Raw genomic sequence first — 576,716 nt, 5'->3', positions numbered from 1 at the left:
TTACTATTATGTTTCTGCCCCGTATCGCCTACCTAGGTGCTCTGTAAATAGTTTTTTTTTGTGTTTGTATACGCACACACATGTGTGTATATATATATGTATATATATATATATATATAGCACAGTAAGGTAAACGTACTTGGTTGCTAGTTTAAAATAAGATGCGAAATTGAGAAACGCTTCGTTTATTGGGAGTCGACGTTTCGGACAGAGCCTGTCCTTGAAAAAGGACAGGCTCTGTCCGAAACGTCGACTCCCAATAAACGAAGCGTTTCTCAATTTCGCATATATATATATATATATATATATATATAGCGAAGTATACGCTTCGTTAAAGGAAACATATTTATTAAACTCGACGTTTCGATCGGAAGACCGATCTTCTTCAGGAGTGATTTTACATTATGAATGCATCCCCTTTTATAGGGGCGGGCACAGAACAGGTAAGTGGGAAACACAAAGCACATAGCAGAAAAATACGCATAAAAAATTATATATATATATATATGCTGTCTATACAAAACAATGTAAATAATATTGAAGAAGCGTAGCTTGTTGGGCCAGTTGGTGCATGGTACGTAGAAAACCAGCGAAAAGGACGCACTCACAAGGAGGAGAAGTACACAGAAGTACACAGCGTTGTACTGTGTACTTCTCCTCCTTGTGATTCCGTCCTTTTCGCTGGTTTTCTACGTACCATGTAAATAAATACCATGAAAAAAAAAAGAAAACTATTGCTGCGGTTAGAATATAAAGCAGGCCTGTCCGAATTAGGGGCAGGAAATGTTTCGCTAAGATACACTAACAGTGGGTCGAAAGAGAGCTTCTTCTTTTTTCTTTTTTTTTCAGCATTTTTGGAGGACAGCGAGGTCAAATCGAGAGGAGTTTTTCAAGAAGCTGCAATAAAGCAGCACTGAAGTAAAAGTGTGAAATGTGAAGTTCCGGCGTAACATTCCAGCTGATTTTAGTACTCCTGTACAAAAACTGCAGGTTACGCAATTGGCATTGTTACATGCCTGCAACTAGACACACTTGCACTAAGCGCACAGTACCATGTTGCAGGCCGGTGTGAGTACACGGCCGCTGCTAACGAATCTGTATGAATTCGCTTTTTGATCTGAAACGAAACATCCTCATTTGCTGAGAATACCCGCGTAATAATCATAGCGCCAGAAAAACGGCTCTCCTGCCTCCAGCATCGCGGCTGACTTCCACGGCAGGGTGAGCGGATGCGCACGCAAAACAGTGTGTAAAGTGCCATCTCCCAGCAGGGTAGCCGCCACTGTAAGAACAAAACAAAATAGTAACAGAAATGGCCAGCAACAGCAATGATGTCCTGGAAGCGGCCTCATTAGGGCGATTGCTCACAGATGTTTTCTGTTCATTTTGGCAAAACATAACAGACAAGCAGTTTATCACCCTGACATCCTACGCACCAGCCACACGTGGAGCTTGCATTGGCGCCATTGTAAGTCATGCATAGTTAACATGGTCTCAAGCACCGTGCCAGTACGAGGCCAAACCGGCTGCACTCAAATGCGCATTGCCCGAGTAAGTCGCGTAATCGCGTTAGAAGAAGCATCGGGTATTTCGAGAAAATTGCCGATCACCCGAAGTAGTTCCCGCGACTAGGCTCAGGGCGATTCGGCAAAGTGGGAAAACATCGCCTGCTGTGTACCGGAACAAGTAACAGAAGAGAGTAGGAAGAGGGGAATTGGGGAGTACTAGCAAGATATACGACAAAAGCATTTGTTGGGCGAGTTGGTGTTTTTGATGATCCATAACTACAGCGCAAACGACAGGACAGAGATGAAGAAGGGACACCACACAGCGCTGGCTCACAACTAAAGTTTTATTGGATGCCAGCAGGTATAAATACCTCCCTGGCGGCCAGAAAAGAATGCAGTCCACACTTACATGCGTGACTGACATACTAGTATACCAGTCACGTGCCACCAAGCAAATCACATGCGCGAGAATACAATATAATCAGTGAGCATGCACTTGTCAATATTCGCAATCAAGGTATCGTCTTTCTTTTTCTGACAACGCGACAGATGAATGCACTGATGCATTCTTCCGAGAGCCTACCTATTAAGTGAGCTTCTGTGATCTCCCTTGCTAACGAGTCACGGTTCTTTCCTAACACTGCACTTTCCTGATAGTTTGGCGCACAGACGTAGGTATCATCGTCATCTTCACTGCCTTTGCAGTGCCTGCAATGTTTCGCCACGTGGCCAGAGATAGCGACACGGGAGACATTATGCTCATGCTCTTTGAGTCTTTCGTTTAAACATCGGCCGGTTTGGCTGATGTATCGCTTACCACAAGATATTGGCAGCGAATATACCACCCCTTCCTGGCAAGGCACAAATTGTTTTGCGTGCTTTATCAGGCACTTGCTCCATTCTTTAATCTCTGAATTTACATTCTTAATCAGGCTGGACAGTCGATTGGGCGCCGAAAAGACGACATCAACGCCTGCATGTTTTCCGATTCTTTTTAGATTGTGCGACACTTTGTGAAGATATGGCAACACAACAATCTTCCTTTTCTTCGTCTCTTTCGTACAATCACTTTTTCCCTTTGATTTTAACTTTTCCTGTAGTTTTCCTGCCACGGAAACTAATAATTCAGACGGGTAGCCTGCCTTTGCCAGGCGGTCTACTTGGTTGCTGAAGCTATGCACCAACCTGTGTTCACAGGATTTGTTCACTGTGTTGCTGAAAACGGTCACTCCAAGCTGGTGAAGAGAGCAATTATACATACCGTTGGTTATATTAACTCTATGCTCTCAAAGAGACGCGAACGCCATCTCTCGGGCGGTGACAGTACTGCGTTAGTTTGCTTGTTTTTTTCCTTCGCCGCAGCGGCGCACGTTGGCTGCGCTTTGTCACGTGGCCAGCTTACTCAATAAATCGTCCACGCTGGCTCGCGCCTCGCATCGTCTGCGGCTGATTATAGCCGCGCGTCGCTGTTGATGTTCAGTTCTTTGATTTCGACTATGTATTGCAAAGTTCACGTGAGCTCTACGCCTAGGGTATGGAAAGGCAGGATGCTCCGCGTTGAGCTCTTGGTGCAGATCCCGGCTGAAACTGAAAGCCCTTCTTTACGTAGTTCCTTACGGCAAAATCCTAGAAACACTGCTTCCCACCTTCCCCTTCGTAATTTGGCTTCATAAGATTCTGCACGTGGGTAATATGCGGCGGTGAAGAGTAGATTTGCTGGTCCGCTTCGTCAGCCGTGTGCAGGCTGCATCTCTGTTGAGCGTTAGTGGCCACCTTCCTTGTCTAACTGGTGATGTGAAGAACAACAACTCTTACAGTTCACTTAGAACACTTCTAAAATTACGACTGAAGTCGCAGTAACACCACTAAATTTTGCAAATGAGGGCCCCTTACAGCTCATCTCGCAGCACCGACTGCGACAAAAACGCGCCGCTTTAAAGAGGTTTCCCCTTGAGATCTTTTTACAGTTGTGCTAAGGAATAAAATAGTGGCTGACTGATACTGTTTTGAGAAGCAATTTAGACAGCTACTGAATTTCGCAGCGTCGGCCTGAGTGCAGACCCTCATTTACTTCTTAAAATCGTGTCGTTAAATACAAAATCTTACGCTTAGAAGCCGCCAAGAAAGGCTTCTAAGCGCCTAAAGAAACATACTTGCCCCGGCATGAATGCAAATAGACCGTTAAAGAAGCCCGAACTAGGAGTTTTCAAGCTTCCAGACAGTCAACATTACCGATTACATTGCTAGTCAACCTTACGTGTGGAACATCCCAAGGATCCATTATATCTCCCACCGCCTTTAATCTATGTATGACAGCTCTATCCAGGCAGCTATCCTCAATCCCCTACCTCCATGGTACATTCTACACCTACGACATTACCTTATGATGCGAAACCGGGTGTCCAGGAGACGTCGAAACGACCTTCCATGAAGGCTAGACACCATAGTGGATCACTTGCACAAAGCCAGACTCCAACCTTAGGCAGAAAAGTCGGAACTGATGAATCGATCAAAATACCAAGAGAAAACCGCCGCCCTGTTACACTCACCCCATTAGGCAAACAGATACCAATGGTGGTATCTTGCAGAATACTCGGACTCATAATAGATGAAAGCAACAATGCAAACTGTAACGTTGTGCAATTTCAAAAAGACTGCCAAAATCTCACACACCTGATCCGACGGATTCCTAAAAAAACACGGCCTTAGATAAGAGCAAGCAGCGCAGCTCGTCACTGCACTTGTATATAGCAGTCTCCTGTGCACCACCCCGTAACTAACGCTAACACAGACACAGACTAGAAAACTCTAGTCTTCACTCAACACCTTTCACAAAACACCATATACGCCTCAAATCAGCGACTTCAACACAGTGGCCTCTTTCTCACTCTCGCCTAGCACAAAAACGCAGACACAGGCGCGTAGCGCGCTTGTCTTGTACGGAGCAGGGATGCGACATCCTGAAAGGAGCAGGAATCACGCCCAGCAACCTGACGACAGTTAGCCAATGCCCTCAGCTACCGCGCAACACCGCATTTCCAAATATCCCAAAAAACATGACGCCACACCTCCATGACGGTCGACGTCAAGCACATGCAAACCATCACCGCAGAGACAGGACATGTGTAACGGTTTACTCGGATGCCACATGGTCTATTATGAGGTCATACGCGTATGAATTATATGCACCCGGACAAAGAGCACCGACCACCACCACCGCACCACAGCACAGCTGGGCCATTTTACAATCCTCTCAACATAACCACTCTAAAAACTCACGCAATGATATATGCCATGCAGGAAGTGGAAGCATACCTACTAACCATACACCAGACCACAAACAGCAACATCTATACCGACTCCAGCAAAGCCATCCACAGGATGCAATGCCAACTGCTGGAAACCGACCTAAATGATATTCGACTGCAATCCTTTAACAGTAATTCGTACATTACAATCCGTGCCTGGTCACGCTGGGACTGAAGGAGAAGGAAATGAGTTAGTTCATCAATGGGCCAGCGAAATCAGCATCCGGGCGCCTTCGAGCCTCAGCGGGAGACGCCGCAACGTACAAGCAGAAAATAGCCGAATACCAGAGAAAATCGCGCAATTTTCCCCCAACCTCAACCGGCACTCAACACGCAACAAGCACACGTCCTTCACAAAGTTCAAACACTCTTCTCAACCCAATAATGCTATACAACTTCGGATGGCGTGATGCGCCTCATTGTCTCAACTGTCCGGAGATCAGGGCAGACACAGAACACATTCTGTATTCAAGTAACACTCCCATTACCTCTCCTTGTTTTCCTTACCCTCTACCCTCCTTCCTGGACTGCTTGACTTCACTCGGGCTTGGCAGATGATCAGCGGACCTTAGTAGAGCAAGCGCTTTTATTCTCTGGACCTTAGTGCTGGCCTTAGTTTTTTCCTCCTCCTCCTCCTCCTCCTCCAAGACGGAGCACGGTATTTCCTCACTATATCGGCTTCCTGAAAGTTTGCCAGTTAGGAAGTCACAACGAGCTTTTTTCGTTGCTTCAAACTGAAAGGCCGCCTTGAAATCAGAGGCTGTTTGGTACGCTCGTCTTGCAAGAAAGAAAACCGCTATTGTTAAGAGCCTGAGAATAAAACGCTTAAAGAGGCTCTGAAAGGAAAGATTCGGTATTCCTGGCATGTTAAAGGACTCCTCTTTGCGAATATTCAGCAGAAAGAATTGTGTTAAATTACGTAGAAGCTCAGTTATCTCGAGTCAGATTTGGAATTTCAGCGTCTTCGCTCCTTTCCCTCTCTTCTCATCACTTTTTGCAAAGGTCGGCACCCCTCCGCCAGTCCCACCGCTGAAATTCCCCGGGGGGTGGAGCTTCCTGACCAGCTGGAATGACGCTGCTCACTGGCCGAGGCCATGGTAGCTGCGTAGTGCCTGAAAGACTCTAACCAATAGCCATCTCTGAAAAGAATTCTACAGCAGCGTGCGGCGGAAGAGGTCGCGAGTATAAAAAAGACGCCGGAAAGCACTCGCCAACTTTTGCGTGCGATTGTTGGTTTTCTGCTGGGTGTAGAAGAGTATTATTTGGCTGAGATGTTCATTACGAAAGAATGTAGTGATTGAACGAGTTTATGTACTATATTGAGAATGTGTTTCACAGCCCCATCAGGTGAAAGCTTTCTCACAAAAAAGGATAACGAGAGACCTTCGGACATTAATGCGCTAGTTTTCGCTCATGATTCTTCCTCTTTTGTGCTTCCTTCGCCCATTTTCTTGCGCTTGCATGACTTGGATAAAGCAAGGCAGCAGTACAAGCTCTAAAGGAAAGACCCATGCAGGAATACGTTATATGAGTCAGAATGGTTCATAGATGTGTGTTCTTAAACATTTGGAGCTGGCTGATCTTGATGAATTCGCCGTTAATGAATATTGTGCAGCTGAAAATTAGAATATTTAAAAATGAAGATCGACTTCTCTCGTAATATTTTTCCTAAATTGTGCTCCCAATGCTCCTTCTATTGAGAATCCCTCACCTGTTTAACATTTCAAGATAGAAATAATAAGGGAACGCCCGTCGCAACAACTTGTTTAGGAAAAGCGACAGCGTTTGAAAGAATTCTCTTTTCTTGAATGCACATCTCATGCGCACATCTCAGCAGCCATTTGCCAATTTAACGTGCTCAGGTAAGATTGTGGATATCAATGCTACTAAACCGTTGTCTTGTCTAGGTAATCTAAAAGAGATCAACACGATACCTACGTTCGTATTCCTTAAATACGTTTTTGTACGCACATTAGGCGCCGTCTGCTGGCGCTATTCAAGACGGGAGTAGCAGACGACTCGCTAGAGCCCATAGTAAAGCGACCGCGTCGGCGCTCTTTCGTAAGCTAACGGAGCTTTCATAAACGGAGCTTTCATAAGCTGGAAATGATTAAAAACCATAATACAGGTGTGGCCAGCGCCGGCCGATTTCGCAAGTAAAATCCGGCCGTCGATATCGTTTTTTCGGGAATCCCAGAGTGTGCCCTATATCGCCATTGAATCAAAGACGGTGGCAACATGTCCGGTTTGATAAGAATGTTACGAATTAGAATGCACCGGCAGAAATATTTTTAAACACAATACTGTCCGTGATAAAAGTGCCTTTTGCTGCCGTACAAGCTTCAACACAGCCAGAATGATCCCGAGAATAAACTTTTAGTGAGAACAACTATCTGACTAAGTTTTTCTCAGTGTCTGTTTAAAGGGAACTACAGCCATTTTTAAGGGCTCCCTTAATAGAGTACACAACTTCATTTCTAAGATACACAAACAATAATTTTAGCTAAGCAAAAATATTCAGCCGAAACCGAAACACTCGAAGGCGCCCCAGAGACTACTTTGTGCGACGACTGATGACGCCCCAATTTGTCGCTCCGAGCGGCATGGGATGCCGGTGCATGAAAGAACAGTGAAGAATTAGAAGATTGTAGGGTGCCTCGTTGCCGGCACCTCTGCGTTTAGGGTGGGGCGAGTCTTTGTACCAACCCGCGACGCCCTTTTCCCTCGCGATGGCATGCTGTGTCCCATGGATTCGCCGGTCGCGTACTGCGCGCTATACGTGGGACGTGGTTTCTCTGCTCTGAAATGACGACTTAAATGAAGTGACTCAGTTGGAAAGACATAGTAGGTATTTTGTTTTGCTTGTGTCAGCAATGATTTGGCTGTTTCTAGCTTGCATTATGCGTTATGCAGTCACTGCGACTGATCGAGGCTCTTTCATACTCCTTCGTATTCGCAATGTAGGGTGCCCAAGGCCTTGAAATGCATAGATTTATACAACATTCATTGCTCGAACATAAAGAGTCTTCATGAGGACAGTTTCGCGGGTGTATTAGCAGCACAGAGGGTGAGGTGCAAAAGTGCTGTCGTTGCGGCGTTAATTTTCTCAGTTTTTTTCCCTTAGCGACTTGTTCAACATGCGACGCGCAGACAGTTGGGTTTTCCTCTGGATAATGTTGACTGGAGGTTGATTGCTTCTGAGATGCGATTGGCGTCTGATTCGTAGCTGATGCGTTGCGTTACTCGAGCAAGAATTCCATGAAATATTACATTTTTCCTTTGCAAGAAACAAGGAAGCAAGGAAGGAGAAAACCGTAAAAGGTGACCAATTCGCAATGAAACGTGGTGAAATCAGCTTCTGATAAACAACATTTATTTATTGCACGACAAAATATAAATTACTCGCTTTAATCTCTTGTGCTTTAGAAGTGTGCAAATTTATGACTATGAAAAATGAAATACTTCCCCCAAACCAGTAGGGTACAACTATGCCTACTCAGAGGTTCTGGAATTTCTGTCACCTCTTTTTGCTTGCATACACGCCGTCGTTCTTTGCAACAGCACTTCCCTCCCACGTGGAAAAAATAGTTACGGGAGCAGCGTAAGCCTACTGCGTTTAAGCTGACTAAAGGGGAGGCCATTACCGAAGCAACTTATCGGCAGCCTCTGAGAAGCAGTCACCCGTCAAGAACCTCTCGCGCAGAAGCGGCGTTTGTTCGTATATCCATTCTCGCACTACCGCAGAAAGAACACCCAGAGCGTGAACGGCAAATGTCACCACCGTAGTTCACACAAAAACCGATAAGCAGCTATTTGTGTAAAAGCAAGTGAGGGAACACCCTGCCATAAAATGGACACGGGTCGTGAAGGACGTGCCACGGCCGCTGAATGGAGAGAAGTGGCCTCCATTGAGCGGCCGTGGACGTGCTAACCGGGAGGCCTTCGATAGGGCAGCGTAATGGTGGAGTTTGGGCAGAGCGTTATACAACGTCAGTTGGCTCATTTGTGCAAATCCGCTGGGCCTAACTATCGAAGGGCAGTCGGAGGAACCAATACCACCTCACTCGCTTCCATCCAGAACTATCTGCTGCGGTAGTCCAGGGACGCTGGCTTGCCGCTTCAGCATCAAGAGTAATCGGTCGCGATAATGAATCGGTCTTCCCCATTCCAGTCGGCAAGGGAGACCAAAAAAACCCAACGACATGCCGGTACGAAAACAAGAGAAACGAATTTCACTGATGTTGTGGTCGTGGCTTTTACGAAAGGATCCTCTGCCTCCACCCCCCCCCCCCCCCCCTTTCCGCTGTTTCTTTTATTAGTAGTGCAGGGAGGGATGCGGCTTTGCTACTGCTCGAAACAGAGAAGGGTGGCGACGCAAAATGTGACACATATGAAGCAAAACCTGAAAAGTATTCTGACTTTCAGAGTATCAAAGTGTTGCATGTTGCCCACGTCATCGAGAAAAAACGAAGCAGTCCGCGGGGCAAAACGAGACGGCCATCGAAAACGAACACGTTACTAAGTCTTGCAATGAATGCTCACGGACCTGGCACCATGGGCACCTAGACGACCTTCGTGAGCCTGCATGGACAGGAACAATTTATTGTAATTTTTGTTCAGCCCCACCTACCCCTTGTGTTCATGACAAATACTGTCTCCAGAAGTTAAGCGGCACTATTTTCTCCCATAACGCCCTCCAAACTTGGTAGTTATACAGTCAGGCTTTGCAGGTGGCCTGTCTTCGCGTCCGTTTTCAATTTCCTGGCCGTGTTCGCAATTTTTTTTTTCTTTTTGTGTCAGAGCGTTTGCTGTCTCGCTTCGCCCCTGTCAAATGGAGACGCGATATTGCTCGTTTTCCGGTAAGTGACCATGGGATGTTCGAACCAACATCATCACATGCTAGCAGCCGTTTTGGCTAGTTTAAAAAAGTCTGCCGGTTAGAGCAATATGGAAGGCTTTGCTAGATATTTCTTGGCCTTGCGCGGCGTTCCACTCACAGGCATCGCTATAGGAGCAAAAAAAATGCATTTATTTCTATCCGTCATATACTTCGCCGGCCGCTCAGGTTTCAGTGTGGTGATTACCATTTAGAGTGAATTCTAAGCTTTAGCGAACAGGTGAAAAATAAAGTGAGTGATTTTAATCCTTCACATTACAAGTTCGTACATCTTGAATGCATGAAGCCTTAGAAAACTGAGACCCAATCGTCTTCACAACGCGCTCATCCGGATGCTTTCACTTTGAAAGGCTTCAGCAATTAGCTGTCACATTGAATTGAAAGATCTGCAGTGCTCGCTGAGTCTGTGCCTATGACCTTGGAAGTTCTGCGTGTACGTACGGAAAACGGTAAGATTGCGGATTGAATCGTTCACGTTTGCGCGGCTTCATCACTCAAAGTGCTTCAGTGCGGATTTGGAAACCCACTGAGCTTGCAGGGCATGCTCTTGATACGAGAGTGAATGCGTGCACGAGGCGTTTCATGGCCAAGATCGACTAGGTCCGAACCAGTACTTTAATGCAAGACGTAATTAGAGTAGCAATAAATATAATAGCTGAATGATAGCCCAGAAAACTTATAAAATTGCTTGAATGGCAGCTATGCGTTGTTATACTATAGAAAAAGCTTCTTATTAAAGAAAGGATCGAAAGAAGTGCGAGATAAGTAAGAAAAGGTAAACTGCAGTGGCTCAGCGGCTATGGCATTCCGATGCCAAGGTAATATTTACGTCACCGTGACACGTATTATATTTCATTATGCTTTGACGCTACACACCGAATACTCAGATCAAAAGCAAAATCAGTTCGTAAAAGCTCGAAATGTCAGCCTTGCCACAGTAGCCGGTTTAGATGGCGGTAGCCCTGAGATTGCATTGCAGTTATCAGTCGTAATTCTGAAGCTAAACCAGTGACTGCCTTTGAGAGAATTAGTCTAAGACGTGCAGCGTTCGGCTCAAGACATGTCGTTGAATGTTGACGACATCCTTAAAAGCCTGGATGATCAAGGTAGAACATAAAGTCACTTAGGAGACATGTTCACAGAAGAGAAAAAGAAGCGCTTCCTGAATGGTTTTCTCAGGTACAAGCGACAGTAAACGAATTTAAATGGCGCAGCAGACACGTGAGTGATGTTCCCTTAACGGAATTTTTCCTTGTTCGAGATTCTGAAGTGTAAAATCTGGCAGAAAATGAATTTTTATGGAGTCTGAGGGATCATTAAAACCGAAATTCTCAATTTTTTTCAAATCGACCCAGTTTCTAACCAGCTGCCGTGAAATAGCCTTAAATTAGAGTTTTTGGGTCTAACTATGGGAATTCTCGGGCATGGCGCATGAGAACCCTGATAGGCCTGAATTAGATACTTCATTGCGTACCGGCGACACCTCAAGAAGACCTGCTAATGATGGGTATTAACTCTTCAGCGTTCTCGATCTTTCTCGCCTCGATTTGAAGAATGTACCCACCATTCATCGTCCTCCGGCAAAATCAGATACAGTCGCAACCACCAGGCACACATAGATTTGTGGTTATGCAAGCTAAAGCGCTTCAAAGGTAAAAATCCATTCGTTTATACAGGAGAACGTAAAGAATAGAAACCGGGAACTTCTTCGGGGAACAAAAAAACTGGCCTACTAGCCATGAATACCGCTTTGTCTAGTGCACAAACGTCAAAATATTTGCCTGGAACGACGAAGGTGGCCCTTGAATGGTCGTCAAATCATTGACGCAGTTAAACGGCCTGACCTGATAGACAAATTTGCGTAAGAGTGTAATTTCGGGATTCTAGCTCATCAATTTTAGGTTTTAGTAGAATCAACCAGCCTTGTTTCTCTTTTCTCAACCTGAAATTTCTCTCGTGGCATTCGAAAGTTGATTAATAAGAACAGTTTTTGGTTTTACACTCTGAACTTTGAGTCTACAATACTTATATTCACTGAATCCTGGTATGACAAAAACTCACAGATTGTGCTCCACACTCATACTCTTATTTCAATGTAACATGGAAACGTATGGGTGGCGGTGGCGTCTCTCTTCTAGTGAAAATGTCCTGTGTAGGTCATGCGGAAATTTATTAAACGAGTGTAACAGATGATTGAAGGTGTCGCTTTGCGTCAAAACAAACATAAATTTGTGGAATTACGAAGGCCATCAGCAAAATTTTTAGAAATATTTTGTTGTTTTCTTCAAAATGTGCTTCCCTCTGCGACACAAAACCAGCGTTACTTATTAGTTTTTAGCAAGGATCTTAATGTTATCATACTTTAAAACTCTACAAACAGAAAAGCTTTGTTATTTGCTGTTGCTACAAGTGGATTTGATTTAGTTTACACACCCGCAACGCAAGTTACAGAAGTGTCAACATCACTTTAATTCTTTATTTTGAATACTTCTGAATCACTAATTAAGGCAGATGGTATTTTAACGCAGCAGCGATAACATGTGTGTGTGTTTCTGTTTCTGTATGATGCAAGAGTTGGCGGCAATAAACGTGAGAATCAATGCTTTCCCGATATTTCAGAAAAAGTTTACAAGACTTCAGACAGAAATACACGAGAAAAAAATGCCTACAGTGCGGGAAATGCAGATGAAGCCTTGGCGGCGTTTATGAATAAATTTTTAGTGACACGCTAGGTATATTTTCCAATAAAGAAGGCAGGCAAGCAAAACGGAGTCGTGTGCCATTAATAAGGAAATACACTGATGGATACCAGTGGCAGCAGAAACTATGGCTGTCCATAGAGCTTGTTAGTATTCCCTGTAGGAAAAGCTGGCGCCAACATTTCTCAAGCAACACTTCTTTTATTGCGGGAATGCTGGGAAGACTAGGTTTAGTACTTGGCTTGGACAGTGTTGAGCCGAAAACGTGGATTCCGTCTCAGATACGGTAGCTGTGCCGCTATACTCACCTCTGTGCGTAGGCTTAACTATTTTAATGGTTCCTTTTTCAATTCTTTAATAAATTTAGCTCGAGTAAAACTTAGGTGCTAGGGTGGTGTCGAAATTTTCGCGGCATTTCAACGAGATCTGCCGTGAGAAGAGTCGTAACGTTACAAATGAATCCGCGTTTTATACCCAACAGCCAAGAGAATTGCAAAACCTCATCTTCCCGGCATTCCTGCGTCTCTCCTGTTGAACTGAAGAGCAGCGCAGCCAGCTTCTTCCCCTCTGGGTAATACTGAGAAGGTCGGCATGGTTGTCCAGTTATTTTTTCTTGGGGATGGGTGATTTTTTTTTCTTTTTGCTTGTTATGGCACACTATTGACGAGCTGAATTTTTCACAATGCCATGAAGTTTCGCAGTGTGTATAGCTGTGAAGAATAAATTCAGTTTCAAGTAATTCGCGCTTGCAAGTCTCTTAACTCCTATAGAGCACAGTCTACTGTATGTTATGTGCAATCGCCTGCCGTCTACTTTTTAAGCTACATTATTTATCAACCATTTACGCTAGTGTTCTGCGATGTAGAGCCGCTGATGACGCTAGCCTATATCGCTTTACTTCCCTCTTTAAATAATTTAGTTGACAGTGCCGTCGTTGCGGGAATTGCGGGTTCCTGAGGAATTAGAAGCTGCGTTCTCATGTAACAGAGATATAGCTGTTACCGGGGGTAATAATTGTGCTGCGTTAGCGGCAGTAAAGAGTGCGTCTGAGGCACTACTGGCCCACGGGAATAAAACGTATATACGCCGGAATTACCTACTCCGACCTCCTGTCTTGGCAGCCACGTCAAAATGAGATGTTCTCTTCAATATCTGACGCAAGTTTTCGTTTTGTAAGAAAAAATAAATGCATTCGCTTCATGTACAGAGCCATTAAAAATAACTAAACGTATGCGCGACATTAATGAAGGGAGCGAAATTGATGACGGCGATACTGTACTAGTAGGAAAACAACTCTTTGTTGCTTCGGGGCTTAAGAAAAGTTATTATAGCTGTTCATACAGAGAGTCGCCCCGCGAAATTGATAGGAAAGACAGTCTTTATTAAAAATTTTATACTGTCTGTTTAGACAACGGCCTGGTCATTTTCAAGGGTGGGTTTTGAAATGCCTTTCAGTAATCGACTTGGAAATGCAGAGAAAAAGCATTACGTGTGATCTTTTTTTTTTTCGTGTTCACGGAAAGTTCTTTACAGAACACATTAAATTTGCTAATGATACAATTTAACGCTGGCAGAAGAATAGTGCGCAGCAATAAATCCGAAGCGAAGGACATATGCTAAGTGGTGATGCTCTCCCTATGCTTTCGTTATTGCGTATTGCTTACAACGGTTCCATCGCAACGCAGACTGCGCATTTTGAAATGCCTGATGTCTGGAGAAGGCGAGCACATTTCTACAGCAACTGAAAAAGAAAATAAATAAAACGTCAGTTCAAAATGGTATCACTGTTACGGTGTTGCCATGCAAAGTGAAATACCTAAATATATGTTGCTAATATATCATGCAGAACGCTGGCTCAAAGAGTGCAAGCTCAGTATTTGCAGAAAAACTGATACGCAGGATCCTTTGAAATTATTGATTCATACTGTACCCCCATGACAAACCTTTTCTTTATTTATTTTGCTCAGTTTCATTGAAACATTGACCATATGATGATGGTGTCAAAGATAACATGCACACGGTGCCATATACATAACGAGAATATGTAACGTACAGGTGCCGCCATTTATATAACGAGAATATATACACGATGCAAGCTGCCATAGTTAACGGCGCAGTAGCTGTGAAAATCCGCATTGTACAGGGTGTTTCATTAAGGCCAAATCAATTTCTTTTGACATCGACGGGAATCACACTGAAATAGAACTTTTACCCACCTGTTCCTCTTGCTGTAAAGTGCGTTTGTGGCCCAAAACGACAAAGCCATCAATAGTTTTTTTATTCTTAAATTGTAATGCCCTTGCTGCGTAACCCCATGAGAAAAAAAAATCATCATTCAATAAGGCTAAACTTAATAAAATATTGCTTGAACGCCAATTTTCCAGAACGTTAGAGGACGCTCAGCATGACAGGTCACCGCCTTCAACATGCGATACCTGAAATATGGAAGCGTTATCCTTCTGTGGTTCAGACGTGGCACCCACCTAACGTAACCTTCACCTTGTCCTTGATGCTTCGCGAAAAAAAAAAATAATACGCCGGAAAATAAAGTACTGCACCGAAGGTTTTCTCCATGTCTTCATGGGTTAAGAGACAAGCTCCAGTGCAACCTTCCTTTCATAGATTTTTTGCTCTGATCTTGGCCATTGACAAAAGGATTGATGGATCAGAAACATTTCAATAGGACCCATAAATTTAAATTCATAGACCGTATGTCATGACAGAAAAGCCTTACTCAATCATGTATGTTGCAATGAAATCCTGGACATAGAATTTAGGGGCTCAATTCAGCGGTGCAAAACATCTGCGTCGCTGAGCTTAAATGAGCAAGTCTTGTTTACAGGACTCAACGAAAGCCCTCACCTTTCTTTATGCACTGGCCAAATAAGTGCGGTGCGTTTGAAGCCCGCATTGAATACCATCGCTTCTAGGTCGCATTGCGAAGCTTACACTCCTTTTCCAAGCTTCCGAAAAGAATAGAGCACGAAAAATCAATACGAAAATGTCTGCTTAAAAGAGAGGCCGCTAACCTAGGCTTCCCGAATGATAGTTTGCAAATACAGCGGCTCTGAAATACATCAAATGATGAGCTCGGTGGTTTTTTTTTATTGTTGTTTCCAGAGAGTTGTCCTTCACCCAGACAATAAAAGACCATTTAGCATGCTTCGACGGGAGAACAAGTCGCGTAACTCGCCTTTGGTGGCGACCTCTGGGAGTTTGCCATAAAAGAATAATATAATCAATGCGCTATCTAGTTCAACTGAGTAGCGCAGGCTTGCGAGTAAAAAATAAAAAGAACAGAACTGCAACAAAATATTTTTGAAAAAAAAAAAGAAGTAAGTCAGCCTATCGCATTAAAATTCCAACGAAGAAAACAAACACCCGGTGTTTCGCTCCAGCGTTAAATTCTATGCCTTCCGAGGGGGGCCCGTGTCGGAAGAAGCTTGGAAGCGCGTAAGATGCTGCGACGGACAACCTAATGAGAGAGCAGTTCATCACGCACAGACGATTGCAAACATACACATACCCAAGCAGAGTCATGTGTTTTAAACTGTGGTTGACTAGATACATGCGAGTGCGTGCGGTGTGGGAACTACGCCCTGACGTACAACGTTACCTGTGACTGCGAAAAGAGCACTTCATGACTCAAGATGAATAGTCCTAGTCTAGAGCAGTGAGAGGCCCTCCTGACCAAACTGAGCACCCAGTTTATGCTGGTGACAAGGGCCAAGGCAGTGGCAAAGTCCAACGGGATCCTGGACTAAGGAAAACGGACCAGCGAGGCTCTATAGCTGTCTCTCAGCGCCCCCTGTTCCCTAATTCTCCTTTACTGAAACAAACGTTTTTACTTCTACTTGGAAGAGTTTAGAAGATGAGGAAGGTAAAGAAAACTGGATTTGTGGAAATGAAAGGCGCAGTAACCGTCTCAATTCACGGTGGACGCCTTTACTGGAACGTGAGGTAATAAATGCCGCTTTAAAGTCTCGTGCGGTGCCCGGATGTTCTCGTTTCAGAGCCCGGATGAGTAGAATTCAGTGCCCGGATGAGTAGAATTCATTGCCTGGATGAGTGGATTTCAGTGCCCGGATGATGGCTCTCGGTCTCGGCGTGACGTCACCACAATGCCGACAACGGGAGCTAAAAGCATTTCATGCTTAAAACGTTATTCGTCTATCTTACTGGCCGATGGTTCTAAGTGCGCTGTGCTGCTACTTCTCAAATCACAGCATCCCAGATGGTTGTTTATTTTATTTGGCGAATTAGCTGTTTGCTCTTTCAGTGCAATATTTTAAAACAGTCTAGTTCACGCTGAGCGCAAACTGTCCCGATCAGTTCGCACGTAGTGTTGAACAGCTTAGTAAAACGTTCTCTCAGCCTAGTTGGTTCATTTCAATAAAAGGCAGGATTGCGCGAACAAGACTGCACAGAAGACCCCGAAACCAAAACTACACCACGGGCGCAGACTTCAAACTGTTTACTGATGAGTGAAAGCACATGCTATCTTATATCAGTACCTGCGCGAATGACAAAGGTGGTTGCATGCTTCGGTTCAGCGCTCATATAGCATGTGCTTTAACTAATGATTGAGCAGTTGAAAGTCCGCACCCCTGACGTCGTTTTCGTTTCTGCGTCTTGTGTCCTGTCTTGTTCGTGTTGTCCTACCTTTTATTGAACAACGTAGTTTAAGAAACAAGTACTTGATTTTTGCGTCCGTCACTCTCACCACGGCTATTCTGCAAATGTAGCTGAATTTTGAAAGGCTTGCACTATTTGGCTCTGCAAGATGCAGGCTATCCAGACAAACCCGTCATAACCTGCTCCTCTGCATGCTTGCCCCGTAATTCAACGGCGCACGCAGCACGGGAAACTGAAATAACCTACAGCGCTAGCATTCATCACCAGCATCCATCACCAGCATCATCACCACCATTAATCAAAATACCACCATTTCTATCGTATCATCATCATCATCGTCATCTAACGCAATACGTATTGCGTCTAACGCAATACGATTTCATTTGTCAGTGACCACTGGGCCCGTGTTGCACCATCTGCAGTCATTCCCTAACTTCCCAATCGCCCTGTACTAGCACTCGTGTTGCCTGCTTCTTGTGTCTGCGCTCCAGTAGCACAAGGCGCATCGGCGATGCTCGTAAGATTTTTTTCGCTGTGTTCAACGAAGCCAATCTTATTGTGAGTCTTCTAGAAACTGGCATTCGACAACAAGGGCGCCAGGCTAAGCCTCTTTAAGAGGAAGCGAGACAGCCCTCAATCTGGTAGCTGAAACTGTGTACGATCACCTCCACGTCCGCCGACGAGGGGCCAAATTATTTAACAAGACATCATTAAATGCTGACGGCAGCTGACCCACGACTCTTGGCACGCCCCAATGTCTGAAAGTCTCCCCGACGTCAGCGCCGTATAGAGCAGGCTTAGTGTTCAAGTTTCAGTACTCATGCTTAAAACGAAGTTCCCAGAATATCGGATAAACGGCAGAGCAACAACGAGGAGTTCGGGACATGTGCGGGTGAAAGAACGGAGATTATGGGATCTGGCCGGTGGAAACTTCACCATTGTTACCTTGAAACACCTGCTCTGTTTTTTCCTCTGGAGCAAAACAAACATTAACCTCGTCGGAAAAAGAGACAGCTTCAGATCTCATAGGCTTACGCAAACGGAATTTCGTCTACCTAGGTAGATATGTTAAATTAACTAGGCAAGCAGACTCATAGTTCTTCGATCAGCTTTTTTTGTCGTTTTTTGTTATCATTAAAGGCTCGAAAGCTGAGGGCAGCACAAAGGCAGCCTCACAGTGGCTTTATGAAACTAGAGAGAACGCAAAAAGAAAAAAAAAGTAATGTGAATGTACGACGCTTTAATCTGGAGTCACAACTTTGAATTCTATGTTTGCCCTTGGATACTGAGAAGCGTCATGGTAGCATAGTATGTATAAAAGTTACGCAATCGGCATACGTAAGAGTGCAGCGAATGCATTGACCTTCGTTTAAGCTAGATCCCCATTTAAGCCTCTTTGGAGGTGGTATATAACACTATGTCGTATTCAGTAGGAGCCGTAAGCCCAGTCCAGATCACTAAAGCGGCTGCTGTTCTATTCCGAAGGCAAAATTTTTAATCCCTGTATTCCTTCCACATAACACGACTGAAAGCTCCTGCAATATGCAACAGGGACAACGAGATATATTGGTAATACTTAAGAAGCAAGTCTAAAATAGTCATGCTTGTTGCCGTGCGGACCTTCGGCAGAAAGTAACCAAGTAAAATACTTACCTGCAGGAAAATGTAGATCGACAAGGGTGAAGAGTATGCGATCTTCTCTGCAGGGGGATTTAACTTGCAGTTACACAGCCGAGACGAATTCCATCAAAATACGACGCCGCTTTCTCAATAGCCGTCCCAGTTTATTGAGGTGCTTCTTCCCTTGCTCATTTGCGACTGGCTTCCATTTTCTGAAAAGGCAATCAACGTCACATCGCCTGCATCTGTCTGTCGGCGCGAAGCATTTAAGGCACTGAATTTTCTATTCACGGTCAGTTCTAATCTTCTCTTCGTAGCTGTAGGGCTATTTTCAGCGAGAACGATGTAGCGGAGCATAGAAAAATGACGGGATGGCTACAGGCATTTTGGAAGTAGGTGCTTTACGTACAGCAATGAGAAAAACAACATATTAGAAAAAAGAAGAAAATGAAGAAAAGGAGAGAAGAAACTAGGAAAGGCAAAGAAAGAAAATAAGAAATGCAGAAAAAGAGAAAGACTTAAAAAAGACGGAAGGCATGAAGGAAAGAAGACAACGAAGGAGGAACGTGTTTATGAGAAGGAAAAGTACATAAAATGCAGCTCCATCCATGAACTGCAATGAGAGAAAGCAGTAGCCTCATTTCATGCCAACTCGCTCAGACTTTGCGCTCGACCATACTCATTTCGTTTAAAAAATTGTAGCTACTTTGGCAAACATTATCCCAGCTCGATCGTTCTTGGCCAAAAAAGAACATTTTCAGGCTGTGATCGGCACCTTGTTAGCAAACGGTATCAAAACGCAGTCTAAAAATATTTGTAAAAATACAATATTTGCGCAGAACAATAAAACTTTTTCACATGAATAAAAGACACTAAGCTTCCAAACACAATAAATTTAAACTAATTTGTTTTATTTTTCGTCCACTATAAAACACGGAGAAAAGTATAGAACTAAAGGATTTTGAAATTTTTCATTAACTTTTATGTTCTCACAATACTCATTCTATTTTACCAAGTTGTTCGCAATGAAAGAAGCCGATAAAGTTATTTTGGAGATGTGCAAATATAAGCCATGTCAGATAAAAATTGTAATGTTAAAAAAGTTTCTTTTTGCGGCAGAGACAGCCGTCAGCTGCATAGTGAGGTGGTGCTACTAAAAAATGAAAGGCAGTACTTTGCACATTACCGTTCAATGACGTTTATTACAAGAAGCTTAATCGGAACACTTTTTTTGAGCTAGAAAAGAATTAATTTTGCAAGTTGAGCACCCAAGCCCTGCTCCGGCATTGATCTGTGCCTGCTCTTCACTGCAGTGCGCTTTAATACCAGCGAAAGCGTACGCTTGGACGGGTCCAGCCTAGAGAACACAGAAAGCTATGCGCACGGGCACGGTGGCAAAAAATAAAAATAAAGCGGTCGCGTAGGCGGAGCATCAGGACACTTGGCGTGGTAACTGGAGACGGGGACCAAAGACCGCTACAGCTATGTCATCCCGCAGCTGCGAGAAGAGATAGCAGATTAAGACGTAGCCGCCGCGGTGGCTCAGTGGTTATGGTGCTCGGCTGTTGACCCGAAAGACGCGGGTTCGATCCCGGCCGCGGCGGTTGAATTTCTTTGGAGGAGAAATTCTAGAGGCCCGTGTACTGTGCGATGTCAGTGCACGTTAAAGAACCCCAGGTGGTCGAAATTTCCGGAGCCCTCCACTTCGGCGTCTCTCATAGCCTTAGTCGCTTTGGGACGTTAAACCCCATAAACCAAACCAAACCAGATTAAGACGCCGCTTTCAGTCCGAGCACGAGGACAGTAGCAAGTGTTCCAACATGTACACAGCACTGAGAGCTGCCCTTCTGCCGGGAGCGTTGTGCTATTTGGTACAAGGGCCGGCGGCCTAGCCAAGCTCTTCATGACAGCTTTTTCTGCAGCTTCTCTGTCACTGTAATTTTGAGGCAGAAATAAAGTTATTATTATTAATAATAACAAGAGCAGTGAAAACCGCTCCGAGAGATCGCGCCGTACTATGTGAGCGAAACGATGTTGGGTTTAATGCGTCAGCAGTCAAGTCCGCAATGAGCAATTCCGCTATGTCGAAGAAGCATGCGACTGCAGGGAACTATTTGTGGGGCTTAATTCGGCCTGTATATGAGAATCAAAAAGGAAATGAAAAGGCAGCCTACGGTCAAAAAAAAACCCTCCAGTTTCACAGAATTCGGTGATTAGGAGGGCTTTCACTGGATATTTTAGAGTGCACTGGCGCGTGGGAATAATTTGGCCCGCTTACCACGGCTACCGTGCTATAAAGAAACCGAAAATGAAACAAATTCAGCCCGTCCGTCGGAAAGAGGCACTGATGAATAGCACGCGCTTAGTGGACCCGCTGCCGAAGGGAAATCAAGGATGATTAACAGCCCTCACTGGACGTGTTCCCTTGATTTGTTTGCTTGCCCTGCCTTCAACGCGGTGTGATGAAGCGTGTGGGTAGCGTGTGTGTCTGTGCGTACTTCAGTTTACTTTGTTGTGAGATGTTTGTACATGTATTACTCGCGTTGCGCCCATCGGTTTAGTGCACGGGGAAATTATGGCGAAAACCCTGTCATGAAGAATGTGAACCTCTCTACCTTTCCACTTTCTTGGCTGTAATGGCCTGGTCGACAATGAACAGGCGATAAGCTCTGTGCAAGAGGGTTTTCGGGGTTTGCAAAGCCTTTTGCAAAACGAACAAAAAATGGTTGATTGGTGTGTGGTGGGGAGGGGCGGGGGGTACTAGGCACGGAGAGCGAGCATGTTTATCAGAGAATGTAGAAAGTTATATCCTTTGATGGTTTTCTGATTGCCACATTGAATTTAATTTTGCTGTCGCTTTTTTGCTACGCTGCTTTGTGGGCTTCTCGTTAGTGGCGGCCTGTGGAGGGTAGAGGTGGATGACAGGTTGTGGGGTTGGTGGATTGAGGCTGGAACAGGTTGGAGATGCATTCTGCAGCGAAAACTGTTGAGCGCCCTCTCCTGGGGTTTTGCGTCGGTGTAGCAGTAGCAGTGGTAGGCGTAACCTTTGAATGGTTGCAATGGGAACCACGAGGAGGGTGTTTAATGCTTAAGAAGGAGGAGAGTGTGACGAGAGGGGAGATATGCGTAATCGGAGCGGGGTTACCGTGGAATAAGGGCATGACGACAGTGGAGAAATGCTTAAACGGAGGATGGTTACCACTGCAACCATCCGTACGGTGATTACCTTGAAAAGAGGAGGGTATAGCGAGTGTGAGAATTTCGCAACTGGAGGGTAGTGGTCAAGGATTCAGATTTTGCTGAATCTCACTTTGCACGTAGTATTCGCACTACGGGTTCGAGTTTTTTTTTTTTTTTTTTTTTGCCGGTGCGTTCCCGGAGGCACACCCACCTAGAGGCCGTTCTGAGCTTGGAGGACGCCAGAAAAAGCCCTGATCCGCTAGGGGCGTAGCCTGTGTAGAAGCTTCACATAGACCACAGTTTTCTCTCTAAGAGAGTACTGCCAACTAAAGACTGGCGCACTGATTGCGGCTGCTTTGAAAACGGTCGAGTGAGGGAAGGAAGATTGCTTCACGTTACAGTTTGCTTTCCTCACAACGTCCTCCTTTCCTCGCGGGGCCAAACGCTGCAGAACTCGAATTCTCGTCCGCAATCCTGCCTGTTTTACGGACATTTTTTTCACCTGAGGATGTAGCGGTTAACTGTTTATACCCCCGCAGCCACATACGTGGCTAACGTGTATGAGCCAATTACTTCTCATAAAAGCGGAGTCAAGCTGTGAAATAATTTTCGAATATTGACGCCACGTCAGCGCTGACACGGCGGACACAACAAATGCTACATCAGAGCCTCACTTCTCTTTTATAGTCAGTAGTCACCGCATGTATACTTCATATATGTGGCAGTGGTATAAAAAAAAACGTAAAATGCATTTCTGTAATCCATTTCCTTTTAGTGTTTCCTTAAGGTGAAAAAGAAAGAGGAGGTTATGAAGAAAAAGAATACGTAGCAACTGTCTCACTCGCGGTGGACACCTGGACTGCGTCGCGAAAGAACAGAAGGAGGAGTCGAAAAAGGGGCGAGAGAAAAAAATAAGAACAGGAAGATAGCAAGCACTGTGTTTTTTGGGGGCCACTTATGCTTGAGACTGCGTGCTGTCGCCACTCGCCCCGCGGCTAAGGAAGCAGCAGTATTGTTCAGTTAGCAAAGATATCAAGAACTCTGCATGAGAGTGCCCATCGTCTTGCTCTACTGATATCTAACGATGTGTGGTTCATATGAATCACAATAATGGAGTACTGCATCGAAGTTGCTCAATTCTAGAAGGCGCGGAGAAATTCAACGGAAATTCAGCCGCGCCATGTTTATGAAACAGAACCCTGTAAACTCTGCAAGCAAACGCTAAGCGCCTTGAGCGAGCACGGTCAATCTGAGTCCGTAGTCCTTCCAACAATACACCCGACCCTTCGTCAATGTGCCCAGCTCAGGGCTGAAATGAAGCCGGGATTCAGCTGAAACTAATAGCGGCTTAGAGGACGCACGACCCGTGAAACCGCCAGACGCAGCTTACGCCAATAATATACCTATATGGGGGCACTGCAGGATCCCCTTATCTGGCTGTGCGGTGCCTGATGGCGAATACGATTGGTCGCGGCTTTCGCTTCTAAGCAGGCCAAGTCTGAGACCACAAAGCCCCCTTGGCGTTGGTTCAGTTTCTGCGCCGAGACTGCGTGGTCCGCTGGACGGGGATCAGATTCAGTCACGCTCGGTTAAGCCACACACATTGCGGAAGGTAATGATTCTCCCTCACCCCCTTCTTGGAGCTGCAATACGAGCCCCCCGAGAAAGGCTCGACGAACGCGTAGGAACCACGCCTATTGATTATGAGTGAGTCATTTTGAGAACACAGCTTGCCGAAATGTATCGTGATTTGGTAGGTCAAGTTTACGCATACCAAATTAATTGCTTCTTCTCGGACTTTTGGTACTTCAATGACGCGACAACGCGTTCTTGTCTCTTTTAAAGCCTATACAACTAAACTTATACTTTAATAAAATGACGAACAGAAAGATTGGCTGCTGAAAGTCATTAAATGAGTACGGTTCGTTCTGAATAGCAGAAGAAAGCGGTTTGGTTTGAAGTTACGTAAGATGATTTAGAGGGCTCTCTGCTGGGCCCTCTTTCGTGCGCAATTTACATTACTGAAATTTGTGCAGGGGCAATACCATCAGCACGCTTATTCGTCCATGACTGGAGTAGGAATGTATGCGATATTACGGAAGTTCAGGCAAGAGAGACTTGGAATGCATGTACATTTGGTATATAAAATTCATTATGTTTTCAAAAAACACCCTGTCTTTACACCCGTGCCCGGGGGCAAGGACATGATAGGGATAGTTGAAAATATGTAGGCTTAAAACGGGTCAAAAATTGGCACCTGCCAATTATTCCTTTTACTGCTGGTGTCCAAAGGTCTGGATACAAAAATCGCTTGCTGCACAAAGAAAAACCTAAAGACTGCTTTCATCATGACCATCATGACCATCATGAAAAAAAAAAAAATTCGCGGATTGGTCGAGACAGCTATGACGTCGCCAGTACGTGACGTGACACCTTCCACCTCCCTCTGCCTCCTCTCTGCCTCGAAAAGTCGAAAGTTGTATAATTTGGCTGCACTGCCCTTACTACTACAATTTCCTAATATATACGTAAGCTAGCTACCTATAGCTCTAGAAAAAAAGCTGAGCATGAGTAGCATCCCGTCAAGTCGCATCAATGACAACAGAATTAAAGAAGATCTCTAGTGATAGTTCCTTAATGTTAAGTTTAGCGTTACTTTTGAATGATGTCATTCTTGCGAGTTACTTTACTTGTAGTACGCATTATTTTACGCTCTTGCGCTTTTTGTGCTTTGCCTTATGTAGCTAGCAGAGCTTTCTGATCCCAGATAACACTTGCACCAAGGTAGTCATCCAAAATAGTCTCCACCATGGGCGTCCGGAGGGGGGGGGCAAGGGGGGGCGGCTGCACCCCCCTGGAAAATCACTCACTCGAACCGTGAGTGATGGCCGCACGCCAGGGGCGGTGGTGCGCTCAGTCAAAAGGGTAAAAGCAGCCCCGCATGGTCACATCTGCGAAATGCCGCGTCCGGGCGTGCGTCGTTCCGCCGTTTTCAAACCACGCCATCGTTAGCTCTACTGAAGGGCGACCTGTTCCAGACATACAGCGGCACCGGCGAGCATGTGTTTCGAGCCGCCTTGAGATGGGTGTCTGTTTCTTTGATCTCTAGAGAGATAGCGACACGGAGGCAGACAGTGCACGGGGCATCTTGTTTTCGCCTATCGTTACGCCGGTCACCGATGAATTCTTAAGGAGGGAAGGTAAAATCAGCCGTGTCCACCCCCGCTTTGTCGGGCTGCTCAGGGGCAAGCGGGCGATGAGTTGGCGCCGCCGCCGCTCGCTGTCTCCTCCGATCCACGGGTAGCGCAGTTCGGTAGAAGCGCCGCTTTCAGAATCTCCGGCAAAGGGGATTAGCTGCTTTTGTTCACGGCGACGCAGTCTCCCGAGGCGCCCCCACACCAGCGTTCTTTGCGTCTTCTGCGAAAACCAGCGCCTTTGGTCAACGCAGCCCGATGGCGCCTGCCTGGCTCGCCTGTCACCTCTGGCTGGGCCTCAAATCACAACAGCGCCCATGTACTGTGCGTGTCAGTGCATGGTAAAGAGACCCAGGTGGTCGACATTACCCGGAACTCTGTACTACTCCATCCCTCATAGCCTGAGTCGTTTTGGGGCTCTGAACCCCATAAAAACACAAAAACAAATTTTCCGACTGGAGTGGCGAGTGTCCCTTCCCCTCGGAAGTTGCGCGGCGTTCCTTTCACCCCCAAAGTGCGCATTCGGGGATACTGCGGCAAGTAAGCCCTTGCACGTGTGCGCGCCTCTGTGTTTGTGCTTGGGTGTTTTTAGTGGCCGGTTGTCAGCGAAGCTGAGAACAACCAAGACAGCGGACGAGAAAACGACGAGCGGAGAGCAGTGTGTGTGCGGTTGCTCGACTGTGCGGATGCGCAAGCAAGATGGAGCGAGGTGTATGAAGCTGCGAGCGTGCATTTATCTTGTAAATAAGTTTTCGTTGTATATATAGTCATCTTTTGTTTTCAACGTACGCGTTCAACAGTTTTTCCAATCAATGTGTATGATGAGTGTGCACCGAGAGCGTGTAATGAAGCACAGAAGTGAATTTATCACACGTGTAATTACGCAATTCGCCCAGAAAAAGTCCGAGGCGCCTACAGTTGCTGTTCAAGGAAGACTGACTGAGTGACTGTAGTTGCGTGTTTGTGAACATATTGTGCTGTGTGCTGGTCATCAATCCGGGTGAGTCGAGAACCCGTATGCAGCAAGACTGAGCACTCTTCTCCACGAAGTGATATAGCATCTTTTTGCATTTTTATTAATTTTAGTTGTTTCTTCGTTGATAAACTCCAATGTACCTCTCCTAGCCGCGCTTTAATTTGCTGTTTGTAATTTTTCTTTCATGTGTGCATTTTGTTTAATTTTTATTTATATATAAATAAATAAATTTACTCCGCAAATAGCGCCTTTCTGCTACGAACATACCCCCCCCCCCCCCCCCCCGGGGCACCAACGGGCCCCCCCCCCTGCAAAAAATTCTGCGGACGCCCTTGGTCTTCACTGCGATATGCATTTCGTCCACAGGCTTTATTCAGGCGTTTTCGATCCTTGTCATCCAAAAGACGGCGCCATTGCCAAAGCCGATACCACTTGGAAGCGAACTCTAGCCCTTACGGCAAAGCTATCTTAAAACGACGAATTTACATAAAGCAGCCTGCAACAAGCAGTAAGATCAGAGACACGCTTCCAATCGGCTCATGCAGAAAATTGCGAGTAAAAGTAACTATTCTCAAAAGGCTTGAGACGGCACAACGGAAACCACGCGGGCGATTTTAAATAAACATTTTCTGCAGACTCCGTAGATGAAACATAATTAAGTGCGAGATGTTCATGTGTTTCCGAAGCAAATCGAGACTCGTTGAAAGAGAGCATAAGCTGGTAATGAGCTAATAATTGCAAGGTATTGTTTTACACACACATACACAGCTTATGGACACACACACTTCAGTAAACAAAACCTGCTTTTCAAGAAGAAAAACAAATATTTTTATGCTGCGGTAAGATGAATAATGGTGTAGTCAGATTTTAATATCAACCGGTCTGCAGCCTATCAGTATTAATGTACAGGGTCGGTCAAATGTTTCCAGGCCACAGGGTCTGCTGTTGAGCAGTATAGTCAGGCAGTTTCGGCACCCCTCAAGCTCTAAATACCTGTAGAGGGTAGAAGAGACATTGTTCTAACATCTTAGAACATTGACAGCTTTATCGACATTTGAAGTCCCAGGATATACTGCTCAAAAGTAAACCCTGTGGCCTGGGAACTTTTGACCGACCCTGTAGATATACTACATAAAAAACAATTACAAGAAATTGGTCTTTCTTTTCCTCACCTCTGACGTCTGTAGAAAGCCGGGCGCATGCTCGAATTCTAGTAAGAGAGACAATCGATGAACACTCACTGGAATAGTATGCTACGCACAAAAGCCCTTGAAATGTTTTGACGGCACCGAGTAAAAAGGCTGGCCTGGGACAGGAAAAGGTGTGATGGGAGCAATGCTTGAACAAAAATGCCCAGCGTCTAGGTCAAACTGCGTTGTTCCCTTCCGTCCTTTTCAAGCGCTCTTAGCATTTAGTGAAATAAGCTTTCTGCGCTGAACGGCAGCGATAACTGCTGAAGGATCCTTTAACAGACACATGCATCCCCACACCCACTGATACGAAGAATAAAGGAGTCCGTGAACAGAGCCAAAGCAGCTCTTTTTGTCCACGTATAAATAAAGACTGTCTCTAAGAGCAACAGAAATTTATCGAACCTTCTGCTAGGTAGACGTCATACACCTGTTTTCATTTGCTACGGAGGAACAATTTTAGTACGCATAGTTCTTATTTATAGTATTATGGCACAACAGCGTATGAGTTCCTAGGAACTCGCCCATACTTCCACTGTTCTGAAATAATAGGTGAGGAAAATTCTAATTTGGTGAACTGTATTTTTCGGCGCAACTTGTCGATCTTGTTTGTGAAAGTTCGAGCAAAAAATAGGACATTTAGTGTACCCCGCACAGAAACAGCGCTAGTAGTATATTGTGTTTTGTTGCACAAAAAAAAAGGGACCCGAAAAAAAAAAACCATAATGGTTATTTCTGCTGAATAACTTGAACTCCCGCCTCCCACAATTCCTAAAAAAAAAAAACCTAAAATGAAGGGTTCCAGGTTTACACAATACAAAAACATTTATTCCAGGTATATTTCAGTGCAATCCTTAATTTATACATCAGCTCAAATTTAGGCATTTCAGGTGAGAAAAGAATTAAAGAAAGGAAGGTAATGCCTTCTCTCCTAATAAGTTATAACAGTCTAGGAGGAAGCAGTGAAGTTCGCGGTGCTGTACTTTGTTTTGCCGCATCCGGTTCGCGTTAGTGGAATGCCCATTACGTTCTTTCTCTGGGCCCTCCGCACAACCGACTCAACCCAGCGGGATAAGGGGGGCGCCGGATAGCGGAGGGCCCAGAGAAAGAACGTAATGGGCATTCCACTAACGCGAACCGGATGCGGCAAAACAAAGTACAGCACCGCGAACTTCACTGAAGCCATCAAATTTTGGAGAGAGTCGTCTCCAGCTGCAAGAGCGAAGCGAAACTATGAAATTGTGACTTCAACTCCTTCGGTTAGGACGGCCAAGAGGCATTTAGGAAAATGAAGGCCTTCGCTGGAACCTTGAGGGTCCAGTCGCAAATGCTCCCAGAGAAGATTAGACTTGCTCCTCGCCTATTGAATGCTGCGTATATTTCGAACCTTCGGTTGCCTAAGCAAGCTGTGAGAAAAGGCAGGGCGGGCTGTTTGCTGCCCATGTTGTGGAGAGCCCGTGAATGCATAAGCAACGCGCCAGGCATGCTGACTCAAACGTCGTTTCTGGAAACCCTCGCCTGCATGCAAAGCTCAGAGAACACGGGCAGAATTTGTAGACTGAAGCCAGCTCGAGCCCACAGCTAGGTTTTTACGCATTGGCGTGGGCAGCTGGTTGGAAAACAGAAACGTCCTTGAATAAGACCGAGACGCGCTGACTCAGCGATAGGAAAAAAAAGGCCGACGAGGGCGACTGGGCCTGTTCAGAAGTTCTCGCCGCGCTCGTCAAACTTTCTTGGAACGGCTTGGCATTGGCGCAAAGCGAATCCAGCTGTGCAAACACTTGAGCAGCAGCGTGCAAACGACGAGCGAGGCGCGGGCTGTTGTCGTTACAAAATTAGAATCATGAGAAAGAAAATAAAGCGTTAATGCAAGCAACAAATTCGCCTTAAAAAAAGGAACTTAGGAAAAGGGATATCTGCGTGGATAAAACATAAATAGGTGTAGCATTTGCAGCCCAGATTAGCAGGCAAACCAAAAAGTGATAAAATCAGCTTCCAGAAAAACCGTTGTAGGACGGTGTTTAGGAAACAAATGAAGCCACGAGACTTTCACTAGTTGTCTGGCAAAGGAACGGTCGGATGTTATGCTATTATTACAAATGCAATGTTCACATATGAGACGCTGACTAATGAGAGTGCTGCTTTATCTCCTTTCTTCGAGGCAAACCTGCGTTGGAACTTCTTTCAGCGTTAAAGTACACGACGGGAAATGGGGCAAACTTGCAGTAGATCACGAAACGGTAGATATCGTATATGAGTTGCCAAATGATACAGGAAATGGTGCCGCAAAACGGTGCAGCCAGTGTTGTACCAAATCTACGCAAACCATGTAACAGCTTATTGATTTAACAGTGCTAACGGGACAAAAAGGTGAGCTAAGGATCAAAGCTAAAACGTGCCGTTCAGAATTCTCGATTTTTTTGGAGCTCTCAAGGTTCCGTGTTGTGCTGTGATGGTATTTTATAGTGTGAGCATAACAAATGAGCGCAAAAAAATTCCGGTCTGCGTTCAGTTCAGATAGAGTAAAAAACATTAACCATAGCACCTATTGTCGTCTTTTTCTCCGACCTTTAAGCGCCGTCATTTCCAAGGTTTTGTTGTTGTTTGTCCTTCCAGACATCATCTCCTCTCCCACACACACACACAAAAAGGAAAAGATGGCATAAATACGGACCTCTAAAACTCAATTTTAGCGATGTGTCTGCAATGAGCACTGAAACTTTGTTCAGCCCCATTTTCGCTTTTGCTTAACTTTTCTCGAAAATGTCGCTGATGAGCTCGAAGTTAAGCGAGCTCTTCCACGGTAGAGCTTCGATTCGGCCTCTAGTGCGCCTAACTAAATTGTCAAAAAACAGTGACCGTCCTACGAAATAAATATTGATCTTGGGAAAATAAAAAGAGAAAATTAATATATCGACTTCCTTTCGCTAAGAAGCTATTTGCTTCTCCTGATTGCGGTCGGCTTCTTCTAAAGGGAATCACATACGCGAAACCTTCACCACCTTTTTGTGCACGTTTATCACCCCCTTCAGCCCGGGTAGGCCGCTTAGAATGAAGCCATCAAGCCCCTAGGCAAGATAAAGCCCATCTCGAGCGCCGCAGCAGTTTCCAAGAGTGTGTTAAGCGTTGGCACCAGGAGATACGTTGCGGTAGAAGTACGAACAGAGAGCCGGGCTCTCGAGGTGTGTAAAGAGTGGAGATAGACAGGGGAGAAATAAAGAAGCGTGGATTCTTCAAATAAAACGCGAAGCACCTATTTGATCTTGGTCCGTGTTTCACAGTTTATTTCTTGGGATCTTGGAACGCTCGAACGCAGCTGAAGGGGAGCTCTTGCCAGGTTCTGTTGATCTTTTGCTTTTTTCATGAGTTTCTTTTCCTTCCGCCTACATTTTATTTCTGTTCTTTCTTTTTTCCTTTTATGTTCAGTCTTGCCTATAGTTTATCTCACCTTGCCAGTACAAACGACGGCTAAAAGCTTCGGTAATTTATTATTCTTTCTTGAATTCTCGTTTTCATTTTCGGGCCGATTCACTTCGCAGACGGGCTTTCAGTCGTGCTCGCTCCGGTCGCTCACTGTGCGCTTCGATATTCTCGATTCCGCCGTGCAGCTTTTATATGGAGCCGATGGTTTGTAGTCGACGCATCCGCCTCAGCTCGGGACGGGTTCGCGATCACTGGGATGCGGGCTTTGCGCGGGAAACTCGACAAAGTAGCAGAGGAGAGCGCGAGAGGAAGACAAAGAGAGAGAGAGAGGACGGACATGCACCCGTTTCTGCTCGCCGCGTTTTTTGAAACCTCGGCATGAAAAATGGAGGGGGTGAAAGTATCGCTGCGAGCCGAGCTGCCACTTGAGCAGCGCCGCATACTTCCGAATGCCGCCGGCTCGGTCATTCTTTTCGGCCGGCGCCCACAGCGCTTCCTCGCGGAGGCGACGAGGTGAGGGCTCTGTGCAGCGAGCTGAGCGATCCGTGGCCGCAGAGGCCCGGCTGTTTGAGCCGCCGGCTCAAGTAGGCCGGCGGCTCAAACCGCCGGGCTTTTGCGGCCGCGCTCGCTCGAAATGCCTGCACTTTTTATTGATATTTATTTTAGCAGAAGGCCTGTGCAGGGATGGCTGCACTGCCTGCTATCTCTCTAGTTATTCTCTGATGATATTTCATTTCGTCCAAACTCTCCGTACTGTCTGTCTTCCGTTTCATGGCCAAGAGCGAAAGCTGTTCTGTCAGGACAGCCGGACGGCCTGACATCTCGCGGCGTATACACACATGCGGCTATCGGAAGAGCGACGGCGCCGCACAGGGAGCTGCTTGGCCAGCAGTTCGCCTCCGCGGGTTGCGCGTTCTCTTGGCCTTCGGATGTCGAAGAGCCCGTGCTTCGCATATGCTTACGAAGTGCCCCTTGTAACATTTAAGGGACGCCGACGACAACTTTACCAATTTTTTTAACACGAAGGCGGGAAAAAATTGTCCGGCTCCGGCGACGGCGTTGGCAAACCGTTTGAAGCCTCGCATCTGGAGCGGTCGGAACAATCGGGGCGGCCCACCTAGGTCATGTAACTTTGAAGCGTCATCGCAACGGGTCAACCGGATTGTAAGCAAACTGACCACCGTGGCTGAGTGGCCGTTAAATTAATGATTGGCCTCGAATGGTTGCTCGAGGAGAGCAACCTGGTTCAGACAAGCCCCACCGGAGGCAGCACCGGCCATCGCAGGGCAGTGGCGCATCGCTTAACCGTTGCAGCTCTACGCCGGGAATAGTATGAGGTCGCCCAGAGATCTATTAATGTAATTTCGATAATTGCCAATTAAACATATACGGGCATTAACTCATTAACGCTATCGTGTCATACCTTTGAAAGGGACCCTGAAAAGCTCTTTGCCAAGGTTAGCAAAAGCGCACGAGAGATCGGTATTCCATCAGTTGTCACCGCACCGCAAAAATTGTTAAGCGAACTTCATCAACACCGAAGATATCGCCGATTAAAAATGATGTTCCTCCTCTCCCCCACATACTACCCTCAACTCATACACGCGGGCTCGCTCCGAAAAAAAAAAGAAAGAAAAGACGGGCCGATGCTCCGCCCATGCATACGTCAAGCAATGGCGCTCTGCTTGTTTACTTCCGGTGGTCGCAGACACATGTGCGAAAAGTGAGTGCGATTCACTGCGGTGCGCTGTTGCGAACGGCGTCGCAACGTACGATCGCAGCTCGTCGCCTGCGTGCAACTTGCTAGATGTCAACGACGAGCCGCGCGCGGCTAACGACGGGAAGCGGGAGCCAAAGCGAGCGCGGAGGGCGGCAGCGTCGTGATGACGTACACCGCGCTCCTCAGGGCGCTCGGGGCCGAGCCACGCCGGGCCGGCCTGCCAGCCCTGATGCTGGCCGCCGGCGACTGAAAAACGCACTAGTATTGTTTGTTCACGTTTATGTCAAGCCCTGGGATAGATGCATGTCAAAAATGCATCATTTCTGACGATCGTTGGCCAATACCGTGCTGATCGTAAAAGTGATGAATGCGATACTAGCAAATTTCTTCCCATAGCCGCTTTGGTGCTGCTGCGGCGCTTCGCCTGCCGCCTGCTTGCTCCGTTGCTGAAGACGTCGTGGAAATCGAATATATCTTCTATTATGGGACGAGTTCGCAGTAAAGCGATGTGAAGAGTAGGCCTTTTGCTATAGCGCAGGCGAATTCCGAAGCGCCGTCAGCGATGCGAAACCAGTTAGGCCTAGCGACGACTAGGCCTATATAGGACCAGCGCGCAGTTCGACGCTCGGCGTTGCCGCAGACGGTGTCGTTGTCGAAAGATCCACTTTTGAACAGGCATGTTGCCGTTGCTCGAATCTAGGAATCATCATTTCTGGTAGAATGGCTGTTTTGTATGTCCTTGTGCGAACGTCAAGTACGCCGCATGCCGGCCGGCCGACCAGCCTGGATCACGTCTGCCGGCGTCATAAATAATGAGCTAAAGAGTGTTCTTGACTTAAATAATAAATCCTGGGGCAAGAAATGTGAAAAATGTGTAATTTTTGAGGATCGCTGACCAATATTCAGCTGCTGGTAAAGGTAACAACTGTGATACGAGCAAATTTTTGGCCAAAACCGCCATGCAGCTGCCGCTGGCTCGACGTTGGGGTCCGGCTCGCCTGGCGCCCGCTAGCTCCGCCGCTGAAAACACCACGAAAATTGACCATACTATTTTTTTATTGTGAAATGATGCTGCTGACAGTAAAGCGATGTGCAAAGTAGGCATTTTATTATAGCGCAGGCGACTTCCGAAGCGCCGGCCGCTGCGGCCAACGTTCTTATGCTGAATTCCAATGGCAGATCGAGACCGCTCCGTCGGATCGCGTACGGAGCGCGTCGGAGCGCGTAGATTTGCCACCTCCCAGTTTGCGATTGGAATGCCAGTGATCCCTCGGGAGTTGGTATATTAGCTCTATGCCTCGGGAGCGCGACGCCAGCACCGCAGCGGCGACCGCGGAAACTAGGCGCGCTGCCGGAGCGGACGCCCTGCTAGCTTCGGGTTCGAGTGCGACAGGAGTTGCGCGAGGCGCGATCTCCGCGTTGACAGACGCCGTCTCGGCGAAACAAAAAGGAGGTAGTACGAAGGCCGTAATGTAAAACCAAAACCAAAGCGTATGTACAGGATGGTCCACTCTCCGTGAACACGCGAGTATGCGGCCGCGGTCTTCGGAGAGCCGGTGAGCCTGTCCCTACCGTTCACGAAAGAAGTGGCGGACGACGCGCAGGCAAGTTGCTCGCTGCTCAATTTTCCAGCCTTGCGACTGCGAGACGCAAGCCGCTGAACCAATCAGCGAGACAGTCGAGCTTTCGGCAACGACGCGCCCGCGGACACGCCGAGCGACGAACTGCGCTGCCCCCCGGCCAACGTTTCTCCCTGGCTGCCGTAGTCGTCGCTAAGCCTAACTGTTTTTCATCGATGCCGCAGCTGAGGGCGCTTCGGAATTGGCCAGCGCTGTAGTAAAGGTGCTACTCGCGTCACCGTTTTACTGTGTTCCTCGTCTCATAATAAAATAAAGACATGATCGATTTCTGCGACGCCTCCAGCAGCGGAGCTAGCAGACAGCAGGCCAGCCGCACTGGGCATCAGGAAGAAATTTGCTTGTATCGCAGTTATCACTTTTACCAGCAACTCGGTATTGGCCAACGATCCTCAAAAATGATTCATTTTTTACATTCCTCTACTCCAGGGCTTGTTATGAACGCGAACAAAGAATATTAGCGCATTTTTCTGACGCCGGCGGCAGGCATATGCAGGCCGGCAGCTTCACACTCGCTGTCCGTTTCAGACGAATCTTCGCTGCTGGGCTCTGAGCTTTCAGTGCCCGAGTCGGAACTGTCACTTCCATGAAGCAAAATTAGTGCCGCACGGCTCGAAGCAAGATCATTGCCGTCCACTGTTGACTGGAAAGTGCCCGTCTGTCCCGGCCAGTGATGCCAACTCAGGTCAACGTTTTGTCCCTAGATTGAACCCCCAAAAATCCCTAGATTGAAGAAAAATCCCTAGCCTATAATTGTTTAATTGTTAATGCGACCATTTGAGCTTTAACAAAGTCTCAGCGCCGTTCACTGTTTCGTGTATTGGTTATACATTTTGTCAGACATGAATAAAAGCGTGTTAGCCACAACTGCACTTTTTTTGTAGATTTCCCTTACATAGAGGGCCCACAGATGGCGCCAGCTTTTACAGAGCCGTATGGTCACTGGAGAGAGCAACGACGCTCACGAGCAGACGGCTCCTGTTTCACCGCACCGGCTTTTGAGCTGCTCCTTCAGCCGGCTTATCTTTACGCGCAAAGAACCTATGTAACCCTTCGAAAAATAAATGCAGTTGATACCAAGTTGAAAGAACTGGCATTTTCTGCTAAGCCCCGTCAACACATGAAAGTATTTTATTCAGACACCATTAAGGGTTGTTTTAAAGATTGTTTTAAGAGGCACACAGAAAGATGAAAATGTTTGAATTAATGAAAGAACCCTTCTCGCCTCATAGAGAATGTTCAGAAGCGGTGAAATGGGGTATCTCACCGCACAGTTATTTATTAATCATAGTCCCAATCAAAGACCGTCAAATAGTTTTAGAGCTACTAAGGATTGACGTCCCGAGAAACTGACATAACCAAAAATGTAATCTTATTATAGTTACACAGCGATGATACAGACTTAAGATTGGTAATTACAAAATCAGTGATTTCTTACAACTTTGAATGTGTTTTTTGGTTGAACACCACGTTTAAATCAAGTGGTCTAGCATACGTGGAGAATGCGAATTGTGGCACTTTTTGGTAAAGGTAAGCGGTGAGCGTAAACGTAGCGCGTTGATCCAGGCACTACAAGTCAAAATTCAATTTCGTAGAGGAGCAGTCACTCGAAGCGCCGGAGATGGCACGCACGTTAAACAGTTTGAAATTCACATGGTTTCGTTTTTGCTCCCTGTGCAGCAGTCGATAATGTCGCGTTGAAGAACTGCTTTCGCCCTCTCTCGGTTCGGCAGAATACTAAAAATAAAGGAGTAGTAATTAGCATTTTTCATAGTTTTTTCTCTTCCAAGCGCAAAATAATCAGACACACCTGCCATTAAGCCGCTTAGAGTAGCAATTCTACGGCCTCTCAAAATCCCTAGATTTCACAAAAAGACGCTAGATCCCTGAAGCAAACAAAAAACCCCTAGATCTAGGGATAAATCCCTAGGGTTGGCATCACTGGTCCCGGCTCGCCCGGCTCACCACGTAGCGACGACAGGAACGAAGCGGCTGCTGCCGGTCGCGACAGGAAGCAGACGCGGCGGAAAAGAAAACGTCACGCGAGGTTCCGGTCAAATCCGCCGATTTCGGCAGATCAAGAATCGCTGCTCCACGGAGCGATCCGGGATTTACGCCTGATCCCGATCTGCCATTGGAACATACAACTCGCGCTCCCATTTTACCATTGGAATACGACTGATCCAAACCGAGCAGAAAAACTTGATCCCGATCTGCCATTGGAATTCACCATTAGACAGTTTCAGTTTCGCAGCTCCCTATACTCGCCGCTTGATGGCGTGCCTATAGTGGACGTCGCTGGAACTAACGGCGCTGCAGTCGCGCTTTTCTACACATCTCGCGCATCGTCTGCAACATCCTCGTAAAGACGGGTGGCGCCGCGCCCATACCTGCAGGTTAATTATTTTTTTCCGGCGTGACCAAACAAGAATATGGCATAACTGCTGTCGGTGCGTGTCGAAAAGCTGTTCCGCTTGGAGGGTACAAGGGTACAACCTATGGGGTTGGGGGCGAACAATATCTGAAGGAGGCACGCACGATCGGCGCGCTTCGCCTTTTAGGTGTCTATAGTCCCAACCTTCTCGAGTGTGTCATTGTATATATTATGTTATTTCTGGCGGTTATAGCACTTCACACCAATCTGTGCAATGAAATAATCTACCGTTTCTTGTGTTCATTAGGTTCGAATAATTGAACGAGATATGAATAAGGTAAGACAAACTTGTTTAAATATTTTATTGTACAGCTCTTTAACGGCACATCGTTCGTTAAACTGCGCCATTTTTAAAAACAATTTATCGATCTCTTGAGGGGAAAATTATTTTAAATGTAAAACGCTTCCATGGAAAGAGAAAAAAAAATCTTGCTTTGTAAAAAGCGTTCCATTAATGGGTGCTTAAAGCAGTTTTGCTCTCTTTCTCGCTGACTGCACTTGAGCAGTTACCAACATTTCAGAGTTCATTTTCCTGGAAAAAAAGTGCATCCTCATGATGACGTAAAACTTGATCACTTTAGGAGTGACTTCCTGGCAGTGAGCATGACAACCGACTGCAGGCACAGAGGACTCTTCAAGCTTGTCTAGCACCTCCCAGAACAGGTCGCCAAATACAACGCGTTTCTCAAGGGCTTTGTGAACAATGCTCTCTATCTTCTTTATGACTGCGTACAGCCTTAGCGACGGCTCGCGTAGGCATCCTGGCTTGAACGACCTCAGTTCAGTCAAGTGCCTCTGAACAACATCACTTGGGCTGGCGTGTCCAGGAGCAGCCGTCAGCGTGACCTGGCAATCCTTACAATGCACTGCCTTAGTTATCTTCTTATGCACATATCCTGCTAAGTAATAGATAACCATTTCTTCTGGTCCAGCTCTTTCGTATCCATGGTCGCCCAGGTCATCACTTTCACTCGAAAAAGAGCTTATGCTAAGAAGCTTCTTGCATAGTTTTTCTTCCACAGCATTTCTGAGCTCCGCAGCAGCCTTTGCCTTTTCTCCGAGGCTGTCATGCAGCGACACGAGGACACTTTCAGCAGCTCCAGAACAGTTCCCTTTCACTGCATTCTTCACAGGAGTGAACAGGGACAAAAGCCTATAAATCTGGCTGAACTGTATTATCGTGGGATGGTCATCATCGCCATGGAAAGAGCGAACAATGCCAAAGAATCTCTGAAAAAAAAAGAGAAAGCAGGCGAAAAGTTTGTTAGTAATTTCATCATTTACAACTAACTTTTTTTCTTTCGAACAGGCTGCCGCTTATAGGCTGCTACTTAAGAAAATTGCGCTATGTTCAACGTTTCATCATTATGCACGCGTGTTACCTCCAAGGGATCTTGGTTCAGCTTGGCCGTCAGTAAATAAGGCACACCTGCTTTGTGCAGCTCATCAATTATGTCTAAAGCCGACAGCAAGGTCACTCGTAGAGATTCTGTCGTTTGCTGTGAAGCAAACAGGAGCATGTTTCGATGTTGGTGGTTATGCTCTGTTTCGTCAAGCAGATGGAGGAAGTCCTTGATGACCTGCTCGAAGAAATCAATGGTTACTGAGTCAAACCCTTGAGAAGCAAAAGCGTATATCACGATAAGAAACAACTCAGAGCCCGCCCACTGACATCACATTAAGAAAAAGTACCTGAATCTTTGGCGAGTTCACTCGGATCCCTTCCGCAGGGTGTTTCGCGTTCAGTGCATCGAAAAGATCGTTCATTTTTCTCGTGAAGGCCTCTGTTCCCTCATTGTGTTCCAGTCCTTCAACACCCTCTGCCCTGTAGACCTGCAGGCCAATGGCAGTGCTCCGACTGAAGAGCTGCAAGAAAAGTAGTGTTTGATGACACCACTCCCAACACTGAAAGCGTTGAAATTTATACATTTTTGTGCATGTGCCCCTTGTAGCTAACCTGCACAGCAAGCCGCACATTCATTCTCTGCAGGTTCGTCGGTTGCACATGAGCTGCCGTCAGTTTATAGACGACCTTTAGATGTTTCTTCTTCTCCGTCTCGAAGAGCAGTTGATAGTGACTGAAGTCAATACTGTAGTCTCCAGCCTGGAAGTATTGTTTTAAAAAAAAGTCGCAAATACAATTTTTCATCTCATTACCTTAAAAGAGAAGTGACACCAAATTTTATTCGTGTGTTATTTGTTTGTTATGTTGTGCTGCATGTGCTGCACATTAGAAAACATGGACAGCCGCGTGGATTGCGCTAACAAGATGCTGTTTCGGTTTTCGTTTCAACAGCCGAACGACGGCTGTGACGTAACAGACGTTTTGAGCTCGAGGCATAGAAAAACTGCAGTATGGTCGCTACCTTCGTCTATTAATTCACATAAACTTTTGCGCAAGCCTGATTTTTTGCTAATTGCAAAAAATAAATAATCAGCGATTATATCGTGGTTTTTGCATCACTCACGTGACCTCAAATCGTCTGCTTGTTCGGCTTTGCAAACGAAACCAAACAGCATGGGAGAAAAAAAAATCAATCACAGATCATTAAGCTGGCGTAGGTGAATGCCATGTTATGACTCATGTATACTAGTGTCTTGCACACCATTCCGAAGAAAAAGGGAGCATTCAATCGGAAAAAATTGGTGTCTCTACTTCAGCTGACGTATTATTAATTCAAGTGGGTTACTTCAAGCATACCTGGCCATATCTGTGCTTGAGCAGATGGTTCCGCACACATTTGACGACGTGAGGAATGTCACACATAAAATGGAGGTACTTCCCCTCAGGTAGACAAGGATGCTGAATCTTGTGACAAAGAGATGCAACGTTGCCACTGATTCCCATGTGCTGCCACATTGAACGATTATTTCCAGCACCATCGCTGACCACCGATATGACAGTCGCTCCATACTTGTGCAGTTGGATAACTGCTTCCAACACAAGTTGCGCCAGAATGTTTCCAGGGGCAGCTCCCTTCGTGGCAAAGGTCGCAATAGGTTGCACCCAGTTTTCAAGCACAGGCACAAACATAAGAACAAGAGCATGATCCGCAAGCTCTGTGCTTCCTTCTGAAATGTCACCGTAACCGACGAAGCCGTCAATCTTATATGTCGACTTGCTGAAGTTGTACGCCTGGCGCAGTTTTATTTCATCTAATATCAGAGTGCCAAATCCTTGGCCACCCATTCTCCCACTTAACTGCTTTTCTATTGCTTCCAAACAAATGGAGTTGAACCCAAACTTGCAAGGTATGCCTTTAAGGACTTGAGTTAGACGACTCATGGAGGGCAGTGGCATCATCTTCATGTCATAAATAAGCCTGTAAGCTCGTGGGCTGGCTATCCTCAGCATTAAACAGTTTAGCAACCACTCAGCATTGTAGCGCATGCCACATGATGACTTTGATTTCAGCTGCTTTAATGCTGTCATGAACGCCAGGCGCTGCAAAGGTGGGAGATCAACCAGTGTTGTTTCAATTCCTTGATCTGTAAGTTTTGAGAGCGCTGCTTTCAGTGCCACAACCTCGCTCTGTTTTTTCTCCCGCGCGGCAGTTGCTCGAAAAGCTTTCCTCTTCAAGTTCTGCAGCTTCTGGCCCTTCTTAGGTGCTGCCGTTTTCTTCCTCGCTCGAAACTGTCTTCTCAAACGCAAGCAACGCGCACAGATTACCTGCTTCGAAAAAACATAACAGTGTTTGTGATGAAGAGCTTCTGACTTCGTCAGCTGTTCATCAAGATTTGTGTTTACTCCTGCACAGATATTTAAGGCATCTGTTTCCAGCAGAATGTTCTCAAGGTCCGTAACAGAAGCTACAGTTTTGATCAGCTGCCTGTGCAGCTTGTTGTAGCCGTTCACGAAGCAGCTACCATCTTCTTCTACGACAACAGCCTTGGGAATGACTAGACGGCTTGCCGCTAGCTTTCTGCAGTAGAAAACTGCGCACACCTTCCCAGTTATTTTGTCCTCTATTGATTCATGATGCCACTCAGTAGATGGTAGAGTCGCAGTCGCCAGGTCACCAATCGTCAGTGCAGTCGACGTAGCGCTGGTTTCCGCTGAGCGGGAAAGAGGCATCAGCTCATTCGGCCTGACTGCCTCTACGCAAGGCTCTCCTGAGGACGTACTGTCGCTGCACGGATCTTCACACTTATCAGTCTGCATGGCAGCACGAATTTTTGATGACTTCCGTCTGAATTCCATAATTTTCGGCTTTGAGAATCGGTCTGGCAGGCCGGGAAAGAGTCGAGGGATGGCACCGGGCACTAGCGTCCAGTTCCCGCGGGGAATTCGGACCTCTTGCCCATTCACAACGTGCTTGTAGTCCTTGATAATATCGTCATGCTCAAAATGACGCTCACATATCTTAGACGTGTGAGAGAGCCGTCTATCCTTGCGATGCAACATCTGCTCCCACCTTTTAAATTCGCTTGCATCGCGAGGCGGTTGGAAAAAATGATGACCGGTGGCATCGTTTCTGTTGCCACTTGTGCAGCCGGGCGCAAAGCAGGATGGCATGTGTACCTCTCGCTTGAAGTCACCAAGTGCACATATTTCACCACAAACACGTTTTAACAACACTAACAACACTATCACACGAAAAACCAGCTTGAAAATCTGTCTAGCCTGTCGTAGTTGCAGCGAGCGAAACTCCCGCGACAGCAGACGATGTAGAAAAGCTCGACTGCAGCGCCACTAGTTCCCGTGACCGCCACTTTAGCCACCTTCCGAGCGGAGCTGCGAAACTGAAACTGTCTAGGAACGTTGGCTGCGGCTTCGACGCGAAACGAGCTATAGGCCTAGCGACGACCACGGCAGCCAGGCAGCAGCAGAGCTCGTCGCTCGGAGAGCCCGCGAGCGGTGCCGTTGCCGAAAGCTCCCAACATAATAAGCAGGCATGCTTTGTCGCTGCTTGAGTATTGCTGGCAGTCTTTCTGATGACGATCGGTGCGGTGCTCCGGCCAAGTTTCGCACATGTGTATCCTGCTTGCTGCTCGAACGGCATGGATCCGGAGCTCGAAGCGCGGCTGCGTGCAGCCACCGCTCAGATAGGCTTCGAGCCTTTCAGTACACGCCATACCGAGACCCACAGGGCGACGACAGCAGCGACTCGTCGGCGTAGCTAGGAAACTCGCAAAGGCGGGCGCAAAGATTTGACGAGAACGCATGCTTTTGTGAGTCATTGGGCAGAGCCAATGATAAGGGTCGCCCAATCCATGGCCAAGGCTGCCCAGTTTACGTCATGTGGTAGGGGCGGCTAAAAACGCGCGGTGAGGTGTCGCCCTAATCGGCTGTGAGCGGCAAGTTTGAAAAATTGTTTGTTAATTATTGGTTCCACGCGCAGATTTCTGAATCAGACTAGAATACTCGCAGAGACTACCTCTGCAGAGTTGTTGCAATAAAATATGATTGAAGAAACCATTTCAGGGTCCCTTTAAAACAGAGCTTATGTATTCCGTCTAGTTTTTTTTTCTTAGCGCTGTTCTATAGTTCGGCACTTCGTTGCTTTGTTGTCGCTTTTCCGGCGGTGGAAGTTGAATTTATTGCTAAGAAATTTGAATTCGAAGCTGAAACTTGTTCCCGCCAATCTGATTCGAACTCTGCACTCTCTTATGAAGAAATAGCCGAAAGGTGTTGTAAACTGGCGTAAACGGGGACCCCATTATTGCTGGTGGCAAGCAGTGCACCCTAGCAGCAGCCGAAATGGACTACCGCCGGCCGGACATTGAAGGCCTCTATAAGCCGTTATCGCTTCGCTTACGTTTCCACCAGCGTTACGATGGATCCCATCCCCGACTACGACAACAAAGCTCTCGCAAAGAACTGCCACCTGCACTTCAGCGACCTCAACTCCACACAGCATGCGATGATTTTGGTGGCTGAGGCGGCGGGTGTGGCAGAACAGTCCGCGCGCCGAGGAGTCGGCAACGTCGGCAGGAGCTGTCATCACTGAGCCGCCGTCATGACTGATGAGTAGAGACTGGTTCGTACGGACGTATTTAAAATATGTAATAATAGTCATCGTAGTGCTGGTTACGCAGCCCAGCGTCTTGGTACATTGACGAAGCGAACACGCCGAGCGGTAGGTTTGCTACAGCCTGGGGGCTCGTGAAACGTAAGCTAGCCACCGGTGTTTTCCTCATCGCATTTGCGTGCCACGGCATGAACTTTCCTCAGTTGCTTCGCACTTGTAAATTGAGGCACTCCAAAAAAAAAATGGCTGGGGCTTAGCTAAGGTTAAGTCTGGATATCTCGAAGTGAAAAGCTGCGGTGATCCGCGATAAACACGCGCTTGCGGCGAACGGCAAACGATGACGCATAGCGCGCGCAGGCTCAGCGTGCGCCTGTTCTATGGGCAAGCGGTGGCGAGGAGAAGCGGCGGCGCACATGCGCAGTAGCCTGCGCCGTGCGTGACGTCACTCGTGCTCCGACATACGCCGGCTCACGCGAAGCGCGGTGTTGACTAGCGTAGTGGATAGGATAGGATAACTTTATTCGGCTCTAGCACAAGGTTTTTTATGTGGTCAGATGAGTCCATCCGCAACGGTCGGTTGCCCCTATTCCAGGGCTCCGCTGGATGCTGCCGTCAGCTGAGCTCGCCGTATCAAACCGATCTGGTCATCGCGGCAGTCGCTGGAGAGCAGACCCTCCCATTGCTCCACACTTGGGTTTTGTATAACTGGGACGATGTCGACTTTTTGACATGCCCATGTGATGTGATACAGTGTAGGTTTTTCATGGCACCACGGACAATTGTGTGCGTAAAGTGTGGGGTGAATTTTACTTAGTGTGTTTAGATTTGGATATGACCCCGTTTGAAGTTGTCTCCATGTGACAGCCTCTTCTTTGTTTAAAGATTTGTGCGGTGGTGGGTACCGCATCCTGCTGCCTTTGCAGTTGTTGAGTATGGCCGAGTATTCCTGAGGTACTGGCAGGGATTCCTCAAGGTCGTTGACGTTGGATGCTCGGTAGTTAGTATATCCTCGAGCTATCCTGTCTGCCTCTTGGTTTCCTGCCACCCCCGTGTGCCCCGGTACCCACATGACCTTATGTTTGATCGGCTTGTGTGGTTTTGCATGTGTTTGTTGCGTCTTGCAGTCTACAGAGCGGAGTATGCGGAGCGCTCTGTGACCGACTCTGCCGCAAAGATAGTTGCGGCAGGCTGCTTGTGAATCAGTAAGAATTGTCAGTGACCGCCCAGTCCGATAGCCCTCCGCTGCCGCTAGAGCGACGGCTGCTTCTTCAGCCTCAGCTATCGTGCAGTCTTGCAGGGAGGCGCTGGTAATCTCGTGTAATTCCGAGTTGACTACAGTTGGCACTGCGTTGTTGGTACCTTGTCCCCTAGTCATGGCATATGTGGCAGCGTCGACATACACTGTTGTATCCTGGGATGCGTGTGTTTTCTGTAAGCGGTCGGCCCTTGCCTCTCTTCGGTCTTTGTGGAGGTTCGGGTCCATGTTTCTTGGTATTGGTGCCACCCTGAGCGTGCTGCGGTACTCATCGGGGATCGTTTTAGTTCTCAATATTTCTCGAATTTGTTCGGTGTAGCCCAGTTTCTTTAAAAGAACTCTGCCTGTGGGGGTCTGCTGTAGTCTGCGCATTTGGGCAACATGCTGCGCTTCCCGTAATTCCTCGAACGTGCTGTGCAGTCCCAAGGCAGCTTTTCAGTTGAGGTGTTATGGGGTAGTCGAAGCGCGGTTTTATACTCTTTGCGTAAAATCGCGTCCGCCTGTTGTATTTCACTTTTGATATGATTGTAGTACGGGAGCCTGTATGTCGCCCGGCTGACCACTAGGCTCCTGACCAGCTTGAGTGTGTCTTCTTCTCGCATGCCATGACGTCTGTGTGAGATGCGCGTAATCATGCGGGCCACTTGGAGTGTAGATGCCTTTAATAGCGCAAGGGTGTGAGTACAGCGTTGATTTGACTGTATCCACATCCCTAGTACCCGTATGAGTGTCTTCTCTGGTATTGGTTCTCCTTCGAGGTAAACTTGTAGTCGAAGTTCTTTACTGGTAGGGACTGTTCGGTTCCGTTTTCCTCTCCAAACCCGTAAGAGCTCAGATTTTTCGGTCGAGCATGCTAGCCCTCTTGCTTTGACATAGTTTTCAACGCAGGTGGCCGCTTCTTGTAGCCTATCCTCTTTCTCGCCGAGTGAGCCAGTGTTAGTCCATATTGTGATGTCGTCGGCATAAATGGCATGGTGGATGTCGTCAATTTCTTTTAGTTGCTTCGCCAGTCCGATCATGGCCACGTTGAATAGCGTGGGTGAAATGACCGACCCTTGAGGTGTTCCCTTGTTAGGCGTTCGAAACTTCTCGGACCGAAGTTCTCCTATACCGATGGTTGCAGTTCTGTTGGATAGAAACGCTTTGACGAAGCTGTGAATCCTGCGCCCGCAGTTCAGGTTGTCCAGGCCCGTAAGGATTGCTTCGTGGCTCACATTGTCAAAAGCCCCTTTGATGTCTAGGGCCATTATCACGTTTTCTCCGTCCCGAGGAACGTTCCGAAGTACACCTTCATATAATTGGAGGAGTACGTCTTGAGCTGATAATTTTGCTCTAAAGCCGAACATGCTGTGAGGGATCAGTTCGTTGTCTTCCATGTAGTTTTGAAGTCTCTGCGTTACCACTCGCTCGTATAGTTTTCCCAGGCATGACGTAAGCGAGATCGACCTGAGGTTTTCTATCTGCAGTTTCTTGCCTGGCTTGGGTATCATCACCACTTCGGCATGTTTCCACTCCTCGGGGACAGTTTCAGCTTCCCAATGTTTGTTGAGGAAGTCTGTCAGTTCAGCGACCAGCGCATCGCTGAGGTTGCGGATGAGTGCGTTGTTTATTTTATCCGCTCCCGCGGCCGTATTTCTGGTGGTGTTTCGCATGGCCGCGTAGACCTCTTCTCGTGTGATGGGTCTGTCCAGATTAGCGTTATCGTCTCCCCGGTACTCCCCTGTATAGGTCGCCGGGTTCGTGCTGCCAAAGCATTTGGCGCGCAATCTGTCGAGGAGTTCCGAGTCAGTGCCCTCGAACTGGTGAATGAACCGGTATATGGATTTATTGTTTTCAGCTTTTGTCTTAGTCGGATCGAGGAGCGCTCTAAGGATACGCCAAGTCCGTGTCGTGCTTAGCGTCCCACTAAGAGAATCGCTGAATTGTTGCCAATTTTGTTTTGCCAGCTGTGTGGCGTATTCCTCTGCTTTCGCTGTAATTTCGGCGATTTTAAGCTTGAGTTTCCTGTCATGTTTTTGTTTTTTCCATCTCCTGGTGAGACTGCGCCTAGCATCCCAAAGCTTGAGCAGCCGACCGTCCACCTCGGGTGCTTCCGCTGTTCGGTTTATGGTTTTGGTGCACTTGTCTTGCGTATCCCTTAGCATGCTTCCCCATTCCTCTAACGACTGTATGCCATTCTCGGTAAGGTTGCTGTCGCATGCTTCGCGGAACGCATTCCAGTCCGTTATTTTTGCCGCGCCCAACTGGCGTCTCAGCCTGTCTGAGGTTACTTGCGTCTTGAGTATGTAGTGGTCGCTGCCTAAATTTTCCAATAGGTTCTCCCATTGTGTTTGTCCGAGTCCTCTTACGAATGTGAGGTCGGGGCAGGTGTCGATGCTGACGCTATTTCCAATTCTGGTAGGGGTTGCTGGGTCCGTGAGTAGGTTGCAGTTGAAGTTATCTGCAACCTCGGCTAGCGTTTTGCCTTTAATGATGGCCTTTTGGTACCCCCAGCTCTTTTCCATGGCGTTGAAATCCCCCAAGATGATTAGCGTGTTGTTTTTCGCTAGTCTGTGGACACCGTGAAAAAGTTCAAAAAATTTTGCTTTTCTTTGCTTCGGGGGGCTGTACACGTTGACGATGAATACACTTCCCCCTTTCCTTTTCTTTTTCGGTACGATCTCTACAATCACATGCTCAATGTCAGTGTCGGGTATGCTGTCGTGATTGATGGCTATGACTGCCTTGCTCACTAAGATGGCTGTCTTTCCCGTCATGTGGCTGTCGTAGCATGTGTATCCCGTGAGAGTAGGTGTCGCGCCCGTTTCTTGATGTGCGATAACGTCAGGTGGTGTTAGCTGCGTCTGAATGAATTGTTTGATGAGGCCTTGTTTCTTGCGACAGCCTCTGCAGTTCCATTGCCATATGTCTAAGATGTCTTGTTTGCTGTGGTTCGTGTTAGCCATGATTTAGGTTCTTGCGCTTGTGCAATTGCCCGTTCCCTGGGATGTAGATGGATTGGCGAGAGCTGCTAACGCAGGACGGTTGTAGGCCTTTTCCTTAATGTTCTCTGTGTGTTTTTGTTTGCGGAAGGCACTCCGTAGCTCTGCTAGTTGTCCTTGTACCTGATGCATCGTCTGTTGCATCATTTGTTGCATAATTTGTTGCATCATCTGTTGTATTTCCGTTTTTAAGTTTGAGCTGGCATGGCGGAGTGGTTAGAGTGCTCGTCTCGCACACCGAAAGCGTAGTGGAGAAGCTTTTCGCTTCAAAACGAAACCACGCGGCCACGCAAAGCAGGTAGCCGCGATGCACCAAAATATTTAGCTGGCCGCCTGTTGCGCCGCCAAGTGTAGTTTCCTCTGGCTGTCTTTTTTTCCGTATTCCTCGCGTGATAAAAGAGCATCGGTGGTTACATAACAAAACCTATATACTGCAATATCCTGACGCTTAACCTTCATTCACGTTTTTCAGCTACAGATATTCATTGATTTTCGGGTATTTCGCCATCGTTCATATGCTATCGGCCGGAAAATAAAATGGACCACCGCTCAGGGTAGCGGAGCGGCTGCGGGGCCGCACAGGGGCGCTGTTATCTCGCGCCGCTCGCTGGCAGCCAGAGTGCCCCAAGTGACCACAAACTTCGCCCTCGCCCTCGCGCGGGCGCTTGTCGCGCTTAGTAAATATCTAGTGTTGCGTTCAGCTGCTCTACTGTTAACGGTCCCGACGAAGGGGAGCGCGCATCGTCTATTCATCGAGCACATCGGGCTGTGGCAGATCAGTTGGTCAGCCGCAGTCCGTCAAACCGCGGCTGTGTGAAGAAACGAGTCGGAGTTCTGTTTTTGGTTGTCCTTTTATATTGCCCTCATGTTAGATGTTACTGCTAATTCCCTGCATCCACCATAGCCGGATTTTAGGCAACGCGGTCCAAGACGCCGCATCGGCAGCCACCATGACGGGCGCTTTTTCACGCCAGTGAGATAACAGAGACGGTGAACTTCTCTTTCGAAGCTGTCGTATTGGCACTGTCTTCGCAATAAGCTTGATATTCTGTTCAGCAAAACATCTGAGTTTTTTTTTTTAATTGGGGTCTACGATACGTAGTCTTTGACGATAATTTTTTTTTACAATAGTTCAGTCCCGAAGAGATTCTTAGGAAGACGAATCACAAAAATTATTGTCAGTGATGAAATTTATTTGCGAAAGCAGATTAAATATCTCATTGGCATTCTTCAGAGTGACCTTAGTGAGACGAAAAGTTGCCGTCTGCCGCGATGACTTGACTTATGTAGTCGTCTTGGCATAGAGTCATATAGTGCCGCCACGAAGTCTGGACGTCGGCGCAGGGCTTCCCATTCCTCTTTGACGGCACGCCAGAGCTGGTCAGCTGTGCCACCACAAAGGCGCCGTGAGGAAAGTTCCTTCTTCATGACTCCCAGATGTTTTCGATGGGGTTGAGGTCAGCTCCGTTAGGCGGCCACGGGAGCTGACGCACGGCGCAGCGCTCAAGAAGGTCGCTTACAGCACGCGCCTTGTGCACGGGGCTGCGGTCGTGCTCAACGGTTGCATCGGCTTCGGTACTTCGCAAGAATGCCACCAAGAATTCCAATCGAGGAAAGAAGGCGGATCGTGCGACTGGGCATAGAAGGCGTCCCTCAGCGTGAAATCTGTCCCCGTACCGGAAGGACAAGAGAGAGGGAGCTTTTACTAGCAACCAAAAAAAGAGTTGCTCGTAAAAGCGGTAACTGCGATTTCTGCTGTTTCTACCCACAGCTGCACCTCACACCTGTCCTGCGTCTACAAGCTTCGCTGTTGAAAGCGTCGTGGAACTTGACATTTTTATTTTATTATAAGCTGATGGATCTGACATCTAGCCGTACAAAAAGCAGTCCTTTCATTCAGCTCTGGCCGCTTTAGACGCGCCGTTGGCTGCGGTTTCGGTGTGAAACAGGCTAGGCCTAGCAACATCTACGGCGGCCAAGCAGCAGCGTAGTCCGTCGCCAGAGGTGCCAGCACGCGGCATCATTGCGAAATGATTGGCACCTGAGCCAGCATGCTCAGTCTTTGCTAGAAATCATTCTAATAACAAAGCTGTTTCAACTCTTCTGGTGCGAAGATCATTGTTGCCTGCATGAAAGAAAATTTCCTGCATGGCAGCACAGCTGTGGGCGACGCTGAAGACCCTGTAACTTTGCTTTTTCTATGGTGGAGTGAAAATTTTACAGAATGGCTTTAGGGGAATCCTGCGTTGGTTAGCGGAGCGATGCGCGCGTGCTTGCTGTGTGCCGGTGAACCGCTTGCGTCGCAATTGTGTATAGGCTCCCTACGATTACGGCGCACCAGGTTCTGTGCGTTCGCACTGTGTCTTTTCGCTTCGCGCCCAAACCTTGCTCTTGGGGCAGGTTACGGGGTGACGGTAGCTACAAGGTGACAACTAAAAAGTGACGTCATAATTAAAACAAAAACGCGACGTCGTAGTCACGTGTTTTAATGACGTCATATTTGTGACGTCAGCGTCACGTGCTGCTTGGCGGGAAAAATAAACTGCTGAACGCCGCGACGCTTCAGCGCGACACCCGACACGAGAACGAAGAAAGAAGACACGACGAGTGCCGACCACCAACGCTATTTTTAGGTAGTCAGTTCTCGTTGTGCCTTTTTCCTTCGTCCTCGCCTCAGGTGTCGCGCTGAATGTCGCAGGTGTAGCGCTGAAGCGATGAAATGTGACGCCGCCAGACAGGTTATCGCTCGCACATCGTGCAACCGCACACCTCTTTTTTGCGCACGGGGGCCCCATGGCCACAGACGATGCCCTTATAGGGCAAAAGCGACAGAACCGCACCCAACCGAACGAAACTACACAGAAGCGCTGGCAAAAGGGAAAAGCGGAAACTGTACACGAACGATGCACACCAAGAACTCGAGCAACAAGCAACGAGGAAAAAGTAGGGCTAGCAGAATCGAGTTTCAAACAAAAGCAAGCAGAATGGTCAAAAGATATGACCAGGGTATTACATCAGAGCACCGTCAACCTTGGCATCGTCCCGCTGCCATTGCCGCTGCTCTGAGCCGAACGCTGTCATAAAATTTTTACAAAGCAAGCGCTATACTTTCTAACAAAATGCACACAACTAAAACATTTTAAAACGGAATCACTGCAATTGTTTATGAATCCTTTTGAAACGAAATATATCCTAATTATTTTCCTCTTCTAGTGTTTGTCCACTCATTTTATTTTGGCGCTTTAGTTCCACCACTAATTTGATGTCGCTAGCACTTGGTTCTGGACCGCATTCAAGCCCCGGCTTCGCGACCTATTTCAATTGACCTTGGTAGCTATGTGTGGTGTCGGGCTGAGACAGTGGGGCTTCGTCTGCATTTACGCAGAGCTCTTGCCGAAGGGACGGCAATCAAAGCCACAAAAGTGGAGCTCCAGTAAAGTTACCTCCAACAAGATAATTTACAAAACCTAAAGGATACTAGCGTTTTTCCATGGCCGCCTCCCTCACCACACCAGAATTCAAGGGTTTTCAAGGACCCCATTAAAATTCCCCCACTCTAAACCCTTGAAAACACTTCTTCCATATTCAAGAGTTTTCAAGGACCCGCATGGACCCTGAATTCTCTGCATCAAAAACAAGGGAGGACACCAGAAGGCACAAGCTGATTACCAGGTTCTTTTTTATTTGCCATGGCACCTCGGTTTACAAGGGGCATTTCATTCACCCTTTGAATTATGTGCCCGATTGAAATAGCACGTCCTATACAGTATAAAAAAATTTGTAATTTCAAGTTACTCTTTGTAAACCTAAAGGTAGCCTGCAAGGAGCTTGAAAAGGGAGAGACATCTTTGCAAGGAAAACAAATTTCGAACCCCGCCAAAAAGAAATTTACAGGTAGTATTTGCTTTGCAGTGTATGTACAATGGTCCTCCTTGGAGACATTTGTTTTCCTTACAAAGACGCACCACGACATCTAAAGAGCATCAAGACGCCGGAACTTAAAAGAAAAATACGCACTGCACACTCTCCCAGAGAGGCATGGGGACCGCCAGCTAGACAGGAAAATGATGCAACAAAAATAACAAGCATTTTTCTTTTTGTCTTAAGCTGTAACATGCACAGTCTTCCGGCAGAGAAAAATAATTTAAGGCATAAAGCCAACCACAGACATTAATTAGTTGACACTACCTGTCAGCTGCTGCTCACCCAACCAATACAACAGGTGCTCAAAACGGGAATTACCACACCTTGGTGAACTTGATTCGAGAGCTGAGCAAGCAAACGCTCAGCACGCTTACACATCCCATCAGCGACCCCCAGGTTCAATTCCAATAAGACCTATAAAGGAGGAGTTTGTTGAGCTCATTTCGCACAACTTTGCACTGGCAACAAGTTTAGTGGTCCAACAGAAAAAAAAAAAATGCTTGCACCAAACGCACCCCTAACAAGTCATCATCACCAGCTTAAAAACGGTAGCCGCCAGCAACAAACCCTATTTAGCAGCACCCAGTGCTCCAGGCTTCAAGTTCACCAAGCTGTGCCCAACAATGCACTGGATGAACACACACACACACGCACACACACACACACGCACACAGCACCCCTGAAACAAGGCTCACGGGGCAACAGAGAGGTTGAAACCACAGCAGGTTACACTAGACGCGTAGTGCACTGTACGTTGTATGCCATCAGAGTTGGCTACAGGAGGCCTGGAGAGGCAAGAGCAGGAATGCTACCGAAAAACAACACTAAGGACTGCCAGGCTCCACCTCCTGCACACAATTGCACCCTGGTTTCAATGATCCATCAAGGCGAGAGAGAAACCTTTTTTTTTTCTTTTGCGGACAGCATATATCACAAGGCGGTGTTTCGATCCACTTGAAGATGGACGTTTGGGAAGCTTTAACATGGTGATCCTCACACGCAGACAAACCTCCTGCAATCTGCAATTACAATGCTCTGCCCAGACTGGTTAATTCCCCTGCCAGGGAAAAAATGAGAGGTCATTTGAGCAATTTCACAGTCAGCACCTAGCGCACATGGCCAGTCCACAAGGGTGCCTCAAATATGTTGCTGGCACTGAAAGAAAAACTCTGATAACATGCTTTTACCTATACTTTGAGGATATGGCAATCATTCTCCACAATTTTCAACACAGCAACTCTTCCAAGACACTAGCTTCCTTAACGAGACCAGTCCATCTGTGCCAAGAACCTAATAGGGCATCTCGGGAATCCCACAACAGTGCATGAAATGTCTGCCTTTCTTAGAAAAAAAACTCCTGAAAGCTAGAAACAACGAGAAATATTATATAAACAAACACATCAACCATTGAAGCAAACAGCTATTGCATTTTACGTAAAGGTCAAAGCACCCAAGGACAAAAAAGAAATCAGCGCCAAATAATACTATTTATACCAGCCATCAAAAGTTGCAAAAACGCTCAATACGACGTGGAAGCGATTGATATTTTAATCGCTCATTTCACAACACACAAAGAGGCAAGAGAAAAAATGGACAAAAAGCTTCTGGGTTTTCAGCAGGCTCAAAACAGAGCATTACTGCAACAGCAGTCACTTGGGTCAAAAGTTGTACACTTGCCCTGCTCGTACAAAGTTTCCACCGAATTATGACACAACCAACCTGTGTCCTCACATGGCTTTACAATTTGTTAAACATACACGAAGCCTACTTATAAACACCTCATGTTTTGCTAAAAAAAGTCCGTGCGACAGCAAAACATGACTGTGATCAAAGGGCGCACAGCGACCCCCATTGCAATCATGCCAAGAATTAAACCTGAAAGGCTCCTTCTGGCAACATTAGAGTGACTAATGAATGCTGTGAGCAGAATTGCATCAATATTTACACGAAAAGGTTCATGCCACAGTAAGCCAGCTCAAGGCATACCCCAATCTTAGACATGAACCATTTTGCTTAGACTGCTTTGGGAGCTGCTCACAAAACCCAGATGCTTCAAGCACAACTGTCACTGGGAACAAAGAAATGGAAGCAGCTTCACCTACAGCTGGACGCTTAAAAAAAAAAAAAAGAGCAGCACAGCAGCAAGCAGCAGTTCCACGGCTCCGACTCCACATGCTTGCAGATTGGCACTTCACGCTCACCAGCTGTGTCCAGCAATTTTCACCACTACCCCGCACAGCAGCAGTGTCGCCTTGGTCTTTTTCCGTTGGCCACAAATTTTGTCCTCTTCTGTTTTCATCCAACTTCAAGGGCACTATGGGAAGCTTCCCGGAGAACTTAAGGCACCTGGATGAACAACTGATCTTCTGCAGTGCTCTAATTTTTGTGTCCTCTGCTCCTTCTGCGACTCTGGCCATTGTGCTCAATTAGTCCAGAAGGTCTTCCTCATTCTGCAGGCAAGTGGCGAAGTCCACTTTCACTGCGTAGCAGCCTTTGATCGCTTTGTTGCATGGTGTCTCTGATATTTGGCTTTAGTGAGGCATCGTTTTCGTCGTCTTTGCCGGCCCATTTCCACACAAGTTCGCCTGCGGCACTTCACAATATGAATGGGCAGTAATTAGACACTAGCTTCTCTCTCCTCCCATCAGGAAGCTGTTGAGGTATTAAGACTGACAGAGAAACCACCATTCGTTAAAAAGTAATAAAAAACAAATATTCACCACATAAAGATTCAAAATAATTCTGCCTACGAGCACTACACTAATCTGCATTCTCTTCTACAGTTTGTGACAGTCTTTTGCAATTTTTGTCTTCTTCCCTACTTTTGCTCTCGCTTGCCAAGACACAGCTAGCACAGTGCGCAGAGACTGGCTACAGGACACGACACAGCACCTCTGCAGAGGACAAGACACCTGGCACGGCAACACATGCTCGTTCAGAATACACACACAAAGACAACGAAAGAGGAAAAGAAAGGAAGTGGGGGGGGGGGGAAGGGGGGGAGCAAAGCGTGCAATTCCTCAGTGCTTGGTCCATTTCTCTCCATGATAGCACCAGGCATGAGCGACAAAGACAAAAAGAAACTGAAGGAAGGCCGCAACCTATGTCAAAAAAATACAGTAGGGACAAAGACGGACACAGCCACAGAAGAGGATGCGGAGGGGAAGGGAGGACGATACAAACAGCTACAACCACCTCTCTATAGCCTAACTTGACAGGAGGTGTCTGCACAAGAAAGGGAGACTGACACTGACAGGAGAGTGACGGCAAAAAAAACAAGGGCGTGTCAAAGCGCCGGTGGTCAACGGTGGCCTACAAGGGTGCGTTAAGTGTGCAGAATCAGAGGGCGCCACTGCTGATCCGCACCGCTACGCAGCAGACTGTCTGCGACATTGCCTTCGTTCGCTCACTCTCCTCCTGCGCACCAGTTGCACACACTGCCACTTGGCTGCTGCCAGCCGCGCTTGTTGGAGGTGCGGCCCCTTCTCTCCCCTCTTGTCCCAGTGGCAGCAGCTCTTCTTCCCGCCCCAGCCGTGGCAGCCACGGGAGGCTCCGAGCCTGGCCATCAGAACTTGAAGCCGTCCGTTGGGATGGAGGCGTTGGGGTCAAACTGGTAGCCCTGGTCAGAGCTCTGCGGCATCAGGGAAGGATCCTCGTCCACCTGCAGAGGAACAGTGATGGTGGGGAAGCAGTGCACAATGTCAGTGCAACAAAACGTCCTCAACATTCTACATCCACAATGCCATGCCTCCCTGCTGAAAGTACCGTATATACCCGCGTAATGAACCCACTCGCATAATGAACCCCCCCCCCCCCCCCCCCCCCCTACTTTTCGCCTCGAAAAATGAGATTTTTTTTTTTTCTCGCGTAAAAGCTGCGTGCCGATCTTCAGGGCCATATTGGAGCATGTTCGCGTTATCTGGGCACCATTGGCCGGCACTGCTGACGATAGCAAAGTCGACAGATCGCGACGTGATACAGCCAGCATCTTTTAATGCGAGATACGCCAACGAGGTAACTCAGTATTCTGGAGCCCTTCACTACGGCTCTTCTACCCTTCGCTCACAGCGCAGCTCGGGTGACCTCTTAGTGAGAGTGACAATTGCCGCATCTTTCCTTTCCCAGAACCGCGTGCTTATTATTGTCTAATGCGAGAGAAACGCCGGAGACACGAGCGCAGGTGACGCGGCAACGAAACTTAGCGACCGCGCGCTTTTGCCGGGGATTTGGTTGTTAGCGCCATCTGTCAAACGCAAAACAAAACCTTGCTCATAGCGCCGTTTGTGTGCAGCGGCAGCAAAACGAAGTAAAGACAACGCATTTGGATGTCAGCCACCCGCCATATTGCTGGAGCTGCGTGTGAGTGGTCTGTGTGCTCTGACTTGTGCATTGTGGTGATAGGTCGTTACGCCAGCTACACGGCAGGTTTCAAGATAAAAGTCGTGGAGCATGCCTTGGAGTACAGCAACCGCGCGGTCAGGCGACTCTCCAATGTCGACCCGGAGGTGTGCGCTACTGGCGTAAACAAGAGGACGAACTGAGGGCTACCGGAAAAGATCGGCGCGCATTTCGAGGGCCCAAACAAGGGAAGTTCCCTCACAAGGAGGAAGAAGTGCTGAACTACGTGAAGAGGCTGCGCAATGAAGGATGTGCTGTATCTCACGAGCTCATTCAGAACCACGCGCGGGCCACTGCAAGGAGTCACGGCATTCCTATTCTCGAATTTAAAGCCAGCAGTGGTTGGGCAACTCGTTTTATGCGTCGGAACGAGCTATGCCTGAGAAGGCGTACGACGCTATGTCAGCGGCTGCCGGCGGACAAAGTGCGCGAGTTTCATCACTTTGTGATACGTATCCGGGAGAAGTTCCTGCTTTCTCAGATTGGGAATGCCGACCAAACGGTGATAAACTTTGATATGCCGCGGAACAACACTGTGGACCTGAAAGGTGCAAGAAGCGTGCACGTGAGGACAACGGGCGCCGAGAAACAGCGGTGCACCGTAATGCTCGCTGTAACGGCGGATGGCAGAAAACTGCCGCCGTTCGTTATATTTAAGAGGAAAACTCTTCCTAAAGGCACCTTTCTAGATGGGATTCACATTCGTGCCCAAGAGAAAGGGTGGATGTCGGCACAACTGATGGTCGACTGGCTCAAGACAGTCTGGGGACGGCGACCAGGGGCCCTTCTTCTGCCGTCGCTCCTTGTCTTAGTTTTCGTGGCCATTTAGATGAAGACATCCGGCGCCGAATGAGCGAGCTGCGAACAGACATTGCCGTAATTCCGGGTGGCCTAACCTCAGTGCTGCAGCCACTTGACGTCTCTGTCAACAAACCATTTAAGGACAACGTGTGGCGGCTGTACGCTGAGTGGATGGCAGCGGGCAACCACGACCTGACACCGACTGGTAAGATACGAAGGCCAACCATCGACATGCTTTGCCGATGGATTTTGGAAGCGTGGAATTTAATTACCCCCAAGGTGATCGTCCGCAGCTTCAAGAAAACTGGAATCTCAAACTGCTTGGACGGCACAGAAGATGACACGTTGTGGGACAATGACGATGACGACGACGAAGTTGCAAGCGACGCGAGTGAAAGCCACGACTCGGAGAGCGAGGCCGAGTGACAATGCGAGACCGAGCCAAGCAGTGTGTGAAATAAATTTTTTGTTCACATCGGATCTGTGGTTTTTCTATGAGGTAATGCTGTGGTTGCATTTTTTTTCCATGTTGTGATATGAAATTTAATCGCCCAAAAAATTTCGGAAAAAAAGTTTTCCCACATAACGACCCCCCCCTCCCAACTTGAAGTCAATTTTTCGGGAAAAAAAAGTGGGTTCATTACACGAGTATATGCGGTACAAAGAATGCCATAACTACAGTAAAACCCCGTAATACGTAGTTCGCGGGAACACGGGTATAGTACGCACCACCTTAACCGACCAGAAATCGGTCATCTTCAGTTGCCGCCGTGGCGGCCGTGCGGCGACAACAGCAGTCTCAAAATTGGAGAGACTGGGGGCAAGCTTTTCCATGAGGCCCCTCTTCTCGGCGAACGCCCTCATTACTGCCAATGCTTGCGAAGCTTCCGCTACAGTGGGGCTAAAATCTTCGGTTGGCAATTCGTCGCCGCTGTCCTCATTCTCAGCGTCTTCCTCACCGCCTTGGGGTGGTGCAACTGCGGCGACAATCTCGCTGTCCGACCAGCCTGGAGTGGTTGCAACGTCGCTGTCGACCTCACAGAACATTTCGAAGTTCACAGCCTCCGCACCACCCTGTCGTTCCAACACCTCCGTTAGTAGGGTGTCGCAGTCATTGGCGGGATCGCAGACTTCGGAATCGCTTGCGCTTACTATGATTTTGCGCGCGCGAAGCAGTTCTGTATTGTTACAGGATCAACCTGCTGCCACGAGAACGCTAGGAGGTGCACCGCACCTAGCAGATCAATTAAGTACGTCTTCCCGCTTTCCATCGCCAGGAGCATTCTGCGTAGGAGGTTCTTCCTGTAGTGGTGCTTGGCCGAACGAATGATGCCTTGGTCGAGAGGCTGCGCAAGTGCCGTGGTGTTGGGTGGCAAGAAAAAGAGCTTGATTGCGCCCAAGTTTGTTAACTCCGAATGGCAGGACGCGTTGTCAAGCACGAGCAGGATTTTTTTTTTTTCTGCCATGAAACGCCGATCCAAAAGCCGGATGTACTCTTCAAAAAGCTTGGCAGTCATCCAGGCTTTCTGGTTGCTCCTGTAAATAACCCCCGAGGGCAATCGACCGCCTTTGAAGCACCTTGGATTGGCGTATCTTCCAATGACGAGGAGTGGCAGCTTCTGGCTCCCGGTCATGTTGACCGCAAAAGCAACTGATACTCTTTCTTTCGAAAGCTTGCCACCGGTGCAGTGTTCCCCCTTAACGCCAGTGTCCTGTTGGGCAGAAGTCGGTAAAAAAGCGCCGACTCGTCCAAGTTGAAAACGTCTTCTGCGGCGTAGCTGGTCAGCTCTTGTTGAAGTAACCCATTCTGCCATTCTTCGGCACCCTCTTTGTCCGCGTGTGCTGCCTCTCCGCACACCACCTTCGAACTTATGCTGTAGCGTGCTTTAAAACGGGCCAACCAACCGTTACTGCACGAAAAGTCTTTGCAGTTGAGCTGGGCCGCAAAAACTTCCGCTTTTTCGGCGAGGAGAGGTCCGGTGACAGGCAGGTTTTCTGACCTTGCTTTTTTCAACCACAGCACTAAAGCTTCTTCCACTTCCGGAAAAGCTGATCCCCTTAAGCGGCACCTCTTCATATTCGACAGGGCCCCGCTTTTCAACTTCTCCCGAGCATTCCAAATGCCGCAGACCGTTGTTAACGGCAAGTCCCACGCACGCGCTTGTGCACTTTTCGTAGTTCCATTTTCAATTGAAGGAATAATGTCCAACTTCTCCTTAACTGTTAGCACGCGATACTTCGGTCGCGTAGGCTTCGGCATGGTGCCCACCGTTCGCGTGCACACGGAACAAAGACGCGCTTTGCCTAACTGCAACACATCCACAACATGTCACGCGCGCTGCGAGGTTTCCTCGAGGTGTAGCGAGATCACATGACATGGGTAGAGTGGGGGGTGACGGTAATGGTTACTGCGATAGGGCTGGCGACGATGCATTCGCGCGCAAGAACGCAGAAGCGGCCGACGCTTCTCGGGCTCCCCATTGACATGGACATCGCCGCGCTCGTCGGGACATGGCCGAAATGGCCGCAGTGTTGAATCGCCAGCGGTTTGCACGTTGACAATGCTCTTCGGAAAGGCGGAAAACGTTTTGCGTAATAGCATGGCGCCAGCCAAATCGCGACGGCAAGTACGCATTAAGTGGTAGGCAGTTCATGGGCTACTATGTTTTAAGCGGTCAGCCAATACATTGGTTTCAATGGTGGCTACGCCGGGGAATTCACACAACTACATTTTAACCGCAACTACTTGGTAAGCGGGTACGTACTAATGAGGTTTTACTGTACTATGCAGCTAAGGGGCAGGCTAGATGTGCAAGGCTTGTACGACACGGGTGCACCAGGCCAAATACACAACGCCGAATTCAAGGCCGAGACAGAAACCTCAGTTGGCCTGCTTAATGCACGACGATTACATGGCCTATGCAATAAACATGGTGGCCCAGTAAGCTAGCGTACTACAGACTACATTTCTAGCACAGCTATTCCTTACAACAGATACGAATTAACCTGCTATTCCGCAAATGCACAGAGCTGTGTAGCAACACTGTCTGCAATTAAAGATCTGGGCTAAAAATTTGCCTCGCTCTCTGATAGGTAAAACTCAAATACCCCGCTACAAAAAGAGTTGCTCCCTACAAACCCTCGTAGGCAAAGGCCAGTGCCAGTAGTGAAACAATACATATCAGTCTATTTTTTCACTATGAATGCAACACTAACCACAAACCAGTCCTCATTAAAACAGTCCTCACCTGGCAGACACATTTTCAAGCAATGCTCATTATTACCATGGCCAAATAGCAACTGAACACTTCACAGAAACCCCACACAAAAATTAACAAATGGCTGCACGCGCTGTCCCTAGGTGACACAAATTACTTCAAAGGCTGCTGGCACATCAAAAAATGCTATTTTAGGGGTCATAAGCAAAGCATTGTGAATGGCTTCAAATAAAAAGAAAACTGCACTGCTGAAACTCGTTATAACGAAGTCGCATTTTGCGCGGTAATTCGCTCGTTATATTCAATATTCGTTACAAAAGTATGCACTCAAATTCCCGCAGAAAAGGTCTGTTAATAAACCCAAGTAAAGGGCACTTTAGCTTGGGTAGCACAGGGTTGAAAAAATGCACTATTTTTGAATTTAACGCGTGGTGTAAGCATGTCAAACCTCGCCTTGCATTTCGTACTGGAAAGCAAGAGTGAACTCTCACAAATCGGGTGCACGGGATGCTGGCCAGGTGCAAAAACTAATTTATTTAAAAAACGACGCAATCTTCGTTTGGCGGCACTTCACATTATTTGACTGGTTAAATTTCTCGACGAAATCAACACAGAGCAGCGCTTTCCCAATGTCAGCTGATTTAGCCACAGGTAGGTTCCCGAGGTACCCCCTCAACTTCCTGGCCAAGACAGCGGCATCGGCGCTGCTGAGAGCTCACACTTCGCCATCTTCACATGCATCACTGCTTGTAGCATCATCTGCAGAAACCACCTGACGAACAATTTCTTGGTCAGTCCGTTCGGGCGCCACAGCCAAGTTGTCATCTGCACAGATGAATTCCTCGAACATGACGTTTGGAACCGCCAGTTGATGCCATGTCGTCTCGCCGAAATGGTCCGCTTGCCTTCCACTTGCATGCGGAAGCTTTCTGCCTACTTCTCGCAGTTCTCAGCACCAACGGCTGCTTCTTCGCCAGACAAGACGTGGCAAACAATCCGATGGCGGTCATTAAATCGCTGCAGCCAGCCACTGCTTGCATGAAAGTTATTGTGGCCTCAGACGCAAGTCAGACTTCTTGCCTTCATTTGAAGGACGGCACCAGACACAGGCAGGTTACGCGCTATAACGTACTTGAACCATGCAAACAAAGCATCTTCAACATCCTAGTGGTGACAAAGCCTTACACTCTTGCTGTCATTCTTCACAAGGCCTGCAGAGTGGACGTTTGCAATCTTCTGCCTAGCGCTCAAGATGGTTGATAGAGTACTAGGCGCAACACCGAAGTCCGTGGCAATGACTATTCCTTGCGCCCACTGTCAACAGCCCTGAATATCTTTATCTTCGTTTCAAGTGAAACTACTGTACGTTACGACTCGTACTGTGACGGCGTCTACAGATTGGACCATGATTGGACTGCAGCGATCATAGAGATAGCTTGCGAGTCAGCAGGGTGGCCGGGGAGCACGGGAGTTGGTTCGATCACGTGTCAGTCACATGCTAGGCAGCCGTTGATGCTAGATTCATTCGCTCTCCCTAGATGGCGTGGCGTGCGGAAACGCGGGTGATTCAAACACATTTTAGGTGTAGGCGATTCAAAAGATGAAAATTTAGCGTTTTGAAATTTTTTTCTAATTGTTTGCGCTTTTTGAGCCCTGTGAATACAAAACTGCTTCGTTATACCCGATATAGCGTCGAATTTTGAATTTTTCGTTTCGTTATACAGATAGAACTCCCAGAGAAATAAAGCATGTCCAACCAAACTTTTTCTTTACTTCGTTATATCCGATAATTCACTGTATCCGTGTTCGTTATAACGAGGTTCGACTGTACTTCCGCAGGAAATGGATATCCATCAAAGGTATAAACATAAAAGAAAGCAATGTCACCTTGGCATACTCAGGGGGACTCTGAAAGGGGCTATCAATAAAGTTGCAGTATGCCTACGATGTTAAAGGGTCAGTCTACTGAATTTTATCGGCCATATTTTCTTTGCGGCAACCGATAGCTCTTTACTCAAATTACCGTTTAGCCAGGTGTGGTGCCAAGAAGTGCGGTAGAACATTTTAAAATAGAATTTATTGATGTGGGAACACATCTTTATGAGATGGTAGTCTCATCTGGTAACCATGTGGATTTCCGCCGTGCGGCGACAAACATGGCGGCGCCCGTCGAAGCCGGACCTCTCGCTTCGGACTGAATTCTCGTTGTTGCTGCCTTTTTCAGTGCGTTCAGTGGGCATAAATGAGGCGCCTGTCTTTCGCTCCGTCTCATCTCGCCTATAAGAAAACGTATAAGTGATAAATTCGCTTTATTTAAATAATTAGAGTGACGATTCTGCCGCTTCTAGGCTTAAGTGGAGAGTCAGTTTGTTTACAGCAATGGTTCCCATCCTGACAACCAGATGACGCCACTATAGGCTGAGTGTATTTTTGCGTCTCTGCTAGCATACGCTGAACTAAAGGTGGGAATGGGCCTGCGTTTAGCGTACGTATAACTATTAATATTCATGTGATTTACAGAAAAAGCGAGCGGTACGCCTTCTACAGTCTACTAGAACAAAGCGTAAGTTTCTGTGACATTGGGGCATACAAACGGTATGTAGTACAGTAAAACCTCGTTAATTCGGATCTCACGGGAGTAAAAAATTGGTCCGAATTAACCGAATGCCGAATTATCGAATGAACAACAAAAACAGCCCATGAACGAAGATTTTATTGCGTACCTTTACTTTGCAAAGAAGTCGGTAATGGTTGTTTGTTTTTTCGTGGAAAGCTGGGCGGCAAGGACGAGTTTTCGCACATGTGCCAACCCCTCCAGTGCACGCGTGTTATTCGGGGCATCAAAGCAAAATTCCTCCAAAACGGCGAGGGCATCCGCAGCTTCTCTGGTGTTACGCCGTACCGGAAGTTCTTCGCGGGGGCCGTCTTCGTCGGATACTTCGTCGGACAATTCGTCCGTCGCACCGAGGGCATCGGCGATAATTTCCGCATCGCTTAACTGACCGGCTACGGTAACACCGTCATCGATGCCGAAATAGTCGACGAGCTGTACTTCGGCGGGAAGCAGGGCAGTGAGTGCTCCTTCATCTTCTTCATCCTCGTCAGGCGCTGCGACGTCCGGACTTTCAGAAGACTCCGGTCGTCCAAATCCACTATGCCTGAAGCAGTTCGCCACCACTGCTGCCGGCGTGTTCCACACGTGCGCCAAAATGTGGATAGCGCTCAGGAGCGTTACATTGTAAGCTTGCCTTCTGTCCATGCAAAGAAGCATACGCTCCAAAATTTGCTTTCGATATTTTTTCTTGACGTAGTGGATGATGCCTTGGTCCATAGGCTGTAGGGCGGAGGTCGTGTTTGGCGGTAGAAAAACAAGTCGGATCGCCTGAAGATCAGAAACGCTGCAGTGCGCGGTGCAGTTGTCAACAACTAGCAGCACGTTCCGTTTCTTGGCTTTGAACCGCCGGTCCAGCTCCTGCAACCAGGAGCGAAATATTTCGGCAGTCATCCACGCCTTCCGATTTGCGCGGTAGTCAACCGGAAGGTGCTTGATGTTATTAAAACATCTTGGTTTTAGCGCCTTTCCGATGACGAGAAGAGGAAGGCGCTCCGTGCCCGTCATATTGGCCGCTAAAAGCACGGTCACACGCTCCTTGCTTCGCTTCCCGCCGGTGCAAGGGTCCCCCTTAAAAGTAATTGTCTTTTCTGGCAGTGCTTTATAAAATAGTGCGGTCTCGTCCGCGTTGAACACATCGTTTGGGCTGTAGGCTGCGATGTGTTCGTGAAGGTGGACGTTCTGCCAGTCCTTGACGACGCCTTCATCCACCGCACCTCTCTCTCCGCACACGGTCTTGAATACTAGCCCATGTCGTTCCTTAAGGGGGGACCCTGGTCTTTGAAAAAAAATTTTTATTAATGAAGTCACAGTTATGAAATTTCCAGGCCACATGAAGTTTTGTGCGCTGATTCTGGATATGTAATTTAATTTCGTGTAAAACAATTCCTTGAGCACTTGTGCAATTTTTATGCAAGTATTTTGGGAAAAGTTTTGCAGAAAATTTGCTGCAGGAAACTCGCTAAAATGCATGCCATTGGGTTCTCTTGACACCAATGAATGCAATAAGGGTAAAATTATCATCCTGGCTATCACAGAACTTGAGTTATAGAGTTTTGAAGTTGTCGCTTCAGAAATGAGAAGAAAAGTGTGTATTCCTGTTTGTGAAGTGGCAGCTTCAGTACCCTGTAACTCCAGTTCTATGATAGCCAGGATGATAATTTTACCCTTATTGCATTCCTTGGTGTCAAGAGAGCCCAATGGCATGCATTTCAGCGAGTTTCCTGCAGCAAATTTTCTTATATGCTCTCTCCAAAAGACTAGCATAAAAAGTGCATAAGTGCTCAAGGACTTGTTTTACATGAAATTAAATGACATATCTAGAATCAGCGCACAAAAATACATGTGGCCTGAAAATTTCATTACTATATCTAGATTAATAAATTTTTTTTTCAAGACCAGGGTCCCCCCTTAAAACGTGCAAGCCAGCCCTCCGACGCTTTGAAAGAATCAATGTTCATGCGGAGGGCATAGCTTTCTGCTTGCGCGCAGATTAATGGGCCACTTAGTGGGAGTCGTGCGTCCCGTGCGGTGCGAACCCATCACAACAACGCATCTTCCAGTTGAGGGTGTGCTGCGGTTCGCATGCGCTTGCGAGCTGCATGAAACTTTTCATTTTGGAAAGCTTCAAAGTTTTGTGCTTCATTTTTCACGTATGTTCCCAGTGTGCTTCTTTTCACGTCAATCCGACGCATCACTTCTTCGCGGGAAACGCCATCTTTCAGCGCCTTCAGAATATCCACTTTAGTCCCCAAGTCCTTGGCCACGTACTTAGCCCTCTTGGCAGGCGTAGCCATCACAGTGGAGCACAACAGCACAGCAGCACCACAAACGCGAACGGCGCACTGTCACGGCCCAACCACGCCGTGCGCCCAGCACGCCTAGCAAGCCTAATCCGCACTCGGAAAATCCCAAAATGGCAGCCCTGACGCGCGCGCACACACGAAGGAAAGAATGCCGACGACCGCGCACGCACGCCTCAGGCCTTCTCGTTCTCGCTCGAAGTGATGACAGTAGCGATGCGTGCTCTGAAAACTCACCTTGAACCACCGTTTCGGTTTCGGAATGGAGAGTGGTTTCCGGCTGATGGCTATAGCGATGCGTGCTCCTAAAACTCACTTCAGCGCCGGCCTTGGCCCCGTCTCCAGTCCGAATTAAGCGGCGCATGCGTAATTTTGCGCCGAATTAGCGAGAGTTTGCTGCCATAGACCTATGTACATTTTTGAAGGGAGGGAGTGAGCGGGCCGAATTATCCGAATTAACGGGGGCCGAATTAACGAGGTTTGACTGATTCACTTACGCTTCTACAAAAAAAAGACTACCACCTGCTTGAACAAAATGAACGTTTGGGGTCGCCACCATGCATTTTTTATGCGACTTTTAATGCCGAAATAAAATATAAATTCCTGCCTAAACCTGGAGCAGTTCCCTCGTTATTGATGTTACAAGGTGCCAACTACCAGAATATGCCATTATTTACACACTCATCTTGGTGAGTAGACTGACCCTTTAAAGGACGCCGCATCACAAATATCGTCCAGCAAGAATTTTTTTAATGCCTTTTGTGGAAGCAGAGTTATCTGCTGTTAAAATTTGAATTTCCGCATCTTCTCGCCTTCCGCTCTCCTCTCGTCGCTTTTCGAACGCTGAAATGTCGGCGTTTCTCCACTGGCTCCAACTACTCGGGCCCTCCACCGGCTGCCAATGCATGCAGGAATTCCCGAGGGGCAAGGGAGAGGGGGCACAGAAAAACAATGTGAGTCCACTGTTGATATAACACTATATGACGCACTGTGCACGGATTCAGGTGAAAGCCTGGCTGGCACCGCTGGTCACCGTGAGGCACGAAATCGCGTTTTTTTAAATGTATAGTGAATTATTGGCTCGCTCTCGAGATCTTGTATGCAGCATGCACCAGCTTCGTAGCCTTTGCAAGGCTGCAACAACTGGGATGGAGTGCAGGATGCATTACATAAGAGGAAGCACTGTCAAACACATAAGCAAGTAAAGCTCAAAGGGCTGCCACTCACGTCATCCGAGAAGTACTGGTCAATGATCTCGTATGCCAGCTTGTAGATTTCCTCGTTCTCATGATTCTGGAGGGCCTCGATCTTGTCAAGGCCCCCACACTCCTCGATGCTGCTGGCCACGGCGTAGAACTGGGTGCCAGCGATCTTGAGGATGTTGTTGAGGCCATCCAGAACCACCTGCACCACCTGGGGATCTCGCACGGTCAGCAGGTTGCAGAGGGGAGCCACAACCCCCTGCTCCACCAGGTAGGACACCTGTGCCTTGGTCCCACTGATGGTCAGGTTGGAGATTGCCCAAGCTGCTTCCTTCTGCGTCTGGAACTCACCCTGCACCCAACAGAACCTCCATTGCACGACTTTGACTTTCAGGGGACAGCATGGAACCGGTGCATAATTGAAAATCTTACAGAAAGGACAAGTTCACATAATAAACGTGTGCGCTACTCTTGACTGACAAAATAAATTGTACCTCTTTTCCTCACACATTATAAAAGCATCAGATTTTGTTCTACCAGAATACCAATACCCAGGAGGCATTTTGATGTTGACAAGGGGGCTAACAATGCATGAGCACTCCCACGTGTTAACGGGCTGGGCAAGAGCCGTACTGCATCGACGGCTCCAGGCCAGCCGCACACCCAAGCTGTCACCAAAACTGTCACTGCAGCAGTCTTGTAGCGGATCGCTTTGTCATGCGCGCATGTCTCCACCTTAATTCCAATTTGGAAACTCTGGGGTGACATGATGTTTGCCATTAAGGTGTTCCAGTAGTCTTTTTCATCTTCGACGGACCCTGCCAGCCATCATACGAAGCAGGGCTTGTACAATTTTGCGTAGTACCGTATAAACGCGTGTAAGGGCCGCACCCGTGTATGGGCCGCACCCCGTTTTCCCGAAAGAAATGTTTAAAAAAAAATAAATCCGTGTAAGGGCCGCACCCGAACTTTCCACAACCCAGGTGAGAATAGCCTTCTAAATGCACGCGCCGCGGCCTCCGCGATCAGCTCCGGCTGAGAGCAAAAGTGCGTTTGATTGCAGAGCCACGCATGTGCCGTGGCCGCCGCGATCTGCTCCGGCGGCGCGCCGTTGCTCCGGCCGCACGCGCACAGGAGCTTCCAAGTGCCGTCCATGGATGGCGCCCGAGGCCGCGGTCGTCATCATCATCATCGTAAACTTTTTTCTCCGCCGCGACCTCCCGCCATCCACATCGACATCAGCATCGCCAGCTCCAGCCTTTAATACAAAATGGACTAATAGAACCCGAAAGCTAAGAACGAAGTATTTACGGCTGAGGGATGGGACGCAACAAAATACTAACGTGAAAGCGGAGGTAAAGGAGACTGAAAGAAAGATGTGGAAAGAAAGAATGCAGGAAAAATCGGCGCTAGGCATATATAGGACACGAAAACAGGACATCAAAAAAGAGCGATTATTCGATAATTCGCGGGGCAGTTCACTGCTTTTTGAGGCTAGGACAGGGACTCTGAGAACAAAAACGTATAGGTCCAAATTTGAAGAAGTGGATATTTTGTGCTCTGCTTGTAAAACGGAAACGGAGACCATAGAGCACTTGGTTCTGAGGTGCGCAGAAATCCGCCCAGCCCTCCCAGAGGGGGCAGCAACAGCCATAGAGATAGCGCTGGGATTTACTGGGGAGGACGGGCGAGTGGATGGGAAAAGCGTGACATTGACGAAGGGGAGGTTGGAGGATTGGTGGAGGAAATCAAGGGAGGGGTGAATTTGGAGGGGAAAAGGATAGACATACTAGACATTGCAAGATCGAAGGGGAAAGAAAGGAAAAATAAAAATAAATTAACAATGGGGGAAGTATAGGCTAGGTGGCGAAAGCTACCGCCCGGTACAAAGGGTAAAGCCATTATCATCCATCCATCCATCCTTTTGTTGTTTTTGTGGCGTGTGGGCGTGCTCGCCGTAGTTGTAGTGGTGGTAGCTTTCGCATGCTGCCGTCGAACTTTGCAGTTTTAGCCTGATGGGCAAGAGCCTTAATAGCTACACGGCTGGGAGTTAGCTCTTGAACACGCAAGCGTGCGGCGGGCAGGAAATTCGACGCGGCCGAGGAGTGCGTCCGATAATGGTGCAACCAGAAGAATGCATTGAGAAACATAAGCTGCAAAAAGCCCGCTTTCCGAGGCAAGCCGTGCGAGTTTCCCGAAATGGAAGAAGTGCTGCTCTCTTATGTGATGGAAGTGCGGAACAACGGCTACGCGTTGACAGCAGACACGCTGCGCGGCTTCTTTTGGGATGAGCGTGCACCAGAGCACAGCACCAGTTCAGAGCCGAAATACTCAGCGAGTGCCGATTGGACGCAGAATAAATGCCGTTCATTCCCCGATTGGTCTGTTTTTACATGAAAAAAAAAATTTTACGCACATCGCGTGTATGGGCCGCACCCTGAAAATCGGCCCTCGAGTCTGTGAAAAAAGTGCAGCCCTTACACGCGTTTATGCGGTATGTGTAGAATCTTGTGACAGTGATGAAGTTGAATAAAATCACTCTTGAGCAGATTCCAGTGATAAGGCAAACAAAATAATACAGTTTGCCACATTTTTGTTTTCTTAGCCCATTCGATGCTCCGGAGCATACTTATACACTAAGGGAATAAACTGTGTCCTTTGTTGGTCTCCAAAAACTTGGCATAACAGTGCACAAGGCAAGAATCGCCAAACGTGCAAAATGGTACACATGAAGCAGCACTAGGGCAGCTCACATTTGTAGCTACTGCTACTGAAGTGACCACAGAGACATTTGTGTGGCTACGTGTGCTTACCTTACTGAGATGGTGGATGATCATTGGAATCAGACCAGCATCAATCACAGCCTGGACCTGCTGGTTGTTACCAGCAGTGATGTTCGACAGGAACCACACTGCCTCCTGCAAAAGGACAGAAGGCCATGTATCAGAGCCTACATACAAAGCTAAGTAACAAATAAAGGTCACTTTCGAACTGCTCGTTTGCAAATGAACATGAAGTTATCAAGTGCGCCAAAAGGAGATAAACTTGAAGCATGCCGTTGCTCCTTCACAAACAAGACCCAGGCAAAGATAAATTTACTTTCGTTAGTTGGAGTACCCCTGCCTCCAGCCCAGCAGTGCCTTGATGAAATACGGAGAGCATGTGACACTGAAACCGGCATCACACTTCATTGCAGTGAAGCCAGTCTTCTGTATAGACATGCGTGTCAGCGGTCCGTATGGACTGGTTACACTGTAAGCTCTGTGGCTGAGGCACTTCACACATCAAGCATCAGCATCAAAGAGTCCTCAATCGGGGTCAATCTGCAGCACCTACTCATGGCCTCAAGCATCACTGGTTTGGTTTGGTGTATGAGGTTTAACGTCCCAAAGCGACTAAGGCTATGAGGGACGCCATAGTGAAGGGCTCCGGAAATTTCAACCACCTGGGGTTATTTAACATGCACTGACATCGCACAGTACACGGGCTGCTAGAATTTCGCGTATGTGGTGAAATCAGGATTGGGCATTACCACACAGCACCACAGATCTTCAAATTAACCGGACTAGTGCAAACAGAGTTCGAATTATTAGGTTTTACTGCACTGCTATCAATAACCAAGACCACACTGCGAAAAGTGACCAAGTCATCCGGTGTAATGCACATTACGCATTAACTAAAATCAACAATCGTCAAAATACAGAAACAGTAACTGAAAACTTATTACCCCACCTAACGCGTGCATAACCTAGTACGGGATTCAGCAACAGAGGTGCTTGCTACGGTCAGAACGGGACAGGGGGCGGCATGAAGCGGTGCTCTACCCAAGCGCAGAGCGAGGGGAACTCCAGCCCCACCCCCTGGACTCGTGATGAGACGGTGCACTGCTCCTGGCTCTACATGCAGCACAGGGAGCTCGCCAGCACAACACCAGAAGGCCTCATTGTTCTCTGATCACCGGACTGCACCAGTCCACTGGAGCACTTCAAGGAAGTGGCAGAGGACAGGGACACTGTCCTCAGATGCACTGCTGTGTCAGCCATACAAGGCAGATGGCCAAGCGATGGGAGCCCCCAAGGCTGCAAGCTTTGGCCCAGGAAAGCGCAACCACCTTTCGCGAGTCTTGTCATCATTCCTCACACCTAACTGCCATCAGAAAACGAGAGCCAGACCATACGGTGAGGCTTACACTATGGCAGATAAATTCTGAATAACCCCCTCCGTCCCCCCCTCCAAAAAAAAAAAAAAAAAAACTAATGAGTGAAATGTGACATGGTCGCAACACTTAAGACATGCATTGCTTTTTGTTGGCGCTGTCGAAGAAAGCAGAATCGAGTGCAACACATGAAGCAGGATTTGGAGCAATTTTTGGCAGGTCACATTAAAAGCAGTTCCCAGCACCTGTCAAACGGCCATGTAAAAGTAAAAGAGAAGTCCGTCCAAAACAGTCTCTCGGAGTATGCACCAAAAACGCATGCGCTTAGTCTTCTCCTGCCCTATATTACTCCGTTAGCCATCACAGTAGTAAATGAAGTCAGGTAACAAGAGAAGTTTTACCAATAGACTATTTTTTGGTCGTGGAAGAATTCAGCGCGGCGGTTCTGAATGTGGGCGGAGCTTCACTGCAGACTTAAGTTGTATTTGTCTACAGTCAGGGCATTTTGCCGCAGCTTGGCACGGCAGTTGCACCCCTGCAGAATGCACACAGCATGAAAAAAGCCTCCAAACTTGCCTTGTTGATTTTCTCTTTGGGATGAGTCAGCAGTGCGGGGAAGTGCGCCAGCGCATCGCAGTTGAGCACCACCTGTGTCTGCTCGTCGGTGCCCGTCACTATGTTACCCACTGCCCTCAGTGCAGCAGTCTGCAAAGGAAGGAAAAAAATGTCAGTAATCGAAGACAAATAATGACTCACCATGACATGAAAGTGTTTGGCTCATTCACAGCCGGGCCAGCCACAAGCCGTGCATTTCACCAACTTTCAGACATAACAAGCCCCATACAGATAACAAATGTAAAGCCAACGTTTAAGGCCATAAAAAAAAAAGGAGGTCACGAACAATTCATCCTCTGCTTCAATACAGTAAAGCTAGTAAATCATTGCATGGGGACGCCAACACAGTTCGAATTTGAAGTTAAGAGTGAACAGAAAATGCAATACAATGCAATCTGAAAGCAGTAGGGTAGTGAAATTTCCCAATTTTATTGTTTTAAAATATTCTGTGATCACCTTTAGCCTTTTATTTCCCACAAGGCAACGCCCAACACCTTCCATTATAAAGGCCAAACACTACAGAAGACCTCTTAGCCTTTAAAACTGAAGGAAAGGGGAGACGGCATTTCGGATGTTTGAACTTGCACAGCAAAGGAGCGAAAGACGTGCAACTACCTGTGGGCATCCTCTCAAAGCTGGGAATCTGAGCAGCGTGTGATCGTCACGTGACTGCCAATTTTCGACCAGAAAGCGCACAATCTCAGCGACTTAATATTCATACTCGCGAGTCGCAAAGGTTACACGGCCTCAAGGAAGTTTTTGTTATTTTGTTATGGCACAATTTGAATTAATCTTATACCACTGAATTCAGAAAGAACTATACTGTGGAGCTATGTTGTTTTTGTTCCGATGAGTCAAACTTTTCAGATTTTGTGAACCATAATGTCACCTAACTATACATCATATTCCAGTGCTAGGACAAAATTTAGCATTTTTATATGATGAAGTTCACCAACAATATAATTAGCATAGCTCCAGATGGCAGGTCTTTGGCTACAGCCTCATTCCAATCGAAACCAAAAAATGTAGAAAGTGTCTTAACTACCTGTAAGAATTCAACTAATTAGGCTTCAGTTATTTTCTTGTAAAATATCTGAACTAACGGCAACACTGAAACAATTATACTCTTGAAAACAGGAAAAAAATACATAGACACACCTAATTTCATTATGATATCTTTAATAATAAAAATGTCCGTTTCATGACCCAACTGTTTTTTTTTCTTTGCATATACAAATATGCCCCTCATTTGGTCTCACCAAAAACTGCTACGGAAGTCAGTCTCCACTTTCAACAACACTGCTGATGCTCCCTGCGGAATCGCATGCACATACAGATGCGATCCGGTGGACAACTGCCAGTGACGGTACTGCAGAGTCCTCTGGCTCCGCACTAGCAAATTGCGACCACTAGTGTGAGGCAGGTTTCAGCTCTACTGCTCTTCCGCTCGATTCACTGACGAAGGCATAATGGAAGCGAGTGGTGCAATTTAAAAGTGAACTTATGCTGTCGACGACCGCAGGTGACAACTTTCAATGTTTTATGACAAGCAGTGGCTGGTTCCCAAACTTTCCCTGCAGCTTCAGTACAGAGCGCATTAGGCCTAGCAACAGTGAGCAAGCAGTGCACAACCACCCACTGCATATCACAGCAAGAAAATTGTCGCCAACTAGGCTACATATAGTCTCGCTTTTGTGCCACAGCCGAACAATATGGCAACTTTTCTTTTTTATTATTCCTTTCTGGTGCCCAGTACTGGCACTGCTGCGAAAAATCGCGGAGTTGGTTTGGTTCTACGTGGAGTCTGAACAGAATGACACATCGCCGGTATGTTCGTACTGCGAGTCGCAAAGAGCCTTCGAAGAATCTGAACAACTGCATTTCAGGCACATCACCTAAAGCATCAATTTCGAGATGCATGTGATCCCTATTTCAAACACAGCGACTCGAGCGCAGGCAAGGCTCGTCCACACCAGAATGCCTTCAGGCAGCGCATTCTCAGTACGTGGGCCTCTTGCCATAATTGCTCAATATAGCCGAGAAATTTAGTATGCATACACATCCTCGCATCTGACTTATCAAAGAAAAAAATTTCCCAGAGCGGATCATTAAGCACGCACACACAGTAGGGCACCAACACACAAGTGCATTCCTTGCCGGCAGCAATAACAATACAGCTAGCGAGTGAGACTACAGCTGAGTGGAAAATATCCTGATTCCTTTCCACTTACAGCCTACAAAATGCAGTTCATGAGAAGCTGGGGCCAAAGTGGTGTGTTGCCTACACAGAGGGGCCTTAAAGGACCAAACACTTGGCATCAGCTCAACCACCAGAATCCCCTGAGCCATGCACATTGAAGCGTGGGTGCTCAGGTAAGTGGTGAGGCACTGCTCATCAACATCCCCTTGCGGATGCTCGGGAAACCGTGGTGTCTCAACTCATCATCTCCTGCATGTTGCCGACGCCCCTTTGGGGTGTCTCCATAACGAAAAATGAGCTTCAGTGTCCTTTAGGAAACATTCTACCACATGAGAGGAGAAAGTGACAGCACCAGGCAGCACTTCCTAGGTGTGCCGTGCAACTAGGTGACATCCATGCCTATTCCTTGGTTTGGAAAAGTGATCCTTATTTCTAGACACAAAATGACCCTGCCATTTTGTCCAGAAGGGATTTCAAATGCAGCCGGCACCACTGACTTCTGAAAAACATGGAGGTTTTGAGAAAAATTCTGCAAAGTGGTGGTGTCCACGAACCTGGACGCCATGCCCCAAGGGGATATACCAAAAAGAAAAGTGCAATCATACTGTGAGCTGCAATCCAATGCACACGACTGTTTTGCGAGACAGCATTTCTTGTACCACACTGTCAGGCAAAAAATTTGGTAGTTACAACCTTACTACAACAAGCACGTTCACTTAACAAGCGGAACCACAGAGACACTTTATTGGACATACCTGAACTTTCACCTCCTTGTGGCTAAGTAAGGGCACTAGCAGGGGCACCACTCCAGAATCGATGACCCACTGGATTTGCTCGTTGCCACCATCCGTTAAGTAGGAAATGGCCCACACTGTGTCGACCAGAATCTGCGCCACAAAGCAAAGAAGCAATGCCACAAGTTCACTACTATGAACACAACAATCAACAACGCACCAAATGCAGGCAGTACAGCCGCTCACTGAAAATTCAGACCTCTGATTTTTCGGACACGCTCGATTATTCGGACTTATCGCAGCATCCCGACATGCCCCATAGAGTGCCTGAAAATTCGAATGCATCGCAGCTAATTGCCCAATTTTTCAGACTTCATTCGTACTTGCCAGGGAAACAGGGTGCTCTTGCTTGCGCCGCGCATGCATTTGTTCGCGGCATGACCTGCGGCCGCATTGCACTGTCTGGCATTGTGACGTAAAGTGACTATCGTGATGCAAGGTGGTGTGGACATGACGAAAGCTTATGACAGTGGCTCAGATAAAGCGTGACGCTGTCGCCTGAAAGCGGAACGTGGGGAGCGGCAAAGCTCGTAACTTTTAAAGCTGGTTTTGTACACAAAGATTTCATTGAAGTTCACGGATTTTTCGAACTGTTCGATTATTCGGACTATTTGCCGGGTCCCTCAGAGACCAAGAAATCGGCCAGCGACTGTACAAACACTTCTTCAGTAGTAACTATTCAAAAGATGTGAAACATCAGCATTTATAGCACTTTCAACCTTAACTTACAGCCTGTGCAGGTGACCTCATCCACTGTGGAGTACGTCTATTGCAATCTCAAACAAGCACAAGCCATTGCACAGGAGCATAACCAATCTTCAGCCAGTAGGAACAATGGTACTCATTAAAAATTTTGTCCAGAGATACCCAAAATTAATGAAAGCACGAAAGGGGTGGCTCACATTGTTGTCTGTGTGGTGAATGAGGAGGCAAAGGGAAGGCAGAATCTCCCGGATGGTGTCCAAGGGAGGCGGCGGATCTTTGTTTCGACACAGGTTCACGATGACCCACGTAACATTGCGCAAAAACGTAAGCGGCATGGAGGGCTTGATGAATGACAGTAGTGGCTCCACCACGCCCAGCTTGATCACATAGTCTCGAAGCTGGGGTCCATCCCCTGCAATCACACCACCAGGTGGCGCCAGCTCAACACACAAAACATCAATTAAAAACTAATTGCAAATGATCAGCCACACATGGGCCATCAATCCTTCCTCATTTTGTGTACATCACAAAAACATTAAATTCCATAGTTTTGCAGAGCTCTCAGTTTGGACTGTTGTAGCCTTCAACAACCAGCTCTGTTCTATCATGTATAATGTGTGAGGCACATTCCACTAGACTGTGGAACACGAAGCTAGCAAAGCCTACAACATGTAATGGAAATCTTCAATGTACTAAGAAGCGGGATACACCGATCATGCACCCTAGAAAAGGTGCAATCTCAGAGTACTGTTGCGAAACGAAAATAGAATGAAAGTGTCAGATAATCTGCTACCAGTAGAAAAGCACAAGTGCAGCTTACCAATTATGTTGCCTAATGCCCAAACTGCTTGTTCGCAGACATTCTGGTGGGGAGACCTCAACAGGTCCAGGAAAAGCGGTACTGCATCTGGGCATAGATACACATGTGCAACAGTCAGAGAGAGACATACACAGGAAGGTTTAAAAATGGAGAATAAGCTTGCGAAGCACGGCACGCACTGGAAATACTGTTTAAGAAGGCAAAAGCATACATGAAATAAACCCACCTGCATTCACAACTGCCTGTGTTTGCTGCGATGTTCCTGAGGCTATGTTTGTTAGTGCCCAGGCAGCCTCAAACTGTAACGAAGGGCTGAAAAAATTTGTATACCTTGAACTTTCTGCACAAACACGCCTGACTTACGCAACACATGAGCGGAAAATCAAAATTTATCCAGCTTAGTAATGTCAACAAGACCAGAAGTACCGTTGTACAGGGTGGTCCACTCTAAGTGCGAACACGGCTCCGCGTGGCCGCGCTCCGCGGAGCGCCAACGGATCCGACGCGTTTGCGCATCGAAGCAAAGCCGCGCAGGCGCACAGGAACCCGGGGGAGGAGCTTCGTGTCGTCTGCTACAGCGCTGGCGCGCACCTCGCTTGCACTGCTGGTAGCAGACGACACGAAGCTCCTCCCCCGGGCCCCTGTGCGCCTGCGCGGCTTTGCTTCGATGCGCGAACGCGCCGGATCCACTGGCGCTCCGCGGAGCGCGGCCATGCGGAGCCGTGTTCGCACTTAGAGTGGACCACCCTGTACATACTAGTAACGTTGTACAGCAGTATGACAAATAAGAGGGTATGGATCACCCAAGCAATAGATAAACTAGAAAACAAAAAATAAACGTTTTAAAAAAAAACTACATCTCCATCTTTCTCCTTTTCAAAAAGAATGGCATGAGAAAAACGTCTTGTGCCTCATGTACTTGCTTGGGGACAGTACCAACAAAAACTAGACACATTCATGACAGCAAATTTTAGCAACTCTACATGCAGTCCTTGCATATGGAGAGCTCTCGCAGCACTACTTAAGAAAGAACCAACCGCACATTTACTCCACATCTATTAATGAATCCTCCCAGTCTTATAGTTTCAGTGCGGCACTACTTATGGGCCCATTTCTCAGTTCTGCAGCGTTCACAACATTGACGTCGAAAGACGAAGGAGTGCAAGGGACGGAAAGGAGATAAGCAGAGTGACGCAGCGCTCCCAAGTGGTCGAGCACTAAGTCTGGTTTCGTGGCGCCCTCTGTGTACAGCAGAGCAAAATAGCACTTGCACCAACCACCAGGAAATGGATTCGTGCCAACCTCTTTGCACAACACCCCAAACTAATGTGTGCAGCTTTTGCCACATGATACAGTCTGGTTGCGTCAAGAATGAAATTACTGAATACGGAATATTCTAGAGAGAATAAAAATGAAGAAAGGCATACTCATCTCTGCAAACTGCTGTCGCAGAATGTCACATTACACAGGCATGGCAGTCGACAGTAAATTGTTTCCACAATTTTTTTTTTCCATTCAATTCATTCGTTCACGCTAATACAGTGTCAATAAAGCTTCATCAAATATCATCAATCAGCTCAATAACAATAAAGCACTTACTTGTCGTGCCTCCGTAAGGCCTCAACTAAGATGGGCAGGATTCCAGAGTTGATCAGATCGTCAATAGGCGGATTACGATCACTTGAGAGTAGCCTCCTGAGAAAGGAAATGATGCGCATTAGTTAACTCTTGTTTTGCCAGACTTAAACAATCCCTGTGCAAAAAAAGGGAAGGTGTCCCTTATGTGAACGACCCTCAATGGTGACCCCAATATTTAGCACAGCCCCGCATGTATCTGCAGCAATATGGTTGTTCTGGTAAGCATGGGCTCTACTGCAGCCTGTTACCTGGCTGACTGGACTGCACTAAGTTGGACGTTGGGGTCGCCACTGCTTGCGTTGTGCACAATAGCCTGAAGATCTGGGTGGCCCCGATCAACTTCTTCGTCATCCGTGGAGTCCACTTGGGGCACGTTACGCCTCTTGAGCAGTGATTCGTCCCTCTTGTTCTTCCTTAATTCCACAGTCACCTCATTGCGCCTCCTTCGCATCTCCTGTAAAACAAAGCCACCAGCACAGTTACAGCTGTGATTGGCCTATGGATGTGCAATAAAACCAGATGCTTTCGCAACACTTTCTGCAACAGTTCTGCATGTCTTGTGCAGTGTCCGTAAGAAAAACAAGAACCTCAGAGTTCACTTGTTTCCACTCACTGTGGCCAATGGAGTCTACAACCAACGCCAAAGGAACCAACGACTGAACACAGTCCAATCATGTAGCTTGCACTTTTAGTAAACCAAGCATCCAGTATCTTCCACAACAATGCTGCCTCTTTAGGCAGGTGCAGCTCCTGAACGAGATCTTTCTTAGAATAGTCTCTTTTGGATTTCACTATTCTTAATTACGTCCCATGGACAGTATGGTCAGCCCATATCTATTTTGGTTTAAGGCATGCTAACAAAATGCTGTACTTCCATCCTGTGCTCCGATCGTGCTCCGATCTTGCTGTTATGTATTTAAAACACGCACCACTTTTTGCAACCCAACAAACTACTTATTACATGGATCCCGAAAATGGTACATTTATTTCAGGGGCGAACAAAAGACTGTCCTTCAAGCCCTCCCATGACCGTCTTCCCGGGTTCCCTCTCCCCCTCGTAGGTGAGAGGAGGACACTACTTTACAAAGGAGCCGAAACCGCTACCCCCCCCCCCCCGTCCAAAGCAACTGCATCAGGCAGACTGGCGGCCACTTGTTACCAAAGCAAAGAGCTACCACCAGCACTCTCCTCTCAGGGGGAGCTCACAGCAACCTAGGTCTAAACATTTCAACAAATGCGCCAGTCCCAGTAAATATAAAAATATTTTAACATTTCAGAAGCCTGAACAAAAGCTTTTTAATTTCCCCTTTAAAGATACATCAAAACCTGAAGGTTACAAATGTGCACACAATCTTCACAATAAAAAGCTTAATTCTGCCCTAGGCTGAGGAGACAATTTGAATGTGGAGCAGCTAGTTTAACTTACTGACATCGTGAAAATGTTAATGTGCTATATGCATGGTGACGGTGCAGCATAGTAGGGCCATAAGTTTTAAACAGAAAATCAACAGAAGAATACCACTTTAATTTCTTTCAATTACTCGGAGCGGAAAGCATAAGCTAATTTTCAATGCCGGATAGAGACGCATCATTCTTTGACTATGGCACAATGGCACGCCCATGCTACAAAGTGCATCCATGTAAAGAATCATGATGGTTACACAAGAGGGCAATCATAAGTAAATATGGTTAAAGTATACATATACACTTATTACGACTACAATAGAGCCCAATTACAATGGACACACTTATAATGAACGCTTGTTTATTACGAAGAAAGTGCCACTGTCATAATACATTTGCAGGCAATGCCACTGGATCTCAGACGTAATGAACAACCATGGCCTTATAGCTTCAGCGGCTTCAGTGGAGAACGACAAGTGTATCCAAGCCTTCACAACAACCTCTCCCCTCCCTTCTATCGAAAGAACGCAGCGGCCCCCCAGAAAGCAACAAATAAATATGGGATGTACGGAATGCCAACAAAACTTTCATATGTGGCTGTCAAAAACACACGCCTCAAAAGGTGATGCCTAGTACTGGTGATGGGTGCACAGTAAGCTCCATGTTACCGTTGTTTTAAGCATATGTACAGACGGCAGCAACCCTAGGCTGGTGTTTGTCATCGGGAAAACTCTAAAGGTGCAGTGCTTCAGAAGCAGCACTCTCGCATGCTATAAGCACAACGCAAATGTCTAGTCTGGATGACGCACGATGTTTTATTCGTCGAGTGTGCCATTATGCATAGGTTCAGGGGAGGTACGAGGATGAAAGATAACTTGTTTACCAAGTGCCTTATCGAGTTAAGACCATGATGTGGCGACAAAAAAAAATTGAAGGTTTTGCTTGAGATCGATAACAGTGCAGCGCACAGTGTGCTGCCTTCCCTTACTGACATTCGAAGAGTGTGGCACTAGGCATAAGATTAGAGGGGTATGGAGATGATAGGCAACTTGCTCGCTGAGTGGGTTGTTGAGTTCGATCATGAAAAAGTACCGTAATATGGCCTAGTCCCAATAAGCAGATGTGCATAGGGGACGTTTTTCAGAAATAAACACTAACTGTCCAACTTTGTAGCTTTGGCTGTAACATGGGGAGTCCACTTACCACAAACCTCTGCTACAACGAACATGATCCACGCATCATCAGGTTCACTATAAGTAGGATTGACTGTATATGCTTACATGTGCACAGCACCGTTCATTTAGTATAACTTCAACGCACATGTTCTGCAACTTGCAACTTTTGCAGCACCAGTTGCGTTAGAAAGTTCACTTTTTGATTTTATTACATTTCAATGCACGATGCAAAAAGTGATGTCTCACGGCCTTCTCCTCATTTGAGTTGTTATGCTTCACACATGCCGACTTCGTTAAAAGCTCGTTAAGACTACTGAAAGAACCCTATATCACAAAGAATTAGCATAGCCTTATCCCACTGTGCAGCGCTTTTGCCACTTACTCATAACCAAAAGCACCTTTGTTTAATAAAAGTGTCCAACAGCAGCCACATTTTTGTGCCATCTCTTCAATTGAAAAAAAAAAAAAAAACAGGGCAGCTGGATACATGATTGCACAGAACTAGGAATAGTAAATGCTTGTTTACGCATCACAATTTCCAGCTAAACAAAATGAAATTGTAAGCAACACTTAAGCAACGCCATTAAGAAATCATTCCAATTTAACACAAGCCATATGTACACATGCACCACATGACACTGATGCATCGCCAAAGAGTCTTCATCTCTGCCCTAACTGCCACGGTGGCTAATGGTTATGGTGCTTGGCTGCTAAGCCAAAAGACATGGGTTCGATCCTGGCCGTGAGAGCCGCATTTCAATGGAGGCGAAATGCTAGAGGCCCGTATACTGTGTGATGTTAGTGCATGTGAAAGAACCTCACACGTGGTTGCAGTTATCTGGAGAATAATTTCCATGACAATTTCTCTCTGCCATTATCCAGGCTGGGCCCTGGCCAATAACAACGGCCTGTGCAGTGCTCTAATTTACTAGCATGATACATAAAGATGAAATGCAATCATTTCTACAAACAACTCAGTAAGACACAAATAATGCAACAAAAGTCAAAAGGTCAATCACGCTATACTGGTATGTCTATGCATCTTCAATTCTGGCTGGTTTTATGGGGTTTAACGTCCCAGAGCGACTCTGGCTATGAGGGACACTGCAGTAAAGTGCTGTGGACAATCTAGACTACCTGGAGTTCTTTAGCGTGCACTGACATTGCACAGTACACAGGCCTTTAGCATTTCACCTCTATCAAAATGAGACTGCCGCAGCCAGGATCAAACGCACTTCTTCCGAGTCAGCCACTATGCACCATAACCGCTGAGCCACCGCGGCGGCTATGTAATTCTGAAGCACCACCTTTGTACTGCATTGGTTTAGTTTGATTTATGGGAGTTTAACGTTCCAAAGCGACTCTGGCTATGAGGGACGCCACAGTGAAGTGCTCTGGATAATCTCGACTACCTGGAGTTCTTTAACGTGCACTGACATTGCACAGTACACAGGCCTCTAGCATTTCACCTCTATCAAAATGCAACCACCGTGGCCGGGATTGAACCCGTGTCTAGCAGTCGAGCACCGTAACTACTGAGCCGCCACGGCAGCCTCCCCTCTCACACCGCACTATCAGTGCACTAGCACTAGATGGGTCACTAGCGAAAAAGCCGCTATGTCCACATGAAGCCTGGAGTAACTGCGGTAAGCTCAAAGGAGCATTGCACGAGCTGCTGCCAATGAGAGGAAGCTGAGGTAAGCTCAGAGGAGCGCAGTGCCAGCTGCAACCAACAGGCGGAGGGCGTCAGGCCAGTGGCAGCTGAGTGGAGAGAGGGTGTGAGGATGAAAAGCGAGAAACGTGGTTGCATGCACATGCATATGCAAGAAAGAAGAGGCGGAGGATGAAGTCGCCGGAGGAACGTGCAGTGTAGCTAACGGTAAATCATGGATGAAGCCAGTCCTTCGACAGATTCCGAAGCCGAATGACGTCCACGGCGAGCTGAACAGCAACGCAAAAGAAAGAGCGCCATCTGTACCAACCGTACCAGTGATATAGAGAGGCGGCAAGCTGAAGCAGAACAGCCAAGACAGAAAAACCTTGCTAAACTGGATGAGAAAACAAATGAACAGCAAGAAACACAAAGAAGAGTGACAACGAAGATGCGAATGAAGTCACTGAAGGAATGTGCAGTAGAGAGGAGTACAAGTGGCTTCAGAGACCACCGGACAGAGAGATCATTCGTTCAAATCGTAACGAGAAGCTCAGGCGGCTTGTCACAAGAGGCAAGCTAAGGAACAACTGCAAGAATCTTTGGGTGCAACTTAAATTTTCAAGCATACAAAAAGGTAAACAAATACAAAGAGAGCTAAACAAGGGCAAATATGCTAGCATATCTAAGTTGCATTTAGCTCAGCCAGGTAAATCGGTGGGCAATTTTTTTAGTTATGATACTGAATTATCTTTTCCAAGTTTACACAACATGCACCAATGAATTACACAGAACCACTCGACTCGAATTGCCAAAGATTATTCCAGACACAAACAAAATGCAGACAAAACTAAACATCTTGCCTATCACTTAAAGCTTCACTGTATAAGACTGACACTGAAGATGATGAATTAAAATGCTATACAGCATGCATTACACAGTGGCTTGCACATTCTGGTTCAGGAGATTCCAGCCTCATTTTTGTTTCCATGCAGCACAATGGCATGAAGACTGAATACAATCAATATACAGTGACTACTGTAAACAAACAAAGCTCTGAACAGTGTCTGGACTGAGGACAACATATGACAAGAGTCCACAGAATGCAATTTTATGTATATACTTCAGATAATAAGGTTCCTGTCACATTATAAAAAGTAAGGTCCTTAACATACAGTTGTCAGCAATTTTATGACTCAACATGTTTACTTTTTTTGATTGGTTTCTTGAGGCTTAACATCCCAAAGCGACTCAGGCTATGAGGGACGCCATAGTGAAGGGCTCCAGAAATTTCGACCACCTGGGGTTCTTTAAGCGAAAACACAAATTAAGATGATGAGGTGGTCTCTGGACAGGACATGTAATGCATAGGATTGATAAATGGCAGTCTCGACTCAAAGAGTATAGACACCAATTTTGATTGCATGTTCTTTCTTGGTAATGATGCGCAAAACATTAGTAAACATAAATCACCATGTTAAATCAGCCCTATGCCAAATGAATGGGCTTTTCTCTCATGGCCATTGTCCAAGTTGACCCCGGGCTGTGTCAGGTATAAAATAACTGCACTATTTCAGCTGTTCTGTACCTTCCATCATTGTTTTAGCTTTTGGGGCAGGCTCGCAAGTCCACAGGGAGTACTGATCACAGGGATACACTGGCTAAAACTTTAGCTTGCAATCACTTAGCTACCAAACACAAATATGTACAAATAAAATACATACACCAAATAAAGAGATACCAGAAGGTTGCACAGCTTCCTTTACAGCTGCATAACTACATCCAAGTGCATTTCATATCGCATGAACAGAGTCGATCACACTTGTCTGGAGCGCTGGAAAGGTGCTGGTCAGGTGGAATGAAGAGAAATTATGAAGCACGTATTGACTTTCATTGATAATGCTTGCACTGGAGAGCAGCCGAACAGAGACGTGAACTGCACCAGCGCCTTACCACTAGCAAAGCAGCTGCGAAAAGATTTCAGTTCACTTGCCCACAGCACACTGTCCGAGCACTCTAGACAACTGTGATCGACTCTGTGCCCTCTCCTTACATACATACGACCACCAAGCATAAAACATAACCCAGGAAAGCTTTCTCGCGCAATTCCAGGCATGCCTTCAAATGAAGACATCCAACTGTTTTTTGACACCTCATTTACTGATATGCGGATTCTGTGCTCTCTGCAAACTGCTACCTCAAGCTCAGGAGAAAAAACGTCATAGGTGGCACAAAGCAAAGGGCACAATTTCTCTATGAGCCAGCTGAAGCAAACACATGAATTAGCACTGCATACTGCTCCCCAAAATAATACATACTTTTTTCTTGAATCAAGAATCAGATGCATATCTCAGAAACCAAATTTTATTGTGTATGAGTGTACCAAGGTTACTCATACACCTTGTGGTGAACAAAAAAGAATGAAAAGGACATTATGAATATTTTTACTGTCTCAATTAAAATGGTTGCCTTTATCAAATCTCTTCTGAGGCTGGGAGCTATACTTCCAAGGTCCATTTCAATTCCGACTGGAGAAATGACAATGATATAGTTCGCGTTTTCGATTCGGCACGACAGGGTAAGTTAATGACAACATGAAACCACAGCAGAAATGCTTTAAATGTACACTATTTCGGTACAATAAGCGCTTAACCCGGTGAATGGTGCCATGCAGCTACTACTACACGTGCAGTGAGAATGGCGCATGCCAAATTTTCATTGGAGTTTCACTGAAACTACTCGCTTCGATGGTCATTCGCAAGTTTATCAAATGACCACTTTCATAACGCTAGCAACCAATCGGTGACAGCTAGTCGACTAGCCTACGGCGCTGACCACGATGCGCACGGCTTCCGACAATGGACTGCAAGCGTGGACACCGCGCTGCGCACTACAGACGCACGTGGTGACGTAGCGGTGTCAGGTCATCCAAACCAGCGAACCGAGGCCAATTCTGAACGAGTAGCCACCCGGACGCTGAGCGATCAAACAGCGGCGACCCAAAAACACATAAATCAAATAACGCACTAACAAGATAGGTGCACCCTCGTGATACTCTCGAGACGCAAAATTTAGTTTTAGTTCATCTACGAAGCCTCAACGGGCGAAAAACGCAGATTTGGCGTTTAACTGTTGACACGGCGCACTGCTAAGTCTACGAATGATTCCAAACAGTAAAATACGTCAAAAACAGCTGGGCGAAGTCGATCACACTAAACACCAACACGAACAAAAATGCGCAATCGACGCACCAACCGCCCCAGGCCCTTCATATGATCGGTTGCGAACGATTACACGGCGAAGGAATGTCAAACCCGCCATGTGACAGCCTAAAATCAGCACGCTACAATTAGTCATATAAAATACTTTTACACTAATGCGCAGTTACAAGCGAAGAATGTAGAATGTATCTGAAAACCGCGCAATGCACGATTCAGTTCTGCCTCGAACCATCAAATAGGCCTAATACTCAGAAGCGGCCCGAGTTTCATGGCACATAGCTGACACACCACAAGAAGTCAGCCTGCAGGTCGTGTAGTTTCTAAGACAACGTCGCCGTGAATTACAATGGAGCCACTATGGCACTCCTCAGGTTGTTCACTCTACCAACGCGAGCAAGCTCCTTCACCGAGCACGGCAAAGCAGTTAGGCTTAAGATTACACAAGTAAAATCGCTGCGTTAAAACGCTGGCGTGCGCTTACTTCTTGATCCTTGCCCTTGTTTTTGAAGTGCTGCAACCTGGACTTCTGTAGACCGTCTGTAGCCATGGTGGCTTCTTTGATTTAGCCGCGGCAGTCTTCGAAAAACGGATGCTTCCAGAACCAAACACGTCTTTCAAAATGCCGGTCTGCACTTCATTGATGACGTCACAGGTATTTGAAGAACAAGACTGCGAGGCTGGGAACGACGGTGTGGAAGTTTTGTTCAAAAAACTTGGAAAGAATTAAATCATAAAATGTGATGCACGTAAGAGCGCTGTAATACAACTTGTAGTGCAAAGCCCTGCAAGGAAACGCTTACAGACTTGCGGCATATCGCGCGTTTCAGCTGGAGGTTTACAAGACCACGAATTGCATTTCGGCGAGAAGCAATAACAATGCCTCGGGTTATGACTGCAACTGTACTCCTGCGACACTTTACAGGCCGCTCTATGAATTAGAGGTTTAGCTCGTAAATCCACCGACAAGGATGACAAGTGCAGCAGCGTGAACTCGTGCAGCGCATGCAGCAGCACGAAGCCGGTTTTCTCAGACTGCAATGGGCAACGGTCTGTGCTGTCTGCTGTACCGAACTCGGTTCTCAGCGTTATACGCAAGTAAGGTTCTTCTGCGGAAAGAAAGTAAGCGTCCAGGGGAAGAAAATTTAACGCCATAAGCTTACTTAAATGCAAAACGTAATCCAAATTAAACAATGTATTTATGACATGACTTTATATTGAGAGTTTATAAACAAAGTGACCAGCTGGTTCCGTAGTGTAGTGGTTATCACGTTCGCTTTACACGCGAAAGGTCCCCGGTTCGATCCCGGGCGGAACCACAACAAACAACTTTTTTTACGCTTATATAAAAAAATATGCAATTATTAAAGCATTTACATTACGCGACAGCGCGTACAGCTCATTCGGTAGAAAAGCCGTCGGCGTCGTAGTAGTATTTAAAAAAGCAGTAGTAGTTGTCGGCATCGCGCGTCGGAAAAAATCTTATGCCAACCGTTTGCCGCACAATGTTCCGTACGGTGTCATACGATTCGGCCTTCCGTGCAGCATAAACCTACTAGTGAAGTAATGGGACTAGTGGTGCTTTCGCATTAAAGGGCCGCTGCAGAATGCGGAGATGTTGGGTTATAACTGCGGGCGGTCGCCTAGAGCAAACTAGTGTTTTGCAGAGCGCCCAATGAACCCTAAATTGCACCAGCTCGCACAATGAGATGATTGTGAACATTTTTACCGCGCTTCGAAGCATGAGCGTGAAAACGCGGCGGAGAACAAGGTTTCAGTCGCTCACGCACGCTGCGCGCGCTGACCATGTCAGCCTCGTCTTCTTCCTCCATGATGTCTGCGGATGCGCGAACTTGAGCTATAGTGCCTAGAATATACTGGCCATCTCTAGCGTTTTCTTATGGTGTTCTTGGGCACAGCGTGTTAGTGGCCAATAGGGCGGCGCTGCCGTGCGCGGGATGTTCAAAACATTCATGGCTAACGAGCGCAAAAAGATGACGCACCAGCTAGTAGTATAGTAGGAGTGGTTTTTGTTTAAAATAATAATAAAAGGAAAGAAAAGATTTTTGCTAGCCCCGCCATCTGCCATCGCTACGGGAAGCACCTGAGCTGGGGCAGCGGAAATAAAGGGATAGCAGGCAGAGTGGAGAAATGATATGAAAGAGGTGAGGAGACAGGTAGAAAGGATATATGGGGAGAAGGTACAATGTACAAGTAACCTATTTACATTTTAACATATAAATAGGTCGCGTACCAGCTATCACAACTATTAGATTTAGCGTAGTCGGACAGCCGTATTGCAAATGCGGTAACTCGTCAGTTGCTGGTTTATAGTTTTAAATTAGGCTATGAGGGACGCCGTTATGAAGGGATCGGGAAATTTCGACCACCTGGGGTTCTTTAACGTGATCTGACATCGCACAGTACACGGGCCTCTAGAATTTCGCCTCCATAGAAATTCGACCGCTGCGGCCGGGATCAAACCCGCGTCTTTCGGGTCACCAGCCGAGCGCCATAACCACTCGAGCCACCGTTGCTACCAACCTCATTAAGCGTAGAAAGTTGGGCTAGTTGGTTGGTAATACTATTATGATACATTCCAGCGGCTAAAAAGACACGGACGAAGGTAGACGAGACAGGACGAACGCCGGCGTTCGTCCTGTCTCGTCTACCTTCGTCCGTGTCTTTTTAGCCGCTGGAATGTATCATAATAGTACTACCAACCTCCTTGGTTGCTACCGTTGCCAGGCTTGCCTAGCCACATTTGCCGTAGAGTTATAACGATAGCAGTATACCGCGCGGAGGAGGAGGTAAACTTTATTAAAGAAGAGGTTTTAGGCACGGGTTGGGGCGGCGTTACCCTCCCCGCGGTGGGCCGGACGCCAGGTGGCCGACAATTGGTTTTCTGGGAAAGGAAATGGCGCAGTATCACCCGAACCGCGCCGTAAGGCAAAGGATGAAGGAACTCGGACTGAGAGAAGAACGGAAGAGATGCCGTAGTGGAGGGCTCCGGAATAAACACGGGCGCGTTTTGCGTTTCGCCTCCCGATCATGTCTTTCGGCAACATGAAGGGGGAAAAAAAACTCTTTTTTTCCTCCATGCTCGGCGACCTCTTCGAGCAGCCCCGTGACTCGGAGTTGAACCTCCGGATCCGAGATGAGCCGCGAGGCCGCCCACTGCGATTGGGTAGAGAGCTGTAGACTCTTCCGGTAGCTTGTCTTTATTACATGAGTATAGGATGTGTGGTGTATCTGCCTTTTGGTGCCCGGAGCCATTTGGAGTAAACGTGCGGACTAAAGAAAGTGTGCATTTGGAGATGCCGCTGTTTCGCCTATATCGAAACAAGGCCGCCGCGGCAGTGTTCGAAACTGGGTACCCACGAAACACAAAAAGCGCTAATAGAAGTCTAAAAAAAGTCTTGGAAAAAAAAATCTCTACCTCTCCCGTAAACGAGAGTAGAGTAAGCATGAACAAGGGCGTCCGCAGAATTTTTTGCAGGGGGGGGGCCCCATTGGTTGTTGGCGCCGGAGGGGGGTATGTTCGTAGCAAAAAGGCACTATTTGCGGAGTAAATTTATTTATTTATATACAAATAAAATAAATAAGTAAAATACACACATGAAAGAAAAATTACAAACAGCTAATTAAAGCGAGGCTAGGAGAGATACATTGGAGTTTATCAACGAAGAAACAATTAAAATTAATAAAAATGCAAAAAGATACTATCACTTCGTGGAGAAGAGTGCTCAGTCTTGCTGCATACGGGTTCTCGACACACCCGGATTGATGACCAGCACACAGCACAATATGTTCACAAACACGCAACGACAGTCACTCAGTCAGTCTTCCTTGAACAGAAACTGTAGACGCCTCGGATTTTTCTGGGCGAATTGCGTGATGACACTGGTGATAAATTCATTTCTGTGCTTCATTACACGCTCTCGGTGCACACTCATCATACAAAGGCCGTCCAGTCTGTCGTTTGTCATCGTTGAGCGTAGCCACGTTTTCACTCTCCTCATTGTACTGAAGGAGCGTTCGACCGTACAGGTAGTAACTGGCAAAGCCAGAGCCACCTCAATGGCTTTTGCAACACCAGGGAAGAATGTCTTGGCCTGATGTAGAAGCTCGCAGTAAGTTATTTCTGATGGGTCCCCAGTTTTGTTGCACCACATCTCGTACCAAGAGATGGCCTCTTCCTTGAAGTTGTCGATGCCGTAAAAGCACTGGAGTTCTTCGGCGAGAACAGCGAACTCAACACGGCTCAAGTGCTTCATTTTTGATGGATGCAGCTGGAGAAGTTTGAAGCTCCTCTCATTGCTTTCAGAAAAGCGCCGAGCTAAAGAAGCAGTGAGGGAGTCCAAGTACGGCACATATATTGCCACACGGTAGTATTCCTCTGGCGACTGAATCCCGTAGTTGTCTCGGTGGGCCTGACGAGAGACTTGTCTTGGTACAGATATCACCACATTTAAGTGATTGGCTGCCTCCCTTGCTGCATTCATGATGTTAGAGAACTCCTCTACAGCGTTTGTCCGGTGGCCGCGAAAAATACGTTGTAGCTCAGTGATGTGGCCATGCACAGAATGGAAGTCCATGGATACACCTTGCAGAATGTTCGTAGCTGGTTCGAGCCGAGCGCTGTACTTCGCTACAATATGCAAGCAGACGATGAAAGATGAGCTTGTTGCGCAGTAGAGGATGTGAGCTCGTTGTCTAGTTGCAGCGTTCGAGCATGATTCCGTGGACGCGAGCTGCTCGAGTGCTTCGACTATGGCCACGTAATGCTGAGAGAAGATCCTAATAGACTTGTACTTTGCAGACCATCTTGTCTCACACAGCATCGGAATGTTGGGCACCAATTTTCTCCGGAGCACGCTCTCGCGGAAGAAGTTTATGGTTTGTTTGATTATCCCAATTGTGTTTCGAATTTCAGAGACGTCGTTCAAATCGTTGATGACGAGATTTAGTTTGTGACTTGCACAGTGGAAAAATAGTGCCTTCGGGAACTGTTTTTGTATAATTTTGTTCACTCCAGCTTCTTTTCCAGCCATTGTAGAGCATCCATCGTACCCCTGTCCAACGAGGTTCGAAAGAATCAGTCCGACATTCGTCAAAAGCTTCAAGATTGCCGCGGCGATGCAAGCGGAGTTTAATTGCTCCAGCTCTACCAATCCCAAAAACTGCTCTCGAACGCACACTTCGACTTCCGCCTTGTCAATAAAGCGAACGCCTATAGACATCTGCTCTTTTCCTGAAATATCTGCAGTTTCGTCAGCAAGAACGGAAAAAGCAAACGCTTTGTTAGTTTCGGTAACTATCTGCTCTCTCAGGATGTCGCCACAGATTGTGATGATCTCGTTCTGGACGCGGACAGAAGTGTACTTGGCATTGCCAGCAGAAGAAGCGAAGTGCTCCTGAAGCAGAGTATCTCCAGCTTCTACACGAAAGTCAAGCAGATCATTGAAGACTCCACTATCGGACTGCTTGCCGCGAATCGGCAAGTCATGCGTCGCGCAAAAGACAATGGTGGAAACTATTGGAAATAGTTTCTCACGGTTCCTTTCAACTTGCGCGTGCAGTGCTCTGTTCAGCTGCTGTACAACGGGTAGCTGCTTGCCTTTCATCACATCCATAAAGTTCTGTGAGGCCGTCATTGCCTCCTGGTGCCATTGGGATTTTACGTGATCCCTGCACGCCTCGTGCATTTTTCTGTAGTTACTGAAAGCGCGCACGATAAAACTACCTTGAGTACCCCGGTGAACACGCGGAGGAAAAATGACGCAAAAACGACAAAAGGCGCCTTTCGCTGTCGCTGAGTACGCAAGCCAGGGGGCGTAATCTCCCAGCCACTGATGTCGAAAAGGCCTCTTTCCAGGTATTACATCCTTCTTAAAATCATATGTGACATTTGGCGACCATGGCTTAGTAAGAAGACGTAACTTCAAAAAGTCCGGTATGCCAGTGAGTTTAGCTTTGCCTAGAAACTCTCCTAAGTCATATTCTTGAGGCAAGTTATTTGTTTTCTTGATGTTGTCTCCGGACTTCGATCCCAAGCAAGGAGAAAGGGAATCGTTTCGGCTTACTGCGTGACCGGAGCTCGCTGGTGGAGTTCCTTCCATGGAGACGACGACGCCGGCTACTGTCCGGTGATGAAAGGTTGCATCGCTCTGGTTAAATCCGGACTTGAATCCCAAGAAAGGAGAAATGGAATCATCTCGGCCTGCTGCATCACCTGAACTCACTGTTGACAGAGTCCCTTCCATGGAGTCGACGACATCAGCTACTGTCCGGTGATAAAAGCTTGCATCACTCTGTTCAAATGCTACACCGTTGTCACATGTCACACCAGAATCTGCAGGGGCGCATTTGGATAATGCTTCGTCAGACAACCGCTGACGCTTGAAGAAGCGTCGAATATCCATCATTCGGGACCGCGCGAGACAAAGCTGGCTATGGAGTTCCTCGGGGTTGGTAGTGTTAAAAATATATACACATTGATTGGAAAAACGGTTGAATGCGTACGTTGAAAACAAAAAATGACTATGTATGCAGCGAAAACTTATTTACAAGATAAATGCACGCTCGCAGCTTCATACACCTCGCTCCATCTTGCTCGCGCAACCGCACAGTCGAGTATTTGCACACACACTACTCGCCGCTCGTCGTTTTCTCGTCCGCTGTCTTGGTTGTTCTCAGCTTCGTTGACAACCGGCCACTAAAAACACCGAATCACAAACAAAGAGGCGCGCACACGCAAGGAACGCCGCGCGACTTCCGAGGGGAAGGGACACTCGCCACTCCGGTCGGAAAATTTGTTTTGTGTGTTTTTATGAGGTTCAGAGCCCCAAAACGACTCAGGCTATGAGGGACGGACGGTCTCTTTACCATGCACTGACATCGCACAGTACATGGGCGCTGTTGGGATTTGAGGCCCAGCCAGAGGTGACAGGCGAGCCAGGCAGGCGCCATCGGGCTGCCTTGACCAAAGGCGCTGGTTTCCGGAGAAGACGCAAGGAACGCTGGTGTGGGGGCGCCTCTGGAGACTGCGTCGCCGTGAACAAAAGCAGCTAATCCCCTTTGCCGAAAATTCTGAAAGCGGCGCTTGTACCGAACTGCGCTCTCCCGTGGATCGGAGGAGACAGCGAGCGGCGGCGGCGCCAACTCATCGCCCGCTTGCCCCTGAGCAGTCCGACAAAGCGGGGATGGACACGGCTGATTTGTCCCTCCCTCCTGAAGAATTCATCGGTGGCCGGGGTGTGCACTGTCTGCCTCCGTGTCGCTATCTCTCTAGAGATCAAAGAAACAGGCACACATCTCAAGACGGCTCGAAACACATGCTCGCCGGTGCCGCTGTATGTCTGCAACGACGCGTCCCCGGACGCGGCACTTTGCAGATGTGACCCAAAGCGTGGAAGCAGGGCCGCTTTTACTCTTTTGGCTGAGCGCACCGCCGCCCCTGACGTGCGGCCATCACTCACGGTTAGTGATTTTCCAGGGGGGTGCAGCCGCCCCCCCCCCCTGCCCCCCCCTCCGGACGCCCATGAGCATGAAATGTTTACGGGCCTAATGTCATCTCGGTGGACACCCGAACCGCACCGTACAGGAAGGGAGGAACGCCACCACCCGTTCAGCGCGATGCCTTGCCATTTGACCGCAAGGTTTTTTGAGGAAAGGAAATGGCGCAGTAATTCTCTGCCATCTCGGTGGACACCCGAACCGCACCGTAAAGGAAGGGAGGAACGCCACCACCCGTTCGGCGCGATGCCTTGCCCTTTGAACGCAGCGCTTCACCCCCGGGCCCCTGTGCGCCTGCGCGGCTTTGCTTCGATGCGCGAAGCCCCTAAGCGATCACGTATGACAACGAAGTGTAACGTGGCATTTATGTGCTTTTTGCACGCGTTATTAGAAATCGGAAATTATAATTCCGTGCATTATCAAACCCACAGCTCCACTGATATCTTGATAAACATTGAGAAGGCACTGGCAGCAGTTATTTTTTGTCTCGTTTGGAGACCAACCGGCGCTTGCATGCCGGTCGCGTAGGAGGGCTTAGAGAGTCTCGTTAAATCTCGTTAAGTCTCGTACGGTGCCCGGATGTTCTCGTTTCAGAGCCCGGATGACTGGAATTCAGTGCCCGGATGAGTGGATTTCAGTGCCCGGATGACTGGAATTCAGTGCCCGGATGACTGGATTTCAGTGCCCGGATGACTGGATTTCAGTACCCGGATGACTGGATTTCAGTGCCCGGATGATGGCTCTCGGTCTCGGCGTGACGTCACCAGACTGCCGACAACGGGGGCTAAAAGCATTTCATGCTTAAAAGCTTGACGTCTAAAAGAAGTTTCAGCTAAGCAGTTTTTTAGACTTGGACGTTTACTAGCCCTCTATTAGCTCTGCTAACGCTACGCTTGTATACGGCAAGAAAACTTCTGAGGTAGAACTTTTATAGAATTTTTTTAGACGATCCTTTTTTCTTCGAAATGGGTGCCTGGATTATTTTGCGCATTTCAATACTGATTTCAGTGCTGCGTTTAAATCCTCTAAAGCTTCAAAAATATTATAGTTCATTAAGAACTCAAAGCTGATTTGCAATGACCCGAACAATGAGCCCACATTACAAGGGATGTATGGCTGTAGTAATGAGCCATAAATGCATGTGCTAGCACACTTTTCAGTCACTGCGTCACTCTTTATTGAATCCAGTGCATACACCCACACACAAAAAAGAAAAGGATCAGGAAATTAATGTTAGAAGCCACGGAGGAGGTAGCTTCACTGGTTTGGCCGACGTTACAACGGTAAGCACTTGGATGGTGGGAAAGTGTCGAGCAGAAACCAATTGTTAAATCAAAAATTCATTTGGCCCCGGGCCTTGTTCACAACGGATGTGTTGATGAGCAAGTTGCTGTGATGTGGATGGCACTGAAGAGCTCGCTAGGTGTTCCAAAAATCGCTTTTCTTGCAAGGAGGATGCCAACTAGGCGCTAACAAGGGGAAGTCAAATCCAGCTCTGTTCAGCAGCCTGCAGAAGTGAAAAATATTAGAGTAACCAAAAGTACAGTCAGTCAGGTGCATGTAGAATGGCCAATGAGGAGTCTGAAGCAAATAAGACCAGGAAATGGCAAGGAGTGACAGCACAGGCAATAAAATAAGCTAATTAAAAACATAGGTGCATATGATGTCACTGCAAGCGGTATTTCAGCAGAGTGCTATGGCATAACTCAAGAAGTCAATCACTGTGGAGGCCTTTAACAGAAGCAAAATCCAAACAGCGTGCATGGACACTGAAAGCCAAGCAGTCAATAGCAAGTGCACTGCCTTACTGTGATGCACACTGTACTCATAGAACCTCCTAAGCTGCATCTTGCAAACAGGCTTTCTCTTACTTGCAAGATGTGGCTGAATCAAAAGTGGTTGATGTTTGACATCTTGCACCGTCGCATGAAAACATAGCAGAGATGCTGCTGTCCTGGTAATGCCTGCATCACTTCAGTATACACCAGAGATGTGTTTTAACTTGACAGCCACACAGGGCACATCTGAAAGATAAGACAAATAAAAGTGCGTGTGTATAAGGTTCCTAACACTGCATTGCCAAAGAAGCCCTTTCTAATCTGTACGATGAAGCTCAAACAGTGGGCAAGAGATTACTTACACCACTGCACAAGAAGAATTAGTCCAGGTTCCCACCTCAGAACTGAAACAATCTCCAGGCCAAGTCGTCTGAACAGCCAAGTACATGGTGCTGCTATTAATTTGCGTGAAATTAGACCAGGTCCTTGCTCCTCCGGCCAACAGTTCGAGTTCTAAAGGACAAACAAATAATGGGGCTTGTGGAATGAACATTAGCAAAGAGCCTAGACCTATACAAGAAATCATGAAGTGAAAGAAAAGGTGTCAGCTGCAAAGCGTGCTTACCAAAACTTGAGAAGTTGAGCAGGCAAGGAGGTCCTCTGAAAACCACTGTTGAACAGCCTGTACCCAAAACGAAACGTACACAGTGAAGTAGGGACAACGCCAGCGTGCACGGTGCAATGGTTTTCCAAAAAATAAAAGCTGCCATGCCTGCAAAGAGCCGTAGTACTTCACTGCACTGTCAAACAGCCTGCACACATACAGAGCAGCACCACTGAGTAAACTACCTTTGTGCCGGGGCTCTCAATCGCAATGAAATAAAAGCTTGACGCAGTTAAGATAACCAAAGCCTTTTTAACGCGAGTTTCACTGACGGCAATCACAGCAAGGAGAATTGGAGCACACAGGTGGCCAGATGAGAGTCCTTGGCAAGAACAAAACCCTGCCAGAATGCAATAGAGCACACACTTTAATCAATGTGTAGGAAAATATTCGCGCCTTATCAACGTACGCTTAAACAAAGCTGGTTGGTTTGAAGCTTTGTCACGTTAACCTTGTCATCGCCTTGGTAAAGAAAGCAACTCGCATGCGAGCAGCCTAGCTGTATCCACTTACCAAAAGCTCGAATACATGCAAATGCCCTGTTTTAATACATTCAACGCTGCACTTTGGTATGTAAAACACTGGCTGATACTGTTTTGTGATTTGTAAACCAAAGGTTCAATCAGGCGCGTAACTTAGTGGCTTAGCCGGCAAAGCGGAAAACGAGGCTCACATCTCAGTGCAACACTGGTAGTAAACGATACCGCAGAAAAAGGGGAAAATGCAAACTGCAGCGGCGTGAAGTGCCAACCAGCGCGGAAAAAAGTGCGCAGCGAAACGTACTACAACGTGCGCAGCATCCGCTTCGCGCGCGTAGCTATCGCTAGCCTCTGCAACGCCAAATGACCAAATGAAGTACTAATTTCTAAACGTAAAAATAAACAAATCATCAAAGAACCAAAAAAAGAAATTGAATCTAATACTTTCATGTAAAACATAAGCACTGGCAGCTTCGACTAAGATTTTTTTCTGCTTTAAACGGTTAAAACCACTTTGGCAAACTATCCTGCATCGCCACCGTGCGGAGCGACACCAAGCAGCAAGCTGCGCCGTGACTCAAGAAAGATTGCCTCCAAGATACCACGAAAAGATAGCGCGCGGGTGATCTGCGCGATAATCCGCGCGAGCGAGCTCGGCGAAGGCGGCGGGAATGCGGCGAAGGCAGCGTGCGCTGCGCCTGTCACCATGTCAATCCGCATGCTGCCGCCAGCTAGCCGAGGCGTAACAGAGGCGTTCGCAACATGAAGCAAATTTTTTCACTCGCGTAACTACCGTCGGCTTTCAGCCTTACGAGTGGCGGGTTAGCTGCACTCGATGTGGAAGGTGATTCGGGCTCCGTAGGAGAAAACGCGCTTTCTGTGTTCGAATACAAAGAGCGGTCTTTGCACCGGCGCGCCTGCTCTTCGAAACGTCAAGCAGGAGATCCATCTAATTTATGTGCCGTGATTTACAGCATGTTTAATCCACGGTGGCAACTCTCTGCTGATTGCTGGCGCATCTCCTTGACGTGGCCTCAAGTTCCACGTGCGTGTTAGAAACAAGTCTAGAAAACATCTGACTACAGATGTTTCACAGAAGTTTCACAGCAAACGTCTGACTGCAGATGTTTAAGAGACGTCGCAGAGGAAACTTCTTCTTGTCGACATCTATGAGACGTTTGAACACAACGCAAGACGTTTGTAGTCATTTGAAGCTGTTCCGAGACGTTCGTAAGACGTTTTGTGTTTCGTGGGTACTAGTTTCGCCGGGTACGGGACGGGAACCATCCGAAGAGTGGTTACCATGGGAGAAGAAGGGAGAGTATGGTGAAAGCGGAATAATGCACACGAAGCACGTCTGCACAGCTCCTGCCCTTCCCTTCAACTCCATCAGACCCGCCCCCACAACTTTGTCTTTCCAATGGATCCCATTCTCAGGCACAGCGCCGCTGCGGTGATCCCTTCAATAAGACAGTGCTCTCCTATCTTCATCAACCCACAGAGTATACTTTCGTCCCTCCTACAAATATAATCACTACACGGCGGCTGCTACGATACGCGCCGCCCGAAGAGAGACAGCGATGGAGTGATAGGAGCGCTAGCCGAAGAACGAATACATGTGGAAAACCAGAAAGAGTGCTGTAAAACGAAATATACGCATATGTATGTCGCTCAAATTTTTTGAAGCGAAAAGCTTCACTATATAGGCTCGTCAACACCGCGCTTCGCGTGGGCCACCCCTGGGCGCCGCCGTGGCGCGCCCTTACCCTCCTCGCCACCGGTTTACCCTTCGCCGCTGCCGCGCGGTCTCCGCCGCAGTCCCAAGAGAAGGTTCTTTCGCAAGGCGTTGCGATAACGCGTGAGCGGCGGCGGCGGCCGTAGAAGAGGCGCAGACATTCGCCATGGAAGGAAGAAAAGAAGACCCAGAAGTGATAGCGAGGGAGTTGGCTCAAAATCTACACCGCTATCGTGGTGCTCCCAATGCCTTGTGCGCGAACTGCGACAGCCATGACGTCAAACAAAGCATAAATGCAGCTTTTCGCTTGCGTATCCAGGCTTAACCAGAGCTAAGCCACTGAGAATTTTTTTTTTTACCTCAGCATATCGTTAAGTGAAAAGACCTGAACAGCTGTCACTGAATCTAGAGTTTACACGCTAGTAACCTTCGAAAGTTTTGCTTCTTCCTAATTTTGGCTTTCTTTTTTAGTCTAGACGGTCTCATATGAGAGAAGGAAGAGGAGGTTTAAGCGGTAAGCGCAGTACCTCATTGAAAAGTGTACAAGTTGGGGGTTGCTCTGCTGGGGAGTAGATAGGGAAAACTATTTCACGAGAAAGCACACTGGCTTCTTTTTGAAGGCGAAAGCCTTTAATGGCTCATGCTCGCGGTGTTCGTCCGTGAACTGGAATCGTGCCAACTGTGGCCTCTCCTCCGCGCAGCGGCGCAACCTCCTCCCCTCCCTAGCAACCGGCGCGCCGGTGCGGGGCGCAGCTGTGCATAGCGACCGTGACGTCACACAGTAGCGGTAGAACGAGCGCGCGCGCGTCGGCGGTGGCAGCTGCACCGCGGCTCCTTCGCCACAAGTCTCGTTGCACCGTTGCAGTCGAGTGAGTGAGATCATGGAGGAAAAAAAACTAGGAGGGAGCGCGCTCAGCCTCTGCAAGCCATCCTCCTCTGACACCGCTGCCGAGGGCCCTTTAGCGCACTGACTCTTGGGAAATAGGCCCTCCACAGTCACCAGACCGCCAACCAGCGGTGCTTTTTAGTGAACGTCCGTGCTCCGATGTAGCGCAGAAGCGCAGCGCCTGTGTTGCAGCTTTGGCGGAATGCGTACCGAGCTCGAGGTTTTCTGAAGGCTCCGCGTCGCAACACTTCTGTTGATTACACTCTTGAGTTTCTGGGTGCACTGCAGAAAACTGCAGGTAAACTTTTCATCAAAGGGTGCGGCCGCGACCTCGCGCGGCTTTACGTCTGCCCCTGCGCGCGGTCTCCCGGCCACTGCGCACAATCACTTACTAAAAGAAGTAAACTGTATGTACTACATAGCCGTGCGCACGTAGCGTCCTGTGTCGGACTAATCGTGCGCGCGCCGGGGTACGGCGCCCGTCCCACGGAGCGGTCGTGTCACGCGTGCGCTACCTGGAGAAGAGCAAGCGGGAAGTCAAGCCCGCCTGCTCGATGAACGAACAGAGGCTCACCATTGTTCTGTCACGGGTGCGCGCACTGCCGCGCGGCCACAGTAGCGCCTCGAGACTGTCCGGGATGATTCCCAGCACCCTAGCTGTAGGCTGCGAGCATCTCGCGACGCGGCACCGCAGAAGCGGCACAGTGAAGGAGCATGTGCTCCAATATCTCCACTGCGCCGCAGTCAGCGCACGCGTCGCTAGGGGATGGTGGCCGCTGCGGCGAGCGAGCAGTTCGCGCTCCCCACAGAGCCGTCAGTGAACACAAGCAGATGGTCGCGCAGTTGCTCGTAGAGCGAGAGAGCGAAACCGAAATCCGGTTAAGAGCTACCGCTGCCTTGTCACGTGAGGGCCTTTTTTCCATGATGCTTTCCATTATATTTTTTATGACTAGGCATGTGACTAGGCTTCAAGATTGTGATGTCATGCTCCCTCCTAGTTTTTTCTTCCTCCATGAGTGAGACGCATGGCTCCGAAGCGGCCTAGTGATTCCGCGCCATGCGGTTCGGGGAAGCGGCAGTGGGTTAGCCTATAGTTACAGTGTATATAACTCTAGTTTAGCCCTGGTTAAACCTGGAGGATTGCAAAAGCAACGAAGAGAGAGAGGCGATGGAGAGCGCGAGGCAGCGGCGGCGGCCCCGGCACACTAGCATGCGCAACTGGCGAGCTCGGCGGCACGCGCGCGGCGACGGCGCGCCAGCTGTGTGCCGTGTGACGTCACTGCTCCTCGCGCATGCGCGGTATGGCCTTTCGTCAGCTCCGCAAATGGCTCGGCTATTAGCGTAGTGTTGCTTTCGCAACAATACACTAAAAATAGGATCATCTCCCACCCACGACCACCCCCTCCAAGGGTTGCCCATAATTCCGTCCAGAATTTGCCTCCCGGAGTACCGAGAGCCCGCGCGCAGCCAATGCGCATGCGCAAATCGCCTTGAGGGCGCCAGGTGCCCAGTTGCTGCGCGCGCGCCTGCAGCGTCGGAACCAATCAGCGCTGCTCACCGGCAGTGGGTGAGCTCCCGGTACTCCGGTAACCTTAACACCTTTTTGTTGTAGTGGTCTTCGCATACTCTTGTGCACAAGCTTGTGTATGGCTGTATGATCATGCAAGTTTATACGGGTCCTTAATCCACCCCTGTAAAAATCCCTAAAATGATTGACAGTATCTCCAAATAAATAAACAAATAAAAAACAGTAACATTTACCAACTAGGCCCAACCGAAGTTTTAAAGTTCCTTTCCCCCGCGTCTGCTTCCCACCTGTCGTCGGATCGCCGCTATGCGATGATCCGGGCAACACACAATAAACGTTTTGTTGCGAAAGCAATACTACGCCAGGTCTAACCACTCGTCGCGTGGTCCGTGGACCCCCCTGCTCCTCGAGGAGCCGCTGCCGCGCCTAACAGATGGTGTGACGTCAGCCTCTATAGCTCCGTTGCTATGGCGACGCGTGACGACAGCTTGCTCTCTCGACCGCAGCCAGGAGGAGCCGGTCGGTTTCTCGGGAAGAGTAACATGGGTCGCACAAAGCCTACGGGTGGCTGAGATAGAAACAGCCACCTGCCAGTGCAGTGTGATAAATCTCCATGGCCGGGCTAGCGCGCGTCACCCCTCTAGCCCGGCTCTCTTAACCGCTGCGCCACTGCGCTGATAGGGGTATGAGGACTCAACGCCATCTGTGAATGTTAAATAGAGAGTGAAAAATTCTGCATACATGTGCATGCACCCTCTGCTCGTATCGCGTAGCCTCCTCAAGGTGAAGAATGAACACCTGCTTTCGCACGTGTTCTCGGTTTAACTGCGTTAAACCCCATTTTTTTTTATTTTTGTGCAGCGCCGTCACAATCGAAACGTGCAATGGTAGCTCTCTCAAGTGTAGTTAGTCTCGCTTTATTCGCGTCCGCTAAATAGTTCTTTGCGACCGCTTTTAAAACCGAAACAGTTGACCTAACTGAACCAACCTCCCGCGCTTTTTGACGTCAGAGGACGCGTACTCGCTAAGCCTAGCAACTCTGTAATACGGAGGCAATCTGAAAATATGGCGCGTTTTTGCACTAAAAACTTACGGTCCGGTCATCTTCTGGCGAAGCGAAAGCTTCGCATGCCTTTTATTTACCGTGAACGTGAGAAACAGAGCTGCGGCAGCACCGCTTCGATGGGAGCCGCCATGCTGCCTGAACGTAGAGCCGCTTTTCTAGCACTGATCGCGCCACCGTATTCGCACCAAGTGCTCCCGCGGAAGCGCATGAATTCCATTCGCAGCATGATTCGCAGAATGGGAGGGAGCGATCTCCGCCTGAGCTACGCGCTGCGTTCGTGATCCGGCGAAGTGCTCGCGATCTGCCATTGGAATTCAACATACTGTTGCATTTTGCGGCGTTTTAGTCAGAGGAACGCCGGTGCTTCCTCATGACAATTCTAACGAGAAGACGAAACGGCATCTTTAAGGTTCCGCAAAGCTTGCCCAGAGTCAGTTGCTTCTGCAACCGGCAGGGTGCGCAGCCTCTTGTTTCGGCTGCTCAGCTACAGTAGCTCAGCCAGCCTCTCCGAAAACTGCCCGTAGGCGACAACAAAAGAAAGGGGGCATAAGCTGATGCGAACACAGACAATAATATGCTATCTTGTGAGCGATGTTTTCTTAGCATTCGGCCAGTAGTTCGAGTAAAAATTTTAAAATCCAGACAGATAAATACAGAAGTGTCTGTACCTACGGGTGACACCAGTTTTTCATTTATCACACAAAACGCAGGCAAGTATCAATGTTAAATTACATCTCAAAGGACGCAGGCCAAAATATTCTACCTTGTGATCGATGTTTGCCCTCAATTAGGTTAGTAGTTCAAGCACTGGAATTAAAATTCAGACACATAAATATGGAAATCTCTGCACATAGCGTAGGCCAGAGGCATGCCAGCAGTTTGCATTATCTGTATTTCCTAAAGAACGTGGCACGAATTAGCAAGGTCTTGGTGTATATTTAACACCTTCAACAGACTTGCTGGAAACACATGCACCGTGCCTCTTGAGACATCCCACTCACTGCACTGCAATCCAATATCTCCCAACTCGCTGCCATAGAGAGCACTGGACTAGGTAACTTGAGATCTCTCTCACTCATGAAAACCTGCAGTGCCAATCATCAAAGAGGCACGACTGCTAATTCGTTCTGCCCAATCCTAGCTCGAGCTTTCTACGTTTCAGGTGTAGCCTTGAGCAGCAGAATAACCAGTCGCCTTGACATTAGGGATCTTACCTCAGCAGGCTTTCACACTAGTCTAAACAATGCAAATGCAATGTAAAACTAAAAAGAACTCTGCACAAATGGCAGGTTCCAAGCAGTATACCAGCACAGATAGTTGGGTGATCTGTGACTGTGTTGACAAAAACACGGCATGAATTAAAATGAGTGAGCAACAGCCCATACTTGACCTATTGAATTCTCCATTCAATTTCATTTAAGCTATTCTGTTCGTGTTCCTGGAACTTCAGTAAACCACCACATCATCGACATGACAGCTTTCATCTTTTATTCTTAAATGCAGATGTGTTCGATGATACAATAGGCTACTCTCAAATGCTGTGTAACCGGAATAGCTCAATTTAGAGATCTTTAGATATATTTGGTTAGGTCTAGTAAACAACATTTGACATGTTTATCACAGCTGTTAAAAGGTCACTAGATTAACCCTGCACAGACAGCACAAACACTACGTGCAAATCAAGTTCTCCGATTCTTCCTTTTAGGTGTACCATATTAACATAAAAAAAAAAAACAAGCACTGACATGAATTTCTTTGTTTTGGACCCACGCTAGAAAACATGGCTGGGACAGACTATACTTATACAGGAAATGTATGAAGTGTGCCACATAAATTGGCGTGTTTAAGAAAAAAAAAAACATCCAATTCACAAAAATATTTTACAATCAAAAGGAATGTACCCACAGCATGTGCAGCAGGCTGACAGATATTGGGCACAGGGGCTGCACCAATGTTGAGAACAGAGTGCAAAGAAAAAAAAAGTCAAATGAAATGACAGAACAGTTTTGTTAACATACTCCCTAGGCAAAGAGGCTAGTCGTAAGCGCAACATGTGCTAAGGAACAAAGGTGCTGCATTTTTATGACAGCAGCTGAGGTCAAGACAATAGAGAGGTAGTGCTCAAGTCAGAAAAAAAAAATCAAACAAGGTTAACTCCTAAACCTGCAGTACAATAATAAAAAAAAATGACCTAGCTCTGCTCAACATGTGACAAAAAGAAAAAATTTGCTGGGCTTAGAAAACATGCTCAAATGTAGCATGAACAATAACAAAATCTCAGAAGCTGTCAATCTGACAGCAGAACAAGTTGTATGCAGCAAACTTTCAAGAAATGAGACCTGAGATTCTAATTTTAAAACAATGATGGCACAAGAAATTGCTTTGTGTTATCAGAGGAGGCTTCTTGCAAACTATGCACCACCACTAGATTAAGATAACATTCTCTAGGCTATCACCATTCCTCAAAAACAACAGAATTTTGCTTCAATAGCTGGAACTAGGTCAAATAATGATGTTACTCTGTAAAGCTAACAAAGGTACTAATCACCACAGAATCATACTTGTTAGAATGTTCCAGAGTGCAATTTCTTTCTCTACCTTAATTTTAATTGCACCGGTGTCAACACAAGCAGTACAAGATTGCTGCAATGAGACACTGAAATGAAGCTAAGGTGCATTTGTGCACATACAGCCTTGAATGGCACAGCACATCATCCTTATGTGCAAGAACAGCACCATGCCACAAGCCGTGAAAGGAAGAAAAGCATGCCTAAACAAGCTTCTTGATGGCAACTTTGAATACCTGACGGCAACAGGTGCCCCATGCGCAAATGTCCTTCAGCATGTGCATGTCACATTCCTCTACTAGATGCCATATCTCCTTTTGCATTCAAAGTAACATTGGAAGCAGTAAGATATTTTTCAATACAAAAGACAACTACAACTCATTTTTCAACAGGAAAGACTGTGTAAACCAATGTACCTTTGTCACAGGCCACCTTGATCACAATTAGTAGAGCAATCACCTACAAGCAGTTCCCACAAAAAAATGTGACTCTCTTAAACAAGTGCTACGTTGTGAACTCTGAGTGTAAAGAGCAAGTTGGCAGCCACTGTGCGGAATCCATGAGTTGAGCTCAGCCAACTCCCCTGCAGAAGCAGTCACAGACACAAGCATTAGCTGGCATATGACCATCTGCATGTTTTTCATAATTCTCAGATCTAGCTTTTCTACAAATCAATTCCAGATACATCACGGTCGTGTCCAACAACTGGTTTCAGCTGCATTTCCCCACCAGTTACGAGTGCACAGATGCCAAAAACAAGCAGACATTCACAAATGTGAACACTTCTTACAGTGAGCAGGAAGAGTTGACTACATGGCTTCAGCAGGCTGCAACAACGACTCACGGGGACTACCAAGCAGGTAACTGGGTTACACTGGCCTAAGCAGAATAATTTGAAACAAATAATTCAAAAATCACAAATCTTATGCCTAGGCTACATAGGGAACTACAGCACTCAAGGTTGCCGCGTTCCAGAAACATGGAACAAACGATCTCGCAGCACGTCCAGGTACATACTGTACACGTTACGAAAAACAAAAATGAATATCTTAGGTGGGAAAGACAGATCAAAGGATAAAAAAAATTACATGTTACATAAGACGTTATCATCTGCATGTCAGCGTCATCAAAAATGGCACTTTTAGGGACACTTTGCTTCAACAGCAAGCCCAGAGATATCATACTTGACACACGCCATAGTACACACACTACAGTACAACAATGCAAGCTCGGGCAGAAATAACGGAAACAAAAGGCAGCTGCAAATGTGAACACTCCAAAGCACAAGTGACGCAAAGGAAGGCATTGAAACCCACTGTCACCTTTCAAACATGCCAAATAAAGCGTAACTTTCTGAATAAGTTAAAAAGAAACAAACGGTGCTCAAAGTGTGGAAGAAACTCTGCACACATGCTGCCACTTCAGCCACCAAGTGGCAACAACCGACACGCACAAAATGACAGTGGGCAATCAGCAAGGCTCGGTAGATGCGTACCCTCAACATTACAGCACTCGACATACAGCAGCAGCAAATACTTCTCTGGTTTGGGAGAGAGGCCCTGATTGCACCAATTGACAGAGTTGGCTTATGTTCCAATCTGCCAGAGACGGATGCACCATGGAACAAAATCAAATGGGGAGAAAAGAAAGAAAAAAAAAAGCAGGCATGCTATTATAACATGGCACTTTCAGGAACACTGGTTCCTTCTGAGAAGTCCCGAAGTTGCATGAAGCAAGTGCTTCTGGTACTGCAAGGTATCAAAGTTGTTGTGCACCCTCACAAAGCCCAAAACAGGGGAACATGGGAGATGCACTGCAACTCTGTGTGAACTCTGCCGGCCACCGTTTTCCTTTTTCCTCACTGGGCGTGCACGTGTGGAAAGACCACAGCCCCAGCGGGTCTTGCACAAGCAGGCAGAGACATCAGCTGTGAAACACAGTGTCCACAATCCTTCACACGCAGGAGGCACATGATAGGTTACAAAGTGAGCACCACTGTCCTGCTGCTACAAGTCACGTCTAGGAGAGAGGACAAGTAAAAGTGAGCCAGATCAACGTGTGTGGGGGCTTGAAAAAAAAAGTGGAATGATTCATGATAAAAAGCTGCAACTCTTGAAATGCGGACTGGCCGTACAGTAAATTATCCTACTGCTCTTTGCACAAATGCTTGCAGAAACTGTAGGCACTGAGCATTGACAGTGGGTCAGTGTTGAGGATTGCATACCTATACGTACTCATGTTAGAGCTTCTCCTCCCTTTAACAGGCTGAAAATCCATGCATGTATGCATGCATACATGAACATTCAGAAATTTGCAAAAACATTGAATTTTTGTGACATCAAAGGCTGTAATATTCATTATCACAAAGCATGGTCAGCAAAGAAGAAAATTCTATAATAAGCCTCATTTCTGCTCAACCCAATCAAGTGCTCATTAGGAAAAGCACAGCACACACACACAAGTGCCTGCCCTACCTTGCTTTAGATATGCGTCATTTCACAATTTTTCAAGAAAAAAATAAATGATGCTATACGATGCGGGAACTGAAAGCCACGTTAAGAATGACCATGCTGGCTGAATTTCACACCATGGACAAAGCACTTCACACCTAATATTAGCAGTGAATACAACCTGCAACAGGCTTTTGCACCTGCAACAGTGCTTGGAAGTGCCAATGTTCATCATGAACTGTTTTAACAAATATTAGCACACAATGATGAGACAAACATAAGCACCGACACTAGCATAATGAACTCAGTTCTGCCTTGCACAAATGGCCAGGCCTCACCGCTCACATAAATGTTCTTCCCCCATTTTGTTTTGGCACACCTTACCAAACCATTATTGCAAAGAAACCACAGTGCCAACAGACAAAAGGAGCTAATGATTCTGGAGACTCCCCAATGCTTGTGCGTCCACAGCTTGTATAGCTCGGACTTGTGATATAGCTACTTGGTCAATGCCCCAAAGGCACTAAGTTTCTCAGAGCCCTACTCTCTAGGCCACATTTGTGTTGGAAAGTCACTACGTGCCTGCCGTGTGCAAGTAGTCAAATGGCATGCCAAGTGTGTAGGCACAAATACACGCGCACACACGTTAACCACTGCAGAAAACTGTCCATGCCGGAAGGACATTCGGAAACTGCTCCACTTACAGTACATCACAAGACCATCGAGAAGGGGTAGCATACTCTGTGAAAGGCTGCATACACAACAAACACTTTCGGGGGACTAGTACACATGCATGCATTTGTGAGAAGCAATGCACACCACCATGGAGGTGTCCCAAAGGACCGAAATACAAGGGCAGGAACAACAGTTGCGCTTGTCCTCATGCGTTTGGTATGGTTCACGTCATGACAAAGGATGAGCAATTTTTTTTTTTTAAATGTCCAGATCAATGACGCTCGACTAGATGAGTGAAATGTGACGTCTCAAGCTAAGTATGTAACACAACCTTAGTTGGCATAGGATTACCGTGTTGTTGGTGTGCTTGTATGTGTTCTTGTGCCCAACCAAATGAAGCTGTTTGAGAAAGGGAAGGAGGAAAACAGAGGGAGAGAGGAAATGAAGGAGAGGCAGACCTGCGACTTACACCGATGGTTAAGCAACCCCAACATGACAAGTTTATCTAACTATGGCAGCTTTGCAAGGCACACTGCTGTACACATCTTACTCTTTGTCCGGCTGGCGCACTACAGACAATTACTGGCTTATATGGCATACATTAACCTTTGCAGGAACAAAGCAAAACACTGCTTTGCGGCAGACGGTTGAAGACAGACCCCACAGTCTCAAGCATTCATGAAGAAATTCAAGCAGCCTGCAACCTCTCACACTAATACATCTGTGGCCAGTGCCTTACAAAAAAGCGGTACGAGTGCCCTTGGAGACAGCTTTAAGGGAAGTTAGAAATCAGAACGTAAAAGACAACTGCCAATATAACAAATAACACGTCATTCCGTCTGTGGAAGCAGAGACAAAAATAAAGTGACGAAACATGAGAGGGATTGTCAGTGATTTCTGTAGCCTTCTTTGAGCATGTGTACTAACAAAGCAAGCATTCGCTGGACAATGACAGAGCAGTCACAGAGATAGCACAGCATTAGCATAAGCCCTGGTTACAGCTATACTACAAAAGTAAAATCAATATTTCATGTAGTAGTAACTTGTATTGAGCACTTTCAATGTATTCTGCATGAGTATCATGCAAGCAGGCATGTTGGCTTGCATCCATGCAAAGTAAAAGCAACAGCCGTTTGCATGCACTGCAGGTGCTGGCCTGCATAATATAAAGCACTCTGAAGAGAGTATGAAATATGGCTGCTGTTTACGGCAACCTCAGTAAATGTGCATTTACCACCGGATACAGAAGAGCAGCCAAGAAAGGGATTTTAAAAGACAGACAGACCTCCGCAAACATAATGGTTTTGTTAGCCAACTTAGCAAAATAACACCAATCTGCATGTAACTGCTCCGTGTGGAGAAATGCAGAGATATTGCCATTAAGTATCCTGACCAATGGTGATACCAAAGATTTCGTTCTCCCAACAAACAGGCGACCAAGCAGCCCCCATGGCTGATCAAGATGACCTTCAGTTACTTTAAAACATCTGCCAAGCTTGCTTGCTAACGTAGCTGAGAATTTAACACTGCAGAACCCCTCCATCAGATACCCCATAGTGCAGCCTCACAAACTAGACAGCACTCGCTCCAAGGTGTAAATTAATACATGTTAAGGATTGCACAAGAGGCTTCTACTCCTTATAAACTCTGCGTTGGCAGCATAGAAAGAATATGAAACTAAGCTGATGAGTATTTTCAAAGGCAACTCTTGAATGATGCAAAAATGTAATGTAAACCAAACAAAAATGAGTGCAAATATGACCTCTGTCACCAGCCAAATCGCGCAGGCATGCATATACAGCTCCTAAAGCAAGTGCGAATTCATTGCTGCCAGCTGTTCTTGTGCCCACAAACAAGCCCCGAATTCAGATGTGCAAGCAGCACATTTGGACAAGGACCAGATACCAGGCACGTGGTGAAACATGCCACACTCACCAATCCTGTATGGCAATGCAAAAAATCTTGCAGGTTTAAGAGTTTCAACATATTAGGGATCAATGCATGCAAAATTACTGCCAGCAAGCAATGAAGCTGACGGCGAAGTTTCTAATGAAGCTACACATACACCTGCTTGCAGAGTGCACTCAAGCCTGTAAGTGATGAAAGATCTGCTCCATTTGGAAGTAGCATGCCCCACACAGTCACATGATGCCTTAAATATGTACGCAAAGTCTGAAGCAGCTCCGTGTCTTAAAATACTTTCTCAACAACCATGAAATTACCTACAAGCATAGTACTACCAATGTAGCAAAACACACAAAGAAAGCTTGCGTACATTTGACAGCCGGAGCAAGGTGCTGGAATCTGAAGACTACCACTCAGATTTCTATTTTACAAATGATCAGAACTGGCTACTTCAGGGATAGGAAGAGAAATAATAAAAACAATAATAAAAGAGGCTACAAAGTAAAGCAGCTACCTACTTGGCAACAAGTCAAAATCACTGGCAATAATTGCACATTGTTCGAAACTCTCTTTGCAGTAGAATTCTTCCCTCGAGGCTACATAAAATATTAACAAAAAAAAAAATCATTGCTTAAATTTATTACACATTAGAGGTCCTGACACACAAAAAAACAAGCTCTAAGTCTGAAAGAGAAAGACATGTGCACTCTGGCCTTGGGATGTCTCTTGCTTCAGTCTGTTCAAAACAAACATGACTACATTCTAATGACAAGACGCAAAGGCTGAGCTATAATAATAATAATAATAATAAAAAAAGCAACAACACTTTCGCTTCCACTTTTCTTCTGCATTTCACTTGAAAACCCGAGAAACAATACTTGCATGGACATACTCTTTCCATAACAGAGTCGTTATGCGAGAGTAAGGCACAAGACTATGACGACAAGTTTAAAGATGGGGTAGGCTAATCCACACAACATGCACCATTTTTCCATGGCAATTTACAAGCAAATGCCGTTGGCGATCCAAAATGCAATGAAACAGCTTTGAGTTGTAGCCCCAGGCTGGCTGGCTGACCACGCGTGACACATATACTTTGCACATTGTGTTGTACGTCGTATGCATTGCACATTCAGTAGCGATTCCCCAAAACTGCTCTTGGCAAATAAGCGAAGTAACAATGCCAAGGTTGTTGGCAAGTCAAATTAAAAACAGCAGTCAAACTGTTAACAGTCTTGTACTTTGCCCACGGTCGCGAATGACTATATGCATTTGTACAGGCTTATTTGTGTGCCAAGGATCTGTGACTACTACTAGCAGCCTTGCAGCTTAGCATTAAGAGACCCTGCAGTGGTGATTGGAGATATGTCAACGTGAAAAACAAGCCATGCCTTGGTACAAACATAAGAAAAAAAAATGAAAATCCAATGAGGTCAAAGGATGTTCTAAACATTGTTCGCCACTCCAGGACCAACGGCAATGTTGACGAGCCTCTACACAAAGCCATGGTACAAAGGAATCATCCAATGAGAACAGAGTTCCAACAAAAACATTGATGGCTGCCGCCTTACAAAAGCAGACTCTGAACACATATCCTGACATGGAGTACGTTCATCCCAAAAAATGGCAACTTATAACGCGTTCCTTACACAAGTGTTAAAACAACGGCCACAGCAGAAGCCCACACCAAATTAAAGGAACAAGCTTAAAAGCGACACCCTTGACCCGATTTCTTTTTTTGCCAGTATTGGGAAATCCCCAGCACAAGCTGAAAAAAGCTTTATGTGCCACTCTGGTGTACCAACTACTGGTGCCCATCATGAACGGAGTGTGCCCCTGACCAATTCAAGTTACAAAAGCAGGTAAGCTCAAGAACAATAGGTGAAGACTAAACTGCCACCACTACCTGCTTATCTTGCAGGCATTCCACTTAAGTTTCAGCACTACTTCATCCACTGCATGACACAGACCTTGCTACTCTTCACACTTGTGAGGATAAGTGTGCAATACTGAATTGTTAGGGTTAAGCACAGCATCTTTTCTTTTTGCTGAGAGTGCCAGATATGTAAGAAAGGGGTTGAAAAACCACATTTGCTTCTCCACAGTTCCATCTATGGGAGAATACAGGCTGTGCAACTCTGTCTCACTGCATCCCCCGCCCTGGTTGTAACGAGTGAGGCTGTTGTTTTGTGCACTGAATGAACAGCCTCTTGCATCCGTCTGCCTCAATTCTTTCTTTCCCTTGCACTGGATTCACGCCTGTAACCACAGGGAAGAATCTCAACTAGCTGTGCGTATCACAGGAATCGAGAACGGGGAAGGGACAAAAAAAAAAAATATGGCTGTCATTTCAAACAACATGGCATCAACCATGCTGTTCATATGCCCAGGGTTAGGCAGCCCATTGGTTGAGGCTTTGGTACACAAAACTAGAATAATAGTTAATACTATACACACAGTATCACCAGATGTTGTACCATATTTACACGACCGCTAAGCAAGAGCAATAAATTATGCTCAGAACACAGAAAGTAAAATGCGGCAAAACGAAGGAATGCGTCAAATACAAAAGAACATGCAGCATTTCTTTTTAAAGCCAAATGCAGGAATGTCTTCTTATTGCTGTAACTGTCAAGCCTTATAAGAGGCACATTTGACTGTTTCACAAAAGCTGGAGCTAATCTTCACACAATCTGGCTCCAACATGTGCTCAAATATACTTCCTGCCAACAAACTGCAATGGGTGTGCAAACGCTGGTTATCAAATTGTTAGTCCCGTTCGTTTCGTTTATGGGGTTTAACGTCCCAAAGCGACTAAGGCTATGAGAGACGCCGTAGTGGAGGGCTCCGGAAATTTCGACCACCTGGGGTTCTTTAACGTGCACTGACATCGCACAGTACACGGGCCTCTAGAATTTCTCCTCCAAAGAAATTCCAGCCGCCGCGGCCGGGATCAAATTGTTAGTGGACACAAGCAGATTGAAAGGACAAAGCAAGGTACCTTTCAACAGCTTTTTGAATCATAAAATGCAGCAAAACACAGAAAAGTTGTGCCAAATAGCCCATACTCTGAGCAAATTTAGGGACTGCCATTTCTGCATTACGCACTCTGGCATTTGAAATCAAAAATCCAAAGCTAATGATACCCCCCTCTTTGATCGCCAATTCCAACCACAGAAGTCCAAAAAGTGCTATCTATACTTTTGCTTCATAACATTTTGTTTCTTTTATAAAAACGTTAGAAATACCATGCAATAACTTCTGAATTCTGTGAACAAATTAGTAGATTTGAAGTTGTTCTAATATTAAGTAAAACACTGCTCTACCCACATAGGTCTAGCAATAGGCCAATGCACTGAGTGTTTCAGCGATATGTGCCAAATGCATTCTTGAACAGAGGTGGTGGTGGTGGTGTAAATGTACAGGTGGGATTAGCCTCCCACTGGCCTGGAATTCTAAAGCTACATAACCCACTTTTCATAGTCTACCAAAATTTTATTACGGCGCACATAGCAGACTGCACAGTGACAACAGATCATCCTCCAATAGCATGGCCAGCTACTCTTGGCTTTCATCGGGGTTATTCCCTACGCATAACTTCAATTATGAAGAATGGAAATTCTTGGACGTCCATTTCCACATGCCATTTTTCACATAACCTTAAGCAAAACCAACTTAGCTTCAATCAATTCCACCACGGATATCACAGAACTGACAAGTGATGTTTTGACAGGAGAACTTGCCCAGAAGACAAGTCCTCTCATAAAAAAGTTGGCTATCAGACCAAGGCTTGCCCCTCAACCATTGCCCCTCTGTTTTGTGTTGTCACGATTGCAGTGAATGTGATTAGAAGTCCCAGGATCCTACTTCCTTGAAACAAATGGTTCGGTTTTATGCGGCTTAACGTTCCAAAGCGACTCAGGCTATGAGGGATGCTGTAGTGGAGGGCTCTGGATAATTTCGACCACTTGGGGTTCTTTAGCATGCACTGATATTGCACAGTACACGGGCCTCTAGCATTTTGCTTCCATCAAAACCTGCGGCTGAGATAGAACCCGCATCTTTCCGGTCAGCAGTTCAGCACCATAACCACTTTGCCACTGCGGTAGCTCAAAACAAATGGGCAATGCATAAAATCGTCTCTAGAGTTCCTTAAATTTTTAAAACTTTAACCATTTGCACACCCATGCCTAAAAATAAAAGACATTTCACAAGGCGCATACTTATGCTACAGTCCTTCCTCTACACATGTACCCCATGTAAGGTGCCAGTGAGCTAGTAATTTCCAGCAAAATTAACTCGGTTTCTACTTGAACTGCACATAGGTAGTACGAGAGCCTTGACAGCACCGAAGCTGTACCTCGGGTGCGCTGTTCAATTATTCTTCTTTGGATGCTACATCAGAAAATGGCATGGTAACACATGAGAAGAAGACGCCTCAAGAAGTGTCATCTTCACATGACACTTCTAAAGGAAGCTGCCTGGCGTCTTCCATCATAAATCTGTACCACTTGCATGCTATTACAGCTCCCCTTCATTATGTTCCAAGCACTAACATCTGTAACGCGCAATAATACAGGCGTATACTAAATTTGCAGTTCCGAGCAATCAAATATAACACTCAATTCCAGTGCTACTCTTATACAGCAACAGAAATCCGTCTTAATCACGCGTGAATACTGTCAAAGTGCTAGCTCACAAGCAATGTACATGTAGACACCACTGCTGGTGTGTGCAGTTTCCCAACTGCTTTATGAAGTTTACGGAAAGCAACGCACACCACCGCACACCACTATGCACACGCATTACCAGCATCAGCTCTAGTTGTCACAACTGTGTATAAAGGCAGCTGGCAAGGTACCTCCACAAGAAACCTAGTAAAAAAGAAAGCAGGACACCACAAACCAAAACGAATTCAGCACTCCATCTACATGCACAAGGCTGGGGGAAAAAGAAAACACAACAAGAAGGACAGCGAAAGCACACTTGTGTTTGGTTTCTGCAAAGCAGTGCAAGCGTACAACTGCCAACACCAAAGCTATGGTAAACTTTAAGCTATGCTATAGCACTTGCATATTCTTCCCCTATAACTCTATAAAGGAGGCATACTAACATTACACTGGGGACTAGTAGACGAGCAATATGTTTATAATCAAACCAAAAAGACTTTTAAAAAGGAAGGCAAAAGTAGAGAAGGGACATGAGCAGTGCCCTACGCTGGCTCCGTGCACTGCTCTCCTTGGGCAAGCACACACGAACATCAACAATCATAGAGCCAACATCAGCATTCCTGTCAACTGTTGGATTTCTGCAAAGCTGCTGCACCGACAAAGACTGCCACCGCAGCAGAATCCAGGAAATGCGACCACCAAAGAACCCGTTTGCGGTGGAATGCATCATCAAAAACCTTCTGCTTTCCAAGAGGCAATGGAGACAGTGGCAATGGCGGCGGCAATGTCAGGTGCAGTCTAGGCTTGGTTCGTGGACGGCAGAAAGAGCACTTTTGCCGCCGACTGCTGCTGCACTGGGATGCCTGGAGGAGTTGATAACAAACAGCACGGCAGAACTGCAAGGCCAAGTGTCTCTTGCTAACCACCAGTTCCTAAAGGCAGGCTGAACGTCTTTCGGTACAAAGACGTCTCCTCGGCAGACCAAATTCTGACCTCTACATGCAATAAAACAAACAAAAAAGGAGCAGAGCATGAAGCCAGCTTGAGAATGTCAAGAGGCCACAGAGGGGCTTGCAACTGTCTCACTTATCTGCCTTTACAGAGTACGGGGGAAAAAAAAAAAAAGGCACAATCTAGATTGCAACAAAAGAGCACAGCAAACAATATCTGGAGGGCCCCTGCATGCCTGGAAAACTTAAAGGGGACAAAACAGTGTTGGCATGCATATCCGTCTGCATAGGAAGGAGGCCCGCAGAACAAAATGACAACCATAAAGGAAGTGCGCACATCAATGGGTACTTCCCTGACGGGCCTAAAGACACACCCATAAGGGCAATCCAAATGCTTTTTGAAGCCACAATGCATTAAATGGCATTACAAAGATAAGGCCGCCTCGAGGTGGTCATAGCAGAAGGAGCTGCACTCAAAAAAAAAAATAGAAAGAGGCCAGCCAGTAGGTGTTCAATTTGACATCTCTGCAGACTGTCTCACTGTGATCGCAGGATGTTAAGAAGCAACAAGGTTCAATAAAGGAAGAATGCAGCAACATCTCAATTTTCACCACCCTCTTAGGAGTGACTTTCTTGGAGGAGACATAGAGAGGATCCATTAACTTCAGCAGCCTGAGTCAATGGAAATAACAGCAAGGATGTTGCCTCCCCATCTAGCATGGCACAATTTTGGTAAGATTCTGTCACAAACAGAACAAACAGAGCAAGCAGAGTGGCTTAGAAATGCAGTTTCCAGCTGACTGAGCGAGGGTTCTACACACTGCTGTGCTGTCAAAGAGCAAGGTAGCAATCTCTCGCCGCCCAGCGCCAGTGGCCCCACAGTGGCATTGCAGCAGGCTAAGCGAGGGCCCCAGGAGCCTCCTTGCCTGCCCCGCAACCACTGATGAGGAGCAGCGCGGGCAGCAGCAACCGTCAGTAGTACTCAGAGTCCGAGCTCTGGCAGGGCTCAGAGCAGTCCCGGCTCTCGGAGGACGACGGTCTGGCCCCCGTGTGGTGGTTGCTCTGGTCATTCAGCAGCTCCGACAGACGACCACCACCCTGCTGGTACAGGCCGCTCACACCTTCCAAAAGAAACAGACCACTCCCGTAAGGAAAGAAGCCCACAGAAGCAACACTGTACGCACACTTGCTGTGCTTTAGGCAGCAGTAATGATAAGAAGGCTGAAATGCATTGCTGTTATTGACTGCTGCGTGTCAAACTGAAATGAGGAAAAGACAAAAAGGAGAAAAGACAAATTAACAGCACAGCAAGAAGCTTGAAAAGAAATGGACAGAAAATACCACAGCCAACTTTACAATGCATCACAGAACGGCAGACTCAAAGAAGCTAGGCCATGCCATGAATGAGTGCTTCAGAAGCGGGCTCCGTAGAAGGCAAAACGAGTGATTTCTCTTTTTTGTAACAGGCGCCTAGATAACAAGGTAAAATGTGAATTTGCAGTTTTTAACAGAAACTAAAAACATTTCATCAGAAACACAAAAACCAGAATACCGTCAAGTACATGAAATGCTGAAAATAGTGATGCTGCTGGTAAAATGAAAATCAGAGTAATTTTTTGAGCACTGAAATTTCCAATTCGGAGCACTTCGGAGCAGAGGAACGTCGATTTAGGAGCAATCTGGAGCACTAAAATTTCCAACCTGGCGCATTTTGGAGCAATAAAACATTGATTTAGAAGTACTCTGGAGCATATAGCTTTTAGTTTCCAATTCTTTTAGAATGGCAAACAATGTTGGAAAAAGATGAGTGTGGTGTAAAGGTGTGCTGCACCATAAGTTCGTCATTAACCCTTTCGCTGTCACGGACGTACCGGTATGTTTTTGCGCTTCCCCCCCACAGTGTCACTGACGTACCGGTACGTTCTCTATCGTGCGTTCAAAATTTCGCGCTTGAGCGCAAAGCTGACGCTCTTGGACTAGCCGCGCCATCTGTTGAATCTTTCTACAAGTTCGTATTTTCGCCCCTTACTGTTATGGTACGTGTAGTGAAGAGTACAGAGCGACTGCCATCCCACCCCTCTCTCTTTGCTGAGTGGCGCATTCGCCGGATCATGACGCGCGCGCGTGTGGTTATGGGTCCAAGGGTTGTTCTGCCATCTGCCGTTGTTTTGCAGGTTTTTATTTTTCTTCTGTCGGCGTGTGAGCTACGGCGCTTCAAGTTCAAGGGTGCGCACCGTTGCCACTCCGAGAGTCAAAGAAACCGACACATGACTTGATCGCTGCTTTCGCTCTCTCGTCGCACCCTCGCTTGCGGCTGGCAGCAGCAAACGTAAAGCTCCTCTAACTTTGTTTTAGCCTTTTTCCATCTCCCTCTCTCATCTTTATTACACAGCGTCCCATTTCTCTCTGTTTTGCGGGCCACTGAAAGCACACCCCTGCTGCGCATTGGAGCGGTGACTCCGATTCTGAATACGAGCCAAGCTCGGATTAGGACTCTGACAGCGTCTCATCCGAGGAAGAGGCGAGTTCCGCATCGTCAGATTCTGACGTTGAAACAGCGGGACCATCATCCCGGAAGCGTGCGACACCGGGGGTGCGTCACGGGCAGAAACACCCGACAGCGAAAGGGTTAATGGCACAAAGTAGCACCCGACATATATTCAATTCTAAGTTTTACGCTGTACTATTGAAGAGGAGACACATCTGTGAAATACCGTATAAGGGCCACACCCGTGTATGGGCCGCAACCCATTTTCCTGAAGGAAATGTTTAAAAAAAAAAGAAATCTGTGTAAGGGCCGCACCCGAACTTTCCGTGACTCAGGCGGGAATAGCCTTCTAAATGTACGCGCTGTGGCCTCCGCGATCAGCCCCCGGCTGCGAGCAACGGTGCGCTTGGTCGCAGAGGCCACGCACGCGCCATTGCCTCGGAGGTCATGCACGCACACAGGAGCCTCCAAGTGCTGTCCATGGATGGCGCCCGAGGTCGCAGTCATCATCATCATCAACTTTTCCCTCTGCCGCGACCTCCCGCTATCCTCATCGGCATCAACATCGCCAGCTCCAGCCTTTTGTTGCTTTTGTGGCGTGTTCACAGTAGTTGTAGCAATTGTGGCTTTCGAGTGCTGCCACTGAGTGTAGCAGTTTTAGCACGATGGGCAAGCACCTTAAAAGCTGCAGGGCTGAGAGTTAGCACTCGAACATTGCAAGCGTGCAGCGGGCAGGAAATTCGACGCGGCCGAGGAGTATGTCCGATGATGGTGCAACCAAAAGGATGTAATGAGAAATGCAAGCTGCAAAAAGAATGCCTTCCGAGGCAAGCCGTGCAAGTTTCCTGAACTGGAAGAGCTGCTCTACTATGTGGTGGAAGTGCGGAACACCGACTACATGTTGACAGCGGATATGCTGCGCGGCCTCTTTTGGGATGAGCGTGCACCAGAGCACAGCACCAGCTCAGAGTTCAAATACTCCACGAGAGACGATTTAACGCAGAATAAAAGTCGCTCATTGCCTGAATGGTGTCTTTTTAGTTTCAAAAAAAAAAATTTTTTCGCACATCGCGTGTATGGACCGCACCCCAAAAATTGGCCCTAGAAACTGGAAAAAAAGTGTGGCCCTTGCACGCATTTATACGGTATGTCACATTACGCACCGTTTTCTGTGCAGTGCTGAGAATGATCAAGAGTGTTTTGAAGCAGGCCTTGAGGCAGGAAAATTTTCAATTTGGAGCAAATGCCATCCATTTTGAAGCACACACACAAACTTCAGAATGGAAGCCTAAAAGGTGACTTTATAGCCTTTTATTTGACAAAGTATTTCTTATAGGAAGCATGCAACAGTAGATGAAAATAAAATTGTGCATGATGAACAAGTACCTGGAGGCCTTTACCAAAATGGGAATATGCTTTTTCATGGCTATAAGAAAAACTGCAGTGAATGGCACATGACACACTATGACACACATGACACACTATGGGTGTAGAACAAGAAAAAAAAAAAAAAGACACTCAATGATGACAAAGATGTAGCAATGTACCATCGGAACCAGCTCTTCTCATCCAAGGAATGCAACACAATGCAACACACGATAATCACAAAAATGTGACTAGGCCAAATAGAAACTGGCGTACAAAACAGGACCACATTAAAATCAGGTATTCTGCCAAAAAAAAAAAAATGCCACAGAATATGGCGCAGCACAATACATAAGTAAAGCATTGTCTAGGTTCTACCATAAGTTTGTCAAGCCAGCGAAGCTTCGAAGACTGAAGCAGTGGCGGCTCACGTTGACTATATAAGCGCGGAGCTGAAATTGCGCGAATTTCAAGCTGCGTTAGCAATGGCTTGCTTGTTGTTTTTCTGCATGACATGCGGACCACAAAAAACGACTGTGGGGGTGGCACCAGCAGTGCTACGTAAAAATCTGCGACATTACGTTCACAGCTATTGGCAGAAAACCCACAATTCATGAAACCATTCCTCCAGAAACCTACAGTGAGAGAGAAGGCACAACTCACGTGAGAAACCATCCATCCGGAAGGGACTCGACGAAGGCATCACAGCCAGGATAAGAGCAAGGCACTCGGCTACTTCGTTGCTCCTGGCACAGGAAAGGGCAGGTGTGTGGCCTGAAAACAAAGTGCAAGATGACATGAAGAGTCCTTTGAGCCGCCTTCCGACACATGTGAAGCACGGGGCACGAAGACTGGAAGGAGGGGAAGATAGACAGAGGAAGAGGCTGTATGTGCCAAGGTGCTTGAATGTAAAAATATATCAAGAGCAGCATATACAGTCAAACCTCGTTATATTGAACACGGATATTGAAAAGTATTCGCTATATTGAATTGTTTCTAATTATTTTTAACAAACACATGCATTTCCAACTTTATATATGGAATGTGGTTTGCCCAGCAGTGGGTGTATTCAGGCTGATGATGACGATGAATACATATACTGAACTGCGAGTGCCAAATTCTGCCCGGCCAGAAAGCGGGTGGCGGGCTTTGCCTCACAACACAGGTGACTGGTGGTGGTGCAGCAAGCATTCGCGCCACAGTTCACGCTTTATCTCGCATTTGCCAGCACCGCCACAGAAGATATAGCGGCGAGAACAGTTCGTAGTCACGCGGTTAGCATCCGTTTGTGCCTTTTGTGCACCCATCGATAGTGCCCCGGAACTAGTGATACGGTTGGTTATTGTAGATTTTGAGCAGCCATCCTCAGCTCACGTCGACTGTCACGGAGCGGAGGTGGTGAAAACGGCGATAGCTTTCACCCTGGCGTCTCATTTTTTACACGACACCACTGTTATGCAAGGAAACTACTCTAGTTGGCGCTGGTCTTGCTGCTGCCATGTGCTGCGGTGCTGTGCGGGGAAGCCAACCTAAGCGGTGTTTGCCGCTCGGTGTCTTGCGGCCTCCGAAATCATCGCAAGTGGCTTCGAAACGGTGCTAAAACTAGGAAAAAGGTCTCTCCCAATTGCCATTCTCCATTCTTTTTCTGACTACATTTAGCTTCTACAGCGAGAGTTTTTGCGAAAATTTGTATTGCGAATTTCGGCTATATCGAACTATTTCACGATTTTTTACCAGTTCGCTATAACGAGGTTTCACTGTATCACACGCAGAGGCTGTGGGCAGAGTCTCCAATGACAGTAGCTTTTATTTGATTCCTCAAGGACATTCACATGCACTTCTAAAATTAGGACTAATCATCTTCCAACTATGCGCAAGTGTACGTGATTCTCCTCTGTTTTGTCTGGTTTGTCCAAAAGCACTTGCAAAAGATTAAAAGCATGTAATAAATATGCCGAGCATTTGCTGTATGGCTCAATGTCTAGAGAGACTCGGCAGAGTTCCACCAGAAATGGGCCCATCTATATTAATCAATGCTATGCCACATAAGCTGCAGTGAAACAAGACCTGGACTGCCAACCACACACAAGCACAGAGTCGATCACACTTGTATAGAGTGCTCGAGCGGTGTGCTACGGCGCAAGTTAAATCTTATTGCAGCTGCTTTGCTGGTGTTAAGACAATGCCTGTGCAGTTCACATGTCTATTAAGCTGCTCTCCAGTGCAAGTATATTATCAGCGAAAGTCAATACCTACTTTACAATTTTGCTTTATTTTCACTGGATGGCAACGCTCAAGCGCTCTAGACAAGTGTGATCGGCTCTGTACACAAATATGAGTGCATGAAAACAAAACTACGCGGACACTTACGTTACTTTAAGAGTGAAACGCGATAGCATTAGATTTCACATTTGTCACGGCTTGTGTTGAGACTTGTCTGCATGCCTGCGTCAGTTTCTTTGCAATTTTTGGCCCATCAACCTCCATAATGACTGCTAGCTGCAGTAGCAGGTATTTGCTGTGCTGCAAGGGCACCAACATTTACATATACCACATTTTTTTCCGATTCTTGATTTCGATTCTTTATCTAAGTTGCTTTCTAGAAACCAGATTGCTCACAACTCGGTGGGCAGGTTGTGATGACATCACAAGGTCACGTGACCTCTCTCAATCAATCACTAATCGACACCTGCTGCGGTGGGCAGTTTGTGATGATATCACAAAGCAGCCTCTCTTGAACAATCAGTGAATTTCATCTCAGACATCGGTGGGGCTTTCATGTGACAACTCTAAAGCTATCATTAAGGGGGAGACTGGTCTTAGACCTATTTTCCTTATCTTACGTCCAATTGTAATGAAACTATCACCTTGCTCAGTTTTATACGGATTTCAAATCTTAAATTACCTGTTCTATAAATTAGATAGTTCCTATGAAAATTTTAATTAGTCATTCATTATTATCCCGGTGCAAAAAAAAAATGGCTCAATAAAAAATAATTCTTAACCCATGGCTGCATAGCATGGTGAGTAAAGAGTGCAATAATCAAAGCAGTTTTTCAACATTTTACCCTCATGTAATTTTACAGCACTTAAAATAGCAACATTAAAAGTGTGAATATCATGCATAGATAAACTTTGTAAAATTATCAATTTTTGAAGCTCGAATGAACAATTGTGCCTTGATTATTGCACACAATGTGACTTCAACTTCCCTTCGCAAACAGTATGACATATCTATCTGTCCTAGATGTTGACGTATCGACATAATAAGACAGCCCGGAGTGCAAAATTTTCATGTTGTTAAATCATCTGCTCCTACGCAAATTCACGAAATTTTTTGCCCGGGTCTCATTCTTTTGCTGTGACCAGTGAATTTGAAAACCTGGTTAATCTGAACATTTTTAGTGGTCCCAATGACTTCGATTTAATGAGGTTTTATTGTATATGCCTGCCCATATGCTATGGTTTCCACAGGCAGCAGCGAGCTGCCAAACACCATAACTATGAAATCCAGCGGTTACGAATGTTCCTGCTTATTGTCACTTCCACCAGTTTATAATGGCCAAGTTTTTTCGTGTTTCAGTTTTAAAAAGGAGAGATTTTTGCGAGCCATTCTCAACACCATCACTTTTATTACAAATTCCATCTCTTGTTTTTAGGAATCTATCTGGACATAGAACGAGAAAAAAGGCTTTTTACATCTGAGGAAAGATGAGCGTACACCTGAAGCAGAGCCCAATATCAAAAACTCGGAAACCATAATGTAACCTCCATATCATAGCATAGCCACTCTATACAGTATAATCTCGTTACTACGAACCTCACATTAACGAATTTTTCATATTTACCAACTTTTTCAAAATCCCCGCCAAAATACCTATATTTTCAATGTAAAAATATTTCAGTACTACGAATTTCAAAATACCGAACATTTCAGAATAACGAGCATAATTTATTTGCCCACCTATTATTAATGCACCTCATTATTACTAACTTACCCCGGAGAAGTGAGCCAACTCCCCGAGAGGCACACGCTAACTCTGCTAATCGCCAAGGGCAGGCATCCGATACAATCCAGTCGAATCCGAAGCTGCCTCGCAACCGGAAGTTGGCTCGTCTCTCCTCCTCCGTTTTTTTTCTCCCCCTTCCTCCAAGTCCCACGGTGTGCATGTGACTACCTCCGCGCTTTTCTTTTTTTTGTGTGCGGCCGCCGTGAATGCGAGGCCTAGTTGTTTCTCGCCGCTGCGTGTTGGCTGTGCTGACGATGAATTCTGTGGGTGCCAGTGTCAAGATGAAGCGACGGCAGGTCACGCTTAAGGAAAAAGTGGATATTCTTCAACAAGTGGACGGCGGAAAAAAGCAGGTCGACATCTGCAAGGAACGCGGCATTGCACCACCGACTTTCGTGACCATTCTGAAAGATCGGGAGAAAATAACAAGCCTTCATCGGCAGTCGCAGCTTGCTCCAACTAGAAAACGGTTGCGACTGGGGAATTTCCAGGACGTTGAAGCGGCAGTACTGACGTGGTTTAAAGAAGCAAGAAGTCAGAATGTACCAGTGTCTGGCCCGATGCTTCAAGAGAAAGCGCATAGATTCGCCACTGCCTTCGATTTCTTCCACCTAACAACACATCGTTGCTCGGATCAGGAGATTATAAGGTGCGTAAAAACAGAGTTTCGGAAGCGCCTACTGCAGCGACTGCTGTTAAACCTTCGGCTCGGACTCCCGACAACCATAAATGTCCGCCAGGCTGCCGAAATGGTAACTGGGGCGAGGTGAAACGTAAAGGCCTCTACCATCAACAACTGCTGGAGGAAAGCTGGATTTGTAAAATTGCCGCCTCACACAGAAGACTGCGATGACACTGATAGCACGGATGACGACAGGGCAAAAGAGATGTGGACTGAACCCACTGAGAAACTCTCTGTAGACTCTTCTGTAACTTTTGCGAACTACGTCGAGTCGGACAATGCTGCCCTAATGTTAGCAGAGCTGACTGTAGAAGACATCGTGAGCAGCGTCCGCGAGAATGAAGAGCGTGGCGAAGAAAATGAACTGGACGACGATGCTGACCCGCCGCCTGCAGACCAAGCGAACGAAACTGTGTCTAGTGCGGAGGTTCTTGCATCCATAGGCAAACTTCGCACATTCATCGGACGTTGTAGCGATGTGCCTAATTCTGTGCACCAAAAAGTTGAAGACGTTGAAGAGTTCATCCTGGGGCGCCTGTGTCGCACCCTCCAGAAGAAAATCACGGATTTCCTCAAATAAACGAGCGCTGAACCTCTCGTTTGCGTTCCTGTTTGAAAATTACATAGCTTGTCGTGTGCCCTTCCTGAAGGTACAGAATTTTCATTGTCCAGTAATACTACTACCTTTTTTCGCGAGTCTTTCGTTATTATGATACTTCAAAACAACGAACGATTATTCGCGACCCCGCGAAGTTCGTTGTATCGAGATTTCACTGTACCTGTTTATATCCTACAACGGGAACCACGACCTTGGTAGTAACTGAAAGATCAGAAGCAGCAGCGACGACAGAAAAAAAAGCTCCAAGCAGCACCTAGCATGAAGTGAGGCATGATGAATTCGTAGCAATTTTGCGCTAAACACCTGATGTACAATGAAGATTAGCAGGTAGTCACTAGCCAAGCAACCAAGTCCACTTCATTATGCATAAAAACCTTCAAGTGCCCCTGAGCATAATTAACGAAGGTTCACCATATGCACTGCTATGCAGCAAAACAGCAGATAACGGAGACATCATGACCAAGGTGCAAGCACCTAGATAAGATCAACCAAACGCAAACACTGCATGGCTAAGGAAGGTATTGCACTCACCATTGACGTCTGTGGCAAGCACATCAGCACCTTTGAGGAGTAGCGCCTGGGTTGCATCAATTAGGCCATTACTTGCAGCAACATGAAGAGGCCTGTAAGATCAACACTTTGATTAATCACAGGAGCACCTAGCTCACACCCATTTTTCAGTGCAACCTTTTAACCAGTAGTAAGACCATTTGCAACTTCAACCGGTGGTAAGATCATTCTTTTTGTTCCTAAGCCATCAAATTCATCGGCAACCAAAGTACATTGAACATGCACCAGAATGTTAAGAGAAACCCAGCAATAAGAGGCATTTTAGATGCGATACCATTTACAGTTGAACCATGGGCACTTCAAGCACTGCAATATGGCTCGGCAGCGAATTGGGAGAACGACTGTATGTATGATTGACTAACATGGAAAACTGGGCGTGTTGGTACATGTTTGAACAAACATGTACCACATGTATGTATGATATGTGGTACTATCAGCGTCAAATGAAATGCGAACAAAACACCTGAGACGCGAGCACAAAAAATCAAGCATATTAGAGGATGGAGGTGAAATACAGGCGTGGGCTATTAACATTTCAGAAGAGCGGTCTTTCCCGCTTCGATGGGAAAATCAACTGCTCATGTATTTTGCCTCCCTAGTTTAATATCTGCGATTTGTGCTGTTCGCGTTTCAATTGGCTTGTTCGCGTTTCAATTGACGCTGACAGTACATGTTTGTATGATTGATTACTCTATGTATGATTATGATGTATGTATGATTATGATGTACTCTATGTAAGGTTATGTATGATTGACTACTCTAAGATTGAGGGTGTTACGCAGCCAGCACATTGAAAGTATCAGAAGATGCAACAAGGTTAACAAATTAGCTGGTCAGTAGTGCACTGCATATGCACATAATAGAGTATAACCTGCATTATAAAGTTTCAGGTCGGAGAAAATGTACAAATTGACCAGGCCTTTGAATAAAGCTTTCGAAATTATCAAAATTACATTGTATTGCCTTAGGTGTTGCTTATGCTTCGAATGCTGCAATAAATATAAATAAAATGAGCCGAGACTGACGTCGTGGCTTTAGGCCAGTGAGGAGCCAAAAAACAAAAAATGACATCCTAACCGTTATTTGTAGACTTCTTGGCGAACAAAGCATCCCATTACAGGTAAGACTGGACTAATCTATTTGTTAGTGCTGAATTTTTGAATGCATGTTCACGTAAGTAGGAATTGTCCACCTGAACTGCTCCTAGCCGTGCGACATGTTGTATGCACATATAAAAAATAGACGATTACACTGTCGGTAACAAGCATTGTGTACTCACGTTTTCATGTCATCGTTGATCATGTTGATAAGCTTCACGAAGTCTGCTTTCTCCAATATTGTGGCCACAGCACCTTCTTGTTTCTAGCAATGAAAGAGACATTGATGCCTGTTTCAACTGCTCCAATCTAACTACAGCAGTCGACCAATTTTTTCAGACTTTCACAATATATAGGACTTTGCTGAGGAGCTGCACACATCTCATAGGAATGTGTACATATTCATGACCGATGCTCTGGGCTCTATGGCGTCCAAAAGCTAGATTTTGCGGACTAAAATAGGTGGCAGTAGAGATTGCTTTTTTTTTTTGACCGCAAGCTCACTTCTTTGACCTCTTCATTTCTTCGACCTAATCATAAGCGAGCAGGCATCATTTTCACAGGCAATCAGTTCTTTGCTGTGTTGAAAGGCACCATCTTGAATTTAAACAGAGTCAACTGTGTGAAATGGCTATTATATCTCACTGTTGCCTCTCAAGTCAATGGAACAAACTTCGTTGCCATGACAAACTTTTGTCCATGACAAAGTGGAAGGTTGAGCAAACTGGTAAGACATTACCGACACAATGCAAAACACGAGGACAGGACGAGCACACAAACACAGCGCTGAGTCCTTGTGCTCGTCTTGTCCTCGTGTTTTGCACTGCATTGGTAAAGTTTTGTCCATGACTGTACATTTGTAATACAAAGGGAAAAAAATGATTTTGACCCCAGAACATTGGGTGCATTCATCACATAAGTGCATCCATTATGCCAGCATGTCAGGCTAATACGATGTTAACTTTCCAAACATATGACATGCATATTTATACACAAAGACTTTGTGCAGTCCCTCGGAAGTTGCATAAATGAGGTTCTGTGGCTGAAACAAAGTCGTACGGCTGTTCTTAAAGAAATATACTTCTGTTTTTGCAAAGAAATTCTCTATTGCTTTAGATTCTTGTGCAGCAGTATCATAAAGCAACAACTTTATTCGATTCCTCAAGAATATTCTGCTGCAGAAATTGGACAGTCTCTCACAAACACTGCAACTGAATGGTCCCACAGTGAAGGTGTGATGCTGATTTAAGCTGAGCCTGTAGCTTCAACCTGGCTGCAAGGAGCTAGTCTTCTATGTCTAACTCTATAAAGAAAGTCCAAGCTTCTGTACCTAAGCTATTGTAAATGGGCTCAAAATGTCCAACAATGCACATTAAGTGTTGGCACATAAAAGGCCCATTGCTATTTCAAAAACAATAGTCATGCTCAACATCGTTATGACAAACCTAGAATAACAAGGGAGATGCACTATCCAGATGACTAAAATACCACAAAGGAAATCCCACATTTCAGAGAAAACAAAGACCAATTACCTGCAAGCAAGCATGATGAAGAGCACTGTTACCCTTGTTGTCTTGTACAACAATATCTGCCTTCAGTTCCAATAAGGCCTCTGAAAGACAAAAATGAAGTGACAGAACTACTCATTAAGTGTTATCAATGATAACACACACAACAGATTTAATTTGGTTTTGGTTTTATGGGGTTTACCATTTTAAATAAGGCTCACGCAATGAGGGGTCACTGTAGTGGAGGGCTCCGGATAATTTCGACCACCTGGGGTCCTTTGACATGCACTGACATCGCACAGTACACAGGACTCTAGAATTTCGCCGCCAACAAAATAAGACCGCCGCGGCCGAGACCGAACCCGCGTCAGCAGCTGAGCACCACAACCACTGAGCCACTGCGGCGGCTAAACCTAACAGATCTGAATTTGTACTAAATGCAGCCAACCAACACAAAGTAAAAGCAAAACAAATATGGCACATCAGCTTTTAGCACATGAGCATTACAAAACAGGAAAGGAAAAACACAAGGCAATCTTACAAAAAAATACTGCATTGTTCTACCTTGGCTTAAGGGGGGATGCGGCTTTGAAATCGTGAAAAATGGCCAAAAAGTTGATTTCTTGGTAATTGTTGTATCCAATTGTAAGCTTCATTATTTTTTTTTATGCTGTCTCTAAGATAATCACTAGCCTCGGTTACATGAATGCGAGAGAAGTAGACTCCAGTCAACTTTTTGAGGGAAAAAGCAAATTTTGAGCAGAAAAGGCGTAACTTGTCCTCTACTCTCTTCCTCGATGTTTTAGCACTTTCCCTCAAAAAGTGGACTAGAGTCGACTTCTGTCATACTCATCTGAACGCGGCTACCGAAATCAACCCGGAAGTCCTGTAAAAATTTTTTTCCTGAACCGCATTGAGGGGAAATGCCGTTTGTCTCTGCTTCGGTTCTCCGACTACATACTCACCCTGTGAAGCAGATTTCTTCAAGACTATTCTATCTATTCTGACCCCGTTTGTTTTGTTGCATCCCTAGGGCCATACCACAGGTCAAGGCATTTTTTTTTTTTTTTCAAATTTGCGAATTTTAAATTTCTTTGAAATTTCCTTCTCACTCTAGATATGTCAACAGTCACTGCTTCATGTATATTCAAAACAAGCATGGTGCTTTGCAAAAAACCGTCTTTACCTGTAGTGCACCGATAGGAACAGGAACGTAATGAGTGTTAAACCAGCTCTCTTCCACATTTTCTTAGCTCTGCAGCCTTTTACAACGTTCAGAGAGATTTCCCAGATATACAACAGTGCAATTTCGAGAGAATAGCCATAGTATTATTCCTAATATCTTCAATAAATTTAATGTAACTATATGAAATAAATTTTTGCTGCACACTGCAGCTCCTCTTACACAGTGTTGTGTATGAACATATGGCCACATGCAGCCTAAGCTGTCATCACATAGAGAGCTGTTCATGTTAGGATGGGTGCTCAAACCACTTCGCTAAAGATTACACATGCGTCCTGTTTTTAACAGCCGTAACAAGATACCTAGAAGTTGAAAGAACTGAAAGAGGTGTGAACGAGAATGAATGATGGCTGTGCCTTCCATTTTACTTTTTCTTTTCAGTTATTCCCTCAAGAACATGCCTGCTCACACACTGCAGCCCGGAGCGAGGCAATGGCAAAGGTAACGGTCACCTATGGACTTGCAGCTCCCATGGGCGGCGGCCATCATGAGCGGTGTTTGGCCCCTGCAGTCAGTGGCATTAATGTCAGCCCCTTCCTTGATCAGGGTCTGCAGGCACAGCACACTGTCGTCGCACGCGGCTGCGTGAAGCGCAGTCCTGCGAGCACAGTTGCAAGGAAGGAGAAATGGCAGGCATCTCTACAGGCACGAAGCAAACAGATATTAAACGCAACTTCTACAGCCACAGTTTACAAGAATGAAAAGAAAGGCGAAAAAAAAAAAAAAGAAGAAAGGTGAGAGAATGGTGACCAGATAAACACCGGAGCCTTACCTTTGCTTCTTGTCCCGCAATTGCACTAACTTCTTCCCGAAATGATTGAGCAACAATTCTATACAAAACTCGCTTCCTTGGAATCTGTTCCACAAAGAAAGGGGAGGAAAAAAAAAAAATCTTCTAGAAACTGTAACTGCATTGGAAACTATACAAGACATTTAAAGCAATATGAGAAAAAAAAATGGGCCACAGAAATGGTTTAGCCTTGCATAAAATGAGCACAGAACTGGAAAGTCATTGCAATTCCCAAGCTTAGGGTAGATAGACATGTGTAGAGTAAAATTTGCAAAAAAAAAAAACTCGATTTAATGGCATCCAGCTGTTACAAGTGCAGTTTCAACTCCTGTTCATAGCTTCAAAGCATGGTTGAACTGAATACCAGATTAGTATGACACTTCTTCAAACTCTGCTTTCAATCTAGCGATAACACCGTGTGAAGGAAGGCTACAAAATATTTAAAAATATGCCGGTGCTCTGTTCCTTTACATTCTAAACATTCATTTGATATCTTACTTTACTAAACTATAATTTCAGTGCATACTCTGTACTGTAGCAGGCAATGGGTGAACAGCTCTCGTGCTTTGTCCAATAAATACCCTGTTCAAGTAAAGTGACAGAGAGCTGCACAAGCCACGTTACCAGCATGCAAGGTGCCATGCAGACAATGTATGCAAAGGTCGGCAGCAGTTACGGTTAACACAAGGGGCAAATACAGTGCCTTTATCTATTGCAGATGAATTTTGGCAGGCATTTCAACAATGAACCTCCACATGCCACACCAGACGGCTTCAGATTGTTTTATTGGCTGGGGTTCTTAACATGCATCAAAAATATCAGTGCATATGCATTCTTGCATTTAGACGACAATGAAACAAAGCCATGGCAATGAGTGTCACAAGAGATTTCTCAATATAGTAACTTTTATTCTAGGCTCTTGAGCTCTCTCCCATCAAAACATTGCAAGCAAAAAAAAAAATGTAAATTTGCACAAATATTGCAGAAATACTTGCATGGGAAAGCTGCATACAAGATAAGGTAAAATGAACTATTAAGCAAAAAAGTGTTGAACACTCTAAAAGAAGAATTGCAGAATGCCAGTAACAAGCAAACAAGGCCCACGAAAACACACAGGGCACAGACAAAACAAATACAAACAGTGGAATCGGCACCTTTCCTGCATTGAATTTAATGAACCGCATAATTAAGTGTGCTTTAATAAAGGCCTAAGGTTACCACTCTGGCATTCTGCATGCAAAATTGTCCAAAGTTTAGCAGCCTCACACAAACAGGAGCGAGAAAAAAATTGCTATGATAGATGCTCCAAAACAGAATTTCGCACTTATCTTACTGGCCTCACCCATAGATGCCAAGCAAAGCAACACTTAAAATGGCACTAAACAAAAGTGGCGTATGCTAGCATGAAGTCTATAGATCAGCGGCGAAAAAAGAGGCAAGATCTGAAACTGGTCACAATGGTGCACTGCTAAGGCAACAGCTTTGGCTATCAAAAAAAGAAAGAAAACAAAAACACACACTGACATGCCCAATATAGCCTGAGGCTAGTTAAACTTTGTTAAACTTCACTAAAGCAGCACAACCCTACACTCTCATCTCACAATCTGTTGGCACTGAAGAGGCAGCTGTGTAGCACCTTCAGGTGTTCGAGACCACACGAGAAAAATGGTGTTAAGGACTCTGCGGCACTCTACACTTTTTTATTGCTCAGCCACTTAAATATGCAAACACAGCAGTTTTGCCTTTCACTCAAGGCATTTGGTTTTCATATCTGCCAGCGCCTTTGCCACAGAGGAACATGGCATGTGGGCTTTGAGTTCATAGGTTTCAGTACTGCGCTTTTGATACGTCACCAGTAGCCATGGCTTCCACTTCAGTGTCAACAAACAGTGAGGTATAGTATAGCAACACAGGCTGCTGTAGTTCCATGCAGTATCGCGCAGCAGTTGAAGGCAGCAGCAGCAGCAGCAGCAGTGGCAGCAGCAATAGCAGCTACTTACGGGTTGCAACTGTGGCCCACGTGCCAAGCCGCATGAAGTCACAGGCACGGTTAGGAAAGCACAGCAAGGGTGTGGTGCAGGAGAGAGGAATAGGAGAAGAGGGTGGGAAAGAAGAGAGGATGCTATGTAAGCCACCTGGTCTCCTCCCCACTTGCCAGATCGCACAAGTATAGTACCACAGAACGACAATAACACAGACACCAGCAGCAGCATTTTACGCAAGACAAGCAAGCGGTGCCTAAATGTGCAGGGTAATGCTCCCTAGGCGGTACTAACAACGTTGCAAGCAATGAACCAGGCAGCATTGTGAAGCCGTGAGCAAACAAAGCGTGCAGTGCATGTTTCTCGCCATTTGCCTAGATACCGCCTACTGTAAACTGACCAGCAAAGCATTGCTACCTCTAAATAACACCTTTACAGGCCATTTCATAAAAACCCACACAGTTCCATCTAACCACTGACAAATCACAAATCCCCTTCAGGCACTGATTTCACTATATCAGTCTTCACATCACATGTCAGACTGCATGACAGTTAAAAACAGCATGATTAATCAAGGGAATTCATGCACTGTACAGTTTATTGGGGTTTAACATCCCAAAGCGACTCAGGCTATGAGGGACACTCTAGTGGAGGGCTTTGGAAATTTCGACAACCTGGGGTTCTTTAAAGTGCACTGACATTGTACAGTACACGGGTCTCTAGAATTTCACCTACATCGAAATTCACCTGCTGTGGCTGGGATCGAACCCACGGCTTTCAGGTCAGCAGCTGAGCGCCGTAACCACCGAGCCACCGCGGCGGTGCACATTGTACAGTAAAACCTCGATAATTTGAACTCTGTTAATTCGAAATCCTGAATAATTCAAAGAATTTCCGCGGTCCCGTAGTTTCTCATGTAAACTTTACCAGATAATTCGAAGCGGCGGCCTGCCCCAGCCCTGTTATCGTATTTACTCGTATAATTTGCGCATTTTCTTCTTTAAATTAAGGCTTTGAAAAGAGGCTGCACACATTCCACGAAAATTTTGTGAACACGTCCTAAAAAATTCTACAAAGGTCGCAACGCAAAATATATACTGTATGTTGCCACCTATATGTTGGTACCCCAACTTGCACTCCTTACTGGCCAAAAAAAGTTGACTCCAAACATTAGACACCTCCTCCCACCCAGTCCCACATTATATAGTTCCCCGTGGGATGGCATGACAGCACGCATGCAGCTCAAAGCAATAAACACACAATGATACAATCACAAAGCCAGCAGCAAGAGGCAAATGGCGATAACAGGCGATAAAAGTTGGGCGGACACTACTTAAGCTCAGCCTTTAAGGGTATAACGCACAAGCAGTTCCTCTTGCCCACGCAGACACGGACACTGTTTCCCCTTTCTCAATCACAATCAATGTGTGAAAGATCACACCACAGGCATATAAAACCGCACTTTAACCAAGCTGTATGAATGTGCCTGTGTGGCGTAGCGGCAGCGGGTCTGACTTGCAAACCCGTGCGCTGCTGGTGTTGCTGGTGCCATCTATGGGAGCCTCTTGTAACAGCCACGTTTTCGACCAATGAGGATTTTTCCGTCATGCCAACGCCGATGTCACTGACAACACTGGCTTTTCTGCGACATGGGGCCCTTATGCTGTCCTGTAAAATGGCGTCCTCGCGTGTGGCCCAGCTGACTAGCTCCAAACTGAACAGCCACTGGCTTGGTGCAGCTGGGTCCCCAGGAAAGCGGATCGAGGTAGCGGATCGGGCTATGATAAATCTAAATCTCTCCATCTTAGCATAGCCTGTACCGTCACTGCTACTACTTACTGCGCCATTAGTGTGCATACGCAGATCGTCCCGAGAGCACCAGATAGCACCAGATGCGTTCCAGCTGTAGGCACACCTGCCGCGATGGATGCAGTGTGGCAGCGTGCGGTGCACGCTACGCTAGAAATCTCTAATATCACTGTCTAGCGGAAGCTCTGGCTTCAAAGCCCCCCCTCTCACCCCTAGCAGCGTCGGCGTATGCTCTAACGCGAAATATCATTCTTGCTCCGTGATAGGCTGACTGTGCACCACGCCAGCCTGCGTCAATTCTGTGTGTGGTGTGCCGTGGCTAAATATCTGATTAGTACTTCAAATAATCACGAAGTTTGTCCAGCAAAGGTACGGCATTCCCTCAACAAATTATTTTGCCTGGGTCCTATTCTATCACCATGTTCGGACACTAATTCGAATATCTCTGGCAGACCCAACAACTTCAAATTAACGAGGTTTTATTAATGCTACAGTGTTAAGGCTCCTGTTCTGCAGAAAACCCGGCATTGTCGTCGCCGTTCTGAGCAAAAAAAAATCTGCAGAGAAGCAGCCTAGGTGGGCCACCTGGGTCATGTGATCTTGTGGCATCATCACAACCTCCACTCTGGATTGTGAGCTAACTGACCACCGCGGCAGGTAGCAGTTAAATTAATGATTGGTTGCGAGAGGTTGCACGACAAGAGAAACCTGGGTCTCGCAAGCCCCACCGGTGGCAGCACCTGTTGTCGCACGGCAGTGGTGCGTCGTCAAACTGCTGCACCACTGCATACGAGGACTCCCAGGGTTCTATGAATGTAGCTGAGAATGACCAATTCTGCACATATGGGCATTAACCCATTAACACCATCCCATCATACCCTTAAGGTGGAGCTTTAGTGTCCCCTCCAACTTTTGTATACGCAAGTGAAAGCTAGTGTGCCACCACAGTGGATTTTGAAAGCGAAATTTTTGTACATGAAAGCAAAAGCAGATGGAATGCCATCATTCTAGAATTCAAATTCATTGACATCATTCCGGAATTCAAAAATGCAGCTGGTGCAGGATAATGGCTGTGAACACCTGCAGAATATTGGAGCAAGCATGCATTCACTGCTGTGCTTCATTTTGCTATGCAGCATCACCACATCATGCTACAGCCCTGATGAAACAGACCTGCCTTACACTCGTTTTCCATGCAAAAACTTGTATATGATTATTTCGCAAGTCAGTTTTTACTAAAGAGCAAGGTGAATCCAAGTTTTCAGCAGCATGGAAACTGCTTGTGACTGAATTTATAAGATGTATAAAGCAAATGTAGTACCCAGGCACTAATTTTATGGCCTAGACTTACAAAGCCTGATCAGACAATTGAGGCTCACACAGGATTTCATGACTTCAGTAATCCAAAACATCCATAAAGAATTCAACCCCCCCCCCCCCCCCCCAAAAAAAAACACGCCATTTTTCCGTAAATGTACTGATGACAACCTAAGTGGGAAGCAGGTGTAGAATTCACTACCACCACTACCAGTTCACTACCAGTTCCCTCAGAGCCACCAGTCAGTGCACATGTCATGCAAGCTTGTGATCACACTTTAGAGCCTAGCCCATTAAATTGGCCAACAAGTGCTATGAATGCTGCCAAGATGTGAGAAATCCCATTTCGAAGCCACTTCCCTCCTATGAAAAGAGCCAGTGCAGTACTCACGCTGCACAATGAAGCGGGCTGAAAGAGTTCCCGTGAAATGTATTTGTTCGAGAGTGTTCCAGGAGTATGCTGAGACATGGCCCATGACCTAACAGAGAGAGAGAGAGAGACAGAAAAAAAGATAAAATAACAAGCCACTTCGTGATGCCAGCTGTATAATAACAGCAAGTTTGTGCCCCCTAACAAATTATTACCGTATTCACCCAATTCCAACGTGCACCTTTTTTCGGGGAAAATACGTCTCAAAATCGCATGCGCGTTGGATTCGAGTGCAAACCGAAACTGCCCCGTAGCTGCCCATCGTCATCGCCATTATACGATGTGGGAGCTCACTAACTGCTGGCAAACATGGGAGCACGTTTGCTCGTCGTTTTCTGCGTCGCAGGAGCCGTTTTCAACCGGTTCACGGCGACTGTATCCCGTGCACTGCCGCGGGCGGACGCCTCATCGCTGCCTTTGCACGATCGAGATACGCGGCTCGAAGAATATGTTGATGAAACAACGGTTGTCAGAAACGCGTCATTTCGGCGGTAAAGTTCCAAAAACGATGAAAGTCCTTTCTGTTTTGTGGCAGATTCTCTGACAGAGATTACATCGTCCGCAGGCGGGGCACGCCGCGCCGCTTGCGAGGTCGTGCATCATGCCGATCTCACAGATAACAGCACTCGTTTTTACGCTTGTTTTGGCCGTCGAACATCTTTATCTTTTGCTCAGATGCACTGACGAAGTCATGGATGCTCCGCAAGAAGCTTGAAGGATCCAAATGGTGCATCGCCGTTGCCGCAGTTACGCCTAGCAGCAGACGAACCTCCCGTCACCGGAGCTCTCCGCTTGCGCTTGGGGCGTCTTCCTTTATACTGATGCTTTGTCAGGAACTTGCATGAACGAAAATCTCGTTTCTCAGTCACATCCATAGCAGAGAAAGGAGAAAAATCCGGGCAGAAGCGTTGGTTCACGTCTCGGTGGTGGCAGAACGAAGAAAGAGCGTCTGCGTCCGACCGTGCGGTGGAATGCTCGTAGCCAATGGAAGGGCTCCGATCGTACCACGTGACTTGAAGGGCCAGTCGAGACGCTCAACTCGGGCAGGAAACGTTCTTTTTTTTCGTATTTTATCAATACGGAGAAAGGAAAATTAGAATGCGCCGCTGCCGAAGTGGCTTCTGGTAGAAGATGGGTAGGCCTACTTCCCCGCGAAAATTCAAGAGCGGGCGACGCCGTGGAGCGAAATGCCGCGTTCCCGAAATTCGGTCAAATTCGCACTTTCGCGAGCCACCGCGAGTGCTTTAATTGCATTTTTTACTAACTTCGCATTGATTATCGGCTTTGATTTTTTTTATACATAAAAGAAGAGGCTTGGGGGAATACAAAACGCAAGAAAATACAAAATCGACTTTATCGAAAAAAATCGCGGTTTTTTCACCCGCATCTCTCCTTAAAATATAAAAACGGTTGCAAATTATTTTCATTCGTGGAAGACACATGCACGTTAGAAGCGGGGCTTGTAGTTTTTTTTTCATTACCAATATCGGGCGTGCGTTAGAATCGGGGCTTGAAATTTTTTTTTCTTTTTTGGTGCCGTGAATTGGGTGCGCGTTAGAATCGGGGGCGCGTTGGAATTGGGTAAATACGGTAATATGCATACAAGAAAAGCCATCGAGCAACCTTCAGAGAGCCACTAATAAGTGTGCATTTCACCATCCTCCTTATAATGAACCATACAAAGTCCTGCGCCGCATCAACAGCATCAACTATTAAGTTGTTCCTGATGGAACTGTGACTGTCAGCCAAAGGCTTCAGCAACCCGGAATTGTGCATGTAGTGCACTTGTGATTGAGCACTGTTTATGCTGTGTTCTGCACCCCTATCACTTTCCCGCAAGTGCGAATTTGACTTTCCCCGCCCCCCAACTAGCATGGATTGTAGTTCAGCTGACCCCTATTTTTCTCTTTTTTTTTTCTTCTTTACTTGTACAAAACTCATTTCGCATCAAGACTATGCTTTCCTTTCATGGGGGGAAATAACGGCACGTGCCTAGGCACAGCACAGCCTCCGCGCTTAGCCGTAACGACGATGAAGCGGCTGTTGGCATGTGAGGAGTGCTCAGGCTAGATATGGCTCTGGGATTATAAGATCGACCTCAGTCTTGAGTTGTCCCCTATGCCTGCCTGCATGGCTCCTTAGGTCGTAACCATATCAAGGTCAACCTCTGCAACATCTTCGTTACATGGAGGCCTCAAATACACGCACTTCAACAAGGGCGGCGTTGGGGAATTGTTTCACCTATCAACAACAACCGTGTAGCGGCGGACTCTGCTGCCGGCTCGCACCCCCTGATGCATTGCCGTGCACAATCTGAAGCATCAGCTTTCTTTCAGCAACACTCGCTGGCTATTCACAACCAGTGAACACAGCTGATAAGGGCTTCAACAATTCATGACTGGCACCGCCGTTAAGACACCACCTGACAGCGCACCCACGTACTGTAACACATGCGCTGGTTCATGGTCCGATGCCTCAGAACACTACAGATAATAGTACGCATTTCTGCTGTCGCCTATACTTTGGCCGTTTATCAATTTTACGGGCCCTTTGCTTAAAGATTTCAAGTGTTCACGTCAAAAAAATTTTCAAAATGGCGCTGGCTAACCAATAAAAAGTGTTTATTTTGCCTTGTAGCACACGAGGCAGCCAATCATGATGTATCTCCACTTTTATTTTTGGCGTTTTCCTAATCACCGAATTGGCTCAAAAGGTTCTGATCTGGTGGGAAAGACAGCTGGAGAACTGAGCTTTCAAACGAGTCCGAACAGACCACGTTATGGCTGATAGTTATAAAATACGAAGAAATACAAAATGGCCATATTTGGATGCATTTCCATGAGTTCCTGCACCGAGACAACGATCATCACCAAATCAAATCACTTAATCACCAATTTGACAGTCAACAAACTTCCCTTGTATGTGGAAAAGAGGAGCCTCACAAAACTGAACACAGCAAAGACTGAAAGACCCACGTCCCCACCTTAATCCCACACTTTGCCCTGTGGCTGTTGATATGCCCGGCACTAGTACTACATCCTTCCATGAGTAACCTTACAGTCATATCGTTGTTCGCACACATGACAAAGTGAGATGAAGAGAACCACACCCCGTTTCCCGCATGTATTCTGTGTGCTCACCTCCGTAGCATGCCCAGTGGATGGGAGTGAACCCCTGAAGGTCGGTGAGTCGGTCGGGGCCTTCCCCGTCCGGACAGTGGCGCAGCAAGAGCGACAGGACGCTGCCATTGCCCACTGCTGCAGCCAGGTGCAGGGGCGTCTTGCCCATGCTGTCCCGCAACACGACAGTGGCCCCCTCTTTGAGCAGCAGCCGGACACACGCTTCACTGCCCCCAAAAGCCTGGAAGAGAGAAAGGATGTCAACACCACTGCATGACCTCACCTCTAGCACGCTGAGGGACCACATACCGTATTTATTCGAATCTAGGCCGATAGTTTTTTAAAAAAACGAGATGTAGAACTCTTATGTCGGCTTAGATTCGAGGATTTCGTTTCGAGGTTTCGTATTCGTAAAATACAAGTAAATGTAGCACGCAGGTGGCGCCCCCACAAAACGCCAACGAAAGACAGCACCGTAGCCGTTGCTATCCGTAGCCGTTGCTATCCGTAGCCGATACTGATCAAAGCACACATGAGCACTGGCTGCCATTTTGGCCCTGTTCTGTTCTCGTGCGGTGGCGTGAGCACATTCGCAGCAGTGAAGTTTTCGTGCGTGGTTTTTATCACCAACACCATGGCACCAAACAGGCGGTGCCATTATAGTGCCGCCTTCAAGCGGAAAGTTATACTCGCTGCAGAGCAGTCGTCAAATCTTCAAGCCGGGCGGGACTTCGGCGGCTGATCCCGGGCTGGCGTTGCATACGTCTCCTCGCACAAACGCCAGCCCAGGATCAGCCTGAGCGGGTTCCTGGCAATAAATGTCGTTTGCGTGCTGTACCTCTTGTTCGCAGTTGTTTTTTCGGCCGGCCTACAATCGAGGTAAGTTTTTTTTTTTTTCTGTGGCCTTCAACTTTCGGGTCTTGGCTTAGAATTGTGGCCGGCCTAGATTCGAGTAAATACGGTAGGTGGCCCTTTCTTTTTCCCCTGCAACAATGACAACATGAAAGAATAATACACAGAGAGAGGCCCAAGCCTCTGGTCTTTTGTTGCAAAATCAGGACATTACAGTAGATCAATGCAGTCCCATCGCTACTTTGACAAAACAGCACTATGTGGCCAGCACTAACCAGCTTTGCACAATAAATGCTTGAAAGTGTCCACACCACTTAGTTTGAGAAATTTGCGTACTTTTGATTCTAGTTGACTGAGTATAGCAGCTTGCACAGAAGAAGGAGCAAGAACTTGAGGGGCTACGCTAATCTTTGATAACCCATACCAAGACAATGGCAAGACTTACTCCATAAAACAGGGCTGTCCTCCTGGACAAGTCTTCGGCGTCCACAGCAGCGCCATGTCTCAGCAGCAGCTCTACACAGTCTGTGTGACCCTTCAAGACAGCCAGCATCAGTGGTGTCCTGAGGAGAACAATTTTTTTTTTTCACTGCTTTCGAGCATGAAGAGCATGAACTGTTCTAGTGCGACATTCTAAAAGAAAAAGCAGTATAGACTGCTGCTTTTGCCGTGTAGATGCACCAGTGGCACTGGTGCACAGTGTGTTATGTCAACTGCAGTTGCTCAGCGCATTCGTACACATTCCTCTCATGTCAGCTGAGTTTTATCATAATGAAGCTTCAGCTAAGCCAAATTTCACATAACAGCATTAGCTAACAGAAAGCTGACGTAGTCAGTTTATGACATCAAAGTCAACCGCCACAATACCTTTGTTAAATGGAATCCACAAATACACACACTTCAATGGGAGCTGCGTTCGGAAATTGATCTCAACACTTCCCCCGTAACATCGAGGAATTCACTACAAGAAGGTTTGTTACACCCAGGTTTAACCGTAGTTTTTCGTGACTTCATGCTAGCTTACTTTACCTTCACTGGCCTCGTGCACAGCCACAAACTTTTCCTAAGGTGCTTGAGTTGCAAGGCTAACAGCCGGGAGGCAAATGGAGAACACAAATGATAAAACTGTGCACCTCTGCCACCTGCACACTTCTAACATCATGACTCTAGCTTGGTGAGTAGCAAACTGCAGTGTCAACAGCCCAGTGGCTTTGGATTTCAGTGCAAAGCAATGCTGAGCAATGGGAGGGTCACGCCGGATGGGGGCGTCCACATGCGTGTGGAGATCTTGAGCTTTTGCCCGGCTAGGCTAAGATGAGCTGAGAGACAGTTTTCTCTTGTGCAGCGCACTCCGTTTACTTCTGTCCACACCTTACGTGGTTATGTGCATGGCAGATAATGCCAGCATTATAAATTTCGCATGGCAGCAGCAGAAGAATGCATCACTTAAAAGCACACTGGACCAAAGGCAGACAAACACAGAATGAAGAGCACACATGGAGCAGAAATGGTGCCTACTAGTGCGGCAACCACCAGCCATAAATAAATGCATCCCTGCACATATAGCCAATGACCGCAACCCTCCTCCTTCGAGGCAACTCTCATACGCGTGCCTCGTCAGCTGATCTTCTGTTCTGTGGAACACCTACCTGTTGCTAGAATCTCTAGTGTTGGCGGCGTCAGATCCCTTGGCACTGCGAAGAAGGATCTCAAGGCACTCCGTCTGACCTAAGGCTGCTGTAATAAAACAAATTTGAAAGAGAAAACACGAAATTTAGATTCTGGCATAACAATCTGCCCCGATCTATCAATTCTCAATATAGTAGACATGTCACATGTAATGTCTGTTAAGTGTGATACAGTCAACTCTGTCCTTACCGCAAAAAATGACAGATTTTGAGTGTGTTAAAATAAAATTACTTATTAAAGAAGTGCTAAATGCACTGCGCATTGCAATATATCAAACTGTAGCTTACTGATTATACTGATTAAACTCCAGGATCAGGCAGCCCCACAAGGTGGCGAGAAAAGCAGTCAGATGCCATGCCCTGACTAGCAATAAACAGTGTAAGAAAACCCTTGGAGGTGCAACGCCCAATGATCAAGAAAATGAGAAAGAAAAAATTGCACTCTACATGGAAAATGAAACTAGTTTCTGAAGAACAAACTAGATGGCGCAGCATCACCGTAGCGGCTCTATAGGAGCGCTCCGGTTCGCACAGACAGACCCGGGAACAAGAAAATAAACAGGCCACCGTTCCGGGCTCTGGTTGTGCAGTTTTAGCTGTGGAAACAAAATCTGTCGATGAAACATTGCCATCGGAGTCCCTGCTACTCAACACATCAACAATATGTGCTGCAGATGCGGCAGAATTGCGTGCAATGGGGCTGTTTAGAGCGCGCGCCGTTCCCGACGTTGATGCCTTGCTTGGAGCATTCGACGCCGCACCTTCAACTTCAAGCGCATTTCAAAAATTACCACCTTGCAGCAAAAATACAACTTATGCAGGAAATGAAAGCTGAATGTGTGAACAACAAACCAAATGTCTCAGCAAGTTTGTAGCGGCTGCGGTCACGCTGACAAAATAGTTAAGGGTGGACACTGGTCTTTGAGACCAAGAAATGACCAAAAAATCAATTTAAAAAAAATAACATTTGTGGAATCTACAGCTATTATTTTCCAACTGTACCAATTCTTTCCCTTAAGAAATCAACATTTTGACCATAATATTAAATTCAGATCATCGTGTGGGCTGAATATATGCAGCAGCAGACAATTTAATGGCATGAAAATTTTGGACATCTGGCTGTCTTAATCGATATCTCAACATCTAGGACAGGTTGAGACGTCATATTGTTTGCTAAGGGAAGCTGAAGGCACAGTGCGTGCAATAATCGAAGCAGATTTGTTCAACCGCACTTCAAAAATTTATAATTTTGCAAAGTTTATCGATGCATTACATTCACACCTTGAACACTGACATTCCAAATGCTGTGAAATTACCAATGAGGGTAAAATGGAAAAACGGTTTTGATTATTGCACTCTTCACTCACCATACTATGTAGCCATGGATTAAAAATGATTTTTTATTGAGCAGTTTTTTTTTGCACCGAGGTACTAATGAATGACTAATTAAAATTAATAATCTTGGGAACTGACTTATTTATGAGAAAAGTAATTTCATTTTTGGAATCAGTATAAAGAACTGAGCAAGGTGGTACAGTTTCATTAGGATTGGACTCAAAATAAGGAAAACAGGTCTAAGACCAGTGTCTAAGGGGGGACACTGGTCTTGAAAAGAAAATTTTATTAATTTGGTCATAGTTATGAAATTTTCAGGGCACGTGTATTTTTGTGCGCTGATTATAGATGTGTCATTTAATTTCATGTAAAACAATTCCTTGAGCACTTATGCACTTTTTATGCAAGTATTTTGCGGAGAGTTTTGAAGAAAATTTGCTGCAGGAAACTCGCTGAAATGTATGCCATTGGGTTCTCTTGACACCAAGGAATACAATAAGGGTAAAATTATCATCCTGGCTCTCGTAGAACTTGAGTTATAGGGTACTGAAGCTGCCACTTCAGAAAGAGGAATACACACTTTCCTTCTCATTTCTGAAGCGACAACTTCAAAACTCTATAACTTAAGTTCTATGATAGGCAGGAAGACAATTTTACCCTTATTGTATTTCTTGGTGTCAAGAGAACCCAATGGCATACATTTCAGCGAGTTTCCCGCAGCACACTTTCTTCAAAAGTCTTTGCAAAATACTAGCATAAAAGGTGCATAAGTGCTCGTGAAATTGTGTTATATGAAATTAAATGGCATATTTAGAATCAGCACACAAAAATACATATTCCCTGAAGATTTTGTAACCGTGACTTCATTAATAAAATTTTTTTTTTCAAGACCAGTGTCCCCCCGCGAGGCTAGCAGAATGGTTGCCAAAGGTTACGAGCCCTTGGGGCCCCGATCTAGCCTCCCCTGGACTGGCGTCCCCATCCCCCTCCTCTTCTGTACAATACAGTAGTTTCCTCCTCTCAGCGGGACCTCGGAGAGCATAGGCATGGGCAGGCAAGTGTTAAGCTGCAACGCCAGACCAAACAGCACGGTGTGCCCACCTGCAGCATGTAGTGAGGTTGCCCCCGAGCGTGGATTGGGCCTCAGGGGCTGCGCACCGTGCTGCAGCAGCAGGCGCAGGCAGTCAGTCTGGCCCAGCAGGGCACTCAGGGCCAGGGGGCTCCAGCCCTGCTCTTCCTCCGTGCACTCCAGCACCTCCCCGGGGCACCCGACCGAGAGCAGGGCCCGCAGGCTGTCGCAGTGCCCCCCCGCCACCTGGGCACAACACACGTGACCGCTTTACGCAACCCACAAATAATAGAGACGGTAACAAGCACACGGGTTGATCTGTCTACAAAAAATAAATGAGCAAACAAACTGCACAGAACAGGAGTGAAAAAAATGGTGGAATCATGTACAGGAAAAAAAAAAAAAATAAATTAAACACAGTTTAAAGGGACACTGAGGAGAAATTGAAGTTGGCTTGTATCGACAGAATACCAGCTCCTGATTACAAAAACGCCGCTCATACTGACAACAAAGCTCTTGCAACGTAGAAAAGAGCAAGAACCAAAATACAGGTATCGCCGCCACAGGCCAAACTCGCAAGTACAAGCGTGATGACGTCATAGAACAAAGCAGTGTTGCTCGAATCAATGGTTCTAGCAACTCTAGGACCCGAGAAGCCACAAATCCCTGAGGCGCAGCCAATGCATGCGCAAATGTCCTTGACGTCGCCAGATGGCGCCACGTGCCCGGCAGCTACGCGCGCTCCTGAAGCATCGGGACCAATCAGCGCCTGTTTTCCGGCGGTAGGCGGGCTCCCGGTATTCCGCTAGCGGTAACAAGGTACACGGTATGCTAAAGGTATCTATTTGCGAGAACTTCGTTGACGAATTCGAGAACGAGATCCATCGTAACGCTGGCAAAACGCCAGTGCAAACGTAATTGAAGCGACTGTAGCGACGGCCACAATAGCCGATAGATGCCTTCAACGTGCGACCGGCGGTACCTTTCTTTTCGGCTGCTGCTAGGCCAGTGTGCTAGGCTGCACTGCTGGCTGCAGAAATCACGGAGTCTGAGGTACATCATGCGCACGTCATGTTTCACATCACTTAGTCCTGTGTCGTCATAGGAGATTCCCAAGTTTGAATCAGAGCGGCAGGAAAAACTTTTTCAACTTTGAATCCAAATTTCTTAGAAATAAATGCATCTTTCGCTGCCGGCCAAGTGGCAACAAAGCCATGACATGCCGAACTATCCGATTTTACTATAAAAAAAATATTAATAGTGCTCTCCTCAGTGTCCCTTTAAAGCAATGCCATGACACTGTAGTAAAATAAAAAAAAGCACAATGAGTGAATGGAGAGACACTTTCAAAAAGGCCCTGCAACACATATCAAGAATGTGTTTTTTTGATTCTTTGTATGCAAAGCATGGCCCATGGTGATACATGATGCCCAAGGGGATTGCCGAAATTGTAACATTTTTAATCTGCTCCAAAAATACTCGTCTCAGCCCATGGTGCCAAAAAGTAGTGGCAACTTTCAGCAGTATACACGAGGTGACAACTCAATTTGGAGCACTGCGTCTTCATCAAATGAATTTGCTCCGTAAAAATGATACTCTGGCTCTTTTATGGTATGATGAAGTTTGTTCATCAACAAAACAAATTTATTTTATGGCTGAAAAAAGTGAATATTAAAATTTTCTCGCCCTTTGATGCGAAATCTTAACATCGACACCAAGAAAAACTGGTTGCCATCATTTTGAAGTGAATGGTGATGTAGCCTATCCTCTGGGATCCGTGACCAAACTGGCCGGTAATAGCGATACCTTTATTTTGTTTCTTGTTCTTTTCTAGTTTACAACAGCTTTACCTCAGCACTGCTGACTTACTTTGTGCACTCCGCATTTGCACCACAAAGGAGAAAAAATTATGCTGCGCAAAAGCTAGAACAGTGTGCACCCACACTAGCAGCACATTTCCTAGTGGCAATGCACCACTACAGAATGCCACTAGCCTTAACATGCAGTTAAGGATGCATAACTTAGCACAAAGTAGCTCTCAGAGAAACTTGCCAGCTCAATAGAAATATGCATGCATGGAGCAAAAATCCAAGACCCCCGCCATTCATGACCTGTCAAAGAAACGAGATCAACAAAATATTGCAATTCATTCTCAACTTACAGCGAGGTGAAGTGGCGTCAATCCACTGCAAGACTTTGTTCTTCTGATATCTTCGGGAGTCATCACAGATAAAAGCTGCAGAATACATATAAGGCATGTGTAAGTAAAATGCTCAATACAACTTGTGGTTCAACATTTAAAAAAATTTTAAGCATGACCTAACAATTCTGATCCAATTCCATTCTATTTTTATGATCTTCATCGCTGGTTGAAGTGGTATCTCTACCCACTTTAGGTGGGCATGGTACAAAGCCTCCAGCTGTGATATGAAGAGTGTTAAATTTGTCTGAAACTAAGAAAACACTGGTAGTTGAAGCACACTCCCATAAAACACTGCATATTTATGATGTACAGTCTTTGTCAAAAGTAACCAGGCTGCATGTTTTTCTTCTCAGTCGTATATTAAAGCTATTATGCCAGCCCTCAAGCTCTAAATCTGCGCATGATAAGAAGAGCCCCTGTTCTCTCCTTCAAAGAACTTTTTGATCTTGAGGGAAGCCGTGAGGGTTCTGTTATACGAATGAGAAGCAAACCATGGAGCCTGGTTACTTTTGACAAACACTGTACACAATCGTGTACATAACACCTGAGAGATTTGAAACAAGGGGCCATGGTAGGGCCACTCACAGTTGCAAGGGGGATCAGGTGCCCTGTGGCTGCCAGGTGGTGCAGGGCCCCGAACCGCCGGTTGTCGTGCGTCCCCGGCTGGGCACCGTGCTCGAGCAGGATGGCCAGGGCCCTGCCGTCAGGGTCCAGGGCGGTGGCTGCCATCTGGAGCGGGGTCCGCCCTTCCGCATCTGCCCGGTCCACATCCGAGCCGAGTGCTAGCAGGGTACTCAGGCAGCTGCAGCAGCCTCCACTCTGCTGCTGGGGGCCACCAGCTGCGCTATAGTGCAGCGGAAGCCTAGCCGAAATACAAAGGGAAGGACAAGGGGTGAGAACCCCGCTGCACTCACCCCTCCTCCTGCTGACGCGTCCAAACACAAGTGAATCCCAGCACACAGCAAATGCTGCTTTCCCAAAGGTGCCGTTGCGACAGCGAAGTACTCTCGGTTATTGGCATGTGAATCATTGCAGCAAAATCCCATAACAGTTCCCAGCACGCTGGACAGTTCTTTCGGGCACTGCCCCGCACCAGCCGGGTCTTAGTAAAACAAGACTAACTTTCTCTTTTAGCTAAGGACTAAAAAAGTTTTGCAAAACTGTAAGCACTGTGTAATAACACCACACAATGGTGTCATCCAGTGGGGCAGTCATCAAAGCATTAGACATGGCAACGTAATGAATTCATCAGTCACTGCTTTCTCTGCCCTCACAGTCTGCCCTCACAGACGGTGGGAAGTGATGCGTTTGCTTTGTGACATGGAAATGAGTCCCCGTGCAAGCTGATGATTCTGCTCCAGCCAACCTCTCACATAAAACCTGCAATTGTCCATGTCCCCATTCCTTCAAGGCTACTATCTTTTGAAAGAGGGTGGCCAGAACAAGCAATATTCCACCTAAATCATGAATTTAGAGGCAAGGAAGATGACACAAGTAAACGATACCAGCCAATTTTCATGCACTACTCTTGTACAATAGTGGAGAGAGCACACCTCAGCTAACTTGCCTGCTGTATGAATAGCAAAAAACATGGGTGCACACTAATGATGTGCCCAGCTACATTAAAGACCTGCTGTCAATGTAAAATGATTGCTCAGCCACTCACCTTCCATAGCTATCACAGGCAAAGCAGTCGGCACCTCGACTAATGAGCAACTCCAAGGTTTCTTGATTGCTGCATGATAAATAGGCAGACCACAACAGTTTGACACACTGCAACAACCATGTGCTCAGAGATAAGAGAAAAAAAAAAGAAAGGCTAATGTTTTGCAGTCTGTACATAAATGCAAAAAGCTTAAAAGCCACCGAAGCATCAGGCAAATGTGCAAATAACTGCAGGTACTGAAGGCATGCTTGATAGAAACATTATGCTAACCAAGTGTAGCTATGCACGAGTTTCTGTGCTGGCATATCAGGCAAGAAAAAAACAAAAACTGTCAGTAAATTTATTATCTTTCCCTACTTATCAGTAATGGGGCTTTGCAGGGAGGGTTGTCCCCGCCTTTCAGCCAACTGTCCCGCATATAAGCAATTCCCACTGCACAGTTGGACCACCAATATCTTTTATGCAAGGTTGCATTTCTTTTCAGAGCTTGATGCAATATGTTAGAAACAAAAGTATATGTGACAAAAGTACTGATCGGTACATATTACGCTACACCAAACTTAGCAATAACTGAAGCTTACTTCCTGGGCTACTTTCTCACTTCAGAAATTTTATTCTAAGTAACATAAGCTTGAATATGCCTGAATACTAGCAGAAATACACCATATTTATTTGCACAATGGATGCACTTTTTAGAGTGCAACTTGTAAGCATCCGTTCCTGTGTTGAGTGGCGTCGCTGTCGTCCCTCAGCGTAACCAAGCAAACAAGGAGCATAGCGGAGGATAAAAGAGTGGACACCGAGCACAGCGAAGGATGAAAGACGACAGCAGCGAAGAGAGCGCAAGAAGGAAAGCGGAGGAGAAGAGTATGGCGGCAGCATAAAAATAAGTTCCCTTGCGGCGACCTGTGGCGCCAGATAACAGTTGAATTTACCCTTGATGATCCCTTTGATGCTTTCGCTCTATTGGATACTACTATCCACTGGATGGAGGCGCATGAATTGGGCGTGGGGAGAGTGGGGAATGATGGGTTGTGGTTCTCGAGGGCAGGCGAGTGGGAAATGATGGGTTGTGCTTGGGTTGAACAGCAAGTGCTTGTCGTGTGTGCGTGTTCTCCTTTCGTCTCCGTCTTGTCGCGCTTTGAAACCCATCATGAATGTTTACCAACTTGCCCAACTTTTTTTCCCTCCTCCGATGGGTTGTGGTTCTGGAGGGCAGGCGGCTTTCCTACGTTTCCTACTGTGTCTCGCGCCACCGTATGTGAAGCTGAGCGGTGGCGGACTGCTGTGCGCACTGCCCAAGCCGAAACCCAGAGCTGCCTCTGTTCGGCCTTGTGCATTCCATATGTGGTCGCCTGCGGTTCAAGTACTACAGCAGCTACACTCAAAGTTTGCATTGCCTAGAAAAGTAATCGTCAGCCAATTTTTTCCCAAAAAAATTCCCTAAAAGGAAATGGTGCAGTCCTTAGGTGGAGTAATTAGTATGTTACAAAAATTTTGAAATTATAGAAATGACGGCTTGTGTGAAATTCAATAATTACAAATATTTGGTCAAATAATCAAGTATTTGATATCTGATTTGATCCCAATATATGGTACTCTAAATCTTGAAGTATTTGTCTATAAAGGGAATAACATACTTCCTATGGGATGGCACCGCGGTGTGCGCACAGCTAACATCCACACAACAAAGGAATCATCATTAAGAGGCATGCAGCGATCAAAGGCGATAAAACAGCCCAGCTTCCATGCCATCAAGTCGTGTGCAGCTCGGACGACTACACAGCAGGCACCCATTGAATCACGCCCCTACTTACCCGCCATATGCAGCAAAATGTAGAGCTGTTCGTCCCTGGTCATCCCTGGCATCAATCTTTGCACCAGCATGTAGGAGCTTGCGGCAGCAGTCAGTAAATCCACCCAGGGAAGCCATGTGCAACGGTGTCATGCCCAAAGAGCCATGACTGCGCAAGGGAGACAAATGACAAATGAAAGAAAGCTGGCAAATGCGAGGGATGAAGATGGGACAAGCCACAGCAATCTGCAGGCCTTACTGTGCCTTTTTCCGCTGGGTAAGAAGTTTAAAATGTGCAAAAGAAAGAGCAGGGCATTGCCTGTTCACTGTTCTCTTTGCTGCTGCTCATAAATGAAGAAAAACTTGTACTCTATTTCTAGAGTAACAATTTCAAAGTCCTATAACTCAACTTCTTGGACAGGCAGGATCATAATTTTACCCTTACTGCATAGCTCGATGTCAAGATACACCAATGGCATGCAACCTAGCAAGTTCCCTGCAGCAGAAAGAATATCCTCAACTCTTGGCCAAAAGTTACATAACATATTGCACAAGTGCATGAGGACTTGTTGTCCATAAATTAATTGACATATTTGAAATCAACATGCAAGAATACATGCACCCTGAAGATTTTATAATTGTGACTTAATTAAAATTTTTTTTTTCTAAGACCGTCTCCCCTCCTTAATTAATGACCCGCGTCCCCCCCCTAATATAGATGCGAACAGTCACTGCTGTCAAAAGCAACCAGTTCTCTGCAGCTGTGAAAGGCATCGTTTTAGATTTAAACACAGTCAGCAGGCGCTGATGTAGCCAATCAGATGGACTGCCTTGGATAGGCCTGGCTATTTGTTCTTCATTGCCATTGGAGATAACGGCACACCCTCCGCTGCTATTGAGATGGCCTACAAAGAGCATGCGATGACGATGAAAACGGGACAGCTGCAGCATCTGCCACGGCTTGAAGGATGCCACCCTCAGTCCAAGGCAACAGAAGTGCACGCGGAAGGAAAGGTGCACTCCGAGGCGCTCTTTTCCACTCGCATCTTCCTGTCGGTTACCTCTCTCTGTCTTCACGAGCGTCGCTGCCCATGGAAATTAACTGTTCTTGCTTAGCGTGGTGCGTGCATTCGTTCTCGGCAAGACCTGCGGCCACGCTGCACTGTCTGGTATCGTGGCACGAAACGTAGCGGACATGACGAAAGCATAATTAAGGCTCAGACACAGTCTAATATTATCACTTGCAAGCGGAACATGGAGAGCAGCGAATTTCACGATTTTTAAAGCCAGTTTTTCGTAGGAAAGTTTTATTTTTTAAGTTCACGAATTTTTTGAACAGTTTGATTATTTGGACCATTTTCCAGGTCCCATTGAGTCTGAAAGATCGGTTGGCGACTGTATCGGCATAGTTGCTTGAAAAGTTCGGAAAGTACTAAAGCATAATCTTGACACTACTACAACAAAGCCACCAAGCTGCGATTTCTTATGGCTAAATGAAGCTATTTTACAAGGGTGCTATGTCATGCTATTCTTGATTTGGGAGCATTCTTTACTCAACTACCAATCACCAGCTTCACTGCGCAAACCTGAGAAAAAAAAAGGAGAGATGCAGCAACCACTCACGTGTCACACGCAGCTTCGGCTATCAGCAGTCCCCCAACCAGCAGGTCGTGCCCATGTTGGGCAGCAACATGCAGTGCAGTGCAACCCTGTGCGTCGGAGGCATCCACGTGAGCGCCAGCTTTGAGCAGCATTTGGGCACGGCTGCAGCGGCCATGGATGGCTGCCATGTGCAGTGGTGTGCGGCCATCCTGGCTGGGGCAGTTCACCATAGTCCCAGGATGACGCAGCAGAACCTCCAGGCAGCCTGCCCCATGCGTTGAAGCCGCAGCATAGTGCAGCGGAGTCTGCACAAGCATAACCACCAACCGAATTACATTTACAGGTAAGGTAATAGGCCTACAGATGCTTCTAACGCGAATTTTTTCCATGTGTGGTGGTGTACAGCAACAGCCACTCCGTGGCATGGCTGGGGCAGTATATCCTCATCACACCAGAGTGAAAGTTTGGCCCGTCAGCATTAACCTTAATGTATATATTTCAAGCCTCAGCGACCCCACGCATGTACACACAAAATCTGGCAGCCGCAAGTCCAACAATTCGTCCCTGATGAGTTTTCACCATGCTCTCTGCTATAAGTCTGTGGGCCTACATAAACATGCAACAACGTTTTACGGTATCTATTTAGTTAAATACATGTAAGAGAGAATGTGCATTTAAATCAAAATTACAAGACATCTCACGGAAAAGCACGAGACATGGAAGCTGAGTGCTGGGAGCAGAAATCTGGTTTAGACAAATCAACCAATTTTAGAGGCCACTCAGAGGGTAAGTATCGTTTAATACTTGTTGAAAAGCTGATTACGTGGGAGACAGTGAGTACTCTCTGAATTCCAATGACACTCACACTGCAGGAGTGACAACTTTTTTTTTTTAGAATTCTGTAAAATACAAATGTGCATTATAATGTATGCGGGGTCTGACGAGGACATGGGCTTGTCGCTCAGAGCCACAAGCTTACACTGCACGTTGTGTGCGGCCAGTGCCACCTTTGTGTAGAGTGCTTGAGCACAATGCAGCAGGCTATAAAAAGTGATATTATACAACTGTTGAATGTCTTTAGGTAACACGCCCCCACACCCATGGCTTGCCGGCCAATCTGGCTCAGCTTCTGTGTAGGCACAGCCTCTAGAACCCAGAAGGTGAGGATAAGTGCTGTCAGAACAGCACGCTGCTCAAGCACTCTACACTAGGTTTGGTTTGGTTTATTGGGGTGTCACTTCCCAAAGCGACTCAGGCTATGAGGGACGCCGCAGTGAAGGGCTCCGGAAATTTTGATCACCTGGGGTTCTTTAAGGTGCATTATTCTGATGCTGACAATACAACACAGTGGCAACCAATGTGTACCCTAAGGCAAATACTATCTGAGGAAGTAAAACATTAACATGAAGAACTGAACCAAGCAGTTCAGAAGGCAGTGGAGATGAGCTCACCTGACCCCGGCAGTTGACTGCAGAGATGTGGGCACCAGCAGCCAGCAGTTCATCGGCAACGTCCTCCTTGCCATTGAGGCAGGCCACATGTAAGGGGCTGTTGCCACAGGCATTTGGGGCATCCACGTCAGCCCCAAGGCTTAGCAGCTGACGCAGTGCACTCAGCCGTCCGTTGGCTGCTGCACAGTGCAATGGAGTGTAGTACTGCAAAAGAGGAGGGAAAAAAAAAAATTATGGTGTTAAGTGCCACTGGGTGCCTTACTACTTCCAACAACTGTACAAAATTCAATGCTCCACATCACCAAATACTATCAGGATTTTTTTCCAGCAAGCTTAATACTTCAGGGGTGGTAAAACAGGTTGGTTTATGGTTGGTTTATGGGGTTTAACGTCCCAAAGCGACTAAGGCTATGAGAGACGCCGTAGTGGAGGGCTCCGGAAATTTCGACCACCTGGGGTTCTTTAACGTGCACTGACATCGCACAGTACACGGGCCTCGAATTTCTCCTCCAAAGAAATTCAACCGCCGCGGGTGGTAAAACAGACGATGTCGATAAGTCTTCCACATACAGCACTGCAAATGCAGGAAGACAACTAAATTTATGACTCATAATGACATTACGAAACCTGCCTCAAATTTGCAGCTTCCTACTAGCAGGTCCACATCAGCGTGCTTCTGCTGCTGCAATGTTTTTCACAGTTTTCTGCACTGCAAACCACTTAGGCCAAACTAGTTCACTATTATTTTTGCAACTTTTTCATGGCACCTCGAGTTAACCGCTGTTGGCTTGAACTTGCATATACCTTAATATTGATTCATCATGATGTCTTTCACGTCACAGGATATGCCCCAACTGGTTTGTTTATGGCCCCTAGTTTCTGGCGATTCTGAAGAAAAACCGCAGATTTAAAGGGTCAGTCTACTCACCGAGATGAGTGTATAAATAATGGCATATTCTGGTAGTTGGCACCCTATAATATCAATAACGAGGGAACTGCTCCCGGTTTGGGCAGGAATTTATATTTTATTTCGGCGTTAAAAGTCGCGTAAAAATGCATGGTGGCGACCCCAAACGTTCATTTTGTTCAAGAAGGTGGTAGTCTTTTTTTGTAGAAGCATAAGTGAACATACTACGTACCATTTGTATGCCCCAATGTCAGAGAAACGCATGTTTTGTTCTAGTAAACTGTAGAAGGCGTACAGCTTGCTTTTTCTGTAAATCACATGAATATTTATAGTTACACGTACGCAAACCGCAGGCGCATTCCCACTTTTAGTTCAGCGTATGCTAGCAGAAACGCAAAAATAAACTCAGCCTATAGTGGCGCCATCTGGTTGTCAGGACGGGAACCATTGCTGTAAACAAACCGACTCTTCACTTAAGCCTAGGAGCGGCAGAATCGTCACTCTAATTATTAAAATAAAGCAAATTTATCACTTATACGTTTTCTTATAGGCGAGATGAGACGAAGCGAAAGACCGGCGCCCCATTTATGGCCAGTGAACAGACTTAAAAAGGCAGCAACAACGAGAATTCAGTCCGAAGCGAGAGGTCGGGCTTCGACGGGCGCCGCCATGTTTGTCGCCGCTCGGCGGAAATCCAGATGGTTGCCAGATGAGACTACCATCTCATACAGATGTGTTCCCACATCAATAAATTCTATTTTAAAATGTTCTACCGCACTTCTTCGCACCACAGCTGGCTAAACGGTAATATGAGTAAAGAGCTATCGGTTGCCGCAAAGAAAATATAGTCGATAAAATTCAGTAGACTGACCCTTTAAGCATTTTTCATGGAATTTTGTGCTGGCAGCCAAATTCTCATTTTTTTGTACAACTGCCACTACAGATTCAGTAGAAACGACGGAACGATAAAAAAATGACTAATAATGCAGCTGCCACCTTTCTAAAGGTGGCAGCTGACTGACTCAACATGACTGACCCGACTTCTTCATGACTGACCCGACAAACAAGGCAGAAGCAACGCCTGAGACTCTCGCGCGAATAGTGCCGTGAAAGGTGCAAAAGATTTGAATGAGCAAACCCCCCAAAACGCATCGAATCGGAGCAATGCGACTCATTCACAGGCAGCGGGAAACTTCAGGGACTGATGAATTTTTACGGTGCAAGCGCAGCTTTGGCTAAAGAGCGCCATGGCACAAGGTATTTTCGTCGGCACAAGGTGGGGTCGAAGACCCATTTCCCAGGTATTTCACCCTAGATAAGCCGGGCACCAGGCCGGTGCAGACCTTGTACTCGGTCCGGCCTGAAAGCGCTGGCCCGGCCCTGCCTGCGGCCTATGCCTGAAAATGTACTTTTGTGGGGCCTGGGAACACCTCCGTTAGTAGGGCGTCACAGACATCGGTGGGATTGCTGACTGCTTGTGCACTATGAATTTCGCCCGCGTGAAGCAATTCTGTACCATAACGGGGTCAACCTGCTGCCATGAGAATGCAAGGAGGTGCACCGCACCCAGCAGATTGCTAAGATACATCTTCCCACTGGCTTCGTGTCATGTTGACCACAAAAGCAAGCAATATTCTTTCTTTTGCAAGCTTGCCACCGGTGCAGTTTTCCCCCTTGAATGCCAGCGTTCTGCTCGGCAGAAGTCGGTAGAAAACTGCTGGCTCATCGAAGTTGAAGACATCTTCCGCAGTGTAGTTGGCTAACAGTTGTTGCAGTAGCCCATTCTGCCATTCTTCGGCACCCTCCTTGTCCGCACCCTCGAACTTATATTATAGCGTGCTTTGAACCTAGACAACCAACTGTTATTGCAAGAAAAATCTTCGCAGTTCAGTTGGGCCGCAAACTCTTCCACTTTTTCGGCGAGAAGAGGCCCAGTGACCAGCAGATTTTCTGAACTAGCTTTCTTAAGCCCCAGCACCAAAGCTTTTTCCACGTTGGGAAAAGCAGATCCCCTCAAGCGGCACCTCTTCACATTCGATGCAGCCCCACTTTTCAGCTTCTCGCGAGAATTCCAGATGCCGCAGACTGTTAAGGGCAAGTCCCACGCACGCGCTGGTGTACTCTTTGTTGTTCTATTTTTAATGGAATAACATCTAACTTCTCCTTCACTGTCAATATGCAATACTTCAGTCGAGTAAGTTTCGGCATAGTGCCAACCATTCGCACACACACTGACACAACCGCTTTATGCTTCGCACAGCACCAGCTCGGAAGAAAGGATGCCACCACAAAATGTGTGTTGACTACTTGTAACACATCCACAATGCAACTGCACGCAGTGCAAGGTTGGCATGAGGTGGCGAGGTCACATGGGCAGGGTGGACGGTGATGGTTACTGCGATAGGGCTGGCAACAATATTACTAAGTGATGCACTCGCACGCAAGAACACAGAAACGGCCGATGCTTCCTGGGCTCCTCACTGATATGGACATCGCCGCACTCGTGGAACACGGCCGAAATAGCCGCAATGTTGTATCGCCGGCAGTCCGCACGTCCACAATGCTTTTCGGAAAGGTGGAAAACGTTTTGTGTCACAGCACGGCACCTGCCAAACTGCGACAGCAAGTACGCATTAAGTGGTAGGCATTTCATGAGCCATTGCGCTTTAAGCGGTCAGCCAATACATGTTTCAATGGTGGTCAAGCTGGGGAATTCTCACAACTGTTTTAGCCGCAACAGCTTGGTAAGCGGGTACGCATATTAACGAGGTTTTACTAGAAGTGCAAAGCACAGCCGTGACCTTTTTGAGGCCACTTCTGGGCTGTTTTCAGAGAAAATTTTAAGGGATGTGATTAAATACTTCACAGAAAGCGAATCTGATGTTTTCTAAAACTTGATTTTTTTCGAGATTTTTACGATTTGACCCCCACATCCCCCCCGTACAGTTTGCAATACCAAAAGAGAAAACAATGATTTTAAAGAAGAAAGCGTTTCGTTACTTAAAAAATTATGCATGATTAATCTTGTTATACCGATGCTCAACCGAAATCTATGAAGATACTCACGTCTTTGTCCCGCACGTTGACATCAGCTCCATGACTGACCAGAAGAGCAATTACTTCAGTGTGACCCATGTAGGCAGCCCAGTGGATGGCTCGACGATCACGTTTGTCGAAGAAGTTGCACGTTGCCTTGTTCTGCAGCAACAGCTCCACCATCTGGACAGATATGCAGGAGATCTAGGCACAAATGACTAAATGCACCTGCCTAAACCAGGCAAAAAGGTGTGGTTCTGTACATGGAAAAAAGTAGTACAGCTGTGTGCCAGTGTGAAATTTGTGCAACTTAGGTCTACAATAGAACAGCTCTCATGTTTGGCTTGTTACAAAGCACCCAGAAACAAACGATGCTTTTACTGTTTTTTTTTTTTGTCTTGACATGAATGAGGACAAACAATCACAAAAGACCAAGCCCTCAGTCAGCTTCTTCGCAACAAGCCAAAAGAACAGGACAACTGTAAGTATCCCAGGTATGCCACGTACCACCTAGCTGACCATAGCCCACACCTGTTCGGCATGGAAAAAGCCATATCAAGCTTAAATTTTTGACAGCAGAAAGAAAAAGCTTAACAAGGAGCATGTAGGCCCCGCATACATACTGCTGTGTGCCCATTGTAGGCAGCATGGTGAAGACTTGTGCGTCCAGCCCGGTCCGAGATGTTGATATTATTTTGAAGAGGAATGATCAGCTCAGCGCATGAGAGTGCATTGTTAGCGGCAGCCACGTGTAGTGGAGTCTGCCAAAACTTGTCACGTGCGTTCACATCTGCCTGGTGTCGCAATAGCACCTCAACAGTTTTCTGGGGGGAAAAAAAAAGGAAAGAAGACCAAAGGATTAGAATTGCACAGAGCACACTGTCACCACGAAAGAGAACTTCAAAGCTCTTCCCCTTTTCAAGCCCAGAAGAAGCTAAAAACAAAGCTCTCAAGCGAAGCTGCTCTCCATACATAGCAGGCAACACTGCCAAAGCTAGCGCACCTGTTTGTGCAGGCTAAGTCCGCGCCCAAAAAGTAGTTCGCCATACAACCAGTGTGAACGCAAGCATATTTTGTTGCGACAAACCTTAAGTGCCCTGACTGGCACCTCCTGGACTTCGTTTTACCTCTTGCCACATTTTCATCCTGGCTGCAAAAAACCAACCACGTGAGAACCCAGCCCCAGAGCAGCTCACACAACTAAAAAACTGCCCGAGTCACAGGTCTGCTTTCATCACTGCCAACATAAGCAACATGTGCAAGGCAATCCACCATGCCACGTGCTAGCTGAAACCATGCTTCCTGGCACGAGATTAAAATACCGACATGCTTTATCAAAATCACTTAAACACAACTGAATGTTTTGTACCATTCAGGAAAATGTAGACATCATCTACCCTGCTGCTTTAGAAGCCTAGCTAGTCACAAACTGCAAGCATATGACCAATCAACAATTAGTACCAGGGAGGTTTCTGAGCAAGATTAGATTTTGCAGCCTTACCTTTACATCTACAGGTCCCGGTTTCAGCTGGTGGATGTGATCATCCTGTGGGAAAAAACATTACTTGAAATTAGTTGCGCGAGCAGCGAAAACATGGGCTAAACAAGGCAATGATCAAAAGGTAAGCTCCAAAACAAAAAAGTTGCGAATAATTGAGAAATACGACACACAAAATGACCACACATTAAAAAGGACAGGATGAACATGAGCACATTGTGAAACACCACGCATGCAAAGATGTGTTCACCCTATCCTTTCTTACTGTCCTATTTTTATTTTTGCGCGGCATGCTTTACATTACATTGTATTACCATCCAGCATAACATTCTACATTAACTGTTTAACTTAAGCTGCAGATAATCTTGTTGTGAGAGATTCTATGCAGCAGCACACAGATCAGGACGTGCAATTCCACATAGTGTGGGGACTCTCCCCACTCCGTCCCCTTAGGGTTTGTTTCCCTCTGGTGCCTTCCTTTAGTTACCTTAACTAACAAAGGAGGGCGCCGCTGACACTGCATGTAAGTAGTCACATAATGCAGAGTCGTGCGATGTATTTTTGGCCAGTAAACATGCTCCTAAGTGCAGTTAAGAGTCCTCGAAAACCCAAAATGTCCAGCCGTGACGTTATTGTGTATTAAGCAAAGAACAGAAGAATACAGACTAGCCGGAACATCGAGGAGAAAAGGAGAAAACGTGAACTTCCAGATGAGTAGGAGTAAACAGCCGCGAATGCAAAAGGGCTCGCAGATTTCGGATCACAGGCTTCTTCGAAAAGTGGTGCCAAGTGCTGATCCTTGCATAGTACTGTCTTGAAACTGCCAAGATCTGCGAACTCCGGCGAATGGTGGCGAGATAGTCATCAAAGTTTTCATCATATCAACTAGCAGACGCCAGCAGCAGCCATGAGAGGCAGTCAGTGTCGGCGTATTGCCGACCACCTTTGCAAGACACTGTGAAGTTGAACTCCTGAAGGTGTAATGCACAGCGGGCCAACCAACCACAGGGGTCACACAGATTCACAAGCCAGCAAAGAGAATGACGGTCTGTGACAACTGTAAGAACACGACCATACAGGTACAAACGAACTCGTTTATGGTTTATGGGGGTTTGGCGTCCCAAAGCGACTCAGGTTATGAAGGACCCCGTAGTGAAGGGCTTCGGAAATTTTGACCACCTGGGGTTCTTTAATGTGCACTGACATTGCACAGTACACGGGCCTATAGAATTTATACTCATACTCTGCGGTGCAAAGGGACAGGGAAGTATCTCTAATGCAGTCTTATTTTTTTTTCTTAATGTGATAAGCTTTTAGGGCCAGCCGCGCGTGTTCATTTTTTTATCTGTCAAGAATCGATGTCTCTTCGAATTGCGGTGCACAATTGCTGCAATCATTGATGTGTGACACAAGGTATGCACCTCTGTCAACTTTATTCTTTCTCCCTAGTCGCTCGTTAAAACAGCACCCTGTCTGCCCAATGTAAGTCTTTCCCCAAGAAGGAGGGGAGGCGTACACCACTCCGATGGTGCATGGGACGGAGGTTGTCCTGTGCCTGATTTGGCAGCCATGCCTTCCAGCACCGCACGTGCGGAAGCACAGCTTTGAAAGCTTGTTCAGCACAGAAAATGCTGTTTGTGTTCTCTTTTCTTTGTGGAATGTCTAGTGTTTGCGCTCATCGTTCACCATAAGAATATCATGCACCAACTAGCCCTGACTGAAGTTTTACTGAATCAAACAGGTTCTCAAGTTTTTCGAAAACTTTTTGCCTAATTGATATAAAGTTTGAATAAAGCTGCATAACACGCAGCTTTTTTCCCCGCTCTCCTCACCACATGTCGCTTGTCAATCTGATATACAGGTGCAGTGAAATAAACCGAAACTGAACTGAAATAAACTATTCCAAAAACAGCAACAGCACATGCTGCGTACCATGCTGCCGTGGTCAGCATAAGCGGACGAAAGGTCCAGCGCTGAGATGTGGTCTGTTCACGCGGCGGAGTAAGATTACTTCGTCACAAAACAAACATGGAGTAAAATGCCTCCCTTAATTTCTTCATGTGGACTACTTCCATACCTTTCACAGCATTGCACCTGATCTATGAAACAGACTGTAAGAGTGCCCGATTCTGCCAACAGAACTATATATATATAAAAATGAGCAGCACTTGCCTCATATCCTGAGGCGCAGGCACGGTGCAGTGGGGTGGCCCATTTGTTGTCCTTGACATTGACGCGTGCCCCATGCGCCAGCAGCAGGGCGGCCACCTGGTGAAGGCCGCAAAATGCAGCCGCGTGCAGCACGCTGCGCCGCTCTGCATCCTGGTAGTTGGCCTCCTCCCCTTCCGCCAGCAACTCCTCCACTCCTTCCACATCTCCTTTGAACACTGCTTGCACCAGGTGGGGCTGCAAGACAAACGAGGCCACCACCGCTGCGATTTTCTCGTTTCACCAACATCAGCAGGCAGAGCTTCACTGAGACTGGTTTCTTGTGCTGTCACCGTTTTAACATGCAACCAAGTTTTGTGCTGGGCAGGTAAGAAAAAGCTGGTAAACACTTATTCTATGCTAAGTAATACAAGGTTTGGTTTGGTTTATGGGGTTTAACGTCCCAAAGCGACTCAGGCTATGAGAGACGCCGTAGTGGAGGGCTCCGGAAATTTCGACCACCTGGGGTTCTTTAACGTGCACTGACATCGCACAGTATACGGGCCTCTAGAATTTCTCCTCCAAAGAAATTCTAGCCGCTGCGGCCGGGATCGAACCCACGTCTTTCGGGTCAGCAGCCGAGCACCATAACCACTGAGCCACCGCGGCGGCGCTACGTAATACAAGAAACCAATAATAACTGTTATACTGCATTACATGCGCAATGAAAACAATGTGAAAATAGTCAGCAAAAAGAAAGCAACATTGCACATGTAGCGCTCCCTCCTACCCCCTCCCCCTTGCACACCCCCTCACACTCCGTCATTGTGCAGACAATGTCGCAGACCTGGAGTTGGTTTCATTAGTAGCTACCACTCTAAAATTGCAGCCTAACTACAGCAGCTTGGAAAAAAGTTTCAGCCCAATTGCAAATTCAGGAAATTTTCTGCAAAGCTGATGCAGTGCTTTCGTCCTAAACCAGTACACTTTTCATAGGGTGCCAATGCCCTGCCACATCCAATCTGCAAGGTTAGCAGCACCCTGTTTAATTGTGGCTTTTTCCCCACACTGAATGCATGAATTTGGCTTCCATCGCTAAGTTACACAAATTACCCAAAGGGAAAAGTGGCGCTACCATTTATGAGTTTCCTGGAGTGCTTCATCCACTGCAGGAATGCTGCAAAGGTACGATTTCATATTTAGCCTGGCTAGTATTGGGCCGAAAGTGTGGATTCTATGAAGGAAACATGGCTATAGATCTAGCCACATTAGCAGATTAAATTCTTTTAATAGAGTGTTTTTTTACTTTGCTACCAAATTTAGCTTAAGTTATTGTTTGGTATCAGGCATGCAGAGAAATTAGCAAAGCATTTCTTTGAGGTTTGCCTCGAGAAAAAAACTACTCGATCGAAACCAAATTTTCGGACGAACACTAGCCAAGGCAAATCGAAAACCATATTTTCCCGGCATTCTTGCAGTGGTTGAAGTTCCCTTTTCCCTTAGGTACGAATGAGAAACTATGGCTTCCATGATTTTAAATGAGTAACTATAGCAAGAAAGCACAGCCGCAATGGAACTAACTGAAAACTGCCAATGTTATGCATATAGCATTTATTTTTACACTGCCTATTCAATGGCCTGCTAGGTTTGTCCTTGCCAGGTCTCCACAGGGAGTGTTGCACACCTACACTTTTTTCCCACTTCAAGACAATGGCACAAGAAAGAGAACAAAACATGCACACACTGCCAACTGTTTACATGTGGCGACACAGAGGAAAAAATTAAGTTGGCTTGTGTCGGTATATTACCACAATCTAATGAATAAGACTAATTTCCTTGAAAATGGAGCATTTACATACAAAAGATAAAAAAAAAGAAATACAAGTACTGTCGTCACTGACTGCTTTAGCAAGGAAACTGTGGTGCATCAAGAGTTTTTTCGCGTGGATCTCTCTGGCTAAGCTGCATCTCCATTAACTTACAACGGTGATTATAAAGACCTTTTCAGTTTGGACGTCATGGGTTTCAATTAAGTAGCGGGAAAATTTTTAAATCCAATTTCCTCAGCCATAAATACACCTTTTGCGACCAGAAAAACATCAACGTAGATAAAAAAAGCCATAGAATTGATCTTAAATAAGAAAAAGAAATTGGAAACTGAGGACAAACTGAAGTTGGCCTGCACCGATAGACACTGCATTCTAATCAGAGACCACTGTCACTGAAAAACGAACTTTTATAAGCTAGAAAATACTAAAAAATGAAACACAGGTGTCACCATCACTGGCCAATTTTGCACGTAAAATGCGTTCGTCGACACCCGACTTTTTGGCATGGTTCCCAGATGGTACACTACACCACCATTCACTTCAAAGCAGTGGCAACCCAACCTTTTTTTTTGGTAAGGATGCTACGAGTTTGAATCAATTAGAATGAAAATTTTAAATCTAATTTTCTCACTGATAAATGTGTCGTTTGCTGCTAAATCATTTTTTTAGAACATGAGATATGAATGATACAAGCAAATGAACATCTTATCAAACATGGGTTGATGTAGTGAGCAACTGTGGATGCTCAGTGGGCTTTGTGATTGCACTACGCAGGACTTGACTGCTTTTATAATGCACTGCACACCTGGAACATGAACTTTCAAAGCTGAAAGTAGTAATATCACAGTCAAACATGCTATGCAGTCTTTCATTTTTTCCCCTTATTCATGCTGACCATGCAACTATAGCGCCACTGAACGGTCCACAGCTAGTACACTGCATCAAGATGCCACTGCATAGAGGATGAGTATCAAAGACTCAATGCCAGCATCATCATCCAAAATCTCTTGTGGAACGTGCCTGTGTAGAGTCACGGCCATTTTACATGCATTTCCCACCACGCCACATAAGTGCCTGCTCTAGTACACTGCTGTTCCTTTTGATGTCAATTCCATTACCAATACAAGTGAAGAACTCATGCCCTTGAGCCAAAGCAAGTTGCATAGTAACAGCAGCTAGGAACTAATAATTAGCAGACACTTTCCAATCCTCCCAATGATAGCACTGCAGGTGGCACAAATGCAGTATAACAGATGCTCACAAACTGCAATAACCCAGAAACACATCTGTAAGAGATTACTGCACCCTACAAAAAATTTAAAAGCATCTTTAGCTTTCTACAGACCAGGCTTCCCTTAGTGCACTGATGTAACTACAACAATGTGAAAGCAGAACTGAATACACTGCAACTGCAGTGTGAAAGCAAATCTCTGATCAAATTATGGCTTGTAAAGCACATACCAAGGTTTCTATTACTAATTCTTACCACCACCTCCATTAACCTAGATATATAAAGAAGCAAAATGCTACCCGTCCTGACAAATAAACAATTGTTTACAAATGATTATATCCACCTCCAAAACACTTTTTTGTCCTAGCACAAAACGATTTACAGGATCTGTTTGTGCGGCACAGATCTTCAGCTATCCACTGCTGTCGAAGATGCACCTGCTACTGCATGAAATCTTGGAAAGCAAAGGCTATTTTCACATTGCACTACAAACAGCACCAGAGAGCAACGGACGATGTTGAACACGTATAAGCATTTCAGGAAAGCCTAAAACCACACAGAATCAACGATGCTCTGCAGCAGACTTCAACTCGCTTCAACATCGCTGCATGCGTGTACCAGGTCAAATGCGATAGCGAAAGCAAGGTGTATCTACAGCAGGAAAACACTGGTGGGGATTTCATGACCTTCAGCCGAGCAAGCAAGAAGTTATACGCTACGGTCATGTTCCAACATTACAGACCTGTCATTCGTTCGAGCCAACAGTAAGCTAATAAACAATCTAACCGAAACAGTCGCATTCGTCGCATTCTATGCCTTAGGCATGTTATCAGAAGCAACTAAAGTATGCCGATGGTAAAGCAAGAGAGTTTCCAACCTTAAAAACAAATCACCGCCAAATTCCGTCGGGTGCAGCTCAGAATTATACACCTAAATCTTAATGTTTCGATACACATGCAGCGTTAACAGCGACGACGAAGCTCGCCTTTACTGGCACCGTCTGAAGTGAATTATCCACCGTTCGACCCGCTGTCTAAAGCAGCTCTAAGAGTGCGTTGTCTGTTACTACAACCAAGAAAAGTGCAAATTATCTACCGAGTAATCGCAGTACATGTTAGCTGGCTGCAGGCCCTGGATCCTCAGCGCAGAAACGCCGCTCGGGAGCGGCGCAGCATCAAGGCACTTCTCGACCTGCAGACAGTTGACTACCGTTTTTCTTGTTTGAAGGGTCAAAGCTACATTCAATCATGTCATTAATATCCCTGCGAGCTTTTGTAGAAAGAGCCACGTGCCTGTCGATATAAATATTAAGCCTAATACAACCCATGCAGCCGTCCGACGCGAAACTGCTCGTGCATCGCGCTCTTACCTCATCGAAGATCTGTCTGATGACCATTTCACCCACCACACCTATACGTTAACAACTTAAGCACAAAATTAAACGTGAAGGCATCTTGTTTGCGTCGCCTCATTAACCAGCTCACTAGGATGCTCGTAGAAGCGTTATTGAATATATTGTATTTTAAAGGTAAAAACAAGAGGGCGGTCCTGTCGGTCGAACAGGCTGCGCAGCGAAGAAAAACTTGCTAGCCACACTCCCAGCTTTTGTTACCACATTATAACATTCGCGACCACACAAGCGCGTGAAACAGCAGACTAGTGCACATTTTCACCACTATGTGATCATTACATCGCTTCCAACCATCCACTTGGTAGAAACAGTGGGAAGAATCCACTCATCGTAGAATCATTGGAATCATGTCTAGAAAGGCCACTGAGTACTGAAAAATGATACATTTCAAGATTTTTTTAGGTTTAATAGAAAGAAAATGCCGAGCAAGGTGATATTTAGCACTACATTGCTTCAACAAAGGCACTCTTGGCATCTATCCACCTATTCAGGTTGTCTTACAGCGCCTCTTTTCCACGCATTGCACTGAGCAAGCCAACAATAGCGAAAGTCAGCGCTATTACAATATGAGCGCAAGACACCGCGCAGGGAAAGGAAATTTGAGGTTATCTGATGCGCAAGACGCACTGACAGAAATGAACCTGAACGGAAGCACGTGGTATGGAAGCGCACGTCCGCACTCCGCTTGTCTTCCCCGTCTCCCCTTTCACATGCAGGAGAGAAGGACTGCCGAGATGCTGCTGCCGTAGTTGCGCTGTGTTTGCGGAGGTTCGCGTTGATGTTTCCTTATAAATTTCCTCAAGCGCAGGTACGACGTAAACTGGACCACAGTTTCCACTGTCCTCAGGTCTGCGTCTACCACGAGGCGAGTGTGACAGCAACTATAGGATCTTTCATGTCTTGTTTTAAATCGCACATGCGTGCACAGGTGCTCGTCCGTAGTGCTGAACGTTGAATTTGTATGTTGATGTATAGATGTACCCCGTCCCTTGCGAGTCTAGAGGAAAAGCACCGCCACGCTCATTAAGTGGACTACTGGGGAATCAGTTCCTTAGATTGATTGCATGCGCTGTTTCCTGTAAAATCGCATAATTCCGGCACCCCTTTTAGTAACAACCTCGAAACAACGTTCGTTTGCTCTTGCTTTGTCTGATTTTTCAGGTCTCCGTTGGAAGTTCTTTCTAACAGCCCTGCCTTTAAAGGAGTAATACAAGAGAAGGTTGCTCAGTGGTCAAAGATATTTTGTAGAGGCCTGCCATGTTTCAGACAGGTCTCCTAATTTTGACTTCATCGCCTAGAATCTTGACTTCAAATGTATCTGCTTATTTGAAGGCCGCCAAGAATTTAGTCAACAAAACTTTGTATATTAAGCTTGAGCCCAACCGGCACCATTTGTGGCCTGTCCAGCAGCCTGTTTTCACACCCTCAGAACTATCCCAACTGCGCAAGCTCATTCCAGACATCTATTTCAAAGCTGCCGGAGTGTGTGCACACCTAGACATCCGGGTTCTCCAAAGTTGTTTCAAAGATGCAGCTCGTAATGAGTCTCATTTGAAGGCACCTTTCGACGTTGTGCTGACGGATGGCAGCCATGCTCGCGCTGATCTGGAGTTGTACTTGGGACACCAGTTCAACAAGAGCTGCTCCAACTTTCACTGCCTTGACAGCAAGTTGACAGTGAACGACAGCAACGAAGACAGCTTGAATGGCTTCAACCATGCTAGCAACGGGGTCCAGAACATCTCTACCTTTCAGACTTTTGAAAGTGTCTGCCTTGGAGGTACCTTTGATCGCCTTCACCTTGGCCACAAGGTGTTGCTTTCTGAGGCTGTGCTTCACGCGTCAGGCAAGCTGGTGGTTGGAGTGACTGACGGCGACATGCTGAAAGGTGAACGGTCTGGTTGCACTTTTTTACGCATTGTAGGCTGTGTGTGGCTCATTTTGAACACTCAGTATTGCACTTGCCATGACACAAGTGTCACTTTGAAAGGCATCAGTACTTCTAGTAACTTAACCTTGTGTGCTATGCTTATGAGGTTAAAGGAAATGAGTAAGCATTCCATTTGGTTCAGCTCTGTATCATTGTCACGTTGGACTCAGCACTGGTTACTTCCGGTTGAAACTAGCTACAGGTGAATACACTTACTCAATTTCTTCATGCATGGTGCCACTTAACGAGTGTTGCCAAGACAACGCAGTTCTGGGTCACACAAATTCACATGTGGCTTTTCAATCAAATTAATTGTAAAAGCATTTGTTGTGCTACTTGGCTTGTGAATTTGTTGTAAAAGCCACTGCAGACATCACTTTGTTCCTTTTCTGCTTGGGCGTCCCTCTTACCACTTTGTTTTTAGGTTGTTTTTTTTTTTGGGGGGGGGGGGGGGCGGGAGGGGGTGGGGGGGTGTCTTCCATTGGGAAGGTATCTTACTCATATGTGTGTAAATCATAGTCACAGCATATGATGAGAGATAGTGGAAAACAATAATGGAATGCATATCTATAACACTTTTAAAAATGCCCTACAATGCATTTATAGGTAATGTTTAATAATAATAAATACAAATTTCATTTATACTCTGCCTATTTTGTTGCATCATTTTTACAAGATGCAGTTCATTGTCGTGGTGAGGTCCACTTAAAAAAACTATACATCCATTTTTAAGGTCTCTGCTACACTTAATCATGTTTTGCAACCATCTTTAAGAATTTTCCTAATCTTATGTATAAATTATGATTGTTTATTCTACTGGTATTGTTTCTTATTTTAATTCAATTCAATTTTTTTGCAAGAAGGACATCACTGATGTGTAGGACTCATAAAAAAAGCCACTTTAACCCCCCCCCCCCCCCCCCCCCCCCCCTTCTTTTTCCCTCTTGAAGCTGTGTTATCTTTAACCGAAAGGCTCCCATTGATTTGCCACACTTTTGCATGCAGCGGTTTTATCTCTTTGCCTTTGTTTCTTTGTTTTTCAGGCAAGCTACTTTGGGAGCTGATAGAGCCAGTGGAGGGACGTATACGTGCTCTGATCGAGTTTTTACAAGATATCGACTCAACCCTGCAGTATGATGTGATTCCTATCTACAATCCCTACGGGCCAACCATTGAGGATAGCAATCTAGAATGTCTGTACGTCAGCGAAGAAACCATGAAAGGAGGTAGACTGGTTAATGAGGAGCGAGCTAGAAGGGTATGTTCAAAAACTTGCATTTTACATCCCATTGTTATAAGGTTGATGTGTAATGCCTTTGACACGAAAGGAAAAGGGGAGATGTTGTATGGTTTAGAGAAGCTAGTTAATGTTGGCATCTATGCTTTGTCAGTGTTTATTGACAAGGCTCTTAAGGAGCATAAGGGAATATCTTTAGATTCCATTTAATATCATTCATTTATTCCTGCAGTGCTGAAAAGCACTGGGCAACCAGTATGGGCTATGCTGTCTCTGTCACTCAAGATGGTTGATTCACATTATTGTTTTGATGTTCATCCATCTATCAGCATGGGGCTTCTGCAAAAGTTAGAAAGACAATATCCTTACTCCTGCTAGTTTTCTCTCCTTACATATCCTGTGTCCTTTTTGCTTTTAGGTGAGGTTTGTTCAGTGCATTAACACGTGTGTTCACTTGCCCTAGACATTCATGGAAAAGGATGTTTGCTTTTGTCGCGTGTGCTGGCAAGAGCTTGTCTCGTTTTTAGAGGCCAGGTGTGATAAGCTGGGAGCCAGGATCAATACATTGTATAATACGTTCAGAGCTTGCCTTCCTATCTTATCTTTAAAGTGCTACTCTGACCGTGACATTGATCAGAGAGGAAAAGCGCTGATACAAGGGCTACTTGTTTGTTTTGTTAGTCCTCTGAATGTTATCTGGGTCTTTCATACTGCATGCTGTCAATGTATCTAGAAAGAAGCAATCATGTAGTCTGCCATATGTTTATGCTGGCTTCCATTTGGTCGGAATTGCTTGAAGTAAGGAGAATAGTAAGTCGCAGGGAAAGGATAGTGTGCGTGTTTTTTGTTCATCATTCTTAATACCTTTCTTTCTCTCTCGAAAGTACAGTTGTCTGAGAAAACTATTAGAAATGAGAACCTGTGAAAATATGTTATGCAGTCATTATAAATGTGACATACTTTTACTGGAGTAATATTCCATTTTAATTGCTTGCAATTTCAGTCTTAGTGTTGGTTCTAGTTTCCTGCCCATGCTGTGCCTAGTTTAACTTTCCAATTCCACTTTTCTTGCTTCTATCATTGGCAGCAGCATATTTTTGTTTAGTTACTGGCCATAAATCAGTCCGTGTTAATTAATCAACTACTGGTTTCTGGATATGTAGAAATGCTGAGTAAACATAGTGTAGTGTCAAATACAAGCCTTTAGCACAGTTGTTAAATGTTGCATTTGCTTGAAAGATTTGACTAGGCAAAAAGGAAAAAGTGAAATTTTGTAATGTGCAAGGTGATTGCAGACAGCACCGACTTGGTTCCGTCCTTCCTTCCACAGTGTAGCAGAGTCCACAGCTGCCTACATGGCTGCTAAATGAGGGCACTGCCTGATTAGTTAAAAACCCTACTAGTTTATATTAGGGATACGGTTTTGATAGACATTAGACATCCTTTGATGATCCTGTGTATTTGTGAGAGCGCACTGTGGTTTCACCTTTCACCTTTTCTTATTCCTCTTTTATGCCTTCTTCCTTTACTCCTCATCTGGAGTAGCATACCAGGTTAACTACCAGGCACACCTCTCCTGATTTTTTCTCTGTATTCTAGAAAGTTTTTGTTTGCAATAAAATACTGCACACAGATTGCTGTACATGTCAACCTTACATGTGTTGACCAGCCTGAACTTATAAACCCTGTCCTACTTTTTTTACTTTAATTTGTCCTTGTGCACAGGGTGTGTACGTGTTAGGCTCATCAGGCAAAATGAAATTGAAACATGGAGGTGTCAAGATAACAAATATAGGTTATGTCGTCCATCCAAGTCATCTATCCACCCTTCTCTATTGGCTTACTGCATATGTATATAGCTTTAAAGATGAGTCTACTGAATTTTGTCAACCATGTTTTCTTTATGACAGCCAAAAGGTTCTTGCCCAAATAAACGTGTATACCTGGCTATAGGGTTGAGGACTATGGGATAACAATTCAGGTGGTTCTTCAACATGGGAATGTATCTTTCCATTTGGCAGCAGTTAGCATCAACAAGCCATGACATCAGAGAGATGAAAATGACTGTTTGACTGGCCAGGCTGCCTAGGTGATAATGGGACTGTAATTAAAATGTGCAAGTTTTCTGAAACTATAGTTTCAAGTGGCAGTTTTAAAAGATTACCAGGAAAATAAGACTGGTGATATCTGTCACAAATATCCACCTCTATATTTTGCGGGTAGCAGCGCTTCTGATTGTAGTGCCACTGTTAGCATAGTGGCAGTCTGCCTTTTCAAAACATTTTAAAGACCATAGAGGAAGTTGGGAATGGTTACAAGAGGAAATAATTAAAATGCCTGAAGTTTCTTCCAACAAAAATATTCCTCTGTATTGCACTCAGTCCTATTCAAAATAGTTGTGTCCGCTCCTGGCAGTGTAGTTGTAGCATAGCTCGATTGCCAGCAGAGCTCCAAAGTTTGAACTCAGCATGGTGCCACTGTTATCTTTGGTCTTACTTCCTCTGCAGGTTTAAAATATGAGTTACTGAAAAACTGCTAGTATTTTGTTGGTTTCAACCATCATATAGCTAGACCTAGCAGAACATGCCGATATTTTTTTCACTCGTCTCCAACTTTAGATGGTCTCTTTAAATGCTTTATAAATGTCTCACCTGACTGTAATGGCAATCGAGCTAAAATAATAGTAACCTCCTGATCGATTGCCACTTTCTAGATGGGTCATGGCAAGCAAAGTTGTGGTTCCTATTGTCATATTTCTGACGTCACCAACAGGCTCATTGTCATGAAAAAGATGACAGTGCCTGTGAAGACTGACATGTTTCTCATAAAGCTGTGAGCATGTTTTTCAGCAGCCTTTCTCATTTTTTTGGCTTTCAGAACATGCCTCCGATGATTATTCGATCTGTGGGCCTAGCCGAAGACGTTTGCCGTAGCAGTGGTGAGGAGTTCAAAGTGAGCTCCTCGTCACTTAGGCGCCGACAGCTTGGCACCATCCTTAATCCACCCAAGGTAAGGCAGGAGTAAAGCTGTATTTTGCAGCAGAGTCACTACTTTTCGTTACGCCGCTACGAATACGTTACAACATTGTTGATTGTGACTGCTTCAGAGCGGTAATTGTGTTGTGTGAACTATATCTGGCAACTTATCTTACTCAGAAGTGAAAATATAGGGATGCTGTTATCTGAGAAATATAATTTTTTCTGTCCTTGTGGTGTTTTGCCGATAACACATCATGACCATGCCAGAGAATGGGCCGCCGTGGTGGCTCAGTGTTTATGGCGCTCGGCTGCTGACCCAAAAGACGCGGGTTCGATCCCAGCCACGGTGGTCGAATTTCGATGGAGGCAAAATACTAGAGGCCCGTGTACTGTGCGATGTCAGTGCACGTTAAAAGAGCCCCAGGTGGTCGAAATCTCTGGAGTCCTTCACTGCGGTGTCCCTCATAGCCTGAGTCGTTTTGAGACTTCAAACTCCCATAAATCAAACCAAACCGGAGAATGAATGTATGCTTGGGCTGGTTCACTACATTTTATTTGATCACTCTTGCTTTTCTCATTTAGTTTGTTTGCAATTTAATCATTACCTGATCTTTGGGTATCACTTGTTTGTCATCTCTAGAGTGCATAAAGAAAAGTTTGTGTGTTCTGTTGATGACAGGAAGGTACAGTATCATATCATATCTTATCTTTCAGTATACCAGTATCATATCTTTCTGATAAGAGGTGCCTGGCAGATTGCACAGAACCCCTGGAATTAGCTCTGTGCAAGCACGCAGCTGAAGATATCTTGGATTATCTTTAACTTTTTGCTTGTAATGTAAACAGCCTGTAGAGATATCTTGATATTTTTTTGTTGCTTGATGGTCGCAAGTCTTTTAAATTACAAATGAACTTCTTGACTTATAAGAGGTCATTTGTTCCTTTGTGTTGTTCATCACATAAAAAAGTTCTCAATGTTCCTCTTGAGATTGGTGACTTACCAAATTCAATGGGTGGACTGCGCTGCTGTGATAATCTCAGTTGAGTTACAGTATCTTCATTGTAATGCTAATCATGAATTTTCTGTCTTAAGTCCTTTGCGTCATGCGTACTCTATTAATATATATATATTTCAGCCCAGGCCAGACATACCTGACCAGCCTTACCTGATTGGACTGACTGGGGGTATCTGCACTGGCAAAAGCCACATCATCCGGAAGCTGGAATCCCTAGGTGCTGTGGTGATCAACTGCGACCCACTCGGTCACGAAAGCTACCGGCCGGGTACGCAGGCATATGCCCATATAGTGGAGACATTCGGTGACCAAGTGGTTAGCCCTGATGGCACAATCGACAGGAAAGTCCTGGGCGCCATCATTTTTGCGGATGAGGTGCGGCCCATGCTTTTACTATACCATTTTTGTTGTCTTTGGAAAGTGCTAGAAGGCATCACAGTTGTTGTGAAAAGCGGGGAGCTAAAAAGAAGGCCCTTCTTAGCTGCAAGAGTGTTTGTGGTAGTTGGTGTAGCCTGGTATGGTGAAGCCTGGTAGTGCTTCCCTCATACATATCTTTGGATTTTGTGGTGCATAAAACTAGTACACAGTGCTGTCAAATTAATTTTCAGCATTGCCTAATTCTAACATGCAAATCCCTGTCAATGTTAAGCCATATACCTGCTGAAAAAAAAAATGATCACTTGAGAAAGAAAGAGGTTGCACTGTTCTGGTAGACCAGAAGATTTATTAAGGAGTGGTTTTGTTGTGGCATGGGAAGAAAATGCAACCAAGTAGAAAGGGAATGCATGGGCGAGTTAGGCTATGGCAAAGGAAAACACACATGGTGCAATACGTAATAATAATGAACCCCTTTTCTAGCTGCTCTGTTAAAGGGGCTGCAAAACACTGCTTGGGGGGATACTGGCTATACTTCAGGTGGGCTATTTATGCCACACAGATGCTGACTTAAAAAGAATTACAGGAATCGATGCACAGGAACGGAAGTTATTCAGAGAAGAAATTTCAAAATACAAGCAAACAAAACGCTGCCCTCAACTCGATTTTGGCGGGGCTTCCCACTCCTATTTCGCTCTCCCAATGACGGCACCTGGCGCAACCAATCAAAACAGCCAGCCAGAGCACGTCGCGGAAGTTTGTACTCCATGGTTGCCTGCTCGCTGTAACTCGTTCTTGCTGAGACTGGCAGCGTCGTTTCCATGCCAGAGCGCCCCTGGTGGTGTATTTTTATCTTACTTGCTTTGCAGGGCTTTTATCTAAGACAAACAAGTTGTTTTTGTTGATCTAATATAAAACGCAGACAGGTGACAAAATGTGTCTCTATTTATTCACACAATTTGCAGTATATTTACTGTTTGTCCGATCAAGCTCGCGCCAGGTGATGTCATATCCGCTGCTAAAAACCCGCCACTGTGTGGCGACACCATCAGAGCCATGAAGTTGTTTTTGGGAGGACATTAAAGGGTCCCTGAAAGGGGTGTCTGAGGTTGGCAAACAAATACTTGCATTATGTAGAGCGTAGGCCACTGAACGTTCATGCCGCGTACAATACATCAAAGGCGAGTAGATAATTTACAATACATTTTCAAAAACTACCTCTCCCGAGCCTCGCGGCGACCAGCGGCGGTGAACTTCCGCCCGAATCCGTACTCATTACGTCAGTTTGTACTCTTTACGTCACAAGTGCTGGGCTATGATTGGTTCGCGGTGCCAACGTGAAATCACGCATTTAACAAACTAGAAGCTCTAGATACTTCACACTCTTACTCTTTTCGGAAACATTTCGCATTTCAGCAAGCAGAGTTGTCGTTTATATGCATGTTTACGCAGTTATTGTGTGTTCGGTGTCAGAAATTAGTACTGCACTTCCGGTTTACAATGTTTTCGTCTGCTCGTGCCGCTTGTGTCACTCCGCCGGCGCCGACGTCGAACCGAATCGAGAATCGAGGTGCGATTTGGAGTCACCGCACTACTGATTTCTGTCGCGACCTCCGTCGCATGCGCAATCAAAATGGACCGGCCGTGCTGTGTCGTTGGTTGCAAAGCCAGGGTTCGGCAAGATGTTGCCCTTCGGTACTGTCTGCCGAAAGATGGAAGTGAGCGAGCCGTCGTCGTCGTCAGGATTCAGCGCTCGATTTCTGAACGGCGTGTCCTTAAAAGCTTGGCCGACGCGCTGCACCGATCGTCGCTTGCGAACTGCCGCCCCACTACAAGCAGGGAGACACGGGGCGGTGAGCATCGCTGCGCCGCCCTACCCAAGCTCCGCTCACAACCGGTGTCGCACTTCGCCGCCGTGCAGCAATGCCTGAGCGCTGCTTGGGATGGTGTACAAATATCACAAGGCAAGATCGCCTTGTTATCAGAAATACTTCTCGAGCAGCGACAAAGCACGCCTGCTTATGTTGCGAGCTTTCGGCAACGGCACCGCTCGCGGGCGCTCAGGGCGACCAGCTCTGCTGCTGCCTGGCTGCCGTGGTCGTCGCTAGGCCTATTGCCTCTTCGGCATCGAAGCTGCAGCGGCCGGCGCTTCGGAAGTCGCCTGAGCTATAATACAAGGCTTACTCTACACATCGCTTTTCAGTCAACAGCATCATCTCACAATAAAATAATAGTATGGTCACTTTCCGCGACTCCTTCTGCAGCGAAGCGAGCGGGCGCCAGGCGAGTCGGAGCCCACGTCGGGCCAGCGGCAGCTGCGAGACGGTTGTGGCAAGAAATTTGCTCGTATCACAGTCGTTACCTTTACCAGCAGCTCAGTATTGGTCAGCGATCCTCAAAAATGACACATTTTTCACATTTCTTATCCCAGGGTTTATTATTTACGTCAAGAACACACTTTAGCTCGTTTTTATGTCGCCGGCAGACGGGATCCAGGCTGGCCGGCCGGCCGGCATGCTCGGCGTACATCACGTTCGCACAAGAAAATGCAAAACAGCCATGATACCAGCGAGGATGCTTCCTAGATTCGAGCAACGAAAATATGTCTGTGCAAAAGTGGATCTTTCGGCAACGACACCGCCTGCGGCAACGCCGCGCGACGAACTGCGCGCTGGTCCCAGGCTGCCCTAGTCGTCGCTAGGCCTATCTGGTTTCGCATTGAAACCGCAGCTGACGGCGCTTCGGAAGTTGCCTGCGCTATAATAAAAAGGCTTACTATTCACATCGCTTTACTGCGAACTCGTCCCATAATAAAAGATATGTTCGATTTCCACGATGCCTTCAGCAACGGAGCTAGCAGACGGTAGGCGAACCGCACCAAGTAGCAGCAGCACCAAATCGGCTGTTGGATGAAATTTGCTTGTATCGCAGTCATCACTTTTACCAGCAACTCGGTATTGGCCAACGATCGTCAGAAATTATGCATTTTTGACATGCATCTATCCAAGGGCTTGCTATGGACGAGAACAAACAATACTAGCGCGTTTTTCAGTCGCCGGTGGCCGGCATCAAGGCTGGCAGGCCGGTCCGGCGTGGCTCGGCCCCGAGCGCCCTGAGCAGCGCGCTGTACGGCATCATGACGCTGCCGCTCTCCGCACTCGTATTGGCTCCCGCTTCCCGTCGTTGCGTTTTCCGCGCGCGGCTTGTCGTAGACATCCAGCAGGTTGGACGCAGGCGACGAGCTGCGATCGGTTGTTACGACGTCGTTCACAACGGCGCGCCGCAGCGAATCGCACACACTTTTCGCATTTTCGCACAAGGCTGAAATCCCATTTCGGCACTCATCCGCAAAAGTCGTTCCTTCAGCTCGGGGTCTATAGTACGAGAGAAGCCGCAGCGAGGGTTGCGAGACACAGGTGAACATAGCAGACAGCGGGAAAGCGAGCGAGCGAGCGATCGAGCGAAAGAGCGCGTCAACCGGAAGTAAACAAACCGATCTCGTCGATGACGTATTTGTGGGCGGAGCATGGTCCCGGCCTGTAATCTTTATTTTTTTATGGTTTGCTCCGGTGTACGAGTTGAGAGGGAAAAGGCTGGTGGTCATTTTTAATAGCCATTATCTCTGGTTCCGCACAAGGTAGATCAAAAATTTTTGCGGTAGGATGATGGATCGTTCAATGTCTATCAATACTTCGACTTCTCTTTGCCTACATGGACACCGTTTCAGGGACCCTTTAAAATATTAAAAAACGGAATATATGCGGTGTTACCGACGCTAATAGCACCATTATAACTCACTGTATGCAATCAACAGGCAAAACAGTTAACTAAGATTGTGTTTCTGGGCCCCTTTAATGCCTCTCATATGTGATTAAAGAGCATCTACCATGGCATACCTGTCCAAAGGTGGCTGCATTTATTTGCTTATGTCTGCAAGGCAGGAAGGTAGCACAGGGTGTCTGGGCTATCACTCAGTGCCCAGAGTTGGGTCTTACCTTCTCCTTTCTGTCTACATCCGGCTCTGTATTCAAATATAAATTTTGCATCGTCCAACTGTTTTCAGAATTGTGCACAGTTTGTTTGCAGTTATATGTAAAGTGACTGACACGTAATGGTGCCTGAACTGCTCTCCATTGCCTGGATATGCACTGGTGATGGAAAAATATGCCCAGCTTCTTAATGCTGTCTTTATCACCCATCTCACTGCTGAACATATTGAAAGGTAGTCGTGTCACTTAAGGGAGGACACTGGTCTTTGAGACCAAAAAATGACCAAAAAATCGATTTTCAAAAAATGACATTTGTGGAATTTACAGCTATTATTTTCCAACTGCACCAGTTTTTTCCTTCAAGAAATCATCATTTTGACCATAATGTTAAATTCAGATCATCGTGTGGGCTGAATTTATGCAGCAGCTGGCAATTTAATGGCATGAAAATTTTCGACATCTGGCTATCTTAGTATGTCGATATCTCACCATCGAGGACAGATAGAGATGTCATATTTTTTGCTAAGGGAAGCTGAAGGCATAGTGTGTGCAATAATCAAAGCACTTTTGTTCAATTGCACTTCAAAAATTTATAATTTTGCAAAGTTTATCGATGCATTACATTCACACCTTGAATATTGATATTCCAAGTGCTGTAAAATTACTGATGAGGGTAAAATGGAAAAACGGTCTTGATTACTGCACTCTTTGCTCACCATACTATGTAGCCATGGATTAAAAAGAATTTTTTATTGAGCAGATTTTTTTGCACCGAGGTACTAATGAATGACTAATTAACTCTTTCCTTACCACGGGAAAAACGACCATTTTTCACATGTCTCAGACAAAATTTTTTTTTAGAAAAGGTGTGATAGATAAAATTATATAAAATGCATAACAATAATTCAGATAGAATGCGCTTTATAATGAAATTTATTTGAACACATATTCTGCTTGAAATGCTGTGAAAAAAATAAGTAAACACAACAAAAAGTAAAAAAGAAGAAAAGTTTTGTGTTTATATGACAATAACTTTCCAAACACTTGTACTAAAAAAATTCTAGAAACTACAAAACAATTCAAATTCTTTCTAAAACATGGCATTAAAGTTTGAAAATTATAACTTGAATAGTTTTTGAGCTAGAATTTTTTTCTTCATGCCTCTTGAAAAGGCTCGTTTGAGAGTGCCCTTTATATGATTTTTACAGTCCAACAAAAAAAATTGGAAGTGTAATGTTATGCGCCAAACGAAAGCTTGGTAAGCGTGGTTTAAAAAATACAAATCAAAACTTATTTAATTTACGTCAAAAATTCAAGAAAAAATATAAAACACAACAAGTATAGGTGTGATATTGCGATATATAGTATGCGATAAGTATAGCTGCGATGTAGCTGCAGAATCGAAATCCGACGTTACAACATCTTCGAGTCACTGCTGTTCGGAGGATCTTGAAAATCAGCTGCAGAGGCTGGAGAATCACGTGCAGCGGGACTCTTCCGAGCGCGCGAAGCGCCCGACCTCGTCGCGACGCCATCCTCACCGCGTATTATGTCGCAATAAGCCTATGCTCCAAGGGCACTTCAAAAATGCACGACTGGCGGGGAAATTACGAACTAGGCCGAAAATGGAACTAACCGTCTGAACAACAAACCAGATGCACCCGCACAAGCGGACAGGAAAAAGAAAGCGAAACTATCAGGCCAACGTTCCGGGATCGGTTTGCGCAGTTACAGCGTCTGAACCAAAATCCGACAATGCAACATCGTCACCAGAGACTCTACTACTCGTAGCATAGATAATAATTGCAGTCAACGCAGTAGAATTGCGCGCAGCAAGGTTTTTCCGAGCGCGCGCGGTCTGCGCGCCCGACGCCATGCACGGAGCGTCCGCGCCGTACCCTCCGCTTCAAGGGCGTTTCAAAAATTCGCGCGTCGTGGGAAAATTGCTCTCTACGCAGAAACCGAAACTGTAGTCTCTGGAGAACAACTTAGATGGCGCCACATCACCGTAACGGCTACAATGAGGAGCTTCGGTTCGCACAAACAGACCGGAACGAGGAATCTGAACGCACAGGCAAGCGTTCTGGGCTCTCGTTGCCCAGTTTGGGCTTCGAAGCAATACCTGACGATACAGCATCGTCGTCAGGGTCCGTGCTAATCGATACATCAAAAATATGTGGTGCAAACGCAGCGGAATTGAGTGGAACGGGGTTTTTTCGAGCGAGCGCCATTCCCGATGATGACGGCTTGTTCGGAGCGCCCGATGCCGCACACCCAACTTCAAGCGCGTCTCAAAAATTGCCGCTTTTTGGCAAAAATATAAACTAAACAGGAAGTTGAAGTTTAATGTGTGAACAACAAACTGAATGACTCAGCAAGTCCGTAGCGGCCGCGGTCGCGCTGCCGTAGCGCTTCGAGTTTTTCGATCACCGGTGATCGAAGCACAGTGGCGTGGTAACGAAAGAGTTAAAATGAATTATCTTGGGAACCAACTAATTAATGAGAAAGGTAATTTCATTGTTGAAATCAGTATAAAAACTGAGCAAGTTGATGCAGTTTCATTAGGACTGGACTAAAAATAAGGAAAATAGGTCTAAGATCAATGTCCCCCCTTAACTTATAATGCTCACTCATTTCAGCACAACCTATCCATTTTGAAAGGACTTCTTGTACAAGACTAATAATCAGTGCAAGAGAATTCTTTGATACAGAATGCTTTTTCCATAGCTTAATGAGAGGTTGTATTTTCCAGCATATTCATATTTTACTGTGGATGCTCTCTTTGAACTGTCCGCCTTTCTTCTTGCATTACTGCTATTCAACCTGTGTTACAGTATCTTAAAAAGGGGAAAACAGATGCACTTTAAGCTTCTAGGGTTAAGTGTGTTGTCTTTTTGTCAGTATAGTAGGCATAGCTGCAATGTAATATTGGTAATTGAAATTACTGATGTGTTACATTAGGCTTCTCTGGCAAGCGCTGTTAACCATTTTAATCAAGACCGATCTTTTCCTGTCATGGTAGAGTCCTGCATCAAAACCTATTCATGGTAAACCTAGGGGAAAGGAAAACTTTTGAATTTTTATGGTCTGTCAGTATTTTAGTGGGGCAATTTGAAGTGTATGCAATAGGCCCATTACACTGTCACCATTTATGTGCAGGCAAAACGACAGCAGCTGAACAAAATTGTGTGGCCTGAAGTCTCCCGGCTCATTGATGAGCGGCTTGAAGAGCATAGACGAAAAGGTTGGTTCAGCATTGATTAGTTTAGACATCATGCCAACTTTTTTAGCTTTCCTTTCTTGGAGCAGCTCATCCCCTTGAATGAATGCCCAGCTCCCAATTCCAGTTTAATTATAGCGGAAGTTATAATTCTTGCTGAGAAAAATGGTTATTGAGTCATTCAACATGAGACATTTATATCAACAAAGGCCATGCCTATTCAGACCAAGTTCATTACTATTGCTCTGCTGCTTTAATTATTGTCACTCCAGTTCTGAATTTTGTGACAAAGTTTTAACTTACTGTTTTCCCAGTACTTTGGCTTGAGTGAGCTTGTAGCCGGAAAGATCTGTTGCTAAACATAGCACATGCCACCGAGACTATGATTGTTGACTATGATTGCCTGAGGTATCGTATTTACACGATTGTCAGTTGGCCTATTTTTTTTTTATTTGAAAATCCGGAGTGGGAAAGGTCGACTTGCAATCTAAACCAAAACATGGCACCATTAATAAAAACGAGACAAACGAGATATCAGGGATGTTATAGCATGGTTGCAATTTTACGTTCTCTGCGACTCTGCACTACTCTGCGCACTTTTTCGAAAGGATTTTTCATTTTTAGTGTGAGAACACTACTTCCCTAGTCTCAGTGCTGTTTTTTCCCAGCCTAAGCACTACTTCACTAGCAAAGCTGAAAAACCCGAGGTATCTGTGAAGCCTCAACCTTTGACGGAGCGCCAGCAGTGGAGGCCTTGTGGAACTGCTCCGTCAGCAGATGGAACTGGCACCCCCTTTCCGCGCGGGGTTGCCTCGTTTTGCATGTCCTGTGCGGTTTAAGGGGGGACACTGGTCTTGAAAAAAAAATTTTTATTAATGAAGTCACAGTTACGAAATCTTCAGAGGATATGTATTTTTGTGTGCTGATTCTAAATATGTCATTTAATTTCATGTAAAACAATTCCTTGAGCACTTATGCACTTTTTATGCAAGTGTTTTGCGGAGAGTTTAGAAGAAAATTTGCTGCACGAAACTTACTGAAATGTATGCCATTGGGTTCTCTTGACACCAAGGAATACAATAAGGGTAAAATTATCATCCTGGCTCTCATAGAACTCGAGTTATCGAGTTTTGAAGTTGTCGCTTCAGAAATGAGAAGAAAAATGTGTATTTCTGTTTCTGAAGTGGCAGCTTCAGTACCCTATTACTCAAGTTCTATGAGAGCCAGGATGATAATTTTACCCTTATTGTATTCCTTGGTGTCAAGAGAACCCAATGGCATACATTTCAGTAAGTTTCGTGCAGCAAATTTTCTTCTAAACTCTCCGTAAAACACTTGCATAAAATGTGCACAAGTGCTCAAGGAATTGTTTTACATGAAATTAAATGACATATCTAGAATCAGCGCACAAAAATACATATGCCCTGAAAATTTTATAACTATGACTAAATTAATAAAATTTTCTTTTCAAGACCAGTGTCCCCCCTTAACTACGCTCAAACCCTACCATTTTTTTAACTTAGTGCTTTGTCAGTCATTTGTGCTTGGGACTGGTAAGCATTTGGCGCTCGCTTACGATGGCTGTTATTCTTTATACCGAAGGAACAAGCAACTCCATGCTGGGCCGCAAGTTTGACGTTTCGGAACGGGTGATGCAAGTGTGGCGGCTGCAGCGGGGCAAAATTTTCAGCTCTTGCACTGGATGTCATGGTGTGGTTCGCGAAGTGCGGGATTTCGCGGTACGACGACTGGCTGTGGTTGTCTGCGAAGTGGAGGATTTCTTGGGATGATGACTTTAGAACCCACTGCAGCAGCAGTGACGACGGCAGCACTAGTGAGGACGATAACACATGCGTGGACGAGTAGTCCAGTGACTAGTAGAGAGAGAGAGAGAGAGAAAAGGACGGAAAGGCAGGGAGGTTAACCAGGCGATGCCCAGTTGGCTACCCTACACTTGGGGAGGGGAACAAAGGGGAAAAAAAGAAAAAGAGCGGCAAGGAAATGAGTCTTCTAAGTGACCAGCGACCACTATGTCACAGGGACAGAGGGCGCGCACTGAAAACTTAAAGATTATAGGCGGGAATGCAACCCCGAGTCCCTTAGGAAATTCAGGAGCGCTTTCACCGCTTTCCGTTGTCTGGAAGGTTGTGTCCAAGGCCCCAGAACGTTAGACTCTGTTAAAGGACGCGAGTCCAAGTGGAGCAGAGAAGCAACTAGGCAACCGCGCTCTCGCTCAAAACGAGGGCAGTCACAGAGGAGGTGGCTAGTACATTTTCATTTTTAAATATGCCCCGGACATGCCGTTCTTCCTTTTTTTTTTTCTTGACACTGTATGGCCGGTTGACTTACATTCGAGTCAACTTACAATCGTGTAAATACGGTAGCTACATTTGCATGTCCAAAGGTGTGTGGACTGACCCTGGATGGCTCTGAATTTCAATCCAAGCTCGCAAACAAGGCCTGTAATCTGCTCATGTTATATAACAATGTGGCTACTGTTGCCTAGCTATGAGGTGCTAGAAGAGTTAGGGAATAAAAAAAAAAAAATTGAATGCAGGATAGCAATGATAAAAAAAGAGAAAAAGACAGAGAAGAGAACAGAGAGAGAGAAGAGAAAAACAGAAAACCAATAGACAGAGCAGCAACAGAAAAGGAAGGTTAGCAAAGTTTTATACCAGGCAACACAATATTTCTCATGTTGTTTTAATATTTTTGTACTTTGGCCATCTTTCTTGTGCAGGTACCAAACTGGTTATCATGGAGTCCGCACTACTCTTGGAAGCTAGCTGGGAAGAAAAGTTTCACCAAATCTGGTTGTGCATCATCCCTGTGGAGGAGGTAACCGGCTTTTTGTAGGCTTCTCCTTGCTTTATTTTTTTTTAAATTTTGAACAAGAAAATATTTGCTATTAGCATCCACTGAGCATAGCCAGTTTGGCTCCAAAGAAAAGCTGTACAGGTTACTTAGGCTTTTGGCGACCTATTTGAGGAGTCAAGTTAGGCGCGGTAGGGCTGTGGGTATTATGCGCCTTGGGCCAGTGCCCGCTCCCACCATAATTCGTGGAGCTCCACATCTAAAAAAAAATTTTAAAAAATTGTCAAATCGTGTACAGGTTGGTGCCGCTAATGAAAGTTCCAACTGCGCACCGTATACCTGGCCCTCTAGTGCTGGTGGTCACTTTCCCGGACTAGCAGTAGGCAGCGAGAGAACCAGCTTCCAGCTCTTCTGATAACCTCCGGAGCATACGTCGCACCGGGTACTGAAACTGTAAGATTGCTGGCAATACTGCTTAGTCAGCCGGGCCACTGGTTCTGCACAGTGCAGTTCTGAACAGTGCAGTGCAGTTCAGTGCTGGTTCTGCAATATGCAGGAATTCGAGAATTACTGCATATTTGAGAATTACTATTATATTTGAGAAGTAATTCGAGAATTACTTAGTCTCCCCTGAAACACCTGGTATATACTAGGTGTTGCTGCAAAGGTGAACCAAAATTTCTTAAAGGTGCACTGAAGAGGAATCTGAACTTGTCTTTTTGCCGCGGGAACTCGATCTACACGTTCCTAGCATTCTTAGAAACTGCGACTTATTGCCCTGTATGGCCGATTTCCCAAATTAAATCGAATTAACGGCCGGCTTCCGCCCTTTTTTTGAATTCTGCCTCGTACGGTGGGCGGAGTCGACCAACGCGTGGAGTGCCTTTCACCCAGTCCCGTGGCGGCTTGCCGCTCTGCCATCGGCGGAGTAATACGTAGTAGTCCGTGGCAGCAAATAGTCCGCGCGTATTTTTATTTCTGCGGGCTTATTTTGCGGCTATATTATCTGCGAATGAAACTATTTATTCATGGAAACCTAAAAAACAAAATAAAGCGAAAGCAAAGCCTCCACGGAGCTGGCTGAAAGGAACTTCACGCGTTGGTCGACTCCGCCCATCGTACGAGGCAGAATTAAAAAAAAAGGGCGGGAGCCGGACGTTAATTCAATTTAATTAGGGAAATCGGCCATATAGGGCAATAAGTTGCAGTTTCTAAGAATGCTAGGAACGTGTAGATCGAGTTCCCGCGGCAAAAAGACAAGTTCAGAATCCCCTTCAGTGCACCTTTAAAATAGGCTTTTCCAGGTATGAAGGCAGCTTCTGCGGCACAATAATACCTGCATTGGTGGACGTCAGAAAACATGTAAATAACATTAATCGAAAATTTCAGTATTTGCACACCCCTAAAAAAGGAGTAAATTCTCAGCAACAAAAATGGGGTGGGGGGTCAGAGATATTTCCTTGCGCTTAGTCGCCGCCATTTTTACCTATTTCACAAACGCACAAACAGGCAGAAATGGCGGAAAGTATGCTTGTGTGATAAAGTGTTGCACTGCGGCAGCCTAGCAAGCTCTTCCCTCTGTCCTGCACCGATTGCGATGACAGCCATATGCAGTGACCTCTTACGGATTTCGTCATGCCAGTCCGTTTGCAGAGTTTTCACGTCATTTGCTTCAGAGTGCTTTATTTTTTTATTAAACTTCCAGAAAATTTTGGTGGTAAACACCTTTCGTGTGGCCAGAATCCTATTGTTGTATCCGTAATTTGCCGATAATTTTATCGTTATATATGATTTATTTTTATATAAGAGCATTGAGAAAATTGATAAATTTAATAAATTTGATCATTATAAATGATATACCATTATATCTGGTATCGTTATAAGTGGATTGCACTGTATGGGCATTCAGTTATTATTGCTGTTCAAACAGCTTCCAGCCCTGAACAGTGGATATAAACACCAGAACCCAAGTGAAATCCAGAGTGTTATTGCACCTAAATCGCATTGGGCTAACTACGCAGATCGCCCATCAATTTTTTTCTTTTCTTTGCCTGTGTGCCATTGCATTGTTTCTCAATCATGTCAAACCAACTCGTTTATCAGTCTGTGTTTTTCCTGTTAACACTTGTATTGGATTGGACCATTAACCATCTGCATTGCCCATCGGTACAAATACTTACATATAAGCTTCGTTGTTGCTATTGAATATAATTGTCTTGACTCTTGATATGGGACAGTCATGAAAAAAGGGCACATTTTGCTCAGCCTTCTGTGTAAGTGCCCACATCAGTAGTTTACACTGCCACCGAGTGGCTGAGCAGTTTTGCGAAGTGAAAGCGGGCAATTTGTCGTGATTCTTTCCTATGTCCTGAATAGGCGCTGAAGCGAGTCATGGCTAGAGACAACCTGGCGAAAGACCAAGCCTTACGCCGGATCCAAGCTCAAATGTCGAACAAGGAACGTGTGGACAAGGCCAATGTCATCTTCTGCTCCCTTTGGGACTACGCCACAACAGAGCGGCAGGTGCAGTACTACCCAGAGCTTATGCTTGTGAAGCCGTATGTTGCCAGGGGCCCAGTGGGCTCATTTAAAAAAAAAATGCAACATTTATAATTGAAGCCACATTTTGAATCAGTGTGAGGAGAGACGCGTCACGTTGCACCTCTTCACTTGCTCGATGCTGTACGTCTCCAGCCCGACAGCATCAGAAGTTCTGGACACGAGCCTCACTTCACAAAAATCTGGTATAGAAATAGAAGTGTCTGCTGAGTATTATGTGAGGTACACTTGTAATGGTTAAGTTTTCTCGTGTACTGTATTTACTCGCATATTGGTCTGTAGGTTGTATAGGTGGACCTCGTAACTTTGGAAACCAGAAAAAAAGAAAAGAAAGTTCAAGTATCGTATTGGTCTACCATTGGGAACTCCAGGCTACCAACGTGCAGTTAAGGTGACTAGCATAGTGTGTCACATTCCTGAGCTTTGGCAGTGCTGTAAGAAACTTTCACCAGAGAAGAGCTCCTGCTCATTTCCCCAGTAGCTGATGCACTCTTTCAGTGACATCGAAATCACATGGTGTTGCTCAATTTTTTGATGCCACTGCAATTAAACTGATGGTTTGCTTAAATGCTGCCAAGAATAATCGCCCACATTCTGGAGGCATTGCGCTCTGCGTGGCTGCTTGTTTGAAAGAATTTTCGTTTTTACAATGATGCCTTTAAAGTTTGCGGTGAAAAGTGGTTATGGCATAGTGAAGCTTTGTTCTTATCTTTATACTGGTGTAGCTCTCTTGAAAGGGAAGGGGTGTGTGAAAACTTTGCATCCTAATGATGGCAGCGGCTGCTCTAGTTTCTCAAGTCTTGAAGGTGGCTACAGCACAGGATATTCTGCTGTAGCGTTGTTGCCTTTGTTCTTTCTTTTGAGCTTATAGCCGAGTTTGCACCTTGTGGCTACTGTGATTCACGTATTGATCTACCCCTCAGTTGGAGAGTGCAGTTTTGCGAAAAAACACGGCAGCTTATGTGCGAGTAAACACAATACTCATCAGCAAAATGATAAAATTTTTAGGATGATGATTGTTAAACTTCCAGGACTAGGGGCATTATTTGGCAAGGTTTCAAACCTGTTAGCAAGGTGTCATTTGTCTTGGTAATGTAATTAATAATCATGGTTTTGAAAGAAGCTGTTCCAAGACATACAAATAGACTCTTAGCATATATAAAAAGAATAGTAAAGCGTACACCCGAAAACGAATTAGTGCTTGGTCTCTGTAACACTTGGGATACTATACTATAATGTGCAACTCTGTTCCTACCAATGACACTTCTCTTTTTCTCTTTTTTATTTTTACAATTTGCACACCTACTGCCACCTTGTGTCTATTTGTATTTGAGATGTTGCATAGCTGTGTTAACTGCATCACTTTCAAAGCTTTGGTAAAAATGTGATAACTGCAGCTAGGAATTACCATTTACCAACTTCATGTTCTTAATTTCAGGTGGAAAAAGCATGGAACGAACTCCAGGTGTTTCTAGCCAAGAACAAGCCATCAGCTCTGTGATGACCGCTTCTGCACAGAAACATTTTTTTGGATTTTTCACCTCTGACAGTTGTTTAGGCTGTGCTACATGCAGCAGAGCTTGCAATTGTGTCGGGTTGAACTTCCTTTGAGGCAATCACTGAACTAACTTCTTGCGGAGAGGACTCTCTTCATTTTATGAAGAGGTTTATGGACCTGTGATAATGGTACAATAGTTAAGCTACAGTAGCAGTAAGTTGCTCACTGGTCTTATGCCCGGTTTCCCTGTATGAAGCAGGCTATGCAGCTTTTAAGTGGTTCGTATGCCCTTTCTTTTTTCCAGGATGGGCGTAAGCATGTGTGTATTGCCGTTCTAGGTCTTCACGCATGGTAATTAAATGAATGTGGGCGCACATTGGGTGTGAAGGGTATTGATCTGAACATAATTAATTATAACTGTGGGTGGTGCTGGTATAAGGTCTGACGACGTGCTGCTTGGTGTCATAGGCATGTTGTTATTCTCTAGTGTATCAATAAATGCTGAATTTAGTTTTAATTCTATGCACTGCTTGCATCGATAAGGCACCCATGAACATACTATTTGTGAAGTATGCCTTTGGAGGCTGTTGATTCATTCCCTTCATTTTGCACTATTCATTCAACAGTGGAGGTGCAACGCCATATGCTGTGATCAGATTTGTGATGAAGGGAGCCGGTTCAAATAAATGAAGTGCAGATGTTAAGACGTATATGCCTATAAGGATAGGAAACCCTGTCCATCTTTTAAGTTGTCTTATTTTTTTAATGTGACTAATGCCCCCGAGTAACACAGGACAGCCAACTTGATTGTCAGCTGCATGATGTGGAGGTGTGCTGCTGGACAGGCAGCATCTAACCAGTGTAGTCACCTGCAGTCATGGTGGGAATAAATGCATGTGCGTGTGGGGGCCCTGTGATTCGTGTGCGTGTTTCTCGCAGTTTTGCTAACTCTTCTCGGCACATCTTCTGTGCTACCTGCACTGCTATCACATGTGCACTTCCAATTGTGACTGCATCTGATCCCAATTGAAGTTTTGATCATGTTCTGTGTGAACACTGCTACACATTTCCACTTGATCCTGATGCATTCATAGATGTGCGAGTTGTAGCAAAGAAATTAGTTTGTAATGAAGTAAAGAAAAGCATGTTTAATTGGAATATTGCTGTTTATGCTCGGGAAACATTTGAATGTTCACTACGGTGTCCCTCATAGCCTGAGTCGCTTTGGGACGTTAAACCCCAATGAACCAAACCAAACCATTTGAATGTTTCCTGAGCGTGAGAGTAGCAGATGCAGCTCTTCAGTCAGGCTGTAGTGGCTAGAAAATCACAATCATGCTTTGGCAACTGGCTTGATGCCATGTATGGTCAGGTTGAGTCATGAATGAAATTGGCTATGTAGTTACTCCAGATCTGCATTGAGTTCGGTCCTACTCTCCTCGATGAGGATCAGAGTGCCCGTGTGACAGCAGTAGTTACATGTTGAAGTTTTATAAATGTTTGAGGAGGCAGTCTACATGCATGTTACTTAACTTTAGAAGGATATCATTCACGATTTCAGATTGAAGGGATTCTCTGAGCAGAGTGCCAGTGGTTTGCTTTGAGCTTAGTATCTGGAGTCTCCTCTGACAAAGCAGATTCACTATGATAAGGCATTTGAAAGATGACCACAAAGTATAGTGGCTATCTGCAGATGATTGTCAGAATCTCAATGGGTGCTGCCGTCTCGGGTGCAGAGGTGCCAATGCAAAACTTTCTCATTGTGCCATGCATTGGTGTTGCATGGGTTCATTAATTTGGGATCTGTTATTGAGGAATGAAAGCATTCTTATGTAAACAGTGAAACATCTGAGACAGCAGCCACCCTTGAGTTACAAATAAGCACGCAATGAGCAGCATAATGATTGAAATTTTCTTATAAAAGCGCTATGCAGTTGTGGCTAATCAAATTTGAAACAAAGATTGAAGTGAAGGAAAATGAAACAGACTTGTTTGTAGCCAAGTTCTTTTACTGCCAAGACTGCAACATGAAATGATGCATGGGGTGGGTGTAAGCAACGAAATGTACACAAAAGAAACCTAGAAGTAAACTTTCTTCAAATACCTCTCCAATAGTGACACTGATCAGCAAATGATAGGTTTTGCATCTGTTGGTACACCTCGGAAATCTACTGTGCATGTGTTTGTAGAATCTGTTGTGCATTTCTTATGCCACAGTGCATACAGGGTGCTGTTGCAGCATGACAAGGCATGATGCCCTACTTTTGCTGCTGGAATTAATGGTTTTTTTAAGCAGATTTTAAAAAAAATTGCTTTTTCAACTTTAGGATACAACATAAGTGTGCAGGGAAGCTCGGCCCATATTCATGACCGCTGCACTGAATTCCTCCACGACAAAAAAAGTAGTCCATTAAAGTTTTTCTCGTGACCTGGACATGTAGCATATCATTAGACGAAATTATAAGCTCAAAAATTTTTATGCTTCAACTTGTTTGATATAGACAAACGTAAAAGGCTGATTTCGTTTGCTGTCGTGATTGCTAAGCGGAGTTATACAGGACCTGGCGGGCCATAACCCATTGTTAACTGCTGTTTTTTAGGTTGTATCCTACTATTGTACCTTACTTTTAATGGGTTAACTGGAGGAGGAAAAAGCCTGTAACTTGAGAAAAATGGTGAAAAGTTGCCATATCATGGACCTGTGTTGCGTGTGACATAGTGGATCAGCGAACACTTGCTTTTTGATGGTTTATGAGGTTTAACTTCCCAAAGTGTCTAGGGCTATGAGGGATGCCGTGTGCAGGGCTCAGATAATTTTGACTACCTGGTGTTCTTTAATGTGCATTGACATCGCACAGTACACGGGCCTCTAGCATTTCGTCGCCATCAAAATGCAACTGCCACGGCCGGGATTGAACCTTGTCTTTTTGGTCTGCAGCTGAACGTCGTAACCGTTTAGCCACCGAACAGAACCATGTGGAGAACATGTGCAGACTTAGTCCTCTTGACACCACTGTAGCAACAAAGTTGCCAAGAGCAGAACAGGCAAACCTCGATACGACTCACCCGCCCCAGCTAGCACAACACTATAGCTTGCAAGTTTTCTGTTGCTGCAAATGTAGGTGCTGAAAGTAAAGGCTGCTTGTATTGAAGACACTGTTTCCTGCAATAGCACTTTTGTACCACATGGCTGTGTACGTTTCACATTAACCGGAGGATGGTTCACAACTTGAAATAAAACCATGTGCATTTTAACTGCAGGGTTTCTTGCCAATTTGTTCAGTGTAATAGACTGCACTCACAACAAATTTTCTTCTGACTTCAGTTTAATAGCTATACGCACCGTATGCATTCCTGTAAACCGCAGTGCACACGCTCATTCCTCTAGTAAGTGCGGGTACTTGCTCCAGAAGTCCTTTTGAATGATGTCCACATTTAGCGCTGTTATTTTGTACACTTTTGCTTGTCTGCGGTTTTTTTGCACTTTGGAACCGTCTCCCTGCAGCTCGGCGTTTATGGGCTCGCGAATGACGACTGTACCCTTGCGATAGAGTGCTGGAATGTTGTTGTAGTTGGTCTGAAATTCTTGAAAGAGAATCTCGTTCTTGTCTGACGAGACTGTGCCGCGAAGCCTCTCCTCAGCTTGCCTTGGGGTGAGGCCTCCCTTCTGTACGAGAGCCCAGAAGACCGTGTTGTAAAGGTTGTTGATGTGACAGTCCGCCTGTCGCCAACTCAGATAGTCCATGAGATTGGCGTCGCTTGGGTACAGGACAACTCTGCCGTCGAAAGAAGGCGGGTACTGAATAGGGGCCGAGAAATAAGAGGGCCAGTAGAAGAGATACGAAGACGTGAACAGACTGCAGACATTCGTCATGATTTTGCTAGCCCGACGATTGTACAGCTCGGCGCTCTTTTTGAAGACGAAGCTGTACTCGTCACTCTGTCCATAAGCCAGACAAATCTCGCCGAACTCTTCCATGACGCGCTCCGCACAGCGCGTCATCAAATCCAAGGCGCGCTTGTCGTTCGGCTTCTCAAAACCGTGCGCATCTGAGAACTTGTGGAAGGCCTTTCCGTCAACGCGCGTGACGATCCAGCAGTTCGGCAAGCAGCTATCGTCGGCTTCAAATAGACGAACGTATTCAAATTTACTCTTGGCCATCTTGCGAACGCTGTAGCCGAAGAACGGTACCGCGGACGGAAAGTCGGGCTGAAGCAGCAAGCGCTGCACACAAGACGAGGCTTGTGCTTTGACAGCAAACACGCACAACAGGCGAGAGGAAAATGGCATTACACGGAACTACAATGTTAATTAAAGATTTCCTACTTTACGCGCGCTGGAGCACGTGCAGACACATGTCACATCATCCCATCAACCACACCGCCAATATAACCGGAAGTGCTGGAACTCTCCGGATTTTGCCAGGCGCCACCTGCACGACCTGCACAGTGGTCCTACAATGCATTAACAAATTCTAATGTGAAGACAGCAGCTTTTGTTATAAACATTATTGCTCCTTCACATTATTTGGTAGGCTAGATAATAGGTGTTTGTTAAGTTAGTGCATACATCTTTTATCTTGCTTGAAGATATTCTGGGGTCTTTGCGGTTTTTACGATTAATGCGTGCCTAAAACAACGGCTTGGTTAAAATTCAGCAGTTTCTTTGTTTTCACTTATTGCACATAGCTTCGAAACTGCATTAATTGAAGCGCTGGAGCGCGTACCGCAGATACCTCGTACAGGAAGCTTTGCGGGCCCTCGTAAACCAGCTGAATAATCAGATCAAACGCGCAAACCTGCGTCCTTACCATCCTTACGTTGACTAAAAATCGTTAAGCTCGTCGTTGTGTGACAACCTCAAGCATTCTTTGAAAGCCCTCCCCCTCCCCCTTTTTTTTTTGGTGCACTAGTTTTTGCAAGAATACAAAGCATAGGTGCAAGTTCAAAGTCGGTCATGGCAGTGGCTACAGTGCGCGAGTGCTAAGCCTGTCAGAACAGTTGTTTACTGATGTCGGTGGCTGGGAACTACACTGGAACGGTCGCCTAGAGCTTTCTCCGTGGATGCGTGCGCTCGTCTGAGTTCTTGCGGTGTCCTGAACGCACAATGAGCTTGAAGCCTGGCAAAAAGGATACCAAAATGCGTATCCGAGCATTTCCTGTGAGTATCTCGAAACCTTTTAGTTCGATCACCTCTAGGCCTAATGTGCTCTTGTGATGTGCTTTTGGGCGGCTGCAAAAACTAAACCTTTAACTTTGTATGGCACGTAGCATGAATTACACATACCAGCAGCACTATGCTTTTTATTTTAAGCGCTTTTCTTGCGACTCTGTTTCTCAAATCCTTTCCTCTGGCCTGATAAAAGTCGGGGTTGGAAACTGATGCTTCCGTGCTTGTTTGTGAAGTATTTCGTTATTGCCAGTAACATGTCCCCAAATTTTGAAGGGAAAGAGCGTTTTTATATTATGCCGACTTAAGGGTATTATCACCAAGGTCGATCCACGCAGTTGTGCTGATAAGTTTCTCTAGTCTTGTGTTCGGTTAATGTTTTGACTCACTTCGTATAACCTCCTGAGGAAATCTTTGGAGCCTATTCTAAGCGACATTAAACCACATGTTTATTTCTGCACTGATGGAAGTGCAAATGCTGCAGTAATGGGACTGCGAAGCAACCTTTTCTGGCTGTCCTCCCTTTTGGAAGAATTCGTTTCGTTCATCGGAGTTTTTAAGAGGAGGAATTTTAGCATTGTTCCTGTTTCGTGTTCGAACCGGCTGAATTCGTACGGGCACTCGCGTTCTTGTCTTCAAAACCTTATGCTTTCTTGTGGTACTGTTATGTCATTAGACTCCCCGTGTGCGTAATAAGTTGCCGAGTCCAAGGCCAGGTCAGCAAGTGACAGCGACAAGCCGGAATGTGACAGCGGTCAGAGCTGGGGACGTGGAGTGATGGTCGCAGAAGTACGGTGTTTGTTAGTGTTAGTGGATCTCGACAGGTTGGCAGTAATGAAAATAAAAAGGGATTTTTGGTCATGTTAAAATATGTTAGTACTGTCAGCAATGCACATCCCGAGGTCAACTATTGCTAGCCTTTCGTAGTCGTGCATAGAGGAGCAAGTGGCCTCAACGGGCTGATATAGTTCTCTGCTTTTCAGCACATATTGGGACGGTTAAATTTTTTTTCCCCCTAATTCTTGTAGACGGTGTTGGCCTACTGTGTTGTATCTGATTTAATATTAATATTTAGTTTTGTGCATTTGGTCAAGATAGTGGTCAGCACTTTGGTAATTTAATGTTCAGGCTGCCTTTACAAGCATGCACACAAGCACCTAGATACAAGCGTACTTTATTTCTTAAAAGCTTCTCTCATTTTCCTGACAAAACGGTTTGTGTGCATATAGAGGCTTCTGGAAAAGTGACTAAGGATCTGCTATTGCTACATAAGTTGTTTTGATGTGCCAGTCTGTTTCACGTCTTTCTTCATCTGCATCCAGTTAGCAGTTAGAATGTTTGTAAGCTATAAACGTACTAGTCTCAGGAGTCTTGGTTACGCTGTTAAATTAAATGTAAGCATTTTGGAATTCAGTTATGTTAGGCGACATGCACTATTAAACGCTAATAAATTGTAAAATGCAAATGACAGTTCTTGTGATTCAGCTTATCCTGGTAGTACGATTATTGGATGGCCTGTACCGAAGTCATAGTGGCTGCCGTGTTTGGTACCAAGGGCAGCAAGAACCTGTGCGGTCAACTAATCTGCCACAGTGGCTGTGTGGTTAAGCCAATGAGTGAATGAGCTGAGGCACCCGGCTTCAGTCTTGGCCACGGTGGTTGTGTTTCAATGAAGGTGAAACCCAAAAGGCACTCGTGTGCTGAGTGATGTCAGCACACGTTAAAGAACACCAGGTCTAAATGAATCTAGAGCCCTCCACCAAGACATTTCTCGTAGCTCATTTGTCGTTTTGGCCGCCGCGGTGGCTCAGTGGTTATGGTGCTCGGCTGCTGACCCGAAAGACGCGGTTTCGAACCCGGCTGCGGCGGTTGAATTTCTTTGGAGGAGAAATTCTAGAGGCCCGTGTACTGTGCGATGTCAGTGCACGTTAAAGAACCCCAGGTGGTCGAAATTTCCGGAGCCCTCCACTACGGCGTCTCTCATAGCCTTAGTCGCTTTGGGACGTTAAATCCCATAAACCAAACCATTTGTCGTTTTGGGACGTTAAACCCCACAATTTACTTTTTTTTTTCTGTTTGTCACGATCAGTTCTGACCTGCAGTGTGGAAGCTATACCCACTGCTTTGTGGTGCTCATGACGTGCAAGCCATCTGTACATGTGTAATGTGCATACATAAGTACGTTTGCTTAGCATGCATTAGTTTCAGCGAGCAAAACCAGTCATCATACCCAAGGGTTTTGGTCGGAAAAGGTTAAATATTTTTGTATGTGTTTGGGAGAATCTGTGGCCTGTGGACAGTATTGTGAGACTTTCAGGTTTTCAGGCGTAGAAATGGATAACACAAAAGAAGAGTGTGTGTTGCAGGTAGAAGCTAAGCTGATAGTAGACAAAGGGAAATGCATGTTTTCAGCGTAATCAAGCACTTCATCGAATTTTTGGCGAGGTCCGCATAGTGGCGTTTCTGCTTCCGACTAAACAGCTACATTGCCTTCTTTGGAAATGACAGCCCAGGAAGAGGCATGGGCTCACGTGAAATGGTCTGGAAGCAGTGGCCAGTCAAGTGAAAGCATGGATTGCATTTTTGTGTGACTATCTTAGTAGTAGGCATTACCTGCAAGGGTTTGGGCGGTCGTAAGTGTAAAGCTGGATTGCATTTTATTTTTCCACAAAGCTGTTAAGTATTACAAAAATATATTGCACCTTGACCTGAAATAATATTTGTAGTGTTATTCTGAGTGACATTTGAGCATATCTGGAGCACAATGCGTCCACTTTTGTTCATACTGCTAAGTAAGGTCTTGGTGACCTTCTACAGAGGCTTTTGTCAAGTGGAGTTGGTTGATACGGTGGATTATATTTAACCGGAAATAGGATTCAGATTATAGCTTGGTTTTTCTTTGAGCTGGAAAATGTTGCAACTTTAAGCATGTCAACAGCACTGTGAATATTCGTGGGGATCCCCTTTGAAACAACATTGTTCTAAAAGCCACATGGCCCCTCTTATTGGTTTTGCTGTGGTTCTCGCTCTTGTATTCTTCCGTTAAGAGATCGGAAGAGGGTGGAGTGGGTGAGGGAACAAACGCGGGTTAATGACATCTTAGTTGAAATCAAGAGGAAGAAATGGGCTTGGGCAGGGCATGTAATGCGAAGGCAAGATAACCGCTGGTCCTTAAGGGTAATGGAGTGGATTCCAAGAGAAAGCAAACGTAGCAGGGGACGACAGAAAGTTAGATGGGCGGATGAGATTAAGAAGTTTGCGGGAATACAGTGGCAGCAACTGACGAAGGACAGGGTTAATTGCGAGAGACATGGGAGAGGCCTTTGCCCTGCAGTGGGTGTAGTCAGGCTGATGACGATGGTGATGTTTCTTGCTGTTGTATTTACTAAACGGTTACAAGCAGCAAGACAGTGGGCCCCTTGTATATATATGGGTGTGCAGACATAATCGAGGTCCCATTTTTTGAATGAAGTTTTTAAATATGATTGGCAAATGTGTTAACACAAAGGAATGCATTTAATTTGCATGAAATGCTGATTATTTAAAAAAAAATGCATATCACAAGAGATGCAAAGCAGTGCCACTTTTGTGATTTTGCAAATTTTTTAGTTCGCCGCAGAAAGAACAAAATTTTGTGGAATCTGAATATTTTTTAGTAATTGTATACAAACTTTTCAATTTGAAGCAGTGCAAAGACAATTTTTTTTGCTCCTTTAATTTTGCAGTAAAAAAATAACATTGTAGAAAAAGCAATGCATTCCAATAAGGGTTGCTTTTAGGACAGGAATGGGACGAGAAGGAGCAGGAACTTGAGGCTGAAATTTTTTTCCCAGTATTAATCTGTCCTCTTTACTACCATCTCATAAAATTTGTACTTCTAAACTGTTCAGATGATTTTTAATTGGGCATTGAAATCATCTGGAATTTGAAAATTTCGAAAAAAGGCTAACTTTGATGGAGATTTAAAAAGAAAATAGTTTCGGAGCGCTTCTCCGAACCTTAAATCATGGCACAGGCTTTCTGACGGGTGTTATTCCTGTATAATAGGGCGCACCGCATCTATTTGTTTCTTCGCACCAAGGCAGGCACGCAGCATACACGCAGCGTCCGCTGTACAACTGCTCTCTCACCCTCTCACCAAGGCATGCATCGCTGTTGGTCAGGCGTGGAGAGTCACTTCCAGAAAACTCAAGTCGCTTCTTTCCAACCCGGCGCTGCTGCGTGCGAGCGAAGTGGGGAGGGCATCACTGTGGACACTCGAGGATACGCGCTGTCTCTTGACAATAAGTGAAATTTTCTCGAGCTTCTCGTATCGTCGACAGCGCGCAGGTGTGATTCCTTTCGTGCCGCGCCGACTTTCCAAATGTGTGCCTATTTCTGTGACATCCACATTAAGTGGCATATGTGCAAAACCATTTTACGCTCTACGTCTTGATAAAGGAAGAGGCTCAGAAAAGAATATTTATAATATGATTTAAGTGATGGCGTTTAAGAATGAAGTAAGGCACTGTCGTGTAGATTAAATTGCTCATGTTTGGACAGTAAAGATTGAACCATGCGTAGGATCATTTTGGCACTGGGCAAAATGTTTTGCTACGGTTGCTTACTGGGAACTTCTTTACTTCGCATTATAACCATTCGTACATTAAAAAAAACAGCTATAGGCGAGTTCTTTTTGGTGTTATTTAATTCAGACTTCTTTCATATGCATGCATGACGTATAGCCAGGATCCTATCTTTGGGGTATCATTGCAGAAATGAGGCTGCGCTTTTGAGTCACCAAAGTTTCCTTATACCACGAGATATCGCAAAATGTTTTGCTACAGTTGCTTACTGGGCGCTTCTTTACTTCTAGATGTCTATGGATGAGCGGTATGTCCAGAACATCTGGGGTCTCTTGCGGAATGCCATCCAGGAGATTCAGAAGAAGAACAACAGTGGCTTGAGCTTCGAAGAGCTGTATCGCAATGCGTACACCATGGTGTTGCACAAACACGGAGAGCGTCTCTACACTGGCCTGAGGGAGGTGGTGACAGAGCATCTAGTGAACAAGGTCAGTGCACACACATTGTGCATTTTGTCTTCTCTCGAAGTTGTTTTTTCCCCTGGAAGGAATGCAACTCTAGTCACTGATGTAGTGCACTTGCTTTTATCTGAACAGTGTAAGTGTGGTTAATTAATTTGCAATGGGTTTGACATCAGTACTGTAACAGTGTGCCAACATGTAGCCTTGGATTCGTGATCACAAGTGATGCGAAGCTTGTTTTACATCCGGCTTTCTTTTGCTGGGAGCAGTCAAGACTGAAAGCTTTGGTTCTGAATGAGATCATTTGGGAAATCCACCTGCACTTGATGTGAATGAACATTTTGCACTCTTGACCTTCTGCTTGGTCGAAAATTGCAGCCAGTCTCATGCCCTTTGCAACTCGCAAGTGTGAAATTACAGGTCATTGTTAAAAGTAACTAGGCTGCACGTTTTTTCATCTCGGTTGTATATTAAAGCTATTATGCCAGCTCTCAAGCTCTAAATCTCTGTATGATAAGAATAACCCCTGTTCTCACCTTCAAAGAACTTTTTGATCTTTAGGGAAGCCGTGAGGGCTCTGTTATACGAATGAGAAGCAAACCATGGAGCCTGGTTACTTTTGACAAAGACTGTACCTAAATGTGTTGGTAGTTTTCTTCTTTCTGCATGCGGACTTTTTTTATTTTTCTTCAAGATCTTGATTTAGGACAAGATTTAAAGCTAGTTGATGGTGGATATGTATGTGTACACTAATTCTCAGCTGTTTTTTTTTTTTGTACCTGCAATAGCCTGGAAAGAGTGGAGCTCGTCCTGTGTTTACAAAAGTATGCTATGAGGTACAAGGTTCCATGTTTATGTCTGTCACATTGATGAATCATATCTTCAAAATCAAAAGAATTGCTGTAGTATGATAGGGTAGGCAAAAAATTTTTTGACTTCTATAAAAATGCTCGTTTACTATGCAATGCTGTTTACTTAACAGAACCCCAGATGCTCGGAATTAATCCGGAGCCCTCCAGGAGATACAGTGTCCCTCATAATCTGTGTGCAGCTTTTGGGCATTAAACCTCCCACATACCATACCATACTACACTGCACCTTTTCTTCAGCTCTTGTGGCTACTGACTCTTTGACACTGTGATGTGAAAAGAGCGTTCCTCACAATCCTGTGGCCCTTGCCCCGAGCAGCCTTTAGCCTTTTCTTTGTCAAATTTTTGTGTATGGTTATAATCTGCCAGTTGTATCATGTTTCCGCGATCGAAAAATTAAGTTTGCTTCTAGGCCACTTCTCAGTCTAAGAAGGCTCCTTCAGTGGAAGGGTCAGCTGATAGCAGTCATCGTAGACAAAACTGAAGGTTTTATCATTAAGGAGCAAGAATGGAGAACAGCGTCAGAAATCAATACTTTGCTGTCCAGGAAGTAAATATGGAAGGCTGGTGCGAAGGAAATGCACATGTACCATCAGTGTTTAGTCGTTGTAGTTGTCAGCACGTACTGTGTGATGCCTCCACTTTGGTATGAAAAGAGTTGAGGAGACTAAATTTTTTCATCCCTTGGTGTGCAGTTTCCAAATATATAAGGCTTAGCCTAAGTGTTGTTGTATGCAGTTTATCTCGCCAGGTCAACTGGCAGCCTCAGCATCTGCTTCTTGCACTTTCCTCCCTGTTTGCAGGTTCGGGCAGATGTCTTAGCCTCCCTGCACAACAACTTCTTGCAAACACTAAATCAAGCCTGGAATGACCATCAAACAAGTATGGTTATGATTAGGGACATCCTCATGTATATGGTAAGTGTGGGCCTTTTGCGTCATTTTTTTTTCAGTCATTAGTGTGCAGTTTGTGAGGGCTTAGGGAGCCTTTCATGGGCCTCTTAATTTTGGATTTTAATGGCAAATGCTTTGTGACCCACATCTTATTTGCGTCTTTGTGTGACGCGCATTGTGTGCATTGGAAGCACTGCCTAGAACTACTGCTCTCAGAGTTCATCTTGGAAAATTGGCAGTAGTGTTACATGCTGTTAATGCTGGCAGAATAAAATGAGATGTATAAAGAGACGAGAGTGATATATTGCAAGCTCATGCTGATAAACTTTATATCGCATTGCACTCTGTTGTGATGCTCCTTTTTTTTTTTTTTTTGAAGAAAAGTGTAACAAGGTGTTCAGTTAGTGACTGGAAAAATCTGCAATTTTTAATGCAATTCTTAAAAATGTTTAGGTGCTGCAAAATGCTAGTGGAGTTGTGAGGGATGAACTGTCCCATGTCAGGGAAGATGGCCGGGACTGTGACTGTCACTGCTGACCATGTGTTCAAGATTTAGCTTGTGCCTATTGACATTTAATGATACAGAGAGCAGCCACAGAAAGAAGAAAAAAAATAAAAATCGGCACTTGTGTTACTTGTCTTTTCTTCGTGTGTTTTGTCTTCCTGCGCTGTTTCACCATGAATCATTACCAGCTCACCCAAATCGCAGCTTTAATTGGACATCAGGTGCTTGAGGGAAAAAGAAAACGGAGGAGCTTTATTTCTTTAGAAAACAGTTTCTTGTCAGCTCTTTACTTTTGTTTCCTTGTGTTTCATAGCATCATTTTCTATGTGAGTGTGTCGTTTCTGATGTCATTGAAAATAAAAGGGCCAGCTCTTCCTTGCGCAGGAGGAGAGGAGAGCACATTTTCTAGCATGTAGTGGAAAAAGGGGCAGATTGGTGCCCTTGGTGTCTAGTGACAGAAAGGGGCAGAGTGATGTCTAGTTGGCCAAGCATAAAGAGAATCGCACACACTACGTCAGTGACATTGCATGTGCTACATTGCTCGTGCCTGTATCTTTAAGCATGCTGGCAGTGAAAAGAAGTAGAGGGAAGGCATTTAAGACGGCGGAACAGCTTCAATGAGGGGAGGTTTAGGGCCCCTTTAAAGATAAAAGAGAACACGAGTTTGCTTAGCTAATCCTGACATATAGTCTCTTGTCTAAAAAGAAGGAATAAGAGAGGGAGGGGGGGGCTCTCTTGAGTAGTCTGTTCTTCTGTGGGCTGCGAGCAGCAGCTGTATATCAATTGCTAAATTTAGTCAATATTGTTATTTTCATCCTTTCTGGTTAATGGTACAGCTTTCTGGGTGGTATCATTGAACTTGGAACAGATTGTCTGAATAGCGTATCAGCCTAGACAAAAAGGTGCTTGCAATGTACAGTGTGTGTCAGATGAATTAGTAACAGGAATATGAAGTGTTGAGAGTTTCGAGCCCGATATTGTGAGCAGTTAGCTGTGAACTGCATGTAACAACTGCTTGTGCTGCAAAAATATGCAGTCAGCCAGTGTGTTACTGCTACCTGCTTGTTACAGGGCTAGCCGTAATGTGAAAATATTATTGGCGTCATGTTTAGTGAGTTTGTTCTGCATCATGCTTCAGTTTTCAACCATCGACTCGTGCATGTTCAGCTGAACAATTCTTTTGAAAGGACGGAAAGTGTGCAGGAGCATTGATGGTTGCTCTTCTTCTTTTTTTCTGTTGCAGGACCGGGTGTATGTGCAGCAGAACAATGTGGACAACGTCTACAACCTGGGCCTCATCATTTTCCGGGACCAGGTGGTGCGGTATGGCAACATCCGCGACCACCTCCGTGACACGTTGCTCGGCATGGTCCAGCAGGAGCGCAAGGGGGAGGTTGTCGATAGGTGCGCCCACTGCTGCTCTCTCACTTTCCACTCACTGTGGGTTGTGTTGCACTTGGGAACAGCTGCTGTTAGTGGCAACTGCTGTTCTGTCTCCTTGGCTACGTGGGGTTCATGATGCCACCCCTGCGGGAAAAGGTTTTGCCTGTAGCCTTTAATGGTACAGTGACTTTGCGTTGAACCCAATGGGCACTGGAACTGTGTTGGATGTCCCTTGGACGTCCTGAACGTCCACAGGACGTCCATGGGAGTTTTGGTGTCCATTGAAAAGCAGTTCTGTTTTGTTACACCGTAAACCTATTGACTGAAGCACTGCCATGTAATGAATCCAGTGGTTTAATTGGTTTAGGGACATTTAGCCTTGCATTATTTTTGTGATGAACTGTTGTTAGTTACTTGGGCTTGGCGAAGCTGCTTGAAAAACAGCAGACAGCAAGTGCTATTGTGCATGACTGTCAAGGTCACCATTCTGTATTGTGGGAACAAGAAAGGCAAAAGTAGAATGCTGGTGGAATAATTGTGTGGTAAGTGCGACACTCCAGAGCAAAGCTTTAGAGTAGGCTAGATGGGGTGGTGTAATATTTATTTTCATGTTACCAAGAGATGCTGACAACAGAATGACAGCATATGACACGAGGCACTGACACAAAATGGTTTGCTTCAGTTTAACTGTACCGTGGTGATCCCATTAAATTCAATAAAACCTTGCTGTTAAGTTTTTTCATGGTACCATGGAAAAAAAAAAAAATGCCAGCCTCAAAATGCAGTAGCCAAATGCAGCACATAAAAGAATTGTACATTGTTGTCTGCTGCAGTTTTTTTATTTCCTGAAAGTCAGACGTGCTTCTCTGGAATTTGCATGGCTTTGTGGCTACTTCAGAAAAAGCTGTGTCATGAATGGCTTTGGTAGACCTGAGGGCAGTATTTTTTCGTTTACTGAAAGCAGCAGGAAAGGCAGCATTGTAGGCTTGTCGGCAACTGTGCGAGTGAGAGAAAGCGCACTGTGAAGTGTGCTAGAAACGAGCTAAAGTTTCATGTCTTAATATTTGTTAGCACAGTGCAATAACCTGTCATGCCTAATTTTTGATTTATATGTGTAATATGAGCCAGTATGTTGCGTTAAAGTGGGCTGTAAAATGCGCCTTGCTTAGGAGTTGGAGCTCAAGGTTTTGTACTTGACTGCAGTATCAGTGCCTTGAATGTAGAGTAGGCTTTGCAAGTATTTGTTCAAGTTCTATGGCAAGCATGACAATGTGTGTTGTTTCAATTTGTTTTTAAGGCTAGCCATCAAGAATGCCTGCCAAATGCTGGTACATTTAGGCATCGATTCACGGTCAGTCTACGAAGAAGACTTCGAGCGCCCCTTTCTGGCCCAGTCAGCAGAATTTTATATGGTAAGGTGTAGATTCTGTTGTCTGCTCTTTTAACTTCTGCTAAGATCCTAGTCTATGCAGCCTGTTAACATCAGTGTGCACATTAATAAAATCACTACCTGGCTGCCTTTGGAAAAACGCACCTTTCCCACCATGCCGTCATTCTGCAGAAAAACCATCGTCTTCGGTGGCGTTATGAATGAAAAATCCGTATTGTGCCACCTGCCCTCCGTGGAAGGTGACCTACCGGATTATGAACTAACTGCCCACCGTGGCATGGCAGTTGAATTGTTTATAAAAGAAACTTTCCCAGATGGTCAAATGACTTTATTGCGTATTTAGAATAAACAAAGCAAGTCGAGATGGGGAAAAATGGGGAAAAAGAATTATGGACAGTGTTTTGGTTATAGGATCACTTAGAAGTGCAAAAAATCGGAAGAGCCATTGCTGTCAGTTTCAAGAGACAAGACATCGCGTGCTGCCGTAACGCCATGTTACCAGGCATCTGAACAACTCTAAACTCGCTGAATCTAGGGAGCAAAAATATCCGTGTGAGCGTTAGCAAGAGCAAAAGGAAGAGTGCCAATAAAGGTAGAAATTGTCATTTGGAAGCTATGTAAACCTAGAGAACAATAATACTCCATGAGCATTGGTAGTAAAAAAAATCTAAGGAGAGCGCTAATAAAGATAGAAATCAACATTCAGGGAGGGGGTCTCAGCAAGAGAGTGCCAATAAAGACAAAAATCAACTTTCACATGCCTCTGTTGTGATCATATGGAGAAACCGAAAGCACAAAAAACAAGCGTGTCTAACCTGCGCTTGGTGTGAGTAACCTTCTCTGCTTGCACACCACAAAACTCAATCCAGCACACCATGAATGTTCCAGTCATCATTATGCTGAGTTACACAGTGGTTGTTTTATAGAATGAGACTTCAGCAGTCAGAAAAAATTGGTCTTGTGCTTGTTGTAAAGTGGGGAAGTCTAATGTGAGCAGTGCCTTAGTGACTCGTTCGAGCGATATTTTCTGTGGAGAAGCTGCTGTGTGTGTGCATAAGTCCAGCTTTCTTGCCTCTGTCTTTACACGAAGCACTGATTGGCGAACTGCGCTTGCCCTTTCCACCCCTGCATGGTGCGTGTGCAGGCAGAGAGCCAAAAATTCCTGACGGAGAACAGTGCATGTGTCTACATCAAGAAGGTGGAGCAGCGCATCAATGAGGAGGCCGAGCGGGCAAAGCACTATCTGGACGAGTTCACTGAGGAGCTCATTGTGCAGGTGGTGGAGAAGGAGCTCATCACAAATCACATGAAGACCATTGTGGAGGTGAGTTCTGAAAGCACTTTTAGTGAGATGCCATTTTATAGAAGTATTTTTTTGGCCAAATATTTAGGGGAATCCCCAAGGTGGAGTAGATTTAGTAATAAGGGAATAATTACTCATTGACATCCACCCAAGCGCAGCCAAATGGCGCTTGGGTGGATGTCCATGTGTAATTACTCCCTTATTACAAATCTGGTTTGGTTTATGAGGTTTAATGTCCCAAAGCGACTAAGGCTATGAGAGACGCCGTAGTGGAGGGCTCCGGAAATTTCGACCACCTGGGGTTCTTTACCGTGCACTGACATCGCACAGTACACGGGCCTCTAGAATTTCTCCTCCAAAGAAATTCTAGCCGCCGCGGCCGGGATCGAACCCGCGTCTTTTGGGTCAGCAGCCGAGCACCATAACAGCTGAGCCACCGCGGCGGCTCAAATCTACTCCACCTTGGGGGATTCCCCTAAACATTTGACCAGCACTGTTCCCACTTCAAGTTATTGATCAATTTGCTCTCGTCCTACCATAAGCTTGCCGTCCCGGTTAGCTCAGTTGGTAGAGCGACTGCTTTGGTGAAGCGGTGGTCCCGGGTTCGAACCCCGGACCAGGACGAATTTTTCTTTAACTACGAATTTTCTGAGAAAGCTGTATAGCTTTCCTTTGTAGCCGTTTGGCTGCGCTCAGGTGGATGTCAATGAGTAATTACTCCGTTATTATAAGTATTTTTTTCTTATTGCGTAATTTAGCCCTGTAGTTTAAAGTAAATAAAAAGGTGCAGGCTGGTTTCATTAATGAATTTCTAATGTTGGAGAAAGGAACTAGGGTTCATGGTGGCTCACCAATCCTTCAGTGACCTGCTGTATGCGACCATGTTTACCTGAACAATGCTTTCACCTTTTGGCTTCGTTCATTAGAGCTAACGACTTTGCTTGCATTCTGTACTTGCAATTTTTTCTCTTTTCTTGTAAAAAAGGGAGCCAAGGATCTTCAGCTTTATGAGATTGGTATGTTGACTGTAAGGCTTTGATATTTCGCAAATGTCCCGACGCCAATTCTCTGCAAAAAATGCTACAGTAAAAGCTCATTAATTAAGTTGTTGAGCACACAAACTGGATGGCGGAGCACGTCTACGACGCTATGGAATAAACTTTTGCGCGGGCGCTTTTGATCGTTCAAATGTCAATGATGGCCTATGGCGCGGTAGTGAAAGAGTTAAAACACTGTTTACGTTTCTGCTCTGTGTTCAGATTGTATGTTGCGTTTGTAGAGGAATGATTGGGAGAGGAAGCATTTTTTTTCCTTTTTCTCGCCTCTTGCAGATGGAGAACTCCGGTGTTGTCCACATGCTCAAGAACCAGAAAACAGAAGGTGAGATGAATGCCAGGGGACCTGTGGAAATGTTTTGTGTGAAGGCATTGCTCTGATATCAGTGCTGACAGTAGCTGGTTGATGCCTGCATGGTGAATTGCACGCAGGTAACTTAAAAACCAATGGCCACATGTGACGCCCGCTTGTGTGTTCTATGCTGTGCAGACCTGGCGCGCATGTTCCGGCTATTCAACCGAGTACAGGATGGCCTCAAGACGGTGGTGGACTGTGTGAGCCAGTACCTGCGGGAGCAGGGCAAGTCGCTGGTGACGGAAGAGGACGGGGGCAAGGGGGATGCCCTGAGCTTTGTGCAGAACCTGCTCGACCTGAAGGATCGGTTCGACCACTTCCTGCACCACTCGTTCAATGGCGAGCGGCAGTTCAAGCAGATGATAGCCAGTGATTTCGAGTACTTCCTCAACCTGAACCGCAAGTCGCCCGAGTACCTGTCCCTGTTTGTGGACGACAAGCTCAAGAAAGGGCTGAAGGGCATGACTGAGCAGGAGATAGAGCAGGTGCTGGATAAAACCATGGTGCTGTTTCGCTATCTGCAGGAGAAGGACTTGTTTGAGCGATACTACAAGCAGCACCTGGCCAAACGCTTGTTGCTCAACAAGAGTGTTTCAGACGACTCCGAGAAGAACATGATCTCCAAGCTCAAGGCAAGTAGCATTCCTCTGTGTAGGCACTCCCGCAATAGGATTTGGGTGCCTGGGCCATCTCTTTTATGTACAGATATACAGAGACTTTATTTGGGACACCGTGAAACATGAATCTTGACAGGTTACAGTTATGCTTCATTTCGATTTAGTTTGTAGTGGTAGTGCTCAAATTGTCCATTGTGGGATTTGTAATGAATACAGTGGAACCCCGCTGTTACGTTCCCGGGTGCTGTGTTTTCCCGGCTGCTAGGTTGCTTGGAGCCAGTCCTGTCCTAGCTCCCATAGAAACCCATGCAATACAGACTCGGCTGTTACGTCGCAACTGTGGTAGCTTTCCCACACGCTACGTCGCAAATTTCACCTTGCGGCAGTGGTTTGCCCCGTGCTGGCGTTTTGACAGCCTACGTTTAACACGCACGGATTGGCTAAGGCACACCAGCCAGAGCGGGACTCTAGACTCCATTGGCGCTTGGCCACAACCTTGTTTGGCGGCTTCCTGCGTGTTGCATCCATGCCGACGCCGAGCACATTTGTGGACGATGGGAATCTTGTTGCGGCTGTTGGTGCAGTTCCATCGCCGCTGCTGTGCTAGCACGAAGGTGGGAAAACGAAACTATGCTGAGACATGAGCCATGCGGACAGCGATGTATGAGATTCAGTTGCGCTGGTTGGCTTCGAGGCATTTGCATTTTTTCTTGTCACGTGCAGCTTGAGAGTACAATGTCTAGGTTTCAGTAAACGAGAATTGTGCAGGATTAAAGAGGTTGCTGTGAAAACAGCACAAAAGTGTGCAAGTGCCCAAACTTCACCCACTCCGCGCATCCGCCCTCTTTGCTGTTGCGTCCCTTCCACCAGCAGCTGCTCAGGCAGATGGAGAGCCATTTCAAGATGTTTAGCACATTCTGTGCATGCCAAATGCCAACGACCACGAGGCTCACTAAAGCTTTGAAAATTCCAGAGAAGCATGTTGCTCTTACTAGATGTAAATTTTTCTCGCGCGCACTTCCCAGCTACTACGTTTCCAGGCAGGTGCTGCTTCTTCCCGGTCCCGTGAAAATCGTAACAGTGGGGTTCTACTGTATTGAATTTTTTGTATTTTTGTGTTTTACATTGCGAGATTTGGCTCAGAATCAACTTAGCAGAGTAAGTTTTTTTGTTGCACATGATTAATTTGACCTAATAGTGCATGCCACCATATGTTACCTGTGACAAAACAGCTCGAAGTTATGGTTGTGCATGCCTAACCACTTAGCTTGGTATTATGTAGACAAAAAGGAAGTGTACACTGATATGAATAAGTTATCTGCACCGTAGGTTCTGAAATTCGTAGTGTCTGCTGATTGTAGTCATGAAGGATCTGCAGATTTTATTGCTGCAAACTGCCTTACTCTCTGAGACTAGTGCACAAAAAAAATGCACCGCAGTGACTCAATACTTGAGATCTGAACGTTTAGCTGGTGTCATCTGTGTGTGTACTTGGCTCTGCTTTGTGTTCATGTTTACTGAGTATTTGAGGATGAGAATTTGAACTCTAATGCAGCTTTTCCGCAGCACATGGTTTGCGCTGCGACTCCACATGTGTTGTTTACATTCATTGTGTAGCGACGTGCAGGATGATGAGTAGCCGCAATTGTCTTGCCATGGAGTGACACAAGGTGTTATTTTCAGACGGAATGTGGTTGCCAGTTCACCTCTAAATTGGAAGGCATGTTCAAAGACATGTCAGTCTCAAATACTATGATGGATGAGTTCAAAGCTGCTGTGGCATCTTCTAATGTAAGTAACTGTTGTGAGCTGTTTTCACCAAAGCCATTTTTCTGTGCAGTTACCTTTTTTGTTATCAGAGTGCTCAGATGTCGTGATGGCATCAAAAATGAAAGGTAAAAAGAAATGTTGACATGTTGTTTTCTAATACATGGTAATGGCATCGTGGTAGTCAATATGTTTTCTGAGGATGTTTCTTTTCAGGCTTGCTTGATAACACATGTCCAGGGTTAATGTATGCTTTATAGGCTTCTATGCCGTAAAATGCTACCGCACAGGGAAGTTAGAAGTCATAATTGAACATACATTTTTTTGTCATATTCAAAATGGGCTTACTGTGCTAAGGAAACGCAAACAGAAGCAGAAGTGACAGGGTGCGAGTAGACTTTCAACTGAATTTTACTGGATGAAAGGTGACATACATACAGTGAATAAAAACCACCTGCTCAGGGCTATCAATTTGTTGCCGTTGCAACCTCTTGTCCGGATACTGCACCTCGTAGTCGGCATGTACAACGGAAGTATCACCAATACATATACACGTTTCTTACTTTATAATATATGCCTCGAACAACTCGTATACGACAGTCCCTATGCCTGTATAAAATCTTTTGTCTTATCTTGAAGCAGAAGGGGCACCTTCTTTGTCTTTTAATTTACGGGCCTTGCAATGTTTTGCCACGCGGGAATACTCTTCGGAAGGCAGATTGTTAAAATGTTCCTTTAAACGAATATTAGCGCACCGCCCCATCTGTACATTTATTGCGTGAGTAAAACCGTGTTCTGAATCGAAAGGCTGGATTTATTTCGGCATTTGTTCTGTAATTTTTTATATGCTCTAGCAGTATTTTCTTGACGTGCACTTTCTTTGTGATCATTATTCAGAATTGCTTGTTATACCTTCACAAATGTTTCTTAAAAGCATACTGAATACACAGACAATACTCATTTCATGTTGAAAGGTTGCATTTTTATTTTTATAAGAGAAGTATTTCTGTTGAGAGAAGTGAAAAAAAAAAAAAGAAGGTTGATTTATTCTTCACTCTTTTCCTTGCCCCATAAAGGGTTGCTTAAAGTCATTTGCCTCACACTTAGCTGCCTAAAATTTTCTGACGTTGCAGGTGCGCTTTGTGTCTGTAGTGGTCTTTAATGGCAGTAAATTAGTAAGAAAAAAGCACTTTATTGCGATCAAATGCAGTGAGTGCTTGATTTGTTACGTTCACCTTTCTACATATTACTCACTCTTTCGTGCAATACTACCTACATTACCAAAGCAGTGGTGTGCAAAAGTATGTGTTACTATTATGCCTGGTTGCAACAAACAATTAGATGAAGTTGATCGTTGGCTTTCGTGCCTGAAGCCTTTTCTGCTTGTAGCACATTGCCAGGGATTTTATGCAAGGATGTTGGAGAGAGTCATTTAGAGGGCCATAATTTTCTTAGACTGGCTTTATAATCACCTCTTGTGTCAGAACGTCGCTAGGACACTGGCATGGCATCAAGCACAACCTTGTTTTCCTGAGATCCTTACTGCTCGCTAATATTGTACTGAGACATGGAAACCGCTCTTGTTTGTAATAACACAGTCATGTCGAAAAGGTGTTTCCCTGTTTTCTTTCCTCTTCTCTTTTGGCAGATGAACTTGTATGGAGTTGATCTAAATGTGCGAGTGCTCACCACGGGATTCTGGCCAACCCCTGCCTCTACACCTAAAAGCAACATTCCCACAGCCCCCCGCAATGCCTTCGAGGCTTTTCGCAGGTAGGGCAAGCCATTTGCTGTGAACCTTTTAATAGCCTTGCTTTCACCTTGTGGTGTAGAGGTCATTTTAGAAGTGTTGCATTGAATGTCAGATTGGGGTATGTGGTAAAAGCTCGTCAATTCGAACTTTAAGGGACTGGAAAAAATCCTTGAATTATGCGAAACTTCGGATTATTCAAAAGTTCATATTGTCTGAAAGCTCAGTGAATGGCATTTAGAATTTGAAATTTAGAAGGACTGGTAAAGAAAGACTGAACAGTAAATTTAGAATGACTGAAATTTTAAATTCCACGAACTTAAATAAACAACTCTGCAGTATTCTGCAGAAGACATCAAAGAATGCTTCGGCGTGCACCTTGCGTTATATTCGGAATAGTCTTTCTTTCTTTCTTTTTTTTTTCTAGCTCTTCAGCGTAGTTTAAGTGCCCATTGCCGTAAGTTTTGTGAAGCATTAGGAGAAGCCAGCTTTTCAATGGTTTATGGTGTATGAGGGTTTTCCATCCCAAAGTGACTCGGGCTATGTCGTAGTGAAGGGCTCCTGAAATTTTGACCACCTGGGATTCTTTAACATGCACAGTACACGGATCTCTAGTATATTGGGGCAAAGTGCATTGCGAGCAAATGCAAAGCAGAATGGGTGGCTGTGGATAAGGAAAGAAGGCAGTACAGACTGTTGAAAAAGAGAAGGCACTGGAAGTGTTGAGTGTAGCAGGAAACCTGTTGAGTGTAGCAGGACCTACGATCGCATCACGGTCCGCGATTGAAGCCCGAGGTCCCGTATTAAAGCTTTCGCTTCAAAAAAAAAAAAATCGCAGGTGATCGCCATCCATGGCGTGCATGCAAGCACCTCAGCTGTTCCTAGGGGCCATACCTGAACATAGCAAATGACACTGTGTGTGTATGTCCTTTTGACGTCAGCGATCCGAAGTCACCAGACCAGCAAGCTGTTCTCAAAAGAAACGAAAAAAACTTTTTTTTATCAACTGAAACTTGGTGAATTGTAAATTGACGTGTTGGGAATTAAAGGCAGTGAGCAATGTACATACGAAAATTGGCTGTCACGGCCCATTTAATAATGCATATAGCAGGAACACTTTTGCACGCAGTGCAGTGGTAGAAGCGCTATTCTTAGCATAAGTTAATACAAGTGAATTGAGTTTTATTTGCAGTGGTTGTTGGTTACGATGAGTGACATCATTATTGGCACCATTCAAACCAGCCGAGTGTCACTGGCATGCGCAGGTTCTACCTGGCCAAGCACAGTGGGCGGCAGCTGACCTTGCAGCCGCAGCTGGGCTGGGCGGACCTGAATGCAGTGTTCTACGGTCCACGCAAGGAGGAGAACGAGGCATCGTCATCATCGGTGGGGAGCCTGCCTGCTGGGGCGCCACGCAAGCACGTCATCCAGGTGTCCACATACCAGATGTGCGTGCTCATGCTGTTCAACAGCCGAGACCGGCTGCTCTACGAGGAGATCGCCTCCGAGACGGACATCCCTGAGAAGGACCTGGTGCGCGCGCTCCAGTCGCTGGCCATGGGCAAGCCCACTCAGCGCATCCTCATCAAGAGCCCCAAGACAAAGGAGATCGGTGAGCAAGTCTACATGCTCCGGTAGTTATTTGGCTTAGAGGAAGTGTACTACATGAAGAGGTACAGTAGAAGCTTCATGCCAGCTTGCACCACCTAGCCAAATGAGCCCAGCCAAGCACCGTTCAGGCACTGATTGGCGCATCTCGCTAGTCTTTTCTTAACTTAAAACTAGACTAAAAGACAGTTCTAAAGACAGTTGTGCTTCAGTAACTGTGAATTATATCATGCAAGCATTTTTTCATGCCAGTATTGAATGGAGCAGGTTCGCAGAGTTGCTTTCTTCCATGTGCACAGATGTGAGTTACTCCATTTTGTGTGCTTATATAAATGCTTTTATATATTCTGCACATGAACTGCCATGGTTGTGCTGATAACTTAACTCTAAATGCGGAATTTAGCTTTAGGGTGGCATGGCTATGTGTGACTGGTGTTTTTAAGCATATTGAACAAGATGTCTGGGTGTTTTTTTGGATCTATGGTTTCCTTATGGATGAAAGCACTGCTAGAGCACCCTTTCCTGGTGCAAACTGCATGAAAAACAAAATATGCAAGTAGCATAAGTAAGTAGCTAGCCTTGTCTGTATCCTGGCGCTGAAGAGCAGAGAGCAGTTTTCTTTGAAGATTTTAGTTTCGTCTGGTGCTGTGAACTGGTTTCTATATAAAATGATAGCCTACTCGTATAGAAAGCCATCTTACTTTATAACGCCTTTTGTTATTTCAGAGCCGAGCCACACATTCACCGTCAATGACTCCTTCACATCCAAACTATACCGAGTCAAGATTCAAGCAGGTACTGCACCCATTCCTTACTGCACTTTTTTTTTTCTTCTCCTCTTATATCAGAGCCAAGTCGCATGTTTACAGTGAATGACTGCTTGTCATCAAATTCTGCAGAGATTCAAGTACTGAGAATGGCAGCTGGTTGACGGTGTGTTGGGGTGAAGCACAGAGGGGAATAGCTGTTATGCCTCTCTTTTTAACATTGCATTCAGTTGTTGATTTGCCATTGCGCGAGATGCATAAAGTTCCCCTAACAGCCGTGAATGCAAGCTGCCATTTGGGACTCTGAATTACTGAAGCCTTTGTGGACATGGTAGACTTGTGTAGCATTCCGTACCTGTATGACACTTATCTTCCACCCATAGGCATGTGGAAGTTTCTTCACAAGAATGGGGGGTGCAAAGTTCATAGTAGCACCTTGCAGTTCATATGTTCTGGGAAGTAGGAGAATATGGGGTGGAAGTTTCCTTTCCATTGACATTTTGCTTTCAATTGTGCTCTCTGCAATGTTGTCATATAGGGTTACATTAGGCAAATTGGGCTTTACTTGGCCTCCACGTAGCTTGGGTCTCAACTTGTTGCTGTGCAACTTGCAACTTGCAGATGAGCACCTTGCAGTCTCAGCCATCATATATTTTATACTTCTCTCTTTCCTTCTTCAGTGCAGTGGTATAGGGGATTATGGCTTGGGCTGACTTCTATGTCTTCATGATAAAAATCCCCTGTCTCTCTCCAAAAGCACCTGTCCATTCTTGCTTTCATTTTGCTTTGCAGTTGCTGCTAAGGGTGAAAGTGAGCCAGAGAGGAACGAAACCAGGAGCAAGGTGGATGAAGACCGGAAACATGAATATCCTTTTATGATTGTTGCTGTTGTCATGCAGTCTCTCCCGAGTTCCAATTGTTGTGAGGTGCACTCTTATGTGACTGCAAATTGCAGATTCCATTTTTGAGACTGTCGATGAATTTGCATGCTATGACCTACTTTTGAAAACTCCAATTATGAATGAAGTTTTCTTACGCTAAGTTGCCACAAAAAAATTGCCAGATATTGATGGCAGTGACTGAGCTGGTGCGAGAAAGTGTTATATTTATAATAGCACGAACAGTGAAATTGGTTTCCTGCTAGCCTTCTCTTATTGCACCATTATTAGCTTATGGCCAGTTTTAGCTTCATTTTATGTAACATTAGTATGGCCTCAGTATCATATTTCCTTGTGTGTCCCTATTCCACCACAGTCCCAGTTCCAGTACAGTCGAACCTGCACAGCTACCCAGCTGGGGACCTCAGTGCACTCAGAGCCTCAAATATTAAGTGAGGAGTTAAAAAAAATTATAGCAGTGGCTATGGAAGGGAGAAAGCAATAAAAGAGATGAAGAAAACTAGACCAGTGTTGTTTTTAAGTAGGGACGATGTGACTCTGTTTTACATGCTCAATGTTCAGCTCACTTCATGCATAGTGCATATGTTCCATTTGAAATTATTCTCTCATTGCAAGGTCATTTTACTCATTGTCTTCATGTAACACATACCGTATTTACTCGCATAATGATAGCACTTTCTTTATAAAAAAATTGACGCAAATTTAGGGGTGCGATCATTACACGGGGTAAATTTTTTACAAAAAATGTTTGAGCACCGAAAACGCAAACAAGTCGCAGGCAGAAAACCTTATCACATGGGCGTGCTACCCGCGGTTACGCCGCTAAACGCGGTTATCGCAAATCGATCTCGGCTTACGTCGTTAACCGAAAAGGTAGAGTGCGAAAAGTGTAAGAGCTGGCCCACTTCAAGAACGTACTTTCTTCGTACTAAGCCACGTTCCAAGAGCAACGCATTAAAAAAGGCAGCATGTGTAGTGCTGCGTGACGGCGCTTTTATGCGGCCTTCGATCTCGTCCGATAGCGTGGCAACAGCGTACAACAGCAACGTCCCGTGGCGCTCAAGCTACGCATTTTACCGCCGTTACACCGAAAAATGTCCGGTCCCTGCCGCATCGTTGAAAAAGTTTGTCAAAAGTTTGGAGCCTAGGGGGTTTGCTTCTGAAGCACACGGTCTGGATCGTAATGCGTCTCCAGCGCTCCAAATTTGCCAAAGGTAAGAAGATTTCTGGTTCTGCCTCCTCCAATGGGTAGGACTACCACGAATATTACAGGAGTCCCACTGCGAGGCTTCGAAGCATATCCCCTGGGCTCTAAAATTTGACAAAGACTGTACGTACTTAGGTGACATGTTCGCAACGCTCGGAGCACTGGATTCCGCGCGCTTACCGCAATGGTGCCGCCCGCGAGCGCGGCGGATGACGGCGCTCTGTACTCCCTAGTCGTCGCTAGGCGTAACTTGTTTCGTATCGAAGCCACAGTGGACGGCGCTTTTGAATTGACCAACGCTATAATAAATGCTCTTCTTATGGTGCTGCCTTACTGACATCATCATTGTTTTATATTAAAAGAAATATATACGTTCGATTTCAGCGACGCCTTCGCAGCGGAGCTGGCATGCATGCAGATTGGGTCACTCGCGCTGCAATGGCGGCAGCTGCTACGCGGCTGCGAACGTAAAACTAGCTTGTATCGCAGTTATTACTCCTACCAGCAACTTGGTACAGGCCCGCGATCCTCAAGGAGGCTTCATTTTTTACGTTCCCGTATCCCAGGGCTTATTATTTACGAGAACAATAAAGTTTAGCCGGATCACCGCGTCACTTCGTTGCACCGCAACCCAGAACGGTGGCGAGACTTGCGACAACGGCGAACCGTGATTCGAGATAACCGCAGTAAAGTTTGGTATCCGCGGTTACGCATAACCGCATTTAGACTGCCCGTGTGACCGCAGGTGAACCAACAGGCGGCTGCCGCTGCAATGCTGACAGAGCAAGGTGGTAATCTGCACGTGCCGTCTGTCAGACAGATAGCAAGTACAATCATCGTCGGCTAGACTCGACATCATCGACAAATCGCCGCGGCAAGTTCGGGGTGCGATCATTACGCCGGGAATAAAAAAAATTTTGCCATCAAAATTCTGGGGTGCGATCATTACGCGAGTGCAATCATTATGCGAGTAAATACGGTATTAGACGTGCATAATGTACGTACATATCTTTTCTTGGGGCACTTCTGTTAAAGATGCAGCCTTTGGGGGCTCTTTCCTTTTTGCGAGCATGCCTTTATTTGTTCTTGGGTACAGTGTGGTCTGATTTTCTTTTTATTTATTTGCTCTGGAGTGCCTGATGCAGGAATTGTCGCCTTTGCTTGCTTTCCTTAATCATGGCTGCACGATTGAGGCTGCCATTGTGAGGATAATGAAGGCACGGAAGAAGCTCTCACACAACGTCCTTGTAACAGAGGTGAGCCACTCACTTGAAGTTTTGCTGGTACTGTAGGCATATTATTCAAGAATGCATGGGAGAGGGAACTTGTGATTGGCACATGTTTTAGTATTGCAACCAGACATGGCAAAATAAAGGCTGACAGTAAAGGTGCACTGGTGGCGCAGAATAAGTTATTCAGGCTGTGTGTTCCGATGGGAATGAGTGCTAAACTGTTAGGCACTATTTAGGGCAGTTTTATGTGATCGAAAGATATTGATGGGACATTGAGGACAAATTTGACTTGGCCTAAATTCTTGGGATTACCACCGTGTTCATAGGCGGAAGAACATCTTTTTAATCAACTGGCTAGCACTTGAATGCTAGCACAAGTTTGAAAACTAAACACTTCGACAGAATTGCCTGTCTGGTTGGGTTTTATAACTTTTCGTAAACTCCTCCCAAGACTTCTTTAATTTGAAACCCAACGTTTTGTAGCTGCCTCGGCTCCTTCTTAAGGGGTGACTGGATGCTGTGGCTAGCATAACCCCGGGCCACAAAGTATAGCAAATGCAAGCATGCAGTAGTGATGGTCTATTGATGGAATTTTTTCCTTTTTTGGGGGAATTTGAGGAGTAAAATTTGGCAGAAAGGGAATTTTTTAGGGAGTTTCAGGGAAATTTCAGGACCTAACTTGCACATTTTACAAATTACCAGTGTTTCCAGCTGCTACAGGGAAGAATAGTAGCACGTTCTTCATTCCTATTGAGGTGGTTTTCAAAGACTGTGCACAATCCTGGGCATGCAGTCATGCTGATAGAACGGCCGCGTCTGTGTGGCTTAGACACCACTGCTACCCCTGGCGTGGGTTGGGAGTGGTTTGGGAGATGTGGCAGTGTAGGGAATGGACTCTATGCTTTTGCCTTATGTGTTCGGCCGCGAAGGGCGCGTTGTGGCATGCCAGTGTGGAATTGGTTCATGACATGATCCACGGCCCCATCATGCATTTCAGCATCAGTGAGGTCTACAACTGTAGTGAGCCTTTTGTGTGCAGCTGTGCTGTTCCCAAGTATTCTAATGAAGCGCACCAACTTCCTTTGCACCAGGTCACCAGCCAGCTGCGGTCCAGGTTTTACCCCAGCCCTGTAGTGATCAAGAAGAGGATCGAAGGCCTTATAGAGAGGGAGTACCTAGCCAGGACTGCGGAAGACAGGTACGAGTCTGGTGTGCGTTACCTTGTCAGTTGTGTGTGTACATTTGGAAAGGTAGTGTGCAGCTTGCATGTGTAATGTTCCTTATTCATCCCTTTGCTGCAATAAACTGAGTTGTGTTTTATTATTTGCTTGCAGGAAGGTGTACACCTATGTGGCGTGAAGTCTGAAGTGCTGCACCCTGTGGCAAGATGGCACTGGTGCTCGTGACTGCACACGTGCTGTTATTCATTGGAGCAGAATGGCAGTGTCCCTAACCGCACAACTGGAACTAGAAGACTGGAAGCCGTACCTCTTACTGCCCACTCTCTCTCTTGGTTGCCGCAGGGGAAAGAAAAATTCCCTCTTTTTTTTTTGCTTTTTCTTTCAGACCAAAAAAAGGAATAGCTGTGAAGAGATTCACAGCTCTCTTTCTCAAAAACTTAGCTGTGTAGAGACGTCCACACTGGTTTAAATTTTCTGGGCTGTGGGACAAATTATTTGAGAGGGCAGCGTAGCAGAGGCTTTGACACGGATAAAGCTTGGTTATTCCACCAGGCATGGATGATAGGCAGTGAAAGGCGTGCACTATCTGTTCGTTGCCACTGTCAAGTCTCTGCTTACTCCACCAATGGCCACATTTGTAGAGGCTCTACTAACCCAAGATTAAATGTGGGACACTAATTTGTACAGGCTGTGCATAATTGGACACATGGTTCTTGTCTGTTTGCATGTGTGTCTGTGTGCATGGATAATTGCGCTTTTCTTGTTCCATTAGCATGCGAGAATGGACCCCTTTGCATTAGCTCGTGTAAGCTATTTATTTTGTCTTCATTTTACATTTGGGCAGTGTCCGAGCAGTGCTGTTCAAGGAAATTGAGGTACAGGTGTTCTTTTTGCTGTTAGTGATGCGAAAAAGTGTTTTTAGCCATGACTAGTTTTTGATCAGCGTGCGGTAGTGCGAGAGTTATCGATTGGGAGGAGAGATGCTTTATTGTTGAGAACAGCAACAACTATTCTGGCATCTGTCTGTATGATAAATTCTACATGTCCCTGCCACATTGCCTAGTAAAATGTTATAAATGCAGCTGGTAGTTGAAAGAGTGAATGGGTTTAGGTGAAAGCCTAGGCACCAAAGAAACATTGTTGAGCAATTTTGCATTTGTCAGTACCAGGTGTGCATGTGATTATTAAATGGTCAATGCCATTTTATCTGAAAGGTTTGTCACAAGAGTGTACATTTCGTTCCTGTGCTGTACACTACCTAATGTACAGAAATCTAGCTTGCATCATTTTTGGTCTCTATAATATTGGAAACACATTTTTTGGACTATGCACTGCCGCAAGCAGTGTATTGCCCCACGAGCCTTTTTCCGGTTCAAGCCTCCTGGGGTGGAAAGGGAGGGGGTGCCTTTTTTATTGCTTCATTTACTGTTGTACATAGCGTTATGTAATGTACATAAATTGTCTCAGTAAAAGATTTTCTTTCTTGTGTGGATGTGTGATGAATGGAGCTTTTCAAAAAGGTAATGCAGTCGGCGACTGAAAATTTAGACCACTGATTATTTGGACTTTTTCGTGACGCTGCGACATGGCCCATATAGCCAGTGTATAAGAGTGCCTGAAATTTCGAATGCACCGCAGCTTACTGCTCGATTTTTGGACCTCATTCACAATCTCCGTTCCTGCCCAAGCCACCATATAGGTAATGTGTACAGTGAACCCTTGTTAATTAAAACTGCGAGGGAAACCGAAACTTGATCAACCAAATGAAATTCAAGCTAGAAGAAGCCTCGCAAATGGCGAGGCTGATATTTTCAAGTTAACACATCGCGGCCACGTGATTTCTAATTCGCATCGTTCTTGGACGTCTTCTGCTGCACAAACTTGACTAGTTGCAGTTTGCGGAACTCGTATATCCAGAGTATTTCGTTCAGACTATGGGAAGAGGTAGCAGCGAAGAGTGCGGGAGAAAATGATAGTGCATTTCAAAGTCAAGTTGGCGTACCCATGAAAAACGCACCGCAACTACCGCAACTACTTTTTTTTCTACCGTGAAACTGTCAAGGAAGTGCTGTTTTGATGACCAAAACTCTTAATCATTATACCCAAGCGACCAGAGTGCATTAGCTGGTTGCGATGCACATTTTGGCTCCATTGCGGGCAGAGTGCTTGCTTCAGCCGGTTGTCTGTTGTTCCGTACCATTCGTACCGCACATTTCATGCAGCGGCGGGTTCGCTTTTGTCTAGTACAGCCATCGTATGCCGAGCTCGTGAAAATGGTCGCCGTCAGTCTTCTGTGTATGTGACGCATGGCGAGCTTTAGTCATGAGGAGCTTCAGAAGTGCACATAGCTACTGACTACATCCTCCGGCATATTGGGAACGAGAGATTTTTTCGGACACAGTTTCCTAGAGAGAGTGAAAAATCTGTCCACTGTAGAGGTATGTACACAGCCCAGCAAACGATATTAAAAAGATGTTTAATATATATAAGCACATATATTACTATGTATATAATTAGGTAACAAGCTCAAATATCTCGGAGAAAAATGTGCTTTTTATGGTAAGTAATTGTACCAAAATCCAGACCACAACATTGAGCTGAAAGTGAATTGTGGAGTGCTCGTTCTTAAGCCTACCTCTCGGCCATCTTGAAATTGGCATGCAATGCACACTTCAGTGCAAAATGATATAGTAGTGCACTTGCAGCGCACCTTTTTTTTTGAATGGTAATACATCCACATGCTGTACTGATTGTCAATGGCTGCTGCAAAAGCATCTTCACAACCGGTGAAAGCTGAGCTTCCACTTGGACTATGGGCAGAGTCTTGGGCCAGTGCTTAAGCTGCTCCAGTTTTTGGCTTGTGATCCGTGCTGTGGCTTGCACTGTGACCTGCACCATGATCTGCGTGGCCTTTTCTGTGGCTTGCCGAAGATCGTCTAGACTCCATGGCAAGGTCTAGGTACCGCTTCCCTTCGATATACAGCATACTCTCTGCAAAAAAAAACCACAACAAAACACTTTCAAGCATGCAGCAGCTGTAATGCTATTCACATCATGTGCAACCCAGGGTTGACTGTAAAAATTGAATTTATTTCCCCAAATGTTACTAATAGTTACTGTCTTTGCTAGCGAAAAAAACAAATCCTCGCAGTTTTACTCAAACTGCAAGAGAAGCGGTAGCTGCCAGATATACATTGGGTTAGCCCCTTAGGGGATGGGCCGCCGCGGTGGCTCAGTGGCTATGGTGCTCGGCTGCTGGCCCGAAAGACGCGGGTTCGATCCCGGCCGCGGCGGCTGAATTTCTTTGGAGGAGAAATTCAAGGCCCGTGTACTGTGCGATGTCAGTGCACGTTAAAGAACCCCAGGTGGTCGAAATTTCCGGAGCCCTCCACTACGGCGTCTCTCATAGCCTTAGTCGCTTTGGGACGTTAAACCCCATAAACCAAACCAAACCTTAGGGGATGGAACATACAATTTCGAGGGTGCTGTTATACTTTTGTATGTCACTGCTGTAATATTTTTTCCTTTGTATATACAGCAGAACCCTGCTATAGTAAACTCAATGACTACATTTTTTTTTAGTGCGCTCGCACTTTTAGTGGCCATTCCGTGCATTTGGGTGTTGTGTGTTTATGGGTTTGTCTAAAGCCGGTTTTGTGGCAGGCTGCTCGCCTGCCCTGTTTATATATATACAGCAACCTGCCTACCGAGTCGGGCAGCAGCGCATTTAATTGTGTAATTGTCAGAGGCTGCCCGGAAGGGCAACCTGGGTCGTAGCCCAACCAAAGTCCCACCACTGGCAACACCTGCCATAGAAGGGCAGTAACGCATTGCTTGATTGCTGCACCACTGCACCAGGAGTGGTAAGAAGACTCCCAGGGATCTAAGAGTATAGAGAATCACCCACATATATAGACATTAACCCATTATCACTATCCGAAAAATTCCAATCCGTGAACACTGGATCTGAACACCGGAAGTGAAGGGAAAACCAAACTGCGACAGCACCTAATTCACATTTGGCCTAACTGTGCAAATTGACCACTCTTTTTTTTGTTTTTAGTAAGTTTTTTTTTACAAGAAACGGCTATAGTAATAAGTGCCTGGCCGTAGCGATGTACTTCCCGCAGAATGACGACATCGCGGCACGCATGAAAACTGGGATCGTGAGGCTAATGTTCGGGGGCAAATGGATACCAAAGACAATGGCATTTCTTGTAGCGAGAGCTACATTGGCCGTATTCTCGCCGTTTCGCTGTGGCCGATGGCCACACCGTGAGCTGAGCCGTTGCCTAGCAACTGCCGTAGCTGGCAGCGCCGCTCACCGCACGATCTGGCATGACGTCAGAGGAGAAGCTGGTGAAACCTTGTTGCAACAACAGAGGAGGAGCCGGCGTTGCATCGTATATATAGAAGGGGCGGCTTGGTGGGATTCGTCGGCAGATATGGAAAGTGAATCAGGGAGACTGAAAGAAGGCTGTGGCTTAACTCAGTTACGCCTGGATGTGCCGGTGCTGACATGCCGGTGGTCTGAGCGCGAAGCTGCATCTCTAGCGGCGTTCGGTATTTGTGGTTCGGTATTCGAGGATTAGCCTCTTAGCACAGTGCTGTGAGAAAATTATGTGGACTTGTCCTCTTGATGTGGTAGTCCAAACTGAGAAAGGTTGGTATCGGCAGGTTCCTGATGAGAAGCAGAGGCTGATAAAACTAGCTTCAGATGGCTGGGATGAGGTAATCCGGTCATAAAGGATAAAGTTTGTGGAGCGCATGTGAAGTGCGTCCGCTCACACGACCTCCGAATGCTGCACCATATGTCCTATTTTCAAGCGAAACCTAAGCGTAGCCAGGGGTATGTACCTCTCGCTACTCTACCAGGTTTAACCAGAGCTAAACCACAGCCAATTTTTTTTTAGATGGCTTCATCACCGTGAGGCAAAGCACGAACTAAAAAAAAGTTGGTTATGAATCCAGAAAGAAGGCGGTGCGGATTGCTGAGAAAGGAAGGCTAGTTTGGTTTGGTTTGGTTTATGGGGTTTAACGTAGCAAAGTGACTCTGGCTATGAGAGACGCCGTAGTGGAGGGTTCAGGAAGGCTAGTAAAAGTGCAGTGATGAGTAGAGAAGGGAAAAAAAGTGCAAAAGTTTGCAGCACGGGAGTGGTGACACTCCTCGGCCGGTTTTGCTGCACTTTACTTTGTTGCACACGTTTCTTAACTGCTGCCTCTTTAATGAAGGTCCAACATGCAGGTCAATTTTGAAAAAGTAGTTGTGAAAAGTTGCAAATTTGTTTTATCGAAATGTATCAGAAAATCACTGAAGCAATCAAGTATATTCTGACTCATAATGGTAAAAATATTCCAAGACGATGACATGGAGGAAATAATTACACAGTGCAACTTCGTTGACACAGTATTGAAAGGCACTATCTGCACTACTAGACATCAGCTCTGAAAAAAAATTTAGTCTTTGTGAACATAATATGACGCCAAAGTTGCACCTGGAGGGAAAAAGTGAATAGTTCATGAATACAAACCCCTTTGCTGCGCCCTGATCACCTTACTGCACTAAAAATGAGTTGTGCCAAGGTTTTTTTTTTTCCCACACCCAGAAGAAGGCTTGCATCCTGCATTTTACTGATGGTTGCACAGAAATTGGTTGTCACTGATGTTTGACCTCGCGACTGTTAGCACTACTGCTAAACAGCTTTACTTCTGAACTAAAAAACTGCACTGAACTGCAAGGCAAAACAATAGTACTATAAGACAAAGCTCATGACTTTGTGCAGAAATGCAAGACTGTACCAATATAAGATGCAGGCGTAACCAAACATGGCGTACATTTTGGTTCCTAAATGGGTGTTCCCCCTTTCATCATGGGTAGCGGGTTATGCACGAAACAATATAACTTACCAGGATAAGACCTCGGGACCACTCGGGGTGCCGGACTGTCTCCAACAAGGAGAAAGGTGAAGTGGAAAACATTGGTGATTTCCTTGGTGCCTTGGTCGGGTTTGATCACAGTTGCATTCACATTCAGCTGCATGAAGTTGTCCCTGGTGTACACCACCTGTGTGGTAAAAATAATAACACAAGGCCTAATTAATGCACAGCTAAGTATGTAATAGCCTGCCAAGATGGAGGCACACTGCAGCTTGTTTTCACAACTAACTTCTGGAACACTAAAATATTCTGGCTTATATATTTATTGCTCTCAGAGCTATATTTAACTGCATATGAATCAATGATTACATCATCAATAAATGTGACAAGATAATTTTTTTTCTTTTAATGCATGAGCACAAAAGGATACGACTACTAGAGTGGGCATGATTGGCATCACCCATTCTACCACTTTCTAACACTGATCAATTAACGATATCTTAGTTCTGGCTAGTCGGTCAATCGTCATGGAAAATGGCAGCGCAAAGGAAACAAGGATGACATCGACGAAACATAGACCACAGGACAAGCGCTTGAATTACAGCACTTGTTCTGTAGTTTAAGTTTCTTCAACGTCCCCCTTTTTTTTGTGCTGCCATTTTTCATGATGACTGACCAATTAGCATGCATCCCCCCTCAAAAAAACCATGTTTAGACGATTATACTTATCACCAGTGTGTTTATCCAGAGCAAATGTTGTATGCTTCAATGATTTACGCTCGCACTAATCGCAAAATTGCTATTTTGCGACTGCTTTTCCTTGTCTTCTTTTTGAGGCATGCTCACAATGATGTCATGGTGCGGAGGTCACAAGGAGCACTCGCTCAGGCTGACATAAAAGCACGCATCATCATGCTACCAGCTGTGCTATTGTGCCAATGCCAACGGACAAAGCAGAAATGACGTGCCAACAGCCAAACTGTAAACCAAGTTACACCGATTCCACCGATTTCTCACAGGAGTCCCTGTAGTCCAGCAAAACTATCACGTCCTTTGTCCAGTATTTCTTTCTCTTTTTCCTGGCTCACTTGAATAACATGGATAGCCTATCCTCCCACCTATGCAGCCGCTGCATGCATGCTCATAGAGACATGGGGGGTCTTCATACACACAAGCTGTACAGTGCAAGTGGTGCCACGAAGTGAAGATACAAAAGTGGATGAAAATCTGCTTTGCAAAGCCCAGAATACACTGCTGCATTAGAAAACGCAGTGGATAGCCTAATTACCTAATGCTGAGTGCCAACAATGAGTTGAATGAGTAACTATACACTTTCACAGCCATTTGTCTTGAAGAATTAATTGCACAGAGCAAATGCAAGGATCATGTCAATAAATTAGGACATGCATCTAGCTGACACTTGGCTTGCATACCCTACTGCAATTATTCTTGATCATTAATGTTCCCTGGTCTCTGGCTTCTTGAGCACTGGTGAAGCAGACGTGGAGGTCTTGAGAGCAGGCATGAAAGTACAGGCCATTAATTCTCTAAGCCCCTAAATAGGCAATGTTCACTTCACGTGCTCAGCTTAAATGACCTGTGTACACACAGCTCAGTGAGGTCTCCTCGGAAAGCCATGAAAAGTAGGCTACACTAAAGAGCAAGGGCTTCAAAAATGAGTGCCTTTGAAGGACTCCAAAACGTCTGTAGGCCATCTTTTGAGAACAGCTGCTACAAGGTCCTTGCAGCATGCTCTCCACACAACAAGTGATCTCCACAAGCCACTGGCACCTGATACCTGCGCTTCATAGTGAAGTAGAGAGCCCAACTGCACTGGTCTCCTAAACCAGATGTCAGCCGTGTGGTATGTTTTGGGGCGGCGTCCACTGCAGAACAGAAAGTTATTGTCACTGCACACAAAGGCTGCATTAATTTTTTTTACTAGTAAGTGAAGCACAAATTCTTCTTTAGGGTCACTTGCACATTAGCACTGCTTGCTCGTAGTTGCTGCAGCAATTATCACACTTAAGTACACAATGGTAAGCAAAGAATGTGCAATACACAAATTCTGAGGTCACTGCACACACTACTTCAGACTACCCTTTAGGCTTTATCTGCCTCCTAACTGGACATGCATTCCACTTTCAATAATGCAAAGCTTGATGCTAACATAATATTCTCGGCAAATGCTATAAGCTGGAATCCCCCAAAATGTAATTTAATTTTTTTTTTCATTGCATGGCTTCATTTTGGCCTTTTGATTGCTTTCCAATGACTGTCATTCACCACCAGGTTAGAAATAAAGCTGGAAGAAATATAAAAATGGCACTCATGGTGGTTTCCTTTGTTTCACTTTTGCAGAAAAGTCTTAAGATTCATGCAGGGATGCAACAGCTGCACCAGTTGCGCCAGGCTGTGCCAAAAGGCCCAATTAGCCGCAGAAGTTTTCAGCCGCGCAAGATTTAGTGAAAAATAACAGTCGCATTTGTAACCTGCAGTTTTGCTGGTGTATCAGATGTTGCCAATGAAATAAAGTCGCGGAGATGCAACAATGAAAAGGCATGTGCACGCCTGGCAAGGATGCTGCAAGACTGTTTTGGCTGGACTTTTATTTTACTTTTATACAGCCATCTGACAGGTGCTGCAAACACTGATGCCGATTTAGGCAGGCATATCTGCTCGCAAAATAGACGGTGTCATTGTTTGCAATGCTTTAGTTCAAGCAACAGAGCAGACGCGCATGAATTAGCGGGTTGTATTAAGCATGAAATGCTTTTAGCTCCCATTGTCAGCACACTGTTTGTGACCTACTTCAGCTGTTGCAACCCTGTTCACACCATGATGGTTACACATCACAAGGTGCAATTGAATACTGCTATGTGAATTTCACAAGCGGGCTGTCAGGCAAGTTGGTCTGTCATGATGAAACTTGTAGTGCTTGAAAGTGCTTGTTTTCTGCTTCGTATTAGTCTGTGTTTTTCAAGCATTACAAGCTTTATCAAGCTGCACCAATTCGCCTGAAAAAGCACTGTATACACATCTACAGCAAGCCTAACTTTCATGAGAGAATTCATATCTTTATTTACTTTATCTGTTCTTGTTTATGATCGAAAAATGCATCTTGACGTCTCATTATCTGATGACCTTGACTAATGTATCATATGCTCCTTTATACCATAGTTATAATGCCTGCAGAGTTCTGCCAAAACGCAAGGCAGGCATTTTTCACACTGTGGCCTCATATTCGCAAGGAATGAATGACACTGTTGAGGCGCTGTGGCTGCACTATGGTTGCAAATTGAAACTGTGGACTGTGCACTGCTGCTAGGGCGTAGACAAATTTTGCCAGATGCTGCCGATGCTGCAGCACTGCAATGAGAAAGAGCTGTCACTACCTTAGCAATGTGACACCAACTATGATAATCTTCAGGGAAACTTCAATGGTAAGAACTGTCAAAAATAAGAAAAGTGAATTTTGCACAGCTAGGCAGGCATTGTAGGAGCAGTGTAAAAAAAAACCAGCACTGACCTGAGAATGAATGCTGTTGACCACGCCAATTCAAAGGCATTCCGCATGAGGAAGCCACCAAACACCTTGTTGTAGAGGTTCTCAAACTAAACCCCCAAAGAAAATGTAGAAATCATAGCATTAGGTCAACACCAATAGAATAGCAAAAAAAAAAAAGAGGAAAAACTTGCGAGCATCACGTACTGGCCCTGGCTGCAAAGACACTTTAAAGTGCTTGTATTTGTACTTGTACTGGTAAAGTACTTGTAGAGTAGTACTTGTAGAGCAATGTCTGTGACCTGCAGACAGTACTTCTGACGATGGTTTGGATGACTGACAACCTAATGATTCAGCCAATTTACATAATATACAGCTCAGTTAAGCTTTCATCAACTTTTTTGATTTCAAACCTGGCAGCTGATTGCAACAGGAATGATTTGGGCAATGGAAAGGGACAACTGTACAAGCTAAAGTGAACTGCAAGATTGCCGTGGTGGCAGAATTCAACTTTCTCGTATTGCCATTTCTAAGCTATGACCCACTTACTTCAGGCTGGCAGATGACAACATTGGTGAGTCGTGCGTCACTCATCCAAATGGCGCCAGCGGGGCACTCATCAGATCTCAGAATGTATGTCCTAAAATTTAAAAAAAAAATTCAGTTAAGGGACTACAATGGCAGCTCCCAGTGACAAAACAATGCACTCTCAGCATGGCATAACTAGCTTACTCTGGATCAAAGTCTTCCAAAAAAATCTTGTGCAGGAGATCCCTTTCCTCATGGTTTGGAGGCTGCTTGAGAATGCCACTTGCTTGAAATTTCTTCCTTTGTGCGACGTTGGCTATGGGAAATCGAAATAGCAAAATCAACAGCAATGCAGCGTTCTGCCAGCTCAGACTCAAATTCTTTGACACTGAGAGTGGCACACCATCACTGTATTTTCAACAGCATTTTCTGTTGAGCTAGCTGGCATTTGTCATTCATTTCAAAAACTGCATGAAAAGACAAGGATGAGTAAATGAAAAAGACACATACACACAGAACAGTCCCTCTTTGTCTTTTCATACAGTTTTTAATCACTGTAGACTAGAGAGGTTTATTTTTTAATCCAACTATGAAGATAAGTCAGTGAAGTCTGTGCAGTTCACTGTACAGCAAGAGGGACACTGTCTTTAACTAAGATTCACTTACCAACTTTAAAATTTTAGTTTCTTGGGCACAAAATTATACTACAGAACTGGAGGCTGTCAAGCCCAGTCAAAGCAAGCCAAAGCTTTATAATTTTCAGTTCGGTACTGTGCTTTAGAATATCTATCATGAAATTATGCTCACAAATCAAGCTGATACCGGAACAAAGCAAGCAACCTCTACCGGGGCTACACCCCTATTTTATGCTAGAGGGACACAGGCTCTTAAGAGACAAGACTGATTTCACAGTTCTGACATCAGTTTTGTTACAATTGTTTGCCAACAAAAACCTACTTGCCGTCATCCTTTCTCTAGGTATAGTCAGCCAAATTTAGCTATTGTGCATGACTGCCGCTTTTTCTGCACTTCTGTGCCTTGCGATGGAGCAAACTAGCGAAAAGACTTAAGTCTAAGCACAGGCTCACTAAGTCCATGCTCCATGCAAGTCTAGATCAATTCTGCACCCTGCATCACTTCTGGTAAATTTTTTCTCCACTTTCCCCATCAAAAACGTCACCACTATGAGACACCTCTCATGCCCTTGCTTGCACTTTAAGTACAGTGTCTTACGTTTACCATTTTTAGCTGTACTAGCTAGGAATGTTCCTTTGATACCACGCTAAACTTTAAAACCATGTACATCTTTAATGGTACCGTCTGCACCTGCCTGTGTGAACGAAGCAGTGGACCTTTTGTTTGCAGACTGTGAGAAAATTTAAACTCTCTTCACACGTCACACACGTTCCACAAATTTGTGTAGACACCTTAACATGGAACCACCTTGCAGCACGTTAGTTGTCAGTGTTGACTAAACTGCTCTAAACAAAGGAGAGAACAGCATGCCTCTGAGTAGTAGTTATATAATTAAACTAAGTTACAAAACTATAATTGCAGTTTATCTTGCACTGAAGATAAACAGAGAGAGCTGATACCAGTTTGTGGCTTTTTGGTTTCTTCAAAGAAATTTAAAGTTGGAAAACAGCACCTTACTCGCAAATTATGTCCTAATTTAGACAGACATTATATCAAAAGTTGAGTGACAGTTGCCAAAACAAACGCTTTATGTTACAAAGTGTAGCAGTACAATGATGCTGTGTAGCTCTAGTCTTCATTTAATGAAGATGTTAACAGAAGTGTGGGCAAGAGCTATGTGCATGCAGTTTTTTTTCTGGGCAGAGGAGGTGTCCTATGTTTGATGTCAATACCTACATGGCAGAAAACTGCAGTGAGGAATCTCCATGTGTTGCACATGCAAAGGGAAACTAAGCTGTCTTACCTGTTCCTTCATCAAAAATAGCTTGTTCTTCTTCATTTCTTGGCTGAAGCTTGTTTACAGGTACAGTGCTGAAAAAAGATATAGGAGCATATGATACTACCTAAACAAAAGCAGCATGACTACAAGGTATACAAGCATCATGTATGATATATTTATGCATAATACTTCAGGCAATCTCATGACTAGTAATGATTTTTGCAGAAGTATTAAGGTATTCATTTAATTTTATAATTGTGTGAACACCATTAGTGGTTCCCTTTTTTCTTTGTTGTTGGATGCAGTCCTGCCTTGGCATCCAAAGGGCAACAGGCAGTTATTTGATAAATAACCAGAAGAGGTGATTTTGCCTTAATTCTCCTCTGATGATTGCAGCTGGATGAAACTAGAAATAATTAGAAAAAAATACAAGGTAAAGTTAACGGCACCTAACTGTCTATTCATAGTTTATGATGCCAATTTAAAACCGCCCCTGCGGCACTCTTTTCCAATTATTGTGCCTCAAAGGTTGGTTCATGTCTTTCCGAGAGAGTATCACAAAAAACTGTAACAAGGTGAGGTAATTTTCTGTGGCAAGCTCTCTTAACTTTTATTTTGTAATATTTTTCCCCATGGTGGGTCAGCAATCCAGCAGTAACTGGCCTGTATGCACTTGAACCATGTAAAAGATAAGGCTCCCAGATTTTGATCTGATGCTGATTGTATGTGCATCTAAGCCGAGAGAAAACAGCTGACATAAACTTCTGCACCACAGAAGGGAATTTCAGCAGCTCTTAACTCCCAGCAATAACTTTATTTGCAGATAAGTACAGGCTGAGTGTTACCAATAAACACAATAGAAAGTAGCACAGTGGAAAAATGACAATTATCCAATAAACTTTACTTACTTGCCTGCAAGAATATTGTTTGCATGAAATTGCTGCTTTTCTAAGCCAATGTCATACATTCAATCACTATAATGTATTTTTTAGACTTATGCCCTACTTTTCCTCAAGGTATTGAAAAATCACTAAATCTCATCATGGTCAGGGAAGGTGTGGGCCATATGTGACCAAAATGAATGACAAAAATGCTTCAGTCATTTGGAATATATTTCTCCAAGCATAAGAAGCAAGCAAATGTCTGCAGTTTTCCTAACTGATGTTTTGCTAAAGGGTGTTGACTATGCAAAAACTGCTTGCTACTCTAATGCTGGCAATAAAAATGGAAGCAAATATGTGCTGTAACTTGCTTTTGGCAATTTGCAGTGAGTGTAAAGGACAAAATCATTTAATTGTTGGAATTACAGAATGCTGCAGAATGCTAGAAAAATAAACCACACGGTTACTACTTATTTTCTGCGCATGACAACCTCATGGTTTTTTTGCACCTAACAGTTTCTCTCATTCTTTAAGGGGGGAGCCTGGCCTTGAAAAGAAAATTTTATTGATCTAGTCATAGTTATGAAATTTTCAGGGCACACATATTTTTGTGCGCTGATTCTAGATATGTCATTTAATTTCATGTAAAACAATTCCTTAAGCACCTATGCGAATTTATGCAAGTATTTTGCGAAGAGTTTTGAAAGAAATTTGCTGTGGGAAACTCTCTGAAAGGTATACCATTGGGTTCTCTTGATACTAAGGAATGCAATAAGGGTAAAATTATCATCCTGGCTGTCATAGAACTTGAGTTATCGGGTACTGAAGCTGCCACTTCACAAACAGGAACACACTCTTTTCTTCCCATTTCTGAAGTGACTTCAAAACTCTATAACTTAAGTTCTGCGATAAGCAGGAAGACAATTTTACCCTTATTGCATTCCTTGGTGTCAAGAGAATTCAATGGCATACATTTCAGCAAGTTTCCCGCAAGAAATTTTTTCCAAAGCTCTTCACAAAATACATGTATAACAATTTCTTTGGAGGAGAAATTCTCTAGGCCCGTGTACTGTGCGATGTCAGTGCACGTTAAAGAATCCCAGGTGGTCGAAATTTCCGGAGCCCTCCACTACGGCGTCTCTCATAGCCTTAGTCGCTTTGGGACGTTAAACCCCATAAACCAACCAATTACATAAGTGCTCAAGGAATTGCTTTATATGAAATTAAATGACATATTTAGAATCGGCACACAAAAATACATATTCCCTGAAGATTTCTTGACTGTGACTTCATTAATAAAATTTTGTTTTTCAAGACCAGGCTCCCCCCTTAAGTCTTGGGCTATAATATGACCACTTTCGACTTGCTATCAAGTGTGAAACTTGTTAGGTGGCAGAACTGTATGGTTGTCATTAAGTATAGCAGCCCATGTGACAGGCACAATACTTACGATGATGAATTGGCCTGCATAGCAACCATCACGAACTTTGCAGTCAATAAATGCTTGGCTTGCTCAGGTAGCAGCTGCAAAAATACAAAGTTGAGTAGTGTTAGATGTGGGCTGTTGGCTCGACTTGGTCGTCTCTGCCAGGTCGAGGTCCAGGGATCCTGTCTCGAAAGGCTGCTGCTGCGATGTGACGAAGGGGGACATCTTCGAGGAGAGGAATTTACAAGGGGTTTATTTTACATATTTACAGGAGTGCATGAGAAACAAGTAGAAATCAGAAGGCACCCACACACATGCCGTCTGGACGCTTAAACACGGTTGGTCGTCATTACATCCCTAGCTGGGGAAACCTGCTACATTATCAATGGCCAATCAAATGGCCACTCATGATAACATGGGGGACCACCCACTGCAAGAGGCGGCATCGCTGACCTCTCGCTGCTGTTCCGGTGGCGAGAGTCCGCTCTCCCGATAGTGATGATGTTTTTTCGCAGCCTTCCAGAAACACTGGTGACGGTGGAGAGAAATTTAGTACCACAGATAGCATGCCCTGGTCACACTGCTTGTTGAACCGGGTTAACTGGAAGCATTTCTGTAGCAAGCCCACAGATTTCACACTCCGGTGCTGCCTGCAGAAGGGAGGGGATTGCTGCTGCCATTAGTCACTCCAGGGAAAAGCGAGAGTCTGTTTCCACCACCGTGCCAGTGGGACAGTTGTTCGTTTTCTACACCACTGTTCCCCACAGGAGAGAAGGCTTTTTCTCCCAGCAATGCAAACATCCCCGAGTCGTCACACAATGCAGCATCTGCCTCGTAACAGCTGTTGAGTGACTCTTTCTTCCACGGACAAAGGAAGACTTTCACTGATTACTTAGCCACCATAGCGATGTTCAGGATGTTGGCGCCATGCTGACGCCTCTTTGACTCAGCGTGTGTGCTGACAGTTCACTGGAAATTCTCTTCAGGTTCGAGGCCTCTGTTCGTAATAGCGGGTACTGTGAACACCGCTGACGTGCGCACCAGTTGAGTTCAGTGTGCACTAAATACAACGGCACTGCCTTCTCTGTTAACTTCAGCATGTGCAGAGGGAAAAATTCCGAGACAAAATATGGCAATGACTTAACTAGCTTTAAATCATTTAGTATAACTGAACATTAAATTAGGACTGAGCACATGGCTATTAAGCTTGACAACAAACAAAATATCTGAAACTTACGCTGCCTGCTGTAGCTCAATTAGTTAGCGCTTTTTAGGTAAAAATGAAAAAGTTACAATTCTTCAATGTTGGAAAAATCAAATCAACACCAAAAAGCTTTGGAGCCTCATTATCACTTTTGAGTGTCTTACGAAAGCACAATTTTGGGTGCATTGAAGCTGCATACTCAGTCAAAGCGAATGAAAAATGCATGCCCATTGCAAGATGTTTAAACGCAGCATTCATGCAGTGAATACCTAGTTCAAATACAGTTTACTGCAGCCTAGGAATGAACAGCTACATCGGGTAAATGCGAATTTTTTCCTGGGCAACTGCCAAGCTCAGGTTTTTCAGATTTCTGGAGTATCATGGTGCTTTATTGATTTAATCACGAAAATAATGTTTTATACACCAAATTATTGCATAAGCTACAAACCACACTTAGCACTGTGCCCATACAGAACTTACAGCCAAGAGTTCCATGGTGACCTCCACGGACGTCTTGCCGACCCAGGAAATGTGGCCACGCAGCTTGAGGTCGTGTTGTGGCCGGACTTCCATGTCCTCACTGTGTATGCTGTCCACCAGTGCAGTCACCATGCTGACGGGCATGGGCACGCCAAAGCTCAAACCTGGGTACTGCAGATGCCGGTACGAAACCCATACTGCACAGGAAAACCCAATCAGTAAATGCCATCCAACACATGGTGGCAACAAACCAGCAAGCAAAAACGGGATCTCACCGAGCCACAACAAAGCATGCAGGAAAGCCCTTTGAAGCAGGAAAAACACTGCAGCATGTATAGGTAAATGATTTAAATCAAATCCAAAGACATAGGTTTCCCATTAACTCTGTTCAGTCACAATGCTCTTCACTGAGACTGCCAAACACTGTGTCTGTTTATCTTTCACAATGGCTTCTTGTACACTGACGCATAACGGCATCATTAGGTCAGAACTGATAGAAACAGCTCTAAATCAAGAGAAAAATCAAGTAAGCATGTCGCTGCATTATGAAAGAAAAAGCAATTCACAATCAGTCTTCTCTAGCAACTGCTGCAATCACGCTCACATGGTGCCACAAGACACCATCACACTGAACAGAACCGTACTTTACAAGTAACATTGTCTAGTGAACACTGTAATGCAATAATTGCAGTCAAATCAGATAAGCCACAACACAGCATCTCTGAGCAAGGTTTCTGCATGACCATGGCAATAGCTGAGAAAAACTTTTTCCTTTATCATTAGTATCAAGGTATTCTGAAAGTACCCAAGTTGGTGAGGAAAATAAATCTGTTAGCAAAATGTTTCATGCCTGCAAATTCATCCATGTCTTCGAGTATACGACCAAAACGAACAAATCCCTGGCCAGAGGTGTGGCTCTTCTGTGTTGTCACTGAGGTGGCAACAGGTATGATGCACTCATCGTAGCTGTCCAGCATGCTACGAGTGGGCAGCTCCTCCTGGGCCTTTGGGAGCTTCTCGTGGACACTTTTTCTGAAGACAACAACAACAAAAAAAGGTTCCAGACATCATGTATGCAAGGAAAAATAGCACTTATGTGGAAACAGAGCCTAGAATTCCCTGAATAGCAATTTTCACATTTGTAGCAGCAAAAAATGAGAGACAGTAACTTAGAAAATGGCTTTAAAATGTGTCCTCCCTAATTTATGAGCAAGATTGCTTAAAGTATCCTCAAAAAGATGGTTAAAACACAACCCTTCATAAGTATCAATGAGGCCAGCTTCGGAAATGCCTCTAGAAAGAAATTTATGAAGAAAATAATGCTGAACATAGAGCAGCAGGAAGAAAACTCTCAGAAAAGCTGGGTATACTATTCAGAAAGTGATTTTCGGGTTTCAGTAAAAAGAAAGCATGGACTTTTGTTCGCTGGGTTAGGATACGAAAGCAACACAGAGAGTCATCAGTTGTATTAGCATCAGCAGCATATCAAATCTGGGTTGCTTGGCATATGTAGTTGCAACATGTAAGAAATGCCCATAAGGACAATCCCACTGCCCCCCTTCTCAAAGATGTTAAAAATGATGCAGCATTGCCCCCTTCAAAAACCCCTTTACTAAAGAGTACAAGCCTGTCTCAAAATGACCATTTGTCCAAGGTGCAGCACGACCACTATGACATGCCCATTAAATATGTATCACCCTGCGACACCTATATCATGCTTAATAAACCTGCTTTGCTTGTTTTGCTATTTAGGCTACAGAATCCTTCCTTTCCACCTTCTTAATGGAACTGACTAGCCAAAAGTTTCCAATGTCCAATCCGTGCATTAAATAAAACATGACAGAAGTGCAGGTGAAACAAGTCATGCATCGTCGTGTTCGTAGCTGGGTGCTAAGAACGGGAAAGCTACGTATAAGGAGCAAGGATGTTTGCAGCAACAGGCCAGGATCAGGCTTTTGCTACAAGCCTATAACAAAGGCAGAGAAAGTGCAGCTGTGTGGTGCATTTATAAGCAGCATGCTATGGTCAGGACTGCGACATGCCTGACAAGGATTGCATCAATATTTCTGGAAGAAAAACAGTGAAAGCACGCAAGCAGATCTCATAAGTATCACAGTCATGCAAAGGAACAGGGACCCTTAATTGCACATGCAATGAACTCAAGCCTACTTACATTTCACCAATATTTCCAATATAACTTTTTAGAGCTTCCATCACTGAAAATGTGAAATAAAAGGAAACTTCAGACTATAACAAGCTTCCATCATTGCAGAACATGAATTTTTTTTCATAACATAATAATTAGGGGTTAGATTTTTCAGTTTTTATTTTCTGAAAATTTGGTTGACTTTTTTTCAGTTTTTATTTAGAATGTCATTTTCATTTCTTTCGGTGAATATTATTTCCAAAAGATGGATTGTCGGTTTTTTTTCGGTGATTAATATGGTACTCCTGTACAGCAAAAAGTCACTTGGAGTTTATACTGGCTTTTCTGTCAGCCTGAGCATTTGATTTACCTGTAAATTAATTAACTAATGGTTGTAATCACTCATAGCAGTGCTTAATTGTGAAAAAAAAAATGTTTTTTCAAATAAAAAAAGTAATGGCAGTTGAATGATAGAATCACTGAACAAAAATGCAAATGGCAGTTCATTTCTAAAAGATGGGTTTTGCCATGTTATCACTGGGCTGTTCAGGAAGAGCACAGGAAATCACATGGTCTGCATGCTGATGACAGCAAGGGAATTCTGAATTGTTCTGGTAACCAGAAAACGACACACTTCTGTGCCGCTTATGCATGTTTGCGACCTTCCTTCCATGCAATGAAGCAACGGGCTTAACCAATTAAGTGCCCTAAGTTGGTGATACCAGTGAACCACAATGCTGGCATACAGCATTCGGTGACGGGGTTGAGCCTCCCAGTCTGTGGAGGCGTGTAAGGTAGCGGACCCATAGGTAAAAATGTACAACTGGGCTACATAATGAAACAATACCTCTCACCATGCCCATGGCTTCCACACGTTATATTTCTCTTCTTTTACTGAGTGCAACTCCTATTCGGTAGCCAGTTAGCTGCAGCACGCATGTCAAGAATACTGACCTTTTTCAAAAACTGATTTCAGCGTACTTTTAGGACTATTTTTTTTGTTTAAACTGAAAAGTCAAACCCTAATGATAATGTATACCACAATAATAATTAGGTAATTACGAGTGTTACCAATGCTGGCCAGGCCTTTTATGCAACAAGCAGCTAATGGTTTTACAACGTCTTTGCTAATTAACAGTGCAGCCAGAATTTTGTCAAATGACTCAGTTTTTTAAAGAATGCAGAGTGCGCCTGAGTCAAATATTTTTGTGGGCACACTGCATCATTGGGGACACTGCGATCACACAGTGACCACATCAGGAGGAAGGAAGCTTTAGACATCAGCATCACCGATGGCATGTTGTCCGAGTCGTTGGTTTTCAAGCATGGTTCGCAGATTTTAAGACATCAGCTCCTGCTTAGGTGCCTCTGCCTCTTGTAATGACAGCCCATTTTCCACACCTGTTTTTTTATTTCTTTCATACTGCAGATCATGTTAGGACTTGCTGGACACTTATCCAGGCGTTATTTAACAATTCTGCCATTAGCTTTTCACAAGAGGGCATTAGACTGCAGAACCAACTGTGACGTTCATGACACAGTCCATACAAAACATGGAAGCCTATCTTATGTCATTAATCTCAACAAAGAATTGAAGACATATTATGTTAACCTTTAACAAGTGCAGTACACCAGCAATATGCACCTCTTATTATGATTGAAATCAATCGCTAGTACATCCTGGTCACACAGACTACAGTATGACCCTTTTTGCTGATGGTACCTAGAGCTGGTAGAGGGCCCATTGGCTCCCTCGCAATTCCTTGCTTGGCATCGCACGATGGCAGACTGGTACAATGTTCACATCTCAGAAAATCACTTCTACGGGTAAAGCAAGAAATTGCTCTTAGGCAACAGTGTGTTGGTAGTCACAAATACATCACGGTAGAGAGTGATGTATAATTGACGAGACTCTTCATTCATATTTTATATATGAAATTCCATTCAATTTTCATATTTATCAGAAACACAGCATCACAAGTGCATAGTTGAGCACCACATCACATGGCATAATGTCAGCTAAAACATGCAAGCACCACATCGCATGGCATAATGTCATCTAAAATATGCAAGCATATTTGCTATTCACAATGTGTTGATACGGAGTTCGAGATAGAATATGTCACTGGTCCCACTGGTTTTCATTAGTTGCTGACGTTATATCTGAGGCAATTAAAAAATTTTATACTATCACTTGCACAGGAGAAGACGCAGCCTTTGAACATGTTTGCAGGAAGCAATGCAATTTCACTTGTGTGTCACATGCCACACGCACAAATATACTGTGGCCATGTCACACATCATGCACTGACAGTGACACCTTAATCATGATTCTTCCAAACAGTAGGTGAAATTAGCAGTGTGCTTTTTTTTTTACCAGAGTCCCTTCAGCAAAAACATCTGCCATCAACTAACAAAATCAAGATGACTCAAGGTCTGCTGTCTAAATGACAGACAGATGATAATAACTGGTGTCACCTCAGAAGACGTGTATCGGTGCTGCCAGAAATGTGCTGAAACTGACAGCTGCAGAACAGCTGAATTTCCTCACTGCCTGCCAGTGCGACTCTACAATGTCTCGGAGACACACTGCTCAGGTCACGCTAGAGAAGTGCAGAGCACACTGTTCAGTTCATGGCTGCATGCTTCGATTGCGACAAAACTATGCTTTTCCATGGTTTCTGTGCTCTCAGAACTTATTTCTGCAGATACCTGTACCCATGACCATACACTGCAGCTGCACAAGTCAGTGCACAGGACCATGAAAATTATGAAATAACTAAAGCACAAAATAAATCGTGCACACTCATCATAAAGGTCATAAACTTATATCAAGGTGTTAAAATGCCTATATTGGCCACATTAAACTCCATGGTTTCATATGGGTGTGGAAATTATGTCTGCCTGCAAGAATACTGTGTGTAGCCGCTCTCATATTGCATGATTACGCCTGCGAGCCGTAGAAGCTCCTAGCAACAGTCACACCTTAAAGACAGATGGTGATCATACCTTCTGGCATTGTCTTTGGACGAAGTGGCTCATGAATACTTATGATGTTCCTCACGGGGCAGATCGAAATGCTTGTCAGCCTTTGGCGACCAGCGTGCAGCAACAAGGCAGCTAACGGCCTGAAAAAAACAAAACAAGACTACACTGGCACACAGACTGATATCGTACGCAAAACGTCTGTCAATGTATTACGGTTATGATAATTATACTGATAATTATATTGATAATTGATAATTATATTGCTTCATGGGAAAAACCAAATATCAAGCGATAAGACAAAAATAAGACCTTACACCGCCGTACTTTTAAATCTCGCTATCGCTGCAGACAGCGACGCATGCCCCAATTAAACTTGAATGTTATCCGATTCTAATATGCATAAGACTTGTTGTCTGCGTGTTCAATACATTACCAGCCCAGTAAAGGTGTCACGTACACAGAACAAAAAAATAAAATAAAAGAAAGCAGTGCTGACTGGCCCTCCGACTAAGAGAAAGCGAAATTCATCTTTCAGTTCTAAGGGAATAATTGGATGATTAATGCTCTGCACTGAATGCACATGACCAAAGCTCACCTGCTGAAAGCCATTATGTTCGTCAAAATGGTCTTTTTCTTCTTCTCTTCCAAACGTATCCAGCGCAGAACGGGACTTTATCGGTTAGAATAACGCGAGCGCGCGACGTTTGCTGGTTCGTGCGCAAGCGGCTCGATCGCACAATTACATGACATCACTGTTTCGGCCTTGCATTTACGGGTTGCATCACTGGTTGGACACGAGGAAGGTGTGCTGAAGGTGAACGCCTCGCGGAGTCCTTTCGCTAGACTTTTGCTACCGCACATTAGCGAATGAGTCGGTTTAGGGTGTGGTCTGCGCTGTCAGCCCGACAGAAAGCATGCCGCGAGGCTATTTCACACCACGTTGTCCACAACAACGCATGCTATTTAGTACCACCCACCATAAAACTACTATCATCATCAACTACAATTGCAGCGCGCGAAATTTGAAGGGACCCTGACCCTGAAAGAATTTTGGGCTTAGCAAAGAGGGCATAACTTCATGATAAGGAAGCAAAGAGGTTGGCCTGACACACAGATTTCGATAGGATGCTGCTGTACGTTGTAGCAAGGATAGTGGAAGAAACAAAGACCTCGGAGGATGACAGTACAGACAACCGAACGACCTTTTATCTAGCAATCTCCCGGAACTGCTACTTGATGTCTGTAATTGACACAGGCTCTTCGAGATATTCAAGTAAGTCCGTACGCTTCAAGAGAGGAGGGAAGCGTGGAGGATGCGGGAAGGGGGTACACTGAGTTGCCAGGCGCAAAGCTAGATTTTAGCTTCACAAGTGCTTTCTTGAATCTTATTGGTTGGCAGCCGCACATTTATGCATTCTCAGTTCAGTCCGGAAGTTTCATCCCTCGCTAACATCGGAGCGTTGACTGATGATACGTGTTACTCGTGTACGTGCGCACAGGTCGTCACGCAGAATTCCGAGGCGCGCCATCGGTTTTCAAGAAGACTCTGGCTAAGATTACGTCAGACGGACCCACTACAATGTTTCCCAGGTACGCCGAGCGGATTCGATCAGTGTTTTTCAAAGTACGGTCGTTTCTGGGGTATACCGCGTGTTTCAGCGAACACTTTCAAAAATTCCTGAAAATATTGGGTTCGATATATATAGAGAGAGAGTGAAAATTTATTTTAGACCACACCTCCCTCAATTGAAAGCATTTAATTCCGTTCACTTCTTTTGTAGCTAATTTCAAACTACCAAGTTTATTAGAATTGCTGAAACGCATCGGGTGATTTCTGTCCAAGCTTGTTTGGCGTTATTTTTAAAATTTTTAGCAATGAATGTTCCAATACAAGTGAGCGCAGTGAAAGGGTAAGAAAACTGAGCAGACGCGGTCAATGACACAGCGTCTTGGTTTCGCACGTTGTGAAGAAACAAAGATTATCAGCAACGGTAATAAAATATAAGCACTCGCCTGTTCGTCTGGGTATCCATAGATGAACACATAAACTGTTACCCAAGCAAAAATGAAATAATTTATTCAGTGGTTATGAAAACACACAATAAAGTTACCAATATTTCTGTTTATGGGAACGTGAACATTATAGCACTTTTTCAAAGTAGACATTTATGTTAAATAGATGCCTTTAATTGACAAAGCAGTTGTGATTGCATATATACTTAGATGCAGAATTCAGGCTTCGAAGAAAAACTTTCGCGGAACTTCATATTTCGGCTTGGTTATGCAAGGCTGACTCCAGCAAAAGTTTTGCTTCCGTGGCCACTTGAACGAGGGCTCGTAATTTGGCGAAGATGAATTCGAAGTCTCACTCTGGCATACGCAGCAGTCAACATTTTTCTTATTCGCTCTTTGTGAGCCACGAAAGTCTTCACAGAGGGCTTGTCTATCTCTTCACGATATGCGATCAAAGAACGAAGTGGCGACCTCAATCTGCACATAACAACATATTCTGTTAATTTCATTTACTGGCCTAATGCGGCGTCTTTGGACGAAGCATCGGGCTAACAGGCAGCGCAAGCTGCCCAACGCAGCATACGTGTCAAAAATTAAAAAAAATCAGAAGTAAATTAATCCGTATTGGTTCCTAGATGACCCATATGCACAGTAATTGCCACAGCTTATGTGCCTTCGCTTGTTCTCGTGCTCTGTGCCTTGATTCGTGCAGGCCGCGATTCGCTGACAAGCGCCTCGTAAAGGAAATTATTTTCTAATGAACAGAAGCGGCGAAAGCACGTTTGGTACGCATTCACAAGGAAAAACATTGTGTCATGCAATTTCGGTTGCAAACAGGCAAGCGGCAGGCAACGGCTGGTTCGGCGCTGAAGCGTGCCTTTTTTTTTTTTTTTGCGCCGAGCAAGACGAATAATGCGGAAGTGAAATCTGACCAATACAAATGTCGTACTAAACTTAGCTGACTAAACGCAAAAGCGGTAAATCTTAACAAAAACAGCATTGTGCCAACATGCGACACTTATACTACAGACACATGAGTCGGTTGCCACTTGTCACGCTTGATCCGGACCAGCCACACAAGCCTCCATTTTGGATCTCTTGGAAAATGGAACGTCCTCCAACCATTTCTCGCATGGTTGGAGCACTGAGGAGCACAACGTCCAGGCAATGCACGGCGATGAAAGCCGCGCGAACGCAGGCACGCAGCAGTGACGCCCGCACGACAGCAGAGCGGCGAGGTCGACGCAATGGCGGAGGGAGCGCGCGAAGACAGGTTTAGGCGGCGCTGAGTGGTTCAAAGGCTGACTTCACCCTAAGAGGGGGCGCGCACATCGAGGCATCCTAAGTATGGCTACAGTGGCTAAGCGAAGCGTCCTCTGATGACGTGTCGTAATGAATGCAGCGCCCAATTAGAAACGCGCGTGCTAACTTTCCTCGCTATAGAACCTCGGCGCTTATCTTAGACCGCGGCTGGCGTTATCTACTGCTTCGTCGCTCGGAGCAAGGAAAATTATAGTCATCGTCAGTTACGGGAACGTCGATTTTGAGAGCCTTTGAGGGGCGCATCTGCAGGCGTTTTCTTTTTGTGCGCCACTTCTGGTATGGCTGCCCGACGGGCTTGTTTTTGCGCGTCATCATAAATTCGTTTGCTCACTAGTTTGATGATCTGTTTTCTTATAATCGCTGCGCATCAAGAACCATGTCCGAAAAAGAAAAGCTTTGTCAGCGTGGCAAGGAGGGCTTGCGCGGCAGTTGCTGTGTGTTCTCGGGCAGTTGTTCTTGCGGTTGTGATAGCGTGTGTTAGCTCCAGTTTCCCGATAGAGCGCAGTCGTTCGCATTTCAGGTGCTTGTCTTGGATGTGCGCGTGTGACAAGGCCATTGCAGTACCAGTGTTTCAAATCACTTGAATGTGTGGAAGTGCCGCCTAGGATTAGCACGTCACGCCACATTGTGTGAATTGTGGGAATGGTCGCGCCAGCGCAATCCCAATACTCCACTGTCGAGAAGGTGGACATCGTGATCGCTTATTTGAGCGCACAAATGGACGCGGAGCTGGCATCCAGACTGTATGCTACCCAACATCCTGGTCGTCGTGTGCCGACTCGTCCCACGTTCGTATCGATATTTAATCGATTTAAGTCTACTGGATCAGTTCATGTACAGAAAAGGAAGAGACGAGGGAGCGCAACCGACGATTTTGACACTGATGTCCTCGCGTACGTTTCTGTCAGGCCAGAAGCAAGTGTCAGGGAAATCGCCAACGCGTACGGAGCCAGCCCAGCATCAGGGTGGAGGTCCCTATCAAGACACAGCTACCACCCCTATCGTATGTGTCTTCACCAGGAATTGATGCCGAATGACTTTCAGAAACGGCTCGATTTTTGCAACTGGGGCCTAATTACATGTGACGAAGACCCGGAATTCCTGCACAAAGTGCTTTGGACGGACGAGGCCCAATTTCACAGGGACTCCAATGTCAACTTGCACAATGCGCATATTGGTGCGACAACAGCCCAGATTGGCTATGCCAGCGCAAGCACCAAGCAAGGTGGTCAGCAAATGTTTGGTGTGGCATTTATGACGGCCATATTGTCGGTCCTTACTTCATCGACGGAAACCTCACTGGGAAAAAGTACACAGACTGCGTCCTAAAAGTCGCCGTCTCTGAGCTTTTCTCAGAGCTACCACTGACCGGGTTGCAAAAAATGTGCACGGTTTCAGCATGACGGAGCCCCGCCGCATTTTTTTCGTTCCGCGGTGCAATTCCTGGAGAGCACCTTTCCCAATCAATGGATTGGCCGGGGGGAACAACAGCGTGGCCTCCAACATCACCCGATTTGTCACCACTGGATACCTTCCTCTGGCGGTACGTTAAGAACGAAGTTTTCAATTCGGAGTCAGCGAACCTCAAAGACCTGAAGGAGCGTACCAAGATACCCCGAGAGATGCTCATTTCTGTTGCGAATTCCATCCAAAGACCTCATTCTACTGTGCATCGCAATGGTCGGCAAGGATTTTGAACACGTGATGTGAAAACGGCTTCTTTTCATCCCATATACTAGTTCGTCCATATACTTTCCTGGAGTGTCCAAGTGGGGCTGCAATCAACTAAATCCATAAAAGGTACAAATTTCATTAATTCCTGCATGTTATACAACTAGAAAGCGTTAAACATCTGCGGACAAGGTTTCCTAATTAAGTACTAGCACTTACTGCACGCGACGTGTCTGATCCAACACACGGCAACCGTATTGAGCCAGATGGCACGGGATATCTTACGGCTAACATTGCAATGTTTTCAGTTAGAAGCTTTTCATCTACGAAGTCGTTCTCATTTATTGTAGCAGTAAAGCCGATACCGCATAAAAGAAATAGACGCTTGACAGATATAATACAATGCATGGCGATAAGCCGGCACTATATAAAACTGTAATCTGCACACTGTCAGAGAAGAGTACCTTTGCCCTTTTCACGGAGCTAATGACAAAAATAAAAAAGATTAAAAAACTCTTTCCGGAGTTAGCCAGACAGGCACAGCGCCAGGTGTGCTAATCAGTGTTCCCAAAAGCGACGGACGCGTAGCAGACGATGACTATAATTTTTCTTACTCCGAGCGACGAAGCAGTCGATAACGCTTGCCGCGGTCTAAGCTGAGGGCCGAGGTTCTCTAGCGAGGAAAGTTAGCACATTCGTTTCGCATTGGGCGCTGCATTCATTACAACACGTCACCGGCGGACGCTTGGCTTACGCCATACTCGCGGCGCTCTGTTTCAGTCGCGTGTGGGAAAAAGCGTCGGATTTCTTCGCGATGCAGGGCTCTAGAAATTGAGTTTTTGTTTGTTTCAAAAACTGATAGGGCATCGTCTTGTTCACGGCATCAAACTCCCAGTTGAAACTGACCACCCAGCTACGATAACTAAAAAAGTTAATTAGTGGGTTCTTGTTGGATAATTAAAGGGGTTTTGCAGCATATTGTGTCCACCGGGGCAGAGAGTGTGACCCTAGACCTATTTTTTTGCTATATTGAATCCAATATTTTTAGCAATTTTTGAAAGCGTTCGCTGAAACACCAATCTGCCCACTTAATTCTCGCTCGGCTCGATTTGGTCCTCGTTGAGCTCGTTGAGACTGCCACCTACAAGGGTAGTTATAGTTCGTTTGTGCTTTTGGTTCAAAAATGTTCGCACTGCCTGTAATTGGGCGGTTAGTGTTCTGTACGCCTGCTTCTAGGGTGCCAACAATGAACGGTTTATTCTGCTTTGCGCAGGACAAACACATTGTATCTGTTCTACCGTTGTTCTGCAAAAATACTTCTGGCTATTTCCACACCAACATGAGGAACATATGTGCTTTTCCGCCATGTGCTGAAGCCCACTTAGTCAACTTCAATGCCTGTTTCCTTATGCCAAGGCCTTTTCTTCGAACAGATGTTGCGTACCGCCACATTGCTGCTACAATATACAGGGTGTCCACGCTAACTTTAGCCGAGGGTTAAAAAATAAAATATTTCAGGTAGGCCAGGGAAACCCTTTACATACACCTACCAACCGGCTTGCGCATCTTAGGCAACTTTTTGTTTTGCAATTAATTAATTAGCAATTAAGATAATTTTTATATACGCGTAAGTATTGACTTTAGACAGCAAATGTGAATAGCAAAGTTGGAGAGCACCTTCAGAAACCCCCATTTCATTGATTTGCGATAAAGAAAGCCTCACGTGTATCGCTTTTCCGAGCTCCAAAGAAAGCTCGCGAAATACAAAAAAAAAAATCACGTGACTAGCGCATTCGCGCCACGATTGTGCTGCTCTCAACCGTGGCTTGAGTGAACGAAATCAGCTGCTGGCAAGGCGCGACGACCTCATTGCTCTGGCAGGCCGATATGTCAACGGTGGTTGCGGCGCCTGCACGAGCCAGTCTGCAAGCGTGACGGTACAAGTTGCAGCGAACGCGCCGGGCATTGCGAGCTATGAAATGGCCAAAGGTGACACACAAATATGCGGAATTTTATCCGCCACTGAGAGGCAAAAAAAGATAAGCAAGTTCGCTGCAACTTGCACCGTCACGCTTGCAGACTGGCTCGCGCGGGCGCCGCAACCACCGCTGACATATCGGCCTGCCGGAGCAATGATGTCGTCGCGCCTTGCCAGCAGCTGATTTCGTTCACTCAAGCCACGGTTGAGAGGAGAACAATCGTGGCGCGCGAATGCGCTAGTCACGTGATTTTTTATTTTCGCGGGCTTTCTTTGGAGCTCGGAAAAAAGATACACGTGAGGCCTTCTTTATCGCAAATCAATGGAATGGGGGTTTCTGAAGGTTCTCTCCAACTTTGCTATTCATATTTGCTGTCTAAAGTCAATATTTACGTGTTTAGAAAAATTATCTTAACTGCTAATTAATTAATTGCAAAACAAAAAATTGCCTATGATGCGCAAGCCGGTTGGTAGATGTATGTAAGTGGGTTCCCCGGCCTACCTCAAATATTTTATTTTTTAACCCTTGGCTAAAGTTAGCGTGGACACCCTGTATACGTGCGGCATGTGGCGACGGCTGAGTGGGGGTCCTCTTGGCTCGCTATAAGCTCAAACCTGCGGTGGTCTACACTCCATAAGCGCGAACTTTTGAGCAAAGGACCGAGCTATCTGGACAGAAGTGGATACATGCTTCCGTCTTTCTGGTTACATCTCCCCCGAGCATTGTGGCGGAGCACGTGTTCGCCTAGGCAGGCGCGAGCACCGCACGAGCCGTAATTATTGGCCCAAGCCCGGCTCGGGCCTGCTATCCTCTACCATTATCCGCCCGAGCCTCTCCCAGTTTCTCTACTACTTACCCCGGCCCGAGCCTGAGGAAGCTCTCAACTACCCGGCACGCCCCCTACAAGTGGGGATTGAAGACCGTTTTCTGACTCTTAGTTTCGAATTTGATTTCGTAGGCATGTGTCAAACAGCCTGTAGCATCGCATTCGGTTCGACATCGACATGCAACAAGTCACGCGAGACCACAAGGCAACGAGATGTCCGCTTTTGTCTGTTGAAACAGCTACTTTTCCCACTGTCCCTTGTCTCTTACCGTCCGGCAAAACAAAACACAGGAACATTAATTGGGCTCGGATATATATTACGCAATTAAGATGTCAGCTTCTACTAAAACCCCCATATTTCGCTGAAACAGAGTGTTTAACGCTGTCGTATCTTAGACAATTACTCTGAAAGAAGCCAACAGCCACGGAAACCAAGGGGCACAGGGGATTTTTTTATTTATTTATTTATTTTGTGGTGTTGATCAATTTAGAATACTACTGAATATGTTTTCGATTAAAGCTAATTGATTAGAAAAACAAAAGAAAAAGCAACCACATGCCGCCGGTGGGATCCGAACCCACGACCTCCGAATTACGCGTCCGATGCTCTACCTCTGAGCTACGGCGACGGCTGTCAAATCTTCTGTTTTCGGGGGTATTTATGTTTACAAGTAACCTAACCTTGAGAGTGTTCATCAGCGCCACCCACGTTCATAAGCGGCGGACGTAGAACGTCCTGAGTTACCGCAGGTGTGACGTAGAACGTCATCGAACGGAGAGGGTGGAAGCTGCGTGAGAACCCTCTTATGCTTCCTATGGCATCAAGGCTGCCAGAACCGAGGCCCTCGCTAAGCAATCAAGCAAACAAGGGAAGGGGAATGAGGGGCTCGTTATAAATATGAAAGAAGCCAACAGCCACGGAAACCAAGGGGCACAGGGGATTTTTTATTTATTTATTTATTTTGTGGTGTTGATCAATTTAGAATACTGCTGAATATGTTTTCGATTAAAGCTAATTGATTAGAAAAACAGAAGAAAAAACAACCACATGCCGCCGGTGGGATCCGAACCCACGACCTCCGAATTACGCGTCCGGTGCTCTACCTCTGAGCTACGGCGACGGCTGTCAAATCTGCTTTCGGGGGTATTTATGTTTACAAGTAACCTAACCTTGAGAGTGAAAATTTGTGGCAGTCGTCATAAAATCATTTTTAATATGCTAAAAAAAGTTTCTTGCAAATACATAAAGAAATAAAAAATAAATCACTGAAAGTTGCGTCCCTCCTTAAGGTCTGTAAAAGGTAGCGTAGATAGAACACAAGTTGTCAACTCAAGATCAGTTAAAACCCGAGCGGAATGCCCTAAAAGTGCTGTCGACAGCTGGGTGCGTGTAAGACTACTCAGTGACGGACAACCGGCTGTTAATGTTGACATGACTTCTAAGTAAGCCAGAAAGTTTTGACTTGTTTTGTTCATTATATGCTAAATGAAAGGAAAATGCAAGAAGAAAATGCGATCAGACACTGAAGCACTGCTCAAGTTGTACTATCTGTGTCCCGGTCTGTTACAAAAAAAAAAAGAAAAGAAAAGCGGAGAGTAAAACACAGCGCGTAAATTTGGGCGATTTTGAGTTTTTATGGAATCAAGGGCGCGCTGTCGCTTGCTGAACAGCGAGACGTAGTTACTGCCTAATTTGACGAGGTGTTTTATTTGCAACAAGGCAAAGCGGTAAGAAGAAAGGACGGGGTGTGACAACTCATGAGTTGGAGCTTGACGCTCCCATCTGGTCTAGCGGCTTTGCTTGCGACGGGCGAGTACCAAGAGAAGTGCAAGATTGATAGCACCGAGAGTGACGAAGTTCGTTCTTGCGAGCTTTCTTGCAAAGATCGAACTACGTTCAAGAAGGTTGTCTTGCCTGAAATCGAGGGATGTCGTCTGCACACTACGCTGGGTTGCATGCTGTGCTCATCATCCGAACTCTTCATTTGTAGGCTTTGAGTGGCTGCATTCGAACGAGGTGGGATAATGTTGCATCTCAAATATCTTTGTGTGTGTGTGTGTGTCTGTGTGTGTGTCTCTGTGTGCGTGCGTGCGCGTACGCGTGTGCGTGTGTGTGCGCGCGCGCGTGCGCGTGTGCGTGCGTGTGAGTGTGCGCGTGTGTGTGCGTGTGCGCGTGCGCGTGTGCGTGTGTGTGTGTGTGTCTGTGTGTGTGTGTCTGTGTGTGTGTCTCTGTGCGTGCGTGCGCGTGTGCGTGTGTGTGTGTGCGTGTGTGTGTGTGTGTGTGTGTGTGTGTGTGTGTGTGGTTTGGTTTGGTTTGGTTTATGGGGTTTAACGTCCCAAAGCGACTCAGGCTATGAGAGACGCCGTAGTGGAGGGCTCCGGAAATTTCGACCACCTGGGGTTCTTTAACGTGCACCGACATCGCACAGTACGCGTGCCTCTAGAATTTCTCTTCCATAGAAATTCAACCGCCGCGGCCGGGATCGAACCCGCGTCTTTTGGGTCAGCAGCCGAGCACCATAACCACTGAGCCACCGTGGTGGCTGTGTGTGTGTGTGTGTGTGAGGGAGAGAGAGAGAGAAACCTCTTAATGAAAAGCAGTGAATTTAGCCACCGTTTAGAAATCGCTGACATGCTACTCTGCGTGTGGAAGGCAATTGGGGAGAGAAAAACAGAAGGAGCAGAAACTTTTAAAACCGAAGGAATGTTAAAAAATGCCGCCATTGAATGTGGGCTGAGATGCATCAACGAGTAATGCTATAAGTAAGTGGTGGAGTGCAATGTCCTACAAATAGGCTAACAAAGTTCACAGTATGAAGAAGGCATAACGTGAGAGGATGCGGTTGCATATATTTGGCTTGAATCGTCACTAGGCTGGCTAGACGAAAAGAGAGAAAAACTGCCCCCTGAGCATACTGAATAAATGTTGTTTTATGCCTCCCTTACTCGCTGTCCCGAGTTCTCCACGCCCACTCCCACTGACTAATCTGTTTCCAAGCAATCTGACCTTTTGAACCGCATATCTCCCTCACTGAAAATGGTGCACCTCCACAAGCACAGTAATATTGCAGAGAAGCCACTTTGCCATATGTGTGCGTTTGTTGATTATTAGAAACGCAAAAGGCGCCCGTGTGCTGTGCGATGTCAGTGCACGTTAAAGATCCCCAGTTGGTCGAAGTTATTCCGGAGACCTCCACTATACGCCACCTCTTTCTTTCTTCTTTCACCCTCACCTTCCTCCCTTCCCTCCCGGTGCGGATCAGGTGTCCACCGATGTACGAGAGGCAGTTACTGCTCCATTTCCTTGGCTCAAAAACCAATTTTCAATTTTCAGTTTCGTAAGAATCTCAATATAAAACAGCATCCATAGCAGATATTTTGAAAGAATGCATCAAGCTTGTACATTCGTGCAACAGACACAGAAATAGTTAGCAAAACCTTTTTATCATCTATATCGCCATGCTACTCTTTTGTTAGGCTCGCCGTGCTTCAGGCGTACTGGAGGTGTGAATATGAGGGAGTATAAAAAAAATCTAAATGTTGTAGTCGAAAGAGAAGAGATTTTGGAGTGTCAGGTCCTACTAAATTTCGCAATCTATGACATGGCGTTTGGACAGTTATTACAAATATACATACCAGGTTCAGGTAGTTCGCGCAAGATAATTTATTTAGATTTTTTTCAATTGTACCGACACATTGCATTTTTGCTGTTAAAAGAAACACACTATTTCAAATCAACTAAAAAATGCGTTCTTGCGACCGTCGCACAATTCGCATCGAATGGTATCTACTTTTCTGGTTTTCAATTTCTCCAATCAGTTCCAGGACATTTACTCCCTCTTTCTTTTTTTTACTCTTCCCGATCACCAAAGCCGTGTTCGTCGTGAAGGTAGAGAGAGAGAGAGAGAGAGAGAGAGAGAGAGAGAGAAACTGCATTGAACCCAGACGTTTTGCTGGAGTCCGGTGGTCGGCATCCTCAGTTCAGGTCGCCGGTAGCTTGCGCTGCCTCTCGGGCCCAGTTAATCAGTTTGCGCTGATCTTCCACGTCTGAGCTAGACAGGGCTGCTTACCGCACTGCTTACGTGGGGCGTGTGTTGTTTGTTCTGCTGATGGTGAGTCCGAGAACTTCCACATGACATGGCAGTGCACCAATGACCTGTGCTGCTATATTTGTCTGGGTACATTAAGTTTTATTTATGTAGGTTTGGGTACGTGTGCAGATAATGCTTCTTTTTTCATTCCTCTGCGGGAGTAGTTCCGTCTTGCATCATTGCGTGATTTTCAACTTCGTGTCTTGTCACTGTGTTTCTCTAATATCGGTTGCTGACCATTCGAGTGGATTTTTTATTTACTTTAGACAACTCTTTGCGTTCTTTAGCTCTTTTTTTTTTCTCGACATAAGCCGGAAATCTCGCGAAATTTAGCACAAGATATTTATCTCCAATGACATTGACAATCCTAGATCCCTGCATGAACGGCCTCACTAAACATAAGGATGATGACACAGGGTATTCAGTAGCTCTTCTTAGAGCGGCTAAATTAAGGTTCTCTCTTCTTTGTCCAGGCGACAGCGCCCACTTGCGTGACGATAACGCGTAGCTTGATCACTGTGCTATGAGAAAAAAAAAAAAATTCCTGGTCGTATGTCAGAAAACCCGCTTTCGCAACTGTCGGGGTTTAATATAGCAGAAGACATATATTCCTTCTAGTCATGCATAACGGGAAACTTCTTGAAAGGTTTTCTCACGCTCCGTTAAAAATGCTTTGGCAATATCCTAAACCACTAACGTGTGGATTTCAACTTAATATAGGCGTCTTTTGCAATAGGGGCATACTTTCAGAGCAATAATCACTGGTGCTTCGAAGTTCTTTTAGATTCCCTGGAGCGACGCGAGGAGCATCGTCATGCGCGGTCGAGTAGACGTCGGGCCACTATTTATACTTAGAAGAAGACATGAAGCAGGGGAAGAAGAAAAAAGAAAAAGCATTGCTTCACTGCTACAGAACCACCGCGCACGTCACAGCCTATTCGTCGCCTCGCCGACGAACCACTGAAGTTGTTAACGGAGTACGCGAGAAACGACTGCACGGTCCAAGGAGTCCCTGCCCACTACCACGGCGTGGTGTGAAATCGCTAGAAGGGCGTTTTAACGGGCCGACTTTTACGCGCGCGTTTATTGGCATTTCGTAAGGCACCGATGCGACGCCGTTGAGAGACTCGCGCGGCGCCGATTAGCGTCTGCAACGCACCGCCCCGCCTCCATTGTGTCGCTCCGGCGGTTCGCCGGCCTGCAAGCGCCCGTTGCGAGATCCGAGGAGCGCGACGAGTAACTTGACCCAGCAACCGTGTTGCGTCATGCCGGATCCCTAAATCGGTCTCGTTTTCGTCGCCGATCTATTCTGTCTATCTCTTTATCCCCCCTTTCTCGTTGGGGCTGCGCTCAAGCGCCGTTGGCGAGTTGCTCTAACTAAAGAAAGGCACTGTGTGTACAGGAGACCGGGCGCGGGACCTGGGTGAAGAGGAGGAGGAGGTGGAGGTGTTGGTGGCGGTTCTACTCTGCTGTCCTCTTTTTAAGCACCGCCCCGAAGAGCTCCGTAAAGCGAGAGACTTATACGGTCGGCGGCTCGAGCGACGTTGCGTTCGAGAGGAGCGCGCACTCTTGATTGTGAGTGAGCGAGTGGGTCCGTCACTGGAGGGCAAAAACCTTTCGCAAAGCTCGCGGTGAGTCTTGCGATTCACGCCATTGATTTGACCTCGGCGTCCGCTGAGCGCCGCTACTGCGGAGTGTGTGTGTGTACACAGCGGCGCTGCAAAGGGCGGTGGTGGGGGGCGCTTTTAATGGCCGCTGAGCGAAAGGCTCGCCCGAGGAGCCCCGTATGGGACCGGCGCGGCGCGATAAGCTGCCCCGGGCCATTTTCGGCCTCCGCGAGGAAAGGAGAAATCGCCTCCGATCCGCCGAGGAAATAAAAAGGCGTGTCAATGGCGCACTTGCCACCCACTCGCTGGTGCGTGCGAGCGGTGGGGCTTCGTGTGAGCTCACGGTGGCCGGCCTCGCGGAAACGGCTGTTGCCGCCTTGGGGTCCGCGCAGAAACTGTCGGGGTACTCGCACCGGACAGCGGTCTGCGGGGAAGGTCGTTGAGTAAAGTGAAGGAACATGACCGGCAGTTGCGCAGTGGGCCAGGCTCTTGGATGTTTAAAGCAACCTGAATTACAACAACCGTGAGGGGATAGGGCGGCTGAAGCTGAAACAAGACAGGATTAATCGGCGAGATATGGGACGGACATCTGTCCTGCAGTGGGCGTAGTAAAGCTGATGATGATGATGATGAATTACACGCTACGTCGAATACTTTCTTCGAATCAGTTTTCGATCTTTCCACTAGGTGAATTCCGGACGCGGTGAAGAGTCACCGGTGTCTGCATGTCGTTTGGAAGAGATGACAAGCTGTAGGAGGACGCCGAAGCGGTAAGGGACGTGTTCTTAGGCTGCCAAAATGCAGCACCTTGGTAGAGAGCCGCTCGACAATGCCCGCAAAAGAAATCATCGCTCACGTTGGTGGCGACATGCGCTATCGGTTCGCGACATCTCAAGCAGTGGAGAGATAACTCATGGCATATGCGTTGCGAATAGCTATGTGCCATGCGCAATCTGCATCAGGGTTTCGCAAAGCAGACAATCTGTAATTCATAACGCGCGGCTTGGAAACGGCCTGTACACACCGAATTTTTTACATATTATCTTGAGAAGAAAAATATGTTGTTAAACATCTTGAGATCTATGCTTGCTTGTTACTTGCATTCGGGATGTCTTGTCTCCTGAGCGTGAGCTTGTGTCTTGTACTGAGGATTTTAAGCTTGTCAAAGCTCGTACGTAAGCGATTTGTTGATACTAAGCGGTATATGTTACTGCCATGGGTAGGAATCAACGAAAGCTTATTTTTCATTCAGAGAGAATGCAAGTACTTCAAGCTTAGAAGCAAGTTTCTTGAAAGTGCTCGAGGCCCCTTACACATCTTGGCAATATCAGTTGTGAACACACTGAGACCAGGGAAGAATTCGTATAGAAATAACAGTTAGTAAAAAATTTTACTTAGAATACTAGCAAAGCTGGGAAGTCCATGATCATGTGAATAGTGCAACTGAGCAATGAAAGGTTTAAAAAAATAAAGAACAGGGGAAGATATGGCAACCGCTGAATTTAATACGAAAATATGATTTGAACTCCTCACAATATAGGCGTAATACGTTACGGATATTTGAGCTATATTGTTCTAACTTTGGTTTTTAAATGAGTTTGAACTATTTTGCTTTTCAGGCATTATTACAAGATAATAATATAAATTTACTGCATGGTTACACCTGTAGGGTGAATTTCAGTGGCCCCAAACCAAGCAACTGTAACCACATGTGTTCTCCGTGAATTGTCTAGTGAAGGGAAGGCAATTCAGAGAGAACCCTTTTGGGTACACTCGTTCGGTGATGTCTATTAGACCGTCACGTCTCACGCTATGATAATCTCGTGAAGCGTCCGCAGAAATTAAGCCGTGTGTTTGATGCCGCGCGCTCAGATATCTGATGAAGCGGCCGCGGTTCAAAGTATTCTGCCCCTAACAGCGTAGAGCTGGAGATGGGCGGTAGGGGTAGTCTTGGAGCAGACGTACTGTCAGAAGGCTTCGTCGAAGCGTTGATCATCGCGAGGATAATTAGTTCCCGGATGGCGGAAAGAGGGTCACAGCGGAACCAGTCTTGTAAAAAACTACAAAAAAAGAGAAAAAAACCCCGACAATTTCACAGTGATCCAGTTTCAACGTGTGTCTGTTTCAGCACCTTTGTGGGGAAGATAGAGATAAGAGTGTTGGAAGGACGACTTGGGTGTGCCCACTGTGTGAATTGGTGTCATAGCGTCTGTGACATCATCTCGATGCGGAATAAATTATTGCTTTCTATCCCTTCAGCTCGGCCGGCCGAGAGGTATGAGATAGTCACTTGGCTTGTAGACATGCATCGATGTACTGTACCCGCTACTCACAGTTTCTTCTACGCACCTTGTTCCAGTCCCTGGGGTACAGTCTGGCCTGCATCGATGCGAGGCAACGATTAAGCCATGATACTATGAACTTTTATCATTTTTGTCTATTTGAAGAGAATTATACTCAAACTCCTCGAATGGCTTCTACACCACTAGTTATACCATGCCTTTTACCGGGTTATTTTTTTTTTAAGTTTACAGTTTTGTTTTAAAACGTGCGAGAGATGCATAGGTAAAAAATCGAACATAACGTACGTATTGGTGACCGAGCTGTGCTTGTGAATGCTGTCAAATAGTATGCTCGTTGTTTTTTACAGGTCATATCTTATCGCATAAAGAATACATGGACAACAATGACATCCAGTGGAAGATATTTGGTGAATCGCATTGCAACATTTCTTTTGGTTAGGAACACGTCTTCGAAATATAAGAGAGCACTTAATTTCTGACTACTTTCTGATTCGTCAGAAATTCTGGAATTTACTTAATTCATTACAAGCAAGGGGCTTATATTTTCGACGATCCTGGAAATAATATTGCTGGATAGTTTGATTTCGTTGCTTGCTAATGACATTTCTTGCAGCATACTTGTCAGCCTCAGACCATACTGGTGCCTCCTTTTGGTTCAGTGTGTGCACATCGGTTCTGAGAAGCACCGTATGAAAGAATATATTACAAGACACGAGAAGCTCAGTTTGTGGCGCATATTAAATATGCACTTTACGATGCCATTGCCGTTGATCGAAATGTATGAACGAATGTAAAGGGGGTTCGCGCTTCATTCTCGCATGCTATGGAACACGTGCTGCCTGACTTCTTTGTCACGAGCAATCCATACCGTGCCCGCTAATTCCTTGTCTTGCAAGTTCTTCCTTTTTTGCTTCCAGAAGCAGGTCTCACTCACGGCTCATTGCCCTTTAATGTCACACTAGCGTTGACCCAATTACCCCCCAGACTAGATGAGGCGGAAATCTTGACTTCATCTTGTCTCATACGCTCGCTAGTACGAACTGCAGGCGAAGCTAAATCTGGCCGTCGTGTGAACATTTTATGCAGCTCTCCTCTTGCTGCTCTGCGCTGCAAGCACAGAGCAGGCAAAGCACAGGAAGAAAAAAGCGGGATGGAAGGAACGGTGATCGTAGAGCATCCCAGGATTTTGCTTATGCGCTTGTACGTGTCCTTAGCCTAATGGCTGAGGCATAAACATTCGTCGGAGTAGAGTGCAATGCAGCAACAAGTGAAGCGAAGTATAAAACAGAAAAAAAAGTATAGATGCGATCAAGTATCGCGCTGCGGCCAAGCGAAGCGTTCGTTGTTGCCGTAACGACTTCCCTTTCTGAATAGACACTCGCGGAGAGGGGCGCACAAAGCGAATGACGAGCGTCTTGACCGGGCAACGACATCCGTCGCGACGGTACAGCGGCAGCGAGTGCGCGTACGCCCCCCTTTCTCCTCCCTTTCCAGGTCTTCTTTCTTTTTTTTTTTCTTGTCGTGTTCACTCCACCGAGACGACATGGTGTGTCCGCCTGCGTCGAACTCAATTTTTCGGCGGCGAAACCGATGTTCCACTATTTGAGTTGTTACTCTCGTTTTATGCTTCGCGCTCCGTGCCATACACGCAAAGCTCACGCGACGCTCAAGAACGCCAAAAGAAAAATAAAAGACAAATTATAGCAGCAAAGACTGAAAGGAGGTCAAGCAAGGATGGAGGGGCACCGAAAGGAAGAACTGGTCGGGGCGTTGCGATCGAGGGAGGGGGACAATAATCAAGGACAAACCAAACTGGCCGAGATGGGAAGATAGAAGAGCGTCAGAGAGAAGGAGGGTAGACAAAGAAAGAAGAGGGAGAGAGAGAACAGAGAAGTGGACAAAGTGGACTGAGGGTGAGGGCGAAGAACGTTTTACGATCGGCTGCCGTGCCGCCATAGCGGCGAGTCGTAAAAAAGTAGTGGCGCGGGAAAGTAAAGAATCCCCGGGAGCGCCCCACGCGCGCGCGCGGGCGCTCACGTTTTGTGTTGGTCCCCGGAGTCGCCGTGGTCGTAAAGGTGCGCGAAGGGGGGGCAGCGGAACAGCGGCGGCCGCCGCGACAACGCTTCCGAAGCGAGGCAGCAGCGGCGGCAAGAGCACAGCAGCGGCGCGCGGCCGGTCGCCCAGACTGAGCCCCGAGCTACTCCCCCCTTCCCACACTCCCACTTCCGCCCCTCCCTTCCTCCTCTACTTCCTCTTCCCAAGAGTAAATAATGTTCCGGGCAGCGCTCCTCTTCCTCTTGGTGCTCACGAGCCCGTTTCTCCTTAGTCTCCCGCCGTGCGCCTCGCAGTTGCAGCCGGGTCACGTGATTGCTTCATGCTCACCACTCCCCTCTCTCTCCCTCGCCTCCTCCCACCTCCCCCAGCGGGACACCTTCCGATCGGACGGCTTCCGCCCCCCCCCCCCCTCCATCACCACACTCCGCATCGCCGCAGCCGCCCTTTGATCTTATTTTGACGGATTAGGGGCGGATCGCCGCTGCGCGAACCGTATAACGGCCCTGCTCGGCCGCGGCTGGCTTTTCTTCGGGACCTGGCCAGCGGCGAGTGTGCTTTGAGCTTCGGTATAGAGATTAAGACTGGCTCTGATTCGACCCCTGCTCCGGTGGCGCGCCCTGTATCCATTTTTTTTTTTACCTTGCTCTTTTCGTCTTACGCGACCGAAGATGCTTATTTTTTCTGGGCCTGCCTATGTGTTTGCTTGTGCGCACTTGCGGGCATGTCCTAGTACGCGACTTAATGGCTTGTAATCAATGCTGCCGAGCCGATTATAGGTCCTGCCGAAGGTTGTTTTCTTTTCTTTTTGCTTTATATTTTTATTTACTGCCGTCCGGTTGTGCTTTTCCAGTAGGCTCCGATCACGTGCGTGGAGCGCACGGGTAAGCTGCGAGCTGCTCATTAACATCCTGGTCAGTCATTTGGCGAGGTCAGAGCACGTATGTATTGACGTCAGAGCTGTCCGGTTCTGAGCGGCCAAGCCACGTCAGGATTAACTGGTGGTAATACAAGACGGTCCTTTGCCGGTAAACACTGATAATCTTTTAGGGGATTGCGATGAGTTCTAGAAGAAAAGGAATGTAGCCGGGACCTACAAAGAAGTCAGATGGGTGAGATGTGATTAGCAAAGTTTTAGCTATAAGGTGGCTGTGGTTCGCGTAGGGCAGTGGCTAATGAAGATAGATGGAAGCGGCCTCTGTGCTGCAATCAACAGCAACTTAAAAGCGAAGAAAAAAAATGCGGAACTACAGGCTCCGTGCTCTAACCTAAGCTTTGCAAAATACACCGACAGTATGCAGTCCGTTGACTGCACTCCTGAATAGGAGGCAATTGGTGCCGTACACGCCACGCCGTAGCAAACTTAGTGGGGATCACTGCAGCCTAATGATATGAGGGAATTGTTTAAAGAATGTTATTCCCAGCCACTGATAGTTGTTCTGGAAAGAAGCTTGGATAGCCTCTCTCTCAAGGAGGGCACAGTCAGCCGGAACGAAGATGACACGTACAATCCAATTTTTCGCTCAAGTTTCGAGACCACTTTACAAGACCGAAAAAGTTACGTAGTCGGCTGGTCAACTTAATGCAAGAACAGTCACGTGTCGAATGTCCATTGAGGAAAACATCGCATCGGTTCGTGTTTATGCAAGCAGAGGTCGTGATTCGTCTGCAGGTTCACTTCCTTTAATACTCACTCACTGCACAGAGAGAGATAGAGAGCGAGAGCGAGAACGAATAATTTTTCGAAAACGTAACGAGGGTAGAGGAGGCTGAGCAGGTACTTTTGACTCGCACTTTGGAGGCCTCTAATGCGATGCTCGCAGTGAATTCAGCGGCTCTTTCACGGCAGTTTGCGACAGAATCCCAGTCTCATAGGACGTCGCCGTGGTGGGCTTGTCGCGCACTTTCTGAAACTCCTCACGTACCCACACAATGTGTAGCGAATTAGGGGTCCCTTGACAGCCGCACGCGTAGCCCTGCACTGGCGCCGGTGACTGCGGATCGGCGGGGTCGTTGTGTTGGCGCCGCCACTTCCACTGTGCGTCTTCTTCACCTGCCATGGCGTGGCCAGCTCTTGCCTTGTTGATGAAGACCTGAGCTCAACGGTCTGCGTATCCGGGGGTGGAATGCAGTAGACCTTCCGGCGAGTTTGCTTCAGGTGCCGTCACTCCTTTTCAGGGATGTGATGTCGAAGGCTCAGACGCTGAGGTAGACTGGCATTCAGATGGCCATAAAGTAGGTGCTATAGGACACGCCGGCAACTCCTACAAAGAGCGTGCCTACGGGCTGGCGAGCGAGGCACGACTCAATCGCCGCTCCTAACTCATGGTCTCCATTCCGAGCCTTCTACAGCACAGCCCTGAAGAGGAGCGCCGTTGGTCAGCTGTGTGAGAAAAAATACAGAGTATTTGATAAACAAGGTATACTGTGAAGTCGGTGGTTTGAGGAAATTTCGCCTGGTGGTGTGTGCGATCTACGTGAGAAAGAAACAGAACGCTGATCAAGAATGTAGGCGTTGAAAACGTTGATGATGGCATTGAGCTCCAAGGCAGTAAGTAGTCTGGATGGCTTGTGAGAAAGCTTGCGAGAATTATGGCTACACGAAGATTATGGCTGCACGATACAGAAGTAGGCGCATGGCGGCACACGACAACAGAGACCGCGGTGACACGCATGTGCGTGCGTGAACTCCACCTCAAGTAAAAACGCGCACGCGAGCACGCACACACACCAGTGCGCGGGAAGTCAGGAGACGAGTGCATTAGTCAATGAAAAAAAAAAAGATGTTAAGACTTTACACGTACCATTGAGGCAAAGAACTAATGGCGACAGCCGAAGCGCGCCGTCCCCTTCCCCGTGAGTATGCACCCTTCTAGGCCCACCTGTATCCGCCTCATAACGCCACATGAATAACAACTGTTTGCATTTTAAGCTGACCGGCAAATGAATACGGGAGAGGGAGGAGAGTGGTCGTGGTAGTGAAAACATTATTTTTAAGAAGGACGAGACCGCTCGTCGTAGGTGGTGTCCTCAGGGCAGGACAGCGATAACTTCTGCTGTCTTGCGGGCCCGCGCGTTCAGCCGCGCGATCAGCTGGACAGAGCAGCTTCACATGAGGAGTGGTGTATGGGTTTGACGTCCCAAAAGCACTTGGGTTTTGAGGTATGCCGTAGAGGAGGGCTACGGGTAATTTCGACCACCTGGTGTTCTTTGACATGCACTGGCATCACACAGTACACGGACCTCTAGCGTTTCACCTCCATTGAAATGCGACTGCCGCAGCCGGGATCGAACCCGCGTCTTTCGGGTCAGCAGCCGCGTCCGATAACCACTGAGCCACCACGGCGGCGACGCTTCCCATGAGGAGGTAGTGGGTGGGGATATATGCGGTTGCCGTTAAGGGGGAGTGGTACGGTTGCGTGGAGTGGTATAGAGTGGGTAGGACATGATTGCATGACGGCTGCATGGGGGATATTGTGAGGGCGTGCGGTATGATTTACTTACTGTGCTGGTGGGAGCCCGTTGTTCTTTAGAGAAATTTCCTTACACGGCTATTGCTAAAGAAAAGAAGAACCAAGACAATTCCTCCATCCTACGATGACGAATTCCGAGTACCGTCTGGCAATACAGCGCCCAAACGCCAGCTGCTGCTACTTCTTTGTTTTGTCTACTCCACCCGTTACTCCTTTTTCTTCTCGTATACAGAGGTGCTATCAGTCGAGCGATCGGGTTCGAGAAACGACGCACTGCGGGTCTCGCCAAAGCAACGTCCCCAGTACCTCCAACGCGGACCTTTAGCCGCCGGGGTTGTCAGCGCACAGCTGCGGGGCTGTGAACAACGACAACGACAGCGATACTACTGCTGCTGCTGCTACTTGTGCGTGAGACAGACAGGGATGTCGCTTAGCCAGGCATTCTCGCTCAGAAGGACCATAGCTGAACACCGTGATGGACGGAGGAGGGCGGCAGCGGGTCGGCCGGTGTGTGTAGCCGATGGCTATCGCGTTCTTTCTGCCCCCTTTCCTCCTTGGGCTGAAGCTATAGACAACAGGGGCACTCGTCCTGACGATTGCTTGCCGCTCGCTATACAGGCGCATCGGATCCGATATCCCGGGGATATCCTCGGATGCGTCGGTTCTATTTCTCTCTCTTTCTCTCAGGGTGCCGAACAAACCAAAGCGGGTACTCACGCTTGCCTGGAAGAGGCCGCTAATCGTACCAAGAAGATCACAATCAAAAGACAAAGTGAAGGAAAAGACTAAGAAGCCCTGCAAGGAAGAGCTGACGGGAGACAGGCTGAGAGAGGAGCCGGAGATTTTGGGTCACTGATACATTAACACTGTTTCGTCGGGCGCTGCAGCAGGAGCGGGATTCGAGACTCTTTCTTTTTTTTTTTTTTTCGGCATGCACGAACGAAGGCTGCTAGAACAGAGGAAAGGAAGAGCAACGGGAGGAGGAAGGGAGGGAGGGAGCCGCTGAAGAACGACGGCATCGCCGAAGGCGTTTGACTCCCGGCGCGGCGGTGCTTGGCTTCTGCACCTCCGTTTTCTTGCCGCTCGTGCGCCGCCCGCTTATTTTTCTATTCTCTTGCTACACTCCACCGCTATGGCAACTCTTGCTGCACAGCCCCAACCCAGTTTCTCCCTCTGCCTTTCGGTAGTCTCACCCGATCCGCCGCCGTCATTGCCCCGGCGTCGGGATCACGGGGCGAGCTTTGTTTCATCGCACTATCAATTATGGCCTCGGTGCAGAGAGGGGAAGGAAAGGGGTGAAGGGGTCAACGGAGGCAAGGAGAAGAACTAGGGCGGAGGAAAAAGGATTCGGGAGCGCTTTTATAGAAAGATGCCTTCCGGCGTACACTATTTATTCTCTTAACGTTTCACATCTCTCTCCCCCCCCTCCCCCCCCCCTCTCCCACTTTCCTGAGCTTGGATATATCCCCAACCTTTCTCTATTTGTCTTTTAACTTCACCTTTAGCTTAGGCGTGGAATTTCGCATGATTTATTTTTTCTCGGCGCCTTCTGTTTAATGATATTTCCTTGAATGTCATCTTGCGTAACTTACTTTCGTTATCCGTTTCACTCGATACCCCATTTTGTTGGACCTGCTTCGGAGGGAGTGTTCGACTCGGCGAGGAGGTTTCAAGACTTCGATGCTTTCTGCCGCGCTTTTTCGTTTCCGGTTAGCTCGGTCTCCTTTCCGCGACTTAAAAGAGAGTTTGCGTGTCTGTCATGAAGGGCAGGGGGCCGTATGTGGATTTAGAAGTGCGGGTTCGAAGAAAGGACGCTTTGTCTTCTTGAGATTAGAGCCGCTGGCTTTCCTCCGTAGGCGCGCGTCGGATTCTTCATCGTTCCGAAGAGAGGAGAACAGTTTCAATGCTGAGCACAGTGTGAGAGGACTTCTAGAGTTCTGTAGTGCGCATTTTACCAGAAAGAAAAGGGCCACTGGACAATCAAAATGAGAAATTCTCGGCATGAGCTCCGGCAAGTTCAATGACGCTGTTGGCGCCCAGAAACTTTGGATAATTAACAGAGCGTTCCTAGAAGTGTTCGGGTTCTGGCTAGTGGGTAATCGAGATGCGGTTCCATAGCGCACAACAAGGAAGGGACACAACACGAGCGCTAAACTTCCACTAAACGATCTTATTTGGCGCTTACAGCTTAATAAAGTAGCGAGCAGGGTACGAGGATAGAAGCATACCACTTTGCTTTTCACCGCCTACGATCTCGAAGCTGTCCGCATAAGGGACCTGAGAACAAGGCCCTGATACCTTTAGAAGCGAATTGCAGAGCAATCTCGGTTTTTCTTTTCAGTGCGCTAGAACTTATAGCGGTGGACATCCCCGCATTTAGTCATTGTGTGTTTGTCTGAAGCTTGCTTTGTTGCAGGCTGTCCACGGTTATGGAATGCGTGCGCGCGTGTGTGTATGTATATATATATATATATATATCAGTTATATTTAAGCAATAAAATACACCATTAAGTTACGATTGCTGAACACCACACACACAAAAAAGATCCCCCTATGTGCCCTAGTTTCGGTGGTTGTTGGCGTCCTTCACGCACACACATATACCTGGAAGGCTGTGATGACGTCACAAGGTCAAGTGGCTTAGGTGGCTCGTGGACGATAAACAATCCACAACAATGGCCACACAGCGCTAGCGTACATAATTCAGATTTCGCTTAAGTAAATTGACCGCTATTTCTTTTTGGTGGGAAACGTGCACCAGACTTCCGACTAATGCCTCAAATTAGTGCTTGATTACAGTGTTTTAAAGTTGAGCTGTTTGCATTATAATGTATAACCTTTTGCATCTTGTGCGAAGTTACATGCGTTCAATAACTGCGCGTGACATTTGTTCCGCTTCGGTATGCAGTTCCTAGAACTCGAAAGCCACAGCTTTGGCTTGAAATGGGCGCTCGAAATGCTCAATTTACCCCCTTCTGTCTCTTTTGTGCCACTGTGCAAGGCTTACGTTCTTGAATATTTTATTCATTTCGCAATAATTTAGTTCTGATGCCGAGAGAAGTCTCACCAAGCTGTGTCGTACAGTCTCGTCACCGACTTGGGGACATTTAACGCAATTTGACGCCACTTGACCCAGGGACTGATTTATAGGAGGTTGCCCTGTTGATTTATAGGAGGTTGCCAGAAATTTCACATAGAAATTATGCCGAACGCTGTTTTTCGGCCCCACTAGTAGGAGAAATAGGTGGCTAAGATTGGACTGCTACCCATCCCCTCGCCTACCCCACCCCCCACCCCCCACTCCCCCCACTGTTCATGGCCTGTCGTATGATGTCAAGCCTTGTTAAGTATTGAGCCACTTCATAAACAGAGTCGAATTTATTTATCCCGTGATTAACTGCTTCATTCGAGAGAAAGTCATGTGTGATTGGCTGGAGGACAAATAGAGAATTTCTTCTAATTACGGCCTTTTCTCGCTCCAGCAGTATACAGTGCGAAATCAAAGACGTGTCTCTCGCTTTGCAATAATGTAACAGGCAAGACGAACCACTCGAAAGAATTGTGAAAGAAAGGGAGCAGTGGAGCATTTACTGGAAAAAAACAGCGCAGCAGTAACAAGGACGAGACGAGAAGGACGCAAACACAAGCTCTGACTAACAACTGTGTTTTAGAGCACTGCACGGGCCTCAATTTGAGGCCCGAGCCCGGCCCGGGCCCGAGACCTGAAGCCCGAGCCCGGCCCAGGCCCGCGGCTTCAAGCCCGGGCCCGGCCCGGGCCCGCTAAATTATCGCTCTAGTGAGCCCGGCCCGGCCCGTGAATCCCGGAGGGAAGCTCAGCCCGGGCCCAGCCCGGCCCGTTTCACAGTAACGCTTGAGGTATACTGCTCACTCTGAGCAAGCTACCAGACTGCTACTACACCGATAAGGAACTGGCCGACAAAGGCTCTGAAACCGCAGTTTGGCTTCCAGAAAGTTGGTTCTTTTTAACCCAGAAGGAAGTGATGAAGAGTAGTTCTCGGCAGGCCCGTCTTTTGGAGATGCCTGAACACAAGGCTACAAGAGCAAAAAAGTTATTTAAGGGACCCAAACTCAGGGGAACTCGCCTTACACTGTAGCCAGTGAGAGTGCTGCACCCCTGCCCTTGAAAGAACAGTTATTCTTCGCAAGTGTCGGGACACCACCACAAGGTTGATAGCAGAAGCTCTGGCGATATCAAAATGCGCAGATAAGTGTGTCAGCAACCCCTATGTGCGCCTTAGTGAAAAGGAAATGTCATTTCTGAACACCAATGATAGGACGAAATATTGGAGGAACGGGAGACAACTCCGATAATCGTGCCACGAATGCGTGAGGGGATGTGTTGGTTTCTGTTTTGTTGTTTTGTGCCGAGTTCTTATATAGGCTGGCTCGGAACAATAAAACACAGTTGTTAGTCAGCGCTTGTGTTTGTGTTCTTCTCGTCTCGTCCTTGTTACTGCTGCGCTGCAATTTTCCAGTATGCAGAACCAACTAGCCAGTCACTATGTTTTGGAGCATTTAGTTAAAAAAAAAATGGTGAGGGAAGTAAAACAAAACACAAACACCTCTTCTTCACGAGAAAGCGATGCGCTCATATCCTTTCGCTGCTCTTGACTAGATTTATACATTTTGTCACGCCCTCATTGAAATTAGTCTAACAAACATTCTGACGCCGCCGGACAGTTTTCACCTTCATAGATCTCCTAACACTATCGCATTAAAAAAAGAGAGAAATAAAAAAAACACAAAACAATAACTAAATAATTAAGGGAAATTTACAATGCAATCTAATGCCTTGTTCTGGCATGGATGAAATCTGCTTCTTTGTTTTCCCATAATTTGCGCGCTCCAGACTCGCCCCGTTTTGTTTCACTGGCCGCATCCAGCCAACGGCCTTGTTGGCCCAGGGCGCCTACAGCGCATCAAACGTTGCCGAGGCGCGCTGCGCTCTATGGCGTCAGCCTGTAAGGGAGCACGCGCGTGCAGCCCATCGGCCCTCCTCGAGTGGACGAGCTCAACAGGCATGCGTTGTGCAGGAAAAGGTCGTGAAATTGATCGAACCATAAACTAAAAAAAAAAAATCGTACCTCAACGGTATTCATTGTGTGCTTGATGTAATGTCCTTATCAACGCCTCCCATGCACCTGGAACGAAGATTCGTGAGCGGATAATAGGAACCTGGCAGCACAGCCAGCTTGATTATGGTTGAGAAAGAAGCGGTCCTGTTGCGCGATGCTCATTACTGCCATCCGGCGGTCTGGTAATTAGTGTAATCACCGTGGCGCGACTTACCAGAAGAATGGCACGTTGCTGCTGCCAACGGGCTCACGGATGTGTTTTTTAAATATTTTTTTTCTATTCGCGTTAGCGAACACCTATTCCGTTTTTTTTTTGTCCTTAAGCTACACGTCACTTTATGCCTCAAAAAGGATCGATAGGTGTGTCTCACGTCAGAAAACCTGTTTTAGGTGGTAAACTTATTAACTAAATGCAACTGGCGATGTCGCGGGCATAAGGCCTGTCTTCACAAAAGGTCAATTTATTCGTGCATCCGTCGTGTATTCGTGTTTACACTCTTCCTTACAGCGGCCTAGGTGAATTGAAGGAGCCATGACCTTTGGCCAGTCGCCGTTTCACGCGTTTGTTTGGGACTTGTCTGCGTAAGCGGCTGACAACTTTCTTCTACACTCATACATGAATGCGGAGAATGTTCAAAGTAATCTCCCTTCGCGAGAATCCCGAAAGCGTTGTGTGCTCAAAGAAGAAAGCGTGTGGTTCTGTGCAGTCTGGCTAGTTATGCTTTTATGAAATTTATTAGCTGGAACTCTTCAGTACCTGGCTGTTTTCTGGTCGGCAGCAACCAGCCGAGTTCGTACTCGCACGCATGGTGAGACAGTGACCATATTACTGTTCGCTGAATGTTTTATTCTTTCTCTGAAGATATCCTTGGGACAAGAAATGTTGACATAATAGAGAACTGCTGCCTCTTTTGCCTTCCACCTGTGTGCCAGGCAAATTACTAAAATGCGTCCCTCGCTTTATGCCAAGATTTACTTGATCGTTCGCCGAGGGACGTATTTACGGTGCATGCCCCATAACGGGAGATTTGCCTTGACTCTTCATCTTGTGGTACATTCGCATGCGCACAGGACATTGTAGAAGGCTTTAGCGCAGTGTGTACATACTGGTACAACCGCTTACCACGGCTGCCAGTTTTCAAGGTGCATTCCTAGATGGCGCCGAGGTCCGCACCAGTCTGCACCTAGTCAGTAGTGGCCATCTGCATATATGCACAGGTCGCTGGCAGTCGCAGCAAGGGGTAGCGCCAGGGGGTATACGCTAGGCTAGCACTTCCTATTATACCAAAATGCGCCGCCAAGATGGAGACAACAAAACATGGCGGGAATCTGTAGACATCCAGAGGTACTAGTGAACGGTTACAGCCTGTGGCCTGGTACGAGAAACTTGGATCTAGAAGGTCGTATATTAGTACCAAGGCGTGCACTTGGGAATGACGGGGAATCGGCGCATGTCAGCGGAGTCGCTGAGGTGCAGGCTGGCCGGTGCCAATACTGGGGGCTGAAGTGAGCGGCGAAGTTCAGGCAGCGAGTATGGGCTTGACGTCGCAGTACGGCTCCCGCGTCTGCGTGTGCAGGAACTGGGCTCCCGTTCCGTTGGCGCTGGGCGACCGGAAGCCCATGCGCCCGCAGCCTCGGGGCCCGCATCCTGTGCACTGGTCGCGGCTGCTCCAGGGCGCGCAGGACGTGGACCGGTAGGCGCACTCGTTCCTCACCGAGCGCACGAACAGCTCGGCGCTCAGGGCACGAGCGCAGTCACGCCTGACATCTGCGTTGGGAAAGCGCGAGACGACAGCAAGTGGTTTCACGATCCCGTGATTCACTGCGAAGACACTAGAACAGAAAGCTACAACAGCCTTCGCGTAAGGCGACATAGAGCACTTCAACAGGGGATAGGTAGGTAGAGAGAGAGAGAGAGAGAGAGAGAGAGAGAGAGAGAGAGAGAGAGAGAGAGAGAGAGAGAGAGAGAGAGAGAGAGAGAGAGAGAGTACTTTATGATTAGAAGTGTGGGTACGTGGTGTGACAGGAGGAACGTGCCCATGGTCTGCTGTCGTACAAAGCGCTGATGGAAGGGGATGCTATCCTAATACAATCAGATGTGCACGGATGTTGCACATGTCTGCGTACGCAGTCCAGCATGCATGTGTCTGGCTTATCACGTGCAGCAGAACACGAGCATGTAACATGTACTGATTTTTTATATTCAGGGCTGCTACGGAACTTCTCCGTTTTGTTTGCGACTGACTTAGAGTGGGAGATAATTTTTCATTGAGGTGTCAAAAAAGCAAAGTGGAAATAATTTTTCAAAAGTGTGTAACAGTATACTGGTTATCCTGCGTACATGTTTTGTGTCCCTTACATCTTCCTGTTTTTCGTGCGATTTCTTATTCGTGGGACCATGCACCAAACGGCTCAAATAGCCAGAATTTTCATGCTGGCTATTCCAAATTAGGTGTGATTGCGAGAACACATCATGAGAAAGTGTACACTATGGAATTCGAATATTATCGCCTCTGCTGCTCTGCAGGAGCGGTAGCAACAAGGGTTGCAATCGAGGGAGGCTGCTAATTTTAGGGTCGTGAGTTAGCCGCGATAACTTATTAGCCGCGATAACTGCAGTCAGTAGAACGCGATTACGCCTCGAAGCTCCGAGTTTATTGCCTAACCAGTTCCATTTTTTTTTTTTACTGCCGGCACACAGTATTTTTCATTTTGTTTCATTTTGTGGGTGGGTTAACTTGCATTGGTTCGCTATAGATAAAGCTAGAGTGTTCGGGAAGAACATGCGATCATGCGTGAACGCTTCTACAATGTTCGCGGAGATCAAAGTGTGCTATTTGCAATGTTCTTCGTTACCTCTGAACAGAACGTGACCGAGATGAACGTTCATTTCGATTTCAACAACAACCGAGTACGCTTGTCAGCAGCGCTACTGTCGATTTTTTTTTTGTTTCTCTCATGCAAACAAGCTCACACAGTGAAGAGCTTCCAGTTTTATGTCACATTGCCCTTCTGCACCTTCTTCGTTGCTTGTCGCAACCTCTGCCTGACAATTTGATGCACGGATTACTGAATATCGACAAATGCCTCCGGACTGCGGGGTCTTGAGTTTACCCGCAGTAGCGAAGACTTACCAGAGCAGCAGACATCTTATGTGTATGCTTGGCTGGACGGACTGGCTGGTTCGGCTGAATAAGGGAACAATCAATGATCTGATTTGTTGGTCAATTGATTCGCGGGCTTCGTAATCGGCCTATTGTTTGGCGGGTTGACTGAGCGACGCATTAAGGGCTTTGTTCGGACCATTTACTCATTGACTGACCGTCCTCATTTTTGTGTATGCTCCCGATACGTCACTTACTGAAGTTGAGCGTGTGCCTTGTTCTCTCCCGTTCACGACGGGCGGGTCGACGTTCAGTGAGCGATGGAAACTGTTTCTGGGGCTGTGGTTTGATTAAAGAGAAGCAGCGGTTGATTGATTGATCGTGCGCGAAGTAGTGAGCAACTGAAAGAAACGAATGGGTTTCCTGACATCCTGAAGCGCAGAAAAAGATAGAGTGCTGAAGATAGAGAACCATAACAAGTTCATTGACCCTCGATGGTTGCCTTTTTCAGCAGTAACAGACGTCTGTACGCTACTCTTCACTCATTAGACCTGGCACAATGGTACTGCTAGATTGCCGTAGACACAAAATAAGTGAGTGAGCGATCGAGCCAATGAATAAATCAGTGAATGAATCAATGAATCATTCAGTCCATGGCTGTCTTGTACACTGAAATCCAGAAGGGACTTAAAGTACAGCAAGGGTTGGGTCATTTGAGGTCTAACTGCGGAGTAGCCACTCCGAAACATACTCAGTCTAACTTCACCCCACACATCAGCCACAGTCATTCTCCTCACGGATGGATAGGTGGCCCAGTTAGTTCCACTTTAATGTTAGAGTGTAATCCTTACCGCTCTGTCTGGCGTTTATACTCACCGTCCTTGGCCTCGGGGCAGGGGTCGGGAGGGGAGAGCAGCCCTCCGAGGTAGTAGTCCACGTGACCCGTTGCCGCCACCTGTCCGCGCAGGCCGCCAGCGAAGTCTGCGCTGGTGTGTATCAGGTCCACGTAGTCGGCGACAGCCGCGTTCAGCGTCTCTCCGAACTCTTCGAACAGCGGCGCCGACACGTCCAGGCCTGCGGGTTCCAACAACTCTCTTCGAGAAGGGGCCGAAAAGAGCGACTCAGACGGACGGTGCCTTTTAGGCGACTACGTGGGAGCCCGAAGCTGTGCTATGAAAATTCACAAAAATATAAAACGCCGTACGGACAATGCGAGAAAGAGGGTGACGCGATCGCGCTCGTGACATTTTGTCTCTTCAGAGAGTTGAGCGAATTTTAAAGATTAAAAATTTACAAGAATTGTAAGTCATGGGGGGGGGGGGGGGGGGGGGGGGGGGGGGGGGGGGGCGAGAGCAGCCGAAGTATGTAAGGCCTTGAAGAACGTCGGAAGGACTTTAGACACTGGTAAAGAGTTTTCTGGGTGCCCAAGTAATAGTACTTGCTGAAGGTACATTGTCTTCACCCTAGTGTCAGGAGCTACGGCGCTCTGGAGCGCCAGAGCGCTTTGATGCCTGGTTCACTGAGGTGTGTGCTCGATCCACCTTCGTCGTTTCTCTCGTGAGAGGTACAACATACGATTCGTGTAGGCGGCTGTCCTAAAAACGCTGCCAACGCTCTCTGCTGCTCCTTGGACGTCTGTCATTGACCTCGAGTACATTACCACTCATGATGACCACTTTACTGAAATTATCATCACTGGTATGCAGAAATGCATCCCACAACATAAGCCTAAACATTTCAAGCATGCTTTCAGGTTTTCTTCCGAACTGCGAAATGCTTTGAGACTCAAAGAGCGAGCTTATAGAAAGATGAACAGATCTGGTGTGGACCAGTCTGCGCAAGAATTCAAACACGTTCGTTCACTATGCAATGTACTATATAAGCGAGACCATGATCATCGCCTAGCTTCAGTTGAGTCAAAGGTCACTCATAAACTCCGGGCCTTCTGAAAATGCTAGCCCCGTTTCCGCAATCTGAAGGCAGACACGAGCGTTGACGTGTCTTTCCAGGCAAGTCTTCCCATACTGGGGAATCGGCGGTTGGGGGCAGATATTCTCTTCTTTTTCAAACTTGTACAGGGTGATATTTCGTGCGATGACCTTCTGAGGGTTGTCGCCATTCGCGTACCGAACAAAACTGTTGGGGAAAATTGCCCCTTTATGACTGATTGCACAGTCGACAGTTTCCCATCGACAGCTTACAGTCCTCGTGTAATGCATACTCTGAACGTCTCGACATTTTGTCAAAGCTCCTTAGCGTTGTTTCTAATCGAACTGAGAGAAGTGTAGTTCATTAGCTGGCTTTCACATGTGCGCATTATCTCTGATTTCTTTGATTTCATTTTTTTATTCGTATGTTTGTCTGTTTTAGGTGTTTTCATTTTGCACCATTTTCGCTGCTTTCATGTTTTCGCATTTTTGTTATCTTTCCGTAAGCTCTCACGCCTCTGTCTCAAACGGAGGCTTTGTTGATAGTTTTTTTTTTTCTATCGCCTTGGCTGTTGCATTACTTCTCCTGATTATTGTTCTCTGTGTGAAAAGGACAGACTTTTTTTGCGTCTATGTATGGAGTATCAGACCAAGACCTTAGGGTTGTTTCTGGGCACTGGAAATAAAAATTGGTTATTATTATTATTATTATTATTATTATTATTATTATTATTATTATTATTATTATTATTATTATTATTATTATTATTATTATTATGCGCTGCTCTTGCCCCTCTCATCTACTGTTACGTAGGCCTAACTTATTCTTCATCATCAGTAGCAAAAAGTAATTTTCCAATACATATGACAGGACGGTCATACAGTTAATATACTGAGTTAGTGTTCGTGCCCCCTAGTGCAAGTGAGTATCGCGTTTTTTGACAGCCGTAACTATAACTGCACAAGTCATAGCGCCGTACCGCAGCGGCACAGCTAAAGCCTCGCTGTTTCACATGGTAATTCGTAAAAATATTTTATTTGTATCCGATTCTATCACTATTCGATTTGTATTGGATTTGGCTTTCAGCTTCACAAGTCGTATTCGATTCGGTTTTGAAAAAGCACTATTCGCACATCGCCACTTGCTACCTATACCTCACATTGACCTTGTTGAAATGTTTCAGTTTTTCGTTTTTAACCACAGCTGTCTGCATTCTTGCTTGCAAACATAATCTGACTGATACCTTCTCCCAGACAGCATAATGCTTGTGTGTCCTCTTTTTCCTGCAAAATCCATTTTCTTTACCCTGAGACTTAAAGTGCACACAACTCTTGCCACAAAATCTTTCTGCAATGATTGTTCGCAATCTGTCGCTTCAGCTTTTGTTGGAATCATTCAGCCATTGCGGATTACTTATCAGAAGTATTCGCGTTGACTCCAGCCGTCTTAGCTGCTCAGTCTGCAGGACGAGGAGCGCGCATACATAATTAAGACGCGCTGTTGCTCCCGCTTTCCTTAATTAAGAGCTTGCAAGTCTAACGCCAGACGTTCTTGCAGCTAAAAAGAAAATAATGTCCTTATTAAGAGCCTAACACATGTTAAACATCCTGCAGCTTTGTGAGCTGCGGTGGAGAATAAAATAATTAATCGGTCAGAACAAAAATAATAATGGTGCCATATTAATAAAAGAAGGCTAGCCGTGACCAGGGACCCCAATTAAGCCTAGACACTTGCTTGGTGGTAAGATAATTCGCTACCACTGCGTTAGTTCAAACAGTTTAGGACCGCAATTTACTTTTACAAAACTGACACCTTCATTTGTGCTGTTTTCACACTGCGTTGCGTATACTGCCAACTAGAGAACTATACACAGTTGGCGGCTCAAACTAACCCACGAACACTCAGTGTAGAAAAAGGCAATGTTGCAAGAACGGTACATCGAGTATGATGTCCACATTACAAAACGCACAGAGATCAAATGGGCAAGGATGGCGCATATCTAACTCCACCTTCGAAGTAACAATTGCACAAAACAAAACCAACTAGCCCGTTCGACTACCCTTGCAAGTTAGCCCTTGTTCTGTGTCATTTTTTCGTAGCAGTTTTTGTCCTGTTAGCGCGCACTTTACCACTTTGAAAAACATAAACCATGCTGCTTGTAAGCATTTTTTTAGACATCTATGAACATTCGTTGCGAAGATATGTTCACTGACGAGAGGTACCAGGACGATTTACTTTGCACCTCGCAGCTTCGTAACTAGGATAACGTTTTCACTCTTTTTCATTATATCTGCATCTGGTACTTTTAAGAGTTTATGGTTTATGGAGGGGCTTAACGTCACAAAGCGACTCAGGCTATGAGGGATGCCGTAGCGGAGGGCTCCGAAAATTTCGACCACCTGGGGTTCTTTAACGTGCACTGACATCGCACAGTACACGGGCCTCTAGACTTTCGCCTCATCGAAATTCGACTGCCGCAACCGGGATCGAACTCGGGTCTTTCGGGTCAGCAGCTGAGCGCCATAAAGACTGAGCCACCGCGGCGCATACTTTAAAGTGTAACGAGGCGCTTCAGAAAAGACAATCCTTTGACACCGACCACCAGAGGTACACTGCCTCCTGGATTGGATCCACTCGAAATGACATGCCAAAGAGAGCTTGTTGGCACTCTGGGCCTACGTGCAAGAAACACAGATCTTAAGCAAGCCTTCCCGTCGCCCACACGACGGTGACGATGACTTTCAAGACCTGACCCCATGCCGATAAAGTTGTTTCATTAATCAAGCTTGCTCTCCAGACTCACCTGTGACGCGGCCGACCCTCTCGCACAGTCTGTGGATGACGGAGATCGCGGCATGTCCGGCCACGTGCGCTCCCAGGCCCTGCCCCACCAGGTGGACGCTGCGCAGCCGCAGGCCCCGTTCGTCCCGCAGCCGGTGCAAGAGGCAGGCCAGCTTGCGCCCCACGGGCCTCACGTGGGCGGCGGCCGTCCAGTAGTTGCGCGACGCCGCTCGCCGCCAGCCCACCAGCAGCACGCTGTTGCTTTTGTCCTGCGCACGCGTGTGCCTCGTTTGACATGTGCCGGGGCAACTGGCACCGTGTACGCCGTAGATCGCATCTAATAGCGTTAGATCAGAAGTGAGCCAAGCTCTTCAGGTGGGTCGAGATGGGCACTAATAATGTAGGAGCTGAACGGCGACAGGGCAGTAGGAGAGGCAGTGCTCCAGGCGAGTGTGGTTCGGGGAGAATGGGACATGCACGAGAGGGACGGAGACGGCAGAGGAAGGAAGAGGCACGATTGAGGAGCGTGTTGAAGTGGATGTTGAGAAGAACGCGGAGGTGAGGGATGATGAAGGATCACCTCACAACTCATCAGCTGACAATTGTGACTCTGTCACACAGCTTACTTGAATCCTAGCGCTACGTTACAATAAAGTTCAGTCTCCCTAAGCATTCGTCTCTGTCAGTTCAACTCGGGCGTTTTCAAGTGACAGCTGAGTCAGCAGCTTGCGGTATTCTCACGGTCTATCGAACTCTAACGCGACTTATAGGCCATATGCCTACCATGCACTTCGAGTTAGTGTCCAGTGTAATATTTCTAGGCTCCATATTCGCCGCCATTGCCTGGGTTGGCGGTGATTAACGCTCCAGATGTTAGGTTACGTGTTGATCTTCTATAATACCCTTAAGGGTATGGTGCAGGACAACCATTACCGCAGCTCGTGAGCGCAAAACGCCACTTGAAACATATGAGAGATATGTGTCCTTTGGCAACAAAGAATATTAAACATCATCTGTGCAATTAAAGCGTGCCTCATTTACCCAAAATTTATCGTCTGCTTAGTAAATTTATGTGTTTTCTACATTTGCTGTGCTTGACAACTAACTTTAACTACTAAAATACAGCGCCATCTATCTGCACTCACCTCGTTCAGCAAAGCGTCTTTTAGTTGCTTTATCCATTTCTCTGAGGCACCCTGTCCAAAGTCATGAATGATCACTTGCAGCTTGCTGCTGCCACTAAGCGGCGCAGACTGAAGAGATTTGGTGTCATTTGTAATGGCGATTGCAGCGGTCGAGTTGTTGCGAGTGTAAAGGAGAAAATTCACGGACGCTCCTTTCTTCGACGGCGGAAACGGCCCAGTAAGGAGGCCGGCTTTTCGGAAATAATCAGAATCGATGCTGCGAGGTGGAACCTTTCGCTGCGTTATGAAGCTTCTAATTTCAGCGACAGTCCTGTTGAATTCCTGCGGAGTCGTTGTCGCATTAGGCAACCTGGCCGCTATTTTGTCTTCGAAGTATTTCCACTTTGAAAACAGCTCTCCAGTGTCGGCTTGAGGGTGAATAGATGGATGGTTTTTGGGCAGAACCATTGTGCAGTTACTTGGATTGTAACTTGAATGGTTTGTGCATGGTTTGGAGTAATTCTTGCTGTCAGAAACCAGTGTATTGTTCTCCAGCGTGGCGCTGCTTTTGACAGCAGTGCGTCGCGTTTGTGACGCGGTTCTTCTTTTTTTACCGCTCTTCGTAGACCATGAAAATAAAGTAGTGTTCGTTTTCGACTCACGAGTTGTGTTACCCCTTTTCACGCTCTCGGTCCCACTGAGATGTCGTGTTCTTATTTCTTCTCTTCCCGCACCCGCGATTTTATTTTCCCAGACATTAAGGGTGCCGTTCACTCGCTTCGCTTTTGACGCACCTCTTCGTCCACTTCTGCTCTTAGGGAGCTGTACACGCGAAGAGGTATTGTTTGTTTCCCCGGAAACGTTCTTCCCCGCATCTGACGTCATGGCTGCTGACCACTCAGGTAATCTTGTTCTTGTTGAATTAGTGGTATTCTTGCGCTCCACGATAAGGGTTTCGTTCGCAAGCGTCAGTCGTGAAGCGATTGAGTACTTTTTGCGTTTCCTCCTGGCATCTGTGAGAGTCAGGTTAGCCATCTCCTCGTCAAAAGTGTCCTCTACAGTGCCTCGCGGAGACGGTAGCGTCATGTTCGCTGTTATGTTCGCGGCTTCGTCTGTCACAAAAGAATCATCCACGATCGGAACGAGTACTCGCCCTTTGGATAATGACGCGTTCTTCGATGTAGCAAGCTCGAATCCCAGGTCTTCGACGTCGACCATTATGTCCCCCTGGGAGGTTGCGTTTCTTTGCCGGGGGATGGAAGTAACTGGCGATTTGCGCGGCCCTAGACTCAGGTTATCCTCTTCCTCATGGAGTTCGTTCGAGTTATCCTCGACAAGTCTTACGCCAGAGTTCGGCACTTGCTCGTCCTCCAGTGACATGCTTACGTCTACCATATCTTGCTGCTTTTCTATTTCGCGCAGTTTAGATTCGAAGGCACTCTGTCGTACGAGGCGGCTTACGTCCACCGCTTCCGTAGTGTCTTCGTCGACCACCCTGTCGTAAGACTGAAGCGGCTCTGAGGCCAGCGCCTCCTCCAGTCTGACAGATATGGGGTCGTCTTTGCTCTCTTGCTCACTCTTCCCTTCGGCCTTAGATTTTACCCGAGGAACTGGGGCTGGCGTATCTTGCTTTGAAGGAGTTGCCGGCTTCCGTCCTGGCTCGGACACAATCTTCACGCCGTGCTTGTACTCTGTCGAGACGGGGGGCCTCGCATCAACGCGCTCGCGTCTCCCGCTCGCTGGCCTGGTGCCTCCACGTCTCCTGGGAGCCTGCGTGCCTCTACGCACATTTCTCGGGGCATCTTTGCTGTCACGTGGCCACACGGGCCTCCTGGAACGCGTCCTCACAAGTGACCCTGAGCCTGGCTCAGAGCCGGGGTCAGAACCAGATTCTAGTCTCGGCGTCCTAGGCCTATGTTGGCGACGTGCAGGCTCTGATGATGGCCTCGTGCTGAATCTACGACGCGTTTCAATTCGCCAGTTCTCATCAAGTCTTGCAGGTCGTTCCCACCCGGGATCTCGGCGCGTGTGAGAGAGGGAATCGTTCTCATCCTCGAATCCAGTTTCATTGTTTCTGCTCGTTCTTACGTTGTCCTCTGGTGAATTTTTCTTTCGCCCTTGAAGACTATTTCGTTCTTTGGGCACTTTGTCTATATTCCTCATCCTGATGTCATAGTTTCCTCGAATTCTGTACACTCTTTTGTGGTCGTAGTTTGCGTCCAGCGACTCCATTCGCGGAGTGGCCATGGTCGTCGGCGGATGCTGGAGCAAGTCCGCTAAATTGACGGCGGTTGGCTCGTACAGCGGTAAGAAATCGTCGCGTTGTTCAGAAGTCTTCTCTTTGTTAGAGCGAGGTTGTGGAATGCTTGGGCCTTGGTTCTCTTTCGCAGTTTCTGTTCCTTTTGACGGCACCGTAAGCGCTGCAATGAAAAAGAAAACAGTGTAAGATTCCTCGCCGCTTATTCGCAGTTAACTGCGTTACACCCGACTGCGAAAATAATGGGGTCGCATAACTTCCTTGGTCCTAGATAAACATGAGGCAGCAGTAACAATGCATCGCACAAGACAGCAAAGCCCAGCTCCACGTGAGGCCTACGATAACATAAAAAAATATGTACAATAAAAGATTTAGGGGCGATCATTGGGACTGATTCGGAGGATTTTCGATAGCATTCTCCTTTCACTCGCCAATTTGTTTCAATTCCGTTAATATTCCAATTCTGAGTCTATTGTCTTTCACTCCCCTATCTAATCTAATTCCGATTCTATTCCGATTACGACTGCGCAGCTACGCAAAATGTATCACAATGATAAATTGCGGCGAGCCTCATACAGCTACCGGCGTCGTGATGCAGCAATTCAGCGATGCCAGAAGGAATAGCTCGCGCAAGCCGCATTTCTTCACAGTTAGTTCTTCGGGAGGCTGTATATTTTGCACGTAGGCCTGCTGTTTCCTGAGCCATTTTATTCTTAGTCATTTTCATTTTTGCCGAGTCATTCTTCTTCCAGCGTCTCTATCCTCTCCCCTGCTTGTAGAGAGGTGGACTGTCCACAGGTGGAGAGAGGGAAATTCTCCTAAACACCACCTGCCGAGGTTGGCAGGTGGAGGCATCACACAGACGCCAACGCTGATGACGACGCCGCCGCCGGACAGTTTTAGCCTTCATAGCTTTCCTGCTGCTATCGCATTAAAATTGACAAGACGATCACGAAATCTAAGGCAAGATAGCTGCGATAGCATTAGATTTGCCCTCGATGAATACTTTGATGCTTTTTATCTAACATAATACTTTTATGCTAAGCCGAGGCTTCACATACGCGACAGAAGTTTTGTGGACGGTGAAGGTGGGTTGGGGAGGTGGGTCGAGGGCGGCGTTAGGTAGGTGGATTTTACCTTAGCCAGAGGTGTGCGGTGAGGAGATGGCTCGTAGGTGGCGCTTCTGGAGCGCATAGGCTTCACTTACGGAGGCTTCGCCTAGACAGCGTGGACATGTTCGCCGAATTCTACTGGTATTGCTATCGCAGTAAAGATGTTTTTTCAGCGAGACAGTAGTGCAGCTTAGTGCTTCCAAATGTTCTGATTTTCTAAGGGCTTATAATAGGCCTTTAATACAAAGTGCCGAGTCCCAACTGGGCAGCATATTCTGAGCTCATGTCTGCTTGACCGAATACGCGAGAATTAATTATTTGTCCGCCCGCTGACTGCTTGGCATACATTAATAATTAAAACTAACCACATTGCACATTCTACCTCCTTTGCGTATTTTTCGCGATTTTGAGTAGCAGCTGTTGAGAAATGAAAATTCTCGTTTTCCTCGTATCAAAAACAAAAAAGAAAAGACGAAGAAATGAGTGTGTAATTGTCACACAAACGCGGAACAGAAATTTTACTGCTATGATCATTGTGACCGCAAAAAGTGGAAAAGGCTTTTGTTCACTTTATATGCGAAGTATACGCTGTAGCGGAGCCGTCCAACGTGAGCATCTTTAACGTGCCTGACTAAGGTCTGTCATGGACATCGAAAGTGTTGCGTAGGTGTTAGGTGATCGATAAATTAAGCCTGTAGCGCCGCCACATGGGCTAGCGCTTTGAGAAAGAAGAGTAGATGCCAGGCACGCGCCGAGTGGAACGTTGAAGGCCCAGCGGCAGAGCGGACGTGTTGTGCTGGCCGTCGCCGCTTATTGGGTCTGAAGCCATCTGCAATAAACGTGGGGCCGCGTCTAGCGCCCGCAGGTCCATGATTAGGAGCTTTCTACTTTCGTCAAGACCTCTGAGGCTAAGTACTGTTGAAGAGAAGAAAATTGTGGTAATGCAAGACACATTTTATGGAGAATAAGACGGTAAGTTGGAACGGAAATGGTCAGTTTTGTCAGTTAAAATTTTTTCAGACGACGTGAGGAGTGATTTGATAGCAAGTGTTATAGAAGGCAGGTGACATACAATCTTACCCATGGCAGTTGTGACCAAAATGAGAAGCATCATGTCGTCGCTCAGGGAACCTGCGAAATGACAATAAGAATGCGCATTCAGGTGTATAAAAACCAGGATCCGCTAGTGAGAAAAAAAAAAGGCTGCTTAGGCGCCTTCATAGATCTTGCCACGTTCCAGCGATGATGGGCACTGCTTCCCGGTGTTTCAGAAGTGAGGAGGGATAAGTCGCCCTTGTTTCGTGCTATTTTTCCTTCCCTTTCCGACTGTAGCTGCAAGCCAGTTTCTTTTACATTTTCCCCTCTCTGACCTCGCAGCTTCATTGGTGTTCCTAGTTCTCTCCCACTGACTCACGATCATTTTTTCTCTTTGAAGCACTAACTAATGTTGGTATGCAATTTTAGATTCAATGTTCGACAGTTTGAAAGTTCTTGTTTCTATTGGACGCTTTTCTGCTCTGTTTGTCTTTCTTTCACTCGCTATTAGCTGTACTTCGTATCCTTTCGTCAGCCTTTCGCCCACAGGGCGCAAACTTCGGACTTGCTCTAACTTTGAGCATACTTAGTACCAAACAATGCATACGCAAGCAAAAGCTTGTCTAATTGTTCCTTTGAACGTCTCTCTCATTTTTGCCATTCGCGATGCTTGGAGAATAGAATTAGCCCAATTTTTTTTTCACCATGCCTGCATAAAAAGACCCGTTTCATCACCGCGCCAAACGTTCATTTTTAAGCCGCGCTTCTCTAGTTATAATTGGCCTGGCTCCTGACTCTCACCACGTTAGTCTTTCTAGGCGTCTCCTTCTAGCCGAGAGTCCGTCTTCTTTTCCATTTTTAAAATCGCGAGCGCGTTAATCATGCTCTCCTTCCCCTCCGGTTCTTTTTCTTACGCGGCCCAAATCATTAAAAATTTGTCATCCCGTCGGATGGCGGCGAGAAATTGCTCTCGGCCAATGTTTCGCGGCCTGCCGAGCAGCGCGGTACCTCTAGGGGATAACTGTGGCGGCGACGTTTGCTGGGACGTCGCCCGAGCCGTAATATAGAGGACGTGCACGCTCGGCTGAGCGCGCACGCGCCTTGCTTTGTGCGTGCGTGCGTGTGTGTACGCGTGTGATCCTGTGGTTGCGCATTCTACCTTTGTTCTTATAACCGCCGCCGGGTATCTCTTCTAGAAAATAGGACAGGAACGTTTGAGAAATAAAGTTGAGGAAAGACAGGCTCCTAAGTCAGCAAGCTGAAAGTGAGGTGTGGAGGCTAAAAAGGAATTTGGAAGAAAAAAGTAATTCAGCGCCGCGGAGAAAAATGACAATAGTTCTGTCCCTCATCCGCGCTCCATCGTCGCGAAGAAACAAAAGGACGGAATCCTAGGTAAAATTGTGCGTGGAGGCAGAGAGGGAAGCCGATGCGCCGAGAAAGGAAAAAAAATGTTTCACGCTGCATCCGTGCGGAGGGTTTGAGGGAGAAAATTAGAGAGCATTAAATAGAAGGAGTTGCACTTGAGGAAAAATGACGCAAGGCTATAGCAGGGAAGGGCGCTCGCGACGCGAGGGCAAAGTTAATAAAGAACGAAACAACTTCAAAACTATCTTGCTCGAAGCAGGAGAAAAAAAAAAAAAAGGAAGAGGAAAGGACGGACTTGGCTGCTTGAGAACAACCGAGCATAACGGGAAAAAGAAGAAAAAATGATGTAGAGGAGGAAGAAGAAAACAAGACAAATGCGAAAGGAGGTGACGACAGGAAAGATATATAAAAAGAAATCTTAGCGGTGTCCGCGGGGACCCCCCCCCCCCCCCCCCCCCGAGCGGCTAGATTAAAACAAAAGAATGGAGCGCCTGAGGCGCATGTAGGAAATAATAACGATGAAGAGGACGCGCGAAAGAGCGGAAAAGAGGTATGAAAAATCTGGCAAATAAGAATACTGATAACAGGAAAAGAAATGCGGGGTTGTAAACTCGCATGAATTGAAAGACATAAAAAATATAAGCGACCGCGGCAAACACAAAAAGGAATCTACTTCACTATAGGGGCTGCTGAGGCGACGGGGGAGGCGGGAGATGTCTAAGGACACGAGGGACCACGGGTTCGCCCGGACCCTTCGGGCTGTTCACGCGTAGCGCGCGCACGCTCCTAATTAGCGCTGGCGAGAGGCAGCGAACAGCAAAAGATGAAATGTTGGCTGGCCGGGGCTTTGCAAACGCAGTGGTGTGGTGGGACCGGTGGAGATGAAAGAGGTGGTGAGCGTGCGAGTCGGGGAAATAGGGCGAAGAGGGATCTCGGGCGGACGATAAGAAGGCCGATGAGAAATAGGAAAACACGATGGGCTGCTGCTGCGTTAAACGCCGTAAAAGCTCTGACCGGCCCTTCCGCCCCAAAAGGGAACGATCGTGGGAAGGGAGGCGAGCGGGGTTGACACTGAAGAAAGGAGCTTGAGAAAAAACAAAAAGAAAAAGGACGGAACATACAACGCAGCTCTTCTCTCTTTTCACGTGCAGCGGCCACCCGGCTAATTGTTATTAACGCACTCTATGCCGTATATGCTTCCGCGCTCTGCGAACATTTGCTACAAAAAAAAAAAAGAAGCGGGTGAGAGAGAAACAGAGAGAGTAAAGCGATAAGAAGCAAACTTCTAAGGGATGAGAGAGAGGGGTAAGCTGTGGCCAGTTTCGAAGCGAAGGGAGGAGCCCGGGAAAAGTGGGAGGCGAAAATTGGGGAAAAAGGAAGATGAATGGAAGCCAATCGCTTCCGGGACTCTGTGGGCATGGCAGACTTCCCTCCCACTCTTCTCCACTGCTAAGCTATTTCTCCTCTCTTGGACCCTTGGCCGTTAGTCAGCCGCTGTGGCCTTAGTTGCGGGGCATGCGGGAAAGTGCTGATCATGACCTTTTTCACTGCGCGATACGTCTAAGGATATGTCTGAAGATGACCCTTACGATGAACGTTGGCTCAGATTGGGTATAGCTGACCACGCTGTCGTAATTTGGGTTGTGAACGCTTTGCGGTTTGAAATCAACAGACTTGCGATGTCGGCCCTGTCTCTGTTTCCTTCGATACAAAAGGAATAGTATTTTTTTCCTCGTGTAATCAGTCGGTGTAATTGCTTCTGAGACGCAGCTATATGCTGTCCAAAATGCTTGAATTGTACTCGCTTTTCACGTGAAGCAAGCCAACCTGAGAAACTTGCAATAATCATTTTACCGGCTAATTCTTTCACTGCCACCGTTCAGACATGCCCTTGATACATCAATTGGCGGCTGAGATCACTTGGCGACCCTCGGTACCGATTTCACAGGCCGCGAGTAGAAATAATGAAATGCAAGGGAAGGCACAGAGAAAAGAAATTTTCTACGAGGAATATTGATCTTCCGCTCCCATACGATGGAAAGTTAACGTAACTATGGGGACTAACTTTTACAGATGCTGACAACAGAATCATCTTTGTGCGTCTTTGTTCTATCCTGTAAAGCCTGTCACACTTGTATGGTTCAAGACAAGGTGAAACAGCAAACCGAATGCCTTCAACCAATGTTTATTCGCTCCAGTTTTAAACAGCGCTTGCTTATAAGGCGAGGGCCGGGCCATCTCTAGGCCCCTGTTGGCCTCATGCCGAGGCACTCCCACACCGAATGTTGCAGCATACGCCACAACTAGGTTATTATCGACATAAATTGAGCAGTGCCGCGCTGTTGGGACACCGGATTCGTGACTGAAGCACCTCGAACTGGCGATGCAGTCATTCGCGATGCACGATTCGGGGCTCGTTTTCACGCGGCGGTGAAACCGTAAAAGGGGCCAGGTCTGAGTCTGCGCGCAGTCGGGGAAGGCGTTAGCGACGCCGGCTGGTTTCATTCGCAACGTTCTGGCTCTATCGCGCTCTGAAATGAATACGGACGAGGCGGCAAATATGTAAGCCACGCGAGAGCCGCAACTGTTTTTACGAGTTTAGGACCGGTGATCGCTGCTCTGGCGTGATGTCCTTTGACCAGCATGCCACCATACGTGGGGCCCGTAGGGCGGACGGTATGGTGTTCGCGGCGCGTGGGTAGTAGTACATCGCGTGTCGTGCGGGTTGGAATCTATGGAGTTCTCTGTAACGTGGCGAGGGACTTCAGGTATATACCGGCAATAAAAGCGCATGGACACGGAGCGCTCGTACGTTCTCGTGTGCAGGTTGTGGTTCTATGCAAGGGAAAACCTTCGTGTGCTCGTTGAAGAAGGGTATTAGAGAGAGAGAAAAAGTATTAGCTCTTCGATCGGAGGTGCTTCGGTGTAAGGGGTGCTGGTTGGTTTGTGGAAACTACACGCGCATCCTGGATGGTGGTTGTTTTATGGCCTTCGACGAATGCGAGTAGTGTGCGAAAGGGAGACGGCGGAAATCACTTATCCGCGCTGCCTGTTTTGGGGCATGGTAGGAACTTTGTACCATTCGGAGAAAAAAGCAGTGGTGAAGTAATAAGTGTTTACGTTGGTATAGGCGTAAGAAAATGCGGTTTAACGCGCGGGAGGATGCGATATTTCAAAACTGTGCACCTGTCTGACAGGCAGCACTGCTTCAGAGGATAACTTGAAATATGAGAATGCGTTTTAGCGACGAGGCAGGATCGCCGCGAGGGCGAATGCTTCTTCATTTCTACGTTGTTTAAATGCTTAAAACATTTGTTTATTGAAACACAGTCGTTATGAAATAGTCCCCCATCAAACTGTATCTTTTGTGTTGCTAAGTTTCGTAATGTTATGTGACGCTGCGGGGCCATTTACAAAATTTAATTGGGGTTTGTCGTCTTTTTCAGTCTAAGAATAGCTTCAGATCACGTACCTGTAAAATAAAGCTGCCGACACACAGTGTTGTTGAGAGAAAATGAGCAGAAGTCAGAGTGTGTGCAGGTTAGCTTACCTTTTCAAACCGTAAAAAATAAAAAAAAACATGTTGGTAAATTGGCGTGCTGATTTTATTTTTTCTCAGTAATCTTGGTAAATATACGTAACGAATACTGTGACCCAGCTTAAGGACCTTAAAAACCAGCTCGTTAATTGAATAATCAGGCGTAATTACCGCTGGTGTTGCACCAATGGAATGTACCTAACTATTAAAAACTATGTCCACATATGCTTCGCAAGAAAAAGTAAACACAAAGCGCAATGTCATTATATCCTCAACGAATAAATGGTTCGATCAGAAACTACGTATAAATATCTCGGAATTATTTTTTCAGAGGAAACTACATGGACGGCGCATGTTAATAATGTAGATAAGAAGGGGGGTGCATCCCTTAGTTTTCTTCACCGTAATTTAAAACATATGCATAACGATGTCTGGTCAGGCCTGTTTTAGAATATGCCTGTCTTGTGTGAGATCCGATATATAATATTCATGTTTACATGCTTGGGCGTATCCAATCTGCTACCGCGCAATTTGTCATTGGACTCCATAATCGCTTTCTTAGCACAAGTAGTATGAACAGGAACTGCGCTGGGTTTCATTCTAAGAACACTGCAGGGCTGTCCATCTAGAGCTCTCTTGCAGAACGCCTAACATAAAGGCTGTTAATAAAAAGTGTCGCACCACCTGCTCAATCTGTCATGATCATACAGGAGTTTCAGCCTCATCATAATTGTTTCATCACATTATGTTTCTTCACGAATCGATCATAGTTAAAAAATGTCACCGTAGAAGGAATGGAATTCTCTGCGTAGTGAGCTGCTGAGACTCAGCACTGCTGTTTTGTTCTATAAAGCCTTGTATCCCACGCAATGATGCCATATAGACGCTGCGGCCTTTCTCTGAATAAAGAATAAACCTGAAGAACCTTTATTGCTGTTCAGTTAAAGGCTGGAGTTATGCCAATAATATACTTTTTAAAATACCAAAACCAGCACATCTGAGAAAGTGTTACGAATATATATGCAGAAAGAAATTTAAGAACCAGTCGGTGAAAAGTTTCATCGTTCGCTGGGAGGATTTAAAGTTGGAACCACGTTGCGAAAGAGTAAGTTGCGCAATACTTGACCCACGAGCGAGGCAACGCCCAGCAAATAGTCTATCGTGCTGTTTTGTTCATGGCGTTACCTGGAAAGCTTAACATTCAACACTATCATCTTTATCACGGGATAACATTGGGCCTATTGATAGCCATTGCGAAACGCTCTTCTAACCTCTGTACGTTTCAGCGCCGAGGGGCTTGTCGCATTCTCTCTTTGTTCGTAGATATCGCAAGATAAAGACTGCCGAAGACTGTTTCGTCATAAAGTTAACGAAAGATTGAAGACAGCCACGAAGCTACCAGTAAAGCATCCTGGCCTACACTATACCAGGTGTCCCAGCTAAACGTAACCAAGCTTTTAATGGAATGGGGTATCTGTTCTCGCTTCGGCGAGCGCGGCTTCGGCCGCTTATCTGTTTTTTGAGCAGCGTCCGCTCCGGCGGACGCAGTTGTTGCTGCGACGCGCGTCTCTCCTTTCCTCTCTCTCCTTCCTATGATCTTTTAACTCTCCTCTATCTGCACGTGGCAGCGGTGGTGGCTTGGCTCGAGCCAGTAGCAGGCCCGTGCAATTTCCTTTTCATACTTCTCTCAGTCACAACAACAACATCCAAGCTTTTAAAAAACACGGGGTGTCCTAGCCGTCTGAAAACAAATGAGGATTGTTTAGAGTCGCGTGGCCTAGTCTGCAGTATTTTTTTCGTTCTTCAAGGTGGACTAATTAGTTAAGCTTAATTAACTAACTTTTTAATTATTGACTTGAGGAACAAAGTGTCAATGGAAAAATTGTAGATCGCTTTGAGAAACAGCTTACTGAGATATGTGCAGCAAAGTAATGTTCACGTAAAGTAGTTTTTTTAGCGGCCTTTAACCATACCCCACACAATAAGGAAAAGCTTCCACATGACAACTGTGCCACTTCAACGTCCCAAGACGCGCCTTAAAGAATAAAATCCGTTTTTTTCTGAAGTCCTCTCCTCGATTAGACTTTGGGTGCACATTGGGGCAGTGAAGTGAGCGAGCAGCTGGTCACGTGACAACTTTCTTTCAAGGCCAATAAATGAAGCTACGTAAGTCGTAACTTGACGGAACAGCACTACTAGCGGTTTTTCGAGGTGATCTAGGACTTTTGCATTGACACTTTCTTCCTGATGTCAATAATTAAAAAGCTAGCTAATTGAACTTAACTACTTAATTAACTTTGAAGACCAAAAAAATACTAAAGACTAGGCCACGCGACTATGAACAACGCCGAGTTGGTTTCACTGGACTAGGACACTTCACCTTTTTTAAAAGTTTGGTTACATTTAGCTGGGACACCCGGTATCTTTGGTCATTATGTTAGTCGTGTATGGTTAATGAACGATGAATTATACACTGTTTCCCAAAAATTCTACTAAATAATTCAGGAAAGAAATGCCTATTAGTGCGAAAGCACTGCTCCATACAATCGAGGTCCCGTTGGTCATGACCGCTACACAAGTCCGCCGAACCAGAGCCTGTTGGGCCGATAGTTTCTGGCAGCTGAACAGGGCCGCCTCCCAGTCCTCTAGGGTAGGGGAAGGGGTGATGACCAACGGGATCCCGGAATGAGGGACTCCGCCTAGTATTGTAAGGGGTGAGACCCACTAGGGGCCTCTCTCCGAGCACCTCTCTGTAAAATACTAAGTAAATGCTTTTCACCACCACCACCAAACAATCGAACCCCGAGCAAGGATCTTGTCATCTTGTCTTGTGCTCCGAACTAACCCGAGTTTACCCGAGTTGCTCCGGTAAGTTCGGAGGAGCGTCGTGCAAGCTGCAGCCAATAGGAGGAGGGCGTCGCGCCACCTTGTTCACGTAACCTTGTGACGTCATCACAACCTGCCATGGTTGGTTGGTTTATGGGGTTTAACGTCCCAAAGCGACTAAGGCTATGAGAGACGCCGTAGTGGAGGGCTCCGGAAATTTCGACCACCTGGGGTTCTTTAACGTGCACTGACATCGCACAGTACACGGGCCTCTAGAATTTCTCCTCCAAAGAAATTCCAGCCGCCGCGGCCGGGATCGAACCCGCGTCTTTTGGGTCAGCAGCCGAGCACCATAACCGCTGAGCCACCGCGGCGGCACAACCTGCCATGGCAGGTGGCAGTTAAACTAATGAGTGATCGCAAAAGGTCGCTCGGAAAGAGCAACATGAGTCGCTCAATCCCTACCGGTAGCTGTGAGTGAAACAGCCACCTGCCAGTACAGTGGCTCATCGCTTAACCGCTGCGCCACTCCGGTGGTAGTGGTATGAGTACTCGCCGCGACGTATGCCTGTTAAGTAGAGAATACCAATTCTCCATGCATGGGCACTAACTCATTAAAACTATCGCGTCATATTATTAAGGCGGAGCTTAAGTGTCCCCTTCAATTCAAGAATGAACACCGGCTTTCGCACATCTACTCCGTTTAACTACGTTAAACCCCTACCACTTTTTTTTGAAACCAAAAATATACGAAACAATGTATAAACATCGCAAGTTCTATCAATGGTCGTAAAAACATAAAGAAAAGGTACGGCGGTACCCTCTTATTTTAAATTTCGCCATTATGAGATTTTCTTAAGAATTATAACGCTAACGCCGGATTGTTGGCCAGTCTTCCACAATTTCCTCGAGTATGCATCTTGAACAAAAAGCAGCAACACGCGAGCGCATAACCCTACACGATATCACAGTTTCTTTCATCGGTCGTGCTTTTTGATTTACCTCCTCCATCGGCCACATGCAGTGTTCCGGGCGTGCTCGAGACCCATGATTCACTCCACGCGGCACTCTGGCGTCTTTGTGATCCTCCGCCTTCCTCGCTCTCTCTCTCTCTCTCCTCACTTTCTTTATCTCTCTTCCCGCCGACACCACAACTCTTGCTCGCCGTCTTTCTCTCTTTAAAATCGGCGCTCCTCTTGGTTAGAGGCCACGCCGCTGGCAGCGTGTGTGTGTGTGAACGCCGTCTCGCGGGGGCCGTTTGTTTTGATCAGCGCTGATTCGGCGATTCATAAATACGGCTTTGCCTTGTGGGGCCGCCGAGTCGCGTCTTCTTCCTTCCCCAAACAGACAACGCGTACCCAGCACGCTCTGGCTTGTGTGTGTGCGCGCGTTCTTTTCGGACGGCCGCGAAGCGCCAGCGGTGTCCCGTCGGAGGAGCTGCCATGAACTCCGGTCTCGGCCTTCTGCTGCTTGCTTCACGTGTCTTCCCCAAAGAGGAGCTCTTTCTTTCGCGGAAGATATGCCGGAGAGGGCCTTTTTTCAGCGGCGGTCGCTCGCCTGGCTTCCTCGAGAATAGGAGCGGCCGCATGGCGATTTGCATGTTGCTGCTCTCTGGCCGTTCTGAATACGAGGTGGGTAGGAAACTCGTGTTGGCTGGCTGACCGCTTACAGAATGCGCGAGTACTTCAGCACCTGGAATCTCTTGTCGGCGTACATTTGCGAAGTTCACAAAGATGAGTTCCTATCCTACTTTCCGCTGAGATCGTGAACGGTTGAATAGTTCTTTGATTGTCACTATGATATTTGTCTTTTTTCTTGATAGCAGGAATGTTTGTTTACTTAGGCCTGAAAGAAACGCATTCTCGTTCAACTGTTTTCGACCGCGCTGCAAAGCACATACGAGTCTGCTTTGAAACTGCCTTAAAAATAAACTTCTAAGATCATTAGAATCCGAAGTTTATCAGTAGCCATGGTAACAGATTCTTTGACCTAGATTTTTTTCGGCAGTTTCTTTAGATGTACAGTCCAAAAACATCCACTCTTAAAAGTTGCATCTACCGGTCGAATACACCGTTCAGTCCTTCCTCCGCATATTTTTACCTCCCAGCTGTCTCTACTCCATTCAAACAAATTCCTCCAATATCTGCAGAGCAAACAATTCGACAATATCGCACTTGTTTGCAGGGAAGTCTTCTTGCATACACGGTACCACCGACTTTACGCAAGACAAACCCGCGGCTAATTCCCCGCTCCTCGAGAACTGCTGTGCATCTCGATGCACGCAGCAGCGCCTCCGAGAACAGTGCTGATCGGGGACCGAGCGAAATAAAAAAAAAAGGAAAAAATAGAAAGAAGGGACGGCGGAGACAGCCTGTGTCGTCTAGATAAAAGCAGGCGCCCCTTCCCTGCTTCAGCTGCGCTATGCGCGCGGGCGGGCGGCTGCGCGAGAGCAGTTTTCCGCCGCGAGGGGCAGCCCGCGCGGGACGCGCGTGCCACCACGAGTCGCGCTGCCCATTGATATTGATGCGGCGGCTCTGTCTGTCGTTTGCCTTTTGTCCGCGGCCCGCCGCCGGCGCAGGTCTCGCGGGGCAAGGGCTCGCGGCGGCGATGTGTCCTTGTTAGCGACGCTGATTTGACGGGCTCCGAGACACGAGCCGCTATGAGTGCGGGCGCACGTTAGCGCCAGCGAGCGCGCTGCTACCAGCGCTCCACGCCCGGTAACCTCCTCATCTCCCGCCTCTCTTTCCTCTTGCCGCCCATCCCCTTCTCTCATTCTCGCGTGGGGAAACAGTGCCCTATAGTTCTTCTCTCACCCCTTCCTCTTCCTTCTTTGCGTCCCCCGCTTTCCTCGTTGTTCACCGTTCGCTCTCTTCCGTCGCCACTCATTCTTCCGAGGAGGAGGAGGAGGAGCGACCGCCGCCTCGTCTTCCGCTCAAATATTTGCCTTTTGCTCCTCGCAGGAGATACTACGTATATACACGCTGCCGCGGTTGTGTCATTCTCGCGGTCTTCCGGAAGTATATTCCGGGAAGGAGAGACTACCCTCGCTGTAACTGATTGCCAGCTTCATCTAGCTCGCGCTCTGTACTATGTCGCTTTATTCACCTGTGCTTCTTTGCTTGCGCGGGCGTTCTTGCACGTCGTGATCAAGTGAAGAATCGCAGATGCGAGCGCGAACTCGATTAAGCGCGCCGTTAAGGATTTCTTCCTTTGATTTTATCGTTCTCTTCGGTTCTTCGGCGTCACTGGGGCTCGTTTACCTCGGGCGCGTGTCTCGTTCGTGTGTCAATTTAAAGAGTTAGGAGCTCTCTGGTGGCGGGTTACACTTTGAAGTGTGTACCGTCTTGCTTTGGCTACACAGGCGCCGGTGTTATTACTTTTGGATGTGGTGCGGTCAACTCTTTCCGTTCATGTGCTTGGTAACTCGAACCTGTTCTACCGCGGGCGTCTGCACATTCAGGTTTCGAAAATCGCGTTACTCGCTGAAACCGCAGCTCCGTCTCCATTAGCACGACAGCGTGTGCCACGAATCGGCGTTGAATCCTCGCTACTGATGTCGCAGGTCCCTTCTTTTCGTGTATCTATTCACTTTCACTCGGTGACAACTTCGCGCATTGATATTATGTTTGCATGTTACTGCGCCGAAGGAGAAGCGCACCACGTTGTGTCTCACTGCAAAAAAAAAAAAAAGGAAAGAGTGTTGAATGTGCCCCGCAGTTCATCGCCAGCTGCCTCTCTCTTTTGATTAAAATAAACGATAAGTTTGGTCAGCATTAAGCAAGCTTCGGGTATTACGGTTAATAAAAGCTTTCACTTTCTCAAGGTAGAACAGAAAGTAACGTTCATTTTGCAATTTGGCACAGCGCGGTGCTGTCCGTTTTCTCTTTCCTCGCTGCCATGAAAGAACGCCTGCGGCTCGTTTTACCCTCTTCAGAACTTGGTTCTCGCAATCCAGTGCCCAGTATGACAGTGGCCGCAAGGCATGTCTTAAATGCACAACATTAGCCATTGTTCTGGCCGTTTACTGCACGAAAACTAATACTTTGCCCAGTATGAGTTTTGCCACGTCTATACATACAATAATGTCTACTTGACGCGTCACTACGCATATAGTTCTTTTTTGTTTTGCTATACACTGCGGGTTGAGTGGTAAAAATAAATGGAGATAAAAACAGGCAACGCAGCCCAGTATTCTTAGCAGTGAGCAGATCGTAGATAAGCACACAAGCTTGTCGGCTCTCGACGAGTCGTTCTCGACTGAACCTCATGGCGAGCGCGTTTGGCGGCATTCCCTGCGAGGCAAGTTACATTAAGGTCAAGAAGTTGCTGCTAGTTAGTCAAATGTTTTAGGGGAATCCCCCAAGGTGGACTTATTGATCAATTCGCTCTCGCCCTACCATAAACTTGCCGTCCCGGTTAGCTCAATTGGTAGAGCGACTGCTCCGGTGAAGCGGTGGTCCCGGGTTCGAACCCCGGACCAGGACGAATTTTTCTTTAACTACGAAGTTTCTGAGAAAGCTGTATAGCTTTCCTTTGCAGCCGTAAGGCTGCGCTCGGGTGGATGTCAATGAGTAATTACTCCCTTATTGCTGCTAGTTACCTCCACCTGATGTTGGTGGTACCAACCTTACAGCATATGTAGTGTCATTAATTACTGCACCGTAAATACACTTTAGACAATGCTTCCAATATCTGAGAGAAGTGCTGCCGAAATTTCATAAATATTGAAGCTGAATATTTTCGAAGCTTCCTTGCTCGCTTTTAAAGCACAACAAAGAAGTATATTTTACGGCGCATTGATTCATACGTCTGAATGCGAACTGAAGAGCGCTGGAAATGCCGTGACACTGTTCGGTGAGGTTCGGTTCCAAAAGAAGTTCTGAAATTTAGAAATAGGAAAATACAACAGACTTTTTGCCTTTGTTCAACGCGAAAGGTAGCGGAGATAGTTGCACACCACATACCACACCTCGTTAACGTCCGTGTAGCCCACATGGTTTAGGGTAACGAGAAGGACGTGTTCCAGGTGACACAGTTTCATCGGCTGCACCAACGACCTGCCTTTCAATTATCGGCCAGTACAGACGTGAGTTGAGTCTGGGCTATTTAAGCTATAACATACAAACTACGGGGGTGAAGATAATTACGCTGCAAACTCTGAAAAAGCTACCACTACTCTACAGCTGCTTTCAGTGAGCCAGGCTTGAGGCTGCGCGCTAATAACCAGGTTGTGTTCTGGCAATAGCGGACCGAACTTTGTACTTGCGTCAGCGAAAGTGATCGCAAAGCAATAAATGAAGAAAAAAAGAAAAAAAATAATTGAGAAAAATGACGAACATGTATTGTTTTACGCACCATGATTGTTGAGCTTCGCTCAATCGCACGTTCTCACTGCTTCCGTTGGTGTCTCGGGAAGCTAAGCGGGAACTGGCTACAGCGCTCTTGCAAGCGCTCCAACGAAGTGCTAAAGATAGGCTGACGAGCTTATTGCCACTTCCGCTTGAGAGATAACTGACGATCAAACAGGCTGCTATTCCATGGAATGAGTGACACGTGCCCGAATATGCTGACTGAAAGTGATGGCGCTGGTCTCTGAAAGGCATAGGCTTAAAAACTATGCGTGAGTCACCTTTATCTTGGAACTTAGGCTTACCTTCGAGCGCCTTACATTCACCTAATTAATGCTCAGTTTTTGTACTTAACAGTGTGCATTAGCGCATTTTCTGTTCCTGCCATTGCTTGCTCCAACAATGTACTTGCAATTGAGCCCATTTTTAATTTCCTTTATATTCTTCCTATAATTTCAACAACTGGTTAGAACGAAGGTTTTTCTTCATATCTGCGTTTGCCGGCCGGTATTAATACATCTGTTTACCTTAAAATAAGATTGATGGGAAGTAATAAAATCAAATTCAATCGGAAATTAACATCGAGGTTTTTACGGGATGGTCAATTACTTAAACTAGAAGGAGCCCAAACTAAAGCATAAGACGGACGCTGTGAGGAGGGAGCTACTCCGCAAATTACTCACTAGTTCGGGTCACTTGACGAAGTTCCGAAGCTGCGAGGCGTTGTCTCCGGGCAGCCTACGCGCTCTGCCTTCGCTACGCGAAGTGATTCCTGCCCCGGCAGGAATGGCACCTGTACGTACCTTCGGGGCCTAGAATGACAAGTACAGGTTGCAATGTCGGTGGCGGACGAAAGGCGAGATGCGCGGAAAGACGAACTGCACAATGGCTACTGTTCAATCAGGTAGAGGCGCTGATGTGTCACATGGCTCGTCGTACCTACACGCGCCTTGTTCTACCGTGCATACCACCGGCATCAGCACATTGTATTTCAATGCAATGTCGAAGCGCCTGTCCTACCTAGTTTTTCGATACAGGGCAACGTATATGGCCTGTTTAAGCTAGGTTGCGCCAAGTTTTAAAAATGGCAACGCGTTCTATGAATATTCAACTAGTGCAGCGTTGTAGGCAGTTGTGTTGACTATGCCATAATATATTTAATAATTTACTGCTTAACAAAAACGAACGAACTTTTTTTACTGTTAGCTTTAACCTAGAATTTGCTGGACAAGTTGAGAAATGCCCATTGCAGTTGTTTTCTTCACAGTAACTTTAGCGTCGTACCTCTTTGTGGTCATGTAATAAATCCCACGGGATTAAAAAAATGTCACGTGACTATGTGCCCTCGCATCGCTCTGTGAGCGCGCTCTAAAACGTGCCCAGAATGAGAGCACTCGGTTACACAAAGCCGTAACAAATAAACAGGTCACTGGCTACAGCGATGGTTCCGCGATGTTCGCTGACACTTTGGTTTGTTCATCACAATGTTGCAGCAGAAGTTCGAGAACGACGTCGCCGTTTGTTAGCATAGCAGACATGATTTCTTGGTGTGAAATGTTGTCGCCAATATATGATGGGGTATAACGATTCTAGCAAAATGGAGTGATTACACGACATTAAGGCTTTTGTGTAACAAGGTTCCTTCCATCAGGGCGCCTTTGAATGCGAGTCATAGCGTATAGTTCCGTAGCAACAAATTTCGTGGACTTTAAGCTAAAAGAAATAAGAAACCATGCTGAAATAATTTTGAAGAAAGCAATTAAAATCGGCATTGCTCCACATGGTCAACAAATTTACATTCAAAATTTCGCGCTAAATTTAAGGGGAAAAATTAGCTTAGCTAACAAATCGGAAGTGCGTAAATATATGCTAACTTAACCAAGGCGACTGCTGAGAGTCTTTTACAAGTCGCATCTTCCTAATGCACGTTGCCATTTTCTTTAACTTGGTGCAAGTCAGCTCTAACACCCTGTATGGATAGAGAGGGTGGGGGAAGGCACCCGACTGCTGAGCAGCCGGGCAATAGAAGAGGCAATGGGCCAGCACCACCTGGCTCGACTGGCTTGGCGCTGAAGGGGAAGAAGAACAGCGGCTTCTGGTCGCCCAGGCGGACGACATGTTCGGCCTATAAATTATGGTCGAATAAAAGTCTTTTACTACTACTACTACTACTAGGTTCTCTCTGACTCTTGCAGGTGTTTTTACATAGAACAAATGAAGCATCGCGTGTACAATTGCCGTGGGCACTTGTCAGACTCGGTCTCCTCTTGTACGTGCGGTGATTCCCTACTTACCCCTTGTCCCTCACGCGCAATAAGAAACGAAGCGTTATATCGAACAGACTAGGCAGAAAAGTTTTACTGAAACATGTTCTTATTATAACGCGCTTTTTTCATTTGTAGCCAAACAGTCTGGAACCGCCTTCCGCCTTCATTGCTTCGAACACCGACACCAAAGTATTCACAAGCATAATATATAACCGCTTTTCTCAAGTATGCTGGTTTCTCTGATGCCATTATTGTTTGTACCCGCTCTTCTTTATAATGCTTCGACGATTAAGAGGAATGAAATTAAATGAAACTGTCTGGTGTGATGGCGTACAAGCAAAATGTTTCAAGCCATCGTTGGCCTCTTCGGGCGCGTAGCTGTTTATGTGAGACGCAATGCAGCTGACTTATTCCTCCAGTGTTGGTAGCTCCTATTACTTGAACGTGTAAGGCGTTTCAAAGAGCACGTGCTAAGCCCCCATTCCTTGGGTTGAGAGCCGGTGTTGAGGGTCGTTGTAATCGCAGGGTGTCGGGTGGTTGCCGTGGATGAAGGAGGGTGCATGGCGTGCCTCGGCAATGACAGTGAGAAAGCAGTATGCACGATTTCTCCTCTGAGGCTGTTCGTTGGCTTGAACGGCAGCCGGTGTAACAAAAGCAATCTCAGGCAGTTCTTTTTGCACAATGCGCGATGCAGCTGCTGCAAGTGCTTCATCTGCAGCGGCTGTAAACGCTCCGCCCGAGCATGCGTGCAGAATCGCCGGTGCCAGGATCCAGTGATCCTGTTCCTCTCCCTCGCAACTCCTTCCGCTACTCGCATGACGACCACCCAGAACACATGCGTAGACCTCGTCTTTCAGAATCAGGCCTTGGACCAACACCTCGAACAGAAATGCCGCTTCTCAGATCACAAGGCTTCCTTAATTACTGTCAAGGACGGGGAAAGAAGAGAAATCTGAAGGGCGAGTGCGGCTTGAAAATAGAGAGAGTGGTCTATGACTGTACAGTCTTTGTCAGAAATATACAGCCAAAGGGGTTTGCTTCCAAGCCGTGTAGCGGTGCTCTTTAGCACATCTGACAGTCCTAAGCTTGGGAGGGTTGAGAACTTAAGTTCCGCCTGCAGCGTGAGGTTAGGGTCCCTGAGTACGCAAGAGGAGCCGAGCTGCAGTGCTCAGAAGCAGACCCCTTTGGGCTGTATGCTTCTGACAAAGATTGTACATGCAAAAAAGTCTTTCTTAATTTTTTACTTCGAAATGAAAACTTCCGAACATCTGCGCTGACATTCGTATTAGCAAGTATCGTAATCGTACAATGAGCATTTTTTTTTTTCCGTTATGCGATTTCCGACTGGACAGCGCCTTTTAGACACTTCAGATGCAAGTATGACACTATATTTACCTTTTCTGATGAACCTGCGCAAAAAGCCACCAAGAACCTGACTTTTCCGTTATGGATATTTAAGCCTATGATGGTACTTTCAAAATCAAAGTTTGGGACACATTAGTTAGCGCAATGGTTTTATGCTGCCTCGTCTTGATATGGTTTACGCAGGGTTCATGTTATTCTCGCTTCATATGCATGCAAAAACCATTTACTCTATTCTTCATTAAGTTGCCTAGGTGCCGAGAACCTTACGATGCAGTGGTAGCGAGCTGTCTCTTCTTAAGACTATATAGAGCGCAGTACCAACGCGGGCAAGGGAAGAAATGAACTTCCTCTTGTCGCATGGACTGACGTCTGGGATGGTATGGTACGGTATGGTATGGTATAGTATGGTATGACATGATAAGGTGTGGCATGATATGGTATGGTATCGCATGGTATGATATGTGGGGTTTAACGTACCAAGGCTTCACATGAACTGTAAAAGACGCCGCAACTAATTTAGAACACCTGGATTTCTTTAGCGTGCTCTTCCATCGCACAGCACGCGTTTTCGCATTTCACCTCTGTCGAAGTGCGGTGGCTGGGGATTCGATTCCGCGACATTGGGATCAGCAGCCGAACGCTTACTGAGCCACTGCAGAGAGGTGTATCTCGGTGGGACCGAGTGCTCGCGCACCTATGTTTTTGTTTTCTGCAGGAGAGCATTTCAGAGTGTCAACTACAACAGTACCGTTGAAGCTTCCGCCAACCGCTAGAGCTCCACTAGTGTACCATAATTTCCGCGCTCCATTAACTTGGTGTACTTTGCGCGCTTTGTGTGCAGCATGTAGTTTTATTTTTTTACTTAGCGCACCTTATAATTTGTTCTGTGCGCCTTCTCTTTCATTGTATTTTATGCAGTGAGTTCCGTCTCGCGTAGCCTTTTATTTCCCTCTTCCTCCGTTCATGTCCTTTCACTTTCCTTTTTGGAGCAGAAAGATATTGTGCGCCTTCTGGGGCAGTTGCAGGCCTGTTCCTTCATCTTTCTTTTGTATTTTCTTGTGTCTGTATTAATGGTTGGTTGGTTTATGGGGTTTAACGTCCCAAAGCGACTGAGGCTATGAGAGACGCCGTAGTGGAGGGCTCCGGAAATTTCGACCACCTGGGGTTCTTTAACGTGCACTGACATCGCACAGTACACGGGCCTCTAGAATTTCTCCTCCAAAGAAATTCTAGCCGCCGCGGCCGGGATCGGACCCGCGTCTTTTGGGTCAGCAGCCGAGCACCATAACCGCTGAGCCACCGCGGCGGCGCAGCAACAACTGCGTCCGCCGGAGCGGACGCTGCTGAAAAAATCAGATGTTATCAGACTTGATAATGACAATATGGCGGAGGGTCTTTTACTCTCGCCTCGACACGCAATTCCAGATAGGACAAACTGGCCCAAATAGCCTAGCCAATGCGAAGTCAGTATACATTACCTCCTACTTACCGCAGTGTCACTGACCAGCAAGGAAAGCAATGCAGTCCAGTTCAAGTTGGCCGCAACCTTGCATACTCGAATTCGGCCTGTCGATGACACTTGAGCCACGCGCTCTGGAGAAATACATCTGCTGTTCTGTTAGTCGAGAGAAGGCAAGATTTATGGAAACGGTTGGTTGTTAGGGGCAGGATAAGAATTGGCGCGGTGGCTGGTTAAACGCTGGGGGTAGAAATCGTTACAAGCAACTCCCTCCGTTTGTTGTGTCATGTCTGGTATGTGGGTCACACATTCACGAGAAGGGCAGCTGAGAATGCGAATGTGCTGCTTTTCTCGACGCTCTGTTTATTGCGGTCGTTAAAGAGAACCCCGCCATCCTTCCGGCCGATTTGATCAATTAATTAAGGCATGGAAGCTGGCGACCCGAAACTCAAAGTTGATTAATGGCCGCGACTCTCGCGCCTGGCTTCCGCGAAGCTCTCACGGCGATGGCTTTTGAAATAAAAAGAAACGAACAACAACAAAAAAAAAATACGGAGAAGAGAAAGAGAGAGATTGATGAAAAAAATAAAGAAAATTGGCCATCAGTGCGAAACCAAGACGAGCAGCCCGGGGAAACTTCGTGTCTGTGCACGCCCATCATCGACAGACATGGTTCTCGTACACTGAAAAATATGCGCGGATGGGGAAAAGGCGCGCGCGCCCCTGAGAGCCGTTTTTAGGGAATTAAAAATCGACCTCGTTATGCAGATGGGCCGGCGCGTATTAATGCGCGTCATGTATGCCGTCGGAGACCTCGTCGAAGGTACACAATGTGTGGTCCGCGGTGCGGTTCTCGCTTGCCGCCGTAGCGGCGGCTCCGATCCGTGTCCGTGGTCATGAATACGCCGGCCACGCATCGGGCGCCGCGCGGGCGCCCTGCAGTGATTCGAATTTCAAATTTTGTTACGTGGCCGCGGATCGAGTATTTGTCGGAGAACGAGCTGAGAGTTTCTTTCCTCCCCGGTTTTTTCTCCCACTCCCACCATTTTGCTCACCCTCGCCATTCGCGCTTTTTATTGACCGTTTCTTTTTCAGTTTCAACCATTTGTTTCGTTCTAAACTTTTCTGCGGCGCTCTCTGCATACAGCGTTTACTGTGGGAAACGCGATTCGGAGAAAACAGTGTGTGCACAGCAAGCGGTGTTTCGCGTATTGTGAGTGTCCTGTGACGCGATCAATGTCGACGGTTCCCACATAGTATAATTTCAGTTTCGGCCAGGACCACAGCAAGAAAGTAACAAATAAACAAAGAGTAAAGAGGGTTGCGTTGCACAAAACAGGACGCGGCAGACACGAACTGCAACACGGATAACAGAGCGACGTAATGACTTCTCTCACTGTCGCAAAAAAGCATGCTGTTTTCGGTATAGGCACTTTTCATGCAATGGTATCGACTGGATGGGGCTTCGCATAATTTGCCTCTTTATTAATGACCGCTGCACGAGGCCTTTGCTCGCGCACCCATTAAAGTTTGCGTTTGAATTTTTATAGGTTTCCATCAGATTTATTTCCCTTGATCGGAATCACGGCTCTCGTTTCTCCGCGAGCTCTTGCATCGCATTGAGAGGAACGGTCTGCATGACGAAACTGGAGTGGCAAACTGAAGAAATGTCTGAGCTTGCGAATGTCACACTGGAGGCATGAGTCAGCGGAGGTAGCCATAGCGCGTAACACGCTTTCAGCGCTCTTGGTTTATACCTATACGTAACTCTAACTATACGTAGTTCGCACTGCCTTGCGTTTCATCGCCCATCGTTCGGGCATGATGAACACATTTTCCTAGCTTAACAATGTCAAATTAAAAGTACCTGCTCGATATACAGCGCACTTCGATCACGAGAGAGGGGTGAAGAAAGGAGGGCTCTGGTTCAAAGCTGAATGACAGCGACAGAGATGAACAGAAGGAAGAGCTCGTTGTTTTGACATAGAGACACCGTCACGTGTCAGAAATTATTATATCATCAAATCCGTCTGCACTCCGCCTTTCACTGCGATATACGCTCTCAGTAAGACTGAATGATGGGGATATTCTGCTTTCGTCTTCAGGTCGTTGACTATAGCCTTCTGCTAATTCTCCACCACAGCTGCTGCCGTCCGATGGAACCTAAAATGCAGAAGTGTTCGTGCGCCGAGGTTTCGTAGCACGTAAAGAACACAAGTTGTCGAAATGCTCTGCAGCCCATCCTTACGGAGCACCTCATTTCGAAGGTGCAGGCTACGAACGTACAAGTTTTTTTTTTTTTTTCACAGAAATTTTTATGCTCAAAGGACAGCTCCTCAATAGTGGGATTTGAGCAGGAAAATTATCTGCGTACATCCTTTCTCCCGTTCTTTCATATATTTCTCCTCTCTCTTTCATTCTTCCGAATGCAGAGTAGCGAGCAAGAAATACATGCGTCAGCTTGAAGGGCTTATGTCTTATCGCGAATTAAGTTTATCTGCGAGTGATAGGTGAAGAACAAAATATGCTAGCGATTAGCTGAAAACATCGACAAACCGGACTTTAATAACGGGAGGATGAATGTGCCGAAAAAGCCAAGAGCATTTGCTTTTGATCTTCATCTGTTTCGAATTCGGCAAGTTTTAGACGTGCCCGTAAGACACTGCAAAATAATATTAATAAAACAATTAAACTTGGCTTAATGCTACTCCAGAAACTTAGAATGAATTATTGAGCAGTTGCAGCAGTGACTTAACGCATGCCTAAATATATACGTGTATTTGATAAAATAGAGGCGATTTGTCGCGCAGGGCTGTAGCGAAATAGTAATGGATTCTTTTTTGTTGCTTTTATAGCTCTTAGGCAGTCGTTATATAACGCTGTAAGGGGCACACAAGCAATATAGTAGTATCACGAGGGTGATAGTGCGGCAAATCACGCGGATAAACAATCTAAACAAAGAGGCATGGTTAATGCTGAGTATGGTGGCGAAATGATGCCTAGAAAAAAAAACACATCACATGATGGCATCAGCAAATATCCATTTTTAGGGCGCCAGTTAATGCACATAGAACGTACTGGGTCCAGATCAATTCACTTACTGGTAGTTAGAGACTTCGAAAACGTTCAGCGTGCTACAAATACACCCAATGGCACAAAATCTTAATTGCGAAATGCCACTATTAGCTTGCACTACTTCCAACTTCCTTAAAGTCAGAGTTATCTTCCAAAATAGTCTCAGGGCGCATAAAATCAATGCCATCGATTTAACAGCCAACAGCATCGAAATAGGGTAATTTTCTGCGCATTTAGAGAATCAGCGAAAGAAAATGTGCGTGATATTTTACAATGCGTACGCATGGAGCGCATTTAGTCGCGGCTCGACACCTGTGTCTTGTGAGCATTTTTTTGCAGTATGCCATAATTTCGATATCACATATGCTTTTTGCTTGCTAGTTCGAGTACGTTGTCAATTTTACTGTGGTGAGGCCTAATGCTGCTCATACTTGCCCCCCTTTCTGTTTCTCTTTCTGCAACTTTTCTGTTCTTGTCTTGCCCCAGCCGGACGCAGCGATAGTAAAATATACCTGTCTTCAGGCCGTACCTGTCAAGTGGTTATCACAGGCTTGCTCTTATTATAGACCTAATGTCTGAATGTGGGTTGTTATGTAGTGTCTGAGTATGTGTTTATGCTAGCAGAGCCTGCGCCAGTGAAGATGCATGTGTGGATGATGCTATGGTCCGAAGGAAGCGTATCAGCGCGAACACTGTATAGACACGCATGAAGAGAGAAAAAGCAAAACAAGGTGGGCACAAGTGCTAAATGAGTTACTTCTTGGTGGAAGTACATCACATAAAAAAAAAACCGGGACACTCAATTCCATTATGTGCTGGCAGTGTGATAGCATTCGAAGGCGTTGATGCCTTTGCCAGAAGTGATTGGTGGGGCTTGTGAGAACCATGTTGCTCTTACTGAGCTCTTCCCGTCCACCACCTGCCATGATTGGAAGGTGGAGAATTCACACAGACGAACCTGGTCTGGCGACTTCACTGCCGGTTTGGCGATGTCAGGATTCTCCTGCCAGTGGGAATTCTCTGTTCTGGCGACGTCACTGGCGACCTAAATGACCGCTAGCCAATCAGAATTTTTCTAGACGACTCCGGATGGTGCCGGGTTTTAGCTCCGATGACGGTTCTATGCTATGGCAATAGCTATGCACAGAGCAATGAATTATCGTTTGTTTGTGTTAAGGCACTAGCGCTAGTATGCCACCTTTACATATGTTCCTTGCCAGTATATGCCACCTAGTAAGTCAGTCACCCAGCAATTGTTAATCTTTAGGTGGAAGTTCGCACTAGAAGACGCAGCAGTGAAAATTTTAGATACGCGGAAAGGCGCATGGTTTAGCCATTAAGAATTTGTGATTTTCGCATCTTGCTCGCAGGTAGTAGCAAGTTCTGGAGCAGTACCTACGCCCTCGTCCTGTACTGGGTTTCACTGCACCAGTCCAAGCAACCACACTGAAAAAAAAAAAAGAGCACACCTAGGCTTTGGTGTTTTTAATAATATATATATATAGCTTATGTATATATATTTACAGCAATACAAGCATCAGCAACAGCAGCAGCACTTTTTGTCGCGCGAAGAAAAAACAAGGAAGAAAAATAACCACTGGGAGTTGCGAGCTGGAAACATTTCACTACACAGAGAGTTAAAACCTCGAAGTCGAAACAGGGTGCGTTTTCATCTTGACGCTCTTCAGTCGGCGCACCGCCTGGGATGTGTGGAGACGAGAGTCTGAAGCGCTCGCGTCTGTGTGCACGTGTGTACAGTTCTGGGCGAGGGAGAGGAGAGATGCGGTGTGTGTTTCCCGCTGAGGGCAAGGACCGGGAAGGGCCACGTGGGGAGCCTCGCTTGAATGTCCTCGCTTGTCGTCCTGGTTGGTGTTGAGCAGCTCCCTCGTTGAAGCGCTGTGAGCGTTGCAACGAAGCCGTTTGATAACACCCTCCCTAGACTGCTGTTGCGTTCAGCGAGCACTGGGAGCGACAGGCGTGACTGGGGTAAGAGCCGTTGGCCACGCGTAATTCTCGCGGGGCAGCGCAAGTGATTTTCGGCGTCTGTGAGCAGTACAGAAGTGAAATTGGAACTATAGACGGCGTGGCTTAAAGTCTTAAACACTTACATCGAAGCATGCAAAGTGCGGACAAAAAGAAAATCGCTTGAGCAGAGTAGAAATGACGATCTGACAAGCAACACAAATGCAGCTCTCTGAAAGTAATCCTTCCACTTCATGGCTTTAGTAGAGATTCAGGACACAGGGCCATAATGCTCTGAGACAACTCAGCACAGTGATAACTGAACCGACTCGCACAGTAATGGTTACGCATACGAAGAATATGAACTGGACAGGACGCCGTGTAGTTATGGCATCATCATCATCATCACCACCACAAACACCATAATCAACACACTTTATAAAGCTTCTTAGTCTCTGTCTTTCTCTTCACCGACATCTCCACCACACTCACAACAAAACCTTAAACCTTTTCATCCATTTGGACACAAATTTTTAAAAATTAATGTCGCCCAGCAAGAGATCTACATTTGGGCGAAACAAAGAAGCAAGCTGTTTTTGTGCACGCTCTATAGCCTCGCTGATCGTGCAGCTGCCCCGCGAAATACGTCCGCCGGGGGCAAACAAAACGCGGCTCAACAACAGTCCTCTCGCCGCACCTTCACCACCGATGGATCTGCCGGGCCCGCTTGCTGCGGCTTACTGCGCAGTTTGGGCCCCCGGTTGTCAGCCTGTCGCGTGGGAGCATCCGTAGCTCACGAAGGCGGACACGACACCAACACGAGGAGGCACCAGTCACTCACGATTGCCGTCGCATTCACAGCGTAGTGTGGTGGTCGGATACGTTCTCCTTTTCTTCCTCGCTTTGTCTCATGCCGACGTCTTCCACGAGTATACACAATGAGTTCCAAGTGCGCGCAAGAGCCACCACGACTCAGGTCAAGTGGCCGGCGATCACGTACTGCTAGGGCTAGTTGCCAAATTTTCCGCGTTTGAGAAATAAAGGCAAGCGCCGGTAATTCTTTCCTAAAGGAGAGAGTCATTAACGTGAGTAAGATCCATGAAGCATGCTTTCGTCTGAGAATGTGATACTTTTCTGTTGAAAAGAAAGAAATTAAACGTAAAATTTACAAGAGTAACTGACATCCTGTGGCATGCGGTTGTTTAATGGTTTGTCCATGTGAATGAATTCTGAATATGTCGATGGTGTTGGAAATGAAAGGGATGGAATGATAAAAGGAAGATGCAGAAAGAAACCTGCTAAAAATAGATTTACAGTGGTATATATGCGATCTGTGGTTATGGATGCTATTCACGAATGGCGTTCGCCCGACATAAATATTTAACCCGCAGGGTTTAAATTGACCATTCTCGGCAATCGCCATGGATAGAAGACGCATTAGAAGTTATTATGTATGACAACTGCCGGACCACAGTGGCGAATAGTGGTGAATAGGGGCAAAAAAGGGGGCCATGGTTGAAGGTTTTTAGAGAAGCGCAGATTTGTTTAATGAAACATGCTTAGTTATTGGCTTCAACATTTCAAGTGATGGGACAGGTGTGGAATTGAGAAAGGTGTTTATTGTGTTTATTGTGTAAACGTAGATGGTAATATGCGCTAAAGCGCGCATCACAAATTGACCATAATCTCCTAGTTCAATTGGAGCTCTTGCGAACGCTCAGCTGAGAGAGGTGTAAATAATTACGTACACATCATGAGAAATTTTAGCACGAACACGACGCGCCCAGCTACCTGTGCTGATTGCCCGGTATTTGTAGGAACGCATATTAAACAGTTTTAATCCCATAAAGAAGCTTTAAAGCGAAACCTTACTTCCTTCAGCAACGGATATGGGGTAAAGCGCCAGCTTTCTTTTCTTCGGGGAGGTGAGGTTGATTTTAGGCTTTACTCATGAATAACAAACAGAAATTTTACTTTTAGCTTTTGTATTTGGATATGTGCTTAATTTTCGTGTGCTTTGCACGCCTCGGTAAAGCTCCCAACTCTTACTACGACGGTAATCACTTTTGAAGCAAAAGCGTGACGAAAGCAGGCTTCACGGAATCCTCTCTTTTTTTTTGTTTCTATGTGCACCAACTTTATTTCTTCACCGCCTTCAGCTGCCTGTGTGGATTTCCCGAACAATAGCTTGCCAACTAATGCGGTTTTTTGAATCCGGTATTCTTGCTTCCTACTTATTCTTGATTTCCTTATTTTCTCGTTGGGGGCGTGGTCGGTGCGCTTCAAGCGGTGAATTTCACATCGGGTCGGCTAGGCTTTGAAATCCTAGCCTCTTGTCTTGACCAGACCGGAGACTGGGAGTCGCTTCTTTGCTCTCACCCTTGTCTGACTCCGCCTCGTTGCTTCCTCCGTCACCGCTGTAGTTGTCAATTTCCCGTTCGCCTTCTCTAGGTGCGCAAGAGTCCAGCCTATTAGTCACGCCGTTGTGCAACTAGAGCGCGGAGCGAAGCGTCTTCAGGATCCACCACCAGCACACGAGTCTCGAGACACCCCTGCTGTTCACTGCGAATGAAAGGAAGGAAAAAGCATCGAACCGTTGAGCCAAAACACTTATAAATTATGTTTTATTTTCGCGAAATACTCTCCCCTAGCTTATGACTTTTGTTCATGGGCGTTAGAAGAGACTAACTACTTCGAAGAAAGCTGCTTCACAGTGAGACAGCGATTACTTCCAAGTTGATCGCCGTTGATTCATACCATCCGTCCCGCTGACATGTTGACTGTATAGTGATTATAGCGAAGGGTTGTGGCTTGATATAAAACTAATAACGGTAGAAATCGGATAGTAGTAGAATTCGAAAAGAACTGAGGCGTCATCTTACTCCTGTCTCATTCACTCTTGCCTCCCTGTCATCTCACTTCTAACTGTACTACACCGTGAGAGGGTACAGGTCGATGGGTCAAAATATTTGCACTTTTCCAGGAACCCGTCGTGCTATACTTCACAGGAATATTTATAACTTGCAGTAACGTTCACAATTTAGAGGCGAACTGCAGAGATGAAAATGCATCGGTGTCTACCCCTTTTTTGTTTTTGTTCTCTTATTTTCTAACTCGCATGGCGAGCAGCGCACACGAAAAAGGACCGCTCCGACCTTTTCTTATTCGCTGCTACTGATCATGTTGGAGGAGATGCTACAATGATCGGGCACAGGTGTACAACGTCTATAATAAAGGTATGGCACAGACGCCAAGTACACTGGATTTTCGACGCATTTTTCAGACCTCTAGGAGACAACTTGGCAAAAAAACACCAGCACATGATAGCGAAGCCCCGAGGTAGCCACGCATGGAGCGCAACCGCAGTTACAGGGAACAAATTTGAACAACGCGGGCGGTTTTGGGGGCGGTAATCTATCCGCACTTAACGCCGGACGATATATCTGGAACGACAGAAGGAGCAGTTATGTTTGCAGCACGTTTTTAGTCTAGGCAGTACCTAGGCTTTATTACAAAACGAATCAACGTGAAGTGCGGAGCATGTTTGAACGGCCCCTCGCTTTCACGTGTCTCGTCTGACTTCAGATATCTAGATGCGTCTTCTCTTATCTCCTCTCTACCTTAGAGCACCGAGTGAAGCTTCCAGCAGCACAACACCAACCAATTCCTCACCAGCCAGCCACGCAGAGGAAATAAAATAACCCATCTCTGCAAGCAAACGCAGCGCTAGGTCTATGCAAGCCGCTCCCGCCAGACGCAGATATGGCGGCCACTTGAGCAGCCTGCACTTCTCCGAACTTCCCGGAAGGGGCTTCAACTGCCTCTCCTATATTTGTTGCTTCCCGCATTGACATCGAAGAATTCAAGTTAAGCTCGTGGCGGCGAGTGAGTCGCGATTTCAAAGAAAAGTCAAACTCTTTCGCTATGGATCGCCTCTACGTTGAGTTAGAATCACTTATCCGGTGACTCTAGGTCGAGTGCACTTGCAGCGCCATCTCGTGCTAAGCGCACTAAACCGATTGGGTCTACGCGTGTCCCAATACTGTAATACGAGTAAACAAAACTAGGCTGATATAATAAACTATTATATTTTAATTCTCTTCGAACTTCATTAATTTCATTTTCGTCGTGCTACCACAAACGCCGCTCTATCACCGGGGTCGGCCGCTCGACTTTACGAGTGACAAGAAAGAAATAAGTCTGAAGGTTAACTGCAATTTTATTACAACTATGCCAGGTTAATCGCCATTGTTATCCCTGGGTCAAGACTCGCAAAGCTACCTGTCCGCCTTCTTTCGCAAAATAGGTTAACCTGTCGGCACGTAGTTTGACGCGACTGGTGAGCTTATGGCACCGGTGTATTGTCAACCCCTTATGCGCGAAGTATTTTGAACCGTTTTCTTTGATCCGGAGAGAGAGTTTTGATATCTGTGCACGTATGCAGATTTCCTTATCGATCATCACATTAATGCTGACGGCTAACAGAGTTGTTCTATATTTAATACTGCTATAATGGTATGCTAGCGATCGAATGCTGTGCAATGACAAAACGTTGTTATGCAAACTAGGCTTCGTTTGCTGTAATGGTAAACTTGCGGTCGAATGCTGTGCAATGACAAAACGTTGTTATGCAAACTAGGCTTCGTTTGCTGTAATGGTAAGCTTGCGGTGAATGCTGTGCAATGATAAAACGTTGTTATGCAAACCAGGCTTCGTTAATATGTGCATTGAAACTTTGAAAGATCATCGCGTAGCGTTTTACAAATAGAGAGAGAGAGAGAGAGAAAGAGAGAGAGGCTTTTTTTTTAATAAAAAAGGGGTGGTTTTGGCGAGCGCGTTTGGCTCGTCAATATGCTACTCTGGGCAGAGACGGAGTTCGGGCGAAAAAAGGCGGAAGGAGACGAACGCAGCAGATAGTAAGAATAAAGAGGCAGGGTACAAACTGTGGGCCTAGAAGTTGGGTGAAGCTATTCAAAATGGCGATAAAAAAAAGAGAGTTCAGAGCTTCCCTGCAAAGATAATGTGTTGAACATAGATAAAAAAAAATGTTCAATGCTCGGCACTACCGCGAAAGGTACCTACTCTACATTTACATTGTGTGTTACCGTTATTATTGCGAAAGCAATACTACGCTCATGAACGGCCTTTCGCGTAGCGGCTGCCGGTAGCCACGTTTGATCTTTAGAATGACCTCTGACGTCATACCAGGGTGAGAGATGGGCTACCAAGTCGAGTCGTCGCGCAGCGGCGGCCGGTAGCCACGCGTGATATTTAGAATAACCTCTGACGTCATCCCATGACTAGTGACGTCATGGCGTGACGTCATACCAGGCTGAGAGATGGGCTACCAAGTCGAGTCGTCCCGCAGCGGCGGGCGGTAGCCACGCGTGACCTGTAGACACGGAGCACTGCGTTCCTTCCTTCTGTTGGAGGCGCTGCGCTTTTGCTTTCGAAACCTACCAGGCTTAACCAAAGCTAAGCCCCCCAATTTCTTTTGTACCATTTATGCACACAGTAAGGAGAGATTTCGATCCCCATTTTTTCAATACATCGCTCTTAATCATGCAAAACAAGAACGGGCTTCAGTACTCGTAAACAGTGCAACGCACAGAGGGGACGCCGAGAAAAGCGGCCCCTCCCAACTGCGCAACTGTCCATTATACACTCACGTGACGAGGCGGCCCCGTCGGAGGCGAGCCGGAACCCGGATGAGCGCTGGTGCGCCCCCTGGACGGTCTCCTCGGAGCTCAGGGCGACGACGCGCGACTGCGTGGCCGTGCACTTGAGGCGCAGGCCGTCGCTGTCGCTGAAGTGGCGCGCCTCGACGCGGAACCGCAGACCCAGCACGGCCGCCTGCGTGCCGTCTGCGTAGCGCACGTTCGGGAAACGCACCGCCTCCGGGCCTTTCACCTGCGCGTGCGGACGTGTTGTGAGCACGCTCCGTAAGTAGACGCAGCAGCAGCGGCCTCTGCAGAACACGTCGAACTGAACGCGGAAACCTCTGTGTGCAGAATGCAACTAATAAAGATTTCTACTACTACTACATAAGAAAAATCTTGGAGATCTGGTTTCAAATTTACAGCTTCGTCTTTCGTACTATCGGAAATGCAACACCAGGAAAGTTTGAGACCTACCGCCCACTACCAACGTATATGAAGAACGACAGCTTTCTTTATGGGTGCCAAAATAAGGAATGCGCTTCCGCTTAGGATAAATTAGGCTTAAACTCTGCTCCCTTCTGGCACATGCATGCTGTAAGCTAAGCTTTTTCTACCTGCTGTCAGCATCCGATCCTACAAAGAAATTCAACACGTGTTGATATTTCTTGAATGGAACCAACTGCTCCTTGCGATGTTGTTTTCCTTTACATTTGCATTCATGCATGCTCTCTCCTCGCTGTTCCTACGGGCTCATACAATATCTCACACATATGTATTGTCATTTCAAGTACAATTACTTAAAAACGAATTTTAATTTGAAAAATGATTCTTTTGTCTTTGTGCATAACACCCAATTTTTGCCCTGCGTCGGGCGTCTGTGGCGTCCGTGAGCTATTGCAGACATGAAAATAGTACCGCTGTATAACACAACGAGCCTTCTCCTCGAACCGATGTCATTCGTGACATCCGCCGATCCCGATTATATCAGGATCGTGGCGGCATTTGAGTAAATGACAAACACCAAACGCTAGAATTGTAATATATTGTTGCATTACGACATATCATCTGTATGATTCTGCAGGGAGATTCCATAATAATCAAACTGCAAAAATGTAGTTGGAGAAATTACACTATTGAGACGAGATTTTATATACGCCACATTAAGCGAGCCCGACAAATTACCGGGAATCACGTTTTATTTTCTTCTTTTTAGCATATTCGTGGGCGAAAGATGTAAACGTTACTCGCTTACATGCTCGTTAATCTGACCATGTAATCTGCGAGCATCTGAATTTTTATAATTTAAGCGGCACTCTTTTGGAAGTTGTCGTTTATTAAACGAGAAAATACGAAGCCAAGTGATGAAAGAAAGGATTACAAAAAAATTATCAAACATTCCAGATAAGCTTTCTCACGAAAGCAGAGTGTTTATTTGGACAATTAATTCAAAGACATTGGCTTTCATGACCCGAAAGTTTCAGAGCATAGAGAGAACTCACACTTTCAACTCACGTACAGACTCCTTTGAACACTTGCAGTTGCTGCAACTCAATTAATCTACACTGAGCGTCGAGCTAACCCAGTGAGTATCCGTCCCTTGTATGTGTGACGCAAGCATTGATTTGCTGTCCAGGCAACCGAAAGCATGGAGCTTGTTGCTCGACATGGAAGTTTATTTCATGAGCACAGAAAAATCCTACCTGAAGTGCTTTTGCCGACCGACCGGTAAAAGTTGAGAAACTTTATCTAATAATTAATTTTCTCCCTTCGGAATAAAAAAGCGTTTAAAAGTGAAATGCTGAAATTTTAGTGCAGAGAATGGTTTCGGCGTGATTGTCTCGATTCAACCTGTCCACCGTGGGATGACAGAAGTCATGTATTATTAAAAGGGGCAATTGCGATGTTTGACGCAAGAATAATATTCTCTACTGCGATTAATTTTGTATGCTTCTGTAGACTGGAACAGCCACTGCAGTCGATAGGACAGAATAAGCCTCCACAGTTACGTTTTCTGTTCTCTATTTTATTAGCAAGCCTAAAAAAATTTTTTTTTCAGACTAAGTGAAACAGTTCAGACTATTGGAAACATTATGCAATTACTATCGAAATATTCTGCTATTGATCTTAGCGCTCGCGCACAATAAACAGCAACTTGCTTAGCGATTGTGCTTAGGGATTTGCGGTAGCGCTTCTGACGATCAGATGTTTTGTGTACTTCCAGCGAAACAATATGCTAATTGTTGCGAAACGCACAGAAACCGAAGAAAAATGACATGACTGTACATTTATAAGGGAGAGATGATAAAGATAAAAACCAGTGGTGCATCTAGAATTCATAAATGTCATGTTCGAATGAAAAATCCTGCAGATCGCCGAAACTTCGAAGTGTACGGGAGTCCAGAAGCAAGCTTTGTTGTTAATGTATACGAGATAAATGTGTGCTACCCCTCAATTAATCAAACATGAATGCATGAAAGCTAGCTGTCCGAGAGGCCGTATACATATACAGTACGCCTCTCTGGCTCTGTTGCAAACTTCACTGACATTGTTATATTCGGACAACAGTGCCGCTGAACACTCCAGCGCATTAGCATTCTGACGAATTGATAGCCTTAAGTAGCAAACACAGGGTTGATGGTTTGGAAGCCGACCGCAGGCACCAATTTAAAGATCGTAAACTTGCGGGTGATCTGATAGAACACATGCAGTTAGCGTTAACTCGACGCTATGGGAGGGGATGGCTGAAAACGGGTGCAGTTATTCGTAATAATGTACCTCACTTGTCGCGAAGGGTATCTTGCATGCGTGATGCCATACCTTGGTTTGTCGAGACTAGTATGTTTTCGGATAGCAGAAACAAAATAAGAACAAGGGTTTATCGCTAGGTTACAGTTTTTGGGGACGGGCGAGTAGGCCGGAGTGAGATAACGGACATAGCTTATCACGCGGCTAATACATGAGAAGGAAAGTGCACTTTCCAATGTGTCTTGCATCGCATTAAGTGACTTCGAGCAGCAAATGCAATGCGAGTGAGGCGGTTCAGTATGAAATTGAAAAAAACGAATGAAAGAGAAAACGTCGACAAAAAATTGATAGTGAAGCATCGAGCAAGACCTCACTGAACTTGCCTTGTTCAACGCAGTTCACTGCCCTGGCTGCAGTTCGAACGGTATCCTCTTAATATTAGCCATAAAGATTTCTTTTTTTTTACTTTTCGCCAATCGCTATGTCATCGTGTGCAAGTACCCTAGGTGTACATCACATTTGTCGCCGCTTTGAACTGCCTCAAGAGTGCTTTCTTGCTTTTTGTCAGTACCGTTGCTTCTTCTAAAGCATTGCTTTGCTCCAATAATGCTTTCATTCTTCTCCTTCCTGCCATGTAATCGGCTGTTTATTGCCTCTTTTACCTCAAATTTCTCTTTCTTTAGTCGTTTATTCTACGGCACAGTTTTCTGAGTCTCTTGTTAAACGATAACAGCCTTGCTGCGTTTTCTCAATCGAATGTAAGCATAGCTTCACCTTTCTGTACGTATGTTCGAACCAGAGCGTGTTTTACATCCAAAAATAAGCTTGGGCACCGTGTTTCTGTAATATTTCTTACCAGAGTGGCCGAAAAGCCTGGATTTGGTTCACTGTATGTATGGCCAAGAAAGCACGCTTTAAACTCCCGTACTTTCATGTCGGGTATCATGTATCTTCACAATACTTCTCATCAGAGCTCGCAATACGCAATTCCGCATACGCAACACACAGCACGCACTACAGGCACGCACTATTATTTTGCGTTGGGTGTCGTGTTTCTACGTATTGTTTCGCCCCAAAACACTCCTTATGCTTGGCTTCGCCGCACTCTGGTTGCGTCCAACAAAGAGCACGCTTTACAGGCACCTGCCATCGTGTCGGGTATTTCCGTAAAATTTCGAGCCAGAGCTCGCGAAAAGCATGGCTTTGCCGCACTATAAGTGCGCTCAAAACAGAGCACGCTTTACAGAAAGTTGTTGCTGTGTCTGTTAATACCTGTATTATCTGCGTAACATTTCACTTCGGAGCGCCGCCGTGGTGACTCAATGGTTATGGTGCTCGGCTGCTGACCCGAAAGATGCGGGTTTGATCCCGGCCGCGGCGGTCGAATTTCGATGGAGGCGAAATTCTGGAGGCCCGTGTGCTGTGCAATGTCAGTGCACGTTAAAGAACCCCAGGTGGTCGAAATTTCCGGAGCCCTTCACTACGGCGTCACTCATGGCCTGAGTCGCTTTAAGACGCTAAACCCCCATAAAAAAAAATCCCCCTGTAGCTTGCGTGGAGGTGATCGCATGCACAACCTTCTCTCTGTGTTGCATATTTGGGCAGTAATTTCAAGTGGAGGAGCAACTGTAGTTCTAATACTTCATGAAAGTGCATCCGCAATGATGCGTGCAGATACCAGTCATTCGATAAATATAGCCGCCATCAGTCATGACCGCAATTTACTGAAAGATGCAAGAAAAAAATACTGATGGAAATATTAAAAATACATTTGTCTTGAGCAGCTTGCAAATGAATAATAAATACAATAAAAATAAAGATGGCTTAGAATTATTTTTTGCGTCTTGTTAAGGTGTAAATGCTGAAAGTGCTTCGAACTGCATGAATTAGTAGAGTGGTGTTAATTGCTGTCAAGTTTAATCTCTGAACGAAGAAATATCTAAGATAAATAGGACACTAATTGCTGAACTTTTATATTGCATGAGAACTGAGCTTTCAGCGAGCTATCGTAAATGCGAGTATTATTAGACTTCATAACACAATTTTACGTCCATGGCATGCAGGCATAAAACTTTCTCAGCCTATGTATTCTCACTATAACAACTCGGTCAGTCATTCGACAGCTTATTTGACTAACCCGAGTTTGAATAGGATCTTTTTAAAGGTGAACTGAAGAGGAATCTGGACTCGTATTTTTACCGCCGGAACTCAATCTACACGTTCCGAGCGTTCTTAGAAACTTCAAATTATTGCCCTGTGCGGCCGATTTCCCTAATTTAAATCCGATTAAACGTCCGGCTCCCGCCCTAGTTTTTGAATTCCCCGCATGCGGTGGGAGGAGTCGACCAACCTTTCACCCAGTCCCGTGGCGGCATGCCGCTCTGCCATAAGCGGAGTGATACGTAGTGATCGGCGAAAGCAAAGAGTTCACGCGTATTTTTATTTTCGGGGGTCTAATTTGCAGCTATGTAGTCTCTGACTAGGTCTATTTATTCACGGAAACCTAAAAAAAAAACAAAGTAAAAGCGAAAGCAAAGCCGCCACGCGACTGCCTGAAAGGCACTCCATGCATTCGTCGACTCCTCCCACCATCTGCGGGGAATTAAAAAAAAAGGCGGGAGCCGGTTGTTAATCCGATTTAATTAGGGAAAACGGCCGCACAGGGCAATACGTCAAAGTTTCCAATAATTCTAGGAACGTGTAGATCGAGTTCCCGTGGCAAAAAGACGAGTTCAGATTCCTCTTCGGTGCACCTTTAATGAAGTCGAGAACAATATGATCTTATTTAGCGTCAGAGCGACGCATCTGTTCATGATAACCTCTTGCTGCGCGCAAACGCTTTGCGAGGACATCTGTGTTTCATAAGAAGCGCTCACCTCGTGATCATTGACGAACCAACGGAGTTCCACAGGATGCTCTGTGATGATGGATGTGCAGTTGACATCGACATCGTCGCCAACCTCATAGCGCGACTTCTCGCTAAGGATGCGGGGGCTGTTGGACTCCTGCGGGGCTGTGGTCGAGGAAAGAGAAAATACGCTGAATTCTAATAAGCCTGCTGAAATACTTCAGACACGGGGCTACGAGTACAGCTGCGTTGTGGCATTACAATAAACCATCAATAATAAGTGCAAATTCAGGCTTTCAGAAGAACCTGTAGCAAGATTGTCTGATGGGCAAACTTTACTTTGGGCGTAGAAAGTTGGGCTAGTTGGTTGGTAGTACTATTGTGATACATTCCAGCGGCTAAAAAGACAGGGACGAAGGTAGACGAGACAGGACGAACGCCGGACTTCAACTGAGGTTTATTTCACAAACAGCGATAATATACAAAAGGGGGCGCAAGGAAAAGTAATCCGTGACAAGATTAACCCATAATCAAAAAAAAAAAAATGCAGAAGGCTCCTTTGCCATGCCACTCATGTTTTCCACATCGGCGCACCTACTGTTTATCGCCTACCTGGCTGAATCCACCCGTTTGCCTTCAGGTAGTCTATTTCTTTTTTGTGTAGCGCCACAGAAGGGCTGCTGACGCAGTTTTCTTTATCATTGAAAATACTGAACGCTTCAAAAATTTTCTCGGCTATTTTGAGTCTTAAATCTGCGCATCACACTTGTCCTTTCTAGAAACGCCTTGCATGCTGGCTTGTGTGAGCAACGGCGATGCATCAGGTCTCACACCACCTCAAGAAGGTCGGCGGCAAGTGTGGCGTGCGTGTAGTATTTTCGGCCCCGGAAAAGCTGGGACGCATGTGCCGCCTGGTGAATGACGCCAAAAAGAGGCCTACATGCAAAATTAAGCACATCAAACCTCTTGTTCAATGTGAAGTTGGTGTTGTATACAGCATCCCCCTCGCCTGTGGCAGACGGTATATCGGACAGACGGGACGCTGTCTCAACGAACGCTTGCTAGAGCATCGCCGGACAGCTCATTCCTTATCTGGCGGAGGTCACCTAGCTGACCACATTCGCCGTTGCTCACACAAGCCAGCATGCAAGGCGTTTCTAGAAAGGACAAGTGTGATGCGCAGATTTAAGACTCAAAAGAGCCGAGAAAATTTTTGAAGCGTTCAGTATTTTCAATGATAAAGAAAACTGCGTCAGCAGCCCTTCTGTGGCGCTACACAAAAAAGAAATAGACTACCTGAAGGCAAACGGGTGGATTCAGCCAGGTAGGCGATAAACAGTAGGTGCGCCGATGTGGAAAACATGAGTGGCATAGCAAAGGAGCCTTCTGCATTTTTTTTTTTTGATTATGGGTTAATCTTGTCACGGATTACTTTTCCTTGCGCCCCCTTTTGTATATTATCGCTGTTTGTGAAATAAACCTCAGTTGAAGTCCGGCGTTCGTCCTGTCTCGTCTACCTTCGTCCGTGTCTTTTTAGCCGCTGGAATGTATCACAATAGTACTTTACTTTGGTGCGATACGAACTCCCTCCACTAGCATGACGATTAGCGCGAAACCCCCAGGCGTGAAATGCGAGCGATGCGACTGAGAAAACAACATGCATTTATTATTTATTTGACAAACATTTGGCTTTATGTAGACTATACGGTACACTCATTGAAAACGTTCGGTGATTACTTATGCCAAAGTTAACCCATGCTATGTTGGTGGACGCATAGCACTCACTCAATCTGCCCTTAGACTGCATTTGAGCTCAGGTCTTTTTCTCTCCTTTGTTTGAGCTTGTGCAGTATTTACGATAGTTATGAACTAATTTGCCGCGCCAAGCAGGCATGTTATCTCAAAGGAACAAGCCGCATGTCGTCAGAGTCCGGGATGAGTGCTCTCAGTGGGCAAGAAGTATGCGTTTAAAGAGGAATCAAAGGTCACAAATTTAGCTTTCAGGTACCAAAGCAGAACAAAGTTGCTCCTTTGATACTGAAGCAATAGCGAATACTTCCCTGAGCACTTAACGAAAGATTAATGCACAGTCAAGTTTTTTATCCTTAACCTTTTGTGCTACGGGGATTGTGGAACAGCGAAGAGGGAAAAAAATAAACTTATGGGCCAGGGACGACAGCAAAAGTTCCTAGTTTTGCTCGTCTTAAACTGTTGACTAAACGGATACGTATTTACCTCTTGTCTTTTGGCCTGCAGAAAAGCCACAGGTGCCTTATTTTACACCCAAGCTCTAAGATTTAGCGAAATCAGTCTACTACAGGTTGCTCCTAAGTGCTCATTTCATCAGCTGTCACAACATTTACAAGAAATAAACGGCCGGGTTTAGCTGTCCTGTGAAATAGAAACCTGATTGCCGCCTTTGTCTAAAGCCCGACATAAAACGTATGAAAGTAAAGAAAATTGTAAACGCCCAGAAAGTGCAATTAGAGTGAGTACGCAAAACTGCAACACATCACAACGGCCAAGAGCCGTAACTGATGAGAGTAAGTGACTTCTCCGGCTGGCCGAGCAGGCGTAGCACGCTGTCATCGGACGTACCCCGTCCGCTGGGCGGTCCTTTTTCTCCGATGACGAGCTCTTCGCTGCTGCGCGAATGAGCTTGGGTGACGAACGACGTGCACTTGAAGCGGATCACCTCGCGAGACACGTGCTCGGGCCGCACTTCGAAGTGCAGCGTGGTGGACGTGCTCTCCAGGCCGTTGTCGTGGCGTGTCATGCCGGCCCGCATCTCGTACTTTGCCGGAACCTGTGCGACAAAGAGCGCTCTCCTGTTCAAACCACTCTTTTGAACTTTGTACATCGAAACGAAGGTACAAAATTCGCGCCCGAAATAATCCGAAAACCTCTCCGTGAGGTCATGAGTTTGGAAAAGCCGCATGACCCTATGGATACACGTTGTTTGTTGCGACCGACTAGACAGGGCGTGCTGCAGTAACTTCTCGAGAAACGCGACCTGGATAAATGTGACCACGTAGGCAGCGATTAACGTCAAACGCCAGCTACGACGTGCACGCAAGGGCTGCGTGCTACACTCTGCGCGTTTTCATAGTACCATCATCCATCAAGACAGATTGTTGCCCTCAGTATCCACTACGCAAGCCATCCTCGTACCCTTTTTTCCGCCTTTATCAGGGAATAAATAAAAATTTGAATTAAAGACGCGAGAGCACAAAGTACACAACAAAAGTAAGCGAATCAGTGTAAAATGCTGCTGCCGCACGCAGTCTAAGGAGGGGCAGAAGAAGCAAGCGTCCGACGAGTTTTAATAATGGATGTCGTTTTGCTATAAATTAATTACCCGGAATCTCTCCGCGCGCAGCCCACGCCCCCGCAACATTAAAGATAAGGCGCTCGAAGAAAGTCCTCCCGCCGCCGTCGCCGCACCTCCTTCGCGCCCTTGCCTAACGGCCCTGATTAATTATCGAGCGCTTCTTGTTGACCGCGCGGCGTAACCTCGGTGACAGACACACACCGCGCGCATACGTAGTACATGCCCGCTCCGCGTGCCGGGGTGTATGGTAGTCCGGTGGCGGCGGTCCTGCGTGCGCAGCTTCCGCTCGTCTTCCTAGGCGAGCCCTATAATGCGCGCTGTACAGAGACTTCACCACCGTGCTTGGCCAGAGGGAGTGGGGCTCTGAATGGAGTGTGGAAGGGAGGCTACAGAGCCCGTCCCGGAGAGGGGTACAAAGCCAGCAGCGCGGTACGACGCGTACAGCCGCACGCGACGTGTAGCGGTATACGATACACACGTGCACGCATCCCACCGCTGTACTTTTCCTCTTTTGCTTTCCTGGCCGCATGCAGCCGCGTGGTGCCGCGCGTTGTTTCGGCGCGTCCCACCTTTGCGCGGCGTCCGCGTGTTTCTGTGTTCATGCGTGTGTTTGCGCACGTGCTTCGGTGCCTCACCCCTTTGAGAGGCAGGCTTCCCTGCCTGGCAGCTTTAAGGCAGGCTCTGTGGCAGGGATGACTGAGCGCGCTGGCCGAGAACCATTAGCAAGAGGAAGGGGAGGAGGGGAAAGGGCGACCACTCGCAGTGGCCCGCACACAAGCGCAGCCTGCCAGCCGTGCGGCGATCGGCGACCACACCCAAAACGCCGAACAGGCAGGCAAGCAGGAGAGAGCAGCAGCGGCCGCGGAGGCAGCGGCTCGCCAGCACCTGGCCCGCTCGAGGTTGTCCGCCGAGGGCTTAGCGCTGTCACTCGTAATTCAAGGCGAGTGTTATGGCGTGAGCTATATACGGGGGCCTCGCGGGACCCGCTGTCGAACGCGGCGAGCAACTCGCTCATTCGGTGCGATAGCGAGCTTAGCGGGAGAGACGTGGCTGGCCTGGTGGCTCCCGAATCAAGCGACTTTGTGGGAAGCATTGATGCAAATTCGGGGATGAAAAGGCACCGCGAACAGCAGCGCGGACGCGAAAGTGCATGGACAAGGACTGACACGGTGTTTTCGCGTTTTTTTATTGCATCGCGTTTGAAAACTTTCTCGGCGCCTTTCTGCGGGTAATATTCAGCGCAACTTTTAGCGATTCTTACCCTCTGCCGTTTTTAGCGTATATTGGCGCTTCGGCTTGAGACGGTGTTAGTGAGTATGCGCAATATATATATATATATATATATATATATATATATGTATATATATATATATATATATATATATATATATATATATATATATATATATATATATATATATATATATCCACGAATACTCTTGCGATTTCGTCACTCAGGGTTAGTTCTGTAATGGGTTTCTTTGATTTCCTGCTGGTTCTTCTGCGATTCGGCGCGTCGCATCATGTCACCAGGTCGCGAGGCTCAGACATGCGGGCTTAATCCCGCGTAATCTACCGCTGCCAAAAAAAAGCAGCACTGCGCGTGCCGGCGGCCAGTGCCGGGATCCTGAGCCAGACTGGGCTTGTTTCGCAACCCCATAGCGACAGACCTACCTCCAGGAGGCTTTTGTGATGCAGGGCACAAAGCGAGCTTGTTATCGCGCTAGGACTTGCCTTACGACACTATCGCTTTTGCTCTTATCGTTGAGTTACGACTGAGAAGGACCTTTGTTCATGAACGGCGAAGTAGAGCTTTAGGAGAACCTGGCATTAAATTGATCCGAGCAGCTGTTTTTGGAGCGCGTGTGTACGTGTTTGGAGCTAGCAAAAAACAGAGAGAGCAAGTGTACGAGATCACACTGCTTATAAAAGAAACAGGACTTGATTATAGGGCGAAGAGGGTCATCACCAGTACTGTACGCGTACATTTCTGGGCTCTTGTTTTCGGCGCAGTTCGCTGAGTTTTTTCTCGCGGGGACCCCTTCATCAACAGGGCCAATTATTTGTATCATGTGCGAAAAGACAGAAGGAGGCAGCTGGTCTTTGCTTCGCGGAAGCCTACTGGTGCAGAAATACGATGTGGCGACATCTTGCGTGAGATTGTGCGACAGTTCGCAAAATGCTGTTCTTCGCGTGAACACTGCACGAAGTTACGCTGCTTCCGCTTACCGCGCCCAAAGCTTCGAAACATTATAGAACGTTTGGAATGCTGTAGGCAATGCTCTGGGGGGACTACAGCTGCTCACCACCATTGAATTGAATTGAATCCAAACTTTATTTCACAAATGTGCATACATTCTTTAGAATGAGCCACAGGCCAAAAGCTAAAGAAAATAGCTTGAAGATGCCTGTGGCTCATCTAAGAGCCATTACAAAATAATAAATAAAATAAACACATACATACAACGGTGGCAGGTCGCATACGAGCACACTACAGAAAGAATTTATAATATTTACGATTGAACGGATTGCTACACAGAGATGTAGTTTGAAACTAGAAAAAACAATTAAAACTGAACAAATGCATTTGAAAGTTATACACTGCTGGGTTGATGACAAAGGGGAAAAGGACACCGATACATACACAAACTACAATATATAAAAAGAAGTTATGGAATATTCTTTACAAAGTACACTTTTAAATCATGTGGTCGGAGGTTGTACATGCTAAGCTGGTTAGATTCGTAGCTGTTTAGAACATTAGGTATAAGGAAATTAAGTGCTTGTTTACCATAATTAGGTCTAGCGCGTGGAAGTGTTCATTTTGCAGTTGATCGGGTTTGAACATACTTTTCTATGGGCTTTAACATTGCAATATTAAGCAAAAAATTACATATTGATGGTGAAGAAAATTTGAGATAGTATAATAGGCGGTACTCAAGAAAGACACTTACACGAATTACTTCATACTTAATAAACAATTCAGCCGTATGGGCAGTAAAACTGGCATTAATGAAACATGCCAAATAAGGGGTGACTGTGTAGTCATGGTGGCGGTAAAACTTCATTGGATGCACTGGGCTGGGTTTTAGGGGATAGTAGAGGGTTTCACCTCTCCCTTGCTTGAGTGGTAGTCCTTACTACGGGACACCACTTGCGGTAGCCGCTTTTCGCGCTCTTTGAACCAGAGCCTCTGGGACTGCAGGTCCAAACTGTCGGATAGGGTCGCGAAGTTTATTTCATTATTGTTTGTTCATGCTCGAAGAAACCAGCACGAGGCCTTATCATATTGATTGTGATGCTAGAGGCGACCAGATTTATCTGAAATGAGTGTAGCCCAGTGCAACAGCTTCTGTGATATCCGATATTGTCGTAGGGGCTTTCCGCTCCTTATTGATTGTAAAACATTTTATTCGTCGGGAAGAGCTAGGTTCTAAGAGGTCACGTTATGTGGTCGTGAGTACATAGCCCTCGACCACTTTGTCAGCCCACTCCACCGCCAGAACTTGCGTTCTGGTGTCAGAGTTAGCCAGCACGGTCTCCCACCGCTCGAGAGAAGGAGCGGTAACTAGATCACCCGGAGGTGGCTCTATTTTGCAATCCCATGGGATATGATCGTAGTTGGCTCGTTGGCTGCAGTGTTTACAGTCCGGGTTGTATAGATCAAGATAAATGTGCGCGAAGAGTGATGGGGTGCGTTTCGATCTCGTCGGTAAACGACGCCACGTAACCTCTTGTTCTTTTGTTAGGCTTTTGTCCGGGGGAGGGAAAATTCTCCGCTCTAGTTTAAAATGATTGGTTAGATCATGATATGCGATCATGGAGTCTTTCGTTAAATTCAGGGAGCCAGACTCATCCACTGCCCGGTCTACACAACCTCGGGCTTTATTGTCGGATGCTTCGTTCCCAGATTCTCCGAACGCGCTGGAGCCCATATCAGTTCGGAGTAATTTGGTGAGAATTTCGTGTCGTTAAGGATTCCAAGGAAGGTGTTTACAATTCGCCGTTTTGCAAAATTACTGATAGCCATTTTGGAGTCGCTGAGAATGATGCTATCTTGGGTATGCGATAGGGCGAGGGCTATAGCTGAATCTTCTGTCATTTCAAAGGATTTCGTTTTGAATGTTACCGAGGCGATGTGGTCACCGTTCTCGTTCACAGTCACAGTTGCACAGGCATTTGTGTGCTTGTATTCTGCCTCATCTGCATAAATTGTTCCGGCGCACTGTCCGTATTTATTATGTGAGGCTTTGGCTCGTGCTTGCCTTCTGCCCTCATGGCGTATGGGGTGCATGTTTTTGGGAAGTGGTTTGATTAGTAAGGCTGCCCTATAGTCGTAGGGCGAGTCTACTTTAGAGTCTTGATTCGTAGATTGAAAGTTAATTTCAAGCCTTGTTAGAATACTCCTGGCAGTTAATTGGCTAATCTCGGGCTTTTCTCAGTTCATTGTAGGTGTTGTGTATTCCTAACCTCACAAGCCTTTCGGGTGAGACATTTAGTGGAAGTCCTAATGCGGCTTTGTAGGCCTGCCGCATCATGCTATCCAATTTGTCCTTTTCTGCTTTCGCAAATTTGAGATAAGGGGTGACGTAGAGTATCCTACTTGGCGCAAAGGCCTGCACTAGTCGGCGTAAATCTCTTTCCCTCACCCCTTGTCTTCGATTCCCTATGCGGCAGATTAATCGCGCCTTCTCTTCTATCGTGCATTTTAGCCTAGTGAGTGTGTCATTATTCTTTCTATTTGTTTGTAAATACAACCCTGGTATTCTCATCTTATTACTCCTCGTGTTAAACAGCAGCACACTCTCGCGGTGTGCCCTGCACATCGTCGTCTTCGTCAACGTCTGCGGCACGAACAGATCATTTATGCTTAACATTGATCAGAGCTTAACCTGAGTGTAATGTCGTAGCCAGACGTGGTAACGACCCAGCAGAGCGAAACCACGAGCCACTCAGGCTATAAACATGCTTTCGAATGTTTACTCCGTTAAATTACTTTAAAACCCTACCACTTTTGTCCACACCACTGTCATCACTGTGTGAGTAAAGATGTGCATCTATGGGAGCTCCCGCAAGAAGAAGAAAATTAAACGAAAGCTGCAGTAACCTTGCACTGATCGAAGCGCAATGTGTGCATTTAGCAGAATGTCAACAGCTCTTGCGCCCAACGTTTCACTGGAATATCTGTAAATTTTCTCGCTGCTAACTATTTGCGCTTTTGTCCATAATTATCCTTATAGCCATTTGTTTTTTCGGCCTGGAGATAAACATTCTTCGTTGATTATCAGCCTTCATAGCATTAAGAAAGCTATCAAGAATGAAAAGTTAAAAGGAAGGGAAATTAGAAAGGATTGGTAACAAATGACGGCCGAAGTTATAAACAGAATTACATGCGGGTTTCTGCTCCGAGCACTGTTCAGTGAAATATGTATTCTGCATTGAAGTGACCTCAGTTTTGGCCAGCTTGTTCCTTAGTGCTTTACTAATATTCCTTTTACTCTCGTTCTTCAATACTACTTTTAGCTACACGTGATGAGAATGCAACGCAATAGTTGAAAAAATAGAAAACACGAGTCAGTGTTTTGAAACTCCGAGCCCTAGAATGGAAGCATATAGAGTAAAGTACAAGTGGTGCGAAGTTGAACCACACTTACGGCGTTGTTGTTCACGAACCACTTGAGCGTGGCGATAGGCTTGGAAGGCCTGGAGTAGCAGGTGATGTTGACTTGGTCGCCCACCTGGTAGCGGGGCTGGAAACCCTCCATCACGGGTCCTTCCTCCGGTAGCACTGGAAAGCACACGCGTCGAAAATGTTGTTGGGCAAAAAAAGATTCAAAGCTTAGGCTGGGGGACAACCACGGCTTTCCTCTGGAATCGTGTGCAAGGGAGTTAAGGAAAGTAGGCTGAGTTGGTTTAGTCAACGCGCTTAAATAGTTCACGGTGACGTGCGTCAGTTGATAACATATCTGCATATAAATCTGCCGACAGGTACACGCATATTTTAATAACTATGATGGAGTATGTTAAACAAAATTCAGTACGCATCTTAGTACGCTGCACTTCGGATATAGCTTCAAGCTGCGATCTGATGTATCGAGAGCCATCCATGTGAAGCTCAAAAGCCATTGTCGAGAGCCCCATCATTACTCGGGATATGAACTCGAAAGGTAACCTGAGGTTTATCATTTGCGAAATAAAAAGTTCTTAGTAGCTATCAATGACACACGGCTGTAATTAAGTTTGATAAATAATTGTGGCTGCCAGTTAGGTATTCTGGCAATGTGCTATTAGAGTACACAACATGAAATGGAATTTTCAATAATAGCCTGATAGAAAATTGGGTGATTTTGAGGAACTCACTCATATCAATTGTTACCGCAGCTAATCTAAGCGTGCATGTATGCAAGGGGTAGTTTTATTTGTGTTTCATTATTACTGAAATGTCTTAAATACTGAAACACTCTACAAGGCTGGAAAATGCCTCCTGCTTTCGCACGGCTTCGTTTCATAGAACTTCTCTCTTGTAGTCCTTTCAATTGCCAACAAGTACTAAAATCGACACCTTTGTCTTTCCTACCCTACGTTTGTCAATATTTTTTTTGGCGATATGATAGCTGCGCGATATGTTATACAGCCTAGGGGCGTAGATACCAGCCAAGAAGGAGATTGCAGTTCAGCGTCAGTTTGCCTCACTGAACACCGCGTCATAAGGGCAACGAAAGAGTAGGCGGTCAAGTTTGTTTTCTCGGTGCACTGGTGACCGGTTTTGCACGCTTGTGCCTGTTCGTAAGATGCATTACGTTTCATCGCTTCTAATTTAACAACCGAAAAAAGAAAACACTTCATTTCTTTTCATTATATTTATAAAAACATAGTGGGTCTGTGCTCTTTCCAGTCATATGAGCATCCTCATTGACCTTGCAGCAACCAATCCCACACTCGTCGAACAAAAATGAAGACGACGAAAACACGCCAAATACACATGTTCTCACGCGAAATATAAACATTCGCGTGTGGAAGTAGTCTGAAATAGTTTATCTAGTCGAAAGACAATCAGCTCGTTTTTGCACAAGGACAGCAACTCTGTTGTGACGAATAAATGGTGCACATACCTAGATACAGTTTTCTTATCTAGGTTAATATACACGAGAAGCTGAAAGGCGAAAGCGTTGCTGAGCTTCACTTGCGGGCTTTTCTGTTTAGTATATACGTAAATCTTGAAGCAAAAAAATGCAGCTGTTTTCATCTGCGTCAAATTTTCTGTTTTATTGCGGTAACACTAGCCCAATTCCTGCATTTAATGGTTGTTGTGTGTTTGTTTGTCTGAAGCCTGCTTTGTAGCAGGCAGCCCAAAAAAGCTTGCCCACGCAAGGTTAAGGGCAACCTGCTGAGGTGTGTATGTATATATATATATATATATATATATATATATATATATATATATATATATATATATATATATATATATATATATATATATATATATATATATATATATATATATATATACAGGGTGTTTCACCTAAGACTTTCTGCAATTTTTAAAAATAAGCTATTTGAATTAGATGCGCGCTTTTTCTGGCATAGCATTGTCAGTGGTGTAGTACATCATAATGCAGCTAAGACGTGCTAACTAGCAGGCTTGTTAACCAATATTTAATAGTTAACTTTTAAACTACTACCGTTGGGCTCCTTAATTATTGAGAGGCATGTAGCCCGCCGTAAGTAATACCCATATCAGTTTTCAAAATTTCGAAAACGCGGTTACCCTTGGCGCTGTGGCCCAACAAATTTCGCCTATATCACGCCAAAATACATGCGGTTTGAGAAGCTTCCAGGCAAAGCAACCTCTCCAGTGAACCTAACTCGTCGAGATAGCCAGAATTTGTTGGGCCACAGTGCCGAGGATAATCGCGTTCTCGAAATTCTAAAAACGGATATGGACATTACTTACGGTGGGCTACATGCCTCTCGATAATTAAGGAGCCCAACGATAATAGTTTAAAAGTTAACTATTAAATATTGGTTAACAAGCCTCCTAGTTAGCACGTCTTAGCTGCATTATGATGTACTACACCACTGACAATGCTATGCCAGAAAAAGCGCGCATCTAATTCAAATAGCTTATTTTTAAAAATTGCAGAAAGTCTTAGGTGAAACACCCTGTATATATATATATATATATATATATATGACAGAAGCCAACAGCCAAAGAAACCAAGGGGCACAGGGGATTTTTGCGTACCCATCTCCGCCATGTTCTTCAAGGGAAGAAGCACTTCCTGCACCGTGTCCACCTAACTCACAGGAACTCTAGCTTTGGCCAGGCAGTGCAGCTCCTGCCCATCCCTACTATTAATCAGCCACAGAAACTACTACCTCCGGCCTTTCCTCCATGGACACTCTCTCCTCTAAAGGTGAAGAAGTTTGTTCCAGGTGTGAATTCAAAGAGCCGCATGCCACAGGCAGCGCTTCTGCAAACTACTCTCGCCTACTTAACGGAGGAATATAGGCAGCACACCCATATCTTCACCGATGGTTCAACTACTAAAGAAACCTCTTCATGTGGCCTTTATGTGCCCTCAACAGTCCATGCCCTTTCTTACCGGCTGCAGCGGAGGACATCCTCTACGACAGCTGAGCTTCACGGCATTAAGGAAGCTGTTTCTTACATCCTGCGCCGAACCGCCGACCGTTGGGTTATCTTCACCGATTCGAAAGCATCTCTCCAGATCCTGGCCAACCTGCTGAAGAAAACGAATCACCAGCCAGTTTCCCTGGACATCGGATATCTACATCATTTAGCTATTGCCGCAGGCCACTGCATAACATTTCAGTGGGTACCTGCTCACTGTGGCATTCAGGCTAATGAAAAAGCAGATGAAGCGGCCCGTAAGGGCCATCAACATCGGAGATACATTAGAATTTTTTTTACGAAATCTGACGCGTCCCAGGTGGCCAAAAGTTTTGCTTCCGAAGAAATGTATCGACTTTGGAGTTTGCCGACATATCAGTACCAATTTCTTCACTCAATCGACCCACATCTTAGATCAAGGCTCTCACCCAGAATTCCTCGACATCTGGAAACACTTTATCATCGACTCCGTCTTAATGCTGCATATACAAACGGCTTACGATACCGTTTTAGACAAATGGACAGTCCGCACTGTGACAACTGTGCCGCGATTGAAACTGTGGAGCATATCTTGCTTGAGTGCCCTGCATATGCTAACGAGCGTGCGTACTATGAACATTGCATGCAGAAGCTCTGCTCAGTGCCCCTTACAATGGACAAAGTTTTAGGTCCCTTAGCCTGTCTTAGGCAACAGAGACTTGCAATGACTTTTCTATTCACATATTTAAAAGACATTGGACATCTCGATAAGCTTTAAATTCACTTGCACGTCACCTTCATGCATTCTTCATGCAGTGAACTTCGTCAGCCCATTTGACGGACTATGCACTCCATCACTCCATAGGTTACATCAATACTCGCCATTGCATCCTTAGTACCCATTTCATGGCCGCATTTTATCTTCGTTTTTTTTTTTAACCTCTTCCACTCTGCTCTCCTTCTGTCTTTATCTCCCAAATTCCCCTCCCTACGCAGAGTAGCATGCCAGCGATTTTTAAACGCCGGCTAAATTCTCTGCTCTTCATTAAAGAGTCTCTCTCTCTCTCTTTTTTAATTTATTTATTTTGTGGTGTTGGTCAATTTAGAATATCACTGGATATGTTATCGCTTAAAGCTAATTGATTAGAAAAGCAGAAGAAAAAACAACCACTGCCGCCGGTGGGATCCGAACCCACGACCTCCGAATTACGCGTCCGGTGCTCTACCTCTGAGCTACGGCGACGGCTGTCAAATCTTCTGCTTTCGGGAGTATTTCTGTTTACAAGTAACCTAACTTTATATATACAGGGTGTTTCACCTAGGACTTTCTGCAATTTTTAAATATAAGCGTTTTGAATTAGATGCGCGCTTTTTCTGGCATAGCATTGTCAGTGGTGTAGTACATCATAATTCAACTGAGACGTGCTAACTAGCAGGCTTGTTAACCAATATTTAATAGTTAACTTTTAAACTATTCCCGTTGGGCTCCTTAATTATTGAGAGGCATGTAGCCCACCGTAAGTAATGTCCATATCTGTTTCTAGAATTTCGAGAACGCGATTATCCTCGGCGCTGTGGCCCAACAAATTTCGCCTACATCGCGCCAAAATACATGCGGTTTGAGAAGCTTGCAGGCAAAGCAACCTCTCCAGTGAACCTAACTCGTCGAAATAGCCATAATTTGTTGGGCCACAGCGCCGAGGATAATCGCGTTCTCGAAATTCTAAAAACGGATATGGACATTACTTACGGTGGGCTACATGCCTCTCAATAATTAAGGAGCCCAACGGTAATAGTTTAAAAGTTAACTATTAAATATTGGTTAACAAGCCTGCTAGTTAGCACGCCTTAGCTGCATTATGATGTACTACACCACTGAGAATGCTATGCCAGAAAAAGCGCGCATCTAATTCAAATAGCTTATTTTTAAAAATTGCAGAAAGGCTTAGGTGAAACACCCTGTGTGTGTGTGTGTATATATATATATATATATATATGTGTGTGTGTGTGTGTGTGTGTGTGTGTGTGTGTGTGTGTGTGTGTGTGTGTGTGTGTGTGTGTGTGTGTGTGTGTGTGTGTGTGTGTGTGTGTGTGTGTGTGTGTGTGTGTGTGTTGCGAGAGCATGAAGTACTTGACTGCTTACAGGAGTATATAGCGAAGTATACGCTTCGTTAAAGGAAACATATTTATTCGACTCGACGTTTCGATCGCAAGACCGATCTTCTTGAAGAAGATCGGTCTTCTCATCTGCATTTGGCCTAACCACGCAGATCGATCGTCCTTTTTCTTACCGGTCGGGAGTATGAGACTATAAAGTTGAATGCCAAAAACACTGTGATTAACTACCTTTAATTTTCCCAACACACGCAACCTCGTCCTTGTTTTGATCTGCATTAAATAAAGCAGGCAAGCGCTTTTATTTTCTCAAATTTTTTTTCGTCGTCAGACTTAATAAGTGCTCCATTATCAAAGTCTTGCGTGCCAGAGCTTCTGTATTTAACGCTTATCTTAGCCGCAGGCTGGTGCAGCGTTAGCTTCCTCTTTTCCTCTGTGCGGGTTACTCGCCTGCTAGCGGGCACTTAAGATCGTTCTCACCAGCGTCCTCTCGTCTTAGGTGCTTGCTGAAAAGCCCGAATATACTTACTTTAAATGTGGAACAAAACATCGTAACTTAGGAATGCGAAGTGCGAACGGCAAGAGTGGTTTTGTCGGGCTACAAAACCAAATATTGAGCGAAGAGATCGAAAGTACAGTGCAGTAATGAGCAAAGAGGAACGGGAAATAACAAAAAAAAAAGAAACTAATAATCAGGCGTGGTGCATTTGGTGGTGGGCAAGGCATGAGGTGGGCAAATAATACAAGACAAAAGAGCCGGCCAGAAGCAGCCGGCCACACCCGCCTCGGTGTTACCGAAGATTAAAAAGTACGACAAACAGGGCGGACCCCGGGAGAACGAAAGGCCTCCTGTCCGGTCTCTCTCTTCTTCAAGAGCGACCGTTATTAAAAATCGGCCCGTTAAAACAAAAAGGAAATAATACCCTGCGGTGGGTTGCCGAGGGAGAGACTGGGGGTGGGGGTGGAGGGGGGTTAGGGCTAAGTCTTCTGCCAGTCAGAAACATCACTCTGCGCGCCGATGAGACAAAGCGCAGACAGCGCTGTCTGACGTTCCACGAACGACGAAAAGCTCGTACATCACTTTCTTTCTTCCTTCTTCTTTTCTCTCAGTTCTCTAGCACGTCTGCAGCCGCGCACACCTCTACATTGTTTCCAGGGCTCCAAGCACACACGCACTAAAATAGCGGAGATCAAACAGAAGTCAAGCATAAAGAAACAAATTCACCTTTTTCTCCTCATTTGTTTTTCTATTTGTTGCGTTTTGACCATCCGGGCTAGCCTCTGCGGCTCAGTTTGTATTTCTTTTAACAAGATGCAAGGTTTCAAGATTATTGCTTATTATATTAGGCTTCCTCACAGCTCACCAAAATTCAGTTTTTATTGCTGCTATTTGTCTTTTTATCTCGTTACTGCTTGCAGAAAAAAAATGTGAACGGGCCCTTTTTCGAGCCATAAAAATAAAAAAGAAAGAGAGAGAGTAAGAAAAACAAAAGTGACAGGCATGTGAGCAACAGACGCAAAGGTAGAACTATCTGCGAAAAAACCATAAAGGCTGCGGGAGAAACAAATTTGAAGAAAAAAAAAGCCAAACAAACGACCGATCCCGTCGTTGCTGACGTTAATTAACGAAGTTCCTTTCTATCATAACATTCAAAACGCTCTCGCACGCTATCAAGAGCACTGGCGAGGGAATGAAGGTGCTTGGAGGCGAGTTAAGAAAACAAACTGAGATGAAAAAAAAGAAAGCAGTGCCGGAGGGGGGAACGAGGAGAAAGGCGAGGGTGTGAAGAAGAGCCTCCAGGATAATGGCATCCTCGTTTAGAACGTCCGGTGTGTGTTGAATATTTCATTGTCTCCGGCTAGAAAGAAGCGTTGTCTTGTCTCCGGGCCGGCCTTTGTCGTCAGCTGGTCGTCGCCCTGGTCGTGACTACCACTTGCAAAATATTGTCACCGAAACTGAGCTAAACGCGTCGTTGGGACATCTCCAGCAAAAAGAAAAAAAATTATGTGGGATGCTTTTTTTCAGTCTTGGTAGGCTCGATGCTGAAGGCAGCAGAAGTAGTTTCAAGAAAAGAGTCCTTCACAGATGCGCTACCCCTTCAGGGTAGCTTTTGCGGACATATGCTCGTACTGTAAGCGGTTTCGTTAGTTTCCCGGAACGTCACCTAACGGGGAAGATCAAAGTGCGCAGCTGTCTGCTTTAGTGGGACAAAGTAGAGAAAAATGAAGGAGGCAGAAAGAAAGAGAAAAAAAAATGGAAGGTAAAAAGAATGGCTACCCGCGAGATTTGTGGTCTAAGGTACTATGGTCGGTAAAAGTTTACTACGAACGTCACGGAAATGCTTCTATGTCTTGGTACGCAGTTGTGTACAGATATGACCTCTTTGAAAAGATATAACAGCTGTATCTAACAGGAAGACACCTATGGGGCAGAAACGTGGAGGCTAACTAAACGGGTTCAACTTAAATCGAGGACAACGCAGCCAGCTATGGAAAGGAAAATGAACGGTGTAGTTTTAAGAGACAGGAAGCGTGCTGAGTGGGTCAAGGAACCAACCCGGGTTAATTACATCCTATTCGAAATCAAAACGAAGAAATAGGCTTGGGCAGGGAATGTAATGCAATGGAAATGCAACAGATGGTCCTTAAAGGTAACGGAGTGAATTCCAAGAGAAGTCAAGCGTAGCAGGAGGCGGCAGAAAGTTAGATGGGCGTATGAGATAAAGAAGTTTGCGGGGATAACACGATCATAGCTGGCACAGGACAGTGCTAATTGGAAGGGTATAGGAGAGGCCTTTGTTCTGCAGAGGTTGTAGTCAAACTGACGACGACGACGACGATGATGATGATGATGAACTCTTTGCAAACATGCCGCTCTTGGGAGGAAAGTAACGGATGTCTCTCAAGCTCCTTGACTTGTGGTGCTATAATGCCTTCTGAAAATGCTTTAGTGGTGCATGGAAAGAAAATAAAAACTATACATTACGATGAACAGACTCGTTAGAGGGTTCCAGAGAACGCTATATGGCGCTTAAGAATGACAAAGCGCTTAAGAATACTGGAAGGGGAAAAATTTATAGTTTTATCTTTTCTGTGTAAATGAAAGGCACAGTGCCTGTCTCTCTACTGGCTGGACGCCTCAACCACGCCGTGAAGGAAGACAAGAAGGCAGTGTGAGAAGGAAGAGAGTGAAAGAGGTGCCATAGTAGAGGACCTCGGATAAATTTCGACCACCTGAAGTTCTTAAATCTGCACTGGCATCGTACAGTATTGGATACTGGAGCGATGCATATGGAAAACACAAAGATCCCATGTTTAACGCTGAGTTACCACCGATGATTAGATGTTCAGTTGGTTTTACATGCACACAATAACAAAATTACCAAGATGCAAAAAACGATCTCGAAATGGCATCCGGTCGAACACTCGATGCAGCTATGTGAGAAACACCAGTCGTAACCATCATCATCATCAGCCTGACTACGCCCATTGCAGGACAAAGGCCTGTCCCATATTTCTCCAATTAACCCTGTCCTGCGTCAGCTGTGGCCACCCTATGCCCGCAAATTTCTTAATCTCATCCGCCAACCTAACTTTCTGCCGCCTCCTGCTACGCTTGCCTTCTCTTGGAATCCGGCCCATTACTCCTACGGACCATTGGTTATCTTGCCTTCGCATTACATGCCCTGTCGAAGCCCATTTCCTCCTCATGATTTCGACTAGGAAGTCATTAGCCCGTGTCTGATCCATTCGTAACCGGTCGTAAGAAATCACAAAAGTAAAACAAGAAGGCTGAGATTGTCACCCTGTGACGTGATTTGCTGAAGCAACTGCAAAGATATCCTCACAGCTTCAGCGCTAAAACTGGGCAGAATCGAGTGGCTGCATTCCTCCTTCGTTCATTGTCTTTGGAATCATTGGTTTTGTATCCTTCAAATGTCGGTTAGTTTTTGCAGGTTACCCCCCGCGTACGTTTTACATTGATCCCAATTTATTTTTATCCGCTTAAAAACGACGTCATATAAATAAACTGGCATGTCACTTTCCTCGAACAAGTATTAAATCAGTAGCATCTACTACGATAAATAAGATTTTTTTTTTTTGTACTGGAAACAAAAGCTGAACACTTAGTATTGTCAACTGCGGCACACTTGCGGCAGGTATCGGAAATATTGAGCCCCGATGCTGTCGCGGACTGAAGTGGCGCACTTAACAACGCGTGGCAGTTGAACGCTCTAAATAACAGCACATTTGCATACCCTACATTCGCATATGCAGTGGTTCGAAGCATCCTGACCACCAATTGATGCGCTTATTGTTAGGTCCTTCTTTACTTTGTTAGACTGACGGAGATACATACAAACTCCTGGGCTCATTTATTTCAGAAATTAATCGGTTACAGTGCTGGTCCATGATTAATGTATGCAACATGCAAAATCATTCAATGATTCCCATAAACTCTGAAAGAGTTTTGATGAAGCTGCAAAGCGCTGTAGCACAGTGAATTTTTTAACCTATATTTAATTTTTTTTTCTGAATGGCACTATTATTTTATTTTATAGAAAGATATTTGTTTCTGTACTTGACTTTTCGAAGAGAGTGTGCACTCTTCAATTTGCTAGGCGAACTTTTTGTAATTTGATTTCCAGCTTTATTCTGGTGCATGTTCAGAATCGACCACAGCCTAAAAGCTAAGAAAAATAGCTTGAGGGCACCTATGGTCTTTACAAAAGCTACATGAAAAAAGAAATAACACTGATGTCGCAAATACGAGTTATCTGATGGTTGACGATATGCGCTGAAAACTTGACACTGGGAAAATGAACGCAGGCAGAAAGCAGTTGTTGCTGTTTTTAGTGCTTTCGGCGGTTGCCAAATGCTTATGAAACAGCTTGCCCCAGGGGCGGTGTTTGGGCAGTGGCAACAAAGATGGATATCTTACAACACGACTCGCAACGTGGTGAGGGGCACGAGCGTGCGTCACGCGGAAGGTTTCGTCATCGGCCCATAATCTAGGGACGTTCACAGGCTGTGGCAACAGCATTCGCACTTCGACGTATTCCCGATCGATCAGCGACGTTTGCGTGGCTGCACTAGGCCCCATAAACAAATCTTTTCGGGCCTTACCAAACGATGCACATCATAACACAGGCTGTCGAGCCTCTGTCGTATTTTCCCCTTTATTTTTATAGATTAAATGCCTCACAGGGAGCATGGATTGCAGCGAACCGCAACGGCAGGTCGAGGCTGCGTTGCTACATGTACCACATCGTAAGCTGCTCAATATGCTTGAAGATATCGAACAGCGCCTCGGAAAGGGTTCAAGATTTTCTACCTTGACCGCGCGTTTCTGTGCTCCTAATGGAGTTCCTTGAGCAAAAAATTACTAAAAGACCTCCCGCTAGCTAGTCGATGTAGTATTTCAACAGGTAAGCGCGCAACCAGATCCTGAATCTAAGATTGTTGCCTAGCATTTTTCACTTCTGCCTGCATTTTAAACGTGAAGGGAAAAACGACACACAGTTTTTTGTAAAACTGTGTCGCAACAATATGCTATACCAAAGGACATCGACGCGTGTTTCGGTGAGCGCACCTCATAAGCCAATCGACTAACACCTGAAAGAAAAATATAGTGTACAGGCACGAGTGTTGTTTCGACATGAAACCGTGGAGCATAAAGAGTAACACTTTAATTCAGATTATAATCACAAAGCGAAGAAAAAAATAAGTCCTCCAACCCTACCCATAAATAATAAACGTGTAATGAACATGCGAAACTAAAATGACACCACCTAGCGCCAAATTACGGTTGAGTCGCGTAATAACTTTCATTAGAGAAACCACGACTACATCTGATTTACAAATAGTAAAAAAAAGCAGTCTGTCGCGTTGCCTCAGGTGGATGTAAGCATGAAGCGCACTGCAGGAAAGACGTAACACATTCCGGGGTGGCTCATAATTGGAGGCAGCCGTAGTCGGGTGTCGGCCATGGATATTCTGTCACCTGCGTCCGCTTCTGTTCCTTGAGCTGGTTAACGCGCTTTGTCTTTCGGAACACTTTCGCAGCTCGAAGAATTGTCGCCGTAAGCCGCTTCTCATTCAGCTGGACAGCGCATCAGGCGTCAACCGTCACTTTTGGTGCTGTATACGCCGCCACTTCAAGCTGCGTCGAATTTTTTTACTGGGCAACGCGTTCAGCGTCGCCTGCTGCTTTCGCTGCTTTACGCGCCGTAGCGCTCGTCCGCGCTCTTCTTCGCATCGACCGCCTTCTCACTTTCGTGTGCCGATAGAGAAAGCTGCCGCTGGTGGCACAGACGAGCCTTCCTATCTTTTGGCTCATTGAGCTTCATTGCATGGCTCCGGCCTCAGTGCTACTACCACCGACTATTTGGATGCGCGGAACGAACGCATGAAATACCGCGGCAACGATCATTTAGTCGCCGGAAAGTGCTATAATAAAAATTATAACAAAATAGCGTGCGAGGCTACGCCGATAGAAAGGTGGTTTGAGGCGCAGGGAAACGGAGCGGCTATATTGGCGCCAGCGTTGGTTCGGATGCTTGGAGGCCTTGGTATGGAAAAGTTTTTGCTGGATGCCATTCGTATGGAATATTTCAGAATGTTCCGGAAAGTTTTGGCTTAAGTTTCGACTTCAATTTTGGCGTCAACTTCGCCATGGTTTCAGGATAATGCTCACCTGATATGGCCGAGAATAGCGGTAAAAGGACATTGTACGTACAGTCTTTGTCAAAACTATGCAGCCCAAAGAGTCTGCTTCTGAGCACTACAGCGTGGCAACTCTTGCATACTCAGGGACACTAATCTCACGAATACGGGAGGAACTTAAGTCCCCACCCTCCAGAGCTTAGGACTGTCAAATGTGCTAAAGAGTCCCGGTACGAGGCTTGGAAGCAAACCCCTTGGGGTGTATATCCTTGTCGAAGGGTGTACATAGGAAGGAGACATGACACGAGGCTGACTAACAATTTGGACTTCAATTTCGGCTTCGGCTTCGCCGACGGCTGTTAGTCAGCCTTGGTGACGTGAATCCTTCCTGTGTGGTGTCCCTCTTTGGCTGTTTTATATTTCCGCAATGAACCAGGTAGCTGAGATTCAGATCATCCTGCAACGTCTTATAATAAAACATGCTACTTCCAGGCAGGTGGGCCGCCTGCCACTGGCTACTGGCTGACGGCGCTCGCCATTTCCACTTACAGAGACTATACTAATGCTAACATATTAAAATGAAATGCTGAAAACTGCAGCCCCAAGACTCAGCATGCAATGCTCCTTCTTGAGAGCGCATGCATGGTCGTGAAATGAAACCAAATTGCATGAGCCTGCATAATATTTTCACAGAATAATAATTTCACAGAACTCCCAACTCGGATTGGAAGCCATCGTCATCAAGAGTAGCTGTCGTTGGCAAGGGCGTCCGCAGAACTTTTTCCAGGGGGGTGCACCCGATGTCTGGAGATGGGGGAGGCGGTAGGTTTGTAGCTGTTTTCTACTGGGCATAAATAATGTCCGTAATTCCAAGGGGGGGCAACCGCCCCCCCTTGCCCCCCCTTCCGGACGCCCATGGTCGTTGGTTAGATTTTTTATCATGCCTGGGCCGTAGTAGCGCGGTTTCAAGGGCTTTAGCTATCACGGCTTCTCCTGGTGATGGAAACCAAGTTAAACTGCTGCCTAGCTTTTGTCGGTGTCGTTCATCATTTCTTTGATCGAGAAAAAATATGTACAGTACATGACGAGAGGGTTGTAAAAAGCGCCTCTTAAATAACTGTGAAGTTCCTAGCTCTACAGATTTGAAAGTGAATCTCCTCTTCTACTTGGAAGACGTAGACGCCGCGCAGGCTAGTTGCAAAAAACCATCATCGCCGGGGCCGGATGGTGCAGCATATTCTGCGCTTGAAAACTTGGGTAAAGAGGCTCGACGTGAGCTTTTGGACAGTTTTGATAATTCGTGGTGCAAGGGTACGGTTCCGTAGGAGTGAAAGTCCAGTCATGGAGTTCCGCTCCAAAAACCTGTAAATTACTATTCGGCCTCACATCAGACCGCCCTTTCGCACGGCTAGCTATGTCCTCAAAGGAATGGAAAGGATGGCGCTTACGAGTGTAGCATTGAGTGGTTCCTGGAGCGCTACCAAATACGTCCGTCTTTAATACACGGGTTTCGACATGGACACTCTTCTGTTGACAACGTGGTCGACTAGGTGTCACCCGTCCAAGGCCAAAAACATTTTAAGCGCTTGACTGCGCCATTGCTCCTGGATATAAAGGATGCGTATGACTACGTACGTCACTAGGCCATATTGAACGCTCTGAAACGTTTCGAGCTTGGTGGTCACGTGTTATAATGGGTACTCAGTTATTTATCCGATAAATGGCTTCTTTGTGCGGACTGAGGACAGACCAACGTCTTTCATTTCCCTGCCCGTAAAGTTCTCACAAGGGGAATGCTGTGCCCAGCGCTCTCCAGTGTTGCACTTGTCGGCCTTGTTGACTTACTGCCACAGTCAGCCCAAATCAAAGTCTATGCGGATGAGATCGCTATATGGGAATTTGGAGTTAGGCGTCCCCACTTTGGAGCGAGGCTTCAAAGGCGGTAAATATTCACAACCTACCTCCGCCTGCAATGCCTGGAGATATCTACGGAAAAATGTTCCTTTGTTGCCTTTAAACGCAGAAGCATGTCGCATTACACCGTATGCAAAAATGGCAAAGCGATATCATACGAAGGAAAACATAACTGTCTTAGAGTAATCATTGACCCAGATATGGTGGAGCTGCCGTACCTCGTACATAAAAAATAGGCTTACAGCGATTGTGCACGCTTTCTCCTATCTAGGGGGAATGTCGAGGGAAGCGCCAGTGCGACCAATGTTCCAGTTGCAGAACTCATTATTCATGAAAAATTCCATTTAAACCGGAGTGCAGCCAGTGCCGCGGCAAAGCAAGGGTACACCACATCTCTTCGGACTGTGTGGTAGATCCCCCCCCAATATCGCTTCCGAGGCTCGCGCACCCGGACCTGTGGGGGACCTTGCTGCTCATCTTCGACCTGGAAACACAAGTACAGGTCGTGACGAGACGCCAAGAGGTCGCCGCCTGTCTCCACTGACTGCCACCTAACAAGATCAACTAACTCACGTGTTACTCAAGCCGATAATAAAAGCTTTCTAATAAAAAACCACGCACTGTCTCCCTATACTTAGGAGGGTCAGGAAGACACATATTTAAAGTCAACAAATATTTCAACCTCAAGCTGTCTGGACGTATTTAGGATTGCCGAAAGGTGACTCTACGGCCGCAACCGTGTACTAATCACCCGCCGCTGTGGCTCAGTGATTAGGCCGCTCGGCCACTGAGTCAGAGTACCCGGGTTCGACCCCGACCTCGGCGGCTGAGTTTCGATGGAGGTGAAACGCAAAGGCCCCTGTGTGCTGTGCGATGTCAGAGCACGATAAAAATCCACAGGGGGTCAAAATTCTCCCAGGGCCCTCCACTACGGCACCTCTTTCTCTCTTTTTCCTTTCACCCCCACCTTCCTCCCTTCTCTAACGGCCCGGTTCGAACGTCCGCCGATATGTAAGACAATTACTGCGCCATTTCTTTTCCTCAAAAACCAATTTTCAATTTCCATTTTTTTTTTCGCCCAGAAGCTTCCAATAACTACCTCAATTGCGGCTGACACACTGAGAGCACATACCTGACGCCTCTCCCAGGTTCTCTCCCACCACCTCGCCATCCTTCTGTTATCATGCCCCGTACATCGTTTGCAAAAACCATTGGTGCCCATCGCGGCACTGTGCCGCTCCCAGTTCACACCCGGCCGTCTCTAGGCCGTCCTCTCCTTAATGGAGTCTGCATCAACCTCGAGTGTTTTCTTCCATAAGCGACCCCAGGATGAAGGTCGTTTTATAGCAGACAGTTTCAGAACATGCCGCTCTTGAATATCTTCATAGTAATTCTAGACATCACCTACGCGTCTACGGAGCCATTTCAGTGAACCTCATCGCTTCTTTGGCCTCCTTGGTAATCCCCGTAATGGCGATAGTGATCAGAGTGAAGACATCTTATAAGATTTCATTGAAGGGTGCAGAACTTGCTACTCTGCTTGCCACCTTTGCGAATATCAATCAATAAAGTCCCCAGCAATGGCCTTTTTTTACTATCTCAAAAGCGCGCTCTGCAAGGGTTACAATCTGATCGCCGCCATGCACCCCATGAAATCTGACAGCTACACCACTCTGTCATCAATAAAGGACACGATATAGCCCGAAAGTAGCTACCAGGAGACAGCGGCATCGATTGCAATCACGGCGCGTACTGCCCACGACGACGGCGACTGTGTCGATTCTAATTTCGAGAGTGGACGCAGCGTGTAGGCTCCGAGCACTTGCGCAGGTGGTCCCCCTTTCCTTGTGATATTCATGCGACACGTAAGAGGTTCCGTTCCCGAGAAAAGCCGGCATCCGTCCTTTGTTACGAAAAAGCAGCCTGTTTCTTCAATGCAATTGCTACCTGCCCACCGTGCCACTGCGCATCAGCTCATTGGCCGAGAGATAGACTGTCGAAGAACTATGTATGTGAAAATGAGCCGTACGGGAGCTACGGAAGAGCAACCTGGGTCTCACAAGCCCCACCGGTAGATGAGTTTGAAACATCCAGCTGCCGGAGCAGTGGCGCATCGCTTAGCCGCCGCACCCCTGCGCCAGTAGTGGTACGAGGACTCCTCGCGTTCTACGGATCTATGGAAGAGAAGGCGTACTTTCTCGTGAGGGATCTGTAATGTTATCACAATGTACTCTTAAGGATAGGTTAAGCGTCCTCCAAGTTTCTTCTCTCTACAGAAACGCCTTCAGGGAAGTGAGGCCATGACGCTGCCATTTTCTACCTTTGAATCTTACCCCGTATCTCCAAGTTCTCGCTTCATCGGTGCAACCCAGATTTGCCCTCAGCGCTTTTGCACGCAACTACGAGGCGGAGAATGCTCGTGTGGCAGCTTCGGCGCGGGGACAGCTTAGCGGACACAGCTGAGCTATCCTAATGGCAGTTGTGGGCGCTGGGGGACGCCATCGAAGGAGCGCGCCGTTCAGCCATTGCCACCTCGGGTCAACTTTGGCGCGCGCGCGATATCCTTCTCCCAGGAGTGCGGGCCCAATGACCACTCGTCGGGTCCCCGCGAGAGCGTACGCGTGTGTGAGTGCGTTCTCCACGAGAAGCAAGACCAGGCTTCGCGCGCTGTGCTTGCGGCGTTGAGGCGGTATGCGGATGACATCACGGGCAGGGCGATTGCGTCTTCCCGCGCCGGTGTGAAACCCTGGCTCCACCCGGATACCATTGTTTTTGAGTTAAGTGGATAAACTTTGACTTGCAGCCTCTACCATAAGTTCAGGAATCGCGATGCTTCAGTCGAGGATAGTTGTTTTGATTGCATGATGCCATAACTGTGCCAGGCGATAGAAACAGGGTGAGACAAAAATGTGAGAGGAACACGTGAGTTAAGCTCACATTAAGGTTACATATGGAGCGTTTCACAACCCTCGGAGCACCTGCTTTTTTGGGTTGTGGAAAGAGCGCTCGGACGTTTTCTATCGCAACTCTCCCCAATTCTCCCACCAGTTGCTGCTCCTGCAGACCATTGTTGAATATGGCCGTGGCCCATGTCGTCCTAGTGAAATGGTCATTTCGTGAGAGTTGAGGCAGACAAGGAATAATTAGGCTCGATGTGCGCAAAATTAACGGAAGCAAGGCTTCAAGCGTGGCCGGTCGATGTATGTTCGTGATGCTGGCGCTACACTCATGCGTTCGTGTCGCCGTTTCGTCTTTTTGTTTATTTATTATATTACGGTATATAGCAGCCCAAAAAATGGGTTCTAGCAGGAGAGGCGAGGATAGACAAAAGAAAAAAACAGCGAATATTATAGGAGAAAGGAAAAAAATGATTAATATCAGCTAGCAAGAAACGAGAAACGACTGAGCAACTCTCAGTATGCAATCCTGTCAAAGGAATCAATAAGGTTTAGTAATTCAGGGCAGTTCATTCCATTCAGTTATTGTGCGCGAAAAAAAAACGAGTGTTTACGAACATTGATTCTAGCGCTGTACGGCCTTAGTGACTGCGCGTGACGATGTATAGTTAGTCGCGTTGTGATACTCATAATAAACGAATCAGGCTCATTAAGAGTTTGTTATTTTTTAGTAAGAAAATATACTCAAATATCTGAATTTTTCTTGATGTCCTGTTTCTAACAACATGCACTGGAACGCGACCTTGGCTAAAAGTTTTGCATTCAGGGTACATTAGGTGTGATTTAGCATACTCAGAATTATGGCGCGTATATATATTCCACGCTGCGGTCCAAGGGAGCGATGGAATTAAATTATTTTCACTAATATTGCGTTACATAAACGTTTCTTCCTGTAGACCGTTTTCGCCCATATTTTCAGGTTTTGTCGCTTGATGGACTCGCTTAGTTAAGGGCTCTTTATGGGCTGGGGGCCCGAAATGAGAAAGACACTAAAAGCACAAATATTAAATTTCTGCCAGTAAGAGCAACAACGGGTTTTGACTGCTGATGTGCAATGAATTTTTCCTGCTCACATTGCGCAAGAGGGTTGGGGGAGCGATGTGTATGTGCCATATACGCTGAAACATGAAGCACACAGTGGCTTTGCTGCTTTAACTGGGATGCTAGCGGCAGTCGTGCCAGCCTGAGGAAATTAGTTTAGAAGAACGTCAATTTGGGCTAGATGGTGCATTATTTGAGACAGAAGTCCTGTTAGCGCAAGTCCTGTGTCATTAGCGCAAGTCCTGTGCCATTAGCGCAAGTCCTGTAACATTAGCGCAAGTCCTGTGTCAGTCTCTCTTGTGTACGTCTTTTTGCAGCGCTTTTTTCCTTTTCTGAGGAAATTAGCTTCAAGAGGGACTCTTGTGGAATGACAGGTTAATAGAGACAGAGCTCTGTGCTTAGTACTGTGATGGCGGCAGGAGACCGTGGTTTCGAAGGAGCAGCTTGCATGCTCTGCCCAATAAAAAGTCGCCAGCTTCTCATGTTTCGGACCGCTACCTAGACAACTGCAGGCATCGGTGAATATCGACGTGCATGCGGGCTTCGTGTGGGTTGACCCACATCACCTAATGTTCAGATTATGCATAGGCAAATTTCACGACTACACTCTTAGGAATAATATGCTTATAAGTGGGTAAAAAAGGAGCATATTGTCATTTTGCGCGCTCCCTTTTAGGGACAAGCTGTGCTGCCTAGGTCTGGGGGTAGATTTTGGTCTCTAAGTAAACAGAACGCTTACTCTCGGCAACGGAGGCATATTTTTCCTCAAGGCATTGTAACTTGACGCATGTAGTAATGGGAGGAGTCTTTTAAACAGCGGCACCGGAGGACTAGAGCTAAGCAAATAGAGAAGATTGAAACCTCGGTTAAAATCTTCGTAAATGCTAGAACTTCGCATCTTTTAAAGAGGTGATTTGTTTCCGCGGCCAACGGCAAGTATTCCTTATTTTTAATGACGAAAATCTATCCCAGGGCTTGGAAAGCATACGCATGACCTAAAAAAGAATGCGCTATAGGACAGCTTACTTTCTTTTAAACTCTCATGCAGGCATTTAATTCGTGTTTGGAGAGTAGTTTCCCGACTCGCTGCACTTTTTCGTTATCCTTCATTTCCTTGTGTCCGTGTCCGTTCAAGGGAGAGCGTACGCACGGCTTGAAATATTTTCAGCTTCACTGGGATAATAGCGGTTAAGAAAGAAGATTAAGCTAGCTGCTGGTGATAGAATACTCGAGCGAATGGCACGTGATGTACTGCTATATTGAGCCTGAATTTCGGACCGTCCTTATCTGGACACACACCCCGACTGCCATGTAATTCTGCGGTCTTGTGAATAACCCAATGAACCCGTTTGCCATCTACAACAATCGCGACGCCTGGCTTTGCACTGACTACCGAACATACCTAGCGGCACCCTTCGTGGTCACTCAACTCACTCAAGTGAAATGTGCAAATGAGACTACTGCCGTCCTCTCTGCGTGGGAACAACTTTCCTGAGGGACAACCACGGTACACAAGATACGCGTGTGCATCCTAACGCCCCTACCGTTCACACCGAGAGACAACCGAGAGACGCGGCTTCCCGAAAGCCGCTGTGCAAACAGGCTCCAGTAGGGGGCCACCGGCAACCATGCCGCGGTGGGAAGAGCGCCCAGTGTCGTGTTTCCGACGAAACACGTCATCTCCGCGAGGCCTACAGCGACAGTGTCGGCGCACGCTCGAACGCCGGAGGACCACCGAATTGGCAGGAAGGGTTTTCGCTGAGGCCTTAATGGGATAACTGTCCGCGCCCATGGCCTCTCGCAATGAGCCGGTGTGATTAAGACGGCTCCTGGGACCCCAGGGATAATCCTTGCCTAAGGGAGAGGGCGGATGCAAATGCTGGGTGTGCTCTTGCAAAATTATCAGGCTCGCGTTCACGGTGGCAAGACTGAATTAAGAGTGGACCATACGATGCCGACCCGCTTGAGCGTCAGCTAGGAGATTGAGTGATACAGGCAAGTGGCCACTCAGGAAGGCAGTAGTAGCTCATGACAGGCCATTTTGCCTGTAAGGATTAGCCAGGTCAATAATGCCATCGCTGAATGCGCAGAAGTATGTCATGTGACACTTGTGGCGCTACGAGGCTGTGACAAGACCCAAGGCTTCACGTGCGGAGGGAGGGAGGCGGCCTTAGCATAGTTCTTACAGAGGGCGGAAAGAAAGATTAAACTTTAACGATGGCACCCAATATGGCGTTATACTGCGCGACAGGCGCGATAAACAAACTGACATTGAGATGTGTTGATGGTGAAAAATTCAATAGCACACATATACCGTCGACTGGCATGTTTCTTACCCGATACTCAACACTAGGAGAATGGGAGCTAAGTTGATAAATAAACCTTCTTTTTTCAACATAAATCGCGATCAGTGGAGAGCCTTCTGAGGTGGAATTCATCTTCATCATTTCGTCTGCGGGGAGAAGGATTTGCGACAGGCGTTTCGGGCTCAGGCGCTTGACAACGTTCCGACGGGTTTCGGACTTAATGTCTAAGTGAGCTGAGCTTCTTGAGTGTCAGCTAAAAACATCGCTGCTTTTAAAATGGCTTCTGAAAGGGGGCTGGATGGTTACATTGACATGATGTATACGACAGAGAGCATTTCTTCCTCTCAGTGATGTTTTGTACCGTTTATCCACTTTGTGAGTATTGAATACTGAACGCAGTGTGGGTATAGAATAGAAACTCTAATAGATTAACCTGTTTAGATCCACCTGTGCTAGAAGGCTCGGAGTGCAAAATTTGACCATTCACACCATTTCAGAAGTGCGAGAAACGAAAATTCAAAGGATAAAGCACAAAAATGAATATTATTCATTCTCAAAATAACTTCTGAAAAAAGAACAGCGAACCGATTGAAACACTGGCTCCCATTTTAATTTCTAGCAGATATCTGTAATAGAAAGTAACTTTTCCAGGTCAACATAGCCGGAAATTACGAGTGCAGGTGAAAAAACCGTTACTTGCAGCGTAGTTAAACAACATTCACGCAGTTAACTAGGTCACTCAGCTCTGTTCGCAGCGTCGGGCCCAATCGCCCGCTCTGTCAGACGCAGGTGGAAAACAGGACAGAAGAGAGGAGGTGGTGGAGGAGGAGGGGTGAAGAAACAAAGAGAAACCGTTCCGGGTGGTTAAAAGAGCCACCAACGAGTGGCGGAGAAACATGGCGCGCCACTTCGTGACAGACACGAACGGCACTTGTATCTTCTCCCCTCCGGCGGAAGCAGCAGCACTTTGTGCTTAAACCAAGCGCACTGCGCCACACGCGGGACAGCGTTCGAGCGAACGGGTGCCCCCTTTCCCAGCGCGCGCTCTGTACGCGCTAAGTGAGCTAGATTAGCCAACCCAGCCCGGGGCCTCTGGCGCTCGTAAAGACGCGCCGGTGCGCGGTAACACGTCCGCGGGGCTCTCTTCTTTCCGTTGACGCCGTGGGGGCCACGCGCGACTCTTTTGTCGGCCCGCGCGGGACGCACCTTTGCTCCACCCCCCCCCCCCCCCCCCCCCCCATCGTCACCTCCAACCCCTCCCCGCTCTCGAACCCTGGCCCATCTTCCTTCCCCTCTGGCGAGAGTAGTTCGCTCTACGGATGCGCGCTCTGGCAGCGTTTATCAAGAATAATGGCGGCATGGGCCCTTCGCACGCCCGCCGCGAGCACCCTGGGACCCAATGACCCCAGTTAGGCCTAATCGACCGGGTCAGACTCGGGGTGCACGGAACGCGAAGCAGCTTTCTTTTCCGGAATCGTGTGCCTGGCTTTGTTGTTGGGCTTGCGGCTGGGCCAAAGCGGGGAACGCGGTCCCCCACCACCGCCAGCAAGCGTGCCACGTCTGCGCACCTTTCCTCTTCTGCGTGCACCATGATCTCTCTCTCTTTCCCCGTCTTTTTTTTCATCCCCTCTCCCAACGTGAACCGTGCGTCGGAGAAAGTCGCAAGTTTGGCTGCGACGACACAGTCGGCGCTAGGCGCGGGTTTCACACACGCTGACACACACGCACATACGAAGAGACACACAAGGCCTACCGCGGTGCTTGCTTCTAATCCGACTGCTGACGTTGATGACGCCGGAGGAGTTAACCAGCCAAACGAGTTTTGCGTGTTGCTCGAGCCGACGCGTGTGAGCCTCGGCTCTGCTGCCGACCCGCATCGCTGCTGTAGCGGCCGCCTGCCTAACTGTCGTCGCATATTGTGTTTAGCGTTCGGCGCTCCCGTACTCGCCTTGCCCGCTTTTGTGTTAGGTGTTGCATCCCTCCGAGGGCGACGAGACGCGACCTCGTCTGCAGTCGGTGCTGCTTAAAAATGGATGCGGGATGCCCGAACTTTGTAGTCTTTCGACGGTGTTCCCTCTGCTGTGCTTCGCTCACAAAGCCGTGGGAAGATAGCTCCGTTTCAGAGATACGAGCGACTAGCCCTCCTCTTTCCGTCTGCACTCTCGCTTTCCCTTTCTATGACCTATTTGCACTTTTTTTTCCCGAAGACATCGGCGCAGGGGAAATTTCGGCGGCTAGTGAGGGTCAAGTGCTCCCTCGTGACTTAACGCAGTTGGCTGCTGGGCGGATGCTTCCGAAATCTCGCTATAAGACTCTTTTATGTCCACTTCGCCTTGTGGAAGAGTTTATTCGCAGTGGATATCGCATTATTCCCCTCGAGTGCTCGCAGCTTCATCTCGAGATATTCTTACGAGACCATCAATTTGTACGTGGTTTTCGTCTTGTATGTGGCTGGTCAAGTTACATTCAGCTTGCGTCATATGCGGTTTCACGATTCACAGCACGACCTAGACCCAAAGGGCTTTTATTGGTGTCAGTGGCCTGTCGGTTACTTTGAAGTTCTCCTTTTCATTCTTTTCGGCTTCAAAACTATTTAGGAGCTCATTTGATGCAGTCGCGCACCTCTCGTGATATACGCTTCCCGGAGGCCTTTGCAGCAAAAAATAAATACTGAATCAATCAATCAATCAATCAATCAATCAATCAATCAATCAATCAATCAATCAATCAATCAATCAATCAATCAATCAATCAATCAATCAATCAATCAATCAATCAATCAATCAATCAATCAATCAATCAATCAATCAATCAATCAATCAATCAATCAATCAATCAATCAATCAATCAATCAATCAATCAATCAATCAATCAATCAATCAATCAATCAATCAATCAATCAATCAATCAATCAATCAACCAAAATTAATAACTTGGAAACATTGCCTCTGGCGCAACAAACGTTGAAAATCATAGATATCCTTTATCCAGGAAAACCATCCCTGGAACCAATTTGACTTCAAACCAAATGTCCGGGCTGTATTAAAGGCGCAATCGTTTCTTCAGCAGTGAGCTAAAGAAATGCCTGTTTTACACCGTCAGGTGCAATGAGGTTTCATCGCTTAGCGTTATTGGGATATCGTGATAGCCCGATGTTGCTTTAGTCGCTTAGTCGAGCCTTATTTGCAAGCTTATAGTTGTATGTTTTCATCCAGTGTTGTGCGTGGCTCTAAGTTTACCCTGTCCTCTACAACAATATCGCCATTTACCTTATGATACAAATTTCTGCTATGGGAAGCGCATAAACCCAAGATCATGAACGAAATTGACACAAACTTGGCGGTATCGCACACGTGGAGTCGGGAAGAGGAGGAGGAGGGGAAGGCAGAAAAGAAGGAGCAGGTTAAGCAGCACAGGCAGCAAGGCGACCCTGCGGAGCATGTAGACGAAGAGCTTTTGTTTCTTCTCTCCACCACTGGCCCTCCTCTCGCTCTCCCTGCGCTGTATATATTAAAACAGGCCGCGACGTGGTCATTGTGTAAAACCGCGCCGCTCGGGGTGGGCGCTGGGCGTGGCGCTGGCGAGCGCAACGTGCTCGTTTCGGCGGGGCGACGCTGTTCTGTCGTGCTCGTATATCTTGGGAAGCTTTATACGGCAGATTACGTACGGCGCGTCCTGCGGTGCCTCCCCGCGCACGCCGTCCGTCCTTGCGTCCGCCGCCCAGTTCCGATAATAGTGGCGAAATAAATCGTCGCCACCGGCTCTCGTGGCAGGGTCGACGCTTCAGCGCCGGGAACGTGCGACTCTAATATAACGTCTGTAGTGTCCGCGTGACGGGGCAGCTACTGTTAAGCGCGCTGGTCAGAGGACAACTATACAAGCGGGGTAGTGTTAAAACCGCATATTGCGCCGAGATGCACTCTCCAGCACCTACACTTGAACGTAAAGAACGAGGAATAAAGCAGGCTAACAGCGTTTAAATTAAAATGATTGCAAGAGCTTTGAGCCATGGTTATAAGGACGAACCTAAGTGAGCATACCCGACTTTGATAGCAACTGAACGTGTATTGCTGTTATTTTGGTGCCCGTCACAGTTTAGTGTCTTCTTAGCATTTTTCTAGCTCTCTGTACCTTTAGTATACATAACGGAAGATTACCACTACGACCATGATGTAAAAAATAGCGCACAGGGAACACACGGGACGGAAAGTAAACGACGCAGACAAGCGCTAACTCGCAACTGAGGTTTATTGCTGACGCGCGCAATATAAGGTAGTCACTTTAAAAACATAAAACAAAAACAACCACAAACAGTCCCTCCTGGAAAGACCAAGTCAGAGGAAAAAATTGAAATTGAAGCATCAGGCGCCACTCATCGCTGTGGAAGATCAGTTAAAAAACCATTATCAAAAAAGGAATTCAAAGCAACGCTGAGGCTAAAAAATCGATTTCACAGTCTGCCAAGTTAACAGAGGGCTCACTGATACACGGATTCCGACATTTCCTAATATGGTATGCCTCCATTATCTCGCGTACACGCTGATCTCGATGTCTGAAAAGTATGACAGTACTAGAAAAAATCGGTTTACAAGTTTTCCCCTTCTGCTCTTCTTTTTTGCTACATTCCCGGCAATGCTCAGGAAGATTGCCATAATGATCTTTTAGGGAGTTACGGTGTTCACCAAGCCTAACGTTGAGGCATCGCCCCGTTTGTCCTACATAGACAGCTCCGCAGGACAACGGTAGTTTGTACACTACACCCAAGCTGCAGGGAACAAACGCAATAAACCTCAGTTGCGAGTTAGCGCTTGTCTGCGTCGTTTACTTTCCGTCCCGTGTGTTCCCTGTGCGCTATTTTTTACATCATGAACGTTATCCAACTTGCCCAACTTTCCGCTTTACCACTACGACGTCTATGACGGTGCCGCCACAGTACAGATCGTTAGCCTTAGATTGCTCTGCCTGTCCCTCCTTTACTATGTTTTTCCTTTTCTCTGCACGAACTACTTTGAAATAAAAAAGGCAACTATTATCCATTTCGCATATTTACTATAAGAGAAAAGCCGCAGCTAATGAATGCCTCTTTTGCTTGTGAGCCATCGCATCGAATAAAAGGCCGCCTTTTTCGCTTCATGTGCGTATATATTTCCTAAGTAATCAGTGCTGCCCAAAAGGGTCGCAATAGTGGCTCCATCTTTTATCGTGCAATGCTCTAGTAAAAAGCGTAGGCATTCTGGGGCCTACGGAAAGAGGTAAAGGGTACAGGCTTTAACACAAATGCCGGGGCAAGAAATGTGTTGACGCTTCGCGTCTTGGCGTTTCAGCCGCCACCCCGAGCTCTCTTGGGCCCGGTTACTTTCTCGCTACCTTAAGGCACTCCGTAGGTGTGCAGATACGTTTTGACGATGTACCTAGTTTCCTTTTTATGTCACGTAATCTACTTGTTGATGTTATACTGCGATCGCGATCGCATTTTCGGCGCTCAAGGGGTGGGCGATCTCATACACAAGGCCAGTATTGAGGTGCGCCACATGACCGTGCAAGTAGCTGAGCTCACCATAGATGCGCAGTTCCCGCTCTCCCTTGACAGTCTTGAAACCGGGACCCTCGGTGGAGACCTCGCAGCCGTACATGCCCTCCGTGTTCAGGTCGGTCTTCTCCAGGAACACGTTGTTCTTGTCCGATCGGGAGTGCTGCAGACGCAGTAGAGAGAGAGAGAGGAAGGGCGATGAGTGGAATGTGATGGACGAGAGAAACGAACGTGATTAGAAAGATTTGCGCGATTCCTGTGATCCACAATAAATCGGTTAAGAATCAAGCCTTCCAATTACGCAGTGTAAATCAAGACCCGAAATAAGAGGTAACGAGCATCTCTAAACTCATTTAAATTCGAGTCTTCTGTTTAGGCGCAGCCGTGGCATGCGGGCTTCGGACCCGTGACGGATGAGGAAGATTGGAAGAAGAGGCATTTGTGACTCGAGCACATGTCATTTTGTTGCTTCAGTCAGCCGTACTGCAGCTCGATAGTCTAAATACATGGCGGTGCTAGCTGCCTTTCTAACGAGCGTGTTACCTCGCTGGGCGGTTGAGTCGCAGCGGTTTTGATACAGTACCAAATCATAAAACGCTCTCCGCACCCAGCTTTACTAATTCCGAGCGCGGAGGTTCGGCTGCACTGTGCGAAGTTCAGCCCTCTCATTTTTATAATGAAAGTTTTCTGGAGAAAGAAAAGAAAACGAAAACTTCATTTAATAGTAAAGGCGTTTTTACACTCAAGTTATCCAGGGCCTCTGTCCCGTAGTTTTGTCTTTCGTGCAGTTACAATGCTTGGCTTCTTTCTGATTTCCTCCGTGTTGTCAATGGTAAAATAATGAATTTAATGGAGGGAGTGCATATTTATTGCTTCGAAAACACTTTTAACCGTTAGCAGAGGATTTATTAATAAAGATATCGTCATTATCTAAACAAAATTAACTGAACCTATGCTTCCTAGCAATTAAACGATATGAAAGATGGACACATAAAGGAAAAATAACGCTAGACATTCTGTTCTGCTTTAATCTTATTTGGCTCCGTTCGAGTCTCCAGTCCAGGTATTATTCGCCAAATTGTTCATGCGTCTGAGGATCAAGCGCTGATTAACCTTCCTTGCGAAATTCTAATCTTGCGAATCTCTAACACTGATTACATGTATCACGAGCTAGTCGCTGAGCTAACGCATCCTGAAACTGTGTTGACAGAGATCGTGTTGTTCAAACGTATTTATTATTCAAAATTAGTTCGGCCCCATCCTTTGCCTCACCTCATCGAAGATGACGGAGATAAGGATAAGGTTGTTCGTAGCTGGTTCAAATATGGGTCATCAGCCCAGCCTCCCAGAAAGCTTGGCCATCACAAGGTGGTGCCTTCTTCTGCTGGTGATGGCATTCGGCAGATCTTATTCTTTCTTGTTTACAAGATATCAGAAACGAGTGCTAGAGAAAACGAATTTCCTGTTCAGTTAAGAATATGATCGTTAACCGCCTTCTCCACATGGGTCAATAACAAGGAGCTTTGCCAAAACTTTTGCCTTGCATCCACGAATACACTTGTCTATCTACACCGGGATACATCAAAACGCCACTGTAGGCTTTAGGCAAGTCATGAACAGCAAAAAAAAAAAAAAAAAAAAAAAACCGGATAAGCTCGTTGGATGAAGTTTGCACGGATATCGTTAACTGCTTATCTGCCGAGTACCCTTTGCGTGAGGTCTATTCATGCGGCAGATATAATGAAGGAACCAGTTGAAAAAAAAAAAAGAAAAAGAACCACAAGGTAGGCGCAAACCATGAAACTGGAGTGAAAACTGTGCTTTGCTGAAGAGTTGCATCCCAAAGCAGGACTAGCTGATCACGCGCAGAGGAAACGTCACCCATTGACTCTAAACCTAGTTCGACAGAAGCAAGCAGCAAAGGTATCGCCAACGACGTAAAAAAACGAAATTCTTTTCCTAAACGGCAGAGTGACGGAGCGCTGATTGCATGATTGCCGTGAATTCTGATGCAATAGGCTTCTAAAAGTTCACTTTTTTCTTCACTCCCATCTCTTACGAGGACACTGGTGTTGCTAAACAATGGGTGGAACCCCCAGTTTTGGGATTGGCAAGGCAGGTGCGCTCTATCAGTAGAATCCAAGGAAGCAGAGTGTCTTCGCATCCTATTGTTGATAGACCGGCCTGTTTGGCTGATGTACACCTTTTCGCATGTCAGAAGAGGCTTGCATTCCACACGAGTGGCACATGTCAAGCGTTCACTTCATGCCTAGAAGGCACTTCCTTAACGCTGTGCACAGATCACCACTTAAAATTTATTCCTGTGACCATGTATAGGTCTAAGTTGCTCCGCTTATCTTCCGGAGCGACAATGTATTGCTTGTCTAAGGTACTTTTTATGGAAGGGTGGCAACTGTCTTACTAGTTCATTCTTAAAATCAGTTCATTCAATCCCTCTTTCTACAGCCTTTCAGTGCGCTTACCCCTAAGGCAACAGTTCTTTCCTAGATTTAGTTACAGTGCTCCAGCGTTAATGGCCGTCGTCACAGAATGTTAACTGAAGCGATTAAGACCCGGTACAATGGTAGCTGGTCTTCTGCAGGTCTTGCGGGTAGAGGTAGGAGGCAAGAATACTTTCTGCTTTTAGAATCCTCGCTCGAAGCTGTGGGCGCGTAACTCCTGATGCCCAGATGCAGATGTCGTCCGCATAGGTTAAGAGTTGCGCCAACTGCGGTAATAAACTGACAAGGCCGACAAGGTCAAGATTGAAGAGCGTCTGGCTCAGCACTCCAGCCTGTGGGACTCTACAGGAAGTGAAATGAGAAGATGTTGGTCTATCCTGGAACAGTGTGCGATTTTTTTTTTAAGTTTTAAAAACACATAAGATATAGTCTACAACTACAGGCAGGGAGTTGCCCGGTAAAGGCTTTAATATTATCAGGAAATCACCGACGTACGTAAAAACTCGGCGCAAACGCTCGGCACGACGAAACCCTCGAAGCAAGTAGCCGAATTTGCTAGAAAAGTCTCGCACAGCGCTGGGGAAACACAAGCTCCAATACAAATTCCCATCTTACGTGGCAGAACCGAACCTTGAAAATTAACGACAGTGGAGCATAGATACACGGATAGCAGCTCTAAAAACGCATAAATCGACAGGACACACGTGTTCTGGAAATCGACTAGGCCGCATTGTTCAGTGAGTTCACGCGCGCTGCGAAAAGTTCTTTAGGAGGAAGGCTGCAGAACAAAAGTTCGATAAGCACTGAAAAAGTCATACAAGCTCCTGGGATACCCTTTTTAAGCACTTGCGCTACCGCTGCATAGCCGGAAATGCTGTATGTGTATTGCGGGATGAGATACTGTCACTGCCGGTGTAGAAACTGGCCCACCAACTTATGCCGCGTTCCCGCCTCCGTGATGATTGCTCTTAGTGGGCAACCCACCCTGCGTGTTTACGCAGAAAAGAACACTTCGAGGCGATTCCGTCTGCATTTCTTGTAACTTTGCGAAACGTTTTTCAGGTTCAGGTCTCTCAGGAGCTTTACACCAGCCGGCTGCAATTTGTTCGTATTGTGGTCCGTAGGTATGAAGTTCTTTGCCAAGGCAGCATAGCTTCTCTCCAAACTTACTTGCAGGAAGTACTACTAGAGCCCCTCATTCTTGTTCACTTGGAGGAGGGTGAGGTAATATTCGACAAAGTAGTCGTCTACACTGTGCATCACGTCAATAAGGGCTTCACACTCTGGAGGCCTGCAATCTGAGTAGATCATAAACGTTCTTCGCTCTCTATCTTTCACTGCCTAGAAGTTAATTCCGCAATAAATGAACTCGTAACCTTCTTTTGGTGTACTGGAGCTGTCGTCAGGACGTTGGAAGCGGATGGTCAGGATCTGTAGAATGGAGTTCTGGAGACAGGCGAGGCATCTGCATGGCTGGTTACAAGTGGTGAGCCTCTAGGAACGTCACGAACGGTCCGGTGTGAGCTTTCTCAACGAGCACAGTCACCTGGCAAGCCAAGCGACTGAGTTATATTGGAATCAGTTTAGGTGACTTGTGAAAGAAGGAAAAGAATAACTTCAGCCGAAGCACAGTTGCGTATTTAAAAGGCTCTTCCACACCTGAGAACATTGACTGTCTGTTATAGAAGACCCGAAGTCCAGCCTGACACCGCGTGTAAAGAACCACGATGTTCACGCCATCATACGTGATGTGGGAGAAGAACGGAGCTCTAAGTCCGAAGAAGTCGACTCCCTCTTTAGGGCAGTCAGTGTGCGACCAGCGCTCAGCAACCGCGTAATACACAGTGAAGCCGATTACTTTGCCGAGAATGACTTGACTCCTCTCCATGCGGGCAAGCAAGGGGGGCTACCTACCAGTATGTTTAGAAAGAAGGTGGATGCTGCCATGACAAAGGACTTCCGCCCCACGGACTTCAAGGCCATAAAATAGAACAAAGACGGTACCTGAAAAACGTTTCGCAGTGACAAAATATGTAAAGGGAATTGCGTTCCAGTGTTCTGTTCTGTGTAAACTCACAAGGATGGTTGCGCACTAAGAGCCATCATCACAGACGCAGGAACGCGGCAGAGATTAGTGGGTCAGTTTCTACAGCGGCAGTGGCAGTTACAGTCTCGCATCCCTCAGGACCCGTACAGTGTTGCCAGTTCGGCTGAGGTAGCAGAAGTGCTTAGAAACGACATCCCAGGAGCCAATTCGACTTCTTCAGTGGATATGGAACTTTTCTTCTACAGCGTCCATCCTAGTGAAGTTTTCCCAGCAGGTAAAGGCACAGCGCGACTAAGACAGGACGAAGAAAGTAGACAGACACAGCGGTCAAGACTAGCTCAAGAAAGTACCCTTTTTCGCAGCAGCGCGTGAAGTCATTGCACAATGCGGCCCAGTCGATTTCCAGAACGCGTGTGGCAGGTCGATTGATGCCTTTTTAGACTTGCTATCCGTATATCTATCCTCCGCTGTCGTTAATTTTCAAGGTTCGGTGTTCTACAGAAAATGGGAATTCGTATTGGCGCTCGTGTTACCGCAGTGCTGTACGAGATTTTTATAGCAAATTCGGCTACTTGCTTCTAGGGTATCGTCGTGATGAACGTGTGTGGAAAGTTTATGGTACGATGACTTCCTGATGATAATAAAGCTTTTACCGGGCGACTCCCTGCTTGTAGACCTTACATTAAGGACTTGTAAAGCTTCATCACATTCACTTATTTTCACCTCTGAATTTTTCAGCGATCGTTCTAGCAGGTTTTCAGGCTTTAATAAAACTTCTTTCCGGGCGAGTTGGTGCATAATGAATGAATAAAAAGTTATAGCGGGAAGAGACATGTGTATGTGTGCCGTCTCCCTGTGGTTTTCTAGGTTTGCGCTATAACTTTTTACTAAATCATCTGAACCCTTCAGTGCATATTCTGGTATGACACCTCTCCGCTGGAGCTTTTTACCTAAAACTAAGAAATCATTGTTGTCTTACAGGTCTGCGCACTTAAAGCTTGTGAACTGAGGGATTGCTGTAAGCTATTTTAAGATTGCAGTGGAAAAAAATTCCCTGCCACGCAATCTAAAGCAACTTTCGCAAGCATTAGAACGTTTGGAAGCGGAAGGTTTTCCTGGGCACCTTTTGATTGAGGTTGCTGAATCGTTGCTCCGGAAGATAACGAAGTAAAAACGGAGCAGGTTAAACCTGTAGGTTGCCGATTGAACAAACTTTAAATCACGTCATATATGCACACTGTGTTACACAACATCAAGGAAGTGGCTTCCAGGCGTGTGGCGACCACAATTTATTTCGGCTGCGACTTGTGCGCGCTTGTATTATGAGAGATGCCGAGGAATGGAGAGTACACGGCGCAGTATGACAACTTAATTCGCATAATGTACCACACGTGCGGCACACAGGACCCTCCCAACATGCGACAATGATTTACATCAGCCAAACAGGGCGTTGTATCAATGACAGGCTGCGAGAAAACTTCTTCTTTGGATTGCAAAGATGAAGCACACCTGCCTCGAAACTGGCGAAAGTGAGTGTGCCACCTGTTGTTTAGAAACATCAGTATCCTCTGCAGAGATAGGCTTAACGAAGAAAGAGATCTAGAAGTCTATAACATCAAAATGGATGACTGTGACTGCATAAGCGCCCTATCACTGTACCTGTTTGCAAATAAATTCGTTCTTTTTTATAGATGGCCGGTGAAAGCTTTGCTCCTTGTTTGCGTCTAAATAATTTTATTTTATCTGGGGACATGTGCTCTGCGTATGATCTCTGTGTTGCTGGGAGGTGCAACTCTTCAACAATTTAAAGCACTGCTCAGTCAACCAGTTTTTGCTTTACTGAGAGAACACAGGTAGTGAAAAAAGGATCTGAAGATAAAGATGCTCCTTCACAGCTTGACAAATATCCGTCAGGTTCTAGAGCAGTGAAGGCTAGTTTATAGGTCGAATACATCTCAGGTAAAAAAAAGAACACAGTAATAGCACATTTGTCACCCCAGTATCGTGTTGTCTGCCTCAATTTGGGTTCCTTTATAGTTTTTCGGTTGCTTCGTTCATCAAACATATACTAATTAGCTTAACTGTCAACTTTTCTACATGCTACAGGCAGGCCTAGCCGTATTGGTAGCCTTCGTTAAGCACAAAGAGAAAAATAGCCGATGGACGACGTTTGCCCCCACCATCTCGACAATCTCGCTGAGAAACTCAGCCTACACATTATAATCATTGCTGCTTTCAGAATGCTCTACTTTCACTGAAATATACATGTAAATAAAATGACAACAGAAAGAACTGATCGATAGATCAATGTGCAGAGAATGAAATACAAAAGAAAAACAATAGAGAGACGGCATAGAAAGCAGGGCCTACAAGGTGGGCTTCATACCTAACACGCTGGACATTCGACATCGATATCGACTGAAGAGGCCTTCACCCTCGAGTACTCATAGACCAAAGAGGTCCTTCATTACATCGTTGTCCGCATGCATAAACATTGATTCATAAACATTTATACGTGCATAATGGTGCGGTCGAAAGCGCGCCGCTTTCGATCGGAAGTGCACGCCACTGAGCGGTACAAAACAGCACGCCGATTTTTCTACTCAATTTTTAAGCAGGACGCCGGTATACCGACGCATAAGCGGGCACCCCGTACGCGCGCGATCAGCACCATGTCGATCGCTAATGAGCGCCAAACCGACTCCCGCGGGCGCCGCAACATTGCTTTCAACGCCCGGGGGGATCTCGCTGCATACTCGCAGGGCTGACCGCTGTAACGATGCAGAGATCATGCCGTACTGACCCGAATGCAAAGGCTGCGCCGCTATTGAAGGGTCAACTGGGCGCCTGCGCACGGCACTCGAAAGAGCAAAAACGAATGATAAAACTCGACAAAGGCCAAGAGGAAGTTAAAAAGCAGAACGTAACGTATGCAGATGCTCGACTTGGGCGAGCAAGAGCAGATGCTGCACGAGAGTGGTGCCTGATCGAGACAGCTGCTATATTTACTGCGAGCCAAACGGGCAGCGTCGTAGGGGGCCAATGAGAAGGGCGCGCGAGGCCGGTCGTAAACGAAAGGGCGTCCTGCATATTATGCATGAGGCGTAAGCGGGGTCCCTTTTGTTCCCGTGTACAGCGGCGGCCAGCTTTTATGTCTGCCCGCATTCCCTGGCCGAGTCTACCAGCATGTTCGCTTCAACCACCCTCCGCACGCTAGTCACCCCCTTTGTGCTGTGTTGTGGTATTACGGTTCTTATCGGTGCAAACAACGCGACAACTAGCAACGTTGGCGCGGCCGGGTTGATTCGTGCCGGTGATGGTGCGAGTACATCATAGGCTTATCAAGGACTCGTTTGTGCCGTGTTAACGGTGTTAACAAGAACGAGGAGACGAGAACTCGTCTGATTTGCAGCCGATGCGCGACAAATAGCGCGACGGTGTTGTATGTTAGCCGCCTACGGAGGCGTTCTGTGAACTTTGCAGGTTGTGTGACGAAAAACAGGTGTGAGCTTAAGAGAGGGAGAGAGTGATACTTGTGATGAACGAGCGATGTGTTGAAAAAGTGACGTCGACAAGGATTAAGGGAGCCTAAGAGCAACTGGACTGCGGTGAAAAAAGCTAAAAAGCCCAGATTAGTTTTAAAATCACAGATTTGCTTCCTTAGATGAAAATAAATGTAAAACTAGCAGCATGGTAGTCAAAAATAAAAATACAGAAATAGAGCAGAGACCTGCGCATAAGTCAACCAGAGGAAATGCGGGTAATAGTATGGAGAAGAAAAGAAAAAAAAGATCTGAATTATCTATATGAACAAATAAACAAAACCTTCAAAACGACAAGGGTCTGCAGAAGTACATGACTAAAGGCAATGAAAACAAAATAATGCCTACATACACAATTGTCCTTTCCTGCTATCTCTCCTGTCTGTGTTTTCTTCCTATCTATTTCTTCCTTATCCCTCTATTTTCGTCGGCCGCAGCTCGGGTGATTAAGATAGTAGATAGCCGTTGCTGTGGGCGGCAGGAGCATCTTTGCCTTCCGTTTTTTTTTTTAATTTTGTAATAAACCGCTGCTAATACTACTACTGCACATGCAGCACCAGAAAATATAGTGAGCGAAAGTGCAGCAAATGCAAGCAGTGTCCTAATTTTTGTACCCCGAAATAATACAGAGAAAACAACTAAGAAGTGGAAATATTGCGAAGGTAGAAAAATCCTAACGTGCCTCCTCACGCACCCCTCCCTCTCGCCTGTTTGAATGCACCCGTTCTCAGGTCTATCTAAACTGAACCACCATGCACAGAAACATTCTTCAGAGGCTTCGCACCCTGCCGCTCTGTGTCCGTAACTATCTAGTCTTGTCTAGTTTTCGGGCGCTGGAAGGAGCTTTCTGTCACGGCGTGCCATGACGGAGAGTCCGTTTACACCACAGGACGTCGACAGGACGTCCCTCGTACAGCTGCCGCCATAAAACGTGACATGAACTACGTGCATTGTAAAACGGCACGTGTGGCACTTTCGAGGAGCTCCCCCGGCATATTACAATAGGTACTTCGCAGAAACAGTGATAATTCATGCCGCAAAATGACCCATTTCAGGCCCTTGTTACCGAAAGCAGCTTCAAAACTCCATCATTGGGAAGAAGTGAGACAATTTCGTTCTTATAAATCTGTGAAACTCCACGAAAATTCTCTTTCTTCCAAATCTGACCCCCAAATTTGCTGAAAAAGGAAAATTTTGCGAATGCAGCAGCACTGCGCATGCAGTGAGGTCAGCCTGTCTTCATTGTACAGCACATATTCCCAAACGTCTGCAGTCAGTGAGGGGGGGGGGGGGGGGGGGGCGCACGGCAGGTGAGCGTAAAACACACGATTCCGCGGTTCCGCGGAAGCCTATCTCATTCGCTAAAGGAACGAAAAATTGATCAACCCCCACTATTGCAGGTTGCGTTGCGTTGGAGGTTAATGTTTTTTTACAGAATCAAACTCAGCGATTTACAGAAGGGACGTATCGCGCAGCGCTCGTTTCAGCCTCAACGAGATCCCGAGGAAACAAATTGTCATGCCTCGGTCGTCAGACACGACCAACGACATGAGGCATTCGCTGTTTGCGTCTTCCGAAAACCATTACTGGTGTCTTGAGGAAAGAGTTCAGCCTTTATCAGCACGAAGTATGTAATACCTTTCGAACGCTTCTTCCAGCTACGATGAATCATCCAAGCAAAAGAGAAAGCGGTGGCAAGTTTCGGCACTGTTCGTAGCGGAGGGCAGTGTTCTAAAGCGGGCAGTGCGCGCTGCCGCCAGCTGCCTGAGAAGAGCAGGCAGTGTTTTCGCTGAAGCCAGGACGCGGGGCGTCGCGTTGTACGCGTCGGAGCTGCCCGCATCCGCGTGCCAGGCGGCGATATGTGTTGCGAGGCGGACGGGGAGTGGACGGCAGCAGGTATAGTACCGCAATGATGGCACGAGGAAGGCAGAAAGGGGGGATGGTTATGGCGAGTCCAGCAGCGGACCGGGCGCCGTTGCTCGCGCCCAGGGATCCGAGAGCGGGCGTCATTAATTAGTGGGGCAACGGGGGTTTGGCGCCACGCCCTGGCGTCGCGAGGAGGGCCCCCGGGGCATTTATTCCTCCTAATTGCGGCGGACCTCACGGCGACAAGCAAGCAGCTGCAGGGAGAAGGGCGGGAGAATGCACAAAAATATGATAATAAAAGACAGGGACGACCATCCCGTGCCCCACCACGCCACGCACAAGCATGGCCGAACATGCATGGGTGATCCGGGGCTGAAGGTTCCCGCAAACCCAATGACTGGACGTTGGCCGCGATGCACGCTATACGCGAGGAGTCACGTGGGAAAGGGCAGCGCGCTGCTGCTTTGCCTACGAGCTCGACCGCGGCTAGTTACCCGCAGCACTGCCAAAGGTCTGTCTCAGAACTTGCCACACATGAAAGGATCCTCGGTCTGTCATTCTCTTGCAGGGCACCAACAACCATTCCTTGCCTTCCTCACTGTCGTAGCTTGCCCTGCGATTTTTTTGTGTACCAATCGCAGGCATCGATGAACCGACGCATAGACGGAGACCATGCACGGAGCCAACGCGCGCGACGCTACTGAAACCCTTCGTCCCGGTGATGGGCCGGCCACGGGTGGTAGCTCTCCGTAAACGCTGCGCGGAAGTACCGTGACCGAGTGCAGCGGGCTGTGTGGCAAGGGCGTTGTGGGGCCAGCGTTGGCGGTGGTGTTGGGGTCGCCAGCGGAATGATAAGCGGCTCACTCGATAATCGCTTCTGTTCGCGCGCCTGCTTACTCCTCCCTCTTGGCAGCTGCTGCTGGCCTTTACTTGCTTCTGTATGTGCACTGCAGCCCTTCTCTCCCCCTTTCTCTCTCTCCTGCGGGTTAATATTCTTCTCCGCCCATATCTCTTGCCCCTGCGACCTTTTACAGAAACGGCAGTCAGGCGTGTCCGTACACGACTAACAAGCTTCTGGGACGAATGCAAACACAACCAACGCAACGTGACGAGAAAGCAGTCATCGTTGGCACGTTTTATAGTTTCGAAATCTGTAAGAGCTCAGTTGATGGCTATATATATTTTTACTTGCACTGGAAGTACAGGTTAAGTGTACATCTTGCTTCATTTTTTTTTCTCCTCCTGTGTTAATGGCACGCATGCGCTAAGCATACAGCTACTGTGTCTAAGTTGTGCCTTTACAAGGCTTACGGAGATTATTATGAAAACGCCTTGAAGCACCTTGTGTAAACATTTGGATGAGCGAAAGCCGTACTTTTTTGCAAACGTTACGCGGCTGCGCAAAACATGACTTTTTTTGTTGTGTAGCTGTGAGCCAAGAAAGACTCTACTCTAATGTTAGTGAAAAATTTATCAAACTCAGGAAATCTGGACAAACCCTTCTAGTTTCAGCAGCTGCCACCCCACGCCGCGTAGCGCTGAACATTCAAGATAACCGCGGGAATTTCGAATATTCTGTACATTCTATTGATTTTCTATGGCCGCCTGAAGTAGTTGGTGTGAGCGCAGGAATGATTTTAGGTGAGAGGATGCAAATAGGAGGAAGAGACTACCACGATAATCATCATGTTTGCGCATAATCTCTCGGTACTATCTATTTTTCGCGAGATCACAAGCTTAAAGTGACCCCATTGAGTCAGGCGGTGCTCTCTTCTAGCGACCAACGGGTGATGCTAGTTGCTGACGCCCAGGAAAGCTCGGAATGTGCATAGGAAGCCGTTGCCTAGCAGGCCTCTTAAAACTGCGGCGAACAAAAGGTGATAACTCCCACTGTAAAACAACCGGAGCAAAGGATAATTTGACAAGGCCTCACAAGTGAAGCGCAAACGCTTTTTCTCATGTGTTTGGACACCGCTGGGATGCGAAGGTAGAGAATTACGTTGAAAATTTTTAGCTCTCTCATTACACGCTTCTCAGAGGCAACAAGGTATTCGAGAACGCACAGGCTATTTTGAAGTAGCAGTTGCTAGGGTTCCACACAATTTGCGGTCAAAAAACCTTCTATGCCTGGCCGCTAAGTATATAGCTCATGTCAGGCGTTCAAATACACTTTGGACGCCTAGTGGAGCGCAGTTTATCATCTCCTATATTGCAGCCTTACGTGAGTAGAACAGCTTTTCAGCATCGCTGCATATCTGACGCAGTTTTCCGACATTCTGAGTCAGAACGCTCCTATAACCTATTCCGTACTTACAATTACAGGCTACCTTTTAACTCCCGACTTAATCATATAGCAGTTCAGAGTGAGACAAAACTGCGTGATTTCGTGCGTTCAAAATTTGGATCGACACAATATCAGCCAAAAAACAGACAGAAAAATAAATGAAGAGCATTATGTTAGAAGTGCCTAACCGCTGGAAGTGCGTCTATAAATGAAACAGAAATCTAAAACAGAGGGGAAGGCGAGCACAAGGCTCGCTGAGCGCCTGTTAACAATGGGCGACTTCTCGTGAGTGATCGCCGGTAGTAAAACGTTTCGCAACCTTTCGCAGCAACCACTTCGTGCACGCTCACCTTGAGTATGTTTTGTATTTTCATTTCTTTCAGCTTGAAGTTGTTAGATACAGGCAGATATCTGCACCAGGGCTCAATGTGTTTGAAAATGAAAGAACACGAAGGAAAAATGTTGTCTGAAACAAAAATAAAAAGTGCATGAGAGATGAAGCTGCGAGTAAGCTAAAAAAATTGCCAATTCATATTAGCTCGTTCGATAGAGGCGTCTTCATCAGTACAAGAAACTTGGTTCATTTCAATCTCGGTTAAGGCTGGCATGCTTGTTGCCGTTTTTGGAGCTTATAGTATATGGAACCTTTCGCAACAAGTCACGTGGCGCCAGTGGAAGCTACGTATGGGGAGTTTACTTAGAAAATCGTTTTCAAGATAGCAGCCTCCATTTTTTGCGGAAGCTCCGACGAGTGTTTGTCTTTTTGCTTGTTTTTCATTCGCAGAAAGTCTGGACAAGCGTATTTTTCCATAATAATAAATATATTCGCAGATTCCTCCTCGGGACGCTTTAATTTTCTGCTATTCATTGCCACAAACGCACCCCACTGGTCTTCTATGGTAGTCTTACCTACTCGGTGCCAGCGCAGGACAAAATATATACAAAATATATAAAAACATATAAATGTACAAAAAATATATAAAATATATAAACTTTTTGCAGGACAAAAAGCAATATTTCGCTACGCATCGGAAGGTTTGACCAATCCCACCAGTATTCTCATAACAGCATCTTATAATATTATATCGTTGCCTCACAGTTAAAAGCTATGTGCAAAAAAGCTGGACTTGTGCGATCTGTGCGCTTAAATGTCCTAAATTGGGCCGACTAATTTTAAAAGAAATAACGGCCTCTCTTGACATGACTTCTTCAAAATAAAGATAACTTAAATCTTGAAAGTAGCCAGGCATCGCAATATGCGCATTTGGGGACTTGCAGAAATTGCACTATTAATGACCTGTATGGGAGGGACTTCTTGAGTCGCGCCTCCCGGGCCAGAGACCCCGAGCACGTCACTCCCTCGCTCCTACACGTGTCAAAAAAACATCCCCCCCCCCCCTCCCCCCCCTGCCGTGGCATGTTCCTTCGAATAATATAGAAATGTTATCCCGCTAACCCGTTATCCCTCTGGATAACGGGTCTTGGCCGAACGAGTTAGTCTACCAAACGTACTCGCGTAGCATTCTATCGCGCCAGGAAGGCTTGATTGTTAGCCCTCATTACTCGCGAGATGAATCCGTCAGAGAACCCATATCAGCGTTGGAGTCGACACGGCCTCGATCAGTCTGCCATTAAAAGTGGCCAAGTGATAACCCAGGCGCTCTACGCGCGGGTAATGTACGAGCGGCACTTACGTCGACGAAGGTGCCGACCAGCTCGTACGACTGCCCCGGCGGCACGTCGCTGGGCAGGTACCGGTAGAACTCGACGTTGTTCTTGTACCACTTGACCGAGTAGAGCTCGGCATTCTCCAGGTCGTACTCGCAGCGCAGCTGCACGGGCTCGCCACTGCGCACCGCGCCCGGCACGTGCAGATCAACCAGCCGCAGGCAGAGACCGCCTGCGTTTGCGAGAGGGAGAGGGGGAAGAGAGAGAGCGTGAGCGACGCCGGAGGTTAAAGATTCCGGGCTGCCTGTGCAGTCCTGGCTTGCCGCAGCTTTGCGCTGCGACAGCCATCTTTTGTGCACACATGAAACAGCAAGTGCAGCATTAACTTGACAGATGATCCGTGTTGAGTGGCTTCTATTCACATGCTGTAGTTCATATAAGCGTCCTTTCTTCTATAAATCCGCCTGTTGCAAGAAGAAGCGTCATTGTCTTCTCCGATGTTTTCTTATTTATGTGTTATTGTTTATTGTTTTCATTCATTCATTCATAGTGACAAATCATGAAAAGTAGAAATTTTTCAATTTTACTTGCTTGAAAACGGAACCGAATTCACAAACTTCCCAGCGGCAATTCCTATTCAAGATTTGCTGCAAAGTTCAGAAACATTGGTCATGGGAAGTTGAGCATTCAATGTAGATTTGGCAACAACGTAAACGTTAGGGTCGGAAGATAAAAATTATTCGCGTCTAAAATTTCCGTCAAAAGAGCATAGTTGCAGGAGGCTTCACTACCAGAACGAACAACAGGGGAAGAGAAGATGAGTCGAATCAAATGGAGCCTTGAATTGGCATAGTAGGACTGAGATCAAAGAACGTCGCAGTTCCTTCCAGACATTTTTCCTAAGACAACGGCTTTATGTTTCCAACATCCCGCCGAATATGTTCCGAACTACCTTTGATGTACGACTCACGGCCTTTTTTTTTCCACGTGCAGCAATGTGCGCGCTTCTTCCGTTGAATCTAGGTCACTGCACTCCATTTGTGGCGGCCCGCATAAGCTTCTTGAAAACGTCCCGAGGGGCAACACTTCAGGAAACAAGGATCTCATTAGTTTCCGAAACAAGTTGAAAAATAAGGAAGTGAAAACAACGGGAAGAATGTAAGTTTTGTCTGTTGTACTTTGTGAGTATTCGTGTACTCAGTGTACTTGTTTTTTATTCTTTATTCCACACATTGTACTCGGTAAGTGCTCACACCGAAAGTGTACTCATTCGCTACTCTACAACTACTAGGCTATGCATGTGGGAATCGAATCCGTGACGTCTTACTTAATAGCAGAGTGCCAAGGCCACTGGGTCAATTTTGCGTGCTCATACATGATAGCAAAGCTCTCGAATCGCTCCACCCGTTCGGTGCTATATCAAAGATTTTGCTCGGCTCAGGACGTTCCGTTATCTATAAACTTTCACTGCTTGGGTTTTCGGTCGTCGGAACATGGCCGTAATCAAATAGCAGAGTGGTTTTAAGAGTACTGGATACGTTTCTCAGCTTCGTTCACTCCGCGCCAGAAGGGCCTCTTCTAAAATCGAGCGTTTTCGCAGCGAACTTCACAGGGATGGGTTTGACGACAAAAGGGATTGTAACCGAAAAGGAAGAAAGGAGAGGAATTATTGACACGTCAGACGACGCACCTCGGAACTCTCCCGAGTCAACAAATGGGGAGAAAAAAAAAAACAGACAGTACTGACGTGCTAAGCCACAAGACCGACAGATGAGAGCCATCCGCTTATACGATTTTCTTTTCTCCCTCAGGGGAAAAAAGGAGCCACTCTAGGTATTTCCGCGCAAAATTTCGTTGATACAAAAATATATAAAAAGAATCTCGCCTAGGACTAACGCAATTTCGTCGAGTGGGACAAAACTAACGGATGCTACAGCGTTAGCTTCCACTCATTTTTCTTGCACTTCCTCCTTCTCCACAGCTCACATAGAAAAGAAAATGGTAAAATTTGTTTCGAAAAAAAAATATATAAGTTAACCGCGAAGCTCCGCTCAGAGCAGTGTTCAACGGTTCATTTTGACTTCCGTTTCGTTGAGCGTGCTGCAGATTTGTTTCGTTAATCTTATGCTTCCAACTCACACCAACCTGCTCCTTCCCCTTCCCCTCTGCCCCTCTCTCTCTCTTTCGCTTATCCTGGCATTGTTGAGCATCAGTGAACGGGCGATGGTTAAAGTTTGACAATGTGGCGGCCGGCGCGGGACGCGAAATTCGGCCCGGAGAATCGACGGGGGCTTCCGCCAGCTCGTGCGGCTCCGGGTCCTTCGGCGGCGGCGGAGCGGCGCCTAATAGATTGATACAATAAAGAAGCTAGTCGTCGCAATTTTTCTCTCGTTCCTAATCGCTTTAAGGGTAATTGGCTAGCTCGAATCGAGGCTTATCGGGATCAAAACTGGTGCTCGTCTCCCCCCTCTCTCTCTACCTCTTTCTTTGCGCTGGCTGCTCCATTCTCCATTTCTCTCGTTTGGTTTCTCCGCACTTGACGGCACCGTTTTGTTTGTGTGGGGTGGATGCTTCTAGCGAGTCAGTTTGCTTTTACGAGTGTAAGAAACTGCTGTAAATTTATTCAACGCTTTTTGTCTTGCTTTTTGTCGAAAGAGGTGTGGTCGTCATTTTGCGGTGGCCGACTCGCTAGTGAAAGGTTCTCACTTTAAGCCGGCTACGCAGACTGGTATTGTATTCTTGAACTTTTTTTTTTTGCCATAGATTCTACGAGTCGAGATTATACCTGGCGAAATTTCTAAACAAAGAAAGTGTTTGTAACAACTTAGGCATAAATGACAAACAAATATAGCCGCTGACATTTTCGTTCGGCGTGTTAACTTTCTCCTTTTTTTATCTTCTATACTTATAAACAGCATTACCAGAACACCTTATTATCGGAGTGACAAGAAATGTTAATTCAAAAGAACAAAAAATTGGGATAGTTATAGAGGAAGAATACGTCAAGACGAACGCTGTCTTGTCGACACCAACAAGACAGAGCTCGCATTGTTTGATTCTTCTTGAGTGCCCCTTCACTTTTTGCTCGTTCAGAGATAAAACTGTACTTGTTTTACGGTGTGTGTCCGACACGCACGCACGCACGCACTATCAGCCACGAAACGGACACTTCAGATGATCGGCTAGCTTGACTGCTTCGGAAGAAATTTAGCTGCCGCACACCCGCATTCCGCAAACGTTTGGGGTCGACAGCACATGCTCATTTAACGCATAAACAAGAAAAGTGGATCCGAAAGAACAACTTTAAGCTAGTGCGTGTTGCGGTCGAAATGAGCGGATGGCAACAAATGGTAGCCAATGCGAAGGGGAAAAGCCCCCTTTGAAACGTGCGTTAAGCACCCGATCCACTCAGGTCTCCGGGCTTTAATCGGCTGGTCGTCGCAGATAACCCTGGCTAGGCCCAATGTGCTGCTCGACACCACGATAGGGGTGCAACCGCGCTAATTACCCGGCAGCCGCGGGAACTGCACTGTGTTCACGCGTACGGTTTGCTTCTCCATTCTGTGTTCCTTACGTCCCTAATTGTCTCCTTGGATCCCTTCCTTTCTTTTTCGAACTACTCGATGTATTCCCACTTCGGCTTCCTTTATTATTTGTTCCTTTATCTTTGTCCTACTTTCCAATCGTAATTAGCTGATTTTTTTCTTAATTGCATACTCGGAAACATCCTCTTCTGCATCAAAATGTAACGAGGAATTGGAAATGAGCGCACAGAGTAATTAAAAATGAAGAAGCCCACTCCTATAGTTTTGAACAATCCGCCTTACATCGACGAGGAGTATTAGCACTGCACTACAGCGACCAGTGATCAGTTGCTTCTTGGGTGCACAAAAGCATGAGATTTTTTCAGCGCACCTTTTCTACCTACACGCGCGCACTTTTGTCACAGTACTCACGAGAATGCCAAGCAAGGTATGGACACCAAAGTTTTCTTTCTTTAACTTTAGCACACCTCACTTCCATTCGCGACTTTCCCCTGCAGCTACTTGTTAATAAAAAATGGCTTCAAAAGCTCGGCGGCGAGAAGACAATGTTCGGTATTCTCAGGTCTCGAGAAGTTAATGCAAAAGATTCCAGTGGAATCCAAGAAAAAAACTTCTGTTCCGCAGTACTGATTAAAGTGAGACAAAAAGAACGGGAACAAGGCGGTTTCGTTGAAACAGGGCGCGAAGCAATTTTCTATACTTCATAAATCTTCTGTAATACACCATACCAGCAGCGCGCCGAGTGTGAACTTCATTTCGGTACCTTTTTTTTTTTTTTGTCATTTCTGTCATACCTAGAAATGGGAGCGCCACGGAGTCTCAGAACGGGGCTTATGCTTTGAAAATTTTTTTTTTTTTCCCTTTGTGCGAGAAATGTCTGCAGCAGACAGCCGGGATTACCAGAGGTTGTTAGGTTCTGAGAATTCCTTTTGTTTAATGCTTTTAAATGGTACCGTTATTATGAATACATTGTAAGTGGTGCAAGAGCGTACGCTATTTCCTGTTTCACTGGCGGGTCTGAAGGCGCACACAGTGACTGAAGAAAAGATTTTTATTTATTTTCAACATACTGCTTGGCCTCACGCAGGAGCCCGTTGCATGAAAGGGAGTAAAAAATAATGCGTACATTCTGGTTTCTTTGGAGAAAATGAAACAAAATCAACAACAGCAAAATTGTCACAGTAATACATTTAAAAGTAACAAAAAGTTAACACATCAATTTTTAAGACATCAAGTTGCTAGTGGGAAAGATGAAGTTTTGTCACAGGCATGAACACTGTATGATGCTAACACTTTTGTTTATCCCACGATTTCATCGTTTTATTTATGGATAGAAAGGCGACCGGTGAGTAGTTGAGGAAGTGAAAGGTGTTTGGGCTGCACAGCCTGACCGCATCAGAACCGGCTACAGATGGCAAGGTAAGGTACCGAGAAGACCGAGTTTAAAAATGACGCGGAGTTGCAAAACATTCAACTTCCCTGGGAGGTCGTCCTAGCATTATCACTCCCCCACCTCCCTTTATTTTTTCGCTTCCGCCACAGTCGCGCCGAAGAAAGGCGGGCGTAGAGGTTGGATCCTGCATGAAAGAGCTGACTGCGTATAAAACCGAAAAAGTGAGCCTCACGAACTCGCAATCCTTCCTGGCCGTAGCGGATAGTCCACATGTCGCCTTCTCGTTTAAAAAAAGGTCGCGGAGAGAAGCTTTCCAGTGGCCAAGAAGTCAAACGTACTTGCTTATAGGGAGAAAAAAAAAAGGGGGGGGGGGGGGGGGCAGTGCACCGTCGGCATTTGGCGAGAGAGAGAGAGAGAGAGAAAGGGGGAGAGAAACAATAACAGTGGGGCCTCCTTGTCGTCTTCGTCGGCGCACCAGAGAAAATAAGCCCCGGTGCGCTGCGCTAACAAGTGAGGGGTGGCCAGCCAGCGGCGCCGCCTACAGCCGCTGGCCAGAGAGAGATCCCGGCTCTGTTCACCTTCGCCTTATCTGCTTTTAACAGGGTGGCGGATGGCGTTCGTTACGTCTCTGCGACTGATCGGGTGCTCCCCGTGGCCCCTTGTAACCCCCTTCCTCCTCCTCTCTCTTTTCTCTCTCTCTCTTTGTGTGCTTTCACTATTCCTTGCCACCCCTGCTCACCGCCGCCTCCCTAGCCTCACTAGCCGAAAGCTCATCCCTGTATCCTTTTGCCGAACTGTTGCCATTTGTCCTTCTCTCGCCCTCATTGGCCCAGGAAACGACCAGCGCGGAGAGGGTGAGAGAACGCGAAGGAGGAAGAGGACGCAGCGCTTAAAGGCGGCGTACGGGTTCGCCTGACCGCTGTTTCGTGTATTTTACTGCATATTTTCATTTTGTTTTTTCGTACGATGGGTGAGATCGCAGTGGCGGGCCAAACGCGCGGGAAAGTACAGAACAAAACAAAAAAAAAACGCGCAAACACAAAAGGTAGAGGTGAGCAGAGGAAGAGAATGTGACGAAGAGTGTTGGATTTACACAGGAGATGCCGCTATTCATATATATAAGTTTTTTTTTTTTATTTACCCCGGGTGCTTTCTTTTCTTTCCTCCGTTTATTTTTCCGGTCCGGCCTGGCAGCGTGCGGGTCCTGGGAAGATGCCCCCTTTGCGTTATCGCCGGATTAGCCCTACGAATGTGCAGCCTATAAAATATACGCGGGCCTAATCGCTTTTCCAAGAGCCCAAGGCTGATCCTAGTCTCGCCGGCCCGCTCGCCCTCGGTGTTCTTACCTCACGGTTCTGGGATTCTGCCCTTTTTTTTAACTCTTTTTGTTTTCGCGAGGCAGGCTCTGCTGCCTCGTGGCCTTCTATAGTATTTGGTAGCCTTCTCCTTTTTCTTGGTGTTCGTTAAGAGGAAGCCAGAAAGATGTTCAGTAAACACAGTGCTAACTACAGCTATAGAGGCCGTAGAAGGAACGAGGTAAACCCTAACGCAGTCCATATGCTATGAAGAACAGGCGCCTTCAGAAACCTTCTTTGCGCCACTCAGCGCCCTCATTAGAGCGAGTGGAATAAGCCAGATCGCGAAAATGGCAGGCAGATTGTTGAGCTTTATATTGTTATTATTTCTGCCTGATCCGCGTTTCGTGTACTCTTCAAAACAGTGCCTGCACTCCTCCCTCCTGTGGTATTAGTTTTTCATCTTTACGAGTGTCAAATGAAAATAAAGAGCTCGATGATAGTATCGAAACATTTCTCTCTACATAAATGAAATAATTGTAAAGAGGAAGATGCTTAGCCAATTAAGGCCGTTACAGAATAAATAAAATTGGCGCTAAAGCAAGTAAGGAAGACAAGAAGACAAATGTTGATATATTTGTACGTGACCTTTCTGTGGCCGAAGAGGATTTAGTGCACATAAGATGAAGTTGATAGCATTGTTTCGTATTTGCAGCATGAAGGAGAGCAAAAGCAGAGGAACTACTGCTGCCGATCGTTCAATGGCGTTCTCAGCTTTTTTTTTTAAAAACCAATCCCCGATATTTTACTATTAGATTAGTCAGGCTGACCTGCCCCAGCTATGCCTCTCGCCCGTCTCCCCTTTCCCCCAGCTGATTTGCATTCCAATAAACGCCACTGCAGTTTGCAGTGATGACAGTTTCACACTGTTCACAGCATGTTGTCGGTGTCAATTGCTGTTTATAGTGCTCAACTCTTGGCTCATGTTGATACCGGAAGCAGTCAACAACTTGTAAACAGCCGGTTTCAGGAAATTTAATGAGATCTCATGTCACCCAATCAATGACGAACTTTAACGAAAAAAAAAAGGGAAGTAAGCGCTTTATGCTGGCTTTGCATGAACCGCCTTTTCCCTCTAAAAGTGACTTAATTTTGCTCCTGCGCGGTTGGTCTTCCGGCCCTTTCGCACACTTCGCTAGTTGCGCTGGTTAATTACAGCTGTTGGTATTCGATGTGAACTGCCTTTATTATTTTTCTGTTTCCATACTTCTCTTCCCATCTGCGATTTTAGCTTTACGTATAATGACGGCAAGAATAAAAAAAAAACAAATGATCTATGGCTCATGCAAATATTCCCACTTAAGCACACTTCATTTATGAAGAAATAAAAAAACGTACAAAAACAGAAAGTGGCTACTTATCTTTCGAATAGATGTGGTGAAGAACATCGCCAATGTGCAGCGCGGCGTGATATTCCATTAGCGTTAGTTCAATCTGCGCGCTTATTCGCGTTCATATAATTGGTCCGATTGCAGCGCACGTTTCGTGAAACGCTGCGCTGATTCTGCCCGAAATGTAACAACCCAGTGTAGCAAAAGGCGGAAAAGGCATAATTTGAAAAAAAAAAAAAGGAACCAATTTATTCTACGCTAAGGGCGGTAAGAACGGCTGCACTGCTTCCATGTTATAGAGAACTGGCAAGTAATAAAGAGGAAGAAAGAAGAGCTAAATATTGTGTCGTGTTTCCATTAAAGAGCTCGTTCTGAATTCTCCTCGCAAAGTGCGCATCAGGTTGCAGTTCTATTTCAACTGCGGGAACAGCATTCAAATTTTCGCCGCTCGAAAAATGTACGCTGTTGTCTTGTCATATGACGTCGTCAGACACTTTCGCCTGGACAGCTCAGTTTATGGACAGCTCAGTTTCGCATTTACTACTCTCACTGGTATACTCTCGTTACTCGAAGACCGTTACGGGATCGTCAGATAGAGCGACGTTTTTACTGGAACTCTTCGTCAATTATTTCTCCTTTCCGCTCTTCTTACTCCGTCATTCACGAGAGGAGTGACGCTTGGTTTTATTCGCTGATCAGCGAGCAGTTATATTGTTCTCTTTCTTCAGGAAAACGCTGCCGTCAAATGTGGAGCGAGAAACAACAACAAAAAAAAAAAGCTTCAAGACCGTTTGCGCGCGCCAGCGGATGCCACATACGCGCGGGACCATCCGGGGCGCGAAAGGGTCGACCTCGTTTTTCATGCGTCCAGAAGCACACCCGAGCGAAGAAGAGCGAATCCGCTGAAGACACGATTAAGCGACGCGGCAGCATAAAAAAAAAAAAAAAAACTCAGAGCAGCGGTTTGTTCCTCTTTCCGTGAGTCTTCGTTTCTCTTTTCTTTTTATCGGCGCACGGATACGTATATATGTATCACTGCAAATGAAATGGAGATCACAATAAGGAACAATGCCAGAGAAGACAAGGAGTTCCTTCTACGCATTTTTTCTTTTTCGAAACCGATTTGGCAGCAAACGATTACGTAGCATCGTTCATACCACTCCCTCTCCTTTGTTTCGTTGTGAGTGTTTTTTTTTTGTTTGTATCTGATTCCGGTTTGTTCGCTAGCGCGAACGTTTGGCGACCGGAGACGCAGCGAGGGGTATGAGGGGGAAGAAAAAAAAGCGTGCCATGGCAGAACCACGAGGAAAGGAAAAGGAGAGAAAAAAAAAGTCAGGAAATGGCGGGAAAAAGATAAAGAGCGCCCAGAAAGAAAGAGCGAAGAACGGAAATGGAGGCAAGAAGTTCGATAGAGGTGGAACGAAGGCGATAGAAAGAGGGACGGCGAAAACGGAAAGAGGACTGAGGAGGAGGAGGACTTGGGGCCCGGTCGGAAGTTGGCAAGTGCGCGGCGTGCCCTGCAGTGGACGGTCTGCGGCTCTCGGGAACCCCGACGATTGATTCAGTGCGGTTCGGCTTGAGTGATTGCGTGGGTAATTAATTTTGGGGGGTCCACCTCCTCGCGAGGTTCGCCATTTTGTTTTGTTTGTTTACTTATGTTTATCTCTCTTCTGCCGTCCGTCGCCTTCCTTTGCAGGCTCGTCGGCTACCGTCTCCCGTCCTTATTTCCCGATGCCGGCCGAATGCCGTCGCCAATGAGGCTGTTTGGGAAGACCGCAAGTTTGTGGCACTTCCAGAGAGTTTCCGGCTTCTTCGCGTTTCTTGTCTCTTTGACTTTTTGTGCAAGCGTGTTGTCTCTAAAGACGCAGGCAACAAACAGAAAATGCATTAAGTGGTTTTCTTTTCTCTTCTCTTCTTTTTGCCATGTTTTAACAAACTGGCTCGTGGTCCTGATGAAACTTATTAGCATGCTCTGGCAATACATAATTACGTGCAAAGTCAAGCTTGAACGTCATGGTTACACAATATGTGCGAGCTCATATGCGCCCACGTGTCGTCGCGTCACTTTTGTCGATTTCGTTGGCGCTCGTATACATTGGTCATTGACTGCAGGGCCAGGCTAACATTCGCCCTTTTCACCGAAGACGTGAAAATCTGTCAAGCTCGCCACAGCATTTGCTCCATGGGTCCCCTGTTCAATCTGATTACACTAAAATTTATTTGATTGGATTTTATTGATTATTTTCATTCTGCTGTGCCGACGACGTTTAATTTGAGATCGATGACAAAACAGCAGATTTGAACATGCGGCGGCTTCTAAAAGAGGCCCACGAATAAACATGACCATGACCACGACCACGAATAAACATCAATAAACATGAAGGCCTAGTCAAAACCCACCCCTAAGCTACTGTGACATCGGTGAAGCCACTCGTTCGCAGAGATTCTAAGATTGCTTACATGATTGCATTTTGCCATTTTTTCTCTTTTTAAAATTCAATTCTGCAGCTTGGAATATGCATTATCAGTGGTAACTGGTGTAAGAAGAACTCCAGTTCACTGACCGGAACTTCTGATCTGCAGGGTGCTGGTACAAGAGATAACTGCACAAACAACAGAGATCAGCGCCAGCTTTAAATCATGCTGAAATTTAAGCCTAAGCCTTCAGCGTAATGCTCCATTCCGCGCAGGAAATGTTTATGCAGGCAGCAGTTAAAGGTAAGTGGGAAGCACCAGTCATCTCTGGCATCTCCTGCATCAGCGAGAGGGAAAAGAGAACTAGCGAGGATACCGCACTCGGGAGCTCGTAACCCAAGCAAAGAGAAAATCAGCCAGCGGGCAGCTAGGCCCGCTCGCGCTAGTTGGCGGCGTAATTAGCCGACTGTATCTCGCTCTCCTATTGGCTTGCGGACGCATTCTTGCGTTTTTTTTTTCCCTCGCGGTGGTTTTGCGAATGTCGAGACGCATCAAAATTGCTGTGTTCTTATTTTCTCTTCCTTCACTTTGTTAGACATTTGAGGTCATCACCATTACGCGAGAATTCGTATGCGCAGATTACGAGGCGCCAATTAGAAAAACAAAAAAAGGTTTTGCTTTTTTTTTTTAGGATGGGTGGGGAAAGATCAGGGGAAACGGCGTTTCGTAAACTCCTGCTGCAGCGAAACAATATTAGACAGCGATTCTCGCTGCAGGAGAATGAGTTGTTTGTTGAGTTCGTAACTGATCTTGGACAAAAGAAAAAGAAAGTGAACGTCTGGAAACAAGATGTTTGCGCGAGACGTCAGGGCTAACGCTCACATTCGAAAAGTAATCGTCCCAATTTTGTTACTTTCTCCGCAACCCTTACTCAGCCATTCTTCATGGCGACAGCGTCCTCAAGGAATTGGAGTGTTGTAAGTGTTCTTTTGCTATACAGGGTACTATAGGCACCGCAAGCTTCAATGCGAGAAGTGAAATAGGCAGTCAGATTAAGTTACGTACAGCTTCAGCGCTTACAGAGCTCTCGTACAGCTCCACTGTGGAAGCCGGCTGTTTCTCGGGATATTGAAATTCCCTCTAACCACTTAGATGAAAAACGGTGGCTTTTTCGGTAAGCTCCAGGATGCGAAATTTACCTCGTAATTAACAAAGCCTACTCTAGAAGTAGCTAAAATTATGTAATGTTGGAACGCACAATAGCTGGGGTAATATTATGCGGCGTAATTAGCGCATGAGCGTTCCGGAGAAAACTGCACAGCCGTCAGTGGCGTCACATGGTCCCGATAACACGTGACAGCTGTTCGTAGCGGCCGGTGCCGGGAAGTCCGGCCCACGACGCCACACTTTTACCCAGGCCCATTTAGTCACATCTCCTAAGTAAGGTTTAGTAAAGCGAAATAGTGAAGGTTTTGGCACTAAAATTCTCATCATGCAAAACTTTTCTCGTAGAAAAGTGGCTGTGCCCTAATTTGACGGCTTTCGCTCTCGATTCTGAAGAACAGAATAGCGAGTAACATCTCTAGGTGCACTTTATGAAATCCTAAGTTTAAAAGGTGTAATGGAAATTTGTCTCAATGGCGCAGTCATTCTACGAAACTCGTTCAGGTGGGTCCGATGTTATTCCTTCATTGCCTCACCGCCACCCCCCCCCCCCCCCCCTTCCCCTTTTTTTCCCCAATACAATCCAGCGGGTATACAATGTCGAGTGGCCCTGAGACCAGCAGCTGCAATAATAATACAGTCCTAATGGCTTTTGCCATCCTTCACGACTAATGGCCCCGCACGCTCCGGCGCGCTTCCGCGGGTACTTCTGCTTTTGGTGGCGTCGCGGCCGCGCTACACTCGTGCTGCTGATTCTGCCCTCTGCCGCTACTCAGCATAAACGGCCGCGCTTCGTTCCAGCGCTGCCTTCTCTTCGCGCAGAGTCGTTCTCCCCCTCGAGCCCTGTTTGTAATTCTCTTTCCTTTTTAGTTGCACCGCCCTCCTCTCTTGTTCTGCAACCCTTGCGCGCGGCAGGACGGCGAAAGTGAAGAGGCTGCTGCGGCCCGCCAATGCCGCCGCCGCGTTTGCTTCTGCTTGCGGCCTGGTGCCGTTGAGAGAGGAGGAGGACGCGCGCAACCAGAGACAGGAAAAGAGAACGAGGAGGATGAAGAGGAGGAGCGGATGCGGGATGCTGTGCCGCCGCCGCCACCACCGCCGCGACTGTTGTGGACAACCGACGCGCGTGCGAGTGGCGGCGGCGCCTGAAGCTCATTTGGGAGAGGAGGAAGTGCGGCGAAAGCCTTTGCCCGACGTCTTCTTGTATCTTCTTTTATATCCCCTTCCTTCTTTCTTTCCTTCCTGACCCTTTTTCCCCTGGCTCCACAGCAAGCACCATCCCGCACTCTTTAACAGATGCAACTTGTTTTGCCTCTGCTGCGTGTTTACAAGTGCGCGCGCGTTTTGCTTGCCTCCCGCGTGGCGACAGCAGCAGCAGCGGCGATCGGCGCGTGCACGCCGCGCTACACTCGTAGCGAAGAGGTCTCCTCTTCCGTCTCCTCCTCCTCTTCAGACTCGACACGAGAGCAGGAAGCGTTGGATGAAGGAAAGGGGGAGCCTTGATGCGGAGAGGGCGGGAGGGGCGTAGGGAGAGATGTGGGTGCTACGTTCTAGCTGGCTGGGCGCCGCAATGTGTATCGGGCCTGCATGTCAAGAAAACGTGACCGAAGCTGTTCCACGACCGACGAGCGGCAAGGCGCGCGCGATGAGATAAAGGGTCCGCGGGTCCCGGCGTGTCAGCGTTGCCTGCAGCCGCGTCTCTGTTCTACTCGGGGGCGCCGTCGGCTCCGTCCTGCTTGGCGAAATTTTCCCTCCCTTTCGACCGTATCGGGCCTCTCTTCTCTCTCCCTCTTTTCGATTCGGAGAAGGAAAAGGCGTAAGGGTTCGCGACATCGGAAGCTGGCTGCTGATGCCCCGTGAGTGGCAGGACGTGTCAAAGATGATGGGCGTCTCTCTCAACGGGAGAGCTTTACTCTTGTTTTTCTGCGCGAAAAATAAACGTTCTTTTATATTTCACATCAAATGCCTTCTGCTTTCAATTTTACTTTGTTTTGTTATGTATTCTCGCGGCCCTTGGTGCCTCCCCGGCATCCTTTTTATTCCTGAGAGGCTTCTCTGTGACGAAAAGAAAAAAAGATAGTTAAGGATTCGGCTATCATTTGCGTCGAACTGTTCAATTGCTATGTGTGCTCTCTTATCTACATTCAAAACCAAGCTTAAAACCATAAGTAATTGCGCTCAAATTTTGCACTTTGTTCTGCATCAGCTTCCTTCCAGCTCCTCTGGATGTTCAATACTTATATTCGAACGCTGCTGATTTTCTGCGTTTGAAACATTTTAAAATTATTTTACACAAAGAAGCTCTCGAAATGCAGCTTGAGGCGTAGCAAGGAGCTGGCATTGAGAATTAAAACATCGCTGAAGAGTGACGTACTGAGATTCTAGCGCAGAACCGATTCTTCGATTGCATGGGTGGTCCCTTTAGTTCCGCCAGGAGACTTAGCGAAGCTAATAAAAATGTTCCCGCCAACTTTAACATTGTGAACTGACCTGGGTGCCCAGGGGCCGCAGGTCACGTAAATGGACAGCAATGTTGAGCGCAGATTTGCAGGCGGGTCATATCGCGACCAAACTCGAGGCTAAATCCCGTCACCTACTGTGCGCCACTCGCACGGGCAAGCGCGCAAGCTCTAACAAGGGCGGACCGAGAAAGGTTTGCACCTTCTCACTCTCGCCACTTAATGCTCGGACCTTTTCACGGTGCATTCCGCTAGTGGCGCTAATGCAGCAATACAACGCACTCTCGCTCAGCCCCACAAAATGACACAAGCGCATTTCGCTGCCACTCAAACGCCACTTCACTTGCCAGGCGCGACACCCTCATACCCGATATAAAATTGTGAGCTGCAAAAAGAGAAAATAAAACAGCGCGGGTGCTAAAGCAGAGGCGGCCGCCGCTTTAACCTGCACGCGGGGCAACGGCGCGCACAGCTCGCATGAATGGCGCCAGCGCCCGGTCTGTTTGCTCGCATCGGCACGGCGGCCTGCTGCTGATGCCCCGCGCCGGGTGGAGAGGTAGTGATTGGTGACCCGGCTTCTTGCTTTTGTTTGCTTCCTTCTTCTTTTATTACTGCATCGCTTCTCTTCCAGTGCTTGTCCTTTTCATCTTTTTTTTTTCTCCCTTGCCAGCTTCCGAGCGTCTCCTCCGCGCGCTGCAAGACGCTCGCAACGAGCGTTCTCCAAGTGCCAAAGTGCGGCGGCGTTGAATATTTCACGCGGTTTCGGCGCCAAAGCAGTCCTGCCTGCCATCGCGTGTAGCCCGCGCGCTGTAGTGCGCTGGTAGAGGCGCGCGCTATAACGCGCCGCCTCTTTGCTTGACGGACGGCCCTGCGTCTCCCTCCCCCCCCCCTCCCCCCCCCTCCTCCCACCCTCTTCAGCCACCTCCCTCGCCCCCAACATCTCTCCCCAGCGTACCCTGCATGGGAACGTCCCGTTGGTGTTGTACGGTGAGCGCGCGCGCGCGCAGCCGCTCGCGCTATCGCGACGTTGTAGACGGAACCAGCCGCCGTTTTGAGAAATGACGTCCCCGCGCCTGTGCTACTTTGAAGAAACGCGTTGGAGAGAAGAAATGCGAAAAATAAAGTAAAACGGGGCGCAGTCGAGCGGAGTAAACAAAATTTTCGAGCGAAGAAAAAATTACCCTATCGAGCAGTAGGCTCAGAAGGCAAGAAACTTGAGAAATTGAAGGCTAAAAAGGAGGTACACGCTGTAGCTGAGCTGTAAGGAAACGAAAAGGTATGAAAAACTCACAGCAAGAAGAAGACAGGAAGAGAGTTCGCATAAAAAAAAGGGGCAGACAAAGCAAGAAGGTGCTGGGAAGGGCGTTCAATCTTCATGAGTCAATCTCCAACTTTGCCGACTCGGAAGGTGATCATCCGCAACCCTATCGCAGCGGTGTGGACGTTTAAGACTTGGCGGTTGGCCAGAGGCGTAGAAAATCTGTATTTGGACGAGACAGCGTGCTCTGGCTTGAAGCCGCCGCTGCAGGCGTCGATAGCGCGGGGCGGGGGCGGCATGTTGTTGCCGCAGAGAACCTCCCCAGGGACAGTCTGCGTCTCGGATGACAGAGATGAATTAAATGAAGAAACGGCCCCAAAACTTTAATAAATCATTCACTGGACTGGTGCTTCGCGAAACTTGCTCTCATTTGTAATGCACGCACACGATAGAGAATCTGTATGAGGAGCGAGAAAAGTTTTACGGAGTATGAACCTAGCGTTATCCTCTTAGCGTCTTGCCCCTGCTTTCACGCTGGTTTTATATGAGCCGCTGTTGTTGTCAGCTGTGTTGGGAGCTCCGTTTCGCTGAAGAGGTTAGTGTGGTTGAACCTAGCGTTATCCTGTTAGCGTCTTGCCTTTGCTTTCCCGCTGGCTTTATATGAACCACGGTTGTTGTCAGCTCTGTTTCGCTGAAGAGATTAGAGTGGCTGACCACCCATACCAAACAAAATGAACAGTACAGACCACCGGCATGTAATGGGAAACAGTGAATGGCCGTAAATTAAACTCAACTACTTGTCTCGCGCATTTTTGCTATTCACTTATTTCGCGAGGGACTTAAGGTCTCGGGAATGGAAACTTGCAGTTGCGGCAAGTTCGTTCGAGTGCGTACTTGGCCAGACTACCCGTGTGTCGACGAGATAACGTTATGTGGAACATCATTGTGCATTATGTCATCTTAATTTCCGACGGACCAAGCTGTGGTAGCTACAATATACAGCCAAACTTCGCTGTAGCGACATTGCTTATAAAGAAATAATGGACATAACGAACGAATGACTTCCCCCCTCAAAGCTCCCATGGCAGTCTGCGTACTTGATAATTTATTTTTACGATGCAAAATTTTCCTGCAAAAGAATATAGCGAACTACACGCGATGCTCGCCGGTCATTATGCTCTGATATGATGCGGAAACTGAAATTACAGCTCATAACCGGCTCTCTAAGGAGTCGCACAAGGTACGTAGAAAATTTTTCAGCCTCCAGCGATGGCGCATTTCTGATTAAGATTCACCAGCTTCGGCTACAGTTGGACATAATTCTGACACCGGCAAACCCATTTTCGCCGCACACATACCTGCGCCTGGTAGTGGCCAGCTGGGAGATGCCGCGCAGTGTCATACGCACGGCTTACTGCGCTAAGCAGCGCCTACAAAGTTTTCAAGGTCATAGGAGTTGCCCCTTCTCATTGCACACGGCCCGCTGCGAGCGTGCTGTACTTCGCAGGTACTGTGTGCAGTATAGACTCTATTCCCTCTCAGCTAAGATTTGGTGGACGGCAGGAGGCTCCTGCGAGACAACCCCGTACTCCGCCAGCAGCCCGATTGTTGCGAAGTTCGAAACGAAAAGTTCAAAATTTAGGGTTTCTCGCGGCCCAAAACACGTAGTCGAAAGGGACGAGGGCAAGGGCAGTGCATCCCGCTTCTCTAACAGGTATGCTGAAGGGTGGAGGCAAAAGCTCTCTCTCCCACGCCTTGGGGTGAGCAACAAGAGTGTTTCGTTCGTGTGATCCCGACGCGATGCGACCGCCATGTTGTTTCGGCACCATGGTTGCCTTCTCATCGCGCATTAAACGTCATATGAATAAGGTCTACAGTCGTATACAGCTGCAATTTACGCCGCGTGGCCGTTTGTTTGATCGTTTGGTAGCGCGTTTGGTGGTGGTGGTAAAGACATCCATTTAGTATTAGCGACAGCTATCCCTGACGGGCGGAGTCCTCAGTCCGGGACTCCGATGGCTGAAGCGATTCAGCGCGCCCACTCTATCAGCGATTGCCGGTCGTTCGGGTCCGAGCCGGACAGGGCAGCTGTTCTTGGTGGTATCTAGGCTCCGCAGGTTTTACAGGGCCATGATTAGTCAAAGCGATGGAAAACGAGAGAGCAAGTAAATTTCCGAGGAACAGACGGCGTACATAAAGCAGTTGCATCGAGTCGGAAGAAAAGTCAGATAGCGAAGGACTTAAACGTAGCTCTGAGCACGTTGTCTACAGCCCTCGGAAACACAGAAGGAATCACTAGAGCATCGTTCGTGGTGACGGGAGTCACAAAGAAGCTGAAATCTCTTGTCGTCGAAGCATTTAAGAACCCCTTTTAGATGGTTTTTCTTTGGAAATTGCTCTGACGAACCAATTATCCACAAAACACTGCAGTTATGCAGTGAAGTGTTATGGGCTGGATTCTCGTTCGTCATGCGAGGAAGCCAACAGAAACGGATACTCGGGTCCAAATCGTCGACTCGTGTCGTCTCTCACGCCATTTCGTACCCGCTTCTGTACCAAAAGGCGGGAATAAATACGCTGAATACAAGCTTGCCCTTCTCACATAATACATTATTTTTCCAAGACCCGTTTTACCGGCGCTGAAGGCAATGCTGGCCACGGCAACAAGAGAGCCCGCGTTGGCGCAGGTGACATTCTTAGTGCGTGCTGAAGTCTCCCTCGTCACACATCGACGGCATACTGTGCGCTAGCTACGCTTTCCTTCACACGGTGGCATGTAAGCCTGTTCGCATGCGACTCTTGCGTCCATGATCACCCTACGGCTACAACGAAGTGACGGCTATAGCAAAAAGATCGTGTGGCCTCTTCGACTTTTTTATAAACAGGTTCAACTGCAGTTTATTCCATCGGTTCATTATAGTGCACACTCATGTACTTGTACAGCGGTGTTTAGAATAAAAGAAGAGTTTTAAAAATATAATTCGCAGTAACTGTCTCATTTTACGGTAGATTCCTCAACCACACTTCGAGGAAATGGATGAAGGAGGGCGTGTAAGAAAGAAGAAGAAGCGTCGTATCGGATCCCTCTGGAATAATTTATCGTGCACTGACATCGGTGCAGATACCTGCATTCGAGCATCCACGTTACTGATTGGAACAGCGCGAGAGTCGTTTATAATTTAGTAAGGCTATTTAAGGCAGCAGTAAAGTTCATCTGGAGCATTGCACCTGCGTGTGGAGAAGTAGGGAAAGTGGCTACCGTCTTTGCATTGCATTGAAAGGATCATTTAGGAGTGGCTGTTTATTCGCTACACGCTACATCTGTCTACGTCCTCGCTTCTTTCCAATTCGTCGTGTTTGCAGTTGGTACAAGGGAAATTGCAATGAAAGGTGGGGGGGGGGGGGGCACCATGGTTCTCCTCAATTTCTTTGCAACAGTCGCATAGCCTAAGATCAAAGTCGCTTGTTCATTTCGCTCTTCGGTGTCTCCGGAGAGCCTGCTAGGTGCCTACTGTCGAATTTGTCTTGCCTGGCTGTGACCGTTGACGATACCATTATCTCCACCAGCGTTGGAAAACACAAAAATTTACACAGTTTTAACGCGACAGCGTTAAGGGCCCCATGTTGCAGAAAAGCCGGTGTCGTCGTCGCCGTCGGCGGCGTTGGCCGTGAACGAAAAATCCCAGAAGCCCGCTACTGTTCCTCTTCCCTTGGCGCGCACGTAGCTCCATCAGGCGGCGCCCACTAAAACCTACTCCTCGCAGTGTACGCCACTGCCCCAACAGATAGCGCGCGACGTCAGCGCCTCCCCTCCTGCTCATCTCCTTCGGGCACAGTGGGGCCGTGCGGGTCAGGAATAACGCGGTGAGCGGCGAACAACGCAGCGCACGTCCAAGGCGCGTTCACCACGAAGCTTGCGGCTTGCTGCCGGTTTGTTCGGCGCGGAAGCTATGCTGGCGTTCGTGGCATCGGGTTCGTTCAGAGGTCTCCTAGAGACTCTGAGCGATTTGTCCAACGGACTAGGCGTCGCGCCGAACGGGCGATGGCGTTCCACGGGCTCCCTGGCAGGCTGCGACACGCTGTCGCATTCCACTTTTAAAGGCGAAGCTTAAGCATCCTCCAACTTTTAAAGCGAAAGCTTTACTACTTGCACTTTCAGCCTTTGCCGTGGCGCGGCGGTGCCACCATTGACCTTTAGTTGACCTCTGTGTGGCGTCATGTGTGACATCACGCCGAAGAGAAGGGCGACCGACTCGCGCCGTCGCAAGCCGCGGCGGTGCCACCACCGGCGCCTAACTCCTGCGCTCTCCGCTAGGAGCGTAACAGGTGTTGTGACGTCACGCCGAAGAGAAGTGCAACCGACTCGCGCCGTCGCAAGCCGCGGCGGTGCCACCACCGGCGCATAACTCCTGCGCTCTCTGCTAGGAGCGCGATTGTGGCGTTACGCTGAAGAGATTAGGCTCGACTCACGTCGCTAGAAAGCGGTAGCTGTGCCGACCACCAGCGGCTTAACATTGCTCCGCGATCTCGCGCTGTCCGTGTGCGACGGCGGTGCACATGAACGGCGGCCAGACTGAACTGGATTGTACTGGACTGGATTAGAATAGATTAGATTAGACTACATTAGATTACATTGGATTGGATTGCATTGGATTGTATAACAGATGCATCGCCACAAGTCTAACCACAAGCACCACCACCAGCTACACTACCAGCTGAACCATGGCGTAGGTACGGATATTGCTTTCGCAATTACCGGGCTTAACCAAGCTAAGCCACAGCGAATTTTTTAATGAACAAATTCTGAACGAACATTCTCTCGTTCTTTCTAACATATGTTTGTACTGCCACAGTAAGCCCCGTCGGTGGTTTGGGCACTGTTTCCTTGAGTAGCCTGCACATGAAAGAAGCGTGAAACTGAGCAAAACAATTTTGCGCGAGTGAGAGCTGCAATGAGCGCTACTCGCATTTACCTGCTTTTACAAAAGAGAAATTACTCTGCTTTTTTTTTGAACGGACAAATAGAAGGGATGAGACGCGGGTTGAAACGAAACTGGGCCATTGCATTGCTTGGCGTTTTTTCCTCATTGGCGTCATTCAATCTTTTTTTTCTTGTTTGCTTCTCTCTATTCGCATTATTACTGCCCACTAACTGGGTGGAGACGTCTGCCCCGGGGCCCGGGTTAGAGAGAGAGAGAGCCTCTGCGCAAGCACTCTTTGGCGGCCGCTAATCCCAAACGCGCGGTGGGGTGACCACACCCATGCGACCGGTGGTCCGCGCTTTTTTGCCGTCGGCATGGCGGCGAGCTGCTGCTGCTGCTGCTTCTTTGCGGCCCATTCGCTGAGAGGGCGAGCGCGCGCGTATTTAATTTATTATTTAACGATGATTATTACCTTCTACTTAGCGACGGATTTGTAGTACCTCTCCCCGGCGTGTTTGCTTCTCCGCGTCTTCCCCCGCTCGTTCTATCCAGCTGTGAGAAAGTGTATAGCACTGGACACCAGGAGAGATTGGGTAAAGAGGGAAGAGAGAGAGAGCGCTGCTGGCGTTCATGATTGACGTGGCGCCTCCTATGGCGACAAGCCGTAGGAGTTGGAGGAGGGAAGGAAGAGGGTTGGGGAGAAAGAGGAGGGGTTGTCCTCGTCTTCAAGAACAAAAAGGTCGTCGTCGACGCTGGCTTCTTGTGCGTGCCAGCCAGTCTTCCTTCCTATAGCTGACGATGGCAGCTGGTCGACGCGCGCCGAACCCACCTCTTTCGGGGGGCCTGGCTCTAGGCGCGAGCGCGCAGTGTTCTTAAAACTTTAATGGCGCCATAGATCAGTCCGAAGGCAACGGTTCTTCCCTCGCGCACTTCCGTCCGTCCGAGCTCCCTTCTTCTCTCCGTTTTCCTGTCCCTTCCCATTCTACTTCTTCTCATCCAGTCGCTAAGCCCGGCGTGTCTTTGCGTTTCTTTCGTTGCCGAAGACTTCTATGGCATTTACAGCAGCGCCCGCGAGGCACAAAACAGAATTTCGGTTGTTCGACGACGACGTGAAGCGACGCTTTGGCGAAGGACGCGGCGGCCGGGATTGAGATCGTCATTCTCACTCGTCCCTCCTCTTCACTTCGCTGCAGGAACCGCTTTGCCGTGGGCCAACGCAGGCAAAAAGAAGAGAGACAGAAAGGAAAGAAAAAGGGAGTGGGCGATTATCGGCGAGCTAGAAAGCGAGAGAGAGGAAAGTTGAAGAGCGCAGGAAAAGGTGAAAGAATGAGCGGGCGCGCACTGTCGTCGCTTAAAATATTGGGTGACTATACAACCGTCATTTTACATTCTTGAACAGGGCGCTCTGGCCTAGTGCTAAAAGAACTGAAAGTGTTGCCTTTGTGTTTCGTAGAGGAAGAAAAAAAAAAAGTGAATCATGCTTAGACTTGTGGGTAATTTAGGCGAACAGAAAAGAAGGAAGGAAAGCTGGAAAGCCCCAAAACGTACGGGCGAGAAAGACAGTGAGAGGGGCAATGAAATCGTGGCGAGCTCACGAGGCGAAAAAAAAAAGTAAAAGACAAAGAAGCGGGCACTGAATGAATACGTTGGCGAGAAAAATGACCCGGGATTTGCAGGATGAAGAATATGTCGGCGCCACGGCGCTGCCCTGCATGGTTCTTCGAGTCAAACTCGCCTGGTGCCCTGATCTGAGTACGTCCGATGTCTTTTTCTTGATTAGAGACGGGAAAACAGAAACAGCTATTCTTGAGCACAGATTTTCGATATTCTTCACCTCCTCCCCATGCCACCTTCTCACCACTCTCTCCCGCAGTCCTGTTCTTTTCAGCTAAAGATTTAGCGCATTCATTACGCTTTAGTGCGGCCAAGGCTCTGAGACTTCGGAGGAGAGAAAGAAATGACCGAATTTTGCCTGACGCCACAATGTCTGCCTTTCAACTTTGCTTTTTTTTCTTAGTGCTTCCTTTCTGCGCGGGGCCTTGGTCATCACACTCCACGTTCTCATGCCTTAAATCTAATTTAATCTTGACCTTGTCCTTTGTGTTTGGAAGCGCCTCTGTTGCGAATGGCCTCGAAGCGCCCTGCAGAGCAACTCTTGATGAACGCTGGCCGTTTTGTTGAAGAATTTGCAACAACAGAAGTAAATCGCGTTGACTCCTTCCGGTGTGTTATGAACGCTGGTTTCAGGGAGGGACAGATAGAGAGAGGGAGAAAATAAAAAAGATCTTCTCGTTTGAAAAAGAAACCTGCGAAATGATCCGCATAAGGTTCTATTTCGCTGCTTCTCTTGCTTGAAGTCAAGCTCGAAGCCGGTTTAAATTCTTATTTTTTTTTTTCTTTCGTACATTAGTGCATTGCTTGACAGCGCAGCCGTACACTGCCAGAACATTACGAAAAAGCAGACAAAGCCCAAAATTAAAAAAAAAAATAGATCAGCTACCCAGTGAGGAAGCAAGCCCTTATCGAAAATGACAATAAAATAAATAAGGACATTTTGTGAAAAGAAAGAAAAATTAATATGCTATAGAACACTGCCTCCGACAACACGTGTTCACAACAGTTGTGTATGATATTACGCGTGACTTGCTAAGGGCAGCAATGCGAAGAAACTTGGATTAGAGGTGTAATAAGAAACGAGGTGTGATTTTAAGTGACCGGATTATTAGTCTGACAGAGTTAGTAGTGTATACTGAGAAGCCAGTTGGTCAGACATAACGCTTGAACGAGCAACATAGCTTCACCTTCACAATTAGTACACCTTCGGCCAGATTTTGAATGATGGTTTTCTATCTTTAGAATAGCAACAGCGCTACGACCTTCTGAAATGCGCACTCGTTTTTACCAAAAAGAGCAGCAAAGGCACATTCGTTTAACAAAACCTCATGTCCGGTGACTTCAATAATAACCGCTATAGCCATGTGCCACTGTGTACAAGCCATAAGCCGCTGTGCTATATTGGTTTTACTTATGTTGCTGTCATAAGATCCTAAGTCTGAGTTCCGTGACTCCAAATATGCTCTCGAAAAGGCTAACAAAAACACAGTAGTAATATGATAGGCACAGTTGTTGACGCGAACCTTGTTTCGTTTTCTGTGCGCTTTTTATTGTTTTGCATCCTCATCATAAAACAAATGTTTCGGTCATTTACTCGTACACTTATGGTTGATAGCCAGCACTCAGAAAGGCGCTTTGCCGCTAAGTAATGTAAGGAAAACCTTCATTCCCCTTTTTTATTTCGATGTGCCGACTTGAGGAACAGAATAGATGTATGGTCGAACGTTTAGGGGTCACGGCGTAGGGCTGGGCTCGGGTGGATGTATATGAGTAATTACTCCCTTATTTGAATAGCTTTTTGTTCAAGCAGAAGCCAGGGAGGACGCACCACTTCACATCGCAACAATCTTCGCCAAGTGCAAAGTTTTCCTAACTTCTGCTTAACCAACATTTTTGACTCGTAGGTCCTTGAAAGTGACAGTTATCAAATTCTAGATGAACAACTATGATTCCGCCACTATATTGAATGAAAGAAAACAACAGCCTGAAACGCGCCCTTGAAGTTTCTCGAATCAGAAGCAAGCATTAAAGCGCAAAAACGACTTGAGCACATATACTCAAAGCAGGTTTCGCCGGCAAAATTTAAAATCCTGATGAAATATATTAAGGCCATACGGTGCCAAGGAGTTATACGTACACACAATTCTTACAATAGGGCTCATTTTGAATAGTGCCACGCCAAACACACGACTTTGTAGCACGGACCATCCAGACACCCTAAGCTCTTGCACAAAGCTGCAAGGTGCATACAGTCAATGGGACTATGTAAACACTTGACGAAGAAGACAAGGTCGGGTGACTGCCGTTTAGTCTCCAAGTGAGTTAGCCACAAAGCGAGCAAAGCAGCTCTGTAATCGTCTCCGGGAGCAGATAAGCGGTCCGCAAGACCAATGACAATCCTTACAACCCCTTTCTGCACATTTTTGAAGGTTTTCGAAAAGGTGCGGAAGATCTAATTCCATACAACGGAAGCATGCTCGAGTCTCGGCAGGAGAAGGTTCCGGTACACGGCAACATGACATGCCGTACTGCGTAGGACCATGCATACACGGGTCACCATGCCAAGCACACGCAGACTTCTGCTCTTCACCTTCCGAATGCGAGGCGGAAAACGGAACTTAGCATCTAAGTGGACGCCTAGGTTGCAAACAACAGACGTTCTCGTAATGACCTAATTGTTGAGAGCGTAAGAAAATTATAAGGGGCAGGCCTTGCACGTGAAGAATATCATGACAGTGTTATTGGCGTTCAAGTTTAACTTGTTTGACATTCGCCATCTGTGCACACAGTTCATATCCTCTTCGATTAAGCTGCAGTCACAAGGCGAACGGATTATGTGGAAGGTCATCAGCATACGGTGCATCTAAGAGTGAGCAACAACTTCGTAAAGGTCATCGATGAAGAGACTGAATAGCAGAGACCCCAAGTGGAATCCCTGGGGAACCCAGATGACACACTAAAAGGACGACTCTTTTGTCCATCGTAGCTCATGCGGTTTTGTCTACGTTGTAGGTACCTAGCAAACCAGCTGCAAAAAGACTTACAAAGGCCATAGTTGGACAGTTTTTTGAGAACTACGCAGTGGTCTACTACATCAAAGACCTTGCTGCAATCAAAATAAACATCGTAAACCTGGTCACGGTAGGAGACTGCTGAAGCAACGCTGCTTAATAAACTGACAAAGATATTTTCGACAGAACAAATCGTTCGAAAGCCATGCTGGTAGTCATGTAAGTGGCTATTGAGAACAAATGAATGTTCTGAGCGAATGAATATCCCAGAAACCTTAGCAAAGGAAGACAGAACAGAAATAGGCCTGTAGTTGTTGGGCGCAGTGCGCACTCCGACCTTAAAAACTGGTACTTCGAGAGGTTCTTTCCAAGCGCTAGAAAAAAAGTTGACGTGCTGAGAGAAGGCCTAAAATACCCTTACAAAAATGACTTTTGAGCTTCAGTTGACGCCTTGTTGAGCTCCTGTTGAATCAACTGGAAACCAACATGAATTAGCATTATTAGAACTTAAGGAATACATAGTGAAAAATTTTGAAAACAAACTAATAACTGTCAGCCTTTTCATCGACTTCAGTAAAGCTTTCGATTCTCTGGACCATGATATTCTAACTCATAAGCTTTCAGCTTACGGTATCAGGGGTAAGCCTCTATCCTTATTACAGTCCTACTTAGCAAACAGGCAGCAATGCGTATATCTTGCCAACCATCAATCGTCCTTTTTACCAATCATCAGAGGTGTACCGCAGGGTAGCGTGCTGGGCCCTTTATTATTCAATGTGTATATCAACAGTATTGTAAACATTGATAAGACCTTAAAATTCATTATATATGCTGATGATTGCACAGTACTATTCTCTGGTGTAGATGTAACTAAACTAATGATCAAATGTAACCAATTTCTTGATACTCTTCAGAAGTGGTGTGGTGCTAATATACTCAAAATCAATCCTACAAAATCAAAAGTGATGGTCTTTCGACCAAAAAACAAGGCTATCAGGTTTGAAGGTGTTATTACCTGTGCTGGTGAGAAAATTGAAATCGTTCATGAACACACCATACTTGGGGTAACATTTTCTTCTAACCTTACTTGGGATTCACACGTTCAAAAGTTAACTAATAGTCTCTCGTCAGTGACAGGCGCAATCTGCCGCTGCCGCACTTTTCTTCCTTGTAAAATAAAACTTCAGATATATAATGCGCTATTTGCCTCACGCATCAATTACTGTTCTTTAGTGTGGCTCACAACTACTAAAACAAACATAGAGAAAATTTCACTGCTCCAAAAGAAAGCCATTCGTCATATTGCGAATCTTGATTACTTAGGTCATACTCGACAAGCTCTCCAGGCGCATAATGTTGTAAGGATTCAAAATATGTACGAATTGCGAATTATGTTGTCATACTATTTCCCTTCCAGCTTCAGATCAATGGTAGAAGGTACCACACTGCTAAAAGAAAATAGCCATCCAGTAAACACACGCAACACAGACAAATGGCTAGTACCGTTTTTTCGAACAGACTACAGGCTACAGGCACTAGAATACAATCTTCCCACAATTCTCAACAAATACAAAGACACGAATAAATCTACCAAAGCTACACTACGTCATTATTTTGTAATGATGTAACCTGATGTTCTTTCTCTTAGTTGAAAATTTGTCTCCAATTTTCCTCAGTTTGTTTAACAAATTTCTCGTTTAAAGCGTTAATAAAGTGTGTAAGATTTGCTGTCATTTATTGAGTTCATTGTATGTATATTTCCTTGCAGTTAGTGTTATTTGCCGAATTGATATTTTTGGCGTCCTCTTAATATAACTATATGTTCACTGCCTTTACTTGAATCCATGATACTCTTTTGTTTCCTTGTTGTATCAACTATTTGCTTCTCTATGTATATGAATATTCTTTTAATGTGTGCTGTTATGCCTTGTAACGGCTGGCTGGGGCCTCGTCAAGCTGTTTACGCACAGCTTTTAGCCCAGTCAGCCGACCAGAACCTTCTGGGAAATAAATTGAAATTGAAATTGAAATTGAACTCAATGTATGTTGAGCCTACTCAACACCTGCTACACGGAATTTTTGTTGAGCGTAATCAAGAGATTTACTGTTGAGCAATTTCTGTTGGATTTAAGTTGAATCATCTCAAGGCAGCCGTTTCTAAGCCTAACTAAATGAAATCATTTCGACATCCATCGTGTAAACAGAACCTGATCACATTACACATATTAAGAACGCATGCAGCACCCGTTAAAACTCTCATAAACCGCTCAAAGTCATTTTCTTGCATAGAAAAAAGTGCACTATGCTCATTCAGGCATACCTACTTTGGAGGATTCGTATGTGCTCTCATAAAAAAGGGCGCTTAATTAATGCTTTAATTAAGTTGTTTACGAATAAATCAAGGTCGTCAAATAATAGACCATTGCCTATGAACTTCATTACTTCTACTACACATAAAATAAATAAATATTAAGAGTAATAACTGACATAACTTTGCTGATCGGCAGGCCATAACCTGCGCAGGTCCGGACACCCCTGAGTAGGACTATATAAGGGCGAAGCTGAGGTTGCACTAAAGATCAAGATGAACTCTGTCAGTTATTTCTATAGCCTCGTGTGCAGTACTCTCCCATGTTCTTTATCTGATGGATGTGTATGTATATATATGGATGTGTATGTATATATATATATATATATTTATATACTTATATTTATATGCGTATGTGTGGAGCGCTACGTCACAGGGGGTGATGGCTTCACTTTAACGAGAAATCGCAGCAATATGAATATACCGCCGAAAATTGCATTGGTAGTCGGTCCATCTGGCGCAATACGAATGCATTCCCTGGATTTTTTGCTTTTTTACCCCAGCCAAGATTCAGAATGGCGTGTTGATTCACTCCCGTAATTCCAACATGAATTCAACATGAACGCAAAGCAGAAATTTCATTGAGAATGTTCAACTCTAGCACAGTGGCCACTTTTCCAATGAGTTTCAACTCTGCCTCAACAATTCACCAACACTAGCCCATCCTGGTCACAACAAAAATTCAACATGGCATGTTGAGTCTGCTCATGAGAACTTCAACACTGTCTCAAGAAGCATTTTTGTAAGGGTATATTCAGTAGAAGTTGTGCCAAGACGTCTTAGCAACCTTTAACGATGAAAGGAGGAATGCCATCAGCGCCACCTGATCTTTTAGTTGGTAGATGATAGATAGCGCCAGTAACATCTTCTAGACTTATTCTGGGCTGCATTACAGAGTACGCGCCGTCGCTTTGCGGAGCAGGGGTGCTGGTACAGTTTCCTGAGAACACAGATGAGAAGTACGATGCTGTCATCTGACAAATATACGAAGCGTCAATAACTAACCAGCTTTCGAAATCGGTGTTATGCGCGGAGGGGGGTTCTTGGCTCTCGCGCTCGCAAAATGCCCCAGATCATGCTTCATTCGCATCAATACCTTCTGTACGGAATCAAAATAAGCATCTTTGTCGCGCCTGAATAGCTTTCTAGCTTCGGCTCTGCAGGCCTGGAACTCAGGTTTTACGCCGTTGTTGGTATTCTTCTTTAGAAGCCTATGTACGTGAAACTACCAGCGCATAGAACGACTGAGTTCGGCGGCAGGCCAGAAAGGATGTTCTGACGGACGCTGAGCGCTTCTTTCGCGTAATAAAGGATCCACCGCCTCCTCTACGAAGTTTGTCAACTGGGCCAGTGCTACGTCGATCGGGCAGTCTGTTACAATGATACGGTGAGAACCGATGCGCGCATTAGTCATGAAATCTTCGTAAATTCCCCTTGGTATAATCGGGTCGAGTATGAGGCAGTGTTACCAGCACAAGCCTTGAAAGATAAATGAACAGCAATAAGAAACATGCCGTACATCACCTGGCGCAAGAAAATCTCAAAAAGGCGATGCACTGGGGTGTTGCTGCATGGGTTTGCGAGCAAGCCTGCAGGCTCGTAGCCCAAAACACTAATAAAATTAAACAAATGAGTACCCTTGACCGACAAGCTAGCTTCATTTGAAAACGTCTTCACCCTTTAACCCACGACGAGGAACTCTGAAGTCACTAAAAAGTGTGATTTGGTAGCGTCCCGGATGAATACCATCGCCAAGAGGGGCGAGGATCTGCTCTAATGCATCAGCTGCGGTATATTAGCTTAGACTGTATAAGCGTTTTCTATGTCTTTTAGACTGGCTTCAATCTAGAGGTATTCGTGGTACAATCGACGGACATGACCGCGCAAAAGATGAAATTATTTTTTGACGGTGAAAAGAACACCGCCACCATAACCCTCACCCATCTGTTCGTATAATTTCTTTCACAGTGATAAACTTTGTTATATAAATTGTTAGATTTCAAAACAAAGAGACGCCGACCAGTAAAATGAAAAAAATTGTAATTGACGTTTGTTGTAATTGTGAACAAGGCCCCCGTTCTGGGCGCCGAAACGCCAATTACAATTTTTTTCATTTTACTGGTCGGCGTCTCTCTGTTTTGAAATGTATCCCCCCGGCCAGACGGGATTCCGTCACACTCTCGACTTCATAAATTGTTAGAAGAGGATACTTCATCATTAAGCCAAGACTGCGGTATACAGATCACGACGTGGTTTTTGAGGAGGGAATTTTCGAAAAAAAAAACAAACAAAAACAATGAGACTTGGTGCGTACACCACGAGCGTTCAAAACAAACGAAGCAAACCCAATGCTCATCGAAAAGTACGAGGACGTAGTGAAGTAGAGGGGGAGGGGAGAAGGAGGGCGAGCTCGAGGCCGCACGCTCCCCTCCCGTTTGCGTGCCTAATCCACGCAGCAGGCTCTCGGCCGTTAGCGACGCAGCTTTTAATCAAAACGCAGCGCGGCGGAAACTCTAAACGCGCCCAGGCACCTCGAATAAATGCACGCGCGGTGGGCCAAGCGAATACTCACGTTGACACGCGAATGCGGACGCACAAACGAACACAAGCGCGCTTGCGTGTGTTCGTAATGCAACCGCTCGAGGCGACTCCTCGGCTCTCTAGCGCTTTGTTGCAGGAAGGAAACAAGCAGCCGCTGCGACAGTACGCACACACACGTACACACATCTGCGCGTAAGCATAAGCGCAGTCACGCACACACTACCCCCCCCCCCCCCCCCCCCCCCGTCTTCCTGCGCAATGTGTGTACCTGGCGGCACGCGCGACTGTTTTAAACGCACCGACGCGCACGTGATAGCTCCCTGCGGAGCTCTATGCCTCTTTTTTTTTTCTTTTAATTATAAGGGAATCACTTGTGCGGATGCTTTTTCAGTCTGCCTCATTTGCATGGGACGGCCGCTCGAGATCGTCATCTAAAACGGAATCGCGCAAAGGACGCAGGTGGTGTCGCGCCTGTTTACGTTGATTTCTGGTGTGGGTTTTCCAATAGCAAAGAAATCAAAGGGAGTTAGCAAAACAAAACGAATCTCGACAGAAACGTAGTGAGAAGGGAATGAGGTCGTTGAAAGAGGCCGCGTGATTTCCTGTATCGGATGGTGTGTATCGCTCGTGTCTTGCAATCTCCAGCCTCTCGAAGGAAACAGGGGCAAGTCGCAATGAACGCGAGAACGGCAAAAAAGAACTAAAAAGAGGGCATGGGAAAAAAAAGAAAGCCAATCAAGTGGCAGGAAACGGTCGTTTTTAAGGCCGTTTTTCAATCAGTCTGCCGCCGCCGCCGCCGCCGCAGAAGCCTCACTCTTCAGCGTTGTTGCCGCCATCGCGCTACCATTTCCTCCTCGTTTCGCGATCCCTGCGCCCTCTTGCGCCAGCGGCAGCACGACGGCGCGCTCTGCTGCCGGACTTGATATACGACGCGCCGCTTTACTACTTCTGCATAATTTCCGTGCGCATTGACGAATGAAGGAAGCAAACGTTGCGAGCGACGCGAGCTCTTCTTCTCCTTCCTGTCTTTTCCTTTTATTTGTCACTGCTTCCCCGGTGCTCCTCTCTTTTTTTGCGCCGTTCTCGCCCTTAAAGCCAGGCGGATGTCTCTACATCGTAACACCGCGCTTGCTTGTTATGGCGAAGCTCATCTTAACGCTGTAACGCGTTCGAGGGGCGGCGACGACGACGCTATTTTGCTCGTGCCTAACTTTTTATGCTCCTTTCTTCTTCTTACGTTTCCCTCTTTCAGCGTCGCTCGCGAGCTTTGTAGCTTAAATTTGGCACCAGCCCTCATCATCATTCGTGCTGCCTTCACGTTTCGGCCCATTACTCTGACGTGATAGCCGGCGAAAGAGGCTTCTATATAAGCGCGTAGCTGTTGCTGCTGCTGCCGCCAGTCTTGGTGCGCGTGTAGCTGCGGCTCTTTTCTCGGGACCTCCGGGCCAGAAACCCGAACTGGCGGCGCGCTTGCCCGCGGGCGGGTGCGAACGAGGGCGTGGGAAGTGACAGCGACTGCCATTAGGGGCCATCTCTCTAATATATATATATATATATTGCACAAAAAGATAAACGTACTTGGTTGCTAGAGGTAAAATGCAAAATTGAGAAACGCTTCATTTAAGTAAACATTTATTGAGAGCCGACGTTTCGGACAGAGCCTGTTCTTTTTCAAGACTTCAAAGGACAGGCTCTGTCCGAAACGTCGACTCCCAATAAATGTTTACTTAAATGAAGCGTTCTCAATTTCACACACACATATATTTGGGCCAGGTTACTAGTTCAGGTACCGCATTATGACAAACGCGACGGTACTTGTAAGGTTTATTTTGCCAACAGCTTCGGGAATGGTATTGAACTGTTGGCAAAATAAACCTTAACAGAACAGTCGCGTTTGTTATATATACGGTTTGGTTTGGTTTGGTTTATTGGGGTTTAACGTCCCGAAGCAACTCAGGCTATGAGGGACGCCGTAGTGAAGGGCTCCGGAAATTTCGACCACCTGGGGTTCTTTAACGTGCACTGACATCGCACAGCACACGGGCCTCTAGAATTTCGCCTTCATCGAAATTCAGCCGCCGCGGCCGGGATCGAACCCGCGTCTTTCGGGTCAGCAGCCGAGCACCGTAACCACTGGGCGGCTGAATTTCGATGAAGGCGAAATTCTTTACCGAATTTATACCGAAGCGTGGCCTTGTGGTAGAGCATCCGCCTCGCATTCGGGAGGTGCTGGGTTCGATCCCCAGTGCCGCCGGGTACCCACCGGTTTCTTTAATGAGTAAGAGATTTCCCCTGGCCTGGTGCTCGGCTCTTCTAGGGTGAAATGCTTGGGAAAAGGGTCTTAGACCAAACAGTTGCCTTGACGGATGAGTAATAAGTTCCCCCGCCAAGCAACCATAAGTCCGCCTCGTGCGGCATAAGCCCAATTTGTGGCCCTTTTTTCTGTAAGGCGCAGCTTTTCAATTTCTCGAGTTGGCGCAGTGCCACTGAGCTCACGTTAGAACGAACTCGTTTAAACTTCATCGAACTCTCCAAACTCCGTTGAACCTGTAAAGTCTGAACTGAATCACGAACCACCTTTGCAGGCTGATGGTGTTCGAAACTGTTTTGCCCCCGAAAGGACACAGCGGGGTTTGCGGAGCCTCTTCCAAGCGCACACCCCTGAAGAAGCCCGGCGCTGGGGCGGGGGTGGCTTGTACCCATTTTTACCGGTGGGTGTCCGGCGGTGGGTTTCGAACCAACCACCTCCCGCAGCCGAGGCGGACGACCAAGCCTCTAGGATATATATATATATATATAAACAGCCCCGCCGCGGTGGCTGTTATATATATATCCCCATGTTATATATATCCCCGGGCGGGTAAGGTGTAGGTTTGGAGACGTATGAATGCTCCGCGGGCTTTTATTTGCTAGCGCGTGCGTATTTTAGTGAACAAAACTAAACTTTCAAGGGATACGGAACACAAGACGACCAATCGAAGTTGGCCTGTGTCGGTAGGCTGCCGCGGCGTTCAAGCGGCGAAGACGCTACTTTCACTCAAAATGCAGCTTTTGCCTGCAAGATAAGTTCAAAAATGAAATGCAGGTGTCACCACCATCGGCCGATTTCGCTAGCTGCGTTGAGCCAGCAGTGTTTCGTTTTTTTTTTTTTTCGCAGATCCAAGAGGCAAGGGTACAGCGCCATTCACTTCGAAACGGTGGTCCCGGAGTTCTTTTCGGAGCAAACGTCACAAGTTTGAAACTAGCGGCAGGAAAATTTTAAATGGAATTTCCTGAGCAATATAGTCGCATTTTGCTTCCTCACAAGCGTCACCATGCATAGAAAGAGCCACGAATCTAGCAAAAACAGAAATTTGATTGAATTTCTCTCAGTGTATTTTTAACAGCGTTATTTCATGTTACGACACTCCTGTTGCCGGAACAAAAGATAGAGCGACTCTATGTTTCAAATTTTCTCTGTGTTCCGTTGTTTCAGCGATATACATTATAGTCTTCTGGAGGTTGGCCAACCATAAAATGTTCTTCTACAACAACACTTCCTGATTTTTCTGCGTCTTTCATTGGGTAGTTTACTGCAGCTGCGCAAGGAAGAGCGCATCGTTCATTCTTATCGCTTTCATTCACACCACCCTTTTCTCTATCTGATTTATTTCTTATTTTTAGTCACTTTTATTGTATTCAAATAGCGGCACAAAGTGGAACTGCTGTTCGTAAATTTGCATTTAAACATGATTTTTATTTGAATAAACCCCGGCTATTACGAGCACACTGAGGAAATAGCAAGTGGCCAAAAGCGAGCTCTCTGGATGCTTCGCTCCTCATCAGACTAAAGGAAAGTTAACTTCAGGGATTAGGACGACAATGAAAAGAAGAAACATGAGTTTTTTTCAGGCGTCGCGTTTTGAGAGAAAGCTGGCAAACGTGTTGTACTTGATCCTCAATAGATAGGCTTAGGATGTCGGGAAGAGTAGGTTTCGTACTTGGCTTGACTAGTGTTGGGCATAAAATGTGGCATCAGCCGTAAAAATACGACTCCGCTCGAGGCAAACCCCGAAGAAATATTGCGAAAGTTTCTATACCGGTCTGACATTAAACATTTAGTCGCGTTAAGTTTATTAAGGAAGTCGAAAACACAGCATTAATATAATTTAATGTGAACGCAGAAGGGAGCATCCCAGCGCAGCAATCGATCCCGAGGCCGAATCAACCTTTTCTGCCCAACACTAGCCAAACAAAATATGAAACCGCATTTCCCCGGGATTCCCGCGCTGGATGGAGTGCTCTTTACGAAAAACGCATAGACAGTGTCGCCATTTCCCCCTCTATGTAATTTTGAGAAGCTGCATGGCCCGCGCAGGCTGCACAATAGCTCCGAACAGTGGGTGCAGTTCTTAACTGTCGAGTGTAGCACCTACTTAGTTACTGAGCGCAGTGCTTAAATAACAGAAGTGGTACTTTAACTTGCGTGCAGGTAACTTTAAGACACAGTGCTTAACTAAACGGTTTCAGTGCTATAAAACTACTCCGATGGACAGTTTCGGTTTCAGTAGGGTACGATCCCCATAACCGCCACGATTACCAGGATCATTCCTATGCATTCTTAGACTTCCGCACCTTTATAAAAATGCATACCCGTGTAAAACAAATCGCTATTTCGAGCAGTCGTGGGTGTCCTGTTTTCGTTTTCGAAAGCCAATAATGGCGGCGTGGCATCCGGTTTTCAATCCGGCCAGAAGATTCGCGGAATGGCACTTGAACAGGTGGCGCGGTTAGTCTCTTCGAATTTGCAAAAACTGAGTTCCCCAAGGCGCGCACAAAGCGCCGGATTGCAAGAGAGAAGGAAAAAGGCAGCGCAACATGAGGCGAAAAATATCGAAACAGTTAAGGCTGGAGCCTAAGCTCGAACTTAGGTATGCGCGTAGGATGAAGGTTTAAGCTATATGGGATAGAGCAAGAGGAGCTACACATGGGGAGAGAGGAGTGACTGTCGAAAGAAAAAAAGCAGGAGGGAAGGAAAAGACAGAGAGAGCGAGAGAGAGAAGAGGCAGCAGGGCGCTCTTCTTTTGTGGCTGCTCGGGTTTCTTGGCTGTAGCGCTTGGGTTGCTCGGCGGAATTGTAATTCAGAGAGTCATATGCATGCAAATGCGGTGCGCCCGTTTTAACGCTGTCGGCGCGGAGGCGTCACTCGAATTGGCGAAAAACACGCCGCGGTCTGCAGGCTCCGCTAGGGCGTAGCGCCGCGGGTTTGGCGCGGGCCAAAGGATTACACGCTAATCCGGAGTCGAGTGACACTCAATTGCGGCCCAAAGCGGCGTAACGCCGCTTGCGCAGAGGTTCAAACGGGAAAGGAAAAATGAGGGAGGGGAAGCTTTTCAGCGCGGTCGCTGAGTGGAATGAACTGAACGCGCCCAGCAGCGGAACAAAGAACGGAGATACGACTTAGAGAACATAAAGAAAGAGAGAAAGAACGCATGAAAAAAAGATGGAGAGGGGGCAGGGGGCGTGCAGTATTGCGAGTGAGAACCGTGGAAGCTGGCTGCGGCCACGAAGGCAATTTTAAGGGCGCAGAAGACGCTTTCAAGCATGTCCCCTCAGCATATTGGAGTGCGGATGCAAGGTTGAGGTTCCGAGGGGTCTCCGGGTTTAGCGGGCAACGGCGGCACCGGCCGAAGCAGGCAACGATACACAGAGAAATCCAGCGGACGCTTGTTCGCCTTTTCTTTTTTTTATTATGTGCCTTGGTCAGTCGCCGCCAAGTGCACGAAAATTGGCGCGAAAGAGGATTAGCTTCTCACTGCTGGCGTGATGTGATGTCCGGGATGTCAGCGGCGTACAAGGATTTGACGGCGTCTGTAGTGTACCTCCGGAATACGAGATGATCAAGCACGCCTAGCGGCGGATTCCCTCAACGAGCTAACAGCAAGCGGGACTAGTCCTTTGAAAGACTAAAGAGGCAAAAAAAGTTTGAGCTGCGATCAGACATCGTGGACCCGGTCGTTCGCTAAGTTTAACACGCTTTATGCTTTTTTTATTTGCCTTCATTTGGATCGAGCTTGAAGCCACGGTGAACAAGGAATGTTTACATGTTGCCAGCACAAACACATGCGATATGAACGGCTATTTCGGGGAGGTTTAATTAAAAAGGCCCACTAGCAGCTGCGGTAGCTCAGTGGTTATGGCGGTGGGCTGCTAACCCGATAGACGCAGGTTCAAATCTGGCCGCGATGGTCGGATTTCGATGGAGGTGAAATACTAGAATCCCGTGCACTGTGCGATGTCAGTGCACGTTAATGAATCGATTTAAGGCGTATAACGCTATAAACGAAACCAAACCAAGAAGGGCGACTCCTAACTTTTTGAAAATAACGCAGCGAATGGTCAGAAAATCTGGAGGATGTACCAACAGTGGTCTTAAGCAACGGTCGTAGAACTGCAAGGTTTGAAGTGGCACTCCAAGGTAATTGCTACCCACCTCTTCTGTGTCCCAAGGTGCTTGGGTTTCTTAGAGCTTGGCTTACGCATGGCAACGTGCCACACAATCACTCTCGATTATAACGTATCAGTGCATAAAAAGATGGTAAAATCATCGAACTATTCTTTCAGAAGAAGTAGAATTTTAAGCAGGAGATTTCACCCTCAGTGAATAACGTTCTGCAACGTAAAAGTCACAAGCTTGATCGTGTGCAACGCATTTGTAGTTAAGCGTCATTATGAATCAGCACCGCCACTGTACAATAGTAATTGTGCTTCGCCTACTCGATTACTAGTCACACTTATGCCTATAAGTCCAAGTAGCGTTTGTTGCTAACGCGGGTGGAGTTTGAAGTTCACACATGTGAAAATAAGAAGAAAACTGCATCGGGAAAATGACATTAAAAGGAGCACTTTGCCGTGTTGTGTCCTTGCTTTTTCAATACGTTTTTTCCGTTTTGTGCGCCCACCGAGCACTACTACACTTTCTCGATGCAAAATCGCTTTTTGGTTTAGCACAAATTCTCTCAAACTAAGTTTTCTTTATCCACAACTTTATTCTTAACGTCGGCGCAATTAACTAGAGAGAATGGTACCGCACTTACCCTGAATGACGGTTCCTTCGAAATGTCATGCCTCGCTGCTTTGGCTTAGCAAATCACTGAGCGTTCATTAACGCTGATAGTAGCCAAGTTAGTGAAGGCTCATTTTTACTGGAAGGGCAGACTTCACGCAAACGAAAAGAGATGGGACAAGCGCTTTTCTTGTCTCTTTTTGTGTCGCGTAAGCTGTTCAAGCGCTGTTAGCTCTGAACGTTCAATGGCAGACCAAGACAACTAGCCTCCCTGACAATTCAGGCACGCCACGGTTATTCCGCGGCCGACTAGGAGTGGAGCATTGTGAACTGCAGAGCAAAATTAATATGCGGAGATGAGGAGACGCGCGGATGGCTTACGGTGGGAAAGCCGCGCATGCTTCCACGCCGCACGCCGCAAAAGCCACCACGGGGAGGGTGGAGAGAGAGGTTGCTTCAATTAACCGCCAGACTGCAGAGCTCTATGGGCCACATCCGAAGTTCCGCACGCCCACAGTGGTCACTCGTATATAAGTGGGAGGGGAAGTGGAGAGGAGGCAGTTTGTAGACGCACTCGCAGCGCCTTTCACGCGCGGCGCCCGATGGCGTCGCTTAAAAGGCCGAACGCGCGGCCTTCTTCAAAGGACTCGTCCCGTATTTCCCCTTTCGGCTTCTTTGCTTCCCTCAGCGATGGCGGGACCTGTCGCGCCTGTGCAAACAGAGCCCCGCTGCAGAGCCGCGTTCAGTATGAAGCTCGCGCGCGAGCCTTCGCGGGCGTGAACCGCGTTGGATTAACTCGTTAGAGTAGTTTTAAATTGGGGAGTTTGAGTGGCCCGGTCGCCTGCTGTGGGGGCAGAGGGCTTTGTGCGAGTCAACTGGGCCGTCGCGCGTGAAAGGGAATGCACGCGGCGAGAAGCGTTGCCCGGATGCCGAACTAACCAGCTGGCCGCGTCTGTCCGAGTTTTATAGCCCGCACAAAGACTTCCAACCGCGCGTGTGCCTCGACCTCCTCTGTACAATGGAGAATGTTCCTCATCTTGTCGTAGCTCTGTCGGCTGTAAAATTGGTGAAAGAGGTCCTTTGGCAAACGTTCAAATTAATTTTGATCGCATCTACGCAAGCCAAGGCGGTTTTTGAGTAGTCTGCTTTTGGTACGACAGCATGACATCGCCCTCAGGTCTTACGTTTGCTGGGTTCCAGTAAGAGGCCGATGTAACGCAAGGAAGACATTAATATGCCCTTTTTCTTCCAAATTACGCATTTTCTAATATCATAGAAAGCCGCGATTATCTGCTGGGGTTGTTTCCAGAGACACATACAAGAGAGATGCCTCAGGCGTGCTGCATGGAAAGGCAATTGCATTAAGCATTGCATACAAAGCATCACTCACTCACTCACTCACTCACTCACTCACTCACTCACTCACTCACTCACTCACTCACTCACTCACTCACTCACTCACTCACTCACTCACTCACTCACTCACTCACTCACTCACTCACTCACTCACCCACCCACCCACCCACCCACCCACTTACCCACTCACTCACCCACTCACTCACCCACTCACTCACTCACTCACTCACTCACTCACTCACTCACTCACTCACTCACTCACTCACTCACTCACTCACCCACCCACTCACTCACTCACTCACTCACTCACTCACTCACTCACTCACTCACTCACTCACTCACTCACTCACTCACTCACTCACTCACTCACTCACTCACTCACTCACTCACTCACTCACTCACTCACTCACTCACTCACTCACTCACTCACTCACTCACTCACTCACTCACTCACTCACTCACTCACTCACTCACTCACTCACTCACTCTTTTATGCTTGGGTATGCCCCACGTAATATAGCCTCACCGCCGATAAATGCACAAAGCCGCAATGGTGGCTCAGTAGCTATGGCGCTCGGATGCTGGCCAAAAAGACGTGGGTTCTATCCCAGCCACGGCGGTCGAATTTCAGTGGAAGCGAAATACTAGAGGTCGGGCTACGGCACGATTTTAGTGCACGTTAAATAATCCCATATGGTCGAAATTTCCGGAACCCTTCACTGCAGCGTCTCTCATATCTTCAGTCGCTTTGGGACGTTGAACCCCCATATACGATAAACGATAAACACACAAGGAAAAGTATTTCGCTGCTCTGTGCTGTCGCGCATTGACAGAAGGGCGTCATCTTTATCTTGGTATTGTCCGATATCAGTCTACATGACACCGCGAAAGGAAACAACACGATGACGTGTATAATCGCTTTCACGGGTTCTTCAATCGGTGCAGTGTTCCTTTTATGCGCTCGCATTTATTTTACTCTAAATACGTTGTACTGGGCTCGACAGAGCATGTCTTCAAAGCCCTGTTTTGCGTGTATGTCATACAAGGACAGGCGCTTTTGCAGAGCCCTGTCTGGGGTATGCACGTCTATGTGGCGTTCTCTCTCTTCATCCCCCTCACCCGGTGGCAGCCGCTGTGGAGCACCTCCGCGCGTACGCCAGACAGGTGCGTGATCGTCGGCTCGCAGCTCGATGACATGTTCGAGTGACAGAATCGCGCATGCCTCGTCAGGCACGCACCGTGGCGGCAGAATGGGCCCAGGGACTTGGGAACCAGTTGTCATTCCGCGCCGCCCACTCCCACCACTTTGTGTCCCGTGTTTTCTTTTCTTCCAATTCTGCTTTTGCGGATACTGACTTATCACGTCTAGTGGGCACGCGCCAACGGTACGAGATGTTCCAGCTATTTGATAGACATGGCGTGGCCAAATGACGCTACCTGAGGACACATGTCCAAGTGCAGGAAAGAAAGAATGAAAATACAAGACGTGACTGCTCAAGAGCGGGCGAAAGAAACAATATTTTGCTTCTCCGCTTTTATGCTTATATTACTTCCGATGTTCTTGCTCCTGTATTATTGCGCACAGCGGACACCCTCTCAGATCATCATTTTGTCGTGAAGCGTACGTGACACCACACATACACGCACACATACACACGAAAAGAGGACACAGATGAACTGAGGTGAGTTAGTCGGCACTAAACAGGCAGCTTTGCTGGGCTTAGAGAGAGAGAGAGAGTGAGTGAGAAAAAAAGAAAACCAACAAACACATGTGCGCGGACATGCACTGACATTCACGCCCGTGTGGCCATAAAAGTCGGGATGGGAGAAGTAATTCGGGATCCTGTCATGTGTTCGTTTTCCCATCAGCGGCGGCTATCACTCGCTGCGGTTCGGTTTCATTTCAGTCCTGCTGGACCCAAAAAAGATCTTTAGAACATCGATGTTCTGCAGAAAAGGAATGGTGAACGCAGGAGCTACGATATCAGCAAAAGTACAGGTGACAAAGACGAGAGGAAAATACGGCGGCTTCCGAAGGGCGGTAGGGTCATACGCAACGAGTCAACGTTGTGACCACTTTTACGCACTCCTTCGCTCTCTTTTTCCCTCACCGTGTCTGGCTTTCAGTTTTATGAGCCTATTAAAGCTGCAAACGGCAACACAGAAAAAGCAGGCCCGTGCAGTGTCTGAGTGTATCACTGTAACGAAAAAAAAAAGTGAATAACATTCAGAAACTGGACACAGGAGATGCATCAGGTTTGCGTTCTTACTTTCGGCAGCTAAAGGCGCGGAATCCGTGTGGAGAATTTACTCTAGTGTTGACACCTGGACAGTGCCTAGGATGAAGGGCAAGAGGAAATTGGCTTTCGGGCTGGGTGTCCCGGAGAAAGGAACACTCCCGCAAGAAGGAAATGAGAAGCCGTGAAAAGCGTGGTGTTGGTCGGATCCTTGTGCGGACGCGTGTGAGGCAAAAAGGTGAATACGTCAAAGAGAAAGAGGGCGCTCGCGCACGATTTCCAAGGCACGAGGGGAGGGGCTGGCTGGGCGCGCGGGTGGGATGCAGTCGTCCCTCCTCGAACGGCGTAACCTGGGGCCTCTCCACCACCGCCCGGTTTAATCTCTCTAATGGCGCGGCCATTACGCTGGAGGTTACTTTGTGTTGCTTTTTTTATTCTTCTAATCAGCCCAACTTTGATATACACTAGCGCTGCAGCAGAGGAGACGACGACGATGACGATGGCTCCTCCCTGATTGACCCTTCAGTCGCCATTACGCCCCCTCTTTCCCCTCTTCTACCCCTCACCCCCCTTCTCGCCAAACCTAGTGGGGAGAACGGGAGTCTACACTTTCCCTGTTCATTGCTGCGTTGTGTTTTACGTGCCGGTTTTGTCTTTTCCTTTGCCGCTCAGGGCGTACTCCCTCTCCGGTGCGGGTGTGTGCGCGTATTGCGCAAGTGCTGCGGCTGCTCACAGAAAAAACTCGGCGGCTCGCGACCACTGTCTCTCTTCTCTCCGCCCTTGCCCAGTCGCGTAAGCCCCACGGGGACGGGTCTCCTGGGACGTCCGGCCGCCTGTGTTCGCCTTGGTGTCACGTGGAGGCGCGTTCCCTACGCCGTGCAGCCGCCACGCTGCTGGCGGAGGGCGAGGACGTCCAAAACATGCCTGGGCGGAGCAGTGTGCCCCCTGCTGCGGAGAGAGTCACCCCACCCGACGAAGCGTCATCGTTGCGCTGGGTCTCTGACCAGCGGCCTCTGAGTTCTCCTATGGCACCGAAATGGCATCGATGAATATGGATGACGGTGTATAAGCCCAAGTCCGTGCCTTCGCGAATGCTAAACTGAAGTCGACGCATCAGTCTCTTGAAAACAAACTTTGCAGTTCACCAAGTTTGTTTCCGATGGTGGGGCTCGCACGACATCTGCTTCGAGATTCTTGAGCATCGCATCCGCTCCATATCTGTCACCCTTTTCTTGTCGCCTCAAATTTGCTAGCATGGTTCTTTCTCGCGCGTTTCCGAGAACTCAGTGCACCACACTACTTTTACTGCATGCCACGCATGCAGCCTCAAAACATTGTGCTTCTGCTTAGAATTTCACGGCCACGTTTTCATATCGCTGCGTTCTCTGCCTCATTTTTCCCAGCTCTAGCAGTTAGTGACACGTGATGTCGTGCGGGAAAAGCGAAGCCGTTCACGTGGTTATCACTGAGTACACCAGCTTCCGCGTGATTTCTGACTCAGAGCATCAGCACGTGCGTTGCTGCTTGCGCCATCACTGCGCGTTTCGTGAGTACACCGTCGTTCAGTCTCTCGCTGCTATCACTCATAAGATTGGTCCCTTGTGGTCGTACCCGGAAGAATTGCGCCAGAATTCGCCGTGAACATGAGGGGAAGCGACGCCTTCATGAATATCTGGATTCGCGCACCCACGAAGAAGGACGAAGTTTTCAGCGGCGTTCCTAACGTGAAAATCGCAATGCTCAGATGATGAGGCAATGGTGCCAAAATAACCAATGTGCTCTTGTGCAGCCAAAGCAGCTGAACGAAGGAGAGTGGTGTACCACGGTGGTGTCAGTCGTGAGTTTTAGAATCAATTCAACGCCAGCCCCTTGGTCTGCGCCAGAATCTCAAGGTTCTTCGAATTGCAGTGGCAGCTGTACGCTTGAATGCTTTATTCAAGCGAAAGCTTTACTATCATTTTCAAGCCAAGGTCATCGGTGTGGTACATCTGACCAAGCGGAGGAGTGGAGGTGTGTCAGCCATATGACGTACGAGGGGCGTTCAATAAAGATTTCCCCTGACTCACTTCCATTTATTGCACGATACTGAAACTGCGCATGTGTAATGACTTAAGTCACTATAGGTCAGGTGCCAATGTGCAACTCTGAACTAATAACAGCCTTTCATTTAGAGGTGCTGAAGTGGTGTGAGGTGTGATAATGGATGCATTGGAATACAGAACAGTCATCAAGTTCCTGTAATTGAAAGGCCGCATTCCAACGGACACGTTCAATCAGATAAAAGAGGTTTATGGGAAGGATTCTCCATAATCTGATGTAGTGAAGAACTGGTATCGTTAATTCAAATGTGGTTGGACTTCGGTGGAAACGACTCCGATTGCAGGGCGACCCCACTCCGCTATCGATGAACACAGCATCCAGCAAGTGGATGCCGCAATTTTCCGTTCGAGCCCTAGCCCAAAATGTCAAGATTAGTGTGGGATTCGTGGAAAAAATCATTCAGGACTATCTTCATATGCGCAAGGTATCCGCTCACGGGGTTCCCCGGCTGCTTACACCTTTCCAAAAGCAGGAACGAGTCGAATGCTCTCAGGCTCTTTTGACCACGTGCCGTGGAAGCCAGGAGGACTTTTTCAACAGACTGAATGTACAGCATTAAAGCTGGGTCCATCACTCTGATCCGGAGACTAAAGTCCAGTCGATGCAATGGAAGCACTTGGACTCACCGTCTCCAAAGAAGGCACGCGCCCAGCCCTCGGCTGGCAAGGTCATGCTCACAGTCTTTTGAGACCAGCACGGAGTAGTCTTGATGGACTTCCTAGAAAAGGGCGCCACGATTACTGAGGCATAGTATGCTTCACTGCTGATGAAATTGCGGACGGCCATCAAAGGCAAGAGACGTGGCATGCTCACCAAAAGTGTCCGGCTTCTGCAAGACAATGCCCCAGTTCACAACTCACATGCTGCCCAGATGGAAGCACCCTGCTGCGGCTTTGAAATTCTACCGCATCCCCCTTATTCACTCGACCTCGCACCATCGGACTTCCACCCCTTTCCAACAATGAAATAATATTTGAAAGACAAGCATTTTCCAGATGATGAGACTCTGATTTCTGAAGTCACATGTACCTTCGGAGCAACCTGCCACCTTCTACATGCGAGGTGTTTGCAGTTGCATAAAAGATGGGAGAAGTGTGTGTCCCTCGGTGGCACCTATGTAGAGAAGGACTAATAAATCTACAAAGCTCCATTGCTCTCCGTCCACAGGAAGTGGGTCAGGGGAAATCTTTAATGAACGCCCCTCGTACCACGTGACTGGCCGCAGCTGCACTCACGCGCCGCAGTCTCGCCAGCTCTGTCCACGTGACTAATCACGTGACTCGCCGCTCGCTTTAACGGGAGACGGCGCCGCTCTTGTGCGCATACACACTGCCGCCTCACAATTTCTGGCTATGAATGAAGCGATTCGGCCGGGACCGTCTTCGCCGTCGGGACGGTCTTGTAGACGACGGGCTGGGTCTGATCATTCGGCTGACGTTGTCAGTGATGCAAGGTATTTAGCTAGAGGTAGAGAAGTTAAACGTGCCAAGCTCGCGGCAGAGATCGACGAAGAACGGTAGCGTCGACTGCCTCAACGGCGGTTGAAGGATGCCGAAAGGCGGCAGCGAAGAGCTTCTTAGGCAGCTGCTGCTGCTTCTGCCTCCGCCACGACTTCGGCTTCGGCGACGGACGAAGTGGTTGAGTCAAACCTGGCTTAGCAACACAGCATAACCACGCATAGCTTTCCCTTGCATAACCGGGCTGCGTGTTCGCCAAATGCAGCCGGTACAACCAGCGATGACAGCGCCGCCCACCGGCAGGTAGCAGCCACATTAAGGCTGGTTATAAATATTCATTCAGAACGACGGCTTGACATCGCCGCTATGGCGCAGTGGATTACAGGCACGTGTTGCGTATGGAAGGTCGGCCGTTCGACTCCGCTCTCTGTACTGTAATTCTATTGTTTTTTTAATTTCATTTTTTTCATTTTTTTCCTTTTAGGTCGCAAATCGTGATGCATAGTGGCATATAACGCCGTTTAAGAGGATTTATTATCCCTTTTAGGTAAGCCGTTGTGACAATCTTCAGTCACCGTGATCAATTCACCGTGGTTTCAAGCCTTGTGGCTGTACAGGCTGCAGTTGGCGAATACGCGGGCTTAGCCGAGCTAAGCCGCAGCCATTTTTCATCTACAACGTCCTTGTAAGGCGGGGTTAAGCGATCAACTAGAAATTTTCAGAATATTTGATGATCGATTCGTATGTTTCACTGTACGTATATATGTCGGCATCTCTACGCATTTTCTTGGAAAAACCGTTGCATAATTACGGCGGAATGTGACCCCTGCCCATGGTTCTTCAAACTGTAAAGCTTGTTCTGCTTAGTAGAGCTGAGGCTGAGCACGCTTTACAGGCGCTTTCACGCTTTCAAAGATATTTGGATGAGGAGGTCAAGAAGGAATCACAGCGAACGTTTTAACACCTTCGACAGCTGAACAAAACCTTGTTTAATACCTCTTATACACATAACAAAACAATACGCGGGGCACATGCCACAACGCGCCAATGGAGAGGCCACAGCACGCACGCCATGCCCTAGAGGACGTCACAGGCGTCTCCAAATCGAGGCGTGCAACCGAAGGCATCGGCGAACCCGGCCACAGTGGGCAGCGCGATGTTGCACTTGTGGTCGGCGCGCGTTCGCGACGTGTCGTTGGCGCTGTGCTGGAGCGGCGGGCGGCCCTGGCTGCACCACTTGTAGCAGAGGCTCACGTAGAAGAGCTGTTCGTTGTTCAGCTCTGCCACGGGTGACGCCTCGCGCGGCCGGTAGCCGGGGTCGCTCCTGAGTGCTCGCAGCGCCGCCTCGTAGCCGGCCACGTCGGCGTAGTTCTCGTCTAGAGTCCTACGGCTGTAGTCGGCGTCGAAGGGCGCCGTTCCTGTGGCGTACCTTCGCATTTTGTCGCGAAAAACAGGGGGAGAGACGTATGATGTAAACAAGGGGTTGTCTCTCCAGTTATAAACATCACGCCTCCGCCTTGTATTATCACGTAGAAAGGCATACATATAAGTGCAGTGGTAGTGACCAGCGAATGGATCAAAGCAGATAAATGCACGAATCATATTCCGCTTTCTGTGTTTAGTTCGCTCGCCAGTGCTGAAGGCTTTGGTTGCAGCGACGCATTAAAACATACAGGTACGACAAAACGATGGTAATGAATGCATCCTTGCACGTTCGCAAGCTATAGAAGCCTTGTCAAGGAGGAAAAGTGACCGCTAATCTGATGTTCAGTAGTGTTGAAACACTTGAGGCTTTACTGCTCTTGTTCTTCCTCAGTTCTCTCTGCTTCAGAGACAGATGGGTTTTAGTTTCCATGACTTACTGCCATCGTTCCCCTCACCAGCGCACACTTATCAGGTACTTTTTAGTGCGGTGGCTCTAAGGCTCCCAATCTATAAAAAACACGTTGTCTGTCTGCCTCAACCCAGCTAGACCAGCAGAAAACGAAATAAATATGGGCGCGGCTGCGCCGCGCCAGGGTTTAGAACTAGGGGCGAAGCGAATAGACGAGCTTTGCACCCACTGCATAAGAGCATTATGCTATCGCCGCAGTAGACCACCCCTGGTGTTTCACTGCCATTCTCTCGCTCTATGCATTGCATGCCGTGATCTTCATCAACTTCCATCCTGGCGCAGTGGATCCGGAACACACAGCTATCGCAGTGCTCTCGTAAGGCGCGTTAAGCGGTCCCAAAATTTTATTGTGCGCTACCACTGAGGTCTCTATTTACCGGTTTCGCCGATCTTTGCCTGAAGCCTGACCGTGAAGCCCTAGCATCGAACCGAAAACGAAATGAAACGCTGCGTGCTAGTGCACAGGATTCGCATTTGGTCAAGTAAGCTAGATCGGCTGTAATTTTTTTGTTTTTCTCATCATACCGGGCTAGAGAACGGCAAAGCAAAATGCGGAGGTGGTCATTTCACCAGGAGCTGCCAGAAATTCGGGAAGAGAGGCAAATAAAGGAATTAGTTGATAAACCAATCGCTTATTAAATGTCATTTAAGGAAAACAAAACGCTTCTCGGTCCAGAGAAATCATCGAGCCACACCGACAGAAGAAAAAAAGCTACCTTTAGAACTCTCATATAGCAAAGTTTCACGTTGCTGATACCCACGACGAAGTAATGAAATAATTGAAGCTGTCTGTGATAATGGCACATTTTTTCTTGTCTAATAAGTATGTCTATTAAGTACAGAATCTTTGTTATGTACTGTAGCAGAGATATTAAAATTCGCCGGGGCTGCGTAGCATCAAGTGCGCAATGAAAGACCGAGTGACAGGTCGAGCTTAAGACTGTTAGGTGCAGCTTCCAAAAGGTCAATTTTAGTCCATTGCAAGCTCTCCTGTCCTGTGCCGGACGATGCAGCCAAAGCTGAAGCCTCCGAATGCTTTTGCGTTCTTCCGGACGTAAGAATTGAACAGCGCACCTCTGGGTAAGCACTGCCTTAGAAAACCTGGCGGTCACTTTTTCATCGTGCGCATGCAGATATCTAAGCTCCTCTCCTGACCTTTGTAAGCCGGTTTAGACAGCTCGCTCCACCGCTTGTTCTGCCCTGCTGACCGGAGCACACAACAGTACTGCGAGGAATATCGCGATGCCTAGGGATGGTCGGTTGGTTTATTGGGGTTTAACGTCCCAAAGCGACTCAGGCTATGAGGGACGCCGTAGTGAAGATCTCCGGAAATTTGGACCAGCGCTTATGGGAAAGGCTACAGAGGAGTAAGGCACGCGGCATTCACGTTTGAGACCCTTGCGTCCCCTCAGAGCTACAAGGTGGACCAAGCCTCGCAGAGGTGAAACAGTGTACAGAAGATCGCTGCAGGCTACGAACCTCTTGAGCAGGCACTTTCGCTTGCTGGCCCACTTCTCCCTGGTGGTGTAGTCGAGCCATTCGGCTCGTATCCCCTGGTAGCTGAGCAGCAGCCCGCGCGAATCGAATGCCTCGAGTATGGTGGCGCCGACCACGTGGCCAAAGCCTCCGTACGAGGCGGCACTCGAGTTGACCAGAACGAAGGGCGGCGCCATGAATCGCGGCGGAACCACGATCACGTGGTAGTAGGGCACGAAGAACGGCTCGTCTCCGATGCTAGGGCGCGGCGCCCCCGAGTACATCGCGGTGCGCAGGTTTGGTACGGCCGCCGAAAGACTGGCGTTGAAGAGGAGAGCCGCCCGCTTTGCCTTGGCTCGCAAAGACCTGAGCGCGGACCGCAGGCGGAGGTTGTCATGTCAGCTTGCCGAGCTATTTGGCTGCCCCTATTAGGGCGTTCGCGGGCTACGAGGGGCAGCGCTTTACTAGGGGCGGAATCCACTTAAAATTAATGCGAAGATAAAAAGGTATTGTATTCCTTATCATGATGATATGTGCTGAATGTGTGAAATGACTGCCGTGCTTTTAAAAAATAAGGCATTTCACTATTTCAAAAGCAAAACTAGTCGAGCATTGTTAGCCTAAACAATTTGACACTGTTTTCGTCTCCAACTTACTGCCGAGGCTTTTCAGCTCGCAAGCGATAGTAAACCATTCTCATTCTTGTTCTCACTCTGTGCATAAGGGGCTACGCTTACATCCTAACACACGCAAAGCGTCCACACTAGGCGCTACGTGTACCTGAGCAGATCCCTAATGAAGACTCCGTGGAAGCCCTCAAGGTAATCGTACTCGGCATCCAGACTGGCCGCCGTGCTCAGGTGCTCCGGAACGCCGAGCACCGCGTTTAGGGCGTCGACGCGTCTCGCCGCTTCCTGGCGAGCGACAGGCGTCGCCATCCAGTCGGCCAGCGACCGCTTCACGGCGTCGCGCACGCGCTCGTAGATGACCCGGGCCGCGCGCTCCTCTTCTCGCCACAGCCGGCGTTGCGCCGCTTGCATCACGAGCGCGTAGGGCGCCAGGGAGAGCGCGTACTCGTAGCAGCTGCGCTGAGGCGGGCGGCCGAAGCGCAGCATCAGGTTGAACGAGGTGGCTGGCGCCAGGTAGTGGAAGATGACGGCGGCGATCCAGCGCAGGACCTCGCGACGCCGGTTGCCGAACTCGGCGTCCAGGCGATGCGTCAGCTCCACTCCGCGGTGGTCGAGCACGTACACGTCGTCGGTGGCGGCGAGCGACACCGGCGGGCTCTGGTTGATGGCGCGCAGCCACTCGTTGGCGCTGATTCCCGGCGTGCGGAGCGCCAGGGAGCGCACCGAGAGGTACTCCGGGTCAGGGCCGGGCTCAGAGGTGTAGAAGTCGGCCCATTGGGACACAACCGACTCGACGCTGACCACTTCGCGGGCGAAACGAGCCCCACCGATGAGCTCAGCCGAAGCGTGTAGGGTGTTGCGGTCATCCTGCGGCCCGACGCGGCGGTAGAAGTCAGAGCTTAAAGGAGCGCCACGTCGCATACAAAGGCTTCCACGTAAATTACTGGTTTTCGAGCAATTGGTCATCGAACGGGTGAAACGAAGTGAGAGAAATAACGAGCACACATAAGATATCTTACTGCTTAACATGCGTGTGAAAAATATTATAAATGCCGCCAACAATACCAAGCTGACTAGCGCCGTTCTATCGTCGTCAGTTCATTAAGAGACGTGAACTTCATCTTCCTCTAGCTCCCTCGCAGCTCCACGAGTGAGAAAAGTGATGACTCTATGACTATATCGTTCATTGAGCCATCGCCCTGGATCCCGCTTTATGCATTCATTACTCTCGCCGTCAATGCAAATCGAGAAATCAAGCGTTTATTTTTTTTCTGCGCATCCATTCTGGCCGATTCCGTAAGCAGTATCATATTATATGCTGTGCGCAACATATCTGTAAAAAAAAGCCAATATGAGCGCAGGGAAATATATTTTGAATGCATCCTAGTTCGTGTGGCCAGTGGCCAAGTGGCCAGGATACTGGGGAATAGCCTGTATCATGACCTCTAGCAAAGCCTGTAGCAAAGCTCATATCGTGGCGTCAACAGACACCAGGCTGTGCCAGGATGCCTGTTGGCAGAGCACCCAGCCTAGACACGCACCGTGACGCGGGCCTCTGCCCACTTCTGGTAGATGCTCCCTTTGGCCAGAAGCAGGATCATCTGTCCGGGCGCGCGAAGGTCGGCCGAGGGCTCGGCGAGAAGCGTGACGGGCAGCGCAGCGCGCAGGCTGAGTCGCACGAGCACGTCCAGCGGCCGGTCCAGCACTTCCCGGCGGCGCGGCTTGAGCGGCACGCCGAGCGAGCGCAGCGCCCGCGCCAGCTCGGCCTGCGTCTCGTGGCGGTCGGCGAACACGCGCCAGCATTTGGTGAGCGCCGCGGAGACGCGCCGCACGCTGGTCGAGCCGCCGCCGTTGGCCGCGCTGCTCGCCGCGTTCGTCCACTCCCAGGCGGGCAAGTGGGGCCTCTGGAGCGTCGAAGCGCCGGTCGGTGCATGCTCAGCTCACTATTGTGGTTATTACCGAACGCGAAGTAACCTTCTCGATGGCGACTGAACGAATGCCTAAGTTTTATTCGATATGTTTGACTCGAACACATAGGATAGAAAGAGGGAGTGTTGGGTAGAGCTAGAGGAGCATGTGAGAACTGAGAAGCCACTCAAGCGCTGTAACGTCTGAGGTGTGATGCGAAATATCGTCGGGATAGATTTTGAGCAAGGAGCTCCGGCAAGGGCACCTCGAAGGACTCGCAGGAGAAGGCCGTTATAATAAAAACACATTGCACTTAGACTTGCTCGTCTTTTGTTATTCAGGTTGCGGGAATCGGAAGGATTGCGATCAGGATGGGCGTAGAGTGGTTCCCACCCACTTGTGGTTAGCAGTGCAATCGGGACTTAGAGCAGGCGTGTCGACACAAACGTATGTTGATAAAGATAATATCTCCATGCAAGGAAGCGCAACTACGATATTCATCACTGTCATTACTATAGTCACGACGCCATGCAGGTTATACTCTTTGTGATGATCGTTGGTTTCATCAGTGTCACACCAGGAACCATGCGTAGTACATTACCGCATTTCAGTAATGGTTCTGCTCTCCAGCTGATGCTATGAGGCGTAAACCACATCCATTCCTTGAATTCCTTCTCAAGTGATTCATCCGCACAGTTCTTTGGCTCTTTAAGCTGTTACTGCTTTCTCTTGCTGTTTGACTATCTTGTCATGAATAAATCTGACGTAAGGAAGATGTTCGTACGTCTTTTACACACCAGCAGATATTTCGTATAGGTAAATTTTCTTTCATTTTCATCGGTTCAGTTTCAGCCGAAACATTCTCCGTACCTTCCAGGGCGCGGCGAACACGTCTCTCGGCTGCTCCCAGTTGGCGCACACGTACGCGTGAAAGTCGTGGCACGGGTCTGCCATGCGGTTGAGCGAGCGTGACACGCGCTCGAAGTGGTTCTCCTCGAGAGCGCTCAGGGGCGCCGCGTGCATCCGGACCAGCCAGCGGTCCTCCTCTCGAGCCCTCGGAGGCGGCACCAGCATCAGCGCCACGATGGCGGCCGCCATGGTCGCGGCCAGAGCACCCAGCGCCACCACACGCACCCACCACGCGGGTCGGGGGCCTCGGCTGGGGATCTCCGAGAAGTGGCTGCCGTACAGCTGGCATCGGGTGAACACCGACGTATATCCAGCGAAATATTACGTTTCGGTCGATATTACTGACGTATAGCTCGCAGTATCAAGCCAAAACTGGTGCCCATTTGCTGCGAAGTGGTCTTCCATTCCCGCTACGCACATTAAAAGAGTAGCAAGGTACAAGACGAAAAAGGGTATGTAAAACGTATCAGACGAACTTATTGAGACAAAAATCAATGAAGGAAATCGGCAAGTGAGCAGTATTTGTTCGAACATAACCTGCCTACCTCAGTTTGAGACAATGAGTTCTTGAGCTTCAATTTTTTTTGGTAGGCATCTAAGCGATTAATAATTTTTTCTAGAAAGGTAGCTGCTAGTTTCCACACGAGGATGCATATAAAATAGAGCAAAATAAAAAAAATAATGCGCCGTTTAGGGACAGTTGGACGGACGCTTTCTACTTCAAGGTCACGATTTTTATAAAGTATTTTGTCATTGTGGATGGAACAGCGCGAAAATAAAACTAACGGCAAAGCAAGGAGACGCACAGACAGGCCCATGTCAGCATGTCTTCTTTTGTTGTTTCGGGCTTTTCCATTTGCAATGAATATAAAACGAATAGCACAGTTTTCCATCCTACTTCAGTGTACTTATCAAGTAAACTTTATCAAGTAAAGTTTCTAATACAAAAACGTCAGGATAAACAAGTACATGTCGTCCACTTAGCAAATGTAGTTTTGCTGAAAAGCTGCGCCGTTAGTGAAGCGACAGGATTGAATTTAAGAAAAATATTTGGCAGAAGAACATCACCGTGGCTATCATGTCCTTATACCACACTGCGGCTAATCATTCGGAGTGTGCTACATTTTGAACTCGCAGTAAAATGTCGTTTAATTTGTCCTACTATCTATAGGGAAGCTGCTTTGGGCTTCTCCAACCAAAGGATTTCCGCAGACGTCAAAACACTCTGCTCTATACTAGCCTACACTACAAACAGACCGGCGTACTAAGAATAGAGATGATTTAGCCCGAGATGACGGCAGTGCGATGAATCACTTACTTGGTGGAACGGGCTGACGTGATTGACACCCATCAACGTCAGTTGGTTCTTCGTATTTCGGCTCAGGAAGACCGGCTGTACTGCCATGGCCGTCCGATCTCGGGCGTGACCTAGATCGCTTTCTTCTTCGCGGTCTTAGTGCACGAGATAAAGAAGAACGCTCTTCTTCTTCACTACTGCATTTACATGACTTAAAGTGCGCACTGAAAAGCGAACGGTCTGGTGAGTTGGTCATCCCTCCTAGTCTCACCTTTACAGTGCAAGTGTTCTAGGATGTGCTAGTTTTCTGCCTTCATCATATGACAGCACAGAACTGTCACCGGAGCAAATACCTGGCGCCTGCCGATGTTGTCCAGGAAAACCACGATTGGCTGGCGGGCAATGACGTCGTCAGTGGCGTCACTGCCTCTGGTGACTCTGGTGTTTCGCAGTGCTGTTTTTGGTGAATGCGTTGGACGCGACCGGACTGTGATGCGACACCGAAGTCGCGCGCTCGCGCGCTGAGGGGGCCTAAAGCCCTGTTGTAGTGTGCTTTTTATGCATCTTGCCTCCACGCGCTCTACATCCACCTCGTCCGCCTCGCACCCTCAATCTGTAATCAACGCTCAAATAAGCTGGTTGTCTTTCTACAGGGGCGCGCCTTTTTCGCATAATAATTGCGTCATCAGTGACGTCACCAGAGTGGAGAAACTCCATTGGACGGAGGGGCATTAGTCACCAGATTGGAGAATGCCCATTGGCTGGTGGGAAGCCCTACCAGTCAATTCCGGTAAATGCATCAACATCGAATTGTATCGCATTGTTAACACATATCAAAATTAGGTATCCCTGAGTTTTTTCTTTGCTAAAAATATTTGTATCCTTTCCTCTATTGTGTTATTCCTTAATGAAAGCGGAGTGAAATGTATGCAGTAGGGAAATGCTACGTTTCTAAATGATGAGGGGTCAGTAAAGGGAGAGAAAAATAAAAAGTTAACAGCGCCTGTAAAGTTGTCGTTACAATTAGTTGACATTTACGAGTATTCAGATTCTTGTTTGCAGTATCTGACTTCTTCATTTTGGTTTATTTTAGAGCAGTGATTTTGTCTTAATTTTAATGATCTATACTGAGAAACTAACATGATGTAAGTAGGTTATTCATCGTCATCGTTATAAATTCATCGGGCATCATAATCATTATCATCAACATGAAATTTGCATGATTATCTAATCAGAGCAGGCCATTCACTTCTACCGAACCATGTGTGGCCTTTGTACGTTCAAGGTTTGCTCTCTTTTTCACCCGGACTTGTGCCGCTGGAGACGACGAAAATTAGACTAAGTGCACTTCTTAGTTTTCTGTTGCGCTTATCAGCCAACGGTTTTATTTTTCTGGTGTTTCAGAGTTTGAGGTCTCTCAGTGATACTGTGACCAAATAACGCTGAAACCAAGCCTATCGTGACTATAATTGCTGCCCCGGACTCCAGTGCTTGTTGCTTTCATAGCAGCTCAAACAACATATAAGCGGCGCTGAAACTTGTCTTTCTTTCCAACGCTTCCCGCGTTTTTCTCTTTTAGCGCCAACTCGAAAGCTTGGAAACTTGCGTGCGTGACGGGCGGCTCGGTGCGCGTTGCGCCACGCGTTCGACGTATCCGTCGATTTCCAGCGCAGAAAACGCACGTGCACATAGACAACCGTGAAAAGGAGGAAGAAAAATGAATAAGCATAGCACGAAGCTATGAAAAAAAGAAAAACAAGGGGAATAGAGCGCGCCGCCGTCAACTGCAGCAACGGTGGCACGACATTCGGTGGGGCTCGTTCCCCTTTCCTCCGTCCACTAAGACTTCGTGCACGTCAAGTCTTTTCTTTCCAGGGTCGTTCGCGTGCCTCCTCGGGCAGCCGCAGCAGCAGTGGCTTTTACGTACTCGGCCCTGTCTGTTCGTGCGTGTGCGTGTCTGCGAACGCACTTGTCGTGGTACCACGGAAGTCGAATGTTGCGCGTCACACCCTTGCGCTGTGGAGTCGCGATGTCGTGGTGGTATACCTCCCACTGGCGCGCTCTTCTCTCTTGTCTCGTTTGTCTGTGCCTGCTTGTGCGAGTAGTCATCGGTGCGAGCACCGGTGTCTGCGTGTCGCGGCGCCCATGGAGGAGCTTCCGAGAAGAGCGCGGCTGGTTTCTGGGGAAGGAGGGGGCTTGGCGCGTTTGCGGTTGTGTGTCCCACGGCACGTCTATTACTGTTATTACCACCGCCGCTGGCGTGCATCGCGCGCGGAAAATCTATTCCTGTCTGCAGCCACTTCGCCTGTAGCCTTTCGCTCGGACATTGTGCCGCCCTTCTGTTTTTCTATTTGCTCGCTTTATTTTTTGTGTTAATTTACGCCGTCGCATTGGCTTTCTTTTTGTGTCGCGTCAGTTTCACTTTATTTCCGCGTTGTCCTCTTCCCCTTTTTTCTCTCTATTTCTGCGAGCGTTCTTTAGAAGCACGAATATGCGCGGACGTATTATTTGCGTGAGTATTCTACGTATGGGTCGGTTTTGCATGGGTGGCTAATAACAACGAACAAAAAATATCTCATGTATGCTCGCAGTTTTGGAGTGTAGAGTCCTAGGATACGACAGGCAGCTCAGCATCGAACGGTGAGGTGCACGCTGTCGGCGAAGTGCCATAAGAGCAATAATGGGCGGATCCTCAGCATTGAAACTACCGCCACGGTTTTGCATCCTTTTGTTTTTTACTTACTCGGTGACACAACGATGAACCAACACGCGCCATGACTGGACTGCATCGTACAATTCGCAATGGATATGAGCTGATCGTCTTATTTTGTTTAAAGGGTAAGCCGGTGGTCGGAGGACGCAAGTACTAGAGGGACGTTATTAAAAACAAAAAGGTATTTAAGCGCTGCTGACGATATTTTATTGACACTTTCTTTAACTTGTGGTCAGACCTATCAGTCATCACGCCCTGTGCTTTGGACTTGAAACGAAATATTGTATTGTGAAAGGCGTCAGAACAAGATTGACTCACGTTGCCATTTGACCAGCCGCTCTCAGGAAACTAGTTTTAGCATTGTCTTGTATTTTCAGTTCTGCATCAGTGTCATTACCGTAACGAGCTAATATTCAACGAGAGGACGCTTTGCATATTTCGGCTATAAAAGGGTACATTTAGACCAGAGAGGGTTTAAAAATGTATCGCACAGAAAAGAGGGGACCGCTGGGCGAATTTCTAAAGAGCAATTCAACACAGCAGTGCGAGGCAGTGTGACATTGGCATATAGCTGGTCTTGTGTTTTAATAAACAAAACATAGATTCGGCTTCTAAGATATACGTGCCCCGTAATTCTCCCCATTTCCAGCAGGATAAATAATTTTATTAGTACATTTATTAGTATTAATGCGATGCTATTAGAAGTCCCGAGGCGCCAAAGTGAGCCGTCGCTCATAAAATTCACTAATTGGCTGAAGTGAAGCGACACCGCCAGAGAGCATTTCCAATGGTTCCAGGAAAGTGACATCACTAGACCGGTGCACTTCCATAGGTGTCGTCACCAGTCCGGAGGTGACGCCACTTTCAGTGAAGACATCAACAGCTGCTAATGCTATCGCATTGCCAACACAACACACAAGAGAATTAAGACACATCGTACATCCAACACATAATGAAATTAGATGTCCCTGTGCATTTAAAAAATTATCGTCGGTAAAATTTGCTTTCAAGGTCGTATGAAAATTAGCCAAGCATTTCTAGGAAGCTTGTCTTGAGAAAAAATTGACAGGACCGTTACCATTGGGTGGTGGTGGTGGTAAAATTTAATAAATATTGAGCCATATCTTAGGCTATTCTTGGGTTGGCTCGGGTGCCTACCCTCCGGGTGGTTGCTGTGGCAACCACATACCGGTGAAGCTTTCCTACGCTCCCGACATAGCCTCCTACTTCCACTGTAACCATACTCAGGCTGGCGATGATGATGATGATTTCCTCAGGCTTAGTGGCACAGGCTGGCGATTCCTTAACTGTCACCACATCTTCCTCCTTCCACGGTAGCCGCCTTCTGGATGGTTCCCGTGGTTGCACCCACCGGTTGCACCTTCTTGCGCTGTCGCCATTCATTCCTCCTTTCAGTGTTACCATCCTACGGCTGTAGATTCCTCCGGTCTCGCACGCCTCTCACCTCCCTCCAAATAATTTTGAGAAACCTTTTACGCTCCCGGGGTCTGTAATTCAGCCAGCGATTTCACGCGTTGACGCTCGGTTCAGTGTTCCAGCAACCAGGTTATGCGACCCCGCACCAACGCGGTACGGAAAAGTAAAAAAAAAAAAATGAAAATGGACAATTAACGCCGCGGTATTTATTGCACCCCTGCCATCTTGAAGCGAAATTGAGCGTGCGCAGAATCGCGCGGCCGTCTCTTAAAACACCCCTTTCGCACGAATGCAGATGAGGCCGTAACAAGTGCTCCCTTAACTCGGCAATACGCGGAAGCAACTGCGACGAACACTGTCTGCATCTCTCTGTGTGTATATATGACACGCGATCCTAATCAGAGAGGAATTAGGAAGAAAGCGAAGACAGCGACGATGAGGAGGAGGAAGGAGGGGAGAGGGAGCGCAAGTAAAAGAACGAGGACATCGCCGAACGAGCTCGGCTCTGCTCAAAGCATCCCTCGGAGAAGGGGCCTTCGTCCGCGCCGCGAATTTTCCCTGGCTAATTGAAGAGCGCGCCGCGCTCTAATGGTAAAACCGGCGTCGCTACATTGCTCCCAGTGGGACTTCGCAGCGGGAGGGACTCATTTGGAGCGCGTGGAAGGAAGGACGCAACCCAAAGGAGGAGGCCTTTTACTCCCTCTCCCTTCTCTCCGGCCCGCGTTTCCTGCCGAAACATCGTCCCACATCCGTGTCCTCCGAGCCCCGGGGAACCCGCGGGAGCTCTGCCCCGAAAGACGTTCTCCTCGAGAATGTTAATGAAATTCCGCGTTCCGCGCGCCGACCTACACGGCACGTCTATGGGGCTCTTGCAAGCGTGTGCAATGCGCCGAACCTGCGCAGTTACTACGCTGGTATAGGGATCCCGATCACCCACTAGAAGATATTTCGACATTGGCCGCGGCGCTACAGAAAAAGAGGGAGGAGTTGGGAAACAGGACGACCTTGACGTGTTTCCATGGGCTTTGAGGGTGTACCGAATGCCATTGGAGCCCGTCTTTGACTAAGCCGTTCCTGATCTAGTCAGGGGCGTACTTCAGCTTGCGTCAGCTTCTCGTCAGCTTGCATTTTGGTTATGGAATTACAAAGAGTACAGAAGCACATTACGTGAGTGAACCATGCTACGTTCCCCCGACCTCTCCATACTCTCCCGTCTCCTTCCAAAGTAACCTCCCTCTGGATGGATCCTGTGGTAACCAGTTTCCGCTTACTGCTTCCTGTACTCTCGCCATATCCTCCTCCTTCCACGATAACCCTTCTCCTCTTTCCAGGGAAGCTACCTACCTACTCTTCCACTGTAATCGTTTTTCGTTCCTGGATTTCTCCGCTCTGGTCATACCCTCCTCCTTCAACGGCAACCACCATCCAGATGGTTCCGGTGGTAAACATCCACCGGTTACGATTTCCTCCGCTGACGCCATCAAACCCTCCTCCTTTCATGGTAGCCACCCTCGGACTGGTTCCCAGGGCAACGTACCCACATGTTACGCTGACTACTACGACATACTGCTACTATTACTATGCCGACTCGAAGCCCAGGAACGGGCTAGTGACAGAAGTCGCTGTACGAAATAAATAGAGAAGTGACTACTGCGTGCCGCTTCAGCCGGGCGTATTGTTGCCATCAATGCCTCTATGTGAGAGCACCTGACGTCACTCCACTTTTGGCCAACTCGAGCAATTTTTTGGAGGCACCATCACCACGGGTTTTTAATTGCTCTATTGTGAAAGAAAACAGATAAGCATGTCACGTGGTCATGATTTGCCTCCTCGTCATCGTTCGAACACTGGTAATATGAGAAATTACCAGTATCGTTTTTCTGCACTCGTTTCCATTACGCGTGCTGCTAGGGATGTTGTGTCGCGACAGTTCTTTATTTGCTGCAGCGCTATCAGTGGCTGTTTTCTGCCATTTTGTGACAGGACACGGACAGCATGCAGTAGCCTACATAGTTCTGGAATATGGCCCTTTAACTCATAAGTGAACCTGTCAAACAAGACAAGAGGATAATAAGGGAGTAATTACTCATTGGCATCCACCCAAGCGCAGCCATACGGCTACAGAGGAAAGCTGTATAGCTTTCCTCTGTAGCCGTATGGCCGCGCTTGGGTTGATGCCAATGAGTAATTACTCTCTTATTACAAATTTACTCCACCTTGGGGGATTCCCCTAAACATTTGACCAAGACAAGAGGATATGCGAAAGTAGCGAACGTTATTTTTGTTCATGACGTTCAGCTAAACAGCTCCGCTACTCGCAGACACATGAGTGCCACTAAGCCTAACGAAGAACCTCTACCGTTGTCAGGTTCCTGTGCTGTCACGTTGCTTTCGTATGGAAATGCAACAAACTGTCTCGACCTTATTGTGGTCGAAGAGGCTGATGAAGTCCTCCACTAATCCTCGCCGCCGTGGTGGCTCAGCGGTTATGGTGCTCGGCTTCTGGCCCGAAAGACGCGGGTTCGATCCCGGCCGCGGCGGCTAGAATTTCTTTGGAGGAGAAATTCTAGAGGCCCGTGTACTGTGCGATGTCAGTGCACGTTAAAGAACCCCAGGTGGTCGAAATTTTCGGAGCCCTTCACTACGGCGTCTCTCATAGCCTTAGTCGCTTTGGGACGTTAAACCCCATAAACCAAACCAAACCATCCACTAATCCTCAGTGCTGTTTGTCCCTAGCTGCGTGTGCCTGCATCTTCCACTGTATACATTACTGGGCGGTTTACGAATACGTACTCCAGCAGGATTATAATTGCGACCAGCAGCACAGTACGGCCGTGGAATTTTCACTGTCCCTGTGCATGAATGATAGCAATCGTCGCAGGCATTTAATAGCTGATGTTCAGTTGCAGTGTTTTACCGTTGCGACAGTGACGCAGCTCAGCCCAAGACAGCGACACAGCTCAGCCTCATTCTTTGCTTCTGAGAGTGAAACGAGCAGGATGGCTTGCCAGCATCAGCGCCATTATGATAAGAATAACCTGAACTGTTGATTTTTTAGGCACCCTACGACGATGACTATAAGCGAATATCAACGCAATCGGCTCCACTTTATATATATCTTTTGCAAGCCGCTCTCCGTAGCCGAACTGATCCTGGGATTGGCGCTGATACGGGCTCGGGCCACGAGGACGTGTCGGAAAGGCCAGTGAGAAAGAGAGGAAGAATGAAGGCGAAGAAATGGGCGAGAAAAGAGAGAGAGGGAAAGGCACGTAGTGGGGGAGAAAGGGGAGAGATGCGGCGGCTTACGGCGAATAGCTCGGTCGAGGCCTCGTCCGAGCCTTGTAATATACGCGGCGATGAAACATGGGGCTACCTGAAGAGAGGGCACGGCGCAGCGCGCGCGAGCTCGCGCCCGCTCTCTACGAGCGAACAATGCTCGCGAGATGAAGACGGCTACTTCCGGCCTCCAACAGCGATGGAAGCGGAAGAGCGGAGGGGACAGGGGTTCTTCCGGACGCCGGCTTCGCCGACTTCCTCGCTTCCGGCGTCCTGCTGCTCTGGCCTGCTGCGGCTTGGATCGAACGACGCGGGCCTTAATAACTGTCTCAAGGGGGAGAGATATGACGAGCGGGATTCTTCTCCGATGAACCAGAAAAAAAAGAGCGTTGGAAAAAAAAAAGAACGACTCGAGAGAACGGTGTGGGAGAAATAAGTAAGCAAAAGGAGAGTAGCTTCTTTTGCTACGCACGTCTGGCTAGCCCTCTGCGTACCAAGAAGAATGAATGGGTTCCGGAGAAGAATATAAAGTGCGGGAGCAGGCGCGGGGCGGTGTCATCTTGCACTTGGTGTTGGGCAACACGTACAGCCGTCGAGTGTGGAGGATGAGGGGAAAAAAAGAAAATGTCACCGTGCAAATGCAAGTGGATGCAAGAAAAGCAGAGGGAGGCGGAATGCCCAGGCGGGAGAGGGGAGCCTGTCTAATCCTCGAAGACGGTTTTGTATCCCGACTCAGTGCTCCTATGTGCGTTAACTTATAAGGCTTCAACTTATTTCGCTAATGTTTTTTTTTTTTTCACATCTATTGGTGCTGCAGATATCTATGTTTTATGTTCTCGAGGTTTGGATTCATTTGTCTTGCAAAGAAGTACTTGAAAGGTCTGTGGAAGCTTAGAATATCATAATTAGAATGTAAGAAAAAAGAAACAAACCAAAATGTGCGCACTGCTGTATTTCTGAAAGAGTACGTCATAAATTGGGAAGCAAAGTTGGCAATGAGCTTGGAATGGATGTTTTAAACTAGTTGGAATACTGTAAACGTGGAAAAAGTAAAGAAACAGAAATAGGATAGAACCACACCACACGGTATTCACACTATAGGCTGTCCTGAATTATCCGGTTGTTGTATCAGTTAAAACATGGGGAAGTACACAAAACTGCAAGCAGACAAAGCCTGCAGTCATATAGCTCCCCTTTCAATGAAGTAAAGAACATATTGCGCAGCTGCATTTTCATGATCTCTTGAAGCGCGCCTGCGAGTAGCATTGCGAAGTAATTGGGCACGCTCGATGCACTGAAAGGTGTGCGACGTTTGTGAGCTCCGGTTAGGTGATTCACGTTTGCCTGGACCCACGAGTGGGACAACGCCGATCCGGGCTCGGGACACGAAAATCAACTTAGTGTCGGCGCATGGCCTAAAAGTGGCGCATTCTTCGGAGTTACTCTAGCCAGCTCGAGACAAGCGTTCGACAGCAGTCGCGTAATGTATTTTCTCTTGTCAGCTGGAACACTCAGTCGAAGAGTCACTGGCTCGCTTTTGTACTGTGAAGAGCACGGAGGTAGTTTTATCCGTGTAGGCGCGCAGGTACTTTGCTCAGCGCGTGGAAACTATCGGCAATTCTTCCACAGGTAAAATTTCCCTCATTACACCATTTTCATTCTTGGGACCGGGCAGGACAAGGCGCGAGAGGAGAAGTGCACTTTTTCATGTTGTTCACTTCGTGAACCTAACACGCGTTACTTACTCAGGCGCAGCTGTGCCTGGAAAGCGTGTCCAGATTGACGCATACGCCGGCAAGCACGCGCCAGAAAGCGACTAGAGAAAGAAAGAGAAAGGCGGAGAGGGAGAGAAAGAGATCGGTTACATTCTATCAACATGCATTCGGGGAAGCTTTTGTGACTGTTATCATTACTCACCCGCCTAGAAACGTACGGCAGAAACGCGAACTATGCGATGGAGTAGGATATAAAGACGGGCTTTCAAGTTTCGACAGGATAGGCACGGCGCTATAAAGTATGCCTGCACAATTTTTTAGTGCGCAAATATCAGCAAGTTCAGGAAAAAGAGATATCTCGTAAGTAACATTTTCGTAAAATGCTGCGTTAAGATATTTTGCCGTGAGAAAACGACATGTCCCATTTCGTGCGCGAGATAGCTACTGGAGGATTGCGTTTGGTATCGTTTTTCTGTATGCTGTAATCGTGGTGGGTCCAGCTTTAAACAAAGTGAGCGCTGCAGGAACTTTTTCTCCGTGCATGACAGGTAGAGTTATTAATGTGTGCACCGTTAAAAAATTACAGACGATCAATCCGTTTGATGTGGTCCAGTATGGGTTACCATTTTTGTTCCCCTGGACGCAGCAGCCACTGTGCCGCTGACGGGTTCAGACACTACGAGCGGGTGGCGCGTGATCCATTCCATCAGTCACCATGTGACAAGCCATGTCTTCACTGGAGTCTCCTGATCCATTCTTGCATTCGCACTGTGGTATTCCGTAACCACACTCCCCCCTCCTCGGTTCTTATTGGCGACCGCGGTGTCCCTCTCGCCACCTGTCTCCTCCGAACCTCTCTTCCTTTTCCTTTTCCCTCCCTCGTCAAACAGCAGAGGAGGTTTTCCTCTGTCCATTTTTCCTCCTGCCAATTAAACATTCATACACAACGCCAGCGACATCACCAACGCCGGGAAGTTTTTGCGATAATGGGCGTTGTGTTGCTGACGCATTACAAACGTGCATGATGGGCTCATTTAAGGTATGCTACCCTATTAACAGTCCTTAAAATCCGTGAACCTCCTATCTCCATCTATATGATCACAAGAATTCGAGCAAATGTCAAGAAATGTTAGATTAAATTTCATGAAGCTGTGATCTTGTAAACACGTGTTCATGCTTTAAAGATCAAAATGACGCACGGGGAACTGCAAGAAGATAAAGGAATAATAAAAATAGCCACTATTTGCCATTATTTGCCACATACAGTAAGCATCACTGACGTATTAAGTTTTGAATTGCACTGTGTATTTCAGTGCGTAGTTGTGTTGCGTATTGTGCCATGAATTCGTTGCAACATGTTCATTAAAGAAAACAAGGACGAAATGACTCGAACATCACAACACTGGGTCCCAAACATAAACCATAATCGATACCGTCATAACACCTTATCGGAGGGCGGCGCTACCTTATAACTGTCTACCGGAAAGACGGTCTGCAGCAAAGCAGCTCATGGGAAAATCGAATTGTAAGCTCTGTGTCGAAACACTGCTATGCCTGTGAACTATTCGACCGTGTGCTCGGGAATGAGGTAAAAGAAAATACATATGAAGTCATACTGCAGAAAAAGAATTAAAGCCAAGGCGAGGCGCAAGCGGGGGAGCCGGGAAACAGGGGAGAAAGGCGACAGGCAACTGCAAGACGAAAATCTGGCTTTTCCTTGTCGTACAGTTCTACTGCGACTCTGCTCTTGAGAGAGAGAGAGAGAGAAAACAAGATCCAGGCGAGACGGAGAGGCCGACGCCGCGTGAGCGCGAAGATGGACGAAGACGTTCCACTTTGGCGATTTGATCCCGGCTATTGGAGCAGAGACGGCAAAGCGACCGAAAGGATTGAGCAACCCGAACGCAGGCCCAGAGAAGGGGAAAAATAGTCGCCGCCGCCGCCGCCGATGCGCGCTCGCTGGAAAGTATTCAATGTCGGAAGCGGAGCGGTGACCCCCTCACCCTACGCTCTCGCCCTCTTTCGAGCTCTCCCGCAAGCCTTTCTTGAAAGTGAACGTGCCGAGAGGACCAAGCAGCTTCCAAGGCAGAGAACGCCGGGGTAGAAAAAAAAGGATAAAAAAATTTCCCGGCATCCAAGAAAACACAGAGACGGCACGAAATAAAGAAAAAACGAAGGAACAGAAACACAATAAAAACGAAATATAACAAAAAAAACTGAATACGCGAGAAAAAATGTAAAAAGATTCAAAGGACGCAAAGAAAGAGAGCAAAAAGGGAAGAAAAGAGCGGGAAACCAGCAGCAGAAGAAGGAGTGTTTCGGGTATCATCGCGACTCGTCCCGGCATCGTTTGGGACAAAGTGCCTATATTTCATTGTTGCCGGTGGAGGCGAGGGTTTCGCCGCTCGTATCCCGAGCCGTCAGCGATTGTCGAGATCTCGTGTCGTGACAGAAGGGGGGATAATGACCGCCATTCAAAAGTGTCTTTCACTGGTCTCGTCTTTCGCGCTTCTCAGAACGAAACGCTAGGGCAAAAAGGGAACGAAAAAAGTCGTCCTCGTACAACTGCTGCACACCAACTCTGCTTAAGTTTTTGCTCATTTTTCTTTTAGCTTCCTTATGCTCTGATATAACCAGGGTTTATATTAGACTGTGTGTATGCTGGGCTTGTCCTGAATACGGTGGCGGATGTTTGTATGCTACGGTAGCTGGAGATTTTTACGGATACGTAGCTTTGCGCTTGTATGCCGTAAGGTTTCAGTAAGAGATGAGGAGGAATACAAAAACGAGAAAGTAGGGTAGTAGGTCACTCTATGAGCTCCACTGTCGGAAGGATTTAGTTCGCTTTTAATACTAAGACGTACAATAGGCAGCAAAAGTTTACAGGGTGTGCGTGTGTGCCCGGTACCGCATTTGTTGTAACGCTGCCTGGTGAGCAAGTCGGCTCGTATTATTACCAACAGGCGCAACATGTACGTTCATCATCCATGTTGGCGCCATTTTTCGGGGATAGAAATAAAGCACACCTGAATCCAGACATGTAAAACCAATCGCGTGGCAAAGTTTTTGCTCACTCATTCCTGCCACTGCCTTCTTTCATCCTATTTTTTTCATAATCGGCGCCAACGTGTTGCGCTAAGTTCTTGTATCTTTCTTTATTTGATTATGACAAGCGTTGGTATACGGCGCAAACCCTGGGCCTACGTGCAACCGTGGTCTGTAGAATTTGGCAGGTGCCTGGAGGTGCCCGTGCCGAGGTGTGCCCCAGAGGCTACTCCAGCACTCTCCCCCCACCGCAAGCACCCACACACACACTGTGACCGCGGCTTCATCGCTGAAGGGGCCGGACATTGAACTGCCACCTCGCATGAGCTTCGTGCTAGGAAGCCATGCTGCAGTGAGGGCGCAGGAATCGTTAGCATTAAGCAGCCGCCACCTCCACGTCCGATTTTTGACCAGTGATGCTCTCGTTGAATCTTTAGCTAAGTCGGAGAAAGCAGGGTGGCGCTTGTAGCTTATAGAATAATTTATGTCTCCTTTGTACTGTAAAGGAGAAATTAAATGTGCCTCATGCCGTAGGCCTGGTGATGAATGAGCGAACTTCCAATGAATAAGCACATCCGCTCTCTCGTTTCTGATAGCTTGCGGCACAAAGCCAGTTCAGTTCATCGTTGGTCTTTGACTTAGGCTGAGTTGCCCTAGGAGCATGGCCTGGCAGCGCATAATGCTTTTCGTGAGGCATAGCTCCGGTCTTTTCTCAGCAGCCAAGCGTAGCGCCTGGCCATTCTGTCTACACGGCAACACACTGACCACTAGGAAGGGCTGCCAGGCGCTAGTTTCTTTTTTTAATGTGCGTTTATTCCGGCAGTTTCCGGCAGGTGTTATCTATGATAAGGCGTCACAGCAAGGGACAGCCACCTCTCATTAAGCTGCTAGCACTAAAATCAGGTGATTTCCGGCCATTGAATTTGGCGCTGTTAATATCTGCAGCTACTTTTTCATTCCACAGCCGTGCGAAGACGTCAGATCAAGAAAATATTTGCGTAGAGAAGCCTGCCTTACGAATCATCGTTGCAAGGGTGCCTTTCAAATGCAGTGGTGATGTTCAATCTTGGAGCATTGACTCCGAGTCGGAAATCTGCCCACGCTTGACCAGAAAACATACGCACCTTTCGAAAAAATTCCACAGAAGGAGGCAAACAACAAAGGCCAGCTCTAACTTTCACTTAAGCTTCTATTAGAACTTCCTCGTCAACGTATGCACGGTTCGTTAGAACTACGCGTGTGTTTTCTAGACATGCATCGCCAACTGACCCAGACATAAATTCTGCTATGTTTACGCACGTTGCAAAGGTTATTTAAAGTGTCGGATAAACTCGCCTTACAAGCGGTAAAAACTCCATTATGTGCTGGCAGTGCGGTAGCATCCGAAGCTGCTGATGCCTTTGCGAGAAGTAACTGGTGGGGCACTCAGACTGCTCTTTCGGACTTATGTTCTTCCTGAGCTCTTCGCTTACACCAGCTTCTACAGTTGGCAGGTGGAGGCTTTACATAGACGAATGTGCTCCCGTGACGTCACAGCTGGTCTGGCGGGGTTTGTGAGACCTGTGATTGCTATTCCCGAACAATGCTGTTCCGACCTCCTCCCGTACACAACCTGCCACAGCCTGCATGACGCAGTTCGCAGGTGGAGGCCTCACACAGACGAACCTGATTTAGTGGGATCACTTCCGGTTTGGTGATGTCACTACTCCCCAACCACTGGGCATTCGCCTGTCTGGTCACATCATTGCCGCTGTGATGACTCCAGCCAGTGAGATTTCTCTGCTCTGCTGACGCAACTGCTGGTCTGGTGACGTCTTGTATATATCGACAACGGGATGTCTCCACTTCGGTGACGTCACTAATGACGTTGCTGCACGCCAACCAATGCGGCTGTCGCCAGTGTGACGACGTCGGTCACCGGGTTTTCGCTTCAGCGAGGCTCTTTTGCCATCGCATAACGCAGAGGAACACTGTTTTTAGTCAATGCCGCCGCGCGGAAAGATTCCAACCTGCTTCATTGTGGCGCGGCTTCAAACGGTGGCGATCTTACTCCAGTTAGCAGGATTCAGTATGTTTTTCATCCCACTCTCAATCGCCGCGACGACTTGGTGGAAGAGCAATTTTACACAATCACCAACTCACTGTTTCAGTTTGTGAATATAGAAAAAAAAGGGGTCAGCGTGTAAACGCCCGTATGTCATTGCAGTGTCCTCTTATTAAGGCGGAAGCCTTTAATGACTCATCGTTGTAAGCAGGAGTTGTCGACAGAAATGTCACGCTTTTAAATTGGTCGAAACGGTCGTGATCTCACAGTCCGCGAATTTCAAACGGGGCCAATTGTACTTTGGCTAGTAACCATGCAACCAATTAAAGGGATCGTATAGTGATGCTCCAAGTAAGTGAGACTGAGTTAAATGCTTAATTACCCAATTAGCCTAATTAACACTTCTAGTCAGGCCAGATAAATAAATAAAAGCGAGTAAGAAATTGGTCGAGTTCGGGAATCGAACCCCGGTCTCCGGAGTGCGAGACGAGCATGCTAACCACTCCGCCATGCCAGCTTTTTCTTACAGTGATGTAATGTTCTATGTACATGAACTATATACAAGCCATTATGAAAAGAGTGTTAAACAATACATATTGAAAAGACCATGCACTAGAAAAGGGGCAATGCAGAGCACATCACTAATAGTCAGTGCCACTCCGGTTCGTACTCAGTCTGGGCATACACGTCTCTTAGATGAGCAACCATTCGACTGAAGTGATCCTTTGTAGACACAACAGGTTCACAGTGTCTGTCCATCATGCGGGTTTTCCAGAGGCTGTGCAGTCCAATCAGAAAGAACATGTCCAGGGGTTCATCAACAAATGGCAGCGCAGTGAGATAGAGAACAGAATGTGGAGTCGGATGAATTCTTTTTTTAAATGTGCGTTGCAGGATATCCCTGAAGAGTACTGGATCTTTGCAACTGATGAAACAATGCTCAATTGTTTCTGGTTCATCACAAAGGCGGCAATTAACGGTAGACACAAAAATGCCCTTTTTCTCTAACCATGTTCTAACGGGCAACGTACCGGTGTGTAACTTAAAGAAAAAGGTCTTTGTACACGGCGAGACTGGCATCTTACGTACTCTTTTGAGTACGTCATGCCCCTGTAAACCAAAATACAGAGAGCGGTACATGGGCGGAGGGAAGAGCATACTAATCAAATCCTTATACAACTTTTTCCTCGACACTAAAAAGGAACTCAGGAGAAAAACGAACAAGTAGGAAACGGACAGCCAAATACACCTCTTGCATTATGCCCCACAAACACGGACGGTCACAAACATTGGAAGACACAATGAGGTTGGGTAAAACATGAACTAAATTTGTTTGCAGGAATGAACGTACTATTGGGTGTGTAGTGTCACGGAAAAACATGAAACGTGACACTATCTGTCGAACATACAGGTGAACTAGGCCAAGGCCGCCAGCGCTTACAGGTTATCCACCACCAGGTTATCACGCCTCATGGATGCCAGCTCGATGGTTTGGAGTGAACAAAGGCACGTCTAGTGAATACGGTGTCTTCGTTCACTCCCATCTTCCTCCCTTCCAGTTACGGTGAGGTTCAGGTGTCCACCCAGATATGCGAGACAGGTACATTTCCTTTCCTGAAAAACCAATTTACCGACGAGCAAGGCGTACAACCGAACGGGCGATGGCATTCTATGGACTCCCTAGCAGCGCAAGACGCTGCCTAACAACGCATCAGTGACACAAGCAGCAACACCGCGCTGAAGGCTTTCGCCTCACCGCACTTTAGGTCAACAAAGTGCCCCCCTGAATCTTTTGACGTATCATTTTACGGCCACGCACTTTCTTTCTACTTGGACTTCCAAAGCCAGCTTTCGGCGTTCAACGAACTCTGCGGAAAGGACGCCGAAAACCGAGGCGCACCGGGCGTCGCACGAGGACAATGGTTGCGCGACCCAACGATAAAACCCACACGCGCTTTCGGGAAACAGGAGCTGTCGTGTCCGATTGCCTTCGACGTGACTGTGGCAGCACATGCCCGTAAGTGGCACGCTGCCGTCCCTGCCTCCGCGCGCGTCGATATAACTCGGCTGCCTGAAGGAGAGAGAGAGAGAGTGAAAGGGAGAGAGAGACAGCAGAGTTCCTTTTGTTGCGTCGCTGCTAGTGTGCCAGAGATTTCGCAGAAATTCGATGCTCGGAATGCGGCGGTGAGTTTGGCTATAAAAAGCTCCTCTTGTTCCGAGTACGAAAGCAGAGCTCAGACCCGATGAGGTACAGTCTTTGTCAAAAGTTTAGAGCCCAGGGAGTTTGCTTCTAAGCCTTGTAGTGAGACTCCTGAAGCATTCGTGGCAGCCCTACCCATTGGAGGAGGCAGGACCAGAAATCATCTTACCTCCAGGAAATTTGGAGCGCTGGAGATGCATTACGAACCACACAGTGTGGCTCAGACGCAAACCCCCTGGGCTCCAAACTTTTGACAAAGGCTGTACATGTTCGGTTCCACATGCGTCTACTTTTCGCCCTACGTCTTTGTTTTTTTATTTCTTTTTCACAGCCGAGCAGTTCGCGCCAGTGGTGTGTGGGCAAGTTTTGTTCGAGCCCACCAGAAGCTCGCCAGATCGCCTGGCTTTCTTCTCCCTCTCGGAGCGCTTTTATCTGAAAAGCTGCTCTTCTTCCCACGCATGAACCCAGACGGGGTCAATGGGCGCCTTCGTGAACCGGTCACATGAGTAGAAATCCGCGTGCCGAGTACAACTGCAGCCGCTGGCATTTCTCTGTCCGTTCTCAACGTGTTAAAAACCCGACCTTGCATCTGATGATGCGGTTTGATAGAATCTTTAGCGCAGCAGATATTTAAATAATAGCTACCTTTTGTGTTTAGAGCACTACATGCACTCGCGTGCTCATCAGGACACGTATGATGAGCCCTGAAGGCTTGTCATAGTGAAGCAAAAAAACGTGGTTCGCTCAGCGGGAGACATATACAAACACGTCGATTGTATCGTAGCAAAGAGAGGAATTATTTTTGCAGTTCGTGCGGCGAGAGCCCGCTCGAGTATCAGGCATTCTTTCTCCGGTTAAAACAAGTCACAGCGGGGTGCGCGCTGGAGACTGCGACCCCGACGCATTTTTACCGCGCAAACGCCCCGCAAAGGCCTTAATATGTTGTGAAAGCAATGAGCCACCTTCATAACATCACGGTATTGGTCTACAGGAATGATATTCGCATGTTGGCTTGCTGAGCCACACGTCGCGCATTTATACACCACAAAAAACAATGTAATCGCTGGTAATGGAACTTCGCAGGGAGACAGTGAGAAAGCGAGAGTGAGAAAGATTATGAATACTTGAGTTCAATGCTCACGAGATGGCGCCTGAAGACTTAAAAAAGCCCATTGTTAATTCGTGTAATCCTTTGATTGTATCGTGTAACCTCGATGCCCGGAGGAATCCTTTCCTCAGATTACTTTCTTATCAGTGCCACCGATGTGCTGGAGAAAGCCTGGATGTTGTTTGGCTGCCGTGTTTTTATTGACAAGGAAGTAAGGAAAACAGAAGCTAGCTTGAGGCAACGCGCAGGCAAGCTTTTTTTCCCCGCTAATGGCCGCAGAATTCCTTCTTCGGGCGTTTAAGCCTTGTTGAATGCGCCGTGAAGGAAACGTTTCGCGACAGGGATTACGAACAGCGGTGCTTTGCCTCGTTTAGCGCGTTTACAAAAGTGGCAGGCTCGCAAAGTTCTTAAGTCTCCCGCGGACCTCGCACTTTAAGTACGCGATTTCATTCGACGGCAATTTGGCACCGGGAGCTGATTTTGCTCTCGGTCGGCTTTCTTGGCGCCCCAGCTACGAGTAAAGTTCATTTCCGCTATGTTTACCCAAGTTGCGTCGCTTCTTAACTTCGAGAACACTGTAGTGCACATACTCGCTTCTGTTGTGAATGTATGTTGCTAACAACACCACCTAAACCATGAGCTTTAATAATGTATGGCATTTAGGTCGTCGACTCGCAAAAATTTTCTGCCTTCTCTGGGAGTAAATTTGGTGATTGGTCGAGAAAGGTCACGCGACCTTTTGATGTCATCGCACCTGCCCGCCGTGGCAGGTGGCAACCTGCCCACTCGTTTGTGAGCTACCTGCATGCCGCTGCCCCATGACATGTGACAATGTATTTAATTCAAATAAATTCAATGCAAATGCCGCATGGCCACCGTGACGCTGCTCCTTATGGGAGCTCCGGAAAAGAACCATGGGTCTCACAAGCCCCACCGCTGGCTTTGTTTGAAACAGCCACCTGGCGGCCGGCATTGCACCACTGGGCCATTAGCTGCATGAGGACTCTCCGCAATTCATGAATGCAATTGGCAGGGTATTGACGTCATCAACACCACGTGACCACCAGTGGGCCAGTCATAGGGCAACGTCAAAACTGAAAATCTGAAGACCCCCAAAACATGGAAGTTGGCCCACCCTCTAACATTCCAAAGGACCCCCTAAAATTTTGGAAGTTTACTTGCCCCAGAAAATGGAATTGGAAGATGGATTAGTGGGTCGGTTAATATGAATTAGTTGGCCCGATTAGTATAACCTCATAGGATAGTATAATGCAAGGCACTCGAACATTCTAATGGGTGATGAGTCAGGCATACCATTTAAGTGCATTGGAACCGGGTACACCCAAAGTTTTGGCGGCAAAATCGCAAGAACATTAGACACTGATTGTAGACACCATAGAAACCAACCTAAATGCTCTCGCATTTTCTTGTTTACGAATATATTTAGGAAGCATCCCCTCCCCCTTCCCCTCATTTTTATCTTCATTTTGATTTCGCTATGTATTAATGTGCACGATGACATCGTTGTACTTACGACTGGAACGCTGCAGTTTCTTCGATATCGCTCTCTTATCACCTGTTTCAGTAACTCGAATTACCCTCTTTTTCCCCGTTTTGCCTCAAAGGGTACGGGCATGGCAGCTGTAATTTCAGGACGGCAGGCTTTTATCTTGTGTGGATTCTACGTTGTGACCAGGAAGCAAATACTGACACCTATTGCAGCGTAACAATGAGATTTTAGTTTCGTTTGCTAGCGGCTATTAACGCCTTTCCCTGTATCTTTCATGGCGCTGATAACACAATCTGCTATTCCCCGGGTTGCTGAGCATTTGTGGCGTCATAGCGTTCCGTCGCTCGTAAGGAGCTGTCTTCTTTCTTTGACGTTTACCTAGTGGTATGGGCGTCCGCCTCGCATACGGGAGGGGCGGGGTTCAATCCCTAGCATTACCAGGTACTCACCAGGAATATAATAGGTACAAGCTTTCCCATGACCTAGTGCGATCGGCAACTCATGGGTGAATTGCTTGAGATATGGGTTTTTGACACTCTACTTTGAGTAGAGCGAAACACCTCGCTCTATGGCATCCTTTGGCCAGATCTGCCCTTCTACGATGAAAATTCACTGTCATAATTGTCATCATTTATAGTCGTCACCATCGTAATCATCATCATTTTTGTAAATATATGCGCAATACGTGAACCGTACAGCCCTGGCCTTCCTTCTGCAGCTTCCGCGATTAATATTTATTTACTTACAAACGTCTGCGCTTAGCAGCAGAAAGTTTCTCTCATGCTATGACAAAAAAAAAAAAGAAATCAAAAATGCACCAAACTAATCCACCAAACTGTCCTCAACCATAGGCCACGCGATGAGCCTTGGCGCGTGGTCTGATATTCGCCAGAGCCTCTCGATCTACGTTCCCCCATGGCTCCCTAAGGCCCTCACTGCGGTTCTATTTTATGGCCCCTAATCTTCCAAACCGCCCATCATTCCACTTCGAGGTCCTCCAAAGTTTCCGAGAAATGAGCAAGAATTGTTCCGGACATAGTGCATTGCACCGGAGCTGTTGGGCCTCCATTTCCCGTTCACCACTGGGCCCTTTACGAGATTCCCCGGCAACGACTGGTGAGTGCGAGACATGAGAAACTGAGATGTACATAAAAAATGAACCAAGCGACACCTTGGTTGAAGATCTATCTGTGAGGCTTCCTGGCTTTCACACTGACAGACCGAGGAGCGAAAAGGGCCCCGCGAAATCGAGTAAGAAGAATAAAAGTGCTGGAAGGCTGGTCTGAAGGAATGAATAAGTGAAGAACGAGTAGGAGACACTCTCTGAAAAGAGCAGGTGTCCAGTAACTCGATAATTCCGAGACGCAACGGAGGGAGAACACGTCGAAATAAAGCGGCGCAAGAGTTGAGACGTGCGCTGCTCGCACCAGAAATAGTTGTCTCAAAAGAAAGAAAATGCCCTGTCAGAGCAAAGAGAGAAAAAATCTCGGAAACGGCTGCGTGCTTGCTCGGACAACGACGCTGTGACGAAAAAGAGCGAAAGACAGAAAAATGTCATAGAGATGGTATAATCCTCTGCAATGATAAGAGGGGCACCCAGCAGATACGTACACTGTCTCTTCCGCCCTGTCACTTTTCTTCGTTATGTCGTTATTTTTGGTCTCCTTTTGCTCGGCACCCTTCTCAAGCGGTGCGGCAGTTATTTATTCATACTCCGGACTACATGCATGCTGGAAAAAAAAAATCTGCCATCAGTTCTTCTTCGATCCTCGCGTAAACGCAAAGGCAGGTAGGAACGTTTGCCGTGATGGGCAACTGTACTTTTCTACGCTCTGAATAATGAGCAGTGGTATCTGCTAGCACATTTATTTGTGTCACCGATACGGCAAGTAAACCTCTTCGGTAGTCTATTCTCGCATTTCATTGGTTTCTTATTCATCAGTAGAGACCGGATTTTAGGCAAATGCCTATTTTTTTCAACGCTTCGTAGGCGCACAATTTTTACATATGAGCACGAATTAGGTGTTGACAATATGTTTAATACTCTTTTTATAGTGCCTATAAATGCCTATTTTGGGTGTCAGTGCCTATAAATGCCTATTTCCGACGTCGGTGTCTAAAAATGACCTATATTACAGAAAAGGGGCCTGAAATACGCTGTGGTTTTGCTTTCAGATTCCGTTTGCTTTTGAATTCATTTCGGTTTTGAGTAGAACACACACGTGGCAACATCAGATGACCTCGTCAGTTGGCTGTTGTGAACACTGCACCTACGCCGACTGCGTACACAATATCAACCACGTCAGCCGAAAATATCGAAGCAAGCTTTTTCCTATTTTCTGCCATTTTATCGTGGCAGCTTGTTCATGACTGTGGCTGTTAAAGTGGTAGTGTATCAGAAGCCGCTACAAATGACAACATATTTATTAATGTTGAAGCATCGTGTATGCCTGCAATAAATAATTTCAATTCCTGTGTGAGCGATGACTGAACTCATTTGTCAGATGCTTTGAATTGACAATGTTTCTATCAATTTCTAAATACATGGCCTCCTGTTAAGGTGTTCATTGTTTCTACTTTTGTACACGACAAGAGAATTGTTTGTTTCGAGGTATACCAAAGTGTTTTAAAAGGGTTGGTAACCGTCCCTTTTGCTCTGCTGCAGCATGTGTATTGTACAAAAAGTTGCGCGACAGCCTTAAAAAAAACGGCTTCTAATGTTTGCACCTTGCTTAAGGTCCCAAATCATTCTTGCTGTGTTTTTGTTTTATTTTACGGCAGATATTGCGCGCTGAAGTTCGGAACTGTGTGCACTTTTGATAAAGTTTACAGTGACTATTTTTCTCCGTTAGGTGCCTAAAATGCAATTTTAACCGCCTATTTATGGCGCCTAAAACATGCTTTTTAGTGCCTAAAAATCCGGCCTCTATTAATCAGTAAGTTATAACGGGTTTATGAACTTAGTCACGAGATACTTTATTCGGCAAGAATAACCCAAGCAGCTTATTAGAAAGGTTCACAGAGACACCTAATTCCGTTAAGTGCATTAGCATCTGTTGACGTTTTTACCGGAAGTGACGTATTTCCGGTCTGGTGACGCACTTCCCTCTAGCCAGTGGACGAGTTTTATGACCGACGAAACATATCTGTACCATAGGGCATCTTATGCTATCGCATTAAAAATGGTTCCTCGAAAAGGGGATGATTCAGTCACTCGTAGTGTCGCAGTCTGCAATAGTGCTTACAAGAGATTCAGTCTGCAGGAATATGTGTAAAAACGGCAGCCAAGGGGAACAATGATGGTCAACTTTGGCGCAGCTTCTCTGAGCTTCCTTTTTTTTGTAACTTCATCAGAAAGCATACACATAAATGAATATACAATATGAGAAAAAAAAAAACAGTATAACAAGACTCCAAATAAGTTTTGATCGATAATTTTGCTTTTTCACAAAGCAAACAACAACGCTAGAATTCACGCCTTGACGCTGCAGATTTTATTGTGGCGCGTTCGTCAAAATGACAAAACTTGCGCTTGGTGAGCAGTTACGCATCAGCTGCTTCAGACAGTCTTTAGGGGGGAAGAAGGCTAGAGAGAGAGCGAGAGGTGTATTCTGTTTGAAGAATGAGACAACGAAAGGTCAGTGCGCTGTATCCCATATTAAGAATGATGTCCTGTCCCCGCTTATCCGCGCCCAAGGAAATGCTTTAATTTAATAATGCCTCTAAATAAAGCGGGAGATCAGAGCGTAAGCGGATATCCAGTGTTGAGTCTGACCGACCCGAGTGCTGCGCCTGAGGAAAGTTTTCGTTATTCTCACTTCTTATTCAGTAGAAACATACAGCATTTGAGCGAGAACTGTAAGGACGAGAGTAGGATGGAAACTGCCGCTGTGGGCTACACAGTCCTTGCATGACCCTCACAGAAATGGGAAATAGATGCTCCGGGTGGTGGTAGTAAAAACGTTTATCTCCTCTTAAAAGAGAGGGTTATATGGATGTTGCTCTGGGGCCAGGCCTAGTGTCCTTCTCCTCACAAACACTAGGTGGAGTCCCTAGTACGGGACCCCAGTGGCTTCCGCTACCACCATTGCTCTTTCGACCACCACCTTTTGTGCTTTCAGGTCGGAGCAAATGCGAGTACTGCGCTGCGAGTCACTTTTCGATGCAGGGCGTAGGTCCAAATGAACATCCCGGAGGAATGCTTTCGTGTAAATTTGTGTTCACGTAGGAGAGCGCACGACGCGACTGGGATGAATACCGTACTAACCTCTCATCTTGCAGGTGTTTTGAGTTCGCAGTGAGAAGCAACAAATAAAGTGAGCGAGAGATTTGGTTGAGGTGGCTGGCAAAAAGACAAGCGCTGAAAAATGAGGTAGAGTAAAAAAAAAAAGAATAGGGACGCTGAAGTCACCTAAAAATGGAATGCGATAGCAGTATATTTCGCATTCGTCGCAGCTTCTGCGGAAACTTCTGTGTGTGTATGCGTCAGTTTCTTTGGAGCTGTGGGTCTATCAACTTCAATATTCGGGCTGCTAGCTGCAGTGGCAGGGATCCGCTATGCTCTGACGATGTTGAAATTCGCATTTATCAAATTTAACGCGACAGCCTTAAGGGCTCCGTTCAAGGACAACCTCGGCGCTGGCGTGTCGAGGAAAGCAGGTGCTCCATCTACTACTTAGGTCATGTGACGTTGTGACGTCCTCACAACCTGTCCAACATGGCAGGTGCTAACCTGTCAAGCGGATTGTGGGCATTCTGCCCACCGTAGCAGGGGGCAGTTAAATCAATGATTTTCCGCGAGAGGCTGCTCGGGAAGAGCAACCTGGGTCTATCATCGCACTACTGTACTACAAGTATGAGAGAAGCCAACAGCCACAGAAACCAAGGGGCACAGGGGATTTTTAATTAATTTATTTATTTTGTGCTGTTGTTCTATTTAGAATATTACTGGATATGTTATCGCTTAAAGGTAATTGATTAGAAAAGCAGAAGAAAAAAACAACCACATGCCGTCGGTGGGATCCGAACCCACGACCTCCGAATTACGCGTCCGGTGCTCTACCGCTGAGCTACGGCGACGGCTCTCAAACCTTCTGCTTTCGGGGGGTATTTATGTTGACAAATAACCTAACCTTGGGAGTGTTCACCAGCGCCACCCACGTTCTTAAGCGGCGGACGTAGCACGTCCTGAGTTACCACTGACGTGACGTAGAACGTCATCGAACGGCGAGGGTGGAAGCTGTGTGAGAACCCTCTTATGCTTCCTAAGGCATCAAGGCTGCCAGAACCGAGGCCCTCGAGGTCCTGAGCGGTAACTCAGGACGTGCTACGTCTGCCGCTTAAGAACGTGGGTGGCGCTGGTGAACACTCCCAAGGTTAGGTTATTTGTAAACATAAATACCCCCCGAAAGCAGAAGGTTTGACCGCCGTCGCCGTAGCTCAGCGGTAAAGCACCGGACGCGTAATTCGGAGGTCGTGGGTTCGGATCCCACCGGCGGCATGTGGTTGTTTTTTCTTCTGCTTTTCTAATCAATTACCTTTAAGCGATAACATATTCACTAATATTCTAAATAGAACAACAGCACCAAATAAATAAATTAATTAAAAATCTCCTGTGCCCCTTGGTTTCTATGGCTGTTGGCTTCTCTCATAATTATAACGAGCCCCTCATTCCCCTTTAATTGTCTGTACTAGAAGTAGTATGATGACTCCCCACGATGCATGAACGCAATGCAGAGAATGTCTAATTCCGCATAACTGAGCACCTAAGCAGAATCGAAGAATCGAGGCGACAGAGAAGGAGTATTTTCTTGGGAGGTATCTTTAATGCCATCGTTTTGCACTATTAACGATAGGTTAAGGGTTATGTGATGGTGAAAAAAAGAGCAAGTCTGCGAAGTTATATGCAAAGAGGACCACAGACCGCTGAAGGGGCCCATTAACCCTAACGCATCGTACAGTCGTCCACACGCCTGTACAGAGAGCTCGGACGGCGCATTGGGGAGTACAGTTGTGTCATTTACGATTGACCTAGAGCTTTATATGACCTTAGCGTGCATGCACATTGCCATGGATTGCGTTGTAATTCCCCACGTCTGTACAAGCTGTATCGGGCCCACCAAGGAGCGACAGTTGTCATAAATGCACAACAGAGCTCACTGTTCGAGCGCTCTAGACAAGTGTGCAGCCGACTGCGACCTTAAGGGGGAGCTTAAGTGTTCCCTCATGTTTATTTTCCTGCATTTCGATTTTGATTCTATAGCTAACTTGCTGTCTAGAAAGTAGGTTGTTCACAACGAGGTTGGCAAGTGTTCATTACGTCAGGAGGTCACGTGACCTCTTTAAACCAATTACTCATTTAACTGCCACCTGCCCCAGTGGACAGGTTGTGATGACGTCACAATGTTACGTCACATTTGTCTTTGAACTTATATCGAGTTTAGAGTGAGGGTCGAGATTGGGAATTGCTCATCTGGCACAAGCATGTCAGTTTGTACTTGCGAACCACTCGCGAAGAAGGCTTTGTGGTCGGCGAGTGTAGCGCCCTTCTTCAAAGATAGCCTGACATAAATGTGGCGTTCAATAAGTTTCACCTCTTAAGCTGCAACATTTTGTTAAACAATGCCAACGAAAAACGGGGCCTTCAGAGAAGTGTTTTCCAACGGCCTCTTCCTAAAAAGCTATTGGTATTGTTAGCAGCTGACCTCAATTTTTCCTGGTAGGATTTAGAGTCCAGTGTATCTCTGTCGATGCTTCACCAACGCTGATGGGGGCTATATCAAAAAATTGGTTGGTTTGTTGGTTTGTGGGGTTTAACGTCCCAAAGCGACTAAGGCTATGAGAGATGCCGTAGTGGAGGGCTCCGGAAATTTCGACCACCTGGGGTTCTTTAACGTGCACTGACATCGCACAGTACACGGGCCTCTAGAATTTCTCCTCCAAAGAAATTCCAGCCGCCGCGGCCGGGATCGAACCCGCGTCTTTTGGGTCAGCAGCCGAGCACCATAACCGCTTAGCCACCGCGGCGGCATATATCAAAAAATTAAGAGGAAACTAACCAAATATTCATTTGAATAGGACACTTTTCAACGGGATCACCTGGTAAGAACGTCCCGGACTATGAGGCTAAACATATAGAAAAGTCTTTGTACGAATTTCGGTTCCTGACAGAGTAACATGAACGAGAAAGTTCATCGTGCCAGGCTATCGCATTCCCCCACTTTTGCATAGCACAAAAGCAAACCTCGAATGTTTTTCTCAGTTATTTACTCGCCGGACGCATCTGAAACAGTGCACGACCTGCAGTAATAAGACAAATTAATAATTCTGTCGCTCAATGAGCCCATTTTGTAAAGTGCCCCGAACAACAAAGTAAGGAAAAAATTTACAAAGAGGGCGCACGATGGGGAATGAAAAACGGACTCCGACGTCGCCCACTGTCGCGCCTCTTGTTGCTGGCGACGCCAACTTCTCGGCGGTGGCTCTTTCGTCTTCCGGAAAAAGCAAGACAATGGTGGCGCCGCCGGTTTCATTTCTTCAGAGTACAAGGTCGTCCTCTGCGGTGCCGAGGTCTGGCTTGAGAATTCGAACGGTGCGACCGCCCTCCTCCACGGTGCGGAGACAATCCGCCAGATGAATAAGAGACAGAGACGTCGAGTCGTGTCTTAGAAACAGAAAGAGAGAGACAGAAGAAAGAAAGAGACGACAACGACTGCACGAATAGTACGAAAGCAGGAAAGGAAAGACGGCAGTGAGAAAAAAAAGAAAACAGGTCGCGGCGCAGAAGACGGGGAGACGGATGCGTCCGAGGAACGGGCGGTGACGTGTTGCCATGCTCCGTCTTCGTTTCCTGCCGTCGGGAGAGGAAAAACTGTTGTGAATTTCATTAGACAAATTGGCTCCTCGGTTACGCATGACAGACGCACTGGATCGCGCGCGTGGGGTCCCGTGGACGTCCGTGTCCGCGGCGAGAAGAGGTCAGACGACGCGGCGCCGTATATCTTAATGCTAGCGTTTTGTTTTCTTCTTGTTTAATTCTGAGAATTCACTGCGTCTTGTTCTTGGCGCGTTCGCTGTGTCTTTAAGAGAGATGGAAGGCTACACAAAACGGATATGCAATGCTGCGCAGACGATAGCTTTGAGCGAAACGCGTTCAGCTGGACACTAGAGAGCGAAAAAAGAGAGAGAGAACTGTCAAGATTTTTCTGAAGCATTAAAATTCCATGGTGACGAATGAGAGAACGCTGTGAATCCGAGGTTTGATTTGCAATGCGCATCGGCAAATGCAAAGCCTTTCCTTATTTTTTGAAGTTCACTACTTATGGAATTCACTATCTTTCTCTCTTTGTACGCGCACGCACTCACGCACGCGTGCACAAAGGTCCTCTCGTCAATGTGGATATTAATGGCTCCGGCAAGTTCCCTGAGAACCAGCTCGCGCCGACATGCACCATTCAGATATGATGCCGTAGGCACTCAGTCGGTGGTCAGTACAGGGCTAACCAAAAAGCGTGCATTGCACGTCATCCCCCTCCTCTTAAAAGAAACTAAAAAAAACCCAACGCGCTAGAATGGTGAGACGTTTTTCAGAGGAATAATTAATGATGAAAGACGAGCAACAGAGAGTTGTCGTGGGCGACCATTCTCATACAAGCGTACATAGGCGTCCGGGGAGACGAATGTGAACGTGTTCGTATGTGACGAAAGCTAGTTTGATCAAAGCCGGAGACACGGGCACGTACAGTTGCAAAGAAGGCAGACAGGAAGAAATGGAAAAAAGATGCGCGGTAAAAGCACAACCTGCTGTCGTGATTTATACCCAACGTTAAGCACGTCGCGCAGTCGCGAGAAGCGGCCGGGTCGTCCCGTCGCAGCTGAGTGATGGCTTGTTTAGGCGAGGAGGAGGTGGTGGAAGGAAGAAGGAAAGGATAAAAGAAAGGAAACAAGAGCGAATAAGAGAAAAAGGGGATAGATACTGTCGGCCCGCTTGCAGAGACCGCGAGAAACGAAGTCTGTGGCGATGGTCGCCGTGGTTGTTGTGGTTTAGGCGCCCCTTGCTTCGGTCTTTAGGTTTTTTATTCTTCATTTTTCTTGGGAAAGACGTGAAAGCCGACAGCGACCTGAGGTACTCGTTTTTTCATGTTTCGTATCTGATTTTCATCGCATTGCATTGTTGCCTTTATTCAGCCATTCTGGCAGAGTTGAGTACTTTCCGATGAACCCCGCTATGCATTACGCATTACACTGCTCTATATTTTGGGAAACCGTTTGCTCTCCTGCTGCTTGCATTCAACTTTCGTGTCATTCTGTATACCGGATTTTGTTCAAAAGTCAAGAGGAACCTCTGCATGCCGCAGGAAGAACGCCAACCCATCCTTCTAACTCTTAAAGGGACACTAAAGATAATTATCAAAATAACCACGACATAAAAATTGTTCCCATGGGGAACACCATCGACGTTTTTTTTGTGTGTAGAACCCGGAAATGAAAAACCTGAAACGCTTACACGTTCAAAACGCCTGCGAAAAGTGAACTGCCATGATGTCATTTTGGCGACATCTTCGCAACGAAGCTCACGGACCAATCAGAGACGCCACTTCCAAGGAACAAAAATCGCGTCGGGAAACCGAAAGTCAAGAAATCAGTGACCACAGCGGTGAGGTGCAAGTTCTGGCCAACTCGGCGTCTTATTTTTGTGGGGGCTCTTGACGGCATCGCGTGCGTCTGCGCCATGTTGCAACGGGGATCAAGGGCAAAACATGGTGCGGAAAGAAATGCGTATCTGCCCTATCGTAAACAAGTTGTCTTAAGTGGTTTTCAGAATATATGAGTCGTGGCGAATTAAATAAAATATGTTAAAAAAGCACCTGGTTTCTCTCATACTGAAATCAATATAACAGAACTTTACCATGTGTATGTTTTTTCCGCGAGCGTGAAAGAAGCAATAGCTAGCAGCGTTACCTTTCTTGTCAGACTTAAGATTGAACGAATAAAACATCATGTAGCAAAATTTACACTCTTCATGCCTTTTCAAACATTCCGCCCCAATATAGAGGCAACGCCTAGCTCGGCACCGTACGAAATGAATGACCAAATCGCGCTTTTAGATTTATTGCCCCATTGAGGTAGACACTCCGCAAGCATACACTCGGAGTGGCAAGCCAAATCCCCGCCAAAGGTTCTTGAACCTTGAGAAAAAAAAAGGCAGAAAAACGAAAAGCGAGCGCACGCATATTGTAAATTTAAAATAAAAAAAAGAAAGAGGCGGGAGAAAGAGGAAACCGTTAATATCCTCATCCTTTCATAGCCACCGAGAATTATTCATCGCTACTCGCAAAAATAGCCGCCCTTTCCGCGTTTGCTGCTCTGGTGGCTGCTCTCGCGCTGAGTAATCCGATTAGGATCTCACTTTCCCTCTCTCCCTTCGGTCGCCCCCGCTTCTTTCTTTCTTTGTTTCTTTCTTTCTTTCAGCTGCGCACCCTTATGCTCTCTTTTCTCGTGAGCAGGTGTTTCTGCACGTCGCTGGCTCCTAAACACCGTATCTGCTGAGGTGGCGAAGCGCGCGTGTTTAGGGGAAAGACGAGCAGTCCAGTAATAAACCGGAAGCAAAGTGTGAGAATGAGAGTTCTCTAAAATAAAAAAGCAAGAAAGGCACGGGCTGCAAAACAGCGAATAATTTATGGAAAAAGTAGGCCTAAATAGAGAGCGGATGGGAATTACTGGCGTCGCACACTAAAATTAGACACCGCACGAAAGAAAAACTTGACGGCATGCTCTGAAAGAAAAAAAAAAGTTTAGAAAAGTGGCGTAGGGAAAGGAAGAAGTCAACGGAGCAAATCTTCGTTACGGAAGCACGTGGTCGGACTACGCGAAGCCTCCTTTTTTTTTTTTTTGCTCTAGCTATAAATTTACTCATAGATTTGCTTCTGCGTCTGATACTGAGGCTTTTTTTTTAGATGCGGACAGCGCTGGCTTCGTTACAGCCAAGAAACCATACAATTTCGCCGTGGTGGGCTTTGGATTTGCTGCGCCGGCGGAGAGTTTAAATTCGAACGTTAAGGTGGCGGCGGCGCTTTTAATTAAAGCGCCCAAAGAAACGCGCCTTGCACAGCATGCCTTCCGCGCCGAAGGGTTTCCTAATTGAGCGTGGTGGCGCAAGCGGCGAGGCCTTGCGAACGCCACGCAGCAGCTTGCCGACCCACTGCTTCCATCGCGAGGTGGTAGGGGCAGCGGTGGCCGCGGCTCCGACCGGACCGTCGCAGAACACTTCCATCACTTTGCCACAAATGGAGCCACAGCGCATAGCGTATCGCACTCGAAAACGATGCATTTTGCGGAAGGACGCGTCTAACCGGAGACGACGCCCTGTTTAGGCGTACACGTGCGCGTACTGGCGCCGGCACGTTGGCGGATGCATCCGAGAACAGCGAGCGGGATGAGTAGGGAAGCAGGAGGGAGGAGACGAATCTGAGTGCTCGGCGAAATTCATATCAAAACCTGGCATCAGCAGCCTTCTCAACGCGGCTCATTACGCGCTCGTTGGTCCGGCCACGGCGACCGAAGGGGCGAGAGGGTGTGGCGGGCGGGAAACGAGCAGGTACGCTTTTGGGGAGCCCGGTAAGTGCTTCACCAGCACGGCGCAGGTTTGCAACTAGCCGTCCGGGCGTCCTGCTGTCGCCGAGAAGCCGCTGGGCGGTGAAAGGTGCTGACGCGGTTCTCGCTTCTCTGCCCACGCAATATTGTGGTTTCCTGAAAAAAAAAAAGGTTGCCTTGCGGTGTAATATGCCGGTAAGTTGCCAAAGGAGCCAGAGGGCAGGTAGCTTGCAGTTTTTGTTAATTAGTTATGACCACGATGCCGCGTCATGCTATCCAGATAAATGACCTGGCAGTTTTGAATGTAACTGGAAGTTTCCACCATTTCAGAGAGAGTTGAACTTGCACAATAACGACATTGCTCGATAAATACTGAACTAACAAAGCGCAGTAACTGCCAGCGTAGTTACCGCTTTCATCTTCTAGTGAGCAGCGTAGTAATTTAAAGGACAGTGCATATGTCGAGAGTTCACTAAAAAAATGACATTGACTTCGCATGAGATCGTCCGCACTAGTTGTTGGAAAGCACCAGACAACTAGTATTCCTTTTCCGCCTTATCTTTGCGTGAAATTTGATCTATGATAGATACCCGCCGTGGTTGCTCAGCATCTTCAGCATTCGGCTGCTCATCCCAAGGTCGCGGGATTGAACCCCTGCTGCGGCAGCCGCATTTCGATTGAGGAAAAGCGCAAAAGATTTCCTTGTGCTGCGTGTTCTCGGCACCACTATGGTCCGTCATTATAGCATCCCTCACAGCCAATTTGTCTCTTCAGGAAGTTGAACTCCACAAACCAGTAAGAATGATTCAATATAAATGTTGCGATTGTATTGCGGGAGTTCCTTTGTTACTCTGCTACTGTCAGTATTAGCTTGATGTGATACTGTTGCTTTCACACAATAAAACTCCTAGACAAATATGTAAATTTGGATCTGACCACAATGCCAGATTTTTCTTGATGTGAAGCAAGAAGTGCTTAATGTGAAGGTCACTTCCATATTTAAATTTAGGTAATCGTCCAGGGTAACTTACTGCGATGCTTAATCGAATTTATGATAATTTTTGTGGGTGATGTCAGATGTGGTAAATACTGCTGAGTATGAGCTCCTCGGTAGAACTTCGCACGATTGTATTACATGCGCCCAGAAGAAGCTTCTAGTTGTGCAGTCGTGAGCACTATCAAGGGAAGAAAGTTTTACACGAAATAGATAATGGTCTGGTTATTTGTCCACTAAATCGGAGAATAACTTTCGGATAATTTCTGTTAGGAGTAAAAATAATTAAATGAAAGGAACTGTGGTTGCCATGCATAATTGTGGAGTAATCGTATAACGAACGCTCAAACTTTCTTCCCTCACATATTGCTCACGGCTGTACACAAGGTATAATCAACCTATGCCTTCTCTATTTCTATTCTCGCTGACACTGCTGAAGCCACGATTTTGTTCACTGATTATAATGCCAGCAAGAATTGAGTTCGACAGTCTTTTTAAAAGTATGTTAAACTGGAAGCATAAATTAACAACATTTCATGTTGAACAACCATAGCCGCTAATATTCGAACGCCCGACAAGCGCATGTAAAAGTATTATTAAGAGGAAAAACCAACATTTAAAAACTGCACCTAGAAGTATGCTCCTGGCGAATGCGCACGTGAAAAAAGAACAAAAGTTAATTAGCGTTTAAATCGAATCACCGCGGAAAAGTTGTGAGGGTTATGATGAGCTCCATGCTTTATGCCCTACGAGGCTGGAAAAATTTGCCGAACTCACGAGAAGTGCAGGGAACAAAAAGAAAAGCAGTACGCGAAGGACATTACAAAAAATACAAACAAAAAACGACGAGGCTTTACATACATGCACTCACTTTCACATAAAAGAGAAGCTTGATGTTAAAACATGAGCGGTAAAGGCTGCCCTGGAAGAGAAAGCAAACTGAGTTTGGTGCCGTTGTAAGTGGCTGCCAGCAAGCCCCTCCCATCCTCCCACTTTCCATCGCTTTCTTTTTCTTTTTGTGCTGCAATGTGTGTGCGCGAGCTGCTGGGAGATGAGCCGTGCGGAGCAGCGCGGATCATGATGCTGGTCAGAGTGGGAGCCACTGAAGCGCCGATGTATGCCAAAGGATGAAAAGTGCTGTCTACCCGCGCAGGCCGATCCCCGGTCCAAGGTTAATGAATCCTAGCCGCGATGCAGCGCCGGGGGGGTCTCGGGAGGGCAAGTTGCTTGCTGCCGGGCCTCGAAGTACGGCGCTTTAATTAAGCTCCTTGCTTGTTTTCATTTATAGGCCGCCGTCAGTGCTGCCCTCACTGTTGTGCTTTCATCCAGCCCGCGCTGCCATAAAATAGCTCCCTTAAGACATCGCCCTTTTGTTGGGCAAAGCTCTGGGGCTTCTCTGTGGTGTGTCCTGCCCATTGATGTTACACCTTTTTATGCATTATTTCTTGTTCGCGACAGCAACAGACTGCGGAATCTTTTTTGTTGCATATTCTTCGTACTGCGACCACGTGCAGCAAACTTAGTTCTTGCCAAGAGTTCATAGACACAACATGCGGGATGAAGTTTGCTTTGAGCTTGTGGTCATAATGTCAGAAGGTAGTACCACCACACTGTTGTAAGATTATCGTCCAGCGCTCTCCCTGGGCCCTGTAACTTTTCAGTACATCTATAATGGCGTATGTTGAATCTTGCGGCCATATAAAAAGCTGAAAATATTTATTGCCTTGCATGCCTGTAAAGCGTGCTTTGTCTTAAGCATTACGCTACTGCCAAAAAGCACTCTCTACAAAAAGGGGCGTAGTTGAAAGCGTGTAGATGGTTTAATTTAAGCCCGGGAGTAACAAACCTGGTCTTTAAAATTATTGGCTATATCGACCACAGTGATTCGCTGATTGGCTATATCGAACAAATTCACACTGTATATTGAAGTAAAATTTCGCCATCCGTTCGATACATCGAAATGCACGCCACATTCTTACAAGTGGCGCTTCTCCTAACGACAATCTTCGATTACTTTTTGTGCTTGAGAATAGCCTTCGGTCTCTTGTGTTCATATTTCACGCCACATTAAAATTATGCGGTGAAGCCAACCTAACTAACAATTAACGCTTGACGGTGGATCTCGCGTGTCGTTCTTTGATTCCGACGGCGTGGAGGAAACTAACTGTACTTTAATTTTAATGAGTGAATGTTATATTTATAGTGTCCTGCTAACAGGATTCCACATCTTATGAAACACAGTGCAGAATACCAAACCAGCGGTTGCAGCGGCTTCGATGCGAAGTAGCTCTACATTGCAAAGCCTTGCGAGCGGTTGCCTGCCTGGACACCGGCTGGCGGCACGTCGATGCAGGAAGCGCTTCACTAGGTACAGTGCAATGCATTCTCACTTGTAGATTACACGTAAGATTATCTATCACCGTTTTTTATGTCTCGAATTATTTCTCAATCCCGTTCAAGTTCGATATATCCGGGTTCAACTATAGCCAGCGCAAGAAAAACGTCGCTACGGATGGGTGGTCTAGTCACGCAGGATTGAATAGATAGCGCTTCTACCAAAAAGAGAAGCTTGATGAAAGGCAGGTATCGACAAGACTATACGTGTTCATCACCGATAGACGTTCACTGACGCATCCTACGGATATCAAATAATATATTTTTTATTTCGCACATTATTTATTTTAGAAGTCAAGGAGTAGCGGGCTCTCCTAAACGATTCCAGCACCTTGTGATATGACATCTAAATGATAAAATAAAGGTTAGTGACACAGTGCTTGAAAGAAAACGAAGTGAATAAATGGAACGTTCTTGCGGGATAATTGGTTCATGTTCGAGAAAGATTAACACTGTGCAAATAGGAGGACAGTGGGGGTGAAAGAAACGAATACAGCGCTACAGGCTTCGAATTCGTGGCAGTTCACACAGAAAACTACCACTACAGAAAAGAAAAGGCAAGGGGAGGTTACATGCAGCTGGTTTAGCCAGTGATCAGTACTCAAGAGCGTGTGAGAGTAGATGTAGTAAAAGTGGGGAAAAATTGCTCCCCTTGTGTTTTTTAGTTTTTGATTTTGCTTGTTCGCTGGAGCCGCTAATGCACTTTGGTGCCTAGCTTCATTCCCCCGACGTTATGCAACGTTACCAGACAATTTACATCCTCGCATGAGCGCTCTCCTTCCAAACCTGCCCTAGCTGTTGTTGCCGGTGTCTGACTCAATGCGAATGAGCGTTAAACATCTCGGTTAGAAGCCATAATGGGACTAGTCATTCGGTCTTTGATTTCTCTGGAAGCATGCTGTGATTCCTCACCAAACAAGTACGGGTGGAGCAGTGCGGATGCAAGTCGATTTCGACTGAAAACAAGAAGTGACTACTATTTTTTTTCGTTATTAAGACAAATATCGCAAGACAGCTTCGCGTCAAATGTGTTGCATATAACAGTAATGCACAATTTGAAATATAAGTATCTAGTCAGATATTTTCAGGACAATCTACATTTAGTGTGCGATTGGCTGGGCCGAACACGTATGTTACTCACTGACAAAAACTCGGATTTGGTTTTGAGTCTTCGAGCAGGCAAAGCATCAGTGCGGAATTATGGAAAAGTTCGGAAGCTACAAAACAGATTCTTTGCTTTGCACCTGCTCGGTGAAATACGCACTACTTCTTGCACTGCATGTACGAAAAGCAGCCACCTGTAGCACTGTGACGGGTGAACTCAATTCTTCCTAAGTGGCGCGGTCGATGAGGTTGCTAGAGCAGAGAGACAGGCAACGTGAAGCGAGAGTTGTGACAAAAAAAAAAGAGGAAAGAGACGATGAAAAAAAGAACGAGAGAGGCGTTGGGTGGAGTGGACAATGGAGAAAACAAAGAATAAGTGGTCTGGTAAGAGAACAGAGGGAGGCGGGAGGGAAAATGAAGACAAACGAAGACAGGCTGTCAGCGAAACGACTCGAGATAATAGCCTCAATGGACGGTCGGTCAAGCAGCGGCCGTCTCCAGCGTTAGATCTCGTATCACGCCAGTGCAAGCGAGGGATTGTCTAGCGTTCTTGTTTTTTCTCTCTCTCTCTATATACATCTTTCTCTTCTCTCTCCCCTCTGTGAGTCAGACTACATGTGCAATGTTGGCGCGATGGCTTGTGGCTGCTGGTGACTGAATTTGCAGTAATTATAAGGAATAGTTGCCGCGAACGGAGGCGATAACGGGGGGCACTTGACTTCGATCACGGCCGAATTGCACTATTCGCTCTGTGGTCTACGACAGTGCGCCAGATTTCCCAGAACAAGGGCAAAAAAAAAAAAATAAAGAGAGGAAAACTACCAGATGGAGGTGCGCGTACTTTCTTATTTCAGAGTAGTAGAGAGGTTGGGATGTTCGGAGGCTGAGCATTTTGAGCTGGCTATATTTCAAATACGCAAGGATTACGTACAATTGGTGAATAAGATGCAAGATATACCCAGAGCAATCCTAGCTGCGACCTCGTGTCCAGAGGAGTATTGCAGATGTGGTAAAAGCAGCAATACAGCAGACGCTACTTTAACGAAATAACTAACGAACGAATGAACGAACGAAACGATCGAAAGAAGAAAAGAACGAAACAAGCGAAACGAATGAAACGAACGAACGAGCAAACGAACGAACGAACGAACGAACGAACGAACGAACGAACGAACGAACGAACGAACGAACGAACGAACGAACGAACGAACGAACGAACGAACGAACGAACGAACGAACGAACGAACGAACGAACGAACGAACGAACGAACGAACGAACGAACGAACGAACGAACGAACGAACGAACGAACGAAAGAACGAACGAACGAACGAACGAACGAATGAATGAATGCATGAATGAATGAATGAATGAATGAATGAATGAATGAATGAATGAATGAATGAATGAATGAATGATCATTTCAGTTTTTCTCACACAAAATGAAGTGTAATATGTGGGTGTTTTACCCTCCAAAACGTTCCCACCGTACGGTATAAGTAGATTTAATGCACCTAACCCGTATCGCATGGCTTATATATTGTGACTTCCCTAAAAGTTTCATGGAAGAACTGCCAGAAGAAATGCAAACTCCACAACGCTGCAAACTCCGTTAAACCTCTCTTCTGCACCCATCCTCTGGTAAAAGATGTGTAAGGAGAGGTTACGCTTTTCTTCCACCCTTAGATATCCTTCCCAAGGTTCTCATAGCTGTCATTATATGCTGCCGCATCAAAAGCAGGGGCAGAAACGTTAGCAAACAGTCGGAGCGAAAATAAACTGGGGCCTTACCACTTAGGTCGTTTGCGTCCGCTTATTGCAAGCACGATAGTCACGTGCTGCCTGCACGCCGACGCGGTGCCTTGAAGACCCGCCGCACGCAGTTACAAAGTCACCAGTTTACGACCGCTCGCTCATTCAGCTTTCGGGCTGCCCCGAGGCTGCGGGAGATTCCCTGGGCACTCGGCCGCGATGTGTGTACACGCCTCGGTGGGCGCCATAATCCGCGCCGCGGTGAAGGCTCCGCAGCGAAATTCCGCGAACCGCGAGCCGCATAATGCTCCCCTGTGGTGGCGGATTGACTTCTGTCGGCGGATATTATCGGGCGACCGAAGGCACTCCGGTCAGTGCACACAGTGTCTGCATGTCATCGGAGCTCTAGCTTCGGCGGTGTGAGTACGCCGTCCTTATTCTCCTGGCTTATCGGGGGCAGCAAATACAGAAGAAAACAGCCAAATATACGAGTATTGGGTTCCGGCGAGGAGGCTGAGCGCACTTTGCGAAACGTTTAGGGGTTGTAGCAACACCAGCGCGAACATCGTACTTGCCTCGCACGGATGAAACCAGTGATGCGAGGAAAGCCGAGGCCGAGACAGGAGCGGAGCGGAGCTGTTGTTTTCATAGCATAATTCGCTCGAGGCAGCTTGAGTGGTAGGTTGGCGATTCCTGTATGCGAAGCATGAAATGGCGAGTAGCTCAGCCCTCCGACCTTTGACTGCCATTGCTGTCCTCCCGGGAGTTCGAAGAAGGCGTTGTTGTGGTGAAGCGTGAATAAAATAATCCAAGCGCGCCCGCCATCGGGAACCTTGTACCCTCCAAAGCATCGTTTGTTTTTGCGGGGTTACATGTAGAATTAAACAGAGAATATATTTTAAATCTAACCATAAAAGAAAGAGCTTGCTGATTAATTTCAATCATCGGGAAGCGTATAATTACTCAAAAGAGAGCAACCATTTGCTACAAATCCTTATCATAAATATTTGGCTGCTGAATATAATCTGCTGAATATAATGGGTTATGAGGCACTGGTGTAGTGTAAGGCTCCGAATTAATTTTGATCCCCTGGGGTTCTTTACCGTGCGCTTGCATCGCACAGCACACGGGCGTTTTTGCATTTTTCCTCCATCAAAACGCTGCCGCCTCGGCCCAGATTTGATCCTACTGTATTCTAAGGCACCGCGGCGTGTTGCTAAATATCTTATAAATTAATGAAAAATGTCACTGCTCTGGGCGCATCAAGGCTCTTAATAGCTGCTCGAAGACGACATTCGTGTTGCTTTCCTTGTCCCTTTGTGAAAGGCGTGCCCAGGTGAGGTGGAGCTCTGACGTCACGCGTCCACCACCCCTGCTCGTTCAGTACACTTGCGTCATTTACACGCGGCCTAGGGCTCGGAATACCGCATCGTGAGTGTACATTCTCATGGATCGTGTTTAACTGCCTGCCCCTGCCTGCCCGGCAAAGGGGGGGGGGGGGATGTGATAAATGCACAACAGAGCACATCGTTCGAGCGCTTCAGACATTTGTGCAGACAACTGTACCTGCGCAGCTCCTTTGGAAGGTTTTGTCGCCATTCTGCGTGTTTTTCGCGGTTTTTTTAGTACATGTGTATCGACATCGACAACGACTGCACGGTGCTTATAACACTGATGTTGTTCTCGGGGCAAGCTCGCCTATTAGGAGTGGTATAGTATAAGCTCGTAGCAATAAACTACTTTTGGTAGCACCTCCACTTACTAGCTCTATTCCGCGAAACGATGAAACGACCCCTAACATCCTGGTGAAGCCAATAAATGCTTTTTATCTCTTCCTAAACAAGCGAAGGCGGGCTAGTTGGTGGTTGACAATGGAATGCATATTGCAACCGCGCAAAAACGACGCAGGACAAGAAAGGAAAGCACAGGACAAGACGCGGACGTCCGCGTCTTGTCCTGTGCTTTCCTTTCTTGTCCTGCGTCGTTTTTGCGCGGTTGTAATATGCATTCCATTCTCTTCTTAAAGGAAGCACGAATAGGTGGCTCTATCTATCGACCCGTCATGGACGCATTTAGTTGGTGGTGCAGTGTTTGCAGTTGAAATGCACTACACTGCGCTTTCATACCCTTATAGGTAAGCCACTTATCGCCTGTCGTCTCTCCTGTGAAATTTTTCACTGTCATGATGTATAACGTTGTGCCGTTAGATGGCGTGGTTCGTAATAGCGGTCACTATCTTCTTCAATATTGTTCGACTCTGCTCGTTCCTGTCGCGCGCTTTGTTTCCGTTCGTCCTGCTTGTGCAGAAACATATTCGGGGAGAAACCAAATCTCCTGTAGTGGGACGAACTCGCTAATGAAGCGTCATGCGCGGCGAAGGCTGCTGCGGACGCCACTGGCATTTCACGGCAGCCGAGCTCCGTAACGCACCGTTAAGGATGGCAGCCTCAGGAAATTGCAGCGCCGTTGAGGAAAACGACTCAGCGACACTCAGGTGACTAAGTTCTGCCGCTACATGGATGGGAACGAAGTCATCGGTGCGAGAGCTCGAAGCGAAGCTGCGTCAAGAAATGCCCGCGCGCACACTATTAAGCCGAAAACGTTGCCTCCAATCGTAGCCTTTGTATACACCTTTGTCGTAGTCACTCATCCTTTCGGCGGCATAGAGCTGGGTGAGCTTTGCGTTGAGGAACTTTGAGGCTTTATTTTCGCCTGCACCGCACTCTCCTTCCGTTCATCACACTCACGCACGCACACACGCTCATTCGTATTTTCACAGCCTTTATTTGCCCGAGTTAATGGTCGGGCCTCATGTGACGCGGGCGGGTAAATTGTCGTCACCCACTCCTCTCTCTCAGCCCACCCCACCACGCGGGGTTCCTCCCGGAAGCGAACCGAGTCCGCGAACTGGTCGGCCCCGCAGCAGGGACCTGTGTGTCAGCGCGTCGACTTCCGGTTCGGGCCCCCAAATCTGACGCGTGCCCGAACGCTTCGCGCTCGCGCACCGGAAGTGGCTCTGCGCCAGTGCCGACAGCCCCCAATGAAGATACAGCGCGGCTAGCCGCACAGCTAACACGTGTGCGGGCCTGCGTGAACTCGCGGGGCGTAGGCGGCGGTGGCAGGTAAGGCTGTACGGGCGCCGCTTGCGTTTCCGGTTTGTTTTCATTTTCGCCGTCGTTCCGTTTTATCCAATAAATCGTTCTCTCCCTTTACGCCGTCGTCGTCATCTGATGGAACCAGAGATAGAAATGCCGGATTTCGTCCGGCAGCAATTGCCTTTTTGCGCTAATTAACTTCAGAGGCCGTTGCGACAGGAACGAAGTTTTGGGCAACCTCCGAAGGACCGACTTCATCTTAACGTACATATGTAAGTCGTGTGTTTGCGCCGTGGACCTGTTCATTACTGCGCATGCGTTGCCAGTTAATATTTGTTCGCTGCCTGTCATTCCGCTCCTTCACTGAGCGTACTCCTTATGCTTGACGGAAGCATGAAGAGTTAACATCGGGAGTACTCAATGTAATGTTTGGTTGTCGCTTTTGGGCTGTGCGCTGTATAGTGTACTGACGTTGAAGAATGAAACCTATACGCAGGTGGACAGTGGTAGGCGTCCACTGAATCTATATTTTACTCGACAACGTGCATTTTTCTTCAAATTTTGCGCTGCGAAGCTACAGCAGAACGAAAAACAATAACAGTGTTTGTGAACACGTATTTTTATGTTTATGTGGGGAGGGGGCAGATGAACGTGGTACCGGCACTTGAGTTTCGAACGGGTTGCTTTCCACGCAAGCAACCAGTAAAAGACTGTTAGACGGAATGCATAGATGGCATATAGGCTTCGACTACTTCGGAGCGCTTAGTGCGATTGCATAGGCGACGTGTGCAAGATTCTGCTTGCGATTCGTGAAAAGTGCGGAAATAAGTGCGAAGAGCCGCATAGTGGCGTTAGTGGCTGCTCGGCCTAACATGAGTATACGGCGAAAAGCGCCGGGAAACAACAGATTCAACCAAAGTTGTGCGTACGTGCAGTTTTTTAAACTGAAGAAGAAAGAGAGAGAGAGAGAGAGAGGAGGAGAGATTATTGAACTGCCCCTAGTTGTGTAACTGACGGCCGCGTTCAGGCTCTGAACAGTTTTTTACTGCGACCTTGGAGGCAACATAGAGATCACAGCGGAGGAGGGTGTGGCTGGAAGCCAGAGCCGCAATCAGATCTCTGCATACGGATGGCGAAAAGAACTGGAGCTACTTATATATGTTCTCGAGGGGCATTCAAGCAGCTCGTATGTAAGCCAGTAGATACTAAGTACCGGAATAAAATGATAACCTCTGGCAAATATTGCTGCTTTCTTATTAAGGCTTTCTAGGCCTCGGTTTCGTGCAATTCGCTATTCGCCGCATTGTTCATCCTCCGTCTGCCCTGCAATATAGTTAACCATAGCGAGGGGAAAACAAGTTCGCGGAGACCTCCAAAGTTGTTGTAACCACTTTCGCACCGTAAATAACGAACTGACACGAAATTTAACCAACAACAAACGTGTTCGCGCGCTCCACCACGCAAGAGCGTCGTTTCAATGCGTTCGGGACGGCCGCTGCCTCCGCGAACAGTGTTTTGAGAATGAGTTGTTGCGCGGGGCAATCAATTACGCGTTAAATTCTGTCTCGCGGAAAGCGAGGTTGGAGGGAGGGCGTTTCCGCTCGCGACGACAAGCGCAATAATTTACGCCGCTCGAAGAATCTCAGGCAGACGACGTCGGAGCCTCGCCGACGGCGTGCGCTCTTCTCGCGTAATTAGTACTCCGCCTGAATGGCCTGGCCCATTTTGGTCCACAAGCAGACCAACCACCGCCGCGTGTTCTCGAAAACGCTTCAGCCGCTTGCGAGATAAAGCGCCGAGCGCGCCGCGAGCGCCTTGGGCCGCTGCCTCCGCTTTAAACTCCTCCAGCGACGGACGTTGCTGCATTACGCCTTCCTCGTTGAGAACAAGCGGAACGCCGCATTCTAGCGCTCTCTCTCCCACTCTCGCCCGCTTACCGCCGTAAGCATGTTTGGTTGTCCCGTCACTCTTCGTTGCCTGCCTTGGTTTATTTCGCGTTTGTTCCTTTCCGCCTTCTGTCCGGCCGCCGCACAATGGCGCGAACGAAAACTCCCTGAACAATGAGTCGAGTGAGCGCCTGGTGCTCGACTAGAACTCCACGGCGTAGAGGAAACGGTGGAGGTGTTAGGAGGCATTTAATTAATACCCGTCCTATGCGGAAGCCGTATACGCCGTGATATTGGAAGAATCCGAAGGAATAAATCTCCAACATCAGATGGCGGCTTTGCTCACCAGGCTGCCGCACGCCTTTTGTGAGAAAACACCGGCCGCTTGATTAGCAGTGCAGAAAGTTTGGCGACTTCATGTGAGTAGTGCTGCACAGGAATAATGGAAAAAATGCGTAGAATTCATGAGTAAAATGATGCGAGGAATTCTAATGCGTGAATAGTATGACACGTAAGGAAGGCAGGAATGCGAAAACAATTAGTGGATAGTAGTACCGGAGCTTTAACTACCGTTATATGCGTACAGACTCGCATTTATTGTTATATCAGCGCTGAATGCAGGAACTTAACGTATACCTAATATGAAGGTTACAACAATCCCTGTCATCCCATTATGATGATCACAATTTACATGAAGGCATGACAGTTGATATTTAAATCATCGCAAGCAGCGTCAGAGACCAAGTGCGCGCACTGAAGGGGAAAGGCTTACTTCCGTTGCTCTCCGGTCAGCCTTGTCCTGAGACCAGCGCGACTCTGCTGTTCCACTGGGTTTCATGATCTTCTTTCTGATACCCGACTCTCTGCCACCGAAGGCTTCGTTTTTCATCTCTTTAGTTCCGGTATCTCTACCTTATCTTACTTTAATCCGCATACTTTACTTTCTTCGTGTCTTAACCGCAGCTATCATAACAATTGTTCGTTTGTTAATGTTCGTGTTACTCTGTTTCTGTCTCTTGAAGTGCCTGTTCTTTTCCACGCTTAAAGTTTCTCAAATGGTTCAATACAATTGAAGACGCTCTTTTAGAAACGCCCATCCTCCCCCACTCACACGCACGCACGCGCACACATGAAGGATAGGAAGCAAAAGTGTGCATGCTAATGGTGACATACGAGAGTATTAATCATACTTGGCGAAACGAGTTGACGCTGGTTGTCAGAGCGAAGCCCGTCAGCGAAGTTGTATCGCTCCTCGATTCTCTGTGCAACTCGGTGCTTCATAAAGGCGCACATGTTCGGGGCGCACTTTGAAAGCGGGGCCTCAATTCTCACAAAATGAGAGGAGGAGGAGGAGGAGGAGGAGGCAACACAGACAGGAATCGAGCAAAGCATGAGCAACTGCTGTGCGCGCGTGTGAGCCAAGCCTCTCCAGGCTGCTGCTGCTGCCTGTTTTCCATACCCGAGTCTGCTTCCTCCAAGCAGCGCATGTATACGAGGCTCCCCGGCGAGACTCTTATTCAAGGAGCGCTCCTTTGCGTAGCTTCGCGCTCGACAAAGCCTCGCGCCGCCGCCTCGGGAGCACTCGCGTACAGCTGCCGGTCGCGCCGTGAAGCGCGCCAACGCGCGCACGGAGTTAAAAATTGCGAGGCTGCTTGGGAATCGTTTCGGGTGGCGAGAATAGGTCTTAAAACTCGGCAGTCGAGCAACGTTTTTTCGAGACGACGCCTTTGTCCGCGCTAAAAAATGACTCGGCCGCCGAAACACGGTGTTTTTCTTCGCTTGGCTATTAAAAATATATATCTCTATCTGCTTCCTCCTCCCACTAGCCTCTCTCACCACCTCAAGCTGCGCAGCATGTTCTGAGGCACAAGCCAGGGAGACAACCGCTCGTTCTTTACTCGGGGAAAACTGGTTACGAAAAAAGTAGGAAAAAGCATAAAAAAAAACAGAATTACGCGCTGGTAATAACAAAAAGACTAGTAGTCCTTCGCCGGGAAAACCATCTCTGCATTTGAATGCGGGTACTGGACGGCGCGCGGTTTGAGTTTGTTACTGCGGACGTGAAACGAGCTCCTCCTTGATTTTTGTCTTGCGCAGATTAGGGTTCTGTGGGCGGACAAAGCGCGCAGCCTACACATGGTTAATTTGAATGGTTAAGCAGATGCGGTACTAAGTTTGCTGAGTGATTTATTTTTCTTTTACGTTGCGAAAGGTTTTAGATTTGGGCCCCTTGGCGCAAGCTACGCGGTGAGAACGCGGAACAAAATTCGCAAATAAAATGCACTGTATACACTCAATTCTTTGTTTTTCAAAGCGCAGTTTTTCTTACGGGCGCCACCAAAGAAAATGTACGAGTATTCTAGAGGCCCGTGTACTGTGCGATGCCAGTGCACGTTAAATAACCCCACGTGGTCGAAATTTCCGGAGCCCTTCACTACGGCTTCCCTCATCACCTGAATCGCTTTGGGACGTTAAACCTTATAAATAAAACCAAGCCAAAATGTACGAGTATAACGAGGGAAAAGTCAAAGGGGTGTAAATCTATCCTGAGCGCTGATGCTCAAGGCTACTGGAGCTGTTTTCACACTTAATCCGCGTAGACACATACATAGTACTTAACTTCTTTTTTTGAAGTAGTACTTTTACTAGTTTTCCAGCTTCCTTGCACTTGCCGTGCCATCATATATACAACAATTATAGGAACTAGGAATCTCCACATGAAGCTGCGCCGTCAATTTCAACGGACAATGAAACGTATGCAGGTAGCGCGCATTTGTTCGGTACTATTTGTGCAATGCAATCAAACTGAGTTATGAATCTGCGTGCTCTTAATTTTTCTCTCTTGTAAATGCGCATGAAGTCCTGGAGCTGCGACCAAAAGGATCTAATCAGGGTGTGGCGCCTCCCTTCATAGCACAAGTTAAGCGGACTTCTACTATTTCTGGACAATAATTGCACTCATGTTTACTATGGTCAGTAATGCTATAAATTTTTTTAGGGGTTTTTAAGTTATTCAGACGCGCCCAAGAAATATATTTCGGGCTTGAAGAAAGAGTAAACTCGCTTTGATAAAGGTTCTTCAATACATTCCTCGAGAACAGGTGAATGTGGGACCATACTGCACGATTAATAAGCAAAATTTGCAGAACTTCATTTTCAACACAAAGGGTTTTATTCTAATCCAAATAGCCATTCCAGCGCTGAGTAATGTATATTTGTCTGGTCTAGGCAAACTAGATGTTAACCGACCACTTCGTATTTTTGTATTCGTATGGAACCATGTTATGGCGCTAGCTCTTGGCGAAAGGGGCAACGGGTGGGCAGTGTTATTGCTTAAGACGTGTTTTGCACAATAATTACCGAATCATCGATTAGGTACTTTTCGCAAGCAGGTTGCTAAGAGCCAGATTAGATGCCTGTTAGAGCGTGCAGTTAGCCACTACTACTTTGTGTGTTTGTTTCAAAAGAATTTTTTCTTGGAATAGCCCGCTCACCTGACTCAAAAATCGCCTGCTCATTATGGCAAAAAAATTAATTCCTGAAAGAATGAGATCAATGTGCTATCACCCAACCGGAACGAGAAATTCAGGGTTAGGACGGGGTCCATCTAGCTTTTAGGCTTCGACCTGAGACTTTTACGGAACACTGCTAGCCCGAACTGGGCGCTCAAATCTGTCTCTGAAATGCGACCGAAGAAATAAAATCACATATAACTGTATGACGTATTTCATTTTACTGAAATGCACGTGTTAGGCCAAACAGAAAGAGATTGAACTATGAAGCTAGACTTTCCGTAGCATTCTTATAAGATAGCGCGGAAATGAACGCTGCTCAACTGCAGCAAGACATCTACAGGTGGGATCGGCCGTGATAGCGACAATATCTAGAACAACGACAAAACGTACTGAAATGCTCCGTTTGAAGCGCTGCACTTACGGCCACTGGAATAAAAATGCACTTAGGGAATGGAAATTATGTGTCGCTACCAGACACAAAACACTACTGTTGTGCCAAGTCATGGCATGTGCTGTTTGCTGCATTTACTGGATACATGTAATGAATAGTACATTTTGTAAACGGTGAGGTGCTTAGTAAAAAATGTGGAAAGGCGTTCCGAAATTCCATCTAGTATACCGAATCTTTGTCATCATTGGAAAGCGTCATATGGCAGCAACCTCGACGCTTTCACTACGTAGCGCCAGTATATAAAGTTAAGTTGTCCAACCTTAACGTGCCACGCATTAAATATATCGTGGATTGCGAAGCTCTGTGACGAGGCTGCTTCCGAGTGTTCTGCTTTCGAGGACAATCTTCAATGCCCACTCAGAAGGCTTTATAAAAGCCTTGCTGCCTTGGCGAAGCTCAATCATCCTACTTGACTGCGGGAAAAGTTGATCCCAGCTTCGGCTCTCGGCGTCACCTTTGCAACGTGTGGTCGGCGCGGCTGCTTTGGTCATGGATACGGAGGCAACCGGCGCCAAAGTAAGACTTTCGCATTATTGCTGGCAATGACGATACTGCAATAAACGCGAAGCTTCACTCTTGGATGTGCGCAGCCTGCGTGAAAGTGGTGAGGGTGGACGATGGTTTGGTTTGGTTTATGGGGTTTAACGTCCCAAAGCGACTCAGGCTATGAGAGACGTCGTAGTAGAGGGCTCCGGAAATTTCAACCACCTGGGGTTCTTTAACGTGCACTGACATCGCACAGCACACTGGCCTCTAGAATTTCGCCTTCATCGAAATTCAGCCGCCGTGGCCGGGATCGAACCCGCGTCTTTCGGGCCAGCAATCGAGCGCCGTACCCACTGAGCCACCGCGGTGGGCTCACAGTTTTTCTTTCAATTTATTTGTAATGTGATCTAAACTGAACTAACATTTCTTGACTAGGTCTCTCAGAAATTAGTTCAGGCCGTCGTAAAGGACAGTGAATGCTTTACACACTTCAATTTAGTTTTCGCAAAGTCTAGTCATATAGCAATTATGTAAACCTTGCTGACCAGCCTTCAACAAAAATGTATTACGCAATACGTATTTTTTACTCTTTATTCCTCGCGCAGCCAAGCCTATATACAGGTTTTTTCTCGACATCATATAAGTCCGCATCTCCCTTCCTGAAGCCATTCGCATTTTCTCTTGAAACGAATTTTTAAATGAAGCTGATTTTTACTCATCTGTTCGTGATTGGTAGTTTTTTCCATCCCTTATATGTGGGCGCAGCGTGTGAACAAAAAACATAAAACTGTATTCCTTCGTTTCGCTCTGTGGGTTTGTACTTTCACACTCCACAGTCTCGTCTCTGAGAGTTTTGTGGAATTCGATGAACACTTTGACAAAACAAAACAAAAGATTAACAAAAGACGCGATTTAACGCGTCTTTTGGGTCAGCAGCCGAGCACCATAACCACTGAGCCACCGCGGCGGCATGAGGGCGGACGAAGTAACACAAACGACGTGTCGGGGTGGGGGTGTGGTCGTTTGTTTCTCCTCCGTTTGTACTTACCCTTTTTGTTCAACTTACGCACAGTCAGGCCGGAACGAAAAATTAACACGCATGTGCCGTACTTTTCTACTTAGAATCGAGATAGTCCTTTACAACTGGTTTAGGGATATATACTCGGTAGACCATTTGTCCAGAAACTTGAATCAGGCTGGTTCAGGTTGAATAACGCTACGTATTTCGTTATTTGTCGCATTTTATGAACGCACTGACGCCAGGCAGTTCTCACGTCTGTCCAGCTTTGCTAATTCGGAAATAACCGCGTGACGTCATCTGTAGCTTCGACGACGCGGCAAAGCTTCTCTGTGACGTAATATGACGGCGTCCGTGCGCGCAGCACCATGAACTGGAAGAACTGATACGCACATGTGCGTTATGGCTTGTAGTATAAATTTTGAATGCGGCCGGTTTCATTTACGATTTCGAGAAGCTGTCGCGTCACAGTGCTTCCGCCCACCTTTTCTTGTTGCTGAAGACCAGGGGAACCCGAAACCATATGGCTAGTCCGCGAAACGAACACGAAACCCTCTGTGGCCGGGCAGGTGGAATAAAAGTATGGGAACATGCCGGGTTAGCCGCACGTAACACAACGTTCCAGTCATGCGATCAGTCAGAATGGCGGCCGGTTTCCCGTGAAGGCTGTCTGGGCCCAGACATGCCTCTCGTGGCTGTCACTCTCCCTCTTTCTCTCGCTAAGGCATTCACGTCGTTCTCTCTCTGTTGTTGCGAGGGGCACACGACGAGAGTGAAGGGAAAAGAAGGAAAGAAAGAAGGAAACAACCGCTCCGGTTTTCCTTCTAAGTATCTGACATGGTTGTTGATTTGCTCTCGTTTCTCTCTCTTTCTTTTTTTTCGAGTTTGCTTTGTTCGTACACCACCTCTCGCGCGGTAAACTCATTTGTCCGGTCGTCACGTGTTCTGGTTTATTGTGCAGCCGCCACTCCGGCTTTTGGCTTTATGCTGGCGCTCTGCTCCCGTAATTACCTCTGATGAACCGCGGCTCCCTCCTGCCTTCCTTCTATCTCTCTCTTTTTTTGCATCTTTCTTTCCGGCGTAAAGCCTTGGAGACGACTGCTTAGATACGGGAAGAAATCTGGCCTGCAGGCCCTGCGGGTCGCTGTGCGTTGCGCGCGACTGTTTGTGCGTTTATGCTGCCGTATGTGTGGGTGTACGTTTGTACGAGCGTTGTGCAAAGCGGGTTCTCTGGCATGACTGCCTCAGAGGCAGCTGAATCATTTGCAAAAACTGCGAGTTCGAATGCTGCAATGCGCAACTTACGCGTAAGCTATCTTGAAGACCTCTGGATTTACTGACTCCTTTAATGCAGTGTTTTTCATTAGACTCCCTCTAATTACCGCTCTTATTATTGCAGAACGTCGCAAGGGCGGGAATGTCATAATTGTATAAGTCTACAAAAGGAATATTTCCCGTTTCATAGTGCGCAGCAATTGCTTAGTATTTGTGAGTTAAAAAGAATAGCGTTTTTTAATCTTCATAGAAGTATTTTGAACGTAGGAGTATTACTCAACAATCGGGCTGAAATCTTGATATCGTCCAAGCCTGTGCGGTCGAGCAGAGCGAAATGCAAGGTGGTTTTATGTTGTACCCGTAATTAGATATATGTCTTAATCCTGCTGGATCGTATTCCTGTTGGAAGCGAAGAAGTAGGGCTCTGAATTATTAGGGTTTAGCTGCGCTAAAATTTCGCTACATGAGAGGTTTTGCTTTCCGGAATGCTCTGAAAGGTTAATCACCGATGCAGAATATAACTAGCCACCATATGCTGAGCTGCACAGCGCCATTAACTCTCAGCTGCCGTGACGCGTAGCGCTAACTATGACGTTAAAGACCCTGAATGGTCGAAATTATTCGGGGTCTTTTGCCTGCTGGATCTCTTCCCTTCATCATGGTGAGATTCGGGTGTCCATAGAGAAGTGAGACAGTTGCTGCGCCCTTTACTTTCCTCAAAACAAATTACAAAATTACCTCGTACGTCAGATTGCTGCCGCATCTTTTTTCTCAATAACGCCTCGCAGTGCGTATGTAGTCTATCCAGGGCCCGCTTCAGTGGCTCAGTGGTTAGCGCGCTTGGCTGCTGAGCCGGAGTACCTGGATTCGAACCTAACCGCGGCGTTCACGCTTTGGTGGAGGCGAAACGCAAAAGGCTCCCGTGGGCTTTACAATGTCAGTGCACGTTAAAGATCCCCAGGAGGTCGAAGTTATTCTGCAGCTCTCCACTACGGTATCTCTGTCTCTATACTTTCATTTACACTTTACTCTTTTTCTCTCACGGCGCAGTTGAGGTGTCCAACGAGAAGTGAGACAGTTAAGACGCCTTTTATTTCCCGATAACAAATTATATTTTTATTATTTTATCCAAGGATCGTAGTCTATAAGAATCCAGTATCGATTTTTCATTTCCGATTCATTTACTCCTCTGGCATCGGTCTCTGTTGCTCGGTGACATAGCCGCGGCTTGAAAGCGTCCGTGGGAGGTGAAGGAACCATTGTTCATTGGCTACAGGACCTCGCCATATCGCCGCCAATGCTGAGCCGCTGCGTGCGGCGAGTGACGAAGGCTGTCGCCCACGTTAGGACCCGCTACCTTGCGATTTCTTTGACCGGCCACTTGCTGCATTCGTCTGGCGCTGCTGCCGAAAAGGTGATGTCGCTCAAAATGAAATATAAAATGGGTGTCCATTTTAAACGGATCCTTATAGAATGCGGCCCCAGGCATCGGTCGGTGATTACGACTGCGGTCGACCTTTCCGTTCCAGCCGAAGTCCCTAAAACTTGCTGTCGCCAGTAAAAGGCTACGTAAAACGCGCTCTACAACAGGCTGTTCCTGAGCCTCCGCATTCTGGAAACGTGGTGGCGGCCAGCTTCTGCCCCCCCCCCCCCCCCCCCCCCTTTCCCTTGTGAAGACCACCCCGTTCGCACTCGCATCTACCGACACATTTAAATGTGAATAACATCCGGATAACTCGATTTCTGATATCCCGTTCGTCGCAGAGTATCTACGCCGCAACACAGATATGCAGACAGGCGGAATCCAACAGAACACTAGGACGCGCATCGCACCGCTACCGGGAGCGCCCGAAGCCATCCTCCACCTCCGTTCCTGCGGCGCTTGAATACCTGCGTCGATCAATGCACAGACCTCCTTTTCCGAGCGGCTCTTCTCGAGATTCCTCTCACCGGTTACCCTTGAGTCGTTTGTTTTGGCCGGAACGAGATCAAGGGTCGTGTTCAAGAGCCCATTTACTGCGAGTCACAGTCGCTTGTGACTGCGGGGAACAGTATCGTTAATCCTGTGCTGGTAGCCCGTTCAGCTCCTTCGTGCCCCGTTCGTGCCTCTGTTACACTTTAAGAGAAGGCGGTGTGCCAACGTATGCTGTGAATTGAAAGTGTTAATCGAATTCCACAAAGCTGTTACAGAGGAGTCTGTGGAGTGTGAAAATACAAACGCACAGAACGAAACGAAGAAATACAGTTTTATGTTTACTTTTTTTCTCTCACGCTGCACCCACATATAAGGGAAGGAAAAAAAATACCAATCACGAACAGATGAGTGAAAATCAGGTGTATGTAAAAATTCCTTTCAAGAGAAAATGCGAATGGCTTCAGGAAGGCAGATACCGACTTATCTGATGTCGAGGAAAAAACTGTATATAGGATTGTCTGGGCCAGAAATAAAGAGTAAAACACATATATTTTTGTTGGAGGCTGGTCAGCAAGTTTTACATAATTGCTATATGGCTCAACTTTGCGAAAACTAAATTTAAGTGTGTAAAAGCATTCACTTTCTATTACGACCTGAACTAATTGCTGAGAGACCCCGCCAAAAAAAGTTAGCTCAGTTTAGATTAGATTAGAAATAAATTGAAAGAAGAGACTGCCTCGCAGGCGGCAGAGATAATGGGCGACCTTTTTTTGTGTACCGGTTTTATAACTTGTTGAAGTCGATTATTACTTACGGAAACTACATGCGACACAGCCACACTAGAGGACTGCACGGATCGGCGTTTTGTACGTGCAAAGTCCAAAATTAGCTCCATTCATGAGGGCTGCAAAACATTCGTTCCGGGTCACTCTGTGCCCCCGACGCTTGTCGCTATTTTGCCGTCGGCTGTTTTTCTTCTGCGAACGCGCTCGCTCGCCATTCGGGCATCGCCAGCGTCATCGCGTCCGAGCGCCGAGGCAGGCCTACCGAGGGACCGGGCCGCGCCCGACAGGCATCAGCCGGCCCCGTAATGGTCGCGCGTGATCAGTCCAAGCATCGTCCGCTCAATGGACGCGTGCTGGGGGCCGCTGAACTGAGAGGTGTGTGCGTGCGTGGCGCGCTGCTTAAGCCGCCGGACTCTGGCGGCTCTTATCTGCGCTCGTCGTTGCCGGGGCTCTCTTTCACCTCCTCCTTTGCTGCCGCTACTCCAGAGAATCGCCCGCGTCTGCTCCGTAGAGAAATAAAAGAAGGGAGAAGAGCACGCGCGAATAGAACGGTGCAAAACGAAACGGGCCTGAGTAAAAAGAGAGACGAGAAGAGAATAACAGGCAGTAAACACTTCGTTGATGGTGAAGGAAGTTAGGCTGCTGCTGCTACTCGAGATTTGCGGACAAGAAAAGACGCAATGGGCTGCGAGGGGGAGGGGTTCGGACCGAGGAAAGAAGGAGCGCGCCGCCATCGACACTGGCGACAACGACCTGGGCGCAATGGTTTTTGCTTGGCTCGCTCCCAATGGAAGATGCTGTCGGCCCGCCCTCCCTTTTCTCGCTGGATGACGCCACTCAACGGCTTTGTCCGAGTTCTCCTGGCCGGCCGCTCCACTCTTCTCAGTGCGCCACCGGGCACTCTATGTGTTTCGCATCTCCCTCTGCTTATTTATTTTCATTTTTTTTTTTCATCTTCGAGCTCTCTCAGCCTTCCCCTGTTCGTGTCTGTTCCATCTCTGCAAGCGATGCCCCGAGGAAAGAGGAGACAGGTTCTGCCGGTGAGATTTGGAGCCACTGAGCCTGAAGCCCTCGGTGTTCGTGATGCGCGGTGCTCGAGAATATCGGCTCGGAGACTTGTATGCTGGCGCCAACGCACGCCAAACGCCGATTTGTGCAGCTTGGTTCTGTTTGGTCTGCCGTAACGCGCTACTTTATTCCGGCTTTATGTATCATTCTGTTGTTTTTCATTTCTGTTTTGAGAGTGACCTTGCACAAGGTCGCTGAGTCCTGAACGTGATCTACTAAAGACGATTGAATAGCCCGATAGAGTTCAACGATCTTTCACTATTTCTCCTAGAGGCAAGTTTTACGCTTGCTTTCTGCGTTAAGTAGTTTGACAGAAGAATAAAACGTTGTTCTTAGGCATAAGAGACGAACAAAAATAACTTTACTACAAGGTATATAAAGAGGTTTATTTCATTTAATTTTTATTTCTTGCTTACCCAGTCTCGATATTTACATGAAGCACTGCACCAAGAAATTACAGAGAGCACTTACGTAATTCCTGGGGGCTCCAAGATTAAAGAGCAAACCTGTGCGAGGAGTTGGCATACCATTGCGGTGCGGGCTTTGAGTTGGCGTGCATTCCCAATAAGCGTTCTTGCGGACCCCCCCCCCCCCCCCCCCCCCGCCCCCTTCCCCTTTGCTCGCATTCACCGATGTGAAATAATGCGCGTGATGCTTATCTGTTCACATAAAGTGATGTTGTGCCTGTAGCGTATGGACTTGGGGCTTCGCGTTGAGGGTGACAAGCTGTCTGCCGCTCTTTAATGGCATGGCACTCTTTATGCCCTCTCACTGCTCCACAATTCATTTCATCGAAAAATAGTCTAGGAATTAAAAAAAAAGAGTAGCCAGAGGTCATTGGCAGATTTTCTTTCTTTTCGCCACACGGGGAAGCACACAACCGCGCTCGAACAAGCTTACAGCCGATTGATTTGAATTTGCACAGCTGCGCAACTGCGTTGACACAGAAGATGCCCCGTTGAGGATGCTGTCGCACGCTAGTTATCCCCCTACGCAGCAGCTCACACAAGCAATTCGTTGTCACAGAAAAAAAAGTATAGCGCTGTTTAGACTACGAACATCACGCCCACTCTGTTGGTAGTATTCGCAAATCGGAGCCAGACAAAGCCCTCAATGGCGCTCCAAATGCGGCTGTACTATTCTAGAGTAGTACATGGCATAGATTAAAAGAAAGACGGAGGAGAAGCAGCTCTGATGGATCCTTTGAGGAGAACGGGCTTGGAGGGCGTGTGAGCCGCGCACGACTGGAACGCCAGAAAATGCCGGCACATATCACTTCACCACGAACACGGAAGACGAGGAGGAGGAGGGAGGCCGGTCTCGCGGGCGGATGGTCGGAATTCCGGTGCTCCGGTGATAGACGAATAGCTTTCCGATGCCTCGCCGCTCCGAGCACGTCCGGAACGGCGCTCGGGCTTCCGTAAATACAATATATCACCGCGCGCTGTCTTCCGGCGCCGCTGCCACCAGCCCTGCTGCACCGTCGCCGCATCGCCACCGGCGGTGGCCCGTGCCGCTAACGGCAGCGAAGGAGGGAGAGGAGGAAGGACCCGTCGCTCGCCACATCAGAGCCACCCAAGACAACGACGCCCGCCAGATTGATTGATGACACGGCGCGGTGACATGGGAACAGTAGAAGCGGGAGCTAAATGCTATTAAACTTTTTCCACCCTCACTTTCCGCTTTCATATGTTGTCAGGTTTGATCATCACTGCACATGCCATGGAGTTTTGTATATGTGTGCATATATATATATATATATATATATATATATATATATATATATATAAGGGATAACAAAATCTTCAAGGCAACTGATTAAAAATATAATAAGTTGGGGAAGTCACATTGAAAAACTTAACAGATTTATTCAACGTTTCGACCAGGGACTGGTCTTTTTCAAGAATGATCATACAGTGCATGGAAGGGTCTTCTTATAGCAGTGAACATGGCACACACAGGGCTTGAAAAAGAAAAATGAGAAAAAATCAAAAGGGGAAAGAGGAAGACAGCCAAGACACGAAACCCAAACGCCAAGGTGCGCCAGCAAAGGCGCCGCCGTGAAAGAGGTGAAAGAGGGTGGTGGGCCTGGGCGGGCACGCGTCTAGTTAACAAAAAAAAAAAAAAAGAGCGTAGGGGTGGTTAACAAAAGAAGGCAAGTGCCTGCCAATTGTGTGCGTAAGTGTCGCCTCTAGCCACCTCTGTGTGGCCCCGCGCGACTCCAGAAAAGCACGAGAACGCACAGGTTGCGGTTGAGCTAAGTGTCTCCACGGGTGGCACGCGGACCCCCAAAACCAGATGAGGTTGCATATGAAGACCATATGGAAAGCTCCTTCTTTACAGGAGTAGAAAAAAAGGAATAAGTAAAGACAAAAAATGGCTCTGCGATGGCCGAAGGAAACAAAACCACATGAGGGTCGCACGTGAGAACCACATGGATAGGCTCCTTCTTTACAGGAGTGGAAAAAAAAGTATAAAGACAGAAAATGGCACTGCGATGGCCGAAAGGAACAAAAACACACACACGCAGAGGCGACATGAATACACAGAAAATACACAAAATTGTGTCACTTTTGTAGCATTCTTTAGCAGAGGATATGTGGGGAAATGCGTCAAAGCCCACAAATTAAGTTATAGGCAGCGCCAGAGTGTTAGAAAGTGTACCAAAAAGGCAAATTTCATTACATGAAACACCGCTTAGGAATAACACAACAACAATATTAGAATAAATACAAATGGCACGCGAGATAATACAGGCGCCCAAAATTATAATAGAGTTCAAGAGTGTGAAAAATTGTCCCAAGAAACAAAGTTTACCCAAACGCCGTGATCAGCACCAACAAAATGATAATAATGCGGTGAATACACATGAGAGAGAGCGTCACAGAATTCGTGCTTAACCACAACAAAAATAATGTCAGTACCTCGACTAGAAATGAAAGTGTTAAATACATAACAAATCGTTATGCAACTGTCATCATAGTAGATTTAAGAAACAATATTTTCGATGCAAAAGAGTTCACAAGGAAAAGAAAAACAAACAAACAAAACATTGCAGGAAGATTTAGCCAGAAAGGCAGGAGAGTTTGCCAGGGCTTTCATTAATTCCAGCCGACAAGGTGTTAAATTTAAATATTAGATATGATTCACAGGCTTCCCTGTCGTAATGTGTCTGGAAGCCAGATTGGAGTATGGTGGCTTTGAAGTTTCCAAATGAATGGCCTTTTGTCGTTACGTGTCTTGAAAGAGGAAGATCTGGCAGTGATCTTATGTGTGCTCTGTGGTTATTTATTCTCAATCGGAAAGGAGTTTCAGTTTGCCCGATATACTGAGCACGGCACACACCGCACTCGAGGACACCGCACCTCCTCGAGTGCGGTGTGTGCCGTGCTCAGTATATCGGGCAAACTGAAACTCCTTTCCGATTGAGAATAAATAACCACAGAGCACACATAAGATCACTGCCAGATCTTCCTCTTTCAAGACACGTAACGACAAAAGGCCATTCATTTGGAAACTTCAAAGCCACCATACTCCAATCTGGCTTCCAGACACATTACGACAGGGAAGCCTGTGAATCATATCTAATATTTAAATTTAACACCTTGTCGGCTGGAATTAATGAAAGCCCTGGCAAACTCTCCTGCCTTTCTGGCTAAATCTTCCTGCAATGTTTTGTTTGTTTGTTTTTCTTTTCCTTGTGAACTCTTTTGCATCGAAAATATTGTTTCTTAAATCTACTATGATGACAGTTGCATAACGATTTGTTATGTATTTAACACTTTCATTTCTAGTCGAGGTACTGACATTATTTTTGTTGTGGTTAAGCACGAATTCTGTGACGCTCTCTCTCATGTGTATTCACCGCATTATTATCATTTTGTTGGTGCTGATCACGGCGTTTGGGTAAACTTTGTTTCTTGGGACAATTTTTCACACTCTTGAACTCTATTATAATTTTGGGCGCCTGTATTATCTCGCGTGCCATTTGTATTTATTCTAATATTGTTGTTGTGTTATTCCTAAGCGGTGTTTCATGTAATGAAATTTGCCTTTTTGGTACACTTTCTAACACTCTGGCGCTGCCTATAACTTAATTTGTGGGCTTTGACGCATTTCCCCACATATCCTCTGCTAAAGAATGCTACAAAAGTGACACAATTTTGTGTATTTTCTGTGTATTCATGTCGCCTCTGCGTGTGTGTGTTTTTGTTCCTTTCGGCCATCGCAGTGCCATTTTCTGTCTTTATACTTTTTTTTCCACTCCTGTAAAGAAGGAGCCTATCCATGTGGTTCTCACGTGCGACCCTCATGTGGTTTTGTTTCCTTCGGCCATCGCAGAGCCATTTTTTGTCTTTACTTATTCCTTTTTTTCTACTCCTGTAAAGAAGGAGCTTTCCATATGGTCTTCATATGCAACCTCATCTGGTTTTGGGGGTCCGCGTGCCACCCGTGGAGACACTTAGCTCAACCGCAACCTGTGCGTTCTCGTGCTTTTCTGGAGTCGCGCGGGGCCACACAGAGGTGGCTAGAGGCGACACTTACGCACACAATTGGCAGGCACTTGCCTTCTTTTGTTAACCACCCCTACGCTCTTTTTTTTTTTTTTTTGTTAACTAGACTCGTGCCCGCCCAGGCCCACCACCCTCTTTCACCTCTTTCACGGCGGCGCCTTTGCTGGCGCACCTTGGCGTTTGGGTTTCGTGTCTTGGCTGTCTTCCTCTTTCCCCTTTTGATTTTTTCTCATTTTTCTTTTTCAAGCCCTGTGTGTGCCATGTTCACTGCTATAAGAAGACCCTTCCATGCACTGTATGATCATTCTTGAAAAAGACCAGTCCCTGGTCGAAACGTTGAATAAATCTGTTAAGTTTTTCAATGTGACTTCCCCAACTTATTATATATATATATATATATATATATATATATATATATATATATATATATATATATATATATATATATATATTACTTAGGCAGCATTTTAAAAAAGCTCAAAATTCTGTTCTAAGTTGCCTGCGCGAAAGCTTCATAAGCGGCGTAAAACTTTGTCCACATGACCCAGGCCCCGTCACCCAGATGTACGGCACTGGCAAAAATTTGGTGGTTGCTAAATGCATTGATGCGGGCCTTCCACTCGCCAATCTACTCCATTTGTGATTTTATTCAAATTCTTCTGTTATTACAATCTAGTCTCATTGTCTCTCACTCAACAATCTAATCCGATTCTTATTCTATTCCAGTTTGATTATATGCTTATTTTATTTCTATTCGAAATTCTTTCGTTCATTTTTGCTGTCATTCTTAGTGCGGCTTCCCCCCCCCCCTTCACACACACACACACACACACACACACACACACACACACACACACACACACACACACACACACACACACACACACACACACACACACACACACACACACACACACACACACACACACACACACACACACACACACACACACACACACACACACACACACACACACACACACACACACACACACACACACACACACACACACACACACACACACACACACACACACACACACACACACACACACACACACACACACACACACACACACACACACACACACACACACACACACACACACACACACACACACACACACACACACACACACACACACACACACACACACACACACACACACACACACACACACACACACACACACACACACACACACACACACACACACACACACACACACACACACACACACACACACACCCACACGCACGCACGCACGCACAAGTGGATAGAATGATTTCCCTTTCTCCACCTGCCACGGCTGGAAGGTGGAGGCTTTACAGAGACGCCGCCACCGCCGTCGACGTCTGGCAATTTTTGCATTCATGACCCTCCTAAGGCTACCGTATTTAAAATATATCCGCTTCAACTTTTGGCCATAAAACATCCTTTCAGCAGCCACAAGCCATGTGGTCAGTACCAGCGTGAATTTTAAGCTTCTTTGCTTCTCATTTTGCCTCCGTGGACTCTGTGACCTGTTCTGAATGTTTTCAAGTGAAGTACTCTAGCCGAGGGTCTACTCCCTGCTACTTTATCACGATTTGACGCCTCGGCAATATGCCAGATGCTTTCAGCCGATTAACTCTCACCCTGGTGCCATGATTGAAGGTGGCAGCTACCTCGAGGACGGCAACTCCGAGATGTGCTTTCTAAGGCAAGCACCTTTTGTGCGCACACCAAGACGACGTGGTTAAGGACTCCCTTACATTTTTGTTCGCGCTTGGTGACACGTATTGAGAAACTCGGGCTTAGTTAGTTGCTCAGAAACAGACTTTATGGCTTTAAAAACTGACGTTTGGGCAAATATTTATGTACAGGAGGCTTATTCATCATCTGGCTCTCGTGAGCGTGCCAGGTGTTGGGTCTTTCGAACAGAGCCCTTGAAAGCGGTCGCTGTCGGCAGCTAACATGTGGAAATACGTGTCCCAGACAGCCGTACTCAAGTGTTTATTCTACAATGAAACTAAAAACAAAACTTTTAAATTAACTACCCAGGGGCGAATAAATCGCATGCCTCAGGCTAGGCTTGTTTTGTCTGACGGCTGTTAAATTATCAACTGAGCTTAGGGAAATTTTCAATTTTAATTTTTACATAATTTTTAGTTAGAGAAATCTGAATGAGTGGAAGCTATTTCTGCTTTACTTAAGGCCTGGAAAGCGCTTGAGTCACTGTAAAATATTAGGCCCGGTTTCAGCAATTAAGAGTGGTAGAAGAACGTAAATTGATTTTTCCCCCATTTTAACTATACATTTTGGACTCTCGCGACTCAATCTTACCGGAAATACAATTGTTTACTCTAGGCTCCGCCTTCATTTTGTGGTGTTATCTCCTAAATGTGTTTCAGGAAGTGGTGTTCCTTGTGACTATGATTACGGGAACAAAGGCACCGGAGCATCTTCGGAATTGAAAGTCGCCTATGTTGGGCGAAGAAATTAACAAGTACAAAAATTATGTACGTTTCAATTCTTATAACGTTTTAATCGCCATAGGCTTGAGGGCGCCTTGGTTCCAGTATTACAAAGACCAAGAAATAATCAGCTTCAGCAGAAAGGAGTATATTTAAATTATTGCAAAATCAGCATACACCAGCTTCGCGTTGTGAGAAAAACATATGCGGTGATCTCTTTTTTGGTTTCTGCTAAATAATACGCGGAAAGGCCTGCGCCTCTGAAATGGCAGTTCTATTCGATACGATGAAGCTGATAAGTGGAAAAAAAAAGTTGACGTGCAGTGTCGTTGACACTCAGTCGCTAAAAGTTTTCATCGATCTGATTAAGAACTCGGTTGCTACGGCTTTTACAGAATAGCACGCTATTAAACAGAGGCAGTTCTCTCGCTCCTGCGAAAAAAAGAAGAAAAAAGCAATGCGGGATATCACACAACGACAGAGCCAAAAACCGTTAGGCTGCCATATGTGCTTGATCTTGTTAATTAGGGAGACATTTTAAGCGATAAACTTCAAAGGCTAAGTTGACATTGACGACCGTAATCAGCAATAAATCTGATACAGGGTTGTTTGTTCAGGATCTTTGCGGCTTCATCATATTCTGTTCATAATGTAGCCTCGTCGCTATAATTATGCAGAAAACCGATCAAAAATTGCTTTCTTCTTATTTGTCTGAACTCTTTCACTGAGGGAAAAATGATGGCGTGGGCTAAGCGCAAATTATATATTGCACAGCTTTATTGCTGCCTTTATTTTTTTGTTCAGGCAAGAAAAAGAATGACTTCCTATGGGAGCCATAAAGATCGGCCCGATTAAGCGCTGCTGACCTGGGCTAAAAATATACCGCGCCATGTTTCTTTGCTCCGCTCTTATCTATAGGACGGGAAAGTTAGAGACTAAAGGTTCAGATAAATATTTGAGCACAAAGACTATATTAAGATGTGTGAAGGCTACTGTGTGGCACAATACCTCACTGGTGCCACGTGCAAATATGCAAAATAAAACAGTTACGATCTTTTTCAAAATTGTCAATTAGATGAAATATTGGCTCGTCCTTTACGCGGTAACGCATATGGGCGAGGTACATTATATACGCACCTAGGAGAAGTTGAGGACGAATCTTATGCCGACGGTGCAAGTACCGCAACATGCAAGGTTTAATTGAAACAAATGAATGAAAGAGTAGAAGAAAATGAACTGAGGAACAATTTTTGTGGTAATACGGACCCGCTCTTCCTTCCTTTATCAGGACCACTTACGAGCCTGTGACGCAAGATTTTCATTTACGCTGAACTACTGGCAGCTCGTCTGTCTTCTAATTATTCGCTTCAGCAGGCATGCAAAGTGAGGTCTCCTATGCAAATGGCCTTAGAAGGCGGTTCATTTGCGGACCACTTAATTACTAGGAGCTTTGTCTATGCTTTCATTAATTAACTATTTACTTTTAGCCAATTCTGGTGGGCCATCGTGATGCGGGCGCTTATGTTTGGAAAGAAACGAAAACCATGTGGCAATATGCGATGGGGCATCACAGGAAAACAAGAGGATCATTTTAAGCGTTGCGGGTTTATTTCTTTTGTTTTCTCATACTAGGCGTCTATCGCGCTCGCACTTTTCTTGTCTTTTCACGAAAATATGGTGTATCTCTTCTTTTAAAGTACCCGTCAGCATCGAGCATCCTCCCAAAATTGCGATGGAGTTGACGGTAAAACAAACGCGAATGTCCCTCCTAAAGGTGGGCATACTATGCCTGAAAAAGTTGCAAGGTGCCTCGAGCTGGACTCGAACGTACACCGACGCAAATACATTCGCTTGCCGGAGTGGTGCATGTTAGCACTACACCGTTGGTGGTTGCATTTCTTTTTAATCGGCCATGGGCGCTAGGATAGAAATTTGAGGCAGTGTTTGTAACAGGTACTCTCAGACATAATTGACACTTAGGAGATATATGCTCGCGAGATGGAATGGCGTTACACCGAATGCCTGACTCGGAAGAGCTTAGTTCGTTGCACTGATGTGTCACTGGGAGTGACTTCGTGAAAACACAAGTCTCGTCGCGTATCAGACCGATACATAGAAAAGGGGAGTAAATTATCATCATAGTCCTTGGTCACCGTTGATGGGGCTTGGCAATTCGAGAGAAAGCAAGCGTCTTTAAAACATGGAGTGAAAAATGGTCTGATACTGGAGTAAAGAAGCCTTTGAATGATAGGCAACGGCTGTTTGGAGCGCACGCAAACGTGAGATGGCAGCCAACGCGTCCCTAACGCCATATATGCATAAGTATATATACGAGGGGGTACCCAAAAGAAACCGGACTAATTTTTTGAATCGGCACAGCTTCTGTGTTACACCGTTTTGCCGCTAAGAGCGCATAGAACGAACATTCCAGAGTCAGTAAGCCGAGTCCCGTCGCTGGAGGAGGTCAGACTAGTTTAGGCAGAGTTTTAAAGCGACGACTGTTTTGTGTGAGTGTCGTTTTTTCAGTGGCTGATTTTCGTGAACAGCGTGCGCCGGTGAAATTCTGATTTTTTCTCGGAAAAAGTGGAACGGAAACTCTTGAAATATTCAGAAAGACGTTCAAGGACGATGCTATGGGGACAACTCAAGTGTTCCTGAATTAAATCTTTAATCAAAGCAACAGTCATGCCAATAGAAAACTTCAAATTCACCTCGTCTCAAGAAAGCTCGTCAGGTGAAACCAAACCTCAAAACAAAGCTTATTTGTTTTTTTCGACTTGAGAGCAGTCGTCCATTCAGAATTTGTTCCGCAGGGTCAGACAGTTAACCAGGCTTTCTGTTTGGATGTTTTGAAAAGATTGGGCAACAGTGTTTGGTGGAAGCGGCCTGATTTGTGGCAGACGGGTGACTGGTTTTTCCACCATGGCAATGCCCCAGCTCACACAGCCCTGTCTCTACGACAAATTCGGACCAAAAATGGCATGACCCCTATTCCTCAACCTTCATACTCACTCGACCTTGCCACGTGCTACTTTCTTTGTTTCGTAGAATGAAAAGAAATGTGAATGGAAAGCGTTTCGCTGATGTTGCTGAGGTGAAGAAAAAAACGACGAAGGGACTGTCAAGCATCACAAAAGATGAATTTAAACAATGTTTTGAAAAATGGAATGAAAGATTCGACAAACGTATCATTGTAAGTGGAGAGTACTTTGAAGGATATTGAAGGTCTGTGCTGTTAATGTGAACAAATAAGTTCAAACAAAAATAAGTCCGGTTTCTTTTGGGTACGCCCTCGTATTTACTAGGTAGACTGACGCACGCTTAAAACGTTACAAGGCTTTACTGATATACTGAGAACTAGCTAGAGGCCTGCATCACATTGGTGAATGATTGTTTCAGGACCTGAAAAAGAGAGGAGGCTTAGGCATGCCATCATCTATATATTTCTGAGAGAGCTGAAAAAAAAAAAAGCTTCCCGCACTTGAACCTGTCCGAGGCCGATTCAAAGAGTGCTGCTAGCGACAACAATGATCCGTCCCAAGAAGTGCTATGCTGCTTCCGCGAAGTATTTCATGCTGGCAGATACTCTCGGCGATTAGACAGACTGCGGTTTTTTACAGCGTGAGCCTTTGTACGAAGCCCATCAAAAGTCGTCGAGTGGATAAATCCGTCTAACGTCAGCTACAGAAGCGTACAGGAGAGGTAAGTTAGATAACGAATTGGAGGGGGGGGGGGGGGGTGGGGGGGGAGACCGATAAAAGAAAGAAGGGTAGACGCAGGGCGAGAAAATAGAGGGACGCTTTCACCAACCGAGATTGAAAGCGATATAAAAAAATAAACACTAGCCAGGAGAGAACGAATAAAATGTAGAGGCCCTGTTGTGGAGACAGAAATAGAAAGATCTGAATATCAAGCTGCTGGACTAGCTATGAAAAATTCCATGCGCGCGCAGCGATGCCTGCCACCGCTCGCTGGTGTAGCCAAGAAGACCATCGGCCACGTCATCGTTCAGCATATCAACATAGAAATTCCCCAGCAGTGATCTATTTTCACCGACTCCAAAACAGCTCATTGCCTTTCCTCCTCACCCTCATACATAGACGGGAGAAATCTCCAACTTGTCACTTATGCCCAAGCACCAGAGCGGATTTTAAACACACATATCAAACTTGCCCAAACAAGCCGATACCTTCTTTCCAAGGAATGGAAGCCCAGGAGCGATGGGAGTCTGCTCTGCGCGCTCACAGGCGGAGCTACAGCTTCGCATCGTGGGCTGGGCCTTGAAGGTCGCCGCGACCCAACAGCGCCCGGTCATCTAGAGAGGCCCGAGGGCCCGTGGCCGTCCTGTTCAACACCCTTCCTCCTTCCCACACCCTCACCTGAGGTGGTTCTAATAAAGTTATTACCAACCAGCCAACTTCCAAGGCTTACAAGCTGCTCTGCGTCGTGGATCCCATGACCAACTGGTTGCGGAAGTCCGAGAGCTACATCACTGTGCCATCATTACCTACTAATGGCTACCAGGACATAGCAGCATCGCAGGCAAACATGGCGCAGAGGAGGCCGCGAGAACTGCCCACCACAATGGCGATTATGTGTCGATCCCTATTTAGGGAGCAGAAGCAGCGGACAGGCTTTACACAACTGCGCAGATCACGCTTGCCTCGTGAATTTCCGGCCCGTTTTCGAGCTCACGTCTACAATCCATGGATCCTGACCTGAAGCTTTGTCCTCCACTCGGCCTGCAACGACGTGAATAAACTTTTCTGAGTCGCCGGTGGCTTTGTGTAGCTTTCACCAATCATTACTCCTTTGAATTTGGTATGGCTGATAGCCCTGCATGTGCCATCTGTGGGTGCGTCGATTCTACAGCCCTCATTCTTTGTGAATTCCCTGCATACAGTGCCAAAAGGGAGAGCCTCTGCAGTGCGCTCGGCGTCTAGTTCCACGCCCACTGACGGAGATGAAGATTCTCGCACACTGGCCGCGGCGATCGTCGGCGGTGAAGGCCTCCCACGCACTGCTCCGCTTCTTGAGAACATCTGGCCTGCACGATAGGCTCTGACGTAATTTACCGTACGTTTACTGACTTCGTATACCGTCTTCATGTTCCTGCTATTTCCTCTTCTCCTCCACCTTTATATCTCCTCATCCTTTTCGCCCAGTGCAGGGTAGCAAACTAGTTTCTTCTTAGCGTTAACTTCCCTGCCTTTCCTTCTCCTCTTCCTCCTCTTTCTCTCAGGCCGAGCGGCTGCAGTTCGACGGCGAAGTACTTGGTGAGCGGCAGCAAAGACAAGGTTTTCTCTGCGTGGTGTCGGAGGGAGAAAATAACAAATCGAAAAACCTGTGTGCGCGGATGGCACAGCAGCTGTCGTGCTGCAGTGTTATTGGTTATGCGGAGGACACTTGTCGCCGTGGCTCTGGAGAGGCTCGACGTCGCCGTCTACAAGACCCAGTTGTGCTCGCCGCTGAGCGGGAAGCCGATCGGAGGCTTAGACAGACCGAGGAACGGCTGGCGGCGAAGACCTCGCAGCAGCGAGAGCGACGCTGGCGACAACTCTTCAGCTTCCGGAACTGCCGTCTCAGACGAGGTTCGCGCAAGTACGGCCGCGCTGGAGTAAGAGCGTCGGATGCGTCAGTGCGAAGCAGCCGCCGCCGCCTAACCTCCGAGTCTCCCTCCTCCCTCTCCCTCCTCTAACCTCCGAGTCCGAGTCTAAATTCCTGCAGATGTAAAATTTCAAGAAATTTTGAATGGCATGAAAAAAACCCGTTTATTTCGGGGTTTTTTCATGAAAAATAAAAATTTTGCAAAACGTGACAATAACAGATTTATTTGCAACAGCAAAACGATCAATATTAATGCTCCAAAGTTCAGTCGAATATGCAGTTATAGATGTCATATTGTGAAACGAACTTCTTGTTCTATTGCACCGAGAAGATAAATAATGATTTGCACTTCACGCGAATATGGAGACATAAATATCATATTTGTGGAACGAACTTCGTGTTCTATTACACCAAGAAAGGGAACATAAAAACTGATCAATAAGTCACTTCATAACGGACTCAGAGTCACTGTAGCTGGATGCGGCACTACGCGCAGCAGCATGGATTGAAGCTGCGTCCACAGCTAGGTTCGACTGCACATACACAAGCTTTTGAACGTGTTCCCCTGAAAGCCTGTAGCGAATCCTTTTATGGACGTTTCCGAAACGGGACTAGTTTCATTCGCAGCTGGCGTATGATGGTGGTGTCTGCAGCAGTCGGCAAGCCAGACAAGTTAGCGGCTGGTTGGTGCAAAGGTCTTGCCAAGAGGTAGATGGGGCCACGTGCTTCGCTGAAGACCCCTGTCCTGGACCAAATTCCTGCAGATGTCCTGTACTCTGCTGCGTTGTAAATCAAGAAGCTAGGCTTGTATTTGGCTAAAACCGCTTACGTGCACAGCAGCTTATGTTATTATTGCCATGTGTGTAGCGCTGTAGAATTTGCAGCCATTTTGTTCTACTTTAGCCATGAGTTCAAGTATTAGTATGTTTTTAAGTCAAGCCTGGATCTTATACGTGACCTGGCCTTCAACCCGCGTACTCGCAGCACGAACAATTTAAAAGCACTACCTGACAACAGCGATGACGACTGCTCTCCAATTGTTCAACGATGCACGCTGTAATGGTTTTCAAAGCAAAAACAAAAACCTAAACTAAAAGCAAGCAATCATAAAACCTTGAAATTGCATTGTGAAATTTTCGATGTTTCTTTCCATTTTTCCTCGTCTGAAAAAAACGAAAAAAAAACAGTTTTTTTCTAAAATTGCAGTGTTTTTTTCAGGCCTTCACATCTCTAGTCACACCAACTGTTTCAGCCCAAAAGTCCTTCAGCCGACGGTGTCCCGGACTAAGGACCCAACCAACCGGTCACTTGGTCACCGGTCACTTGGTCACCGGTCACTTGGTCACCGGTCACATTCGGTCACTTGTCCTTAGTGCTGACTATAGGCACCCTGCAATGAAGTTTACTGCTACATGTGGCGCCACCTAGCGGATCCCGAGTGCAATCAGTGAGGCGGCCCAGAAGCGCCCGGCGTGTATGTCGTTGCGTGTGCGTTTCCTTCGGCGTGTGTATTTTCATCTCAGTGTGCGTGATTTGCACAGCTTCGATGGCGACAGTGAGCTCGTGCGATGGTTCAACTACCATGGATGCAAAGAAGAAGAATAAGCGCAGGTACTGCTGTGTGAAAGATTGTCACAATCGCGAAGGGGCCCCAACCGTCAAAATGTATCGCTTTCCGGGAAAACCCTGGGAAAAAGAACGACGAGAGAAGTGGATAGCGGCTGTGCATCGCGTCAAGTAAGTGAATTTTGTTAGTTTGTGAGTCTTATGGTGTGCAGACGCAAGAATAAAACACGATTGCGGCGAGCGGGGAAGAAAACGAGCTGTCATACGCGGGCCGCCGCACGCTGGTTAGAGCGCCTGCTTTTAGTGCGTGCTCCGCGCTTTAAAATTTGCCTATTAGCGGTGTACGTGCTGTGCACGAGGGGCACTGTTCGTCGTTTTTAAGGACAGAGCACCACGATGCTTTTAAGGACAAACCCGCGAATTCGTGGTATGGCATTTCGGCCGCATTTCGTTCCGAGAAAAATGACCGTGGGCTGCGCTATCCGGACCTCTGCTACGGCGTCTCTTCGGGGCGTTAAACCCAACATACGACCAAGACGTAGAAGTGAGAACTTCGGAGCACGATAATAATCGGTGAATACCGGTCGTGGGGTGTGGAGCGAGTCGCACCGTTGTGTGTGGTGATCCGTAAGATTATGCGCGTGGGGGATATGCACGACACTGGGTGCCAAGTTACTCGCCCAAAAACACCTGCGCCGACTGTTCAAGCAATGACTTTTGATTTTTAGATGCAATAGTATAATTATGACGTCGTTTCGAAAACTTCTGTTGGGTCTATCGAAGCCGTTTCATACAATGCAAGGAGGCTGCTCATAGTTTGACTCGTTACGTGCTGTTCAACCTGCGCTCTTGGTCAGACGAAGCTTTTTCCTTAAACTTTGCATCTGTTTAACTGGTACAAAGCGAACAGCAGCCCACTGGATAGCATCGCACTGGATAGCAACTAGTTTTGAGATTCCCAGTCTTGTTTAAAGTACTGCAACAAAATAGAGGGCTGGATAAAGCCACTTCAGTGTCATATTAAGCATGGTCAGCTGCTGCACTGAGTTCGTATATCTATGTTAAAATATTTACCTACTCTCTGGCATACTTTTCAAGTAGCTAACATTCAGCGTATGGCGAGATTGCTTGTTCTAGTCCATCACATTTTCCAGCATGAAGATCCTGCTCCTTATTGCCTATGCTTTATTCCAGTGGTGAAGACTCCTCAAATTGGTGCCCAAATAAGGATTCAAGGATTTGTAGCAAACACTTTGTAAATGAGGAGAAAAGTACCATCGAGACTCATCCAGGTTACCTGCCAACAATATTTCCACCAGTCTACAAGAAGCAACCAGTGCAGCCTGCTGCTCAGCTGGCAAGATTCAAAAGGTATCTCCATTACTGTGTAATGAGCTTATCACTTTAGGCTCGTTTTTGTTTCAAGGCTGAAAGGAATTTATATCTAGAATTGCATGCAGGTATGTGCTGTGCAAAGTCGCGCAGTTTTATAAAGCTAACACCATCTCATTATATTGGTGCAGGTGGAGACAGAGGGCATCTATGCGTTCATCTGTCACAGCAGCGAGCAGCACCCTCTCTTCTGCATCGCCTCAGGGGACAGATGAGGTCGATGCCAGCTGCCCTGCTCTGATTGTGCCTACAGCAATGGACACATCGAGTGCTCCAGTTGAACATGAAGGCCTCGACTTATTATGTGCTGCTGCTGAAGTTCACACTGCTCCTAAATCTGTGGCAAGTTCCCAGCAAACGATCAAAATTATATTTACTAAAATATATGAAATCACTGCTTCTCTTGTGGCAAATAATGCTTGCAAACTTGCATCAAGCGTACCTAAAAGGCACACCTGCGTGTTTAAAACACCTCATTTTATTTGGATGTTTTCTTCTCTGTATTGATGCATAAGGTGTTGTCACTACATGGTATCCACCTACGACTGCTAAATAATTTATAATTGAATTTCTTCTTGCCACCATTTCGGTTTATCAACTGAACAATGGCTGTGATGTTTAAGAGGTGTTTAGCTCACGTGAGGTATGAAAAAATTGCAACTTATGATACATCTTTTGTTTTACAAACGCTCTTGATACAATGCATAAGGCACCCGGCTTCAAGAGCTGGAAAGCTCTTGAAGCCGGGTGCCTTAAGCATTGTATCAATTAAGATTAAGTATTGGGCGTTATATTGCAGTTTTTCTTCATGCCTCACGTGACTTATTCTTGTAAAATGTCACAGCCATCGTTGGGTTGATTAAACCGAAACAGATATTCAGTTATAAATTATTTACCGGTCCAGGGGAAATAACACGCAGTGATTCATGTATAATAATGCCTAACACATCATTTGAAAACAGAAAACATGCAGCAAAAGTATGGTGTTGCTCATTTAATACGCTGTTGTGCGATTATGATTTGTTGTCTCAGTTATATAATGCCTAATGGCTCACCGGTGTGTATTATGCATTTGAATGTTTTCTTTCTAGATAGGAAAAATGCTAAATGCTAAAACACCTATGTGCTATGCTTTGAGTACATATTGAAGAGACGTAGGTAGTTAGCCTGGCACCCTCCCTCTATGCCATCTCTTCTAGCCTATATATTATATATATTATATATTAGGTTACATATTCCGAAAATAAGAATACATTGTGTTTTCTATCCCTTTTTCAACATCTTGCAGGAAATTCAGACTGAAGGTGGAGGCAATTTTGCTGGCAGTTTTTCTGTCTTTATCAGCTGCATCCACGGGTCGGAGGCATCCACCCAAGTCTCGCACCGAGAGATGCAGGACTGTGGCACACAACAGAAACCAGATGTTGCGAACAAGCACAGTGGCCCCAGCCACAGAACAAGCTACTTTGCTGGATATGATAGTCTAGCAAAGTCCAGCAGTGCTCTGGAGGACCTATGCAATGTCAGCCATGTTGTGTTTTCATTGCTATTGAGTATGCTGCCGGTGCATTCAGAGAGAAAATGTGACATTTCAATGCAAAACAGGCTGCTTATCTTCTTGCTCAAACTTAAGCTGGGAATCAGTTACTCGTCTCTTGCTGTTCTGTTTTCAGTCAATGAAACCTCAGTGTCACGGCACTTTAAAAGTGTTCTGAAGAGTCTCTCATTTGCGACTAAAAAATGGATTTTTCGTCCCCCCGCCGCAGTAATCCAGGCTACAATGCCAGAGACTTTTAAAAAACACTACCCTGGCTGTACCATGATTATTGACTGTACCGAAGTGCGCACCGAACAGCCACCAACTGTGCAGCAAGAGCGTACTCTATATTCAAACTACAAGGGAGGCTACACTCTGAAGTTTCTCGTCGCAATAACACCTGGTGGAATGATTTGTTTCCGTTCAAGTGCTTATGGGGGCAGGGTCTCTGACGCACACATTACTGTGGATTCTGGCTTCCTAAGCATTGTTGAACCTGGAGACATTGTATTAGCCGACAAAGGATTCCCAGGTATTCGCACAGCTTTGGAGGGCCAGAATTGTGTGCTTGTTATGCCTCCATTTTTGCATGGTGGCCAGTTTACACCTGAGGAGGTCAGAGATACATACAATATTGCACAGATTAGAATTCACGTTGAAAGGATGATTCAAAGAATTAAGACTTATAACATACTGAACACCCGAGTGCCAACGGAATTAATTCCTTGCATGACTGAAGTTTTTCACATGTGCTGCATACTAGCAAATCTTCAGCTGCCAATAATAAGCCGGAAGGAATGATTAAGAGAGTTTTTGAGTGCTGAAGGAACTCAGTAACTAAAGACGCATGTCGTTGTTTGGTTTTGGTTTTATGGGGTTTAACGTCCCAAAGCGACTAAGGTATATGAGAGACTCCGTAGTGGAGGGCTCCGGAAATTTGATCACCTGGGGTTCTTTAACGTGCACTGACATCGCACAGTACACGGGCCTCTAGAATTTCTCCTCCAAAGAAATTCGACCGCCGCGGCCGGGATCGAACCCGCGTCTTTCGGGTCAGCCTTAGTCGCTTTGGGACGTTAAACACCATAAAACCAAAACCAAACAACGACATGCATCTTTAGTTACTGAGTTCCTTCAGCACTCAAAACTGTGTTAATCATTGCGATACATTGCTGTACATTGGGATGTTGTGTTTGGGTGGCTATGCCAAGGTTGTGTTAATTTTTTTTCTTTGTCATTGTATGCGTGCAGCTATTCAATGCCTGGTTTTGTAGTGCATATGAAGGTTGGATGACGTGCGGCTTTAATGGTAGCAATAGTGCCTCCTATTCACAAATACTCTGCACAAGTGGAGAGAGGGCCATCTACAGTCATGTGGGCTTGGCTGTAGGGCATTCAAGTGGCATGTCGTTGTGTTTGTGATTTTTGTCCATGATTGTACAGCCTTTGTTCAAAATTTAGAGCTTAGGGGGTTAGCTTCTAGGCCATGTAGTGAGGTTCTTGTGGCAGTAGTGGAAGTCCGACACATTGGAGGGGCAGTACCAGAGATATTTTCAGGAAATTTAGAATGCTGGGGATGCATGACGAACCACGCAGTGGGACTCGGAAGCATACATCCTGGGTACTAAACTTTTGACAGAGGCTGTACATTGCGATATTGTGTTTGGGTGGCTATGCCAAGGTTGTGTTCATTTTTTTTGCTGTGGCATTGTATGCGTGCAGCTATTCAATGCCTGGTTTTGTAGTGCATATGAAGGTTGGATGACGTGCGGCTTTAATGGTAGCAATAGTGCCTCCTATTCGCAAATACTCTGCACAAGTGGAGAGAGGGCCATCTACAGTCATGTGGGCTTGGCTGTAGGGCATTCAAGTGGCATGGTGTTGCTCAGCTAATCAGAGCTCTAACAAGCCCGCAGCTAATATACCGCATAGTGCGTATGTTTAATTTTGGCTCATCGTGCCGTTAACCGCTGTACCTGCACCAGATTTTCGCGGCCACAAGACTATATGCTGAAGCTTTGTTTGTTCCAAGATCATTTGGTTTGAAATAAAACCACATTCCTGTTGTAATTGTGTTAAGTGTATTAGTATTAGTTCAGTGTTTTGCTCCTTAAAAGTTGTCACACCAACTGGCCTTCAACTATGCTCTCACAAGTGTATTATGCTCTGTGTATTAGGCAGTTATTTGTTAGGAATGCTTTCTATCAATTGAGATCTGTGCTGTTGTAGTAACAGGACAGAGTGTGTGTGCTAAATGCTATCATGCAACATTTCATGCCTTGATGTCTCATGCTGTAGAGAGGGGCTATCTTGAAGACAAGCACCGCATTCAGCATTCAAGTTTATTGTGCATTTGTATCCAGAGTGGTTCTTTAGCTTTGTTTTATGGGTGTTCATGTTGTGTATTACAGCGCGTCAGATACTGTTTTAATGTTTGTTCTTCATTGTCATGCTGTACAACTGTGCAGAAGGACAAGCAGTTCTGAAAGCTTTTTGTTGCACTGCTCTAGCAAGTCTAATAATGAACAAAGACTGCAAATACCACATCAATGCCATTTTTATTAATCATGCTCTTAAGAACAAGTGTTGCACAGAAATGCCAGTTTATTGCCTATCCATGATCAGTAAATGGCACACTGGTGAGATGATTGCAAGAGAAAAATATACGATGATTTGCCTGTACATAGTTAACCTTTTTTCGCGAATGGCTGAATACAGTAGTTAAAAATAGTGGTAAAAGAAGGCCCATTTTGCCTCATTTCAAGTAAAGCACCTTCATTATGAATATAAATTTTCTAGTCTGATACGGCTGAACAATGTTGCAGCACATATCCTTTGCTGCCAATGGCGTTGGCCGGTTCGTATGATCTGGTTAATTCCTATGTACCAGTCTGTCCCCTGTGACGTCACGCTACGCTGTTAACCACAAAAGCATGAGAATCGGTCAACATCATTGGCACTTGAAGGGCATCTGTTGCTTCATTCTAGGGTTGTATTCGTAGATGCTGACTCTAAAGAAAAAGGAGTGCCAAACTGATCATCCTTTGGAATGACTGGAAAGACATTAGTAAGCAGGAATCGCCATGTCTAGTTATCCTACGTGTAGCAGTTAATGTAGCTTCAGTTTCTACAATCGAGCACTGGCTCCTGCCTAAGAGTTTGAAGCCATGCAGATCTACAGAAGAGATAATAGCTGTTTGTTGAACCTACTGTAGTAGCTCAATGGTTACAGCAGTCCGCTTCTGAGCCCGCAGATGCATGTTCAGTTCCAGCTGCAGTGTTGCGTTTTGATGGTGAAACTCGGCACAAGTTAAAGAACTTCATGTGGTCAAAATTTATGTACAGCTCTTCACTATGGCGCCTCCTCTTCTCTCAATCCCTTCCCTCTCATACCATTGGGATGTTTACCAAGAAGTGAGACAATTACTGCATCTTTACTTCAAGCCGGACGGCATGCTGGCATAATACATGGAGCGAACAAACAATAAATAAAGCAGTGATGAGTTTACACTTTCTTAACCCCCCCCCCCCCCCCCCCCCCCACATTACAAATTGTTGTATTATTGGGGTGTAAAAGTCTCCAGGCTGCAAATATTGACCAATTGACCAAGCTGCATTTACCACATCCTGTTTTTCAACTAGCACCCCATTTGACTGCCACAAATGTACATACACTCAAATTTAGGCTCAAAAAGTGTGGCCTCAAGCCACTAGCACATAAAAGAGCTATCAGCCTCAGTTGTCCCCAAAAGTACACCATCGCATGTCTTGTTCAGTTTGAACACGGATTGTCTAGTTCACACGGGCAAACTACTACTGACAATTAAGAAAAAGCTAATACTCCGCTAGTTAGTTCGTCACTGACAATTCTAACAGCCGGTAGGGAACGATGACACATCACAGAGAACAGCATCATGTCTCCTTTGTGTGGTGGGTGGCCACAGTGGCTCAGTGGTTGCGGTGCTCAGCTGCTGACCCGAAAGACACAGGTTCAATCCCGGCCGTAGCAGTCGAATTTCGATGGAGGCGAAATTCTAGAGGCTCGTGTACTGTGTGATGTCAGTGAACGTTAAAGAACCCCAGGTGGTAGAAATTTCCAGACCCCTTCACTCCGGCATCCCTCATAGCCTGAGTTGCTTTGGGACGTTAAACCCACATAAACCATAAACCAAACCTTTCTGTGGTGTGTTGTTCCCTGCAGGCTGTTAGGAGGGTTATGCTAGTACTTTTGACGATTGCTGTTTATTAATGCCTGAAGAATCATACCAAAGAAAAAAATTTAATGAAGACTTTGGTGTCCCTGCTGTTTGAAATGAATTATTTTCCTTTAAGCTGTCGAAATATTCATACAATTGAAACATTATTTTTTGCAAGGGCTGGCAGAAACCAATCAAAGTAAAATTCTTCGAGGGCTGGTACTGCTTGCTGCAGAAAAGCGTTATCCTTGGCTATCTGAAGGGTAATGTTTCCCTTACTGGAATAAATGAAAAAAAAAACACTGCTCTACATTTAGCAAGTACAGAAGGAGCTGAACCTGTGTGTAATACTTGTGCGACTTTTTCAGTATTATAGTGTCCCCATCATGCTTGAGGTACTCTAGACAGGTCTTTCCTGAGGCGTCAAGAATGGGCTGGTCCCTGCATTTGTGTGGACATTTGATTTCAAGCAAGCACGTCTCATTAGAAAGACTGAAAATGCCATCAGGGCTTCCGCAGAGCCACGGCTGGTCAGGGTGAAGGAGAAGGCCCACCTGAAAGAAGCACTGCCTCTTAGTTTGACACACAATAATGTAAACATTCATTGCACAGCAACACACCTAGCAGTTTGAGGAACATGTTAAACTATTGGAGTACAAATATGGATTTTGCAAATCTATTTGTGATTCCATTTATCTTTAGTATTACAGCACGTTGTTCAGAAACATGCAGAGACCTTTCACTCACCTCAACAACCTCGATGCCATGTTGCTGCTCAAATTCCCTCCTGGCCACAGGTTCCATCCGTAGTCCTAAGGTGTACAGAACCACAATGGTGAAGAATGCTTTGTGCATAAGAAAAAAGAATACGTACCATATGCTGTAGCCTCAGATGAAAATGCTCTTGACCGAAGGATACCTTGTGCAACTTCCTCTAGAGTTTTTCGCGTCCGCAGTACAGTGTGAGCTGTTGAGCTTGTTATACGCACCCTGCGTTCCTTGTGCCACCTGCAACACATTCAATGGAAAATGGTGCATCAATTGGGTAATATTGTTTGAAACATTACTCTGCAATCACTGGCATACCTTAAACAGCTGGACTGCCCGGCTGTCTCCACACAGAGGTCAGGTAATGACTTGCACACAACGCGCTCATCATAAAATGCCCTTTCCTGCGCTGTCATGCTTCGGAAGTGATCTTTTTTCCTGACAGCCACCTTTGGGAAATCGCCACAAATTTCCAATGCATGGAGTGGCTTACTCGGCGGCTGAAGCAAGGCATTGAGCTTTCCAAGAAGCGACAATCTCCTGTTTTCTTCCTGCTCTTCGCGTACGCTTTGCTGGTGAGCAATCTCAGACTCACTAATTTCCATTTGTTGGAGCACTTCTGTAAATGGGGACTCAATTCCCTTAAAATGCTCAAGGACGTAAAATGGTGAGAACTGCTGGGGTTCTTTTCTGCTGACGAAAGGACTGGTGTTCTCTAAAGGCAGGAAGAGGATGACAACCACACATCATAACAGTAGTGCACAAGTTAATAACAATTCACGTGCACTCATTCACAAGCACATCTCTTAAGAAGGAATAATTTCCTGGGTAGTCCGGGCGAAAACTGCATTAGTAGTGCTGTTAGAAAAAAGCCTACCCACGACTGGTTGACACAATTTAAATTTTCATTCATACAAACGGTCGGGCAAGCACGCTTACAGCACCAAAAATCACATGCACAATCTATGAGTGGTGACAAGGCAAACATAAGTATCCCATCAACAGACATGCGCTGCAAGAAAATGCATCAGAGCGCTTCCGTGCATGGGAGTGCCAAAGTGACAAACGGATGAGTTAACTGTTGCAGTCGGTAGTGCGTTCCATCATTAGTGATAACAAGCCGTCATACCTCCAAACAGCTCACTGATAGATGCTTTGTCGTTGAGCGCAGGCTTAGCCGCCGGCTTTCCCCACGCTTGAGCAACGCTGGTGCAGGACGCATGCTCGTGCTCATTAATGAAGCATGCTACAGCCGCACAGTGCTTGCAGTCGCCAAGACTACCGTACCGGCAACTGCACCTGCCTTCCTCTAACCTCCGCGGCCCAGTGGCAAGCTGCGAGTGACAAAGGAAAATGTTAGGCATGTTGTGAAATTGCGGAACGAAATCGCGAGGAAAATGTGCCATCGTTAGCGAACAAGAACACCCGATTAACAACAACAACCCGATTAACCTCTTTCAAACTTCCTTCTCTCCTTCAGTGTTTTAGGCAAGAAGCATGCACGTGGGCAAGAATAAGCAAAAAAAGCTTTGTTTACTTACGCGAAGTTCGACGTCGTATGCATGCCTATTCCGTTGCGAGAAACACTTCGCGGTTATGTCTTGCTGGTCGACTTCTTTCACGTTGTAGACGTGACCATTTTCGAGCAGGCGGCGTCCTTTCGCGAGTATTGGTGGTCGGAAGTAGCTGTCAAGGTCTTCAATGGCCTTAAAACCGCAAAATATGACGACCGACATGGTTCCCGCCGCACGACTCGAAAGAACCCGGCTGCGTCGGCCGCCTCAAATTACTTGGCGCCGCCGTTGGTGGCGCTGTGCGCAGCGCTCCAGTGGCGCCGCCTGGCCACTGCAGGTTGCCTGAGGATCAAATTTTATGAAGTACCGTTTTCGCTTTAACATTTAAGTGAAATTGCAAGTCGGAACCTTCGTGTGACAAATATGTTTCGGCAGAACTTTTTGTTGGATCCAACTCTGAGCACGCGAAAAACTCAGTTCGGTGCACAGCTCCCGTCTCGCTTTTAACTGTAAGGTATATATGAAGTAAATCCAATAAAGATGTGCGTTACGTGCAAAAAGCATGTTTAACTTATTCGAAGCAAAACTTGTTGCACAAACATTCAAAGTTGTTTAGATAATGCACTGTGATTACGGCATATCCCGCACGAAATTGGGAGATTCTCAACTGTGCATAATTCAGGGATTACGAAAAGGATGGCTCCTATGCAGTTTGTAGAAGCTTTTTGTTCACCATCAGCGCACCTTCGTTTAGATGCCGGCGGGACGGAGCTATACGAGTGCTCTATGTGATTGAGATTCGTCACATTTCTATAGCCGGCATTTCTTTGAGAGACCGCTCAATCTAGCGAGCGTTGCGCGAGCGCCTTTCGCTAAAGAAACCGGTAACACCCTTTATCCATTACCCCGTTATTCAAAGCATGGAACAATGTCGACTGCCGTCTGCCGCGTCCAAAGGCTTGCTACAATCGGCATCATTTTCTAACATTTCCCACGTTTTGAACCACCGCCAGGAGGCGGCGTTGGCGATGCCTGTTGCAGATGTGAGTGTTTCAGTGAGATAACATACTCGGGGGTCCTTTCCCTGCTCGCGTCTGCTCTGTTAAGCCCCTTGCATTATATTTTTTTTTCGATTCTTTCGCGCTTTAACTTTCGTTGCAATGGATTTTCTTCAGCTTTGTGCGGGAGAGAAGTGTCGGTACACCCTGGTGGAAAAGGGGCCATAACTGGCGCGGGCAGCGGATGACGCGGCTACGAACAACGGGCGTTATGAATAAGCGTCGCTTGGGGAATACTTGCAGTTGCAAATCTTTTGTGCACCCGCACAGCAATCTGTTGCAAATGAAGAGCTGCTAAACAGTGGCTTCTCGCCAGGCATTCGCAAAACGTGCTTCTCTGGGTAGAGAAAAAAAAACAAAATAAAGTTTGTGTAATTACATGCCGCAGCCAAGTTTATGCGGCGATAACGGGCGTCGCTTCAAATGACGGGTGCCTGCGTTGAAGCCTTCAGGATAGGGAAATCAAAAGTGCGAACACGTCATGTTTCTCCGTTTATCAACCTTTTAGTTTCCCGTGTTGGAGGAGCGACAGTGTGTTTGCTACTTTAACATCAAGAGCAGCGTCAAAAACAGAGTGGGCTCTTAATGAATTACGCTAGGTGATATAATTTGGCGTTGTTAAAGAGTATTCTCCTGTGTTTATTTCAGCGCTTTCAGGGTAAACACAAAAATACTGCATTTAGAGAGGAAGCAATGCCAGTTTTCAGTTCATTCTTTCTGTAAAACGAGGCTTACCTTAGCATATGTGCCTTAGGAAAACTTCGCTGTATTGCTATTTTAACTCGTATAGCATGCGCGACTACAAGAGGGAACCTTGTAAAGCGCTTTGTTTGTCCTTATAATGTCGTTAAGCAATCAGGGATGGAATTAAGTGGGTGTCGCTTTGAAATCGCTTTAAAGTGCATGCAGCGTTACGAAACATGATAAATGCAACAAAGAAGGAAGATATTGTGGTTTGCAAGAAGACAAACGGCTTACCGTTAACATCAAAACAAGTTTTCATGAGTGATTTCTTGGTTTATTCAGTAGCGTGAAATGAAGTGCACGTTCACAATTATAACAGGTGCAGCCACAGCATTCACCACTTTGCCAGCGGTAGTTTCATAAAGAACGTGGGCTTTAGCATTCCTTGTTATTTCGTGAGATATGCCAGTGTTTCGCACTTGCTGTTATGCCTGCGAGAAAGTTTACTTGGTAGGCCGTAGACTTAAGCTTGCCCCTTTTTCTTCGCAGACATTCATACTCAGATGAACCGCTGTTTCCGTCACATAATTTGCTGCTTACTAGGGTTGCAAATCTTTAGACGCGTCCTTATCGAGGCAAACAGAGCGCTAGCTGAAGCATGCGCCTTTTCACTACTCGGCATTAGTAGACCGTAATTTGCTCCAAGAAGTATCAAAGACCACATATTACACGAACGCACACTCTGGCTTCACTTTGAATCATAAATGAAAGCAGGCTCTCATTCGCGCTTCTGCTAGTGTTGGGCCCCATCCTATGCGCGCCTCTTCGCCTCTGCTTTCGATCGCAGCCTTCGCCTCGCTATCAGCTGCCCAGAGAGGAAGGGTCACGGGTGCCAACACATCGCATCGCGCAAGTATACGGCTGCGACCCCGCCTCACCTCCCAGCCCCGTTCCTCTGCACGCATCGAAACTACTCAAGGGTGTGGAAACGGCTACGCCGACAGAGAGGATGCCTTCTCCGCCGGGAAAGCGATTGATTCTCGCATGTCTGCTTCCTCCACCACGCGCGAGGCAGGGCATCCTCTCTACCCTCTTCCTCATCCGGGAGCAGGGTGCGTTCGTACGGGCTAAGCGAAGCAGCAAAAAACAACAACGACAGAAGAAGAAGCAGCGGCAGCGGCAACGCACAAACGAACGCACTCACTCGGCCACGCTTGTAGAAGGCGCGCACACGTTTTGGGAGGCAGTGGCGGCTGTGATTTAGGAGTCGACGACGCGCCGTCGTTTCGTCGTCCCCATTCGCTTGCCCCCGGGGCCCTCCGGAACGAGGTCGTTTTTTGGCCCTTCACGCTACCCGAAGCATTACGTATACATATATTGGCGTGCCCCAAGACAGGAAAGGCGGAGGGGTAGATAGGGAAAGAAAAAAGTACACAGCAATAGCGGGAGCGCACGAAGGCATCACTCTTGCCCAATCGCGTATTGCTTGGTAGTGTAGCTAGAGAACGCGACAGACCATTGTGAAAGCGGTATTCGCGCTACGCTCTCGCTGTTAAATGCCTGTTTGTTCGTCTCTCTCTGGAGCACTTCGTGTTTGAAATTGTCCTGTTGCAGTTCGGCACGGGGTTGTAAACATGAAGCATGGACTTGTAAGCGCGTGCCTCTTCTCTTTAAATCACAACGCAAAGAACTTCTTGGCGGTTTGCGGACGCTCCTAGTCTCGGAAGGGAACCGCAGTTCACAATTGATGCGTAGCGAGGCATTGGAAGTGGCAAGAGACTACGTCCACTTAGGCCAGGTTGTGGTCACAGATCCGGATAGCTAGAGTGAAATAATTCCAAGAATAAAAATGTGGTGGAGCGCATTTAGAAGGCTTTTAGATCATGAATGGCAGTTTACCAACACCAGTTAGGACGAAAGTATATAAACGCTCTATCTCAGCGGTACTCACCTATGGGAAAGAATCAAGGAGGCTAAAGAAAAGGGTTCAACTTAAGGACAACGCAGCGAGATGTCGGAAGAAAAATTAGAGGTGTAACGTCAAGAGACAGGAAGAGGGCAGAGTGCGTGTGGGAACAAACACGGTTTAATCACACCCTAGTCGAGATCAAAAGGAAGAAATTAGGTGGGGGGGGGAGGGGGGGGGGGGGCATGCAAGGCAAGATAATCGCTGGTCTTTAAGGGTAAATGAGTGGATTCCAAGAGAAGGCAAGTGTAGCAGGGGGCGGCAGAAAGTTAGGTGGGTAGATGAGATTAAGAAGTTTGCGGAGATACGGCGGCCGCAGCTGGCACAGGACAGGGTTAATTGAAGGGATATGGTAGAGGCCTTTGTCCTGAAGTGGGCGTAGTCAGGCTGCTGCTGATGATGATGTAGTCGACGACGAAAAGAGGGAGAACAAAGGAAGAAAAGGCGGGGATGTTAACGGAACTCAGCCCTGCGACCTTCCGCACGTGAAGAAGTGGAAAAGAGCAAGAGAACGAAAAAGTAAAAATTTAACTGAAAGTTATCTAGTAGTACTAAAGGCGTGTTAAGGTCAAGTCTGTCAGAACGACAGAACGAATAAAGTGTAGAGTTCCAGACAGTAAAAATATACTTGTGTTGTACCATAAAATACATTTTTTTTTTGCTTACGAACCGGCCATTGAAAACCTGCTCTATCTACTGGTAGGTAACATAGCTCACCCAAACAAGATCTCGAAGGTTAGCTACACGATCCATCCGTATGGGAATCCTGCGTTCAGGCTTTACAAGAGAAAAACAACACATACGAAAAAAAAGGTCTTTGAAACGGCGCTCACATGAATTCCAGGCGCTAACGCAGGAAAAAAAGACAGAAAAAACGAAAAAGAAAACAAATATGACAGCTTTCGTCATACTTTGCGTTGGTGAGTTGCTTTTTCAGTTGGGGCCATGAATGGAGCCACGATGCTTTACCAGCCCCATTTTCCATTCAGGTCAAAAGCAGAAGTATCTTCTTACCAAAAAAATGCTAGAACTGTATTCTTATGGAGATAGAAACAGCAACCACAGCCGACGGCATGAACCAGAAAAGAAATATCTTTCGCATAAAAACCGAATTTGAACTACAAGAATGTATAAACATATTTTTTCGGAGAAACATCTAAACTGCAGTGCTTTGAAAGAGAACATTGGTGGTGTGGTTCGTTTATGTTCAAACTTGCTTGGACATTATAGAATTCGCCCCGCGCGAAGGCTTTCTGTTTTATTTATGTGTAGGAATCAAAATAAAATCCACGTAGATCATGTTTCTTTATGACAGTAAAGAGTGACCGATATGCTGAAATTAATTAGGCTTAAACCGCAGCGCCACCTGCTTACACGGCAGCTTGCACAAGAAAAAAAAAAGACTCACTATTACGACAGTGTAACGCATAATTCAGTGACAGCTGGCGCAGCTGTCACTGGAGCTGAACTTACACTCTAAACAAGAATACGTCTTATGTTAATAAAAAGGTAGTAAACTGTTCTGTAGCGCGCTCACTTTTGTAAGAGGGAGTGCGTTCCTTCCAGCTACAGTAATAATGCGCCATCACTAGCAGCCTCGCTAGCGAAAAAGCCATCCTGTTTGCCATTGACGCCTGCCAACTTCCTCCTTCCATGGTTGACTGCTAGAGTGCGCTGGCACTAAGTGGATCACTAGCGCAAAACTCATTGCGTGTCCTGGTAAAGCCTCCACCTGCCACAGTTGGCAGGTGTAAAAGTGGAGAGAGAGAAATCTCCTTCCCGTTTCGTGCGCTAAGTCTTCAACTACGGACGAAACCTGCGCCCGCCCCCTGCAGCCAAATTGAGCGGAGGGTGTCGGCCCTGCAGCATCCTAGTAAGAAGGCAGAAACCGAGAAGCGCGAGTTGCCACTTACATTGCCTGCAAAATCGTTATAACTAACCTATGCGAAGGGTGCATTATATATTGTGCTAGCATGCCTACGATGAATGTAGTTTAATGAAGTAAATGGGGGGTTAATTTATTTCAAAACATTGCGCAAACTTTTACTCCATAAAAGTATTCTGCTGATGTCGTTTAAAGCACTGCTACGAGTGAAATCGTATCGTTGAAAACAAAAGCGCAGGCCTGGTGTCTGATTTCACGTACAATACTCGCGAGATCTAGACGCGCGTACACTCAGCGGAAGTATACTTACACTGAGATGACATTTTCACAGCGCAATCTTTTCTTGCCTTTTCTCTTTATGGATTTACAACTTTAACACCGGTGTCGGCTAAACGAATGCAAATTCTGATTGCCCCTGTCGTCGCGGGCACTACTGCCCCGAGAGTCTTCTTACTTTTACTACGAGGAAAGAAAAAGGAACGAATGTCTTCTTTTCCGGTCGAGCCTTTGGCTGAATGTAAGCGCGTTAATAGGGGTTTGAGCTGTCCGGTGCATTAGAAATACCGCTACAGGTGCGGAACATTTCTGAAGGGAATAAATTTTTGAACGCCACTTTATGCGGTACTGGGTCCAAGGTTTTCAAGTGCGATACGTGCGAGTTTGATAATCAAAATACGGTTTTTGTTACCTTCTTGTGCGAGATGTAGTGCATTATTCGCCTACGCGATGAGAATCATACTTCAGAGAAGCGATTTATCAGGCAATAAAGTTAGCATCTACTTGCTTATTACTTTTCTCAACAAAGAGGACACTTTTGAATATTTAAACCTTTTTGTTGCCATGTCATATTGCGTTGTTTAGACTACCAGTTCGGGCTAAATGCCATGAATAAGCCTCGTAAAAAAGCTCTTGACGCGTTAGAAAAAATATTTTCCTTGTGTATCTTTCAGATTTCCCAGGAAGGCGCTTCACATGGGATGCGTAGTTACGAGAAAAAAAACCGCGATGCACCACCACTCATTCTCACTAGGGCTCCGTTCCAATTAGAAATATTCAACGTGAACTTTTTTAACCCTTACAGATTTTTACTTTATAAACTATGAGAGATACGTCGATGGGGTCTGTTTAGCTGGATTGTACAGCAGGGAGGACATTATAGCGAAATTGCCGCGTTTCTAAATTTGCCTAATCGGCAATCTGTTTCCAAATACTGAACAGCAAGAATTCTACCATTTCCAAAAATTCTAAAATATACATCATGATCTCAAGTACAAGGCATTGAGAAGCCGACCTAGCTGGCGACTTTCAATCGTTCCGGTAGACCAACGTGTTTTCACTTCAGCCTCTCTGAGAGATGCCTTGCCGGAATAAATTTATACCGATTTTATTTATAGGAAGTTGACGCTGTCTTGTTATTCATATAACCACCTTTGTAGGCCTGTACAATGGTTAAGCTCCTTATCATCGTTGTATACTCTAGAACGTACTTTAAAGGACTGGCTACAGCGGAACAGATTATTTGAGACGAGATCTGGCTGTTACAGAGCAGAGCGGGATCTAGCCCTTCTGCAAAAAGGATAGCAGCCAGCTTTTCATGGAACAGCGGCCCACTGACACAGGGGAGTGCATGATGAGGTGGGCGTACGAAGCACGTGCAGGCGTCCACGCTGCGATGGGCGGCGGAGGCAAAAAGAAAAGAGAACGTCAAAGCTTCCAGCGGGAGGGCAGACGGAGCTGCCGGTGCTGCGCGCAGTACGCTAAGGGAGCACGCAGGAATAATTTCCGATCCCGTGCTCTGCGGGGGTTCATGCAGTAGCTTCCGGTCTACAACAGCTGACAGTGGCAGCGCTAGCAGCAGCAGGAGCGCCCTCTAGCTGGGCGAGACAACAGGGGCGCGTAAGATGAGAGCTGAATGCGCCGGCTGCCGGCGAGGAGGAGAAGGAAAACACGTGCGCTTGAAAGGATCAAGGGCGCCCAGGCAGAGGGACCCGGTAGGGGGCGGAAAGTAAGGGCCCTCAGCAAAGAAGCAACACGAACACCGAGAGCCAAAATGAATGCAAGAACGGACGCGTTCGCGCTGCTAAACACGTCCCTCGGAGTAGGGTCATATGTTATACATTGCTTGTTATAGGTGGCCGCGAAAAAAAAAATCGAATTGTTTCTAAAAACGGGGATTTTGAGTTGCTAATTTTATTACATTAGGAGGGAATGAAGCAGTTTTTCTTTTCGTTTTTGACGAATAAGAGAAAAGGCTGGGTTTGTAGATTTTGAATAAAACTACGAATATAATGACAGTCTGTAATGGTTGCGGTTTAGCCGGCTTTCGTCAGTAGAAATGTACGCATAGTCATGAACAAAACTTTAAGGGATGCGGATTTGCTTAACAGAATTTATTCCTCTGTTACCTCGCTACCTAGTCAGTTGTTATTTGTTCTTGTACATAGAGCGCGCTAGTAATTTTAAACCATGGTGCTGCTATTGAACCAAGCCGCTGCGCACCACGACGGCGCAGCGCTGTATTGCCTTGTCCTTTATCCGCACTGAATGCATGCGTGGCGAAATGTCGCATACGTTGCTCCACTGTATCGAATTCAGTAAAAGGAGGTTATACTTCACAAGGTGTAACCAGTACACAAGTGTAGCAGGTTTTTATAGTATTGGTCGCCTTTTACTATATCCTGAGAACCACTTTTGACACGTATACCGAACGCAACGCTTAGAATTGGAACCGGCCTTCCATGCACGCAGTCTTTACCAGGTTTACAGTTTTTGCGCCCGTGTATGTATTAGGCATTTTTAAACATCGTGGCTTCTTCTATTCATGATGCCTAATTTTTTTTCAATTTAAGGAGTTTTTTTTTTTTTACAGATTGCTCTCGAACATAAATGCAGCGTAAACGCAGGGGTGCTTGTTTGCTTTCATAGTTATGAATGGTTTCAGTCTTGCATAAAAAATGCGTTCCTTTTCGTCTATAGCATGAACATGGTTATATTCTATCTTTTCTACCTTGCAGTCGTTTTGAAAAAGTGCGCAGGAATCGCTTCCGTAAATGCAGTTACCTTGTATAGCAGTTCTTTTACTGCTATATAGCTTACAAAGAAGGGAATCTCATAAGAAAATCCGCAAACGATGCTGATACGCAAAAGGAAAAAAAAAAGATTTTCTGGCGTCTCTCGTTACTCAAAAGCATTTGAACGCTTTGCTAACCGCACCGCTCCCATGTTTTTTGAGTCACCTTTTTCGATGACATAGGTTCAGGTGCTAAACTCGACACACACACACACGCACAAAAAATCTTCCTCGAGGAATAAAAACATCGATGAATGAAAAACGTAACGATAGCACCAAAAGCGGTTTACAAGCTCTCATCATCTCCAAAATCCCTTCACGCCCCTTACATAGCTGCTTTGGTTTACTTCATAATCTTCGCGAGGGTGGGCCCGACGACAGGCTGCCGCTGCAGGCAAAGAATGCTTTTATACTTCTCTCCTTGTGCATTTGTACTGAACGCAAGATATTGCGCCTGGACGTGTAAAATGAGCTGGGAGGCAAGAAGTAACAGCGTGGGGTGGTTTAGGCAGAAAAACAAACAGAAAAAAAACCTACAGTATTCTGAGGGGCGAGAACAGAATGACTGCACGTGACAATGCCGGCTTGGAAACACTTGTCCTGGCGCAAACGGAGCTGATAAAAAGTGGGGAGGCGGATAGGGGAGGTCGTTTTTTTTTGCTTTTTTGTTGCGCGTGCTTCATTGCTTTCATAATGTTTTGCTTTTTGTTTTTTGATCTAAGCAACAGCATCCTAACCTTCCACACTGCAAACGACCCTTCATCCCTCGTACCCCCCCCCCCCCCCCCCCCCCTCCCTTCATCACCTTACCTCTCGGCCTTTCCTCTCCTACACCAGCCGGGCCGCATTCGCGAGTAGCGCTCGTCATGTGTCACGGGCGTGACTCATAGATTTCTATTTTTTATGCAAAACTCCGGCTGTGTCTGCAGACACTGCCGAACTGTGATGAGAGGTTTATTAAATTAGGAAGAGATTAGCCCGCCTTCTTCACCGCTCTGCCCTTCCTCGCCTTTTTACACGCGCCTTGGAGCCTTCATGAAAGAAAAAAAGACTGAAAAATAATTTTAAAAATGAGCGCAGGAGGCGTTTGACGCTCTAGTGCATTTTGAAGCTTTCACGGTTAGCAGGAGCTGCTTTTTTGCTTCGTAGGCGTTCTCAATCAGACCAGATTTTGCTCAGGACGCGTTTTCGTTTTGCAGTAACAGCGTGACAAGTAAAGAATCAAAGAAGGAGCATTAAGGCTCGCTCGTGATTTAATCTCTGCGCTGAGCAAGGGACGTGTATAGTGCCGTGTTTGGTATAAATATATCATAAATTATTGTTCCATTTGAAATTGCAGGATGGCTACGGGCTTGACCCTAGGCAAATATGTTAACATATATCCCGTGAAATAAACACGCAATCACAGGTATAACATCATACACAAAGGAATAATCCGCCGCTCTTAAAATCTCGGCCATAGATTAATACCGGCACTGAAGAGTTTTCAGGTATTCGACTAAGAGCGCTGAAGCGTTTTTACAGCATAAAAAAGCATATATTTCAATGCTATCAAGGTCGAGTAAGAACTGATCGTCTAATGGTGCACGCATCCTTATATGACATGCAAAAGAAAGTAAACGCCATTATTCCGATTTTATTCATCACCCATTATGCTCGTAGTACGTTTAGTGCTTTCGCTTTTAAGCTTCGTGAATTTGATTACAAGCTCTGATAACATGAAAAGGTCTCATGCATGACAGTCAAATAGGCATATGCGAAAAATAAGTTTAATCTGTGCTTTTGTTTCAGGCCCTCTTACTGCAAGTCTATGGCCACGAGTCGTCTCCGCTCGGTTGTGTTCCAGGCTACAGAGCTGTCATGCTGGCCAAAAACAAAAGAGAAAAGAAGAGCCTATGCCCGCCTTCTTCGCGACCTTTTCTTCCCTGTCTCCGAAATTTTATTTTCTTGTCTCCAAGAATTTGTGTCTTCAAAATCGCCAATGTTCTTCCGCAAGAGGCGCCTCCTTTCTTCCCCCCTCCCATCGTCTAGAGCAGCGGTACGCTGCTACTGTTTTCCCAGCGCCAGCGTTTTCGGTGTGCTCTCGGTGCTCACGATAGCTTTATAATGGCTCGCCTTTCACGTGCCGGCGCCGGCGCGCTGCATCAAGCTTGTTAGCGTGGCGCGTACGCGCGGTGTCCCCTCGCCGTGCACACCCAGCCGTTCAAGATCGATGACCAGCGTGCGTCCGGCAGCGACCGCCGACAACTCTCGCCCACCCACGCGCACATCGTGCCCTTTCCCTTCGCGTCCAGTTATGGTATGCACGGTTATCCGAGCGGGCTCCGCATTAGCGTTCCCTGAAAAGTCGCCCCTCTGTCGCCTCATTTTTGTGTAATGACGGATGACTCCCTGGCGACCCGGCGGAGTTGACCACGCACTGGCGTGGCGTCCGAGCACCGCTGCCCCAGGGTGGTTTGGCGCCAGTATAAAGCCGCTCTAGTGGATTATACGCGGCGAGAAGTTTAGGGAGCTCATTGTCAATGTTTTTCAAATTCTTTTTTTTCTTGCCAACTGCATGACACGCTCAGCACTCGTGTAACAGAAGTTGACGATCAGTGGTATAGCTGCTGTCGGAGGAGGGTCATCAAAGGCGGCCTATTCTGCTTTATTTGATTGACGACGGGCGCATAATGTTTCCAGCAAAGGCGTATGCTAACAATGCAGTGAGGAACAATGGTGACCCATGAAGTCCCCAGAACGCTAAGAGATGGACGCATAAACATTTTTCCTCCAGCCGTCGTGGGGTCACTGAATCAGTGTGCACTCGAACAATGCAAGGACTGAAACTATAGGAATAAAGGTTAGGCTTGTGACTTGACTTCTTTCTTTCTTGCCAGTTAACTCCTCATATTCGGAAAATAGAGAGAATAGACGAGGCAGAAAATACAGAAGAAAACACCCGCGTTGATGAATACGCTTTTTTATGTCGCAATAAATATTTTCACTAGAAGCTAATGCCTTTTTTATTGCACCTGAGGCAAAGATAAACTAAATGAATCCAAAGCTCGGTACTTTGCTTTCGTGCGTCAAAAACTAAACGTGGGTTACGAAGCACATGGGTAGGAAAGTGGTGCGTGTGTTGGGGTGGAGGCGCTTAAGGATAGATCATTGTTCCTATGGCTTAGTTACATAAGGCCAGGAGTCTAGAACCCGAGGTGTTCTGCTCGCTGCGGCTTGGCCTCTGAGGCACAGCACGGGGTGAAAAAAAAAAAAAAAATTACGACGAGCGCTTAAGATCACTTACGTGCTTTGAATGCGAAATCTTTTTATTTCTATTTATTTTTTCTCTTCCCATCTAATGACACACCTACTCATTCCCATGGTCATATACCAAGGTCACCTTAGTTCATCTAGAAGAAAGGCGTTTTTGTGGCCTATGGTTTGAGCTTTAGCCACCCAGTCGGAAATCCCCGGGGTAAATTCCATGCAGCTTCAGAAGAAATTTCATTTTTCTTTGAAACCATGGTGACGTCGTCTGAGATTTTTTGGACCACTGCTGCTGGTCAAAATAGACAACGCCGATTTTCTTTGCTATGAGTCATATAATGCTTTCGCATTAAAATGTCGCATGCGTTACTTGTGTTCGGTTAATATCGCCAATGAAGCAATCTTCTCTTTCTTTAATATAGCATGACGAGAAAACTGGACCCAGGCTTTCTTAAAAACTAAACCTCAATATATTTCTGAATCTGCAATTTCCGCTTGGCACATCCTTCGCTCTTCCTTCTTGAGCCTCGCCTCGAAGCAAAGTACGTTGGAATATAGAATACTTTATAAGAAATCAGGATAACCACCAGTAATGAAGGCAGCATCTTCTTTACGGTGCAAAAGGGCGCTGGAGGATCTCAGTTTCCATTAAGCAATAACCGGGTTGCTCAGAAGGCTGAGTTGAAAGAATAAAACTCTCTTACGAAATACTCTCATACGTAAAGAAAAGGGCACGTATTGACTGCAGATTCGGATCACGAGAGTGAAATAACTAGACAAATTAAAATGGGGTGGAGCGCATTTTAGTGGTTCTCTCAGATCATGAATAGCAGTTTACCAATATGCCTGACGAGAAAAGTATATCACAGCTGTATCTTACTGGTACTCGCGGGGCAGAAAAGTGGAGAATAACGAAAGGGCTTCGACTTAAGTTAAAAGCAGGGCAGCGGGCTATGGAAAGAAAAGTGATATGTGTAACGATAAGAGGCCGGAAGTTGGAAGAATGGGTGAGAGAACAAACGCGGGTTTGTGATGTCGTAGTCGAAATCAAGAGGCAGAAGTGGGCTTGGGCAGGGCATGTAATGTAAAGGCAAGATAACCAATCGTCCTTAAGGGTAACGGAGTGGATTCCAAGTGGACGCAAGCCTAGCAGGGAGCGGCAGAAGGTTAGGTGGGCGGATGAAATTATGAAGTTTGCTGGTATAGGATGGCCGTAGCTGGCAGAGGACAGTGTTAATTGGAGAGATATGGGAGATGCCTTTGCCCTTAAGTGGGCTATGATTTCCATGACGAAGAGCATGGAAATCATAGATAGCCACATAGTATTTGGCAGCTGCTATGACGCCGCCTATTCTCGTTAGAGAAACAGACAGAACAGGGTACTTCATGCAAAGCTTTCAAGCCCGAGTTACATAAGAGTTACGTGAGTCTAAAATGTCTGACAATTTCATTTCTTTGTGACATCTTTGCCTTTTTCCCGTGTGCCATCCTGTAGCCTCTTGTACATTGCACAGAGAGAGATAGAGATAAAGATCAGATAAACAAAAAAAAGGAACATGCTTAACCAGCCTCTTGTCCGGTTCCTACTAAATACATAGGAAAAGTTCATGGCGACTAAATGAAGAAAGCCTACATGGCGCACTTTACGTGTCCTCGTCATATCATTTCTCCGCTTACTCACACCATTTGGACTTTGAAGGCCATGTTGAACAAAAGCGCGGACTGGCGAGATCTGTGGTGCGAGTTCCTTGTTTTAGTCGCAGAGCTGAATAAAACAGCATCTCCTTTGCGTGCCTTTCCCCTTTTATGCTCTCTTGTCGTCTTGTGTTGTAACTTGTCTTGCATTTCAGTGGACAAGGGCAGTAGTTGAAAGCATCCATGTGGTCAACGTAAATTTTTCCCTGTAACTGCCTGCCTGAATTCCTTGAAAATGATGAAAAGGTGGAGAATTAATTTCGTGTGTTACTTGTTTCACGCCAGCTGTTGCATTTTACTGGTTTTGAATTTGGTAGCAGGTTTCAACCAGAAAGACCCAATAGAACTTACTTGCTGAACAGCAGCTGAAAAAGGGGCCCTACTGTTCTAGAAAGTCCCTTCTTATCAGTACCTGGATTAGAGCGATGCTCTTTTTCTTTCATTTTCGCTTTCTTAGTCTTTTGAATGATATGTTCAAGCTTAAAAAACCTCACTCGATACTGTCTCTTACGTCTCAAAATCAAGAGCAGGCCTGAATAATGCCAACGCGCGAAACGACGCGTCAGTGGCCACCGATGAACTCCACGAGTCGTCTGATAAATTGAAACAGTCAGAGCGGCACGAGAAGAGAAGAAAGAAAACATACAAAAAGAAGCGCCCACTCAATGAAGGCACTACTTGCAAGAGAAGAGAACATTATTGGCCCACGCAAAAAGATAAAAATGCATGGCACACAGTCAGCAACGTCGGCGTGTGTAACCCAGTTTCCGGCTTCGTTAATTGGCCGGCAGATAGAAAATCGATTGCTATTCCTTATCATCGGCAACAATTTCCTTCGGGTGCTGTTCTTTCTGGCTGCGGGCCTCTAATCCGTAGCGGCGGCAGGCACGTATTAAGGGCGCCTTGTTCGCTGCGACCTATTCGTCGAGAATTCAGGAGGAGAGTGCCCGCTCTTGGCTCGTCGCACATGTTCGGCGCAGCTGTGCTAAAGTTTAGAAATAGATAGAATGATCAAGATGGTAGCTTGGACTGCATTAGATTAGTTGGTGTTCGACAGAAGGATGGGCAGACAGACATACAGACAGACACGCAGGCAGGTAGGTGGGTAGGCAGGTAGGTAGGCAGGCAGGTAGGTGGGTAGGCAGGCAGGTAGGTGGGTAGATGGGTAGGCAGGCAGGTAGGTGGGTAGGTAGGTAGGCAAGCAGGTAGGTGGGTAGGCAGGCAGGTAGACAGGCAGGTAGGCAGGCAGGTAGGTGGGTAGGCAGGCAGGTAGGTGGGTAGGTGGGTAGGCAGGCAGGTAGGTGGGTAGGTAGGTAGGCAAGCAGGTAGGTGGGTAGGCAGGCAGGTAGGTGGGTAGGCGGATAGGTAGGCAGGCAGGTACGCAGGCAGGTAGGTAGATAGGTAGGTATGTATAGGTAGGTAGGTATAGGTAGGTAGGTATAGGTAGGCATAGCTAGGTATAGGTAGGCATAGGTAGGTAGGTCGGTCGGTCGGTCCGTCGGTCTGCTCCTGTCTAATCACCCATCGACTCCCTCTCCAGGGTCTACAGACACTGAAGCGAAAGCTACACCTGCGCAGATAGCATGCAGAAATTTGGTCTTCGTGGTTTTTTTTTAAATCAGGACCAACGAAAACTGTTTTTGGACGGATATAGTAGGACAAAGTGGCACGATTGTTGTTGTAGTAAATTTCCTAATTGACCATAGCGAAAAATTTTATTTTTAGAGGCGGTGATAATCTTACTTCATTTTATTCGGTAGAATTCTCACGCCATGCCAGTGTTTCGCGATATCCCCCTTCATATTTCTAAATCAATCCGTGTAATAACGCATACAAGACTGTGGCTGTCTGCTTGAACTTTCTCCCTGCGGTGACTAAGCTGTTTATTCGATTTAGCTACTCAGATATGAAAGGTAAATAGTTGTCAGCTTCAGCTTCTGCTCAATGCCCTTCGTAGATGAATTATTCCACTCCTTGAGTCGCCTAGATATTGAGGCGAATACTCTTAACCCTACCCGGTCATGAAAATCGCCCCCCGATTCCCTTACGCTCTTTGTCGCTTTTATTTCAACGTAGTAATATTGTGGGAAACAGTATAGCGGTCCTTGATCAAGGTAATACACAGCTGTTTAGTTAATGAAGAGTTGTGAAAGAAGAAAAAATAGCCACGGCGATCACGCAGCCTGATGCGAGAAAGCCGCATAGCGGTTGGACTTCCGAGGTCTGTTAGAAAAATATCCGACCTTTGGTCGTAGAAAAAAAAACTTCCATAACTGGAGCGTTGCAAACCTAGTCACCTTCAAAGTAGTCTACTTCGGACTCCACACACTTCTCCCAGCGGTGCTGCCATTGTGGGAAGTATTCCGAAAAGGCGCCTTCCGCGGAATGGAGTTTAGCTCAGCTGTCGTTGCAGCCTTAATGTTCTTCCTTGTCTGAAATCGCGCTCCTTTCAATGTCTTTTTGATTTTGGGAACCAGCTAGAAATCGCAGGGGCCATATCAGGACAGTAAGGAGTCTGTTGAACTACAGGAGTCAGGTTTTTCGCCAAAAAATCCGAATCGAGTGCGAGGAATGTGCAGGAGCATTGTCGCGATGGGTGCGCCAATTTCCTGTTGACCTCAGCTCCGGGTTCTTGCGCCGCACAGCATCACGTAGGCAACGGAGGACATCCCTGTAGTACTCTTTGGTCATTGCTTGACCCTGTGGAATGCGTACTCGTGGTCTGCCACACAGAGGGTGTCAAAGAAAGCAGTCAGCATCACTTTCACATTGCTGCGCACTTGGCGAGCCTTCTTAAGTCTTGGTGACGTGGAATGCTGCCACTGTGACGACTGGGATCTGGTTTCCGGGTCGTACCTGTACACCCAAGACTCGTCAGCAGTGATTATGATGTTGATGAAGTCGGGGTCACTGTTTGCGGAATCCAGCATGTCCTGTGAGACTTCAACACGAAGCTGCTTTTGCTCCACCGTGAGCAGCTTCGGCACGAATTTCGCCGCAACTCTCTCCATGGCCAAATCTTCGGTGATAATGGAATGTGCGGAGAAATTACTCATGTCCACCTCTTTCTCAATTTCTCGGATAGTCACGCGACGGTCCCGCATCACCATAGCATTCAGTTCCGCAATGACCTGGTCATTTTGGCATATTGATGGCCGATTGGAGCGTGGCTCGTTCTCCACCGATGTGCGGCCATCTTCAAACCAATTATACCACTGCTTAATCTGTGTGCTGCTCATAGCATCGTCACCGAAAGCAGTCTGAATATTTAGAATGGTTTCCAGTTGGCTGTCGCCCAGTTTATGGCAAAATTTGATGCAGTAGCGCTGCTCCTTTCACTCCGCCATTTTCCTTGCAATAAAAAACCAACGAGAGCACTGCGCACTGCCTCACTCAAATGCTGCGTCCCAGCGACTGACGCTATCGGCAGGCGGGAAAAAATTCGTGCATGCGCATGAAGGTTCAAGGTCGCCTGATGCAAGCGCGCTTGTTTCATATCCATCAGGTGTTCGGAAAAAAATATAAAGTCGGATACTTTTCTAACAGACCTCGTATGCTCGATCATTATGCTTTTATGGTTTTACTTTATTGATTACTTTTATTGTGTGGCTACATGTAGGGCGTTTGTGGGGAGGGGAGGTAGGGGGGTGGGGTGTTACTTCTGGTGCGCAGCTGGTTTTTCCATGGCGTCTTTGAACAAGATATCACCGTCACCGTGAGGAAGACAGAGGTGGAGGTAGGTGGGTTAGTGGGTGGTTTGCGGCGCTTCTGGAGGGTCTAGGTGGGTGGAAGGGCGTCCTCTTAGCTAGGAGGTGGTGAAATGTGGAGGTGGGTGATAAGTGGCGCTTTTGAACTGTAGACGCTTTACTTACCAAGGCTGCACACACGGAAAATTTCCTCGCTTCACACAGACAAAGTTCTCGCTGAGTGTCATTCCTACGGCGTTCGCAGTAAGGATGCAGTTCTTCAACTCACTCAATTTAAGCTTCTGTATTCATAGCCTTGAAATGAACAGTCACTTTTTGTAGCCTGGCAAGCAAAATCAAGCACCAGTCATAGTCAACATTCGCGACTGGCGTTGTGGCTTTCTTTAAGTCGCCTTTCGTCGCTGTCCGCCAGCCAACGGAATGTGCTCCGCTAAGTGTTATAAGCTCATCGATAAGGACAAGGTTGCGCAATCCGAATACGCTTGACTGACGTTTGAACTGTTAACTTCGCAGCGTGATTGATCACTAAACTTCGGCTGACTTGAACTTCGTTTGAACGCTTTTCATTTGAACAATGACAATAAGTAATTGAAATTACCTCGGTTATCTAGTTTTATTCAAATATCTGCTTCCATGACTACAGCGTGACGAGCAAGACAAGAACAAAGGAACATGCAGGGACACAACACAGCACTTTGTTGGGTGCCTGCGTGTTCCTTTGTTTTTGTCCTTTTCGTCACGCGGTAGTTATTGATTACCGTCACCAACTCGTGCAACAACTTATACCTTGGCGAACATATATCTGGTTTTCAGTCCAGCACTGCTTGTCTAAGCCTGGACCCCTAGCTCGGTCAGCTTTCGATTGTGATTGACGTCACACGTGTGCCGGCAAGGAGAGGAGCAGGTGATCATCAATATTACTAAAAGGAGTGAGCGGGTCGAAAACATGTACCTGTTGACACAGAGACGCTATAGAATGCGGGCAGCACGTTTGATGGTGCGCCTGTATGACCTCCACCGCCACAGCCCGTGCTGCTCTGTCGTGCCCCTCTAATTGCGTGCAGCGCTGCAAGAAGTGGAGGGTCGGTTCGGCAGACAACTGAGGATGCCGCTTCTCAATGCCTTTCACCGGGTTGCAGAGTTTCCTTGTTTGAGAAGCACTCGGGAGATCGAAGAGTATTTCTCAACATAAAGAGCTCATAGTAGCGGCCGGTGCTAATTTCATGCTGCCTCGAAGCGTCTGAGTCTCATTATTCTCTCTCCGAAAGTTTGAAGAAAGTAAACGCCTGTCTACGTGAAAACGGAGAGATGAAGTAAATAATTATGACACATCTGCATCCTGGAAAATACTCTGCAACTTAGGCTGGACTTGAAGCCAATTCTTGAGCACACAAATGCTCGCACGAATTACTCACATATAGGCATGTCGTTCGACTTCGAAACCGTCAACCCGCTTCTTTTGTTGTGAAGCTTAATTGGGTTTGAACAATGAAACATCGACAGCGTTGCATGGTGCTGGTCCCGCGAACCAGAAGAAACGCCTCCGGTATGCACTTTTTCTTTGCTAACTAACTATTCACATGAACAGAATCTTTCACTCCTAGTTTGAACATACGAGCGACGTGGCTGCGCTGTTTCGATGTCCAGCGAGTCCGAAACAGCCACGCATCGAAGCAATGTTGAGTAGGTGCAAAGGAACATAGAGCTATAGTTTTTTGTCGTCTGCCACTAGGCTTTGATGCACATAAGCAACGAACACACCGGCGCTCTGAAGAGCGCAGCCGTGCCGCTCGCGTGTTCAAGCTAGCAGTGAACGACCCTGAACATTTTTCAAACGACGCACACAATATGGCGCGCTTTTTAATCTGCAGACTTTCTTCCAGTTCACGCTGATTCTTTCTCTGAACTGTATGTTTTTGGCAGCAATCTCGCCTTAAGACATTTTCTCTTCTGCACGCCTCCTCCTGTTTTGAATAGTCCTCAAGTACCTAGTGTTTTAATCGTGCGCTTTTCTTCATCTCATTGTTTTCGTTGTTTTTAGAGTTACTTCACCTCGGACGATTGCAAGAATTAAGCTCCGAAACTTTTTTTGTGCTTTTTTCAGCTGCTCACTTCCACTAGGTTTCATGTTATAATGTAAAAGCTTGACTATTTAAAATAACGTGTTCAGTGTACATTACACTAAATCGAGGAAGCTTTCGCACGTTCTGTCATTCCAGTTTTATGCAGGTCTCTTTGTTTTTCGCCTTGCTTTAACTTGCTCCTTTTCGAAGTCCCTGCTTAGTTCTACTGGGATGCTTACTGCGTTCAACAACAGTGCTTTTGTTGAACTGGCTTCATGATCCCCCTGAAGAGTATCATGATTGCCAAGAGCCCACGTACTCTTCCCTCTATGTTCGGTTTTCTGGTCTCTATTGCACCTTATATTTTTTAAACCCTTTTTGCTTCCTTTTTGAAAGTACGACTCAGCTTTTTTTTGGGGCTCACGGGGACACTGTCTGTTGTGAAGCGTGATTTTCGTGATCCCATTCGACGGGAGCTTCAATTTCTTTCAGACCGGGATGTCCGATTGAACTCCAAAGATGACTCGGAACGGAGCAGTTGATTCTTATACTTTGTTAAATGGGAAGAAACCAAAAACAAGTCTCAACGGGATCGCGGCTGAAGTTCAGTCGATCTCAAGAAAGACATTAAAATGCGCATTAGATGTATAGATTTATAGAAGCTTCCTTATATGGCTTTGAAAAGGATATACAGGAAATATATTTTGCGGTATCAGACTAGGTCTCTCGGCATGAAAGAAAGTATACAAAGGAGTAGGAAGAAAAAACCCGGTTTTATTTTTCGGCAACGTTCTTGGAGCAAACTTTTTTCGCAGCAGACAGCGACTATGGTTTCCTCGTACAGTCACCCAAGAAAAAAAAGCAGAAAAAGCAGAATGAAGACAACGGCTTCTGCTAATACGACGTAAGCTGCGGCGATGAAAGAACATATAATTTTCTGTAAAGCTTTTGACGGTTAGATCTAGAGACTGCTGTAGTTACTTTTCCGTATATATTATACATTACGAAACTGAGTAAATGGTGGTCACCTATTGTATGGTTAAGAAGCTTATAAAGATGCTAAGCATAATGATTTTTTTTAATTAATAAAACCTGCTTGCGTGCAAAATAATGCAATCTGGCAGGTCGCGAAGTATGGTTTGTTGAACCACCAATAAGCAACCTTAAGTTCACCTTTTTCATGGCTCACATTATCTGACTGTTTTCATTAGTTTTAAGGCACAAGCTACTCCAAACAGCAATATACTGGAAGCATATGATCCGGCGAACACCTGCTAGTGAGGTATTGTAACAGCTTTAATGCGAAACGTGTGTAAAAGATGCAAATGGAAATACAAATGGTGCAAGCTTTCTAGATATGATGTGTTTTCTGAGCAGTAGCACGGACATAAAATTTACTCGACATGTGCATATTTGCGCACAAAGAGATTTGTGCGGAATTAATTTGTAAAAGTTTGAGCAGAGAATTCCCCATCAGCATGAGGTAAGGAGTACGATGCGTTTATTTTAGAAAGGAGATATTATGCAGTTCCTTGGATTATGAAAAGAAAATAGTCAAAGCACACCAACTGCGAAAAAAAAGAAAGATAATTAAATTCTGAATTTTGTCTTTATTTGTTTTATCTTATTGCGTCCGCTCTCTCAAGCCCCACAAACACCGATTCAGCGCTTTTGTTAGCGGCATAAATAAACGCTGCTTCCATCTTCGGCGTTAATTTCTAATAAGATGCATAGTAAGAAAACAATGTTGCTTGTGTTTTCAAAGACGGCTGTGCGCACGTAAATCAGCCTTATCGCGATGTGGAAGAACCACGTTTCGGAAGAGCTCAGGCGCTAAGTGCGACACAAAGCTACTCTTAAAGCTGGCGCGGTGAATAAGAAGTACGACGCGAATGCCGCGTGCAGTGAAGGTGAGCGCAGGATGGAACCGTTTAAAGAACAAAAACAAAAAGAAAGTATCCCAGAACGAGGACGTCTTAAAACCTTCGCAGCTATAAAATAAAGAGCAACGCACAGAGAGCTGTCGTATTAATGAGTGGATTAAGAGCCGGTCCGTCTCAGAAGCTGTAAGCGCGCGGCGACACGCTGGAATTCTGCCTCTAGTTTAACGCGTGTCAGGCGTTTTGACAAGCAAGGCGTCGCACCTGTTAGTCTTTTTCCGTCCGCCTCTGCTTCGAGGAACCGTTTTAAGGTGCGTGTGCCACGGCTGGATAAGGTGAGGGAAATATTTAACAAGCGAGCTGGTGTCAGCAGACTGCGGACTTAAGGCCCCTACCTTTTTCGCACGACTCCTCTAAATTGTGTCAAGCCAGCAGTTCACTCGTGAAACCCGACTTAGGAAGGTTTCGAAATCTGCATATTTTATTTCTCTCCCCAAAGCGATACGTTCTTATGGCTTACAAAAAGATTTCGCGGATTTGCTGCGACGGGACTTGTGGATTTTCGGATGCCAGCCGTATTTTTCTCGGTTATTTTTTTTTGCACGTAATTTTTGTTCGTCTGCCGAAGAAGAAAAAACATGCCGAAGAAGCGTGATTCAAGGTAGTTGGTGCTTCGGTAGTTACGCTAGTTGCGTCATGTCGTGGAAAACTCTGGTCGATTATTTAAGTAGAGCTGCTTGAAAATGAACACGCCAAAAATGCCAGGACTTCTCTGTTCGTGCATGTTTCTGAGCGTGCGCTCGAACTTGCGTAGTATCGTCGCCAACAGCACCTAATTACGAAACTAAGCCTAGAGTGTTTTACGTAAGTTGAACATTAAGAATTCGGAAGCAGTTATTTGCAATAAAACGACTTTAACATAGACGCCGCCAGCTCGCCCAAAGGCGTAAACAGGTGGCATACGGAGGAGAGCATTAAAAATCCCGTACATTTCTCTCTCTCTGTTGATTCTTGAGTTTTTATGTAAACAGTGGTCTTGTCAAGTTTCGAAGGGCCGCGTCTGGAACCCCGTCAGACACGGGTTTGTGCAACTTGCCAACCCGAGAGCTGTAGAGATGGGGGAATGGTCGGTGACGCATGACGGAGAGGAGAGTAATTCAGCGTCCCGTCAACAGCACTCTCACCCCTTTCGTGTTCCCTGCCGTCGCGTTCCAGCCGAGCTGGAATATAAACTCGAGTTCATGGCACCCGCACCCCCGCTTTCCGGGAAATGCGGAGCGATAAAATCGGGCACCGAAGGGCTGGTCGGGGCGGCCGCTTCTGAGCAGGCTCAATTACCGTTTCTTCCCTTGTGTAAGGGTAAGAGGATAGTAGCCGAACCGTGTTAGGACCAGGCGCTTTTCAAGAGCTGTGAAATCAGAAGCGAACAAAGCGTCTTTGATCTAAAGCGATTCCTTCAATGACATCACTGCAAGCTTTTCGTGGTGCTGTGAACGCTCACCGTAAATACAGGCCCGCTACGAACTCTTAGTATAACGCCAAAAATGCATTGTGTCAACTTGGTACCAACAGCATTAAAGTCCTTATGCCAATTGCTCCAAATGTGCGCGTTGACAATCACCAACGTCGATGATCTCGCAGGCAAAGTTAACCCACGGCCAGTACAAATTCACCAGACTGGCTGCTCGGGCCTGTGTAGTCTTTTTAACCTGAAGTGTTAAACTCTTAGACGTATAGGTTATCATACAACGGCTTCTACCCTGGAATGCGCGGCAAATACATTCTCCCTGTACGAGCGTATTAAACTAACAGATATATTACGCACTCCTGAAGTTCATCAGAAGTACCTATTACGCGATGTATTCCTTTTGATTCAACACAATTTGGGCATTATTACGGTACACATTTGACCACGACTGATCGCAGTGAGTCTTCCAAAGCGGCATGTTCAAGCTGAATGGGGGTTTTATCTTGGAGAACCATGTCTCACGAATCCAAAAATTGGCTTGGCGTAATAGATTGCATTGGTCACTACTAATTCGGCTTCTGTTCCCAATCAGCCGTTGTTGAAAAACAGCTTCCCATGCTGTTACCATCAAGTGTGGAGAATCCTCATTATGTGCCGTAAATTTTTCTACGGGCCTCCCGCATTATAGACCGGAAAACGCGACACTAAAATTGAAGCGTTCGTGCGGGAATGCGGAGAACAGAGTTCGTTCGTGTAACGTACAAGAGCACCGCTAAAGCCATAGAACCGTCGTAGCGTGACGCGCGGCAGATATACACCGCGCCGCAGCCGCCGCGGCCCGGGAAGGGAAAGAGGGGAAGGAGGATCGGGGGGGGGGGGGGGGTGAGGGCACATCCCGTGGGCGCAGGCGACACGCACTCGCGTCGTATCGCCCTGGCTGCAGAATAGGGGAGCGGAGAGGGGAGCGCGGCGCGGGACGAGGCAGCCAGAACGATCGTTCCTTGTCCAAATGGTTTCAAGTCGCCGATGTTTCACGACCCTCGGGCCGCCGCCACAGCGGATGCAGCGCACTGGTAATACACACGCGCCGGAACGAGTCCGCGATCTCTCGGGGGAGAAATTCGCCATCGCCAACGATCTTCGCGGGACGTGCTTTTTTCCACCGGACATCTAAAAGCACTCGGGGGCGGACAAAGCGAGCGCCGGAGACTTCGGGCTCCTGCACATCACCTGCACGTCCTCCTTCTCTCTCTTTCTGTCTCTCTCTCTTTCTGCAACGCTCTTTGTTGCGCAACTTCACCATGCCTGCTTCATTTCCGCGAGCGACGGATTTTGCTCTTCCTACATGCAATCGGTGACGGAGCGCTTCGATTTCGGCTGAGTGGACACCCCACCTAGCTGCTTCTCTGCGCACTTTTTCGTTGCACTCGCAATCCCTGTCCGATGCTGCCCCCCCCCTCCCTGCGTTGCTCGTGCTCGACCGCTCACTCCTGCTCTTTGCCGAGGCCCCCCGAGTTTTACGGAAGGTCGTTAGTTGGTCGTGTCTTTTACTGGTGCGGGCTCGACTGTAAAACCTAGACCTTCGCCTCGTGAGGAGCACGTTGCGTTCACTAGTTGGGGCGGACTTGCGAGCTTAGCGTTCCCCGAGGACCATATTTGTTTGTAAGTGCCGCGAGCGCGCTATGTGAATTGAGGGTGTGTTCTACCTCACCCTGTCGGTTGATCTAGTGGATTATAATAGTCTGCGGCATCACACTGTATGTTTGCTTCATAAGAACTTTCCACAAGGGTGCCGTGTGTCTGGCTGTTCTACCAGGCGCTTTGATAACAATTAGTAATAGGAGCAAGGCCGTCAGACGTCTTCTTTTGGCTTAAGTGTAAAGTGCTTTTGAAGCTCCCATTCTTGGCAAACTTAGAAAAACATAGTCCGGGAACCACGGCGAACCTGAGGGCGTACTTGGCACCGAACAGGGCAAAGGACCTGACTCTCATCTTGAGGTAGGCCATGAAACGAACTCCCCACAACTTTCTGTCAGAATTGTACGTGACTTGCTCACCCTAGGAAAACCAGCGTGCCAATAATGTGCCTCGATGTGGCGCTCTAACACGCCGTTGGCTTTCGAAAGCTTTCGGGTGACGACTGTGATCGGGTTACCGGCAGCTGCGCGTTGCTCTGCGTTTGCTACGCCGATTCCTTTTCGATATCGCTCGATAGCCGCGGTGCCGGCTGGCGCGGAAGTGACTCAAATATCAGGGTCATGTTTGTGTGCGCCAAAACTTGGAGTTAAACAACTAACAAACACGGAGCGTCTATAAAGTAAGGGTGCTTAGTGTGGGTATACAAATATATATCACATTTTTAATAGCGATTCTATTCGATTCAGGGAACGAATAAAATTGTGCACGCTGAAAAGTAGTTGAAATGAATCGAATAGAATGTTAAGTTATCGAATAGTTTTCGTGTAATAAGCACGAATTTAGAAATGGGCGCGCTACAGTTTTCTGCGACTGCTTTTTAAAAAGCAGGGAACATTCGATGCCTCACAGCAGGCTGACGCGATTGGTCTGCGCGTTCAGCACTTCGACGCGGTCCATTTGTGTGGCGGAGTTCATTATTTCATACGTGGTGGATGGGCGCGGCAGTATTAAGCTACGTTTAGTAAACCCTTTCTTGATGCCTGATATCGGAGGCCATGGCTCATGACTCTCGTCCCTCTTATCAACTGACCTGTGGCACTAGTCTGGTCGCCTTTGTGGTCGTCGTCTGTAGCAAAAGGAATTTTCCGATGCGCATACATCATGGCCACAGCACCCTATGTATACTGTTTCTTTTGTCCTATTTGTATGGGCTGTTTTAATTCATGCTGATTCACCAACTAGCTCAACTTCATGTTTCATGTCCCCTAATGCACGTTCGTTCTACGTGTGTCGGTAACTAGAGCTTTAACTTCACGAGTGATCACATCAAGGACAGTTTCGGAACGCCTATGCCCTCCTCTGTACTTATGATACTGGTCGCTACGGCTTCAGGTGCAGGGCTTCATACTTGGACCATGATACCTAATTATATTTTTATTTCATTTCGACTATTCTCAAAGCAAGGCCCACCTCCTGTCCTGAATAGCCATGGGTGCGCTGTTTTGTAGAGCCGGTGTAGCCTTCTCTTTGGCTCTCTTTGTCGGCTGGCCTCCATGACGCGTCCTTGTGTGGGTGACAATGACGCACCATCCCAGAAAAACAGCAATAAAAAAGCAAAAAAGTTGTCACCTCTGAAATACGAACACGTGGTCCATTACTGGCGCTCAGGCACGCATTGAGCAGGTGGGTTTGTTCTCTTGAAATTCACATACGATCTGTGCGCATGATTAGCTTTCTGGGAAAGTGGTGCGTCTATTCTGACAACGTGCTTTCAGAGATGTGAGGCGCTCGTTTGTTAGCACGCGCCGTATGCACTGAAGACGGCGTAATGAGGTTCGAGGTTGCTGCTATAGCTTCTCTGGGGATTTTGTTCACGTCAACTTCTTTAGATCTTGTCTAGGCAAGCGTAACTTTAACTTTTGTTAACCTGCTTCGGTTGTTGTAAGATAAGCCCTCACCTTTGGTGATGTAGTTTTTGACCCTAAAGATGCTATATTATCGCTGGTACGAGTACGTAGCGGGGCCACTAATAGACAGCATCACTATTTCAGCATCACCACTACATCTGATGGGAATGACTAGATGGTGCGAATGCTGGTCGGTACCACACGCCTGCCGGGCAGCTTTTTGAATCCTGTCCTGGGAAATATCGCAGGAACTGGAACCACGATAGAAAGCTAGAGACGATCTCCTTACAAAAATCTATTTAGACAGCCTATATACTGTTCATAGACTTTTGTCTATAAAATCTTTAGACTGTGTATAGACAAACCTCAGAGAAGAGTCTTTCGGCAATACACATACTATAGACAGTGTATAGACAATCTATCGATTAATGGCCATACACTTTTAGTAAACTTTTGTCTATAGATAGTTTATAGACTATGAATAGACAGAAAGAAATATATATATAGGAAGGTAATAGAGGCTACAAGAAGTCTATAGACTGTCTATAGACAATTTTTATAAGAGAATTAGCCTCCACCGCACGTTGCTCCTTTTTTTTTTTTCCAGTTCCTGGTCTGCTTTCCGCATTAATAGGACTAACAGATGTCCTAAATACACCACAGCATCCGCTTTGATGTTCGCTCGGTAATTAGAAGGATGCATCTACGAACACAGGCCTTACAACTCTCACACAAAGTGCTCCGCTCATGATTGATGCGGGAGCGTTTTTGCCAATGGAGTGCTCGCCAGGCTGATGACCTCTCAGCTACCGGGCAGCATATTTCGCCCTTTTTCTGTTCTGCCCTCGATTTTCGTACCCTACTCTACAGCTCTGGCGCTGGACACATGGAACTGAGCCATTATATGAGCAAGATACAGAGAAATGAAGCCGCCCAGCAGGCGGCTGGCCCATTGCTTTCTACCGCTGCTAGCGCACAGCATTCTTTTGCAGGTCTCACACTACGAAAAACAACCATGAAATTACACAGAAGTCGTGATCGCACGCGCCTAAATAAGATCTCAACAGGTGAAGACGATGAAAGTTTCATGCTCTCGGGTATTGCATAATTTAAGCAGTTAACGCTCACATCACTGAATTTACTTCGTTTCGGCCTTTTATGAACAAATGAGAACCCTGGTGAATGGCTATTCGGCAGCTGAACAGCGTCTTATATTCCTTATTATCGAACATGCAGCCGTAATCAAAATTTTTTAAAATTACTTTTTAGGAAATAGGGTTTAATCTGGAGCCTTTCATTGAAAAGCGATCTTCGATTGTTCTACTCACTCTTTCAACCGCAGGAGGTTGCATGTTATCTAAAGTGTTTATTTGGCTACGTTAACCACTACCCCTTTGAAAGTACAAGCGCTAAGAACATTCGTCGCTTCCTCTCTACCCAGCGCTCTATTTAATAAGCCCTCTCTGGGTACTAGAACAGGATCCAGAAAGAAAAAGTGAACTCAAGCTAGAACGAATGCGGTAATTGTATATCCGCCCACTGCCAGGTACTGGTTCGCTTGCACGGACGAGAACATTCAAGACTCGATGCACGTGAAAGAACAGGCAGAAGCTCGACAGTGAAGTTATCAACTTCTTCAACTGAGGCTCTGCTTGCACCCGGTACCACGGCACAAATCAAGCGACGAACGACTCTCCGTCGGCGTGCTCCGAATCCAGTGAACGCTCCTCCAGCCAAGCGAAGTGTACTTTACCCTTGCTTCGGCGCAAACACTGGGCCTTCCGCACAAGAAACGCGGAAGGGTGGCGAGCAGTTACGGAGAGAAAAACAAAGCTCGCGAAATTGAGACACTCGCGGGACCTGCGGCGCAGAAAAGGAGCAACTCCGAGCAGCGGCGGCCATTTATGAAAGCGGCCTCTCCGGGCAAAATGTCGTTCTCTGGGTCAGTGCCGCGTTCTGGTTGAGTCAGGACAAGGGAAGAGAGCGTAAGTGAAAGATGGGATGGAAATAACGTCGACTATGGGACAGAAAAGCGGGAGGGAAGAAGACCAAGCAAGTGCGGGCCGAGAGACCAGCCGGATCGCAAAAGTGAAAAGAGCTAGAAACGAGGGAAAATTGCGAAAGAGGAGAAGAAGGTGGTGGCGAGATGCCATCGAGGGAATTCCCGTGGGGCACCCAACTGAAAGATTTCCGCGCCAGCCACCCATGCCTACCCCCCTCTTCCTCCTCCAGCCCCCGTTCCCCCTCGTCCCTTTCCCCTCCCGTCCACACAGAACGCGCTTTGTCGCGGGGCGGCCGACCGCGTTTGCCGACCGACTGGGCAGACGAATCACACTTGGCCAGCGTTCGCGCTCGATCAACCGCGAAAGCTGCAGCGCGCTTTGAAGAAATTGCGCCCGGACGTGACACCCCAGAACCCAACGGCTTCTAATTCCTAAGTGTGTAGTATATATGTGTGCGTGTGCTTACGACGTGCGGTCGTTTCGAGCCACGGACTGTCTGTTTCACGCCCCTCATTTCATATTTTCGCTCTTCTCGTCCTTCCAGTTCTCGCCCTTCATTCTGGGATGCGTTTTCTCTTTTGAAGATCTCTCTTGTATATAATGGAACACCGCCATTAAGAACAAAAGCAACAGGCTTGTCAAAAGTAATCAAAAGAAGAGCATTAGCTTTCGGCAGAAAAAGTGCATTCATTGTTTGTAATTAGCGCACTTCGAAAGTTCAACGTAGCTTCACTTTCGGTAGATAAAATGTATTCACTGTTTGCACGTGCAGTATTTCATCTTTTGAAGGACGGTCCTGAGAGGAGTACCGCTTTGAGCACAGCATCAGTGTTCAACTGTTGCTCAGAATGTTCAGCTTTCGCAAAATCAGATGTAATAACGAAGGAGTGCTGCTCCGCTCAGGGCCCCAAAACTGCCGGCAACTGTGGCGTGAAATTTGGAAGCAATGACAGTGACATTTGAAGTTTAATGCACTGAAACTGCACTTGGACTATAGAAAGCACTGTGAGGAAGGGATGCGGATTACTGTCTGCCGCCCGTGGTTCTTGTAACTCGCACTGACATCGCACAACACACGGAGTGAGTGATTGTGCATTTAACCTCCGTCGAAAAGCGGCCGCCGCAGTCGGGATACGATCCCACGTTCTCGGGCTCAACATCTGGACGCCGAAACCACTTAAGCCACCGCGGTGGGGCTGCAGTTTGGCGTCGTGTTATGTGATCTCAGTAAGCAGGGCGTTCATTATGTATACAGTATTAAACATAGGATTTAGTGACATTGATAAAATAAGTGCCGCTCAATAAACGTCGCAGAAACGTTCTGAGCAAACGTTCATCTCGGTTAAGGCATAACTTGGACGTGCGAAGCGGTGCTTTCGGTTAGTGGAGGTTTCTGCAGTGAAATCCTGGTGTACACTAAGATATTTTACTTAAAGTTACTAAATATTATTTTGTGCCGCATTTCTGGGTAGACCAAGGGCTCGGATTTTTTTTTTTTACTACGTGTAAAGGACACTGGGCATATAGCTTCTTCTCCAGTTATTTATCTGTGTGATCGTTTGGTCTATTTTTCTAGAAAGTTAGTTTTCTTTATCTACGTGCTGTAACCCACATTGAGCACACGGATTCATCCGCAACTGTTTAGTGGTATTATTTATTGTTCTATTTTGCTAGAAACCTGTGGTAGGGTTGACGTCAACTGAACTGAAACTAATAGTCCAGTAAGTATGTTTTGTGCTTCGTGGCCATTGGGCAGTCAGGAACCGCACTTTTGACATGTTTTTTTTTTATTTAGACACCATAGGTGATTTGGGCTTACATACGGGGGGAGTCATTAAGAATTATTAAAGCAAGTACATAACAAAAATCCCTCTTCACAAAGTTGTCATAGTAGTGGGAAAAGACTTGTCCGTGGTCTAGCGGCACTCCGGGAGGAAATAAAATGGAATTTGAAACAGGTACTGGGTTTTGAAGATAATGCTTACGCTGGAGAGAAGCCACATAGACATACAGATCGTTCACGCACAAATGCCTGACAAAAGCAAAGAAATTACTTTTAGGCTTTGCTTCATTTGCTTGGCAGCACACCTCTTGAGCGCTATGTCTGTATACAACACCTACGTTTAGGCTGGACACAGCAGATTTCGACCTTAAAAGGTAACCGTAAATGGTTAAACTGCATATAAATATAGGTTGTTCGGGAAATTTTCACCATCGAAAATGGCCTTCTTAGAATTACACAGTTGGCGGACGCCATCAAGCGGCGTCAGGTGGCGTTGGTGGAAAGAAGTCCGAAATTGCTGGTACTCTGATCATGAAGATGGTGATCTAGGCGTTTATTTTTATTTTAAACGTTTAATGAAGGCGCGTTCACTGCGGGATTGCAATGCGGCATGCCGGATCATGCAGGGAGGAGATTCGGTGCGCAAGGAAATGAATGACGACTGGCTGGAGGGCACCGTCAGTGAAGAGGGGGAGGGGTACGGCATGGGAGAGGGTGCCGCAGCGAGGGAACTGCGCTGCGCGTGCCGATGACACGGGTGGAGGCAAGGTTGAGCGGCACACAGTGTGATCAAAAACGTGCAGCGAAGTGTAATACAAACCCCGGGCCTGCTGACCGGCATTCGAGTGCACAAGAGATCGTATAACTGGGGACGCTTCTTCAGTGACTCGGCAGATAGGCTATTTGCATTGCTGTCCGCTGATTGGCAAGTGCGGGGAGATTGTCAAGGAAGAAACCATTTGTTTCAATTTCTTCTTATTCTTTTTTTTCGAATAGAACCGTGATCGATATATTGGGGTCCTGATTAAGTAATGCCGACTATGGCTTTTGCAAAGCTGCACGTTTCTAGGGAGAGATCGAATAGGCGGTCATCCAGAGCTGGTAAAACGGGCTGCTTCAGGCATTCTTCTCCCCCTCCGCCGGCCGTCTGCAAGCTGCGCTGTCACACGCTTTCCTGTGGATATAATAGACGCGACCACCACTGCCAGCAAAAGGAAACCGTCTCGCGCGCGCCACACCTTTCGGGTTCTTGCTACCCTGCCTGATCTCACTTTGTTCATGTGGGTCGCAACAGGGAGAGCACATATACACAGGCAGGAGTCAGTGCACGAGGCTTGTACGAGTCAGGGTAGGCAGATGTAAAAAAAGAAAGCTTGCCTGGCAATAACTGGGCGTACTCTTTGTTTGGAGTCAACAACGTAACGCAGAGTTCCCCTTTGAAATGGGTGTTTAGGAAACAAACGTCTACCTCGTGTCGAATTTTAAAACCATTGAAAGTTCTCCCCGTTCATCGCTGGTAATAGTCGCCAGTGAAGTCAGGCGTGATTGGCGGCATAGACTGTCAGGTGCCGGTTCAGGGATCAAAGGCGGGGTTCGTCAGAAGGAAAGACGCAATCGAATTCATCTCGAAAGGAATCTTTACGAGGCGTTCCCTCTTGGGTTGTCTTTGAAAATGTTTTATCGTCTCTGGGTTAGTGCATCTTGTAAGAGGAATTAGACTCACGAAACGCACGCTTACAAGTCGTAGCGAGGTATTGACACAATGGAATGTTCTATGTAAATTGACGACACTTTTTTTTTCTACGTGTACGACAACATGATGGCCACGCAAATAGAACTTACTGCAGCCATGGCGGCAGGTTTACCATAATCTATAATTCCTTATAGATGAGATTATAGCCGCAACCAGGGGTTGAAAGCAAACCCATCCAGACGAACTACCGTCAGAAATGTTCGCGTTCTAATTACCTCTGTTTTATTTGTTTTTCTTTCCGGTGGATTTTCCGGCTGCTTCGTCGAAAAACTGAGCGCTAACATCGACGGCAGCTGTGGCTCGGACGGTGCTATATTATAGAAACGCAGCATATGCGACCCCCTCCCTTAGTTATAAGAAATGACGGAAATGTTAAAAAAGAGCAGATGCTCTAAAGGCTTGAGATAGGATCGGAGGGGAACACAAGAGCCTGCATCATTATCCCAAACAACGTAGTCCATGTTACGGTTACCCATCTGTCTCTGTCTCATGTCGTTGGATAAGTTTGAAATTTGTCCAACACGTTCCCTTTCTTTTTCAGCGCATGCGCTGAATAAGTTCGACCAAATATACGCGTTGTGTTTAGGTTCTTTATGCTCCATAGTACTAACACGTGAGTATTAAGATTCCCGTTTAGCGAAAAACCCTTCACCGGTGTGTTGAGAAAAGCAGGTGGGCCACCTGCACTTCTGTCACATGACGTTGTGACGTCATCACAAGTTGCCCACTGTGACAGGTGGCCGTTAAATTAATGACTGGTCGCTAGAGTTCGCTCGGGAAGAGCAACCTGGGTCTTACAAGCGCCACCGGAGGCAGCGACGCATCACTTAACCTCTGCATCCCTGTGCCACGAATGTTGCGAGGCTTTCCGCGATTAATGAGTGTAAACTAGAGAATGACTAATTGCGCATATATAATATGCAAATTTTAGGCGACATAGAAAGAGTACTTGCGCAAGAGGGATCTCTAATGATATATTGTACTCTTAGCGGGTAGGCCAAGCTTAATGTAATAATGAAAGAAAGAACAGTGCACGTGTCTGCGAAGTGATATGCGAAGAGGACCCCTGGTCACTGAAGGTACCTATAAACGGTATCGCGTCATACTCTTAAGGCAGAGCTGAAGTGTTCCCGCAAGATTCTGCTTTCTATTCCGAAAAGTCACGGAAATTCAATGCAACAAGTTGATTCTCTGAAGGGTTTCTAAGTGGTCTATGGGTGCAGTTGGACATTTCAACGTAAGCCCATCCGGAAATATTTATTATTGCACGCCAGTGTCCTGGGTAAGTTTCAGATAGGGTTTTCTTTAGGCGGAAAACCAGTAGCCTAGCGATCGGTGATGCGTCGACGTTGAGCTGCTGCGGGCGTCGCCGCCGCTCCGTGCGGCGGCTGAGCTCCTGCGCGGCGCGCCTTTCTCCGGGTGGAGCTCGCGTCGGCGTGCTCGCCTTCATCCCTCCTTCCGCGGCGCTGGCTACGATGGGACGCCGCCGCCACGCTCGTCGGAGGGGCTCGTTCCGCCCGCTGGCTCGGCGAGAGTGGCCGCTCGGCCGGAAGATAACAATTGCCCACGTGGGGGAACAACAATGAGTTACAGCTCCCTCCCCGCCACCGCTTCGTACCCACCCGAACGCCGCAACCCTGGGCACTTTCCCCCTCACCGACCGCTTCTTTCAGGCCTCTCCTTGGGCTCCCCTCTTCCTACTCCCCTGTGTCGCCGCGGACTAAGAGGCCGCGCCGAGGCGTGTACATATATACTACTATATCGAGCTGTTCGCTGGTCGCCGGTTCACGATCGGCGTTCCTGCTCCAGCGGAATTCGGCGCGCTATAACCGAGACTCGGAGCCTCTGAGGAGCGCAATAACTGTTGTGCGCAGTAACCATAGAGTCGGTGTACTTGGCCGGATGGGAACGATGGAGCGCCTGATGAGAAAGTCCTAGCTATGTTTACCACCGGATGTTGACGCGTAAACGCTGGGTGTGCGGCGATGAAGAACTTTAAGCATCTGAAGATCGGTAAGCTGTACACGCTAATTAGCCGCCATCAGCCGAAGGTCCAAATATCATCTGGCAAAGGCGCCAACGCTACTAGTTGATGAAATTTTGTTGTGAAATGCGATCAGTGTTAGCTAAACGCACAGAAAAAAACAGTAGATCATGAATTGTAGAACTTGGTGCGCCTTTCTTCTCCATATCTTTCTTGATGTTCACTTGTCTTCTTGGAAATTTTGCCGCCTGCAGTCTTTATCCAGAGCACTACTTTGCAGAGAGTGCCCAGAAACATCGCTGTGATTGAACTTAATAAATTATTGATAAATTATGATAAATTATTGCAAAAATTATGAAAAACCATGGAAATATACTTTCATCCAGTGCAGCGCCAGTTGTCTACTCTTTAGCGCCATATTTCAACTCTGAAATTACTCTAATCCAATTGGGCGGGAGAACTGCGTTTGTGGATTGAGAGCCTTTACATATGAATAGGCGAACTATTTGCAAGACCTCTGCCTTTTCTCGTTATAATGGAGAATATATTTTTTTCGGATATCGCACTGGAGCAACACTCTTGCTTTCCTTACTCTATTTGTTTCTTGTAATGACAAGTGTGTTTCTCTCGCAATGCTTTAGACAAAGTGCCTCTATCTGAAGACCTTTTCATGCTATTTCGTATTTTTATATGCATTCGCAGTGGCAGTGTTCAAGGAAATCTGTTAAACTCCCTCGTTTGTTGACTAACATCTCGAGTTCGGCATTTATTCAATGAATATTTCTGCCGGCCGTTACTGTGATACAGAAGAAATACAAGAAAAACTTATCTGGGGCTTTGCTATCTTTTTCGCTGGTTCAGGTGTGCATTTTTAACGGAAATGCCTATGAAAGTAAACGGTTGTAACGACGATTGTAGAGCATGAGGCGCGACGCTGCTGCGTGGAGTATTATCATTACCCTCAATATTTATGTTCATGGTATAAAGCAAAAAAAAACTGTTTTCTTCTCAATATACGCGAGCTGTAAGTTTCGTTTATTTGCCACTACAATGCTGTTTTTTTTTTTCTTTCGAAAGCTTTATCAACTTTCTCAAAGTCTGTAGCGGGTTTTAAGTTTGGAAGTGTTTACACAGAGTCTTCCGCTGTCTAAGCAAGGTAGCTTCAGAAGTGCCCCTTTGTCGCTGCATTTAATATAATTCTGCGTCCTCCACTGCGCAAGGTAGAACTTTCCCAGCCATATTGCACTTAAGGTTGATTGATGATGCCCCTGTTGTGCCAATTTTCTAAAGACACTCGCAAAGCTTTCTCCTTTGCACAACAAGGGATATGAGGAGCACATTCTTCGAATAAGTGGTGCCTGGCTAGGTTCTAGGTTATCAAATTTTCGAATTTTTTTTACTTCATTTTTTTTCAGCTCTAATGTCATCTTTTTAATGCTGGCGCACAAGCGGGAGACATTGAGCGTGCAGCTGAATGTGCAAGAAACTCGGGACTAACGCTTTCACATTCCAGTGTTGGAGAAAACTTATCAAGCTTTTTTTGAAACGGGCCTCAACTTGAAGAGCTGTTTGTTAGTTCTTAAGGCGCCAAGCAAAGTTTGAAGAACAGCCACTTTCTCATCCCAACGTTTCTTAGCAATAAAATTATACTCTTCTTTTTTAAAATACCTTCTGCGAAGGCGTGCCCCAAATGCCCTTGCGCCATAAAAAAAAATCACTAACATTACTTTTCTTGTTCTCGAAGCGTTCACTGATGCAGCCGAATTTTTTGCGAGCTAGTACTTCAAGAGGAGTTTTCCCGCTTTAAGCAGTGTAGCAGTGTTGAAAATTTTGTCTATCATTGCAAGAAATTCGTAATATAAACTTCTAGTCTTTTAGCATTTTTAGTCTCATTGTTTTTTTGGGGGGTGGGTGGGGGTCATACCGGAGTTATAGCTGGCAATGTGGTCTGAAGACAGGGAAAAACATAGCTCTTGCTGTCCTGAAAGAAACACAGCTGCAGAAGTGAATGTCCGAAACAGAACTGGCACACAATTACAAAGTTAACGCTCAAAAAGATTTCTGAAAATGCGAAAAAAAAACTTTATATAGACAGCCTCGTAGTTGTGCGCACCGTCAGGATAAGGGTGGCAGTTAATTTTAATATTTTGCTCTAAAAACATGCACATTTTGTTTCCTGAAGGGCTCCCAGATGCCCCTCTTGCCAGTTGAGCAACAAGCATTATTTGATGAAACTTTATTTGCCATTCGGCACTGGTCACGCTCATCGCGGGCAATTTCTATTTCTTTTTCATCTGCTTGTAGTAAATGTGTTTCCATCGTTAGTGCCTCCACGCAAGGCGGCTGGATAGGATGCAGCAAAGTTGAGCAATGGAACAGCGCCAAATTTTACGCTGGTGGTAATCAGGGTAGGCTTAAGCAGAAAAATACACGGACAGCGACTACAGCACCGACTTAGTGATGAAAATTGTCTTGGACAACAAATTCAGCACAAGAGTATATTGAGGAAATTATAATTAGCGACCCATGATCGTTAATTAGCCTCTACTGCGTGTCACTTACACTAATGAGAGGTTCAAGCGTCTTGTTAGTATAGTGCTGTGGGTGTCGTTGCACTGAAGCACTTAGTGTTTGCGAAGCGGCCGCCTCCAAAAACAGGGCGAGCGGTGGTCTAGAGCCGGGCATGCGTTTGAAACCCTCAAGTTAAGCAGCATCCACCTTCGAGTTTCTACGCAACTAATAGCCAGCGATACGAAGATGAAAGGCAGAAATGAATTAACGCTGTGAACGTTAAGGCTCGACACCGGCTGCCTCTTTTGCTCATGCACTCAGATAATTCTCCGGAGAACTGTAACACGAGCTCCCCGCCGTTTCCTCCGGCTCTTGTTTCGCGTTAGGCACAGGGGCACAACAGTTGCACATCATCGAGTGCGCAACAGCCCCCAAACTTGTGCAAGAGCCCGGCGCAAGGCGTTCCGGCCGCACGAATCTCGTTTGAGTCTTCGAGAACCCTCAAAGCAGGCGTTTGGAAGGGAACCAGGGAGAGAGGAGAGAGAAGAGGGAGGAGGACTTTAGTGGGGGAGGGTGTGACGGACAAGCGTGCAGTAATGAGGGATTCAGAGAACTGCGTGGAGGGAAAGCAAAGGAGGGGAGAGACCACGAGGGATGGTTGCGACGCGCTCGCTCCTTTGTGCGCGCTATATCGGGGCGCGTATGCTGCGGGCGTACGGTGCGACGGCGGCAGTCGAGAGGAGCGGGATCAGACGGTGCGGGGTGGGAGGGGACGAGGAGCAAGGTTTGAAAACAAGGAATCTCCTCCCGCGCAGAGGACGCGAAAGAAAAGGAGGAGGAGCGAGAAAGAGGACGAGGAAGTAGCGGCGCAGGGTGAAAGGAGGAGCTGGCCAGCAGATTCCACTCGAGTCCTTAATTAAGCGCCGTTCGCCCAGGAAGCATCAAAGGGAAATTGAGTTTCAAGTGTCTCGCGATGTGCGCGAGCGCAAAACTCTCACCGTCGCTGGCGGCGGCCCGCTTCCTGCGGGGCCGCCGCCGCGGCCCCTCGCGTTTGAGGTAATGAATTTTCCTTGGGAAGAGGAGAACACCCCGCCACCACTGCACACGCACAAACACATGCGTTCGCTCGTGCTGCAGCGACCGCCGTAGCAGCACAAGCAGCAGCAGCAGCAATGACGGCAGAAGCACACTCAAAAGTGGCGAGAAAGGCCCGCGCGCGCACCGCCTCTCCCACTCCGGGAACCGAGAGGGAAAGGAACGAGGGGGAGATGCGCCTCGCGGACCTGGTGTGTGCCCGCGCTTGTACTGCACTGCTCGCACCGGCGTCGATCCCCGCTAACCCCAGCCGTTGCCGTTTCGGTTTCTTTCACGCACTTCCCTCTATCTCCAACTTCTCCGCACTACATCTCGAACCATGAACAGGAGGCACTCGTTTCAAGCGGCTCGCCGCCGTGGCGACCGCTTTGCTGATCCTTGGCGTGCCTTGTAGCTTATGCGCGCTCCTTTTGCTGCGGCCGACGTGTGCGAGAAAGAGAAGGGTGAACGAACCCAAAAACAATCAGGGAAAAAGAGGAAGAGGGAGAGGGAGAACGGAATAAAAAAAAATACGAGGACCTTGCGCGCAGGCGCCGTTTTGGGCAAACAGCGGCTAAACACCCGAGAGTCCGGTTTCATTTTCTCTTTACCAGCCGGCCCGCCGTCTGACCCCTCCTTCTGATGCTGTTCTTCGTTTTCATTGGGGCCGGTTTCTTTTCGTGGTATTTGGTTCAGCTGTTGCGTCTCAATCGTTGTTCTTTTGGGCAAACCATCGCGCGCCTGGCGTGCTTCGTGCCCTTCAGCCGAGACATAGCACTCCGTGAGGTGATACACACGCTTTTAAGCAAGTTTTAGTGCCAGGCGCTCTCTGTGAGTTACCCCCTCCCTGCCCTTCCCTTCTGAACTCAGGTTTTATGCTGGTAATCAATACACGCTCTCGTAATTCTGCACGCGAGAACTTATTTGCATCTTACTATGTGTCTTGGGGCTTGGTACAGGCTTCTTAGTTTTTTTTTTGAGAATCTTTTAGAAATTTTTCGAAATCTAACACAACGAAAAAGCGAGCGTGAACTTTATTCAACATGTGGGCTTCGTCCTTTTTTTTATCGCGTTGCTTCTTTTCGCCTGTTTTAAAGGGTAGCGACGGGTGAACACGAGCGTAAACCGGGAACGGAACGATATGCGCTCCATTCAGTCTGTAAAAACTCAGGCTAGTAGAGAGATACTGACATCATGCGGGAACATTCTCGGATCGAGAGCGTGGTATGCGAAGATGTCTAAATTCGGATTCGAAGCTTTAAAGGTACAACTTTTCTGTGGCGTGCGTTATAATGCTCGTTTAGGAGTTAAGAAGTTCATACTTCATGGCAAAATAAATATCTTTCCTTCGCCTGCTCTGCTCACATCTTTAGTTCAATTCAAGTCTTCGTTCCTACGACACTAGTGTGTTTATTTCAACAATAGTACGGATGAGAGCATGTATGTGCATATCTGGGTGCTTAGTAGTGTGAATTTGTTTGTTTTTTTTTTTGTTGAAGAAAATACCACTTTAGGCCTGCGCTATACCCCAAAACATAGCTCTTTAAACTTTTGCAGCGCAAGTCAGCTTGGAGTGTTTCGATTTTGCTATCTGAGCACTTTCATGTGTTGAGGAGGTGCGGGGGTGTCCATGTGCTGAACGCTGATTTGGTTGTCGAAAATCTAGAAGGATGGGCTGAGAAGGGTGATATAAGGCCCGAGTAAATATTTCGGTGCAGACTTCAGGTGAAGCCGGCGTGCGGAAAATTTGCAAGAAAAATCTGACTTCTTGCCGGAGTCGGCGTGAAGGCTGCTCTTTGCATACCGGCTCCTGCCGATCCAGCTCCTGAGAACGCAAATAACATGTGTTAGTAGGAACACTACTCACTGTAAACTAGGTTACCAATCCTGCCACTACCTCATCACATCATGGTTTTGTCTCACTAAATAGCGTTGTAGAGACTGCAGTAGAGTCAGCTGACGAAGAGTCGCAATCAGAAGGGTATTCTTATTGTTCAAATATTCTAAATTGGCTAGCGATCTTGCGCGGAACAATGATGGAAGCCATTATTGAGAAAGCCAAGGGACTAGTCTGCTTAGCTCCCACAAGCTCTAGCTTCCAAATGCTGCAGTTTTCTGAAAGCATGGTGCATTACTTCGAGTAAGCTTTTCAAAGCTTAAAATAATCTGTGCACTAAAAGAGCTAGGCACATAAAATTGCTTGCAGTACAGATATTGAGCTAGTGTATGTAGTCACAACAGAAAATGCTACTACGTGGCAATGGTCTAGCGGGCACCACAGTTAGGCTTTCATGGGAACCGCAACCTGAACGTCAACCAGCGTGAGTGAGTCAGTCTGATTAGATGAGAATCAGGTGCGTCTTCTGCCCGGAGTTTTGCGTCCATTAGCCTTGGAAACCAACGAATCAGTCGAGGCCATCTCTTGTATACCTTATGTTGTGACAGCGGCTACGCTGCTTTGGTGAGCGTGCAAAGCTTTTCTCGTAAGTCCTAAACGTAAACGACTCTGACTCGTCGAAGGTGCAACTTACTTTTTACTTTTATGCCCTGGTGCGTATTTTCCTTGCCCTTGGAACCTTTGTTCCAAGGCCAAAAAAAAAAAACAGTATTGCCGGAAAAAAAAAAAAAAACGTTGATGATGTGGCCGCATCTCAAACAAAACGTAACACAAGCAGCACAACTGGCGATATGGAGGCGAAATAGCTCCTAAGCATTTTTCTCTCTTGTTTAACGATGAACAAGCCAAATAAACCTGTGAGCAGCAAGTGACAGAATAATTAATAACAGCAGAACAATATTTTTCGCTGTTAAGTGCTTTCAAAAAAAAAAAAACCCAGCGCCGGCTTACTTTCAATAACCATACAGTCCCAGTAATGCGGTGATCCCTAAAACAGTCTCGGCGCCGTTCTTCTTAGAAAGTCTTGTCAGAAAAAGTAAGCTGTGCGTTGAAGGTGTTATGTGGCTGTGTGGTCTTGAAACGTTTTTTGGTTGATAATATTAGAGCATAAAAACTGAAAGCGTGCGATCAGTATGGTGGCTCTTTAAGCAGCGCGCTTCAACGGGTGTGGAATATTCGCACAGTTACAAGCTGCAAGCTTCTATGTTGAGTCCTTGCACTCATGCAGTAGACCTTCCCATTCGCTGAACATTAAGGACTCAATAAGCTATGTTTATTATTCTCTCTGTTTTCTTCACAAAATTGTACGCGCGAACTGGCATCATTAGGTGCAGCATTGCGGCCAGTTCTCAATACACACGGCTAAGAAAAGAAAAAAATTGCTGAGGCGGTGGTAGATTGTTCAGTGGGAATTTAGTCTTCGGAAGCTTTCGCTACGGCATCAGAACTCAGTGCTCAGGCCTCAGCCATTCTAACACAATGGTGTAGGCTCGCTTAAAGTAGCAGGCATGGAGGCAGGTAACTTCATGCATTCAAACGAAAACGGAGGACAGCTCTTTTCTTCGCCGTCGTACAGTGACACTGCTTTCTCGTCGCCGACGGCTGAACTACTCAGCTAGGCGAGCCACTCCAGCGGAGAGCCGACACGACTGGCAGCATCATGAGGGAGGCAGGGAGTATATAGATAACGGGACTGGTGGAGAGGAAAAATATTTTTTTCCCTGTCTTGTTCTTGAGTGTGTTATTTTGGTATTGTCAGCAGAGCTTGCCACATTCAAGGAGGAAGTAGCGGGGATAGAGGGAGAATCGAGGGGGTTTTCCTCTCCCGGTTGGATCAATCTTTCTTAGAGCGCCCAGCGCGTCCAGGGCTTCCCTGCCTTCGCCACCCCATCCGTCGGCAGCAGCGGCGGCCCAGATGAGAGACACGAGAGGAGGGCAGGGAAGAGGGAGGGAGCGTCCAGCGAAGCGTGCGCGGATTTTCCTTTGTTGCTGGTCGTGTCGCGGCGGTGGTGGGTCCCGCTGGCTGGCTGCCGGCCGGACAACGACACACGCTGTTGCGTTCGGCGACCGGAGTCACGTCTCGAAATTGAATAACGTCGTCGAAATGAAGCCATTGAGACGCGGCAGTACTCTCTCCTTCCCCCCTCCCAGCCGGCTCCTTCTTCATTCTGTCTCGTTTTGTGGCTTTGCAGCCAAGGGAGGATTAGTATGTGTGGACGAGAAGCCAAGACGGAGGGAAGGAAAGCGTCGGAATGAAGGAAGGTGCCGCGACGACGTGCAGCGAAGCCAGTGCAAGTAGCTGTGAGAAAGCATTAAAAAAAGTAGGGAAAGCACATTTTTTTCATACAGTTTGCTGCGAAAGAAAAAAAGGCGAGGAAATGACTACGCTGAAAGAAATGAAAATCCGAATGACGAGAAATAGAGAGTGATGGACCTTTTGCTGAGGCTATGAAAGACGTTCGGTTATTTATGGTTCACGCAGGTCTCCACATTTGGAGGGATCATTTATATGCTTGTGTTGGCCGACAGGTATATGACGCAACGTGGGTGGAATAATATGGTGTCGATACGCGTATAAAGATTACTCCCTGATGAAATTTAAGAAAGCAGGTTTCTCTGCCTCTGAAGAGGCGTATACTACGTTCCGTTGTAAGCATTTGGCGTGGCTTCACCGAAGCTAATTCAGGAGAGCACTTCTGCCAATAACAGAGGAGGAAGGTAAGGTTTGGAGAAAATTTTTCCTCACTTTGTGACGTCTCACTATCAAGAGTTGTGTGGACGAAAATTTGATGAATGGCAGTAATGCAAGTATCAAATGTTGAGAAAGCCTATGAAACAATTTTAAATGTAATAATAACGTAATAATTGCCTTTTTTATTTATGATTGTAAAGTACTTCCAAGGAAGAAAAAATGGTCGGCGCTGAACCCAAACAATGATTTCTTCCATCCAAAGTGATGCAGAAGTTAGCTTCTAGGAAGGTACTGTGATAAGCCTTACGAGAGAAGTTCTTTTAAGCTATTAAAATAAGCCGACAACAAATCGAGGACAATGACACTAAAATAAATCGTCAATCATGTCGCTTATTGCCTGCAGCCTGTCTATTCGTAACGTTCTATGTGAAACTGACTTGCATTAGATAGAGGATACATCTCTATTTAAGCAAGAGTGCAAGCTTATTACATATTGTGGTTTAAGAGTGAATAAGCGACCGTATCTTTATAACAAGAAAACATGTCCTGCCGTTCATGTAAATGGTACAGTTAAACTCAAGACCAATCGGTCTGCTTTTTGGCATGATTTTCGCATATGAGGTGAGTCGTTTTAATCCTTCACTTGTAAATTATAAATTCGTAAAATATACATCGTTACACCTTTCTTTTTTGGGGTCTATTGAAAAAAAATACAGCTGAGTGTTACTTCCACAGAAGTGCAGACAAAGTATACACTCATATTACCATGCATGACTTGGCAGAATAGTCGAAATAACAAAACTGCAAAGTGCAAAACAGTTGTCTTTCCAGTCTTTGCCCATCATAGCTCAGCTACATGAGCAGGTCGGCCTTAACAGAAAAGACACAAGTGATCGCCGTTACAGGGAGGGCCGTATTCTCATGCGCACGGCTATGGGTCAGCGGAGGTCTCACCGGATAAAATGATACGTATCACTCTCGACCAATCATCGATTTCCATAAAACCAAAAAAGTAAAAACGAAGGCCAACAGCAGGAAAGAGAATCCGAATATTATAAGCGCAAGCAGTTGAAGACAGCCTCAGAGGAAGGACACTTGAGAAAAAGAAGGACCGGTAAGAAACGCAAGAGGCAAGCGTAAATCGATTAATGATTGCCTTAACGGCTTTCTTCTCTCCAGCCATCTCGACGTCTTAGCCCTGCCAGACTGCGGCGGTTCTTCTGTTACGTCTCGACTGCCCTCCTACTTGCCATCTCCTCCCCCCCCCCCCCCCCCCCCCCCCCCCACGCTTTTGGTCTTTTTGCTTTTAGGCGAGAGGCTAGGCGGTTGTGGGCACTCAACGCTAGGATGATGAGGCGACCCTTACACGCACCGTGCTTCCGTATTCTCCATTTCTGTATCTTTTTCCCTTTAGTTTTCGTATCTTCTCGGTATCTCCTCCCGAGCAAAGTAGAGTAATTGAGGTCTGCAGCAATTTCCTTGTCTCGTGCGCTGAGCTAGCGTGCCGCTAGCAGGCCGCGGCCACTGGGGAAGCGGTGGAAAAAAATGAGCGGCTTGCCTCGAGTACGAAACGTCGGAACAGATATAAAGGAGCTGTCGGCTTGACTTTACTTGTCTTTCGGATGCTGCTTTCTCTCTGAGATCGCTGAGCGTGCTTCTTTGTCGCTGAACTAACAGCCTGTTACATCTCGGTGACTTTTTTCTCCCGTTTTTGTCAGGCTAATATAAGCCATAATATGTATAATACTTGCCTTTTCTGGTATTCCTACGTCCTCGAATGCGTTAACGCCACAGCTTTAAGGAGATCGTGTCGCAGAAAATCTGGCGTCGCAGTCGGCGTCGTAGACCGTGAGCGAAAAATCCACGAAAAATCCCCAGAGAAGCAACCCAGGAGGCAGGTGGGCCACCAAGGTCACGTGACCGTGTGGCGTCATCACAAGCTGCCCACCGCATTGTGAGCAAACTCTATACCGAGGCAGATGACAGTCAAACTGATAATTGGGAGTGAGCAGTTACTCGCGAAGAGCAGCCTGAGTCGCACAATCCTCACCTGTGGCAGCCCCAGCCATTGCGCGGCAGTGGCGCATCGCTGAACCGCTGCACCGATCCGCCATTGCGCCAGGAGTGCTATGAACACTTCCAAGGATCCATGAATGTTAAGTAGAGAATGACCAGTCCAGCGTGCATGGGCAATAATACATTGAAGCTATCGTGTCATACCCTTAAGGCAAAGTCTAAGTATCCCCTTCAATTTTTATTCATTGCTTTTATTTCTTCATCGGCTAGATCGATCAATCAATCAATCAATCAATCAATCAATCAATCAATCAATCAATCAATCAATCAATCAATCAATCAATCAATCAATCAATCAATCAATGAAAAGCAAAGGCTCTCTTCCCTCCTCACAAATTGTTACTCTACCACACTTTAGTCACCCCTGAAGAAGGAACCCAGTTTGTCCCGAAACGTTGGGCAAAATAAAGTTTTGGTTGGCGTCAGTTTCTTCTGAACTGTCTCAAGAACCCAACCAGATGGACTTGATGTTTTCGTTCAAATCACTGCCACATGTTTTCAGTGCACGTTAAAGAACCCCACGTGGTTGAAATCTCCGGAGCCCTTCACTACGGCATCCCTCATAGCCTGAGTCGCTTTGGAGCGTTGAACCCCATAAACCAAACCAAACCAAACCAAACATGTTTACGAAAATGGCTTCGCCGCACAACGATGTTGCGTGAAACAGAGCACGCTTTACAGACAGGCCTCACTGAGGGCTGTAATAATAATAATAATAATAATAATAATAATAATAATAATAATAATAATAATAATAATAATAATAATAATAATAATAATAATTGGTTTTCGAGGAAGAGAAATGGCGCAGTATCTGTTTCACATATATCGGTGGACACCCGAAACACGCCGTAAGAGGAGGGAGGAAGGTGGGAGTGAAAGAAGAAAGGGAGAAAGAGGTGCCGCAGTGGAGGTCTCCGGAATAATTTCGACCACTTGGGGATCTTTAACGCGCATTGACATCGCACAGCACACGGGCGCCTCTTGCGTTTCCCCTCCATCGAAACGCGGCCGCCGCGGCCGGGTTCGAAGTCGGGTACTGAGGGCTGGTGTTTGTCCGTTCTTTAATATGTATGTCTTGCCGACATTCGCGGTGCGGGGAATAGACGAAGTTTGAAAAGCTGGTTGTCATGCATAATGTTAAGCAATGAGACGGTTCCGCTGCTGAAGAATTATCGCTGAAAAGTGGACGAGGCTTCTGCAGCGAATTTCTTTAAAATGTTTTGTGCCTGTCATTCAAAGGACCCTGGAAAGAATGGCAGGTGGCATTCAGCATCACAATCACTGAATTGTAAAGCGAACCGGACCTCTTTTCTAGTTTTAATATTGCGCTGCTATTTCCTTGATCTAAGCAGACTGTTTGTGGTCCTGCTCAAGAACTTAAATATCACTATAATATTGCTTTCAATGACGAAGTATGGTCTCTTCTTTAATTAAAAGTTCTGTATGTGCCTTCTCTTTTGTGCGCCTTGCTGGTAATGGAAAGGCATTTGGTGCGGTAATGCTTCACAGGAAGAGAGGCGAACCGAGGAATACATTCGTCAGCAAATATGTAAGAAGAATGTGAGTGTCCAGTACGTGTGGGCAGCATCTCATTTTAAGTCCAACAGATTTAGTAATTCTATCCACTTTCTGCCCGTTCTTTTCCCATTTCTCCCAAGCTGCCAGATAGCACATGTGTATGTAGCTCTCGCGCAATATAGAAACATTGCGTAAATGATGCGGGTTTTTAATCTTGCCGCACACATGCACATAATAGGAGCGTTGCTCGATAGCATACTTCTAATCTATGAAAAACCTAGTTCTTCAGAACAGGATAAGACGGCCTTTTTGAGATCTACAAAGCATGCTTGCGACGAACAGAACTGGTTTCATAACAGTGGCCACTGTTATGTGCAGGAGACAAATAAAAAAAAATACTTTGGTGAATTCTACTTTGTGCGTTTGAAGGTTTCATTGAAAGCCATATAATAAAATGCCATAATTCGCGTTTAACGTTTTCCACTCGCTACAATATAAAAATGAAAAAAAGAAAAGAAAAGTATACTGCAGCGTGCTTGCAGCAAAAATTTGGTGACGCTTGGGGAAGCAGAACGGCTTGTAGCCGTCGGTGTCTTCCAAAGTGTGCGATGCTGCCCACGTATTTCAATATTTGTATACAAGAAGTCAAAGCAAACAAAAATGAACGAAAAAAAGACCAAGTTGAGGAGAGCGTCCTTCTCCCGGGCCATTTGGCGTCGCGTATACGAGAGCCTGCGGCAGGAGGAGCACGGCACACGAAGCAGAGACACGCATCATTTCGTTTGACCCGCGTTAACCCATCCCGCAGTCAGTCGGTTGAAGAGCCTAATTTTTCAGGTTGTCAAGATAAGCATCAAGAAAGAGAACGAGCAGGGAAGAGGCAAAACGGGTACAGCAAACAGAAAAGCTCAGCGATTCTCAGAAAGAAATGAAAAGGAAGGGGGAAGGGGGTGCTGGCGTGGTGGAGAAGGCGAACACTTACACTAGAGTGCGCACAAAGAATAAAGAAGCACTTTAGAGCGCCAATTCCTGGCACCGTGACCCGTGTGGTCCACTCCGAGCGAAAAGGAGCAAGAAAGCAGCGCGATGCACACATCGCGTAAAAACGACAGCGGAAACGAGTTCGGGCGGTGGTGTCCCGACGAGAAAGTCCCGGCGCGGGGTCGCCCCCGGCGCGGGCGACTTCCACGCTCACCACCACAACACTCGTAATAACGCCGGATGGGAGGTTTTTCTATCGGAAATCGATGCACTTCGGTAAACCCTTAGTGCGGGCTTCTGCGGCTTGCTGCGAATGAATGCAGAGGCATAGACGCACACACGTACGCACGAAATAAACAGAGAGAATACAGAAAGCCTTGCTTTGTTTCTCTCCATAACACTCCCTCTTTCACTTTCCACCCCGACTGGCTTTCGCCAATTCCTCTTCGCCTCACTTTTCTTTCTTTCTTTACTTTCAGTCGTTTTTTTTCTTCCTCTTTTTCTTCGTGCTATTTATCAGCTCGCCGTTTGCTTTGTTTGTTTTTCCTTGGAAAGTAACATTTGGTGCACTGATCTACCTTCTCAGTTTGTCTTAGTGCCCTTGTTCTCCCGGCATATCCATTTCCGTTCTCTATTCCTCTCTCTCGACGTCTGTGTCGTCCGGTGTGTGTTAGCGTCTCCGTGTTTGCGTTTACATTTGGTTCATGCAATTCGATTGCAGGCGGTGTAGAGGTTTATTTCCCCCGAATCTGGTAATCTGGTTCCTTGACCTTTCGACCGTCGCGTCAGCCATGTCCGCCACAACAACGGGCCTACGACGCCACTATGCTCAGTTTTTGATGGTATAGCGCCAGTTCGGATTCTCAGATTTTTGTTCTGAAACAGCCAGTGATAATTTGAGAGTACTAATATATGAATTGACGCGCGCAAGAGTTGTGACAAAGGTGGTTATAGAAGCTAACAAATGCTTAAAAGCAAAAATAACGCCTTCGGGTTTTCGCGAGGGGCGCGGTCCGATTTAGTTAGTAGAAACTCTGGTGACTTTCTGATGAATAGATCGGCACATGAGTGTATTCGTCAGACTACCAACAAAGGAGAGAAAAAGCAATAATACGTGCTTCATGTGTCAGGAGTATTTATTCATACAGCCGGTACAAACCTCTGTCTGCACTCATTATAAGGTATCCTGAGAATTTGTGCGCAACGTTTGCAGCATGTCAGGAATCGAAAGGTGCACGTTTCGAGGAGCGACTGGCTGGGAATCCTTGACTATTTATTCTGCTACATGACCGTCTGTTAAGTACCAGTTCGGTTGCAGAATTTTGTCAGCCTCCGTGTACAAGCAACATTCGATTTTTTTTTTACTCTGCTGTGAGGCCACTTAAGGCAAAACATTTCGAAAGTTGTCGTTTGTTTTTGTAGACACCCCTCCAGCCAATACCAACAGATGTTAACAGCGGTTTCGCCATTTGCCTTTGCTGAGGGGGGAGCACGATGGGGGTGAGAGAGAGCGAGAAATAATCTAGAATTAGGAAGGGCAATATATTTGCCCACATACCTATTTGGGCGCCTCGCAATTAGAAAGAAGACTAAAAGGATTAAAAGATGAAAAGGGAGACAGATAGCGACAGGAGCGAAGCTGAATCGGTGGTACACTGATGTGCATCTATGTGCAATCTTCAATCTATTCCTGAGGCCACCCAATCTTGGGAGATGCAGCATTAGTTGAATAAGCTGGTACCTTGGTACTCCGAGACCAGAGTTCAGTAAGGCCTTCTACCGGACAAAGAGCAATGTGTGACGCAGGCAGTTTGTCATTTACTTGACTATGAGTGCCCACTTACATAGCAAAAGCTCTTTCAAAGCTGTACCACACAGGGCCATCGCAAGCCAGGCAGCTATGGTGGGGTTCGAGCGTGTGCCAACATGTCCTCAATAGGGCACGTTTGGTAACAGGAATTAGAAGGTCCGCTCTCCGTGGCAAATATTCCGATGAGGTTCGATTCACGACTCAGCAAGGAAAAGCGGTAGTATGCAGCACAGTTGGTACCCGCCGTTGACCACACAGGGCAGTGAACAGGGCGTGCGTAACCATCTACGATCATTAGTATCGTATGGTATGTGAAGCTTAACATCCTCGCTATGCACTTGTCCAATGAGGGACGCCGTAGTGCAAAACTAAAGATCAGTTTGCGCCAACTGAGGTTATTTAATGTGTCCTGTAATCGAACAACACCCGGGTATCTTCGCATTGCGCCTCCCCCGAAATGCCTGCCTGCCTGCCTGCCTGCCTGCCTGCCTGCCTGCCTGCCTGCCTGCCTGCCTGCCTGCCTGCCTGCCTGCCTGCCTGCCTGCGTGCCTGCCTGCCAAACGACGGAATCCGTCCGTCCGTCTGTCCGTCCGTCCGTCTGGTTGTCCGTCCGCCCGTCCGCCCGCCCGCCCGCCCGCCCGCCTGCCTGCCTGCCTGCAGGCAGGCAGGCAGGCAGGCAGGCGGGCGGGCGGGCGGGCGGGCGGGCGGACGGACAACCAGACGGACGGACGGACAGACGGACGGACGGATTCCGTCGTTTGGCAGGCAGGCACGCAGGCAGGCAGGCAGGCAGGCAGGCAGGCGGGCGGGCGGGCGGGCGGGCGGGCGGGCGGGCGGGCGGGCGGGCGGGCGGACGGGCGGACGGACAACCAGACGGACGGACGGACAGACGGACGGACGGATTCCGTCGTTTGGCTGTACTTGCATGGCATTAAGAGGCGCCTCTTTATAGGTTTGCATGTTCGGAAAGCAAGTCGCTGTGCGAACGCGCTCCTGACGACTCTCTTATGTGTGATGTGTTAGATTCTTCTGCGCCTCCTAGACAGTGCTTCTAGCACTTTGCGTCTGTACCTGTCTGCCTCAGGCCTGCTGGTGGCTGCTTACGTCTTGTAACAACAGAGACGACATTTCACAGTGCCGAGGAAATGAGCTGGTATCATGACATCTTTTCTGGTGTGTTAATCGTCTTCTTAACCACGTAGATTGTATGTGTCACCCATGTAATACGGGTGGCCAGCTGTTCTCGCACGCACACAATACCAGGTGGCGCCAAAGAACCGTTATAGCCTCCCTCTAGTCTGAGTTTTCATCTGGGTATCAAGGTCAGTTTTTTGGCTCTTATTTAAAATGTACAAAAGGTTTTCATTCTGATCTATCGGTGCGGTAAAGCTTAAACTACTTAGTGCCTTGTTCTAACTGCGAACACGAATGAGACGTGTATCGTCCAGTTTCTGGTTCATAGCAGGCGTAACAATTCGTTTTTTCTTTACAGTAACTTGCGTGGCTCATTAATTTTGTCCCAGCAGATATTGCGATATTAAACGAGCATGTGAATCTTCCGCACTTCCTCAACTCCTACACGTTTGCATATTGGGTTGCAAAAAAGGGGTGCATATTTCCGGAGCCCAATTATGGAGTTATACTCTGTCCTACGACGGCTGTAGCACTCACACAAATTGTGCGGCTTGCTCGAACAGAGTCCTGACGCGAAAATCGAAGAGAGGGTACAGCGACCCGTCATAGCATTGATCAGGAGGCTCTGAAATCGATGCCACGTGCAGCGCAGAAAGAAGGGGCGTACTTGTGTATGGGCTTCATGCCACGCAGAGTGGACGAACATCCCAATTGAACCAGATACAAGAAACGGGCGAGGCGCATGGAAAGGGCAAAGAAATGGTGAAACCTTTAGCCGCGTGGCCAGAGACGTCTACTGCGGACAGACCGTGACGAAGGAATTGTCTCCGGCTGATGCCCTATCTGGTGGCGTGCGTTTGAAACCGTCGTTCTCCGGACATAAATATTCCACTCACCTAGGGATCCCGACAGCAGGTGCTGTCCATAATTTATGAACTGGTAACGGTCGCGGTGGAACGCTCAACCGCAATGAGCTAGGTTGCCTTCGGCCTGATCGACGCTGATAAGGCCTGAAGACAAACGCTGTAGTTTCTCTTTCCGGCCGCTGAGCAGTTCGTTGTCTTGTTGAACCCTTCGTCCGGCTCGTGCAGCGCTCCCTACCGTTTGCGGTGTAACTGCGAGGCTTGTTCGCTGCGAGTGGAGTGCTTAGCTGGCTTTGATGCATAGTTGAAGCATCGTTCGCGGGTGAAACATTCATGCAGCAGTTGACAGCGCCTCTTCGATCTCAGCGTTGCGAATGCTTTTTCGCAATAAGGATTGCCATACCGCTCAAGGTGACATTGTCTTGCAACGACTCAATTTATACCGAGCGTCGAAATGTATCCTTGTACTGACGACGCTTGAAGGATATTAACCACGGGAAAAAAGGAAGACATGTTTTGTTAGTGACGAGTTACAAGAGGTGTAAACTATAAGGTTCCATATTAGGTTCCCGTTTTGCGGTTCTGCGGCTCGAGGCTTGAAGAAAAGGAACGGTTATGATTAGCGGTCATTTCACTGCTGATCCTATTTAAGGCAGATATTATGAATAGGCAGCAACAGAAAGCGGTTTATTGTTGAGACAGTGGTAGTGCTACATGAACTGCTGTCACACAGCCTGCGTTCCTTTGCATTGCTATGCGATGCTGGCTGCAATACAGATGCAGATCCTTATGCGTAGCCGATAGGCTTGTTCGGGCTACTAGTGTTGATGCACCCGTGACGCAAACCGGAAGGCGTAGGGTATCGTTGGCAAGCACGCATGCGCATTACGTGGGTACCCATTCCGTCCTATAATTCGGTTTTAATTCTACTCCAGGACCCCACGGACAGCGTCTGCATGCTCTCGTTGCTTCCGCAGCGTCGCACGGTGGTCATTACAGGGACATTGAGCAAAACTCTATGAAATTTTTGTTGCTAGCGAAATACGAAAACTCGGCCCGTTATGGCTCTGTTGTCGCTTGTCAGGCAGCAATGTACGCATTTTTGCTGACGTAAACACGCAAGCACGTAATGACGTAAACACTGACTCCTGGTTGCTGGTGGCGAGTCGTGCGGTCAAACGACAGCGAAATGAAAGCTGTCGCCAGCCTGGCAATGCGGGCCGTAGCTTCGTTTGCACCAACCTTGCTATAGATCCCGTTCTCGATATAGACAACGAAGTTCTCAAGAAGAACCCCAGTCTACACTTGAGCGACCTAAGATCTACAGAGCATGCAGTGCATTTGAGTCCTGAGACGGCTCGACTAGATGGATGTCAAGAATAACGAGCGCCGATGAGTAAGCAGTGTCGGCAGCAAGAGAAGCTACCGGCGCGGTAGCTGTCATCACCGAGCCACTATCACGGCTGATGAGTACAAACTACTCTGTACAGATATTTTTAAAAACTGAAAGTTGAAATAATCCGAGTGACCAATAAAAATTTATTTAAAGCCCAACGTTTCGAGATCAACTCGGTCCCTTCTTCAGAAGTGACTCATAGGCGAGCCGGCGGCAACAACAGGCAGCGGGCTTCGTTTACCTTTGCTGTCACGTGGAGAAGTCCATTAGCGTACGCGGAGGGAAGCGTTCTCAGAGTCATATTTACCGTCGCCTTTGTGAGCCGAATGTGCCATGACTCAACGTGATCCCTCTTGAAATAATTACGTTCCACGGCCAACACGCTCACTTCTTTGAAGGCGATGTTGTGGTTGGCGCACTCGCAATGTTCGCCGAGGGAGTTGTTTTCTGAGTTCATTGACCGGACTTCAATTTTGCACTGCCCGAATCTCTGATTAAGTTTCTTTTTTTTTATCTCGACAACGTATGAGGCCGGGTAGTCGGGGCACGGGATTTTGTAGACAACGCCCTGTTGTTTTTTTTTTTCCGGACGCGGTCTTTGGTTGATAGAGCTGCTGATCGTTGAAACGTGTTTGTAAGCCACACAGGTTGCGTGTTTGCGTAGAAAACGTGCAGCACTTCGCTGGCGCCCCTCACATAAGGTAGTTTTCGTAGCACTGGCTACGCAGCCCAGCATTCGCGACGCAAACACGCCGAGCGGTGTGTTTGCTAGCGTGGAGGCCCATGCAACATTTGCCAGTCTTAGCTGTTTTCTTCTGCCTTCTTCAAAGCGTCACCACAAAGTGCGAGGATGCAACGTTTAAAACCTGCAAGTAGCTATCGCTTACCGATACGAGGGTCTATCTTAATTAGCATCAGTCGTATTAAATTGCCATACGCAATTACCGTCTGGACGCGAACTAAGCTTACTGACCCTACCTGATTTCGCTAATAACGTAGTCAGCAATCGTGGCCAGAAATGTGTTGAACTTGCAGCCTGCATTCCTCACTGTGGACCTTCGGGACCACAGAAAGTGGCCTTATTTCAGGCACATTTATATCAAAGCACTACTTGCGCCCAGCCGCGGTGGCTCAGTGGTTACGGCGCTCAGCTGCGGACCCGAAATACGTGGGTTCGATCCCAACCGCGGTGGCGGCCGAATTTCGATGTAGGCGAAATTCTAGGGGCCTGTTTGCTGTGGGATTTCAGTGCACGTTAAAGAACCCCAGGTGGTCGAAATTTACGGAGCCCTTCACTACGGCGTCCCTCATAGCCTGAGTTGCTTTGGGACGTTAAACCCCAATAACCAACCAACCAAAGCACTACTTGCGAAACCTGTTATGATTGAGACAAATACACTGTATAGAAAACCTAGGCGATACGCATAATCGAAGTGTTTGCGTTCTGTTGTCCGTTAGTTTACTCGAGGACACTGTGTTCAAGGAAGAGGTAGAACCCTCCCAGAACTACTGCCACCGCGCTCCAGGTAGGGCTGTTGCTCACTTGTTACCAGTAGTATACATAATCTAGATAGTTTTCGGAGCTTCAAAGGAATTCCAAAAGGTTCACTCAACGATGTATTAGCAAGTAGTCTTCAGGACGAAAATGTCGACAGTACACTTGGGCATATAGTAATGCCCTCCCTATCGCTTTTTGTAGCGGCAGAGCATTCAACCAAGTGGCTGGCCACAGCTCATCTGGCGGGACTTTATCATTACACCACCCTATCGAGAATGATTCTGCCGTGCTCTAATTCGGGACAGCTGTTAGGACGACCTACGACGTGGCATTTTCCGACCTTGCAAGACGCAATGTGCCACGCAGAACACAATGTGCATGGGTTTTAATCCCGAAATGCTTCTTGGCTCCAGTTTCCGGAAAACTCATGCGAATATCGTCCCAGAACCGTGGCGAATCTGAGGGCGAACATGAAACAAACTTTTCGAAAATTTTTCTCTGATTGTTCTGCAGCTTGGCTAATGCTGAAGGAAGTGGCGCGCATCGAGCGGAAGCATGCCATCCGCTCCTGCGAAGTAGACGGCGAAGATCGGTTTACCGGCGACAGCGCGTAATACTGTGTGTTTTACTGAGGGTAGTATCGCTGTGGGTAGTATTATCGCGCTGCCTACAACAATGCAGTGAAGTACTGACCTACTACAAGCTAAATCAACGAATCTAACCCCCCCCCCCCCCTCCTCGTCATACACACACATGAAGCTGACGCAGGTGGAATCCGAAGCTTGGGGGTAGCTACAGACGAACACATACCCACACCTCAGTCTTTTCCACCACATACACCCAACATTATACAAAAACACATGTCCTCAATTCGAGGGACACCCCACACTATATCACACTGCATGGGATTGCCAAAGCATGCAGGCCACCTCAAAAATCCTAAACCTGAGCAGTGGGAGGCCGTGCTGCCCAGCTCAAGCCTAAAGGACAATAGCCATCTGGCTCGCCTGGTGTAGCAAATAGCTGAGCACTTAGAAGCCCCGTATTAAGGGCCCTTCCTGCGGGCGCTAAGTTCCTCAAGGGGCTCTCAAACACCTTCCTAGCAGAGCACATCAACTCGCTCAATCACTTCATTGTATTGTGATGAAAGCCTGAGCCAAATAATACACTTCTACACGCAGCAGAAGAACCACATTCGCGCGCGAAAGTTGGCGACCCATTCCCTGTGACTTTTTCATGCTCGCACCCTCCTCCGTCGCTGGCACCTGCGTATAGAAGTTGAGAGGTAGCCATTGGTTAGATTCTTTCAGACGTCAGGCAGCTCCCATGGCCGCGGCCAATAAGCCGCGTAGCTCCGAGGAGTCGGGAAGCTGATCAGAGGTTGGGCCGGCGGAGGAGCGCCGACCTTCCAGCGTGCAAAAAGTGACGAGAGAAGAGGGAAAGGAGTGAAGACTAAATTTATATATTGACTGCAGATAACTCAGCTCCTACAAAGCACAATAAGAATTCTTGATGGACAATATTCGTGAAGCAGCGTGCTTTAACAACCCAGGCATACCGCCACTTTATTAGAGTCACTTTCAGAGCTCCTTTAATTGTATAAAATGTTTATGACCACCACCAACAACAGCGGAGAACGCGCGCCACTCTAAAGCCAAAGTGTTCGCTACGCAGCCATTTTAGAATGTGCCATGCTTTTCCAGCAATTAATTTCATACTTGCACCCCTTCTCAGCGACAAAATAGGATACACGTTTTTTCGAAAGTATACCCGAAATCAAGAGCTTATGACTATTACGTCTTCGGCTTACTGGTGGCGGGTTGCCTGTTATTCTTCGTTGCCGGTGGTGAATGTGGGCGAAATATAATTTTGATCTCGCGTGAGCGGTATCACTTGCATTTACTGACCGGACCACTTGAACCACGGTAGCATGGATTTCAAGTAATTTCGCTTTGGTTTACGAGAAATTCGCAAGGGCATTTTCCCAGGCTAGTTGGTGCGTTACTGGAATCATTCTTTTCGAGCAGAAATTCAGCACAGGAAGGAACGAAGGTGACGGAATAGCGCTCTGTCCTGTCAGCTTCATTCCTTCCTATGCTGCCTCTCTGCACTTAAAACAAATACAAGAAATTCCTCTCAGTTTTCGGAAAGAGGTAGGCTCAATTCTCACCTGTTAAGTGCTGAGAGGTGGATTCATAATGGATCGCGGATCACGTGAACACATGAGCCAAATTCATGACGTTGATCACTGTGAGGCTAATTTGGATAGCATTATGTTTTGATAGCAAGTGAATGAGAGAGTTTTTAAGTTCTGAAATACAACAATGCGTGCGCGGTTACTTCCAGAAAAAGTGCCGTGTATAGCGTCGGACGTAAAAGTGCAATGTAAAAACATGCGTGTTTAGTTTTTTTTTAATCGCACGGCGTTCCTCAAACTCTTAATGGAGCAGAAATATGCCTGTTGCGATGTGCGCTGCAATATCATTCCCATAAGCTTATCGTCAATTGACTCGCAGCCTATATCAGCACATCCGTCCTCTTCTTTCGCGCCTTCGAGACCTTCCTTCAGGGTACATAATTCTCCCGCGCTCCTATTTTGCGTTATAAGCAAAACGTGTGGAAACAAAAAAAATTGTTACTTTTTAGTTCTTTGCATTTTATTGTTTTATTTCACGAAACTACAAGTGCGAGGTTGTATACCCGGGCTGAACACTTCCCCCCTGAAACTGCGGCTCTTGCAGGCAGACCTCAATATATTCCGCTATAATGCTAACGGGTCGTTGTATATTGCTTACATGCTACTCTGTGGTAGTAATCCTGCGTTTGAGTAGCGGAAAAGTAATTAGAATCTTTTGCTGGATGTCCAGTTGCTGAATATTTTTTTCTGTTTGTTCTTCCCGGAAGTTTCAACGTGCGCTAGAGGAATACCGTAAATAAACTCCCGTGGCTCGATCCTATTGATGTTATTCATTCCTTCATAATGTAGGCAAGCTCATACGATCATTCGCTTGGCACAGGTGTATTTGCTACTCATCGCTGCGTCCACTGTAGCATCGGAGAGCACGTGCAAACCGTTAACAGACCGAGCTCTGATCGAAGACCACAGGGTACACGCTGCAATGAGCCCTCGTTAGGAATTCTGGCGGCGAAAGCTTTTGCGCATTTATTAAGTCCCGCGAATCGTCAGAATCAGTCCCGGATGATTCGAATGCAAAACATACGAACCCTCATTTGCATTCGCTCGCGCTCGATTAGCGCCGCGCTGTTTGTTATCCTCAACATGTCCTTTCCTTCTCTCCCCCTATCGTTTCTCTTTCCACTGCTTCTTTCTGCCACCGCTTGTTTATCTGTGCATTAGCATCACCGCGAAAATTGCGAGTAGCACGGCGGGTTATTCGTACAAGCCGGTCGCGTTAAGAACGCTGGCAAGAAAACGCTGGACAGACATTGAGTGAGAGACAGAGAGATGAAAGTTTGAAATCAGAATGAGCAGTCAGGTTCGCCAAACTTTACTCCGCGTTGACAAAGAAAAGCGAATATGTCATAATTTGAAGAAAGTGAGCGCGAACGTCTCAGTGAACACAAGCACTCCCATTTACAAGGGTTGCGGGCACCACATGCACGAAAGATGAAGAGCGGATAGTTCCTAGCCATTCGTCTGTTTCGCCGAGCACTTCTCGCCAGTTTGTTACTGACTTGTACTAATTGACTAATTGTTTGCAACTTAACCCCTTTTCTTTTTTTCGGCGCTCGTAGACTTCTGACGTAGCAGCGCCGGATGATGTCGATCCTTTTTGCCGTCGACAATCAAAGAAATTGATTTCAGATCTTAAATACATCACTGGGTAAAGTCTACAAGCCTCCACAACGGGCATGGGGTAGGTTTGCGTAAAGATAGCCAGTCTAGTGTGATATCGGCGTAGTGCCAACATAAGTTGTTTTAAAAATGATATATATCAAACTTTCAAAGTGGCTTTCTGGCGTTGCACATTTATCAAGAATAGATGGCTTTTGTCGACAGTCACGTGAAGTTGACGGGCTCAGAATTTTTGCTACCGCTTGGCGGCCGCAGGTGGTGACTTCACAGGAAACGCGACAACTTCTTCGACTTCAAACATTGTTATTGTATTTTCTATAATAAAAGTTGGCTGTTGCACTCGACCCTCAGCATAGCTGTGAAGCTGGTTTAATGTTTTGAAAAAACATTTGATATTTATGGAAGCCACACGTTTTCTAAATCTTAGCCTTTTCTTTTCATTGCTCTTCCCATCGTTAGTCCATTCATTGCCGCTTCCCGAGAGGTATTCCTGCCCAACTGCTTGCGGCAGGCTCTTGCATCATGGAAAAGAGCCCAGCGTATGTGGGGCATTTTATTCCGCCAGTCTCCGGGTACCGCGTAAGTGATGGTTACACTCAAGGAAATGGGTGAACGTGGACTTTGTTCAAAAAGGTACTGAACTGGGCTAATTCGATAAGCTTCCAAAAATGGTAGCGAAGAAAGTACGGGACAGAGGAAGGAAATACCTTACACGACACTGGCGCTAGTTACTCTTTATGACAAGGTTCTGAGGATGCCTGAACGTTTCATAAAATCAGCCCATTAGCTAGAGGTTCGATCTGCTAAAATATTGTTAGGCATGGTTGGCGTTTACAGCTTTTAACTAGCATAAAATAAGGCAGTCACCAGTCAACAATAATGTTATATACGAGGTAGGACTCGGTGTTGTCCTTCATGGGATTCTGAAGTCACCATTAGATGACGGGAATAATAAATCATGTTTATCACTGAAAATGAGAGCGAGAAGCATTCGATATTAATTCCGGCTAACTTATTACGACAACTTGCCATGAAAAACTGACTTGCGGCAGTTATTGCGTTTAATGTAAGTCGCACTTCTCTCAAGACTGCTGGCATTCATGTGTGTATGCCTCCCACACTCCGACAAGTCATTTCTGTTTATTGCGAGCAGTTTTACTCCCGTCTTTATCACCGTGCGGCTTAAGTATAAAGGTTACATTGAAGCTAAGCCTGTCACAGCGGCTACAAGTGTTCTTAGGAAAACACAATTGGGAGCAGTACGTTCCTCCGCGAACAGGCTGAACTGATTCCTCAGCAAATATATGAGCGGCTCCACCACTTCAAACACCTATTGCATTCAGGGCTAGTGAGAAAGAAAAAGGCGGGATGGTTAACTAAAAGACAGTTCCGGTTGGCAACCATGCACTTATGGAAGAGCTATCGCATAAAAACAAACTTTAATCATGACAGGCGGCAATAAAGAGTGGGAAGAAATAGCGTGTGCAAAGCCGAGGTTTGTTTTCCCGTCATCATTAAGGCTGTACTGCATTCGTGAGGTTGTTCACCGTCTTCCGCGTAGTAGAAATATTGTCTTGCCATTTGCCAAAACACATGTATCTCCTAGTTTGTCAGGTCACCGCTGCATCGCCGTTCACTTGCTTAGCACATCTTTCGCCTCAGAATTTAACCGTTCTCTTCCTCCTTTTGGTGCTCACGGCTCCTTTTCGCCAAGGACAAGGAACGAAGCGTTTACTCAGCTGATTCCTTTCAGTCCTGCCGCGTTCTTAGTCTCTTCTCGAGCGTTGCCATCGAACCTGGCGGCCGGCGGCAGCTTCGCAGTGTGCCCAAGGCCCGCTTCTGCTCGATCAGCTCGTCTCGCTGGAACGCGTTCGGGACGTCTGGTCGAGCGCGGGAACGAACGCACACAAACCCACTCATCTACAGGGAACACGATCTATGTTCTCGAGCGGGTCAGCGAAATGGTCCCGTGCAAACACAGAGACAGCTCCAAAAAACGAAATGAGAGCAGACAGTCCTAGAAACTACGTTAGTGGGAAGACAAAGGCAAATGCTTGTGTCAGAAGTGTTGTATAGGCTCCAAGAAGTAACATAAAATACCCGCTGAAGGACTATCACTGGAACGTCGCCTCAAGAAATGATCTCCCACTCACACGGAAACAGCAGAGGCCATGCGCGGAACGAGAGAGAGAGAGAGAGAAAGAAAATGTAACGGACGTAAGAGTCGAAAATACAAGATCTCTCTTTGATTAGTTTTCGATTTCTGCCCCTTACCTCTTTTGTGCCGGCGCCGCCAGACTATATCGTGTTTCTCCTTTACACACCGCTTTCTGTTTATTTTCCTCCTCTCTCGCCTCTTTCCCCCTCATGCTTTGTACAGCAAGACGACTCTGTTTCTGCGTCTTGGAATGACGCGCTTTTCGCGACTCGCGTTGAAAGAGCCTTTGAAGAGAAACACAGAGAGAGACAGTGGTGAACCCAGAAACAAACAAAAAAAAGTGAATAGGAATTGAGGAAAGGAAAGGGGGAACCCGTATGCACGGAACTTTGAAAGGGTGCTGGGAAGTGCAGTGCACGCGGTGGGGTTTGAAGGCACGCTCGGAATGCCCGGGTAGAACACGGGTCCAGTCGATGATGAACCCCGCTTACCGTGAACCTGTTTTTTTCTTTATTTGGCCGCCTTTCGCATCTCTTCGGCACTGAACAGTGGATGTATGTAGTGCGCGGATTTTTAGCCAGCAGTCAGAGGAGACGGGCGTGCGAAGTTTCGCGCCGTCAGCGTCTGTTTCCGCCAAGGGCGGGCGTATAGGGACGGAGAACCGTGTGCGCAAACCCTCACTATCTTCTTCTCCCCGATTTCAGTGCGCCGAGAGCGAAGAAACAAAAAAGGCGAACACTTTTGGTCGCCGCGCTGGCGCAGAGACTGCTTCACTCGAGCTGCCTGCATGGCAACGGACTCCTGCAGCCTGGCGGGCTTTAAGAATGTCGGCTCACTGTCTGATCTCTCTCTTGTTTCCTCATTTATTTTAACCCTCACTGTTCTTCGTGCGGCGGAAGAGCCTGGCCTTTTAACCGCGTTTTGATTTTTTATCCGGTCGACTTGCCATATACTTGTGAAACTCTCTCTCAACGCCCGTATAACTTTGGTCTTCATTTGTTTTTCGTTATTGCCTTTGAGTTGAAGTCAACATCATCAAAATGTTGGTGTGTAAGATGAATACGACACACACAGTTTTGGGAAATGAAGATTGCGACTAGGTTCAAACTCTGAGTGCTTAATGCTTCGTTATTAGCCTCATCTCGCCGCTACTAGTTAATGACATCCTTGTCGAAATCAAGAGGAAGAAATGGGTTGGGGCAGGGCATGTAGTGCGAAGGCAAGATAACCGCTGGTCCTCAAGAGTAACGGAGTGGTCTCCAAGAGAAGGCAAGCGTAGCGGGGGGCGGCAGAATGTAAGGTGGGCGGATGAGATTAAGAAATTTGCGGGAATACGGTGGCCGCAACTGGTGAAGGACAGGGTTAATTGGAAAGACATTGGAGAGGCCTTTGCTCTGCAGTGGGCGTAGTAAGGCTGATGATGATGATGATGACGATGCCGCGAGTGGCTGCAGATACGCATCCTCTCACCACGTACACAGTAAATTTCGTTTCGTGAACATCGAGGCAGGAGATTTTTTTCTTGATTTTTCTTGATTTTTCAGTTTTTAGTGAGCCTTCTAACAGCTGGAAAGTTTTGACGCTTTTTAAATAGCATTCGCCTCAGAGATGAGTTTTTAAATTGTCTGCTAATTGTTGAAAATTTTCAGCACATGTGCACTTCAAGTAAGATCAAGTCATGAGAAGCCGACACCTTAGATAACCTGTTTTTGTCCTGACTGGCTAGCACGTGATCTGTATGCAACACAAAACCAGAGTCACACGAACAGATTTTGGTATATGGCAGCAGAGCTTCCCCTCCTGTTTTTTGTGTGATGCGTTAGTAATAGAAGGCTCGCCGTGAAAAAAAAAAAAATGTCCGATGGTGTACTGTTGTGCGCACTTTGCACCTGCCCCGGTTGGCAGGCAGCAAAGGGAGAGAGGAAAATTTTTATCTCTACTTGTTGGGGAAAAGATAGAGTGGCCGGAAACGGGTGTCACGAGGAGAACCGTCGAAAAAATGACGTCATAAAACTCATAATGACAATAAAATCTGATACATATAAGAATAACATATAAGAAAATATGAAGAGAAAATAAGAACTATAAGAGAAGCAATCAGAGGCAATGTGGAGACCTAATTATAGCGCATTGTCATCGCAAAATGATGGTTAAGTGCCTGGTAATATCTTTTTTTTTTGCAAGTAGTAAAGTTTCTGTCTGCTTTTCGAGTCGGTTTTAAATGAACACATAGAAATGCTATACTTAGAATGTTTTTTTTTTTTTTTAAAGGAGCTAAGTTCGCACGAAGCGCATGAAGGACGGCAACTGTGACGTGCGGAATGTTGTACTATAACACTCTAGTCTTGCGACACACCACAAAATGATAAACAGCAGCAGCTAGCAGTTAGCCACGGCATAGCTGGTTGTGGCAAGTTTTCACCTGTTGGCCCCGACGGAAGTTTTTACATTTTGTACTGGACTGTTTTGCTCTTCTGCTGCACCTACCTTTAGGGCTTCTTCGTAATTTCGGTGCTCTTAATAAAAACTGCAAAACATCTTGAGCTCACGCGAATAGGACTCACAACTCGCTGTTTCAACCATTGCTGGCAAATGAATTATGTTAGAATATTTTGGTTCCACATGATTGAGGCCGTAGGCGCCTGAAACGTGCCATGTCTACTTTTACGTTAGTGGCGTCGCACCGTTTTGTTGATTCGCGACGAAAAATAACCTGCGCAACCAAGCAAAACCACTAGTCTTTGAATTACCTAACGGATGATATCACAATGTTAAAACTACTCCATTTTAGTGTCATGTAAGCCGCGTTGTAATATAGAAATACAAATACGGAGAGTCCTACATGAGTGGGCAATTTTTCTAGAATATAACTGAATTTTATGTTTCAGTTCAAAATGAAGCGATCAATTTGGCATCAAGTCATGTGTGCAGAACCACGAAATAAATAAATAGGAAAATCAAGAATAAAATATAGCTATGCGAGATTTCCGTCGTATGAAAAACGCGCATCCTCGTAAAAGCTGGCATCTAGTTATCAAGGGCTGTGTTCATAACGCTTGTCATCTTTTAGGAAGGCTCGTTATTGAGCGGCGCCTGTCTGCTGAACACCCCGTCGGTCACCCATCAGATAACCGAGTCACCAGGCTTATTGTTCTTGCTTGTGCAATATTCCTGGGTGTCGGAACGCTGCGCGAATTTATCAAGGCAGCGCGTAGTGACTGTTGAAAGCCTCCTGTAGGTGTGTAGATGTAGATATGTGCTATTAAGGCAAGTTTTGTAACTTCGAACGGTCAGCTTGTAGTCATAGTAAAAGAAAGACATTTCTCTTTCTTATGGGCGATGAAATAAATGACAGCAATGTCTGTGTCAAAATTCTTCGAAAAGTTCATTCCCTTCGCACATAGCCCATCAGGCCTGGGTCAGTCTGGTTCGCATTATTTGGGGAAGGGAGACCAGTGATGAGTCCACACTCTAACTCTCAACCAGAAAGGTTACGCGTTTTCCATTCGAACAGCCTTCTTACAGATTGGAGTTCTCAAAAACCGTTATTTTCGGCAGCATTTACCGTTTCAGAAGACCACTGAAAAATAGGACTTTCACTGGAGAGCAGCAGCAATAGAAAGAAGACGAATAAAGGGAGCGCTGTTTTATCCTTTTCCTTCCAAACCGCTATTTCCATCACCCATGTTACCCTTGATCTTCTCGGTTTGTGTTCTTTTAAATTGCACTTCCGCCTAGATGAGCGCTGTGCGCCCGACAAAAGCTTCCTTGTTTGCTAAGCTTTCCTTCCTGGACGCCCGCACAACGGGCGCAGGTTGTTTACAGCTGCGCCCACCACGAGCGTGGCGTCTGGGCCAAGCGCACGCAGCACAAAAGAGGGCGTGGGCATGTGTATTTGCCTGGGGCGCAATCTCGATTAATCTTCTGCGCGCGACATCACTCGATAACGGAACGGAAAACGACAACCAAGATTCGCTGACGGAATGATACGAAAAGGGAGGAAAAAAAGGCAAATAAACTTAAATCTGAATCTTTCGAGAGGAGAATGAGAAGCGAAAAAGAAAAAAAAAACTAGGAAACTGAACGACCATTGAGCGCGTAAACTCAAAGCGCAGGCGTTCTCGATTCGGACACGCCCTGCTCCGCACTTTGCTATTTATTCTTTCCGCTGACGGTGATATTATTGCAATCTCTTCAGCGAGGTCACTTTCAACCCTATCGTTTGATTAACTCCGACGCGCTTTGCTGAGCCTTTCCCTCTGCAGGCTCGTGCTACGCCGGCTGCTTTCCCCCTTTGTGGGCTGTTCCCAAATTGAAAGGGGTGGGAAAAGAAGGACTGCCGCGATCGGTGGCAGCCTGGGTGCGTAGAGGACACTTGCGATTGTGTACGGTTTCAGCGAATGTGTGAATGTATAGCAGAGTTAGGAGACCGAAACTGTGAGATATTTGGAATTGCTTAGGTGCCCTAGAAGAGCTCCTTTACTCGAATGTTTACAAATGTCAATATACAGAGTGTTTTTTTTTAACATTGCGCGATGGAGACGCGACAGATGTGGATGCATACGCAAACACTGTGTTAAGCTTTTCTATTACTCCGCAACCGCCCTTATATTATGGACCCGTGAAGCCAGGACATTTATTTCGTTCAACTGCTTTCAGTGGAGGCCTGTCGTTACCTTGCATAATCGGCGACTTCACGTGCGAAGCAAAATTGAGCCATTTGAGTTCTCTTTGGTTAACATTACAGCTCATTATCGGTTCTCTGGGTTTTAAGTTCTGCATGTCAACGCATCACCGAGCCTAGGATGCATTTGTGTTCCTGAAGGGACTATGTCTTTTTCTTCAGCTTGGTGATGATAGTAGCTCTAATAGTCTCTACTCTACCTCTGGTACGAAGCAGTGTAGACAAAATGGAGACAGAATTATCCCAGATTTTTGCCCACCAGTCAAATGGGAAAAACGACAGCCTTGAACGCAAGAGTTTTACCTCTGAGCCTATGAACCCCCTATAGTGGTTCGAGTCGAGTCACTGTTCTCAACACACATGATATGATGAGTATGGTAAAATGGTACACCGCGTTAAATTCATCGCCTTCATTGTATACATTCGAGGCGAACAACAGCGTAGGCGGCTGGTGCTCGATGGCGGAGATATCAACTAAACGCGTATCCGGTGAGCCTGCTAACAGATGGAACAAAGTTTACTTTCCTTAAATAAAAAGAAAAAAAAGAAAAAAAAGGAGAGCGAGAAATCATCAACGTTCGTGGTCGAGTCGTAAGTGCACATTTGGCTCATCCGCGGTCGCGTTCTCTTTTAACTCTCCCCGGACTGTTGTTTTTCTTTCATCTCGACGACGCTCCTCTCCACCGTAAACGCGCCTCACTCGCGGGCTGCGGCGGTTAAGTGTTTCTCTGCAGCGCCCGGCTTCGCTCTCCTCTGGACGCTCTACCGCAGCCAGATCGTTATTTCCGGCGAATCGTAAAAGAAAATAGTGTTGTTATGGGGTAATTGCCATCGCGCCGTGCCACGGGCACCACCATAACTGCCGTTTCTAAATATACACACACACACACAAACACGCAAGAGCCCCGCGAGAGACAAGAACACCACACTGTTGTATATAACCCTTTTACTGTTTTCGTTTTCTTCGCTGTATGTGCGCACTGCATCCGGCCATCCGCACAGACGCATCGCTGCGGTATCGTCGTGTCTGCTGTGCCTTCGCCCCATCCTCTCCTTCTCTCCAACGCTCTGTACACCTAGCACAAGCTGCATCCCCCGACGTAGCCTTCCCCACTGTTCCTTGTGTCATGTCAGTTTCCATAGAACCCCCTGACCGGATGGACTTCTGTTTACAAAGTAAACAACCGAGGTATAGGCCGCCGTCGCTGCGAACAAAGAATTGTGATCATGGGACGCGAGAAAGTGAGCTCAAATTAAGGCCGGTTTGAGTTGAGCGTGGCTGCAATGGTAGCGTATATTTGTGTTGGTCTAGTCCGCTCCCTGTATTGAAAGCTTGTTCCCTTGACTGCGCCTCAGGAGACACGAAAATAGAAATAGATTTGACACTTCGGGTGTTTGGTGTTGTTAAGGGCGACAAGTGACCTCGTGGGTACTGTTCTTGTGTGGAAAAGTTGCCCTGAGTTAAAAAAGGTATACAAATAACCGCGTGCACTTCTAACAGCAACCATATGATGTTTATGAAATAAGCTACCATGTGTTTGACTTAAGATGTTCTGGAGTTTTTAAAAATAGTCTTTCAGTTAGAAGAGCGCTTTTTTTCGGCACATTATTGCTAACAATGTAGCACATCAGAATGTAGCTAAGATATGCTAGCTAGAAGGATATTTCGAGGATATTTGTTCCTTCCTTTGCAAGAGCTGATTTGTTATTAGTCGCGTTTTTCCTGGCAGAATACTACAACGTGACCAGAAATGTTGTAATCGTAAAAAAATGTTATACTTTACCATTTTTTAAAAATAGCGCTTACGGCCAATGCCAGGGCTTTTGGTGTGTAGAAACCGGAAACCCTGGTATAGAACATGCGTGACTATTCGATCCGTGCTACCGACTTGTCAAAACGCCATGAACACCGCAAGTAAGCGTCCCATATAAAATTATTTCTTCAAAAATTAAGTTAGAAAGAAAGTGTGAAGATGTCAGCTGCGCACGTAAAAAATGTGTCTTATCCTACACGCTTGTAAGGCCACTCATTTGGAGCGTGTGGGGTGTAAAAAAAATCTGCAATTGACGGTAAAGTTTCATTTACAATAGTGTGTTGTCCTAATAAGGATGTGTAAACAGCAGTGTTCGTTCAATCTTGTGCTGTACGCGCTGACCCAACCTAATTCGTGCCTTGTGTTTGTGTTCAACAGGTTGTTCGGACGGCGGATATCTCATTCAACGCCAAGTGCAGAATTGATGATGACTGTTCAACGTAAAAAACCAGTTCATAGGAAAGTCTTAGTGCTTATTTTATAAGGTACATGCCTTCTTCATGTTTTTTTTTTGTTACAGTCATAAGCAGTTGGCTTCCTAATTTTAGTTCGAATAAATGTGCACAGCATAACTATTCAAAGACAAGAATGTTACTTGAAAGAACGACACCGTAGCTCAAAGAAGTCAGCGACATACGTTACATACGTTATTCAGTCCACGCAGATAAAAGCGAGCTAATCGGGTATAGCTTAACACCAGCAGAAAGGAGCGCCGCGCGCAGTGCTCGGTTTAGTACGTGAGCTACCGTGTGCATCCCGTTCGGTGTTTACAACAAACCCTTTCTCTTAACGCAGCACCCGCGATGTCTCGTTTTCGGCTCCCCCTTTTATTTTCCTACTCCTCCGGAGAGATCAGGAGTGGCGGGAAAGCCTGTGGCGCGATGTTTTGCGCGCGCTTTTCCCCACTCGCTCAGTTCCGAGAGAGCCGACGCCGACGGGGTGGCTTGATCGGTTGTTTGCGCTCCCATTGGCCGGCTACGGGGTGCGCGGCGGCGCCGGGGCAAATATTGACGCTGCCGGTGCGATTGGTTCATGCCGAACTGGGCCGCTTCCAAAACGATTTTCGGCTTCTTCTCGCCACCTCCGTCCGGAATCCCACCGCTTCTTTCCCTCTCCCCTGCGCTCCCCCTCGCCCTCTCTCAACCCCTCGGGCATTGCGTGGCGGCGGCGCGCCGCGGTTTCGCCAAAAACTCGAGCGGCGTGGCACAACCGGCAGCTCGCCCGATTCACGGTGCGCTCTGCTTTCTTCATTACAGCGCGGATGCTACCGCGTTCTCCTCGGCTACACATGCCTTTCACGAGCTCCCTGTTTTTTTTTTTATCTTTCGTTATTTTCTGTATCTTTCCTCTTGCCTCCCGCAACGAACGCTCAGCTCGTGTTTGCGTTGTCTAAAAATCGGCTCGATATAGGCTCTCGCCGCGTTCCTGCGGTGATATTGACTGCGATCGAGTCCTCTTACGGGCTCTGGGAAAGGCCTCTTTCACCGGGTGAAACCTGTTACATAAACGTGCGCTCCGCCTACATCCGAGGACCACACACTGTGTACTTAAAATCCTTTTACTTTTTTTTTTCTCTCTCCCACTGTTTCCAGGGTTTACAGCAGTTTGATTCGAAGCCTGCTGAATTGAAGCGCGGCGCTAAACAAAGGGTCAAGATCACTGATTAGCTTGGTGAGAGTGCACTATACATGGAGTACTTTCGGGGAGTGTGGCGATACAATTAAATGAGTGTCTTAACCCTTACCAGCGCCACTAGTTATTTCGGTTGATAAAAACTATTTTCCCGGTAAAAAACATATCGCGGCCTCAACAAAGCCAATTCCTTAATTTTCCAGTGGAAATCAAGAACAGTTATCTTCTATCGGCATTTACAGAATTTCGTTCAGAGCGTCACAATAACTAGAAATTTTATCATTGAAAATTATGAATTTCTCGAATGGCCGTGAGATAGTGGAATTTCGTTCATTTTCGAAAATGTCTCTGGAGGGAGAAATTCAGAAAGGAAAATATTACTACTTGTAGGGTAATCTGTCTACACGAAAATGACGGAGAGCTCCTTTCTGCGGGACTTCACTATCAATCCTGAAAAAACCGATGGGTCGCTGCAGCCTCGACCTTTGACCCTTGACCTTTGAAATGAAATGATTCGGATCCGGTGTGGCTAAAGGAAGATCACTTGGTACAAAAGTTTACAATAAATTGTCTTGGAGGAGAATGTTTCAAGGCAAATCAAATCAAATCAAATCAAACTTATTTTCCAACAAGTGGAACAAAGTTTTAGTAGCCCCATTAGACGAAATTCCGTCGGCGACCGCTTACTGTGCTGGCGGCGGTGTTACAGCAAAATCACATCACTAAGCTGAGCGCACCTCACACGCCCATGGCCGCTTCGTCTTCTTTGCGGGCTACAGCGAAGGTCGCGTAGGGCTCGCGGTTCCTTCACCATGGTAGATGCGGTACCGTTGGATCATCCGCAGTCTGTAGCCGAGATTAGGCGTGCTCTTGAACGTCACGGCAGGATCCAGCCGCACGTGAGGCGGAATGCGAAGCCGCTGGAGTGTTTGGGCAAGCTTAACATTGTCACCTGATGAACGAAGCAGCATATGTTCGGAAGTATCGCGAGAGCAAGAAGAGAACATCGGGTCTTGCTGCTTGCTCCCATGGTCGTTCCCGGACCGTCGACGGAACCGCCGCCTGTGTGACGTGCGCTAACGGAAGAACAGCTAATTCAGACAGCAGCGAGAACGCTGCTGCCAGGATGGTTTTCAGCAGTTGTGTTCGTAGTTAAGCATTGCCTTAGTCAACGTGGTTTTTTGCTAAAGCAAACAGGTTGACAAAGTAACCGTCATAGCACTGTTTTTTTTGACAAGGTGCAGGCGACGTAATAGCAGTATAGTTGGGAGTCCGAGGCGCTGTGGAATTTAGATCATAATGCGCCAAACACATGGTTTTCAGAGTTACTCGTAGTTATTCTTTATTTATAATTAACGCAGTCCTTCTCGTCCATTGTTACTCTTGGGGGATAATGCAATTGTTGGCATACCTTATCTTTTGAGCTTTTAAGAGAAGCTGCTTTTCTTGATAAACTGTAAATTATAACCCAGCGCCTCATTTGTCTGCGTGACACACCTCATCCACTTTCTCATTCCTGAGAAGAAGGCTGAGGTGTCTTCTTCATTGGCTGGGAGCCTCGAGATCCCTGCCCAGCCAAGGATGGCCGCTATGATCTTGTTTAAAACTTTTGCCATTAGCCATTTAACCCATGTTTTGTCCTTTATCTTTACTAGATGGTACAAAATAGCTTTTTAGGCCCTTTACACCAAGATTGGTGTATACTTTATTTTATAAAATCCTGCACAAAACAATTTTCTATACCTTGTGTTTAATGCATGATAGCCTCAGACGCTTATGCGCCATTACACCCAACAAGACAACAACAGTTATTCTTTATTCCTTATTCAAAAAATGGCTGAGGCTTAAGTTGGTTAAGCCTGGAGAATGCGAAGCATCATCGTGTCGCGTAATTTGGAGGCGCACAACCACAGCGACGGCGCGAGGTGGGCCCCCGTTTCTCCACTGTCGTGACGTCATCGTGTCACGTGGTGTGACGTCATGCATCACGTGATTTGGAGGCGCACAACCACAGCGACGGCGCGAGGTGGGCCCCCGTTTCTCCACTGTCGTGACGTCATCGTGTGACGTGGTGTGACGTCATGTATCACGTGATTTGGAGGCGCATAACCACGGTGAAGGGCTGAAGTGGTAGCTAAAGTAGTATGCTTCGCATAAAAGAACACAGAGCGTCTAAACGCAGTATGCAGCGGGGTAACCAGCTTTTTAAAGAGCATGCACAGAGCTACGGCGCGTTACTTTAGCAGGCAAACAATTCCACGTGCTTCAATGGTCCGACAAAAAAATATGGTCTATAACACGAATTGCAAATGCTGGTAAACTATTCAGACCAATGGAGGGCCGGACAAGTTTCGAATATCAAGAAGACGAGAGAGGTGCCCTTGAGATTAACGCATTTGCCAATAGCTGATGTGCGGAGACCAAAAAAAAAAAAGCACCCGAGGAAAGTCCATAAATCGCGATCCCGTCGCGGTCACCTTAAACAACGTCCGGAGAGACCGTTGACGCGAAACGATGCGTGATCATACCCGGAGCAGATTTTGTCGATAGCAGTGCGCATCAGACCCGGATCTCCATTTAAATGTCATTTAACGGTCTGTTTCCCGACGGTTTCTCTCTTCGCATTTTCTCGTCGCACACGCGAACAACCTTCGCTTCGCCGCTTTACCCTCCCTCGTGCTGCTGCCAGAGATAAAAGGCCAGAGCAAAGAAATCTTTTGCGGCCTCTACCCAAGTCAGTGTCACGCAATCGTGCCCTGCCGGTCTGTCGACGTCGCGTGATGGAGACTCTCGGGGCCCTCGTGTTAGTGTTTCTTAACGACTTGGGCGGACAAAGAGGGATTTCCCACCCTGCGTTTAGCCTTCCCCACACGGCCATACGGATTTTTTTTTCGCGTGTCTGCCAGCGCGTGCAGCGATGCCTGTGTTTGCGTTACGGGCTGCGGACTTATTCTCCGCACAAATGACTACCCCGGTCGCTTAAGCACCGCTGCTTTTATATCTGCTTGTATTTTTCATCTACCGCAGGGAGCTCACGTCCGAAAGGTGTACGGAACACATTCCCATCGGCGCAATAAAGACACGCATTACGTTAGGAGGTAGAACAAAATAGGAGTGAAAGCGAACTAAACACTGCGCGGAGATGTGCGCACTGGGGGAAGCAGAGGCCAATCTTGGAGCGGCACGCTATGGGCTGACGCTCTGCTCCCTCGAAAAGGGCAATAGGAAAACAGGGTGAACGATTGAAAAACTACTACGATGGGGGTTGGTGGTGCGGGTGGATAAGAACGAGGCACAGAGGGCGAAAATAAAGAAGACCCTGCCAGAACGGCGAAGAGAAGCGAGCGATTTTTTGAGAAAGCAATGGCGTCACTAACAGAGCGCAATTTGGAACAGTTGGTTAATGGCAGCCTTGACCGCACGGCGCGCTCACTCGTCGTGGAATTGGGAGATGATGAAGGGTGCAGCCCGCCACTTTGGGTTATTCTTTGCATACGAATGAAACGGAACCATATATTGATGTTAACAAAAGAACGAATGGCCTCGACTAGTAAACCAGGAAAGTGAACACACATTGCGCAATTTTTTACGTGTCCCTGAGAAATAAAGAAGAACGAGTGCAAACGGATTTGTGGTTTCACGTCGTTTACATCAGCTTTGTGCAATTCTCTCCACTAATACGTACCAAGCACACTATGGAGAAGGAGCGACTTTGAAAGAAGAAATACGCGAATTTTAAGCGCAGGAAAGATTGTCCTGAACCGTAAGAAGTGGAAAACCTTAGCAAAAAATAGATACTTGAACGAAGAGATGTGCAACCACCACCAATGTCAGAGTAAGTAAGGGAGCAACGTATTCTGCCAAGGACTCAACCCGAGCAGCAAATTTCGTTCACAGTAGGAGCAAGCTAGCGTGTGAATTATAGAACAACGCACTGCTGTCTCCACAGGCGGATGGTGAGGCCTTGGTAAAGGTTTTCGTTTCGTAATCCCAAGAGAACCGCAGTAAACTAAGCATGCATTCGAAGCTTATCGCTTCGTATTTACCACTGTGCGTAATATCCTTGCATTGCACAGCTAATATTCATACGTGCACAACTATGTCTAGCCTTAACAGTTGATCTTCATGAAGGCTTCATGAAGGTTTGCTATTTCAGAGCTGGTTACGCTTAACTCGAACTTTCAGAGGCGATAGCATCTATGGCTTCTGGGTTTACGCTGTTAAGAGCTCTACGCTAGAGCAAACGCTTGCTTCATCAGGAATGCAGCAACTATCTCACTTGACGATCACAATGTTTACAAGAATAGTTAGCGCGAATAATTAAGCAGCATTGAATAATTACTGCTTTTTACTACTCAGACTGCTGTGTCACTGTGGTACGTCATTGTACGTATTGTTGAGTGTGGCGATTCAACGCTACTCTGACTATCCCCAATGAATTAGCCCAAATTTTAAACCAAAAATGAGTGAAATAAAACTTAAAGCCTGCTTAATATTTGCGCCTAATAGCTGTAGTACATAAGCAGATTAACTGTACCCAATTTCCTTTTGCAATTAGTCCTCAAAAAAGTAATAACTGGTTTTGATGGAGTAATGGTCACGGCAACACTGTTTCCACAAGGCTAACCTCTGAAGAACTTTCAGTGCTTTCAGGCTTAGGGTGTATTTATACGGTCCCTTCGCGCCAAATGACAAGTCCTTCAGGCCCAATCAACTAAGATTTCTTGAAAAAAAAAATTAATCCTATCACGGCGGTAAACGCTCTGACAGCTTGTTTCTTGAGAACTTTTAACCGCGCCGTGGCATAAATAGATACGGCGCCGGCACTAACCGTTAAAAATGATTTCCTCGGTTAAAACAAGACTTATTCTAAATAAATTTTTAAATGAATATATTGCATTAACGGCTAAATGACACCTAAAGAAGCGGCAAAAATCAGTGCCTTCCAAGTTAGAAATTTTTTGCTCTTAAACGATTTACCTCCATTGCGGTCCGAAACATTTTTACAGGCACCCCACATTCTAGAAAATATTAGAAATTAGGCGTAATCATTACTGTAGAAACAAATATTTTGTCCAAGTTACTATGAAGTTGTTGTTCTTTCAATTTTGTAAGCATATGTAAAGAAATTCGTATTTGTCAATTTTTTGGGTAGTACTGTTTTGCTATCAGCGGCGCACCTTATTTCGCGCCGTGGCCGCCATTTCAAGTTTTTACCTGAAAACAAGTTTGGAGGGCGTTTATCACAGTGATGCGATATATTACGATTTCTTTTTTAAAATATCCGAGATGCTTGAGGGCCTAGTCTGGGTCGCTTGACATGCAATGGTCCTGCACAGGCAACCAGTGGGACACCAAACAAGGGCAATACGCGCCCGGTAAATTGCAGCATAAAGGCAAGCCTCCAGAAAAACATACGCTCCTCGAACGTAAAATGAATGATTTTCGCATCATCGTGATATTTTATCTGCAACGCTGTCAGATGATTTACCGCTAACGTTCAACTGCGAATGAAGCAAACGAATACAAAAGCCTCCGCCTTGCTCCCTTCTAAGTTAGGACGGCACACCGTAGGGCGGAAGAGCGACCGTTGAGAAAACCCTCAAGAAAAGATCTCCTTTCAGGCGCCAAGAGAACCGGAAGGAAGTGCCCCGCCATAAGTTGCTCTGGCTTTATGCACGTTAACGCCGCCAGGGGCACGGCGCGTCCATCGCGCTCAGCCTTTCTGCTCCTTCACCTCACTTTTCTCTTACTTTCTCGAACATTCATCCTTTCTGTCAGCTCCTATTCACCAGATCCTGCTTTATACTTTTCCCCTTTCCCCTCTGCCTTTCTCTGGAAACGGTGCAGTTTGTTTCTTTATCACTCCTCTTCCTTTTTTGCCCTAAAACATCTATGAGTCTTCCTCTAGGCTTTCTCCAATGCGCTCTTTCTTTCACTCCTTCATATCTCGCTTCGTATTCTTCTTTGCAGTCGTCGTGTTTTCTAAACCTCGCCATAAACTGTGTCTTCAACGAGCACTTTAGGAGCCCCGTTTTGGTTTTTAATTCCGGAAGAGACGGAGCGGGAGAGGAGGACGAAGAAGCCAGTGTCGTTCCCCTTCCCACTTCCGGCACCCTCGGCACTCGCTTGAAGTGTCTCTTGATGGGAAGTGTATCAAAGTGAGGGAAACTGAGCGGGAGCTGAGAAGAGCAGTGAATAGAGAAGTGAGAAGGAAAAACACGAAAGAAAAAGAAAAAATCGTGATGCACGATAGAAAGACTAAAACACAGGCGGCGAAAATTTTTTTTTTTTTTTGTATCCAGGAAATAAACATCACCGAGCCGACCCCACGAGGGTCGCGCGAAGCTCAAAAAACACGAGCTGCTTGCATTTATGCGCGGTAATAAATAAAAAAAAACTCTGATCAAGGAAAAATAAAAGTCGAAGAAGTATGGGCACTACGCCGATCTGACAAATGGGCCGTAACGGTGACGACCGGCGCTGGGCCTGCCGCCGTCGTATGGCAGCGAACGGACCGTGCTGCGCATTTTTCGGTTTCGCCCGTCCTCTACGTTCTCTGCTCTCCTCGCTGACTTTCTTTTATTTTTTTTTCGCTCCCTGCAGTAAGCGGGCAACAATCTTGCACGCATGCACGCTTTCGTGACAAGCACCCATCCTTACTCCCTTCTCACCCCGCTCCTTTTCATCTCTCTTGTAATGGGCTTGCTATACCGGCATCACTGCCGCCTCTTCGCCTCCTCCCTCTCCATCTTAGAGCCACTCCTCCCTGTTTCGCTGTCAGCTGAATTTATCTCTTTGTTTTCCGTCATGTTCACTCGCTGCGTCCCCCCCCCCCCCCTCCCTCATTCCTAAAATCCACCTACATAGAAGAGCAGAGCAAAGTAGACACCGGAGAGCACAGAGTAGTTACCTCTTCGCCGAAGTTAGCGCCTTGCGAGGGGTCGTCGCACTAAAGGCAGCGATTGGTCATCTTCGCTTTTATGGCCACCCTCACGCCTAACTTTGTTCCAGCGCACGCGCTCTTTCTTTGTGCCCGCTTCAACTGTTCCTGCCGGAGCACAAAGATGCGACATCGTAAACTCAAAGTAACTCGGAATGGCTTTTTGACTCTCGCCGATTCCCCGTGCGCGCGAGTCTACGCTTGGTGACTCCCCCGTTCACTGCTCCCTGGCGGTGTGGTTCGCTTATCGAGGCAGCAACGGAAGGGGGTTTAGCTGGAGCGGATAATCAAGGTTGGAATGAAGCATCTGTGAAGAAGTGCTAAGAAAGCCTGGCTCTGAAATGTCACCATAACATCGAATGCATTAATTTATTCATTCTTTCATTGTTCTTTTTTTTGGTCTTCGGATCTCTTAGCGTCGACCTCAAGTTCCGTTTCTTTTTTTTTTTTGAACTAATAAAGTTTACCTCCTCCTCCTCTATTTTCCCTTTTTAATGGTTTGGTTTATTGAGGTTTAACGTCTCGAAGCAACCCAGGCTATGAGCGACGCCGTAGTGAAGGGCTCCGGAAATGTCGACCACCTGGGGTTCTTTAACGTGCACTGACATCGCACAGCACACGTGCCTCTAGAATTTCGCCTTCATAGAAATTCGACCGCCGCGGGCTGGATCGAACCCGCGTCTTTCGGGTCAGCAGCCGAGCGCCGTAACCACTGAGCCACCGCAGTGGGGCCAATTTTTAACAAAATGCATAAATACAACGGGTGCTCAAACTATAACTTTAATGTTTGTTACGGCTTCGCTAACGGTTGGCAGAAGAGCAACGTAAAGGGAAACTACAGCGCTTCTTTGAGAATTCGACGACATTCAAGGATTCAAATGTAGGGCGAGAAGTGTAGGTAAAATATGTCCAGATTTATTTTCGGCTATCATTTAAAATGGTAATGTATGAACTGAGTGAAGTCGCGACGATCTCCGGGCTTCTTTTAAGAGCATCAGAGAAGGCCGCCGAGACTAGGCGATGACGTAACTGTTTCAGAACTTTCAAATTTCCGCTCCCTTCGCCCACGTGCTGCTATGCATCGTCCGATGAATCCAAACAATTCTGCTCCGCGGACATTACCTTCAATGGTGCTCTTCTTCTTGTTTCGAGCAAACGTTTCTGCCACGGCAGATGAGGTGCCTCGAATCAGCTTTTGGATGCTATTTTTTTTTTTGGAGAACGCAAGCGGAATAACACGTTCACATCAATGCTTGCAATAAAACTGAGAACATTTGAACCATCCGTACCCTCGTCTGCGTCATTCGGAAGAGAGCTACGACACAGGCAGAGGGGAAGCGTGCGTCACGCGACTGGTGTCTGCGAAATGGAAAATACGATGTCTGGCGAACCGAAGCATGCTCCGTTCCAGGCGCTTTATGGCAAGAAAAATCAAGTAAAAGAAACATTTGGACGACAGACAATCAAACACTCGTTTTCGATCCGCACAAAGAAACGTTCGTGTATATGCATATGAACCTCTTCCATCACATCTAGCTCGCTCGTCACTGTTTCGAATCAGCACGAAAGGCAAAGCGACCTGTATGTAGCCTATTGCGTGAGTACACCGTTCGTTTAAGTTCTATTTGATATCGATCCGCGCTGAATAAACTTTTTTCTGGGAACCGGGTGAAATGGCATTGCCGCTTCTTTTCCTCCGGTTTTATTCTTACGGGCCTGTCTAGTCAACTAAAGTTGAAGGCATTTAGCCTGATATTCTGGACCAATGTTGCACGTTTTTGCTGTTTTCTGAAGCAAATTTGAGGGTTTGTGAACTAAATTAATTGATAATGTGTGCACCAGTCCTATGTTGTAGTTCAGATTATGCCCGGCCACTGTGGTCCTTAGGTTCTGGTGCACTGTGGAATCTGTAAGGACCCCGCAATCACATATAAAACATCGTCTGCGGGCAACGCCGCTATCTAATTTATTGGAGAAAGCGTACAAGCAATAACCATAACTATTGACGAAGTTCTCGAACTTTTTAAAGCAAACCCGCATAAAGCGTCCTTCAAATAAATGTTCACCCTACGCCGCTTTTGTTTCCTGCCCTTAAAAGTGGTTATCAGAGCAATACTGAATACACCTCTTTGCACTATAAACGCGACTGGAGAAAAAATGGAGGAAGCTGTTCTTTAGCGCTCTCCTTTTAAGTGGCAGAGTATGCTACCCATGCCCTGGGGTCGAATTCTATCACTAAACATACGGGATACTTACGGTTTAAGACGCCAATTCCCGCCTCAAAACGTGCGAAGTTATATCAGTTGCGAAGACGTTGTCCGAGGTTTGAACCTCCTGCGTTTGCTAACCTCAGGACCTCCACTTCCGCGCTTAGAAGCCTCCTTCCATCGCTAACTGCATCATGTTACTAGGCCTTGCGGTGAGAATATACCTCCCTTGCCAACAGTAAAAAATCCGCATATTTTATTAGTGATCAAAATATAATCCCTAACTTCGACAGCTTACCCTGCTTTTAAAAAGAAGACAACTTAGCCCTTTTTAGCTCCCTAAAGGCGTTTTCTTGTTTAGCGTTCGGAAATAATACCCCACTTCAAACTTCATCTTCGATATTACAAACTGATTACGTGATCGAGAGAACACGAAGATTTCATTAATATACGGTTTAAAATTTCGGTCTTGATAATTTGTAGCCCGATATAAACTCCTTCATATGTGACTTCTCCTTCGAGTTCTTGCACTCTTGTTTGCGTTTTACTTGTCGTGTTTCAATTGACTGCGACGGGGATTTCTTGCAACATTGTTTCAGTCACCGTTTCCAGGAGCACAACAACTTCAGCAGCATGGCTCCCTTGCCACGTCGAGTGCATCACAGACTGGCTCCGAGCAAACGGATTTCACTATTTTGGAAGACAGGCTGGTAGGCAAGCGAAAATAAACTCCCATTAAGTTCGACTGTAAGTTCAGACTCTGCTCAGGCTCAGAGATGTTACACAAAAAGAACTCCTTGAAGCACAATAACTACATCGCTGTTCACGTGCGCGGGTGCGTGCGGGTACCGGTACCTTTTTCTTTTATCGGGAATTCATATCCTGACGGTATAGAGCCGAGCATGTTGCAAGAGCGTTTTTTGATATAAAGTTCCGAAAAGACGAATATTTTATTTATAGTTGTCGAGCAAAATAATGCGGTTATCGTGTTTTAACCTGCGCCAAAATGAAAAGCAGGTCATTAACTCATGTTTCCTGGGAGGTCCTAAAGAGCCTCATTCTTTTGGAAAAGACGAAAATTTTCAGCCTTACGAACAGCCAGAGAAAGTTGCTCTTCCAGAGGTAAAATAAATGAATGAAAAAAGCTGATCCAGATGTTACTGCTAAATCACAGTGGTTCTTTGTAGTTAATTACTGTCTAGTTAGTATTTCGATCAGTGGTTACGGCTTGGGCCCCATGTTTTGACTGCCGCATACATTAGCCTTACAAACTGTGCAACCTGAAGATTACCACGCAGTAACAAATATATTCGCTTACTTGCCCTTTTCTTCATCCCCCTGAAAGTAGAAGATATTCAGCATGTAATGCAAATTAGCTTCACTCGCCCAGCGTTACGGGCAGTGACCGTGAGTGCACAAAAAAGAATCATTCTTTGCGCTTTACAGCTCAATGACTAGTTGTACCCCACTATGCTGTTAAATATTTACAACTGGTTAGAAGCTTCCGCTGCGCATCGCTCCAATCCGCTTGTATCTTAATTATTCCGATAATTGGTATTTTTTTTCCAAGTCCGATTTCAAAAGAATACTACTCTGCGTGTTTCCTCTCGTTGCTTTGCAAAGCGGAAGCGGAAGTTAAGTACAGAAAACATAAAGCAAAATAATTTCATAAACATCAGAATAAATGGCATAGCCCAGTTAGCAGTGGTTCAGTCGACTAAGAGAGGCAGCGTAGCTCGAGGTCGGGATTATGCGTCGGGGTGCTAGATCCGCCGCTGGTGAACGAAACGGCGGTGCCAGAATTGCTGAGTTCGTCTACCAACACAATCGGCCACTTGCTTTGCATTTCGTACCTGGTACATAAAACAACCAAATATTCCTTTTTTCATTTACGGAGGCAGTAGGCCTGCATTGATTAGGTAAAAAAAAATGTGACCCCACTCAAATATTTAAACGCCTTGGTGAAACGCATATAAACGTAAGCATATAAACACCGTGGTGCTATTTCGCTGCTACACGGTACGTTGTAGGGCCATTTTTAACGTCCTCATAACTTGAGAGTAGATTGCCATTTAAACCATTCAACAAAGCCTGGAGAGCTCATTGGTACTGGACAACTGAGATGGTAAAAAATGAATATCCCACTATACTGGCTCCTTCGATGAGGTTTCGCGCTGCATTTTCGTCACTAATAGCATGTAACTATTCTGTCCTAAAAAGCAAACCGGCGCATGCAGCTTTTGTAAATGGTTGTGCAAGTACGGGGAAATATGTGTAAGGGGCACCAAAATAAACCGCGAGAAAATTAGCCTCCTGGGACTATGCCAACTGCAGATCTGGTAAACTGTCGGCGTTGTTGTAGCCTCTGCTCGCTAGCCGCACCGGAATTCGTATGCGGACAAGATATAAAGAGAACAAATAAAAGTACTCTTTAGAAACAATAATGAGAAGATATGGCATTATTTCATTTTTTTTTTTTTTTAGCCAGCGTCCATACGCAATTCGTTGCTTTCGAACATGACCAAAGGCTTAAGTGGGCTCCAAAAGAAAAGCAGCAAGCGCAGCCGGCTGTTTTCCGGCTTCAGTTGAACCGAACTTCCGTCGACTTTAAAGACAGTGGGAAATATCCGCGTGACAAGCGTTCTGTGACGTGCGATGATGGAAGGCATGGCTGCCAAATCAGACACAGGACAACACTCGTCCCATGCAGCATCGGAGTGGTGTACGCCTTCCCTCTTTCATGTGGAAAGACTTACATCAGGCAGACAGGGCGCTGGTTTAATGAGCGATTAGAGAGCATGCGCTAAATGTAAAGAATAAAGTTAACAGAGGTGCGTATCTTGTGTCACACATTAATGATTGCAGCAGTTGTGCTCTGTGGTACGAAGAGACGTCGATTTTTGGCAGCACAAAAAATGAACACGTGCGGCTAGCCCTTGAAGCTTATCACATTAAGAAAAAAGCAAGACTGCATTAGAGATACTTCCATGTCCCTTTGCACAACAGAGTATTAGTTCCTGTGCTCGCGTCGTTGTTAACTTGCCTCGGATGACTTGCCTATTTTTCACTTGCTTGTGCAAGGGTGGCCAAAGGTATCAAGAAGAATAAAGGAATTGTTAGTGTAGCGCCTGTTCTTTTGTTTTTCTCTTCTTTGTAGATTGACTAGTGTTCGCGCTGATCCTTCGTGATAAGACTATCATGCACCAGCTAGCCCCAACCAAAGTTTTATTGAAGCTCTACTCTAGAGCCGCGTTTAATTTCTCCGCCTTTCGCAGGTTGGAGTAAGATGACGTTTGATAGTTTAGTTACGAAAGATACGCTGTTTTAGAGCGTAATAATTAATGGTGAAAGAAGAACAGCGTGTGTTTCGCGCATACGCTCTTTTGACCGAGTGCGCGGCGTCGTTCGAAACACTTTTCTGACTGTACTAGACACGGTCGCCAGTTGAAGCCGCGGCGTCGACCTTAATATCGCGAAAACTCTATAGCATAAACACGATATATTCGTTGTGCCCGTTCCACTGGACCTTATCAATCATGGCCCACTGCAGTAACGATGGTAATCGCACTACACGATGTTAAACGCGACACCGACATCGTGCTCGTCATCGAGGCAGACAGCCTCGCACACATAACCGCCCTCGCGGAGTTCTGCTACTTTCCCTGCAATGGTAAGCACCAGCGAGGTTGTTAACATCCTTTCCGCGGTGGCTCAGTGATTACGGCGCTCGGCTGCTGACCCGAAAGACGCGGGTTCGATGCCGGCCGCGGCGGCCGAATTTCGGTGGAGGCGAAATTCTAGAGGCTCTTGTGCTGTGCGATGTCAGTGCACGTTAAAGAACCCCAGGTGGTCGAAATTTCCGGAGCTCTTGACTACGGCGTACCTCTTAGCCTGAGTCGCTTTGGGACGTTAAATCCTAATAAACTAAACCTTTCTAGTTTACAAGAGCTACGTTCTTAGTGTTACCTTCGCTATTGAGACCGGTAACCTATCAATCCAGGCCAATTTCAGTTTGTCGTCAATATCCCTTTAAAAGTAATAACGGGACAACTCTGAATCGACTGAATTCAGAGTGAGTTGCCGCCTCGCCGCATAGCGGCGCTTTCGATGGCGCCTCTGCTCGCAGCGACCTAGCTTGAATGTGCTATAAAGAAATACATGGCACGTGCCCAGTAACATCATTATCGTATTGGACACCGACAACGATGGTTAACGGCACATTTGTTGGAACTGAAAAGTCTCAAACGAATAAATCGATTATGACACGAATTTTCCAATGGAAACTGCTGCAATATCATTTCCTTGAATTGCAGTCACTAAGTGGGATTATCGATCTCCTAGTGGTCGAGGAGATCGGCTCCTGCTGTATACCAGAAATTAAAAGTGTCTGCTGCGTTATCGGTACTCTGGCGGCGCGTTCGACTGAGTGCACGCCGCCTGGCACGATTTTGAAGCCTCTGAGTTGCAAAAAAAAATGAAAATTGAACTTAAAAAAGAAGAGGCGCAGCACCCGTTTCACTCCTAGGCGGACACCTAAACCACGCCATGAGAGAAGGCAGGAAGGAGGAAATGAAAGAAAGAAGAGAGTAAGTGGTGCAGTAGGGGCGGTGGCCGGAAAAGGTTCAACCACCTGGGGTTTTTTAACGCACAATGACGTTTCACAGTTACATGGGCATCTTGCATACGGGTAGATTGTGTGCTGAGATTACATTTATGCCATGGAGAAAAAATCGGAGAAAAGAAAAAAATTGTGCACTGACAAAAAGTGAGCAATGCTTGCTACAGCACACTGACAAAGGCGTGCTGTGGGTATCAGGCAAATAAATAAAAAAATAATTAAAGAGGATACAAGCGGGGTAAAACGAGAGAGAGAGGCAGCATAGGCTTGTGATGCGCCTACATAACCGCGACATGTATGTGCACATTAAGCACCGAGAGGTCGCTCAAGCGCAGTCGAAGCGATATGAAGCGATGTGCAGTGCGGAAGGTAAGCAGGAAATTTGTGGGCGTCCAAAGAGAAACATTAGCGCGGAAGGTTGTCTTTGATGTGTGACCACCGAAGCGTTTTTAAAGTGTGTTGCGTAATACGTAACAGAGTTGGGTGGAAGGAAGTTGGGTGCGAATTTTTTCTTTTTAACATGCGTTTGAATTATATATCTTTTCATGGTCTTTCATCCTTTTGCTATTCAGTAGACGTGGACAGACAGGACATAGGGTCAATGCAACACAGGACACCAACGCACAATCATTGTCCTGTGTGGGATAATGCCTTAGTCCGGCCTACGCCCATAGAGTAGCAGGAAGATTCAAGACAATGCAAGAAACCAACTAGCCCAGTTTGAAACGGTAAATTTCGTTCCGTGAATTTTTCATGATGTGTGTAAAATAGGCGCTGCTGACAATACCAATAAACCTTCAGTTGAAACATGAAAATTTGAAAGAATTCGAAAAAAAAAAAACCCAGTTTGAGTCTGTGCTTCAGAAATTAAAGAAGCATTTTTCACTGCAACGCCGAAAACAGCCCACAGAAGATATTGATGTGACAAGATCACTCAGCTAAACTTTACATATTGTTATGTTCTGTTCTGTTATGTTAAATTATCTGTGTTGCAGTGTCCCAATGCTGAACATAGGCTATGAGAAACACCGTAGGAGAGGGCTTCAGGAACAATTTCGAGCACATCGTGTTCGTTGCTTGCACTGACAGAGCATAGCACACGGGAATTTTCGGATTTCGGCTGCAACGAAATGCGGCTTGCACGACAGTAGTCCGGCCCCGAGTCCTTGGGCAAAGCAGCTGAACGTATAGCCCAGAAGCACACTATGGCGGGCCGAACCTCACATTTTAGCAGAGCCTTAATCTTCAAGGCTGAGTTCAGTTATGCTTTGAGTTCCACGCTGATATCGGAACAGGAAATGAGAGCACGGTTGTCGCGGGGTTGAAAGCTTGGATGGCAGGACGCAGACGAACCTCTGTCAGCCGTTCACGCTCCGTGGCTAGCGGTACAACCAGAATACAATAGCTGGAGGACAACGCAATCGACAGCTAGACGAGATGCCATGACATCATCAAGAATAATCTGATTGGAAGCCATAAGCTGCTCGACGCGGCGGGTGCGCGTGCGGTAATAATTAATACTCATCCGAACGCGGCGGGCGTGTTCGTTACGTACGTGCGTATCCATGTGCAGAATCGTGCTCCACCTCGCTAATTTCACTCAGGGCGTAACCGGTACTCATTTCTACGAAACGCCGCCGAGACGAGAGAATGGCGTCATTGTGCGCGCGTTTCTTTCTCCTTTGTTCCGAGCGTCCTTTTAGTGCTCACCCGGCATCGCAGGCCGCACAGAGACGGCGACAAACGAGCACTGTAAACTTTCACGTCGTCCTCCGCCGTTTCGGCCCGTGCTGTTCAAAGATGGATGGCAGCCGTGACCGCAGTGGGGGGCGCGGTCAATAGCGCTGTCTGCCAGCCGGCCGCGCTGCCTTTGACAATGAGACCGGCCAGCTCGCGTGTATAGAGTGGAAGCCGCGCGTTTCGGGAAACTTCCGGAGTGCGGAAGTGGAACCGCTTTCTCAAATACCCGGCGCTGCGAACAACGCGCGCGTCGTGCGCGTCAACTCTGCGGCGAGCTCTGCTGAGTCTCCAGGCACAGCGGGCCTTTGTGCTTCGCTTTTAGTAAGCTAGGTTTGATTCAAACCACGCATCGTTGGCAGCCCTACATGTCCTGTTCGGTGAACGCGTTTATACGAAATAGAACAGCAAAGAAATTTTAAATTTCTTCGGCTACGCGTAGGAGATCGTATACATAGCATTATCGATGATAGTCTTTTCAGGTCAGCAACGCAATGAAATGATCCGGGAAGCAACGATGTTGATCCCTAGGCTCAATTGCCTTGCAATCATTTGGATATTTTAGGTGTTCAGCCCCCCCTCCCCCCCCCCCCCCTCCCCCACAGGTGCGAGAACTGCGGATTAATTTCGATCACGTAATGTCCTATAACACGCATTCACACCGCACAGTGTAGAGCCGGCTATCCATTTCACCTGCGCCGAAATACGATGCCGCCGCCATGAGTTCGGCTGCTGAAAGCCATGGCCACTGAGACATCACCTCTGGATTTGTTCTTGCTTACTGGCCATGTTTATCGCTATAACCGGGATGGTGGTTATATCGCAAGTAAACTTCGTGCATGTTCATCTATGATTAAATAACGGTCCGCCAGTTACTTGAGATATCAGGTACATAAGAGATTACGTATAGTGTTTAAACAAGATCTCCAGCGGCAAACAACCGAGGCCGTCGTTCATATATGAAAATATGTTGTACCATTATTAGTGATGGACGGATTCCGTTTGCAAAGAACGTTCCTGCTGGCACATTATGTATGGACAGTCCAAGTTATGCATGAACTGTATAAAAGAACCCGGAGGCACCTGACTGCCGATGACGAAAAAGACCTTGGGTTAAGTAAGAGGAGTCACAAGTTCTGTCTTGCGAAAAAAAAAAGCGTGTAAGAAAAATTAAGCTGAATAATTGAAGGTGCAATATTTATCCTTGGCAGTTCCTTGCAACTAAATTTTATCCAACAATCTCTCTCGTTAAAATTTTGTTTTGGGTGAGTTGGTGCATATAGAGCATGTAAAAAGTTTTAGCGCAAACGGACACAGACCTGTGTGTGTCGCTTTTGTCGTGGTTTGTGTCTGTTTGCATCGAAACTTTTTATAAGATCTCTCTTGACTTATATCTCAGGGAGTGACGCCTTGCCAATGCCATGTCCACTTGCTATTGCCTTTAACCTTTCCCTCCGCTATCAGAAGAATGGCGCTAATGGGTGAATCGAAAAGGCTTCGGCGCTGAATTTACTCACTAGCAGCTCAATGGCTGCAGAAAGCACGTGGAAAAGTCGTTATAAGAAAAGAAAGAGAACTAAGTTTGCACCAATTCATTAGCGGTACGTGGCGCAGAATATGGTGCGCTTTTGTCTGAGAGTTGAACACCAATCCACATTACTCACTCATTGGGTCAACATGCCCAAGGAAAGAGATAAAATTCCTGAAATCGTGCGATTCATGCATTGAGCTTTCATCGTGTGGGCCAAGAATCATTGTTCATTTGATCTGCGTTCTCCAATTACTGTGTGTATAGGTTGGCACCTTTTCTTCAACTCCGGATGTTAGAGAGGTCATTAAAGTGAATGCATTCGCTTAATGGCTTTTCTTGACTGCATTTTATTAGTTAACATGCATTGAGGACGCACCATTTCAGAACGTCTTCTGATGTACAGTGGTGAGCAGCCTTGTCTAGAGCGCTCGGGCGGTGCACTTCCTTGCAAACAAATCCAGATTTTGTGGCAGCCTCTAGGGTCCAGCTGCAACGCTTGCACGGAAGTAGCGCCAGATAGCCTCGTAAACAAAGCAGGCACGAAAACTTTGCCCTGTAATGAGGGGCTGCTCTCTAATTTCGGTTTTTGTTACCAAGTGCGCACTGCTCAAGCGCTCTAGACAAGGATGCTCACCACTGTACGTACGGTTGTATCGTAATCGTAGTAGAATGGCCTGAGGGGCGAGTTCGTGCATGATGAAATGAACGGCGGCGCAACAAGGACACTAACAAGAGAGGGGACACCACATGCGCACGTGGTGCGCATGTGCTGTCCCCTCTCTTGTTAGTGTCCTTGTTGCGCCGCCGTTCATTTCATCGTAGTCGTAGTGTTTTCGTAAATGCTGTTTGATTGCTTATAAATGTGAACTTTAATTTTTTTTGTTAAACGAGAAAGCCTATTTTCTAAACAGAGGACTTGAGGCCAAGTTATCAAGAGAGTCCTGGCTCTCCCTATATGCTGATGAATTATCCGACTCACAAACTTCTTTGGGCAGTGTGCGATTTTCAGCCTTTGAAATGTGGCGGTTTAAAGTTTTCGCGAGATGAAGGCAAAAAAAAAAAATACCTTGCTACCATCGGTTGAACGCTAAATGCTCCAGAATATTTAATACTATTGTTATCTTTATTTGAAATGTACTGTTTTACTATTGAATTAGTATCATAAGTTAAGTTACAGCATGTCAGTGGAAAAGCATTGGTTGTCATGCCGACCACACAGTGACAGTTAACTCAAAGCGGGCTGTGCCCAAGAATTTGCAGCAGCGGGAATTGCAACAATAACTTGCGAATTAATCACGATAGGGACAATACGAATGAAGTTCTGGATTTTGTTGGTATTTGTGCTGTTGTATTTAAACACAGGTTGGTGATTTCAATTCTTGCCATGTTTGCATGCACAAACGTATTTGTTCTTTGAAACGTATTTGTTCTTTGTTTGTGGAACAGTCTGTCAGAGGATGTTGTGCATGTTGACTGCATAGAACAGTTTGGAAACAAAATTCGCGAACTTTTTCGTGAACAGATCTGCCTATGAATGCGCAGTGCTCTGTGGCAGTGTTGCTTTAAGTGACTTCACTTTAGCTGTTAACCAGCACGTCTACGCTGTTCGCAATGGTTCGCTCTTGCCTGCATTATCAACTCTGCAATGTTGCCTTCAGCTATATTTTGTGCTTTTTTGCTTGGTTTTTATTTCTTGCTCCAGAATTATCAAACTGTGCTATGCTTTTTACTGTGTTTTGGACCGTTGTGTTTTTGTGTTTTTTGTTTGTCTGGTGTCTCATTCCTTTATGAGCCTGTAGAGGCATACAGTATTTCTAAATAAATAAATAAGTAAGACGACAGCAACAACTTTTTTTTTTTGGCTGAGTATATTCCGAAAGAATTCAGTACAGCTATACAACATTTCGGGAAAGAGCAGTTATATTAAAGCAGACACAGAGCGAATGAATTCTCTTCAATGTTGAAGTGCTTCTCTCATGTATTTCGACGAAAGATCAGTAGGTTTGGCTGTTGGATGAAATGCTAATGCCAATGTCGTAGCCTTTCCCGCAAAGTTCTTACATCAGTCTCCTTAACTCTTTTTTTTATATATTCGACTTCAAGCTCAGATCTCCTTTCTCCTTTTGCTTTATATTTCCCCATTCCTTCCCCGAGCACAGGGTATACCAAACCAGTTCCCTGTCATGGTTAGCTTTTCTGCCTTTCCACCTTTTCTCTTTCCAATGCCTGAAACAGTCACACTGTAAGAGCCGAAGTTATTCCAGGCCAAGTTTTGATGCGAGTGAGTTCATGCTCATAAAGCCAACTTTTCTCAAAGAACCAACGTTGGCAGCGCGTGTGGCGATTACGAACCTAGCAGGTGTCTGCAGCCTTATTTTGTGTTACAGGCGATGCGTTGATGTCCATTGTCAATCTCATTGTAACTCGAATAAAGGCGCAAAAACAAGCGCAGAAATAAGAGCCGACAAACAGAAACTATGCGATGCAAACCAAACCAAACCACAAAATTATGAGCACACATCAGTAAAATGTTGTTCTCAGCTGCGCGTTTTCAAAGAGCTCCCGGTTCCCATTTCATTCTCCGTTCGATACGACTACGTGGGGTTTTTTGAAGACGCCTATCGGCACGAGTACTGTATGTCTGGCAGACAGAAATGTGGGTTCGGTGTAACTACCTTTTGCGAGATTTATGGCGTTGTGCGCGTTACTTCAACCGCTACATGGCCTTCATGATCCACGCCGCTTTCCCGCCCTATTCACAGCTCTTGTTTGGCTTGTCCAACTTCGCGGACCCCGCGCGTCACGCAAGGGGCACACAGCTCGGGAAAACACGTCGCACTAACGCAGAACAACGCTCCCGCGCTCAGTGGCTTTTAACAGCATGACGCGCTTCAGCTCCCATACACCGCGTGATCGGCCGATAGGTTAGAGTTTACTATAAAATAAGAACAAGGCGGTCAGATGTGCGGGGTTGTGGCGACTACACTTCGTTGAAGAACGTAATGCGGCACACCGTATCATACAAGAAGCTGCGCATTCTTTTAACAAAGAGGTTGGCGCTTGAAAGTTGACCAGGAAGAAGATGCATTACAGGCTAAGCGTGTGTGTTCACGGGAACCATAGTTTGAGACAGTGAGTGCTCATATGCATGTGCTTGAAAACGTACCTTAGAATCAAATGATGATATGAAATGAGTGAGCATGTTTTTTTTTTTTCTTTTGAGTCAAGTATCACGCAACCTTCTTTTTTTATATATAAACTACGCAAAATTGGCGCTTACTGTGACTGTGCCATGACGTTCTGAGATAAAATCAGGGACTTCCACAAAAAGCTCGCTAAAAATCTCCCCCACCCCCTTAAGCACCATTATCCCAAGATAGAAGTGGCAATTCTAGAAATGGAACCATTGCCCGAATCATCTATCGTAAAAAGACTTTTTGCCGAGATTGTTCTTTCAGGAAGCTGCGCTGAGAACTCCAGTTCCTTCAGGTCTAGGTTACATGCTCGCATAAATATTGATTACTAGCTGCACTGGTATCAGTGCGCTGTTTGTTAATGCACCACGTGTAAGCAGACGACAAGGAGATTTTCTCGGTCCTCGGCGCCTAACTGCATTCAATGTTATCTCGGCTTCTCGCATATTTATTTGACTTCAGCTGCAGCTTTTGAAACTCTCACGGCAGGCGGCCATTCGCGGCGCCGTCTATTCTATCAGGGATTCTTGCAATATCTCCAGTAAGAGGAGTTCTCTTCATTTTGTAACTTCTTTATCTCACCGAGGGGACATTTTTCGACAAGTGCATTTTCTCATGTATAATAGCCGGCTTCCATTTTCTGTCGCACATACTTTAAACAACTAGGGCGCAGGCACCGGCCCACGCATGCCTCGTGTTTAATGTAGGCCGAGAAATTTATTCTCTTGCGAAAACTATCCACCCACGACGCCTTTGGCTCAAGTCTGTGCAACCTACGCGCTCCGCTCACGCGACGATGCGTCAAATCCTGGTCGAGCTCTGAACTCTACACGTGCCAAACAAGTACGAAGGCACTTACCCGCCCACATATATTATACAGCTTGCATTGATCTCTTTAATCTTCCGCACGACACTGTTTTCTCTTTTTGGCTAACATGATTTTTATTTTAATTGTAAATCTTGGGACTTGAAGTACCGAAGCGACAAATGAGCTATGAGATATGATGTAGAGAAGGGCCCGTGATTTATTTAGATCACATGGGGTTCTTTATCGAGCGCTTACATCACTCAGCACGCGGGCGTTTTTTATTTTGCCTCAATGGGAATACAGCTACCCCAGCCAGGATCAAATCGCACGAAGTTAGGATCTGCAGTCGAACGGCAAAGGAACTGAGCCACAGTGATTCTATAGAGTATATATCAGTGAACTGGCATCCATGGTTCTTCTTGGTCGATGTATTGTTAGGTTTGATCAATTTGCCGGCGTATCCATGGCTCATACGTTGTATTCAGGCTTGTCCTGCCAGAGATGACACCGCGAAACTTTTCTGGACACATGGCTTGCTTTTGAACCTAGAAATACCGCCTTTGCGGCACATCGAAGTCTTGGAACGAGACGACGAGTGTTCTCCTCCCAGTGAACAGACTTAGAGCGTCAGGGGTGTAACAAGTGTTCTACTACAAGGCTGAAAAGTAAATTACTGTAATTTTCGGGCTATAGCCCACACCTGGTTTATAGTGCGCAGGGCTGACCTGGTGGAATATCTTAATTACGGTAGTAGCCAATAGGACAGAGTACTTAACGCTGTTCTTTTCGGACATATCACGACCTTTTCTACACATCCATGCGTCACTGTCTTCGTGCGGGGCAAAACACCCGGCACTGCACGCATTATGAAAGTAGGTATGAATGTGCGCGTGCAATTTTTTTAAAAAGCAAATCGGCGAACAGTATCCTTCAGAATCAAGATGCCAGTAAGTGATAGTAAGAGCCCGCAAAGTCAGTCTTCTGCACGATGGCTATGCAAGCACAGCTAATGTTTGACTGCATGAAAACATTATTATACTAGGAAATTTTAAAACCAATAATAGTGCATAGTTTGTATTTCGCCTGCGGAGAACAAAATTTTACATTTAAGCCTGTGTATTCCTTGGATTGTATACCGGACGTTACGGTATGTGGTCTGAAAACGCTTGACCATGGGCGTAAATGTCTCCATTTAGCGTACTTATTTCTAGGAACAAGAAATTCATTACCGCCGAAAGAAATTCTTCTTTTCTGGGATATTACGTGAAAATTTTGTCATCGAGGATCCGGGTATCAGTCTTGTAGAGCAACGAATAGAATGGCTGTGCGCAGTTCAAGCAAAACTAGTTTAATAACTTAGTATCGAAAATACTTAATAACAACACAGCATTCATCACTTCCCTACGCTTTTGCAAAGCTGCTTATTGAAGTGCCCACCCGCCATTTAACGTAAATTGGTTTGGTTTGGTTGGTTTATGGGGTTTAACGTCCCAAAGCGATTAAGGCTATGAGAGACGCCGTAGTGGAGGGCTCCGGAAATTTCGACCACCTGGGGTTCTTTTACGTGCACTGACATCGCACAGTACACGAGTGTCTAGAATTTCTCCTCCAAAGAAATTCAGCCGCCGCGGCCGGGATCGAACCCGCGTCTTTAGTGTCAGCAGCCGAGCACCATAACCACTGAGCCACCGCGGCGGCAAAACGTAAATTCACGCGCTAATTATTTCAACTAGTGTCAAAACGAATCCGCATAGCTTTATGCCCATTTCCACAGTTATATTACGCATAACAAGTGGAAAAAAAATGTCAAGTTGTATAAGACACATTTTACTGTAAAAAACATGATTTGGACTTAAGATTTTGCACGAAGCGATAACTCGTTGTGCAGATGATGCAGCAAGCATTGCGAATTCTTGTACTGAAAGGTAAAAATGAATGGTCGTTATGAAAGAAGGAACACGCAGGTGTCGAGACCAAATGATATGAACATTGGCGAACCAGTGCAAATATGTTACGCTGTCGATGATAAATATAGTTCGTTGAGCTTGGGAAATTTAATAAACATGGGAAGTCACGCGAGACAGGTGGGTGGACTTTCACCGGGCTGTAAAACGTCTCCCACGCAGTCATAAGGAATATAAGCAATTATTAAAATGATTAAAACGCGACGAGATGTTGTCACCAAAAGCACCACAGTTTACTACAGGAGATGCGTGAATGGTTTCTCAGCTGCCTTCAATAAGGTTACGTAAAGTTGTGCCAGCCAGAACTCGCAAAAAATTGCGCCATTATTTGCCAGGGAAAATTGTGAGTACGGCAGTAGCATGTGTAGACCATCCATCGGCACGGTGGATAAAATAAGCAAGGAGCCCTGTACAAGTAAATGCCTGTCCTTGAAGCTAATCGTCGACGTTTTTCTTCTTAAGCTGGATAAAGTGATGAACGAAACGTGCATTCGCGTACAGGTTGTTGATGTATCTTGAAAATAAGTGTGTTCAAACTGCAATTATATGCATTATGCCAAGTTCTAGTCAGATGTTTCATTGACTGCGTCAGTATAATAAAAAAGAACCTGTCAATTTGACTGTACAGCATTCACAACCCTAATATAAGTTGTCACCCTAATGATGGAAGCAAAGCAGAGCTGTTGCCTGCTATCAACACAATCTGCTTGAGGTAAGCCCATCTATTTAGCTGCGAGGCCGAAATAAGAAACGTGACAGCGCGTAGTCTGGAGAGTGGGCGGCGTGCTGAGCCCACAGTAGTGCTGTCATAGCCATGTATTTTTCATTTATTATTAAAGAGTGTATATATATATATATATATATATATATATATATATATATATATATATATATATATATATATATATATATATATATATATATATATATATATATATATATATATATATATATATATATATATTTATGGCCAGAGAGAACATGAAGAATGAAGGCCTCACGAGTCACATCTTTTACGGACATCGTTTATTTATCCAACAGATTTGGTCGATGGTCGGACCTTCATTGACGATATAACTATATATATATAGCTCTGTATATGTAGGGACCCCTTCATTCTTCAAGTCCACCCTGTCCCATTGACGGACCCATACAACTATATTTATATAGTTCAAGAAGCAAGGCATTTTTCAATGATACCTTTATTGTCGGCCTGTCCATCGGGGCCCAGCTTTTATCAAGACTTGATCAACCACCCCGAGCTCCGGTACAAAACATCGGCAATAAATATCGCATTGAGAAATGCCTGCCGTCTTGAAGTTTTACCAGCGGGAGCCAGTGAATCATAGTGTGTGTGTTTCAATGTGAACGTCTATTGATTCACGAAAACTTTATCTCAAGTCGATCTGTTTGCCCTATATAGCGTACCATGCTTGTATGCGGCAGGAAGTCTCATGTAACTGTGGTAATGTCTGTGCAGTGAATTGTTTGTAAAGAGCTGCATCGAGCTTGACATAGGCTGTTTGCCGCTAGTCATCTACATTTACACATTAGATGGCGTCTTTTAGAATACTAAATTCTTGCTGGAGCAGCAGTGGTATGCCACCTTATACTTTGTTCATAATCCTTTAGAAACCTAACAAGAATGGAAAAGCGAGGTACGCCTACAGAATAACAAACAACAAAAAGCGCTTGCAGCCCCAGAACTTACCGTACGACGAGACGACACCGAAGAAGACGAGCCACCGCAAGAGGAAGAATGACCTCACTGTTTCTGAGTTGGAATTCATGTTCACAGAGTGCAGCACGGGACGAGTTGTCTCACAGAAGCGAGATCCGCAGGTAAAGCACTGGACTAGGACACCCAATCACTCACGATTCCACGCATCAAGACAACACTGGAGAAGAGGGTGACGAGTACAAAGCGGAGGAGAGATAAACGGCTGCAAAAGCAAAGAGTTTTTTCTCGAAGATCTCCTCCGGCGTGTTCAGCCGTGCATCATTTCTCGTAGCATAACTAATCCGCCGCAGATTACTGCCCAGTTTTGTTGAGGACAAACAGGAGAGAATAATCTTCGTGTCAAACGCCGACGGTCGACAGAATCAGCCACGAGAGGAAGGGGAGCGTTCGTCAAAGACTGGGAGCCGGTCGCACGTGAGGCGCGCGGGTGAAGCACGCTGTCCTGGCAGCGGCGTCCGCACGCAATCTGTGCCTCGTGTGAGCGCGAACGGGCGTCCGACAACCACGCGCCGCGGGGGCTTTGAAAGCGACTGGCGGCGCGTGCGCTACGGCTCGCTCGAACATCGCGGCACTCGGAGCGCGGGGGAGAGCAGGAGGGTGCCGGCCGAGAGGAGGAGACCGCGTACTCCCCTTTCTTCCAACCTCTTTTCCCTCTTGCACTCCCCTTTCTCAGCGTTGCGCTACCTGCTCCTCCTCCTCCTCCTGTTTCGCGCTCACTTTCCTTTCCCTCCCCAACACGGCGTTTCCCGGGACGGGAGCCCCCGCAGTGGCGCCGCGCGTCGGAGTCCCGCCGAAACTTCGGAAACTGCCAGATCTACACGCTTCGCTATCTCGCCTGCTGGTCGGACTTGTCTTGGGCCCTCGCCAAACATTGCGCCGGTCGTTCGGCGAGGGCAAATATTGGGCCCGATCCAGTGTGAGTGCGTGTAGTTTGCAGCGAGCGCTATTGTTCCTCCTGTTTCATGGTCACTGAGAGAAAAAAGAGGAAGTGAGAGAAGCCGCGGGGACACACTTCTGCTTTGCTCTTCCTTTATCAACACTGACGCACTTCACTGTGACACTGTTAGTTTCGTGACGCGGTTGGCAAACAGACAGATTTTACTAACGTTAATTTGGTGGGCTCATTGTCACGTCGAGTTGAAAATTACTGTATGCTTGTAAAGCTGAATTCAGTGCGACTAGCTTAAATTAACCATTTTACTTTTGTTTCGTTTCGATTAGTTATAAGAGGATATTCGATTCGATCATTTTTTAAACCAAGAAAAGCAGGAACGTCTGGGTCTTGTTGTATTGTGAAACAGCACGCGCAAAGTACGAAAAATTCCGTTCTGGCGTTTTTGACATCTATGTTCACTTTGCCTGCCAAGCTGTAATTAAAATCACGGCTTATTGTTTAAATGCGGTACAAGAGCGTTTGCAAAGAATTAGTGCCTTCAGTTGTCTCCCTACAAGACAATCAAGAAAAAATAATCTCGCGCATATGCCATGAATTTGTGCTGCATAAGCGAAACTGTGGTATTGCGCTGCCCACGGCGGGTATTTGCGTTGCTATCGCGCGCCGCCAGCAGCCGCAGGCGCTTATCTCGCAATTAACACAACTTAGATTTTAGTTAACTCCTAACCACTCAGATTCTTACTCATGGTGATCGAGCACTCCCACCAGTTATAAAAATTATTTCCAGAAGGAAATTGGCACGCTTAACTTGAAATTAAGATAAGTACTTTTTTTTTGTGTCTCTGCCTTGACGAACGAGTTGACCGTTCTGAAACCACTTAGAAACGAAAGTAGTTCTAAAGAGGTTCTTTAAAG

At 46.6% G+C, this 576,716-nt stretch overlaps 9 protein-coding genes, 1 long non-coding RNA gene and 2 other non-coding genes across 16 annotated transcripts; 5 read left to right on the top strand and 7 right to left on the bottom strand.

Moving 5' to 3' along the window:
• Positions 1-50,290: 50,290 nt before the first annotated feature.
• Kap-alpha3 (karyopherin alpha3) lies at positions 50,291-84,125 on the bottom strand. The gene is made up of 11 exons (XM_089543865.1): positions 83,947-84,125; positions 76,263-76,468; positions 75,976-76,071; positions 74,603-74,688; positions 74,377-74,463; positions 73,754-73,968; positions 72,813-72,944; positions 69,819-69,947; positions 67,900-68,004; positions 65,112-65,438; positions 50,291-54,214 (listed from the first exon to the last, which is right to left on the bottom strand). Exons 1-11 carry the CDS (start codon positions 84,010-84,012, stop codon positions 54,119-54,121), a joined length of 1,545 nt encoding a protein of 514 aa, XP_089399991.1. The 5' UTR covers positions 84,013-84,125; the 3' UTR covers positions 50,291-54,118.
• A 583-nt stretch (positions 84,126-84,708) lies between these two features.
• Positions 84,709-84,781, top strand: TRNAV-UAC (transfer RNA valine (anticodon UAC)). Its single transcript has one exon. It is a non-coding gene; the product is annotated as a tRNA-Val (tRNA).
• Positions 84,782-92,194: 7,413 nt separating this feature from the next.
• LOC149341696 (uncharacterized) lies at positions 92,195-94,297 on the bottom strand. 3 transcript variants are annotated; one of them, XR_016282647.1, is made up of 3 exons: positions 93,384-94,297; positions 92,852-93,271; positions 92,195-92,487 (listed from the first exon to the last, which is right to left on the bottom strand). It is a non-coding gene; the product is annotated as an uncharacterized LOC149341696 (long non-coding RNA). The 3 variants fall into 3 exon arrangements; XR_016282646.1 differs by having other exon boundaries at positions 92,195-93,004; positions 93,121-93,271; positions 93,384-94,296; XR_016282648.1 differs by having other exon boundaries at positions 92,195-93,004; positions 93,156-93,271; positions 93,384-94,296.
• An 18,289-nt stretch (positions 94,298-112,586) lies between these two features.
• Positions 112,587-161,260, bottom strand: LOC149341695 (uncharacterized). 3 transcript variants are annotated; one of them, XM_089543861.1, is made up of 24 exons: positions 161,042-161,260; positions 160,768-160,863; positions 156,637-156,870; positions 154,468-154,512; positions 153,590-153,790; positions 152,997-153,149; positions 149,024-149,227; positions 147,594-147,877; positions 145,993-146,139; positions 144,176-144,244; positions 143,095-143,371; positions 142,468-142,542; positions 140,339-140,552; positions 137,864-137,951; positions 136,660-136,777; positions 135,384-135,603; positions 132,205-132,292; positions 126,688-126,771; positions 126,368-126,513; positions 124,697-124,776; positions 123,347-123,429; positions 122,029-122,120; positions 116,850-116,960; positions 112,587-113,454 (listed from the first exon to the last, which is right to left on the bottom strand). In XM_089543861.1, exons 1-24 carry the CDS (start codon positions 161,066-161,068, stop codon positions 113,306-113,308), a joined length of 3,285 nt encoding a protein of 1,094 aa, XP_089399987.1. In that variant the 5' UTR covers positions 161,069-161,260; the 3' UTR covers positions 112,587-113,305. The 3 variants fall into 3 exon arrangements, with proteins under 3 accessions (XP_089399987.1, XP_089399988.1, XP_089399990.1); XM_089543862.1 differs by having other exon boundaries at positions 137,864-137,948; XM_089543864.1 differs by lacking the exon at positions 160,768-160,863 and having other exon boundaries at positions 161,042-161,259.
• Positions 161,261-161,615: 355 nt separating this feature from the next.
• On the top strand, positions 161,616-183,616 carry Ppat-Dpck (Bifunctional Phosphopantetheine adenylyltransferase - Dephospho-CoA kinase). The gene is made up of 9 exons (XM_089543859.1): positions 161,616-161,948; positions 162,245-162,971; positions 164,057-164,271; positions 167,128-167,259; positions 168,365-168,619; positions 175,768-175,852; positions 178,569-178,666; positions 181,019-181,165; positions 182,640-183,616. Exons 2-9 carry the CDS (start codon positions 162,341-162,343, stop codon positions 182,700-182,702), a joined length of 1,626 nt encoding a protein of 541 aa, XP_089399985.1. The 5' UTR covers positions 161,616-161,948; positions 162,245-162,340; the 3' UTR covers positions 182,703-183,616.
• A 642-nt stretch (positions 183,617-184,258) lies between these two features.
• On the bottom strand, positions 184,259-187,082 carry THG (tRNA-histidine guanylyltransferase). The gene has a single exon (XM_089543860.1). It carries the CDS (start codon positions 186,988-186,990, stop codon positions 186,076-186,078), a length of 915 nt encoding a protein of 304 aa, XP_089399986.1. The 5' UTR covers positions 186,991-187,082; the 3' UTR covers positions 184,259-186,075.
• A 122-nt stretch (positions 187,083-187,204) lies between these two features.
• Positions 187,205-213,164, top strand: Cul3 (cullin 3). Its single transcript, XM_089543858.1, has 16 exons — positions 187,205-187,860; positions 192,725-192,922; positions 194,568-194,681; positions 196,406-196,566; positions 197,843-197,957; positions 199,080-199,259; positions 200,570-200,618; positions 200,784-201,280; positions 202,949-203,056; positions 204,681-204,805; positions 206,048-206,394; positions 207,117-207,185; positions 207,950-208,022; positions 210,450-210,519; positions 211,587-211,693; positions 211,830-213,164. The coding sequence occupies exons 1-16, from the start codon at positions 187,807-187,809 to the stop codon at positions 211,852-211,854; spliced, it is 2,292 nt and encodes a 763-aa protein (XP_089399984.1). The 5' UTR covers positions 187,205-187,806; the 3' UTR covers positions 211,855-213,164.
• TRNAT-GGU (transfer RNA threonine (anticodon GGU)) lies at positions 199,788-199,861 on the top strand. The gene has a single exon. It is a non-coding gene; the product is annotated as a tRNA-Thr (tRNA).
• A 1,031-nt stretch (positions 213,165-214,195) lies between the features above and the next one.
• LOC149341690 (acyl-coenzyme A thioesterase 9, mitochondrial-like) lies at positions 214,196-233,250 on the bottom strand. Its single transcript, XM_089543857.1, has 13 exons — positions 233,222-233,250; positions 232,648-232,766; positions 229,666-229,708; positions 228,343-228,524; positions 227,493-227,689; positions 225,833-225,906; positions 223,526-223,593; positions 221,791-221,902; positions 221,608-221,698; positions 221,083-221,168; positions 219,352-219,439; positions 217,584-217,740; positions 214,196-214,667 (listed from the first exon to the last, which is right to left on the bottom strand). The coding sequence occupies exons 1-13, from the start codon at positions 233,233-233,235 to the stop codon at positions 214,513-214,515; spliced, it is 1,386 nt and encodes a 461-aa protein (XP_089399983.1). The 5' UTR covers positions 233,236-233,250; the 3' UTR covers positions 214,196-214,512.
• A 27,164-nt stretch (positions 233,251-260,414) lies between these two features.
• Positions 260,415-286,236, bottom strand: LOC149341689 (uncharacterized). The gene is made up of 6 exons (XM_089542012.1): positions 286,163-286,236; positions 272,448-272,498; positions 268,020-270,418; positions 266,897-267,143; positions 263,041-263,238; positions 260,415-260,828 (listed from the first exon to the last, which is right to left on the bottom strand). The coding sequence occupies exons 2-6, from the start codon at positions 272,479-272,481 to the stop codon at positions 260,581-260,583; spliced, it is 3,126 nt and encodes a 1,041-aa protein (XP_089398138.1). The 5' UTR covers positions 272,482-272,498; positions 286,163-286,236; the 3' UTR covers positions 260,415-260,580.
• Positions 286,237-295,115: 8,879 nt separating this feature from the next.
• On the bottom strand, positions 295,116-575,419 carry LOC149341687 (uncharacterized). Its single transcript, XM_089542011.1, has 8 exons — positions 574,877-575,419; positions 355,230-355,435; positions 341,362-341,497; positions 315,846-315,979; positions 309,459-309,666; positions 306,889-307,025; positions 301,277-301,517; positions 295,116-298,169 (listed from the first exon to the last, which is right to left on the bottom strand). Exons 1-8 carry the CDS (start codon positions 574,953-574,955, stop codon positions 298,099-298,101), a joined length of 1,212 nt encoding a protein of 403 aa, XP_089398137.1. The 5' UTR covers positions 574,956-575,419; the 3' UTR covers positions 295,116-298,098.
• On the top strand, positions 474,310-477,394 carry LOC149341688 (uncharacterized). The gene is made up of 3 exons (XM_089542009.1): positions 474,310-474,776; positions 474,929-475,139; positions 476,086-477,394. The coding sequence occupies exons 1-3, from the start codon at positions 474,586-474,588 to the stop codon at positions 477,133-477,135; spliced, it is 1,452 nt and encodes a 483-aa protein (XP_089398135.1). The 5' UTR covers positions 474,310-474,585; the 3' UTR covers positions 477,136-477,394.
• Positions 575,420-576,716: the final 1,297 nt, after the last annotated feature.

The sequence above is a fragment of the Amblyomma mixtum genome, chromosome 5, assembly GCF_055824585.1.
Source record: "Amblyomma mixtum isolate Tamu chromosome 5, ASM5582458v1, whole genome shotgun sequence".
NCBI lineage: Eukaryota > Metazoa > Arthropoda > Arachnida > Ixodida > Ixodidae > Amblyomma > Amblyomma mixtum.
The sequence above is the reverse complement of the archived record's forward strand: the minus strand, read 5'-3'. Positions and strand labels throughout refer to the sequence as shown.

Coding starts and splice junctions, on each gene's coding strand:
- Kap-alpha3 (XM_089543865.1), bottom strand. CDS start 84,012: ATGGCTACAGACGGTCTACAGAAGTCCAGGTTGCAGCACTTCAAAAAC. Junction 76,469..83,946: donor ACAAGGGCAAGGATCAAGAA/GTAAGCGCACGC, acceptor TTTGTTTTACAG/GAGATGCGAAGGAGGCGCAA. Junction 69,948..72,812: donor ACAAGGAGGTGAAAGTTCAG/GTATGTCCAATA, acceptor CTTCCTTTGCAG/ACTGCTGCACTGAGGGCAGT.
- LOC149341695 (XM_089543861.1), bottom strand. CDS start 161,068: ATGGTCATCAGACAGATCTTCGATGAG. Junction 153,150..153,589: donor CCTACAATGGGCACACAGCA/GTATGTATGCGG, acceptor ATATCTGTCCAG/ATGGTGGAGCTGTTGCTGCA. Junction 137,952..140,338: donor AACCTCACTACATGCTGCAG/GTGGGCACACCG, acceptor GTTTTATTACAG/CAGCCTTAGGTCAGACGGAG.
- Ppat-Dpck (XM_089543859.1), top strand. CDS start 162,341: ATGTTTCAGACAGGTCTCCTAATTTTGACTTCATCGCCTAGAATCTTG. Junction 167,260..168,364: donor CCATCCTTAATCCACCCAAG/GTAAGGCAGGAG, acceptor TATATATTTCAG/CCCAGGCCAGACATACCTGA. Junction 175,853..178,568: donor TGAAGAGCATAGACGAAAAG/GTTGGTTCAGCA, acceptor TTTCTTGTGCAG/GTACCAAACTGGTTATCATG.
- THG (XM_089543860.1), bottom strand. CDS start 186,990: ATGCCATTTTCCTCTCGCCTGTTGTGCGTGTTTGCTGTCAAAGCACAA.
- Cul3 (XM_089543858.1), top strand. CDS start 187,807: ATGAGCTTGAAGCCTGGCAAAAAGGATACCAAAATGCGTATCCGAGCA. Junction 187,861..192,724: donor TGCGTATCCGAGCATTTCCT/GTGAGTATCTCG, acceptor CTTTACTTCTAG/ATGTCTATGGATGAGCGGTA. Junction 208,023..210,449: donor GATGAAGACCGGAAACATGA/ATATCCTTTTAT, acceptor TCATGGCTGCAC/GATTGAGGCTGCCATTGTGA.
- LOC149341690 (XM_089543857.1), bottom strand. Junction 221,169..221,607: donor TTGTCATCTGCCAGCCTGAA/GTAAGTGGGTCA, acceptor TTGGGGGTTTAG/TTTGAGAACCTCTACAACAA. Junction 219,440..221,082: donor TCAACAGCATTCATTCTCAG/GTCAGTGCTGGT, acceptor TCTGTTCTGCAG/TGGACGCCGCCCCAAAACAT.
- LOC149341689 (XM_089542012.1), bottom strand. CDS start 272,481: ATGATGCTTCTCATTTTGGTCACAACTGCCATGG. Junction 267,144..268,019: donor AAGACGCTTTGCTGAACGAG/GTGAGTGCAGAT, acceptor ACGCGTGCGCAG/GACAAAAGCAACAGCGTGCT. Junction 263,239..266,896: donor GAGGGTCGGCCGCGTCACAG/GTGAGTCTGGAG, acceptor TGGAACCCGCAG/GCCTGGACGTGTCGGCGCCG.
- LOC149341688 (XM_089542009.1), top strand. CDS start 474,586: ATGCTTTATTCCAGTGGTGAAGACTCCTCAAATTGGTGCCCAAATAAG. Junction 474,777..474,928: donor CAGCTGGCAAGATTCAAAAG/GTATCTCCATTA, acceptor ATATTGGTGCAG/GTGGAGACAGAGGGCATCTA. Junction 475,140..476,085: donor ACACTGCTCCTAAATCTGTG/GCAAGTTCCCAG, acceptor AACATCTTGCAG/GAAATTCAGACTGAAGGTGG.
- LOC149341687 (XM_089542011.1), bottom strand. CDS start 574,955: ATGAATTCCAACTCAGAAACAGTGAGGTCATTCTTCCTCTTGCGGTGG. Junction 307,026..309,458: donor AGGACCGCCCAGCGGACGGG/GTACGTCCGATG, acceptor CCTCGACCACAG/CCCCGCAGGAGTCCAACAGC. Junction 301,518..306,888: donor GGTTCGTCAATGATCACGAG/GTGAGCGCTTCT, acceptor CCGCACGCGCAG/GTGAAAGGCCCGGAGGCGGT.